This window comes from Dromiciops gliroides, chromosome 1 (assembly GCF_019393635.1).
Source record: "Dromiciops gliroides isolate mDroGli1 chromosome 1, mDroGli1.pri, whole genome shotgun sequence".
NCBI classification, from domain to species: domain Eukaryota; kingdom Metazoa; phylum Chordata; class Mammalia; order Microbiotheria; family Microbiotheriidae; genus Dromiciops; species Dromiciops gliroides.
In genome coordinates this window covers 618,117,111-618,676,523 of record NC_057861.1, presented here as the reverse complement: position 1 = coordinate 618,676,523, position 559,413 = coordinate 618,117,111, and the positions used below count along the sequence as shown (strand labels likewise).

The 559,413-nt window shown below is 38.3% G+C and overlaps 3 protein-coding genes and 1 non-coding gene across 8 annotated transcripts; 3 read left to right on the top strand and 1 right to left on the bottom strand.

The window, feature by feature from the left end:
- Positions 1-85,677: 85,677 nt before the first annotated feature.
- Positions 85,678-122,163, top strand: ZDHHC4 (zinc finger DHHC-type palmitoyltransferase 4). Of its 3 annotated transcripts, none has more exons than XM_043979216.1 (7): positions 85,678-85,721; positions 98,524-98,654; positions 103,388-103,461; positions 110,865-111,043; positions 114,422-114,547; positions 115,365-115,609; positions 121,585-122,163. In XM_043979216.1, exons 2-7 carry the CDS (start codon positions 98,532-98,534, stop codon positions 121,864-121,866), a joined length of 1,029 nt encoding a protein of 342 aa, XP_043835151.1. In that variant the 5' UTR covers positions 85,678-85,721; positions 98,524-98,531; the 3' UTR covers positions 121,867-122,163. The 3 variants fall into 3 exon arrangements, with proteins under 3 accessions (XP_043835151.1, XP_043835150.1, XP_043835152.1); XM_043979215.1 differs by having other exon boundaries at positions 85,679-86,265; XM_043979217.1 differs by lacking the exon at positions 98,524-98,654 and having other exon boundaries at positions 85,679-86,265.
- A 20,691-nt stretch (positions 122,164-142,854) lies between these two features.
- Positions 142,855-168,651, top strand: C1H7orf26 (chromosome 1 C7orf26 homolog). 2 transcript variants are annotated; one of them, XM_043977757.1, is made up of 7 exons: positions 142,855-142,917; positions 144,885-145,083; positions 146,664-146,885; positions 150,157-150,322; positions 152,522-153,049; positions 158,947-158,986; positions 167,650-168,651. In XM_043977757.1, exons 2-7 carry the CDS (start codon positions 144,892-144,894, stop codon positions 167,864-167,866), a joined length of 1,365 nt encoding a protein of 454 aa, XP_043833692.1. In that variant the 5' UTR covers positions 142,855-142,917; positions 144,885-144,891; the 3' UTR covers positions 167,867-168,651. The 2 variants fall into 2 exon arrangements, with proteins under 2 accessions (XP_043833692.1, XP_043833691.1); XM_043977756.1 differs by lacking the exon at positions 142,855-142,917 and adding an exon at positions 142,976-143,251.
- An 88,786-nt stretch (positions 168,652-257,437) lies between these two features.
- SLC44A1 (solute carrier family 44 member 1) lies at positions 257,438-473,346 on the bottom strand. 2 transcript variants are annotated; one of them, XM_043985574.1, is made up of 16 exons: positions 472,935-473,346; positions 417,026-417,115; positions 385,660-385,802; positions 350,459-350,595; positions 322,499-322,592; positions 310,146-310,315; positions 307,954-308,043; positions 306,656-306,795; positions 304,300-304,486; positions 298,506-298,668; positions 296,134-296,290; positions 288,260-288,343; positions 278,863-279,000; positions 276,524-276,760; positions 271,005-271,085; positions 257,438-266,328 (listed from the first exon to the last, which is right to left on the bottom strand). In XM_043985574.1, the coding sequence occupies exons 1-16, from the start codon at positions 472,965-472,967 to the stop codon at positions 266,305-266,307; spliced, it is 1,968 nt and encodes a 655-aa protein (XP_043841509.1). In that variant the 5' UTR covers positions 472,968-473,346; the 3' UTR covers positions 257,438-266,304. The 2 variants fall into 2 exon arrangements, with proteins under 2 accessions (XP_043841509.1, XP_043841501.1); XM_043985566.1 differs by lacking the exon at positions 257,438-266,328 and having other exon boundaries at positions 270,312-271,085.
- Positions 457,438-457,544, top strand: LOC122737610. Its single transcript, XR_006354429.1, has one exon. It is a non-coding gene; the product is annotated as a U6 spliceosomal RNA (small nuclear RNA).
- Positions 473,347-559,413: the final 86,067 nt, after the last annotated feature.

Here is a 559,413-nt window from a genome sequence, read left to right as displayed (position 1 = left end):
AGCCCTAATCAGGGCACCAGCCTTTCCCCTACCCAGAGGCTGCTTATAGGTAGTTGGTGAAAGCAGGAAACTTCTGGGAAAAAAACTTCTGGGAAGGTGTTTGTTATAGACTGGCCTATTATATGGTAGTTACAGAGCTGACTGTAGTGAGGGACAAGGAGGCAAGCAAGAGATTTCTTTGTATAGGAAAAGCTTAGCTCTAGGTCTCTAGTGTCTCTGGCTGGCTTTCCCAGTGTATATGTGCTACCCAGTGTTGTAGGTATCACTGGAGAAGTCTGATGTGACTGAAGGGTAACGACGATGATGTCCCAAGGTAAATTTCAGTGGTATATTTCATCACACTTGCTCCTTCCCTCTACTTTGAGATATACCTGGGTCAGAATCTGCCATAGGTATTCTAGAGATTACAGGACTCTGGCACTTGCTGTCTCGATAATAACCATCCAAATAACAATACCATTTCATATTGGGGTAGAGCTTTACGGTTTGCAAAGGGTTTTCTTTCATATGATATCTGTGCCCAGTGTGAGTTGAGTAGGGACAGAGATGGCAGAGATGTGGAAAAGAAACTGCTTCGAGGTGATTCTTTGTGTATTTTGGTGGTGTTGAGACAAGTGATTTGTTCTGTGCATGGAGCTCCTGGTGAGGAAAATTGTCAATAAAGAGGGGTGACTGTTCTGCCACTTAGAGTCTTAGATACCTGCTCCCCCCACTCCTGTGCAAAGGTAGAAGGTCGGAGGGGAGGAGGTGTCTGTGGATGTGGAAACTTGCATAAATTGTCAGAAATTTTTTTCTGAAGCCTGACCTTCTGACTTTGTCAGGTGCTCTTTCAATTATAATGATGACTGAGCAGTGGCCTAAAAGCAGCAGATGCTGTCAGTAGCCCTAATGAGGGCACCAGCCTTTCTCCGCTCCCATTCAGATACTGCCTACAGGTGGACAACTGGAGATGGCCCTGGATGTTTAAGGCAATTGGGGTTAAGTGACTTGCCCAGGGTCACACAGCGTGTTTCAACTTCGTTTGTGCCTGAATCATCTTCACAGCTCTGCTCAGGAAGGGCAACCTCCTGTCCATTCTCCTGCACCAAACTTGTGTCTCTCTCACTCCCTTTTGTTTCTCATTCTTCACTCCTACCCACCAGCCTCTTCCTCCAGTCAGGGTCCATGGCGTTCTTGTAATGTTCCCTCAGGTCAAATCCAAAACTCCTTCAGAATTTAGGGATTAAGGAATGGTGCTGTAGTGTAGGAAACTTTCTCTACTAGGGTCTAGCTTCTTAAACTGTGGGTCACAACCCCATATGGGGTCATGTAACTGAATGTGAGGGCTACAAAAAATCCGGCAATAGTAAAAGGTTATGTATACTTATTTTATATACCTATATACCCAGGGTCATGTAAAAATTTCTTGGAAGAAAAGGGGTCTCTAGTAGAAAGAAGTTTAAGAAGCCCTGCTCTAAGGCAACTCTGCACCTTCTCTGCAATTTATAATTTTGAAGAGTTGCCTAGAGCCCTGAGAGATGGTGACTTGCCCAGTGTCACACATTTTTGTCAGAACCAGAATTTGAGGCCAGTTCTCCCTGGCTTTGAAGCCATCTCTTCATCCGCACACCAGCAGGCCTCCTTGCTGCCCACAACGTTACCAGATTGAAATGTAATTGGGAAATATTTAATAGAGGATAAACAAACTTAATATGTAATTTTCTGAGTCAATTGCAGCCTACAGGAACCCTTATATAGGGGTGAGTGGACCCCATTTCTATTTGGGTTTGACAGCACTGCTCTTCACCATATTATATCTCATAAAGCTTAGGAAGCTGGGGAGGAACACTGTCAGCCAATAGATCCCTCCCCCTTTGCCTTATTGGGTGGTCAGGCCTATTGTAGAACTCAAAAGGTGGGTTATACCCCCCAAATTAAAGTACTCTTTTTTTCTAGCCAAAAGAAATCATGCTTTGGCCTTTGGATGATGGTTAACAGCAGCTCTTTTTGATCAATCAATAAGCATTTATTAAGTGCCTACTATAGTATGTGCCAGTCCCTGCTAGGTGCTGGGGCTTAACATTCTATTAGGGGAAACACATGTATATTTATAAGTATATACAAAATGAATACAAGGTAGTTTGGGGGGAAGGCTGTAGCAGCTGGGGAGGCTTAAGAAAAACCCTACATAAAAGGAGGTACTTAAGCAGAGTGATGAAGGCATCTAGGGATTCTGAACTGCAGAGGGAGGAAGGAATGCATTTGAGGAATGATCCCCAGTGACTGTGGTGCCTGGAGTACACCTGCCCTCATTTTCACATCGTAGATGATTCTCAGGCTTGCTAATCCCCAGAATCCAACTGGACAGGGGCAATACGCATATCATTTCATTTGATCCACACAGTGCCCCTGGCATGGAAGGAGAATAAATACTGAACTTCACAGGTGAAGCAATTTGGGGGCAGGGGTATGTGTGGGTATGTGTGTGTTGGGGGCGGGTATTGGTGTGTGTTGTAAATGTATTTGTGTGTATTGAAATAAAGCCAAATTGATTGTGATGTAAAAACAAAAAGCAACAATAAAATTTTAATCATAAAAAAGAAGAAAAGAAAGTATGTAAGACTCCTCTTCTCCCATTTTACTATTCACTTCTATTCCAATTAAATAGTTTACTATTTCTATGCAATTTTCCCCTTTTCAGTCCTGTTAGCATGGTGGGCAACTGCTATCCAGACCAGAGTGATATTTAAATTTTTGGTTTCAAAAAGTGGGGGCAAGCTCCTTATTGTTGTCCTTGACTCACCTCCTACTCACTTTTCAGTCCCTTGAAGTGAAATTCTTTCCCCCAGAATTTATCTTTATAGACCATGTACTTAGAGCTGGAAGGAACCTTAGATCCGTCTAGAGTCCAAATGTATTATTTTACAGATGAGAAAACTGAGGCTTGGAGATATTAAGGGACCTGTCGAGGGTCCCATGGCCAATAAGCATCAGAGGCCGATTTGAACCAGGTCTTTCTGACTTCGAGTGCATCACTCTAACCACCGCCCCATGCATCTTGTGTGTATATAGAATACGTATGTATGTATGTATGTATGTATACACACATTTATGTGTGTATTCAATCCAACTTAGAGGTTAATTATACACACAACATATATGCATACACATATATGTATACATATACATAGGTGAATATATGTAGCCAACCTTTTGTATGCATATGTTGTCTACCTAGGCTGGATTGTAAGCTCCTTGAGGGCAGCTGATTTGCTCTTGTCTTTGTATCTCCAGTGCCTAGCACGTGGTAGGTTCTTAATAAATGCTTACTGATTGATCAAATGATGCTCCCTAGACCTGTAAGTGGTGGGCTTGCTCCAGATAACATGCTTCCCCTCATGGACGAAGAATTCATTATCATGGCCTTTCCCTACTGCCAACCAGCTAATCCTGCCAGCACTCTACCGTCCTACCAGCACAGAGTCACATAATACCTCAGCCGGAACCATGGAGGATTCTTACCTGCAACCCTGGTTCAGCCTGCCATTGGCAAAGCCACTGGGAACACGCTATTACAACATAAGAGCTAGAATGTCAGAAGTGGAAGGGTTCTCAGCCATGTGTCCAAGGCCTTCCATTATCTGGTGCTACCCTACTTTCAACTGTTCCTCTCACTACTGACTGTGCACTATAGTCAGAACTGGACCACGGATCATTCCTAATACAACCCATGTGACCTAGCTCTATATCTTTGTCTAAAAGACTCTTCCTACCTACACTCTGCATTTTAAACATTCCACACATTCTTTAAGGCCTAATGCTATTGAAATACCTTATAAAGCAATAGGTTAAAACATCTTTGATCTCTCTAATGTGCTTATGTATACTTTGTATAGCTATTATTTGTATTTGCATCATAATCCCCTACAAAGCTTCCCCTCCTGCTTCAGACTTTCTGGACTTTGCCACCATGTCTCAGCTGCCATCTCACCCTGGAACTTCCCTAAGTACCCAGGGTCTCCTTTCCCTTTGGCTCTCTCATTGGTGAGTCCCTCAGAGGGCCTCCATCTTGGCGAGTCCAGCCAACATTCATTCTCCTCTTGGCTTAGCTTCTGAGTTTGGGGATCTCAATACTACTCCCCCAGAATATACCATCCCCTTCTCTCTCTCTCTCTCTCTCTCTCTCTCTCTCCACACTAACTTTTGTGTATTATCTTCTCCAATCAGATCAGAATGTCCTTAGGGCAGGAATTGTCTTTCTTTTGTTTGTGTTTGTATCTCCAGAATTTAGTACATACCATGTATCACTATCTTCAGTATATGTGGCACATAGTAAGTGACTAATAAATGCTTGTTGCCTTGTCTTAGTTTAAGGTTTACTGGGGCAGGGACTTTTATTTAATCTTTTAATTTCCTCTCCTTCCCAAATCCCAGTTCTCTCCTCTAATGAATCATAGCTCTGGATCCCTATCCCCAAATCCTCCCTCAGTTCCTGGCACAGAGCTCTACATACAATAAGCAACTAGTAAATATTTACTAAAGTAGAACACCGAATCTTAGAGCTATTTCGCAAGTAGAGAAACTGAGGCTCAAAGGAAAAAATTGAATTGCTGTACCAGAACCTGTCTTCTAACCTCTAGTCCAAAATATGCTTCCTCCTTACAGAAGTGGAAAAAAGAAGGGTATTTTAAAAAGTGAGGGTTGTGAAAACATATCAAAAAAGGAAAGGGCTTTTATGAATACAAATTAAAATTATTAATCATAATGTACTTCCAGCCATCCCAGAATTGAATCCTCCTAGACTGTATAAGAAAATAGCTTTGCATTTTGTCTACACTACTGTCCCACCCCCTGCTGCTTCAAACCACCAGTGTACCTGATATTGTCAATGAGCATCTGATGGTCCTCATTGGTGAGAATCATAGAGAGAGCATAAGCTAGATAGTCCACCTTCCGCTCTGAGGCATACTGCTTCAAAACTGCAAACACTTTTTCTTTCAACTCGGGCTGATCCCCAAGGATTTCATCTACCTGCAAAAAAAAAAATGTGAATAAACTTAAGAACAAGAAAATCTCAGTTTTCTGTGAACAGATTCTCTTAATCTCTCTCATTTCCCATTTCAACTACCTTGGTTTTATTCTATATATATTTGAGGGCCAAGGAAGAGAGTTATGATATGGAAAGTCACAAAGATGGGAAGTGGAACAATAGTGTAGTCCATTGGCATGCCCATTCCAGAGGCACTGGGAGTATTGATTTTATTATAGTTGTCAGAGCAAGAAGTAGAGGAGAGTAGAGAGATGTGGGTGGATACAAGGTGGAAAATGGTTGAAGTGAAGCTGAGAGCTCAAGGTCCCTGAGAGTACAAATCAAACTGTCAGAACCTCAAAGGATTGGTTCCTGGTGGTCCAATTTGGAAGAAGAAACAAGACAGAAAATTTGCAAAATGAGGTGTCCATGACACTATAATATCCAATTTTTAATTTGTCCAAAGTGAAAGCCGTGAGAGATAATAAATTGTGAAATTCAGCATAATGGCATAAGCCAGAACTCTATTATATAATTATTTTATTTTATAACAGGTCCCCCACTTTTGGAGAACATACAGATATTCTCTAACAGCCCCCAAAGGACCATGTGGAAACTTGACCACACAGATATCATCTTCCTGCTTCTAGCTATACATGACTCACCCCTGGGATGAGTCTCCCCCAACCACATCATTGACAAAGTTGGGTGTCCCATCTTAGAGAAGAGGCAGCTTGCCTGATGATGGGTCTCTCTAGAGAAGACAAGATGTGATTCTATTCAGGAAGTAGAAGACAGAAGAATCTTTGAATAATTCCTCATAATGGTGGAACGAGGGCCCGCTAGGCCCCACGAAGCATGGATTCTGCGTACTAGCCAGTCTTATCCCTGGATACCTTGCCCCTCCTCTTGGATTTCCTTTTCTCTAGCATTAACCTTGTGAATAACAAAAGGTCATGGAGGACCTAAAAATGCCTCTGACAAGGGCAGCATTTATCAAAGAGGTTGCAGCAATAGTAGTGGCACTGGGATTACAACATAGAAAGAGTCAGTACCAGAGAGGGAGGCTCTCAAAAGAAATTTGGGCTTGCTATTTGAATGGACAATGTTCAGTGGAGGTGAAATGTCAACTGGTTCATTAGCAGCTTTGCAAAAAGACCAAAGAGGCTTGAATACTTGCCTCCCAAATGATTGTACTGGTTGTGATTAGTCACTGGAGTTGGTTCTACTCATTCAAGGATCCTTTATTGCTTTTTTGTGTGGGAATAAATTACCTGTTCCCTACCTGATTCACATTTGTACGATGGGTGCCCTTTTACTTACCCCCTGATGTGGAAAAATCTTTAGACTTTAAGTCCATAACCATATCTATAGTTATAATTCTATATGCAGCAATTTTTCTCAAAGTGGCCAAGGTGAGGGTGAAGAAACAATAAGGGAGAACTGGGGAGGCTACTTCCCACTCCTTTGATGTCAGGTAAACCCAGAGCAATGAACCCCAGGGCAAACCAAGATGGCAAGCAGAGGAGGTCACCAGCCCAGCAGTGCCTACTTAACCATTGTTAAGGGCTAAAATTCTAGCTAAACTGTCTAAAATATCTAATGAGTGGTCGCCAATAAATTATAAGCTTTAGCAAGAGTTAGGCTTTTAAGCATTTATTGAGGAGAATAAGAATTTGGTAAAGAGAGAGAGAAAGGCCTAGATTCCTATCTATTAAAGGGAGAGCGCATTTCTAGCTCCACTCTCCACCAGAGTCCAAAGGAAAGCCCAAGACAGAGCGCTAGTCTCTTCCTTCTTTCTCCCACTACCCAACGTCACTTCCTGATGCCAAAGAAAAGATTCCTGGTCTTGCCCTCAAAGATCTTTGCTTCATGGGCGGAACTCTTCTACAGTAAGTCTCCAGCAGGTGGCGTCATTCCAATCGTTACACCATTGTGCCAGATTACTTTAGTGGTTTTAGTTTAAATGTGAACTCACAGTTGTGAGTACAAAGAGGACTAAGCAGAAGAAGCCATGATACTTTGGAAGCAAACAAGGAGAGATTTCTCCACAGAGAACACAGACATATGCACTGACATTTTGTTAGAGGACACAAACCACTTGTGACTTGTTTTCAGTGATTGGAATGAGATGATTAGTTGCCTGACTTGGGATTCAAGAGGCTGCCCCTTTGTATCAACCTATTTAAAGAGATGGTAATTCATGGGAAATCTTTATGAACTACAACCCTCTGTGTAGAGAAGTGGGGATTTTGAGTTCCTAGAAAATGTAATCCACCCCTGCAGCCTGAGAAGGAAGATTTTCTGCAAAGTCCAAGCTTTTTGGATTACCTCATGAGCCACCTGAGTTTGAAAATTTAGGCATTGGACCTTCTAGAGAAAGAAGAGGACCGCACAAAAAGTCTTGCTCTACACTGCTCTGTCCAGACTATACTGGGAACATCATTTCAGTTCTATGTGGCACATTTTATGAAGGACGTGTGATCATGTGGGAAATGTTAAGAGAATAGCATCTGAACTGGGGGAGGATCTTGAGATTTTGCCACATTCCATCTAAAGATCATTTGAAGGGATTTAGTCCTGGAAGCAGTGCTACATGTTAAGAAGGAGTTAAAAAACAAAAAAATAAGTGATCAAGATGATCAGACAGAGAAAGCAGCAGACCGTTGAAAGCTTCTTTGGTGGCAAGGTAGATCATAGATAATAACAAAGTCAAAGCCCCTACATCCAAAGCTTCCAAGAAAAATATGAATTGGTCTCAGGCCATGGAAGCACTCAAAAAAGAACTTTGAAGATAAAGTAAGAAAAATAGAGGGAAAGATTAGAGAGGTACAGGAAAAAATGGAAAGAGAAATGAGAGTGAGTCAGGAGGGCCATGAAAAAAAAAGTCAACAGCTTGAAAGGCCAAATTGGCCAAATAGAAAAGGAGGTACATGAAGGGACTTAGAGGAAATATTGATCTTCAGGTATTTATAAGGCTTCACCCACATGTGAAGGACTAAAGCTATACCACAGCAGATCAAGGGATCTGGGCCTTACTACCCCCTACTATTATAGTGAGTTATTCAAACAATGCAGGTTAGGCAGCCCCAAAAGTAAGTTTGCCTTTCAGATAAGACTAAACTCCAGGGTGTTACTACAAGTCTTGGGGGAAGGGATGATGGGCAAGGATAGTATATGTAGAATCATTTGGAAAAGGTTTGAATTCAGACCTTCCTGATTCTGGGCCCAGTTCTCTGTGCCATCTATCTGGTGAGAAGCATATACAGTTATAAGTGTCTGAAGCCAGGTTTGAATTCAGACCTTTCTGACAAAATGAGGACAAAGGAAAGAAAGAATTTTAGAGGTAAATAACTCACTGGAAGTCACTTAATGTGTACCTGCCTCAGTTTCTTCAACTGTAAGATGGAGATAATAATAGCACCTACTTTCCACAGTTGCTGTGAGGATCAGATGAGATGTTTATAAAGCGTTTATCACAGTGCCTGTAACATGCAGATGTGTGATAAAGGCTTATTCCCTTCCTCTTCTCTTCCCCTCATTCAAAAAGAGTGGCATATGGTAGGCTTGAGGAGGCTGCAAAATATCAAGGAGAAGTAGTGTAAAATATATAATCAAACTTATCATATTAGTTGCCTACTCAATAGATGGAGGAGGGGCTAGAGGGAGGGAGAGAATTTGGAACTTAAAATTTTTTAAAATAAATGTTAAACTTTTATGTAATTGGAAAATATTTAATAAAATAAATAAAAATATAAGTTTTAAAAAAGATATAATCAGGAGCAGGTAGGTGGCACAGTGGATAGAGCACCGGCCCTGGAGTCAAGAGTACCTGAGTTCAAATTTGGCCTCAGACACTTAACACTTAGTAGCTGTGTGACCCTGGGCAAGTCACTTAACCCCAATTGCCTCACAAAAAAAAAAGAAAAGAAAGAAAGACATAATCAAATAGATGTAGGACCAGAAAAGGAAACAGGCTGCTGTTGTAGCAACCAATTGTTAAGCTTTAAGTAGCAGGCAGCTCACATATTCTACTGATAACCAAACAATGTCAAGAAATCTAAAGGAAGATGTTGACATACTGAATACCTGGAGGAGTAAGAGAAATAGGTAGACAAAACACACAGGATAAAGAAGTGAGGATGAGCTGCAATGAGCAATACTGGAAGGAAAACCTACAATAATGAGAGCACAGATCCATCAAAGCAAGCGAACTTAAAAGGATGTGATGCTGAATAGTAGGGCAGATAACAAAAATAAATCCTAACTATAAACATTATGATTTCCCAGAACAAATAGTTTTAGAATGAAAAAAGCATATATTAAATTCATAGCACTACAGAAAGTCAGAAAACTTAAATTTAGGCCCCAGCTCTAGCATTTATGGGCTGCAGATTTGGTTAATCCTTTGAAGAGCAATTTCTTTCCCAGTATAAAAGTGAGGATCACACACTACCTAGATCACAGAATTGTTATGAACAGAGTGCTCAGTAAACAATGAAGGACTATATAAATGTGAGCTAGTCTTCTCTCCTTGGTAATGAACAGAGCCTGGCACAGGAAAGTAATTGTGGGTAATTAGGGAAGAGTGATCACAACACAATTAAATTCCACATTGTGGGAAGAGAGGGAAAAATCAAAAGAAATATGTTAAAGGGTTCTTCAATTTTAGAAAAGAGAATTGTGACAAAATGAGGACACAAGAAAGGAAGAATTTTAAAAGTAAATAACCTACTGGAAGCCTGGAAACTATATTAAAACAATAAAGGCACTTGGCATGTGTCTGTGTGTGCACATGGGATGCATTTTTTTTTTGCGGGGCAATGGGGGTTAAGTGACTTGCCCAGGGTCACACAGCTAGTAAGTGTCAAGTGTCTGAGGCCGGTGCTTAATCCACTGTGCCACCTAGCCGCCCCCGGGATGCATTTTTTTAAAGCAAGGACAAGGGGCAGCTAGGTGGCACAGTGGATAGAGTACCTGGATTCGGGAGGACCCAAGTTCAAATCTAGCCTCAGACATAACACTTACTAGCTGTGTGACCCTGGGCAAGTCACTTAACCCCAATTGCCTCACCAAAAAAAAAAAAAAAGCAAGGACAAAAAAGATTACACAGCTAACTGGAATAATATATAGTAGAGAATGAGACTAGATATCACTGTGTAATCTCAGAAAAATCACTTCATCTCTATGGTTCTTAGTTTTTTACCTATAAAATGAGGGAAAGATTCCTGTCTGTCTTGCAAGGTTGCTAAGAGGATTCAATGAAAGGATCTCTGTGAAAGGTTATTAAAAACCATTAAATGCTATAAAGATGTGAGGCATTATTATTCTCATTATCATTAGTGATATTTTATGTGCACAGACAGTCCCCTAACCTCTGACTGGATTGCATTCCCAAAGGAATTCAGAAAATATTTTACTACAGAAACAATGTTACAATTGGTGGTTAGGTTCCCAAACCAACCCATTAAAGCTTATTGTACCCGGGGCAGCTAGATGGCACAGTGGATAGAGCACCGCCCCTGGATTCAGGAGTACCTGAGTTCAAATCCGGCCTCAGACATTTAACACTTACTAACTGTGTGACCCTGGGCAAGTCACTTAACCCCAATTGCCTCACAAAAAAAAAAAAAGCTTATTGTACCCTAAGTGTAAAGTATAGAACTCATAGTGTCTTCCACTATTCCTACCTACTACCCTTTAGAAGGCTGTTTCTTTAAAGAAGTGCATCCTAGGATTCAACTCTGGATTCTAGGAATACATCTTGCCTTTCATAGGGGAGGCACCCTTCAAAGTGACACCAGGAGTAGGGATCCCATGAGTAGGGGAGAGTAGATGCTACCAGGAATCATTAACTTGTAGACTTGTGGCTAGCATGGGAGTAGTGGAGGGGAATGGGAGAAGGAGAGGAAGCTAGTCCCTCTCTTACATAAGAATATGGATAATCAGATTCTATTTGTCTTGGTTCAAACATAGTCAAAGGAATTTGAGAAAGTATATAAAGGTCATAGGACCACGGAGCTGAAAAGAACCTTATGTTTCCATCTAGTCCAGCATTGACTTGATCTAAGCTTCAGTCTTTCTCCCAACAAAGTGTGCCCAAGTGGGAAATTAAAGAGGCTGTTAACAACAATTGTACATTTCTTATATTGGGCTTCCCAGAAGTTTTATCACTTGCAATTTTTTTACTTTCTAGAGGACTAAGAAAGTTCACCAGCAGAGGCTCTCTTCTTTCATTTTCACCCCCTGCAAATTCATAGCTTTGAAATCTAAGTAAGGAACAGTCTGAATTCCTGTGAGAACAGGGCTGGTTGAGAGATACATTACATAAGTAAGGGGGAAAAAATAGTTCTTGCCCCCTGGTGCGTGTTCCACTTTGACGTCTTCAGCAGTCAGCTATCACCAGAGGTGCCTTTAACCCACATCCAAATCACAAGGTACCCATCAATAGAAAGCCATCACATGACCAGTATTGAATTTTCTATTAAATGTCAGAAGCTTCAAGGTTATAAAACTAGAACAGAGAAAGTACAAGTGTTAACCCAGAGAGATGACTTGCTATAAAATGTCAGTGTGGGATTCACTAAAGAAGCTTTGATTTTTCTTCTTTCACCGCCGGGAGCTGAATCACCAAAAGCTTTTATATGAATTTAAAGATCCCACAATCCCTGAATCTGTTTAAATCATGAAGCTTCCCTCCTAGCACACAGAATTATAGGATATGTCAATGTGAAAGGGAGTCCAGAGGCTGTTTGGTGTGCTCTGTATCTAAAGCATGGATCTCTTCTACAACATCCCCATCTCCAGTGAATGTTCAACTAGTACCCCTTCTCCCCACCCCCGCCCCACCACATGGCACATTCCATTTGGGATCACCTCTAATAATGTTGTTGTTTGGGGCAGCTAGGTGGCGCAGTGGATAAAGCACAGGCCCTGGATTCAGGATGACCTGAGTTCAAATCCGGCCTCGGACACTTGACACTTACTAACTGTGTAACCTTGGGCAAGTCACTTAATCCTCATTGCCCTGCCCCCCCACCAAAATAGAAAAAAAATGTTGTTGTTTAGTTGAATCCAACTCTTCATGACCCTATTTGGGATTTTCTTGACAAAGATACTGATTTACTATTTCCTTCTCCCACTCATTTTACAGATGAGGAAACTGAGGCAAACAAGGTTAAATAACTTGCCCAGGGTCACACATCTAGTAAGTGTCTGAGGCCAGATTTGAAGGCCAGATGAGTCTTCCTGATTTCAGGCCTGGCACTCTATCCACTGCACCACCTAGTTGCCCACCCTCTAAGAATAACAATATTGAATAGCTAACATGTATATAGGACTTTAAGGTTTGCAAAACACTACTTACATACAAATGCCCTGTGAACTAGGTGCTGTTATTATCTCCACTTTACAGATGAGGAAACTGTGAAAAACAGATGTTTACCTAGAATTACTCAGCTAGTAAGTGCCTGGGATGGATTTGAATTTAAATCTTCCATACTCAAACACTGTATCATCTAGTTAGGAAGGTCTTCCTTACAATGAATTATACTGGGGGCAGCTAGGTGGTGCAGTGGATAAAGCACCTGCCCTGGATCCAGGAGGACCTGCATTCAAATCTGGCCTCAGACACTTGAAATTTAATAGCTGTGTGACCCTGGGCAAGTCACTTAACCCTCATTGCCCTGCAAAAAAAAAAAAAAAAAAAAAGAATCATTCTTAAATTTCCTCACACTGGGATGAAATTGTGTAAACCTAATCCCTCCTCCATGGCTCTTCAGATATCAGAAAACTGAGATCATGGGCCCCCTCTTCAGTCTTCCAGTAAACATTCACGGTCTCTGATCCTGGTCCTCTTCAAAGGCACACTCCAAGTTGCCACATCACTTCTGCAGGGAGACTGAAGTTTTCTACCGGCCAAAGTATAGCACTAAAGCAATCAGACTTTGATGCTGACATCTGTCAGGGGAGAATTCTTACCTTGCCCCTTAGTTTACCTTTTGTTCTGGCTCAAAGAGGATTTTATGTCTAAGAGCTTCTATCCCTAAATTAGATAGCTATCTGGTCATTGAAAGCTTTGATCTCCATTCAAACAGCTGGGGTCAAAAAGGAAAGACCTAACTTTGGTCTCAGGGCACTTTGTTGGGTCTTTATTAACTAGGTTTGGCAGAGATGAGTCAATAGCTATCTGCCTGGTCCTAGCAGGGTTAAATTCTAGCCACTATACCCTAGCAGACTGAAGCTTCAGTGGCTTGGCTGCTCCTCAGAAGCAGGGATCAGTGCCCAGTGGAAACTATGTACAATGAGACCAAAAAAACTCAGTAGAATAATGTCCCTAGCAAGGACCCTGAGTCCAGTAAGTAGCAGATGCAGAGAGCCCAGAAGACTCTACAAGGTGAAATTACAAGGCCGTTGGAAGTATAAGTCACCTGTATTCTCGCTGTGTCAGTCCCTCATGCCTGGCCCCTATGCATCCCTGATGTACCTATCGGTGGTATGTAAATTTATGGAAGGGTGTGCCCTATATATATGGGGGAGTGTTTTATTGCAATTTTCCTTTCTAGGCCATTTCATTACATTTCTTTACTTTGAAGTAATTATGTCTTCTGGCAAAAAAGGTAACATGTTGGTAGGGGGCTTGTGAGTCAGCATTCTGAGTGAATGCAGACCCACAAAGTATGGTTTTTTGGTTTTTTTGGGTTTTTTTGGTGCAGGGCAATGGGGGTTAAGTGACTTGCCCAGGGTCACACAGCTAGTAAGTGTCAAGTGTCTGAGGTTGGATTTGAACTCGGGTCCTCCTGAATCCAGGACCAGTGCTTTATCCACTGTGCCACCTAACTGCCCCCCCCACAAAGTATGTTTAACATTGAACCCAGAAGACTCTTTGAATGGGGAGGCGGCCCCAAGGGCTATACTTACAAAGCAAATGAACTTTACCCCAAAAAAGGAACCTTTTTCTTTCATCCCCATCATGCAGGGACTTCTTGGGCCATATATCTACCTCTCTCCTAATCCCCAGTAAACAAATTACTCCCCATCCTAAGTCTCCCTAGGCACTTGAAAGGGTTCAAGACATAGTGTACTATTTCTATAAGATCCTAGTTCTTCTGAACCATTGGGTTAGGTTTTTTAGACCCTTCATAAGATGGATAAATTATTCAGCTCCCTTGCCGAGTGCCATATGGCAAGCAGCTTGGTTCTATTATATATCTAAGGAGCCTGTACAGTCTACTCAGCCCTACAATTTCATTTTAAAACTCCCACTCACAGAAATGTACATGGGGTACCTAAACAGGGAAGGAAACTTTAAAAGAAGGAGGAGGAAGAGATGGAGAAGAGAAGGAAAAGGAGAAGGAGAAGATTATTTTTATAAAGCAACCAACCAATAGGTTCCACATGACTCCCAGAATCAAGGACAACCAGTAGCCACCTCTCTTTAAAAAGACCTACCTTTGATGAAATATTTTCACAGATCCTTCAATCCTGCTCAGTCCCTAAAACACCAGTCCAGAGAGGTTGGATTACATTTTGACTGCCAGCTCTACTTTTTTTTCCAGTTCTGGTTTTCACATTCATGACAAAAGATTGATTGTTTATCTTAGTCATATATCCAGTACTAATACCAGCCATGGGATCCTACCTATCCTTTCTTAATCTATAAAATGAGGGACTTAGGGGGTGGCTAGGTGGCACAGTGGATAAAGCACCAGCCCTGAATTCAGGAGTACCTGAGTTCAAATCCGACCTCGGACACTTGACACTTACTATCTGTGTGACCCTGGGCAAGTCACTTAACCCCCATTGCCCCACAAAAAAAAAAAAGAAATGAGGGACTTAAACTTGACCACCCCTAATATTCCATCCAACTTTCAATCTATAATGGTAAATGTAAAAATATGGACATCATATCTTCCCTAAGAAATGTTATGCTCCCTGAGGGCAGAAACTTTATCTACTTTCATATTTACATCCCTAGTCTAAGACAAGGTCTTGCATATATTTGGCACTTAATGAATGTTTACAGAATTCATTAGTTAGGTGCAGGGGTATGCTAGGAAAGTTTAAACAACTGACTCTCTGAAAATGCAAGACACTTTTAAGTTTGATCTCATTATTAGTGTTTTCTCCATCATTTTCTTAAGTATATACAATCAACAAACAACAAACCAAACTCTGATTTGTCACAGTGGCTCCTTTTTGAGGTATCAACACTTAACCTTTAACAATATAACCTCAGACTATTCAAGTTAGTTCCAGCATACCTCTGGTTAGGAGTGAGTTGATACAGCAGAGCTAGTGATTTTGAACAATTATTCAGAGAGTTGTTGACAGTTTGAATTTTTGCTTTTGAAAATGATTTGCTTTTTTGAGAGGCCAAGCCAAGATGGTGGAAAAAAGGCAGGGACTCACCTGAGCTCTCCCCCAAGCCTCTCCAAATATCTTTAAATAATACCTCAAAACAAATTCTGGAGTGGCAGAACCCACAAAAGAACAGAGTAAAACAATTTTCTAGCCCAAGACAACTTAGAAGTTTGTCAGAAAAGGTCTGCTGAACCAGGGTGACAATGGAGCATGGTCCAGTACAAGCCACTGCAGTGCAGACCGGCAAACTAGGAGCAGGCCTAGGGGGTGACTGAATCAGCACTGATAGTGGCTGCTTCTGGACCTCCCAGCCCACAGATTGTAAAGGGGTCAGAAAACTGATCAGGAAAGTATAAGGATCCCTTTGTTGGCACTGGGAGCAGGACTCTGTTGCATTGCCCATACTTCAATCTAGGTGGCTGTCTTAGATATCAGTTCCAGGTCAAGGAGAAGCACTAGCACACCAGAACTTGTGGCCCCAGTGGAGCAGGGGACCCTGTTCACAGTTCCAGGGAAGAAAAAAGGGCTTGTGGTCACTCACAGACCAGTGCACAGTACAGGAAAATAATAAATACTTCTCCCTAGATCATACCAGGTCCCCAGAATTACCTCTGAAAACAGGTACACAAAAAACCTGAATCTTAGGACAGTGCCCCCTCCACTCCAGAAGAAGAGCCCCACTTTAGCATAGGGTTTAGAAGTCAAGAAATAGACTAGAAAATGAGCAAGTTGCAGAAAAAGATGTGGATTATATAAAGTTACTATGGTGACAGGGAAGATCAAAACACAAACTCAGAAGACAACAAAGTCAGACTCCTACATTCAAACCCTCAAAGGGAAATATGAATTGTCCCCAGGCTATGAAAGAGCTCAAAAGGGATTTTTAAAATCAAGTAAGAGATGAAAAATTGGGAAGAGAAATGACAGTGATTGCAAGAAAATCATGGAAAAAAAAGAGTCAACAGCTTAGTAAAGAAGGCACAAAAAAAAATACTGAAGAAAAGAACACCTTAGAAAACAGATTAGGTAGATGGGAAGAAGAAATTATGGGGGATATTAAAAGGTTGAACTGTTTGCATTCCTACATGGGAACATGATACTTGAAACTCATAAGAACTTTCTCCTTATTAGGACAACTGAATGGAGTATATTTAGACAGAGGGCAGAGGTGTGAGTTGAATATGAAGGAATGATATCTTTTTGTTTTGGGAATGATATCTCTTAAAAAATAAAATTAAGGAGTGAAAAAGGAATACACTTGGAGAAAGGGAAAGGGAGAGGTGGAATGGGGTAAAATATCTCACATAAAAGAAGCAAGAAAAAGCTTATGGCATGGAGGGGAAGGTGGGGAAGGTGCTAGGGAGTGAGTGAGCCTTACTCTCATCAGAATTGGCTCAAAGAGGGAAGAACACACATACTCAATTGCATAGAGTAATCTGTCTAACCCTGCAGGAAAATAGGAGGGTTAGGGGATAAGGGGGGGCGGGGTGAAAGAAGGGAGGGCAGATTGGGGGAGGGGGCAGTCAGAAGCAAAACACTTTTGAGGAGGGATAGGGTGAAAGAAGAGAGAAAATAGAGTAAATATCATGGGGAGGGACTAGGATGGAGGTAAACACAATAGTAACTGAAAAAATTTCGAAGCAGAGGCAAGAGCAATGTAAGATGATGATGAGGAGGATTGAATGATGAAGATGAGGATTGATTCATGGTGATGAAAATTGATTGATGAGATGTTTGATGATGATGATAAAACATATGATACTTTGTTGGGCTATTGTGAAGAAAATTCTTTGTCAGGTATAAGGTACTATATAAATGTTATCTATTACTGTTGTTGCAATAATCAACCTCATGGGTTTATTTTAAGGAAATATCTCTTTAAAGTACTATATAGGGGGCAGCTAGGTGATGTAGTGGATAAAGATCGGCCCTAGATTCAGGAGGACCTAAGTTCAAATCTGGCCTCAGACACTTGACATTTACTTGCTATGTGACCTTGAACAAGTCACTTAACCCTCATTCCCCCCCCCCCAAATGAAATAAATAAAATACTATATAAATGTAGTTTACTATTTTAAAAAACGATGAGCAGAATGCTAACAGAAAAACCTGGAAAGACCTACATGAGCTAATGCAAAGTGAAATTTACTGTATACAAAATAACAGCAATATTATAAGATGATCTGCTGTGAATGACAGTTATTTTCAGCAATATAATGATCCAAGACAACTCTGAAGGACTTATGAAAAATGCAATCCATCTCCAGAGAAAGAACTGATAGTATCTGAATGCCAATTGAAGCATATTTTTTTTTGTTAATTCCTTTACCTGAAGTTTTGTTTTTGTCTGTTTTCTTTTACAACCTGGCTAATGTGGAAATGTTTTGCATGACTAGTCATGTATAACTTATATTGAATTGCTTGAGTTATTAAGGGGGGTGGGAAGAAAGGGAGGAAGAGAATTTGAAACACAAAGTTTTAAAAAATTGATGTTAAAATTTGTTTTTACATGTAATTTGGGAAAATACAAATTCTAAATAAAGATAAGCTTTTTTTAATTGCAGGATGAGATTAGGATGGAATACTATTGTGCTGTAAGAAATGATGAGCAGGATGCTATCAGATGGAATTATGAAAAATGCAATCCATCTACAGAGAAAGAACTGATGGTATCTGAATACAGATTGAAATATAATTTTTTGTTAGTTCTAATGTGGAAATGTTTTGCATGACTGCACATGTATAGCATATTGAATTCCTTGAGTTCTTAAGGAGGGTTGGGGAGGGAGGGAGGAAGAGATAAGAATGCCTTGAAAAGCAGAATTGGCCAAATGGGAAAAGATATGCAAAAATTCACTGAAGAGAAGAACTCCTTAAAAAGCAGAATTGGTCAAGTAGAAAAAGAGATACAAAAATCCATTTTAAAAAAGAACTCCTTAAAAAGTAGAATTGACCAAATAGAAAAGGAGGTACAAAAGCTCATTGAAGAAAATGATTCCTTAAAAACTATAATTGGGCAAGTAAGTGGAAGCTAATAACTTTATAAGACATCAAGAAACAATAAAAGAACATCAAAAGAATGGGAAAATAGAAGAAAATGTGAAATATCTCATTGGAAAAACATTCCTAGAAGATAGATCCAGGAGAGATAATTTAAGAATTATTGCACTACCTGAAATCCACAATAAAAAAGGGGAAAGGGGGGGTAGACATTACCTTTCAAGAAATTATCAAGGAAAACTGCCCTAATACTCTAGAACTGGAGGGTAAAATAGAAATGTAAAGAATCCATAAATCGTCTTTTGAAAGAGATTCCAAACTCCCAGAAATATTATGGTCAAATTCTAAATCTCTCAGGTTAAGGAGAAAATATTGCAAGCAGCCAAAAAGAAATAATTCAAATACCATGGATCCACAGTCAGGATAACACAAAATTTAGTTTCTACATTAAAGGATCAGAGGACTTGAAATATGATATTCCAGAGTGCAAAAGAGCAAGGATTACAACCAAGAATCACCTACCCAGCAAAACTGAGTATAATCCTTCAGGAGAAAAATGGATGCTGAATGAAATAGAGGACTTTCAGGTATTCCTGATGAAAAGACCAGAGCTGAATAGAAATTTTGACTTTCAAAAACAAGATTCAAAAGAAGCATAAAAAGGTAAACAGGAAAGAAAAATCATAAATTAGGTTACTCCTACATGAGAAAATGATACTTGTAGCTCCTAAAAACCTTTTCGTTATTAGAGCAGTTAGAAGGAATATACAAAGACAGAAAGCACAACTGTGAGTTGAATATTATGAGATGATTATTTTTTAAAAATAAAATTAAGGGGTGAAAAAGAAGAATTCACTGGGAGAAGGGGAAAGTGAGAGGCAGAATAGGTCAAATTATCTGATATAAAAGAGGCCCAAAAGAGATTTTATACTGGAGAGGAAGATGGGGGAAGGGAAGTGGAGCACATGAACCTTACTCTCATTTGAACCAGCTCAAAGAAGGAATAATATACATATTCAGGTGGGTGTAGAAATCTATCTTACCATACAAGAAAGCGGGAAGAGAAAGGGATAAAAGAAGGGGGCAGGGTTGATAGAAGGGAGGGCAGATTAGGGGAGGTAAAAGTCAGAAGCAAAACACTTTTGAGAAGGGACAGGATGAAAGGAGAAAAAGAGAGAGATGAGGGAGGAAGAGAAAGAGAGAGAAACAGAGGGGAAATAGGATAGAGAGAAATACATAATAATCATTCATGTAAAAAATTTATAGCAAGTTTCTCTGATAAAAACCTCATTTCTCAAATATACAGAGAATTAAGTCAAATTTATATAAATAAGAGTCATTCCCCAAATGATAAATGGTCAAGGGATATGACCAGGCAGTTTTCAGACAAAGTAATTAAAGCTATCTATAGTCATATGGAAAAAATGCTCAAAATCACTACTTATTAGAGAAATACAAATTAAAACAACTGAGCTACCACCATACACCTATCAGATTGGCTATTCTGGCAGAAAAGGAAGATGACAAATGTTGAAGGGGATGTGGGAAAATTAAAACATTAATGCATTGTTGGAGTTGTGAGCTAATCCAACCATTCTGGACAACAATTTGGAACGATGCCCAAAGGGCTATAAAATTATGCTTACCCTTTGAAAAAGTATTATTACTACTAGGTCTGTATCCCAAAAGAGATTAAAAAAATTAGAAAGGATAAGGACCTATATCTACAAAAATATTTATAGCAGCTCTTTTAGTAGTTGTAAAGAATTAAAAATTGAGGGGATGTTCATCAATTGGGAAATGGCTGAAAAAGTTGTATATGATTTTGATGGAATATTATTGTGCTATAAGAAATGATGAGGAGGATGCTGTCAGGAAAACCTGGAAAGACTTACATCAACTGATGCAAAGTGAAATGAGCAGAATTAGGAAAACATTATACACAGTAATAGCAATATTGTACAATGATCTGTCTACTGAGCATAACTTAGCTATTCTCAGCAATACAATGATCCAAGACATTTCTTAGGAACTTACAATGAAAAATGCTATCCATCTCTAGAGAAAGAACTGATGGAGCCTGAATGGAAATTGAAGATACTTTTTCTTTTTTCCTTAGTTATTTTTGTCTGTGTTTTCTTTCAGAGCACAACTTACATGGAAATGTGTTTTGCATGATTACATATGTATAACCTATGTTGATGCCCAAACAGAACTTGGAAAGGATGTAAGGATTCAACTGAGTGAGTGAAAAAGCATTTTGTTCATTTCTTACTATGTGAAAAGCCTGCTAAGCCCTAGGAATACAAAAAGAAAAGCAAAGTAGTCCCTGCCTTCAAGGAGTTTGTGTTCTAATCAGGGAGACAAAAGTAGAGGAGGTTTCAGATGTAAGTGGGATGGAAAGGCCCCAGGGTCCTTAGAGTACAGTAGCAAAACAGATGGCAATTCATCTTTAGGTACATTTCCTAGATGAAACTATATCCATTTCTTTTCTTTTCTTTTCTTTTTTTTTTACAGGGCAATGGGGGTTGAGTGACTTGCCCAGGGTCACACAGCTAGTAAGTGTCTGAGGCTGGGTTTGAACTCAGGTCCTCCTGAATCCAAGGCTGGTGCCTTATCCACTGCGCCACCTAGCTGCCCCCTCCATATCCATTTCTGATGCTGATCTATTTGAAAATGCCAAGGACTTTCTTTTCTAGGTCTTTAATAGTTGTGACTGCGGAGGATGGTGGAGAATGCAGCTCCTGCAATGTCAGTTGCCAAGTTTTATCTCCAAAAGAGTGGATCCCTTGGAAAATGGCTGGGGGAGAGGAGCAGGTGAGAAGCATGACTGATATTCTCTGGTGGGAAGCACTGCTTTTCCCATAATCTTGAGCTTACCTGTGCACTTTTAGCATTTGGTCATAGGTCATGGTGGCAGAGATGTAGGAACCCTTCTCCGTAACAGTTGCTCTCCTAGATGATGACTCAAGGGGGAGGGCTAGAAGCAAGCCAATGGTCTGGGGGAATACTTCTATTCTTGGGGGTCTTGGACAAAGGCGATGAGGGAAAGCGTTCTGTATATGGGAAAGGCCTGAGCAAAGGTATAAAGATGGGAGACGGAATATTAAGTTTGAGAAACAGCAAGTCGGCCAGTTTTGAAGCAACATAGAATTTGTGGAGAAGAACAACTTAAAATCAGCCTGGAAGGGTAGCCTGGAACCAATCTGTGAAAGACTTTAAATGCCAGAGAGAGTTTGCCTTTTATGCTAAAGGCAATGGCAAAATGATTAAAAACTCAACCACAAAAGTGATATGATCATATCTGCACTTTAGAAAGATTGTTTTGACAGTTCTCTGACGGATGGACTGGAAAGGGGAAAGATTGGAAGCAGAGAGGCTAATTAAGAGTGCACTGCATGGGGCAGCTAGGTAGCACAGTGGATAGAGCACCAGCTCTGGAGTCAGGAGGACCTGAGTTCAAATCTGGCCTCAGACACTTGACACTTACTAGCTGTGTGACCCTGGGCAAGTCACTTAACCCCAATTGCCTCACCCCCCCCAAAAAAAAGAGTGCACTGCAATGGTCCAAACATGAGGTGTCAAGAGCTTGAATGAAAATAATGGCTATCTGAGTGAAGCAAAAGAGATGAATGAGAGGGATGCTGAAGCAAAATCATCAAGACTTGGCAACAGATTCATTCTGTAGAGTGAGGGACAGGGAAAGGTCAGGTGTGATGCTGAGGCTATAAATCTAGGCCACCGGAAGGACAGTAGTGTGCTTGATGTAAGTAGAAAATTCACAAGGTTGGAAGGAAAACACAATGAGTTGTTTTTTTGTTTTGTTTTGTTTTGTTTTATATAAAACCTCAGTTTTCTCAACTGTGAAACAAGAATGATTATACCCATTCTCTTATTATTTCCCTGGGCTGCTTTGAGATTCAAATAAGCAAGATGCCTATGGAAGGACATTAAAACTCTCTCAAGTCCTTTGGTGGTATCAATCATCCAACAAGAGGGCATGAAGTTTCTGCCACGTGCCAGACACTATGCTGGGTGCCAGGACTCCGGAGAGATCTATGACGTAATCCCTGTGGCCCAGAAGCTTGCATTCTAACAGCACTGCTATGCTGTTGAGAGGCTTCACTATCCAACTATTAGCAGTGTCCTTCCTCATAGAATTCCAAAGCATGTCAGTCGTGGTGTTTCCTGAGGATACGTGAGAGATGTTCTTCATGTACTACCTTTTCTCAACTCCGGTCTCAAGCTTAACCACTGAAACAACACCATTATGTACCAATCCAAAGTAGGAAGGGCAGAAGAAATATTAGGCTCAAACCCTTTGGGAAACAATTCCAGTTGGGAACTGCAGCAGCTTATTTACCTACCATTCAATTATGTAATTTTGAATATATCACACACACACACACCCCTTCTAGGGAGGAGGGGGTTAAAGGTTTTAAAACAACAATGAATAAGAACAAAACAAAATAAAAAAAACAAGCAAAAAATGGTGGCAGATTCTTCAAAAAGTAGCTATGGCTATAAATCAAAGAATAAATCTTCACATGTACAAAAGATGGAGAGGACTGTTGGGTCTCCTGGTAAGTTATTTGAGGTCAAAGACTGTTTTGCTGTTTCTCAGCATCTCTAGCACTTAGCAAAGCACCTGGTTCATATCAGGTAATGCATAGATGCTTTCTTACTTGCTTACACATTGTTCTTTTAGAGATGAGGATGTGAGACCCAGAGAAGGTAAATAATTTAACCAAGGTCACATAAGTAGTAAGTGACAGGAAGGATTTGAACCCAGATCCTCCAACTCAAAATCTAGTACTCATTTCATTGTACCATAGATGCCTTATGCCTCTGGATTGAAAACCCTATCTTGAGACTGCCAAGTCTCTTAATACTGTGCCAAGATGGTAGAGTGAGGAAGGAACCCTCTGAAGCCCTCTCAAATTATTCCCTTCAGATAGCTAGATAACTTGCCTCTGAATTGTTCCAGGAGCAGGGAAGCAGCTTACCAGTCTGGCAAGAAAAGTCTGTCTTACCTGGGTGGAAGGTGAGTGAGGTCCAATGGCTAAAGTGGCCACAGCAGCAGCAGAGGCTGCAGCAGCTGTAGCAGTGGGCCTCCCAGCAAGTCACCTAGGGGCTCTAGGTCTAGAACAATCCACCAATGAGGCCCCACCCTCCTATAAACCAGCAGCCCCCTAGGCAACTGAGTAGTCTGGGCCAGTATAACAAGGCCCCATGCCAGCAACCCCATGTGCAGCACAGGCCTTGACCACACCACTGACCAGTAGTGAAACCCCACCCTGAGGACCTACAGTGAGATATCACCCCTGAAACCTACCATCAAAGACCATAATGACCCAGGAGCAGAGGTCTTCAACCCTCAACCAAGTCACAAAAAAAGGCATAAAAATGAGAACAAAAACAAGAAAAAGCTTGAAAGTTATTGTGGTGATAGGGAGAATGAAGGCATAGACCTAGAGGAAGACAATAGTACCAAAATGGCTACAGGTGACTCTTCAAAGAAATACATAATTTGGTCTCAGTCCCAAAAAACTTTCCCAATACAATCAGGGAAAAAGCAAGGATGCCCACTATCACTTCTACTATTTAATAGTGTACCAGAGGGGCAGCTAGGTGGCGCAGTGGATAAAGCACCGGCCCTGGAGTCAGGAGTACCTGAGTTCAAATCCAGCCTCAGACACTTAACACTTACTAGCTGTGTGACCCTGGGCAAGTCACTTAACCCCAATTGCCTCACTAAAAAAAAAAAAAAGAAAAAAAGAAAAAGAAAAAAAAATAGTGTACCAGAACTGTTAGCTAAAGCAATGAGAAGAAAACTTAAAGGAATTAGAATAGGCAATGAGGAAACAAAACTATCACTCTTTGCAGATAATATGATGTTATACTTAGAAAATCCTAGAGAATCAACTTTAAAAACTATTTGAAATTATTAACCACTTTATCAAAGTGGCAGGATACAAAATAAACCTACATAAATCATCATCATTTTTACATATTACCAACAAAGTCCAGCAGCAACAGAGAGAAAGAGAAATTCCATTAAGAATAACCGTAGACAAAATAAAATACTTGGGAGTCTACCTGCCAAGACAAATATATGAACAAAACAATATAACACAATATTTAACACAAATAAAGTCAGATCTAAACAACTGGAAAAATATTAATTACTCATGGGTAGGCCAAGCCAACATAATAAAAATGACAATCCTACCTAAATTAATCTATTTATTTAGTGCAATACCTATCAAACTAGCAAAAATATTTTATAGATCTAGAAAAAATAATAACAAAATCCATCTGAAAGAACAAAAGCTCAAGGATATCAAGGGAATCAATGAAAAAAGATGAAGGAAGGTGGTATAGCCATACCAGATCTCAAGCTGTAATTATCAAAACAATCTGGTACTATGAAATAGAGTGGGGGGCAGCTAGGTGGTGCAGTGGATAAAGCACCGGTTCTGGATTCAGGAGGACCTGAGTTCAAATCCAACCTCAGATACTTGACACTTACTAGCTGTGTGACCCTGGGCAAGTCACTTAAACCTCATTGCCCTGCAAGAAAGAAAGAAAGAAAGAAAGAAAGAAAGAAAGAAAGAAAGAAAGAAAGGAAGGAAGGAAGGAAGGAAGGAAGGAAGGAAGGAAGGAAGGAAGGAAGGAAGGAAGGAAGGAAGGAAGGAAGGAAGGAAGGAAGGAAGGAAGGAAGGAAGGAAGGAAGGAAGGAAGGAAGAAAAAAGAAATAGAGTGGTAGATCAGTGGAATAGAATAGGTACAGATTGCATTATAATAAATGACTATAGTAATCTGGTATGTGATAAACCCAAAGATCTAAGCTTTTGGAATAAAAACTCATTATTTGACAAAAACTGCTAGAAAAACTAGAAAACAGGATGACAGAAACTAGGTATAGACCAACATCTCATATTGTATATCAAATAAGGTCAAAATGGGTTTATGATTTACACATAAAGGGTGATACCATAAGTAAATTAAGAGAATATCTGTCAGATTTATGGACAGGGGAAGAATTTAGAACCAAAGAAGATAAAGAGAGTATTCCAAAATGTAAAATAAGATAATTATGATTATATAAAATTAAAAAGCTTTTGTGCAAACAAAACCAATGCAACCAAGAGATTAATAAGGAAAGCAGAATACTGGAAAAGAATTTTTGTAACAAGTATCTCTGATAAAGGCCTCATTTCTCAAATATATAGAGAACTGAGTCAAATGTATAAGAATACAAGTCATTCCCCAACTGAGAAATAGTCGAAGGATATGAAGAGAGCTTTCAGACAAAGAAATCAAAGCTATATGGAAAAAATGCTCTAAATCATTATTGATCAGAGAAATGCAAATTGAAACAACTCTGGTATTACTTCACACCTATCAGAGTGGCTAATATAATCAAAAAGGGTATTAGAGGGGATGTGGGAAAACTGGGTACACAGTAATAGCAATATTGTTCAATGAAGAATTTTGAATGATTTAGCTATTCTCAGCAATACAATGATCAAGACAATCCCAAAAGACTAATGATGAAGCATACTATCTACCTCCAGAGAAAATTGATATTGATTGAACACAGACTGAAGCATGCTGTTTTCCACTTTCTTTCTTTCATATTTTTCTTGCATCTGAGTCTTCTTATACAAAATGACAAATATGGAAATGTTTTACATAATTAGACATGTATAACCTATAGCTGATTGTTTACACCTCAGGGAGGGGAGAGAGCAGTAAAGGATAGAATTTGAAACTCAAAATTTAAATAAAAATGTTAATTTTCTAGAAAGTATATCATCAATCCCCCAGTCCCTTTTCTGCTCCCTTTTGTATGTTGTCTTTCACTATTAGAATGGAAGCTCCTTGGTGGCAAGGAATGATTTTCTTTTTCCTTGTATTTGTATTCCCAGTGCTAGCATAATACTTGGTACATAGTAAGTGCTTAAAAAATATATGTTTCCTCCCTCCCTCCCTTCCTTTCTCCCCTCTGTCCTTCCTTTCCTCCTTCCTTCAGTCCTCTTTTCTTTTGCTCTCCCTTTCCTTTCCTTCCCTTCCCTCCCTCCCTACCTCCCACCTTTCTTCCTTCCCTCCTTCCCTCCTTCCCTCCCTTCCTTCCTTCCTTCCTTCCTTCCTTCCTTCCTTCCTTCCTTCCTTCCTTCCTTCCTTCCTTCCTTCCTTCCTTCTTCCCTTTTTTAAAGCATCAGTGAACAGTGGCATAGTCAACAACGGAAGAATGAAAGGATTGTCCTTCGGTAGCGAGAATCCAATTGGTACTAGATAGTTTTTAGCAGACCCAGTCTATATGATTATATGACTTTCTCTAGTGGTATTCAGCAGCCTAAAAGTTGAAGCAGAGAAGGCAAGTGGTAGAGTTTGGCTAGGTATGAGTGTTGAATTGATAATTCATGAAATGATGAAATAGGAGCAGGCACACCCAGTTTGTTGAGTGCTTGCTGGAAGACCATGATGGCAGTGGGAAACAAGGCTGTAATTATATATATATATATATATATATATATATATATATATATATATATATATATATATATATATATATATATATTGCAGGGCAATTGGGGTTAAGTGACTTGCCCAGGGTCACACAGCTAGTAAGTGTTAAGTGTCTGAGGCCGGATTTGAACTCAGGTACTCCTGAATCCAAGGCCGGTGCTCTATCCACTGCGCCACCTAGCTGCCCCTGTAATTATATTTTAAATAGGCACAGAGGGTATCAAGACAAATGAAAGGGGTACAGAGGCAGATGGCATAGGGATGGGGGTGGGAATGAGATGGTGAAGGGATCCAGCTAGTGTGAGGAAGAGGATGTAGAGGGAGAGAGACACTCATATAACCATAGATTAGAGTTGGGAGCACTAGGCAGCATGGACCAGATGTACATGAAAGTATGCTGGTGGGGTATGTGGGGTGGGTGGAAGGGGGAGAGGTCTCGTTTTTATAGGGTTTTTGGGGGGCCGGGAAACAGACTCTGTGTCCTGACTCCAGGCATTTTCTGTGGCTGTCCCCCATACTTGGAATGTTATTCCTCTTCATCTCTTTCTCCTGCTTTCCTTCAAATGTCAGGTTTTAGAAGAAGCTTTTATTGTTTCTCCCTTAATGCTTGGGCCTTTCCTCTGAGATTTCTCCTGTATGTAACTTGTTTACATATCGGTGTTTGCATGTTGTCTACCCCATACGAATGTTAGTTTCTTGAAGGTGAAGACTGTTTTCCTTTCTTTGTATCCAAAGTGTGTAGCTCAGTGCCTAGCACATAGTAAGCCCTTAATAAATACTTGTTGCCTGACTGATTTAAGATTGACAAGGTGCTCTCTTCCCAAAATCACTGTTAAGTATTGGAGACTACTTTGTAAAATATACTTAAAAGCAAAATCACCATCTCCTAATGCTTCGACATACAAATTGTGTGCTTAGTCTCTGGTAGTATACCAAATTAGGTCATAATCAGTCCACTCCTTTGCAGGTTTTGATAGACAAATCGGAAATACCACTTCACTAGTTAATAACCCTACTGAAGCCATTACTCACATATGGATAGAAGAGCAATACTTCAGCCTGCCTGTGAAATTGTCATACTGACAGTGAAATCATTAGGGGGGAAAAACTAAATGTTCTAACAATTTCATTATAACCAGTGGTTAGTGCAATAAATGATATTATTCTCTCAATTCCATAAAATATCAGTCTGCCCAAGGACAAAATTTCACTGAAATATATTGCAAACTGTCACAGATATTCCCATTTAAAATCTATTAGTAGTGACTCTATTTCAAAATGGCACAATAACCCACAAATCAAGCTTAACATGAAGCTTAAACTAATCTCTCCCCATCATGCCAGCTGCGATTCTGAATTTCACATTTCTGTTAGTGGCATACTGATTCTCCTACTCCTTCACAGTTAAAACTCCCTTTCCCTCCTTACCTCATATTCAATTATTTGATTTTTCTTTCAAAATGTAGCTCAACAGAACCAGGAGATCATTGTGCACAATAACAACAATATTGTAAAGATGATCAACTGTGAAAAACGTAGCTATACTGATAAATACAATGATTCAAGACAATGCCAGAGGACACATGATGAAAAATGCTATCCAGCTCCAGAAAGAGAACTAATGAACTCTTAGTGTAAATTGAAGTATACTTTTATAATTTTTTTCTTTATTTTTATTGTTTTATTTTGTTTGTATTTTCTTTTGCAACATGGCTAATATGGAAATATGTTTTTCATGACTTCACAATCCCTGTCCTCAAGGTGCTTATATTCTGGTGGGGCTATACAATATGTATAGATATAGATATAGATATAGATATAGATATAGATATAGATATAGATATAGATATAGATATAGATATAGATATAGATATAGATATAGATATAGATATGGATACGGATACGGATACGGATACAGATACGGATACAGATGTAGATGTAGGTGTAGATGTAGGTGTAGATGCAGGTGTAGATGCAGGTGTAGATATAAATGTATACATACATTTATGCTTCCATAAATATATGTATGTTTGTATATATACATATATACAAAATAAACAGAAGTCGATTTTGGGGAGAGAGGGGAAAGACCAAGACAGTCTTCCTATAGAAGGTGGTCCTTGAACAGAACTTTGAAAGAAACTCAGGATGCTAAGAAGCAGAGCTGAGGAGGAAGTACATTTCAAGGCATGAGGAGGTAGGGTGAGGGCAGTGCAAAGTCACAGAGTCAAGGGGGAGTGTTGCATGTGAATAACTACAAGAATTCTGGTTTGGCTAGATCATAGTGTGTCTGTGATAGGAGGAACATATGACATATAACAAATAAGGCTAGGAGAGTAGGTTAAAGACAGGTTGTAAAGGACTTTAAATTCCAAAAAAGAGATATTTGTATTTGATGCTAGTCATGATAAAGAGCCACTAGTGTGCATTGATTGAGCAAAGGAGCAACACAGTTAGAAATGTGCTTTAGAAAAAAACACTAGAGTTCTGTGAAGGACATATTGAGATGCTCTTAATTAAGATGCTCTTGTAATAGTCCAGGAAGCAGGACAGTGGCATGAGTTGCTATTGAAATAGTCTATGCTTGAGATAATGAGAGCCTGAACTAGAGTGGTATCAGTGTTAGGGGAGGAAAGGGGAAATATTCAAGATATATTGCAAAAATGAAATCAACTTGGATATGAAGAATGAGAGACAGTGAGAAATCCAGAATGATTCCAAGGTTGAGAGCCCGAGGCAATGGGATGATGATATTGCCTTCTACAGTAATAGGTGAAAGATGATGAGTTCTGGTTTGGATGCATTGAGTTTAAGATGTCTACTAGGAATCCAGTTCGAGATGTCTGAAAGGCAGCTGGTGACATGAGATGGGAAGTCAGCAGAGAAACTAGGGCAGGAAAGGTAGATTTGAGAATCATCAGCCTAGAGATGGTAACTAAGGCCATGGGAGCCCATGAGATCACCAAGTGAAGTCGTTTAGAGGGAGAAGAGGACCCAGGACAAATCCCTAATGGACACCTATAGTTAGAGGGTGTGATCTGGAGGAGGATCCAGCCTTGGGGGGGTTTTTTGTTTGTTTTGTTTGTTTTTTTGGTGAGGCAATTGGGGTTAAGTGACTTGCCTAGGGTCACACAGCTAGTAAGTGTGTAAAGTGTCTGAGGCCAAATTTGAACTCAGGTCCTCCTGAATCCAGGGCTGGTGCTCTATCCACTGCTCCACCTAGCTGCCCCGATCCAGCCTTGTTAATTGTCCTTTGTTCTAGAAGAGGACCAATGACATCAGGAAGGTAATGTCTTCAGTTTCAAGTGAATTAGATTTAAGTGAGGCAGGGCTGTGCAAAATCCTCAGTCTCACTCTCTCCTCCAGAGTCATCTCGGTGCGGTGGCAAGACACAGATCAGGATAACAGGAGATGGCCCCAGATGCGGTGGGAGACCTTGGCCTTTCTTTCTTTCTTTCTTTCTTTTAAAGCTAAGGTCTTTCCCAGGTCTCAGTTTGCCTGAGGCAACACCCATTCAATCATTAATGAGGCAAAAGATGACCTCTTTTACCTAATCAAAAAAAATTTTTTCAATCTGGGAGAGGAACCTCCTTTGGAGGAGGATTGAGCAAAGGAGACAGAAAAGGAGTAGTCAGATAGGTTGGAAGAGAACCAAGAGAGAATGGTGACCCATAAACCTAGAGAGAAGAGAATTTCAAGGAGGGGAGGATAAACAACAGTATCAAAGACTACAGAGAAGTCAAGAAGAATAAAGATTGAGAAAAGGCCATTGGATTTGGAAACTAGGAAATCATTAGTAACTTTGGAGAGGGTGATTTTGGTGTAATAATAAGGTCAGACGCCATTAACAGAAGAGAGTGAGAGGAGAGAAAGCAAAGGCACCTATTGTGAACTGCTTTTTTGAGTTCAGCTATAAAGGGCAGAAGAGATATAGGATGATGGCAGGGATGTAAGGATCAAGTGAGGTTTTTTCAGGATAGGTGAGATACAGACATGTTTGTAGGCAGCAGAAAAGGAACCATTAGAGAGGGAGAGATTGAAAATAAGTGAAATGGTAGAGATGACAAAAGAGTAGTCTGTTGGAGGAGATGTGATGGAATGCAATTGTTTGAACAGGTAGAGGGCTTAGCCTTGGTAAGGAGTAAGGCCATTTCATTATGGGAGATGAGTAAAGGAGAAGAGGTGACAGAAAACACCTGAGGGATAGGACACGAGGAAGAGGACTGAGGAAGGGAAGAAGAAAGCAAATGACCTCAATTTTTTTCTGTAAGATATGATGCCAGGTTCTTGGCTGAGAAAGTGGGGGGAAGGGGTGGGCAGGAGCCATGGGAGGTTTTAGGAGAAATGGAAAAGTTTGGAAGAATCACTTTGGAAAATGGGATAGTGAGTTGATAAGGAAGTCAGGATGACCCAAGTTCAAATCTGGCCTCAGACACTAGTGATATTAACCTTTATTTGTCTGTTTCCTCATCTGTAAACTAGTAATAATAATACCATCTATCACCCAAGGTAGTTGTGAGGATCAAGTGAGATAATCATTATAAAACACTTAGTACAGTGCCTGGCACATGGTAATCTCTATATAAAAGTTAGCTGCTATCATCCTCATCATTATACTTAGAATCAGAAAGAACTGGGTTAGAATCCGGCCTGACACTTACTGGCTTTGTTATCCTGGGCAAATATTTAACCTTGGTTTATTTCAGTGTCCTCATCTGTAAAATGGGGGAAATAATAATAGCACCCACCTCACAAGGTTATTGTGACATATTGTATGTAAATCACTTCACAAACTTTAAAGTACTATATATTAGGCATTACTATGACAACTATTACTATTATCTAAAAATGAATACATCAATATGTCTATCTTCTGAGGACTAGCCTAGATGAGGAAAGAGGTTCAGCAATGGAATATTGGCCATAGGGTAATGATTTAGGAAGGTTCAAGTGGAGACCCACTTCATCAGGCCTGTCTACTAAAGTCTAGTGGGGTTGTAATGGGCCACAGAAATCAATATCCATACCAGTGAAGTCACAGATCTCATGAAGCCCTCTTCTAACACTAGCTTTTTGCTTGTTGGTCTTATTTCCTCAACTTAACATTTTAAGCCACATGAGTATAGAGATGTGAGTATTATATTTTTTGTAACTGACCCTTCCCACACACATACCTAGCATATCAAAATGTTTGATGACTTTATATGCAACTTAATAGATGCTTTATCAGGGTACCAAAATTGTCCTAACTCAGGGAGTTCCTTCAAAAGTGGAATGGAGGGGGAAGCTAGGTGGTGCAGTGGATAGAGCACCAGCCCTGGAGTCAGAAGTATCTGGGTTCAAATCTGGCCTCAGACACAACACTTACTAGCTGTGTGACCCTGGGCAAGTCATTCAACCCCAATTGCCAAAAAAAAAAAAAAAAGCGAAATGGACAGACAGATACAAAATGCCGAGTGGTAGAGTTAAAATAGAAACTTCATTTCCGTCACAGAGTCTTAAAGTTAGAAAGAACCTTGGTGTCTAACCCAACTCACTTTCCAGATGAAAAAAATGAAGGAACCTCAGAGAGGCTGGATGCTTCCCCAAGATCACACAGCTCACCAGTCCAGTGACCCCTTTTCCTACACTCCTTCAACTAGAAAAGCAGACTGAAATCTAAAATTATAGATGGTCTAGTTTCCCTAGCAACAGTGCTCCTGACACAGACCTTACCTTTTTATTGAACTCCTTGGCCTTGTGCCTCCTCTCCAGGTGCACGACCTCAGGGCTCTGCACAAACTCAGGGATGCTACTGCAGCTGTTGCTGCTGCTACTGCTGCTGCTGCTGCTGCTATTGCTTCGGTTATGCTTCCCCAGTTTGAGTATCCCCAGGCCTAGTGCCTTCCCCTGGCAGGACTCAATCAGGAGAGTAGCTATTTCATACTGTTTCACAGGGATGCCATTAATCTCCAGAATATAATCTTCAGCCTTAAGGCCAGCCTCTTCTGCGGGGGAGCCAGTGTTAACACGCCCCACTTGCAGGGGGGTGCCTCTCAGCAGGGTAAAACCAAAGCTACCATCAGGACCAGGGGGGAGCTCGATCTGCTGGACCCGGGACACCACCCCAATGCTGGGAGGTACATTCTCACACTGCCGAGCTAAGGTCACCAGGCTCTGGCAATTCAGGGAGGTTACAGGTTGGCCTTCAATCTCCAGGATCTGGTCTCCAGGCTGGAGTCCAGCCAGGTAGGCACTGCTTCCTTCTTCCACCTGGAGGATGTAGCATGGACCATTCCCACCGATCCTAAAGCCAAACTCCTCAGGCCAGCCTTGATTGGTCACTGGCATGATGGTAACTGGAAAGGGAAGATCACATAAAAGATGGGTGAGAAACCTTCACAGTACCTTGAAGAATTTTATACAAGTAGTCTTCTGTCTTCCCAGTACCCTCTTCCGTCTCTGACCAAATAACCACAGTTGGGCCAAGTTGGCTCATTCTAAAAAGCTACACATTTTGAGTATCTAAGGCAGGGGTGTTCCTTAGGTTTACAGTGGGACTTCCCTATCTTGCTTCAAGGCTCCCACCTTCTCCAGGAGGTCTTTTCTGGACCTCTCCCTTCCCTCTCTCACACCCCCGCCTTCAGCTAGTGCTTTCCCTCTGAGATTACCTTCCATTCATACTGTATAGATCTTGTATGCATTTTTTTTCATTTTGTTGCATATTTTCTCTTCCACTAGAATGTGAGATTCTTAAGATCAAGGCTTATATTTTTGCCAGTCTTTGTACCCCTTAACAAAGGCTTGTTGGCTGACTGACTGATAATGTGCTGTAATGGAAAGAGTCCTGAACTTGTCAGAAGACCTGGGCTTGAGTCCCAGTTACAGTATATACTAACTGTGACAGCTTCCTCATCTATAAAAGTGGTGTGATGATTTTTCATGATCTACTTTACAAGACTCTTGTGAGGAAGACAGCACTCTGTAAACCTAAAAATGCTAGAGGAAATTTGCGATTATTATTGTTACCATTCTTCTTCACCCTGTTTCACTGAGTTCCCCACAGAATGCAATGTTGGCTGGGGGAAAAGGGAGAAAAAGCAAAAAATCAGAGGCCATTTTTATTTACCTAATGGTTCAGAAGTTAGAAATGCCAACATTGTCAACATCTCACCCAACCTCACCCATATCACTTTCCCTAAAATATCCTAAATGAAGAGGACAGACTTTTAAATTGGTAGACAAGAGTCTTGAAGTCTTGAGTCCCTAATGTATAGCTCATAAGTATCAGAAATAATAATTCACGCTTATAGTGTGAATTCACCAGAATCAGACACAGTAATTTATACTTATAGTGTATTCTACCTGAATACTACTCAAATGCCTCATTTTGGTGTGGAGATGTCCCTAAGTTCTTAAAGGCTATGCCAGCAAAGCATCTCTGGCAAGACTTATATGTCAACTTGGAAAGACTTTGAGTGTGAACCCAGTGATCAAACATATGTCTGTTCCATAAAGACTGGTCTAATTAATTTCAGTAGTTTTATTATCTGGTAGGCAACAGGGTAATGATTTCTAGGCCACAAAAACATCTACTGAATTTCAGAATAGTTGAAGAAACTGTTTTTCTAGAAGGAATATCCTGAGGAAATCAATATATTCTTGAGGTACATGTAAAGAATTATACTGGGAGTGGATAAAGCACCGGCCCTGGAGTCAGGAGAACCTGAATTCAAATCCGGCCTCAGACATTTAACACTTACTAGCTGTGTGACCCTGGGCAAGTCACTTAACGCCAATTGCCTCACCAAAAAAAAAAAAGAGTTATACTGGGGGTTTCTTCCCCAATATTCTTATGATATTTTGGAGACATTATTCTGTAAAATGTACAAAGAGGCAAAGTTTTCTCTGAGAATTCAATGCAACTTGGAGGAAAACCCTTAGTTCTAGAATGTTCTACCTACAGAAGGTAAGTCTGTAAATCTGCAAAGTATGGACTTCATTCAAGAATTAGCCTTAGTACAGCCCAATTGAGAGAAGCCTCTCACCATAAAGCTAGTCACCAGGAAAGGAATTTTTCATTTTTTAGCAACTGCTATAAAGTATCTGTGACAAAGCATGAAAGAGTTGCAATCTGCATTGGTAGAAGAAATAACTTCACCAATAAAATCACAGTCTTTTAAAATGGTGAGGTAGTATTCAAAGGGGAAAATACCTTGGAATCCTATTGTGAAAAACAACAGAACAAATTAACTATTAAAGTTCTATCTTCAGGCCTATTACACGTTGGCCTTCAATTTCTAGAATCTTGTCTCCTGCCAGATGCCCACTGTTCTCTATTCTAATCTATTATATTGATATAAGCCTGGAGGGAGGTGTGTAATGAGTGCTAAGGACTGTGTATTCAGCCCTGTCCTATTCAGCTCTTTCTCTTTAAATCAATAGCTGAAATAAAGGAATAAAAAGCATATAACACAATTGAGAAGGAAAACTAATATTCTGGGTAAAAGGATCAGCATCCCAAAAAGTATAGGCTAGAATGATAGGCTAACTCTAATCCCATATACATGTGTATATATGTGTGTGTGCATATTTATACACACACATATATGTATCCATAAGTATATCTGTTTATGTATACACGCATCCATAGATGTATGTGTATGTATACCCACGTATATGTGGGTATACATGTATGTACCATGTATATCATATATATGTATCTATACACACATATAGATATATATTTTTATGTAAAACAAATTCCATGAGGTAATTAATTCTATTTTTTCTTTTTGCATGATGTTGTCCATAGAGTAGGTGCTACATAAATATTGTTGAATTAGATAAGATTTAATAGGGATAAATATAAAGTTTTACACTTAGGAAAAAAGGAATCAATCATATAAGTATAAAATGTTGAAAATGTAGATGAACAATTTAGTAATTTTATTAAACTGCTAACTCATAATAAATGTATGGACTGACAAAGCAACCAAAAAACCTCAGTGCTATCTTAGGCTGCTGTCAAAGAAGTATAGTGTCCAGAATAAAGTGACAATCCTATTGTAGTCTGTCTAAATCAGTCAACATCTGCAATTCTATGTTTAGTTCTAGGTGCCAATTCTAGAAAGGTTACTGAGAAGTCAGTGTGTATCCACAGAAGGGCAAACAAGAGCATACCAGGGATCATGCATTAAGAATATCACTGGGAGGGGCAGCTAGGTGGCGCAGTGGATAGAGCACTGGCCCTGGAGTCAGGAGTACCTGAGTTCAAATCCGGCCTCAGACACTTAACACTTACTAGCTGTGTGATCCTGGGCAAGTCACTTAACCCCAATTGCCTCACTAAAAAAAAGATGAAAAAAAAGAATATCACTGGGAGTGTTTAATCTGGAGAAGAAATAACTTATAGGAAACACAACTACATTCTTCAAATAATTGAATGGTTGTAATATGAAAAAGGATTCTGAAAGAAGAGGCCTAAAAATGTGATTTCATCAGTGAGGAAACTTCCTCTACCAAGGCAAATCAATGACAGATTATAAATACAGAAAGTTTCCTGGGACACCAAGAGGTTAAATGATTTGTCCAGAGTCACACTTGCTCAGATATGTTGGAGCTGGGATTTTAACTGAGGTCTTCCTGACTCCAAAGTCACTTCTCTATATATTACACCACACAAAAAGGGATTAGACTTATTTTATTTAATAGGACTCCAAGACCAAAAGAAAACCAGGCTGATGATAACAGGTTTTGGCCCATTATAAGAAAGAACTTTTTAACAATTAAAGCTGTCCAAAAAAGGATTGGATACCATTACAGACAGTAAGTTTCTTGTTTATTTGAGTTATTCTAGAAGAAGCTGGATGGCCGCTTTTCATAGATATTGGACTTAGAACATCAGGTTTATGAATTGTGTAGGGTATTAGAATAGATAATCTGGGGGTACCTTCCAACTCCTAGATTCAGTCATAATACTTTATTAGATCTTTCATTCAAATGATGTGGGTATGCTCCCCGAGTATACAGGCTACAATTCATCCATCACGGTCTAACCTTTGTCACTTCTTGTTCATTTCCTCCCATAAATCCTAAACAGCAGATCTACCCAACATGTTAAGGCCTTTTCTAGATCTCTTGACATTGAGTGGATCAATTAAGTATAAAGGCTGTCCATCAGTTATCCCTTGATCTCAATGTGTGACTAATTAATCTTTCTTTCTAGTCATACATTTTTCCAGTGATAACCTTTATACCACTGAACACTTCCTCATTGCTAATGTGTTGAAGCCTACTCACAACCGTCATGCATCTCACCAGTGTCCTTTGGGTGAGTTATAACTTCACTTATTCAAAGACTGGAGTATTCTATGACTCAGCAATATAACACCTTCAAAAGAATATTGATGTCTAAAAGGTTAGCCTTTGTTACAGGCAAAAGGTTGGAGCCATTAAAAGAACTATGCAATTACATAGGATATCACTTGCAAAAATCAGTCTGCCCCCTTCATATACTTCCATCAAAGATACTCTCAGTGAATCAGATTAGTTTGATAAGAATTTTAAATAGAGATTAGGAAGTCATCCTACAAGCAGGTAGTTACTGGCATTCTCTTGGGTTGCTTTTTTTTAGAATAAGGTTTGAAAATTTTCCAAGTCTTTTAAGTGTGAGTCCATATTTCAGATACCTTGAGAATCAATCCTTCAGTTCTAGCATGGACCTCCTCAGTGTATATTCGATCAAGTCCAGGTACTCTTTCCATCTTTATTTTCTTCACTACTATTTCTTCTTCTTCTTCATGAAAAACACTAGGATGATGGTGTTAGAGTCCAAATATGATGGCTCCACTGCCCTTGACAGTGAATAGTTTGTTATTAAAATTTTTACAGGGGGCAGCTAGGTGGTGCAGTGGCTAGAGCACCTGCCCTGGATTCAGGAGGACCTGAGTTCAAATCCGGTCTTAGACACTTGACCCTGGGCAAGTCACTTAACCTCATTACCCTGCCCCCCCCCCAAATACACACACACACACACACACACACACACACACACACACACACACACACACACACACATATATATATATTTACAAATCCTGTCTGGTTTTCATCTATTTTGTTATCTTCTTTTTGTTTTCATCTTCAAATGTCCTAGGAATGTCTTCACTTAGGTGGGTCTCTCATTACACTTTCTTAATTGTATTTTTCCCTCCACTACTTCTTGCTGTTTTATGAAGCGCATCATTTTCTACTATTCTCCTCCATAAGAGCTTACAAATGAATTTTTATTCTGAACCAGTATTGCCCTTGAATACCATAAGTTTTTGCTTAGGAAAGAGATCAAATATTTACTAGTTGAAGTAATTTTAGACACTTTTGCTCTTCTCTTTTTCACAACTGATTTGTATCACTTAAACTTCTTTAAGAAATGGTTATGAAGGGGCAGCTAGGTGGCACAGTGGATAGAGCACGGGCCCTGGAGTCAGGAGTACCTGAGTTCAAATCCGGCCTCAGACACTTAACACTTACTAGCTGTGTGACCCTGGGCAAGTCACTTAACCCCAATTGCCTCACTAAAAACAAACAAACAAACAAAAAAGAAATGGTTATGAGCTGTAGATCTTTGTCTATACATTTCTCATTTTTCAATTTCAATGGCTTTTAAAAATAGGTCACGTTTGAGTTCTTTCAATAATTTGTCATAGCTTTTAAAATGTTTATTCTTCTAGTTTTGTGTTAACTTTGATCTTTGCTCTAACAAATGGTCTGAATATATATAGCTGATTCAAGAATGCTTATGGTAATATTGAATTATTTATAATCTGTTAAAACATGATAAATTTCACTTAAAATTATTTGGTTACCACCACGTGTAGAGCCTCCCAAAGCATTCACGACATACAAGTGTGAGGCTTGCATGTGGTTTACAAGTCTTCTGTCCCTCTTGTTTCTTACTCCCAAACTACATTTTTCACCATGCTTTCCTTTGACCTTTGAAGTTACTGAATAGCAAGGTATATCTTGACTTGATATAAAGGTTCATAAATTGAAATTATTTTTATAATACTATTTTTACAAATTCTTATTATCATTAAGACTAGAATATAAGATCACCACATACCCCATGAAATTATGGTTTTTACTACTCTTTATTTTCTTCTTCAGAGAGATCCTATAAAGAACCTTTCCATTTAGTTGACACTTCCTTTTTCCTGAATGCCAAGAGTAACAGAATTAATTGCCAGAGTATCAAATACTCTAGTAGTCTATTCATTAGCAAGTGGACAAGAAGTTCACATTAATTTTTCTATTCATATGTTTTTTGATTGTCAGAAGGGCTCTTTTCCTAGGAACTTAACATTTTGTAACAATTATATTTTAATATAATTGGTTTCATTTTTAATCCCATGTATTTTGTTTTTTTACATTTAAAAATATTATTCTGAAAAAGGTTCATGAGACTTCTAAAAGGTGCCCTGATACAAAAAAAAATGTTAAGAACCATTGATCTACTTTATGTATCTTTTTTTTTTCTTACCTATGATATGAAAGCATTGAACTACATTATGTATCAGGTCCCTTCCATCTCTAAATCCTATTTTTATTTATTTATTTATTTTAATAGTATTTTTCCCCCAATTACATGTCAAGACAATTTTTAGTGTTCATTTTTACAAGATTTTGAGTTCCAAATTTTTCTCCCTCCCTTCCCCTTTTCCTAAAATGGTAGACAATTTTATATAGGCTATGCATGTGCTATCATTTTTTAAAGTAATAAACATTTTTATTTATAGTTTTGAGTTCCAATTTTTAGCCCTCCTTCCCATCCTCAATCAAATATAGGTTATACATTTATGATTGTGTAAAACATTACCATATTAGTCATTTTGTACAAGAAAACTTGAATAAAAGAAAATTTAAACAAAAGAAAGTGAAACATAGTATGTTTCAGTCTGTGTTCCATCAATATCAGTTCTTTCTTTGGAGGTGTGCAGTATGTTTCATCAATAGTCCTTTGGGATTGTCTTGGATCATTGTATTGTTGAGAATAATTGTCATTCACAGCTCTACATCAAACAATATTGCTATCTCTGTGCACAACATTCTCTTGGTTTTGCTCACTTTACTATACAAGTTCATACAAGCCTTGTATGAAGGCTTGTATGTAAGGCCTTTCTGAAATCATCCTGTTTGTCATTTCTTATAGCACAATAATATTCCATCACCATCATAGACCACAGCTTGTTTAGCCATTCTCCAATTGATGGGCATTCCTTTGATTTCCAATTCTTATGGGCTATCATTTAGAACATATTTCCATATTAGTCACAGTTGTGAAGGAATAAACAGATCAAAATGAAAAAACACACACACACAAAGATAAAGTAAGTGAAAAAAGTATGCTTCAGCCTGCATTTAGAGTCCATCAGTTCTTTATATGGATACCATTTTCCTTTGTAAGTTCTTTATACTTGTCTTGGATCATTGTGTTGCTGAAAAGAGCTGAATCATTCATAGTTGATCATCACAGAATATTGCCAATTCTGTGTACAATGTTTTTCTTGTTCTGCTCAATTCACTTTGCATCAGTTCATACGTCTTTCCACTTTTTTCTGAAATTTGCCGGTTCATCATTTCTTATTGCACAATAGTATTACATTACATTCACATAACACAGCTTGTTCAGCCATTCCCCAAGTGATGGGCATCCCCTCAATTTCCAATTATTTTGCCACCACAAAAAGGGCTGCCATAAATATATTTGCACACGTAGGTCATTTTTCCTTTTTTATGATCTCATTGGGATACAGACCTAATAGTGGTATTACTGGATCAAAAAGTATACACAGTTTGGTTGCCCTTTGGGCATGGATTCAAATTGCTTTCCAGAATTTTTGGATCTGTTCACAACCCCACTAAATCCTATTTTTGTGTGAAGTTGAGGACTCTTAATTGATCCAAGGCTCCGTAATACTTTTATTTCTATTGGTAGACAAATCCACTTCCTACTTTAGAAGATTGAGGACATTGATTGTGAGCTGCCTACATTACTGATAAGGTTATAAGCTGCTTTAAAAGACAGTGTCTAGAGACATCAATTAGTGACATGAGTACTACATAAACAAACCTCAAGAAGATTTCCCAAATTCAGGGCTGAATCCTAGGACCTGGGTTATTCAGTTTGTAAAAGTACTCTTATTTCCAGTTACTTACATTACCACTAAAAACCTGGCAGTGCTAGTGAACCCCAAGTCTAGGAAATTCTATGAACCAGAGAGACTATGGGAAGACAGACCTAAAATCATTATATCGTTGTCCTTCAAAATAAACAATAAACCAAGATTCCCCCTCCCCCATAACACACCCATTGTTTGTAAATCAATGTGTTTAGTAAGCATTACTAACACTGTTCTTGGTACTTTCATTCCTTTCTTGATGAAATATATAAAGGGCTAGATTTGGACTCAGAGAACAAGAATTCAAACCCTAGCTCTGCCATTTACCACTTGTGAGACCATAGACAAATCACTTTGCTTCTCTCAGACTCAATTTCCCCATCTACAAAATGACATGGTTGGACTAGAAATCAGAGGTGTCAAACTCCAATCCTGGTGCTTTTATACCCAGTAAAACTCCCAGTGAGGCCCAAACCAGATTAAAATGTAATTAGAAAATGTTTAACACAATAAATAAATATACAAAATGTTTTTAAAAAATGATAGTGTCTGACAAAGTAATCAAAGGTAACTATAGTCATATAAAAAAATGGTCTAAATCACTATTGATTAGAGAAATGCAAATTAAAACAACTCTGAGCTACCACCACACACCTATCAGATTGGTTGATATGACAGAAAAGGAAAATGATAAATGTTGGAAGTGATGTGGGAAAATTAAAAGACTAATGCATTGTTGGTGGAATTGTGAACGAATCCAAGCATTCTGGAGAGCAATTTGGAAGTATGATGCCCAAAGGGCTATAAAACCATGCATACTCTTTAACCAGGCAATATAACTACAGGTCTATATTCCAAAGAGATAAAAAACAAAAATATGCACAAAAATATTTATAGCAGCTCTTTTAGTGGGGACAAACTAGAAATTGAGGGGATACCCATCAACTGGGGAATGGGTAAACAAGTTGTTGTATATGATTATGATGAAATACTATTGTGCTATAAGAAATGACTAGCAGGATCTCTAAAAAAACCTGGAAAGACTTATCTAAACTGATATAAAGTGAAATAAGCAGAACCAGGAGAACATTGTGCACAGTAACAGCAAAACTATATGATGATCTACTGTAAACAACTTAACTATTCTCAAAAACACAAAGATCCAAGAAAAATCTAAAGGACTTATGATGAAAGGTACTCGTTCATCTCCAGAGAAAGAACTGGTGGAACCTGAATGCAGACTGAAGATACTTTTTCTTTACTTTCTTTATTTTGTGAGTGTGTATGTGTGAGAGAGAGATTTTCCATGTTTTCTTTCATAACTTGACTTACATGGAAATGTGTTTTGCATGACTATAGATGTAGTTATGTCAAATTGCTTGCCTTCTCAATTGGGGCTGCAGAGGAAGTGAGGGAGGAAGAGAATTTGGAACTCAAAATTTGAAAAAAAAAGAATGTTAAAAGTGTTTTTACAGGTAATTGGGGGGAATAAAATATTAAATTTTAAAAAATAAAAATGAATTTTAAGAGACGGTAATGTCTAAGAAAGGAATTTGGATTTCTGGGCCATGGTTTAAAATATAGGAATAAAGAAAGTGTTTTTTTTTTAATGGAAGGAAAGAAAAGAAAAATAAAATAAAATATGGAAATAGTGAACTCCTGACCAGCAATGGAGTGCACCTAACAAGGACTGGTAAAATATATATTAGGTCAGCATCTTATAGAGCTAATCAAAAAGACTTTAACATTAAAAGGAAGGGTGATATGTAGTCAAGATGGGAAAATAGCAGGAAGAAGTACAACTAAATTTCTTGATACAACTCCTCCACAAAAATCTAGAAAACACACCAGTTCTGATCAGGAAACAGTAGAAAAAAAAATCATGAGTCATATTTCTAGCCAAGGTCAGCATAGGAAGACAGACAGAGAGGTCTGCAGACATCATGGACGGGCCTAGTGAGCAGCACATCAAGTGGAAAATTCCAGGACACAGGAACTAAATAAAATTAAAAGAGGACTATGGCAAGAAGGGAACCCACAGGAAGATACTAACCTTGTATAGGCTACAAGAATGGATGCCAACTGGGAGCTCTGTCTTTTACTATCCAGTTCCAGGTCACAGATCCAAGGTGTATTAAGGAAGGTACCTGTGTCTAGGAGTAGCACTCCAAGGTATGCAGAAGCCATGAATCCTAGGTTGCGTCCTGAGCAAAGAACAAGTTCAGAAGCAAACAGTAGCTACATAGCTCTGACCCAAAAGTAGAATGAGATCTCAGTTCTGACCACCAATCCATTCTAAAAGCTGCAGTAGAATAACTAGGTTGGGTTGCAGGGCAGGAGTTCCAGACCAAAGGGGAGCTTCAGGTTCTGTCACTTTGAACCTACAGAATTTTCTAGCCGGCTGATAGTGGCTAAGCCCAATAGCAGTCTACTAGAACTCCAACTAGGGACGAACTCACAGGTGTGTAGTACAGGCCCAAAAACAAGTCAAGAATTTGCAGACCAATAAGGCAATGAGCAGACTTTGCCCTGGACCAGACCATTTTGGGAACATTGAAAGCTTGTAGGTCCCCAGCCTAAGCCTGAGATCCTAGAATGCCACAACACTCAATAAAGCATCAAAAGGACCAAAGAAGACACAAATTCAGCCCAAATATTCCCTCTAGAATTGTAGAGAGCACAACCCTAACATAAAGTTTGAAGTCAGGAAATAGGTTAGAAAAATAGGCAAATAAATGAATCCCACTATAAAGAACTATTAGGATAACAGAGAAATGCAAGACACAAACCCAGAAGAAGAAAATGACTCTAAAACATCTATACACCAGGCCTCAATGAAAAATACAACCTATGTACAAGCTCACCTAGAATTTCTAGAATATGTGGAACAAGAATTTTTAAAAGCTTAAAAATTATTTTAAAAAATCAAATGAGAATGCTAAAGAAAAAATAGAAAAAGAAATGAGACTTAAGGGGGAAAAAATTAGGAGAATTAACATCTTGGAACAAAATAGAACAAAACTTTGCCTAAGCAGAAGACTACTTGAATTAGAATAGATCAACTAGAAACCAATGTTACTCCATGAAATGACAAAAAATCTTAAAACAAAGTCAAAAGATTAAAACTAGAAGAAAAGATAAGGTATCATATGGCAAAAAGAAATGACCTGGAAAATAGATTGAGATGAGAATTTAAGAAACACTGGACTACCTGAAAGCCATGACCAAAAAGATAGAAAAAGATAAGAAAAAAGGAGCCTAGATATTCTATTTCAAGAAATAATGAAAGAAATCCTCCCAGATCTCTTAAAACCAGAGGTAAAGTAAAAATGAAAAGAACCCACTAGCAAACTCCTGAAAGAAACCACAAAATAAAAACTCCCAGGAACATTATAGCTAAAATTCTGAGCTTCCATGTCAAAAAAAAAAAAATACTGTAAGAAGCCAGAAAGAAAGAATTCAAATGCTAAGGTGATACAGTCAGGATCACACATAATTTAACAGCCACCACTGTAAAGGAGAAGAGAGCTTGGAATATTGTATTCCTGAAGGCAAAGGATATAGGCTTAGGTAAGAATGACTTACTGGGAAAAATTGAATAACAATAATGATAGAACAACAATAAAAACAATAATAATAGCTAACATGTATATGGTGCTTATTATATACCAGGTACTGTACTAAGTGCTTTAAAATTATTATCTCATTTGTTTCTCATAGCAACCCTGAGATACTATTATTATTCCCATCTCATAGATGAGGGAACTGGGGCAAATAAAGGTTAAGTGACATGCCCTGGGTCACACAGTTAATAAATGTATGAGGCTATATTTGAATTACAGCCTTCCTAAATCCAAGAAGCCAAGCCCTCTGGACCTTTAATGAAATAAAGGAGTTCCAGTGGGCAGCTAGATGGTGCAGTGGATAAAGCACCAGCCCTGAAGTCAGGAGGACCTGAATTCAAATCTTACCTCAGACACTAGACACTTACTAGCTGTGTGACTCTGGGCAAGTCACTTAACCCTCATTGCCCCAGAAAGAAAGAAAGAAAGAAAGAAAGAAACAAAGAAAGAAAGAAAGAAACAAAGAAAGGAAGGAAGGAAGGAAGGAAGGAAGGAAGGAAGGAAGGAAGGAAGGAAGGAAGGAAGGAAGGAAGGAAGGAAGGAAGGAAGGGAAAAGAAAAGAAAAGGAATAAAGGACTTCCAGGAATTCCTGATGAAAATACCAAAGCTATATGGAAATACTGAAGTGTAAATACAGGAATCAAGACAAACATAAAAATGTAAATATGAACATATAATCTTAAGGGACTAAACAAAAATAGACTGTTTAAGTTCTAGTACAGGGAGATGATATGTGTCCCTGGGCCTCCTGGCTATTCCTTGAACAAGACACATCATCTCTCAAGTGCAGGCATTTTCTCTGGCTGTCCCCCATGCCTAAAATGTTCTCCCTCTTCAACTATGCCTACTCACTTCCCTGGCTTCCTTTAAGTCCCAACTAAAATCCCATCTTTTACTTGAAACTTTCTCCAACTCCTTTTAATTCTAGTCCCTAACCTCTGTTAATTATTTCTTATTTATCTTCTATATAGCTTGCTTTGTCGATATTTGTTTGCATATTGTCGCCCTCATTAAATTGTAAGTTCCCCGTGGGCTTGGGGCTGTCTTTTTCCTCTTTTGATATTCCCCGTGCTTAGCACAGTGCCTGACACATAATTAGCACTTAAATATTATTGATTGATCGAAATACACAATTAACAATCTTAACTGCAACTGTCTATGGGAAGACCTCCCCTATAAAATGGAAAAGGATGGAAGAGTAGATTAGAAAGCAGAATCCAACAAAATCCAAGCCAAACCTTGTTTACAATAAACACACATGAAACAGAAAGATGTACACAGAGTTAAAATAAGGGAATGGAGCAAAATCTATTTTGATTCAGAGCAAGTAAAAAAGAGAGGGAGAGAGAACGATCATGACTGCAAACAAAGCAACAGTAAAAACAGATGTATGATATAAACAGAAAAACTACATTTTGTTGAAAGGTATCATACACAATGAATTTTTGTTTGTTTTTTGGCAGGGCAATGAGGGTTAAAAGTGACTTGCCCAGGGTCACACAGCTAGTAAGTGTCAAGTGTCTGAGGTCAGATTTGAACTCAGGTCCTCCTGAATTCATAGCTGGTGCTTTATCCACTGTGCCACCTAGCTGCCCCCCCACAATGAATTTTTTAAATTAAGGGTAAAAGAGAATGCTGTCTACATATATTCACCAAATTGAATACCATAAAGAGCTCCAACAATAAAAAAAGAAGAATAGCAAAGATGCTGAAAAAATTCACAGGAGACAAAATCTTTAAAAGAAGGTAGCAATAAAACCCATCAACTCATGTCTATACACAAATGCCTATAAATAGATAACAAGCAAAATATACTAGAGATTCTAGAGCAAAAAGGCAAATACTAAGGCTTGATGGGATGGAACCGATGGTGGAGATATGGTTCTGGAAAGATATTCCTATTGAAAAGGAATAGGAAAAGTTAAAAATGAGGGATGGAGTAACTTTGCATATTGTTGTTTGTCCTTCATTCTTAAAGAGGACCATGACATCAGGGTGATGTCATGACTTGTACTGAACTGGATCTAAGTGAGGTAGGGATGTATGAATTCACCTGCCTCATTCTCTCCCCCAGAGCCATCTGGGTCCAGTAGCAAGATACACACAAGGACAACCGGAGATAACCCTGGATGTTTAAAGCAATTGGGGTTAAGTGACTTGCCCAGTGTCACGCAGCTAGTAAATGTTTGAAGTGAGATTTTAACTCAAGTCCTTCCAACTTCAGGGCCAGTGCTCTATCTACTGTACCACCTAGCTGCCCCCAACTTTGCATATTAAGATGATATATTCAGATATGGGAATGCAGTAACTGGGAGGATGGGGGAGAGGAGAATGAAACAGGGTAGAGAATATCTAGGTGAAGAGAAACTGAGGCAGAAGAAGTGTTGTTATTTGAGTACCATACAGATCCCTGGACAGTAAGAATGCCTAGATGAGGAATTTGGGAAACAGATGAAAAGTCTAGTACAGAGGATTTTTCTCTCTCCCCCAAAGAGAGCAGCTTATAGTCTCTTGCCTTTTCTTAGTAATATTTTCATTCTTCAAAAGGTGAGAGAACCAAAACTGCTCTAGATTTGATTCTCACCAACAAGGAGGAATTGGTCTGAGGTGAAAGTAATGGAAACACTGAGAGAAAATGACCACTCTATCTCATGATATAGAAAGAAGAAGGGGGCAGCTAGGTGGCACAGTGGATAAAGCACCAGCCCTGGATTCAAGAGGACCTGAGTTCAAATCCAGAGACATTTGCTAACTGTGTGACCCTGGGCAAGTCATTTAATCCTGATTGCCCTGCAAAAAAATTTTTTTTTAATTTTTAAAAATAAAAATAAGATATAGAAAGGAGAAAATGAGAAGAAAACAAGGTTTGACATGTAGCCTAGATTTTGGGGAAAGCAAATCTCAAATGAGAGAGGAAGGGGTGCAGTGGAAGAGCACTGTCTTTGGAGTCAGAGGACCTGGGCTCAAATGTTGGCTCTGCTGCTTTTAACCTGTGAGAACTTGAGTCTCTCTGGGCCTCTGCTTTTTCATCTATAAAATGGCTGATGAGTTAGTCTAGATGACCTAGAAGTTCCCTTCGAGCTCTAAATGTATGATCCTAAGGAGGAAATCATCCCAGATGATACATGGAGAAAAATTACAAAGAAGAAAAAGTAGCTCATTAGCCAACTTTTAAAAAGTTTTTAAAGTTAGATTTTTAAAAGGGGAGATGGAAAAAAGCAGATAACATGAGATGAATAAAAAAGGTCCTATAAGAATAGTGTCAGAAGTGGTAGAGCTCCAAATGAGCCTTGCCTCACAAAGGAAACCTAAGGACGACCAAAAAAAGATTGTCGAGGACTTTTTTTAGCTATACTGAGGGAAAGAGGAGGATCAAAGAAGGGAAAGATTCCCTGTTTAGCCCTTATCAACTCATGTTTAAAAAAGAAGAAATACATACAGAGCTCAACAACCAGATCATAAGCCTGGCATGGTGGCGTTATTATTAGGTCTGAAAGGGATAAGGATAATGAACAGAGAAGAGAAGGCAGAGAAGCTCAATTCTCTGCTTCTATTTTTTCTACCAGCAATGATGTACTAGAAAGGACATAGAATGTAATATCTAGAAGGGACCCCAGGGGTTATTTTACTGACTCTCCTTTTATAGATGAGGAAACTGAGCTCCAGAGAGAGGAAAATATTTACCCAAGGTCACATAGCTAAGAAGTATTGGAGCAATAACCCAAGTCTCCAGGCTCCCCAGTCCTATGCTTCTTGAGACCAACTTGATATAAGGAAAACTTTCTAGCAATTAGAGCTGCCTGGGGACATTGGGGTTCTCTCACTTTGGAGGTCCTCAAGAATAGGTTAGATCAGTGGTATCAAACTCAAATAGAAATAATACCACTAAGCCATATATAAAGGTCCCTGATGGGCCATATATTGACTTAGTTTAAAAAATGTAACATTATCTATGTTTTACTATATTTTTGTTTATTTTCTTAAATACTTTCCAATTATATTTTAATCTGGTTCAGACTACATTCTGGAATGTTGTAGCCAGTCTCTGTATTTGAAACCTCTGGGCCAGATAACTGACCACTTATCAAAAATGTAGAAAGCAGCTTTTTTAGATATGAGTTGGACTAGCTAGCTTCTCAGAATTTTTCTAATTCTGAGAGTCTATGAGTTGCCACTTAACTGCTCTGACCCTCAGTTTCCTGATCGGTAAAATGGCGTTACTACAACCTGTAGTTCCTACCTAATCAAGATAAGGAGAAAGTCCTTTGGAAACTATGAAACAATATATAAAGTAATCATTTGTTATTATTTTTTACTATTAAACATAGGATTTTAAAAGTAGAGATGAAATCTATTACTGAGACCTAAGAAGAGATCAAATATAAAGCAGAATATCTGAGTTCTGTTCTTGGATCTGCCACAAACTTTATAAGTGGTCAGTCACTTGATTCTGTGAAGTCACAATAGGTGCCTTCTCTGTACCGAGGTTTTCCACTTTTTCAGATGCAAGCTTCTGTTACCTATTCTCTCATGGAGAGTAGTAATGATTTTTAATCACACTTCGTTATAATTATTATGAATAATGACAGCTTATATTTGATTATATAACTCTACTTCCCAAAGTACTTTATGCATTATCTCATTTGTGCCCCAATCTGGATTTATATCTACAGTCACAGAAGAGCATCAAGGATTCATTTAATATTCATTTAATATTCAAGAAAATTCCTGCCTAAAATCTGTCTAAAAGCATAATTGGAATGGAGAGGAAAGGAGGGTGAAAAGAGAGAATAGACACAGAAATGGAATGCCAAGGTCACAGAGACAAGAGACAAATTCATTACTGTAGAAATCTATGATTCATGACCTTCATCTGGTGGCTAGAAACAAAGGATGGTTTGAGAGTAGACTGGTGCTGACATGTTTTAAGCAGCTACATAGAAACAATGTGGCTGCCTCTAAACAATAGCACCCACAAGAATGTTGTGTTTTGGAGCAGGAAGAGATATTAGAGACATAACCCAAGCTCTTCATTTTATAGATGTCCCAAAATAAAGAAGCAATTTGCCCAAGGTCATGCAGCTAGTTAGTGACAGTTGACCAAGGCTGTTTCGAAGAGGGTGTTTGAGGCAAAGTCCTAGAAGATATATTCTAAAAATGCTTCCATATTGGGCCCCTGAAGACAGTCTTGTAGGTATGTGAATAGTCTCTCTTCTGTAATTTACTCTTATGCAAGGAAGAAATTGGATGGGACTTACAGAACTCTGGAACCATTGGCTTCTTGACAGCTGAAATCTTGGTGACAGAATATTTGTCCTTTCTGGATTTCAAGAATTTCTTCATCTTCTTTCTCTTTCTTTAGGGCAAGCATGTCATAGACGGCTCCAGCCTCACTGACCCATAGCTCTTAGATCTTCCAGTCCAATTAGCCCATTTCCCAGTATCCACAATCCAACTTCTGAGGTTGTCTATCCTCAAAAACCTATGCTCAGGGCCTGGGGACAGTAGTTGATGTTTCAATGTCCCTGGTAGATGCTGAGCTCATGAAATGTTCAAATAAGGACACCTGTGGGGTCAAAGGGTTGGCCAAGGTCATTTAAGAACCTACTAATTCAATCTTTTTTATTTTTATTATCTATAGAATCAGACATCCTGATTAAATGTCCCTTTAGCTTCATTAAATCAGGGAAAGTCATTCTCAGAATGCAGCTTTTTAATCCTTTAATGATCTTTTGGGAGGCAGTCAGTTAAGACTTGGAGACTCTTATAACTTCTAATGGCATTTCTTTCTAATGAAACTTCAGAGCACAGAAACTTTTCCAGAGTTGTATTGTACCACATGCTTAGAAGGCACATGCCTATAAGATCCCAAGGTTAGTGAATGTGGCCTCTCCACTCATAGGAAAAGACTTTCCCCATTTACAGTATAAAGGTTATATGGTGTAATGGAGAGGTGGTCTCTGAGTCAGGATGACCTGAGTTTAAGTTTTTCATTTGATGCCATGTTACTAGCCATGTTACTCTGGGCAGGTTATTTAACCTTTCAATATCTCAGGCAAGCAACTGTCTTGTCTTCACCTGGGATTCCTCAGCTTGTTCTTTTTAAAAAATATTTTTACAACTATATTTGAATATAATTATTTCCTTTGTAATGCTAAGTATTTTATTTTATGCATTTAAAAACACGATTCTGAGGAGGTGTCAATAGTCTTCTCCCTAGTGTCAGAGGGAGGGTCCATAAAACTAAACAGGTTAAGAAGTCCTGTTTCTAAAATTATAAATTGCAAAGTATTTTCCAATCCAAATTGTTGGAAGGTTTCCTTCCTCATTCTAGAGCTGTGTACAACAGTGAAATTACAGGTTTTGAACAACAACACTAACAAAAAATAGCCCAGGGTCATTGAGGCCTGCTGGAGAGAATGGACCACCTCACCATGGAGTACCAGCAGAGGGACAACTGACCTGTGAGGGCCCATTGAACAGAATTAGGAGGGGAATCTAAATTCTCTACAACAGTCACCAGAATCAGGTTAAGGAGGGTGGTAAAAATGGGCAAACGGAAACCTCCCATGTCTCTGTCCCTCATGATACAGTTCTGAGAACCAGGAAAGATTCCTCACCTTGATGGGGAAGACTAGTTCTGTCCTACTTACTAATTCTGTCAAGCTAGTGAGTGAGAAAAGTTGGTTACTTGGGTCTTATTTCATCATTAGACCCACTGGTTTTTTTCTTTCTTTTTGTTTTGTTTTGTTTTGTTTTTGCAGGGCAATGAGGGTTAAGTGACTTGCCCAGAGTCACACAGCTAGTAAGTGTCAAGTGTCTGAGACCGAATTTGAACTCAGGTACTCCTGAATCCAGGGCCAGTGCTTTATCCACTGCGCCATCTAGCTGCCCCCAGACCCACTGTTTTATAAGGTATTGCTGAATGTAATAACCAATCTGAAAGTCAAGTTGGATAAGTTACATGATTGTAATATTAAAAGAGTAATGATGGCCTAACAAGCAGCAGATGAAATTAGTCAACTAGGACACAGGGGGAAATTACCCACAAAGACATGAGACCAACAGAAAGGCATTGCTCTGTGCCAGCCAAGGTTAAAAAATAGTTTCCTCTGAAGAAATCTAAGAGAAATGATTGGTAGACACTTAATCTTTATCCTCCAGAAACTTGCAAGTACTGCTCTGGTAGAGCCTCTGGTGAGATATCCAGAAGCTAGGCTGCTTTACTTGATGTGCAAAACATCTTGCCCCCATAGTCCTCCTAATCAATGACTAACTCAGTCCTTATGTAGCAAAGAGGTTGCCACTTCCATTGTCTGATCCCTACCTGCAAATCTGTTGAGGCTAAAAGCTGCATTAGCTATGGCAAATTTACAACTAGGTGCAAAAATAACACATATGACGTGTGCGTATACATGATCTCATTTGAGCCTCACAGCAACCCTAGAAGATAAGTAGGGCAGAAATTATTATTCCCATTTTACACATGAGGAAACTGAAGCTCAGAGAGACCAAGTGACTTACCTAAAGTAAGCTAGTAAATAGTAGGGCCAGGGCTCAAGCCCGGGTCTTCTAGCTCCCAAATCCAATGTGCTTTCCACTCCATCATGCAGACTCTAGGCACTGGGAGAGTCATTCTGGTGCTTTGAGTGTTTTCTCTCACCAAGCAGATGCCTCAAGTGATTCCCAGCTAAATTAGAAGAGACTGTTCTCCAGTTTAATAGATTTTCATGAGTGCAAAATATTTTCTGATCCTTCCACTATTTCCTCACATGAGAAAGAGTGCTTCACCCCCCCCCACCCCACCCCCATCACTTGCTTTCAAACCAGGAAATAATACCATAAAACCTCTTAGTGCACTAATCCCAGAGGGCAGAAAGAACAAAGAAGGCATAGAAGAACATTATCTCTGTTTTGTACTCTATACTTGGGACAAGTGCATTGTTCTCTGACTCATTTATCAATGAAGGCAGAGCTAGGTACTTCAGAAATTGCTGGTGCTAGATAAACTACTTTTGTTGTTGTTGAATCATTCATTTCAGACTCTTTTTGACCCCATTTGGAGTTTTCTTGGCAAAGGTACTGGAATTGGCTTGCCATTTCCTTCTACAGCTCATTTTACAGATAAGGAAACTGAGGCAAACAGGGTTAAGTGACTTGACCAGGGTCACTCAGATAGTATCTGAAGCCACATTTAAATTCAGGTCTTTATGACCCCATACAGGGCACTCTTATCTACTGCACCACCTAGCTGTCCACAGATGAGTTACTACTCATCCGTAATACTAAGGAAGCCCAGTAGGACTCAAAAGAATATAGAAACAGGGGCAGCTAGGTAGTGCAGTGGATAAAGCACTGGCCCTGGATTCAGGAGGACCTGAGTTCAACTGCAGCCTCAGACACTTGACACTTACTAGCTGTTTGACCCTGGGCAAATCACTTAACCCTCATTGCCCTGCAAAAAAAAAAAAAAAAAAAAAAGAATATAGAAACATAAAAAGGTCAAAGTAGAGAATTTACAATGAATAATTTCAAGGCTCTGAGATACCCTAGAACAGATACTGTTAAAGCAACAAAAGACCTTAAAGATCATGTAATCTAATCCCCTTCATTTCAATAATAACTTGATTTTATAGAGTACTTAAAGGTTTATAAAACACTTTCTTCACAACAACTTCATGAGGTGTCATCCAATTTTTATCTCTATTTATACAGAAGAGGGAACTAACTGAAGCTCAGAGATTTTCCTATGGACCCATATCATAACTAAGAAGTGTCAGAATTGAAATTATAAAAACAAATGTCTTGATCCTAAGCCAAGGGCTCTTTTCACTATCCCCTGCTGCCTGGGCCTCATAACTCTGGGAAATGAGCCCAGAAAAAGGAAATCACTTTCCTTTCTTCTTTTAAATGTCTTATTGATTATCTTTTCTCTGTTCTTTTTTTTTTACATTACTCTTACTTCTTAATATCTCCCCCACCTCTAGTAGAGCTCTTCCTTGTAATAAGCAAGCGAAACAAATCAATATATTGGCAACATCTGAAAATGTATCACTCATCATTCTATACCTATAGTCCATCGTGTGTGTGTGTGTGTGTGTGTGTGTGTGTGTGTGTGTTTGAGCCAGCTTTTATCTCAATCCATTATTAAATTTTCAGAGTGAGCATTTATACCTTGGAAATAATCAAATATTAGAAATGAGGGCTTGATTTACTGTTTTGGACTTGAGAAAATGATGGAGACAATGTTATTCATTCAGGTTAAACTCAAAAGTGTATTAAGGGGTAGCTAGGTGGCGTAGTGGATAGAGCGCCAGCCCTGGATTCAGGAGGACCTGAGTTCAAATCCGGACTCAGACACTTAACACTTACTAGCTGTGTGACCCTAGGCAAGTCACTTAACCCCAATTGCCTCACGCAAAAAAAAAAAAAAAAGAAAAGAAAAAGAAAAAGTGTATTAAGGTTTTCCTAGAGCTGATTTTTAAACATTTACCAGCCCATCCCTGCCATTGTTCCATGAGGTGAGAGTTCTCTAAGTGATAATTAGTCACTGTATTGGGGGGGTTTTCAATGTTGTTAAGAAGTTATTTTCCCCAAAGGATGACAATTGTCAGTGGCGGAGCTACAACTAAAAGTCAGGTCTCTTCAGTCCTGATTCCATGCTCTTTCCATCCTAACTATATAACTTATCCTAATAGCTTACTGATAGGAGGTGGCAAGATACAATCTAAATTTAGAGGTTGAGAAGCTGAAGGATGTTATGAAAAGTAATTTTTATTTCAGGTCACCCAGTAAGTCTCTGCTAAGGGGAGACAATGGAATTTCCTAACTTCAAGCCCTGGGTATTTAACATTAGACCAAACTATCTATCTACCTTTGGGAATTGTCCTGAATCTCTTAATTTTAAAAAATGGACATTTTCATCAGTTATCCCAAGCTCTGGAATAAAGAGTATAGGTAAAAAAAAAGTATGGGTTCAGCATATGGTTTTCGAGCATAACCAAAATATACACAAGTTCCCAAGAAAAATGGTGCAGGCATAAGAATTCTAAAGTTGTTGCTATTACACGCTGAGAGATACAGACTCCAAAAAGATGAAGTACAAGGATGAAGAAAAAAAAAAGCTCCAGTAAGAATCCCATCCATGCTCACATTCCCCAGTTCCCTACATGGTGATGCCAGCCTCTTATCAGATCCCTTTACCCTCTGACCTAACCTAGCCCCCAGCCTTGAGTCTCAACTGCCTTCTCTGTAAAATGGGGGCAATAAAAGCCTCTACTGATCCAATGAGATCAGAGATGAAGCCACTTCATAAATCTTAAAGTGCTCTATTATCATCAGCTATTATGATTGTTATTGAGAGTATAGGCGATAGAGATCCAGCCTTAGAGTAAACTTACCTGGGAACTCCTGCCAGCAATGCAATTACAAGTCTGGATACATTTTTTAAAATATAATTTTTAGAAACTCTTCTCAAAACCCATGTCTAAGGGGCGTTCCAGGGGAAGCCAAGGTTTTTAGTGGTGGGGGCATGATTTACACTGAAGAGGATGGAAAACTATAGGAAAGAATGCTTTGCAGGACTGGTGGTTGAATATCTACAGCAGTCTCCTTCCCTCTTAGTTGACAGCAAGTCCTCTGAGCCGTGTTCGTGCATGTTGCTGTTTGGGGTCCGCTATGACAGAATGCACCTGTGTGTGGGCCCCATAAATTATTTATAAAACACCCAGGTATACTAGCATACAACTGTGCAGATAACAAAGACAGAACACATTTGTTAATGAGACTTCAAGTTAAAATACCATCACCTTCTCAGTTTATCCCCAACACAACCACCTTTCACAGACTAGGTCTGAGATATGAGAACTTCAGCAAAGAAAATGCTTGGAGCCTTTTGCCCCTGTTTATTTCTGTCTGTAGTATTGACCAGTACTGACTACTGGCACCAAAGCCATAAACTAAGAAGATCCCTAGTAGTAGAAGGGTAGAAAGGATGGAAAATGATTGATCTTATGATTATAGAACCACACAGAATGCTAAAAATTGTAAGGAAAGAGACTATAAAATGCTTATAAATAGGACACAGAATAATGGAGCTGGAAGGAACACCTTCAAATGGGGTAAAAATGTCCTTGCTGGAAGGAACCTGAGAGATCACTTAGTCTAAATTCATTATTTTACAAATGTGGAGCAGAGAGAAAAGGTGAATTGCCCAAGGTTATCGACTAGATTGATTTCTAAGCCAGTCTTCTGGAGACCACTTCAATATTAAAACCATCCCAGGAAAAAAAAATTGAACATACGATTCTACCAGAGATCCAATTCAGCCTTTCCTCAATTGGACTCAGAATAGGAGGGGGCTAGCAGGATCCTGAATCCCACTGAGTATTGCTAGCTTTCAAAAGAAATTATTAATTCAACTCATAAAATGAGAGTAGCACAATTAACTCTTTTGTGACAGTTTCTGCCAACAATCAAAAGTAATGGATTTAATGTGGTTATTAAAATAACACTGTCAAAGTTGAACATAAGGGAAGAATTTACCCTGTCCCAATGCCCAACCCCTAGCCCTATTGAATCTCCAAGCAATATGCTCCCCTGCCCCAATCAGCGTTTGATGTAAGAAGCTCCAAGTTGGCTTAAGAGGAAGAAGCCCTCTAGATCCAAAATGGATGCTGCCTCTCAGATCAAGACACGTTTTCCTCCTTTCCTTTCCCAACACAGAAAGCTGAATTGAAATGATGGACTTATCAACAAATCCCTGGGAAAGCTGCTTCTTGGAAGGTTCAGCAGAGAAGGTGACCCTGTGACCATTAGCACTAACAAAGCCCAAGAAACCACCCAGTGCCTGTCCATCTCTCTGGACCCCAAGGGTCCCGCTCACCTCTCCTGTACTGACTGCAGTAGCCGGCAGCAGAAGAAGGACTGAGCCTGCTTGGCTGCCGCAAACATGACAGCAGCTTGGAGCTTCTGGATCAGTTACATACCAGTGGTAACAGCTGGAGTTTCTATAGCAAATTCTATCCCATCAAGGTAACTTAATAGGCCACTCATTATCAGGTAGACTGGTGGGATTGCCCACAGGACAGCTTGGCATTACCCCAGGCAAACAGACCAGCCTGTGGATTTGGAAGACCTTGGAAGAAAGTGGAAGCAGAGAGATGTTTGCTCTTGTCTTTCTGAAAATATTGTGCAGAGAGCATCCATTTCCCAGGAGGAAATATGGAAAGCTTGTCTTTGCCAACTTAAAACTGGAAATTCTGGAGCTGGAAGGACAGTTAGTGAATCAGAAAGGTGAGTATTAAAAACAGTTATCAGGCATAAGAGTAGCAGCATATCTACAATTTTAGCAATCTGGAGGTACAAGCCATTTTTGGGAAAAGAAAGCAGAAAAGTGTTTCTGAGAGACAATAAAAGAGTGACATTTGAACCCTGGGTTATACATACACTTTAAAGATAAAAAGTGGATGAGACAGTGAAAGTCTAGCAGCAACAAATGGTCTGAGAGCCCTTAAAATTAGTAATAGCCAGCTGGCAAACTGTACTTTTATTATGACCACTGTGGTGGAAGAAATAACTTAACCTCTACTTCTATGCAGGTTAGGCTAGTTTTCCTTAAAAAGTACTGAAACCATTCTCAAGACTTAATTGGCTCAAGAGACAAAAGACTCAATCTGCTGACATCATTTCCCGGTCACTTGTTTCAAAAAAGCCACAAGGATCTCCAGACGTGTATGGCTGCTATATATCTAAGGAAAGGCGCTTCACTCAGTAGAATCAATTTAGGATGTACTCAATGCATATACTTATTAAATACCTTTGTCTTGCTATGATTAAGGAAAGTTTTGTTAACTGTTGAATGATCAACCAATGTTCATTCCATCCCAATATTGAATAAAAACTACCAGAGGCTGGCCCAAGTCACTACCAAATAGCCCAGAACACCCACCAATATATACAATGACCTCAATATGACACCCCATTCTCACCCTTCCACACCCATATCCACACTCACGGTCTCATAAACCTGGGTAGTATGTGGTTCATCTATGTGGGTATCCAGAGAAGAGGGAGGATTGGCCCCCACAGTTGTTTCTATGACCTCGGGCTAGAAGATAGCAAAGAGATTGATTTTAAGAAACATTTACAAAGTGTTTACTGTGTGTGGTAGGAACTGGAGGAAACACATACTTTAGATGAGATATGATTGCCTAGCCTAACAAAGCTTTCAGTCAAATAGGGAAAAATTTAGAACTAGTGATCATCTAGTCTAATCTTCTCCTTTGAGAGATGGAGAAACTGAGGCCCAAAGAGAAAACGTGACTTCTGGCAAATCCTGGTAAGGTCACACAGCTAGTAAGTGATGAAGCTGGAACTTGAACCCAAGCCACCACTGGTTGCAACAATCATTAGTAAAACTGATGCAGACATTCAAAAAAAAAAAAAGATTTGACACAATTCCTTTGGTATCCACAGGAATTTGACTCATGGATCTACCAATCATTTTACTTATTTTTCTTTACCTTTCCTTGCCCCTCCCTGTGAGGAGAAGAACCCAGACCCAGGCATGCATTCAGAAGGACAATAACGCATGATGGATGAAGGGCCATGCTTAGAGTCAGTATGACTTTTGTCCAACTCCAGACTGAAATATATTGGCTGTGTGATCCTCAACCTCTTAAGTGTCCCTAGATAACTCTCTAAGATTATTCCTTGCAGAATAATTAACAATCTTAATTGGTAGAGGGAGGTTCCTTCCCAAGAATTCCTTATATCAGTTAAATCAGTTCTAGACCAAACAAACAAATAAAAAACCTTACTGCTTGCCTACAGAAATCCTTTATTCTAATCAAATTGGTATTCTTTTTGTCTTCTTAACATGCCCATGTATCTTCCCTCCTGTACACCTTTGTTAGTATACTGTGACCCTGGGATTACTCTCAATCCACATGTACACAAGCAGGTTGGGTTCTCAGAAGTAGGATGGCCACATCTCTTACTTTGGGAGAGGTCTAAGGGCACCTTTTAGGGGTTGGGGTGTTTTTCTCTAGTGCTTCACCTCAAGCCTGCATTCTGGTATGTTCTCTCCAATACTAATACCAGCAATTAGCATTCCACTTTCATTTAACCAATTAATATCATTTAACTTTTACAAAGGGATATTTACTGAGAAGACATAACAAGCATGAAAATGACAAAGTAATGGTGGGCTCAAACTTAAAGCAGTTTCTACATACTATCTATCCCACCAAATTCACTTATGAATATAGTATTTCTGTGGAATGAATCAATGTATTTCCCTCTTGGCTACCTTTGATCTGTCTTTGATGTTAGGTCTAGCAAGTCCTTCCATACTTCATTCCTCATCATTTGACTTCTGACAAATCCTGGTTTGGATTACATTTTATGGACTCCTGACCTTTACTATTCTGACCTTTCAAAATTTAAAAGTCCATAGCCATTTCCAGTACTCCTTAACCTATATCAGGAAAGAACAAATACAAAGAGACAAAGAATAGAGGACTGTATACATGTCAGCCTTGCATTGGAAGAACCTTAGGCCTCTTCCCATTTAAAAGGCCTATGGTGAAAGGAAGTAAGCTCTCAGAACTCATGACATGATTCCTTCAAAAAAAACCTCCAAATAACGCCATAAGACAATTCCTGGAGCAGAAAAAAACACAAATGAATGGGCTGAGATAATTTTCCAGTCAAAGATGGCTTAGAAGGTTAGCAGGAGGGGCTGTTATGCCAGGGCAGGAATGGAACCCAACCCCACAGTCACACTGGCACAGATCCAGTCCAAGGCAGGCCGAGCCAGGGAAAGAGGACACCCCCCCCCCCGCCCAAGACTCTGAATCAGCTGCAGTGCCAGTGTCGTCTGGGACTAAGCTCACAGTCTGGTAAGAGGGCTAAGGAGTTGGCCTGGAGGAGATTACAGGGGTCTCTGCTGGCACTGAGGCAGAACTTGGGTTTTTTACCCCTGCTGGGAACCAAGAAGTAGGCTTGAGTAGCAGTGGTCCAGGTGGGGGAGGGGAGCAGGGTCATTGGAGCTAACAACCACAGCACACAAAGTTTTGCTGTCTGGTTAATTAGCAAGTGGACCTGGGGTTATCTACAGACCAGGGAATAGGCCAGGCAAGTGAAGAACCTGCTCCTCCTTAAATCATACCACCTGGGAGCCTCTGAAGCTTGGAAACAGTGTCCCACTTTAAGGAGTTAAAAGTCAAGTAAAAGATAGGCAAGATGAACAGACAGAGAAAGGTGAGGACCCTAGAAAGTTTCTTTAGTGACAAGGAAGATCGAGATGCACCCTCAGAAGAGGATAGCAACATCAAGGCTCCTACATCCAAAGCTTCCAACAAAAATATGAATTGGTCTCAGGCCATAGAGGCACTCAAAAAGGACTTTGAAGATAAAGTAAAAGAGGTAGAGGGGAAAATGGAAGGAGAAATGAGAGTGATGCAGGCGGGTCATTCAAAAAGGCAACAGTTTGAAAAGCCAAATTGGCCAAATGGAAAAGGAGGTAAAAAAAAAAGCTCTCTGAAGAAAATCATTGCTTAAAAATTAGGATTGAGCAAATAGAAGCTAATGACTTTATGAGAAATCAAGACAAAATAAAACAAATCCAAATTAATGAAGAAAAAAATTGAGGGCCAATGTGAAATATCTCCTTGGAAAAACAGCTGACCTGGAAAATAGATCCAGGAGAGATTATTTGAAAATTATTGGAATACCTGAAAACCATGGTCAAGGAAAGAGCTTAGAGATCATCTTCCAGGAAACTGTCAGGGAAAATTGCCCTGATATTCTAGAAGCAGAAGGTAAAATAGAAATTGAAAGAATCCACCAATTACCTACTGAAAGAGATCCCAAAAGAAAAACTTCCAGGAATATTATAGCCAAATTCCAGAGCTCCCAGGTCAAGGAGAAAATATTGCAAGCTGCCAAAAAGAAAGAATTCAAGTACTGTGAAGCCACAGTCAGGATAGTACAAAACCTAGCAGCTTCTATATTAAAGCATCAGAGGGCATGGAATATGATATTCTAGAGGGCAAAGGAATTGGAATTACAACTAATAATCACCTATCCATCAAAATTGAGTATAGTCTTTCAGGGGGAAAAATGGGACTTCAAATGAAAAAGAGGACTTTCAGGTATTCGTGATGAAAAGACCTGAACTGAATAGAAAATTTGACCCTAGAGAAGCATAAAAAGGTAAACAGGAAAAAAGAAATTAAGAGGGATATTAAAAGGTTAAACTGTTTACATTCCTACATGGTAAGATGATACTTCCAACTCATAAGAAAATTTTTAGAATTAGGGCAGATGATAAAAATAAATTTAGACAGAAGGCACAGGTGGGAATTGATTATGAAGGGATGATATCTGCAAAGTATTTATTTTTTATCTTTTTATCTTTTTGGGGGGGGGTGGTTGGAGTTGGGTGACATGCCTGGGGTCATGTAGTTGGTGAGTGTCTTGTGTCTGAAGCTGGATTTGGGCTGGGGTCCTCCTGGGTCCAGGGTGGATGCTTTGTCCACTGTGTCACCTAGCTGTCCCATGATGACATCTTTAGGGTAAAATTGAGGGGTGAAAGGAATGTACTGGGGGAGGGGGAAGGGGAGAGGTAGAATGGGGTGAAATCCCACATGAAAGAAACAGGAAAGGGCTTATGGAGTGGAGGTAGAGATGGGGAAGGAGCAGGGCAGTGAATGAACCTTATACTCATCAGAATAGGCTCAAAGACCTTAATCTCATCAGAGTTGACTCAAGGAGGGATTAACATACACACTCAATTGATTAGAGTAATCTGTGTAACCCTTCAGGAAAGTAGGAGGGAAAGGGGATAAGGAGGGAGGGGTGAAAGAAAAGAGGGCAGATTGGGGGAAGGTGCAGTCATAAACAAATCCATTTTGAGGAGGGATAGGGTGAAAGAAGATAGATAATAGAGTAAATATCATGGGAAAGGGAATAGGATGGAGGGAAACTTAACAATAGTAACTGTGAAAAAGAAAAAAGGAAAAAATGTACAAAAAATATTTATAGCAACTCTTTGTGGTGGCTAATAATTGGAAATTGAAGGAATGTCCATCAATTGGGGAATGACTGAACAAGTTGTGGTATATGACTGAACAAGTGGTATATGATTGTAATGCAATATTACTGTGCCTGGAAAGACTCATATGAACTGATGTATAGTGAAGTGAGCAGAACCAGGAGAACACTGTGCACAGTGACAGCATTATAGCTCTATGAGCAATTGTGAATGACTTAACTACTCTCAGCAATACAATGATCTAAGACAATCCCAAAGGACTAATGATGATGCATACTATCCACTTCCAGAGAAAGAACTGATATTGATTGAACACAGACTGAAGCATGCTATTTTGTGCTTTCTCTTTTTTTTTCTTGAGTCTTTTTATGTAAAATGACTAATATGGTAATGTTTTACATAATTGCACATGTAAAACCTATACTGATTGCTTGCAACCTTGGGGAGGGAGGAGGTGAAGGAGGGAGGGAGGGAATGAGAGAGGGATAGAATTTGGAACTCAAAACTATAAATAAATAAATAAATAGATAGATAAATAGATAGATAGATAGATAGATAGATAGATGATAGATAGATAGATAGATAGATAGATAAATGAGTGAATGAATAAACAAATAAATGAATAAATAAATAGGTAAAAAGATAAATGAATGAATAAATAGATGAACTAATGAATTAATAAATAAATGAATGAATAAAGAAATAAATGAATGGATGAATGAATGGATAAATAAATGAATAAAACAAGATTAAAACAATAAATAAATAAATAAATGAGTAAATGAATGAATAAATAAATAGATAAATTAATAAATAGATAGATACATAGATAAATAAATAAGTGAATGAATGAATAAATAAATAAATAAATGGCCTATGGCATGTCTTTCTCACACAAATAGCAGCCAGGCAGGAACAAGGAAAAGAAAGAGATTTGCTTCAGCTGGTTAGTGCTTTGTGAATGACCTCAGTTCTGGTTCAGCAGTCAATCACAATCCATCTCTTCACTTCATAATTCAGTTAAAGAATGTACATGCTCTGGGGGCAGCTAGGTGGCACAGTGGATAAAGCACTGGCCTTGGATTCAAGAGGACCTGAGTTCAAATCCAGCCTCAGACACTTGACACTTAACTAGCTGTGTGACCCTGGGCAAGTCATTTTACCCTCATTGCCCTGTAAAAAGAAAAAACAACACAAAAGCAAAAACAAATGTTGAAAACTTTCTCTACATGTAACTAGAAAATAATAAAAGGAAAAAAAAAATGTACATGCTCCAAATTGGGGAATAGGAACCCTCCATGCCTTTCCCACTAGGCCTGGGAGCAGAGAACTTTGTTCATGTGGAAAAGATCAGGTCTCTGAGCCACTTTTCACAGAAGTATGTTATAGGCTTTGTAGTGTGTCATTTAGATAGATGGTGGTTGTTTAGGAATACGTCCATTGTGACCTTATATGAGAAGACGAAGGAAGGAGAAGTATAAAGGTGGAAGGAGGAAAAAGAAGGAAATAGGTGAAGGAAATGGCCACAGAGAAATATCTTTCTAGATATTTAACCTGAAATGCCCCTTCTCCTTCTGTTGATGTCAGACTCTGGACATTGGATTGGAAGGTAGTTTGGTTTATACAGGAGATGTTGAGAGTGCTATGTAATGGATTTTCTGATATTTATCCTATATCTCTATTTTAAATAAATTGTCCCTTTTTGCCCTGCCATGATTGATGTATATCATGTGATTACTACAGGTATAAAACAAGGCATCTAGTAAAAATAGCATAGTAAATATAAAGCATTTCTTCCATGAACCTAAGCCACACTCTCACACAAATACATACATCTATGGGAAAAGAGAACACATATAGAAAACACATGTGGCTTGGAGCCCATTCAAGGAGGGCCTTGAGTATAGGGAACATCTGTGGCCAGGGTTGATATATATTGGGGTACATGACTGATGGTGTCTCCTGGGACTGTCATTATGTAGCACCCACCAGGTCTGTTCCCCACTGGTCTTGTATTGCATATGGTTCCCACCAGACTCACGTCTCTACTAAATACATCATCTCTACCAGTTTCTACTCCCTACTGGTCTTGCATAGCTTTTGCTTAGCTTCAATCCACTACCCCAATATCACCTTTATCTCCCTTAACACTTAAGGTGTGTTGGTCCCTTAGCTAGAAGGCCAGTTTAAACTATAATAGTCCCAAATTCCTTGATATGTCCCAATCCCATATCATCATCATCCATACAGAAGAGGAGTTCTTACCATGGGGCCCACAGTCAGGTCCATAGATAGATTTCAGGGGGTCCATAAACTGCTTGAGGGGAAAAACACCTTTATTATTTTCCCTATTTATAACTTGGAATTTGTTTCTTTAAAATAATGTCCAGCTTAAGTAACTTAAAAGTATTTTTAAGTTTAGCTACTTTACTAAAGGCTTCTTTTTTTAAAGGAAAAATGCTAATCTCATATTCACTAAACAAACTTTTTTTTCCTTTTGTTTGTTTTTGTTCATTCAACAAACATTTATTATGTACTTAATATGTACCTGGAACTGTGGTTTGCTATGGGATTTCTTTTTTTTTTTTAAATAAAAGTATTTTATTATTTTCCAATTACATGTAGAAATAGTTTTCAACATTTGTTTTCATAAGATTTCTAGTTTCAAATTTTTCTCCCTCCTTCCCTCCCTCCCCCCTCCCCAAGACAGCAAGCAATCTGATATAGGTTATATGTGTACAATCACATTAAACATATTTCTGCATCAGTCATGCTGTGAAAGAAGAATCAGAGAAAAAAGGAAATATCTCAAAAAAGAAAAGCAAAAAAAAAAATAGATTCCATAATTCTTTTTCTCTGGATTTGGAGAGCATTTTCCATCATGAGTCCTTTGGAACTATGTTGGACCACTGTATTGCTGAGAAGAGTCAAGTCTATCACAGTTGATCAAAACACAATGCTGTTGATACTGTGTACAAGGTTCTCCTGGTTCTGCTCATCTCACTCATCATCAATTCATGCAAGTCCTTCCAGGTTTCTCTGAAATCCGCCTGTTCATCGTTTCTTATGGCACAATAGTATTCCATTACATTCATATTCCACAACTTGTTCAGCCATTCCCCAACTGATGGGCATCCTTTCAATTTCCAGGAGCTATAAATATTTTTGTACATGTGGGTCCTTTTCCCTTTTTCATGATCTCTTTGGGAAAAAGACCTAATAGTGGTTTTGCTGGGTCAAAGGGTATGCACAGCTTTATAGCCCTTTGGGCATAGTTCCAAATTGCTCTCCAGAATGGTTGGATCAGTTCACAGCTCCACCAACAATCCATTAGTGTTCCAATTTTTCCACAGCGTCTCCAACATTTATTATTTTCCTTTTTCGTCATATTAGCCAATCTGATAGGTGTCAGGTGGTATCTCAGAGCTGTTTTAATTTGCATTTCTCTAATCAATAGTGATTTTGAGCATTTTTTCATATGGCGATAGATAGCTTTGATTTCTTCATCAGAAAACTGCCTGTTCATATCCTTTGACCATTTCTCAATTGGGGAATGACTTGGATTCTCATAAATTTGATTCAGTTCCCGATATATTTTAGAAATGAGGCCTTTATCAGAAATACTGGCTATAAAAATTGTTTCCCAGCTTTCTGCCTCCCTTCTGATTTTGGATGCATTGCTTCTGTTTGTACAAAACCTTTTTAATTTAATGTAATCAAAATCATCCATTTTATATTTCATAATATTCTCTACCTCTTGTTTGGTCATAAACTGTTCTCCTTTCCATAAATCTGAGAAGTAGACTATTCCTTCCTCTCCTAATTTGCCTATGGTATCACCTTTTATGTCTAAATCATGTACCCATTTTGACCTTATTTTAGTATAAGGTGTAAGATGTTGGTCTATGCCCAATTTCTTCCATACTATCTTCCAGTTTTCCCAGCAGTTTTTGTCAAATACTGAGTTACTATCCCAGAAGCTGGAGTCTTTGGGTTTATCAAACAGTACATTACTAAAGTCATTTACTACTATGTCTCCTGTACCTAACCTATTCCATTGATCTACCACTCTATTTCTTAGCCAATACCAAATAGTTTTGATGACTGCCACTTTATAGTAAAGCTTCAGATTTGGTACAGCTAGCCCACCTTCCTGTGCATTTTTTTTCATTAGTTCCCTTAATATTCTTGACCTTTAAACACCTTTATTTATGGTTCAGTGGATAATGTACTGTGTGCCTGGAGTCAGATCTGAGTGCAAATCTGGTCTCAGACACTGACTAGCTGTTTCACACAGGACAAATCACTTAACCCTGGTTTGCTTATTCCACTGGTCTTGTATTCCACTAGAGAAAGAAATGGCAAACCACTCCAGTATCTTTGCCAAGAAAACCCCATATGGGGTCATGAAAACTCAGCCATGACTAAACAGCAACAAATTTTTACCAGGCTTGAACTGAATTTGACCCTTTCCTTTGATTATGAATATAGGTAATGTGAGGAAATGGAGATTGATCGCCTCTCAATAAGAATATAGGGGGCAGCTAGGTGGTGCAATGGATAAAGCACCGGCCCTGGATTCAGGAGGACCTGAGTTCAAATCCTGCCCCAGACACTTGACATTTATAAGCTGTGTGACCCTGGGCAAGTCACTTAACCCTCACTGCCTTAAAAAAAAAAAAAAAAGAATAATCACCATTCAAAAGGTCTCCTCCCCCCACCCCCAGACAAAATCACGTGGTTCAGGGAAACCCTGAGCTGGTCACAAATTAGGCTGCTCCTGAGATGTGTCCATATAAGGGAGGAATTGAAGTATTGTCCCTGCATCACCTCCCCCATTGGCTAAGAAATACTGCGTTCTGATTAGCTAGTTTTTGCATGTAGATTGTAACCCTTGAGTAATCGGACCAATGATGAAAAATGGGAGGGGCGATATCGCATTAAAGATTAGGAGATAAAAGGGGATCTATGAGCCTCTATTTTTTGGTCACCCACCAGCTGCACACGGGGTGGCCCATTTTCACAAGAATGACAATAAATGAGCCTTTGACACATCACCACCACTGAGTTCCAGACAATTATTGAGGAGTCATTTTCCTCACAGGCAACTGTCGAATATTAAAATATAGTTTTTGTATCTGCCTGCTTCCTACAAACAGATCAGAGAAATAATGTTTAATTTCTCCTACAAAATTAATAAACAGATCAGAGATATTATAATATTTTATAATATCTCCTACCAAAAAAGTAAAAACAGATCAGAGACATGTCTCCTACAGAATGTTTGGGACAAAATTGCCTCAGTTTACCCAAATAACTTGAGGAGACCACCAAGTCAAGTAGAGGCAGATTTATTACATTCTCATGAGAACGGGCGACCCCATGACCCCATTTCAAGGGCTGAGGAGAGCACTGATGGGTTCATGAGTTGGGTTTTTATAGAAATTTTGAGGGGTGGGTCCTCTTGTGCACAGGATAAGCTCACAATCTAACATCCAATCCTGTCTCACCCAGAGTGCGTGTTCAGCTCGTAATCAGGGTATGATGCATGCTCAGCTATGTCTGAGAGCTAGGGGAAAGGGGAGGGGGAAAAGGTCAAATCAAGAGAGGGGTGAAACCCCTCCAAACCACTCCACCTGGGTAAGGAGGGGCAAAGGGGTGGAAGGGAGTAATGGTACCAGGATCTGGTACCAGGGGGAGTTAGGACATAGGAATGTAAAAGGGGAGGTAGTATCTAGGACGGGTTCGACCTAGCAAAAGACATCTTCTCCTGCCTGGTCATGAGGTGTGTTGTAGCAACAGCCTAACAAGAACTGGGGTTTGGAATGTAGGCAAGGGGGGACGGTACATCAGGTTCAGTAAGGCAAAATACACAATTTCTATTATAAGCAATGGAATTAAACATGAACAAAATGATCTGACTACAACAGGGACTGGGGGCTGGGTACTTTCCAGACCCCATCCTCAGAATCTAAACTGACTCAAGTCCACCTATCCCATACAAGAACAAAACCAGATCAGAGACAGACAGAAAAAACATAATATCAATTTAATATTTTTATCCCAAGAAGAAAGATAACACAACATGATCATGTGGAGACTCCCCTCCTAAGAGAAAAGCTTGGGGGGACTCCCCATTTCTGAGGGTATATATGGTTTCAGTCCACTGATTACAGGGCATTGTCAGTTTCCATTGTATGATACAGAAATCAACCCAGAAGCAAAAAACAGTTTAACAATTTCAGTTATAACAAGTATGGAGGGAATACAGAAGCATCATGATAAGACTACAGGATTCCAAAAAAGGGTTTGGCAAGGATGAGGATGCCCAGATGTTACCATAAGATAGGGACTTACTATCCTGAGGGAAAAGAAGTCACTAGGTAGGTCTGGAGTTCAGTTGAAGGACATTTTACCCCTATTAACCCAGGGTTTCATAAAAAAAATCCTTTTGGATAATAAGGCACCTCCATCAAATCCAGGTGATCCATATACTCATTTAACACAACAAACCACAACAGTCAAAAGGGTCCATGAAACAAAAGTGGTTAAGAGCTCCTACATAGAGGTGGCTTTCCCAGCAAACTACCAAAGGCTCCTTAGTTTGGTACCTCCCCCAACCCCACCTCCCCTTTTTAATTCTAAACTCCTGTCTTATCCATGTCTTATCCATAGAAGGGGAAAGGCACTGCCACAAAACTAAACCCAGGGGCAAGGTAATCATTATCTACACCAGTTTAACCTCATTCCTGTCTTTAATATGTATACGTAACTAATTAAGCCTTTCCAGGCTTTTCCAGCCCACCCTTCCATTTGGGCCTCCAGTCAATTTCTGGGGTCTAATTAATTTAAAATTCCTGCCCTGCTAAGGGTGTATTCATTGAATGTAGAAAGCACTCAATAAATGTTTGCGACTGATTTTCATCAACTCCTGTGGCTCACCCTTGTATAAGGAAGCCTAACTTTTTTGCCTCAAGTTTGTCTTTGGTTCTGGTGATAATGTGGAAAGCCAAATTTATCCATCTTCTGATATTAGATGGTTCCAGGCACAGAAGATTAAGTAGTCTGGACTAAGATTAAAAATATGACACAACTGTACCTAGTAGCAAATATGGAGGTGACAGGCATGGATATTTGTCAAATATGGAAGTATCCTTTCCTCTGATTTAAGAAAAGAGAAGTTTCAGTCAAGTCAACAGCAATGCAGGGAAAGACTGAGCCCTCCTGCCTTCAAACCTTCAAACTTTTGCTGATACTATTCTCCTCCCTCTTTACCTCTGCCCTCCCCCCCCCACATCCTCTGGGACTTGTGTAACACCACCTCTTAATGGACTTTAAGAGACTATTTTCTTTTTCTTTTTCTTTTCTTTTCTTTTTTTTTTTGCAGGGCAATGAGGGTTAAGTGATTTGCCCAGGGTCACATAGCTAGTAAGTGTCAAGTGTCTGAAACCGGATTTGAACCCAGGTCCTCCTGAATCCAGGGCTGGTGCTTTATTCACTGCGCCACCCAGCTGTCCCCAGGACAGGGACTATTTTCTATGAAATATAAAGTACATGGAGGAAAGTGTAAGAAGGGTGGAAAGGGGGTAGCTAGATGGCGCAGTGGTTAAAGTACCGGCCCTGGATTCAGGAGTACCTGAGTTCAAATCCGGCCTCAGACACTTGACATTTACTAGCTGTGTGACTGTGGGCAAGTCACTTAACCCCCATTGCCTAAAAAAAAAAAAAAAAAGAAGGGTGGAAAGGTACAAAGATGTGAGGTTAGAAAGAATTTTAAGTGCCAAACAGAAGAAAAGATTAAAAAGTGGCAAGAATACACAAAAGAAGTATACAAGAAAGTCTTAACACCAACAATAACTACAATGGATGCAGTACTCATCTAAAAATCAGACATCCTGGAGAATAAAGTCAGGAGAGACTTAGGAAGCCTTGGTAACAATAAGGCTAGTATAGATGACAGAATTACAGGTGAGCTATTTAAAATCCTAAAATCCTAAGTGTTGTATTCAATATGTCAGCAAATTTGGAAAATTCAGCAATGGTCGCTAGATTGAAAAAAGATCAATTTATGCTTCAATCCTAAAGAAGAGTAATGTCAAAGATTGTTCAAATTACTGAACAATTTGCACTCATTTCACACACTGGCAAGGTTATACTTAAGATTCTACAAGGTAAGCTTCAGCAATAAGTGACCCACAAGAACAGTCTGGTTTTTAGAGGTAGAGGAACTAGAGACCAAATTGCCAACATTAGCTGAATTATGGAGAAAGCAAGGAAATTCTTGAAAAATATCTATTTCTATTTCATTGACCACACTAACACCTTTGATTATATGGATCACAACAAAATGTGGTATGTCTTCAAAGAGATGGGAGTACCTCATCATCTTACTTGTCTTTTAAGGAGTCTATATGTGGGTCAAGAAGGAACAGTTAGAACTGAACATGGAACTAAACAGCTGATTGGTTAAAGACTGAAAAAGGAGTATGACATTGTCACCTTAGCTATTTAACTTATATGCAAAGTACATTAAGAAAATATCAGGCTAGATTAATCAAAAGCCAGAATTAAGGCTGCTGGGAGAAATATCAACAATCTTAGATATACAGGTGATACCACTCTGATTGCAGAAAGTGAAGAATTAAGCTTCTTTTTAAATTTTATTTAGAATTTTTCCCCAAATTATATGTAAAAACAAATTTAAACGTCAATTTTTAAAACTTTGTGCTCTAAATTCTCTTCCTCCCTCTCTTCCCACCCTCTTAAGAATTTAAGCAATTCAATACAAGTTATACATGTGTAGTCAGGCAAAACATTCCCACATTGGTCAGATTGTGAAAGAAAACAGACCAAAAAAACTTTAGAAAAAGAAACTAACAAAAAATTATGCTTCAATCTGTATTCAGATACCATCAGTTCTTTCTCGGGAGATGGATTGCATTTTTCATAAGTCCTTCAGTTGTCTTGGATCATTATATTGCTGAAAATAACTAAGTCATTCACAGCAGATCATCTTACAATAATGCTTTTACAATTTTGTATACAGTGCATTTCACTTTGCATCAGCTCATGTAAGTCTTTCCAGGTTTTTCTGATGGCATCTTGCTCATCATTTCTTATAGCACAATAGTGTTCCATCATAATCTTATCCCACAATTTGTTCAGCCATTCCCCAATTGATGGACATCTCCCCAATTTCGAATTCAACTTTTTAAAAAAATCTCTTTCTGTATACCAACCTAATAGTGGTATTACTAGGTCAAAGAATATGCATAATTTTATAGCCCTTTGACCATAGCTCCAAATTGCTCTTCAGAATGTTTGAATCTGTTTACAACTTTACCAAGTGTATTAATGTCTTATTTTCCCCATATCCCCTATAACATTTGTCATTTTCCTCTGCTGTCCTATTATCCAATCCAATGCATATGAGGTAGTACCCAGAATTGTTTTGACCTGAATCTCTCCAATCAGTAGTGAGTTAGACCATTTTTTTCACATGGCTATCAGTAGGAATTAAGCTTCTTAAGGAAGATAAAAGAAGAGAGTGTAAAAGTTGGCTTGAAGCTTAACATCAAAAAAACTAAGATGTTGGCAACTGGCCCCATCACTTCCTGGCAAATAGAGGGAGAAGAAATAGAAGCAGTGTCAGATTTTATATTCTTGGGCTCAAAGATCACTACAGATAGCAATTGTAGCCACAAAGGTAGGTATAGTCAAAGGTATGGTTTTTCCAGTAGCAAGGTATGACTGTGAGAGTTGGCTATAAGGGAAACCAAGTGCCACAGAATTGACACTTTCAATTTGTGGTCCTGGAGAAGATTTGACACAAGGAGATCAAATCAGTCAATAGCTATGTGACCCTGGCCAAATCACTTAACCTCTGTTTGCCTCAGTTTTCTCAACTGTAAAATGGGGGTAGTAACAGCATCTACCTCTTAGAGTTGTTATGAAGATTAAATGAAATGATATTTGTAAAGATCTCTGCATAGTGTTTGTCACATAGTAGCAGTATATTGTAAGGGCCTAAAATTCTAGCTATGATGTCTAAAATCTAATGAGTGGTTACCTTCAATTAGAAGCTTTAGCAAGAGTTTAGACTTTTAAGTATTTATTAAAGTGCATCAGAAGTTGGTGAGGAAAGAGTGTGAGAGCCTTTTTTCCTGCTCCGCTGGTCTCCTGGCTGCGCTGCACAGACAGACGTTGACTAGAGTTTGACTCGGCCCGGCTCTCGGTTAACAGCACGCGCTTGACTCGGTCTCTTGCCCCAAAGGTGGCCTTCGGCTTTTGGTGAGTTTTATACGGAATATAGACTAAGCCTAGACTTAAGATGATTTGTATTGTATTTCTACTTTCCTATCCTTCTAATCAACATCACCTTGTGACTACCATACAATAAAAGCTCTAACTAGAAAACCAGAAGCTTCTTCCATTTACTAGTCTGGGAGATCAATTAAGGGAAAGGTTAAGTAGGGGAGATTTATGATCTAATATCCAATTTTAATCTCACAAGAGAGAGAGGTAAAAATCTAACTATCTCTAATAGCACCCTCCATCTCACCCACCAAAGCCGAGGTCAGGAACCCAAAAGGTCCTCCCCTCAGCAGCTTCTCCCAGAACCTCTTGTGAAACAGGAAACGAGACCGGCTGCGCACACACACAGCTCCAAGCTAATTGGCTGGTAACTTAGATTGACACAACTAACAGGCGGTAACTTCCAGGGGCTAAAGTCACATGGTTTCCAAGTCACATGCTTTCTCCTCATGGCGGAGCTTCCCTGCAATATTTTTCTCAACAGGTTGGTAGCGCTCTAAATCTCACAATATAAATGCTTATTCCTCACCCCATCGTTTATTATGTGATTAATAGATAGTCTTCAGGCAGATGGCATAAGAGGTCTGAAATTAAGATCCGTCAACTAGCATCTTTCAACACCTACTATGTCCGAGGTACTGTGTTAAAGCAGAAGCCTTGGAAAGTAGAATGGAGCTTTGCTAGATGGTTTAAAGAAGCCTGAAGCATCATTTCTGAAAAAGGCAATTCCAAAAAGAGCATAACAAAAGTCCCCAGTCATTTGCCCTGGGAGGTCTGAATCTAAAAGGTAACTTGAAGCACAGGAAAGAAGTGTAGCCCATCACTAGACAGCAGTGGAGAAGACTGAAGAAAGCAGCAGTGATGGAGGTAGTAAGGCAGCAGTTTGGGCATAACTGTGGAGGCCAAGGTTAGGTGATTGAGGGCAGAGAAGTGCCTTTGGGACCACAGCTACAGAAGCATTTAGTGGGATTCACTGTGGTGGAGGCAGAGAATAGCCGGCTTGTCCAGTGACAATGAAAGAGGCAAAGAGCTACCAAGACAAGTTTTCTAGCACAAGGCAACTCTACCTTGAGAGCTTAGAGTGTAAGTCTCTCTACCTTCTTTCCCATCTCTACTTATGCCCTGACCTACTCCTTTATCCCATTGGCACATAAAGCTGTGAAGGGAAGTATTTTACATTGCTCTATGAAGGTTAAAAATTACTTTGTTGCATGAATTATATATAGTTTAATTAAACGCTTTACCATTTGATTTCTGGCGATTTTCCTGGTCTGTAAGGAAAGTCTTAACTGGAAGGAGTCTTGAAACAAGAATACATTTTCAGTTTCCTGCATTGAACTGAATATAGACTGGGCACAACCAAAGTGGACAGGTTCAGCTTCATTACACAAATAATCATATTACTGACATAAATCAGAATATATGAGAATGAATGAAAAAGCATGAAATAAAAGTATTGAATATGTGCTAAATAGTGGAGATAGAAATAAAAACGCAAGATAGTCTCTGCTCTATAGGGTAAGACAACATGTACAGGATGTTTCAGTTACAAATCAGATGTAAGGGCCCGGTATGTCATCGGGTGCACTAACAATGAAGATGCCATTTCTTTGGTGTCATTTCCATTGATAAAACCATATATTTTTCTTACATTACACCCACCTGTTGCCTTGGTTTCTGGAGTACAGGCTTTTATTCAAATGAATTAAAGTATCCCATATGTAGAAGGGACCACACAATGCTCACATGGTCATATACCTCCTGTGCCACTTTTGATCTCACCTTGTACAATCTATGAAAATGATACAACCTGAAATTTATATTTGAGTTTTCATGCTTTTCCTAGATTATCTAATATTGACATACATGAGTTGAATGCCCTCCACAAATAGGCTTGAAATCACTTTTGCTTATCTGGACTTCCCATCATACTAGTTTGTTTATGGTCCCTCTTTCCATAAAACATCTCATAGATCATCTTTGAATGACAGCAAGATCTCTAGCTTAAATTTCAGCTGTGGGCAAATCCCTTTGTTCAACTTCACTACTATAGATTTAATAATCAAATGGCTTGCCATCCTTCCATTTTAATTAGGCTTTCCTGTTGTACCTTTGTCCACAGGTCGTACAACCTTCTCCTTTAAACTTCTTCTTAGTCATTTTCTTCTGCTGACTATTTTCCACCATTTATCAGTGGAGATCATTCACAAGACACTTATACAGCAGAATTCAGTAGGACAGGATAATATGATACCACAAAGCATCATGAGAAAGAAAGAGAGGAGAAACCTAGAAAGGAACAAATCACAGTCCTGAGATAAGCAGCTGAGCATCAATCCAGACTGCTCTGTCCATCTAATAGTGAGAAGTCACAGCCCCACCTACTGGAGTAAGAAGTTTTTGTGTTGTCTCCATACTTGAATTTAACTTATTTGTTGTTTCTTCTCTAACAAAAAGGGCATTTGCTATTTTTCATTTTGTTTTGTTCTTATTTCTTCATGCAAAGTATTTTCATGATACTCTATTTTGCCTCTTGGGAGGATTGACAGCAAGAGACCATATCCCATTTCCGAAGGGAGGCAACTCCAGTTCTTTTCCTTGGGGCCAAGACAGTATGTATACATGGTGGGTTGATCCTGTCAACTGATCTTCCAGCAGCTAAGAAATTGACACCACAGGTATGGTTTCAATGTGTCTACAAGAGTATTTGGTTAGGAAGACTACTACGAGGAAAGATTATGTGCTGTTAGAGGTTTCATATGTGATATAATCCTTCGCCATAATACTTTAACTAGACTTTATTTTTGGATCAAAAAATTTTCAACTCAAAATTTTAAAAATTCAGGTATCCAAATGGTTGTTTGGGGGCTATTAAAGGGGGGAAAAGAAAAATGCATGTACTATTCCATCTAAGCTTCAATATATCAGTATCTGGGTTCTAGTTACATCTACTAAAGACTCATGCATTTAAAAACATTATTCAAAGAAGGGGTTCATAGATTTCCATGACAAAAGGGTACATGATACCAAAAACAGTTAAAAGCCCCTGTTGACAGATTTCCTGTTATCCCAATTCATTTCAAGACAGAAGGCTGCCAACAAATTAATTTTTTGAGCTGGATACTTCACCTGTGTATTATAAGTCTTTGTTTTTATATTGTATCTTATATTCTTCATTAAGTATAAACTCTAGATTTCCAGCCATAAAGCCTTGCTTGTTCCATTAATTTTCTTTTCTTCCCATTTTTAAAATGTTTTATTAAAAACTAAATAATGAACGACAATATAACCAAGCAAACTTGCTTTGCAATTAACAGGTTAATTTCAATGTATAAGGTTTCAGTAGTATAATGGGGGAATCTGGCACTTGTACAGATCCTATCTGTTTGTTTGGCTAACAAGCCTTTTGCTTCTGGGAGAATTGTGATATAAGGGAAGTGTCTTGGATAAACTATGGAGCCTACATAGAGATTTTTTCACTGGTTGCAGTGAATTAGCCACATGGTGGAAGAAGACGGTCTTGTATTGGCTTTAGAAACTTTTGGAGTGGGGCAGCTAGGTGGTGAAGTGGATAAAGCACCAGCCCTGGATTCAGGAGGACCTGAATTCAAATCTGGCCTCAGACACTTGACACTTACTAGCTGTGTGACCCTGGGCAAGTCACTTAGCCCTCATTTGCCCTGCCCCCCAAAAAAAGAGAGAATCAGAAGCTTTAAAAAGGCCTTTCAGAACTGGAAACCTCCACTTTTGCCTCTGTCACTCTTGGGGGACTCTTTCACTCACATTGTCTGGTGAGTGACCTCATAGCCCCCAAGAAATCAATATTTCCATATTAGCCATGTTACAAAATAAAATACAGGGAAAAAAAAACAAGAAAAGTAAAGTTAAAAAATGTTTCAATTTGCATTCAAAATTGAATAGTTAAGTCTCTTGAGGTAGATAGCATTTTTTATCATAGGTCCTTTGGAATTGTCTTGGATCATTGTCATGATCAGAGTAGCCAAGTCTTTCACAATTGATCATTCTTATAATGTTGCTGTTACTGTGTACAATGTGCTCCTGGTTTGCTCACTTCACTTTGCAAGTCTTTCTGATACAAAGGTTTTTTAGTCATTCCCCATAAGATCCCATCAAAATCTTTTTCCATTCATTCTCACATTATTTCATAAATATCTTTCTAGACTCTTTTTATTCTTCAGACATGTCCATCTTAATTGCATTACTTTACTTATACATTACTTTAATGTATCACAATTTAATTATTCCTCTACTATTAGACACTTGAGTTGTTTCAGTTTTTTATGATAGAGAAGGCTGCTATAAAAGTGAACTATTAGATAGTTCTCTCTCTCTCTTTCTCACACACAGTCAGGGAATATTTAAATGATGGCACTTTTGTACCAATAGGTATGCTTATTTTTATAACTTTCACCTAGATTGTGCTCCAAAAATATTGTATAAATTTGCAGTTCCACAGCAATAAATGGGTATAATACCTGTTTTTCCATAACCCCACCAGCATTTTTTAACTGTTTTTGTTATTGTTGGCTACTTAGCGACTTACATATTTGCAAGTGATTATTGACAATTTGAAAATTACTTATTCATATTCCATTCAATTTCCCTAGTCTGCTGATAAATGCGCGCGTGTGTGTGTGTGTGGGGGGGGGGGGGAGGGATTGTTTGTTTTCTGGTAAATACTAACCTACTTAAAAGCCCACACTGTGGCCTATAATATGTGAAACACCCTACTTATCTCTTACATCATGCATTAGTACTTTTATCTTTCAAATACCAACTGAAGGATGGGATGCTTTCCTTAACTAGGCATAAAGACTAGACCTGTGATTATACTGGTATAAGGAATTCACATATGAAAGGACTCCTACTAACATGGGTTGGCTTCTTTCGTGCAGGATGTACCCTTAGAAGAAGGGTCCTCAACTTTTTTTTTTTATATCATGGACTTCTTTGCATTCTGATGAAATGGATGAATACCTTTTCAAATTAATGTTTTTAACTATAGAAAGTAAAATATATAGGATCACAAAATAATAAAAATATTTTTAAAAAAACAAACAAGTTCTTGCAGCCCTGGAGTCAGGAGGACCTAAGTTCAAATTTGACCCCAGGCACTTACTAGCTGTGTGACCCTGGGCAAGTCATTTAACTCTGACTGCCTCCAAAAACAAAACAAACAAAACAAACAAAAAAGAAGTTCTTAGGTTCTAAGTTAAGAACCCTGATCTTGGAGTTTGTTTGTATACTCTGGCTTTATAAAGCCTAATATCAATGGCAGAAACAACATATAAAAATATATAGACAATCAGAATGAGAAAAACAAACAAGATTATTTTTTGCTCTAGTTAATATGTATATTTTTAAAAGGGGGTAAATTTTCAAAAGAAATGCTTGCCTGATAAAGCATACTTATCAAGGTAATATTATCATCCTAATGTTATGATAGTAAATTGCCACTATTTTGTACTTAGTATTTTAGAAAATACAGATGTCTGGGTTTTCCTAATTCTTTTGTGAGATTAAAATTGGATATTAGATCATAAATCTCCCCTACTTAACCTTTCCCTTAATTGATCTCCCAGACTAGTAAATGGAAGAAGCTTCTGGTTTTCTAGTTAGAGCTTTTATTGTATGGTAGTCACAAGGTGATGTTGATTAGAAGGATAGGAAAGTAAAAATACAATACAAATCATCTTAAGTCTAGGCTTAGTCTATATTCCGTATAAAACTCACCAAAACCCAAGGCCACCTTTGGGGCGAGAGACCGAGTCAAGCGCGTGCTGTTAACCGAGAGCCGGGCCGAGTCAAACTCCAGTCAGCGTCTGTCTGTGCAGCGCAGCCAGGAGACCAGCGGAGCAGGAAAAAAAAAGGCCCACTTCCGTTCTCTCCTTGCCTTTTAAGCTCGCACCCCGGAAGTCGAGTGCTCAGCAGGCAATCTGGTGTGCGTTGCAGGCGGACTGGTGTGCGTAGCTCATGCTGTTGGTCTCCTCCCCAAAAGGGTGGTCCTAAAAAAAACTGGCGTCTCTCCATTATCTAACCGACTGTTAAAACTTTTTACCACACTTTATAAAAATTTTTAATCCCAATCTTAACAAACACCAAATAAAAAAGCATTTCTATATACATTGTGAAACAGAAGTATGTGAAACTGTGAATCTATTATATAGTTTACTTTTGTTTTTAAATAGATAACAAATTTAATGTGTAACTTTCAAAGCTAAATTGCTTGTCTTAAGGAACTGCCTAGAGCTCTGAGAGACTACCTAAAAATCTCAGGGTCACAGAGTCAGTATTTTTTGGAGACCAGGTTTGGACTTGGGTCCTTTTTTTGGTTTTGAAGCCACCTCTTTATCCACTATGGAATGTTGCCTCTCAAAAAGTCAAAAGACAAATCTTCAGACAAAAGTAAATCTTAGTTCCTTGGCTATACCCAATCTTGGTACTACTTACTACGTTTCTGTTCCTCTCTTCTCTACCCATGCCAGAAACCTGGGGAACAGCATGGGAAGTGGTCAAGCCTAATTATTGGAGCAGATCTCAGAAAACTTGGGTTACTGAGCCTATTTTCATGGATTGAATCCCCATGTTGGTTTACTACTTTTGTTCTATTTCCCAGCCAACACATGCAGTAACATTCACAGCCCCAACCAGGTGTCTTGAAAATATGAGCCATGTGTCAGAAGGAAAACATGGATCAGTATAAATTCATGTGACTTAATGAAAAAAAAACACACCAAAATATCTACCTTATTGTGTCAGTTACATCCCAAGAAGAGAGTACTAGGGAAAATGGGTGGAAGTTGCAGAGATATACTTAGCTTCATTCTAAAGAAAAATGTCCTTATGACAAAGAGATGTTCAAAAATGGAATTTGATGGTTCAAGAGGTAGTAAGATTCCCATCACTGGAGAGCTTTATGAAGAGGTTGTATGGCTGTTTCTCAATGTCAATTCCCTCCATAAGATCATTTGTCAGTGATCTTATAGAGAGGATTCTTATTATGGGTCGGAATGAATGACTTCTAAGGTACCTTCTAAATCTTAGATTCTGTGTGAACCAAGCACCTGAACATGTGAGAGAGAGCATAATGACTACAAAAAGAACAGTGGATCTGGAACCAGAGGGGCTCAGTGCAAATCTTGGCTTTGCTGAACTACCTATGTGTTAATTACAGTAATCCCTCTGGGATTCTTTATCTGTAAAACAGGAAAAAGTCACCTCTAAAATCTCTTCTACTTCTAAAACTTTGATTTTATGAACCCATAACCCTATGTGCAAAAAAGCTTCATATGAACAGCAAAGCTGCTCCTTGGAAGAGGCCTTAGGAAGTAGGAAGAATTTAATTAGTAGCAACCTGGATATATAGAGGATCAAATATCTCCTTTTCTTCATGAAGAGACACTTTAATGGCTTAAAGGAACAAAGAGAGGCCAAGAGTCCACAATAGAGGGAAAAGGGAGAGAGGTTACAAAAAGAAAAAAAACATTCAGTTAAGAAGAATATCTGAAGATCAAATTTTTCTAACAGGGAGAGGGGGTGGGCTCAGTTAAGCTAGAGAGTAGAAAAGACAGAATCTTTGAGAAGTCATTAAAAAAAAGAATCATGGAACAAGAATAAACTGACTTGATGAGTTGGATAAATGTTCTATAAGGAAAAAAATCAGTTAAAAGATGTTTGTAGAACTGACATGTATAGAAAGGCAGCATGGTGTCTTTGAAAGAACACAGTTCTAGTCCTGTATGTCCTTAAGCAAGTTAGTTAGCTTAGCTGCTGTGGGTTTCATTTTTCTCCTCTATAAAATGAAGGTGAAATGATTCATAAGATCCCTTCCAATTCTGACATTCTGAGTTGGTTTCTACAAGTGCTGTTAAATCTGGCCTAGTCTATCTTATCTCAATGCCTATGGTGAAGTAAATGGAAAAGACAAACATAAACTTGGAGAGATAGTGGAGGACAGAAGGGCTTGGCAAACTGTGGTCCATGGAGTCATGAAGAGTCAGACAGGACTGAACAACAACATGGTGAAATTGGTGAAGGAATTCTTCACAGGCCTGAGGGTACATTGCTAAGGTTGTGAGTTACTACTAGGAGGCTAGTGGGAGGGACTACATTACTGAGCCTCAGATAATATCCACAACACAAAGCCTATGGGGAGTAACTGGACAGAGAACCAGCAGCCAGCTGTTACTGTAACACACTACAAATTGATAAAAGAGAGGATGAGTGGTTAGCAAAATGGCCATAAAATACAAGTAAATTTTGCATTAAAAAACCATTCATCACAGCTCATTACCAATGTCACACAAGGTAAGGCTGGATTTTTATTCTTGTAGGCCTAACACATAAGTAAGACAGACATGTTCTTTGGGCTTTTCTTTCTTTAAATAGTAAAAATTTTGTGAAGTGAAAATACCAAAGTTCAGTAGTAAGGAAACCCTCTGAATAGGAATCATTTGACACTCTCAGTGGACCATAGAGGGAGGGAAAAGTATGGCATTAGTAAAGATCTAAGATTAAGTCCTGTGTCACTTGCTACCAAGAGGTCCATGGGCAGGTCTCTGGGTTTGTTATCTACTATGTAAGACAACACTTGCCTTCCTGGATTCACTGAGTTGCCATGAGGACCAAATAAAATAACATGTATGAAAACTTTGAAAAAAATCTGTTAAGTACAAAACAAATATAATCCTGTGTCAGAGGCTCCCTTATGACAAGTCCTAGGCACAGCTTTGTCACCTTGCAGGGAAAATTAATGCCCGTTGTTTGGAAATGGGGGGAGGGAGGGGCAGGAATCCCTGTTCCTATCACACCCCTTAGTGGAGCCCAGTCAGGGTGGTACTGTGAGTCACAGAGACCTGCAGGATTCTGGGGATACAGAAAGGGGACCCACCAAAAGGAAGAAGAGGAACCATTTGACAGTCCTTACTTAGGCTTATGTTTCAGTCCCTTCTGGATCCTGTAAATAAAATTCATTCTGGTTTGGTATTTTGTGAGCCTGCAAGCTCACAAGTACTCACTAAGGTGAGTTGGTGCTCTCATTTAGGGAACTGTCAAAGATTGGAAGTTTCAGCTGGGTGGGGGTCAATGAACCAGAGAAGTGAGGGGTCCCTAAAGCATAACTAGGCCTTGCCTCATCTGGCATAGCTTTCTTCTAATCCTTTAATGGCATAAAAAGTCCCACTCACATGATGTTGGGTTCCTGCTAACTTGGTTTATATCTGAAGACTACAAGAGTTGTCATACCCTGCCCCACTGACCAGATGAGTTTCCATAAGGAGATGAGAAGGGCTATGTCCAGAACTACTCCTTATTTTGTAGGGCAAAGTAAACCTCATTCTCTTAACTGTTGAGTTGTGAGTGTTTCATTTCAACATTAAACAACATGCTATGTTAGGTCTACCTCTAACACAGGAAAGGTTAGGGTTAGTTCCTCTACATTTCTTATCACTCTAACTCCACTTCTTATCAGACTGAGGGAGATGGGTGGCATAGTGGATAGAGTGTTGGACTTGGAGTCAAGAAGACATGAGTTCAAATTCTGCTTTGGATACATAATAGCTGTGTGACTCTGGGTATCATTTAACCTCAGCCTCAATTTCCTCCTCTGTAAATCTGAGATTATAAGAGTATCTACTATACAGAGTTGTGAGTTACATGTGAAGCACTTTGCAAACCTTAAAGTGCTACCGAAATGCTATTATTATTATTATTTTTTTTGGTGAGGCAATTGGGGTTAAATGACTTGCCCAGGGTCACAGCTAGTAAGTGTTAAGTGTCTGAGACCAGATTTGAACTCAGGTCCTCCTGACTCCAGGGCCGGTGCTCTATCCACTGTGCCACCTAGCTGCCCCAGAAATGCTATTATTTCTACTAACATCCCACTGTGGTTCTGCTCCTGACAAGTATCCATTGTTCTCCATTTCCAATAGCACTCCTATGCCCTTCTTTTTGCTGTTCATGGTCTTAGTGCAGATATGCCACCATTGCTCAGTAACTAATGCCAACTTCTTCTTCTTCTTTTTTGGTGAGGCAATTGGGGTTAAGTGACTTGCCTAGGGTCACACAGCCAGTAAATGTTAAGTGTCTGAGGCCGGATTTGAACTCAGGTCCTCCTGACTCCAAGGCCGGTGCTCTATCCACTGCTCTACCTAGCTGTCCCATGATGCCAACTTCTAAACAGCTAGACCTGATGGTAGCTGGGGGTTACACAGGAATCCTGGTTAACTGTACTGTAACTCTTCCATTCCTGGGGAGTCAGATGACTCATCTCTTTAATCTTGTTCTTTACTCAGTCCCACTGTATTAGCAAAGAGCCTTCAAGTACAGGGAGAAGAGTCTTCCTCCAGGAATCTGACTTAATTCTGGTCAGATTAGATTAAATCATTCTCTCCAATCTCTTCCCTCATCTGCTCCCTGGGTGGCATGCCACACACTTAATCAGTATATCCCATCAAGCATTTTGGGGGTTCAGAAAGGTATTTTTCTTCCCTTTTTGTCTTCTGCCATCCTCCAATATCAGTAGTCAGGTTATGCAAATTGCCCTAGGCATTTTGGATAATACAGAGGCCTTGGTGGATGGGGAGTGGGGTGGGGTAAGGAGACAGTTTGGATTTTGCTAGTCAATAATCTTAGATTAATTCTACTACACAGAGAAGAGGATATCTTGGACAACACCAAGTTCCCAGACCCATCTTTGTGGGGAGATGAGGGAAAACCATATGGCTTTCATTACTAAAAAGAGTTAGGCTGTGTAAATAAGATGTATGAGAGGGTGACATTAGCCAAATCAGAAGGGGGGTGCTATAGGTCTGGAAGACTGTATAATTCCCTATAAGGAAAGAACCCACCTGAGAGAAAAAGAGAATATTCTGATTGGTGTGAGCACACACACACACACACACACACACACACATATACAGTGGACAATATATATGTATTATGCATGTGTGTGTATATATGTATATATGTTTTACAATTTCTGCAGGGTGAAATAAAGGCTGTCCTATAACCAAAATATAGTTAGATTTGTATGGAGCTAAGGACACTTGTACATATCTGTAGAGACCTAAACATGAGCTATATTTTCAGGCTCCCAGGGGAAACACAGGGAAGAGGCAAATAGGCCCAAAATATGTAATTTTCAAAAAGTCCCTTTCCTCTACAATCCATGAAAGCCCAGAATGTGAGGTGCTGGAACATAGGTTATGTTTAGTTGCTGGAAGATAAGTTGGTATAAGTAATGTCCACAATTCTATGGATAATTCCATGTGAGTCTGCAATGTGAGCCATCTTCAACTCTACACTCTTATCTCACTGCCTACCCCCACCCCCAGCTGTAAAATCTTATAGATTATACCTCTACATCTCTCCCATTTCCTTTCTCTCCACTCCTATAATCACCCTCCTGCTTCAGACCCTTACCACCTCTTTTCTGTATTACTCTGTGAGAATTGGAATGACATACCCTGCTGGGAACAACACTGTGAGCTCTGGACTGAAAAGAAACCATGTGACTTTAGTGTCCGGAAGTGACCTTTTCTGGGGTGTCTAAGGTCAGATTGGCATCAGGAAGTGATGTTTGCTGTCCATGGGTCCTATCAATCAGAGCTACCAACCAATTAGCTTGGAGCTGTGTGTGTGTGTGTGTGTGTGTGTGTGTGTGTGTGTGTGGACTGCTCCTTGGTGGAAGGACAGATGCTGGGCTCTCTTAGTTAGATGAAGTTTGCTTTTTTTACCTCTCTCTTCACTAATTTCTGATACACTTTAATAAATACTTAAAAGTCTAAACTCTTGCTTGATGTCTAAAATCTAATGAGTGGTCGCCTTAAATTAGAAGCTTTAGCAAGAGTTTAGACTTTTAAGTATTTATTAAAGTGTATCAGAAATTAGTGAAGAGAGGTAAAAAAAGCAAACTTCATCTAACTAAGAGAGCCCAGCATCTGTCCTCCTGCCAAGCCGAAGTACCGAAACAAAAGGCCTCGCTCCTCCCAGAAGCCTCCTGTGAAACAGGAAACAGGGTTGTACACACACACACACACACACACACACACACACACACACACACACACACACACACAGCTCCAAGCTAATTGGTTGGTAGCTCTGATTGACAGGATCCATGGGCGACAAACATCACTTCCTGACGCTGATCTGACCTTCGAAACCCTAGAAAAAGGTCACTTCTGGGTGCTAAAGTCACATGGTTTCTTTTCTTTTCTTTTCTTTCTTTTTCTTTTTTGGTGAGGCAACTGGGGTTAAGTGACTTGCCCAGGGTCACAGCTAGTAAATGTCAAGTGTCTGAGGTCAGATTTGAACTCAGGTCCTCCTGAATCCAGGTCTGGTGCTCTATCCACTGCGCCACCTAGCAGCCCCTATCCTTACGTTTTGTATTTATTTAGCATAAAGGTTGTTTCCAGCAGTAGAATATAAGCTTCTTAAGGGCAGGGGCACCCCTAGTGTTGGTATTTAATAAATGCTGAAATAATGTGACCTAAAGGGCAAGGCTGATTTGAAATACCATTTCATCCCTGATGTTACTGTTACAGTCAAGACAATAAAACCCTAAGACTTGGGGGCCTAGAAACAGTACTTAATTTAGGGGTAGCTAAGTGGTACAGTGGATAGAGTATTGGGCCTGAAGTCAGGAAGACTCATCTTCTTAAGTTCAAATCTAGCCTCTGACACTTATTAACTGTGACCCTGAGGAAGTCACTTAATCCTATTTGTTTCAGTATCCTCATCTGTAAAATGAGCTGAAGTAGGAAATGGCAAATCACTTCAGTATCTTTGTCAAAAATACCCTAAATGGGGGGCAACTAGGTGGCACAGTGGATAAATCACCGGTCCTGGATTCAGGAGGACCTGAGTTCAAATCTGGCCTCTGACACTTGACACTTACTAGCTGTGTGACCCTGGGCAAGTCACTTAACCCTCATTGCCCTGCTCAAAAAACAAACAAACAAAAAAGAATACCCTAAACGGGGTCAAGAGTTGGATGGGACTGAAAACGACTGAAAACAACAGGATTAGCCAAGGTTCTAATTGCAGCTCTACCACTAATTCTGTAGCAATGCATGTGGCTTGGTCCTCGATTTCCTCACCTGTAAATTAGAAGGGTCCAATCAAACAAATGATCCCTACGACTTCTCCCAGCACAGATATTCTGATTACAAACTTCTCGGGACTACTAGGCCAGCCTAGTCTGAGACAAGCAATATTAGAAGGTTACATGCTACGGGTAAATTGGATCCTCCTTTTTGTTTTCATCAATAATTCGGATATGAAGTTTTATTACTACGGGGATAATATAAAGGTTTTCGTTTACGTACGTATTTAGGTTTTACAAAGTGTTGTTTGGTCGTGTATGCATTTTAGATGAGAAACCAGAGGCTCGGTAACACTACTTCGTCCTCCCGATTTCTAAAACAAAGAGGCTTGGGATAGGGAGCGAAAAAATATCAGGTCGATCCCCAAGCATCGCACTCGGCGGTCTCCAGACAGCCTCACGATATTCAACAATGGATCCTTTCGATTATCGATTGACTTCCCCTGAAGCGGTGGCCTGGTGTTTAGTGGGAGGAGCGTAAGCCGGCCCGGAAGTACCTGTGAAGGTCTAGCTCAAGGGAGCTCTTACATTCCGCGTAAGACCCGTCCCTACCCGATTCCCTCTTCTGCTGGCCCGCGCCCCGCGTCCTTCATTATTGCCCAGGCTTGCTCCATATCTACGCCCTTCCCTCGCTGCATTCGCTGTGTTCGGGTGCTCTGGGAGGAAGAAGACGCTAACCTGCCCACGCATGTGCAGTGGGCGATCCGCGGTCAAATTCTTTGTAAGCTCTTCTCCAGTCGGATTCCTAGCCCGCGCGGAAGCCCCGGAATAGCTGCTTATTGGTCGGCGATCCTTTGGCGCATGCTCCGTGACGGAACGTTCCCCTCCCTCCCTTCCACGCTGACCCCATAATCACTCGCGCGCTTGATGTCTACCTGCATCGCTCGAGTGATGAAGGCTGGTCTCCGGTACCTCAGAGTCCCCCAGCGCGTCAGCCCCTCCGACGGCCCCGTAACTGCTTTCATTTGCCCCTCTCCAGGCCTCCCCCCCGACCCTGACGGAGCCTTGACTGAAAGCCCCGCTCATTTTCTGACGTAATTCAGTTCCGCAAACTTTCTCAAGCGCCTCCTCCGAGCCAGGTACGGGGCGCGCTAGCCAGGGACCGGGGATGGCGAGAGTGTCGGACGCAGAGACAGACTGCCCGGGCCTTCTGAGTCCAGTGGAGAAGGGAAGGGCCTTCTTCCGAGGCGAGGAGCTAGCTAGGGTCCCCGAGCGTGGAGGGAAGGAGAGAGGCCGAGCGGAAGGGGGGCCCGGCGAGGGTCGAGACTGCAGCTGCCCGGAGGAGGTGGTACCTTAGCTAGCCCTCAAGGGAGGGACTTAAACCTTGGGGAGAGGGGCCGGAGAGATGGTGGTGGAAAGAGAGAGCTGCCCGTCCCGGGCCTGAGGGGCCGCCACAGGACAGCACTGAGAGCTACAGGTGGAAATAGATTTAAAAACAAATGCTTGCCCCCAGACTGGGAGGTAATGGACTGATAAGCAGAATGAGACGCTTCTTTGGACGTGGCCGATGTGGATATTTGTTTTGCTTCACTTTCCTTTGTTACAAGGGTTTTGTTTTTCTCCTTTTTTTTCCCCGGGGCAAGTTGGGTGGTAGAGAAAATAAATGCTTCATAATTTTTTTTTAAATCCCTACTTTTTAATTAAAAAAAAAAAAGAGCAAGCAGCGTACATAATAGAGATCTGAATTTTCACTTTTAGTGTTTATACTATGTATATGGAAATGCTCTTTTATTTGGCATTTAAGTTCAGAATAGAAATTATTTTAACAAAAAACTTTTAACAAACGCAGAAACTGGTGGATGAGAACTGGATAAGAGAATAAACTTGTTTAGCTGGAATATAATTAAGGGGTAAAGAGGGGTTTTGGGTTTTATTTTTGTTTGTTTGTTTGTTTTGATGGGGCAATGAGGGTTAAGTGACTTGCCCAGGGTCACACAGCTAGTAAGTGTCAAGTGTCTGAGGCCGGACGGATTTGAACTCAGGTCCTCCTGAATCCAGGGCTTTATCCACTGCACCACCTAGCTGCTCCCACTATTCTTGCTTTCTTAATGGTTCCCACGACTTTACTGATTTCCTTTTTCTATAAACTTTCAAATTGAACTATCCAAAAGCAGCCGATGTAGGTTTGGGGCACTTGGGGCTAAAGAAGTGTAGAGAGCAAGTCAGAAATGACATGAGTACCAGTGGTACCATTTTTGTTGTCTGCTCATTGAAAACAAATATTTGCTGAATATTATTGGAGACCGTTATGAAGTGCTCCATTTACATAGAATTGCCCATTTCAACAAAATCCTCCAAGGTTCACATTTTCCTTGAATGAGCCACTTTGTTGTTTTTTTAATTGTATTTTAGTTTATTTTTTTCCAGTTACATGTAAAGATAGTTTTCACCATCCATTTTTGTAAGATTTTGAGTTCCACATTTCTCTGTCCCCCCTCCCAAAGCCAGAAAGCAGTCTGACATAGGTTATATGTTAGTCATATTAAATGTATTTCCACATTAGTCATGTTGTGAGAGAAGAATCAGAACAAAAGGGGGAAAAAAAACACAAAAAAGAAACAAACAAAAAAACAAAAGTGAAAATGATATGCTTCAGTCTGCATTCAAATTCCATAGTTTGTTTTTTTTTTCCTTGAATGTGGAGAGCATTTTTTAACATGAATCATTTGGAATTGTCTTGGATCATCGTATTGCTAAGAAGAGCTAAGTCTGTCACAGTTGATCATCGCACAATGTTGTTACGGTGTACAATGTTTTCTTAGTTCTGCTGAATGAGCCACTTTCCAGGATGAAAATTAGTTATTTTGCTTTGCAAAAGGCCATGGAAAGGGGCAGCTAGATGGTGCAGTGGATAGAGCACCGGCCCTGGACTCAGGAGTACCTGAGTTCAAATCTGACCTCAGACACTTAACATTTACTAGCTGTGTGACCCTGGGCAAGTCATTTAACCCCAATTGCCCAGCAAAAAAAAAAAAAAAAGGCCATAGAAAATATATGCAGCTCTAAATACTATGTACCTAGGGGAGCTTATAACGTGGTGGGGGTTTTTTGGTTGTTTTATGCAGATATGGGTAAAAGAGGTCTTGAAGTTGTTGATTGGGCTTTGCAGGGAGACACTTGAACTTCCTGAGCCTCAGTTCCATGATTTATCAAATGAATCTCTGAAAAAGATTACCTACGTAGTAGGGCTGTTGGGAGGATTAAATGAGAAAAAATATTTTAAAGTGTTTTATAAACCTGAATACTATATGCATGCCAGCCTTTTTAAGGCTTTCTTTTTTTTTAAAGTGTAGTAGAATCACATTAGAAAATCACAATTTTAGGGGGTAGCTAGGTGGTGTAGTGGATAAAGAACCGGCCCTGGATTCAGGAGGACCTGAGTTCAAATCTAGCCTCAGATACTTGCCGCTTACTAGCTGTGTGACCCTGGACAGGTCACTTAATGCTCATTTGCCCCCCCCCCCCCCCAGAAAAAGGAAGAAAGAAAATCACAATTTTAAGCTCTTAATCCTATAAAACTAAGCATACACACACACACACACACCCCTCCCTCCCCAAAAAAAACCTGACCCAAGAGTAAAAAATAAGGATAGGGCCTTTGATATAATTGGTGTTCAGAACTCCCAGAAGGAGAAAATTCCCTTTGACCAATGCAGGCTGGCATCTCCAATACTTTAAATTTGAGATAGTTGTCTGGGGCCCAGATTCTTAAACTGTGGGTCTCAACCCTATGTGGAATCATGTAACTAAATGAGGGGGTAAAGAAAAATTTGGCAGCAGTAAAAAGTTATGTACATCTATTTTATATACCCATGTACCCAATGTTGAGTAAAAATTTCTCAGGCAAAAGGGGATCTTGAATGGAAAAAGTTTAAGAAGCCCTGGTCTGGAGCACCAGATTATGTGATTAGCCTAGGGTTACACAGCCATTGTTTGTCAGGCGGAACTTGACCATGTCCTGACTCCTACATCACCATTCTATCCTATATGCCACATTGACTCTCAAAAATAAAGTCAAATGTCAATCAAGAAATATTAAGTACCCACTATGTGCCAGGTGCTGGGAGAATAAGCTATCCTGTGGGGATACAAAAAAAGGCAAAAAACAATCCCTGCCTTTAAGGAGTTTACAATCTTATGGAGGAGACAGCATGCAACCAAATATAGACAAAGCAAGCTATATACAGAATAAATCGGAAATAGTTAACAGAGGTTAGGCACTAGGATTTAGAGGGGTTGGAAAAGGCTTTGTGTAAAAGATGGAATTTTAGTTGGAATTTAAAAGAAGCTAGAGAGATTATTAGGCAAAGAATTGGGAAAGGAGAGCATTCCAGGCATGGGGCTAGAGAAAATTCTCATGCTGCAGAGATTGAGTCCAGTTGAATGCACTTGATGAGAGAAGGTGTAAGAAGACTGAAAAGGTAGGAGGAGGGGGCTAGGTTATGAAGAATTTTGAGTGACACCCAACATTTTATATTTGATCTTGGAGATGACAGGGAATCACTGGAGTTTGTTGAGTAGGAATGTGACAAGGTTGGACCTGTGCCTTAGGAAAATCACTTAAGTGGCTGAGTAGAGGATGGATTAGAGTGGAGAGAGACTTTAGAGCCACCAGCAGTCTCTTGAAATAATCCAGGAGTGAAGCAATGAGGATCTTCACTAGAGTGTGGCAGTATCAGGAGAGAAGGGAGAAGGTTTGAAAGATGTTGCAAAGGTGAAATCAACAGGCCTTCGAAACAGATTGGATATGGGGGAGTGAGATGAGTCCAGGATTTCTCCTAGGTTGTGAGCCTAAGGAACTTGGAGAATAGTGTTCCTCTCTACAGTACTATGGAAGGTCGGGGTAGTGGGTTTAGGGGGAAAGATAATGAATTCTGTTTTGGACTTGTTGAGTGTAAGGTGTCTGCAGGACACCAGTTCAAGATGTCTGAAAGGCAGTCGGAAAGCTGCAGGATTGGAAATTATTAGAGAGGTTGGGGCAGGATAGGTAGATTTGAGAATCATCAAACTTAAACATGGTAATTAAATTCATGGGAGCTGATGAGATCACCAAGTGAAGTATAGAGGGAAAAGCACCCAGGACAGAAATTCTTGCAGATAGTATCTTCCTATATACGCCAATATTTCCAGATTCTATATTTTTTTGCTGATTGATGTAAAACTGTACATTTGTATCAAACCCAGAAAACAAAGTGTACTTTGAAATTCCAGTTCAGACAGCAGTAGAACCAGATTTTTTCCAGAGCTTTTGTCTATTGTCTATGAAATATGGTGTTAACATGACTTACAAACTGAAAAGGTTATTTTGAAAACTACTATTGAATATGGTTATGATAGAGTACCTGTGAAAGTAAAAGCTTTTTCTTTTTAGACAAATTCTTCATAAAGATTGAATAATAACAGTGCTGTATAGAAATCATAAATGTTAAAACATAGCTTATATCTATTTTCTGCCCTTTATTCTTGTAATGGAATGAAGGCTTTCATGTAAAGAATAATTTATGACAGAACAAAAAACTAAATCTTTAGAAATACAATGTATTAGGTCACAGAGGACCTCCAACATAAAATGGTTTTATATGTAACTAGGTTGTTTGAGTCAGAGCATTTTTCTATTGAAACAATGTTATAAAGAGTTGTTTGGGTCCCCAGACTAACCTACAAAAACCTATTAGAAGATTTTTTTAAAGTAGGGAAATCACATGATTCAATAAAGTTGGTTTTAGACATTATTTTGCATGCTTGTCCCTTGTATTATTTATATTATTCTATCTTTTCCATTTCCACAACTCTAAGAAGTCTCTCCTGGGTGGGAAACCAGTGTTTTATACCTCTTTGTATTTCAGATGCTTAACATAGTACTGCATATATAGTAGGCAGTTGCTTGAAGTAGATTTAACTGAACTATGAGTGGTAAAAGACAGAAAAGGTGGGAAAAGGGGTCTTGGTTCCAGGGCTAAACATCTTTAGTTGTTTTAATTGATCCTCATATAACATGCTCTCTAGTGTCTTTCCCACAATGTGGCACCCAGAACCAGATATACTATTGCATTTGTGGTGTGACCAGGGCAAAGCTTCTTCCTTGTGTTTACCTCTTTTGCTCTTTTTATTTATTCTCTCTCTCTCTCTCTCTCACCATGTTCTATTTGTCCTATAATATTTTTTTCCAATTTCTACTGCTAACCCAGAGCATTATCATTACAGATTAGTTGTCTCAAGACATTTGAAAGGATTAGGGGCACAGGACCCTAGTCAATGTGAAAAACTGCAAATGACTCTAGGGTCCCACCCCAAACCTTTATTTAAAAAAATAATAATAATTCTGATCATCTTTAACGCCAAAAACAAGTAAAACAAAACACTGCACTCATAAAAAAGTCCAGTTTCTATATGAGAGAGATTAGTATCTTGCACACTATGCAGAATCTTCACAGTCACAGTTAGCTGCAGTAACTGCTTCATGGACTTCCTTCTCCATTGAAAAGCACAAAATACCGTGATCTTTGCAGGAGAAAATCACGTGACTAAATCTGAATGGCAGAGAGAAAGGAGGTGTTTCCAAAGAGAATTCATGGAAACTTTTAACAAAATGTAACTATAATAAATTTATGTATGAATACTTTTGGTAGAAAATGATAAAAATAGATGAATAATATATAGACTTTATGCATTATGTGTCGTCTGCAGTTCTATGCAGTGTACTCCAAATCTCCCAAAATTACCATTTAATTATCAATGGCCAGCCTGTGAATAATCAAAACTGCTAATGTGAAACCCTGAAATGTTGAGAGATGACTGTATTTTATTAACCTCTTAACATCTGGCCTCTAGTCTCTTACCTTTTTGCTTGCTGTTTTCCGGTAAGGCTAGCTTGCTCATGCTATGTTGTTTGCCCATGTTGTCTCACACGTATGGCATTTTTCTTCTCTTTCCTGCTTGTGACGGAAACTTGGGCCACAGCATTGAAAATGATCAGCCCTCATCATCAAAACATAATTCAGAGCACTGAGTTACTGAACCTAGTTTCATGGATTATATTCTCATGTTGGCCTTCTACTTTTGATCTGCTTCCCAGTCAGCACACAGTCAAATTTATAGCCTATCCAGGTGTCTTGAAAATGTGAGCCAGATGTCAAACGGAGAATGTGTATCAGCACAAATCTATCTAATGAAAAAATAAAATATCTGCCTCACTGAGTCAGTTACAAAGATAGTGATATTGTAGAGGATATTCTTAAGTTGCACTATATGGTTTCCTAGATCCCTTTCTGTGACGAATAAAACTAAATGTGTTTGCTTTATTTCTGTCCCAAGTTTGGGGAAAATTAGCTGGTGTTTCTACTTATGAATTAGAAGCTTTAGCACCAGTTTTGGGCATTAAGCATTTATTAAAGCATAGCAACTATTAGTAAAGACACTTGGCTCAGTAAGTTAAGAAAAGGCCTATCCAGCCTAGAGCTCAGCCTGGCTTGCTTCTTCCTTCAAGTCCCTCTCCAGGAGCCCATCAGAGAGCCTAACTCAGAGTGGAAGCTTCCTCTGGGTCCAGAGGAGAGGCGACCCCTCCACACTGCTCAAAGCTAATTGGCTAGCATCATTCAAGTCTATTGATTTACTGGACTTGAGGGTGGTCCATGAGGAGTACTTGCTGAGGGTCAGAGTTCAGAGAACACACCCCCTGGGGGCCAGGCCTTCAGGTAGATGTGGTCATGTGTTTCTTATTGTGAATATTTAATTACAATCAGCCAACATTTATTGGGCTCCTACTTAATAATAATCGAGCACTGTGCTAGATATTATTTAGAATACAAGGAGGTTTAAGATATAGTACCTACCTCCAAGGAACGTACTAGGTAAGGAGACCAAACACGACATCAAATGCTACAGTAGATCAGAGAAAGGAGAGACTGCTGAGTTGCTCCAGGAATAAGAGATCTGTGATTTAACCTGATTCTTGAAGAATGGTTAGGAGTGGAGAAGAAAGGCATTTCTGTGGCAGGGGATGGAGAATAAAGCAATAACATGTTGGTGAGAATTCTCACGACTCTTAAAGACTAGAATGGCTGAGAGAATTTGTAGGTAAATAATATAAAAAATACCTTTAGTGCTTTAAGGCTTACAAAAAGATTTTCTTAGCAGATTGTGGGAAGTTCTTCATATTCATCATCTCACCGATTCACCAGCCCTCTAGGGGTAAGCCCTACAATATCATTCCAGTTTTCTTAAAGAGAACTTGAGACTCAGAGAAATCACCTGGTAAGTGTCAAGTGAGATTCAAGTGTAGGCTTCTTGTGGTAAGCCACAAAGTCTGGTTCTGGACACTGCACCACACCACCTCAATAATGTTGGCATATGTATAGTTTTTTCATGTTTACTAAGCACTTTATTTTAGAATCTCACTTAGTCCTTTACATGAGTTTTCAGATATTTCTTAGATCCATTTTATGTCTGAAGAAACTGTGTCTCAGGGAGTTCAAGTGACTTGCCCATTGTCATGCAACAACTTTTAAATGGGATTTGAACATCAATTTCTCCAGCATAGCACCTTTTCTGCTATATCACTGTACCAATCCAGCATATGGTTGAATTCTTATATCCCTGAATTCATTTCATGCAGTTGACCACCCACCATACTTATAAATATGAGTTCTAGGTGATTATAAAAGATTTTTCATTCCTTATTATATAACGTTCATCCTCCTGTTGTCTTTCCTTTAGCTTTTCATTCCTTGTGTTTTTGTTTTGTTGTTTTTCTCTTACATTTACCTAGTGTTTTTTCATGTAAGTGTCTTTTCAGTAATCTCACAGTAGTCATTAACTTTGGGGGCTAGGAGAGGCTTTCTGTTCCACAGCTCTTAACTATTTATAACCTTGAAGCATGTATGTGAGAAGCGGTGTTACACAGTGGATAGATAATTGACTATGGAGTCAGTTCAAGTTCTGCTTCTGATACAGACTAGCTGTGTGACCACTAGCAAGTCATTTTGCCTTTGCCTCTTAATGCTCATGCTAGCTTTATAAAACTGAAAGTCATAGATGATCTATCAATGAAAGGCATTTCTCCACAAAAATGGACTCAAAGGTATGGATCCCCACAAAATTAGGTAATTCAAACTCAGCTTGGGTTGTAGATTAAGTTGAGGCAAATGAACTTTGAATTGAGGATTTAGTAGTAAGATCTTTTCCTATCTTTGGAGGATGCCATGATTATTTAGAGATCTGTAATCTGTGAGTATGTCATTAGAACAAGATTGATTGATCATTTTTAGCTTGTGTTCCATTTTGGCAAGGTAAAAGGCTACATAGAGACCCCTCTACTACTGGACCTGCCATCACCCAGGGATTTTAAACAGTTATTGTGACTTATGGTAGTACCCTGGGCGAGTCCTCAGTAAGAAGAAAACATTTTCACATAACTCAGAATCAGAGGAATTCCATTTCCCCTATGGGTGCCACTATTTCCCTCAGGGGCCTGTATTACACAAGGGACTTATAAAACTACCTTGGGTGGGGCTTAGGAAGGGGGAAGAACTCTAGGCAAAAGACAGCCCCTGACCCCGAGGAGTTCACAACCTAATGAATATCACATCACCTGAAAAAGAACTCCCTCTACAGCATATCTGAGAAATGATTGTCCAGTCTTTGAAGATCTTCAGTGAGGGGAAGCCTATTTTTTCCTTAATAAGACCATTTTACTTTAGGATACCTCTAATGGGAATTTTTTCATTAGATGATGTAAAAGTCTCAGTTTTTATCTGAAACTTCCACCCTTCTGCCTTCTGCAACCTAGCAGAAAAAATTCTAATCCCTTTTCATATGACAGCCCTTATGATATTGAAGATAGCTCTCATGGCCCTCCTAAGTATTCTCTAGGCTCTGCATTCTCAGTACTTTCAATTATTCCTAATGGATTGAACTAGAAGCTCCTTGCCATTTTGGTTACCCTCCTTTGGATGCTATCTATCTTACTAATGTCCATAAAATGTAGCACCTACAACTAATTATGATACTCCAGATGTGATCTGACCAGGACAGAATCCAGAGTCTATAAATTCCTCATTCTCATATTCCATAGTTGGCCCAATAGAGTATTTCACATACCATCTAGGCATCCACCATGGCCTACCCACCTAGGCATCTTGACTTATGTTCTCCTCTTTACCAGACTGGGGCATCCAGAGATCTGTCCCCCATTAATGACTACTCTTTGAGTATTGACATTCAACCAATTCAGAATCCACGTAATTGTATTGGATAGTGCACATCTCTCTGTCTTTTCCACAAAATAACATGAGACTATCATATGCTTTACTAAAACCTAAATAAACACTTTGTGGCCAAGGTGGCTACCTGAATGGAAGCAGGAAGATCAGCTGCACCAAAAACTCAGGCAAGCATGCCATTGTGACCAGAAAAATGTCTAGCCTGAAGTGCTATATATTCAGAAGCAGCAGTGAGGAAGAGTTCTTATAAGAAAACTCTAGGGTAGTCAGAAACCTACAGAAGTGGACCTCAGAAGTCAGACCAAGATCTGTCAAGTCAGACATCCCAAGATTCCCAGGTTTCCAGCACTCTTGTCTTGAGACACCACCAAGAGCTTTGAAGAGCCAGAATTTTGTACCTCAGTGGTGCTAAAGGCACTAAACCCAGCATGTTGAAGTCGGGGTGACTAAGGGCAAGACCAAGCAGAGCCAACCACCCCAGAAATTTGGCCCCGGCACAAAGCTCCAGTTCAAGAATTATGGCTAGAGAGATTAGTAAACTGAAGAAAACTCACCACTGTTTTAAAAAATGTATCGTATCCAAAATAGAGAATAACAATAAGTACAAAGAGATTCAAAGGGGAAAAACTGGATTGTCCACATGGACTACATGAATACCTAGAATAGATGGAGCACGAGATTCAAAATAAAGTTTCAGAGGAAAGAATTAGGAGGATAAATAGTTTAAAATAAAACATGGTAAACTTTACCCAAATAATGGACTCCTTCAATATTAGACTAGACTGAACAGAAATTATTGATTTCACAAAATAGGAAAAAAAATGAAACAAAATAAAAAATCTTAAAAATGGAAGAATTATTTGATTCCCTGAAAACCATGATTTATTTTAAAAGGCCTAGACATTATATTTCAAGAAATCATAAATGGGAATTGTTCAGATATAACAGAACCTGAGGGCAAAGTAAAGATAGCAAGAATCTGCCAATCACCTCCTGAAAAAAACAAAACAAAACAGGGGTAGCTAGGTGGTACAGTGGATAGAGCACCGGCCCTGGAGTCAGGAGGACCTGAGTTCAAATCTGACCTCAGACACTTAATACTTACTAGCTGTGTGACCCCGGGCAAGTCACTTAACCCCAATCGCCTCACCAAAAACAATAACAACAACAAAAAAAAGAAAAGAAAAGAAAAAGTCCCAGAACATAGCAAAAATCCAGAGCTGCTACATTCAAAAAATAAAGGCATCTAGAAGGAAACAGTTCAAGTACCAAGAAACAGCAATTATGATCATACAAGACATACAAGATCATGATGCCTTCCCTAAACAAAAGGAGATTTGAGAATAAAGTGACATACAGAAGGCAAATTATAAAGACCAAGAATAACTCACCTGCAAAGCTGAGAGTCATCTGAGATGGGGAAGAAATAGATCTTTAGGGGCAGCTAGGTGGCATAGTGGATGGAACACCGGCCCTGGAGTCAGGAGGACCTGAGTTCAAATCTAGCCTCAGACACTTAACGCTAGCTGTGTGACCCTGGGCAAGTCACTTAACCCCAATTGCCTCACCAAAAAAAAAAAAAAAGAAAGAAAGAAATAGATCTTTAATGGAATAGATAGGACTTACCCAGCTTTTTTTGATGAAAAGAACAGAGCTGAATAGGAACTTTGAATTACAACATAAGAGCTAAGCAAAACCTAAAGTTTGAGCATTTGGAAGATGCTGTTTGATGATGTGGTGTTGGCATTTTCACAGAGAGAAAAAAAACACATCTCTTCAGAACCTTAATATCTTTGAGGGGTATTGAGGGAATTAAATGTTCATCCTTCCCTCAAAGAGGACCAATGACATCACAGGACAGTATCTTGACTTTCAAATGAATTGGATTTAAGTGAGGGAGAATTCTACAGAGTTCCTAGCCTCACTCTCTTCCAGAGTCATCAAAAGTCTAGTGGCAAGACAAAAATCAAGACTACTTGTGATGACCTAGGATGCAGTGAATGACCATGTTTGACAAAGCTCTAATGAGTTAAATAAGAAAAAACAGTGGACTTGGGGGTAGGGTGAGTAAGGGACATTAATTCTATCCTGACAGTTTTAAGAGGGGGAAAAAGGAAGGTAAAAGGAATACATTAATGTAGACAAAAGGAAGAAGGAGGTGCAACTTGCTATTTCTTATAATTGGAATTTGTGAGAAGAGTATACAAACATGTAGAAAGGGGTAGTGGGACCAGGCATCAGATGAATCTTTGTCTGAAATGAATAGAGGAGGGTTGGATACACATATATTTTGATATGGAAATATGTCAAACTCCACAGGGAAACAAATGGGGATATAGGGAGGGGGGAGGTTGAGAGTATAATATTAAGGAAGTAATAGTCACAAACAAACTTACTCTGAAGTTATCAAAAGGGAAAAAGAAGGAAAGAACTGGAATGTAAAGGGGTGGTAGTGCCCACCAGTTGGAATGGCTGAACAATTGTGGCATATGAATACAATGGACTATTGTAGCATAAGAAATGATAAAAATGAATGTAGAAAATCTTGGAAAGTATGAAGTTATTCAAAGAGTACAATCATGACATAGGTCTGGGGTAACTCTCCTTGAGAAGCTAAACTAAAGGATGGACACACCAGAGGTCAGGACTAGCATTCCAAAAGAAAATTCTGCCTGACTTTCAGGAATCTTTCCCCACCCCACACCCAAAGGGAACTTTCCATAGTGAGGTGGTCAGCCCATCTATCCTCCCACCATCCGTCCTCTATAAATGTTTTGGCCTCTCTCCCAGTCTATGTCAGAGAATTGTGTCTCTAAGCCATTTTCTCCCCTTAAGGTGATGACTTTGACTTCACTCTTGGTCACTTTCTGTAGCGCAAAATGAGTCCAATTGGTTTGTTGTTGTTTTTTGCCAGTTTCCAAGTTCCAAGGTCAAATTTAGTTCAGTTGTTCAGAATGCCTCAGAAAATTCTCTCTGCCCCACAGGAGGATCCAAATGCAGTTTGTACATCTAACCAAGCTTTTTGCTGAGCTGCCCGTAGCCATTAGCATGCAGAAAGTTGATAAATATTTCAATAAAAAATACTGACACGTTTGTCTTTTTTTGTTGTTGTTGTAGCACTCAAGATGGATTTTTTAGTTCTTTTCCTGGTTTACTTGGTCTGTGTTCTGACTAGTGTTTTACTACTCTGCGTATATTCCAAAAGGACCCATACCTTTTCAGGAGAAATCCTGACAGATGGATCACAGGTAATAGATCAAACATAGACATTATGGGGAGAACTATATTTTCTAATGAGTTCATTAAATAGTTATTCCTGATCTCACCAGTTTTTTTTCCTATGGCTATTGAGAATCTATTTCTATAATTTCATACATGTCAATATATAGAATATATGTATTTCTATAAAGTTAATTATAGATTGAAATACTACTTAACAAAACTTGTTTTTCCATTACTTTAATATAATTGAATATCTTCCTCTAAAAAAAAATTAGTTGGGGCAGTTAGATGGCACAGTGGATAGAGCACCAGCCCTGGAGTCAGGAGTACCTGAGTTCAAATCCGGCCTCAGACACTTAACACTTACTAGCTGTGTGACCCTGGGCAAGTCACTTAACCCCAATTGCCTCACTAAAAAAAAAAATTAGTTTCGGGGCAGCTAGGTGGCACAGTGGATAGAGCAACGGCCCTAGAGTCAGGAGTACCTGAGTTCAAATCCGGCCTCAGACACTTAACACACACTTACTAGCTGTGTGACTCTGAGCAAGTCACTTAACCCCAGTTGCCTCACTAAAAACAAAAAACAAACAAACAAACAAAAAAATTAGTCTCACAGACTTAAGGAAGTAGTATTTAGACAGTGACTCCTTTGGCTCTGTCTTTAGCCAGTTTTCCCAGTTGTCCTCTAACATTGTTCCTCAGAATAAGTCTTTAACAGTCAAATAAGATATATATACAGTTAAACCCATGAACAGTATGAGAGGGTTAGGACAAAGAGTAAACGCCAAGAGGTTCTCTCCATCTTCTCAAGCAGTGGGGAAAAAAATTGAACTTGCTGCCAACAGAAACTCATTCTGTTGCCTAAGCTAACATGCAGGTTAGATTATAAATTTATTTATGAATACTGTACCTTTAACTCTTGGAGAAAATCCCATTCTATGAAACCTCCTATGTTAGGGAAAGGACATATTTATAACTCCTGACTTAATTGAGTAACTTGTAAATGGGCATATAGTATATCATTGTTTAATTGAGAAATAAAACCTAGGTCTCTCTGTTCTCTATTTCATTCTAGTCGCTTGAACCAAATCTCCAAAAATAAAAAATGAGTAGAATTGGGCAAATCTGGTAGGGTCTTAGTGTTCACCAAGACTGCAGAGCAGAAAGACTTTTAATTTAATTTAGGGGTCATGTTTAAAACAGGGAGGAAGCAGTTTTGGAACAAGTACTGTACCTTTTATCAGAGATAATGTCAACCAATCACTAATAGGACATGCATTGTGAGCTGTTTACAGATAATGTCACATCTTTGCACATGTTAAGAATTCTACACTAGCAAAATGGAGACTTCTTAGGCTTGTGCTTTTCTCTTTTTTTTTTAATGCCATGATGCATTTCACTTCACAATAGCTGTGCAAAAACCAGTATTCTACTGTAAGTTTACCAAACATACCTCTTCTACACAGTTCAGTTTTCTTATTTAATTTCATTTGTGATGGTAGGTTTGTATTTGGTCCTCCCTGCACAATTATGATCTTAATTCTATTAGCCTCCTCAGTTATGTTTATCTTTTAAGAACCACATATTATTTTTGTTCATCTTTTTTTATGAAAAGCTTCCTTGCTCTTTTCTATTCCAAGCTATGTCTCCTTTTGTCTTTCTAAAAGCATCTCTATTTTTACCTACATGTGCTTGCCACTTTGGGGCCATAGCTTTCCCTAACTGCTCTTCCATATTCAATTTATTGGTCCCTGTCAGTTGATCCTTCCAAAATTTGATTCTAGTAATGTGGACTCATCCAAGCAACAACTCATTACAGAAGAGAACAAAAAACAAATAAGCAAACTAGTAAACAAAACTAAAACAAAAACAAAGATAAAAGAAATTAAGTCCTTCATAAAAGTTATTTAAGGGGCAGCTAGATGGTGCAGTGGATAGAGCACTGGCCTTGGAGTCAGGAGTACCTGAGTTCAAATCCGGCCTCAGACACTTAACACTTACTAGCTGTGTGACCCTGGGCAAGTCACTTAACCCCAATTGCCTCACTAAAAAAAAAAAAAAAGTTATTTAAGCTGCAACTCATTTGGGACTTGAGTTACTAAGAGTAGGTACAGTATACAAACACTCAACAATTCTTCAGATACTTAACTAATTGTCAAATGAATGATAGAAATAAATTTCTTAATTTAGCTGAGTAGAAATAAAACATCTTGGCAGGAATTTATATTGCTGTAGGTCTTATTGCTGGTTTCCTATGACTCTCTCCTATATTGGGGGAAATAGCACAACCAGAAGTGCATTCTTCCTATGCACTGGTGGAAAACAAATATTCTACTACTAAGTTATCCATAACTTCTCCCAGCTAGTGATATCTGATGCTGCCATTTTTTTAAGGTGTTGTATGTTAGGTCCTGGTTATAGAGGCAGCTTGGTAGGCATAGTGGATAGAGCACCATGCTTGAAGTAAGAAGACTTGAGTTCAAATCTGGCCTCAGACTAGCTGGGTGACCCTGGGCAAGTACCTTAACCTCTTGTCCTAGTTTCCTCAACTGTAAAATGGGAATAATAATAATAATAGCATTTGTCTCTTAGAGTTGTTATGAGAATCAGATGAGATAATTGTAAAGCAGTTAGCACAGTGCCTGGCAAAATAGTAGTTAATAAATGCTTGTTCCCTTCTCTTTCTCCTTTTAGATTATTATAAGCCCCATCATCTGGGTAGTTCATTTGGTATGGGCATGGTGCTGATGACTTAGACAGACTGGTTAGTTTTACGTGAATAAGAACTGTTTTGTTTGCAAACTATACCCTTATTCCTTAATAGAGTGAGTAAAAAGAACCTTGATGTGCCTCCATTTTCAGTAGACGGAGATGAGGGCAGGTAACCAAATCTGTCATTCTCATAATTTCCTTTCTCTGGAGAGCCTTACATGATTGTGGAGTTGTCATATTCTCTGTAAGCAGAGGCAACATGGTATAATGGAAATTATTTTGAATTCAGACAGAGGAAACTGGGTTTGAATTCTTCCTCTGCAAACTGACTAGCTGTGGGACCCTGGGCAAGTCACTTGACCTCTGTGGGCCTCACTTTTCCTACTTCCCCCACATTTCTCATATACATCCTCTTCTCTCTACTCATACAGCCAAAACTCTCCTTCAGGCTCTCAATCACCTCTCATGCACATAGCTTCCTAACTGATCTCTCTGCCTCAAGCCTCATTTCTCTCCAACCACCCTCTGCTCAGTAGCCAAACATACTTTTCTATATTATAGGTCTGAACATTTTGGTCTCCCACTCAAGAATCATCTGTAACTCCTCTAGGACAAAATGTGAGCTATTCAGTTTTAAATATTTAAATTTTTAAAACTTCAGTTTTTCTCTAGCCTGTCTGGAGAGGTAATCTAGACATAATACACCTTTCTCCCTTTCATACATTTCAGGTTTCAACCAAACTAGGCTACATGCTACATTCCTTAAACTTGATTTTCTATGTCCTGCCTTTCTATCTTTGCACAAACCATTCTACATGCCCCCAACCCACTACTCTCCCCTGCTTCTTAGAATCCCTAACTTTCTTCAGGGCTCAACTGAGGTGCTACTTCCTACAAGAAGCTTCTCCAGATCCCCTAGCTGTATCACAAACTCTTCCGTTCTCTTTGCTTTAATCATAATGGTGGTATGGAAGAACACTGGAGGGATCCAGATGTTTTCAGGCTCCCAAACATTGAACCAGAGAACTATGGTGGACCAGTACACCACTGGTTTCCTTAATCCAACTACCTTTCAGTTTTGCAAAGAAGCTAGTGTTTCACTCACCTTTTTTAACTTAAATAACTGTTGTGAAGTTCATTGTGTTAATGGTTTATAAGCGTTCTGTCTTTTTTCTCTTACCTAACTTAAATTTTCATTGTGTTGGACTTTCTTATGACCTTTTAGGAGACCAGACATTTTCTGTGTGTGCTTCTTTCAGACCTTCTCCCTTGCTTCTGATTTCTCTACTTCTCTGTAGTAGTTTTTAATTGGTGTTAAATTGGTTTTGGGGAGGGCTCGGGCCTGCCACAGAGCTGGGGTTGGGGAGGGAGTCCTGAGAAGAGGTGAGGCAGGATGAGGCTATAGGTGACTGTGGCCCTGCTGTCCCAGTGCTGTGCAGCAGAGCAGGCAAGAGGGAGATTCCAGTTAGTGTGTCTGCCCTGTTCACTCCTGTCCAGCTGCTGAGGCTGCTCAGTCAAATACTACTTCTTCAGCAAAACAAAAGAAAAACAATTGACCCACAGAGATTCCTGAATTGCATCAGCATGATTTTGTAACAAGCAGCACCCTGACTCTTCACCTTTGTAAAGGAATTTGTTTCTCCAAAATGCTATAAAAGCAGAAACTCATTGCTACAAAAGGAGTTCAAAGTGGTATACTTTACTCCAAGCTGTAAATCAGAAAATCTGCCAATGAAAAGCTCTCTTGTCTAAAAATTTCATTCATTTGGTAATGCTAAATCCTGGGGTTCCTTTTAGAGACTTTGTTGTGTTGTAGACAATGCTGGACTTGGAAATTAGAAAGATCTGGTTCCAAATTCTACTTCCCAAATATACTAACTGTGTGACTGGGCAAATCGCCTAAGAAAACTGAGGCATAGAGAGGTTATTTGTGAAATGAGGATAGACTGGGTTGCTACACAGATTAAATGAGATAATACATAAAATGCTGCACAAACCTTGTGCTATTTGGGCACCATTTATTATTGTCCTTTTCTTTGTATTTCAGGTATTTTCACGTCTTATGCCAGGATGGCTACAAAGAGCCATACAAAGGGTATTTCATCACCTCTTCCATACACGGTATTTACTAAATGGAATTTTACTTATACTTTTCCTGGATTCATTTATTAGTTATTTTCTGTTTGCGTTGGGAAATTTATTTATAGATTTGTGACTTTTTTATCAAGGACATTTTCAGAGTCGACAACCAATTTATTTTATGTTTTTTGATGAGCCAAGAGCTCATCAACAATTCAGTACAATTCAACAGATTTATTTATTAAATGTCGATAATCTGCTAGGCACTCTAATAGAGGCTGGAGATACAGATATAAAAATAAAACAGTCCCTGCCCTCAAGGAGCTTACATTCTACTGAGGGGATACAATATGTACACAAATAAGTATCACACAAGGAAAATTGAAGTGCGAAAGAGTATTAACCACTGGAAGGGACCAGGGAACATTTTTCACAGAATAGTTGGCACATAAGTTGAGCTGTGAAGGAAGATAAAGTTTCTTGAGTAGAGGATTTTCAAGCATATCTGTTTAAAAGACCAGGATTGAGTAGGAACCTTGAGATAGAAATACAAGAATCAAGAGAAACTAGAAAGGTAAATTAATTTGAACAAATAGAAGGGGCTATATGATGATGTAATGCTAGTATTTCAATAGAGGAAGGAGAAACAAGTGTCCCTTCATAGCCTTAATGGGAGTGCTAACAGATAAGAAAAACGGATGAGCTGGGGATGGGAGGGAAGAAAAGGGAGAGGTTAGTTCCGTTCCAAAGGCTTTAAGGACAGAAGAATGGAGGGTAGAAAGAATACAGTAGAGTAGAAAGGAGGAAGAATGGGGTAGAACTTAGTATACTCATAATTGGGGTCTGTGAAAAGATCATACAAGCATTGGAGAAGGTGTGGGGTGGGGAATGGGTATCAGATGAATCTCACTCTTATCTGAAAAGAACAAAAGAGGGTTGAACAAATACACAGACAGGTATAGAAATTCATCAGACTCCACAGGGTAAAAAGCAGGCATAGAGTAGAAGTGAAAAGGTAGGATATTAGTGAGTAGCAAATAGTCACAAACAAAACAAACTTCCTGAGCCTGAAGAAGGTAATTTAGAAGGGAAAAAAAAATGAAGAAAGAAAAGAACTGGAATCTGAAGGGATATGTTAGATTATCTGTTGGGTAATAGAGCAATGTCAGAACAAATTGTGGTATATGAATGTAGTGGAGTATTATTGTACCATGAAAAACAACAAGAGAGGTGATTTCAGAAAATACTGGGTAGTATACACTGAAAAGAGCAAAGTAAACAGAATTAGAAAATTTCATACAACACTATATACATTATAAAGAAAAACAAGTTTGAAACACTTAGCTCTAATCAATGCAGTGACCAACTATGATAAAATATGTTACCTACTCCCTAACAGAGAGATGATGCACACAGGATGCAAAGACATAAATTTTGGATGTGACCATGGTGATGTAGATTCATTTTGCTTTAATATGCTTATTTGTTACAAGGTGTTTTTGTTTTTATTTTTGTTTTTCCTTTTCTTGCTCATGGTTTTGAGTTGGGGAGGTTAGCAATAGTGATGTCTAAAAAAAGACACAGAAGAGAATGGAAGGAGATTCAGAATGAAGCTTAGACAAGCAGTACAATTTAGAATATAAGAATTTATATATTGTAAAAAGCAAACAGTTTGAAATGGAGTCAGGGTGTTATACGGAAATCTACTTTTGTGTTCTGCTGTATGTATATGCTGTATTTTTGGTGTTTAAGTTCACAATTACATAAAGATGCACATATATACATAAATATTTAAATGGAAAGGCTTGAAACAGGTGAGTAGAAGGTTATTGCAGTAGTCCAGATGAGAGATTATGAGAGCCTTAGCTAGGGTGATGGCATTATGAATGGAGGGAAGGGGGAAAGTTTGAGATAAATTGTGGAAGGAGAATTGATAAAATGACAACTGATTAGATCTAGAGGGTGAAGGAAGAGTCACTGATGACTCTGAGTTTACAAACGTGGGTTATCAGGAGGATAGTGGTGCCCTCAACTAAAATAGGGATGGTTAGAGGGATAGGTTTAATGAAAAGATAATGAATTGTATTTTGGACATGTTGAGTCTGAGATACCCAGCATAGTAGATAGGGAGGTTAGTCTTGGAACCAAAAAGTGCTTGGTTCAGGTTCAGCCTCAGACATATGCTACTTTGTCACCCTAGGCAAGTCAGTTAACCTCTTAGTGCCCGAGGCAGCTCTCTAAAACTATAAGTTGCAGAAAAGGTTGCCAGCCTACATTGGTAGAAGGAGTTCAGAAGAAAGCAGATTCAGTTGAGTGAGATTGAAGCCAAATTGCAAAGGACTGAGAAACAAGTAAGGTGGGAGAAGTAGAAGTAATGAGTATAACATTAATACCTAGCATCTGTATAGCACTTTAAGATTTGGAAAGCACTTGACATGTTTGGTTTGGTTTGTTTTGTTTTTTGTGGGGCAATAAGGTTTAAGTGACTTGCCCAGAGTCATACAGCTAGTTAGTGTTAAGTGTCTGAGACTGGATTTGAACTCAGGTACTTCTGAATCCAGGGCTGGTGCTTTATCCACCGTGCCACCTAGATGCCCTTTGACATGCTATCTTATTTGATCTTCACAATAATCCTGTGAGGTTGGTGCTCTTATTATCTCCATTTCACAGGTGAGGAAACTAAGACAAAGCAAAGATTAAGAGACTTACCTAGGATCACACAGCTACTAAGTGTTTGAGGGAAGATTCAGACTCAGATTTTACTGACTCCCAAGTCCAAGACTTTATCCACTCAACCACCGAGTGGTTGCTGATTCAACATTTCCTAGGAGTTTGGCTGTGACAGGGAGGAGAGATGGAGGACATTAATTCACGGAGATGGTAAGAAATAAGGACTTTTTAAGGATAGCAAAGACTTGGTCGTTTTTGTAGGCATTAGGAAAGGAACTAGTAGATAGGGAGAGATTGAAGGTTTTGTAGGGTTGGAGAGAGAGGGGGATGATTTATGGGGTGAATCTGCTGGAAAGGGAAAAGAGTGGGATTGTGGTCACATAGAGAGGGTGAGAAGAAGGGCCTTTACCATAATAAAGGAAAAGAGAATGGGAGATGGTGTTAATTGGCTTTGAGGTGGGGAGCTCATAGCAAATAGCTTCTATTTTCTCACTGAAATATTGATCAAGGTCCTTTCCTAAGGTGTGAGTGGAGGAGGTGGTATCATAAGCTTGAGGGGAAAGAAGACACTGTTTAGAACAGCTGCTTCAGGGAATGTGATAAAGATTACCATACAGTAGTGGGGGTCCCACTGAGATTAGAAATTTGTAGTGGGCCCAGGCAGCACAGTTTTGTGGCTTCCTTTAGCTCTGTTCAGAAGAGGTTGGGTCCAGCTTGAGAAGGGAGCAAAGTGAGTTCAGAATAGGGATTATAGCTTGGGAGAGTACTTTAGGATAGAAGTCCTGGAGGTCATGGTGACATAGAAGTCATTGTGGTGACATGGTGAGGATATAGAATAGGTTTAGGAGGAGTAAAGTATAGGGAGAAATGGTGTGATAAGAGTTTTGGTCAGATAAAGGAATTTCATAATTATTGATGATGAAGTTGACTTGTAGGGATTGGGAGGCCAGAGTGTTTCAGGGGACATCACCATATCTACAAATACAAAATAGATAGAAGTTAGCTTTAGAGAGAAGATACTACAGCTAGGGCAACCAAAAAAAGGATTATAGAGGACATAATAGAAAGGTAGAGAAAAGGAGAAAAAGGATTAAGCTAAGCATGGGAGCATGGAGAGAGGTAGGTAGCAAGGGGAAGAGAGCTTTTGCCCTGGGATATGTTGACTCTGAATCACTGGGATTTGGGGATCAGGAAGTACAAATTTGCTCACCTTATGTACCAATTCGTTGGGGAGTCTTCCTTCCAGCATCCTGTGGTGGGGGACAGTAGCATTGGTATGGTGTTCCCTTTTCAAATGCCAAGAGGTTAAGATTGGGTGGGGAGTAGTAGCAGAGAATTCAGGATTAAGGCCTGCGTTGCCAGGGATGCAACTGATCTCACATTTGGTACCATGTCTCAAGATTGTAGGTGATGGTTAACACCCATAAGCTATCCCACACATGGAGCATGCACTTGGTTCTGTTACATCCAGCTTCTGAGGCCATGGTCCTTCTGAATTTTATTCTGGCATCTGAGACCATATCAGGACCAATGTGTTGCCTTTTTTTGAGAAGCCATTGTTTCTAGTTCTAAGTGTGACACTTAAGGTTCTAGTTTTCTGGTTCCAGATATGACCACTAAGGTCCTAGGTGCTAGGTGTCACTAGTGTGACACTAGGTCTTTACCTGTAGTCCTAGTCTTTCCAGCTCTCCTCATAAATATAATGATGCCTAGAATGGCTCTTAGACTCTCTTTTCACCCATCTTCTGGTGCTTTCAGGGGTCAGTTGGGCACTGGCTATGTGCTGAAGACAGAGAAAAAAAGAATAAGAGGAAGAAAGAGATGGAGGGGGAAGAGAAATAAGAGGAATTTTTTGTTTTTTGGGTTTTTTTGTGAGGCAGTTGGGGTTAAGTGACTTGCCTAGGGTCACACAGCTAGTAAGTGTTAAGTGTCTGAGGTCAGATTTGAACTCAGGCCCTCCTGACTCCAGGGCCTGTGCTCTATACACTGCACCACTTAGCTGCCCCAGAAGAGGGATTTTTTTAAAAGGAAAGATGAGGGAATCACACCCAGGGAGTTGGAAGAGGGAGGTTATAGTAGCAATATATAATTAAGTTCTAACTAAAATAATGTTATAGACAAGCATAAAATATAGATCTTAATTTGAATTATAACATTTAACTTTAAAAAATGATTATAGACTGAGAAAGATAAAACAATATAGTCGTATTTATAGTGGAATAGGCAAGTATCACAAATCATCAAAAGTAGGGATCTGGAGTAGGAATATAGGGGGTGGTTCACCATTGCAGCAGGTGAATAGAAGAGATGTCACTGCTGAAGGGAACTGAGCCAATAAGGAGAGTGAAATAAAGTAGAGCATGAATAATAAGGAACTAGAGAACAGTAGTTGTTGAGGCTTCCCTCAGTAGCTTAGCCCCTAAAAGACTGGGATGTCAGGATGGGTCCTTCTCTCCCCGATGGCTGCTTTTTTTTTCTTTCTTTTTTCTTCTATCAGCTCTTTTTTGTCTTTTACTGTTGATAGTGCTATGATCTCTGATCCCACCTAGGGCTTAGCAAAATGTTACCTGGAGCCAGATTTCTTCCAATCTTTGTGGGTCATGATATTTTATTTTTTTTCTTCTGAGGGCAAGGCCATGCTACTTCCTATAGTTGGGGTTTTGACCAGAGTTTTGACTAACTTTCATGTTACTGTGATTTTCACAATTCATATAACATAATAATTAACATTTTCAGCATTTAATTTAGGTCAGACAAAGACAGGCTTAATCTGCAGTAACTTGATAACCTAAATAACATATATTAGATCATCCTGATAAATGCATTCCCATTATAATAAGCTACAGATAACTTTTATTATCTCATTAGAATCTGTTGCAACAGTACCTTTGAAGAAATTTTAGTTGCCAAAAGTCAATACTGTTATTTGAATGACTGAAAAAGCTTATAGAAAGACCACTGAGTTAAGGTCAGATTATAATAAAAATGTGTGATGCTGTGACAGTGTTCACCACATTACCTTATGGTGACTGTGTGCTGAAAAAGTCATCTGAGTTCCATTACCCAGTGACTCAATCTGTTATTTTAACATTTTAAAAATCACATTGTTAGAGTACTGGTTAAAATGGGTATTGTGTATTTTCCTTATTCCAGACCAACAGTTTTCTCAAAGGTGGGTTATTACAGTTTCCTACTCAGTATTTCCTTGCATATCAACCCAGTGGGTATTCTTTGAATGTGTTAAGTGCTTAGTAACATCTTGTAGAACAGGGGTTCCTAACCTGTTTTCCACAGATATTTTAATTATTTTTCAATATAAATAACTTCTTTTGCAATTCTATGTACTTTATTTTATGCATTTTAAAACATTCTGAAAAGAGATCCAGAGGCTTTACCATGTTGCCATAGGGATCCATGACACTCCAAAAAGTTAAGAATCTATGTTAAAAAAAAAAAAAAAAGAATCTCCGTTGTAGAGGGACTGCTGTTTCTGGGATCCACTTTAAGAAACTGTGGCTTTAAGGGTGTTGTGCAAGGCTTGTTTAGGAGCCTTCTTCTCAAAGATAGTTTTTCAATATCCAGCAATGTGGATATTTATTGGCATCTCTGAAAATTTTGTGCAAATTTTGAAGAGTTCCATTTAAACTATAAGAAAGCAATATATAGGATATAGGTATAAATTGTGGGAAATAAACACTATCATTTTACTGTTCTAATACTAGACAAAATGATTCACTGCTACTTAGACTGAGAAGTCTGATCAATTCCATTCACATTTGCTGTATTGTATTTCTGTTGTGTATACTTTCAGTGTTCAAACTGACTTGTTCCTTAGTTTATGAAATAGGTTTCTGAAAAATTGGATATGTGAAATTTTGTAAGTAGAGATATTTCTTCTAATATCAATTGTGCTACTTATTGTATGACCAATTTTATCAAGTCATTTAGCCTCTCCAGTTTTGAGTTTCTTGATATATAAAATGAAGAGGTTAGAGTAGATGATCTCTTAGCTTTTAGTTCTAAAATTGAATCATGTACATAAAATTTAGATTTAAACTTATAAAGAACTCAGAAATCATTTCACTCAACCCCTTCAAGAACTCAAATTGAAGAGAGAAGTACTTTGCCTTTAGCTATATAGGGAGCAAGCCAAATTGGGGTTCAAACCCAGGCTTCTGACTCTAAATCCAACATACTTTGTACTGTTCCACTCTGTCTCTACCCAAACATATTTATTGGTGGAGCTTTAGATGCAAAAGGAATCTGATTGTGGACTATAGTATCTGCAAAGGACTTTCCATTTCTAAAATTCTGTCATTCTATGACTCATTCAGTCTTTCCTATCCATCTCGATTTCCAGATGCCAGATATTGACTAAAGCAAGGAATACCTGAAGATTCCTATTTCATACATCAAGAATCTTTTCAAATGTGGGGATTCACAGTCATGGGTATCACAGCAGTATAATAAATCTATTGCTTTGACATTTCTAGTTTTGACTAGAATTCTGAGAATTAGTGGCAGTTTTTGTCTTAGGGGAAATGTTTGCTTGTATTTAAAAAAATAGATTAATTCAAAGAACTTTAACGATCATAAAGGTACAGAGAAGATCTGAGTTAGAATCTAAGAGATCATGTTCTCCAGTACCATTATTTTATAGATAAACTAAAAGAAAGCAGTTGGATTCTTCTTTAAATAATGGAATGTCTTCAGCATAGTCTGAGTTAACATTTAGAAAACTGAGTGAGACAAAACTTATACTTATTTTCTTTCAGAAACTGCACATTCATCATCCTGCACTTGGCCTTAGAAGGGGCTGTTTACGGTGAATACACTTGGGAGATAGTTCACTACTGTCTAGAGCTGGAGTTCTCACTGTATCATCTTCTCCTGCCATATCTTCTGTTAATTATAAACTTGGTTTTTTTCATTTTGAGTTGTACAGCCAACCCTGGTAAGTTGAAGTTGATTTTGAGCAGGTAGTAAATAAGACAAAGAACACAAAGAAATAAGACAAAGAACAGAGTAATCAGCCCCTTTTCTGAAAGCATGTTTCTCCCACAGACTATGTATATAAATGTGTGTACACAAATGGTCAAAAATCAATAAAGGGTCAGGAAAGTCAAAATGAAGGCATGCAAAGTGGGATTTGTAGGAGCCAACATTCCCAAAGTGGATGTCCCAGGGTTAAGGAATTCTAGAACACAGTATCATAAAGAAGCCACAGTATAGTTTTGTTTTAAAATTATTCTAGTCTAGGAAGCTAGGCAGTTCAGTGAATACATTCTTGGATTTGGAGTCAGCAAGACCTAAGCTCAAATCCTCAGATACTTACTAGCTATCTGACCATGGGCCAGTCACTTAACTTCTGTCTGCCTCACTTCTCCCAGCTGTAAATCAGGAGTAATAGTCATAGTGCCCACTTTGTATGGTGGTTGTGAAGATAAGGTGATATATTTATAAGTCACTTTTCAAATTTTGAAGCACTGCATAAGTGGTAGTTATTATCATTATTGAAATGTTCAGAAAAAAAGGCATGCCATCTATAATAAAGAGTTTATAGAGGATAAAGGTTGCCTGTTCAAATTAATCATAGTCCCCATTTGGATAGACAACCTATAATAATAGCTTACCATTGAGAGATACTCTTGGATTGGTTTAAGTATTTCATTTTACTGTCTTCCAGACAGATAGGAGATCTATGATTGAGTTCTTTCTCCTTAGATTCTGAACAAACAGTGCTGTTGTCAAACTAGAATTATGCTGGTTCTGCTGATACAACAGAGCCCAATTACATAGCCAGTTACATAGACCATTTCAGGTTTTCTCCCCAAATGGGGAAATAAAAGATGAAAGGATCATAGATTTAGAAGCAGAAAGGACCTTGGAGGTCATTGAAACTTAATCTTATTTGTCCCTGATTAAGCAGGGCCTTTTCTGTGCAGTTTCCAGCTTTTTATTATAGTTCAGAAACCAGGGCAGCTGAGTTTCATGTTTCACCAACTTCTCACCCATGCTAAACAGAGGGAGGCAAAGAGGAACAGAGCTGCTGAGCTACTGTTTGTTCACCTGGCCTGTCCTGCTGCCATTCAGAATGGTTTGTCTTGAAACTAGGGGGATAGAGTGAAATAGGCCAGACTTCCTCTAGGGACTCAGGATGCCTGTGATAGTCTTTGTTCTTGGGTGGCTGTTCCTGTGTTTCTGTGTTCCTTCTATGTGTGTGTCCTTCTGCAGAGACCATGCCACAAGCTGCCCGAGGTCTTGAGCTCAGAGAATATGTAAGGGTTTGGCAGTATTAAAGAGGAATTAGCACTTTTGGAATTGTGCTTTTGAAAACACTTTGTGAGTCTTTCTGTCTTTTCTCTAGCATAACTGTGTTAAAAGTTATAGCAGCCACATAAAACTCTTGCCTTCTTCAAATATTATCACATTCCTATGTTTTTGGGTAGTTCTCTATCTCAGAGGTATATACTTATTTGGTGTTTCCCTAAAACTTGACTCAGTGTACTATTGACATTTTTGTACTCTAATTTTCCATATTTAGTACTCTGGTAAATCTTATTTATTTATTTATTTTTTTGGTGAGGCAATTGGGGTTAAGTGACTTGCCCAGGGTCACACAGCGAGTGTCAAGTGTCTGAGGCTGGATTTGAATTCAGGTCCTTCTGAATCCAGGGCTGGTGCTCTATCCACTGCGCCACCTACCTGCCCCTACTCTGGTAAATCTTGAAAGAATTCTTACCTCCCAAACTAAATTCAGATGGTAAAAAGTGCTAAATTCCTGGGGGAACTATGTGCAAATAATAAATGTGATTTATCATCTGGATATTAATGGTAAATATCCATAAGAGATTTAAATATAAATCTATTCACCTATTCTGACCAGCACTTTGTACCACCTATCACTAATTGTATTCACTCCTAAGCTTTGGGTTGTTGGCTTTTTCTGAGCTCTTTTCTTTTGTTGTACATAGGTACATACTCCTGGGAATTTAAAACTATATCTACCTGTGTCTTATATCTACCAGGGTTTTATCATCACAACCTCTCAAACACTGGCACCATTCCATGGAAATTGGAATGAGGACCTAATACAGGCATGGAAGACCTGCCTCTTCCTGGCCCGAGAAGTCACTCTTCTCAAACTTCCTAAAATCAGTACTTACTCAGACTGAACACAAAGTGTATTTTAAGAGTTGGTAGCTGGACATCTTCCACCGTCACTCTTTACTATTCTACATCCTCTTTGCAAATACACTTAATAATTACTGTATATGGGCAGCTAGGTGGTGCAGTGGATAAAGCACTGGCCTTGGATTCAGGAGGACCTGAGTTCAAATCCAGCCTCAGATATTTGACACTTACTAGCTGTGTGACCCTGGGCAAGTCACTTAACCCTCACTGCCTCGAAAAAAAAAGATAATAATTACTATATATTTCCTTCTCTCTCTTGCTTCCTATTCATCTATATTAAGGGGTCAGATCTCAAGTCACTGTGGCAAATAACAATTACCAGCATCAAGAAAACACATTTTCTCCCTTGGAAGGGGTAATTAATGATTGCAAATGCTGCATCTTTGCATTGCTATGCCTTGGTGGTTGGGGGTTTAACCTCTCTAAAAATGTTATCCTTCTCCTATCCCTATGGTTCCCTAGACCTCAGAGAGAGAATTCCATACAATAGAAGTACATCTAATAATGTCTAACCAGCATTTCACTTTTGTTAATGATTTCTTCATATTCTTTGTGTATTAGAAGGTGCCTTATCCACCTAGTCAGTTATATTCTAATTTTTAGCCTTCCCTTCTTCTCAACTTGAGCTTCTACTGCTTTCATTCTTCTTTTGTTTCCTTTGAATCTTGTCTGCTGCTTTGGTCAGGTGTTGTTGCTGCTTCCATTCCTTGACCTTTAACCCTTTCTGCAAATGTAAATGAGTCCTTTCTTTGAAGGTCTTGAAGCTGCTGCTTAATGACTTGCTAACAAAGTTGTAGGAGAGTTCAGTCCTGCCAGGTAACATCCCAGGACCCTTCAAAGCCTCAACTAGTTTCCTTGGTTCTCTGCCTGCTTTGTACTCTTCTCTTTTTGTTTCACATCATGCCAAGCTCTTTGAAAGTAGCGATTATGTTTCATATGTAATTTAAATTCCATATTACATCTGGCATACTGTTGGGACAATACTCAAATTAATTTGATTTGATCATAGCAAAACACTTGACTTCCCATTTCAGTACATTCAAGAAATATATTTCCATGAACCCCTGACTCCCAAAATTATGCTTCATATAGCTTTGCTGTCTCTTTTGTGATGGAAATTTCTGCTTTTGTTTTATAGGGATAATAACAAAATCAAATGAAGCATCATTTCTTCAAGTTTATGAATATGATGAGGTGATCTTCCTGAAAAACATGAAGTGCCCTACCTGCCACTTGAGGAAACCAGCCAGGTCAAAGCACTGTAGTAAGTGCCTCTTAGTATTATCAATCCTACCCCACCACAAAAAAAAAAAAAAAGCCAAACAAACCCAGTTCTCCAAAGGAATCACTATTACTGCTATTTTTGCTCAAAAGGAAAAAGTTTGAGCAATGGGAAACTTTGAAGCAAGGCTGAGAACCTTCTAGCCCTTGGGATTAATTTCATCTAGATTGCAAGGTAATATTGCTTTGACCACTATTCCTACATACAACTAGAGAATAATATCTCTTCTCAACCAGAGTGGATATTAGCAGAGCCTCTAAGAGTTTATTCCCAGCAGCTTATTTCTGATTAGGTTATGTATTGTTAGCCTCACTAGGACCCACTTAGAATTTTTTAAAAGTACAAACAACATTTATACATGTTGCATTTTTGCAACTCTCCATGTATGTAGACAGAGTGGGTGTCTCACATCTCACGCAAATTTGCTAGCTTCAAAGTTTTATGATTCTATTTTAGCAAAAAGGTCCTTTCCTCTTCTGTTAGAGAGCTCTGGGAAATGTCTATACCTTTTTGCTAAACTGGAATCACAGAACTTTGAAGCCAGTCCAGGATGTTCTTAGGATAATAGATTTAGAGCCATAAAGGACTTTAGACAATCTTGCCCTGCCCCGTTATTTTACAGATGAGGAATTTGAGTCTCAGAGAAGTAATATAACATGCTTGAGGTCACACAGCAAATCAGAGCCAGATTATGAGCCCCCTTCCCTCTGACTTCAAAGAGTATGTACAATTTTATTTGAAAATTTTAAAGTCACACATAAGGTTGTTACTTATTTCTGGTTTTTCTGTGTACTTATAGGTGTATGTAACAAATGTGTTCATCGTTTTGATCATCACTGTATTTGGGTGAACAACTGCATTGGTGCCTTAAATGCAAGATACTTTTTAATCTACCTCTTGACATTGACCTCGATGGCTGTAGACATTGCCATAGTGACAACAGCATTTCTAATCCATTTGGTGTTCTTATCGGGTATGACATTGGGAACGTATTTTGATGACCATGGACAGGAACATCCTGTTGATATTGCCTTTCTTATACAGGTAAGCTTATAAGTTTTTCACTTGGATATGCTGTTTAAAAGAGACAGGTTTTTCCCCATTAAACATGACATTCTGTTGTATCATCCTGAAATTCAACAAATGTTAGGGACTTGTTATATACAAAGCACTATGCTAGATACCAGGAATACAAAGATGGAAACCGACATAGTTCCTACTCTTTAGAAATTTATAATTCAGTGTTGGAGCAGAAACATATGCATGTGGGTATTATACAAGGTAGCATGTGATAAAAATAAAGGTGAACTCCAAAGTGTTGTAAGGAGAATTGGGAGAGAAAGAGATTACCTTCAGTTGAGTGGGGGTGGTAAGGGGAAATGAGAAGGATATCACTGAGTTTTTCATGGAATAGGTGACATCTGACCTGGACCTTAAAGGAAAAGGATTTCAATGCTCAGAGATGAGAAGTATGTGACAAGATCAGGACCTATGGGCAGTTCAATTTGACTGGTAGTTAGGATATATGAAAGGAAGTAGTATGAAATTAAGCTGGAAAGTTAAATAATGGAATAGGAATTTATATTTTATCCTGTAGGAAAGGGGCATGTGATGATTAAAAAGTTTGAGAGACATAGTTTCTGGTTAATTTAATAATTTTATTAATAAGGCCATCATCATGTTATTAATAAAAGAATGGTCATTTAACCATCTCCCTTAGACCAAAGACAATCTTGGCTGTGGACTCACAGTGTATATACCCTTCAAAACAGTAGGTGGTCTATCAAACAGCAATCAAATCTAATTGGTTAACATGATTGGAGGTGGGCTATATTAAAATGAAGGGCTGAGTATCTCTTGGGTAGGTAAAATATCTCTATACCAGACCACCCATAGCTTTAAGCTATGAATTCAAAGAATGTATACTCTTTTCAATGTGGGCGGGGGTGCTGGGTGACCCCTGGTCAGAGAAATTATCTCTACTCAGACCACCCCCAGCCTTCATATATCTAGATAAAAGGATCTGTCTCCACCCAAGCTTGAGTAGAACACAATGGACTTCCTCCCCTTAGATTAAATTCTTTGCAGGGTTGCTTGGGATCTAACCAAGCTGAGGAGAGTTAATGAAATCTCATCAGTAATGTCTTGCAAGGAAAACTGGACTAAGGACTTTCGAAGAGGAAGAATGGGGGGGGGGGGACAGTTGGCTCTCTGAACCTACCCAAGATATTGCTTATTAAATTTTTTTTTTTGGCGGGGCAATGGGGGTTAAGTGACTTGCCCAAGGTCACACAGCTAGTAAGTGTCAAGTGTCTGAGGCCAGATTTGAACTCAGGTCCTCCTGAATCCAGGGCCAGTGCTTTATCCACTGAGCCACCTAGCTGCCCAATATTGCTTATTAATAATAATTTCTTACTGGAGCGACATTCAAAATTTTGGGGACAGGGGATCAGACCTTTTTATTAGAAATGTGTGAAGAATGCATTGGGGAAGGGAGAGGTTGGAGGTGAAGAAATCAGTGAACCAGACTTTTTCAAGGGAGAAGTAATAATGACCTGCATTAGGGTGGTGACACTTTGAGTGGAGATGAAGGAGCTAGATGAAAGCCATGTTGTAAAGGTAGACTCAGCAGGAGTTGATTATGATGATTGTATGTGAGGGTGAGGGAGAGGGGAAATCCAGAAAGGACTCCAAAGTTTTAAGCCTGTTTGGAAAGATGGTATCCCATCAACTACAATAGAAAAGTTGAAAGGAGGGATTGATTTTTGGGAACAAAATGTACCAGATGAGTTTGAGGTGCCAGATAACCAAGATGAGATGTCTGGAATGTAGTTAGAAATGCATGATTAGAGTTTAGGGAAAAATTCAGGGTTGGGTATACATATTTATGACTCATTTGCATAGTGGTGATAATTGAAGCTATCAGAATGAGTAAAAGCCGTAGGATAAAACTTTAGGGAGACACTTCCATCTCAGCAAAAGAAAAGATGAATCAGTGAAGGGGACAAAGAAGGAGGAATAGTAAGACAAGCAGGACCGAAACCGGGAGAGTGTGGTGTCAAGAATACTGAAGTAGATGGGGAGCAGGTAGGTGGTACAGTGGATAAAACACTGGCCCTGGATTCAGGAGGACTTGAGTTCAAATTTGGCCTTGGACACTTGACACTTACTAGCTGTGTGACCCTGGGCAAGTCACTTAACCCTCATTGCCCCACAAAAAACCAAAAACAAACAAAAAAAAAGAAAAGAAAAAAAACACTGTAGGAGGGGAGAATACTTAGGAAGTAGTCAACAATATCATATGTTGCAAAAATATCAAAGAGGATGAGGACTGAAAAAAGGCCCTTAGATTTGGCAATTAAAAGGTCAGATACCTAGCAGTGTCATTAGATTGGTAGAAGATGAAAGACAGATTATCAGAGGTTGAACAATGATTGAAGAGGTAAGGAACAGAGGCAACAACAGTAGATTGGTTTTTCTTTTTTAATTTTTTAAAACTTCTAATTAAAAAATCATCCCCAGGGCAGCTAGGTGGCACAGTGGATAGAGCACTGGCTCTGGATTCAGGAGGACCTGAGTTCAAATCCAGCCTCAGACACTTAACACTTACTAGTTGTGTGACTCTGGGCAAGTCACTTAACCCCAATTGCCTCACCCCCAAAAAAAATTTAAAAAAAAAATCATCCCCAACATGAGCATTTGCATATATAAAGAAAGCCAAAAGAAGAGAGATACATATGAAAAATGAATTTATTACATACAGCTTATTTTTATATTTCAAGTCAGTGGGGTTTTTTGTTTTCAATTGTATTCATCATCTTTAATTTTCAGAATTTCTATTTAGTTGAGGTTTAAATTGAGAGTTTTATTTGGCCAATTCATTAACTTGTTTTTTGTTGTTGTTGATGAAAATCTTAAGAGACACAAAATTTTCCCTAAGAACTACTTTAGCTGTGTTTTATGAGTTTTATTATATCATCTCATCTTTTCTGGTGAAATACCTACCAGTTCTTTAGAATTGTGCTATTTAGTCTGTAATTAATTTTTAATTCTTTCTTCAAGGGTCTTTTGCTGAATAATTTTTATTGCATTGTGATCAGTAAATGCTATCATTAGTGTTTCTTTTCTACATATATTTGGTGCCCCAATACATGGTCAGTATCAGACTGACTAAGTCCCTTATCTGACAAATATGGGCTCTGTCCCCCTGGGCAAGTTATTTAACCTCTCCCTGCAGTCCTTATCCCTATTCACTTAAACATAACAGGACTATCATTGAGAGACAATGTGGCATGACAGAGACAGAACCAGCCTAAGAATCAGGAGGTCTTGGTTCAGATCTTGCCTCTCTTGTATGCCAGGCCCCTCAGCATTTTAGGGAACTCTGAGACTGTAAACTGCACTGAGAGAAGCATTTGTTACTTAACCAGGAAGTTCCCTATAACCAGGGAGTTCCCTATTCTGACATTGCAGTACTTGCCTGGGCACCTTTCTGAACTCCCCATTGCTCTTTTCTGTGTATTTTTAATTGTTTCATTGAATTTGTTTTGCATAACAACAAATTTGTGTCACATTTGTCAGGACAAAACACATATCTCATTCTCCACCTAGAGTCTGTTCTCAGAGGCAACTGGTGGTATGGTGGGTAAAGTACTGGGCCTGGAGTCAAGAAGACATGCATTTAAACCCAGTCTCAGACACTTGTTAGCTTGGGCAAGTCACTTAACCTCAGTTTGCTTCAGTTTCCTTATCTGTAAAATGGGGATAATAATAGCACCTCCCTCCCAGAGTTGTCATGAGGATCAAATGGTAGGTACCATAGAAATATTATTTTTGTTGTTATCATCATCATCACCATTACATTTTTTTTTTACTTAATAGTATTTTATTTTCCCCCACTTACATGTAAGGATACCATCACTTTTCTACCAAGGATTGGGAGGCATACTTCATCATCAGTCTTCTGGACTTGACTGGTCATTGCATTCATCAAAATTTTTAAGTCTTTCAAAGTAGTTTTACTTTGTGATGTTTTGGTTAATAAATAGTTCTGATTCTGCTCATTGCTCTCTGCTTCATTTCATACAAGTGTCTCTGGGTTATCCTGAATCCATTCTTTTCACCTTTTCTTACTGCACAGTAATACTAATTATATTCGTTTTTGTTGTTCAGTCATTTCAGTTGTGATCCTGTTTGGGGGTTTCTTGGCAAAGATACTGGAGTGGTTTGCCATTTTCCTCTCCAGCTAATTTTACAGATGAGGAAACTGAGGGAAACAGGGTGAAGTGACTTGCCCAGGGTCACACAGCTAGTAAGTGTCTGAGGCTGGATTTGAACTCAGGTCTTCCTGATTCCAAATCTAGTGTTCTATCCACTCTGCCACCTAGCTTCCACTCCATTATATTCTATTATATTGCTTTACTATAATTTGTTCAACTATTCTCCAATTGATGAATATTCATTTTGTTTCCCACTTTGTTTTATTTCTTTTAGTTATATCCAATTGTGGTTATATCCAGTGGTATCATTGGATTAAATGGTTTGCCAGTTGAGTTACTTTTGGGGTATAATTCCAAATTTGTAACACTTCACAGTTTGTACCTTCACAGCAGTATATCATTGTACCTATCATTCCACAACCCTTCCCACAATTATCTTTTTTTTTGTGTGCCTAAACTCTTCTTCTGTGAGCTTGCTTTAATTTCTTTTGGTTATTCATATAGTCTCATGTTAAATGCACATTTTCTTTTGAGTCTCTGCTCACAGTTATGAAGTTACTCTTTCTTTCTTGGTTCTAATGTCTCAAGCTAATTTTTTATAATAGTGTCATCTTTGATTTACTCTTCCTCAGCTTTACTTCCTGAACTGGGAGCCTGTGTCAGAGTCTGCCTCTGTCTCCTGCTGCACTGTTGGGTGGGGTAGCCAGGCCTTTTCGATTTTGCTCTGAGTCTCCTGGGTCCCTAAGTGGACTAAGTGGGTGCCTAAGTGGATTTCTGGGCTTAGCATCCCTCTTGCATCTTTGGGGTTTACAGCCCTGGATCTTCAGGACCCCTCTGTGGCATTTCAGGACAGAATGATAGCACACCTTGGACACCTGATGCCAGGAGTATCCTGGTCTTTCTTTGCATGGCTATTCTGCTTTGATTGCTGTCACTGGTGCTTCCAAGGTTTCTGCTGTGGCTTTCTAACAGCCATGGGGATTTCTGGCCACCTTGGGGCTTTCTGATTGTAGGGGTCTGCTCTGACTCATTCCTGCTCTGACCCTGCTCTGACCTGAAAGGCTACCACCTTGTTGCTTTTGTTAGTGCTGGCTTTGCCATTTCACTTTTGGGTGACTTTTCTGGGCAGTTGTGTGATGAAAGAAATCTTACTCTAGTTTCTCATTGGATGTCTTGATCATTTTTTGGTCCAGAGTAATTTTTAGGTTTTTGCTAGAATAGGTATATGGGAACTAGGTTGTCTGCTTCTGTGCAGGCGTCTGTCTTGACTGGAAATCTTTAACCACCTTTACATGTCCCCTCCCTGTTTTTCCATTTAAGTCCTGTGACACAGCTCTTTCTCTCCTTCACTACCATAGCCAATCTTAACTCTGCTTGGAATGCAGTGTCATTTAGGCATTGCTTTTTGTCACTTATTTTCCATCACTTACAATTTATAGGCAACCTTGTAGGACTAGCATAGAGCTTGGTGCAGCCTGGGGCAGTGGAGAGAGCCCTGGACTTGGAATTAGGAGACTGAAGCCTGGGCTTTGATTCCATTTTCTTTGTGTCTTTGACAGGGCATTTAATTTCTTTGACTTCCTTAGCTAGCAGAGAGGACTTGCAGTATATACCTCACAGGATTGTTGTGAGGAAACTGTTTTTGTAAGCTGGGCGGTGCTATCTGTGTGTTATACATTAATAAGGAAGTTAATTAAGTATTTAACATAAGATGTTCATGGAAAACACCAAGACTAAATTGTATTATATTGTGGACATTTCCATTAAAATAACAAATTTCCGCCTTTTCTTCCCTTGCAGTATCTGTTCTTGACGTTTCCAAGAATTGTCTTCATGCTCGGATTTGTTATTGTACTTTGTCTCTTACTTGGGGGCTACGTATGCTTCACTCTCTACCTGGCAGTCACCAACCAGACCTCCAATGAGTGGTATAAATCAAGTAGAGCCAAGTGTCATCGCTGCCATAATTCAGACCCTGTTCAAGAAAAACCCAGTGCCTACAGGAACATTTATGCCAAGGGTACTTGGACCAACTTACAGGAAATTTTTAAGCCAGTTACAGATTATGAAAAAAGGAAATAAGTGTGGAGAAAGTGTTACTGAATTTCAAAATACAAATTTATTTATAAAATTAAAAATATAATCCCCCCCCAATACTTACTTTCCTAATTTCTAAAGTATATTTATTTTAAAAGTTTTCAGAGGCTATGAAAGTATTCTATCTGCTGAACATGTACCTTGCAGCCTCACCTGTTTTCTGTGAAATGGGGATAATAATACACTTCCTACCTCACAGGGTTGTTGTGAGGAATTCACTTTGTAAACCTTGAAGTACTACAGAAATGTGAAATATTATTGTCATCTGTCCATGTTGTTAAATCCTGGCTGTTTGCCAAGTCTTGAGTATTCCACATCTTTCATAAGTGCCCCTTACAGTTCACAAGCCTACCACTCCAGGGCCCTTCTACTCCTTCCCTAGACGGTTTACAAACACCCTCCATATCAGACTCCAATCTGAAACCTTTTCTTCAACAGAATCTTAAATAAAAAGCTCCAGCCCGACCATATCAGTTTCTTCTGTTCAAAAACCTTAAGAAGCTTCCTGTTAACTCAGTGATAAAGTACACAGACTCGTCAGCTTGGTGTTTATTGTCCTTCACCATCTGATTCTAGCCTATCTTTCCAGTCTTATTTCATGTTATTTACCTTCATGCACTTGACATTCCAGCCAAATGGACCTACTTGACCTTCCTTAAAACTCTCCATTCTATAACTCCTTCCTTCATACTTTGCAACGTAATCCCCTACTGCCTGGAGTGGACTACCTCCTCACTTCTACCTCTAAGGATTCCATCAAGGCCCAGCTCACGTGCCACCTCCTGTCAGAAGCTTTTCTTGATACTCCTACTTATTATTCTCTCTTCCTTCTTGGATTATCTTATATTTACTTATCCATTTACTGCTTATGTATTTTATATCTCCTTAAATGTGTACATGTTGTATCCCTTCAATAGAATATTAGCTCTTTGAGGGCAGGGGCTGTTTTTCATTTTGTCTTTGTAGCCCTAGCACCTAATAGGATACTTTGCATTAAAATAGGAGCTTAATAAATGTAAAAGTTTAGGCAACTTATATATTCCTTCCTACTTTTAAAAATACTCAAAATCACCAAACGCAAAATGAATTTGAATAACTATTGCATAGGCCTTTGTTTTAGAAAATAGTAGTTCTGAGGGCAACTAGATGGCACAGTGGATAGAGCACTGGCCCTGGATTCAGTAGGACCTGAGTTCAAATCCTGCCTCAGACACTTGACACTTACTAGCTATGTGACCCTGGGCAAGTCATTTAACCCTCATTGCCCCGCAAAAAAAAAAAAAAACAAAACAACAACAACAAAAGAAAACAGTAGTTCTCCTGTGCATCAGACTGTTTTTGTAAATATGCATAGCAGGCTAAATTTTTTGTTTTCAGAGTTCTGTTTCCATGTGTAGGGTGGTTTTTGTTTTTTGTTTTTTACCAATAACTGTGTTGTACCATTTGATAAAAGGTTGGGTAACACTGCTAGGAAGAACAGAGCCTGTTACTTTGACATTGATATTCCTAGTGCACTCAGTAAAACATCATAAGGTGAAACATCCTTCAGGCTTTCTGCCTTTCCCCAAAATATTATAGCACAGGGGAGAATAAATTAATAGTCTATTCAAATAGTAGTCATGTTTATCATTTTTGTATGTCTTGCACAGAGCAGTTGCTTAATGTTTGATAATTAAGATAATTGTTAGAGATCTGCAGATATTATGAGTTAAGCCCAATATTTTATCCATTGCCCTGTGATAATCATCACTGTCCTGTTGTAATGGCCTCCTGTTCTATTTAAGGGTCACTTTCCTTTCATGAGTCAGGGCTCTTTCAATCCAATGGGGGGGGGGAATGGAGGCAGGGCTAGAATAATTAGCATGATTCTTGGCTTAGAGACCTAAGTTACTATAACTTGAAAAACAGCAGCAGCCATTAGGCAGTTGTCAGACTCTAGCTTTGTCTGGACTAGCAGACTCCTGAGAGTAGTTGATACATTAGCCCTTTCACCTCGGTCCCTGGCTCTGCCCTATATACTTTGCAAATAGCACCCTAATCCACCAGACTAAACAACTAAGAACTGTGCTTAAACCTTGCTTCATGATGAGCAGCCTAGCTTTACTTGCCTTGCCCTTAAAGTTTAACCTAAGCACAGTGAATTGTACAGAGTAAATGCTAAATAAATGCATCATTCATTCATCTTTCATAACTGCCTTCCCTAAAATTCTGTAACCCTCTGTCAGAATGATTGGCAGTCTGGCTTAATAACATGCACATTTCCTATTAATCAATTTTGGTGATTTGGACAGGATGAACAATATGAGTAATATAGTTATATTACCAGCAATATTCTAATGTAATTTTGAATTATCCCAAAAATATTACTGATAATTTGGAGTTTGATACCCTGCCACATACCCTGTCAGATAAAGTTTAAAGCTTTGTGGCAGAAAATTGGGAGGTTAATAATCAGTACAGGGCTGCAGACAAGGCCCAGAGCTAGAAAGCATAGTTATATGCACAATGCATAGTGCTATGTAGAATTATTTTAAATAGATAAAATCACATTCAAAGTCCAGATACTAGAACAGGATCAGAATAAGAGACCCCAAGTTTCAAAAATTCTTCCAGGCTCCAGGTCAGTGTCTTCTACTATGTAGTTCTGAATTCAAAATGAGAGAAATAGGGAGAAGAGCTAGAGCTGATGCTAGAAACCAAACAAATCTGAATTCTGGAACAGCATAGGTAGAGTTATCTAACCAGTAAAAGTTTATAGATTTCTGCTACATCTAAACAATGTTCCATTCCTCTGGGTAAGACTAGTCTAGAAAAGGACAAGGTAAAATTAGTACTAAAAAGAGACTTGGGGTGGGGGTGGGGAGAATTGTTGGAAGATTGGTAGCCTTCCTTACTAAGACCTAGAGGGGCCTAGATGTTCTGTAAATACCCACTTAAAGCTTTTAAATGCACCAGTTAAGAAATGAGGAGTATCACCTATAGACTCCTCCAGTCTGGGGATTCAGAATCCTGCAGAAACTCTAAAGAAGGTAAGCCAGTTTAGGGAAAGCAACCTGGGACAGCTGAAAAGTCCATCATTGTTCTGAGCCCAGCAAACAATCTTAGCTGGTAGGAGAAGGACCTTAGGCAATTCAAGGCAAACCCAAAAGCCCATGGCAGGAGCCTAGTGTGGGAAACAGCACTGGAACACAAAAGCATGGGAGAAGGCCTCAGACAGGAGGCAGTAAGGGAAGCCCTAATTACTGCTCTAATCTAGTACTATAGCTGCCTTAGCATCCCTTGAAGGAGTGCCCTACTCATGGCCATTACATCAAGGAAAAGGCAGGAACATAAGGACTACAGGAATACCTAGAAGAAATTAAAACAGGAGATATAAAATAGAATAGCTAAGGAGGAAAGGATAGCAAGAAAGAATACCTCACTTAAGAACTGAATGCCCTGAAAATTAGAATAGGGCAAACAAAAAAAGATTCAGTGAAAAAACAATATTAAAACAACATCAAAAGATTAAAACAACAGAAGAAGGCATAATAAATATATCACAAACAACAAACCTGGAAAACAGGTCAAGAAGATAATCAAGAATTATTGGAATATCTGAAAATCATAACCAAAAAAAAGCCTATGTAGTATCTTTCAAGAAATCATAAGTGAAAACTACTCAGATCTATTAGAATAAAGTGAAAATAGAATCATCTGAAAGAAAACACAAAATTACTGTATTTCTATTTATTTGGTTAAACATTTCCCAATTACATTTTTTTTCTGGGGCAATGAGGGTTAAGTGACTTGCCCTGGGTCACACAGCTGGTAAGTGTAAAGTGTCTGAGGTCACATTTGAACTCAGGTCCTCCTGAATCCAGGGCCAGTGCTTTATCCACTGCGCCACCTAGGTTCCCCCCAGAAAACACAAAATTACAATGATGAGGTAATATATAAAAACTTACAGGCTATATAGCTAAAGTAGCTCTTAGGGGAAATTTTTTAAGTTTTCATCAACAAGAGAAAAAAGGAAAGTTAATGAATTGGTTACACAAAACTCTTAACTAAGTCACAAAGTTAAAGAAATTGTTCAATACTTTAAAAAATATAAGATATTTAGATTAACAAAAGAAGATATAGACAATGTAAATAACTCAATTTTAGAAAAATTGAACAAACCATAAATAATTGCTACACACACAAACCTCCAGAACCAGATGGATTTACAAGTGAATTCTAGCAAAAATTCAAAGAATAATTAGTTTTAGTAGTATATAAACAATATGCATTAATAGGAGAAGAGACCTGCCCAATTATGCTCATGAAACCTAAACCAGGAAGAAACAAAATAGGGAAGGAAAACCATAGACCAACATCCCTAATGAATTTAATATCTAAATAAAATATTAGCAACAGTTTACAACAATATAGAACAATTATACACAGTGACCAAGTTGGATTTATTCTGGGAATGCAGTGGATTCCACATAAGGAACACTATCAATAAAGATTATCAATGAAATAAATCATGTCAATAATAAAAATGATAATCTATATAAATCATCTTAATAGATGTTGTCTTGACAAAATCCAACAGTTGTTTCTCTCAAAATTACTCTAAGAGATAGAAATAAATGGACCTTTCCTTACTAGAATAAAAATATCTAATACCAAAAGCAAACATTATATGTGGTGAAAGGTTAGAGGCTTTTTCAGTAAGATCTGGAATAAAGCAAGAATACTTGTTATCACAACTATTATTCAACATAACCCTAGAAATACCAACTATAGTAATAAAATAAAAAAGAAATTGAGGGAATAAATTTAGGAAAATAGAGGAAATAAACTTTTAACAGATGACATGATTTATTTATAAAACCTTAGAGAGACAACCAAAATGGTCATTTAAATAATTCAACAAAGTTGCAGAGTATAAAATAAATCATTAACATCATCAACAACATCAGCATTATTAAACAAAACTCAAGAGATTCCATTCAAAATAATACAGGAGGTATAAAATATTTGGGAGTACGTCTGCCAAGATACACTCAGGAACTATATAAATTCAGCTATAAAACATTTTTTTGAAAGAAAAAAGTCTAAGTAATTGGAAAGAAATTTGCTCCTTGGTATGTTGAGACATTATAATAGAAATTGTAATTTTACCTAAGTTAATGTGCTTATTTGGTACCTTACCGATCACAGTACCATAGGATTATTTTATAAAGCTAGAAAAAATAATAATGAAATGCATCTGGAGGAATAAAAGGTTAATAATTTAAAGGAAATTAATGAAAGAAGTGAGGATAAAAATCTATAAGTATATCTCAAAATGCATTTCAAAGCAATGGTACTGGTTAAACACATAGAGTTTGCTCAGTTGAATAGAATACATACAGAAACAAATGAACATAGCATAATTAGTTCAATAAACCCAAAGACCTCAATTACTGGAGTAAGGTCTCAATATTTGACAAAAAGTGCTAGAAGGTACTCTGGCAGAAATTAAGTATAGACATCTCACACTATGCTAAGATAAACTCCAAATGAGCACATGACTTAGACGTAAAAGGTGTCGTCATAAGGAAATTAGAGGAGCAAGGAAAAAGTAACCTTTCAAATCTATGGATAGGGAAAGTTTGTGACTAAACAAGCAATAGAGGATAGAAAAGATAAAATGGAGTATTTTTATTGTAGAATTTGGAAATGTTTGCACAAAAATAAAATGCAATTAAAACTAGAAGGGAAACAGGTAGTTGTTGGGGTGGGTGGATGGGTGGTTGGGGAATCTTTGTAGCAAGTTTCTCTGATAGGTCTCCTTTCCAAGATATGTAAGGAACTGATTGAAATTAGAAGACTATAAACAGAGTGGGCCAAAAGTCATGAAGGTATTTCAATATTTAATAACGTTTACTTTTTGTTTTTAATTTATAATACCATAGCATCCTATACAGTATGTATAGGAAATGAATTTATATTATATGTGAACAATCAAATCTCATAAATGGCAAAAAATAAAAAATAATTTTCAAAAGTTATTAAAGCATCTTGACTTTTGGCCCACTCTGTATTTAAATAATAAGAAATCGGGGCAGCTAGGTGGTGCAGTAGATAGAGCACCAGCCCTAGAGTCTGGAGTACCTGAGTTCAAATCCGGCCTCGGACATTTAACACTTACTAGCTGTGTGACCCTGGGCAAGTCACTTAACCCCAATTGCCTCACCAAAAAATAAATAAATAAATAAATAAATAATAAGAAATCATATGAACAAGCAGTTTTCAAAGGAAAAAATCTAAGTCATTAATGATGTTTTAAAATGACTAGAGGGGCAGCTAGGTGTTGAAGTGGATAAAGCACCGGCCCTGGATTCAGGAGGACCTGAGTTCAAATCGGACCTCAGACACTTGACACTTAGTAGCTGGTGTGACCCTAGGCAAGTCACTTAACCTCAATTGCCTCACCAAAAAAAAAAGAAAAAGACTAGAATTAGAGAAATGCAAATTAAATCAATTTAGAGGTTCCACCTCACACCCAAAAGATTGACAAAGTTGACAAAAAAAGGAGAATGTTGAAGGGGCAAAAGGAAAACTAACACAATGATGCATCAGTGGTGGAACTAACAAAACCAATACCTTTTTTCATTCTGGAAAGTGATTTGGAATTAAGCCATGAAAATTACTGTTTTATTACCTTTTGACCCAGCTCTGCCCCTATGACTCCTATACCCAAAAGAAAGCAAAGAAAGAGGGAAAGGACCTATATATACAAACATTTTTAACAGCTCTTTTCACAATAGACCAAATTGGAAACTAAGCGGTGCCCGCTTGTTGGAGAATGGTCACACGAATTATGGCATGTGAATGTAAAGGAATAGTATTGTGCCACAAGAAATGACCAAATGGACAGCTTCAGAGAGAACTGGAAAGACCTCTGTAAACTGATGTAGTGACATAAGCAGAACTAGGAGACTTTAGACTTTAGATTAAAGACTTTAGAACTGTGATCAATGCAATGATAAACCACCTATCTCTTGCCAGGGAGGTGATGGTCTATAAATGCAGAATGAGACATACACCTTTAGACATAGCCAGTGCGGGACTTTGTTTTGTTGAACTATGCATGTCTGTTAAGTGTTTTCTCTCTTTTGAAAAAGAAATTGTTTCATTGGGGAAGCACAGTGTAAGGGAGAAATAATAAGTACTTGTAAAAATAAATTTAAAAAAATAAAAATAAACCCTATTATCCTTAAAAAAAAATGGACAGACCTAGATTCTAAATCCAATAACCCAGATAGCCTTAAACAAGTCATTTCAACTCCATGGCCTCAGTTTCCTCAATTGTTAAGTAAAGGGATTAGACTAGACTCCTTACAATGACCTTTTAGCTCCATTGTCCTATGCGTTTATGTGGATATATGAGTTATATCTAGGTTCAAGATGCTTAGGTGCAAGAATACAAAGCCAAAAAAAACACAAAACATAGACTTGCCTAGCTACTCCTGAAGTGGACCATCACCATTTGCAAATCTTATAAATGGTCCTTGTATAATTGGAGTCACATGGAAAAACCTACCATCCACATGATATCTGCAATTCTAGACCTCTCAGTGAGTCATTGCATGTTATATGGACATCATTACTGGCTATCATGATAAAAATAAAATGTTATATTTCTTTGAATTTTTGTGTCAATCAGTGGGGCACCCACATCAAATCTAAATAAGCACTATACTAAATGTTGGAAATACAAAGCAAGGCAAAAATTGTCTCTGCCAGTGGTCAAAGTATATGAACAGGCAGTTTTTAGATGAAATTAAAGCTATGTATAGTCATATGAAAAAATGTTCTAAATCACTATTAATTAGAGAAATGCAAATTAAAACAACTGAGGCACTACCTTACACCCATCAGATTGGCCAATATGATAAAAAAGAAAAATGATAAATTTTGGAGATGTGGGAAAATTGGAACACTAATGCATTGTTGGTAGAGCTGTGAACTGATCCAGTCATTCTGGAGAGCAGTTTGGAACTATGCCCAAAGGGCTATAAAACTGAATACCCTTCAACCCACTACTACGTCTGTATCCCAAAGAGATCATTAAAAGGGGAAAAGGGTCTACATGTACAAAAATATTTATAGCAGCTCTTTTTGTGGTGGCAAAGAATTGGAAATTGAGAGGGTTTTCATCAATTGGGGAATGGCTGAACAAGTTGTGGTAAATGAATGTAATGGAATACTATTGTGCTATAAGAAATGTTGAGCAGGCAGATTTCAGGAAAGCCTGGAAAGACTTACATGAACTGATGCTGAGGGGAGTGAGTAGAACCAAGAGAACATTGTGCACAGTAACAACATTTTGTGATGATCAACTGTGATAGACTTAGCTCTTCTTAGCAATACAATGATCCAAGACATGGTGGAAAATGCTCTCCACATCCACTATGGATTCTGAATGCAGATCAAAGCATATTATTTTCACTTTTTGTTTTTGTTTTTTGTGTTTTTTCCCTTTTGTTTTGATTCTTCTTTCACAACATGACTAATGTGGAAATATGTTTAATATGATAAATAACCTATATCAGATTGCTTGCTGTCTTGGGGAAGGGGGAGGAAGGGGATGGAGAGACAAAAATTTGGACTCAATCTTACAAAAATGAATGTTGAAAACTCTCTCTACATGTAACTAAAAAAAATAAAATACTATTAAGTGAAGTATTTAAAAATAGCCAAGAAGTTCACAATTTACTGAGTGAGATAAGAAAATAAGTGCATACAAATAATATATCCAAGATAATGAGGAGATAATCTCAGAGAAAAGTCACTGGCTTTATGGGAGATCAGGAAAAGCTCCTTACAGAAGTTGGGTTTTTAGCTGAGACTTGAAGTAAGAAAGGCAAGGAAGCCAGGAGGTAGATACAAGGGAAGAGAACGTTCCAGGCATTGAATCTTGGCTGCTAGGTGGCACAGTGGATATAACACTGGCCCTGGAGTTAGGAGGACCTGAGTTCAAATCCAATCTCAGACGCGTACGAGCTCTGTGACCCTGGGCAAGTTGCCTAACCCCGATTGCCTTGAAGAAGAAAATGCATGGAATCTTGAGATGGGGTGTATTGCGTAATTAACAGCAAAATGGCCAATACCACTATGTCCAGCAAATACTTTTCTAAAAAACCTGATCATGAACATTTTTTTCCCTGGATTCTAAAGTCCTCCATGCCCAGACCTGTAAAACTACAGTGTTGTTACACTTCTTAAGGATGTCTTTACTTTGCAATTTTCCTATATCATTTTATATTTGTGTCCTCATATGCAACTTGAGGCTTCCTAATATAGAAATGTCCCTAAATCTGTTGACAAAAGGCTTAATATAAACTATATGATTCATCAGTTAAAAAGGTGATTCACTTTAAAGCAACATTAATAGAAATATAGTCAGCAAAACAATAACAGGCCTGATTTGCTTGCATGTTGTGAATATCATGTCCATTTTTGGCTGAGAAATTTTTGTTTGTTTCAAACTATGGATTTTTTTGGTCTTTTTTATCATAAAAGTATTTTATTATTTTCCAGTTACATGTAAAGATAGTTTTCTTTTTTTGTTGTTTTGGGGGGGTTTTTTGTGAGGCAATTGGGGTTAAGTGACTTGCCCAGGATCACACAGCTAGTAATTGTTAAGTATCTGAGGCCAGATTTGAACTCAGGTTCTCCTGAATCCAGGGCCGGTGCTCTATCCATTGTGCCACCTAGCTACCCTAAAGATAGTTTTCAACATTTGTTTTCATAAGATTTTTAGTTCCAAATTTTTCTCTCTCCCTCCCTTCCCTCCCACCTCCCCAAGACAGAAAGCAATCTGATATAGGTTATATATGTACACTAACATTAAACATATTTCTGCATTAGTCATCTTGTGAAAAAGAATCATAACACAAGAGAAAAACCTCAAAAAAGAAAAAAACAACCAAAAAGTAAAAACGGTATGGTTCAATCTGCATTCAGAATCCATAGTTCTTTTTCTTTTCTTTTCTTTTCTTTTTTTTTTAAGTGAGGCAATTGGGGTTAAGTGACTTGCCCAAGATCACACAGCTAATAAGTGTTAAGTGTCTGAGGCTGGATTTGAACTCAGGTCCTCCTGAATCCAGGGCCAGTGCTCTATCCACTGCGCCATCTAGCTGCCCCAGTAGTTCTTTTTTCTGGATGTAGAGAACGTTTTTCATCATGAGTTCTTTTGAATTGTCTTGGACTGCTGAGAAGAGCCAAGTCTTGGCCAAGAAATTAAAGAATGACCATGAGAGGACAGATAAAATGTCATTAAGTCTGAAAGCCACTTCATACAAAGATGGAGGAACTGCTTATGTTTAGCCTGGTGTAGAGATGACTTAAAAGAGGCCTAGTCATTGTTTTAAAATCAGCAAAGGACTATTATATAAAAACAGTCTTGTTTCTCCTTGCTCTACGTGATGAATTATGAAGTCTCTGTCAACCAGTGGGAAGGTTTTGGTTCAGTACAAAGCTATCCAATAAGAAAACTATATGTCTGTTGAGGTAGGAAGTTTCCCATCACTAGAAATATTCAAATGGAGGTATAAAGACTGACTGCATGTCTGCAGTCAGGAAACTGACTTAAGTTTTCTTCCTCTGTTTTGACTCTCCCTGGGTTAGATATCAAGACCATATTTGTGTCATAGAAGGAATTTGGTAGGGCCTTTGCTTTTTTTTCTCCCCAACAGTTTATGTAGTATAGGAATTAGTTGTTCTTTGAATGTGTGATAGAAATCTCTTGTAGGGGGCAGCTAGGTGGCGCAGTGTATAGAGCACTAGTCCTGGATTCAGGAGGACCTGAGTTTAAATCTGACTTCAGACACTTGACACTTAGTAGCTGTGTGACCCTGGGCAAGTCACTTAACCCTCATTGCCCCCCCAGACACACACAAAAAATCTCCTGTAAATCTGTCTGGTTCTGGTCCCTCTTCTCCCCAACACACATACACTTTGGGAGTTCATTTTAGTCTTATTTAATTTGTTTTTCTGATTGGGTTATTTTAGTCCTTTATTTCTTCTTATATTAATAGGGGATTTAAAATTTTTTTTGTAAATATTCATCCATTTAATTTAGTTGTCCATTTTATTGGCATATAATTGGGCAAAATAGTTCTTAATTTCTTTTATTTTTTATTAGTTGTCAATTTACTTTTTGCTTTTGATTCTATTGCCCCCTCCAAAAAAACCCACTAGCTTCTAGTTTATTAATTGAATGGGGTTCTTTTTTGTTGTTGTTGCTTCAATTTTGTTAAGCTTGCCTTTGTTTTTCATAATTTATATTTTGTTGTTTAATAAGACTTTTTTGTTAGATTTCTAGGTTTTTTTTTAGTTGTGTGCCTAATTTATTGATCTACTCTTTCTCTCTTTTATTGACAAAAATGTTTAGAAATATATTGGGGGAGAGATACCTTTACACTAGTCTGGTTCTCTCCCTGTGGTCACCCATAGTATTGCAATAAAACTTGGGAAACTGAGTCACTGAATCTTGTAATTCTTTGGGGACGATTCACAATCAATTGGACCCCAAATTCCAGCCCACATCAGGGGCCGCTAGGTGGTGCAGTGGATAGAGCACTGGCCCTGGAGTCAAGAGGACCTGAGTTCAAATCCAGCCTCAGACACTTAACACTTACTAGCTGTGTGACCCTGGGCAAGTCACTTAACCCCAATTGCCTCACAAAAAAAAAATCAACAGTGTTTAAAAATATATAAATATATATTAGAAATATAGCTCCCTTTCATTATGTTTGTCTGGTGCTCAATGATGGCTCCTCTTCAGTTCCTGGACTCTTGGGGTTTGACCATCACATTCTAGCTGTGCCCTGGCTAATTTTGCTTTTGGCTGTTGTCACAGCCCTGCTTCTTCTATTTTGGAGAAAACTGTGGCTGTCCTAACTAGTTTCCCCTGCTATGCTGGGCTGGTAGATTCAAAGGACTGCTAAGAAATCAGCTATAGGAATAAGATTATGAATATGTACTAACAGGTATAACATAAGGTAGAGAAAGGAGAAATTTTAAAAAAAATAAATATATTGGGAACTAAATCAAATTTATAAGAATCCAAGTCATTCCCCAATTGAGAAATGGTCAAAGGATATGAACAGGCAATTTTCTAATGAAGAAAACAAAGCTATCTATTGCCATATGAAAAAATGTTCTAAACATTATTGATTAGAGAAACAACTCTGAGGTATCACCTGACACCTATCAGATTGGCAAAAAAGGAAAATAATAAATGATGGAGAAGCTGTGGAAAAATTGGAACACTAATGCATTGTTGGTGGAGCTGTGAACTGACCCCACCATTCTGGAGAGCAATTTTGAACTATGGCCAAAGGACTATAAAGCTGTGCATACCCTTTGACCCAGCAATACCACTGTTGGGTCTTTTTCCCAAAGAGATCACAAAAAAGGGAAAAAGACCCACATGTACAAAAATACTTATACCTGCTCTTTTTGTGGTGGCAAGGAATTAGAAATTGAGGGGTTGCTCATCAATTGGGGAATGGCTGAACAAGTTGTGGTATATGAGTGTAATGGAAACAATGAGCAGGGGCAGCTAGGTGGCACAGTAGATAGAGCACTGGCCCTGGAGTCAGGAGTACCTGAGTTCAAATCTGGCCTCAGACACTTGACACTTACTAGCTGTGTGACCCTGGGCAAGTCACTTAACCCCAATTGCCTCACTTAAAAAAAAAAAAAGAAAGAAACAATGAGCAAGCAGATTTCAGAGAAACCTGGAAGGACTTGCATGAACTGATGATGAGTGATATGAGCAGAACCAGGAGAACATTGTACACAGTATCATCGACATTATGTGTTGATTAACTGTGATAGACTTGATTCTTCTCAGCAATACAACAGTACAAGATAGTTCCAAAGGACTCATCACGGAAAATGCTCTCCAAATCCAGAAAAAAAAAAAACACAACTCTGGAATATGGATGCAGATTGAACCATACTATTTCTTTTGTTTTTGGTGCTGTTGTTTTTCTTTTTTGTTCTGATTCTTCTTTCACAGCAAGACTAATGCAGAAATATGTTGTGAAACTTAAAAATCTAACGATGAGGGGGCAGCTGGGTGGCACAGTGGATAAAGCACCAGCCCTGGATTCAGGAGGACCTGAGTTCAAATCCAGCCTCAGACGCTTGACACTTACTAGCTGTGTGACCCTGGGCAAGTCACTTAACTTAACCTCATTGTCCTGCCCAGAAAAGAAAATAAAAAAAAGAAAAAGTATATTCCTTTCTAAAAAAAAAAATCTAAAAAAAAAGTGTTTAGAGATATAAATTTCCCTCTAATGATTGGTTTGATTGTGTCCAAAAAAAGTTGGAATCTTGTTTCATCATTTACCTTTAAAGAAATTGTTTCTATGTTTTGTTGTTTGGCCCAAATTCTTTAGGATTTTAAAATGTTTCATCAGTGGCTCTTGAAAATAATTTTTATTGCACTGTGGTCTGTAAGAGATACACTTAATATTTTTGCTTCTCTACATATGTTTGAGAAGATTTAATGTCTTTAAAAATGATTGGGGTTTTTTGTGTGTGAAATTGCCGTGCACAGCTGAGAAATATGTACACACCTTTCTTTTGTAATTCAGTATTCTCTAGAGACCTGTTATATCCAACTTTTCTAAAATCTATTTGGTCCTTCACATTTTGTTGTTGTTAGATTTATTTAGGTCTGAGTGAGAGTAAATTGAGGTCCCTCATTATTAAGTTTTACTATTTTCTCCCTATAATCCATATAACTTTTCCTTTGCATGTTTAGATGCTATGTCTTTTTTTGCACATATATTTAGCCTTGATAATAATTCACAATGTTGTTTCCCTGATTCTCTCTTTTAATTAGGCTTATTTTTGCTGTTGATTTGTCTAAGATTGTGACTGCTATCCCTGCTACTTTTAATTTAGCTAAAGTAGAACAGATTTTGCTCCAGCCCTTTATTGAATGTATTTTTTTTGTTTTAATTATGTTTCTTATTGGATTCTGCTTTTTAATGCATTTTGCTTTTCTCTTGTTTTATGGGTGGTTGCATTTGCCATTCACATTCACCATTACAATTGCGACCTGTGTATCCCTCCATCCTATTCTCTTACATACTTTTCCTTCTCTTTGTTTCCTGCTTCCTTTTTTCTTTGTAAATCTTTTTTTTGTTTTTGTTTTTGTTTTGTTTTTAGTGAGGCAATTGGGGTTAAGTGACTTGCCCAGGGTCACACAGCTAGTAAGTGTTATGTGTCTGAGGCCAGATTTGAACTCAGGTACTCCTGACTCCAGAGCCGGTGCTCTATCCACTGCGCCACCTACCTGCCCCATCCTGCTTCCTTTTTAAGAGTTTGTTTTGCTTAAGAGTAATTGCTCCCTTATCCTCTTTATTTCCCTCTTTTCCTTATCCTTTTCCCCAGCAGTTTCTGTTGGATGAAACTTTTTTATATTCACTTGTATATGTGTGTGTGCATTCTGCCTTCCTTTGACTAATTCAGATGGTGATGAGGTTGAAGTGTCACTCACTTCCTTCTACCCTTTCCACTTTCTTTGTATAGACTTCTTGTGCACCCCAATTATGGGAGATCATTTTCCTTAATCTTTCTCTCCTTTCTCATCCCACAAGTGTATTTTTTCTCTCCTTTTCCATTTTTTAAAAATAAGAGCATCAAAACATAAAAGAAAACCATACCCAGGCCCTTTGTCTAATTAGCCAGACTTTGACACCTGATGATGATGAGAGGTCTGAGTGAATGGATATATCATTTCCCCATATTAGAATATAAAGTTTATCCTTGTTAGTCTCTTATAATTGTTTGTTCACATTTACCTTTTAAAATTTCTTTTGACTCCTATGTTTGTATTTCAAAGTTCCAATGCAGCTCTGTCTTTTCATCAGGAATTCTTGGAAGTCCTCTATTCCATCAAAAATTCACTTTAATCCACTATAGGATTATACTAAGTTTTGCTGGGTAGGTTATTTTTGGTTATAAGCTTTTTATCTTGTGTAACCCTATATGGGGCAGGTAGGTGGTACAGTGGGTAGAGTGCCTGGTCTGGAGTCAGAAAGACTCACCTTCCTGAGTTCAAATCTGGCCTTAGACACTTACTAGCTGTGTAACCCTGGGCAAATCACTTTAACCGTTTGATTCACTGTCCTTATTTGTAAGATGAGCTGGAGAAGGAAATGGCAAACTACTCTAGTTTCTTTGCCAAAAAAACCCTCAATGGTGTCACAACAAGTTGGACATAACTGAAAAAAGATTGAACAAGAAAGCCTTTATCTTTTTGCCTTCTGGAAAACCTTATTCCAAACTCACCATTCCATTATGGTGGTGGTTACTAAATTATGAGTGATCCCGACTGTGGTTCCTCACTACCTCAATACTTTCTTTCTGCCTGCTTGAAGTACTTTTGCTTTGACTTGTAAGCTCTCAATTTTGGATAGAATATTTCTACAAGTTTTCATTTTGGTTTTTCTTTTAGGTGGTAACTGGTAGTTTCTATTTTCCTCTGTCCTCTGGTTCTCTGGTTCTAAGAGTTCTGGGCTATTTTATTATTTTTTGAAATATTATGCCTAATTTTTTTGTCAAAAGTTTCAAGTAGTAATAATTAATAATTAAGTAATAAGTAGTCTAATAATTCCTGAATTATCTCTTCGTAATCTGTTTTCTAAATTAATTGTTTCTGCTTTCATATATCTTAGCCCCCACCCTTTTTCCATCCTTTGACTTTGTCTCAATATTTCTTGTTGTCTCATGGAATCATTAGCTCATTTAGTCAATTCGAATTTTCAGGGAGGTTTTTTTTTTTTTTTCCCTTGAGTAAGGCGTTGTACATCTTATGCCAAGCTCTTAATTTTCCAAATCTTTCTTCCATAACTCTCCTTTCTTTTCCAATTTTTTCCTCTAGAACATTTACTTTAACTTTTAAGAAATAATTTTCAGCTATTTTTTTAAAATCTTGCCTTTTCTTTTCCAGAATTCTGGTTGAACTTGTACCCAAGTTGTGTTTTTCTTTGAAGCTCTATTTGTATTTGTTTTGGAGTTATCCTCTTCTGGGTTTGTGCCTTGAATATCCTTGTTTCAATAGTAGCTCTCTATGGTGGGGTTCTTTTTTCTTTTTGTTTGCTTATTTTATTGCCTACTTCCTGACGTCCAACTCTGTATAAGACAAGGCTTTTTGCATTTCTGCAGACTTTTGTCCTTTTGGGTCTTTCTGCTGCTTTCAGAGGTAGGATGTTGAATGTTATATTATTCCAAGATCTCAATGACAGGTCAGGCTGGGGACAGGCAAGATTTCAGTGCTTCCATAGTGGTCTGACCCAGGACAAAGTCTAATCACTACCCCCATGGTCTGAGCTCCAGAATTACCTGTCTTGGCTTTGGAATACACTTCTGTGGACTTGCCCATTGTTGTAGACTGCTTCTGGATTCACCTATTATTAGCCAGCTGGAAAGCTTTGCAGATTCTCTGACTGGATTGTAGGTTCCCCTTTGATCTGAGATTCATGCCCTGATTATTCTGCTGCATTCCTCAGACTAGCTGGAGGCTGGAATTGAGATCCTGATTAGCTCCTGCAGTGAGAGCCTCAGAGTTCCTATTTGCTTTTGAACTTAGTTCCTAGCTTAGGACCCATAACTGTTTACCACCCTGTAAATCCTCTTTAGTCTGCCCTGGATCTATGACCAGGAACTGGTCATAATTGACAGATCTGCCAGTTGGCATTTGTTTTTGCATTCTGCATAAAGTTGGTATCCTCTGTGTGAGCCTCAGTCCTCTTTTGGTTCCTCTGCCCCCATACACACCCTAGTGTCCACAAACCTATCTGTATTCTTATGCTTACTTGGGCTGGAAATATGATTCACTGTGATTTTTTTCTTGGAGTTCTTTGTCTATAGTGTGTTTTCTAGATCTTTGTGGAAGACTTGTGTTGGGGAGCCAAGCTGTATTTTTGCCTGCTACTCCCATCATCTTGGTTCTACCTTGAAATGTTCTTTCCTGAGGTAATTGTAGTGTTGATTGGATTACAGTTCTAAGAGCAAAAGGTGAATGTGGTATGGGAGTATGGTATACACAGAAGAACCAGAGAAAATGGTTGGCATAAAGAAATATTATCCTAAGGTCAGAGCAGAAAGAACTGGAGTCTGGTAGTCAGAGGGCCTCAGTTCTAGTCCCACATCTCATACCTGATACCTGTGTATCCTTGGGCAAATCACTTCACCTCCCTGTAATTGAGTTGAACGGACTAGATAATAGCCTCTGAGTTTCCTTCTAGCTCTAAATTTTTGATCCTTTTAAATGGTCTCTGGAGGTCTGATTTGTAGAGAGGAACTGTATAATCTGCTGGGTTTAAGAAAGGTACAAGGTGGGGTCAGCTAGGTGGCACAGAGAGCACTGGCCCTGGAGTCAGGAGGACCTGAGTTCAAATCCAACCTCAGACACTTAACACTTACTAGCTGTGTGACCCTAGGCAAGTCATTTAACCCCAATTGCCTCAAACACCGCCCCCCCCCCCAAGAAAAGTATAAGGTGTATCAAGGAGTCAGTCCAGTTGAAGTGAATAGTACACATAGAGTAGTTGAGAATAAAGGAGAAAAAGTAAATTGAGTACTGATTTTGGAGGGGCTTGATTATCATGTTAAAGGCTAGAATTGTTGTTTGTCCTTCATTCTTCAAGAGGACCATGACATTAGGATGATGTCATGATTTGCAGTGACTTGGATTTAAGAGAGAGAGGGTCTGTGCAAGGTCACCAACCTCACTCTCTTCTCCACAGCCATCTGGGTCTAGTGGAAAGATATACATCAGGATGACTGAAGATGGCCCTGATGGTTAAGGCAAATGGAGTTAAGTGACTTGTCCAGGGTCACAGAGCTAGTAAATGTCTGAAGTGAAGTGAAGTGAAGGTCCACACAACTTCAGGGCCAGTGCTCTATTTACTGTGTTACCTAGCTGCTCCTAAAGGCCAGAATATTAGTTCTAAGAAAGGACCTTGGAGATTCTTTAGACCAGGTGTTTCCAACTTCATTCTGATGAATTACTTTTGATTATTAGTACTACATGACATTTCATAGGGGAAGGGTGTCAATGTGCTGAATATGGAACACAATGACATGGCAACTAAAAGGGGAGGCAACTAATGGGGCATTAAGATATAATAACAGCAGTAGCTTGCTTGGAGATCACCCAGATAAATTTTTCCAGGTATCAGTCTGCAATTCTTGTTGGAATGGGGAACCAGTGTAGTTTTCTTTTGTTTGTGTTTTTTTAAAAGTAGACCTAGTTAGAAAGTATTTCAGTGGTTCAGATGTAAGGTAATAAGAACTTAATGAGGGTAGTGAAAATGGTAGCAACTGTAGAGATGGGGGATATATAAAGAAGGTGGAGCATTTTAAGTGTGGGGAAGGTCAGGATGTTCTCAGTGCTATAAGCTACAAGTCCCCAGAACTGGCTGTTTCTAAGAAGAGTTAGCACCGTGAAAAGCTGACTGTTGAAGGTCATTCTAAAGCAGGGACCCCTTTGGAAGGCTAGTGAAGGCTACCTATTCCTTAGAATGTTTTTAAATGCATAAAATAAAATACATAGGATTACAAAAGAAACCAATTCTGCTGAAATTGTCAAAATATTTTTGAATAAATGTAGGCCCACAGAGCCCAGGTTAAAAATTCTTAGCTAAATCTGGATTCCTTGTTCTTCACTGGCCATATTGATCAGTCTATCCTATTTCCAAATTTACTTTATGACCAAGAGCACACATTTCTAAGACTGTTTAGCTAGTACTTAAAGAGCAATGAGAAAAGGTTTCCAGTTTGAGAATTTTTATCTTCAGTTTTTATCTCCAATTATGCTATGTGGCTCCTGTGGGTGTTGACTTTGGCTTCAATAGCACTGTCTTAAACAATGAATAAATAGATCAGATATAAATAGCATTTCGATTTGGAGAAAATTCCATAGACAACTCTGGGTTGGTTAGGTAATTTGATTTCACCAAGTTACATCAGACATGTGATTACATTTTTTAGTTCAGTATTTGACAGACTTTTCTATTGGCTCTGTCATCCATTTTCACCTTGCCCTTTTCTGTAATATCAACTTTCTTGCCTGTCATTTATTTCTGCTACTGGGTACCTGAGTAACAAGAAAGAAAAGAAGATAGAGGAATAAAGAATTAGATAATCAGCTACCTTATGGGTAAAAAAAATAAATCAGCTAACTAAATTGCTTGAAAATGTATGGCCAATGTAATCACATGTAACTAAGCTTTGGTTTTTAAAAATCAGGGTAACACAATCATAGGATTTTTGAGCCAGAATGGACCTTAAAGATCATTTGATCCTGGTCTCTTCCTATTGCAAAGTCCTACCCTTATTTAACTCAAATATTTAAAGGTTCAGGCCCCACCCTTTAGACTTCTAGTTTCTACTGGCATGTAAATATTTGTTGAATGATTGATACTCCTAGGTCTTGAGCTGGTAGTGACCTCTGAGGCTATTAACCCAACCCCCTAGTTTTACAGTTAAGGAGCCTGATGCCCAGGGAGGCGAACTTATTTGCCTAAAGGCAATAAATATCAGATGTGGTATTGGAACCCAGGATCTATAAATGGGAACCTAAATTGATGGATAGCCAGAATATGGACATATAGAAGAGAAGCAGATGCGGGAGGAAACATCATGAGCAAAGAACTCAGATAGCTAGGTGAGCTACTTCACAGCAAGTGATGCTAACAGTGCTTAAAGAACTCTAAATACAGGGCAGCTAGGTGGTGCAGTGGATAAAGCACCGGCCCTGGATTCAGGAGGACCTGAGTTCAAATCCAGCCTCAGACACTCACTAGCTGTGTGATTGTGGGTGAGTCACTTAATCCTTATTGCCCTGCCCCCCCCCAAAAAAAACAACCCAACTCTAAATATGAGTAAGGACTATGAGGATAGGACCTTGTCTTCTATGTCTACCGTGGGGCACATGACTGGATGTCCCCAGCACACAAAAATCCTTAGCTAAGGGTCATCTAATCCAGGCCTTTTGAAGTCTTTCACAACGTGGCTCCAATCCAGCCTTGCTTATACATTAATGCTCTGTCATACACACCACAGTCTGGCCATGCATGTCAGAATCACAATAATACACACTCTACAAGGGCAGCTAGGTGGCTGCAGTGGCCCAGCCAGGAGTCAGGAACATGAGTTTGAATTTGGCTTCAGACACTCACTAGCTGTGTGACCATGGGTGAGTCACTTCACCCTGCATGCCTCAGTTTCTTTATCTTTCAAACGAGCTGGAGAAGGAAATGGCAAACACCCTAGCGTCTTTGCCAAGAAAACCCCAATATGGGGTTACAAAGATTCGAACACGGCGGAAGACAACACACACTCTACTCTCTCCTAGCTTTTGCAGTTTCCTCACCTGCATCTTCCCATCAAAACTGCCTAGTATCCTTTTGTGTTTGTTGATTCAATCACTAAGTGTCAGGCACTTTGGCTAAATCCCGGTGGTAGTTTAAAAAAAAAAAGCCAAAAGCAGGCCCTGCCCTCAAAGAGTTTACATTCTAATAGAGAAGCCCCTATGTATAAAAATAGAAATATACATATGGAGAGGAAGGCAGTGGGGTGGAGGCGGGAAAGGGCTCCCGAAGAGAGTGGGCTGTGAGCTGAGCCTGGGAGGAAGGCAGCCTGATTTCCTCATTTTACAGATAAGGAAACTGAGGACCAGCAATTTTGGAACAGACGGCGTGGAGGTGGGTGGACGTGGTCGAAGCCAGGCTAGCCAGAGTTGTGAATTCTGCCTAAAAAGAAGATGGGCGGGTTTGGATATACACTGCTCGGGCTGGATCTGGGGAAAAGGGTTCCGCGCTCAGGCCGGGGAATGGGGGGAGGGGGGGAGGCCGAGGCCCGGGAAAGAGGGGAGGGGAAGGGTGGGCGGCTGCTACGGGATCCAATGTGCTAGCACCGGCCCTTCGGAGGAAGCACAGAAAAGCCGGACCGGAAGTCGGCGTCCAGCGCGGCGGTGCCTAAGAGAGGGTGAGTGGCCGTCTGGAGCCGGCGGGACTGGAGGAAGCTTTGTCTCGTTCCCGGCTTTCCAGGTCCCTCAGCTTGTCCGCCGCCCGCCTCGGCCTCGGAGCCCTGACGACCTAAGCGCCTCAGACCGCCGCTAGGTGGCGCCGAAGCTCGATGGCCGCGCCCGGGTCTGTTTTTGGCCTCGTAGGGCCACCGTCGCTTCGCCTCCGTGCTCGGCCACCCGTCCCGGCGCGTCGGGGGCCCCCGGCTGCTCCTTCGCAGCGTAGTCCGCCTGTTTCCCGAGCCTCAGACTCCCGGCCCGAGGTGGCGATGTGCCGCTGAGCCGGGCCAGGAGAAGGTAGGCCTGCCGGCAGGTCTCGCTCTGAGGCGGGCGCCCGAGCCAGGGCTGGGCCAGGCCGGGCGGGGAGGGGACGGAGCCCGCGTTGGCCCCGGCCCCGCTGCACCGACTCCTCGGCGGCCTCCACTCGGCGGGCCGAATCCCGAGCCCCGGGTCCGCACGGGAGCCCGCGGCCCCAGCCTGCGGCGCAGCTCCCTTTTGTCCAGACCCGCGGATGGGGCCGGGCGGCCTGAGTAACTAGCCCCCTCGGAGTCCTAGGTCCCTCCTTGCGGAACTGGGGGCGGAATCCCCGGACCGGATGGATGACGAGGAGCGGCGGTGCAGCGGGAAAGAGCGCCGGCCGCCGGCTCCGCAGTCCGGGGAGGCGGGCATTCCTGTAGGGTGTGCATGCAGCCCGTGCAGCGCCGCGCCGGCTGCGGGACCCCGGGCCCCAGCTGCGCCCCTTCGAGCCTCAGTCTTCCCATCAGCAGAAGTGGGAGGACGGGAAATCCCAGCCTGCGGGGGTGTGCAGGCTCAAGTAACGAGAGGGGTTCCTAGAAAGAGGCGGACCGCACCGTCCTCACCCTCTTTCAGAAGCGGCGCCTTTAGCGGGGGCTGCAAGATTTTCATGTGTCCCCCCTTAGGGTGCCTGCGCACACTTGAGGCGCTCTCTGCGCGAGCTTCTCTTATCGGTGCAGGACTCCCCCGGCCGCTGGGCTTCATGAACCTCTGTGGTCTGGATAATTCAGGCCAGGGTGTAAAGATTCTCTGGGGATGAGCCTCTTCCAAGCAGGTGACCAGCCCCCGGGGATGCCCTTTCAAGGAGTTTGAGTGGGTGGTCCTCAGAGTTGGGGACCTATACTATAAGCCTTTCCAGAGCTTGTCCTCCCCTGGCACTGCTTTTGAGAACTCAAGTCACATTCTCCCTGGGATGCACATCTGGAGAACTAAAGTAGAGGCCTTCCTCTTCATAGGTGTTTAGTAAACCTTTGTTTAATTGAGTTATGTCCTGGCTTGTGTCATTTCCCCCAAGGATTGGTAGGGAATCTGTATCAGCTCAGTTTAATAGTATCACATTTGCCGCATCAGAATGAAAGTTTGACATTTTAGTGAGATAAGAGAAGGTAGAATGAGCTATAACGTTTTAACGGACTGCTCAAGAGGTAACAGAGAAGGCACCCAAACCTGTGGTCCTTCTCTTAAGCCTCAGGAGACTAAGTTTCAGAGCAGAAGCATGCTTCAGCAGATTATTAAGCGCAGCTCCTTCATTTTGCAAAAGAAGAAAGTACATTGTTGAGAGATTAAGTTGGTTGTTGTTCAAGGTTATAAGATGGGACTGGCTGTGCTGTGCTGTGCTGTGCTGTGCTATTTGCACAATATAGCTCTGTTGCTGGTTTACTTTCATGACTTTATCACTGTTGTCTAAAGTGTACTTAAAGACTAGACATTTTGGCTGACAAGATGCTGTTTGAGTTTAAGTAAGCAACTTCAAAATGGGAAAAGGCAGACATAAAAGGTTTAAAAATTCTGCCTGAGCCTTATCATCAGGAGTGGAGCACTAGCACTAAACACATAAGTAAGGATAAATATGTGCTATAATTTAGGAGGAAAATAAACCATTTCTTGGTTTGTTTGTTTTTTTATCCCCTCACAGGACCACAATGAGTGACATTCGCCATTCCTTGATCCGAAGAGATGCATTAAGTGCTGCTAAAGAAGTGTTATATCATCTGGACATTTATTTTAGCAGTCAGCTCCAAAATGCACCTCTTCCTATTGTGGACAAAGGACCCATTGAACTTTTGGAAGAATTCATATTTCAGGTTCCCAAGGAGCGCAATTCCCAACCTAAGGTATGTAGTTAGGATTCAAAAGAAAGATAAGTGAATATCAGTTGTATAGTCATATTAAAACCCTGACTTTCACAAATGTTGGCATAATTTAGTACATCTTTATGCTACAAATACTGTTTATTATTCTCCGGGCCTCTGCCCTTATGCCATGTAATATGTCAGATTTCTCTGTCCTTTTGCAACTTAAATGATGTTGGTTTTTGGGGTAAGGCAATTGGGGTTAAGTGACTTGCCCAGGGTCACACAGCTAGTAAGTGTCAAGTGTCTGAGGCTGGATTTGAACTCAGGTACTCCTGAATCCAGGGCCAGTGCTCTATCTACTGCACCACCTAGCTGCCCCTTAAATGATGTTTTAATGAGTCCAATATAAAAAAAGGGTAACTGATGCAATGATGCATACCTAGTAAAAATTGCATAAGATATTCCTAAAAATTAAAATTCCTTTCCTTTTTTTTTCCTGAAATGCAAAATTCTTTTCCTTTTTAAAGTCCTGGTCCTTTGAGGGATTTGATTATTGACCAGTAGTATAGCACTACTAACATTTATTACTCAGTAAACATTTATTAAGCACCTAATATGTACCAGGCCTTGTGCTAAGCACTGGGGATACAAAAAAGGCAAAAGACAGTCCCTGTCTAATGGGGGACTTACTGTATGCAGTAGCCCCTGAACGTTTGGTTTCCCCTTGAAATTCTGAAGATAATTGGTGACTACCAGTCACCTTTTTTTAAAAAATAGCAGAGACAAATAGGCTTAGCTATAGTTAGAGCACTGCAGTCCATCAGTCAGCCAGTGAACATTTAAGCACCTATTACGTGTGCCAAACGTTATGCCAAGTGTTTGGAAATATAAAAACAAAAGCAAGAGTCTCTGCCCTCAGGGAGCTTACATTTGAATGGGATAGAGGACATATTTGTAAGTGTATATGGAAAATCTACTTCGGGGGCCATCTCCAGCTATCCTGATAGATATCTTGCCACTGGACCCAGATAGCTCCAGAGAAGAGAGTGAGGTTGGTGATCTTGCACAGCCCTCCCTCACTTAAATCCAGTTCTTTGCAAGTCATAACATCACCCTGATGTCATGGTCCTCTTCAAAAATGGACAAACAACAACAAGAAGAATATCTATAGAATGAAGGCAAGGACAGTTTTGTATCTCTGCTTTATTTTATTTTATTTTATTTTATTTTTTGCGGGGCTATGGGGGTTAAGTGACTTGCCCAGGGTCACACAGCTAGTAAGTGTCAAGTGTCTGAGGTCAAATTTGAACTCAGGTCCTCCTGAATCCAGGGCTGGTGCTTTATCCACTGCGCCACCTAGCTGCCCCCTTAATTTTATAGTTAAAGGAACGGACTATACTTGAGCCCAACTGTATGACTACAAACACTGACCTTGATTTTCAGGGCCTATGGTATTGAATTCTTTGAGAATAATCAGAAGTCAAACAATAAGCAGTAGTAGGATTTTATAGGGAAGGGTAGAAATGTCTGAAAATAAAGTGCTTATTTCTTGATGTGTTAATTAACTAATGTAGAAATACCAAGTTTTATTGTTTTTTTTTTTCTCATTTTATAAACAGAGGCTGAATTCACTCCAGGAGCTTCAACTTCTTGAAATCATGTGCAATTATTTCCAGGAGCAAGCTAAGGATTCTGTGCGTCAGATTATTTTCTCATCCCTTTTCAGTCCTCAAGGGAACAAAGCAGATGATAGTCGGATGGTCTTACTAGGAAAGTTGGTCTCAATGGCAGTGGCTGTGTGTCGGATTCCTGTGTTAGAATGTGCTGCATCCTGGCTACAGGTAAAATTTCTTTAAAAAAAAACAAAAAAACATGCTTCAAATGATAACCATAAGGGGGGAAGCTAGATGGTGCAGTGGATAAAGCACCGGCCCTGAGTTCAAATTTGGCCTCAGACACTTGACACTTACTAGCTGTGTGACCCTGGGCAAGTCACTTAACCCTCATTGCCCCACCAAAAACAAACAAACAAAAACGTAAGGAAACTACTAGGTCACAGGGAATTTAATGAGTTTGGGGTGGTTTTGCTACTATTTATATTAATGACTATATTTGAATCATGAATAGCCTGGTTTCATCTGTTTGGACATTGCTTGTACTGATACAGGTGACATTCTCTTCAGATAGCATTACGGTAGCATCTCTGACCAAAGAAAATACCACCACCTGGTGGCCACACTTCTGGTAATGAGCTTATCCAAACACTGCTCAAATGTTCCTCTGAGGACAGATAACATAATCAGTTTCCCAGTACCAAGAAACCCAAACTCGAAGTTTTCAAGTTTCTTTGACCCTTCCAAAGTTTATGGTCCATTGGCAAAGGATTCAGTAACCTAAGATCTCTTCTATACTAAAAGGCATCGGTGGAGAATTAGTCATGGTCTAGTATATTCTGACCATCTTAGAGATCATTTACAGTATTAATTATGTACCATATTTTAATATAGCATATTAAATATTGTAGAATCTGCTCATCTTAAGGAGATCCCTGGGGCACTGGGAGGATAAGTGATTAAAGGGAGATTCCTCCTTGGAAGTCCCTTTATTGATGAAAAAAAAGTTTGACAGATTTAAGTAGTCATTTCCTATTTTCTGTTATGTTGTGTGGTTATGCATGACAGTGGAAAGTTAAAAATACTTAAATTTAAAATCCCACAGAGTAAGGTAATAATAGGGATTCTTTTTGTCTTCAATTGAATATGATAGAGAATTTTGAAAACACTTTGTAACTCTGAGTAGAAATTTTTTTAAATACACAAATACGTTATATTACATTTCAGCATTTTTTGAACAATTTATCATTATCCCCCCCCAAAAAAAAGCCACACTAGTAAGCATGGAAAGTGTTATTTTGCATTAAATTGTCTTACCCAGCAGTGATAATGCAACTGTTGTATTTTCTATCATATATGAAATCCTTTCGGAGGACTTACCAGTAATCAAAGAAGAATTAAATTATGTTCAGCATAGTTTCAGTGTGATACTTTTTAAAAAAATATTCTAATTTCTTAAAAATTAGTAACTTTTGTGTGGTATATATACACGACTACTCTGTAAACCAAAACAATTAGCTAATCAGACTATCCCATTTCTCCACTATGTTAATAGGTTATACTATACTAAATATTATAATGTAAAGTGAAAGCTCACAGTTTGGGTTAAATAGGATGGTGAGAGGAATAGAGGTCATGTTAGTGTGAATTAGAATGTCTTTAAAACATCTGTGGTAATTCAAGTAGGCTAGAAGCAAACTAATACAAAATAAATATCTTTAATGTCCTACTTTATTCTGAAGTTCACGAAAATAGTGTGGTATATTAAGCATGTCCTTTGCAATCTCTTTTACACTTTTAACATGGTTAGTAAATTTGATACATGGCATAGTGTGAAAGAATTGGGGTAGGACAGATTATCTGGAAAATATATGATTGGAAGAGGAGTTGGGCTAATTACATTGAACATGAGATATAAGGGTGTGATACTAGTACCCATAAAATAGTTTAAAATAATGTCTCCAGCACACTGGGTGGATTATGCAGGAGAATGGACACAAACTGTACAAGAAAAGAAAATATAGATGGGATTTTCGATCCGCATCAGTGGAAAGAATACTTACATCACTAAGATCATATATCTGTTGAAGGATCTGTGTATTGAAATACTATTTAACTTAGAAGGGTTTTGTTTTTGTTTTGTTTCTTTTCCTACAACTCAGTGAGATAAAGTGGAAATCTTATGCTTGTTAATTTGTCTTTGTATACATGTGTGGTCACTCACTGAGACACTATGAATCTGTTGTACTTCATTTGGGGACTATATTTTTGACCCTGAGGTTCAGGAGATAGTCAGGAAAATAATTCCAAATAATTAGTTTAGACCAATATCCCTCAAGAAGAGGTTTAAAACCCAAAAGAGGGAACCAAAGCTTCAGTTCTGAATGGCTTTGTGTTGTTGCCAGGAGCATACTGTAGAGCATACTGTAATACATATGAATTAGTGCCGTCTGTGGTCCCTCCTTTAAAGTCTTACTGCAGTGCCAAATTGGAGACTGAAGTTATATGATTCTGACTTGCTGTTGAGTGCGGGTATATAGAGGATTAAATTTGAGGGGTTTTTGTTGTTGTTGTTGTTTTTTGGTTTTTAGCTTGGAAATATAGGGCATAGGGACTTTACAGAAATCTAGGGGTTTTACAAATTAAGAAAGTTTGAGAACCAGCAATTTAAACCAAAAAGTATAGGTATCTGATATTCCTCAAACTCCTGTAAAATGCCATTTCTTGTTTGACTAGGTCATTGTATAGTGATGGGCAGTTCTAGGTTAGTGTCTGTCAGGTCCTTCTCACCTTGGATCCTGACAAAGCTACAAAATAATGAAGATTTATAATCTCAAATTAAGTCAGTTTAGACAACTGCTAAAGCCCTACCCACCTCTGACACTTCATTTTGGCAAGAACGTTACCGTGAATTCTCCAAAGCTGTGTTAGTGAATCATGAGCTGAGGTAGAAAGAATCTCTCAGGTTGAAAATGCTTTTTGTCCAAGAGCTAACACACCTAAGTTTATCAAGGACTTGTCACCTCATTGACTTTAGGATAATGAATTTTTCTTCTACAACAACTCTCAAAGGCCATCTACTAAACTGCAGTAGGTTTAAGATCTGTTAATAGAGAAAAATGCCCTCAGCCTACCTAAAAATCATAGCTCTTTGTATTGAAATACATCTATTACCTTTCCTTATTTAAACTTTAAATCATTCCCTGCCAACCCATCTCTATTTCTTTCTTTCTTTTTTTTTGGTGAGGCAGTTGGGGTTGAGTGACTTGCCCAGGGTCACACAGCTAGTAAGTGTCAAGTGTCTGAGGCTGGATTTGAACTCAGGTCCTCCTGAATCCAGGGCCACCTAGCTGCCCCAGCCCATCTCTATTTCTAAAGAGTCCTTGAAAACGCTATAACAAGACCTTTCTTTCTTACTATGTGGGGGAAGCACTGTGAAAAACTAATTATGTGTTGTTGCAAAGTGCTTGTGACTACATGTATTATACATTTTTTTCAGCGTACACCTGCGGGCTACTGTGTGAGGTTAGCAAAGGCCTTAGTTGATGACTACTGTAATTTGGTGCCAGGATCCATTCAGACATTGAAACAGATATTCAGTGCCAGCCCTCGCTTCTGCTGCCAGTTTATTACAGCTGTTACTGCACTCTATGACCTTTCCTCAGGTAACTTATTGAACATAAAAATTATTTTCCTAAGAAGCTTTTAGTTTTCTCTTTTTAATTATAAATTTTACAGGAAAAAATAACAGTAATTACTTCATATCTTCCAAGTTTTCTTTCCTTCTTTGATAATGTGCAAATATATATCTGTTTAGTACACACATAATATTTTGTCTTCTTTCTTTTTCATATTGTCTTGTATTGAATAGTTCACATGTCTTTTTTTATTGAAAGCCAGCATGAAGTGACTTTGGTGGGTAGAATTTCCTCTCATTTTCCAGCTACCATCTCTAGTATATGTTTCCTTTGAGTAGTAAACTGAAGGTAGATAATACACATTAGACTTAGTTGGTAAGAGTGGGCCCTAAATCCCATTTTTGCTAGAACTTTATTTGACCTCTTTCTGGCAAATTCAAAATGTAGAAAGTAATGGGATGACTTAAAAAGGCATTCATTGTATTATAAATTATATAAATTAGAAAGTCTTTTTAAACCTGACTATGAGAAAAGGGAGGAAGCATGGCTATACATGTGGTGAGAATATGGTTTTTCTCTATGGTGTCTTATTTCCTTACCGATGAGAATTCCTTAAGATGTAGTGGAGGCCCTTAAAAGTCCATTTGCGTAGCATTTGGATGAAACTTGGAAAAGGAAGCTTTCCATTGGGAAAGTACCATATGTCTGTCCTCATGTTTCAATTACAACCTGGGACTGCCGAGATCACAGTGACTGACAAAATAATATCAGTCAATCCTAAGCTTAAAAGCAATTCATGGAAACTATAAAAATAGGACTTTGTTTATTCTGCAAAAATGAATATTAGCTAGAGTAGCATTACCCTATCACCTGATTTCATTTGTTTATATTTTTTTTTCATTCAGCTTTTTCATTTGCTGTTTTATTACACATTTTCATTTTCTAGAATTCATTTTTGTAAAAATAATTGATTGAATAAACAAGTAAATCAATCTTTCCATAATCTCTCTTTTTCAAGGTACTTTTTCAAGAACTACTGTGCTACTAAAATAGGAGGTTAGACATAATAACTAAACCACGCCTTCCACTTGATTAGTTAAAAGGTGTCAACAATGGGTTGTTTAATTTACTTTTAGCAAGCAGTTTTAATTCAACATGCAGTTCATGATTATTGCTTTTTCCTTATTAAATCTTTGGAGACTTAGAACTGTTGCTCCTACAATTACAACTCATGAGGAAGAAACTTTGCAGTGTAGAAAATCTTCTATTTTTACCTTAAAATTGGGGTGCATTGTGTGTCAGAGGTAGTAAACACAGCACATTATTTTTCCTTAAGTTACTTTGTCAGTCTTGTGTCACCCTTTCGTTTTCACTGATATTCATCAAACATTTGATTGTCTAATGTATGTGTAGTATGCTACTTAAATGATTATTATTTCTTTGGATTTTGCTGTGAGATAATCATTTGTAGGCAGACAGACCTTCAGAAACAAAATTTAAGATACCTTTTATAGAAATATTGGGCTGCCTTTTAGAAGGAAATTGACCAGAATTTTATGACAAACCCATATAGAATAAAAATATTTAATGTCACTCAAATAAGTTAACAGACTTATAGCTATACAGATTTACATACATATGTGGGTGAACAAATACCTATACAGGCCCACAGATACTTTTGTGCTATTACAGGTGTTCAGATATCTATAGGTATACCTACCCAATAACTTGGACTCACTATTGAACATCTTCTGGATGGTACTCTATGGTCTCTTAATTTCCAGTGGTTCAGGGTTCAGAGTAGCATCGGGTTCTAGGAATTGTCTGCCCTCTGGTACAAACATGTATACACTTTACAGTGCTATATGGGTGATTCAGGCAAGTATGGAGGAACTGCAATTGTTATGAATCTGGTCAGGATAGGTCTTAGGGATCAAGCCTTGGTTATTGGCTTCTTGCTTAGCCACTAGGGTTTGTGGCATGTGACCTTTTATTTTGATACTGAGCACCCTGGGTGACCTGGACACTCGGAAATGAAATCATAATTATTCTTATGCCCCCTTTCTTGAATCCATGTGGGGCATTGTGCTTTTGAAGTCCATTGGTTGGGAGTTGTATTCAAGTGAGCTCATAAATCAAGTTTACCCTGAGCCATATTCAAGGTTGGATTTAACTTCCTACTCCATGTCACCTCTTCTGTCTTAATGGGCCTTTTTTTCTTTTTAGATGATCTAATTCCACCTTTGGACTTGCTAGAAGTAATCGTCAACTGGATCTTTGAGGATCCCCGTTTGATTCTCATTACCTTTTTAAACACCCCAATTGCAGCCAATCTCCCAATTGGATTTCTAGAGTTAACCCCACTCACTGGACTGATTCGCTGGTGTGTGAAGGCACCTCTTGCTTACAAGAGAAAAAAGAAGACTGCATTACCAAATGGCCACATGAACAATAAAATTGCCAAGGAATCTGTAGCAGGAGTCGACAGGGACTTTCATCTTTTATACTCAAAACTGCATCTAAGTGTTCTGCAAGTTCTAATGATGCTTCAGGTGCATTTAACAGAGAAGAATTTATATGGACGTCTGGGGCTGGTCCTGTTTGACCACATGGTTCCCCTCGTTGAAGAAATTAATAGATTATCTGATGAACTAAATCCACTCAATGCCTCCAAAGAAATTGAGCTATCTCTTGACCGCCTGGCTCAGGCTCTGCAGGTGGCCATGGCGTCTGGAGCCCTGCTGTGCACCAGAGGTAGGTGATTTCAGCTGCTCGGGTACTTGGGTCAGGAGCTGTGTTACTCATTATGACAGCAGATGGTTGGGTTTGGGACATGTCCTTAGTTGAGATAAAATTATTCTATTAAAAGGAGGAAGTTTTGACATGGGGTTTAAAAATCTAGGCATCCATGCCAGAGATGGCAAGGATAAAAATTGTTACCAGTTACACAAGTGAGTGACTGGTATTCTTGACATCTTCATCAGGAGAATCAATCACCAGCTGGAAGATCCTGTCACTGGAAGGAAAGGGTTTAGAACCTCAGTGCACCATTGGTGTTAATAATAGCTAACATTGATGTTGTACAAAGTCCTTAACTGCTCTTATCTCTTTCTTGTTCCTTACCACAAGGAAACTGAGGCTTAGAGAAGTTAAGTGACTTACCCCTAGGTCACACATCTAAATAAGTTCCTGAGGCAGCATTTGAACTCAGGTCTTCCTGCCTCAAAAGACCACACTCCATCTCCACATGACCCAGCTTTTACAAGGTAGTAAAAACTTGTGAATGGATGAAGCTTCCCCAACTGCAGTGGCCTCCCCCAGAGGGAGATAGATGGCTCTCACTAGAGGTCTTCACCTAAGGGCTGAATGACCACTTATCTGGCACTAATATATTAGGGGGGGACATTCTTGTTTACTGTAACAATTGGAGTGACACCACCTGCTGGAGAGTTACTACAGGAAAGCTCCGCCATGAGGAGAAGGCCTCTGAGGGCAAGTCATGAGCCTTAGAACGTCAGTTCCTTGGTCTCAGGAAGTGACGTTTGCTCATGGGTACTGTCTGTCAAAGGTATCAGCCAATTAACTTGGAGGTGTGTGTGTGAGTGAGAGAGTGATGTTCCCAGTTTTAGAGGAGGCTTGTGGGACGAAGAAGGGGCAAGACTCACTCTCTCCCTCCTTTTTTGCAAAGACCTCAGCCGGGAGAGGAGCTAGAGATAGATATCTCCCTGAGATAGATAGCTGAATCTAGGCCTCTTTCTCTCTCTTCACCAAATTCTTATGCTCCTTAATAAATGCTTAAAAGTCTAAATTCTTGCTAAAGCTTATAATTTATTGGCAACCACTCATTAGATATTTTAGACAGTATAGCTAGATAGCAACTTTACATTAGGTAGCTCTGCCTCCATTCTGTCTTTCTATACACTTAGGAGCTTTCACCTCACTCCATGAGAGCTTGTACTGGTGGTATGTAGTTTTTTGGTTTCTTCCTCCTTTGCAGTTTCTTAGGCCTCCCCATAGACAAACTAGGCCAAGAACTATGCTGTGTAGAAGTAGCATTTAATAGCTCTTCTTCCCGTCTTATTCTACCTTCTTTTGACTTTTTTTTTTTTTGGTATGGCAGTGAGTGTTAAGTGACTTGCACGTAGCTAGTGTCAAGTTTCTGAGGCCGAATTTGAACTCAAGTCCTCCTGAATCCAGGGCCACTGCTTTGTCCACTGCATCACTTAGCTGCCCCTTCTTTTGACTTTTTTAAAAGAAACGATACATTTTGTTTTGACACAAAAGACATGGCCTGACAAATACCCAAACAGACCTTGATACAAAGTATATTCCTAAAATATTTACTATCTCTTGAGTCCCTTAATGGGTAAGTGTTCTAATAGGAGAGAAAGTTATTTGATGTGAGAGAGGATGAAATTTCTATAATCCAGTTGTTTAGGTATATATTTATGAGGACAAGGATCCAAGATCTGGGAATATTTCTGAAAAGCAATAAGAAGCCATTAAAATTTAAACTTTAAATTATATCATAATGGCAGGAGAATTTTGTCATCTAAAAAAATTAACACAAATAAACATTTTTCATCTACATATTGTGTTACTTAAAACATTTTTCTAAAAAGCATAACAGAGTAAGTTCAGCGTGGGGAAAAACTTGTTCAGTCAACAGGCTTTTGAGTTTCTTTTGTCCTTGGCTGAATAGAAGCCAGTGATAAAGTTTTGGATTTCTCGTTATCAGAGTCCTGACCCTTCATGACACCTACAGACATGCATTGAGGTAAAATTACCAATTTTTGATAATACTCTCACCCAACTGCCAGTGTTGTTTTTAATCACCTTTTATAATGGAAGGTTTAGATAAGCAGTCTGGGATAGTAGAACAAGCACTGGATTTGAATCAGAAGACCAGAGACAGGTCAAAGCCTGGTTCTGCCAGTTAGTAGCCGTGGGATTGTGGACAAAGGACGTGAATTTTGGGGTATTGCTGTTTTACTTTGTCAACTAGGGGCAGTAATATTTGCTTTCCCTATCTCCCGATATTGTGAGGAAAGCACTTTGTAAATTTTGAGGATAGGCACAGCTGTTAAAGAAAGCTGTGGAGATAGCCATCATTGCTATATCAGGAATCCCTTGCTTTTCTAGAGCCCTTTTGATCCGAGGCCTGAACATGGAATGAAAACTACCTGAATTTCACTCTGAGCTAGACATTAACCTTCATATTAACACTAGTTATATTTTTGGAAAAGAGTAGTTTGAAAAAGGAGAACAGTGAAGGGTTATTTTTTTGGCCATTCTCCAGTCCATGGCCACATGCTTTGTTTCCCATTCTTTGGTACCTCAAAGAATGATGCTTTTAATATTTTGGTATAAATTGGTTAGACTTTTATAACCTTTATACCTGTCTCCATGCCTTTTTACAAACTGTTCCCTTTGCCTGGAATGAGTTCTTTTCATCTCCACCTCTTAGAATTCCTGGATTCATTCACAGTTTAGCTCAGATACCATCTTCAATTTGAGACTTTTCTGATGCCCTTGGCTATTATTGCTTTCCCTCTGAAATTGCCTTGTATTTACTTCGTATATTTTAAAATAAACTTATATGTGTACATGTTGTGTCCCCTCAATAGACTAGTACCTATTCAATGGCTAGGTACTTAATAAGTGCTTGATTGGTCGTAGAATTGCTAGGTCAAAGGGTAGTCACTTTTCTTGCCTTATTCCAAATTGAAATCCAGATATGTTAGGATAGCTTCTCAGTTCCATCTACAGTGCATCAGTGTGCCTGTCTTTGCCCAGCCCCTCCAGCATTGATTGTATTCCCATGTCTTTTTTTATCTTGGCCAAGTTGCATGGTCTTAATTGAAACAGTTGTTTTAATTTGCATTTCTTTTACTGTTACTGAGTTCTGAGCATGCTTCAATGTGGTTATTTATAGTGGGCAAACCTTTTGAAAACTATGTCCTTTGCCCACTTAAATCCTTACATCTAAAAGAAATTAAGTAAACCAATATGTTAAAATGCTGTACATGTATATATTAAGAGATTTTATCTTACTCAAAATATCATGCTTAAATCTATCGAACAACTTTAATCTTATTTCAGGAAGATGAGGAAGTGATTTGGCATAACCTTCAAGAAGGTTATTTCATATCACTTCTGCTTAGCATCTAGAAGATTTTTAGGCAGTTGGGGCTGCAATACCATCAGATGATGCTCTATTCTACTTGGCCTTTTCCTCATATATTGACAATGCAGATTGATGCCTCGCCTGATATATAGGCACTAGTTTACACAGTGCTTAATCAACAAGCATTTATTCTTTACATTACTATGTACCAGGCACTAGGGGTACATGTATAAATAGATACAAAATAAAAAGAAGGGGGTGAATCAGAAAAGACTTCATGTTGAACCTGGTACTTAAATTGAGTTTTAAAGGGAACAGAGTATTTTTTGGGGGGGGAGGGGGAACGGGGCAATGAGGGTTAAGTGACTTGCCCAGGGTCGTACATCGTACAACTAGTGAGTGTCAAGTGTCTGAGGCTAGATTTGAACTCAGGTCCTCCTGAATCCAGGGCTGGTGCTTTATCCACTGCACCACACCTAGCTGCCCCAGGAATGGAGTATTTTAAAAGGCAAAAATGAGAAGAAAGTATCCTCTAGGCATGGTCCATTAGTTAGTTAATAAACAGTTGTATGGAGAGGAGTTAGCTGTATATAATAAGGCTGGAAAGGTGGCTTGGAGCCAATTGTGAAGAACTTTCAGCACCACACTGCTTTGTATTTGGCCAATCAGTCATTCAGCAACCTTATTAGCTTACTGAATAGGGAAGTGACATGCTCAGAAAATCACTTTGGCAGGTGTCTGGAGAATGGATGGGAGAGGGAAGAAGCTTGAGGCAAGGAGGCTGTTGTAATACTTTTTCCCTCTTTGCTTGTGACTAACATCACCACAGTGTGGTGATTTTATGACAACATGTACTCCTGCTGGAGTTCCTTTTTTCAAAAAATAGGTAATTTCTCTCTTAGACATATAGCAGTCCATATCTTTGTAACCTTTAGTGTCAAGTTACCCTAGCTTACACAGTTACTGTGAATAGCACATAAAGCCCTGTTGTGGCTTTCTGATTTCTTCTGAGTGTGATCCAAGGTTTAGCTTTTAGTCTTCTGTATCCTCTGAAGTATATGTTTAGGATCTAGGTTACAGTACAGTTTTAATTTTGCCCCATATACCTTTCTGGTAATTAAGATGAACTGGTTGGTTCTTGCCAAAAGCTCCCTAGGTTGTACTTTGAGAAGTCAAAGGAAAGTTGGCTAACCCACATCAGCAGAACTCTTGTCTGCCATACCCATATAGAGCCTAGCTCCTTAAACTGTGAGTCACGAGCCCACATGGGGTTGTATAACTGAATGTGTGTCTGGGGGGTGGGGGTCATGCAAAATTTGGCAATAGTAAAAGGTTACATGTACCTATTTTATATATCAATATACCGAGGGTTGTGTAAAAATTTCTTGGGCAAAAAGGGATCATGAGTGGAAAAAGTTAAAGAAGCCCTGGTATAGAAGTTGAAATTAGGGGAAAATAGAGAACTCAACCTTTTTTTTTTTTCTGCTTGCCTGATAGAGTGGTGATATGAAAAAAATCCATTTTTGGCTTCTAGTTTTTTGTTTTTATTATTATACTAATGCATAAGTTTAATTTTTCTTGAAAATTTTTATTGAATGCAATCTAAAGTTTTATAAATGAATGATTTTCCACTCTGCTTTCAGAAGGATAGCTTTTCATATTTTCATCAGGTATTTTTGGAAAAGCCTTGTTGCTTCTTCTCAATCAGATAAACAAAGAGAATACCTATGGTCATTCTTCTCTATAGCAGTAATTACTGTACAGGTCTAGCAGCACATACTGCTGTCCACATTTATGGCACTGAGAATATATGTGGTAGCTTGAGCAATGTTCTTTGGAGAATGTATGAGTATCTTCTGGCCCTACCTTGTAGCACCTTTGTCATTCTCTTCTATGCCCAGGATTCTTGTGTATACACACTTGGAACTATTGACTTCTACATTACTATGTGAAAGAATTGACCCATGTGCGTAAAAATAAGATGATCTTTATTTACTTTGCCAAGGCCTTATTTTTGAAAATGATATCTTTGGGGGGCAGCTAGGTGGCGCAGTGGATTAGAGCACTGGCTTTGGAGTCAGGAGGACCTGAGTTCAAATTTGGCCTCAGACATTTGATACTAGCTGTGTGACCCTGGGCAAGTCACTTAACCCTCATTGCCCCACAGAAAAACAAACAAACAAAAAAGAAAATGATATCTTTGCACCGTTGAGATCCAGACCTGTAAATCCAGCCAGTAAGCTAAACTCTAAAGCCCATATGAATAAAGCTACTTTATTTATATTAGTTTCAAAAGACATTAACCAAATTGAATAAAATTTTTTTCATTCTATGATTTTATCATTCTACTGAAATAAAAGAAAGACTTAGAGAGAAGTCTACCACTGTAGTTACTGTTGATAACGGTGAGTCCATTGGCTAGTATTTTTTAGAAAATCTATTGGTCAAAAAACATTATAGAAAACATACACAAACTGTTTTTGTCTGGTGTCTTTTCCCTAATCATTTCTCTTCTTAATTTTAGATGACTTGAGAACCTTGTGTTCCAGGCTGCCACATAACAAGTAAGTTTCCATTTTCACATTTTAAGCAGCATGTTTTTTGTGTCTGAATTGGGACTTGGTCTTTGGTATGGATATGGTGTCTGGTTTTAAATCAGATCCCTTCTCATGTCGAATTCTAATTAGCCTTTTCCTATTCTCAAACATTTTTGAGAATAAACAGTTTGGTTAAACAGAGATCCTTACTAACCTTTTCAGCTAGCAGATGTGGTACATCACAGACTGTTCAGCTCCTGGTCATTTAGATTTGCTGAATTGGAGATTTGGTAATAAAAGTGTGATAAAAGTGATAGATTAGTGATAAAAGGGTAGATTAGGCCCTGGCAGATTCATTTACATGAAATTCATATGAGATTGATTATTGGTGCAAAATATAGTTTGTTAGTTTACAGTGAGAGTGATAGTTGTTGGAGGGAACACATTCCTAAATTCTGGTCATTTTACTTTTTCTGTACCAGCTGATATCTGTCAAGGAGGCAAAAAAAAATACCCTTTTGCAAACTCTAGTTACCAAAGACCAAATAGTAATGCCATCCAATGTATTTGTTTGTCTGTAGGTCAAGTTATAGTCCAATGATCCCTTGACAATTATGAAATCAGAGATCTTAGAACTACGTGGTTATATAGGTTACTTTAACAAAGTTAAATTAGAACTTAGAAAAGAAATCACCTATTCCAGCTCTCAAGACTACATATCAAGTAGGTTGTTCCTGTGTCAATCAGTAAGGTTAGATGATAGTCCTGAAAAGTTCATTTTTTAGATTCTTTGCTAACTCCCACATTGTCCAGTTACATTTTTACGTGTCTGATCGCTGCATTTTCTTTTCACATTGCAGTAGCACTGTTGCTTTTTCTCTGTGTTCACGACTTTTGTCTGATCTTCTGAGGTCATTTAATTATAGGTCATAATTTTTGCTTTATTCCTTTTTTGCTTCTTAACATCATACTCATTTCCCAACATTCTCTTCTCTATCTTGTAACTAAGAAAAACTGTAATTAAGTAAAACTGTCTGACAAAGCCTTAATAGGATATGCTACATTCCACAGCTATAGTCCTATTCCCCACCCTACCCCCTTCTACCTAGAGGTAGGAGGTATAGAGCCAAGATTTCTCATTGCAGTTAATCTGAGTTAATTTGCTTTCACCTACATTATTATAATTATTGTGTCTGTTCTTTTCTTGGTTATATGTTCATCATTCATTTTCATTTATTTATGCTTTCTCATGTTTCTCTGTTCTTCATAGTCATCATTTCTTATGGAAGAGTATATAGCCCATTACATGCATATACCACAATTTGATCAGGTATTCTCAATCAGAGCACACTTACTTTTATATCCATCTATCTGTCTGCCTATCATCTATTTATTTGTTGCTACTGCAGGCTGCTGATATGAATAATTTGTTATATGTGGTACCTTTCTTTCTGACGTTGACTTCTTCGAAGAATTTACCCAATAGCGAGATCATATGGTTACAGGTTATGAAAACTTTAGTTACTTTTGTAACACAGTTTAAAATTATTTTTTATATTGATCATACCAATTCACAGCTCCACCTGTAGTATATTAGTGTCTTCCCATAGCCCCTCCAATATTGGCTATTTGTTTTTTGTCATCTTTGCCAATTTGATTGGCATGAGCAAAAACATCAGAGTTGATCATTTGCATTCCTTCTTCTGAAAACTGTTTGTTCATAGCCTTTGATCACTTAGCTGTTCAGGAATATAGGTTGTAAATTCTTGCTATTAACTAGAAGTAAGAGGACAAAGTATGCTGATATCCATATTTTGCATGTAAAAACATTTTTTAAAAATTTCTATCAGGAACCACATAGTTTTATACTAACATGAAATAGTTATAGAATAATTATTTGTCTTCCCAATTAGATGCTAAGCTTCTTGAATTAGGGACCCTGTCTTATAGAGGACATCCTTCTAATTTCTAATATTAGGATTTGTATTTTCAGTATTTGCAGCTGCTGAGCCAAAAGGCTGTGGACATAGCTCAATTTTTTCTTTATAACTTGATTTCTTTGAATATTTGTTATTTGTTTGCATTTCTTGTCTAAAGTTATAAATGAAGGCAATGGAATTATAGTGGAAAGGGGGCCTTAAAATTGTTGGAATGAGCAAAATATATGTAGCCTTTATCATACTTACTGTTTCATTCAATTCAGCAAGTATTTAGAAGGGACTTCAGTAACCATGTCTGTCACTTTTCTGAACAAGAATACCCTATCAGCACCACATAGATTTTGAAAGTCTCTCTAAGAAAAGTCCTTCAGAGAGTTTACAGTTTAGTTGTAGGGGAAGGACATGGTTAAATAGCAATATAAATAACACAGTGCTTAACTGACAAAATGAGAACTGTAGAATAAAAGAGTTTAGAGCAGGAAGGAACCATAGAGATCTAATTCAGCCCCTTCATTTTTAGCAAGTACTCTTTGAGGGTCATATTTTACATTATTAAAATTTTTTTATGTTCTAAGCCTATGGTGTGATGCTACAGTTTTAAATAGTTCACTGAAACCTTGCTTATTTGGCACCTAGTCACCTGGCATCCCTGATAACCTCAACAGAGAAGCCCAGGAGAGTTGGCTCACCAAAGAGCCTAAGTCATAAAGTATAACTAAGATGTGATGTGATTAGTCAGGTCACTGACCAGAAGAAAGGAGAAGGCTCATTTACTGAAGGTTATGAAAGCCAAGCCCTTAGGGCCTTGTATCCTTCAAACAGTGGGGAAGCTGAAGGGGAAAAAGAAAGGTGGAGGAGGGATGGATAGCACCAAAGCTGTAGCCGCAAGGAAAGGATCAGAGCAGCTGATTGAGGGAGGATACAGCAAAATAGCTATGGGGAGGAAGAGAGTCCCTTGGGGGCCTTAGTGCCAGGCACAGGCTTTCCGCAGTAGAGACCCTGCTAACAAGCTCAGGCACACTCCCCACAGCCTGAATTGTGGTGTTGACACAGTAGATGACAGCTGAGTATATGGAATGTGCTACATTATAAGATAGATGACAAAATTTACATAGTAAAAGACACCATGGAGAAGCATAAGAAAGGCTATTGCTGAAAGAGAAAATTGAGCTCTGTGTGATTTTAAAAGTGCAAGAAAAAGGAAATTTTGTGACAGTGAGTTCATATTAAACATCAAAGCTCAGGGTAAATATTCAAATGATTTGCAGTTTTGAATCTGGCTAGAGTGCCTAGGCCATGTTTTCTTTAAGTGTTTCAAGATCAGAGTGCACTCCTGCCTAGCAAATCCCTCTCCCTTTTCCTCTCCTCCTTCTTCCCCTAACGTTAGAAAAATGGGTGCCCTCTGATCTTTTCACCAAGAAGCATTCAGATAAAACATGATTTAGGTGACTTCACATATGAAGGTTATGACTAACTTCAGTAAATATGAATATTTGTGTTTGTATGATGAGAACAATATACACACACGTGTGCGCGCACACACACACACACACACACACATACACACACACACACTTCTCGAACTGAGGATGGAGAATGAATTAGGACTAAAGTTAGGTAAGAATTGGTAGAGATAGGTTGTATAGGAAATTATGTAGAGTTTCCAGTAATCTGAAGCTGTTCAATTCCACAAAGGTCTATAATTATTATTGGTACCTTTTAAACATTATGTTCATTTCCAAATATATCCTCCCCCAAAACCAATCAGTGAAAAAATATTTTTCAAGTCTCTGCAATGTGCCAGGCACTGAGGATACAGGTACAAAGAATGAAATAATCCCTGTTTGCAATGAGCTTACATGCTTTTGGGGAGATAATTACATACAAGGATGCTGCATAAATATAGTTAATAACTAAAACTACAAAATAGTTAAACATCAGATAGTTTGGGAGGGAAGACACGAGCAGTTAGGGAGATCAGAAAGACATCATGAAGAACATGGTGTCTCACCTGCATTTTAAAGTAAGAGGGCAACCCTGAGATAAGGAGGGAATGGATTCTGGGGATGAGGGGATGCCAGTGCAAAGGCAGAGAGATGGCAGATGGGATCTTTGTGTGAGGAACAGAGGGAAAGCTAGTTTGGCTGGATCACAAATTACAGCAGAGGAAGTGATATCTACTAAGATAGATTGGGGCCAAGTTGTTGTAGGGCTTTAAGGAGGAAGGAAACAAGCATTTGTTAAGCACCTGCTATATTACAGGCACTGTGCTAAGCATTTTATAATTATTATCTCATATTTTTGATCTTCACAACAATTTTGAGAGGTAAGTGCTGTTATCTCTATTTTACAGTTGAGGAAACTGAGATAAACATAGGTTAAGTGACTTGCCCAGGGTCATACAGCTAGTAAGTGTCTGACGCCAGAATTAAACTCGGGATGCAGTCTTTTGTAGAAGATGGGAGAGATGAAATCAGTACACCCATAGAAGGGGTTGGCGTTGGCAAGGAGAAGGGCTACCTCTTTGTCAGAGGTTGGGGGAAAGGAGGGAAGAATGGGAGATGATTTCAAGAGGTTTTAAGGAGAAGAGAACAGAAGAAGGAGTTCACATTTAATGGCCTCAGTTTTTCCTCCCCTGTAAAATGAGTCATTCCTTGTAACAAAGATTAAAAAAGAAAAAAAAACGAGAAAGAGAAGACAAATTCAGCTTGTTAGTTGTGTTCTCTTTGGAGTTTTTGGAAAGATTTGGAGGAGACTCACAGAAGATAAGAAGGTATTAGGGGAAGTGGAAATGGGTTTGCAGTCTATGTTGATGAAGGGACTGCCCACACCATAGAGTCATCTCAATACATTGACAGACAGAAGCTGAGGCTAAGTTACACAGATGGTTGGGGAATTGGGTCTAGAGGCCAGGACTCCTGATTTTAGCTAATACTTCTTTTTTTTTTTTTTTTAGTAAGGCAATTGGGGTTAAGTGACTTGCCCAGGGTCACACAGCTAGTAAGTGTTAAGTGTCTGAGGCCGGATTTGAACTCAGGTACTCCTGAATACAGGGCCAGTGCTCTATCCACTGCGCCATCTAGCTGCCCGCTGCTAATACTTCTTACACTGTTCCATGTTGTAGACATAAATGAAAATGTTTTTATTTCATTCCTCTTGTTTTTATACTTGAAATTAATGTTACATAAGGAAATGATCATGAAGACCAAGCCCATTGTCTTCAGAGAATCTCAGAACATTTTCCCATTCCTCAGACTCCCATTTCTCTCTCCTTAGTCTCAGAGGAAGAGTCTGGATACAATAAGCACCTCTTTTCCATCTTCCTTCAGAATAAATTACATAGGCTCTTAACAAAGAATTAGGGTTAGTATTGAAATCAAATTAACCTTATAAAATTAAACTGAAGCACATTTAATGTTGTATATTGTTATGTGTAAATGAGCCATATTGCTCATTTATTTTTACTTGCATACACCCCAACCAAATATTTCTGGAGTCACCTTTAGGGAAGTATTGACTTGAGAAGGAAGAAGGCAAAGGACCACTTATGGCACCCATTAACCGCAGTTGTCTGCTGTTCCCCATCCCCAGATCCCCACCAGATCTCCCACTGTGCTCCCCACAGGATAGAGCAGTCTCAACTTTTGGAGTATATCCTGCTCAAATGCTTGAGAAAAGAATGAGGATTCTAGACAGAGAAACCTATCGATTGGAGTATCTCCAGATAATTGAGTTTTGGTGTCCCTTGCATAAAAGCATCATAACTTTTGTGTATGTAACAGAATGCCATCATAAAACTGACTATATGAATGGCCTGGCTGATCATCTAACCTTTTTGGGCCTCCAAAAAGTGAAGGGAGTTGAACTAGATGTTTCTAACAAGATCTAAAATCCTCCGAGTCTCCTCATAATTGGAAAAAGAGAACTAGATCATAAATAAAGTGAGTTCTGAGGATTTCCTTAGGTTTAGTCAAATTGCTTTTCTAACAGTTTTGGAACATGGGGAGATTTGAGGAAAGAGGTGTGAATGAGCTGCCATTGTGGGAGGCTTTAAATAGTCAAAAATAAAGCCTGAAGGTATGACCTCCTAAACACAGGGAAGAAACCTACAAGAGGAGGTGGAAAGGCACCAAAAGATCTCTCCCTAGTTTGCAGTTTTGCACAGGGTTGCTCTTTTTTTTCCTAATAACTAAGGATGTTGTCATTTTTACTCATCAGGTAGTGTTCTTCCTTTGATCCTTTGTTCTTCTTAAAGTAGTGAGGCAAGGGATATACTTACACTAATGAGCTAGCTCCACTCTGACTTAAAAGCAGGGGCTGGCTGTATGCTAGTATAAAAGCTTTTCACAGGGGCATTTTATGGTCTAACCTGCCTTGTTTATGCACAATTTAGGAACTGTGTCCAGAGCTCTAAGCTTGCCAGAGGATAGAAAAGATTTTGCTAGACAATTGTAGAGTATCTTCCTAGGAAGCAGAATTAGCACGAGGTAATAGTGACTGTCCATTGCTGCTCTTGCCTCATTGATTAGCAGTATATGGACTACTGTGTTAAATCAGAAAAAAAACATGTCAAAAGATATTTCGTGAGAAAATCGATCCATAGTGTAGGTACTACATAGAACTTTAACTTTCTTATTTTCAATGTTACAATGAAATTGAATGTTCATTGTAACTGGAACTCTGTTATAATTAAGAACTTGGAGAAGATTGTAGACCAGTGTCATTTTTTTCAGAAATATCTGGTTCATATAATGATAAAGAATTTGATATAAGATTTGCCAAATACCAGAGTTGAGGCTTACAAGGAGGTTAAAGACAAAAAGTTATTGGCACTGCTGAAGAATTTTCAGACTATTATGTAAGTGAGTTGGTGAAAATTACTTAGGAGAAGGTTGCTTGAAACTTTATAGCACTAATTAATTTTTCAGAAAAGCAGCCACATTATTACTACCCATGAAGCCATGCAGGTTTTTTGTTTTGTTTTGTTTTTGCAGGGCAATGAGAGTTAAGTGACTTGCCCAGGGTCACACAGCTAGTAAGTGCCAAGTGTCTGTGGCTGGATTTGAACTCAGGTCCTCCTGAATCCAGGACTGGTGCTTTATCCACTGCGCCACCTAGCTGCCCCAAGCCATGCAGTTTTATATTCTTCATGCAATCTCTAATAACAAATACGTAAATGACCCTATAGAAAAGTTGCTTTAATCAAGAAAAAACCTTCCAGAACATGGTATTGGGTCAGTACAATATAGTCCAGTTTTTCTTTACAGCTTTGACACAGTATGACAATTGTACATTCTGATTACATTAAGTCATCAATAAATGGTTAATATGCTGTTTACAGGGAAATGTATAACACATTTTTAGAAGCATTAGCATCAAAAAAGGGTTGAAACAAACCAAAACGCACTGAAAAGATTACTTTGATAATTCAGTGGGTTTGGGATCTTGCAGATGGTAGTCCTTCCAAGAGTGTAAGTCACAAGTAGTTCACACTTGTTCAGAGTACTCACCCCAATCATATGGATCTCTGCTCATGCTCTCTGGCTCTTGTCCAGTTCTTCACAGGGAGCTTATCCAGTTTTAAGACAGGCTCTTGGGGCAGCTAGGTGGCGCAGTGGATAAAGCACCGGCCCTGGATTCAGGAGTACCTGAGTTCAAATCCGGCCTCAGACACTTGACACTAGTTGTGTGACCCTGGGCAAGTCACTTAACCCCCATTGCCCTAAAAAAAAAAGAAAAGAAAAAAGGAAAAAAAAAAGACAGGCTCTTCACCCCATCTTCCTTAGCTCTTGATGTTATATATCACACTAATGAGTCATGCTCCCATCAGTTCCTCTGCACTCATTACGTGACCAGCCTATCTATATCTTTCTATCTATAGAAACACACATATGTGTGTACATGCATGCATGTACACACCAGATCTGCCAGGTCGCTAAGGTGTTATTGAACCTAGAATCAAATGGTTTTATCATTAGTTATTCTCAGAGAACATGAGAACAGTTTAGTTTTTGAGTCACCATAAAGGCAAAGGACAAACCAGAGCCATAGCATTCATTCTTCATCTGTGAAACATTTAGGAAGCACTGACCATGCATTGAATAAGCTGCATGGATGGATGGATGGATGGCTGGATGGATGACCTCTGTTCTCAAAGAAGTTACAATCTCCTGGGGATATGAACATGTACTTAGATAAATGTTGTATAGATAAGTACATTAGTACTACGAAATCATTTAAAGGAGAGATTTAAAGTTGGGAGGTCTTAGGTAGGGCTACCTGGCAGATCTGGAGTGGCCAAGAAAAGATCATTTTCTGGATAACTGAAGGTCAGACTTTTAGGTTGGTTTCATGAGTTATGCAGTGCTTTTTAAGGTCACAAGCTTCTCCCTGGGAAAAAAGTGGCCTTCAGGTGGGCCCTAAAGGATGTATTGAATGTCAGCAGGAGAGATAGGGAAAGTAGAAGTTTTACAGACTCCCAAAAGTATCATTCATAGTAGACTTGATGTGAGATGAGTATAACAGTCTTAAGGTAATTATGAAGTTGCATTCTCTGGTTCTCAAGGGTTCCCAATTGACTTACTGTGTTTCCAACATCTAAAATTTGTGAAGTGTGAAAGTTTCTCAGCTAACCATAGATATCCCTTTGATTTTAAAGGAACACATGTCATCAACAATACCATCTCTTAGTTCTTCATCTTCTTAAACAGTACAGAATGAGCAAACTAATATTTTTGTTTTCCTTTTCAGCCTACTTCAGCTCGTGATCTCAGGGCCAGTGCAACAATCAACCCATACTGCACTGCCACCAGGATTCTACCCTCATATTCATACTCCTCCACTGGGTTATCCTGCACATGCTGCGCACCCCGCAATCCCTGCACACCCAGCTCATCCTGCACTCCCAGCCCATCCTGTACAGACGTTTATACCAGGCATGCCTTTTCCATACAGGCCTATCCGTTAAATGACACATAACTTCAGATGAATCAAATCCATTTTCCTTTACCTGGTGGATTTGAGAGAAAGCCTTACAAAGAAGAAGATTACTGCTTCAGTCTATTTTAAAACCAAGACCTTTTAGAAAAAAAATTCTCTTCATCTCCAACAGAACTATACAGATCTATAAGATTTGATATTCCTCCAAGATAGCAGTAGAATGGGCACTAGGAAGAAACAGATGGTTCACCATATTAGCCCTAAACTTGGACACATTCTTTAAAATCCAGGCTGAATGGATGAAGGAAAAAATTACGGCCCCTCTGCAAAGTGATTTTTTTCAGTTTTTGTTTCTTTTCTTTTTAGTTTACAAGTCCTGTGAGCCTGTTGTTAATGAATACCACCATTGTATTCACTTGTCAGTGTGTAATTTCAGTGACACACAGCTGTCTGAGTCTATAATGAAAAGTGATTGGTTTTTTTCCTTACTGAATCTTCTCAGAAATGAGAAGCCCAGAAAAGAAATCTAGTCTAAGATGCAAGATTTGAAAATTCATTTCTCCAGCTGCTCTCCTTTCCTTGTAAATGTTTGTAATGAGGCCCGGCAAGATACAGTGTCTATTTTTGCAACTATATAGAATCCAGAGATTGATGTGTTGTGATTGCAAGGCACACATGGCACTTTCCACTGTTAAAGGAAACCTGTAAAGATAACAATTGCCCCTACAGTCTAGGAAAGGCACGTCCTTTTGTTTTCTCCAGGTCTGAAATTTCCTTCTATCTGTTCAAATAAATTTTTTTTTAAAAAAGGAACCTTGTAGACTTTATGTTAGCATACTATAAAAAGCCAATTGAATTTGGTCCCAAATTAGATTTCTGCTTCCACGATTTATCATCTTAGTAAAGAAACTAATACAACTTAATTCATCACTGACAACACACTAATAACTTGGGCTGTCAGTGAGATTATGATTTTCTGTTTGGGGTTTGCTGTTAAGGTGTAGTATTTACAATATAACCCTTCATTAACAAAAATGGCCCATTGAAGTATGGGATTTTTCCTAGTACATTAGTAGAAGTTCTGTAGGGCTAGTTTTAGGAGGAGTAAGAAAATGTGGATATAAGCCAGTTAACATGTTATCATTGCATAAGTAAACAAAATTTAAGAGGAAATGAGGAGACAGCAATGGATGACTGCCATTTCATCCTATGGAAATGATGGGACAGATTGCTGAAGTTTAATTCCATGATTTAGTTACTCATAGTTTCCTAGTCAAAGGAGATTAGTTAATTTCCAGAGGACCAGGCCAGACTCTTCAATGCATTCCTGTCTAGTTTTATTCTAAAGACCAAAATTCCAAACATCCTCCAATAAGCTCTTCAAAATGTGAATTAAATGCCACATTTCACTTATATTGACTAACATACCTTCTTTTAGATGTTTCCTTAAACTTGGAAAGAAGTGGTGCTAACCTTGCTGCGTAACTTTTCTTACAGAAGTTCAGCTTTGAATCATCTCTGGAACCTATTTTTCCAATATTGTTCAGTGACTTTAAAAAAGTATTTTGTTGTCTTTCAAAACAACAAAACCATGTTCTTTCGATTTTTTTCAGTAGTTTTAAAAAGTTGTTTATTGTGTGGGAAATCTGTTTCCCCAGCTTCTCATTTTAATACCTGAAGAAAATAACTGTTCCTTTGAGTTTTATTTCATTATGATTATTGATTGAATCTGATTCCCTTTTAAATTGGAGATATAAATTGTTTATTTATATGAGGTGCTGTTTTTTCAGGATTTGGAGAGGTGTGTATGCCTCCTTATTTTGCAGAATGAGCTTCAACATGTATGTAGACCTGAAAAAGATCAGAATGATGTTTTTTCTGTGAAATGAAAGTATGGTGGCAGCTGCTTGTGAAAAGCACCAAAAGAGACATGCTATGTGATTTTCACTTAGAAGAAATTGTTCCTGAGTAAGATATGACATTTCCCTGGCCATTTACAGTACTGTTGAAAAGCTACCAAGTGCTTCTCTAACTCATCTTTCCTGGCTCCAGAATCCAATATGAATGACCATATTACTTGGTACTTTGCAAGAGCCAGGGGGAAAATTTGTCTCGAAAAAATGGAAAATGATGTTTCACTTTGGCAGTCAAATGCAGGCAAAATGTAGGTAGAATGAAGCAGATCCTTTGTGTGCTGCCTTTGTAGTGATGAATTGCTTAATACTTTAATAATGTAGTAATTTGTCATTGCAAAGGTGTGACATGGGGCCATTACTGAACCTATAATAGTTACTCAGAAGCTCATTTAACTTGAGGAACCTATATTTGTTAACATTCTTTAAGACAGGTACCTTAAAAAATCATCATAATTTTCTGGGTGGCATTAGGTTACAACTTAGATAAAGGAAACAGTGACTTCTTTCATTGACTGAGAATACTAAATTGGGTAGCTAGGATGGATTAGCTGAGTGGGCTCAGGATAGTACCTCTTAAAACATGGATTCGAAGAATCCTAGACCAAAAATTGGAAGGGACCTTAGAGGTGAGAGCATCTAGTACAACCTACAGCCTCTGGAGGAATCCCTTTATAACCCCTCTGTCAGTCATTCAGCCTTTCTTCTGATACTAACAGTGAGAAAGAACTTACTATCTCAATAAGCCAACCCTCCGTTTTTTAAAGATCTATAATTGTCAGAAAGTTCTTATTTTGAATCAGAAGTTGCCTCCCCCCCCCCCAATATATTCTCCTTTTGGTCCTACTTCTGTTTGCCAGAGCTATATAGAATCAATTTAGTTCTTGTATGTGCTAGCCCTTGAAATATTTGAAGACCACTATCCTCTACTAATTCTCTTTTCCTAGCTAATAAGAGCCTTAATAGTAATTCCTGTTCATTGTTTAAAGGTCTTAAACATTCCTTTTTCCACTAAATTAGGCTTTTACGGTAGCTAGCACCCACACCATTAATTAATACCAAGGAATTTGGCTTCCAATTGGACTGGAGCATAATGGGATTAGGGGACTAAACTAAAACCAAGTGTTAGGAATGGTTAAGATTGTTGATGAAAGGCTGAGGGTTGGTCTTGAGTTACAGATTTCACTTCACTGTTGGAACATGTTATACCATCACTCCCTTAGTCTGATGATTGTCATACACTATTCCAAAGTCCGTGACCTTTCTATATTAAACTCAGGGCTGTTGTGTTTTACGGGGTAATATTGAGTAAGGAATTGTTGAGTGTGAATATTAAGGGAAGATAATATTCCTTTATGCAAGAATTTGCACTTTTGACTTTGAGAAGTTTCTAAATCATGCAAGTGCTAATCCAAAGTTATTTAGAGTGATTGGCAACAGTAGATGATTATTTGAAGAATTTCCAGTGGTAGACTAGAACTATTGGCCATAGTTTGGTGTTTTGGATGTTAAGTACAAACATTGACTACTGATTGCATTAAAGTTTCTGCCTTTATAAACATTTATGTAAAAAAACAAGTGTCACAGTTCATGCATGACCTCTTAAAAAACTGAATGTGTGCAAAAGGGAAAAGAAAGGCCCACACAATGTTAGAGAACTGAGCAGCCTTTTGGGGGGGGGTGGGGAACTAGGGCGGGGGTAAGTAGACAAAAAATGGGTGGAAGGGGAAGAAAAGAAAAAATGTAGGCAAGTGGGCTATTTGCCAGAGTGAGCTTGACAGACCAGTGGAGGATGCTTGACTAAAATTTTAAAGTCCTGGAAGAAAGGGCTTGCAGAGGATCAAGTGGAAATCAGCAGTGCCACAATCCATTCCTGCTAACTCTGGTGTGGCAGCCCCGTAACAGCATTGTTGGCCCTGGGCCTGAGCTTTTCTCCTGAACATCAGGATACACACAAAAATCACTTTTAAGCAATTCCACAAATTGGACACTTCTCCACCAGCCACACAACTAAACATATCCATAGGGAGAATTTTTCTTTGAGTTTGTTTGATCCTGTTTCCATCCTAAATCTCTTATTCTAATAATTAAGGGCCAATAAATACACACTAATTCAGTATTGCCATCCTGAAATATGGTCAGTATAGGCTATGTACTTGAGTGCAATACAGTCATAAAAAATTGAACATTTACTCTATATACAAGGAAGACAGTTTTAGATGGAGGAGTTTTCAAAGAAGGCATAAAATATATATTTTCCATGCCCCCAAGGGGCTAAAAGCTCATTAGAAAGGACACAAAAAGATTATTAACAATGTAGTCGTGTGCCAGTGACTGGTGGGTGCTTCCTTCCAGCTTACAGGTTAAAAGGGTGATGAGATGTACACCAATAGCTGTGCCACAAGTTAGAATAAGATAAATGTAGGAGAGGTTTAATAAAGAGGACAGAAAGATGATGAAGGAGGAATCACCTGTAACTCAGGGTATTAGAGAATACAATAGAGGAAGTAGCCTCTGAGTAAGGAAGGAAAATGAATTTGAAAGGTGGGGACATGGAGGCATCTCCTTCCATATTAGAAAGCAAATGCTGGGAGACAAAAAAAGGGTAGGATGAGATTGGGAAACAATGTATTTTGCTTAAATTAGAATGAATAGAGTGGGAGGGTGGGGGAGGAATAGTAAGAAATAAGACTGGACAGGTAGTTTGGGGGCTAGTGATTTTGGGAGGCCTTGAATGCTAGAATAAAGAGTTTTAAATTTATGTTCCATGTAATTAGGGAACTTTGGCAGCAGTATTTGTTCAATTCTAATTTTTAGGTAATTATTTCCTTCAGAGAGCTTTTGTACCTCCTTTTCCATTTGACTTTTCAAGCTGTTGACATTTTTTTTTCATGACTCCTGCATTACTCTCATTTCTCTTTCCATTTTCTCCTCTACTTCTCTTACCTTATCTTCAAAGTCCTTTTTGAGCGCTTCCATGGCCTGAGACCAATTCATATTTTTCTTGGAAGCTTTGGATGTAGGAGCTTTGACTTTGCTATCTTCCTCTGAGGGTGTATTTTGATCTTCCTTGTCACCAAAGAAACTTTCGAGGGTCAGCATTTTTTTCTTTTTACTCATTTTGCCGCTATTTATTGACCTAACTCCTTCTTAAAGTGGGGTACTGCTTCCAGGACGCACTGTCCCAAGCTTCAGTGGGTCCAAGGTAGTATGATTTAAGGAGAGACCCATTCACCACTCCCCTGGCCTGTGTGCTGGTCTGCAAGCAACCACAGGCCTGATTGCCCACTGACTCAGAAGAGAATACTCTTTCACTGTGTCTGCAAACTCTGGTGTGCCTGAGCCCTTCCCTCACCTGGGCTACCACTCAAGACAGACCTGGATCTTAGCTCTGGCAAAACAACAGAGTCCTGCCTCAGCGGCAGCAGAGCCCCCTATAATCTCCCCCTGGCCAACCACTCGACCCCCTCATCATCCATGGGCTGAGTTCCAGAAGTAGCCTATATGCTCCTCTGGAGCGGCCTGCCTGGGGCAGTATCTGCAGGGCACTGCAGTGAGCCGTGCTTTACTCACCCTGGCACAACAGACCTCTGCTGACCTAAGCTGTCTTTGGCCGGAAAATGATCTCCCCCTGGCCTTTTATGGGTTCTGCTGCTCCTGGAATTGTCTTATGGCATTATTTGGAGGGGATTTGGAGGAGAGCTCTGGGAAGTCACTGCCTTTCCTCTGTCATCTTGGCTCCACCCCCCACTTGCCGGCTTTTTACACTCATCTTTTTTCTTGGCAGCAATATTAAGGCTATATTAGAGGCAAGGAGATCAATGAGGCATTACAGGATATTGGGTGAGAGGAAACGAGCATCTTAACTTTTCTCTGTCATAGACCCCTTTGGCAGTCTGGTAAAGTCTATGGATCCCCTCTCTGAATAATGTTTTTAAACTTAAGCATACCAAAGGTTAGTGAAAATAATTTCTTTTCCTATCCAAGTTCATGAACTCTCTGAAATCTATCTGGTCTCCGTAGTAAAAGCCCTTCAGAGAGAAAGAGAAAGAAAAAGAAAGAAGGAAAGAAAAAGAAAGGAAGGAAGGAAGAAAAGAAAAGAAAGAAAGCAGACCTGGGATTAAGAGCCCAGTCGAAGATTTAAAGCTTTCAACTACAAGGGCCTAGGAGTATTGTGGAAGATAAAAGTGGGAAATCGGGAGGGATGGGAAGGTGGGGGTAGTGACATGTCTCCTTTGAAGTGGCAAAGGGTATCAGCTATAAAATGTAGGTCCAAATTTTATGAAAATTCTGCCCTGAGCACATAGAGTTAGTCATCTATATCAGGTGATTATTGAAGTTGTGGACAAGAAGTCTAACATACATGTGATTAAGGGACCCACAAGATAGTCTTGGTTTGGCAGTGTGCCTTGGGAAGCCATGCCACTCCAGGGAGGTGAAATGTGCTTTAGGACTTGGAATGTGGGACTGGGTGAGATTATCAAGAGCAGATGCAGAGAGAGAAGAAATGATGGAAAGTTGTGAAGGTGAATGATAGTAAAATTAGGTGTTTTGGGGTCTAGTGGAATGACATCATTGGTCTGATGTCAACTCAGGGAAAAAAAGGTTCTAGATGAATGCCCCAGGGATTTGTGCTTCAAACTATCTTGGGAAAAGGCATAAGTGGCATGTTTTAAATTTGCAGGTGCAGGGCAGCTAGGTGGCGCAGAGGATAGAGCACAGGACCTGAGTTCAAATACGGGTTCAGATATTTAACACTTACTAGCTGTGTGACACTGGGCAAGTCACTTAACCCCAATTGCCTCACCAAAAAAAAAAAAAAAAGAATAATGCTTTTAGGGGCAGCTAGGTGGCACAGTGGATAAGGCACTGGCCTTGGATTCAGGAGGGCCTGAGTTCAAATCCAGCCTCAGACATTTGACACTAGCTGTGTGACCTGGGCAAGTCACTTAACCTTCATTGCCCTGCTCCCCCCAAAAATTTGCAGGTGCAAAGATGCAAAGCAGAGAAAGACAGCTAACACATTAGATGATGGAATTTATTAAATAAAATAAAAAGATCTTGAAATCCAGAACACTGAGCTGATATCACGCAGTAAGTGTACATAGCAATTAACTTGAATTTACAGGACCTGGGTTCAACTCCCACCTTTGCCATTTACTACTTATATAACCTTTCATCTCTCAGGGTCTCAGTTTCCTCATCTGTAAACTGAGGAGTTTGGGCTAGATTGATTACCTTTAAACTCCCTCCCAGCTCTAAAACTGTGACCTTATGAAGATAAGATGCAATAAGGACTGAAGTTTTAAAAAATTATCCTATCAAGTAAAACCATGGAGTTGGTGTGTGGCTGGACAACAGTTCACATAGAAAGGGCTGGCAGTTTTAGTGAATTCCAAGTTAAGTGAGTCCCACAATGTTATATGGCAGCCATCAAAATGAATGCCAAGTTAGCTTTCCTTCAGAGAAAAAGTGTCCAAAAGGAAGGAGATGATGGTGCGGCTGTACTCAATTTGGGTCAGACAGAGCATGTCTGGAATAGTGTGTTTTGGGTGCCACATTTTAGGAAGGACATTATCCAAAGGAGAACAACCGGGAATCAATTAAATACAGTCTCCATTTCCATAAATTCACATTATGCACATTCAACTCTATGTAAAGAGTTTGGAAAGAAATCTGCATTCCCCCCCAAAACCCCCACCTATGTTAACTCGACTGTGCCCCTCTGCTCAGAGGCTCTGCAGTCTTCCACCCAACCCCATCCCCCACCAAAATAAAATCTAAGGGGGAAGCTATGTGGCACAGTGGATAAAGTACCGGCCCTGGATTCAGGAGTATCTGAGTTCAAATCCAGCCTCAGACACTTGGCACTTACTAGCTGTGTGACCCTGGGCAAGTCACTTAACCCCCATTGCCCCACAAAAACAAAACAAAATAAAATCTAAGTGAAAGCAGAATAGGACTGCCACTGCCTTGAGACCTCTTGCACTGGTTGAGGCAGTACCTTTGCCCACCTCCCCCACACGATTGCTGTCCGACCCCCCCCCCCCTCCCCATCAGTCTTCTGTCAGTCAGCTTGGGTACTGTGTTATCTGTCCCTGGCCCCCACCGTGTCCTTGAACCATGTGTCAGCCTCCTTCCTTCTCTCCTTCTTCCCTCCCCCATGTCTGTGAGCAAATTTGCATTACTTAAAAATCCTTTTAAGTAGAGGTCTGCAGACTGGACCACTTATGTAAATCGAGAACTATCTATAATAAAGTACTGTGGTGAACTCAGGTACTCCTGAGTCTTTACCATATTCCATAGTTTCAATTCAACAAACATTATTATAAATGCTTACTATGTGCAAGGCTCTACACTAGGTTCAGGAAACAGGAAGATTAAAAATGTAAGAGTCCCAGCCTCCCCAAGGCACTTTCATTTAACTGGGGAGATGCAACTTGGAACAGTAATAACAAAAAATAGGTAACATGGTCCTCCAGGTTTTGCAAAGTGCTTTACATACATTACTTCATTTGACCCTGTGAGGGAGGTACTATTAATCCCCCTCATTTTAGAGATTTGAGACTGAGGATCTGAGAGGTTAGGTGGTCACAGAACTGGTAAGTGTCTGAGTCAGGATTCCGACTGTAAGGTCCATCATTCTATCCCCTGTGTAAACTAGAGGCTTCTAACAGGTGGAGAGAAGGGAGAACCATTTGCCCTTGACTTTGATTCGATTTCCTCTGCCAGTTCGAATGATCTTCTCTGTAACACTGGGCAAGTCACTTAAGCTTCTCACCCTCACTTTCCCAGATTTCAAGATGAGGGAGTTGGATTTGATGACTCACAAGGTCCATTTGAGCTCTAAATTCCATAATGTTTAGATTGGAAAGGATAGAATAAAAATGAGTAATAGAAAGTTGAACAGAAGACAAGTAGGGAGATCATTAGAGAGCATCTACCTGTCCTTGATCAGGTTACCAGACTTAGATAAATTACATCCCGGGATACTGAAAAAACTGGCTCATTTGTGGTTTTTAGTGTCAACCAGACTTTTTCCAGAACCAGTCTAACCTATGTGTGGCCAGAGCTGCACAAAATAGGCCAGAGACAGGTGTCAGGAATTAGAGAGAAAGTTTATTTTCTAAGTGAGGAAAAAGGCTTGCAAGCAAGGTGGAGCTATAGACACTTGCCAGGGCCCCATCCCTCTTGGGTTGGGGAGATCTCATCTCAATACTTATACTAGTGACTGCTCAGTGAATTGTAGCCCTAAAAATGAGGGGGCAAGAAGCATGTGACAAGTTTGATTCACTGCAGGATGTTCTGACTTTGTCCAGTGTTTGTAGTTTTGTTGTTTTTTTTTTGGTGAGGCAATTGGGGTTAAGTGACTTGCCCAAGGTCACACAGCTAGTAAGTGTCAAGTGCCTGAGGCCGGATTTGAACTCAGGTCCTCCTGACTCCAGGGCCAGTGCTCTATCCACTGCGCCACCTAACTGCTCCCAGTGTTTGTATTTGACCAGAAAACACTTGGTGAATTGTGTGACTAGCCCAGGGGTAAGATCATCCAGAGGACTGTTGTCCTGCCAAGCTCAAGGTGAAGTTTACTTGCTGGGCCTTAGCTCTGGAAACAGGGAGCCTCAATTTTGCTTTGTCACTAGTTATATTTTTAATTGATCGATTAATCAATAAACATTCGTTAAACGTTTACAATGTGCTAGGCACTGTGCTAAGTGCTGGGCTTTCTAAACCCAAATGCTCTTGGTCAAACTAGTTTTGGAAATATGTTATACTTACTTGCCTCTGCTGTAGATTGTACCATAGATTTAGGTCATAGATTTAGAGCTGAAAGGGACTTTGGAGATCACCTAATCTAGCCTCCTTGCTTTAGAATCAAGGAAACTGAGACTCATAAAAGCTAAGTGATTGATTGACTTGCTCAATGTGACACAAATTACTAGTACATAGTGGAGACAAAGTTCCACTCAGATCACCTGGTCCAAATCCAGTTCTCTAACAGCTCACATTTGTATAACACTGTAACATTTATGAAGCGTGATCACAATAATCCTGTGAGGTAGGAAGTACAGATTCATTGTTCTTTTTCTGTCTGAACCTGTGATTTTGTTAGCGTGGGGAGCTCCTGGTGGGGAAGTTCCCTCTACCACAGGAGATCTGCCATTTTTTTTTGCAATTTTTATGTAACCCAAGTCCCAAGACTTGGTCTCTCCTCAGTGTGAATTAATAACTACTACTAATAATAGATAGCATTTATGTAGTGTCTATACTGTACTAAGTGTTTTACAAATTTTTTGTTACATGCAATCCTCATGACTCTTGGAGGTAGGTATTATTATCCCTATTTTGCAGTTGAGTGACTTGCCCAAGGTCACACAGCTAGTTAGTGTCTGAGGCTGAATTTGAACTCAGATCTTCCTGACTAGGCCCAGTACTCTATCTACTGCACCACTTAACTGCCTCAATGTCTTGTCAAGTTCTGCCTCTAATACAGACTGGCTATGCGACCTTTGGCAAGTCATTTAACTTGAGCAGTGAAGTGGAGCTGACAAGATCAGAAAAGAGATGTGGTCTCTTCACTCTCTTTGGGTTCTTCTGGCTTCCATATTCAAGAGAGAAGATGGACAATGTGAACCTCTCTTCTGGTCCAGACAAGAAGGAAGACTCTGGGAAGAAGCTGACTTGTAGAAATTGGAATATGTCCTTATTCTTGGCTTGTTATTCTAGACTTCCAGCAGTTTCCCCTTGGGTAGATATGAGACTCTCTTGGTTGAACTGAATTCTTTCTCCCAATGGGAAAGCTCCTTAAGTCTGTATTGCCTGGTATATGTTCTCATGTATACTTTTGCAGATTTCTATTTTAATACTGACTAGGATAAATGGATGTCTGTCATTTGCTATGTGTGTTCACCATGAAATTGGTATTTGATGGGAAGGGAGTCAAACCTTTGATATAAAGTTTGGGGGTCCCTTTTTCTGCATTTAGAAATGGTAATCAAGAGTTGATCTTGAACCTTAAAAATCACATTTCCTAGAAAATTTACATATATATATATACACACACACATCTGTACACATATACACACACATATTTATGTGTATATACATATATACACACATATACATACACACACACACACACACACACACACACATATATATATATATATTCCAGCCTGGTATCCCATCTCTCTGAGGAGAGTAGGAGGGCCAGCCTCTGGCCTCCAACCCTCCCCCCTTATGGAAAGTAATTAAAGTCTTCTTTACAGAAGAGAGTGAAGTGTGGAGGAGATACTAGAAAGCCTCCTATGTATATAGTCTGGTTTAGGGCTGCTTTGAGCAATGGGGAGTTAAGTGATTTGCCGAGGGGTCACTTAACAGCCAGTCTATATCAGAGGCAGGACTTGACCCTAGGTCTTCTTATTCCAAAGAAGGCTCTTCATTCCTTACACCACGCTGCTTCTCAGTGCCAGTATCATATGGATTTTACAGAGGAGGAAGCAGGATCATTAAGTTTAAATGACTTGCTCATAATTGCACAGGGTCCAATCGAAGGATTCGCGCGCGCGCGTGTGTGTGTGTGTGCGCGCGCGTGCGCGCGCCAGAATGAGAGAGCGAGAGCGAGTGCGAGCGTGAGCGTGAGAGAGCACGAGGTTCCCGGCGTCCTCCAAATAGATGAGTGTGGCTGTGGTCCTGCAATAAGCTAAGAGGCATAGCTTTCTGGAAGGCCGCGGCTATAGGCCCTCGTCATTGGGCTCTATCCTTAGGGCGGCTGAGGAGTAAGGGCGTTAGCTGGACCAAGGACCGCTTCTTCACCTCTGATTGGTCCCAGAGCCCTCCAGCGTCTGGATCCTAAATTTAAGTTTATTCTGTTGCTTAGCGTCCAGGCTCAGCAACCGCCTCCTCACTCCTGATTGGGCCCTACTTCTGACGCATGCGCGTCAACACTGTGTTCACCTAGGTGCTGAGAATGGAAGGTGAACTCGCAGACTTAGTGGAGTAGATGGACGAGATGGTCTGGTTTCCTTTCCCAGGCCAGAATCAAGGCTATACTGGAGTTACCGGCCCAGAGCATTGCAGGGCGCGGAGGAGCCTTGACCTGTGGGTGCGATGCCTTCCCTGTGGTTTCCGACCTCCGTGCTTTTGCTCTTAATATTCACTGTGCCTAGCAGACACCCAACTCTCCACTGAATTTCTTCCTATCTTCAAATGCCACTTCCTCCAGTCTTTCCTGATTTCACCAATCTAAAATGGCCTTTTCCTCTGATGTAACTGACACTGAATCTTTCACCTCTAATGATTTTATTGTGTTATTTTATATTTTGGTTTATATGGTCATTCCCTTCATAGCTTCTTGGCTGGTGGGAGCTATGTATTGTTCTAAAGCCAGACTGATCTGTTCTGCCCCAAATAACATTCTTTCTCCTGCCTACACACCTACAAAGCGGAGCCTGTCTCTATGCCTGTCTTGCTCTTCTTCCTTACCTTTTGGCCTTTTGGAACCTTCCAAGACTGCTTCCAATGTTCTGGGCTGTCAGACAACAAGTATTTATTAAATGGCACCATGCTAGGCACTGAGGATACAAATAAAGACAAAAACAGGGCAGGGACTGCCTCCAGGGGGTATATATTCTAATGGGTTCAAGCATCACCTTCTAAAAGCCTTTGTTGATTAGCTAAAGCAGGCCCTATGGAGCACTTAGAGCTTGGTCAGACATCAGTCATCCACTACATCCTGGGCCATCCCTGTCGTCATGACTTTTGTTTTGCCACTGGCCTTCGATGACTCTGGAAGAGAGAGTGACGGCGACAACTTTGTGCAACTCTGCCTCCCTGTGATGTCATCGATCCTCTTCTAAATGAAGGGCGAACAATAACAAAAATTCAGGTCTTCCTGACTCCAAGTCCAGCTCTCTATTCACTGCATTATCCAGTTGCCTTGTATTTACTCATGTGTGAAAATCCCATAAATTCCCCTGTCACTCGGAGAATGTAAGCTTCTTGGAAAGGGGCATCTCATTTTTGTATTTGTATCTCCAGAGCCTAGCTCAGTGCCTGGTACTTAATAAGTGATTGCTGGTTGATCGACTTTTCATTGCAGTGTTCTGCACTGCTGTGCCTGGCTCTCAAGTATTTGTTGAATTTGAGTTTGGAAAACTGAATCCTGGAAGGCATCATTTAACCCAATCCTGTTGTCTAGTAGGAGGAATTCTAGATTTGGAGTAAGAGAATCTTGCAGTTTGGGGGCTACTGGATGTGTGAGCTGACTTTGGAGAAGAGAGTAAGGCTGACAACTTTGTGCAAATCTGCCTCCTTTAAATCCAATTCATGAGCAAGTAAGTCATCACCCTACAATGTTATTGGTCCTCTTTGAGAAGGAAGGATGAACAACAATAGATGTATGAGTGTCAGAAAGTCCCAAAGTTTCTCTGAACCTCATTGTCCTCTTTTGCATAATGACAGGGTTATAGATGATCAGTGGTTTTCAAACTTTGTGCATTCAGGAGCCCTTTAAACTCTAAAGAATTATTGAGGACTCTTTTATTATCTTAAAAATGGAGGACCCCAATGAGCTTCTGTTTATATACTGATACTGTATTATAATTAATAGTGATATGCTAAAATATTTTAATTCATTAAAATAACAAAAAACCTATTATATGTTAACATACACAATACTTTTCTTTTTTTTCTTTTTTTTAGTGAGGCAATTGGGGTTAAGTGACTTGCCCAGGGTCACACAGCTAGTAAGTGTTAGGTGTCCGAGGTCGGATTTGAACTCAGGTACTCCTGACTCCAGGGCCAGTGCTCTATCCACTGCGCCATCTAGGTGCCCCATACACAATACTTTTAATGAAAATAGCCATATTTTCCAAAACAAAAAAAATGTTTTGTGAAAAAAGTGGCATTGCTCTATATAATTTTGCAAATCTCTTTAATGTCAGGCTTAATAAAAGACAGCTGGATTCTCATATCCGCTTCTGCATTCAATCTGTTTACAATATGTTGTTTTATTTTAAGTATATGAATAAAATTTGGCCCAGCTTTTAATAGGAAATTACTGTATCAGTGTTATTATGAAAATAGTTTTGACCTTAAGGACTACCTGAGAATCTGGATTGGTTGATAACTAAGGGCCATTCTAACCCTAAATCCTGTGTCTAAAATCAATCAGGGATAAAAGGAGAAACACTTCCCCCCTCCCTTCCCACCAGTCTTTGGTTTCTAGTCCAAAATGGATATCAGTATTCCTGTAGCAAATGTTTATCAGCTATCATGTGTTGTGAAGAACACAATGTCTGATATGGGAGATATGGCTTCAGATAAAATCTGGTCTCTTCCCTCAACGAGTTTACTTTTTATCCTTCTTTTTTTCCCAAATTGTTGTTATTTCATATATTTTATCTTTACATCACCTTTCCTTCAATATATACCTCTCCCTCAACCTCACCTAGAGAGTCATCCCTTATAATAAGGAATAAATTAAAAAGAGAGAAAAACAAGTTAGATAAAGCTAAGAAACAGATCCAATAGTATATATCATGTCCCACATCCATAGTCTCCCACTTATGCAATGAAAGGAATGAGATTTATTCTCACATTTCTTCTTCTAGGTCACATTTGGTCACTTAAATTACAAAGTGTTGTTTTCAGTTTTATTGTTGTTTTGTTTCCATTTACATTATTGTAATTGTTCATAATGTTTCCCTGGTTCTGCTTACTTCGCTTTGCATCAGCACATATAATAATTTCCATACATTTTCATGTCATAGTGAAAAACCACATAAGAATTAACCCCAGGTCTGCTATTTTCTTTCTATCTATCCATCTAAATATCTATCTATCCATACACAGACACACATATGTATTTAACAAAACTAGATGGTTTCAAAGGTCCCTTCCAATTCTGGGTACAAAGATTCTAAAGGTGTTAGAACTAAAAGAGACATTAGAGTTCATCTTGTTCAAACTACTCAGTGGTTTTTGGTTTTTTTGTATTGTTTTGGTTTTTTTGGTCTTGGTCTTTCTTTGAATCCATAGTTTTATAGATAATGTGGCAGGGAACTGACTTCCTCAAGATCACATAGAACTAGTCAGTGGCAAAGCATAGTCCTGAAGCTAGATGCAAAGTCTAACGCTATTTCCATCATAAGAGGGAATGGGCACGCTAATCCTTAGCATATGGCAAGGATAAAGATATGTATGTTATCTAATAATATCTATGATCATTATATCTAGCATTTGTATGGAGTTCTTCAAGGTTTGCAAAGAGCTTAGCACATGTTATCTTATTTGATCTACACAACAGCCATGTGAGGTAGGTGCTAGTGTTATATCCATTTTACAGACGAAAAAAGAAAGCTAAGAAAGGTTAAGCCCAGAGTCACACAGCTGATATGTGACTGCAGCCATATTTGAACTAAGGGTTTCTCAACAAGTCCAGCACTCTTTACTACATCTAGCTCCCTAACATAATGCCAAGAAAAGCTGAATTCTACTAGTTGTGCCACCAGATCTACTTGAGGACAAACTCATCAACCCCTATTCCTCTCCATAGGATCATCTCTTTATTTATTCTCTGAGTTCAAAAGCAACACAGCCCTGAAATATGCTTAGAAATTACCAAAATCTCAGAAACACTCATCAATTGGTTGTCCCTACTCCAGAACAGAACCAGGCAAAAACTCTTCTCCATGGGCTGACATGCCCATTCTCAGTCTCAAACCTTAGACTCATTGACTCAGACAAAATCATTGTTAACACTCATATAATTTAGCAGCAGTATCTATAGCAATGAAAACAGAAGCATTAAAACATATCAGGCTATGAGGGCAGCTAGGTGGTGCAGTGGATATAGCACCAGCCCTGAATTCAGGAGGATCTGAGTTCAAATCCAGCCTCAGACACTTGACACTTACTAGCTGTGTGACCCTGGGTAAGTCACTTAACACTCATTGTCCTGCAAAAACAAACAAACAAACAAAAAAACAAAAAAACCACATCAGAGGGGCAGCTAGGTGGCGCAGTGGATACAGCACTGGACCTGGATTCAGGAGAACCTGAGTTCAAATCCAGCCTCAGACACTTGACACTTACTAGCTGTGTGACCCTGGGCAAGTCACTTCACCCTCATTGCCCTGCAAAAAAAAAAGACAAAAACAAAACTTTCCTTTGGGGGCAGCTAGGTAGTGCAGTGGATAGAGCACCAGCCCTGGATTCAGGAGTACCTGAGTTCAAATCCGGCCTCAGACTCTTGACACTTACTAACTGTGTGACCCTAGGCAAGTCACTTAACCCCAATTGCCTTACCAAAAAAACCCCAAAAAACAAAAACCAAACCCATATCAGGCTAAAAAAAAGGGGGGGGGGTGGCTGAGGTCCCAGGCCTGGATTCAGAAGGATCTGAGTTCAGGTCCCGCCTCAAGACACTTGACACATACTAACTGTGTGATAGGGGGAAGTCACTTAACCCTCATTGCCCCGCAAAACAAAACATATCAGGTTACAAAATTTATTGCATTTGGGATTTAATTTTTCCTTTTCTCCTGTCTTCCCTTTACTGGTAGCAGAAGGGAACAGGAAGTAAAGTGATTAGATCAGAGTATCCCTAGACAGTGCTCCAGGGGATAAGGGCAGGAAAGGAGATATGAACTTGACCTTAACCACCACTGTAGCTTCTGATTCTCTCAATCTGTTTTCCCTAATTTTTGGCTGGTCCCAGGCCACCCACACAAATGCTCTCATCACTACATCTTCCTTTCAGTTCCCTGCTTTCAGCTGCAGGAGGGAAATATGCCCATTCCAAACTCTCTGCTGGGCTTGGCAGGAGAAGGATGGAACTAAACATAGCCATGATTCTCTCTTTTCTGGGCCTCAAAATGGCTTTTATATGGAAATTTTTCTCTAAAAGTCAAAAGCTCTTAAAACTTAGGGAACTCTGGGTAATGTGTGTGTTTGATTCTCATCTAGACTATTGCAATAACTTCCTAATTGGCCTCCCTGTCTTGTCTCTCCCCTCTCCAATCTATCTTCCATACAGCTGCCAAAGAAATTTCCCTAAAGGACAGATCTGATTATTTCTCTGTTTCATAAACTTTAGTGGCTCCCTTTTATTTGTAGGACAATATAGGAACTCCTGTGTTTGTCATTTAAAGCCCTTTACAAGCTGCCCCCAGCCTAATTCTCCATTCTTATTACCCATTATTTCCTTTCATGTACCCTACAGTCTATCCAAACTGACTTTCTTAGTCTTCCTTACAAATGATACTCTCCTTCCGGTCCCCTAGCCCAATGCCCTTATATTGTCTGTCCTCTATACCTGGAATAATAATACTAAGAAGAAGAAGTTAGCATTTATATATTGCTGTAAGGTTTGCAAAACATTTTAAAAATACCTTATTATTGGGGCAGCTAGGTGGTGCAGTGGATAGAGCACTGGCTCTGAAGTCAGGCGGGCCTGAGTTCAAATCGGGCCTCAGACACTTAACACTTACTAGCTGTGTGACCCTAGGCAAGTCACTTAACACCAATTGCCTCACCAAAAAAGCAACAACAAAAAAACCTTATTATTATTAATCCCATTTTACAATTGAGGAAACTATTAAATGACTTACCCAGGGTCATACAGCCAGTAAGTGTCTGAGAAGGTCAGGTTAGAACTCAGGTCTTCCTGACTCCAGAGCCAGTACTCTATATCACCCTGCAACCTTGATTTTTACTTATTGGTGGAAATCCTTTCAGTTCCCCAACTTGCCAGAGGAATGAAAGCTCCCTGGACAGGGACCATCTCATTTTTGTATTTGTATGAGGAAGGAAGACCTTAAATGCTTTGCTCAAGAGTTTGAATCTTATCCTGCTGGCAAAAAGGATCATCCAGTAGAGGATATCTACCACTCCCCTCCCCCATTCCACAAATATTTACTAAATACTTACTAAGCATCCAGCCTCTTCCTTCCTTTACAATCTTTGTAGAATTTATTCTCCTCCATGTACTTTCTACTATTCAGTGACACTGGGATCCTTGTTTTTCCTCTCACTGAACACTCCATTTCTGGACTCCATGTATTCTCTTTTCTTTTTTTTTTCTCTTTAAAATAGTAAACATTTTTATTTATAGTTTTGAGTTCCAAATTTTATTCTTCCTTCCCTCCCTCCCCTCCCCCTTCCCTGAGGTGGTAAGCAATCAGATATAGGTTATTCATGTGCCATTATGTAAAACATTACCATATTAGTCTTTTTTGTGAGGCAATGAGGGTTAAATGACTTGCCCAGGGTTAAGTGTCAAGTGTCTGAGGTCAAATTTGAACTCAGGTCCTCCTGAATCCAGGACCAGTGCTTTATCCACTGTGCCACCTAGCTGCCCCAATATTAGTAATTTTGTACAAGAAAACTTGATTAAAGGAAAAAAAATGAAAGAAAATGAAAAATAGCATGCTTCAGTCTGTGTTTCATCAATATCAGTTCTTTTTTTGGAGGTGGATAGTATGCTTCATCATTAGTCCTTTGGGATTGTCTTAGATCATTGTATTGCTAAGAATAGTTAAATTTTTCACAGTTCTTCACTGAACAATATTGCTGTCACTGTGCTCAATGTTCTCTTGGTTCTGCTCACTTCACTATATATCAGTTCATACGAGTCTTTCAAGGCCTTTCTGAAATCATCCTGCTTGTCATTTCTTATAGCACAATAATATTCCATCACCATCATATACTATAGTTTGTTTAGCCTTTCTCAAATGGATGGGCATTCCTTTGATTTCCAATTCTTTTTTTTTTTTTGCGGGGCAATGAAGGTTGTCACTTGTCACACAGCTAGTGTCAAGTGTCTGAGGCTGGATTTGAACTCAGGTCCTCCTGAATCCAGGGCTGGTACTTTATCTACTGCACCACCTAGCTGCCCCCTGATTTCCGATTCTTAGCCACCACAAAAAGAGCTGCTATAAATATTTTTGTACAAATAGGTCTTTTTCTCTTTTGAGGCATGTCTTTGGGATATAAACCTAGCAGTGGTATTGCTAGATCAAAGGGTATGCACAGTTCTTTAGCCCTTTGGGCTAAGTTCCAAATTGCTCTCCAGAATGGTGACTCCATGCATTTTCTTTCTTTCTTTTTTTTGCAGGGCAATGAGGGTTAAGTGACTTGCCCAGGGTCACACAGCTAGTAAGTATCAAGTTTCTGAGGCCAGATTTGAACTCAGGTCCTTCCGAATCCAGGGCTGGTGCTTTATCCACTGCACTACCTATCTGCCCCCAACTCCATGCAATTGTTTTATGTGAGGAAATTGGGGTTAAGTGACTTGCCAAGGGTCACACAGCTAGTAAGTGTTAAGTGTCTGAGTCTGGATTCAGCCTCCTGAATCCAGGGCTGGTGCTCTATCCACTACGCCACCTACCTGCCCCTCCATTCATTTTCAATGGCTGTCCTTTCTCCCTCTTCTGTCTCCTGGCTTCCCGGGCTCCCTTCACAGACATAATCCTACCTTTCATCAGAAGCCTCCCCCAGTTTCCCTCTTAATGCTGGCATATTCTAAGATTATCTCCAATTTTTCTTGTATATATCTTTTTTTGGACTTTGTTTATGTCATCTCTCTATTAGAGCTTGACAGGAGAGACTAGTTTTTTTGTTTTTCCTTTTTATTCACACCACAGTGATTGCTTAATAAATGTTTGTCGATGACTTTTTAGGAGTATGCCTCTATCACATTTCTTCTCTTTAGTTTTTGGTGTTGTTTTTAAAAAATTATTACTTGCAATATTACCATCTGCCACCAGAGGGCAGTACATTGTCCAAGTAGTGGAGCTTTTTAACACTATCAGCAATGGTTATTAAAATTTATATAACCTTTACAAAAGTACATTTTCACTGTAACTTCCACAAACTTAATTCTTAATGATAAAATTAGCAAAAGAAAAATAGCATTCATAAAAAAATGAAAGAAAAATACAGGTAAATGTTAGAACTTTCTGTCTGTTCCTTCTCTCCTTGGTCTTTTTTTCCCTATTCTCCTTTGCACTGATATATACAAATAGGAGGGCTTTAAAAAATGTTATAACTCTGTCAGCCTGGCTGTTTTTCAGAACCTCTAGGAGAGTTTGCTCCCAAATCAGCTCACTTTGCTCTCCTTTCCTCTTCTCTTCTTTTTCACCTAGCCTATAAAAACCCTTAAAATGTTTATTCAAAACAATTTCTGGTTATTTATTCAAAATCCAACCAGCAGAATTAAATACAGAAAAGAAAAGCACCAATAGCAATCATTGTTACAAGACAAATGGGAAATAGATCATAGAATCATAGATTTAAAGATGGAAAGCCCTTTAGAGATGATGACCTCATCTAACCCAACCCCCTAATTTCATAGATGAAGAAATTGAATCCCACAGAGGTTAAATGATCTTCTCAAGGCTACATAGGAGTAAGGAGCAGAGCTGAGATTCAAACCAAGGAGCTCAGATTACTCTACTGCATCCTATAGAGTCACAAACACACACACACACACACACACACACACACACACAAAGAAGAGAAAAGGGAAAAAAAAAAGCTCCATTGACTATAGTCCTTTCCGTTTGTCACAGTAATAAAAATATACTTCGTTGCCTCTATCAGAGACAGAGTTCTGAGCCAGATAAAACATAGGTCTGCTCTCATGGGGGCAATTCTTATTGGTCTGTAGTAACAAATTGCTAATGAAAAGACTATCGTTCATATACATGACTAATATTCTTGGACTCCCCTGAACTGCTTGATCATTTGTTCAGGAATGATGATGATTTTTGTACTCATTCACATTCTTGAAATTGGGCTTTCTTGTTACCATCAATGTAAAGGACAGATTGCTGGAAATTAGATGAAAAGTAAAGTGAAGTGGTAGATAAAAGGAGGAAGCTTAGGTAAGAAGAAACCAATTTTTATAGTCAATTATGTCTGATGCTAAAAATGGTTGAAGGTGAATGAGGGACATATAAATCGGCAGTATATTTATATCTCATTGGGATTTCACACACATGATACCTGACTACCATACACTCAACTCAATAGGACATGCTCATGCATGTATGCATGTGTGTGCATATATGTATATATACCTATATTTATCTATTAATATAGATGTGCATATATATATATTTCAAACTTGTGCTTTCATCTGTAGAGGGAACTCTCAGTGGACAAAATCCTTCCATTGATACTGGTTAGCAATTCAAATATTAATTAAAGTCTTAAAGTTTCTTGGAGCACCAACATGCCTAGAGTCACATGATAGGTACTGATTAAGGCAAGAGGACTCATATTGAAGTCTTCTTGACTTCAAGGCTGGCTCTCCATACACTAAGCCATACTGCCTCTTATGGACACATTAATACATGGATATTAAGACAATTTGAATGGGTTGGCAAAGATATATCACTGTTTCTGAGTCTTTGCTTTTGGGTACAAAAGGTTTATTGCCTATTTTGGGGCTTTTCATTGAAGGTCATACCCCCTTGGTCAATAGATAGCAACCAGCAGATAGAATCACTCCTTCCCTTTGCCCCCTCCACAACAGTGTTCCTATTGAAATCCAGGCAGTTACTTTTCTATTCTCAGAGAAAATAATGCAATGTGACAAATATTTATTAAATGTTTCCTATGTAGAGTATTCTGCTAGGTGCTGGGGAAGTTCCTAAACTTAGAAAATATCTAGAGCTTATCTCTCACCTCAGAAAGCTTAGTCTAATGAGGGATAAAACACATGCATAGGTAATTATGATACATATCATTATACAATAAGCACATGAAACAATGAAAAAAAACCAGGGGCAGCTAGGTGGCACAGTGGATAGAGCACTGGCCTTGGATTCAGGAGCACCTGAGTTCAAATCTGGCCTCAGACACTTGACACTTACTAGCCATGTGACCCTGGGCAAGTCACTTAACCCCAATTGCCTCACCAAAACAACAACAACAACAACAAAACCCAACAGAGGTCTATGCATGAGATCTGAGGGGGAAGGTCATTACCAAATGGGAGAAATCTGGAAGTCTCCCTGAAGGAGGTGGCATTTAAGTTGTGATTTAAAAGATGGGTAGAAATTCAAAGTGTAGAATGGGGAAGAATTGCAACCACAGGGAACAGCTTGAGCAGCAAGAGCCTAGAGATGTACAAGTATAGGCATTATAAGGCAGCGGATTTGCCCGGAAGGTAGAATATATGGAGAAAGACTAATATGAAGTAAAGTTGGAAGTTAGAGTGGTAGTAGGTTTTGAAGGGCCTTGAATGTCAAGTGGAGGAGTTTGAACTTTACTTTGCAGTCATTTGAAAACAAGTGACATTTTTATGTACAGGAGTGACATGGCTGGTTCTGTAGGAGTTTGTTCTAGCAGTGGAACAAAGGACAGAGTGGAGTGGGGGAAGACAGCGGAGAGATGACCTATAAGACAGCTTTTTTATTAGTCTAGAGGGGCGAAAATGAGGTCATATACTAGGGTGTTGACAGTGGGAATAGGAATGATAAAGATTTGGGAGATGATACAGCGATGGAGCTGATTAGATTGATGAGCTGATTTCACAGGAAAGGAGAAAAAAGTCAATGAGATAGCCCTTAGATTATGAACATGGGAGGTCAGATGAGAGGTGGTACCATGGACAGAGACTGTGAGATTAAGAGGAAGGACCTTAGGAGTAAAGGCAATGAGCTCACTTTAGACATAATTTTTCTTTCTATAACTCTTTCTTACATCTATAAACAATGTTTTATAGTTATATTCATATAATTCTCATGTGATTTATGGTAAATGGGCTACCAGATATTTTATACATTCCATAGTAAATTTGAATGGAATTGCTTTTTCTATCTCTGCTAGGTTTTGCTAATAATGTACAGAAGGCTGATCTTTGAGAGTTTATTTTATATCGTCCTACTTTACTGAAGTTATCAATTTTTTTCTATTGATTTAGTTGGATCTCTAGGGTTTTCTAGAGATTCTTATCATTTTCAAAAATCTCTAATTTTTGTTTCTTTTTTGTCTATATGTTTATTCCTTCAATTTCTTTATCTTATTGCTATAGTTAGTATTCCTGGGACTATAACAAATAAAAGTGGAGACAATGGACATCTTTCCTTCATTCTGATCTTACTGGAAAGGTCCCTAGCATCTTCTCCTGTATAACACAAACCCCAGAGCTCATTGGTATAAAGACTCCCTCCTGTGTGGTGGAGATCAATGCCCTGTACCTGTGTGAGGGGCAAGGTGGAGATTGAATGAGAAGAGGTCTGCTGTTCAGTTTCTTCAGGCTCTGTAGTCTTAGAGTGCTTGTGGCTTCCAGCTTCAAGAGAGAAAATGAATGATGCCAACCCCACTTCAGGTTCCTGAAGGGAGGGAACGACTCTGGGAAGAGATCAACACAAGAGGATCTGGAAGTCCCCAGCATGCCCCTATCCCCGGCTTGTTACAATAAAGACTGAAGAATTTTACCTTCAGGTGAGCTCTAGGACTTTCTCTTGGCTGAACTGAGTTACCTCACTCCCAACTGAGGAGCTCATTAAGTCTGTATTGTCAGATATATATTCTCACGTATACTTTCTTGTATTTTTCTTTTGCTATCAACATATATATGTATATTATATATATATATATAATTTTACTTGTATACATACATACATATATGTGTGTGCTATTTGTTATGTGTGTTCATTGTAGAACTAGTATTTGATGGGAAAGGGCTCATTCCTTGGGGTGCTCTTTCTCCATTAATGAAGAGTAACTAGAAATTTAGCTTGACCCCGAAAACTAAATTCTCTAGACTAAAAATCTTTAAGGGAGCAGATAGATATAATGGTAGTTTGTACCCCTTTCTCTGGGGAAAGAAGAGCAGTGGCCTCAACCTCCTCCTTCCCCACCTGACAGGAATTAAAATCTCCCTTGGAGTAGAGTGTGGAGAGAAGCTAGAGATGTCTACCACAGAACAGACCTGCAAATCATACTATGGTGGGGGACGGCCTCATGATACTTCATTATAGAGAATGTTAGTATTTGGTTTTACAAAGGCTTATTTATTCTTATGCTTAAAAAAAGCTTAAAACATAAATGGGTATCATGTTTTTTCAAAGGCCTTTTCTGCATCTATTGAAATAAGCGTGTGATTTTTGTTATTAATATCTATTCTGTTGGTCATTTTCCTAATATTGAACTTGCCCTGTGGTCATAATTTTAAATCTTTTTAATATGTTTCTGTAGCCTCTTTGCTGATATTTATTCATCTTTTTTTTCATCTATGTTCATTACAGATATTGGCTTAGAGTTTCATTTCTCTAACTTATCTATATCTGGTCTACATATCAGGATCTTATCATTTCTTTCATCAAAGGTGTTTGGTAGAATACCATCTTTCCCTGTTTTTGCAAGCAATTAATATAAATCTGGAGTTAATTGTTATTTGAATGTCTGACAGAATTAATTTATAAAACCATTTGATTCTATGGGGGGTTTTGGTGGGTTTTTTTTGAAAGGTCACTTATGACTCACTCAATTTCTATTTCTGATTTTGAATTCTCTGTTTCTTGTTCTGATAATCTAGGTATTTTTGTAAATATTTATTCATTTAAAGTTATTTTTCTGGCATATAATTAGACACAACAAATTTTAAAATAAGACCGTATTGATCTTTTATTTACACATCACCAAAATTTCCCCTTGTATCCTTCTCACCCCATCTCAGATAATACTTTTTTTAAAGAAAGAAGAAAAATAGGATGAGAAAAGATTCAGCAAAATCAACTAATACATTGAAAAAACACTTTACATTATATGTAATGTTCTATGACCATGTCCCCTCCTCCCACCTCTGCAAAGGAATGGGGGGGGGGTAGTATCTTCTCATATTTCCCCTTTGAGGCCAGAGTTCTTCATAATTTTGCAACATTCATTTTTAAGGACTTGTGGTGGTTTGCTTTATACTGTCTGGTATATGTTCTCAAATATATACATTCTCTGATTTCTGTTTTGCTATCCATTCATGTTGCCATAATTATTCTGTTTTTGTTTTTTTGGCTCTACTTACTTCACTTTCCATCGGTTCATATAAGTTTTTGCATCTTCTCTGTATTGATCACATTCATCCTTTCTTGTGGCACAGTGATTCACTATATTCATATACTATAATTTGTTTGACCATTCCATAGTTGGTGGGTATTTAGACGTCACAAAAAGTGCTGCTAAAATTTTTTTGGTGTATATGGAAATTTTCTCTTTGTCAGTGACCTCCTTGGATATATATATATATATATATATATATGTATATATATATGTATATATATACATATATATATATATAACTAACAATGGAATCTCTGCAGTAAAGTTATGAACATTTTTGCCACTTTATTTTCATAATTGTAAATTATATATTAATTTAAAGTTCCATGAACAATGCAATAGGGTGCTTGTTTTTCCCCATATCCTCCCAACATTAACTATTCCTTTTTTTTTGTCATTTTGGACAAAACAATTTCTAATTTTAAAAAATTCCTCTTCATTTGTTCTGAGTTTTCCTTTTTTCATATTTGATATTGGTAATTGTTTTTTCCTTTTTAGTTATGTGAATCTCTATCTTTGAAATATATTTCTTGTAAAAAAACCATACTAGATTCTGCTAATTCATTGTACTACTCTCCTCTTTTTTATAAGTGAATTCATCTCATTCGCCTTCACTTTTATCATTGTTAATTATTTATTTCCCTCCCTCACATCCTCTTACATTTTTTATTCTTTTCCTCCCAACCTTTTCTTTACAAAGAAGTGGAGTATGGAGAAAGAGAAGGAATCTTTTCAACACTAGTAAACTATAATGGAATTGCTCTGCCCATCCCTTTCTTCAACAAGCCCAAATCCAGATCTATTTCTTATATTTTCTTTTTAATTACTCATTATGAACAACCCTCAGAAGTTGAAGTGCTTTTTTTCTGTTTGTGACAATTCTCTTTCTGATTCTACCATCCCTTTTGTGCCCATCTGTTGCCTTATTTCCTTGTTAACTTTAACATATTTCTACACCAAACTTTGCATGTGGGTATTCAACTCTTACTTATCTGGTTCAGATAAGGGTGAGACCATTGAGCTACTAACTCCAGTTATGTGAAATAGCATTTTTCTCCCTTTTCTTCCTCATTTCTTCTCAAGTGTATGACTTTTCTTCTTCCTTTTCTTTCCTTTTCTAAATCCAACAAAACAAAATAACCAGGCCCACTTTCAAACCCTGTGTTTATCTCATTTATCTTCCCCTGTGACTCTTGAATATATATCAAAATTCTGAAGGGACACTTGTGCATTCTCTTCTGTTCGAACATAGACACTTTATCATGAATTATTTTGCCCCCTTTGATTGTTCAAATGTATTTCTGTCTCTAGATTTCTATTGCTCCCTGTTTGCATTTCCAAGTTTCTGCTCAGCCCTGGTTTTTTCCTCATGAATTCTTGAAAGTCTTCTATTAAAAATCATTTCCCCCCTGTAGATTAAACTCAGTTTTTCAGTGTTATTTTCAGTTGTAAAGCCTTTATCTTTGCCTTTTAGAACACCATTGTTCTAATATTTTCTCTTTTTCATAATCGTTGCCTTTAAGTTTTGTGTGATTTGACTGTGCTCCTTGATACTTGGACTCTTGGGATGCTTGCAGTATTGTTCCTCTTTGACTTCTAGAATGGGGTGTGGCGCATGTGCAGAAACCATCAGGCTGCCAAGAGAGCAGGGATGGTATGGAAGGGAAGGAACTTAGGGAGATGGATTGTGGAGAGTGAGTAGACATTCTGTAACTGATTTTGTTTAGCTAACCATGTGTTGAGAAAGAGGCTGTGGAGATCTCTCAGGAGTGCATTCAGTTTCAATTACTGTCTCTTGGCCAAGCAAAAGAGTGGGGCCGAGGACCTTGAGAACTTGAAACGTCCACAGGACTCCTTGGCATCTTATGAGAGCTCTAGGGACTATCATACAAGGGCATATGTAGAGCCACATTGGCACCACCATGATAGAGGTCATAGAACAGTGCTTGTCGACTTAGAGAAATCAGCTACATCTACCTTGGCCCGGGGGTCCCATGTGTAAAAGGATAGATTTGAAAAACAACAACAATTTTTAAAGCCTTTTGAAGAAAATAGAAATCCTGGGCTTTAGGGACTTAGATACTGAGAATGTTGACAAAGTCAGGAGCAGGAAAGGGCTTAACAGCTTGGGCATTTGTTTCAAACCGGGGTGTTCCCTGGGTCTGTAAATAATTGATGTACTTGATGTTCTAGAGAGATCTGGCCAATACAGAGACAAGAACCTGGAGTTAAATACTGTGGGGAGCTACATGGGTCCTGTCAGGAAGGGGAGGGCCTGTTGGTGTGGTCAGGGTGAGAAAGTATGCCAACCTCCATAGTATGGCATTTTTAGTATGAAACTGATCTATCTGGGTCTCAGTTTCCTCATCTGTAAAATGATGAGATTGGTCTAATTGTATCTCTAAAGTCCCTCCAAGATATAAATCTATGGCCCTATGATCTAATAAAGCAACAAATGAGAGCATTTTATGTTCACATTCCAATATAATTATGACATGCTCTCTGCTTCTCACTCCCTGCCCTCTTTTACTTTTTCATTCTTTGCTGTAAGGGATGGCTCACTGGCTGGGGGTGGGGGGAAGAAGGATGGAGGATACATTCAGAAATTAAGGTGCTAAAAACAAGACATCGATAAAAAAAATCTTTAAAATTCAGCGGGATATCAAACAGAATACCTAATTATAAACCAAATACTTACAAATAAAAAGTACATTCGTAAATATTTAGAAAAATAGGAGCATATTCATTAACACCCTGTGGTGCAGATTCTAATTGTTTTATCCCCCAAGGAAAAGAAAGACCTAAGTTTTGTGCAATCAGTGAAGAGTAGAACACAGTGTCCTGGGATCTTCAGTGGATTGTTTACATTTCTCATTTGGGATAAAATGCCAAGGCAGTGACAGACTGAGGCTTGTACATTTTGGGATTCAGGAAGCTTAACCATTCCTTCTCACAGGTGCTCCCCTCCTCCTCCCTCTCAAATGCCTTCTTTTCACTTTTTAAAAAGAGGCAGTCGTGTATGGTGGATAGAGTGAAGTCTTCCAAGCCAGAAAGGCCTGGGTTCAAGTCCCAGCTTTGAGGTGTACTAGCTATGTGACCCAAGGTTAGTCACTTAACTTCTCCATGTTCTGGACAACTTTCTAAGACTGTAAGCTGAAGGAAAGGTGCAGACCTGCATGGATAGAGGGTATTTTCTCCCTTGGGAATTCCCTATATTAATGAAGCCACAGGCTTAGTTCCTCTCTCTCTATCTCCTCACTTTATTTGTTTGTTTTTTTTTTTAGTGAGGCAATTGGGGTTAAGTGACTTGCCCAGGGTCACACAGCTAGTAAGTGTTAAGTGTCTGAGGTCAAATTTGAACTCAGATACTCCTGACTCCAGGGCCAGTGCTCTATCCACTGTGCCATCTGGCTGCCCCTATCTCCTCACTTTAAAGCCTGAAAAAATGGAAATTAGAGTGTGGTATGGGGCAGTCATGTTAGTACATTATTGATTTTACTTATTTGCAAATAAAATCCTTAAGGAAGGAGGAGGTAATGAAGATCTAGGGGAATCCTTAAATAGAGAGATCTTAACCATACACTAATGGAGTGACTTCTTACCATTCCTTAAGTATAACTTTTCTTTTTCCTTTCCCCTCTACCCACCACAGGAATAAGGGAGACTGTTTTTGTTAAGTTGTAGGTACATTATTCTCATTATTTGATTTAAATTTTTTGGGGGGGTGGGCAATGAGGGCTAAGTGACTTGCCCAGGGTCACACAGCTAGTAAGTGTCAAGTGACTGAGGCTGGATTTGAATTCAGGTCCTCCTGAATCCTGGGCCAATGCTTTATCCACTGTGCCACCTAGCTGTCCCCTATTTGATTTAACTTGACATTAAACCAGGCTGTTACTCTAAATTCATCATGGGATCATAGGTTAAAGCCTGGAAGGGACTTTGGAGGTGCTTTGGGCTGACCCCTTCATTTTACTGACAAATGAGGAAACGAGTTGGGAAAGGTCACATAGGTTACAGGACCAGGAACTGAACCCAGGGCTTCTCACTGCAAGCCTGTACTCTTTGCATTATAGCACGGTGCAGGGCCTAGCTCACACCTTGGGCCTCTGACAATTTCTGATTATTTTTCATCATTAAAAATATCCACTGTTTATATTTTGTGAGTTTTCTTTTATCCCAACCTACGTATTCATGTATATATGAAGCCCAAATTTGTGTTTGAATCTCTCCCACACTAGGTAAGTGTGGTTATTCTTAAACTTACAGGGGGGCAGCTAGTTGGCACAGTGGATAAAGCACTGGCCCTGGATTCAGGAGGGCCTGAGTTCAAATCCAGCCTCAGACACCTCACACTTACTAGCTGTGTGACCCTGGGCAAGTCACTTAATCCTCATTGCCTAGCCCCCAAAAACCCAAAAAAACTTACAGGGAGGCAGCTAGGTGGTATAGTGGATAAAACACCAATCCTAGATTCCGGAGGACCTGAGTTCAGATCCAGCCTTAGACAATTGACACTTACTAGCTATGTGACCCTGGGCAAGTCACAACCCTCACTGCCCCACAAAAAAACCCCAAACCGAAGAGTTTCTTAAAAAAAAACAAAAAAAACCAACCAACCCACCACGACAACCCAGGGCAGCCAGGTGGTAGAGTGGATAGAGAACTGGTCCTAAAGTCAGGAGGACCTCAAACACTTACTAGCTGTATGACCTTGGGGAAGTTACTTACCCGTGATTGCCCTCCAAAACCAAACCAGAACAATAAAAACCCCACAAAAACCAAGGAAACCACAAGAGAATAGATATTCTCTACAGACAGTTCCATTTGGGGAGCTGGAGAAAGATGTTATATATTATGCTTCATGTGTATTTTATTGGGGAACAGACAATGATTTGCCAGGACAAAAAAATTCTAGAATTGGCACTTGTTAATATAGGAACTTTTTTCCTCCCTCCTCTATGTCAAATTTTAACACCTCCCTTGAAAACCACCTGAAATTATAAATTGCTTCACCTCCCTTACACATGGCCTTTCCCAAAACATGCAATAATATTGCATAATGACTTAGGTACTTCAATGGATCCATGCTTTTCTTGATGCCTCCTCATCCTGTGTGATTCTTGTTCATGGCTTTCTTTTTTCCTCCTATTTTCTTTTTTGTTCTGAACTTAACACTAAATAAATTTAGCATTTCCATATAAATTGTGGTACAGAAGGAGAGGATTATACATGAAAAATGCCAATTTCTATTATGTAGAGCCTGTTTGTCTTTTAAATTATATGATAAGTTCAACATATAGTTTTCAAAGCTGTTCTGCTTGCTGTAATTCCGTCTGGCCTCCCTTCTGTTCTCCTCTAATTTAGGGGCTGGTAATAAACCTATCCCTAATTGACCTTATCCCTCCCTTCTTCCCCCATTGAAAAAAAAAAACAAACCAAAACCCTCTAAGAAATGTAGTCACGCAAAACATATTCACATACTGACTATATTAAAATATATATGTCTTGGGGCAACTAGGTGGCTCAGTGAATAGAGCACCGGCCCTGGATTCAGGAGGACTTGAGTTTAAATCTGACCTCAGACACTTTACTAGCTGTGTGACCCTGGGCAAGTCACTTAACCCCAATTGCCCCCCCCCCCATATATATATGTCTCCTTCAACATCTATGAGCATCCATTTGGAATCTCTCTTTGCAGTTTGCACAAGACATCCTCCATGATAATGGAAAATACTTTTGGCAATCTATATCACCTTGTTTATTACCTTGCTCAATATTGAAACTTGGGATCATTGAATGAAGTAGTTACTGTGGCTGTATCTATCAAGGATCATAGATTATAGGAGCACACATTGAGAGCTAGAAGGGACCCTGAGAATATCAGGTCCTCACCATTTTAAAATGAAGAAACTGAGGCTGAAAGAGGCTGTCATGTTTGGGAGTGTCTGAGGAAAGATTTGAAATTAGGTCTTCATGAGTCTAAATCTAATCTAGAACCTAGTCCACTGTATTGCCTAACTGTATCATCTTTTTGAAAAAAAATGTAAGTAGTATTTTTTTCCAATTACATGTAAAGATAGGTTTCAACATTCAATTTTTTTTTTTTTTGTGAGCTATGGGGGTTAAGTGACTTGCCCAGGGCCACACAGCTAGTAAGTGTCTGAGGCCGGATTTGAACTCAGGTACTCCTGAATCCAAGGCCGGTGCTTTATCCACTGTGCCACCTAGCCGCCCCCTATCAACATTCAATTTTTATAAGATTTTGAGTTCCAAATTTTTCTCCCTCCCTCCTCCATTGATAAGATGGCAAACAATCTGATATAGGTTGTATGTGGGCAATCATGTTAAACGCATTTCCACATTAGTTATGTTGTGAAAGGAGAAACAGAACAAGAGGAAAAAAACCATGAAAAACCCCAAAGAAAGAGAAAATAATATGCTTTGATCTGCATTCAGCTCCATCAGTTCTTTCTTTGTATATGGAGAACATTTTCTTTTTTAAAAATTAATTAACTAATTAGTTAATTAATTCATTAATTAATTTTTAGTGAGGCAATTGGGGTTAAGCGACTTGCCCAGGGTCACACAGCTAGTAAGTGTTAAGTGTCTGAGGTAGGATTTGAACTCAGGTATTCCTGAGTCCAGGGCTAGTGCTCTACCCACTGCGCCACCTAGCTGCCCCAAGAACATTTTCTATCATGAGTCTTTTGGAATTGTCTTGGATCATTGTATTGCTGAGAAGATCTAAGTCAATCATAGTTGATCATTGTACAATGTTGCTGTTACTATGTACAGTTTCCTCCTGGTTCTGCTTCACTCAGTAGCAGTTCATGTAAGTCTTTCCAGGTTTTTCTGAAATCTACTGCTCATCATTTCTTTTCTTTTCTTTTTTTTTTTTAGTGAGGCAATTGGGGTTAAGTGACTTGCCCAGGGTCACACAGCTAGTAAGTGTTAAACGTCTGAGGCCGGATTTGAACTCAGGTACTCCTGACTCCAGGGCCGGTGCTCTATCCACTGCGCCACCTAGCTGCCCCGCTCATCATTTCTTATAGCACAATAGTATTCCATTACATTCATATACCACAACGGGTTCAACCATTACACAATTGATAGACATTTCCCCACTTTGCAATTCTTTGCCAATTCTTTTATCTTTGTACATGTAGGTCCTTTTCCTGTTTTTATGATTTCTTTGGGATATAGACCTAGTAGTGGTATTGCTGGAGGAAAGGGTATGCATACTATGTATAATCTTAACATATATGTGTCAGATGCTTTGTTGGAAAACTTTAAAGACTCCAATTTAGATATGGCTTCACTGAGTCAAATGATTTTTTTCTGCAATCAAAAAATAAGTAATAATAGTGAACATTTATATAGTGCTTTAAGGTTTGAAAAGCACTTGACAAATACCTCATTTTATCTTCACAATAACTCCAGAAGGTAAGTGTTCTTATTTTTTTGTTTGTTTGTTTGTTTGTTTTTAGTGAGGCAATTGGGGTTAAGTGACTTGCCCAGGATCACACAGCTAGTAAGTGTTAAGTGTCTGAGGCTGGATTTGAACCCAGGTACTCCTGACTCCAGGGCCGGTGCTCTATCCACTGCGCCACCTAGCTGCCCCGTAAGTGTTCTTATTATCTCCATTTTACAATTAAAGAAACCAAGATATTGAGGTTAAGTGACTTGCCCACTAGTAAAGCTAGTGTCTGCGGCTGGATTTAAACCCAGGTCTTCTTGATTCCTGGTTCAACTATCCATTGCAACACAAATATAGTGGGATCTCATGTTCTCTACACTTCTCAGTAAGTAGTGTTACTGTGAAGATTTGGAATACCTTGCATAAGTCTACATGTTCCTTTGCCATACTTTCATCAAGGATACCTCAATAGGAGCATATAGCATTCTCATAAAGATTTTTACAAAGAAAGTAAGAATATGGATTAGAAATAGCTAATGTCTTCTAGGTCACCTTTTATTAAAAAGGCAGTTCAAACTGAGATCTTTGTAATGTTCTCCTCTTTAAGTTCTCTTGAAAATCAATCTCTGAGTAGCTTTAAAATGTCGTTGCCTCCAGCACATATACTTGGTGAGGTCCAGCTGCTCTTCCCAAATTCATATTCTTGAGTTCCATTTCTATTTCCTCATATAGCACATTGGATAATAAAGTAGCAGAGTCCAAATGTGGCATTTTCCACTGTCACTGATGATAAGAATAGATAAGTTTAGAAAAGATGGAAAATCTGTTTCATTTCATATCTTTCTGTTGTTCTTCCAGCTTCATCTATAAATGCTATTGGTATTGTCTGACTTACTTAGATCTTATGCCAAGCTTTCCACAGACTCATTTTCTCCTCCACTGATTTTTGCTTTTGTTCGGTGAACAAATACTGCTCATAATCTTCTGTCATCTTCCTCTGTGATGTTATGCAAATGAACTTGTACTCAAAATCAGTCGCCCTTGACTGTTTTTACTTTTATCCATTTCCCATTTTTTCAGAGTCAAAAGTCTGTTAAAATAGATTAGGTTGGAGCTGTTGTGATTTTATGCAGTGTGGTCTTCTCATATTTATCTTTTGCTCTAATTTGATACTGATTTTGACCATTGCTTCCAAGGTTTGACTTCTAAGTTCTAAGATCTGACTGTACACAGACAGTTGATTCTGAAAGTACTCTCATGAGGACAACCAGTCTTTTCTATTCTTCTTTTTTTTGTGGAATGATGATTGTTTCTTTCTTTTTTTAAGTGGTCTGGCCCTTCTGATATTCTTCTTGAAGAAAGTATTCATGATAGAGAAGCCTGAAGCTTCTAGGAAATTTAGAAGACTTTGGCCTCTTTCATTCTTTAATCCCTAAACTTCTTTTCCAAAAATTGGCATAAGTTGGAGGATCTTGTCAAGTTTTTTGTAGAATTTCTTTTAGGTTTTGCAACTATTGTCATGATAGTTCATTCACATGCTTATTATGAAAACTACAAGGTGAGGACACTGAGTATCCCATGAAGTGATGTTTATTGTTGCCTTTAGGTATGGGGTGAAACCAATGTCATCATCTCCTTTATTTGCTTCTCCAAGGAAATGGCACTTCTTTATGTCTTCTGGTTGTGTTTATAGTAAAAATGCCAGTATGCATGTGCTTCATGTGGTTATTGGACAAAAAATTCACATTAAAAGTAGCAATGGTTAAGTGAATTTTCATAGATAATCTAAAAATTATGCTCCCTTTTCTGCCATTTTACTGCTGCAACTGCAGAAATGGAAGAGGGTAACACAGAAGTAAGGGCTATTTTGTATTTTTATCCATTATCACCTAGTGGCTAACCTTCTGATAACAGCCTCTCCACATTCAGCTAGGCTAGTCCTCAGAAATTACTCGCAGCCTTTCCTGTTTGGTACAACTTGCTAAACTTGTACAACTTTGGTACAACTTGTCTTTATTGACATTGCTTTTTAGAATCCCAGGGTTACCTCCATTACAGAATGAGGAAGAGAATTATGTAGAATTCCCAGTTCTTTTCACCCTGGTTCAGCAAATCATTCACTTCACCTGAGTTCTTCTCCCCTATATAATGCAATTGTATTAACTCATTTTAGATCTGAGTGATATAGGACCGTTGATAGAAATCACTGGGAGGTCTCTAGCTGTTCTAACATTTTACCTTTTCCTCCTTGTAAAACGCACAATTTATGGCCCTTCTCTATACTGGTGAAGAAAAGTGGAAGACAACATATGTGTAAAAGATTTTCTGATCAAGAGGGATTGCCAGTCAGAGCTGACTTTTGCTTTATGAGATCGTTGATTTATAATAATGAGGGACCTCAGAAAGTCATGGATTACAAGCCCTTTCATTATAGAGATGAGGAGAGTGAATCACAGAGAGATTAAATGACTTGCCAGGTCATACAACTAAGAAGTGCCTGAAGAGAGATTTGAATCCACATCTTCCTGACTCCGTGTCCAGCACCATATCTACTCTGCTACACTACCTCTTTAGTTTTGATGTGTATAATAATCTTTTGGGAAGAGAACTATATGGAATTCTTGGTTCTTTGCAACTGATTTCAGAAAACCTTCAAAGTGCTTACTCATGCAGTGCAGTTTTACTAATGTATTGCAGTCAGATCAGGCTATTGATGGGACTCACTGGGTTGTCCCTGGATAAATGCCAGTCGTTCAAGTTCTTTGCCTCCACCTAGACTGAAGGATTTGTCAAGCATTTCCTCTCCATTGGTTTCAGACAATTTTTCTAAGAGGCTTTCTGCTTTAGAAGCTTTACCAATCAAAACTGGGCCTTATACAAAGGGAATGGAATTTATATAGTGCTTTAAAATTCACTTTGCCAACAAATGTCCTATATCTCTTGGTAGAACCAAGGTCAGGGCAGAATTTGGGTCTTTTGGGCAGAAAATTGGGCTTCCCTCTGTGGCATAGTCTGCCAGAGGTCATATAATGTAATTTCTAGAAGGGACTGTAGCTCTCAACCAGCCCAATCTTTCATTGTATTGAGGAAAGTGAAGGCCAGAGAGGTTAAATAACTACTTATCTCACATATTTGTGAAAAAAATTCTGTGTAAATCTTAATTCCCCAGATAAATATAAGTTGTTGTTGTTGTTGATATTATTATTATTCAATGCCCAGTTTTACATGGATAGGAAATAGTAGAGCAAGGATTCAAACCTAGGTTTTCTGACTATTTCCACTATCTTTCCTTTGTCTGCTTGGGTAAAGAAGAAGAATGACTTGTGAAAGGAGAGACAGGAGAGTGTTGACAGTACCAGAATAAGGGAAGTATGAAATGTCAATACACAGAGCCATGAGTCCAAATGGCCTAGAAATCAACCAGTGTCCTGAGGTGTAGGTGAGAAAGAGTGACTTTTCTGTTTGGCTAGCAGGCGGTCTGATCACCAAGTCACCAACAAATGTCAGAGAAAGGCTTGGGCCAAGGCAGGGTCTAAGGAAGATGTAGCAGGTCAGAAATTTGGAGATAAACAAAACAGGGAAAAAGACCAATGGTTTACTGAGTTTAACTACTGGGCTGCATGAACTGTATCTGTAACACTGGCCTTTGTCCTTTTTCTCTTCCCTAACCTGCTCCAAGCTCCAGTCAGCTTAATAAACTACAGCTGCTATTGCTGGCCTTAGGCAACTCAATTGTAACAGCCCATTGCAATAATCAATCAATCAATTAATAAGTATTTATTAAGCCCCTACTTTTCCCTAGGCACTGTGCTAGATGCTAAGGAATACAAAGGCATATAAGATCAGAATTAACCGAGTTCCAGCCATTCTAATTCTGTTTGTAGTTCTACCCAAAATGAGCAATCACCAGCTAAAAGGAGTGGAAAACAATCTTTTTTGGGGGGGAGGGTCAGACTTTCTTTTTGCATTAGAAGAGTCGCCAGGCAGACCTGGCTTTTACACATCAGTACTGAAGTAGAGACAGAGAGAGATACTTTGAGAACTGTGAAAATTGCTGCTTTGTTCCCATTTTGTTCAGGAAAGCTTTTGTCTTGCCAAGGTAATTCCTCTCAATGCAAGGCAACTGGGCCACTGTGATGTAGCAAAATCAGAATGTTTACAAGAATTATTGTCCACCCACCCAGTTTCTCCCACCTTTCTATTCCTCTGTACTTTTCCCGGCCTCAAAGGCAGGAATGGTCATTCTTTCACAGAGGTTTGGTTTAGATGGATAGGATAACATTGGTCCCACATATTTCTATTGATCCAATCTTTCCAAAACATTCTCTCACCACAGAGCATAGGAAGATAATTGCGTGTGGGAATGAGTCATGGGAAAGGTACCTGATGGCGACCTCAGAGTGATGAACTCCTTGGAGAAGAAACTTGGGGACAGTGACACAGCTGGTGCCCAGACCCTGAAACACCTCACAGCTCCTCATTGGGTCTCCTCCTTCCTACCCCATCCCCCAACCTGAGCTTCCCTGGCTAAGGATGATTGGATTAAGGAGCCCTGGGGAAATTTGGTAAATGGTAGGATTGATTCTGGCTGGCATGATGTTCAAGTGTATGTTCAGAGATGTGAATTAGTGAATGTGAGAAAGTGCATCTCTTTATCTAAGCTGGCAAGTCTGTGGGTAGAATTGTATAAAGAATATATATTGCCCAGTTTGTCATGACTCACTGTACTCTTTCTCCCTGCCTTGAGTCCCGTCTTCCCTTGGTTCTGCATAATTTCTTCCCCTTCCACCCACAAAACAAAGACCTGAGCAGGAAGCCCATGATTCTGATATATGCCATACAAGGCACAAGCTAGCCTTACTGCCTTTTTATCACATTTGGAGGACATACATGACATTGGTTGGGGGACAGGCAACCAGTTCACAGCCCAGACCAGTCCCTTTGTGCATCTAGGAGCCCTATTTTTCACAGTTGCATTCTCTTTCTCCCTGTCATACCCTCAAAGCCTACTCTTTCATACTCTGGTCTCACTGCAGTGTATGACTAGCTCAGATGTTCAGCACAATTCCTCAATCACTGGTCCCACTCCAGTGTCTCAATTGACAGTCAACTAACTGAGACTGAAGGCTACTTCCTGAGGCTTCTAAATAACCCCAAAGAACTGCAGGTACTTCCTTCCCCTTCTAGTCTCAGGCCCACACTAGTGTTTCTCTCTTCTCCCTTTTGATGCCAAAGTCTTTCAGATCCATCTTCCTACCTTGTCCCCTGGGTGGGTCAGAAGTGATTCTGCCTCATTGAACTCAGAAATTAAACTGTTGCTTCTGGTGGGCTATACTGGTGTAGTTCTCCAGAAATCATTCTAGACCTTAAAACCTATCTGGGTTTACCATCTAATCGAATTACTGCTCCAACCCCTCATTTCCCTCTCTCTGAATCATTTCCCCATAACCAGGTGATATTCATCAAATGACATACATTGTAGACATGGAAAATGGATTTTATTTCTTTTTAAATGCAGAATAATTAGGAATTTTTTAAGTAAGAGAAAACAGCAGTTTCAACAATCCTAAACTCTCTCCTGACATAAACTCATTTTTAAAAGATATAAAAGATTTAGTTAACATTTCAAGATCAAAGAAATATTTACATATGCATAGAATAAATAAGAGTTTACTTAAAATGGTTCAGTTAAGCATATTTTGGTTAACTAAGGGTTCCTATCAATTTATAATATACTTGGATGGACATGATTAATTTTTATTCATTTATTATTTTTTAATTCATTTTGAACTTAAATACAAAAAGAGAAAACATTCCCATTTGCACGGCACAACACAAGGAGAGGATTCAATATGAAACTTTATTTTAAAAAACCCAACTATGTAATAAATACTATACATGGTTTTCAAAGCTAATCTGCTTTTCTGTGTTTCCTTTTGAGTTTTCTTTTGTTCTCTGCTGTGCACTTTATATTTTTTTTACCCTCCCTCCCCACCCTGAACTGGAGAAGGCTACCATTATACACAGTTAAATATATTATGTGTATGTGTGTGTGTATATAAAACCATATTATGCATACTTCTACTTATCAGTTCTTTCTTTGGAGGTAGATAGCATCTTCCTTCATAGCTCCTTTGTAGTCAACTTAAATATTTATAATACTCAAAATAACTTAGTCATTCACAGTTGTTCTTTGAACAATATTGCTGTTGCTGTATACAATGTTCTCTTGGTTCTACTCATTTCACTCTTTGTTATTGCCTACAAATTTTTCCATGTTTTTCTAAAATCAACCAGTTCATCATTTCTCATAGCACAGTAGTATTCTATCACAACTGTATATTACAATTTGTTTAGCCATTACTGGGTTGATTGATATAACCTCAATTTCTAATTCTTTGCCATCACAAAAAGAACTGCTATAAATATTTTAGAACATATAGGTTCTTTTTCTTTTTCCCTAATCACCTTGGGAAACAAACCTAATAGTGGTTTGCTGGAAAAAAAACCTAATTGCTGGATCACACAGCCTTATGTAACTCTTTGGGCATAATTCCAGATTGCTCTCCAAAATGGTTAGATCAGTTCACAGTTGCACCAACAATGTATTTAGTGTCCCAATTTTCCCCTTCTATTGTTTTAGCCAATTTGATAGGTTTGAGATCATATCTCAAGGTTGTTTTAATTTGCATTTCTCTAATCAGTACTGATTTAGAGCATTTTTCCATATGACTATAAATAATTTTGATTTCTTCATCTTTATCCTTTGATCACTTATCAGTTGGGAAATGATTCATATTCTTATAAATTTGACAAAGTTCTTTATATATTTGATCTTCTTTTTTTTGAGGGGCAATGAGGGTTAAGTGACTTGCCCAGGGTCACACAGCTAGTAAGTGTCAAGTGTCTGAAGCTGGATTTGAACTCAGATACTCCTGAATCCAGGGCCAGTGCTTTATCTACTGTGCCACCAGCTGCCCCCTCTCTATATATTTGAGAATAAGACCTTTATCTGAGAAACTGCCTATAAAATTTTTCCTCAACTTCCTTCTTTCCTTCTAATCTTGGCTACAATGGTTTTATTTGTACAAAACCTTTTAAATGTGATATAATTCAAATTATCCATTTATGCTCGCTCTCATTTATTAATAACATCTTCTCCTATCCATAAGTCTGATAGGTAATATGTTCCATATTCTTCTCATTTTCTTATATCTCCCCCTTTACATCTAGGTCACATATCCATTTTGACCTTATCTTTGTAAATGGTGTAAGATATTGGTTTATACCCAATTTTTGTCAGACTGCTTTCTAGTTTTCCCAACAATATTTTTACCAAATAATGAATTCTTATCCCCAAAGTTTAAATTTTTAACTAAACTGCTTATGCCAATATTATATCTTTAATACCAATATTATTTTGATGCTGCGGGACTTCAAATTATGGAGCACTAGAAATCCTGATGATTCAAAATTCTGGGTGAGTGAAAGAGCAATGAAGAGGCATGTGATAGGTATGCATAAACAGTTTATTGCATAATACCAATAATTAGTACATAAGCTATATAAAAGATAATTTGGCTTTAATACATCATGATCTCATTTGAGTGAGCACTCTTTCTATTGGTACATACTGAAACCCATTAATACCTGATCTTCTATATTTGTCCATTAAAAAAATATTTTTATATCAACTTCATTTCCAATTCTGTCCCTTCCTTTCCCCTACCCAGTAAGCCATCATCCCTTGTAATAAAGAATAAAAGAAAAAGAAAGCAGTCTAGCAAAACCAATCAACAAAAATATCAGCCATGTTTGACAGTATATGTATAGGGTGTATGCTGTCTATGTAGGTTGTGTTTATACATTGGTCTCTCTAGATGTGGCTCACAGGGAGGCATGAATAGATATCTCTGCAGTCTCCTTTACCCATCATTCTGGGAATGGTGACATGATCAAGGCACCAATTTCTCTACATGTTGGTTTCATCCCAAAGTCTTTCTCTCCCTCCAATGACCTCTCCTTGGGGAAAAAAAAGCCTGGAACCTCTCGGAACTGGAAGCCAGAAGAACTAGGTTCTTTTCTCTCCCAAAGTGTCACCCACTCTGCCTCTTATGCAGGCACAGAGCACTGAATAATCTTTTTCCACCAAAGAGAAGAGTCTTATGCAAAAGGTTGAGACCTGGGTTACATACAGAATATCCCATGCCTGGGGAAAATATCCCAGTTTTTTTTTTTTTTTAAAGAAGAAAATGGAGCCGGACTTATGGTATCAGTAAGCTTGGCTTTGAATCTTGAAATGAGCAAAAGAAATCCAGAAATTATTAGTTAAGGGATAATTTAGGAACATCTAGAAAAGGGATAATATGTTTTTTCTCAAGATCAAGTCATGACAGACTAACTTTATTTCCATTAATGACATAATGACACAGTTACTAAATCAGAAGACCAGAGTAATGCTGTAAAAATAATACCTAGGGGCAGCTAGGTGGTACAGTGGATAGAGCACTGGCCCTGGATTCAGGAGGACCTAAGTTCAAATCCGGCCTAAGACACTTAACAATTACTAGCTGTGTGAGCTTAGGCAAGTCACTTAACCCTGATTGCCTCACCAAAATAATAATAATAATAATAATAATAATAATAATAATAATAATAATACCTAGATTTGAGCAAAGCATTTGACAAAATCTCTCAAGCTAGTCTTGTGGAAACAATGGAAAGATTTAGATAATAGTAAAATTAAGGAAATTTAGGACAAGACAATAGTATATGAAGTGAATTCAATATTGCCTGAACAGCTGGACCCTAAAAGGAGTAATTAATAGTTTCACTGCAATTTGAAAGGCTCTCCAGTGGATTTTTCGAGCCTTCTGTGCTATTGAGAATTTTTTTTATCAATAATTTAGATAGCATGCTTATCAGATTTGCAAATGACAAGAAACTGAGAGGCTAGATAACATACTTGAAACCATCATAATCTAAAAGGATCTTGACAAGATAAAACAAGAGGTTCATAAAATGAAACTTAATTGGGCCAAGTGCAAAGTCTCATACTTGTGTACCAAAAAAATGTGTTCACAAGGACTAGATGGGGAAGCATCGCTGGATAGTAGTTTGCCTAGAAAAGATCTGGATGTTTTAGTGGATTACAACCTCAAAATAAATCAACAATATGATATAACAGTCAAAAAATGCTAATGCAATCTTTGGCAGCATTAGGAGAGGTATTATTGCCAGGAATTAGAGGATAGACAGCCTTGCTGTACTCTGCCCTGGTGAGAACATCTTTGATGTATTGTGTTCTGGAAAGAAAACTGACATGCTGGAGAGCATCTAGATGAGGAGGATTAGGACAGAAGGGCTTCAAGAGCATGCCACATGAAGATCACTGAAAAGGATTAGTGATGTTTAGGCTGGAGAAGAAAGAAGTGGGGTAGGGTGAACATGACCGCTGTCTTCAAGTATTTGAAGGGCTGTCATGAGGACAGATTAGACCTGATATGGCATCAGAGGGCAGAACTAGGAACAACAAGTAACAATTGCAAAAAGGCAAGTCATTCTGCCATCAGGAAAAAAATGATGATGATTAGAGCCAAGCAAAAGTGGAACGAATCGCCTCACTTGAGGTCTGGAGATACCGGATGACTATTTGTCAAGTTGTGTTATTGAGGGGATTCTTTTCTTGTTCATATATGGGTTGAACTTGATAGCATCTGAGGTCCCTTCCAACTCTGGGATTCTGTGAAAACGCTGAAGTCATTTACCAACAAACTGACTTTCCTTTTTCTAATCCAGTTTTACATATAGAAGGCTCTCCTAACTGACAAACCTTTGCAAGCTGAAAAATCTCTTGGAATGGTATTCCCTCCCACCCCAACACGGTGAATGTATGGAATCAAATTATTCATTTCTGCTGGAGGTCCCAGCAAACTTTTACAAGAACTGGAGACAGTTGTACTTATTAGCATTCTGATCTTAATGTAAAAAGGTGGTGGTATAGCATTAAGATGTAATGGGGGCGGCAGCTAGGTGGCGCAGTGGATAAAGCACTGACCTTGGATTCAGGAGGACCTAAATTCAAATCCAGCCTCAGACACTTGACACTAGCTGTGTGACCCTGGGCAAGTCACTTAACCCTCACTGCCTTACAAAAAAAAACATAATAAAAAGATGCAATGAGAGGGGGCAGCTAGGTGTTGCAGCAGATAAAGCACCTGCCCTGGATTCAGGAGGACCTGAGTTCAAATCCGGCCTCAGACACTTGACACTTACTAGCTGTGTGACCCTGGGCAAGTCACTTAACCCTCATTGCCCCACAGGAAAAAAAAAAGGAAAAGAGAAGATGCAATGAGAATAGTTTTATAAAAGAAACAAATGGTCTTCTGAATGTAAGTTTAAATAGTTCTTTTTTGCTCTCCATTTCAGTCTTACCTTTTCTAAGTAGCAATCCTTCTTTGGCTGAAAAAGTCTCTTAGAAGCATGCTGTCTTCCACTTTTCTTCCACTATCCTCATCTGCACTCCCCACCCCCAACCCCTCCCACATTGGACTCGTCCTGGCTCTGATAGAGAGGCTTTCGCCTTATCTTGCCCAGAACCATATCTCTACTCTACTTTCCGGCTATTTCCATACACCACGCCACTGAGAAAGCAAGATCCTTGAAGGCAGGGACTTCTTACTTATATTTGTATCTCCAGCATAGTTCCTGGTCCATAGTAAGCACTTAACAAATGCTTTTTTCCTACTTATCTAATGTAGAGAAAACAAAAGCCAGATCACTCATTTAGGATAGAGATCGACACAGACACTTAGAATGACCGCAGCTGGATCACATGATCAACAAAATGAAAAACTAGACATTTTCTTTGATCCTCCTGAATTTTCAAAACTCTCTCAAATTAGAATTAGGCACAAGATACAAAGTAATTGCAACTGTCTCGGGGGCTCAAGACACCAAAAAGGTTTAGCAAGGTAACAATATGATGAATTAACACTGGAGAAGACTAATCCCTAATCCTTAACATGCTGACTCAGCCTCACCTCCCCATTATCCCCCCATGTTCTGGCAGGTGGTATATAACCTGACTCTGGGGTTTATGCTCTGAGATCTAATCTGAAATTTCCTTGTTGCTGCTCTAGTTTCTGTCAACACCTTCTGCCTCAGCCTTTGCCCCACCATTCTCCAGCAACAATGAGCAGAATACAGATCTGCCCAATCCCCCCACTCACCTCCCTCTCACCTCCTTAAGGAAATGGAGGTACAGAAAAAACAGAAGTGTGTTCTGCCTGGGGCTCTAATGTGCTGCAGTAGCAGTACTAAAGAACAGAAGGAAGTGGGGCAGGGTGCTAGTGTGTGCTGCACTAGGTAGGGACTGACATCTTTGAAAAGTGAATTCCCTAATGAAGGAGGCACCATGACAGCTTTGAAGTTCAGCCCTTGGGTGATCTACTATCAAAGTGAGTAATGTAAGGGAATATAAGGTTAAAAGATGGAAATTATCAAAGATCTCGGGAGGGGGAAAAAAGCAGTTAAAAACCTTGTGTACAAATGGACAAATCAAGAAGGAAGATGTTAAAATGTTAAAAGATGAGTCCAAACAGCTTTGGAATAAACACTGTGAGACAAAGGAAATTGAAACAAAACTTGGTAAGGCAGAGAACCCTGTGGATTCCCCAAAAAGCAAGGAACCACAGTAGGATGTACTCAAATGGTTTGAGAGGAAGGATTAGCAAGAGCAGAATTTATGGTTTGCATGGCAGGATAAAAAAAAAATAACAACTTGCAGTCATGGTGGCAAGTCTCTCTACAGAAGCAAAAGAGAGAACAACTGATTGGGAATACAGATATACAGAAGTGAAGGACCATCTTGGATAAGAGTCAAAAAGAAATAATGTTAAAAGAGCACATGATTGCTATATACGTGAAATATGTTGATCTCAGAGACATGATGTGTAGACACTTTAAGGCTCGTAGTTCTCCCAGAAAAACACAAATAAGAAAAAGAAACCTGAACACCATCATGCAAGAAATAATATAAAAAAAAAACTGACCAGAACTTCTGAATATAAATTGTTACCAGAAAGAATCCACAGATTGCATCCTGAAAAAAGCCACCAACCAACAGACAACAACAAACTGTGTTGCAAACTCCAAGACATACACTGGTTAAATTTCACATTTCTAATTATAAACACCAAATTCTACAAGCAGCAAGGAGAAGGACCTTCAAATATAAAGGAAAGAAATTTCAAATAATACAAGACCATTCTGTACCCACACAAAACTGAAGGAGGGCATGGAATATGGTATTACAAGGAAGAAAGGAGCTAAAGATGTAACTCATGGTAACATACCCTTCAAACCTAAACCAATGAAAACAAAATGAAAAAAATGAAATGAAAAAATAAAAAAATATGTATGTTCAATAAAAGAGAAGCACTTGAAGCATTCCTAGAAAGAAAAATCAGATATGAACAGCTTTTTTTGCTTTGTAAAACACCCCCAGAAAACAGAAGCACGAGGTAAATAAACACAGCTATCAAGAAAAGCAGAAGTAATGAAATTAATTATCCCTTTTCCTTCCTACCCTCCCCCACCAAAGGGGGAAAAACCTAGAAAGAGAGACACCTATGAATTTAGAAAACAATAATAAAATTACAACAGAGGGACCATTAACAGATTTCTTTCTAAAAGTACATAAGAAGATAAAGATGAAGGCAAAACTTCAATAGAAGTCATGGTGGAACAAGAGGAACAAGACCAAAATGACATGGGCAAGACCTCACAACATCTCCCCTGCAGGTGATCAATGCCTTCTTTGGGACTGAATGGAAGAATTGGAGGGCACATAAAAGAGGACAGGGGAGGAAGAAGATAGAAAAGACTGTGATGCTTCCTAATCAAATCAATGGTACATAATGAAGGGAAAATACTTCCTGCAGTCTCTCGAGAAGAAGAAAGGTTATGGGAGAATGGGCGAGGTGGTAAAAGGTGGGATTGAAAGAGAGGAAAAGAGAAGGGGAAAGCTTGATCTAGTGTTGGAAGGGGATCCCAATGAAGAACATTCCCATGGGAAGGGGAGACAATAGTCAATAACAGGAGATAGGGACCTTACAATATGTATAATGTGAAAGGATTTCATGCTTAGAGAGAGCACTACCTCTGAGAGAGTATGGTGTCTCTGTGGACAGTATCCCACTTCAGGAGAATTGGAAATCAGAGTTCCTAGGGTCAAGTGACATCTAGAAGGGTGGGAGGTCATGGACCCAGAGAGATTTCATGGCAAGTAGGAAAGAGTGGCTGAACCTCCTCCAGAGAATCCCCCTGCAAACACTCTGGAATGAGTTTGTACAATTGCAATGCATAGAATCTAGGTTTATAAGGAAAGGAAAAGATTTATTGAAACAAGGTGAAAAAATCTGAACATTCTCACAAATAGCACTTCTAGGGCAATGGGCTTAGAGTTGGAGAGAGGGTCATATTATTCAGAGTTTACATTCTAGAATTTATCTATTTATCTGTCTATTTATTCATTCATTCGTTTGTTTACTTACTTATTTAGTGGGGCAATGAGTCACACAGCTAGTAAGTGTCAAGTGTCTGAGGCCAGATTTGAACTCAGGTCCTTCTGAATCCAGGGCTGGGGCTTTATCCACTATGCCACCTAGCTGTCCCTACATTCTAGAATTTAAACTGATGATGCCAATCCCCATTTTTTGGGGGGGGGCAGGGCAATGAGGGTTAAGTGACTTGCCCAGGGTCACACAGCTAGTAAGTGTCAAGTGTATGAGTCTGGATTTGAACTCAGGTCCTCCTGAATCCAGGGCTGGTGCTTTATCCACTACGCTACCTAGCTGAACATCTCCTCCCCCCCACCCATTTTGTTTTGGCCAATAAATCTTTAATTTGGAAAAGAAAATAGGAAAATATTTGCCTCAACTATTCACTAAATTTTGGTCTTTGGTATTATATCCTAATGTACACTAAGGTGGGAGTTAGACTTAATTCCATTCCTTGGCATAGCAAATGACCTTTTGTTACTTGGTTGCTCTATACCTCAGTTTCTGTTTGTAAAATGTATAAAGAGGAAGGCCTGCTCATTCTATATGATCTGAGCAAACAAAAAGAGTTGTATTTTACTCTACAGGAAAATACTAGAGGAAAGATTGATAGAACCTAATGGATTTCTAAGTCAATAAGTTGTCAGTATTTTTTCTTTGGATCTGTAAGATGTTGAGCCAAACATAAAAATAAACTTCCTTTCTATCCATAACTTGCAACAGTAGAGTTTGTTATATTTTATCCGAAATCAACTTTTTCTTTTAAATATACCAATGCACAAGGCTTACTACATTAAGGGCCCTAATTTCCTCTAGAGGAGCACATCTCCAAAGTTATAATGAAAGTTACCCGGAAAGTGGCTTAATGCCACTAAGTGCTAAACGAACATAATTTCATTTTACAAGAATGTCCCTAGTTCATAAAGTGAGGCAAATTCATAGTTTGTTCCTAGTCAAAATTACATTCTCCAATATAAATATTAACAGGAATGCAATATGCATGACACATATGTTATGAGTTACTTTGATGGGACCATGATTCCTCTGGTGTGCATACTCGCATTCAGAATAAACAAAGCTTGCAACCCTTCCACATCTCTACTATTCTCATTCCATGTAATTCTCAATATGTGTAATAATATAGAGGATCAGTTCAATGCTCAGGAAGCCTTCCTCTGGTTCTTTTTATAGTTACAGAGCATCAGTGTAGCACTCATGCTGTCAATTTGCTGGATTTAAATTTTTTAAATTAAATTATTTTTCTATTAATAAAAATCAATGTTCTCTGCCTCCTACTTCCTCCTTCCCATCATTGGCAGGGCAGGGGTGACCCAAACCCCAGCAATGAATATGAATAGTCAAACGCACAAATTCTCTCATTAGATATGTACAAAAACATGTCTGATTCTATATATTGAAGCCATCATCTCTGTCACAAAGTGGCTAGTTTGCTTCATCCCTGGTCCTCCATTATCATGGTTGGTCATTGCACTGCTGTTAGATCTTAATTCTTGCAGAGTAGTTTGTTTTTACAATGTTGTTATCATTTCAGTCTGCATCAGTACATACAGGTTTTTACACGTTTCTCTGAAATTATTCCCTTCATCATTTCTTATGGTTCAACAGCATTCCATTACATCCATATACCATAATTTATTCAACCATTCCCCAATTGATCATCTCTTTAATTTCCACTTCTTTTCTACTACAAAATAGCTGTTATGAATATTTTTGTAGAAATAGAGACTTTTCTGTTTTCTATAGTCTTTTGGGTTATAGAGCTAGTAATGGTATCACCGGGATATGCATAGTTGAATAATTTTGTGGGCAAAGTTCCAAAATGCCTACCATATTGGAAGGACAAATCCATGACTCAATCCACTGTATATTAATGTGCCTATTTTCTGGCAGTTCCTCCAATACTTGTCATTTTCCTTTTTCTTTCAACTTTGCCAGTCTGATGCGTATAAGGTAGAACTTCAGAGTTTTGCTTTAATTTTCATTTCTCTAATTACTAGTGATTTGGAACATTTAAAAAATATGGTTGTTGATTACCACAGATTTTTTCCTTAGCAAACTGTCTTTGTATCCTTTGACCATTTATCAATTGAGGAATAGCTCTTACTCTTATAGATTTGAATCAGTTCCTTATTAGTTGAAACTTGCTGCAAAAATTTTTCAGCAGCTACCTGTTTCCCTTAAAATTTTAACTGCACTGGTTTTATTTGTGAAAAAGAAACTTCTAATTTTACATACAATAAAAATTGTGCATTTTCTCTTTTGTGATCCTCTTCATCCCTTGTTGGGTCGTGAACTCTTCCCCTCACCATAGATCTCAAAGGTAATTTCTTCCTTACTCCTTTAACTTATTATGTCTATTGGATTTCATTCTCAATAAATGACTAACATATCTCCCTTTCAGTCAATATATGCTCTTGCCCCATTTAGGATCATTGCATCATGCAATTTAGAGTCAGAAGGGACCTTAGAAATCATCCATTTAAACCACCTCATTTTATAGATACAGAAATTGAGGTGCAGAGACGCTGATTTGTAGAAGGTTATATAGGATTTGAGTCTGGATTTTCTGACTCAAAATCCAGTGCTGTTTCCACTCTAACAAGCTATTTTGTGTCAAACATGGGTGTTATGCTGTATTTACTTATGTATCACCATGAATCTTTTCAAATGTAATTTTTAATTTTGATTCTTCTGAGATTGTGATGTTACATGATTTGGCAAAATTGGGAGAATATCAGTATTGAAGAGATGGATGTTTGAAGTAAAGGACACTTTACAGTCTCTAAGGGTGATCCATCTTTACCTCCTCCTTTTGTTATGATATGAATCATATACACGTAAATGAGATATTCCCAACATTATTATATGATAGTTATTTATTTATTTCCTGATAGGAAATCAAGGTCAGTGTAGAAAGGAAGCAGTAAAAAAAGCAGCATGGCATAGTAAAAAGAGAACTCAATTAGTAAGCTGAAGACTTGGGTTTAAGTCCTAGTTCTAAAATTTATTAGCTCGGGCAAGTCACCTCTGACTCATTCCTCTGTGAGCCTCAGTTTTGTCCTCTGTCAAATATGAACCTAGGATCATATGTTTAGGGCTAGAAAGGACCTCAGAGGACAATAAGTTCATATCTCTCCTCTTATAGATGAAGAAACTGAGGCCCAAAGAGGTGTGAAGTGGCTTGCTCAGGGTCACAGTGTGTAAGTATCTGAGACAAGATTTGAACTTGAGTCTTCCTGCCTCCAAGGCCAGTGTTTGATTAACAGCACCACCTAGCTGCTTCTCAAATGTCATATACATGGGTCTGGAATTGGACCCACATCACCTATGAGGCTGTAGAGAATTCTAACGCTGAATGCGTGAATAGAATAATAATATTTGTGCTGTATACTTACAAGAACAATAATACTCATACTCTCTAGCTCACAGGGTGGTTGTGAGGAAAATGTACACCATAAAGTCCACTACAGAGCCCCATGGGAATGCATATTGTTCTAGAGCTCCAACAGCCACATCATAAAGACCGTGGAGCAGAGGAATCTTTCTTTCTTTCTTTCTTTCTTTCTTTCTTTCTTTCTTTCTTTCTTTCTTTCTTTCTTTCTTTCTTTCTTTCTTTCTTTCTTTCTTTCTTTCTTTCTTTCTTTCTTTCTTTCTTTCTTTCTTCCTTCCTTCCTTCCTTCCTTCCTTCCTTCCTTCCTTCCTTCCTTCCTTCCTTCCTTCCTTCCTTCCTTCCTTCCTTCCTTTCTTTCTTTCTTGGTGAGGCAATTGGGGTTAAATGACTTGCCTAGGGTCACACAGCTAGTAAGTGTCAAGTGTCTGAGGCCGGATTTGAACTCAGGTCCTCCTGAATCCAGGGCCGGTGCTCTATCCACTGCACCACCTAGCTTCCCCGAAAAACTTTCTAATGATACATCCTTGGGACAATTGTGGTGAGGCCTGGACTTGGACTATGATGAACAGAAGAAAAATAAGAGGTAAACCGGGTCAGAAGTGAGGAATTGAGCCCAAGCTAATCTTCCCTGTAACAATATATTTTTAACTTCATAGAATCTTTTTTTGTTTTTTGTTTGTTTGTTTGCTTGCTTTTGCAGGGCAATGAGGATTAAGTGACTTGCCCAGGGTCACACAGCTAGTAAGTATCAAGTGTCTAAGGCTGGATTTGAACTCAGGTCCTCCTGAATCCAGGGCTGGTGCTTTATCCACTGCACCACCTAGCTGCCCCCAACTTCATAGAATCTTTAGAATAATCATTGATATGTAGAGAGGTCTTTTCAGGTGTACAAAGTACGTTGGATACTCCCTGCTACTAGTGAGGTAGATACTATAGCTATTGTTATTCTCATTTAGAAAATGAGGAAACTGAGGCTAAGAAAGGTTAAGTGACTTGTCCATCAAATTCTATAGATTAATATGCTACTAAATTGATCTTTGGTCATCCTGAGAGACACAAAGTTCTTCTTTCCCAACATAGGCTTTTTTCTTTCTTTCCTTCTTTCTTTCTTTCTTTCTTTCTTTCTTTCTTTCTTTCTTTCTTTCTTTCTTCCTTCCTTCCTTCCTTCCTTCCTTCCTTCCTTCCTTCCTTCCTTCCTTCCTTCCTTCCTTCCTTCCTTCCTTCCTTCCTTCCTTCCTTCCTTCCTTCCTTCCTTCCTTCCTTCCTTTCTTTCTTTCTTTCTTTCTTTCTTTCTTTCTTTCTTTCTTTCTTTCTTTCTTTCTTTCTTTCTTCCTTCCTTCCTTCCTTCCTTCCTTCCTTCCTTTCTTTCTTTTTGGTGAGGCAATTGGGGTTAAGTGACTTGCCCATCACACAGTTAGTAAGTGTCAAGTGTCTGAGACCAGATTTGAACTCAGGTCCTCCTAAATCCAGGGCCAGTGCTCTATCCACTGTGCCACCTAGCTGCCCCTGCATGTTTATTTATTGAACAAACCTCTGAAACTGTGTTCCACTGTGACCTCTTGTCTTTTCAGCTAGATTGACCTACTGGCACTAAATGGATGTCACTAAAACATGGCAATGATATCGCCACTCAAGATTCCCCTGTCCTTAACACTCCCAAAACTTGTCTCCATTTTCTTAAATAATAATCCAGACATGATTCACTATTCAAACAGACATTTGATATATTCCCCAGCTCAAAGATGTCTCTCTTCTCGAATCTTCTCTTAGAAAGCCTATGCTGACACTTCTTGGGGCACTTGGTCACTTGTGTGACCCTGGGCAAGTCACTTAACCCCAATTGCCTCACCAAAAAAAAAAAAAAAGAAAGAAAGAAAGAAAAAAGAAAAAGAAACATGCAAAGCATATCTTTTAGTGACATCCATTTAATGTCAATAGGTCAGTCTAGCTAAAAAGACACACAGTATCAGAGGTTTGTTCAATAATGAAACATACAAAGCACATCTTTCAAATGCACACATATGTGTGTGTGTGTATATATGTATGTGTGTGTGTGTGTGTATACACACATATATACATACACAAATATTTAAGTCTGGTCCTATGATTTCATTGGTATATGGAACTTCCAGTATGGAAACTCCTCTCCTGATGCACATTAGCAATTCATTTATAATTAATAGGCTTAGTGATTTGCTAGGGATACTGAGTGGTTGGGTGATTTGCCTATTGTCACATAGATAGTGTGAGATTAAAATTGGATATTAGATCATAAATCTACCCTACTTAACCTTTCCCTTAATTGATCTCCCAGACTAGTAAATGGAAGAAGCTTCTGGTTTTCTAGTTAGACCTTTTATTGTATGGTAGTCACAAAGTGATGTTGATTAGAAGGATAGGAAAGTAGAAATACAATACAAATCGTCTTAAGTCTAGGCTTAGTCTATATTCTGTATAAAACTCACCAAAACCCAAGGCCACCTTTGGGGAGAGAGACTGAGTCAAGCGCGTGCTGTTAACCGAGAGCCGGGCCGAGTCAAACTCCAATCCGCATCTGTCTGTGCAGCGCAGCCAGGAGACCAGCGGAGCAGGAAAAAGGCCCCACTTCCGTTCTCTCCTTGCCTTTTAAGCTCGCACCCCGGAAGTCGAGTGCTCAGCAGGCAATCTGGCGTGCGTCGCAGGCGGACTGGCGTGCGTAGCTCATGCTGTTGGTCTCTTCCCCAAAAGGGTGGTCCTAAAAAAAAACCTGGCGTCTCTCGAGAAGCCTTCTTAATTCCAAGCCTGGCCCTCAATCCAGTATTCTACTCCATCTTTCTTTTTTTTCTTTTTTTTCTTTTTTTTTAGTGAGGCAATTGGGGTTAAGTGACTTGCCCAGGGTCACACAGCTAGTAAGTGTTAAGTGTCTGAGGCCGGATTTGAACTCAGGAACTCCTGACTCCAGGGCCGGTGCTCTATCCACTGCGCCACCTAGCCGCCCCACTACTCCATCTTTCAATTACACACAGAGACAGAGACAAAGATATGGACGTAGACATACATAACATACATACTAGGTATAGTCATGTTGTCCAACTCCTTTAGTTTATACATGAAGAAACATAGAGATGAATCAGCCAAGCTGGCATTTTGAGTCTCTTTTGACTCCAGTTACAGCCCTCTTTCCACAGAATCACTTTGATAATTTGGAAAACTGTTATTTTAACAGCACGGTTACTCCTCCACCATTGCCACCCCATCACCCCGTGCAGATGGACATTTGACTTCAGTCAAATTGTATGACTTGCTGCAGCCAAAAATGTTCATCACCTGGTGAATGGCCTCTGAACTCAGCAAAGCTGGGCCTTGGACAACAGACACAGAAGTCTGTCTTTGAGTCTGTACTTGAACCCTTTCTATCATCCTATGTTTTGACAGAGTCTGGGCTTTCCTGACATAGCTTTCAAGCACCTGGGGCTACCTCTGTCTCATGATGAGACCAGAGCAGAATGGTGCTCTTAAACAATGTATGCCCTCATTCAACACTTGGTTTTGCTTCAAACTACATAGATTCTACCTATACTTATTTTATTCTGGTTTTTTTCTGGGTACTGTCACATGTTTCTTCTGCAAGGTCATTAAGCCTAAAAGGTAGAAGAACTAGGTTAAACTATCCCTGAACTCAGCCTCTTCACAAATTCAATAATAGTGTCTTTTTTTTTTTTTTTTTTGGTGAGGCAATTGGGGTTAAGTGACTTGTCCAGGGTCACACAGCTAGTAAGTGTTAAGTGTCTGAGGCCGGATTTGAACTCAGGTACTCCTGACTCCAGGGCCAGTGCTCTATCCACTGAGCCACCTAGCTGCCCCTCATATTCTCATTTTGAAGTTGGGTTCACCTCTAATCAAGTACCATGACTTGGGATCTCATCGTGCCTTGAAAAACTCCTTCCCTTCATCCTGTCTCTGCTGCATTTTATTCAAGGTCACTTATAAGACACATTACATGAAACTTTAGTGGAATGCTAGCAATAAATCAAAGCAAGTTGATATCAACAGACCTAGAAGTATACTTAAATGATTAATATTTCATATTAAAACCTTCATAAATTTTAAAGTGGCAGATTTTTCTTATTTGTTTATGGTGTGTTTATGGTTACAAAACATAGAATTCTACAGGCTCTGAAGAATTAAAATTGTGTTATTCAAAAGTTAATGGAGGGGGCGGCTAGGTGGCGCAGTGGATAAAGCATAGGCCCTGGATTCAGGAGTACCTGAGTTCAAATCCGGCCTCAGACACTTGACACTTACTAGCTGTGTGACCCTGGGCAAGTCACTTAACCCCTATTGCCCCGCAAAAAAAAAAAAAGTTAATAGAGACATAAGTACCTGAAGCCTATCACCAATGATGACCTGTACATAAGAAGTGGTACAAAAGATATCATCGATGTGGTACTAAGAATACAAGCATTAGTATAACACTTCAAGATTTACAAAATGCTTTACATGTAGCATCTCATTTAAGCCTCACAACAGCCCTGTCAAATAGGTACTATTAATTTCCTCATTTTACAAACGAGGAAGCTGAGGCCCGGAGAGGTTCAGTGATTTGTCTAGGGTCACACGACCACTAAGTGTTGAAGGGAGAATTGGAACCTAGGTCCTGACTCCAAGTCTAACACTGTACTAAGGCACCTGAAAAGGGGGTGGGCTACTCATGTAGAAAGAGAGGGAGAAGAGATGGACGTGCATCCTTAGTCCCATCCCATGCAGTCTTCTCCAGCAGTTGGTTTCTTCCATCATTCTTTCTCTTTAATCTTTAATATCCATTTATTGGTTCCTTCCATGCTTCCTTCAAACATGCTGATCTGCCTTACTCTTAAAAAAGTCTTCACTAGGCTCTTTATTCCCTCAAGCTATTCTCCTCTATCTCTCTTCCTTTTCTTAGCCAAATTTCTAAGAAAAGCTACATAATCTCATTAGCTACATTTATATCTCTCTGAATCATTTCTTGATCCTCTGTAATCTGGCTTCTGGTCTCTTCATTAGACTTAGTTAGTCCCATGTAACCAATGACCTCTTACATGCCATATCTTTTGTGTATACTCATCTTTCTTTCTTTTTTCTTTTTTTGTGGGGCAATGAGGGTTAAGTGACTTGCCCAGGGTCACACAGCTAGTAAGTGTCAAGTGTCTGAATCCGGATTTGAACTCAGGTCCTCTTGAATCCCAGGCTGATGCTTTATCTACTGTGCCACCTAGCTGTCCCCTCATCTTTCTTAACCTTTCTGCCACATTTGACCCTGTTGGTTACCCTTTTCTCTTGGGTAGCCATCTCTCCCTGGGTTTTCATAACAATACTGTCTTCTCATTCTCTTCCCACCTGTCTGCTCTTTAGTCTTTGCGGGCCCATCCTACAAATCCTATTTTCTAAATTCTTCATGTTCCCCAAGGCCCTGTCCAAGGTCCTCTTCTCATCTCTATACTCTCTTCCTGGATGAGCTCATCAGCTCCCATGGGTTTAATTACCTTTTCTAGGCAGATGATTCATAGATCTATATTTCTAGCCTCATTTACTCTACTGAATACCAGACCTACATCAACAAACTACCTATTGGACATTCAATTGAATGTCCAGGAGACATCTCAAACTCAACATAACTAAAACAGAATTCATCATCTTTTCGCCCAAACCCCTCCCTCTTCCTTTTTTTTTTTTTGCAGGGCAATGAGGGGTTAAGTGACTTGCCCAGGGTCACAAGCTAGTAAGTGTCAAGGGTCTGAGGTCAGATTTGAACTCAGGTCCTCCTGAATCCAGGGCCAGTGCTTTATCCACCGCACCACCTAGCTGCCCCCTCCCTCTTCCAAATGTCTCCATTTCTGTTGATAGCACCACTACTCTTCCAATCTCCCAGGTTTGCAATTTTGGTGTTATCCTTGACTTTTCAATCCCCCTCATTCCAAGACACAATCAGTTACCAAATCTTGCTCTTTTTACATTTACAATAGTTTTCATCCATTCCCATCAGTCTATTCACATAGCCTTTTTAAAAAAAATTAAATTAAATTAAATTTTATTTTGGCGGGGCAATGAGGGTTAAGTGACTTGCCCAGGGTCACATAGCTAGTAAGTACCAAGTGTCTAAAGTTGGATTTGAACTCAGGTCCTCCTGATTTATCCACTGCGCCACCTAGCTGCCCCTATTCACATAGCTTTTAGCTTACTTCAGACCCTCATAATAAACAGCCTCCTGTTTGGCCTCTGTGCTCAAATTCTCTCTCACTGCAATGCATCCTCCACACAGTGGCCAAAATGATTTTTGTTAAATGCAAGTCTGAATGTGTCACTCCCCTATTCAATAAATGTCAGTGTTTTCTTACTGCCTCTAGGATTACTATAAACTTCCTTATTTGGCTTTTCATGCCTTTCACAACCTTGCATCAATCTATCTTTCACCTTTGTTATATACGTTATTTCTCTTTCCACACCCAATGATTCAGGCAAATTGGTTTTCTGACTGTTCCTTATACATGGTGCTCCATCTCCTTTCTTCAGTACCTTTGTACAGGTCATCTCCCATGGCCAGAATTCACACCTTCCTTCAAGATGCAGCTTCAAGTGCTATCTTGTATCCTCCCAATGGCTAATGCCCTTCTTCCCTCATTTTGTATTTAAACACCTTGGATTTACTTTGTATTTATTCTGTATATATTGGTATACAAAAGTATTTGTTGTTTCCTCTAATAAAATATAGACTCTCTAAGAGTAGAGATTGTCATCATTTTTTCCCTTTATATTCCCAATGCCTAGCACAGGGCCTGACATACAGTAGGTGTTTAATAAATGTCTGCTGATTGATTGACAGCTAGGGGCCTCATAGGTGCCTGCAGAATGTTAAAAGATGTCTCCAGGGCATTAGGCAGATCCTTTATGGAAGGACATGGATAAGAACACAGAATATAAGCTGTGATTTTCTCCACTGCAGAAAATAATTGTGTCAACTGTTGGGGGTCCGCAGGTGGAGCTGGAAACAAGCAGGACCCTTTCTACCTCTCATTCAAAGGTAGTTGCCACAGAACCCATTCAGAACCTGTGTTTATTTAAATATAAATACACATGGGGAAGCTAGGTGGTACAGTGGATAAAGCACCAGCCCTGGATTCAGGAGGACCTGAGTTCAAATCCAGCCTCAGACATGACACTTACTAGCTGTGTGACCCTGGGAAAGTCACTTAACCCTCATTGCCCTGCAAAAACAAACAAACAAACAAATAAATAAACACACATGTGTATATACTCACATATATGTGTATATATGCATACACATACATATATGGGTATATATGTTTATACCACATATATGTGGGTATATAATCTACGTGTACATATAAACGTATGTATATACACATGTGTGTGTATTTTCTCCCCTTTCTTTTTTTTGGGGGGGGGGAGCGGGGCAATGAGGATCAAATAACTTTCCCAGGGTCACATAGCTAGTAAGTGTCATGTCTGAGGCTGGATTTTGAACTCAGGTCCTCCTGAATCCAGGGCTGGTGCTTTATCCATTGTGCCACCTAGCAGCCCCCCTTTTTTTCCCTTTATTCTTTTTTTTTTTTTTGGTGGGGCATTGAGGTTTAAGTGACTTGCCCAGGTTCACACAGCTAGTAAGTGTCAAGTGTCTAAAGCTGGATTTGAGCTCAGGTCCTCCTGAATCCAGGGTTGGTGCTTTATCCACTGTACCACCTAGCTGCCCCCTTCCCCTTTCTTTCAAAGAGATCTCATTTTGGTGGTGTGGCCAATATTCAAGGGTTGCTTATACAGATGAAGAAATGGAGCCTCCAAGGATTGGGGCGGTTTGGTTGTGGTTACATAACTGTAGGTGATAAGCTGGGACTTGAATCCAGGTCTCCAGATCCCCAGGCCTGTGCTACTTCCACCTTATGGTGCACCAGGGCATAATTTTTAGGAGGTCCTAATGTAGTTAAGTTTAGGCATGAAAACAGAGGTAGGACCAAAAAGACAGCTCCAAGGTCTTTGGGGGCAGGGGTTTTTGCTATTATTTGGCTGAGTTTTTACTTATGAGGTGTGTGGGCATGTGTTTTTAATCTGTTGAATCATAATATTTATTTATGAAACATAATTTTACTTACGTGGATGAAATATTTTGGAAACACTCTCTCTTTCCATCTTTGTTTTTGTTTTCGGGAATCAAAGTGTTTTCATAAGCTGTTTGTTGGCAGGGTAGGTTGTGCCTACTAATTGGTGCCCTCATGCTCCCTGGAGCCATTCATTTGAAAGAGGAAAACTACAATGAAAAGGTCACGTTTCTTTGTTTTGATAGAGGCCAAAGAAGCAAAACCAAAAAGTAGCAGATGAAGTAGCAGAAATGCCTCATGAAGCTACATTTACTGTTGATGGTTGATCTTTGCAGATGAAGTGGATAATGGAAAATGAAATACTTTGAGAAATAACAGTCCTACTTTTGTCTTCTTTCACTTTCTTTTAAATATTTTTGTTCTATTTTAAATTCTGAACTGATTCCCTCCCTCCCTCCCCACCCTGTTCCAGAGAAGGCCACTATTTAACACACACACATATATAGATGAGATTATATATGTGAGATTATGGAAAGATATGGTTAAGAATCACACAGAATATGGGGGCAGCTAGGTGGCGCAGTGGATAAAGCACTGGCCCTGAATTCAGGAGGACCTGAGTTCAAATCCGGTCTCAGACACTTGACACTTACTAGCTGTGTGACCCTGGGCAAGTCACTTAACCCTCATTGCCTCACAAAAAAAAAAAAAAAAGAATCACACAGAATATGAACGGGTGAATAAGTTGTACTTTTCTCCACTGCAGAAAATAACCATGTCAACTGTTGGGAGTAAGGGTCTCCTGTAGAAGGTGGCTCATGAGTGGGGTGGCCAAGAAAGCTAAAGCAACACCATTTTGTCTGCAGTTCCTCTATTTTGACCCTCTCTACAACATTCCTTACTGCAAGGACTCTCCTATCTTTCTGTCTGGGTGGGGGTTCCAAGTGATAGCTAACGTGAAGAACAGCTTCTTCTGTTACTAGCCCCTGCAACAGGCCCTGTTCAGTTATGGGATGCCACATCCCCGATTCCTGCCCCGCAAGTCCCAGTCACAAAGGGGCTTTGTCCAATCAAGAGGTATCTATCCCATAGCCATTTCACCTCCTGGCTAAACTGAAACTGATATAAGCACTGTCCTTTTATTCCTTCTCAGAGTCTCCACCCATGTGGGAGGGGCACCCTTGTCAGAGAACTCAATAAGCCCTTATAGGTTCCTAAATTTCTGGTTTGGGTTTGGTAATGGTTCTGGTTTGTTCTGGTACCCCCAATTTTACCCACAGGAGTCTAGAGGAGACCAGGGGTTCTAAGAGGTGAAGGTTCATAAGGAAGGAAGGTGTTCCAGGCATGGGGAACAGTCAGTGCCAGGACACAGAGGAAGAACATGTAATGCCATGTATGAGCAGCAGTAAGAAGGCCAGTTTGATTGGACCATAGATTGTGTGAAAAAAGTCATGTAAGTCAGGAAAGGTAGGTAGGGGCCAGGTTGTTGTGTGAGTGGAGAGAATGGGGGTGGATTTGGGAAACATGGAGGTAGATTTGACGACTGACTAGATATGTGGATTGGGTGAGAATGAGGAGTTGAATGTGACATTAAGGCTGCAAAACATATTTTAATGGGGGACCCAGGGACAGAAATCTTTCAAGATCCAAATCTAAGTGGCTGGAAGGATGGTGGTGCCCTGCATGGAAATAAAGAAGTTCAGAAATGTTCAATAGACAAGTGGTCAGGAGAGATTCTGGGTTTAAATATATAGATCTGTGAGTCATGTGCAAAGAGATGATGATTAAATCCATGCAAACCAATGATGAGGTCACCAATAGAAAGGGTGCAAAGAGAGAGAAGAGAAGAGGGCCTAGGAAAAAGCCTTGTAGGAAAGCCACAGTTGGGGTTGTAATGATTGGAATGATGCCACCTGCTGGAGACTTACTGTAGCAAAGCTCTGCCATGAGGAGAAGGTGTCTGAGGGCAAGACATCTGGCTCTTCGGCATCAGGAAGTGACGTTTGCTTGTGGGAGGAAGAGGGGGCAAGGTGGGTGCTCTCTCTCTCTTTCGTCAGGACTCTGGTGGAGAGTGGAGCAAGAAACGCGTTCTCCCTTTAATAGATAGATGAATCTAGGCCTTTCTTTCTTCACCAAATTCTTATTCTCCTTAATAAATGCTTAAAAGTCTAACTCTTGCTAAAGCTTATAATTTATTGGCAACCACTCATTAGATTTTAGATAGTATAGCTAGAATTTTAGTCCTTTATAGGGGCATGACATGGATGATGATACAGAGAAGAAGGGGTCAGATAGGAGGGGAAGGGGCAGCTAGCTGGCACAGTGGATAAAGCACCGGCCCTGGATTCAAAAGGACCTGAGTTCAAATCCGGCCTCAGACACTTGACACTAGCTGTGTGACCTTGGGCAAGTCACTTAACCCTCATTGTCCCACCAAAAAAACCCAAAAACCAAAAACCAAGCAAACCAAACAAACCAAAAAACAAAAAAACTGATAGGAGGGGAAACAAGAGAGAGCAAAATCTAAGAAAGAAGAGACTATCCAGCATAAGAGGGTGGTCAATAGTGTCAGATGTTACTGAGAGGTCAAGAAGGGTAAGGATTAAGAAAATACTATAATATTTGTCACTTAAGAGGTCACTAGGTGAGCAGCTAGGTGGCTCAGTGGATAGAGCATCAGCCCTGGAGTCAGGAGGACCTGAGTTCAAATCCAGCCTCAGACATTTGATACTAGCTGTGTAACCCCAATTGCCTCACAAAAAAATGAACCAAAACAAACAAACAAAAAGAGAGGTCACTAGGGAGAACAGTTTCAGTTGAGTGATGAGGTCAGAAGCCAGACTACAAGGTGCTGAGAGGTGAATAAGAGAGAAATGAGTATAAACAGGTTTTTCCAAGAGTTTAGTCGAGAAAGGAAAAAGAAGGGATGGTAGGCTATGGTAAAAGCCTTTCAAGTATAGGAGAAACAACAAAGATACATACAAATAAATAAATGATAAATTAAAAATGTGTTGAAAGTGTATAGGTGGGGGGGCAGCTAGGTGGTGCAGTCGATAAAGCGCTACTGGCCCTGGATTCAGGAGGACCTGAGTTCAAATTTGACCTCCAACACTTGATATTCACTAGCTATGTGAGCCTGGGCAAGTCACTTAGCCTTCATTGCCCCGCAAAAAAGAAAGACGAGGCAGCTAGGTGGCACAGTAGATAGAACACTGGCCCTGGAGTCAGGAGTAACTGAGTTCAATCCAGCCTCAGACACTTAACACTTACTAGCTGTGTGACCCTGGGCAAGTCACTTAACCCCAATTGCCTCACTAAAAAAAAAAGGAAAGAAAGAAAGAAAAAGAAATGAAAGTGTATAGGTGGACAGGATTGCTGCTGTTTGTCCTTTGTTCTCAAAGAGGTCCATGACATTGGGAGGTAATGTCATGACTTGAAGTGAATTGGATTTAAGTGAGGGAGAGCTGTGCAAGGTCACCAACCTCACTCTGTCCTCCAGAGCCAGCCGGGTCCAGTGGCAAGATATATAATATACATATCAGGATGACTGGAGATGGCCCTGGATGTTTGAGGCAACTGGGGTAAGTTTTCCGAGGTGAAATTTGAACTCAGGTCCTCCCAATTTCGGGGCCAGTGCTTCATCCACTGTACCACCTAGCTTCCCCAGGTAGGCAGGGAGACAATGGAATGATAGACTAATAGCTAATAAAGGAAATGAGTGAGGCCTATTGTAAGGAAACTTCCCTAGATAGGGGAAGTGACTTGCTTAAGTTTACATTAGTAATAAGCAACAGAGCAGGGATCTGGACTCAGGCCCTCTGACTCCAGATTAACTTTTTCCCTTTGTATCAGGCTATTTAAATTCAACTTCTTCCCTACCCCTTTTGGCAGCTTTAAGCAACTTCTCGAGCTATCACCCTTAAAACCAAGAGGATTACTCTGGATCTTCTACTGTTTCCACTCTGCTGTCCCCCAATCTTGGGTAATTTCCATCTTTGATGCTTCTGTTGCTAGGCTTTGGAAAATTCTGGAGAAAGTCACAAAACTGTGCTATTTCATCATTTAGCTATAGATTCATGATGTCTAACCTCAGTTTGGGATTTTATTGCTGCTTGGCAATGCTATTTAAAGTTATAGATTCTCTGTCTACTCTCTCCCCAGTGAATGTTCCAGTCTCTCTTCAATCTACCCATCAAACCTTCCTCCTTCACAGCAGATGATCTACTTCACTGAGGCGGTTGAGGCATAGTTAGCAGGTTTATATAATTTCCAGAAGACATGAAACTATGAATTTTATCTGGGATCCAAAAAGAAAAGCTGAACACACTGAATCTAATTAGATTAAATTATCTAGGGATAAATATAAAATCTTAAACCTAGGTTGAAAAAATCAATAATATGAGCACAAAATAGAGGAAGCTTGACAAGATGACAGTTCACAGAAAATCTTGGGGTTTTAGTGGACTGCAAGATCAATATAAGTCAGTAGTATAGCAGGGTGGCCAAAAAAAAAATGTGATTTTTTTTCTAGGCATCTATACAGGGAGTGATATTCTTCTTATACTCAGCCCTATTCCAAGTCAATCTAGAGTTTTGTGTTCAATTCTGTGTGCCTAATGCATATCCTTTCCAGGGCCAGGAGAATGGCTCCGATCATCTCTTATTGTATTTACTAGCTAGGGTTTATGCCAAATTGTGAAATTATCTTGGCTATACCACCTCTCCTTCACTCCCTTTTCATTACCTAGAACTCTTATGCTATCTTTAGCTGCCCAGTACCCCCATAATGAAGTTCTATCCAGTCTTGTCTGTCCCAGTCAATGCCCCATGCTCTAGACTATTCATTCTCTCTGCCCCACACCAAGACTTTCCTTTCTAACTTTCAGTCTTTGATAGCTAATTTTGAGAAACTAATCAATGTGAAAGTATTAATGGGATCCAGTGAATTAATGTCACTCTCCCAATTAACATAAATGCATTTTATCAGGGACCTTCTGGAGACAATATTTTAACCCCAAAGCATGACCTTCTCTTGAGTTTTCTTGGAGGATTTCCATGATCTGTGGAATAATGGTGAAGATCCCAAGGTTCAGTCAGGAAAGAGGACATCTGAGACTTGTGACAGAAAGAAGGGATGAGTAGAGAGTTGTTTGGCAACTCAATTTAGAGGGATATGAAAGTAGTCATATAATGACTTGACAAATACTTGGCAGGTATGCTCTCTTCCTGGGGTATATAGATCCTGGACATGACGGAGAATTTCTTGACATTGTCTAAGTTTGTGATGGCTGTTGGCCATTCAAGTGGAAAGGAGTGATTTCATTAACAGTCAGTCAACAAGTATTTATTAAGTGCTTATTATGTTCTGGGCACTGTGCTAAATGTCAACAGGAAACAAAAAAGTAATTCTACAAGTTAAAAAGTTTTAGGTATGAAGCTCAATATCCCATGGTCACAGGTGGTGTTTTCATCGTTATTGCTGACTGAAGATGGAGGCTTTAAAAGAAAAGAGACAATGAAAAGTGAACAGGTGGTTAAGAAAAGTGTTCGAAAATGGGGATTTGTCTTTCTGAATCAATGCTCAAGATATGATCATCCAAATGTGAGAACTTATTTTGCTTGACTATAGATATTTGTAAAAAATTTTATTTTCTCCCCCTTGATTTCTCTGTGGTGTTGGGGGGAGGGAAAAGGGGAGAAGGCAGAAGGGAGAGAAGATGGATTTTTGTTTTAAAAATTTAATAAAAAAGGAAAAGATTGGCCAGGGATGGAGCATATTTTATGAAATCCAGGGAACATATATCTGTCTGGAGACTTGTGGATCTGTTTGGAGAGCTTTAAATTTAAAATGCAGGGGGAAGGAGAAAACTGTGGCCATATATCTGCTAAACCAGATATCAGAGAATAGCAGGTACAACATGGAGTGGAAAAATGCAAGAGGAGCTGTCCAATAATGCATTAGAGGAAATATTCAGAAGAGTGACATTAGTAGCACCTGATATTTATAAGAAGTATATAGAGGATGGGAAATAAAGAAAACCTTAACATAAGGAGGTACATTTGACCTCCTGGGTATCATAAAGTGCTGGTGGGATATGACTCATAACTAGAAAAAGGCAATAGAAGAACATCTTATTAAAAAGAAACATTTTAGATATTTGTTCCTCTCCTAGTTATATATTTCCTTCCCTTCTTTTTCTTCTCAGTCAGATTCTCCTTTCCTCCCCTTCCCTTCAGCTAGTTCTGTTCATTAGTTTTTTCAATTTCATTTTTGTGCTCCTTTCCAAAAAGTATTTATCTCTTTTCATTATCTAATTCCTTTTCCTGTTGACTCTCAACTCTCATTCTCAGATTCACGACTCTTATAATCATCTGGTCTCTCTATCCCCATATTCTCCATACAATCAAAGCTTCCAAAGTATTCATTCTAGGTTCTGCTCTCTAGGGATTTTCTGCCACTGCCTGATACAGATTATCCCAAAATTTTCCCTTTTCCATTGTGTCTCACTCTCAGAACAATGCTAATTATTGCAAGCGTCAGAGAGGACACTGCACTTTGGATACCCTCTCTTATTGTTCTTTTCCCCTCCCTCTGTCCACTCTTCCAGGTGCCAGTTGCCCCTTGGGGTTCCAACTACTCCCAGGAGTAGACTTTTCCGGCATCAACTGCCCCAGGCCTCATCCAGTATAAGGTCTTTGCCTCCTTCCACCCATAGAAATATTCATCAGTGGAATGCCCTCCTGCCTCCAAAGTAAGGCCTCTTTCCTCCCCGCCATCTTTCCCCCTTCTTCCTCACCTACTCTCCTGTAGGCTCTTCTCTTTCCGAGACCACAGAGGTCACCTTCCCCTCACTGCTAACCTTTGACTTGACTCCCTGACTCTCCTCCTCTCCTTTCATGTAACCTTCCATGTTGTAATGTAGTCTTTTTTTTTTTTTTTTGGTGAGGCAATTGGTCTTAAGTGACTTGCCCAGGGTCAAACAGCTAGTAAGTGTCAAGTGTCTGAGGCCAGATTTGAACTCAGGTCCTCTTGACTCCTGGGCTGGTGCTCTATTCACTGCGCCACCTAGCTGCCCCTGTAATGTAGTCTTACAAAAGAAGTATTCACCTGTAGGCAGGGTGTTGGCAAGTTCTGTCCATACTGCCCCCTGTCGACCTTTTCACTGGTCCTTCTACCAGATTTTTGCCTTTATCTATCTCTCTGTGTATATTTAGAAAGGAATTTCTTACTGGTTTTTCTGTTGTTACTGTGTTGCTGTTTGCATTTATTCCTCCTGTAATTCTGTTGTTTTGGGTATTTGAGAAGCAAATTATTTCCTCAGTCCTAGTTGTCTTTCTAAAAATGTTTCAAACTCCTCTTTACTTTTGAATGTCCATCTTTTGTCCTTTACATGTCCTTTGTAGGATATGTCACTTTGGGCTGCAACCTGAGTTCCACTGCTCTTCAGAACATATCATTCCATTTACTCCTCCTTTTTCTAATGGGTGTAGAATAGCCTTCATTATTTAAAATGTCCTTTCCTGGGGCGGCTAGGTGGCGCAGTGGATAGAGCACCAGCCCTGGAGTCAGGAGTACCTGAGTTCAAATCCGGCCTCAGACACTTAATACTTTACTAGCTGTGTGACCCTGGGCAAGTCACTTAACCCCAATTGCCTCACTAAAAAAAAAAAAAAATAAAATGTCCTTTCCTCTGTATTTGAAGATCTATCTCTTGATGGCTTAAAGAACTTGTTTCTGAATTGAATTTTTCAATTTAATTACTATGTGTCTTGGGGTGGTTTTTTCCCCTGGAAGCAATATGTGAATTCTTTAAATTGAGATTTCATTTTCTATGTTCAGAAGTTCTGTATAGTTCTCTTCTATTATTTCCTTCATCGTGGTGTTAAGGTTTTTTGTCCCATTGTGTTCTTTTGGGAGATCTATGATCCTTCAGTAGTCTCTACACATTCTATCTTTAAGATCTGTGTATTTTGCTTGTATAGTGAGCATATATTCTTTTCATGTTATTGTTTTTTTGCCTCTTTTCTTCTAGGTTGTCCTTCACTTCTGTGATTTGCATTCCCAAGATATTGTTCTCTCTTTTGTTTCTTTGGTAAGACTTGCAACTGCAGATTCAAGTTTTTCTCTTCTGGTCATTATTTTTCTTCAGAAAGCAGGTTTTTTTTTTGTTGTTGTTAAGGCAATTGGGGTTAAGTGACTTGCCCAGGGTCACACAGCTGGTAAGTGTCAGGTGTCTGAGGTGGGATTTGAACTCAGGTCCTCCTGACTCCAGGGCTGGTGCTCTATCCACTGCGCCACCTAGCTGCCCCTGGTCATTATTTTTAATATGCAAGATATAAATTCTGCTCTCCTAATCCTCATTTCACTTTAAACCACTCAGGAACAGTGTGTTATGATTCCATGTTGTCATCAAGTATCACAGGGTCCTCCATCTCATCAAATGTTGGATAATTTTCCTTCATTTTGCATTATCTGAAGATGACTGAACTCATTTAGTAGATCTGGAGGCTGTATTTCCTTCTGTCACTGTTTTTCCTGTTGATTTGTCTGTTTATGTTCAAGGTCTTTGAGTTTTCTTTTTTTCTGAATCAATCTTTGGTCCTTTGAGGTCCCCCCCCTATTTTCCTTATCACTCATTTTTTGACTCCCTCCCCTCTGATTGTGATTTCCTGGGGGGCTGGTTCTCAAAGCATCTCAGCCTCCTTCCACACTGGGCAATTCATATTTCACCAACCTAAGTGTGTCCCAAGTGACTTTTGGGTGATCAAAACTGGCTTTAGCTGGAAGCTTTGCTCTTAGCGTCAGGCTTGGAAGAGTGCCACAAAGCTCCCCATACTCTCTGTGTCCTGTCCTGTGACCTGTTCCTACTCCATCTGTTCCTTAGTTCTTTGGCTGGGCAACAGCAGCTCAGAGTCTGCTTTCCTTGGTACCAGCATCTTAGGACCTGTTTTCTCTACCAGACCTTTATTTTTTTCAGTTACATGTAATAGTTTTCAACATTCACATTTGTAAGATTTTGAGTTCCAAATTTTTCTCCCACACTTCCTTCCCTCCCCCCTCCCAAAGCCAGCAAGCAATCTGATATAGGTTATACATTACAATCATGTTAAACATATTTCCATATTAGTCATGTTGTAAAAGAAGAATCAAAACAAAAGGGAAAACCATAAGAAAGAAGACACAACAACAAAAAAAAGCAACAACAAAAGTAAATATAGTATGCTTCATCTGCATTCAGTGTCCATGTAGAGAGCATTTTTCACCATCGGTCCTTTGGCACTGTCTAGGATCATTGCACTGTTGAGAAGAGTAAAATGTTCTCTTGGTTCTGCTCATTTCACTCAGCATCAATTCATGTAAGTCTTTCCAGTTTTTTTCTGAAATCTGCCTGCTTATCATTTCTTACAGCACAATAGTATTCCATAACATTCATATATCATAACTTGTTTAGCCATTCTCCAATTGATGAGCATCTCCTCAATTTCCAATTCTTCGCCACCACAAAAAAACCCAGCTATAAATATTTTTGTAGATGTGGGTCCTTTTCCCTTTTTTATGATCTCTTTGGCATATAGACTTAGTAGTAGTAGTGTTGGGTCAAAGGGTCTGAACAGTTTTATAGCCTTTTGGGCATTGTTCCAAATTGCTCTCTAGAATGGTTGGATCAGTTCACAATTCCACCAACAGTGCATTAGTGTAGAACCAGTTTTCTGGGTAATGGTAGTTCAGAACTTTGCAGCACTGGTAATTCTGGGTTGTAGCCTCTGGTAGACTTTTGCTTCTGAAGAGCTGTGGTCCAAGCTGGCTGTCAAGGCCTAAATAAACTTCCACAGTCTGGTGTCAGGACCTCCATGGTACCGGAAAGGCAGGGGGTTGGGGGGTACAGGTATGGTTTTTGATATAAGCCTATGTCTTTGGGTCTGTTAGTATAGTCTCACTGCCTATAGCATGGAAGGTAGTGGGGTACTGATTGAGCTTGGTGTCAGTTCCTGGGTTTTTGTTCTTTTTTTAAACCTTCTTTTGGATTTTGGGTATCCTAAACCATGGAAATAGCTGAAGTTGCTTTATTTTTGGTGCATAATTTCTGTTTTAAAGAGGTTTGAAAGGTCATGGGGATCAGAGAAACTGTCTAATCTGCCATCTTGTTGCTCACATGACCTGGTAGTGAAAACAGATGAGATAAGAGGTGATGGAGTATTATGATATATAGTTAGTGTTCTTATTATATATTAGAAGATATGTTTTTTATGTGGAAATCCACAAACTATAAGGAAAAAGAATTGTTAAGGATGAATGAAAGGAAAAATAGAAGTGATGTGGTGGGAGGCTATTATAGACCACCCAGTCAGAAGGAGGAAATGGATCATGTAAAACACATGAAGGAGATTACAAACCTTGCACAGAGGCAAGATGTAATAGTGATAAGAGAATTTGACCACCTGGGGTGGTATAGTTCTCTAAGAATTACAGCTATGCTAAAGCATAGAATGAAGGGGAGTTTGCAAAAAATAATTTGAACAAATGGGTACAATGCGGTGAGGTAGGGTTAGGATTGGTGGAAAGGAAAACCTTCTAGTAATTAGAACTATCCAAGAACAGATAAGACTTTATTGGGAGGTAGTGAGTTACCCCTTTGAGATTATTCTATGATTAATAATAAATATAAATGAGAACATAAGAGGCCTACCCAGTGCTCTGAGAGTTCATCAGAGGAAGGGATTGCTTTTGGCTGGACATGTATTAGTGAAAGCTTTAGGGAAGGAGTATTAGTTTAACTGGGTCTTGAAATATAGGTAGGATGTTGATAACAAGGACAGGGTCAGAGGCATTTCTGGTTGGGGGATCAGTTTGGCCAAACATAGGAAAGTGAGATTTGACTGGAAGTACAATAAGACTAAGCAAGTTAAAGCCAAGTTGCAGAGAGCCTTACAAACAAGGTTAATGAATTTGGATTTTGTTTGATAGGTAGTGGGGAACAATTTAAGATGTTTGAGTTTTGTGGAGTAATACGATCCAATCTGTAATTTAGGAAGATTATTTAGGCAGTAGGATAGATTGGAAAGGACAGAAGTTGGAGGCCAGTTAGGAGAGTACTACAATGGCCCAGGTCAAAGTTAATGCAAACCTATAGCAGGATGATGTTAGGGGGAATAGAAAAGAAGAGAATGATTTAAGAAATGTTTTTGAAACAGAATTCATCGACTTAGTAACTGATTGGCAATCAGGGGCTGAGGAGGACAGAAGAATCAAAGATGACTCTATGTTTAGGAGCATTATGTTACTGGGGGAAACAGTGGTATCTTTGACTGTGACTTATATATACTAGGCACTTAATAAACATTTAATTGAATTGCATTAACAGAACATTACTTGTTAAATTTAAAGTGTTATTTTATATTATAGTTCAATCAATTAACAATCCTTTATGAAAATCTACTTCTCTGCTAGGTACTAGATGTGAGGAAAATGATGCCTGCTCAATAATTCTCTGGAACTCAGCATCGGTGATGTGTCAAAGGCTCATTTATTGTCATTCTCGTGAAAATGGGCAACCCAGTTGGTGCAAAGAATGGGGGCTCGCAGGCCCTGTTTTAACCCCTAGTCTCTAACTTGAATGGATCTTCCCCTTTTCCATCACTGGTCAATTACTCAAGGGTTACAATCTACACGCAAAAACTAGCTAACCTGAACGTAGTATTCCTGATCCTAATTTCCATAATTATTCTTTGGGTTCTTAGCCAATGGGGGAGGTGACACAGGGACGTTTCTTCAATCCTCCCTTATATGGACATAGCTCAGGAGAGGACCTAATTGAGACTAGCTCAGGGCTCCTTGAGCCATATGATTTTGTTTGCTGGAGGGGAAGAAGGGGATCTGAGACTGTTGTCCTAAAACAGGTCAGGAGGGGTATAATTTGAACGGTTACTGTTATATCCTCATTGAGAAGAGACCATTATCTGTTTCTTCACACTAGAGATAAAAAGGGAAAAAACTGTCCTTTTTCTTAAGCAATTTGTTTGATACTATCAGGGTACCCCCCCCAAAAAAAACCCCATGTATACACGTATGTAAAGATAAAGTGCAAACAATATCAATTCAAAGTAAGATGTTAGGGTCATAAATTGCTGGGAGGATCCTCATGTAGGAGATGACATTGGAGTCGAGTTGGGAAGGTAGCTAGGGAGTCTAAGAATGAGAAGGTTAGCTGTGTGACCCTGGGAAGGTCACTTAACCCTCACTGCCCCACAAAAAAAAAATGAGAAGGTGAAAAATGAGGGAATTCTAGGTAAGGGAACAGCTTGGACGAAGGCCCTGAGATAGGAGATGCAGGAAAAGCAAAGTAGATATATCTGACTGTAATACTACTGAGCAGTAATGTATAATAAGCCTGGAAAGGTATGCTAAAGCCAGATTGTGAAGGTCTTTAAATGCCAAATATAAAAGTTTGTATTTTATTCTGAGGGTAGCTGGGTGGCACAGTGGATTGAGCACTGGGTTTGGAATCAGAGAGACTTATCTTCCTGAATTCAAATCTGGCCTCAGACACTTACTAGCTGTGTGACCCTGGGTAAGTCACTTACCCCTAATTTTTCTCAGTTTCTTCATCTGTAAAATGGAGAAGGAAATGGCAAACTACTCTGGTATCTTTGCCAAGAAAACCCCAATTGGGGTCCCAGAGAGTCCAATACAACTGAAATGATTCAACAACAACAAATCTTATTCTAGAGACAATAAGGGAGCCAGTGGACTTTATTGAGCATTAGAGGTGCTTGTGAAACTGTGCTTGAGAAATATCACTTTGACAGCCTTGTGGAGGATGGATTGGGGAGAAAAGAAACTTTGGAGAAGAATGTTAATTAGGAAGCTAACTTGGGTGATAGTCATTAGAGTGGAAAGAAATGAGACATATTGTGGAGGTAGAATCAGTGGGAGTTGGCAATTGATTTGCCATGGGAGTGTGGGATGCGGGAGAGTGAAGAGTAGAAGATGGCTCTGGTATTATGAATCTAGGTGAATGGAATGATAGTAGTGCAATTGATGGAAGAGAGTTGGGAATCAATCAGTCAAGTATTTATGAAGAGTCTAGTATGTGCTAGAAGGGGCAGCTAGAGCACTGGTCATTTCTCAAGCACAGTTTCACAAGCACCTCTAATGCTCAATACATACAGCATTAGACACTTGACACTAGCTGTGCGACCTTGGGCAAGTCACTTAACCCCGACTGCCTCAAAAAACATCCAGTGCCACCTGCAGTTGTTCTGATATATATCTCTCCACTGGACCCACGTGGCTCTAGAGGAGAGAGTGAGGCTGGTGAATTTGCACAGCCCTCCCTCACTTAAATCCAATTCACCATAAGTAATGACATCACCTCCGATGTCATGGCCCTCCTTGAGAACAAAGGACCAATAAAAATATGTACTAAAGATGTGGAGATATTAGACTAAAGAATGAAACAATCCCTACTCTCAACGAATTTATATTCTAATGGAGGAAATACCAAGGATATAGAAAAATATAAACAGCATAAATAGAAAGTAAATAAATACAAAATATGTTAAATTGTTAAATAAAAAGGTAGTTTTGGGGGAGGTGGGATCAGAAAAGGCTTCATGCAGAAGGTGGTGCTTAAACTCATCTTAAATCAAGAGAGGGGCTCTACAAGGCTCTATAAGGAGGAAGGCATTCCTGGCATGGGCAATAGCTAATACAAAAGCATGGAGACAGGAACAGAGAGAAGGCCAGTGTAGCTGGATCACAGAGTGTGGGGGTAGTAATGTTCAGTGAGGCTGGAAAGACAGATTGGTTGAGATCGTGTCAGGCTTTAAAAACTAAACATATAAATTTATATTTTATCCTAGAAGCAAGAGGGAGGCAATGGAGTTGATTGAATAGGAGAGTGACATGGACAGATCTCTAAGGAAAATTAGTTTGGTAGCAGTCTATGATGGACTGGAGTGGGGGGAAGAGCCGAGGGAAAGATATTTCTGTTTTGGACATTTTGAGTTTGAGATGCCATCCAGGTTACAACAGGCGGGTATTAATTGTCAGGAGTTCAGGAGAGATATAGATGGTTCTGGGATTTTTCTTCATGGAAATAATCATTGAATCAATGGGAGCTAATGAGATTACTTATGGAAATGGGCTTCTATCAAGAAAAAAAAGAGGACCCTAGAAAGAGACATAGGACACACCAATAGTTAAAGGGTGAGATATGGAAGATTATTCAGCAAAGAAATGGCCAGACAGGAAAAGAAACAAGGGAACATGATGCCACAAAAATCATTTTTATTTCTTTTTAAAGGAGAGTAACCACTAGGAGTAGTATGAGATCCTACAGAGAGGTTAAGAAGGATGAGGACTGAGAAAAGGCTACTGCATTTGACAGTTACTTGTGTCTATGCCAGTTTTTCTTTCCAAATAAAAATAAGGATCTAATTAAAAGCTATTAGAGGTAGTATAGTATAATAGAAAGACCACCAGACTAGAAGTCAAGAGACCCAGATTGAATTCTGAGTTCAAAACTAGTTGTCTAATTTTCCTTTTTCCTTTCCTTTCCTTCTTTCTTTCCTTCCTTCTTTCTTTCTTTCTTTCTTTCTTTCTTTCTTTCTTTCTTTCTTTCTTTCTTTCTTTCTTTCTTTCTTTCTTTCTTTCTTTCTTTCTTTCTTTCTTTCTTTCTTTCTTTCTTTCTTTCTTTCTTTCTTTCTTTCTTTCTTTCTTTCTTTTTTGGTGAGGCAATTGGGGTTAAGTGACTTGCCTAGGGTCACACAGCTGCATTTGAACTCAGGTCCTCCTGACTCCAGGGCCAGTAGTCTATCCACTGTGCCACCCAGCTGCCCCTAGTTGTCTAATATTTCAAGTTGCTTCACTTTTGTGGGCCTTAGTTTCCTTATGTGTTAAATGAGATTGGACTAAATAAATTCCCTTCTAGTTTTGGTAATCTGTGAATCCTTTTCTACATCTTTGCTGAAATCACCAAAGAGGAAGTAAAGTTGGTTTGCCATTTTCTAAAACAACTATAAAAGAAACTAGTTCATGAGATAATGCAGTAGATACTTATTAAATGGAAGATACCTGTTAAATGGAAGGCACTGTGTTCTTTAGTGTGAATATAAAATTAGAAGCTACAAAGGACTTCAAAAATCTTTTAGCCCAATTCTTTCATTTTGTAGACGAGGAAAATGAAGCCCAGAGAAGGTAAGTGATTGCCCAAGTTGACATAGGTAGTAAGTAGGAGACCTGGTCTTTTGAATCTAGGTCCTCTGAGTCCAAATCAAGGACTTTCCCCACTCTACCATACTGCTTCCCAAACATAGAAAGTATATTAAAGTACACAAAGTACCTATTTTCTCCTTTTTATAGACGAAGAAACTGAAGCTCAGGTTGATTTACCCAATATCACAGTGTCAGAGCCAAGACTGGGTGGAGCCCAGACCTCCTAACTCTAAGATAGGTACTATGCCATGCAAGGAGTTTATAACCTAATAACTATCCAGCAATTCCATTTTGTAGTAGAAATGATTCTGTTGTTCAGTCATGTCAGTCATGTCCAACTTGTCCCCATTTGTAGTTTTCTTGGCAAAGATATTGGAGTATTTTTTTTTTGTGGGGCAATGAGGGTTAAGTGACTTGCCCAGGGTCATACAGCTAGTAAGTGTCAAGTGTCTGAGGTCAGATTTGAACTCAGGTCCTTCTGAATCCAAGTGTTAAGGGCTAAAATTCTAGCTAAACTGTCTAAAATATCTAATGAGTGGTCGACAATAAATTATAAGCTTTAGCAAGAGTTAGATTTTTAAGTATTTATTAAGGAGAATAAGAATTTGGTAAAGAGAGAGAGAAAGGCCTATATTCATCTGTCTATTAAAGGGAGAGCACATTTCTAGCTCCGCTCTCCACCAGCATCCTCAGGAAAGAGAGCGAGACCGAGCGCCAGTCTCTTCCTTCCTCCTCCCACTAGCCTGCGTCACTTCCTGACGCCAAAGAAAAGACTCCTGGTCTTGCCCTCAAAGACCTTCGTTTCATGGGCGGAACTCTTCTACAGTAAGTCTCCAGCAGGTGGCGTCATTCCAATCGTTACACAAGGCCAGTGCTTTATCCACTGCGCCACCTAGCGGCCCCCTGATATTGGAGTATTTTGCCATTTCCTTCTCCAGCTCATTTTACAGATGAACTGAGGCAAACAGGGTTAAGTGACTTGCCCAGGGTCACACAGCTAGTAAGTGTCTGAGGTCACATTTGAACTCGGGTCTTCTTAACTCCAGGCCTGGCACCCTATCCACTGTACCACCTAGCTGCCCCAATAGAAACAATTAGCAAATCCTTAAAAAAGAATACATATAGGGGGCAGCTAGGTGGCCCAGTGGATAAAGCACCAGCCCTGGATTCAGGAGGACCTGAGTTCAAATGAATACATATGTTGGTAGTGCTTCAAATGAGGAAAAGGAAGATTAAAGAAGAAAACACTATAAACCTTTAGGGATCATCAAAAGTACCTGGAAAAAAAAATTCCCCGAAGCCCTTGGAGTGAAGGACATTGTATTCTGTTTTGTTTTGTTTTTTTGTTTTTTTTGAGGGGCAATTGGGGTTAAGTGACTTGCCCAGGGTCACACAGCTAGTAAGTGTTAAGTGTCTGAGGCCGGATTTGAGCTCAGGTACTCCTGAATCCAGGGCCGGTGCTCTATCCACTGTGCCACCTAGCTGCCCCAGGACATTGTATTCTAAACAGAAAAGGGAGGAGCCTGGCTTCCCCAGATTCCCTGGGAGGCACTGATATGTTAATAGTTTACAAATCTGGAACTTCTTTCTAGTCAAATGCTAAAAGCGAGACCTCTCAGCACTTCAGGCACCTAGAGAAGAAAGGCCATTAGAATTCTTAGGGGTTACTCCCCTTAACTGTGGTTTTCTGGCTTGAGTTCCCTTTCACCAGAAGGTGTCACCAGAAACAAGCACATTAGATACAGATGGGTCAATGCTACAAAGAGATGACCAAGGATTCCAACATGCTCATTGTTTCAGAAGCCTGTTCCATTTTCAGTCCCTATTTCTCTCTGGGCTTAGGGCAAAGAAACCTCTGAGGAAACTTAAACTGGGGACAACCAATAAAAAAAGATGACTAATATTTGCTTTCAGTTAGTTGGTTTATAGAACTTTTGCACTGTTCCCCTCTTCCTTTCTACCCTCAACACAAATAAAAAAGATTACCCTCTCATTATTTCCTAACATGGCTGCTTGGGTGGTTTAAAATACTGTAAGAACATGTAATCACTTTTCTCTTTTCTTTTTTTGGAGGCAATAGGAATTAGGTGACTTGCCCTGGGTCACACAGTTAATAAGTGTCTGAGGTTGGATTTGAACTCAGGTCCTTCTGACCCCAGGGCCAGTACTCTATTCATAATTATTTTTCAAGTCAAGTAAAGCATTTATTAAGCACCACACGCAGTGTGTGTGAAACAACATGTAAAAACTATGGATGTATATTACATATATAAAATCTCAGAGGGAAGGCACTAGCAGTAGGGAGAATTGGGAAAAGCTTCTTGGAGAAGCTGGGGTTTTAGCTAGGATTTGAAGGAAGCCAGGCTAGAAGTAGAAATGAGAGAAAGGATCCCAGGTGTGAAGGATAGGCAGCAAAAATGCATAGTCAGGAGGGGGAGTGTATTGGGTAAAGACACCAAAGGTGGGGCCAGTGTCGCTGGATCAGAGTACGTGACTGTTAAATGTAAGAAGACTGCAATAGTAAGGAGTCAGGTTATAAAGGGTGGGTCTGACAAAGATTAAGTTATGCAGGTTAAAAACTCACATCTCTGCCTTGTAAAGAAGGTCTTTCTCAAGACCTATGGGCTGGGGGAGGAAGGGAATAGAAGGAAGGCATAGGGAGATTTTGTGGGAAGAAAAGGGCAGTTTACTAGAAAGCCCATTGGAGTTGGAGTTGACAGAATTGGGCTTTGACACTAGCTGTGTGGTTTCCAAGTCACTTCACCTCTCAGAGCCTGTTTCCTTATCTGTAAAATGGGAATAAGAATACTTGTACTATCTACCTTATAGAGTCGTTAGTGAAGAAAGTGCTTTGTCACTCTCAAAGTGCTAATAAATGTGAGTTATTATCCAGAAAACAATGGTCTGATTTGAGGAATCTCTTCTGGATGTAAGGAAGGGGATAATCCTGGGTAGCTGGAGACTGGATAGAGTGACCACGGTTGAGGGCAGGCTTTGGAAAGCGGTCCAGGTTCCTGGACAATTGGAAGCACCTTAGCATGAAAGCAAGAGGTCAAAGCTAAGCTATGGTATGGGACCAAGCTGGAATTACTACAATCATCATACTTGTTATCTAGGGGGAGGCTCTATTCTGACTCAGGTAGGGGAGAACAATTTCTTTTCCTCCTAATTCAGCAGAGTCAAGCTTGTGATTTTTCAAAATAAAGATTCTTCTTAAGCAATTAGTGCTAGTTCCTACTGAAGTTTAGCACGGTGAGAAAAATACTGGATTAGAAAACAGAAGACAAATTTGAATCTAACCTTGGCTGTGTGCTTGCTCCCTAGTTGAGATTCTATAAGTCCTTTTACTCTTTGGGTGGCTCTAAGTGAAGTGAGAATGTTGAACTAGACAGTATACATGGTCCTTTCCAGATTTAAGTCCTTTGACCCTACAGGGGTAGAAGCAGGATCTTCTTGTCACCACATCCATCTTGACTCCTCCCCTCTTTTCTCCAGGTACCATCTTCTTGGCCCTTCCCCCATTCCCTCCCATTCCCATTCCCAAAACAGAGAAAAAGTACATGAAACAGCAATGTGAAAGAATTTGGGCCAAAATAATTTATATTTGTTAAAGGTCATTAATTGCACAAATGGAAACGTTAGGGGCAGCTAGGTGGCGCAGTGGATAGAGCACCGGCCCTGGAGTCAGGAGTACCTGAGTTCAAATCTGGCCTCTGACACTTAACACTTACTAGCTGTGTGACCCTGGGCAAGTCACTTAACCCCAATTGCCTCACTAAAAAAACAAACAAACAAACAAACAAAAAACCCCTAACCCTGAATAAATTCATTCAGAGTGACTCATTCAAAATAAAACAGTCCAAGCAAACTTTATTGACAAACATGGTCATACAAGAGGTAGTGTTCTGCTGTGAAGGGAGTATGGGGATTGGGATCAGAAGAAGGTAGTTTGTTCCCAGCTCAGCGCTACTGCTTACTAGTCACCTTCTCTCCGTAAACCTGTGTTTGATCATCTGCACAATGAAGGGGTTGGATTAAGTGATCTCTAAGGTTTCTGTAACCTTTAACATCCATGAATTTATGAAGTCCTTATAACCTAAAGGGCAGGACAAATAATAACCTTTCAAAGTACTTCCTTAGATTCATTATCTTCTGTGGTTCCCACCACAACTCTGAGTTAAGCAAGGGCTGGTGTGGTTATTATCCCAATTTTACAAAATTGAGGTCTTTAAAGGTTCAAGTCAGAGAGTAACTGTCAAGGAGCAATTGGCACTTTTCATCTGCAACTCCTTAAGTCCAGCAGAAACTACCTAGTTGCCTAGTTATCATGAACAATTAGTGAAAATGGCTCCATCTGGTGATGCTGTGCTGGCTCCAGGCTTTATTGCGCTCCCTCTGCCTGATTCCTGTTTTGACAAAATTCCATCCCCTCTTCCATTCCTTGCATCCATTACTTACCTCTATCCTCCAGTCTATAAACCCTGACAAATCATGTGCTTACAGGTGAGTTGCTAATCAATCCTTAGAGATTACCACTTCACCTCCAGCCTGAAAACCTTAATTAGGAGTGTCTCCTCCCAAGCACTGAACCTTGTTAATATAGCCTATTACCCTCCTTCAATCCTAACATAAATGTTCCACTCAATCTTTCTATCACAGGACACACCCAGAGATGATAAGGCAGCCAGCCTTGTAACATAGATGATTCCTTGACAAAGATTTTCCCACTTCCATTAGTGCCACTGCTCCCTCACTCTTCCTAGTTTCCTAATGACAAAAGTTATTCTTGCCTGGTGTGTTGCAGAATGGATTTTGGTTCACGTATGCAATAGACTAGATAACTTCCGAGGTCTCTTCTAAAGCTGGGATTTTGCAATTGTGTGAAAACTCTACAATTGGTCCCTCAACCCGTTTACCACCTGTACCACCTCCTTCTGTGTTAAGTTCTCATGTACTTATCACATTACATGCCCATCACTGGGGTATTTTTCCAAGTGAAAGGTGATTGAGCTCAGTCAATGAGGATAAAATACAGTGGTTTTCTGCTGAATGAACAGGGTACTTCATTAATGCCCAAATCTCTTCTTTGATCTACTCTGTGTCCTGTCTCTAAAGTGATTGAGGATCTGAGAGTGAACTACATACAGGGAGTGTGGACCCAATGGAGACTCCAACATAAGTACCTGACTGTCATCCCCAGAGGTACAAGTGACAAAACCTCCAGACCACTACAAGGAGAGTTGCTACATGCTTATTTGAACCTCACTTGGCTATTCATCCCTGCATTGATCTACACCCTACTGCAGATCTCACAAAAGATGGACTCATTTGACACTTGTATACCAGTGCTGAATGAACAATTTTGGTAAAAACAGTTTGGCAGAATTGGGTATAGACCAATATGTTATAAAATTTACCAATATAAGAACAAAATGTATACATGATCTGGATATCAATATATTACAAGAAAATTTGAAGAATATGGAACATACTACCTATGAGACTTATGGAGAGGTGAGCATTTTATGAATAAATGAGATAGATAGCAGTGTGAAATATAAAATGGATAATCTGATTACATTAAATTGAAACATTTTGTACAAATAAAACAAATGTAGCCAAGATCAAAAGGAAAAAAAGAAAATTGGGGAAAATTTTTATAGACAATTTCTCAGATAAAGATCTTATCTCAAATATATAAAGAACTTTGTCAAATCTATAAGAATCAATCATTCCCCAATTGATAAGTGGTCAAAGGATATGAATAGGCAGTTTTCTGATGAAGAAATCAAAACAATTTATAGTCATATAAAAATACTCTAAATCTTTATTGATTAGAGAACTGCATATTAAAAAACTTTGAGATATCCTGTCACACTTATCATATTGGATAAAATGATTGAAGGGGAAAGTGACAAACATTGGAAGGGATATGGAAAAATTGGGACACATTCACTGTTGGTGGAACTGTGAAGTGATTCAACCATTCTGGAGAGCAATTTGGAACCATGCCCAAAGAGTTATTAAATTGCCTACACCCTTTGATCCAGCAATACTACTACTATGACTATTTCCAAAGATGATTGGGGGAAAAGGAAAAGAACCAATGTTTTCCAAAATATTTATACAGCTCCCTTTGTGGTGGCAAAGAATTAGGAACTGAGAGGATGCCCATCAACTGGGGAGTGGCTAAACATGTTGTGATGCTTTTAGAAAAAACATGGATAAACTTGTATGAAATAATGAAGAGCAAATTGATCAGAACTGAGAGATTATTGTATACAGTAACAACAATATTGTTTTAATAACAACTTTGAGTGATTAAGTCATTTTAATTACCATAAATACCCAAATGAAATACAAAGGACCTATGAAGCAAGACACTATCTGCATCCAGAGAAAGAACTGAGAAATAGAAGTATGTATAGACTGATTTTACATATATATCTATTTATGTCTAATGGTAGCCATCTCTAAGGGTGGGTGGAAGGGAAGAGAAAAGGGGAAAAAGGAAAGTTATATCGTAACTTTATTATGCATTTAAAAGGAAAAGCAAATTGTACATAACATTTGCAGTTTCATGTGCAACCGTCTTTTTAAAAAATCCAACTATGCAAATACTTGTTTTATTTCATAAATTAAAAATGAAATAAATAAAAATTGTACACTGCTGCTGAGTGAATCTCAAATATTTTCTGTTTGCAAGATCTAGGTGCAGGTGGAGCCAATAATGCTCATATCTGTTATGGGGCCCTCTGCATCTATTGTATGGGATTAATTTTTGTTGTTGTTGTTGTTGTTGTTTTATTTTGCTTTTTTGGGGCAATGAGGGTTAAGTGACTTGCCCAGGGTCACACAGCTAGTAAGTGTCAAGTGTCTGAGGCCGGATTTGAACTCGTGTCCTCCTGAATCCAGGGCTAGTGCTTTATCCACTACACCACCTAGCTTCCCCCTTCTGTATCTATTCTTAAAACATGTAGAAAGAGGGCAGGGAAATAGATGATTAAATTATCTCTTTTTTGTTGTGGTCTTCCATTTCATAAGAAGGCTTATAGCTGGTGACTTTGAAGTCATCTAAGGGGTGTAAAATGCCACATATCTCTTCCTGCCCAGCTGCCCCCATAGAGTTTAATAATCCTGGGTTGGGGGATGAAGCAAAAGGAAGGTAAGGTGGAAGGGTGCCCTTTTTGGTAGTTCTTCCAATCCTAAAGCCCCATGGGCTCTGCCTCCCTACCAAGGTGGTTATTGGACAAGGGAGAATTGTGGGGGTGGTACTTACTGGGAAATATCACTACATAAGAAAGCATCACTGCAACAGTTTTAAGCAATCTTATTTGCAGGACTGCATCAGTCCTCACAACTTTCGATGAATAAGTTCCATATTATTTCTAAATACAATAATGGCTAGTAGTTTGTGATAAGTCAGGACAGAAATATGCAGATGCCCCTCTATTACATATTAATGAACTCCACCCTAATGAACTTACTCTGGGCCTTACCATTCTCTTTGACACTGCCATCCAGATCCATGGGCAATATCATCTGATCTGCCAATGTGCCTTAAAGACCTTTGGGCCTTCTTGTCTAGCCTGCTGATATACTCTTTCACATATGTTGTTTCCCATAAGTAGAGTGTGAAGTCTTTGACGGTAAGGACTTTCTCTGTCTCTGTATTTTCCCCTCTATTTGTCTCCTTGGCACTTAGCACTGTGCTTGGCACATCAAAAGCACTTAATAAATGCTTATTCATTCATTCAACAAAATAATATATCAACTATGTCTGGCAGCGCATATAGTAGTCTGCATCTGTAATACACTGACTCTCTAGACAGATTTTCTGTAATATTTACCCACTATTTTTTTTCTGAGCTTGACCTCAACTTGTTGCTTAATTGCATACTGCAATTTAATTATTCACCCCCATTGATATTTATTAAGCACCTGTGTTGTGTAGGACTTTTGAACTAATTCAGGTGAGTGGAATTTAGGACCTGAATTCTGGAGATGTGTTTGGAGATGGAAAGAAAGGAACAAATCTGAGACGGAATCCACAGTACCTGGGGATTGATTTGACTGGATCTAGGGACACGGAACAAGGGAGGAGAATTTAAAGCAAATTATACTAGATGACTGGGGAAACTGTCATGCTAGTCATGAGAACAGGACAGTCTGTAACAACAGGTTTCAGAGGAAACAAAAGTTCAGTTTTATACATGTTGAGCTTGAAGGGCCAAAAGGTCACATAGGTGAAGATGTTTAATAGGTAATTAAGTGAATCTGGAGAGCTCAAGAGAAATATAGATGTGGGAATTCTTTGCATGGCAGTGATGATTGAAACTATGGGAGTGGGTGAGCTTACTAAAGGAGAGAAGAGGATTTTTAGGAGTTCAAAGGAGAAAGAAGAGCCAGTTGAGGAGACAAGAGTAGTGGTCAGAGAGGGGTATGGAAAAGGAGGAACGATTCTTTTTAGTAACATTAGACTTCAGAAGTGTAAAAAATATTAGATATTCCTAATACTACAGATGAAGCAACTAAGGCAAAGAAAATAACTTGCCCAACGTCCTATGGTAACAAAGCTGGAATATGAACCCAATTTTTCTGATTACCAGTTATCTTAGTGTTTCTTCTCTTATACAACTCTGCCTAAAATAACATTTTTTAATATCTACAAGGAACAGATTTTAAATTTCTTCACAAGTCTCCTCTTACCCATTTTAATTACTCCACTTAATACTTCAATGGGAAAAAAACATCAAAGATACCAGTTAATTGCATCTCAAAATGTACCAGGTCCCAGTAAATCCATGCAGAAGATTTATTGAAAGTGAAAAAAATAAACCCAGAATAACAAAGAATGCAGGCACATACTCCATCTCTCTGGATGCAAAACAGGTGGAAGACAAGCTATCTGTGGCCTTGAGAGTGGTTTACTTTTTTTTGGTGAGGCAATTGGGGTTGAGTGACTTGCCCAGGGTCACACAGCTAGTAAGTGTCAAGTGTCTGAGGCCAAATTTGAACTCAGGTCCTCCTGAATCCAGGGCTGGTGCTTTATCCACTGCACCAGCTAGCTGCCCTGGTTTACTTTTTTTTTTAATGACTGTATTTTATTATTTTTTTAATCAGCAAAAGACCACCTTACACTTTCCTCTTAATTCTCTCTGACTTTCCCAGTTAAGAATGAAAGAAAAATAAAATCCCTAATGTATAGTCAAACAAAAAATATTCCACACTGACCATGTCCAAAACATTGTCTCATTCTGCATCCTGAGTCCTTCACTTTTGTATGGGAGGTGGGTAGAGTGTTTCATCATTAGTTCTCTAGAATCATGGTTGGTCATTTCACTGACCATAATTCATTTTTTTTTTTAGTGAGGCAATTGGGGTTAAGTGACTTGCCCAGGGTCACACAGCTAGTAAGTGTTAAGTGTCTGAGGTCGGATTTGAACTCAGGTACTCCTGACTCCAGGGCTGGTGCTCTATCCACTGCGCCACCTAGCCGCCCCGACCATAATCCTTAATTCTTTCAAAGTTATTTGTCTTTAACATATTGCTGGCATTTTATGAATTGTTCTCCTGGTCCTGTTCACTTAATTCTGAAGAGTTATTTGTCTTCCCAGGTTTTTCTGAAACCATCCTCTTCATCATCTAGCACAATAGTATTTCTCTTACTATTCCCTACAGCATAATATTCTATCACCTTTCTTATAGCACAATGGAATTCTATCATTTTTATATACCATAACTTGTTCAGCCATTTCTCAATTGATGGGCACCCCCTCAGATTCCTCTTCTTTGCCACCTCAAAAAAGAGGTGTTAGAAATGTTTTGAAAAAAAAAAAGAAATGCTTTGTACATCCTTGGGGTTTGTTTTGCTTTAGTACTAATTCTCCCTTTCCCTTCTTCCCTTTCTTTTCTGTTTCCTTGTTGTGTAAAATATATATCTGTACTCAGTTTTGTGGGGTGTGTATTCTTCCCTCCTGTGACAAAGTTTAGATAAAAGTAAGGCTCAAGTGTCAGCCTCCTTTCCAATTTGTATAGATATTTACTTCTATACCCCAATTATGATACTCTCCCCTAATCTCTTTACCTCCTTCCTCTCCAGTATATTCCTCTTCTTTTTTTCCAATTCTTCTCTTAAGATCATCAAGACCTAACAGGACCACTTTCTTCAGGCCTTATCTGATTAGACTCCCTCTTTGACCCATGATGATGATAGGGTTGAGAAGGGATGCATACGTTAGTTCTCTATATTATAATGTATTTTATTCTTTTTTAGTCCCTTATGAACATTCATGGTTACCTTTTTATGTTTCTCTTAACTCCTATGTTTGAACTTAAAAGTTTCGACATAGCTCTGGTCTTTTCATAAGCATCACCAATGCTTTGAAGTCCTCTATTTAATTAAAGATCCATTTTTTTTCTCTCCTGTAGAGTTATACTCAATTTTTTCTGGCTAAATTATTCTAGTGTGTAAGTCTATATGCTTTGCCTTTTGGAAATTTGTATTCCAAGCTCTCTGCTTCTTTATTGTGCTGGCTGCGAAACTGTGTATTAGCCTGACTCTGGCTCTATGGTATTTGAACTTTCTTTCTGGCTGTGCTTTCTCTCTCTCTCTGTGACTAGTGCAATTCTATTTCCACATTGCTCTCTAGTTCTAAGAGATCTGGGAAGTTTTAGGACTTTTTGAAATACAACATGTAGGCTTTCTCTTTTATTCATCATGACATTCAGGTAGTCCAATGATTCTTACCATTTTTTTTTCCTGGTGGATCTGATTTCCAAGTCAATTGTTTTTGCTATGAGACTCATGGAGTCATTGGCTTCTACTTGGTTGGCCGTTCTATTTTTCAAGGAGTTTATCACTTAGGCATGGTTTTATAACTCCTCTGCCTACCTCCTAATTCCCTTTCCAATTTTTTCTTCCATATTCCAGCTCTTGTTTCTTTTCCAATTGTGAACCCCCCCCCCATTTCATTGGGGGAAAAAACACATTTAACTTTAAAAAATTTTTTCATCTCTTCCACAAAATCTTGTTAAATTTATATCCAAGTTATGTTATTTTTTTGAGGTTTTGCTTGTACACATTTTATCTTATTCTCTTCTGTGTTTATATTTGGAGAGTACCTGTCTCCATAATTACTCATTATGGGATCTTTTTTGGCTTGCTCCTTCTTCTAGGTTACTTTTTTTTGGGAGGGGGAGGGGCAATGAGGATTAAGTGATTTGCCCAGGGTCACACAGCTAGTAAGTGTCAAGTGTCTGAGGCCAGATTTGAACTCAGGTCCTCCTGAATCCAGGGCTGGTACTTTATCTACTACACAACTTATCTGCCCCCTCCAGGTTACTTTCTGACTTCAGGTTTGATGTGAGAGCTGAACTCTGGACACTTCTGAATGGAGGGTTTGGGATGGTCTTGCCACTCCTTTCTTGGTATACTGAATCTTGTTTAGTTCCAAGGTCTCAGGGATAGCCCGGGCCAAGGGCTTGCAAACTTTCAGTGCTACCAAAGTTGTCTGATCCAGAGTAAAGTTGGATTGATGCCCCTTTGGTCTTTACTATGCAAGTTCCTGGCCTGGGTTTGGGTCTGGGTAATGGTAGACTGCTTGTGGATTTCACTATTATTAGTCACCTAGAAAATTCTGCTAGTTCACAGTGACAACTGTAGGCTTCTGTTTGGTCTGGGATTCCTGCCCAGATTACTCCTCTGTAGATTTAACTGGGCTAGAAGCTGGAACTGAGACCCTGTTCTACTCGTGAAATCTGAGTCACCCTGCTTGCTTTTGAACCCACCTCTGTCTCCCCATATACTAGCTTGTGCCTGCCTCAGAACAGAATACTTCATGCCCCTTGCAAGACTATTGCAGCATCCTGGTATGAGTTTTGGGATGACCTTTTTTGCCCCAGTGCACAGCCTCTTCCTTGTTCTGTAATGCTCCACTGCCACTCCTGGTCAGACACCTTCCCAAGTGTCTACAGACCTGTCTGTCTCTTTATGCCAAACTGGACTGGGAAAATGATTTACTGTGATTTTTTTTTTTTACATTTTCATATTCCCATAAGGATTTGATCTGGTGAATTTTCCAGACTTGTTAGGAAGTATTTTAGGGGGAGGGCACCCTATAGTGCTTCCTGATACTACACCATCTTGGCTCTGCTTTGCCAGTGTAGTTTACTTTCTAACACCTCTCTGGGTTGGCATTTCAAGTCAGTTTTCTTCTTCCTACGAGGTGATATCAAGAACTGCTGTCCTAGATTAATAAGGAAGACCTGGGGAGCAGCTAGGTGGCGCAGTGGATAAAGCACTGGCCCTGGATTCAGGGGAACCTGAGTTCAAATCCAGCCTCAGACACTTGACACTTATTAGGTGTGTGACCCTGGGTAAGTCACTTAACCCTCATTGCCCTGCAAAAATAAATAAATAAAATAATTTTTTTTTAAAAGGAACAACTGGCCCCCGAAGTAGCTATTATGTGAACCTGAAGGAAGTGACCATGCCACCTTAGAGTTTGTGATGAATGAGAAGAAAGTCAAGCCTAGTCAATATACCCTATACTTTGGGAGCACGTCTGCTAAAGTGTTCAGTTTAAGACATGGATAGGTTACCTAGACTAAAATTCTCCATAGGAAGAATTGTCATGGTTGATAGAAAGCTGTGCAGTAGACTAAGGCACAAAGTAGGTGCTTAATAAATGTTTATTGACTGAAGCAAGAGAGATAAAGGAGGTGGATAATATAGATATAAGCACGGATATATGAGAAGCACAATCCTGGCAAATATAAGTGTTAAAAGTATATTAAAGCACGGAATGACCTAAGGTTTGTAATGAATACTTGGACAAAGGAGGGCTTTGGGGGAAAAAAGCTATGTTGGAAGCAAGAGATTAATGGAAGTATAATACCACTGCTTGGGAGTGAATTGAAGAACAACAGAGGATGGAAAAAAGGGAGAAAAATTCAATTTCTATTTTGCTTCTATTGTTTCTACCAAAGAAAAATAATAAGTCTGGAAAATATGGAATAAAAGTAATTAACACAGAACTGGAATTCAAACTAAGTGAATTGGTAAGGGAGTGCTTATTTCCCTTCAGTGAGGTGAAGTAACCAAGACCCTGTACATCCAAGATTGCAGAGCCACCATCAGTGACTGTCTATGAAAAATTGTGGAAACAAGATCATGGGCAAATATACTGATTCCAAAATGAAGAGAAGGTAGACTCTTCAAATTACAGTTCAGTGAATTTGATTTCAATTTTTAGAAGGGATGATTTGCAAGAAATTTGACAGGAAAGGGGGAGGAAATCTTTACAACTCTATAAATTTTTTTGAGGTAAGGGACTTTTCTTTTTAGTCTCTGTATCCCAAGTCTAGTATAGTGCCTTGTAATTAATAAATGTTTGTTGAGCCAAAATTGAACAAAGTCATCCCAGACTAAACTAAATTCTTTTTTTAATAGGGATATTAGGCTTATAGATCACAGGGAATAAATCTATATAGGATTTCAGAAATTCAATTGACAAAGTTGCTAACAATATTCTTGTGAACAAGACTGAGAGATGTGGGGGGATTTCCAACTAATGGAACGACCCAAATAATAGTAGTCAATTAACAAGTATTTACAAATGACTATTAGGTGTCAAGTACTGTCCAAGGCACTAGAAATACAAAGACAAAAATAAAATAGTTCTTAACCCTCACGGAGCTTACATTTCATCTAAGGAACCATATACATGTGTAAGTAAATACATACTACATACAAAGTAATTGGGAGCCCCTGGCATCTCTGAGGAGGAAATCAGGAAAGGCTGAGCTTTGAAAGAATCTAGAGATTCTATAAAGAAGAGGAGGAAGAGAAGTGTATTCCAGGCATGAGGGCAATTTGTGTAAGCGTTCTGAGAGGAAAGATGGAATGTAATATGAGGAACATCAAGAAGGCCAGGTTAGTTAGCCTGTAAGACACATGAAGGAGAGTTAAAGCAAAAAAGCCTGGAAAGGTAGTAAGGAGAGAGGCTTGTGAAGGGTTTCAAATGCTAAATACAGGAGTTAAGGTATGAACACCAATTAAGACTATAGCAATAATGGGGGCAGCTAGGTGGTGCTGTGGATAGAACACCGGCCCTGGAGTCAGGAGTACCTGAGTTCAAATCCAGCCTCAGACACTTGACACTTACTAGCTGTGTGACCCTGGGCAAGTCACTTAACACCAATTGCCTCAAAAAAAAAAAAAAAGACTATAGCAATAATTGAGGTGAGAGGTGAGAAGGGCCTGTATCACCTGGTGACTGTATGACTGGAGGGAATAGGATGGACCTGAAATGCTGTGAAGAAAAACTGAAGTTTTACAGCTAATTGGATATAGGAGGATTCCAAGGTTGTAAACTTGGAGACTGAAAGGCAGAAGGATGGGTTTTAGGGGAAAAGAAAATGAAATGATTTCCACTTTGAACATGATGACTTTGAGATGCCCACAGGGCACCCAATTGGAAATGTCCAATAGACAACAGGTGATATGGGACTATAGCTCAGGAGAAAGTAGGGCTGGGCTGAATATAAATGCATATGTATATGTGTATATATATATATATGTATATATATATATATATACACACACATCTATCATTTATCTATCATATATGGACAGGGCTTTTAAATTAATTCTACTAATGTACATCATCACCTTCTCTGCAACTTATTTAAGAGTGGCCTAGAGGACTAGGAAGGTAAATGGCTTGCTCAGGGCCACACAGTATAAATCAGAGGCAGGACATGAATCCAAGTCTTCTTGGTTTTTAGAGTACCTCTCTGTCCACTATAATACACTACTTACCTCTCTGTCTGTAGATATAGGCATGTATATAAATATAAATGTAAATCACAAATTATGCCATCTGTTGTCATTCATGCTATTAAAAATGTCAAACAGAATAGGTCTAAGGGCAGAGCCTGAGGTCAAAGAGATTAATAGGTTTATGCCAACCTGGAGAAAGTTAGCTTAGGTTTCTAATGGAGTGATCTAGTGTTCTGTCCTTAGCCCTGTTCTTATTGGCATTTCTAGCAATAACAGATTAAGACAGAGTTAGCACGCTTATTAGGCCAGGAGGGATGGTGTTTTTTTAAACCAATAAGCATTAATTATCTGCTACATGTTTTGTGGAAGGCACTGATGATACAAAAAAAAATTAAACAATCTCTGCCTTCAAAGGGTTTATGTTCTTTTGGGGGACATGTGAATATACAGGTTAATTATAAAGGTTCAAGATGATTTTGAAGGGAAGGGTACTAGTAACTTGTAAAAGCTTCATTTAGGAAGTGGAAGCACAACTGAGTCTTGAAGGAAATTAGGAATTCTAAGAGGAAGAAAAGAGGGGAAAGTGAATTCTAGGTATGGGGGATGGCCAATGCAAAGGTATGGAAATAGGAAGGAATATGTAATATAGCAGGAAAGGGAGGCTGGGGCCAGGTTTTAGGTTTTAAAACGCCAGAGTGGTTTATATGTGCTTCACTTCACACTGAATAATGGAATCCGGGTCAAAAAAGACCTTTAGAGGCAAGAAAAATGGTCTAAACCTAATAGACTGAAATTTAGAGATTAATGTAGCGTCTTACACTTGGGTTCACAAAAACAATGGTACAAAGACTGGGGAAGGGACAGTTGTGCAACAATTCATGTAAAACAGACCTTACGATTTAATGGACTCTCAAGCCCCACAGGAGTGAACAATCTGATGTGACAATTAAAAATACAAATATGGGAGCATAGGTGGCATTAATAGAGATTGCTATCTAGAATGAAGGAGGTAATATTTCTACTGAATTCAAGACCTAGTGAAACCACAAATGGAATATTCTATTCAGGTTTGATCACCCCATTTCAGGAGGGACAGCACAAACTGGGGATTCTAGCCCTTAGATTCCCTGACTGTTTCATGGAGCTATAAAGTTTAGGGTATTTACTAGAATTACCATGGATCTCATAAAGTGGTGTGAAAGACAATCTGATAGACTTGGGCTCCAAGTTCAGTGCTCTTCCTTTCCACTATATAACACTGTCTCTGATTTGGGAGTCCCCACAAATGTCTCAAAGTGAATCATTCACCTAGGACATATACAACTAGGAGAGACATTTGAACTTTCCTTTTCTCTCAGGTACATTTACAAAAAATTTCTACAGACCAAATGAGTTAATATTTGTAAAAAGTGCTTAGCACAGTGTCTGGCAAAAAGTAGGCACCATATAAGTGCTTAATCCCCATCCTCTTCCCTTTCCCTCTCTTCTAGAAAAGACTAAATTCAGATCCTAACCAATCTCCTCTATTTCTTCTGCACTTCTGTATAGCTGATCAGTATCTTACCAATGTTACAAAAGAAATTCAGTGAAGTTTTTGGTGTGAAAGAGGTGGGTGACAACAGGAAATATAAATATAAAGGTTTCTGGGTAGCACAGATAATGGATAAGACATCAGACTAGAAACTTCCTGCTAGCACTCCCAATGGAATAAACTATTCACCACCTGTCCTAATTACCCATCTGTCATGCACAACAGCTGCTAGGTTGATGTATTAAATGTCATCGACCACTACATACAAAGAGCATTCTTGAACAATGCGTATACTCAACTGTTCACAGGTTGTCAAAAGGCCACTGTTCCATAATGCTTGGCATATGTCTTCAGCTGTAATGTTAACATGTCTATGCTGACCCCAGCTATATAGGATGCCTGTGCAGTAGAGACCTCTGTCCTTTAGAAATCTTCTTACCATGCTGTATCTGGTTCCTCAAGGTTCCTGGCAAAAGCTAAGAAAATGCTCGGAGGGAAGAGTCAGGGAACTTTGGAGTACTAGCTAAATGTGTTACCTTGACCTAAAAAAATAGATGATAGAGCCAGCTATGGATTGAACATTAACCAAGTGAACAGGAAGAAAAACTGAGTAGACAAGAACACACTTTCCTATAAAATTTTATTTGTTACATAAAAAATTCTATACATTTGTTAGACTAAAATACAGTTTGCATTAGAATTCTGGAAACTGAGTCAGTATATATAGACAACCTATCATTAGATCAGCACTGGTATTATTTCCCCCTTCCCCCATTTATAGTTTTGCACAACAAAACATTTCAAATTCTCCATCACGTTATCGTGTTTCTCTCTCAAGCCAGATGGAATTCCATCCAAGTTAGAGCTCTTGGCAGCAAGTTTACCAGCAAGATTCTATAACTCCACAAAGTTAATTGCTTAATAAACACATTTTGAAAGTCCTTTGGAAGCATGGGTGCTCCATCTGAAAAGTCTGCAGTGGGTCGATAATAATACCTTCTTTGGGGGCGTTTCCGATCATATGCTTGACTTCCCCACTGGGCCAACACCATGTAGTTAAGCCGTAGTCAGTAACAATCCCCAAACTACTAAATTAAGAAAGATACCAAACTATAGTATTTGACATGGGCTCAAACCATCTTATCCGAGTCCATAAGAGAGAGAGACAGGACCTGATGCACAAAATTAATTTTAGGATATGAAATGGTCCAGACTCGCTCGAGTCCGTAAGACACATCTACTTTTTTTCCAAGGTATTAATAATAACTGCTATTTATATAGCGCTTAAAGTTTGCAAAGCGCTTTACATACATTATCTCACTCGGTCCTCACAACAACCCTGTGAGGTAGGTACTGAAGATTTTATCCCCATTTTACAGATGAGGAAACCGAGGCTCAGCAGTGAAGTGACTTGCCCACAGTCACCCAGCAAAACAAGCATCAGAGGAAAGATGTGAACACTGACTTCTAAGTCCAGTGTTCTTTCTCCTATGTTCTGCTGCCTCTTTTAAATTGAGCAGAACCACAGGGCAGCAAACACATTTCTCTGGTTGCTTCACAGGAATGAGAAATCCTAGCAAACATTATAGGGTGCTTTGGCAGGACAGCACTACCATGGGGTTTTACTCTCTAAAAACATCATGCCTTACAGTGGTTAAACGACCCACTGTTTCTTTGGGAAGCACTTTCCAAAATTCAAGATGCTCTGAAAGACTCCAATAACTCCGTTTCACTTTCCTTTTTGGTTATTATTGAAGTGAATACAACCGTTTGGTGGTTTTCCAGAGCAACCTTGTTTCTTTGGCAGGGATCTTCCCTTTCACAATCTTTATTTTTTTTTTTAATTTAAAGGAAAAAGGTTTTTTGCTCAAAGACTGTTGCCCATCAATCAGTTTAGCCACAGTAAAGCCACTCCAATGGTATGCAGTGTTGTGCCTGTATCTGATAAGCCAAGAAAATGCGAGTTATGAGTGTTTGAAAACTTTTTCTTATGATGCTTATATAGCAGGGGGAGAACCACAAGAAAAGAGCCTGAATTTTGTGATTTTAACACTGTCACACAAAGAAAAGAGAAACAGATTAGCAGTTACCTCCCAGTCATAACTTATTTTGGGAGCAGAGCATTAAACAAATGGTTTGATATAAGGAAATAGGGATTAAAGAGCGTTCTAAGCACAAAGGTATGGAGTGGGGGAGGGAAAGGCAGATGTACAGCAGTTTCTCTTGTATTTATTGAAGAGAAGTTGTTTGGTGTGAAGGTCACTATAATCATGAAAATGAGTTAGATTTAATTAATGTTTTTTGTCCCCAAATAGTAACCCCAGAAGTTGTCTCATATATGTATATAAAATCATCACACTGCTATGGAATATGTCTAATAGAATCCTGAAGAAAATCAAAGGGCCTTCCCTTGGTTCACTAAGACTCACAAATATGAAAAAGTGACACTGTATCTCTAAGTAAATGATAAAGTTGTCAGTTAGAATAGCACCTGGAATGAGTTAGTGCCTGTCCCACTTGTCTCATAATAGGGACAGTGGCTTACATGACTGCAGTATCTGCATAAGAAGACAACCAGAGATTTGGTTCCCATTATCTAGATTTTCATAAGCTATCAAAATGCAGTATTCTTACCCCCGCCTTCTTGCTAATACCTTGAATTATAGCATACATACATCTGTTGAATTAAAGGAATGAGTGGGACCAGCTGGGGACATGAATGTGGGTGGATCAACATAAATTCATCCCCACCCCTAAAAAACCCTTCCTAAAAGTGGGTAAGTTACACTGTCTTATAATATGGAGCAGAACATGCCTCTTATGCCATAAATTTCACTAACAACAGCCATTTTTAGGTTCAGGAACCTACTCCTGGACTCTGGCCCTTCCTTAATATTTTACATAAGAAGTTTTAAAGTGTACATTACCTGCCTCTGCACAGACTAATTTGAAAAGGTCTCATTGGTAGTATTTCCGGGGATAGCCTGACCTTTTTTTTTTCTTCTTCTTTTTTTTTAATACTAGCACCTACCCAGGGATTATTGATAGATGAGAAAATCCTAGATTTTTAACTACTTGGCTCCTCCTTCAGATGCTGTATTGGATTATTACAGCTGATGTCCAAGTTCAAATTATGATCCTAGGATCCTCTTTAAAGAACTATAAAGTTCTTGGGAGTTTTGCCCACTTTTATCAGACAAAATGACCCTCTGTGCTGAAGGTCTAGAACTGTTATGTAGTAAGAAGTTGCTAATGTGGAAAAATCCCCAGGCACTCCCAATAGCACATTGGCTTAGAGAGGTTCCACTGAGGTAGGTGTAGAAATAGTAGAAATTCTTAGTAAAGCAGGAAAACTTAAGTAGGAAAACTCATTGTCTTTAGTTTCTTCCCCCAACACATATAATCACTTAAATTTTTTTTCTTCACTAAATTTGTTTGCTAGTTAGGTCCTCATCCTAAATTGATCAGATGCCAGTTTAATTTAAGGGGGAAAAGACAATATACTGAGGGCAGTGGGACAAGATTTCTAAGTGGCCTCTCATTCACAAATTAGAATAAAGACAGAGAAGGCATGCTGGTAGGTTAAGTAGCAATAAGGACTTTAGTAAAATGGATTACAACTACTTTTCCTTGGATTTTTTTCTTTCTAAACCCAGTAGCCACTATTACACAATTTTTATTTTCCAACCAACCATCTGAACTGACCAAAGAAAACCTGAATATCCCTAACAATCAGAACTAACCTTTGTCAGTGGTTCAAAAGATATTTACTGGTTAAATCCATGATGCCTGTATTTCCTAGGCTGGCAGGAAGTTAGCTAGAAATAGCGATCAGAGAAGAATGACTCTAGACAACAAGAGCCATGGTCTCCAATTTGCATCACCACTTGGGTTAAGGGTAAATTTAAAAACAGGCTAACTGGTAAGGTTAGTAAGTGGTGGCCCTATATGTGTATTGTTGAAGAAAAACTGCCAAAAAGTCTGCTAGAAGCCAAAACACCGAATTCAGGTCTTGTCGGGTAAAGGTGAAAAATAACTGAAACATTTGCAAACTATAATCCTTTCACCTGCATACAGGTCCTGGTTAGGTCATCTGTGAACTTGGACACTTTCTTTTAAAAGTTTAATTGAGTCCCCTGGTCAGAGTAGCTTACCCTTTGGGAAATACCATTTGGTAAAATTATATATCAAAATTGCAGGGGAAAGTTAGCTAAACACTCGGGTACCTTTTTTGTTTTTTTTTAAAGTAATAGTTTGTTATATTTACTAATGAAATATCATAGAAAATGTCAAATTGAAATCCTTTCCATGTAGCTTACAAAAAGTGACCATTGTTCATGCCAGAAAAGCTCTGGAAAGTTTTTTGTTTTTTTAAAATATAAAAACCACAGGTATGGTATAGGCAGAAAGAGGGACATATAGTTTCCTTAGAAAATAACAGCTTCGCATGGAAATTTTTTGTTTTAAAAACTTTCATTCAAGTTTTCTATAAGACATGGGGTATTTTCAAAGATTAAAATCTGAGATGTAAATCTCCCCCTTCCTGAAACACAGAAATGTTACAATTTGGCCCAGAAACCTACTATATTTTTGATTTTTTTTTAAGTAATAAGAGTATACAACATGTTTTGTTCCCTTTCCCCCAAGTCGGCTAGCTTTACAGTGTCTTTTGGCACACTCAGAGAGATCCCATTTGTAAAATGAACCCCATCAAACTGCTTTTTCAAAATGTGGGCTCGGTCCCATTAAACAAGAAATGGTTGATTCAAAAAGCAGTGACTGTATATGAACAGTAACTACTTCTGAAAAGATTAACATGCATTCTCTAAATACACAAAAATACATTCATATGCATTCAATGCAAAAGGCGCTTTATGCTATGAAAAAACACACAAACCTCTGCCATACTCATTCAGTATTATGGATCCACAATATGCCAATAAACATTCACAGAACACATCTGAAAAACTCCAAGTGAATCATAACAGTTTCTCAGTGTGAACATAAAAAAAGAATCTACAAATTAACTGCAGCAGGCATAGTGACAAGATATCGGAGTCTAAGGTTTTTCTGCCTGACATGCCCTACTGGGAATAGACTGAGAAAGGACGACGAGGACCACTGATAGCAGGGGAGAACTAGCAGTTGGAGAGCAGAGGCTTATTCCAGGGTAAATCCTGAGCCCTTTTGGACAAAAGACTATTTCAATCGAGGGAGCCTTGCTCTCTGAAACTGTTGGGTTTTGTCCCTAGAGAAAGGGCTCTAAAAATGAAGAGTAAAGGGAGTGGGGGAACAACTGCAGAAGGTTTTTATATATTTATACATGTATATATATGTATAAATATGTATATGATATATATACATATATATATATTCAGCATTTTGGTTATCACCTTGGTCAAAATGGTCAAAGAGAACTTCCTGATCCACTTTTATTAAAAGTTCATTCTAGATGCCAAAACAAGCCAATCTTTCCCCATGGTAATCTCTGATATAGAATAAAAATTATAATTGGCAACCCCAGGTTTGGAACTGACCTCAGAAATATATATTCGAAGCAGGGATGCATCTTGGGCTATTTTGATCATGAACTTAGCGGCTAGTTGTGGAACAAAGGCTGAAGTCTCAGAGGTGGTGACATGTCCTTGGATACACGTGGTGAGTGATGGTAGCTGCTTTGAGGAAGAGGGAGTGGTGTCATTCTGGAGATAAAATAGCTCAGGACAAAGGAAGGGGTTTAAATCCTCACCAACCCCACTGTCCAGGTGAGATCCTGAATCACTGCCCTGGGAAGGCAAGGATGCCCTTGGCAGATGCTGAGATCAGAGGGGCAGAGGAGAGCTTACACTCAGCTGCTTGATGCCCCTTTGCTGAAAAAAAATATAATAGTGAGAGCTTTTCCAAAGATTAACCATTTATTTCCAGTCTATTTTTTCTTGTAAAGAGAATTGAGGTGGGAGTAGTAGAGAGCTTCTACAAGTTTCATCCAGCTCAGATATTGGAAAACCCTTAAAGAGTAACTCCCATTTTAAGCTCAAGAGACTCCAGACTTGATGAAACTGAGAGCAAGATCAAAACCTTAATCTTAGCTCCTTTAAAGTGGACTAAATTGTTTAAAGAGGTAATCTGCTTTGAATTCTCCATATTCTGGCAAGGATTAGTAAGCCTAAATGCCTGGGCTACCCTATAAGGCAGATTCCTTTCCTTCCTGCAGTTTCTTTTACCTGAAATTACTTAAGTAGCAAAACAATGAATTTGGAAACATTATAATCTCACACAAGAGCCCTGGTGACGATTTGGCAGAAATGGTGTCAATTCTCTAACACTGGCAGAATTTATTTAGAACACTGGCCATGTTCTGAGAATCTCCCTCCAAGAAGATCCATCATGGAGGGAGTTTTGAAGTTCCATTTTGCAGGCAGATAAAAGTCATTGTGCTGAACACAGGATAGCTAAAGCTGCTTGGGAAACCATATTTTAAAGACAATTTTCATTTTCAATCTATCTTATTCTTCTCACTTGGTCAAGAGATGGAGGCAATAGGTGGACAGCAAGAAGGCAGTCTATATCTAATTGTAGGATGATTTGCAATGAATGAAAGACAGCAGTGTTATTTTATACAAAGCATCAACTCAAAACATTTATATATTGCTAGGAAGAGTCATCTGAGGCTTTGTTCTGATTAGGCAACAAATGGAATTGGTATGGAAGTGGAAAAACAAACTAGCAATTTAATCATATATCTGTGTGTGTGACTGTGTGATATATACATATATATCTGAACCTATATATAAAAATATATATATATAAACATACATATATATTCTATATATGCACACAAATGTACACACTGCTTTATTAAGGGCGACTACCTTGGCATTAATTTCTGACTTCAACATGACATTTAACCATAGAAAAGCGTTGACCATAATCTCTAAACACAGTGTTAGTAAAACAAAATTTATTTGTAAAACAGGGCCTGTCATATAAAACGGCACACAGTCAAGTTATACAAAAATACAAAATTTCTTTCTGATTACAGTTCTAGTTGCAAATGATATTACGAAAGCATTTCTGGTGGCTTCCATACAGCACAGGTTGCAAGCATATGGAACAGGGAGCAGCAAGAATCCATGATGTCAGGATGTCCAAGTGAGTAGAACCTAAGACCTTCAAATCCTGGACTTCCATCAGGCAATGAGGGTGGGGGAGAGGTGGGGAGTGGTGATACCACCTGAAATGCTTACAGCTTGTAATCACTTCCAATTTTGGTACTCAATCTTCCATACTTTAATTCCAATCCTTAATTTGGTCGCCAATGTTTCAGAATTGTCAAAAATCTGGGACTGCTATGGAATTGATGTCATTCTACATTCAAAAAGAACATTTGAGTTTTCCTTTGCATCAGTCTGAACTAGAATTTGGCTAGTTCCATGATTATATTCTTGCCATTTCAAATTATTGGGTTATAGGATTTAAAGCAGGAAAGGATCTTGGAGATAATTTAGTTCAACATCCTCATTTTAAAACTGAGGTAACTGAGGCCCAGAGAGGCTAAATGACTTGTCCATAGTCATATAAGTCATCTGTAGTTAAGCTGGGATTTGAACCCCGGTCTTCTGGTTTTAAATCTAGTGCTCTTTCCACTATACCATATTGCATATAGAAAAGAATGCTATTGTTTAAATTGTGGAAGTTAACTTCTGGAGAATTACTGTCTTCAACCAGTTATTCTCACAGTTAGTTTCTCCTGATCCTTTCAATACATGAGCTCTGAATTGTAGTTTTAAAATTCAGATTCTTATTACTAAGATTCTGAAAAAATCAGAAATGTTGCTTGAGCTTTAAAAATAAAATCAAGGCATTTGGCTAGCTTACCTTGAGTAAAGAGCACAAGCTCATTAAAAAAAATACAATTTACCTTCTGTAGCAATTTAAAGGTCCAATCCTTTGAAAGGAAGCACATTAGCAAACAGCTGCTTATGAAGTCCTGGTGACATTAACAGTACATACATTCATACAAACCACTCTAATCCATTGTCTAAGCTTGATAGGAAGGCATGCTTTCTTTCAAAAGATTCTTTCTATGGAATGATAAAATGCTGAGGCGTTATTTTTCTTACAGAGCCTGTATTTAGTGCAATAAGTTTAAAAATTCTGCTCTGAAATATTTACTTTACATTAACAAAAATAGCTTTTTTAAAAAAATTGTAACAAAAAGGAGTTATCGCATAAAGAGATCATGAATTATTCTTAGCAAATACACTTTGTTTTAAAGCATTCACCATTACAACAAGCAGAACAATGGAATATTAGCCATTCATATCTGGTAAGCTTCAAGAGGTGAAATAAAACCAAAGAAACTTTCAACATTTGAAAAACAAAACATGAACCAGTTCTTTTGTAGTCACTGTATCACTGGATACTCCGTGATTTTCATAGTGAGAAGCACCTGCCAGGCTGGGTTGATGTAGTTTACACACTTGATCACAGGCAATGAAATAAATGGCCATTTATCCTGAAGTCAATGGATATTTCCTAGAACTGACTCAAAGTCACAAAAGCTTTAAGTAATTTTTGTGTGATATATTTCTGTCCCTGTTTTCTTTCTACCAGCATGATTAAGTCGGCAAAACCAAGATACAGAAATTTAAATGCTCAACTTTCAGAGTTGGCAGTTTGCTCAGCTGTTTGTTTGTGGAACATTTGCCCTTCAAAACCAGGGTACAGAAGTACAGAGGAAGCTACTGAAATCAAAAAGAAAAGGAAAAAGTGATACAAAAAAAAAAGGTTTACATCAGAAAATATCTATTCCTTTTGCTATTCCCTTTGATATAAGTTTTAAGGGCCACCTAAAAATACCTGAGGATCTGCTTACTTTTTAATGATAGCTAATTGATTCATGAATTAGAATGGAAATCCATTCTGGGCCCATTTGTATGTAAAATGCCATCCAATCTCATGACTTCCTTGTATAGAGAAGCTGTTTAAAGGCAAGGATTTAAATTAATTTAATTACTTTCTGGAAAATACATATGCCCAATTAGTCTGTCCCATTTATCTGGGCTTATGGATCAATAAAACACACTCTGGATATAATGAATTCCTTGGAGAATTTGACCCCATTAACAAATTTTAGTATTTTGGACAAAGAATTTGGTCGAATATTTTCACTTAAAATAACTATAGCTAAATCCTCCTCTAAGTTATTAAAAACCTTCATCAGATATGAATCTTAACATTTCCATTAATACAATTACTATTGAAAAAACGAAATGACTAAAATTGCCCATAAAAGCCACCCGTATGAAAGGAGTACATGTTTGACAAAAATAATCTTAAAAAAAGTATGAAATCCCTGTTCCTTTTCTCTGATTTTGGCTGATTATGTATACATATACATATATATATATACACACATACACACATACATATATATGTATATATATGGTTTTGGAATGTCAATGGGTTCCGTAATGGTCGGCTAGATTCAAGCTGAACTTGCTCCCGAAGCCTGGAAAACAAAGTCATACAAAGTACAGTCTTAGACAAGTGTATTAAAGGATCGCTACAAGTGACGTCATAAATACAGAAAAGGAGAATACAAAGCCACAGAGCAGAATGGATGAAAAGGGTCTTCTTCCTGAGCCTGACCTGATAGTTCCTGTCGATTTCCCCAGACACTCCCAACTCCTAGATGAATTTATCCCCATGTTACATTGAGAACTTGGGGTTAGAGATCCTGTCTCAGCTACATTTTTCTTTTTTTTTTTTTAATTAAATCTTCCCTAATATCCGGAGCTCTACATAAAGTAAGTGCTTATTAAATGTTTGCTGAAGCCCTGACCTAACAGGGATGTCCTGCCTCTCAACCCCTTCTTTCCTACATTGTGTTTCTCTCCTCCTCTCTCCAAACTGAAATATATATATATATATATATATATATATATATATATATATATATATCTCCCCAAATCTTTTGGTGACATCTGTTATTTCTCAGATGTGATTAATTTCAACAAAAACTTCTCCATGGGAATGCAGAGATTTCATAAGCTTTCAAAATATCCTACCACTAGTATGACTTTGTTCATTATTTGTAATAACACAGGGAGTAGACTTAACATTTATTTCAGTTAACTCCTTCCTAAAGGAAATTTTAGAGCCTTCTCACTTTCGAATACTGTTTTCTAGGTTTAAAATAATTCCTAAAAGTATGTTCTGTATATAGAATGGCATATAGTACCCATGAAATAGCAGTATTTCCAGAAAGGTGACAAAATAATGATGACAACTTCATATAGAATTATCTCCAGAGGTATTACAGAATAAACTAAACTATAAAAATATGAATAATACAAACTAAATTTTACCAAGCCCCACTTTGGGGAAAGTCTCTCTCAGATAAGTCTTTTGGGAGAATTAATCCCAATTATTTATATTATAAAAGAGGAGGCAATTCTAAGTGACATTTATTTCTAATATTTTAACATAATAATATATAATATTTCTAATATTTTAAAAATATTTCTAAGTCATGCAGTGACATGTACTTGTCCTTTTGGACCACTTAAAGGCCATCTTTACAAACTCTAGACTTCAGAGAACTCTGAAAATAACCTATTCCTGCTAGCTAGTAAAAAAAAAAAAACAGTTGGACCTTTGGTATGTAAAAGATGACCTTCTGAGCTTGGCAGAAAAAAACTGGTAAAGAGATGTATATATAATATATATATTATATAAAATAACACAGAGTATTCACATATTTAAAAAAGCCATCTTTGTTCTTCAGTTGAGATAAAGGTAAGAGGCATCTGTGTTAACAGAAAAAAAGTAATGTTACTGCAATAAACACTGACTTCCACACCTTCATAATTTTACTCAAAAGCTGGACTGGGGTGGTTGGTATCAGAAAGAGGCTAGATGGAGTCATAACACCTGAGTCTAAATTTAATACCACCTTAAGCAAGCTTTAATTGTGAGATTTCCATTCCTCATTTACACTAAAAAAGAGTGACTTCCAGAATTATATAGACAACAATGGCAAAGTTAACTGTAATTTAGATCTCTTAAGGTTAAGATCTCCCTTTCTTAATTCCTCAAAGCTTAGGGTTAAAAATACTTTAAATTAAAATAAAGGTGTTAGAGAAGCAGCATGCAAAGAATAAATAAATGAATTGCAAGAAAAATGGTGTTAACATTTAGGGTTTCCTTTCAAGTTTCAGGTTTTGAACTTTAGAACTTTTGATCCTTAATAAAGAGAACCAGCTAGCTGAAGCTGCCAGCTGTCTTCAGGGGATTTTTTTTTTCCAGGGGAGAACATCTCTCCACCCACAGTCCACTTGGAAAATACAAAGGAAAGGGAGGGGAAAATGGGTGGCAGCTCCCTTCCCCCAATCTTGCCCAATGAAAAAGCATCTGAATGTTGCTTATTTGCCTTAGAAATGACAATGGGAACTTGGTCTAAGAGAAGTTTTTAATAATAGCAGTAACTACTGTATCAAAGTAAGAAAAATAAGTACCAATTCAATTCAATACAACAAACATTTATTGTCTGTTCTCTCTCTCTCTATGTATCTACATATGTATTTCTCTCTCTATATATATATACAAAAGGTACTGTGCTAGTGCTGGTGAGACAAAGACAAAAGTCAAAGAGTCTTTGCCCTCATAGGATTTATATATAAATACAAGATAATTTGAGGAGGTAGAGGGTACTAACAACTTGAAGGAGATGAGAAGGGAGGCAACCAGGGGAGACTTGACCAGAGTTGTCAAAATCTTGGAGAAGATAAGAATTGTGAGAGTTGGAATGGAAGGGGATGTGTATCTGAGTCAGAGAGGGCAGCCTGGGCAAGTCGACAGGGGTAGGAGATGAGCTATCCTGGATGGCTGGAAGATAAATAGTGTATGAAGGGAATAATGAGAAAGGAAGGCTGGGAAGGCCTTTTGGAACCATGATGTAGAGAGCCCTAATGGCAGGCTGATGAATTTGTATTTTGTCCAGGTGGCAAAAATGAGAGACACTGAAGGTTTTTGAGCAGGGAAAGGACATGGCTAGGTCTGTTTCTTAGTAGCATTTTGGCAACTGTGGGGAAGATGGATTGAAGAGTGGGACAGACTAGAAGCAGGGAGACCAATTAGAAGGTTATTACATAAGACCTGATGGGACCTAAATTATAGTGGTGACTGCAGATAAGGGGTTAGACATGGGACATGTTAGGATGGTAAAATAGACAGGAACCAAATGGATAAAGTGAGAGGTGATAGAGGGTTGGGGAATTCTGAGGTGGAGAATTATGTGAAGAAAACATTTTTAAAGTTCAAAATGTTCACAGCAAAGAATATATAGCTGTGGGGGGGTATAATATAGGGAAATAAGGTCTGATTGGATCATAAGCATCCAGTAGATCCTTAAAATGAAGTCTGATAAGATATCATTGTGTTTTTCTCCCTCTGCCACACTTGGGAAGCATCACTGTCATCAATATATCTTCACCTTAAGCAGTACTATAATAGGCCCTGGGAACTTAGTGAGTATACAGATGACCTAATTCACCATTCTCAAAGAACTCACATCTAAAGGTTTTGAAGATTTCAGTTAATTTGGATTTTGAACGACCAAGTGATGGCACCTACTGGAATGCTTTAAAAGGCAGCTCAGAAGCCAACTGCTCCATGAAACCTTCCTCCATCCCCACCTGCCCCTTTCTACTCAATACTGACCTTTGTCCCAATTCCCTACTTCACATAATACTTTATATCTTCCTTACTCATCATGTATTAATTATCTGTACTTATTTTACTCTCTCAGAGTGTGAGCTCCACTAGGAAAGAGCCTGTGTTTTACCTATCATTTTATTTTGTGAGGATCTGGAATGGTACTTTGACTATTAACAGGTCCTTTATAAATGCTTGTTGAATTGAATTATTGTAAAGGTTAAGCCATATTTTCTTTTAAAAAATTAGGTGGCCTTTTTTTTCCTGGATTTTCCATTTTGGGATCATAATATTAAATGTTAGATTTAATTTAAAGTACCCTCATATTCAAAATAGTTGGATAATCTGAAATTATAATGCTATTTTAAGAATCATGAGGCTCCTAGGGTGAGGCTCAAAATGTGCTATTACAGAGGCCTTTCATTCTATTAGGGTTGACATTCTAATCAGTATGGTAACCCATGAACTTGTTACATTGATTATTTAATGTTAAGGCATTTAAAAAAAACAATTGAATTGTTTGATTATATAAAGTTGTCTCAAGTGGGGGTAGTTTATCCCTACTAAACTAAAAGGAACAACAGAAAAACAAAGTTTTCTTTTTGTCTGGAAGTGTGTGTATGGATTTTTAAACTACATTTCCAGAGTCCTCACTGCAAAATGGAATTTATAAATTATAAAGAAAGTACAGCTGAGGAAAAAAAAAGTCAGCAGAAGAAAATATTGCAACATAAATAATACAATATAAACAAATGGGGAAATGTGCATTTTAGCAGGTTGAAAGGAACTGCCTCCATTAATGTCCTCTTCCACGGCCTCAGCATGAGGTGGTGACCCTAGGTTTTCACAAGCTATGCTTGCAGAAGACCAGGTCTGAAAGGTCCTTCCAAACTGGCTTCCAAAGGACCAGTCTAAATCAGATGGCTCTCAGGTCAGGGATTTTTTTGGGGGGTGGTGGGGGTGGTCACAGGTTCTCATGAATATTATCTACAAGGGCACAGGGAATGACTGTGATCTGTATTTGTGAAGGTAGTAGCCATATCAATAAGAACACAAGATTTACTGAAGTCAGAAAGGATTTGCTAAAATACATATAACTTTATCCTTGTGTTTGAAAGCACTTAACCAAAATTTCAGCCCCAGTACTTATGCTTGTATTAAAAAACCTAAATATATCTAAAAGAGGCAACCCAACCAACCATGAGAATTAAAATATTGTGATAGTGGGCTTTTTTAATGCATTAAAAATTGCAGTTCCTTTCAGCTTACTTTGACAGAAGATGGTCTCATTTGTGACAGAAACTCAGCTATCCAAGTGATGGGTAAGCACACAAAGAGAAAAAGCAGAACATCCTGAGTAATACAGACAACATAAGCATCTCCTGAAGATGTGCAGTCAGTGAAGACAGAGAGGGGGAGGAAGCAAAAGTGAAATTCGTGGAGGGTGGTCACCTCCTCATCTCCACCTACCATCGGTTTTAGCTCTCTGGAATCTGCAGCCCCTCCCTTACCAGCCTCTTTCATGGATTTTCTACTGTTCTCCACAAATTCCTGCAAAATAAGAGGTAACATATTTTATAATCTCATTTACTTTTACTAAGTAAGCAGATTAAGTATAAAGGACATTTAAATTCCTAACTCCAGTATGCTAGCTTTCCCCGTGCTGCAAAGGAAGGGCATAAAAAGGTGGCAATAAACAACATTTAGTACCCCTCAAAAAAGTAGCAAAAAGTACTCAACTAGAATGCGATATGATGATGATCTGGACTCAAACCTGTTAAATGGAATATTTAGTTATGGCTCAAGAATCACTGGTAATAAACAGAGAAAGAAATCTCTAATGAATATTGCAAAAATTTTAAAGAAAATATTAGCAAGGAGATTACAGCAACATATCATAAAGATTATACACTATTACCAGATGGGATTTTATACCAGGAATGCAGGGCTGGTTCAATATTAGGAAAACTATCAGCATAAATGGCCACATCAATAATAAAACTAACAGAAATCATATGATTATCTTAATAGTTGCAGGAAAAGCTTTTGACAAAATACAACACTCATTCCTATTAAAATAACACTAGAAAGTATAGGAATAAATGTAACTTTCCTTAAAATGAAAAGTAGTATCTTTCTAAACCCATCAGCAAACATTATCTGTAATGGGGATAAACTAGAAGCCTTCCCAAGAAGACCTGAGTTGAAGCAAGGATGCCCGTTATTACCACTACTAGTCAATATTGTACTATAGCACAGTGGAGAAAGCACTGGCCCTGGATTTGGAAGGACCTGAGTTAAAATCTGGCCTTAGACACTTGGCACTTACTAGCTGTGTGACCTTGGGCAAGTCACTTAACCCTCATGGCCCTGCACCCCCCCCTCAAAATATTAGAAATGCTAGTCATAGCAATAAGAGAAGAAAAAGAAATTGAAAGAATTAGAATAGGGCGGCTAGGTGGCACAGTGGATAGAGCACTGGCCCTGGAGTCAGGAGTACCTGAGTTCAAATTCGGCCTCAGACACTTAGCACTTACTAGCTGTGTGACCCTGGGCAAATCACTTAACCCCAATTGCCTTACTAAACCGCGGCCCTCCCCCCCCCCCCCCGAAAAAAAGAAAGAATTAGAATAGGCAATGAGGAAACAAAATGATTACTCCTTGCAGATGATATATGATATTCTTACAGATGTTATTCTTGGAGAATCAACTAAAAAACTAGTTGAAATAATTAACAACTTTAGCAGAGTTAAAGGATATAAAATAAACCCACATAAATCATCAACATTTCTGCCATATTACCAACAAAGTCCAGCAGCAAGAGCTAAGTTCCACTTAAGATAACTGCAGGGGCAGCTAGGTGGTGCAGTGGATAAAGCACAGGCCCTGGATTCAGGAGTACCTGAGTTCAAATCCAGCCTCAGACATGACACTTACTAGCTGTGTGACCCTGGGCAAGTCACTTAACCCCCATTGCCCCGCAAAAAAAAAAAAAAAAAGATAACTGTAGACAATGTAAAATTTTGGGGAGTCTACCTGCCAAGACAAATCCAGGAACTATATGAACACAATTATAAAAACACTTTTCACATGAATAAAAAGTCATATCTAAACAACTGGGAAAATATTAATTACCCATGGATAGGCTGAGTCAATATAATGAAAATGACAATTATACCTAAATTAATTTACTTATTTAGTGCCATAGCAATGAAACTACCAAGAAATTATTTTATAGAGCTAGAAAAAATAAAAAGAAACTTCATCTGGAAAAACAAAAGGTCAAGAATGTAAAGGGAATCAATGAAAAAAAAGTGTGAAGGAAGACGGCTTAGTCATACCAGATTTCAAACTGTATTACAAAGTGGTAATCAACAAAACAATCTGGCTAAGAAATAGAGTGGTGTTTTAATGGAATAGATTAGGTACGCACTACACGCTAGTAAATGACCATAGTAATCTGGTGTTTGATAAACTCAAAGATCCAAGCTTTTGGGACAAGAACTCACTATTTGACAAAAACTGCTGGGGAAACCGCAAATACTTGGCAGAAACTGGGTATAGACCAACATCTCAACGATATTGCACATAAGGTCGAAATGGGTATATGAATTAGAGATAAAGGGTGTTGCTATAAGCAAATTGGGTGAGCATGTTTACCTGTTGGATCTATAGATAAGGGAAGAATTTATGACCGAACTAGAGATAAAGAGCATTTTCAAGATGTAAAATGGGTAATTTTGATTACATGAAATTAAAAAGTTTTTTCACAAGCAAAACTAATGTAGCCAAGATTAGAAGGAAAGGTGAAATCTGGGAGGAATTTTTTTTTTTTTTACAGCAAGTTTCTTTGATAAAAGCCTCATTTCTCAAAGAGAACAGAGTCAAATTTATAAGAATACAAATAATTTCCCAATTGAGGAATGGTCAAAGGATATGAACAGTCAGTTTTCAGATGAAATTAATGCTATCTATAGTCAAATGATAAATGCTTTATGTCACTATGGATTAGAGAAATGCAAATTAAAACAACTCTGAGGTACTACTTCACACCTATCAGATTGATTATTATGACAGAAAAGGAAAATAACAAATGTTGGAGGGGACATGGGAAGATTGGGATACAAGCTGTTGGTGGAGTTTGTGAACTGATCCAACCATTCTGGAGAGTAATTTGTAACTATGCCTAAAGATCTATAAAACTGTGCATACCTTTTGTGTACTACTACTACTACTACTACTACTACTACTACTACTACTACTACTACTACTACTACTAGGTCTGTATCCCAAAGAGATTAAAAAAAAAGGAAAAGGACCTTTATGTACAAAAATATTTATAGCAACTCTTTTTGTGGTGGCAAAGATTTGGAAATTGAGGTGATGCTCATTATCTGAAGAATGGTTGAACAAAATGTGATATATTATTGTGATGGAATACTATTGTGCTATAAGAAATGATGAGCAGGATGCTTTCAGAAAAACTTGGGAAGACTTATATGAACTGAGGCAAAGTGAAGTGAGCAAAACCAGGAGAACGTAGTATATAGTAACAGCAAAATTGTATAACGATCAACTGTTAATAACTTGGCAATTCTAGTGATACAATGATCTAAGACAATTCTCAAAAAATGCCATCCACCTCTAGAGAAAGAACTGATGGAATCTAAATTCAAATCAAAGCATACTTTTTTCTTTTGGTTTGTGTTTTCTTTCACAACATAACTAATATGAAAATGTTTTGCCTGACTGCACATATATAACATATATAACATTGCTTGCCTTCTCAATGAGGGTGGATAGGAGGGACACAGAGAGAGAATTTGCAACTCAAAATTTTAAAAAAGAATGTTAAAATGTTTATATATAATTGGAAAAAATAAAATATTAAAAAAAAATAAAAAATCACTGGATAATAGATTTAGAACTTGAAGTGAATCCAAATGTCATCTAGTCCAACTCCTTTGTTTTACAGATGAGAAATGGAGGCCCAGAGAGGTTATCTAATTTGCCGAAGGGTCACAAAGGTAACAAAAGGCAGAGCCAGGATTGGATTCCCAAGTCAAATACTCTCTTACTGCACTGCCACACCAAGAAACTAATGTCTCACCCAGAAGTAAAATGTCAAAAAAGACAACTACTTTTCTTAATTTTTTCTCATATAAAATATTATACAAGGAATACTAAAAGATATTTTATTGAACTTTCCCCCAAAAACCATCTCATGGGGCATAGGAAAAGGAAGGATAGAGTAAGCATTCTATAACAGCTTTACTAAGCTAACTAAATAAGTAATAACAAATAACTATCTCATTCTGTCCTTGACATTACAAGTAGTGATAAAGGAAATGTGATATAAAGAAACATTTCTAATCCAAATCTTAAGGAATATATCCTATGGAATGCTATTGCATTAAGTATTCTAATTGATTATGCAGAATTCCTATTGGAGGAGAAAAAGTAATTTAATTAGATTTTTGTCAACAGGAAAAAACGATCTTTTGCTTTTCAAAAGGGCCAAATTACAAATGAGATCAAACTACCAAACTACCAAACTACCAAGTTTCAGTCTGACAAATGTCATTACAAAGATAATTTGTGTTTATTGAAAAGATTTCCAAGCCTCAGTTAATGGTTCACTTTTTTCAAGTGACTAAATTTTTTTTTTTTTGGCGGGGCAATGGGGGTTAAGCGACTTGCCCAGGGTCACACAGCTAGTAAGTGTCAAGTGTCTGAGGCTGGATTTGAACTCAGGTACTCCTGAATCCAGGGCCGGTGCTTTATCCACTGCACCACCTAGCTGCCCCCCCATGTGACCAAATTTCAATCTATCCAAAGAATTTAGGCAGTATGTTTTGTAACAGAACCTAATGTATCTATTAAGAAATTTGCTTCGATGATTCCAGATTTTTTATTTAATACTTATCTTTCAATCTTCTATTTAACATACTATATCAAGGCCATTTTACAACTCAAGAGCAAAGCTTTGTGTAAGAACCCTTATTAATGGTCTATTATTTCAGGTATTAAGAAAATCTACCGAGGCTGTCAAGTTTAAATATCATTTATTACATGTTACTTTTCAGGTTCTAGTTTATGGAAGAAAATAATCTACTCATCGTAGCAAGTCATGAAACAAATCTACTTAAGTTCTTAAGTTCTGGAACAATTAGTACCATTACCTTCTTTTAAGAATAGCAGCAATAGGGGGCGGCTAGGTGGCGCAATGGATAAAGCACTGGCCCTGGATTCAGGAGTATCTCAGTTCAAATATTACCTCAGACATTTGACACTTGCTAGCTGTGTGACCCTGGGCAAGTCACTTGACCCCCATTGCCCCACCAAAAAAAAAAAAGTTAAAAAAAAAAAGAATAGCAGCAATACATAAGGAGAAACAATGATGGAGAATAGAATCTGAAAAAGTTGCCTTTTTTGGGGGTCTAAAACTCATTTCAGGAAAAGAGGGTGAAGAACAATGATAGCCTTTATCCTCTTTCTGGCCACAAAAGAAGTTTGAATGTCCAGTTTGAACACCTCCATTCCAGCTGGACAAACTGTACTAAGTAAGGAATGATCTCAGGATAAGATTATGAGGGGCAGTAGTGCAAGTAGTTCAAGTTATTCACTTGGTCTGACCAAGTGGCCGTTTCACTAGCCCCAGTTTCCCTTCCCCAATTTGTGTAAAATCAACCTTAACCATACAATGTTAGGTGAAATCCAAATACTAGTTAGTTAAAACAACCACGTTTCTGGGCTGCCACTCCTGAATATTGATAGTATCCCTAAAACGAGATCTCTTTGAAAGGGAAAAAAAAATACAGGCATACATACAATCTAGGCAGCACTTGGATTTCATACAAGCCAGGCTTAGGCAAAGAGCATGGTCTATATTTATATCAATACAGGAATGGTAAGGAAGGGATATGGAATTAGAAAATTAGCAAAATATTTTTATCTTCAAAGTAGAATAAAGCAATGAACATATTTACCATCAGCACTTTATCCATGTAGAATTCTCTGCCAGGACTTCCATCGTTGTACTTGGTATCGATGGCAAAGCATAAGAACAATACATCCACAACCATTTCATAAATGGACAGGAAGCAGTGAGCAACCAGGAAAGCAAAGAGGCAAACAATGACCAATGGCAGTACCCATACTGTGTAATCCTGCTGGTAGTTTAGCAGCATAATCCCCGCTAATGCTGTGCAGCAGACTATCAGGATCTAAAGTCAAGAGAACAAAGGCTGTATTTAATATTGCATGGCAAGCGGCTTCGACTCCAGCAATCGTTTGTGGCCACTGCTCATCAGAATGCCATTTCACCTTAAACCAGGAAGTAAGATCTATCATATTTTACTTCTTCTCTTATAGACACCGCAATCCTCCTAATGAGAAGACACAAACACAAGGAAACAAACACGGCTTTCATAATATATAATATTGATTTGAGACCTGGAAAAAAGAAATCTTAATTTAAATGAATTTTATTAACCTTGAAAATAACTAATAATAATAAAACGTCACCAATCAAGCCAAATGTGAATGTAATAATTTAGTCTGCACCAGGCTTTCAATGTGCCTGTTATATATGAAAAAAAGTTTGCTAAGAAAATTCATAGTAAAATCTTAGATTTTAGACAAAATTAGATTTAGACAAAAAGAGGTGGGTGAGACATAATATTTAATCTCCATATGAGTCATATATTTAAGTGGTCTTGGCAGACTTATTAAGTAATTTTTGTTTAGCCCTTGAATAAGATTGCCCCAAAACTTAAAAAAACTACATTAGTCTAAAATTATTCTGTAATTATGACTTTTTATTAACTCATTAACTGCCAGTTCAAAAACATACCATAGTACCTGTTGCCTATAGGAAAAACCCCAGATTTCTTTGATCGATATTTAAATTCTCAAATCTTGGCCTCTAAAAACTGGCCACAATCTACTAATTTTTCTTTCTTTCTTTTTTTTGGGGGGGGTGGTGGAATGGGTGGGATGAGGTTTAAGTGACTTGCCCAGGGTCACACAGCTAGTAAGTGTCAAGTGTCCAAGGTCAAATTTGAACTCAGGTCCTCCTTAATCCAAGGCGGGTGCTTTATTCCCTGTGCCATCTAGCTGCCCCTAACATTGTTCTTTTTAAGCCTGTCGCCATTATGTTTATTTCCAATGATTTGAGGAACAACTTTTCAGGGAAGATATTTCATGACATATATCAAACAGTTCCTGGGAACTCCAGAGTACCATTTTAGTTCACTCTTTCTCATGACACCATTATCTAATTATGCACTCACCTCACAGTCTATTGATTTATTTGCTGAGGCTTAAAAATGGACTATAAGCTCAACCCATTATCTCATGATTTAATATAAACTGACAATAAAAGGGCAACTGGCAAACTATAAGCGTGAATACAAATCCCTGACATACAGGTCACACTTAGCCCCATCAAAATTAGTTCTTTAGGATAAAGAATTCCTTAATATACAAACATATGCCAGGACCTCATCAGGTCAGTAGAAAGCAGTAATAGCTACAGCTTTTCAAAAACTACATTGTATGTATAATTTTTATTTTAATTCTATAGGTAATAATTTCTTGCATATAATTCTACTTCTGATCATATACACTACACATATTTCTCTATACCAATGGCTGGGTTTGTCCAAAGTATGTTTTTAAAATGTAGTGGAATAATTTGGATTCTAATATACTTGAGCATTTCAAAAGATATGTGATATCACTTATGTTTGTATTCTCATCCCTAATTAGATGGATTCCGGGATGTAGAATGAAACAGTGGATAGAGAACTGGACATGGAGCCAGAAAGACTGGACTTTAAGTCCTGTCTCAACATTTAACTAGGTGTAATTAACTTAACTTCTGCAAGCTTCAATTTCCTCACTTGAAAATATGGGGATAATAATGCCTGTAGTATCTACTTGGCAAGGCTGATGTGAGGAGCAAAAGTAAAGAGCCTTAAAAACATTAAAATGCTATTTAATGTCATTTCATGAACTGTTATGACCAATTTTTAAAAATCATCTCATGATAAATCTTCTAGTGATGAGGATTCAACTAAAGGTTGAATCATGTCCTCCCCAAATATAAAATGAAACAAAGGTATAAAACAAAACTATGGAAGGTTTCAGTCCTGTCTTCCAACAGTAACATTATACAAAGCCTACTCTGTGGGTATCCAGGTAACTTTGAAATATGAGAGAAAACATGCAAAAGTCATTCCTAGAAAATTTTCTTTAAAATACAATTCAGACAAGCACACATGTTTAAAAGATGTAAGCTCTTTAGAACATACACTGGTCCTACCTTGCCTAGGAATAACATAAAATCTCCCACTGTGTTGATAGTAGCCACTCTCAAAGCATTTTCCACTAGAATTACAAAGGCATCCTTTGCTGAGGTGCAGAAGTTGGTACTGTTGATAGCTGTGGCTGTGTATGCATTCTGAAGAAAAGCAAAAACCATAAACCATATTTTCATCAACAAATTTTTCTCTTCATGTTTAGGAAAATTTATTCACGATACAAGAAGTTGAAATAAAAACAAACAAAAGGAAACAGGCGATTTTAAAAGATAAACAGCAATGTCTCATTTATTGGACATATTATGAAGTCTTGTTATGTGTATTTTTTCATTAGCTGATGCTTAACCCATAAGCATTGAAAAATTTTAATATGTGAATTATCTTTGTGGGGAAAATTTATATTTCAAAAAATAATTCTTTTAGGAGAATCCCAAGATAATATTTCAGAGGATATTATTCTGCAACATTAAGGAAAACATAAGAAAAAAGGATGGTATAGCCACAAGGACTGGCATAGTGATTGGAAAGCTTACTAAAATAAATGGAGGCAGATTTGGAGCAAGAGATAATGAAGTTAGAGCTCTTACAAAAACTCAGAGAATAAGCAGCATAATGAGAAAAAGTGAAAAGTCTTACCCAAGTAGAGGATTCCATGAAAAGTAGAATGAAGCAAACAAATGATACAATGATACAAGAAATACTATTAACAGTCAAAAGACCAAAAATATAACATGTGAGGAACTATCAGAAACAACTGACTTGGAAAATAGGATGAGAAAAAGAATCTAAGAATCACTGGATTCCCTTAAAACCTTAATAAAACAAAAAGCCTGGTTACCAACAAATCATTCAATTACAATAAATAATTTTTTTTTCAAAAAGCTCTCATAGCCATTAGAACCAGAAGATGTGGAGAACAACTTGGAACTATGCCAAAAGGGCTATAGAACTGTGCATACCCTTTGATTCAGCAGTGGCACTGCTAGGTTTATATCCGAAAGACATCTCTAAAAAGAGAAAAAGACCTATTTATATAGCAGCTCTTTTTGTGGTGGCTAAGAATTGGAAATCAAAGGAATGCCCATCAACTGGAAAATGGCTAAACAAGCTGTGGTATATGATGGTGATGGAATATTATTGTGCTATAAGAAATAACAAGCAGGATGATTTCAGAAAGGCCTGGAAAGACTTGTATGAAATAATGTATAGTGAAGAGAGCAGAACCAAGAAAACATTGTGCACAGAGACAGCAATATTGTTTTATGAAGAACTGTGAATGACTTAACTATTCTCAACAATACAATCATCCAAGATAATCCCAAAGGACTAATGATGAAACATACTATCCACCTCCAAAGAAATAACTGATATTGATGGAACACAGACTGAAGCATGCTATTTTTCACTTTCTTTTATTTTTTTCTTTTATTCAAGTTTTCATATAAAATGATTAATATGGTAATGCTTTACATAATTGTACACGTATAAGATAAATCTGATTGTTTACTGTATTGGGGGGGAGAAAGGGGGAGGGAGAAAAGGAGGGATAAATACTGGAAGCCAAAACTATAAATAAAAAAGTTTATTACTTTAAAAGAAAAAGAACCTGAAGACAAATGAAAATAGAATCCATGGGTTGGCAGTTGGGCTTACTATCAATAATAACTTACCCTGAAAAGCTGAGAATAATCTTACAAGGAAAAAACTGCATTTTTAATGGAAGAGTGGACTTTCAAGCATTTATTTTTTTAAATCATAAAAGTATTTTATTATTTTCCAGTTACATGTAAAGATAGTCTCCAAATTAGTTCCAAATTTTTTCCCTCCCTGCCTCCCCAAGACAGAAAGCAATCTGATATAGGTTATATATGTACAATCACAAACATATTTCTGCATTAGTCATGTTGTGAAAGAAGTATCAGATCAAAAGGGAAAAACCTCAAAAAAGAAAAAAAAAACAAAAAGTAGAAACGGTATGGTTCAATCTGCATTCAGAATCCACAGGTTTTTTTTCATGATGTGGAGAACATTTTCCATCATGAGTTTTTTAGAATTGTCTTGGATCATTGAATTGCTAAGAAGAACTAAGTCTATCACAGATCAAGCATTTCCAATGAAAAGACCAGAGGTAAGTAGGAAGGAAACAAGCATTTATTATGTACTTATTATGTGTAAGTTATTTTGCTAAGCACTTTAGAGATATTATGTCATTTAATTCTCATGACAACCCTGGGAATTAGGTGCTATTATTATCTCCATTTTATAGTTGAGGTAACAGAGGCAAAGGAAAAGTGACTTGTCTCAGAGTCACAAAAGCTAATACGTGTGACCCTGACACACTTAAGTTTTCCTGACTCTTGGCCCTAGTTGCCTAGGTGGCTGAATAAGAACTTTTAAATACAAACACAGGAATTAAGAGAAAGATAAATTATTTGAGCAATTCAAAGGGGCTGTACTATAATGTGGTGCTAACATTCTAACACTGTAAGAAACAAGTGTTCCTTCAGGATTGTAATATCTTTATGGGTTACTGAAAGAGTTAAATAAAAAGACACAGGGTCTGGGGATAGACTGGTTCTATTCTGAGCATTTTAAGAGTAGAAAAAGAAGGGAGGGTAAAAGGAATATACTCATGTATACAGAAGGAAGAAGAGGGTAAAAATTGCTATTTCTTATGACCGAGGTAGGTGAGAAGAGTACATCAATATCATCTGAATTAAAACCTAAAGGGAAGGTTGAACACACACATACATATGCACATACAAGCAGTCTGGTATAGAAATTTGTCAAACTTAATAGAAAAACAAGTATGAACAGCTACAAAGAAAACAAATTTCATGATCCTAAGGGGTAACTGAGGAAAAAAAAGAAAATAACTAGAATCTAAGGTATATCTATCAACTGGGGAATGGCTAAACAAATTGTGACATACAAATATACTGTGATATTGTTTTATAAGAAATGATGAAACAATTTCTGAGAATCCTGGGTATATGAACTGATACAGAGTGAAGTGAAGAACAATATATGCAAGAAAAATAACACTGTAAATCAGACAACAGTGAGAGACTTTGAAATTCTGAACAATCCTGTGACCAATCATATCCCTTCAAGACATATGATGAAGCATGCCACCCATTTCCTGAGAGGGAAGTGATGGGCTCACAGTGAAGAAAGACATTTTTGAGGGGAGCTTTCACAAATGGCCTTAATTCTTTTTCTGAGGTGTGGGAGATTTGAGGATGATTGAAAAAGTTTGGAAAAATCACCAGGGTGGCCAGCAGTGTCAAGCAGAGAGGTCAAGAAGGATGAAGATCATCATATATTATTTTCTATACTATTGGTATTTGATAATGTTTAGTTTATAGAATTAATTATTATATAATGGAACTTCTCTTCTACCCTCCTAATCTTGATAACCCTCTCTTTAAAATTTATATGCCATCAAACAAAAGAACTCTTTTCATCTTTGGCTTTACTTAGCAGACTGGTTCCTAGGAGTGAACACAAGGTAAATTATAAATGTAAGATCTACTGGAACAAAAATAAACCTTTAGTTAACTATAATTTTTGGTTACCCAAAACTTACAATAACCTAACATATAAGATAAAACATACAGTCTTAAATAATAGAGAATAATTGCAAATTCATATTGAAAGATTTTTCTTTGAACTTCTTGCTGACATGGTTCAACAGATTAGATAATAAGTTCTTTGACATGAATAAATATGTCCTGTTACTCATTTTTATTCCCCATGTAGTCTGTGGCCCAGCAGAAGAGGGGCCTCAAAAAACTGAATTACTTCTCTCCTTAAATAGAAAAGGTATGAACTAAAAAGCTTATGATGTAGCTTAACTTTTGTTGTTCTTATATACATATGTATAGCTATGCATGTCTGGGAGGAGATGTGCCAAGGTCACAAAGCTGAAAAGATTCATTGGCTCTCTGGAGATAGCCTGTTCCTTGAGGACATCAACGGTTCCATTTTTGTCACTGTATCCTCAATACAACCAAAGTACCTGGCACACAATAGGTAGGTGATAAATATTTGTTGAATGACCACCGGGTTCATGTTTCTTTGAAATGGTGTGAATTTAAACATTATTAGTTATGGCCAGAGTCACAGGCAGGGATGAGGCCCAGAATTTCCCAGATGAGAAAATTCTGCCAATTTGCAGCAGCACCTTCTCTGTAATCTAAGAGTTCTAGAGAAATGCCTAGAACATTGAGAGAGTAAGGTACTTTTCCAGGGTGACACAGCCAGTATTTGTCAGAGGCAGGACTTTAAGTGAGATCCTTCTTGGCTCTGAGGCCAAGTCCCTAACTACTGCACCTGTGGTATCAAACTCAAAGACAAATGGGGCCACTACACTGTATATAAGGATCCCAATGGACTGCATAGTGACTTTAAAACCACATATAAATATTATCTATATTCTACTGTATTTTATTTAGTTTGTTAAATATTTCTAAATTACATTTTAATCTAGTTTGGCTGTTCTTGGGAGTATTGGGCCCATGTTTTTGAAACTTCTGTACCATCGCTGCCTCTAGCCATATTTGTATTCAAGTGCAAAACCTACATTTGGAAAGCAAACACCAATGATTTCTGGAAACATGTACCACTGCTCCTTTCTCTTAGTAAAAATAATCAGAAATTTCCTTTATAAATGAAGGAGTTTATAAGTTATCTATTTTTATCTTTCTCCAATAAGGAGCCCAAGTATAGAGAGCATGGGCAATAAGAGGCAAAGGAAAGAGACTGAGGAGAGAAAACGTTTATTTACCTGAGCATCTGTCATGGAGGGATTCAGACAGCTATGACTTAGACTTGCTGAGTATCAAGAGTATCAAGAGAAGCTTCCCTCCAGGGGAAAGAAATAAACATTTATATAGTATATGACAGGCACTGTACTAAGCACTTTTAACAAATACCTTGTGAGGTAGGCACTGCGATTCCCACTTTACAACGGAAGCAAACAAAGGGGAAGTGATTTGTTTGGGGTCACAGTAGTAAGTGTCTGATGCCACATCTGAACTCACAACGCCCTGCTCAAGGCCCAGCACTAGATCAGTTCACCACCAGCTGCCTCTCTCCCCATTCTACTATCCTTCCACTTCATATTTCTCACAATTGTCTTGAGAGTAGTAATTCTAGCCTTCTGTTTCCAGGAAGGTTTGTGATTATCACCATTACTTATCATTGTCTTAAACATTTCAGAAAGAAAAGCTTCTATTCTGCTCTAAAAGCCTGTAGAAAGAAGACTATAGGACCTTCAAAGTCCTGTCAATAAGCACTCGTGTTTTAGTTAAGTCCCTCTTGTTTCAGTTCGAACCCTTTCCCTCTTGTTGACAGTAAGTACTGGAAATGAAGCTCTTCTTCTGCCCTCATTTTAACTCTTTTTGTATTCTATATAATTACTGCATTAGGCCATTCTTTGGGTTATAGAACCCTATTTTATCTGGTCTTTCACATGTACAACTTTTCTTTGCACCCTCCTGATGTTCCAGCTGGGAGTAGCATTACGGGGTACTGGAAAAAATAGAGGACTCAGAATCAGAGGATGAAGGGTTCATGCCCCAGCACTGCTACTCATTACCTACATGGTCTTGGAAGAGTAATTTCACTCCTCATGGTTTTACTTTTCTCCTCTCTAAAAGGAGGGGGTTGGACTAAGTCATCTGTGAGTTTTCTTTTAGCTCTAAATACTATAATCTTATGAACTTCAAACTAGATTTAGCATTAAACTATAAACCTATACAGAATTTAGGGGAAAGTTTGTCTTATCAGTCAAATATTCTATATAGTCCAAAGCACTTTGTAAATGTTAAGTAGTTTACCTTAAAAACATAAGTTGATTTTTTCTCCCTTTGTAGTGAGTTCTAAATCCCTGAGATGTTCAACTTTAAGTACAGTCATTTGACTTGCATCACTTTCATATGATCACTGTCCACAAGAGTGTTATCATTTGCTTTTCTTTCGTAACGATTGGAATGACGCCACCTGCTGGAGACTTACTGTAGGAAAGCTCCACCATGAGGAGAAGGCCTCTGAAGGCAAGGCCATGTGGCTTTTCTTTGGCATCAGGAAGTGACATTTGCTTGTGGGAGGAAGAGGGGGCGAGGCTGACACTTTTTTTTTTTTTCACGTGGACTCTGGTGGAGAGAGGCGCTAGAAACGCGCTCTCCCTTTGATAGATAGATGAATCTAGGCCTTTCTCTCTTTCTTTACCAAATTCTTATTCTCCTTAATAAATGCTTAAAAGTCTAACTCTTGCTAAAGCTTATAATTTATTGGCAACCACTCATTAGATTTTAGATAGTATAGCTAGAATTTTAGCCCCTTACACTTTCTTCAACGTACAACTCTGCACTTGTCCATCTTAAACATCATTCTCTTTTTAATTTTACCTCATTGAGTCTTTTAAAATCTCTATCCTATTCTGTGAGGGGTGATTTAGTTATCTCGCTTCATTTGGTATCTCAAGAGAACTTAATAAGAATGTTCTTTAGCATATTACTCAAATCTCTGCTAAAGATTTCTTACAGTACTGGGTACAGGAATAAGGATAAACTGTAGAGTTGGGCATTATGGGTTGTTGTTGTTTTTTCTACTTGGCAGAAACAGATTGTTAAAATCAGAAGGGATTTTAGAGATGATCTCATCCCATTCCCTCGATTTTACAAATGAGGAAGAAAGCGAAAATACTTGCAAAAGATCACCCATCTGTTAAGTGGCAGATGAGACAATGGACTTCAAGTCTAGCATCTCTTCTCCACTTCCTTCCTCGTGAAGTTACCATGGCCCTTTAAGAATGGCCTTGGCATCATTGATGCACCCATATACTGTTATGCTTCACTAGAGCAAATCTCCATTTTTCAGCTTGGTGATGATTTCACACATACATAGATAGATAGATATAGATATACACACATATACACATGTATGTATATATATATGTATGTATGTATGTATATATAAACCAAAATTGCAAAGAAGAATGTCTCCCTGGTGTGAAAAAACAGAATTGAATCTTTCTTATGAATAGGGATTAAAAAAAGGTGAACTCTGTAGACAAAAAGAAAATGTTGAAAAACCAAGAAGTACCAGTGTGTAAATTGAAATACTTATAGTCAGGGATGACACAAAATAAGAAACCATGTGCTTAAATATACTGATTTACATGTAGTAGGTGCTTAAAAATGTTTTTGAATTGGACAAGATTGAGCTGTTTCTCAGTTAGACAGGTCTCTCTCTGATTAAGGAATTAATGAAAACATTCAATTAGAAAATCTTTATAAAAGGAAGTGTAATGTTGTGTAAAAAGTATTGGCTTTGGAGTCAAATGACCCAGGTGTGAATCCCTGTTATGACACTTAAAAACTGTGTGACTGAACAAGTCACTTCAAATCTGAAAGCTTCAGTGTCCAAATCTATAAAATGTGGAGAATTGTAATGCCTATCTCAAAGAATTGGCTTTTTATTCAGCACTATATAAATAAAAGTATTATTAACTTGAGAAACATTTGCTAAGCACCCACTATTTCAGTAGATGATAATTCTATATTTAGGTAGAAAAGGATACAACAAATATTCTTGTCTACTGGGCAAATTGAATCACCTTAAGTAGCCATGAAGATTCACTGCTACCAACACAAAAAAGTGATATTTAAAGTAAATGAAAAAAAAAATGACATTTCACTCGAAGGAGGGAAAAAAGGAAACAAGGGGTGTTGTGCATTATTTTGTTGTTGTTGTTGTTTTTGGCGGGGCAATGGGGGTTAAGTGACTTGCCCAGGGTCACACAGCTAGTAAGTGTCAAGTGTCCGAGGCCGGATTTGAACTCAGGTACTCCTGAATCCAGGGCCAGTGCTTTATCCACTGGGCCACTTAGCTGCCCCTGTGTATTATTTTTTTGAAGGGGAAGAAAGGAAAAATAATGATTTATGAATACATTGGTCTTTTTAAGCAAATCTCTAAATGGCATTCAGGATCTTCTGAAAAAAAAACACCAACCAATTAATAGCACCCCAAATAATTTTCTATTCCCTAATTCAAACACTGTAGACTAAGAAGGGAAAAAAGTAATGTGTGAAGTAGTTCATATGAGATGTTGTTAATAGTTTCCAATGGCTTACAAAGTAGACTTTTACTATGTAATTGTGTAATTCTTTAAAACAAATCTTATGGAAGAGAAAAAGGAACTGAAGTAGCATTCTGACAATATCCCATTCAGAATAGGGAGAAAAGAGAGATTTTAGAGCAAAAAGAGGAAATACAGTGAAGAAATGAGACACTGTTTAAAATAGAAGGCAGAAAAGAGTATTCCAGTTTGTCTGTTCAGAAATGAGAAATCAAAATTAAAGCTCTTCAAAGAATGAGGATGCCAGTTCTCAAACACCATTTGCCATTTCCACCCACTTCAAAAACTACAGAAACAGTTTATCCCTTGATTTTTTTTCCAAGACAAGATTCACAGAGCTCAAGATGGGGAAAATGTACAGATACAGAAAGTCTGTATAAAAGAGAAAGCAATTTAATTTTTGAACAGTAGCATATGATTGCATATAAGAAGTAAGAATAGTCACATAAATTTTTTTGTAAAGTGGTGATCTCAAGCAACATTATAAGGGATGGTGCTTCAGTTAACTTTAAAAAAATTTCATCTATATAATTAGAAGAAATATGACTAGTAGGGATAGAAAATCAAGAGTTATTGGGTTCATGGAGCAGTTAAGTACATAGGATTAGGAACAATAAAGAGAGTTGCATTAAATGAATATTCTTCTCAAATCCTAAGAGGAACAATTAGTAATTCAGAGAAACAAGAGAATAAAATATTATGAAGATGACCATTGTCACAGCTAATAAAATGTGATGCCTCAAAAGCAGAGAACAAAAATTCAAGTTTTCTTTTTGAAGGGGGAAAAATATTTCTAATCTTAAAACAAAGACACATTTTTTCTCTGCAAGATGATATTTTCGCTAAACTCTAAAGCATTTAAAAAGCATACCCTAAAAAAACAAGTTTTATTTTCTACAAATCATTTCAAACAAATATAACAAGACTTGAGAGTTGTAGGTGGCAAATTATTAACCAATACTTAATAACTGGACATATTTGTTTTACTTAAATTCATTTCTAAATGAGTTTTCTGAAAGTTGAACCCTAATAATTTTTCATTCATGCATTATGAATGAGGACTAATGAAATTATAAATCTCAGGAGGATCAAAATATACATTAACTTTAGTATAAGGATTTGACTGATACACAGACTTGTTAACAAATATGATGCATTTGAAAGGGGAAAACCCTTTCAATGAATTAAAACTAATTATTTTGTCTCAGAAGAGGAAATTTTCAGTGAAAGTAGATGTGTATATATAGGGTTACCTGATTTAAATAATTTAGGCACTTTTCAAGACACCAGAGGCAACAGATGCAAGATTTCAGCATACATCGAGCACAGGCATTTTCCTGGAAAGGGAAAAAACAACAACTATAATTTAAAAACTGAAGAACCAAACTCAATCATAAGGAATTTTACTCCTTACCCCCACCAAATTAACCCTTTATTGTGACCTGTCTTATGCCCCCTTCCCCATCAAAACAAGTGAAAACATCTAATACAGTGACTGCATCTGATTATATATATGATACTCTGTCATACTAGTCTTCCACCTCTCTGTCGTGATAGGAAATTATGCTGTATTGTTTGTTCTGCAGAACTTCATTGGTCTTTCAGGCACTCTTAAGTTCAACTTCCTTTTGGTAATCTTTTCAAATATATTGTTGCAGTCACTGTCCATATTGTTCTATTGATTCTGCATATTTTAGATGCATCAGATCATCCAAATTTTCTACACTTTAAAAATTCATCATATCCAAATTTAATTTTAATATTTTTAATCATGATAAAAATTGTTAACCTTCATTTTTTAAAAAACAATTTTTAGTTCTAAATTCTTTCCCTGTCTCTCTCTTAATCCCCTCTTATTGAGAAGGCAAACAATTATATATATATATTACATGTCTAGTAATACAAAACATATTTCCATATTAATCATGTTGAGAAAGAAAGAAAACACAAAACCCTCCCAAGAAAAATAAAGAAAGTTTAAAAAAGTATGCTTCAATCTACACTCAGGCTCCATCAGTTCTTTCTCTGGAGGTCCATAGCATTTTTCATCACAGGTCCTTCAGAACTGTCTTGGATCTATCTATTGCTGAGAACAGCTAAGTCATTTATAGCAGATCATCATATAATATTGCTATTACTATGTACAATGTTTTCTTAGTCTTGTTCACTTCACTTTGCACCAGATCATGTAAGTCTTCCTAGGTTTTTCTGAAAGCATTCTGCTCATTATTTCTTAGAGCACAATAGTATTCCATCACAATCATATGCCACAACTTGTTCGGTCATCCCTCAATTGACAGGCATCCCTTCAATTTCCAATTCTTTGCCATCACTACCACAAAAAAAGAGCTGCTATATTTTGGCATAAATAGGTCCATACTTTTTTGAAAAATCTCTTTCTTAGGTTAAAGGTTCTGCATAGTTTTAGAGCTCTTTAGGCAGTTACAAATTGCTGTCCAGAATGGTTGGATCGGTTCACAACTACACCAACAGTGCATCAGCGTCCCAATTTTCCCACAGCCCCACCAACATTTGTCATTTTCCTTTTCAGTCATATGAGACAATTTTTTAGGTGTAAGGTGGTACCTAAGAGTTGTTTTAATTTGCATTTCTCTAATCCATAGTGATATAGAACATTTTTTCATAAGACTATAGATATCATTGATTTCTTCATCTGAAAACTACCTGTTAATATCCTTTGACTATTCCTCAATTAGGGAATGACTTGGATTCTTATAAATTTGACTCTGTTATCTATATATTTGAGAAATGAAGTCTTTATCAGAGAAACTTGCTGTAAAAAAATTTCCCCCAGATTTCAGCTTTCCTTCTAATCTTGGCTACATTAGTTTTGTTTGTACAAAACTTTTTATTTCATGTAATCAAAATTATCCATTTTACATCTTGAAAATGCTCTTTATCTCTGGTTTGGTCATAAATTCTTCCCCTATCCATAGATCTGACAGGCAAACTATTCCATGTTCCCCTAATTTGCTTATGGTATCACCCTTTATCTCTAATTCATATACCCATTTTGACCTTATGTTGCTATACAGTTGAGATGTTGGTCCATATCTAGTTTCTGCTAAACTGTTTTCCAGTTTTCCCAGGAGTTTTTGTCTCCAAAGTTTGGATCTCTAAGTTTGCTAAACGCTAGATTATTATCATCATTTATTAGTGTGTACTGTGTACCTAATCTATTTCACTAGAACACCACTCTATTTCTTTCTTTCTTTCTTTTTTTGGTGAGGCAATTGGAGTTAAGTGACTTGCCCAAGGCCACACAGCCAGTAAGTGTCAAGTGTCTGAGGCTGAATTTGAACTCAGGACCTTCTGACTCCGGAGACGGTGCTCTATCCACTGTGCCACCTAGCTGTCCCAATACAGATTAATTTGGCAGGGGGGGGGGCAGGACAGTGAGGGTTAAATGACTTGCCCAGAGTCACACAGCTAGTAAGTGTCAAGTGTCTAAGGCCAGATTTGAACTCAGGTCCTCCTGAATCCAGGGCCGGTGCTTTATCCACTGCGCCACCTAGCTGCCCCATACCACTCTATTTCTTAACCAGTACCAGATTGTTTTGATGATTAACACTTTTAATGCTGTTTGAGATCTGGGATGGCTAAGTCACCTTTCACCCATAGCCATCATTTATTAACAGAAAGTATTATTATGAACTCCTGCTAAGTGAAGTGACCATTTATATACCAGCTTTTTCAGCCATTTTCCAATCAATGGGCATCTTTGCTTCTCCTTCTTTAATATTATGGTACTGTTATGACTAGCGAACTCTTTGTTGGACCTTTGTTTCCATCTTTGAGTTTCTTGGGCTAATTGCTCAGTAGAGGATTCACTAGGTCAAATGTATGAACAGTTTTACTCATTGTTTTTGCATAATTCCAAGTGCTTTCCAGAATGGCTGGACTTCTTCATAGCTCTACTAACAGTGTGTTGGTATGCCCAGCTTCTCACTGACTCTAACATCTTTTTCAATTTGCATGGTGAGTGAGAGGTGAGACCTGAGTTGTTTTAATGTGTATTTCTCTTGTTAGAGATTTGGAGCATGTTTTCATGTAGTCATTCAAAGTTTATAATTCTTTTGAAAACTGGTTATTTATATAGGCTATTCATGTATCGTTATTGTGGAAATTTATTTTGATTTGGGGACCCTACCTTTGGGCTAAGATTAAAAAGCCTTAGGCCCTCAAGGCTTTTCTTTCGGAGATGCTGATGCCCCTCCCCCTCTGCTTCAGCTGAGCCAAAAAGCCCCATGGGCTGTACAAGAAGCCAGGTCAGACAGCTGGGGGAGGATCTATCCGAGAGATCCCAGGCTCGTCCAGGCCGGGCTCTGGCATAGCCCATGCCGAGGTCCCAGGCGCATAGCAGGGGCATGGGCCCCTGGAGCCCTTGGTGTGGTACACACGGGAGGCTCAAGGGTGCCCCCCCACCAGCTGCAGCCCTGGCTGGCGGATTAGCTTGGTGTGTATGGGGATGCAAAAAGCCCTGAGATTTGAATGGAGAGAAGTAAGATATATATATAGACCTGGGAGTTAGACAGGAAGGAAGGCCAGTGGACAAGATTAAGGGGGGATGAGATTCAGAGAGCAGAAAGGCTGGAGCACTAAGAGACGGGGGAAGGAGAAAAAGCCAAAAGCAAGAAGGGACTGAGGCTGAAGAACAAGATTAAGGAGGACTCTAGAGACTTGAGACAGCAGCGGGGCTGATGAGACAAACGGAACAGGGAAGGACACTGGAGCGGTAGGAGAACGGAAGGAGAGGTTGGTGAGAGAGAAACACAGGGGTTCAGTAGTGGCAGTAAGGAGAGGAAAGTTATAAGCAGGGGGATAGGCAAAGTGAAAGGGGCTCAGTTAGTGAAAGGAGCTGGGCAGTGAAAGTGGAACATACCCTAAGGCAAGAGGCGGCAAAGGCCCTTACTGTATTAAAAAAGTTCCAGGCCCAGCAGGTGGAAAGAGACACACTAGAATGAAGTCAGGTTGTACATTTTATTTCCCTGTATTCTTAATTTTAAATAGTATCTCATAAATAAACTCTGCTTTGATTATTTAGTTAAGAGGCTTCTTAATCTTTAGCTTATCAATTTGGGGAGTGGAGCAGTGTGGTGGAACTTTATAAATGGCCCGTATTAAATTAATAGCAGTCAGATAGTCAGTCAGTCAAAAGTCCCCAGATTAGTACCCCCAAATTAGGCTAGTTATTTAAAATATTTCTACATTGTCTTATATGTCTACTTAGCTACTGGGGAATAAGTTACTTTAAAAAAAGTCATTCTTTATTGCTTTTCCTTTGAAATCTAATTTTATTGCTATCTTTTGCTTTTATATCACTTCTCCTCTCCCTTTCATACCTTGTAAGAAAGATTAAAAAACAAAGAGAATTAAAGAAGTGTAACAAAATTAACCAGCAGATTGATCATGAATAATAGTATATGAAATACTCCAACCTAAATTACCCTAAGTCTTTAATGAGGGAAAGGAAGTGCATTTTCCCAACTATTTTCCTGAGCCAAGTTTAATCATTATTATTACAGTGTTCAGTTTCATTTTTATTGTTCTTCCCGTTTACATTGTGGTAGTCACTATGACTATTGTTTTCCTGACTCTGTATATGTTACTCTGCATCAGTTCATACATCTTTTCATGTTTTTTCTGAATTCATGTTCACTTCTTATGGTATTGTTATGTCATTACAGTATTTTCAGCCATTTCCCAAATGATAAGCATCTACTTTGTTTCAAGTTCTTTGCTACCACAAAAAGTGTTGCTATTAATATTTTGGTGCACATAGACCCTTTCTTTATATCTTTGATCTCCTGGGGATATATTACTAGTAGTGCAATCATTGGATCAAAGCACATGGGTACTTTAGGCACTTTATTGCATAATTCCAAATTGCTTTTTTCCCTCAGCATGCTTGGACCAATTCATAGCTACACCGATAATGTTTTTTAATGTGTTTTTCTTTATAACGTCCTTCTAATAGACTTCAATCTTTTGACAATTCTGTCAAATTGCGGAGTGCCAAGTCAAACCTCAGTGTTGTTCTGATTTGCATTTCTCTTGGTAGTGGTGTTTTGGAGCATTCTTTTATATGGTTGTTAATAGTATGTCATTCTTTTTGAGAACAGTTTGCTCATATCCTTTGCTTATTTATCAGTGGAGTAGCTCTTGGTCGGTATATTTGTTTCTTGTATAAAAGACCTTTATCAAAGATATATACAAAGATTTACTGCCCCCATAAATGCTTTCCTTTCTCATTTTACTTGCACTGATTTTGTTCATGCAAAAGTTTTTCAGTTTTATGTAATCATGATTATCTATCTTACCTTTGGTGATAGCCTCTATCTTGTTTGGTTAAGAATTTTTCCCTAAGTGTTCTTAGGTATAAAAAGAAAGGTCCCATATACACCAATATTCATTCATAATAGTACTTTTTTGGTAGCAAAAAAGTAGAAACAAAGTAAATGCTTATCCTTTGGGAATGGCTGGATAAATTGTGGTATGTGAATATAATAGATTAGTAGTGTGCTGTAAGAAAGAACTAATAAGAAGAATTCAGAGAATCATGAGAAAACTTATATAAAGTGATTCTGAGTAAAGTAAATAGAACCAGAAGAAAATATACACAATGACTATGATAATGAAAAATGGAAAGAAAAAAAAGAAACGGAATTCTATGTAACTATAATGATCAAGTGTAGCTTAAGAGATGGAAAAAACCACCTACTTCCCTTCTTTGTAAAGTTGAGTGACTACTGTAGAACACTGAATATAATGCCAGACTATCTATTGATTAGCTTTGCTGAATTTTTGTATTTTTAAATTCTTTGTTACAAGAAAGGGATTGCTTGTTGAGTTGGGGAGAGAAGAGGGATATATTTGGGGGGAAAAGGAGCTAGTTGGCACAGAGAATAGAGCAATGGTTCTAGAGCCAGGAAGACCAGAATTCAATTTTGGCCTCAGACACTTAACAGCTATATGACCCTGGGCAAGTCACTTAACCTCTGTCTGCCTTAGTTTCTTCAATTGTAAAATGGGCATATAATAAAATCTACCTCCTAGGGTTGTTGTGAGGATCATATTAGATAATATTTGTAGAGTGTTTAACACAATGTCTGGCACATGGTAGGTACTTAATAAATGCTTATTTCTTTCCACCTTCTTATGTAAATACAAAGAGTATCAATAACCGTGTTAAAAGAAAAAAGAATAGCACAGAGAATCAGCAAAGAAACTAATTAAAACAATAGCTTAAAAAATTAATCCCACTCCCTCTAATCATCTGTATAAAAGATACCTGATCTCATTCTCTTCTTTTTATGTTGTGACATTTTATATTCTAATTACATATCCATACTGAGCCTGTTGTTTTATACAAGGTAGATACAAGGTAATTTTAGAGGAGATGGAACTAGCAACTAGCATGAAGGAGAAAGGCCTCTTCTTGTAGAAGGGAGCTCTTGAGTTGAAATCTGAAGCAAGCTGGAGATTCTAAGAAATTGAAGGGAAGAGAGATAGAATTCCAGGAATGAAGGAAAGGCAGTACAAAAGAATGGGAACTGGAGATGGAGTGTTATTTGAGAGGAAAGCAAAGTAGCCAGTATATGTGAATTGTACAGTGAATAGAAGAAAATAATACCAAACTCACCCCCAGGATATATAGGAAGGTTTCATGTTGTAACGAGCTTTAAATATCAAATAAAGGAGTTTAATTTTGGTACTAGTGGTAACAAGGAGACACTAATGAATTGTAGTTTATTAAATGGGTGAGGTGGAAGGGAGTGACGTGCTCACATGTGTGTTTTAGAAAAATCACTTTAGCAACTGTGTGGAGAATGGAGTGGGGTAGGGAAAGACTTAAGGCAAGGAGATCAATTAGGAAACTACTGAAATAGTTCATGGAAGAGAAGGTGAGGGCCTGACCTAAGGTGATGGCTGGGGACACTAAGAAAAGGGCTGAATTTGAGAGAAATGACAAAATTTGAATATGAAAAGTGAATGATAATGAAGAGGTGAGGATAAAACCATGGTTGCATACCTGGATGGCTAGAAGGATGGTGGTGCTACTATTGAGAAGTTGAGGACAAATGGGGGTATAGTATGAGATGTTGGTCTGAACTGAATTTCTGCCAAACCACTTTCCAGCTTTCTGAACAATTTTTATCATATAGGGAATTCTTCGATAGGTATTTTTGGCCTACTGAGGCTAACAGTTATTGATTTTTGCTTATTAAGAGGAATAGAATATGTTTCAAAGTCCAATTTTCTAAAACTCAGTGATAGAATTACATGTATAAACAAAGAAGCTTTGATTTCTTTAGTGTAGAGAACTTCTGGCATTGGATTCTCTTTACCAAAGCTAATTGTAACCAGGGACCCTGTAGAAAAATCCTATGAAGTTGCCTAAGGCACAAAACAGTGTTAGAGGTTAAGTGAGTTGCTCCCAGTGACAAAGCTAAATGCAGTCAAGATTTGAAACCAGATCTTCCTAACTCCAAGTCAAGCATTTTATTCAAAAGTCATGCTCTCTCTTCTAATTTTGACTGCATTGATTCTGTTTGTACAAAACATTTTTAATTTAATGTAATCAAAATCATCCATTTTCCATTTCATAATATTCTCTATCTCTTGTTTGGACATAAATTGTTTTCTTCTCCATAGATCTGAGAGGTAAACTACTCCTTCCTCTCCTAATTTACCTATGGTATCATTCTATATGTCTAAATCACATACCCATTTTGACCTTATTTTGGTAAGGTCCATGCTCTCTCAAAGAGGTAATTACATCTACTTAAATACTTGGGGGGAGGGAAGCAGTTAGGTGACACATTGTGGGGCCTTAAGTCAGGAAGACAACTTCCTGAGTTCAAATTTGACCTCAGACTATCTATGTGACCCTAGGCAAGTCATTTAACCATGTTTGCCTCAGTTTCTTTATCTGTAAAATGTGTTGGAGAAGGAAATGGCAAACCACTGTAGTATCTTTGCCAAGAAAATCTCCAATGGGATCACAAAGCATTTGACAGGACTGAAGTGACTGAACAACAACAAATACAAATCCAAAGTTCTACAAATGTACTCATAGAATGCAAAAGAAATATTAACTTCTTACCTTTCCTTTAAGCTGGTTATGAATGTACATGAGGATCATTCGTGGGATTTTCACTAAAGTAATAATGAAAGATCCTTTTGCCACAGTACCAAGGTGGTAGCGGATAAGCCGGTTCACTGACGCCAAAATGGGAGTATATGGCAGATTCCTTTTATCTCTATTAAAAAGCACCACAAAGAATGAACAACTCAATCTCAGAGAATAAAAATATTAGATGTTACAATCAAATCAAGGCATAAAAAGCACTGAAATATAAGTATTCCAATTCTAGAATTTAGAGGACATTTTAAAATAGCTTACTAACTCTACCAAATGACATGGTAGCAAAATGCATTTTAAAAGAATACTGGAGGCAGCTAGGTGGCGCAGAGGATAAGGCACCAGCCCTGGATTCAGGAAGACCCGAGTTCAAATCCAGCTTCAGACGCTTGACACTTACTAGCTGTGTGACCTTGGGCAAGTCACTTCACCTTCAGTGCCCCGCAAAATTTAAAAAAAAAAGAAAAAAAAAGAATACCAATGTTGGTGAGGTAATCTAAAAATTTTATTTATTACAACATCAATAAATCAATTAATAAAAGATACTTTCATGGCACTTACTAGTTCCAATATTAATGAAGAATGTTAAACAACATTGTGCTTTGAAGGCATTTACTAGTCAAGATTTACCACGCAGAACAGATAAATAAAAACATAAACATCTGTCAAGGCAAATCATTATGGGAAGCTATGTAATCTTGGATTTGACCCTGAGCCCTGAACTGAAAAAAAATTTAGTCCTAGTTCTGACCCAACACTTCTATAGAATTTCAATAATTCACAAACCAATTTTCAAAAGAAAAAAAAATCTTTTTTTTGATGACTGTAATAAAGATTTTATTAAGACAGGATACAATACAAATTGGCAATTTACAAATTGAATACCATAATTTGTTACAAAACAATGATGCAGGTCATTTTCTATGACAACAAACTCCTCTGGCCTTTCTGTATTTTTATGCTATATTAGTAGATGCTGTTACAAGCAAATACTTTTTGAAGAATGCCCTTGACTGAGTTGGGAATATATCTATTAAAGATATTGTTGTAATACTTGTGTTATAACAGAACTTGAACTATATATTTTTCTGATGTGGAAATTTGTATAACACTTTTTACATTTTTCTATGGTGGTTCAATCTCATGAATACTATTATATTAAAAGCATTTGGGAATTATATGTTTGAAAACAAACTAACTTTAACATTATCCAAGATGAATAACAGAATATAAATGGTCTTTAACAGGGACAGGTATGTCACAAATGAAAAGGATTTATTTAGAAATTTGGTAATCTGGGGCAGCTAGGTGGTGCAGTGGATAGAGCACTGGCCCTGAAGTCAGGAGGACCTGAGCTCAAATCCGGCCTCAGACACTTAACATGTACTAGCTGTGTGACCCTGGGCAAATCGCTCAACCCCAATTGCCTCATGCCCCCCCCCAAAAAAAAGAAGAAAGAAAGAAAAAGAAATTTTGTAATCCCCAAACCTAATTTTGCCCAACAGATTCAATTTCCTCACCAGCCAAATTCTTAAAATTAACAAGTAGCAGATAAATAGGTCTCAATTCCTGTCTCTTCCATCCCAAAGAAAACTACTCAAATTAGCAAGGAATTGAAATAAAATGAGGGAAACTTTATCTGAAGAAAGTAATTATTTGCCAATATAGTTTCCTATACCTGTACTGAGTTAATAATAGTAAAATACCTATGGTGTCATTGGAAATATATGGTATAACAAAACCACAGAAATGGCCAATTAATTTGTATTTTATGTACAAGTTGGTCTAGCAAAAGAGGTGTACATTCCTTTCATAATAAATTTCCTCATTTATAAATGTAGTAACGTAATTTAAAAGAGAAATGTGTATTCTTGGAAGAAATCAGAATACTAAGAAAATAATGTTTCGACAGTATATTAGTTTAATAATATTCAACTAGACATATACAAATGGTCTCCTCCAATAAGGGCAAGAGCTGCTTCATTTTTGTTTGTTTTATCCCCAGTGTCTATATATGCATGATACATATACTGTAGGTAGTTAAAAGCTTGATTAGTAAACTCAATTGTGAAATAGACTATCATGAAATTTTATGCTAGAGTCCAAGAAAAAAATCCTAATCTCCCAGTCTTCTCGTTGATGTTTCCCCAAAGTCTAAGGCATATAGGTATAAAGAAATATCTACTTATGTCCTTTGTAGGGCATAGTAAAATGAATTATTTTGTTAAGCATTAAGAAATGTTAACAAGCATATAAGGCACATCCTTGAGGGAGGTGGGTCCCTAGTTATTTTTGATGAACTTCCAAAATTCCAGACTATTTTAAGTTCTTACCTTGTAAAATAATATGTTACTACAGCTCCTGCCACAGTCATCTGCTGACAGGCTAGAATGAATTCACTTATCCAGACCAGCCCCACCACATGGTACCACCACATGTATTGCAGAGGGCCAGAAACTTCAAATTCCACAAATTCACCACTAGGAATAGCAGTACCTAATTTTTTAAAAAGTTGAAAAAAGGAAGGAAATTGAATATTTAGTGTCAACTTAGAAAGTACAGATGTTAAATGAGACAGAATAATTCTACTTCTAACCAAAACTGGCTTTTAAAAACGACACTATAAGTGACAGTTCTATTTGGTTTTGAAGCACACCTTTAAAAACACATAGAATAGAGTAGACAGAAGGCAAGAGGGAGCAGAGACAAGCAAGGTAATGTTGCTACTACTGTGTTAAATTTAATAACACTGAAAAAACAAGCTGTATGTAATAGACTCGAGTTTCATTACATTGCTTGTCTTCTGACTTTCTATATATAGAAATAATCATGTTTGCTGATGATTTTCTACTTCATAATAAAACAGTTTTTCCAAACTTATTCAGGAATAGATATTTTTATGAATTCTTTAGAAATTTTATATGTTTAATCTGCTTTCTCCTCCCTTACCAGTTTTCTTCTTGATTATATGTTTTTTTCTTGTATTTAAATTATTCTACTTTTGAGTTGGGGGGGGGACTTGGGAGCAAGAGGAGAGAGAAAAGTTGAAGGATTTGTATTGAATAAAGAGAAAGAAATTATGAAGATCACTTGGGGATCTTTGGACTTGTGAAGCAGATCAGAGATAGAAATTTTGAGAAACCTTGAAGAAAATTTGAAGAATAATTAATTTTTTTCATTTCATTCATTCTAATAATGGATCCTTTCCCCGGTTTTTATTTTCTAAAGGCACATGAAACAATAGTCCTTTGTATATATTTTATTCTATTACTTATATCACTATTCTGTTCCTTTGTCTCATTAAAAAAATTTGTCCAAGATAAGTTCTGATTGTTTTGTAATAAAACTCAAAGTCTGAGATTTATCATCTTATCATTTTTTTATTCCCCAAAGAGTCCCTTAATATTTTTGCCTATGTTTTTTACATTACATTTTGTTATAATTTTATCTGGGTCCAAAAGTATTTGTATTTTGATTAGGGTTGCATTAAATTTATAAGTCAATTTTGTGAATAGAAAGCAGAGATGACAGAAGTTCATCTCTAGAGAAGAGACAGAAAGGCTGCTGTGTATCATGTTCAGAGGGTTTAATGTGCCATCCTTCCCAACCAAGAAAAAAACCCCAAACCCAATCCCAAACTCCCACCAAAACACCAACCTCAAATGGTTCAAACACAGTTTATATGGAAAATTCCTCTACCAAGGAAAGTCAGATATAGCCACTATACTTTGTCTTTTCAAGTAGAGGTAGAGCCCCAACATCCCTTCAGTCCTGCAACAGTCCCGAAGTTCCTTCTAGTTCTAAACTTATGAGGTTATGAATGCCAGAAACACACTCTTTTCCTCCCCAAGAGCCCCTTCTCTCTTTCCTTTCCTAGCACTGGCTCCTTCTGAAACAGTATTATAATGGAAGAGCAAGGAAACAAACTCTTGAATACTAGTAACTTAAGAACTCATGATATTGAAATAAACAGGTAACTCTCTGGAAGAGCCATCTTCCTGGTACAGTGATTTGGGGAAGAAAGGACAATTTTCATTGTGAGGATAAAGCTCTGAATTAAAACTTTTCAGCCACTGACTTCAATAGCTCTCTCACAACAATTTTTTTTTTTTTAGTGAGGCAATTGGGGTTAAGTGACTTGCTCAGGGTCACACAGCTAGTAAGTGTTAAGTGTCTGAGGCCGGATTTGAACTCAGGTACTCCTGACTCCAGGGCCAGTGCTCTATCCACTGCGCCACCTAGCCGCCCCTCTCTCACAACAATTTTATAAAATAGGGGCTTGCCTTTATTAAACTTGTTAAACATCTTTAGGATCCCTAAATACACAGCAGCAGTCAGATGAAAAGAACTGTGCATCTCAAAAGCATTATTATTATACCAGAAGAACATATTTGTTAACAACAAAAGGGCGAAAAGAATCAAAAGGTCCCACACAATGATAAAGGGAAGATTAATATAAACTTCTTAGATCATTCAAATTTAAAATAAATTGTAATGTTTCTAAAATATTTACTCATTAAGATGATTAGAGAGTTTATAGGAGATTATCATCTGAATATTATTATGTATAGACTAAACTAATTAAAATGAAGGAAATATATTATCTGAATAGGAACATTTACAATGGTGATAAAAGTAATTCAAGGAAACGGTTACATTAGAACCTCATTCCAGCATGTCTGCTATAGAAAAGATTTTAATATAAGTTAGATTAACAGGGGACACCTCTACCCCACCACCAAAATGGTTTTAAGTATACAAATACTTCAAAGATTTTTTATAATATGTTGGTCTAAACTCTAAGGAGATACTAGAAATGAAGCTATAGTGTATAATGAATAAAAGAGATTGGTGGAAATTTTAAAAAATCAAACTGGGGAAGAAACAACATTTGTATAAATCTAAGACACTCGGTGTCCCAAAGAGAACTTAGCTAATACCTCGAGCCATTCTCTCTTCTTAATTTTCCCATTTTTATCTGTAATACATACCACCATTTACCCATGCATGAAAACTTGAGTCATCTTTTGCTTTTCACTATGTTCAGTTCTTCTCTTCTGTCCTTTCTTCTTTGGTAGTTTACATCATCAATACCCTAGCAGACTCTTATCATCGTCATCTGATGTTTATTTAGAACTTCAAAGTCTTGTGCAACCATCATTTCAATAGTCTCTCTACAACTCTCTGAGTTAGGTACTACATCATGGAGATATTTATTTTGTTAAACGTTTAGATTAAGCAACTAGTTGTTGATCAGGAAGCTAGGAAATGCTGGAGGTAGAACTCTACTTGAGATTTACTAATGATAGGTCTAGCATTCTATCCATTATACCATGCTCATCCCCTCATTTAAAAACCTATAATGAACTGTATACACTGACTATTCAAATTCCTATCTGGCATTCCAGTTTCTTAATAATCAGGCCTAATTCATATCTCTATCACTCCAGCCAGAACGCCTTCCTCATTCCTGTTTCTCCCATTTGGAATGCCTTTTCCACCATCAGTTTGCCGCTTTAACATTCCGCACATTCTTCAAGATCAAGCTTTTGTCTCAACTCTTTTACTCTAGTCAATAAAGAACTCTTCTTTTTATGAATATAATACATAATCAATAAATGCTTTCTGAACTGACTGGAGAAATAGCCACTGAAAACTGCTTGGCCAATAAGATCACAGAATCCTAAGACTTAAAGGTGAATGGGACTTGGGAGATGATCAAGCATAATCTCATTTTAAAGATGGTCTCATGAAAAATGAATGATTTATATATTTGTGAATACTTTGTGTTATCTTTAGACTTACTATTATAGCTTGCAAACATTTTAAAGTGGTAACTTGATTCTGAGATGAATTACAAATTTGTTTTGTTTTTTGTTTTTTTGTGGGGCAATGGGGATTAAGTGACTTGCCCAAGGTCACACAGCTAGTAAGTGTCAAGTGTCTGAGGCCGGATTTGAACTCAGGAACTCCTGAATCCAGGGCCCATGATTTATCCACTGCACCACCTAGCCGCCCCCTGAATTACAAATTTGTAAGGAAAAAAAAACCCCTCAAATTTTATTAGCTATTCACTACAGTGATTAAAATTAAGCCAACACACCAAGAAGATTTGATTGAGAAAAGTCCCAGTGTTACTACACTATCATACAAGTCAAACTCTGGTAAGGCCAACCCTCAAAGAAATCATAACTGTAATAGACTTTTTCATATTTTGTTCTTAGCCATATTACAGTGGCATAAAGAAAGAGACCAGCCTCCTGTGTATGTTGCCTGCACCTAGTCCAGGTTCTGCTGGGATGTACACATGATAGAAGGAGAATATGAAGCGAAGGGTTTTAGGGAACAAGTGATAAATCAGAGATAGTGTTGTTACCTGAACAGATGGCCCAAAAGAGGCAGATGACTCAGAAAAAAGGATTAACTATCCTTAACTATACTGGACCAAGGAATCAAGTGGCTATAAAAATACCTGTGCTTTGGGGAATCAAGTTAGAGAAATGGACAACTCCCAGGCACTAGTGACATTTTGGCATCTGATTGATTTCAGAATTTGGGACCTTGTAAACCTAGCTATGAAAACAATTCTTCTTATTTATAGCCATCCTTTGGACTCCACTACCTGTGTCCTGGTCAGGGATTACCATTCTTCAACCTAAAGGTGGCCTAAAAATTGATATGCCTTGGCTTCGCCTCAAGTAGAATACAAAATGAGGGACAAATGAAGTGATTGCAGGAAATTTTATTTCTACTTCTTTCCATTAAGTTCTGAAGGTATAGAGACAATGGTTGGGGACAGACAGTCCTTTCTGTACACATTATGGTACTACTCTTTCTTTGTAAGAGATTGAATGAGAAAAACTGGTGTGATTCAGTGATCAAGACCACTGAATTTGAGGAAAGAAAACCTAGTTTTTTCAGCAAGTCACTTTACATCTCTGGCCTCAATTTCCTTTGTGGGAAAATGATTAAATAATCTAGATTTAAATCACAATTATCCTATGACATTCAGGGCAACATGTATAAAAAAATCAAAATAATTCTTATATTGATCTACCATGCACAACCTACTTCTCCCCACAGGATGGTGGTTCATAGATGCATTCATGTGTAACAGAGAGGCCGAATGGTCCAATAGAAAAAGCATTTGTCTCGTAGTCAGAAGTGCTGGGTTCAAGTCCTATTTCTGTAACCAACTAATTATATGATCTGGAACTAGTTACGTAATGTCTCTAAGTCTGTTTTCTCCTCTCTAAAAGGAGGTAGCACTACTTTACCTACTTCACTGGGTTGTTGTGAAGAATGCACTTTGTAAACCTTAAAAGTACCACAGAAATTATTAATAGTCATGTTTTGTGTAATCTTTTACTACACAGCTAGCAGGCTGAGCTTAAAAGTTAGAGTTATATGGTTCACTTCTGGAAAACCACATCAATTAATTTCTTCCATATCACAATCCCTCTCCATAAGAAACCTTTAAATTGGAATGGATACATTCTTTAAGTATTTCAAAGAATGATTGCATAGAGCTTTTCACTATGATGAAACAGCTATTCTTCACACCCATCCCTCTACCAAGTTAGAATACTTTAATATACATACATAGAAGAAATCCTCAAAATGGGCTATGAACTGAAGCAAAGCAAATACACCAAGTTTTATTACCCAAATAATTTTACTCCACTTGGTTAATTCAATTCAGGGCTAGCTTTTTTTGAGTGGTAGGTCTGAATAAGAGTGGGTCTTGGGGTTCTAGTCTAATCTAGAAGGATACCTTTGAGGTATGGACTATTTCCAGGTTAATCTGGCTATAGATTAGAAGGAATTCCTGGATCCACCTTGGACTGAATCCAAGTTCCAAGATCAGCACAATGATGACTGCTCAGAACCAGAATGGACTCCCACTTCTTATCTGATCTGTATTTCTATCCCTAGACTTTGTTTCAAAAAACTCTAATAGTGTCAATTTGAGGCACCATCACAGCTTTGGCAGGCCTGGTGGTTTGTTACACCTTAGCCAGCAGCTGCTTGAAGGTTAATTACTTTTCCCATGTATTTTTAATTTCTTATAACAAACACAACTAATCAAATTTATCATTTAAAACACACAGTAACATGCTTTCTCACCTAGAGTGCCAAGAAAAAGCAGAGTCATGATCCAGTACATCCAAAATAGAAGAAGGGCAAGAAAGGTCCAAAATGGTTGGAAGACAAGGAGTGGCAAGTGAATGAAGACTTTGCCAGCCACATGGAACAAGGCAATGGTGAGGGCAACACGCTTGCGCATTACTAACATGATCAAGAACAAGATCACCTGGGCAAAGAGAGACATATTTTCCAGTCATCATTTTAGGTGGTGAAAAAGCAAGCCAAGAATGATATAACATCTAAACTTAAAAAAGAGTAACACAATCATTAGAGAATGCCAGTATTACCATCATTCAACAGTGTTGTCCAAGCACCTGAAGAGCACAAAGCAGCATTCTTGGATTACTCTAGAATAGATTCAGATCTTGACTACAAGCAATTTCAAATCCAATTACATGAGATGATGCCTTCTGCTTTTTTAAAAATTTTAATTAATTTGGGGGGTGAGGCAGGGCAATGAGGGTTAAGTGACTTGCCCAGGGTCACACAGCTAGTAAGTGTCAAGTGTCTGAGGCCATATTTGAACTCGGGTCCTCCTGAATCCGGGGTTGGTGCTTTATACACTGTACCACCTAGCTGTGCCCCCCCTAATGACATGAAATAATAAGTTTATCTGCTACTACCCAATCAGCCTCAATTAATTCCTGAATCAAGGCTGAAGGCACTGTACCAGGTGCCATGAGATCGACAATACACACACATACACACATACATATACATAAATATGTGTGTATTTTTTTTTGTTTGTTTTTTGTAGGGCAATGAGGGTCAAGTGACTTGCCCAGGGTCACACAGTAAGTGTCAAGTGTCCGAGGCTGGATTTGAACTTAGGTATGTGTGTATTTTTAAGAGGAAATATAATAACTTAATAGAAGAAAATCACTTTAAAAAGGCAACATTATGCTAATGAAAAAAATACTGGGCTAGAAACTGGAAGACTTAAGTCTTAGTTCCTGGCTCTGCAACTTGCTCCATTTCCTTATCTGTAAAATGGGAATGATGCTATTTATACTGTCTTTCTTAGAGGTTTGTCTTAAGGATAAAATTAGGTTATATATGTAAAGCCCCTGTTAAACCTTAGTGTGATGGATGTATAAAAACCAAGTGCTTCCCCTCCTTTAAGAGGCTACTGTTTATTTCTTCCTGGCTGTTTTTCTGCATCAGAGATAACTATCATGGCAGAGATATCTTTGCACTGTTATAGTTGCTACCAACCTCCAAGTTCAAAGGAAGGTTTGCAGTGGCATGAGGGCCCTGTAGTCATACAGATGCTTGTGAATGTCAACACAGTAGATATTTATTGGTCACTGCTATTTTCAGATATGATCACATCTTACAAAGAACACAAGTCACCTTCCATGATATTTCATCATATGCATAAATTGGAAAAATCTAGTGAAGGAGCACTTTACTTTTATAATGGCAGTGGGCTTAAGGGACAAATGGGGGAAAATGGTTAGGATTCACTTTGATTTAAGCATTTGCTGTCTATTAGGTATAAGGTGCTATTCTAAGAGCAAGGATCTAGGTAAGCCCCCCCCCCTTTTTTTTGTGGGGCAATGGGGGTTAAGCGACTTGCCCAGGGTCACACAGCTAGTACATATCAAGTATCTGAGGCCGGATTTGAACTCAGGTACTCCTGAATCCAGGGCCGGTGCTTTATCCACTGCACCACCTAGCTGTAGGTAACCCTTTTAGAAGACTATTGGGTATGGACTGTCACAGCTCATCCTTTAAAGTGGAGGAATGGGGTGGGGGAAAAAGAAAGAGGTATACATATTGGCTGTTTAGCCATATACCTTCATTAAAACAAGTTAATAGGCAACTTCTACCTATTTACTTGAAATAATTTGTAACACTACAGAAAAAGTTTACACTGAAAAATTTGAGAAAAAGCTAGCAAAATGAAAACTATCCAGGAAATATGCAAATGCAATGAGTAAACAGAAGCCTTTTTTTTCCTTAAAAAATCACAACTTTTTGTTGTAATTCCAACTAAAATGAGTTTTTGCAATATTTCCCGATTTCTAGAAATTAACTGTTAGTGGCAAATGACAGTAGGGCAAATGAGAACTCATGAAATGAAAATCCTTCATTCCTTCCAAAACAGGGAAAGTGGTGCAAAGCTCTGAATTTGGCTCAACAACTAAGGAACTACCATGAAAGCTTGGGATAGGGAGGGAAATTTTTCCCATTATATGAATAATTTATAATGGCCAAGAGAAGAAAGTAAAAACCGTAAGAAGCTTTTCCCATCATGAACCTAGTCTAAATGAAAAACAAATAGAAGAAAAGAACCATACCCAAACATAACACAACAAAATCAAATACTCACTGTAAACACTGTAGCTGAAATGGCATAGATGAGGAGGGCCTGGAGATTGTCTTCAGCTATTTGAAGCTGTTCTGGAATAACAGTTTCTTTGGGAGATTTTCTTTGCTTAGCATACAGCCACCACAGCACACCTGTGCCACCTGAGGGCAAAAAAGTATGTTTGGGCAATGATAGTCATGAGAGAATATGTCAATTAAAAATTTAAGTTAGCTGGGTCCTAAACAGCGCCGTAGGAATATGGTGCCCAATGGTACACTGGCACCACCATTCAAAGGGAGAAGTGGCAGAGGCCATGTGCTACTGCAGCACTTGACCAACATGATGGGACCTCTCCTCACCTTATCCTCTCCCACAGCAGACGTGTAGAAATTCTGCAGTGCCACAGGGATAGCCTTCCCCAGTCCTACTGATGACTATCTTTGAAGTTAAGGGAGATTCGAGGGGAAAAAAAAAAGAGAGAGCGCTTCTATACCATTGACAAGGATGAAAAGGGACAAGAAAGAGGCTCTGGACATGGGTAGGTCAAGGGAAATGGAGAGACTGGATTATGAGAACGAAGTGAGGATCACAGAATCAGCTGAGGGGAAAGGGTGAGAAAAGAAGAAAAGCCATTCAAAAATTACATGAGGGAATGAAAGAAAAAGAACAGTAGAGAAATAAGGCAACAGGAGAAAAAATAAAGTGAGAGGGGAAAAAAGTTGAAGAATGAGTGTCTGTCTCTGTCTCTGTCTCTGTCTCTGTCTCTCTCTCCCCACCAAATCAGCAATATTTGCCAACTAGAGAGAATGACAACATCTCAGAAGGGGCTGCTTCAGGCATTGAGAAGTGCAAAAAGTGAAAGGGAAGGAAGGGCCAACTCACCTGACAAGGGAAGTATTCTGGAAGAAATAAAATGAAAGAAAAGACAAAAGGGAAGAAGGAAGGGTATCATATTATATCTGGTAGGAGAAAATGTCCAAACTGCGTGCTTTTCCTTACAGCATCTCCTCTTGGGTGTCTCTTCTTTCCTATATTTCAAATACCAGTGAATTTCCCACTTTATCTGAATTAGTTATCTATAACTCTCTGTAAGAGGGACAGACCTGTATTTGGGAAGGTTCATCTAGAAATTCTTAAATTTCAAGTTTACCTTCCAGATGTTACACATTTTGTAATAGACACCTAGCAATACAAATGAGTCCATGAGGCTCAAAAGATGTTCATTAAGAATGCTACATATATTAGCAATGATAGAGAATTAAGTGTAAATATTAACTGTCAAGTCAAATTTCTCAACAACAAAGAAATTAACAGCTTACCAAGTGAACCCAGTATGATCAGAATTGTTAAGATCCATACAAGTACTCTGGATATGTACCTAATTATCACCATCAAAATCATGGATAGAACTGCAAGGAAGACAGAGAGCAATTATTCCAAGGAAGACAGAGGGCAACTATTCTAAATTACAATAAAATACTAAGAGAAATACTTAGCATAAGCACATTTCAATCAATAGTAGCTGAGAGAGGGGAGTTGCCTCAGAAAAAATATGCTGATTCTTTGAAGTGACTAATGTATAACCTCTGCTCAGATAAGAAGGAAAAACCTTGGCTGTGTTATCATTTTGGATAAGCTACTTCTGCCATTTGAAAAACAGTAACGATTAAAACAAAAGAACAAACAGTGCATTTGTAAACAAGAGACAAAAATCCATGCAAATGCACATGGTGACTTAATGAGCACACAATGACTAGTGTAGATTTGCCAAAGGGAAGGAAGCAGGTCATCTCTGTCAAAAGGCAGCAGGGTGGAACTCACATGCACACACACATGCCAACAAACAAATGTAGACAGTATGACATATCATGTTTGTGATAAGAAAAAAATTACTCCAGTCTAGATAGATTAATTCAATTAGGTAGCATATGCACTCAGATTAAGATCAAACAATTCAGTGAAGCTTCTACTTGGGAACAGAAAGGAATATACTACATTGTCTTTACTCTTTACTCATTTCTACTATTTTAAATTTTATAATTAATATAAAAAGCTGCATATTCACCATGGGGTGGCACTAGAGAACAATGGCTTATAAATTCAATGCCCTATCCCCTTATCCCCTGACTCTTAACTGGTTTCACTTTCAGAGTGAGGCCAGGCATTTTTGTGTGAAAGCTTTTTGTTCAAAGTACAGAAGAGTTATTAAGTAAACTCTCTTGCCTGTGTCACACTATGGAAAAAAAAGGAATCATGATAATGGACAGCTGTATTTCAAGAACACATAGCTTGACCATATTTTGTCATGACATCCCACAATAACTAAAGGCCCATTTCACAAACAAGATAACTAAAATATTCCTATTAAAATATATATCATATATTCATGTATATATAATATATATGTGTGTTACAAAACAAAACTATTCTGATATAAGTGGCCACCAGTGACAATGTAAGCATTTCTATAACACTAATACTATACAATATGACAACCACTGATTTTATAGCTTGTGATTTTTTCTCTTTTACAGTCTTTAAATATACAAGGAACTTGGTATAAAATAGTATAGCAATAATTATTACAGAACTGGAGCAGGAGTCTAGTTTTCTCAGGGCCATCTGCAAACCCAAATAAATATTACGAATTATTATAGTCTTCAATTTTGCAATAAGTGGACAGGAACCAACACAGATGGAAATCTTAAATAACACAGAAGATTTTTCACATAGAGAGTACTATTTCAATTGGGTCAGTGTGACCTAAGCAAAAATACTCCATAATTGCAAGAAAAACTTGGATAGATTTTCTCTTAACTCTGTGACAGAAGTCAACACCTGTAATAAAGTACGCATTGGTACACACGGTATGATATAGTACTGTGATCAAGAACATCCTGGTTCCTATGATAATTTATAGGTCCCAACTAAGATATGAATAGTCTGGAAAGTCTGGTATTAAATATGGTTACAAGTAATTGTATTTTAATCTACAGAGTTTTTATTTTAAAAATAAAGTGGGAACAATTTTCATCTTCAAGTCTACTTCATGTCCAGGAAACTCAATAGTCAATGAGTAGGGCTTTCCTAAATTCATGAGTGGTATTTCAATGTAATATAAGAAAAAAAAAATACTTCTAAAGGCACCATCAACAAAACTCATCTCCTTACTATCAGATACATACAACTATCTCCTATTTTTTTTAAAAAGATAGGTTTTCTGGGAACAAGTTGAAAACACAGTATTTTGAAGGTGCTGCCCCTATACGACAAGAGAGCACCATTAGTCAAAGGCTGGTCAAATTCTGAAATAGCTATCTCCACAGAAAGAAAAGGGGGGAGGGGATTTCAGAGTGCAAGTAAATATACTCTGAAGCAGTTCTTGTCACTCTGAGTAGTTTATACATTTCCTGAAGACTTATCACCAATTTTTATTCATACTCTGGCCAAAGAACAGAACAGTCTCCTACTGCAGTTCTATGTAATAGCTAAGAATGAGAAAAACAATTACCTAGTGATAACAAGCAAAGTCCCAATATAATTTCTTTGCTGGTCATTACTCCACTAATCAGCCTGTGTAAGACACTATTGTCATTGACAAAGGTGATCAGGGCCTCTGCAAACTTGGCATAGCAGGAAATGTTCACAGGAGCACAGCGATGGAAGAATGGAATAGGTGCACTGGTGACACAAGAAAAAAAAATCAGAAAAAAAATTACTCCTACTTAATATAAATGCCACATCAAACACACAAATGAAAGGTGAATCGATGCAATACACTCCACCCTCTTCATACCAATGAAAGGAGCCAAAAGTGCGGAAGTTAATGCACAGATGCTCTGAAATGAGGATGGCCGTAATGGGGAATGATGCAATTCTTGCCACAAACCTTACAGAGAGGGTGGAGTGTATGTTCCCACGGATAGTACCCTCCCCCTTCTGAAAATGAACAAACAAAAAAACCCAACGCTCACACACACACACACACACACACACACACACACACACACACACACTCAAACCAAAAGTAAAATCAAAGACTTACACTTCTGAGCTTAGATATTTGTCGATCAAGTGGCAGATGATAAAAGAACTCAAAACTATATCTTTCAGTAAATTGAGAATTAATTTCTGGCCTATTTAAGTGATAAAAAGATCACATGATTTTGCCTGAAAGGTGCCACCCCATTAACATCCTTTCTCTGAAATGATCAGTCTGGTGAAAACCCCTGTAATTCACTGGTGTTGGTGTGAGACAGCCAATACCCATCCCAGTTTAAGTTAACCATGATATCACTGGGTTAATGCTGCTTGTGGTTGTTCTGTATGGAAGGTATAATTTAGCCCATGGGATATCTGAATTTTTTAATATCAAGCAATTCATGCTATGAAAGGGTTCTGTTGTATTTGACTTATACTCTGAGAGGATGGCACACAACTGATCAAAATGAAGTACTGTAAAGAAGATAGAGATCACACCCTCTGTAGCTTTAATTTTATACTACTAGAGAGTCTATTTGTACACTTGTACATCACACACAATCACATATGTATTGAGTATGTGCTTAATACATGCTTATTGAGGTACCTGAGCTTTTATTTCAAAAAAGAAAAATATAATTATTTAAAACATTTTAGGACAATTTAAATTCATTTGTCTGTGATTAAATTATTAATTTCTATTTCCAAGTTCACATCCTTTGGTGACCCAATTAATAGTTAAGATCAGCCAGCTTGGACATGAAGATTTGGGTTTAAATCTTGCTTCAAATACTTGCACGTGTGACCCTGGACAAGTCACTAACATCTCTGAATCTGTTTCTTGAACTGCAAAATGGTGATAAAAATATAGGGAGTGCCTGCAGTATAAAATTGTTTTGAGGATCAAATGAGGTAAAACACACAAAGTGTCCTCCACACCTTAAAGAGTTATAGGAGTGACAGCTAACATCACCATCATTATCATTAAGATTACAGAGCTAGGAATAAGGTTCCTAAGGTTCATTAGAACCTCAAAGTCTACTTGACTAGTACAACCCAAAGTCTCTCTCTCCCCCCCCCTTGTTCTCTCTCTGAAAAACAAAACAGAATTACTTCTACTAGTAATTAAAGAATACTTAAGGAACTCATTCCATCCAAGAGATCTCTAAGTATAGTGGGTATTTATTTTGCCTTCCCTGTTAGTATTTAAGTACAAGAAAGAGAGCATGCTATTAAGACAAAACTATCCACGTGATCACAAGAGGTAATTTTATGCTTTATAGAAAAGCAATTTGCTATTAGTAGAGAAATAAAACCTTCCAGCTTTGAATGCTGTTGCTCTACCTCAGGAAAACTGCCCACTATTCTGAACAGCAATAGTCTTTTGATTTTTACTTACTGGTAAACAAAACATTTTCTTGGCCTGAAATATACCTTAGAAAGCACTGTGTGTAATGTGCAATAATAAACCAATGCTGACTACTTAGCTAACTAATTTGACTTAACTTACTACTTGAAAGTAAATGTCAAAAGTTGAAGTTTTCACTGAAATTCCAGGAAGTCTGAATCCTCAGACTTCTTGGGGGAATCAGGGATGAAAATGTTAATTTTCCAAACAAAGGCATGCTCTCTAATGATCTAACAAAGTTATCCAGTCATAAGATATTTGTTAACTTACTTCAGGCTAACTTTTCTAAATAAGAAAGCAAGGCGTCTTCTCAGAAGTAACCAGAGGTTGTCAATGAGGAATGAATCTTGACCCCTTATTTGGAACTTTTAAAGGCTGATAATATTCACTTTGTGCTTGCTCTCTCTTCCCAACCTAGCCCCTTGTCTCTCTCCCTTTTCTTCTCTCTCTCTATCCTAATATAAATTTTCTTCATGGCTCCTGTCACCAGAATTGTTTAAGAAAATGTCTCTGTATGATTCTAGCGTTTCCTTTTGATTGTGCCTTTTAACTTACAGTTAGAAAGATTTGGGTTCAAGTTCTGGCTCTGACATTTACTAGCTATGTGATCATGAACAGGTCACTAAATTTCTCCGTGCCTGTTTCCACATCTGTAAAATGGGAATAACACTACTTCAGTTAGCAAGGTTGTCATGAGGCTTTAAAATGAAATGATATAAAGTGTATTGGAAACTTTAAATTATCTTATAAAGTTATTATTTAGTAGCATTAGACTCTTAGCTTTAACATTATGCTCTTTAACCTCAATAAGCTGTCTATGTAACTGGTACAGTATTCTAGTTTAAGATGATCCATTATTTGATGACATCTCAGGTTCACAAGTGAAGATCAGATACTGAGGACAGGAGCCTAAAACTTATTGGCAATCAATATTCTTGCTCTAAAGATATGAAAAGATATCAAGAATAACGAACAATCAGCTAGTTAAAAAAAAAAAAGATGAGCCCGCCTTGTAGAGCATTTCTTGTCTCAGCTATGTGCAACAGTTAAACACTTTATGTTTTAAATTGGTTTCATTGCATGTATACATTATAGTCTTCTCAGGGCAAATTGTCCCTTTAAGAATTTTAATATTTGAGGGATTTTAAAGGTATACAGGGGCAGCTAGGTGGTGCAGTAGATAAAGCACCAGCCCTGGATTCAGGAGGACCTGAGTTCAAATCCGGCCTCAGACACTTGACACTTACTAGCTGTGTGACCCTGGGCAAGTCACTTAACCCCCATTGCCCTACAAAAAAAAAAGGTATACAAAAGATATGTTATCCAATTTTATTAGCTCTCTGTGGGGTGTCATATCTGTAGCTACCAAGGATTCCTATAGCTGGTTAGCAAGGGTTAACAAAACAATTACTCTCTAGGGGTCTTTTCAGACCAGCAGGCTAAAAAGGGAGTTAACATACCAGTCTCTGAAGACTTTTCTAGGCTATCAGGAATTCAGGGCATTTATAATTGACCAGAAGAGACTAAGAGGGTGCCTACAGATGAAGTCTAAGCATGGAAATTCTAACCTGTACCCGGAGGCAGGAACCCATTTATTATTTATTAGCAATTAACTCTTTTACCAACTCAGTCCAAATGTCTTGGTATCCAAGTGTTCCAGGGAACCAATGTTGTGAAAGGAGCAGCAGCTGGGGTAGCACAGTGAATACAGCTTGGCCTGGAGTCAGGAACATCTGAGTTCAAATCCAGCTTCAGGCACTTACTAGCTGTGTGACCCTGGACAAGTCATGTAACCCTGTTTGCTTCAGTTTCCTCATCTGTAAAATGGGAATAATAATAGCACCTACCTTGCAGAGTTGTTGTGAGCATCAAATGAGATAATATTTGTAAAGAACTTTGTACAGCGCCTGGCACATAGTAGGTACTATTAGCTATCATCATCATCATTATGAGAGTGGTGTGTATACGTTCAAAGATCATTATCATTGTCTCTCTTTAGTCATGTCTAAAATGATCGATATAGAGGATGCATACTTTACATATGCACTTTCTATGTTCAGGGACTCAGAGGGTAAAATTCTTTTATCATCAGAATGATTGATACTTTTTAAGTCAAAAAAGGGAGGGAACTTTGAACTATAAAGTTCAAATTATACTCTCAGCTCTCTAGTCTACACAGGATCTCACAGAGCTTTTAGTATAATTTCCTAATTTTGTGGATAAGGAAAATGAAACCCAGAAGGTAAGTGACTTGTCCAAAGTCATATAAGAAGCAGACAAAAGAGCTGGGATTTCAATCCAGGTCTTCTAGCTTCAAATCTATTATTGATTTTTCCATTGCACTACACTTAACAATCATGAAATAAAATTTCACATCTAAAATGTCACTATATATATTTAACAGTAAATGAGGTAATTATTATCTACTCTCTCTCTCTCTCTCTTTTTTTTTTTTTTTGGTTTTGGTTTTTTGGTTTTTGTGGGGCAATGGGGGTTAAGTGACTTGCCCAGGGTCACACAGCTAGTAAGTGTCAAGTGTCTGAGGCCGGATTTGAACTCAGGTACTCCTGAATCCAGGGCTGGTGCTTTATCTACTGCGCCACCTAGCTGCCCTCTATCTACTCTCTTTTAAAAAAAAGAATTAGCTTGTTTTTCATATTTCAAGGAGTTCTTTAACTTTTACAGTTTTTCTGTATTAATATTACTTGAAACAAGGTAGGCTTGGTTCTCATGCTTTCCTTCCTTGTCTGCATTCTTTCCTTTTCAGTTATGGTTGTAGTTGTACTACACTGTGAAAGTGGCTGCACAACTGTATTTATCTGTGTGCTTATGTATATGTGTGTGGTTAACTGATGACAAGAGCACAGTTGTCCTCTCCTTTTATTGTCATTCCTAACTGGAGATCTTAGTAAATGCATTTTCTTTACCCATGCAGCTTCCTCAACATCCCATTTCACCTCCTCCCCCTACCCTCTCCTACCGCTAAGGTAGACTGGAAGGGAGAAATTAATTCTAGAGTATAGTTCTCTTGGGCTTCCATTATTATCCCAATAATAATCCAGTATAGTTTCTTATTATAGCTACACCCGTAAAAGATGTGATCTGGGGTGTTCCAACCTCTTAAAAGGTGATTTGGGGATTTGAACTCTTGTTTGCTGCTCTATTTCAGTGTGTATACTGTCTCTCTCTTAAAAAGAATAAACACAATTTGTAGTTTATAACCTACCTTAGCTGGGAATTTAATTGTGCTTGAAGTTACAAAGTATCAAAAATGTTCAACTTTTAAAATCTGAATGCTGATTCAGCATATTAAACAACTATTCTGACCACCTGCTATTTCCATTTCCCAATTCTGAATGGAGGTTACTGCCTCCCCCTGTTTATGTCTCGAGGTACTTCTAAGTGTTCTTCAGGCAATTGCTTAGGTGGTTTGGTCCTCAATATTTGGGGAAGTAATAATCTCTCTAGTCCATATCAGGCCCCTTATTCATTCCCATTTATTGTCCTAGCTAGTCATTCTCATCCCTAATAATGATAATTCTGCTCAGTTCTCGATTATGTTAACTACGGCAATCTTAAGGTCTTCTTCCTATTTCTAAAACCAATTCAATTTCTAGATCCAATCTTTCTACTTATCTTTTTTCTTGTCTGATGACTAAATATAAAAGATAGGCATTAGAACTCAGATAAGGCCTCACTTAGTATCTCCTGAGTTCATATAAACAGTGATTACATTATTTTATTTTTACAATAATACCATGACACTGAAATACAAATCATTTCAATCTCATGGATAACCAATAATTTGCTCTAGGACCATTCTTCCTGCATTTCTTTCAGGTATAATGGAGAAACTATAGAGTGGAATTCAAGAGATCCAAGTTCTAGGTCCCAAATCTTCCATTAATCTACTACCTGACCATGTGAAGTTACTCCATCCCTCTGGACCTGTAAAATGCAGGGGTTGGATTAGATAATTTCTAAAGTCTCAAAATTCTACTAGGAAAGCTGTGTTCACATAGAGCAAGAGGATTAATCTGGCAAAAGTGCATATTTTAGGCAATGGAAAGACAATGTAAAATGTGGTAATTGGGATACAATGAAAAAAAAATTAGACTAATTGGCAGATCTGTGTTCTAGTCCAGGTTCTGTATATCATTAGTAGCATTAGTTTAGGCAAAGTCACAAAAGCTTTATTTAGTTTCCTCATCTTTCAAATACAAGTAGTGGACTTGAAGAGTGCCCAGCCTAGGAGACACAAACCCCTGGGGGTACAAGAAACTTATCAAGTGGTTACAGGAATATTTAGTATATAACTGTACTATCCTGCTAAAATTAATCTCTTTATTTCTTATGTGTAAATTCATGATAAATTTTGGAATTTATCTCCTTTAATATTGAATGGGACTAAGGGAAGGCTTAGTAAAAGCCATGGGGTATGGAGACTGTAAAAAACTTAGAACCCATAGACTTGATGGTCTCTAAAGTCCCGTCTACCTCTAACTATGACAGAATTACAAATCATCATCAAATTGCAATAGCAGTAGAGATAACTAAGGATTTGAAAACACTGTGACCAGATGATTTGATCCAAATAGAAAGAAACAGGCCCTTAAGGTTTAACTTCTCCTTTTTCTTTTACCCTTTCTTTCTTTCTTTCTTTCTTTCTTTCTTTCTTTCTTTCTTTCTTTCTTTCTTTCTTTCTTTCTTTCTTTCTTTCGCAGGGCAATAAGGGTTAAGTGACTTGCTCAGGGTCACACAGCTAGTAAGTGTCAAGTGTCTGAGGCCAGATTTGAACTCAGGTCCTCCTGAATCCAGGGCTGGTGCTTTATCCACTGCACCACCTAGCTGCCCCTTAACTTCTCATTTTTCAAGTGGTACTGATGAGTTAAGAAGAATTCTTACTTATTCTTACATTGCACAAAAATTGTTAGATCATGTTGTGTGTAATTGCCTTTCTATCTTGCAATGTATATGAAAATGCCCATTATAGCCTACATTTAAAAAAATTCAGAAAAAACCCTGTGAACCTATCATATATTTTAAATTATATATACACACATCACTCTACTTTTTTAAATTAAAAAAAACAGCAACAAAAATTTGTTTGTATCCCCTTTTGTACTTTTTGTTTTCTTCTATGAACTTATAAACTTTTTTAAAACACAGAACTAACCCTTCCAGCTTTTCTATCTATCCCTGTACTTAAGTGGTGAAATGGGCAAAATGTGGTAATATCAAATTGAGCTACTGAGCCCAATAGCTCCATGGTTAACACAGGATCATGAAGAAATGCATGGGAAATGCATCATCTCCCGAACTTCTATACAAAGGTGGGTAACATGGTGGTGGAACACAGCATAAACGATGGAACTTGATATATTGGTTAATTTTGCTAAGCCATTTCTCCTCTTTCTTATTTGTTTTTGATCAAGGGGAGATGGCTATACTGGTCATTGGAGATGGTGTAAAAACAGAATGCATGTTAAAAAACAACAACCCCAAAACTAAAAATAAAGCACATTAAGGACAGAAGCCACACAATTAGTCATCCCCAAATTAGAGAACTATGACAATGACTCTACAACCATGTGAAATGATCCATGTTGGCTGTTAAATTAATAGACAGTTCTAAACTATAAAGTCTGAAATCAACCTGTGCTGATTAAATGTTTGGCTCATGGTCTTAACAATGTTGTGCTCTCAGTTCCAATGGATATATTACAAATAGGAAAGTGGAGGGAATAACAATATTTTGAGCAACTAAAAACAAAAGTAAACCATTAGGTTAAACATTAAATTTCTTGTTTAAAAAGAAACTATATTACTGTGAAAGACTCCCCCCATCACATATAACAATATGCAGTTTTATCATATATAAAGTATTTTAAAAAAAACTTTGACCACTGGAATTATTTATTTTTTATGTTTATCAATTAAATGATAAGTTTCAAGTAATATAATTTAACTGATTTTTTAAGCCTCCTTGAATAAACAATGATTTTAAGAATACATGCCATGGAATCTGTTTCTACTTTAGGGTTTTTTTTTTTAAAAGATGCTATGTTTCTCACTCAAAAAAGAAAGGACAAAAACAAGGAACTATTAATGAAAACTTCTGCTACCTTTTGAGGTTTTAATTCTGGAAGCTTAAGAGGAGAACATACTTCCATTAAAAATCTGCTGCTTTATCACCTTTGTTGGAAGCTCAAGAAACCAGAAGAAAATATAACAAGTGTGGTACCAGCTTATTTAGTAAAAATTAAATTTTTTTCTCAAAGACAAATAGTATTTTAATTAAGCAAACACCTTGCCCATTACCCTTTAAGTTCATTAAGTGATAATATAAATTAATGAACACCCTCAACATATGATGAAGCATCAAAAAATGTTTAACACACCTGGTTTTAAAATATTACTTTTTAACTGAAAGCAGTTGGTGGTCATAGGGATGGTGACTTGAGAGCAGTATCATATTAGAAGGCAGGAATCTGCAACCTGCATAATTATTAAAATTTCTGTAAACACAACTGCAGAAAATCTCCATGTAAAATTAATTGTTTAAGAAAATGTAGCAATAAATATTTCTGGCAACATCTTTCCAGATTATAGAAGTCACAAAGCACATCAGCTACAAATCTAATTAGAATGAAAATTTATTTTTATTTCTCCTGTCTTATTCCCACCATTATCAATTGTTTCCTCTCTTCTGTTCCTGTACTTCTTTCTTCTATTTCTAATTTCAATCCCATGAATTAATATTTTCTCTTAGCTGCCAGTTATTTATCATGTCTTTAATATATTTCCCCTATCCTCGCTCTCTTTGTGCAGGAAAGCTGGCCTTATAAGGAAGGAGAACCTCTCTTTTCCCCTGGGGACACAGGGCTGAAAATGTCACCATTAGAGATTGATTCCATTGAGCTGAACATTGCCCTTTTCAGGAGTACTCTTTGAAAAAACAAATTCTCCCAAGAGGAGTAACACATTAAATGATTATCAGTAACTAACACTTCATTGTAAATTAGTTTATCAGACTGCTTTCCTCTATAAGAGAAGGGGCCACAGGAAGCCACCACTCAAGAAGCAAGGCACTAGATCAAATCTTAGGACCATAGATCTAGAGCTGCAGATAGAGGCCATCTAGTCTAAACCCCTTTTTTTATATGTGAGGAAAATAAGGCCCGGGAAGATTGACTTGCTTAAAGTCAAAAAGTGGTGTCAGAGCTGGGTCCTGAGTCTCTTGAGCCCTATTCCATACTGTCTTCTATCTGGGTTCAAATGTCAGTTCTAACAATCACTCTCTGTGTAACACTGAATCAATGACTTAACCTCTCTGAGACTCAGAGCTATTAATTCTCTGAGACTGTAGAGCTGATATTACCACTTGCACTAACTTGCTTATTAACAGTAGTTGTGAGAAAAGCCCTTTGTCAACTTCAAAGTGCTGTAAGAATGGGAGCTAGTCTTATTATTAGGAAGGAGTTGATATGCTGAAAATCAGGCAAAGGACACCTAGAAGGTAAGGAAGAAAAGACCATCATAGGAAAAAAAGAGTCCAAAATATACTTCTATCCCAAATTTGTTCTAATCCTTTCGTTTTCCTAACTAATCTACAACTATTTTTTACCTCAACAAATTTCTTTATTTCAAATTCATTCTCCCTGTTTTAGTTGAGATACTGCAGGTTTCTCCAAAGACCAAACCACATTATAGCTTCTTCTCCAAGTCCTGCTTCATCTGTTTCTTTCTTTTGATGAAAACTCTCATTTTGTCTTTGCCACAAACAGTAAACCTACAACAAAATTAACTGTACCCTTAGTTTTCGCCTCTCCTGAGACTTCTCTCCTCTCTTTCTTGGTTTTGTGTGTGTGTGTGTGTGTGTGTGTGTGTGTGTGTGTGTGTGTGTGTGGCAATGGGAGTTAAGTGACTTGCCCAGGGTCACACAGCCAGTAAGTGTCAAGTGTCTGAGGCCAGATTTGAGCTCAGGTCCTCCTGACTCCAGGGCCGGTGCTCCATCCACTGCGCCATCTAGCTGCCCCACTTCTCCCCTCTCTTTTCTTTTGATTTCAAATATATAGGTTCTAGTTTAGAGGAGACAATATTCAGATTGTGAGGAACTAGAATAAGCTAGTATGGGAAACTAGAGATGTTTTTAGCAGTTGTAGAAACACTTTCTTGAATGGCAGTATGCAATCATTAAGGGATAGATTAAAATAATTTTTGAGTTCTTTCAAACTTCTTAGCCCCACAGGGTAAGGAAGGGGTAGGCAGAGAGGGTGGGGGTGGGAAGAATCAGGAAGGAAATGTGTCTTCTGAGAAATGTTCTAGAAAATTTTCATCTGGAATACAAGTACACCTACATATGAATATATCACACAAGCTCTCATTAATTTTGTGAGATGAACACTGTGTTACTATGCAAAATCACATTTTGAAGTCCTGAATGGTAGAGTAGGAAACAGGACCCGCAGTACAGTCTACTAGGGGCTCTGTAGCTGATAGCATATTGCTCTAATATTTTCCTGCTTTATTCTTTTTTTTTTTTTTTTTTTTTGGTGAGGCAATTGGGGTTGTGACTCGCCTAGGGTCACACAGCTAGTAAGTGTTAAGTGTCTGAGGCCAGATTTGAACTCAGGTCCTCCTGAATCCAGGGCCAGTGCTCTATCCACTGTGCCACCTAGCTGCCCCCTTCCTGCTTTATTCTTGAAGTTCTTTTGCCAGTGGCCATAAACAAATCATTTCCTACTAAATGCATACAACCAGCTTAAGCAAAAGACAAGTATGAGTAAAAAGAGAGTCCTATAATTATTGGTGATCCTTTTTCAATTAATCCAAGGTAGCCTCTTCCACAAATTCACTCTCAAAATCACCTAATGTTCCCAGTCTTATGATATTCAGTGGAAGTCTCATATGGTAGGGTTTGTTTGTTTGTTTGTTTGTTTGTTTTTTTAAGTGAGGCAATTGGGGTTAACTGACTTGCCCAGGGTCACACAGCTAGTAAGAAGTAAGCGTTAAGTGTCTGAGGCCGGATTTGAACTCAGGTACTCCTGACTCCAGGGCCGGTGCTCTATCCACTGCACCACCTAGCTGCCCCTCATATTGGTGTTTTGAGAATCTGATTCCTTAATGAGATTTTGGCTTTGTAAATTAAATATATAAACTCTTGGGTAATCTCAAGCATTAAGACCAGGTAAGAAGTCTTCATTACAGAAATTAGCACCTTGAAATATGAATAACAACAACAATTAATATTAATAGAGCATTTTAAGTTGTATGATATGCTTTCTATGTTCTAAGAAGCAGGAAGTACAGGTATTAATGTCATTTTACATACAAAGAAACTGAGGCTCTGAGGCAACACAGCTTATAAGTGTCTGAAAGTATTCAATCCCAGGTCTCTTGATCTTCAAGGCTAGCCTTCTATCCAATTCAATTGGCTCTTGAAATGATTTCAGCATTAAAAGGTGTGGGTAAAAATAGTACGTATTATGAGAAGATAATTATCTACCACATATAAAAGTTTAAAAAGGTAAATAAAAATGCAACCAAACAATATAAATATCTATGTATATATGCATATATATGTGTGTATATATATACATATATACACACATATACACATACACACATAATGTGTGTAATACATATGTTTGTGTAAGATCAGCCTTCTAAAGACTTTTGAATCTGTGAGATTTTATTCCTAAGACTGGGAGGCAGTTTGGTACATGAGTACAAAGAGTACTGATTATAGTGTATATGTGGGTTCAAATCCCACCTCTGACACTTACCACAAGTGTGAACTTAGGGAGTTCACTTAATATTTCAATGTCCTGGGCAACTCCTTAGACTGTCTATTCCAGAGCAGCTACCTATCTGCATTGGTAGTTAGGAATTCCTGATACCAATGAAATCAAAGATCAGGTCTACAAATACATAAATATATAAATGGTATAGAAGGTTGAGAGCCTAAATATGAAAATATGAATGTCATTACTGACAGCTATATCATATTTCTTTGTAGTATAGCATAGTAGGGAAAGTGCTGAACCTGGAATCAAGAGAGACCTTGGATTGAATAAGGATTCCAAACTTGAATAGCAATGTTACCCTGGGCAAGTGGCTTAAGTTCTCTGAGAATGCTTCTTTACCCTTAAAATGGGAATTAAAAATATTTGCATTATGTACCTTCCAGAGCTACTGCGAGGAAAACATTTTGTAAACCTTAGTACGCTACCAAAACATAAGCTATTATCATTCTATTAATTCTAAGCAGGAATTTTACACCATAATCTTTTAGAAATATTATTTCAGAGTATACTTCAGGTTTACAACAAATATAAATTTTAACACAAAATCTATTTTTCCTAAGAATACGAAGTTTAAAATATCACATTTCTTTCCTTCACTTAGTCCCTCACCCCCTGCCAAAAAGGAAAAAAAAGCCCATGACAGTTAAACATTGCAAATAAATTTACCTCTCAGGAACTGGGAGTTTAGGGCACAGAACAGAGGCTTTTGAATGTGTACTGTATTCTGATGGCTTTAAGTTGTAGGTACATAAAGCAGAGCCTGTTAGAAAAAACAAAATAAAATACTATGATGAAACAATGGTCTTAATACATTTTCTCTCTGCCTTATTGTTTTAATCCATGTTAATATTTCATTCAGTTATAGCTATTTTAGCTGGCTTTGTAAGTATGATTACTGAAATGTTCTGAAACTACTAGCCAAGTTAATGAAACCTTTGGATTCTTAAAAACGTCTTTAAAATATATTTTTCAATAATTATAAGTATAATTAAATTTTTATTGTTAAAACTATGTCCAAATTAGCTACAAGTAGACATAGGCACTGATACATACTTTTAACAATAAAGGGAGTCTGAATTTTAACCAAGAGGCATGATTTTTTTCCCATGTAAAAGGAGCCACAACAAAAAGCTATTGTTGTTGTTGGTTAGTCGTGTCCAACTCTTCATGACCCTGTGGATCATAGCACATCAATACTGTCCATGGGGTTTTCTTGGCAAAAATAATGGAGTGGTTTGTCATTTCCTACTCCAGTGGATTAAGGCAAACAGAGGTTGTGACTTGCCCAGGGTCACACAGCTAGTGTCTGTGAAAGTATTTGAACTCGGGTCTTCCTGACTCCAGGCCCAGCTCTCTATCCACTGAGCCATCTAGCTGTCTCTTCAAATAACTACAATAGAGGTAAACAGAACAAAAATTTATTAAATGGATTCCCTGATTCGAGAAAACATTAAACAAGGCATCAAACTTAGGTCAATTCCACAATATATTTATTTTTTACCATGTAGTTGTGTAAAATTCTGCCTAATTTTTTCCTAAAAATTAGATTTATATAATATTATTTATTATATAATATTATTAATTGTATATTATTTGTTTCAGAAGGAAAAAGGCCTCAAAACATTCAGAGAGATTTATTGTGTCGATGTGGGAAATAGTTTACTTCTTATTCTATTAAGCTAATAATCTAGCAAAGGGTACAATGCTCTTTAAATGATGACTTTTCAATAAATGTTGACTGATCAAAGTAAATGCAAGGAACTAAGATTTAGAACTAGAAGGGACCTTAGACATCACAGAATTTAAGAGTTGGAAGGGACTTCAATAAACATACATGAAAGGAATCCTCAATATAACATACCAAAAAGTTGATGCACTTCAAGGAGAGACATTCCACCACCTCTAGGTAGCCAATTCCACTTCTGGGCAGGTCTGTTGGGAAGTTTTCCTGATATCAAGCTTAAAATGGTCTCTTTGCAACTTCCAAGTCTTACCAATTCTACCTTCTACTATCTAGCCTATCAAGCCTAATTTCTCTTCCACATGACAACCATTCAATTACTTAAAGAAATCTATCAAATTTCTCCTGAGTCTTCTTTTCTCCAGGCTAAATATGCTTAGTTCCTTCAACTGAATCTTATAAGCTATGAACTCAAGGCACTTTACCACTCTCATTGCTCTTTTTTGGAATACTAAATAAATAAATCTTGGAAAAGACAGTTTGAGGCAAAATTGTGAAGGCTTTAAATGCCTATACAGCAGTTGTGTCATTTCACTTGGGTAGCATTAATATTATCTTTGTTTTACTGTGTTTTTATTTATTTTATTAAACATTTCCTAATTACTTTTTTGTTTTGTTTTTTGTTTTGGGGTTTTTTTGGTGAGGCAATTGGGGTTAAGTGACTTGCACAGGGTCACACAGTTAGTAAGTGTTAAGTGTCTGAGGCCAGATTTGAACTCAGGTCCTCCTGAATCCAGGGCCGGTGCTTTAACTACTGTGCCACCTAGCTGCCTCCCTAATTACTTTTTTGTTGTTGTTTTTTTTTTTTTAGTGAGGCAACTGGGGTTAAGTGACTTGCCCAGGGTCACACAGCTAGTTAAGTATTAAGTGTCTGAGGCCGGATTTGAACTCAGGTACTCCTGACTCCAGGGCCAGTACTCTATCCACTGCGCCATCTAGCTGCCCCTCCTAATTACTTTTTAATCTGGTTTCGACTGTACTTAGGAATTCTGTGGGTGCCATTTGCTGTAAGTTTGATATCTTTGCCACAGTTTAACTGTACTAAGACTTTTTTGACACCTTGTATACAGAGGAGTTTGCTATCTTTTCTAGAGGCAATAGGAAGTCACTTGAGTTTATTGACTAGGGGGGTGGTGAAACAGTCAGATCTATGCTTCTGGAATATCAATTTGGCAGCTGTGTGGGAGATGGAGTGGAGAGGGGAGAGATCAGATGCAGGAAGACTAGGAGGTTAATGCATTCATTCGAACAAGAGATGATTGTGAACAGAATTAAAGTGGTGGTATGAATAGAAAGAGGACATACAAGAGATATTATGAAGGCAGAATTGACAAGACTTGAAAAAATGATTGGAAACGAAAAGTAAGGATAAGGATGATTCTGAGGGTAAGAACTTGGGTAGATGGAAGGACAATGACCCCCAAAGAGACAGAAAAGCTAGGAAGAGGGGGTGGCTTTAGGGGGAGAAATGAGTTCTATTTTGGACATGTTAAGTTTAAGATGTGTATAAATCATTCAGGTGGAGAGAGTCAATAGTTAATTATGGGACTGAAACTCAGGAGACAGATAGGGGTTGGGTATATAGGCTTAGGAGTCATCTACCTAGAGATAATTGAACCCAAGGGAGCTGATGAGATGAAGTCTGTGAGGGGAGAGAGAAACAAAGACACAGAGATAGTCAGAGAGACAAAGAGAGACACACAGAGAGAAGTGTTGAGAGAGAAGGGAAGACAGCCCAACACAAAAAGTGTGTGTGAATAAAAACCACATGAACAGGGTGATAGGAATACTACAGTATTAAAATGAGAGTTCTATTTATTATTATATCAAGAAGCAGGAAAACAAGGCTCAATTATCTTTTCCTCTAAATTCCAGACTTCTATAGTACCAAACCAAAAGCAGCTCCTTCAACATAGCCAGTGCTATTCAAAGACCAACAGAGACTTCCAGTCCAAGCAATAGCCATCAGAATGTTTAGATAAGTGGGGCCAGTCAAAGGGAATTATACTGCTCTGTAGTCTCTTACCAGTCACTCTGGCTAATCAGAGGGAGGACACATGCCAGCCAATTTACATTAAGATACTTTGAATGGCTTGAGCCTACAGAAATCTTCCAGATTTTAGCACTGATAATTAGTACATTAAAACGTGCTGCCATACCTTTTCAGCTTCCTTATCATGCTGTTTTCAACACGAATAGATGATGAGAATTTATATGTTTTAAATTTTCTTATAATTGTGGCAATGTGGCATATTAGATGACCTCAAAAACAAGGAAAACCTGGTTCAAAACACCTAATTTCTCAGTGCCCTAGGCAACTCTTTCAAGATCCTAAGGTATACAGAAGGTGCTGGACTGCTGTGGTTGAAGGTTCCTCGCCTGGGGGGGTTCCCCACTTTAGTGGCATCAAACACTAATAGAAAAGAATCCTGGAGGTGGAGGTGGGGAAAAATGGACATGCTGGAAATGCTAACTTAGAAAGCCACAAATTACCATTATTTGTTTTATTGTGGTTTTTATTTATTTTGTCAAACATTTCCCAATTACATTTTAATCTGGGTCATCTGCACTCAGGAGTTTTACTTCCTGTTGGACAGGTGTATTGTAGTGAGTTTTACACCTCTGTCAGAATCCAGGTCCTATCCTTCTATAATGGGAAATATTCAACACCCTACACATTTCTGTGATGTTTGAGGATATTGTTCCTATATTTTATTTATAGCAATGTTACTTAAAATATGAAGAGTCCTGGTAGGGAAATCTTTTTGGTTAATTCTGAAGTGTCTGAGTCCTGTTGTAAATCTGACTTAGCAAAGGAACTGCTTTAGCCAAGCATGGCTCTGAGAGTTATTATTACCAAGGTCCTCATCTGAATTGCCAATTAAAGATAGAATTTCCCAGCACCAAAAAATAGAAAAGACCCTCTTGTTAGCACTTGTGTATTAGCTCTGGAAACTATAAGACTATCTACAATCAAGAGAACACCACTGTCTTCCTAGTCCTTCCACATACAAAAAGCAGGTCAGCAGGTATAATGGAGCTCATTTTTACAAATATTTTCCCAGGATAAGACTCAATGAAAGTATAATAGCTTTATCACCAGTGTTATTCTAGGACACAGACCCATACTAAATATAGTGCCTGGGGGAGGGAGAGCATCTTGGCAACTTGTTAGCAGCTGCAAATGAAACCTTAATGAATTTGACAACTTTTCTATTTATACAAGGTTAACCAAAAAAAAAATAAAAATAGTTTCAGGTACTATTTAGTTCCATTTTATATGAAAATGTATTTTTGTTGAACATTTCTGGATAATATAATAAATTCCTTCCCCCGCCCCATAATGGCAAATGCCTTGGCAACCAATCAAAAATAATGTTAGTTCTAACATTGAACTATAGTGTTGACTTTGGCCACAAGAAGTATGTGAGAACAATACCAGAGTTATAATGTATCACCTAAGACAAGTTCAATTCAATCCAAGAAATTTATTAAGACTATTTTTTATGTGCAAGGCACTATGCCAGGCAATGGGGCTAGCAAAGAGGAAAAAAATAAACTATCTGCCCCCAAAGAGCTTATGTTCTACTGGAGAATATACCATGTATACAGATAAGTCAATTCAAGATAATTTTAGGAGAAAAAAAGAGAACTAACAAGAAGAAGGGATCAAACATTTGTGGAAGACCTGGTGCCTAAGCTGAGCCCTGAAGGCACATTAGGATTCTAAGAGATGAGGTGAGGAGAAGATGCAATGTAGGTAAAAAGGATCACTTTTTTTCAAGTCAGGAGACAGGAAATGAATGCTAAATTTTGGTATGAAAACGGAAGCACCATGAATCCATGCCATATAAGGGCTTCTTGAAGGGACTGGGAATTTTTAGACTGGAGAAGAGAAAGTTTAGGGAGGTGATGATAGCTTTATCTTAAATATCTGAAAGGTAGTAATGTAGGAAGAGGAATTATAATGAGAACCATAGATACAGGGCTGGAAGGAACTCTGAAGGTCATTAAGTCCAATCCTCTCATTTTACAGATAAGAAAACTGAGGCCTTTGGGCACAGAGTGTAGGACTGGGAGCAACAGCTGGAAGCTGCAAAGAGGTAAATTTAGGCTTGATGTAGAGAATAACTTCAGAACAATTAAGAGACAACCCAAAATGGAATGAGCTGCCTCAGGAAGTATTGAGTGAGTACTACCTTCTTCACACTTACTCCCTACCCTACCTCTTGATACATATACACGGACAAAGGCTCAAAAGTATAGACTGGGGTTGGACTAGATGACCAATAGTCTCCCTTCCAATTGTGAAGTTCTATGACTCTAGAAAGGCAAATCCAGCAATCAGCTAGTAGGCCAGTTTGTGATGAGGAAGAAAATGAAGAGTACTAGTAACTATACTGTAGGGGCAAAGGGGATTATGATTTCTGAATGCTCCATGTCCCAGTCAGACAGCTTTAAGATTCAAAAGCAGGTCTGGCCAACAGTAATAAACTTCCCTCTAAAAAATAAATAAGCATTAAAGTTATGAACTTAATAAACCCCAACAAACACAAACATTTTAGTAGGCACTGAAAAACAAAAAAGAAGACTGTTAGACGAAACTGAGTAGTTCTGTTATATACAGTTGATCTTTTTTCCCTACCATATACAGCCTATTTTTTATATAATTCAAATTTAACATGATAGTTCCAACACTGCAGTTTTTGTGTGTCCCCTTTTGAATTTCCTTCTACTACCTTAATTTTTTTTCATGATCCATTAACACTTTTCTTTATCTTCCTTTTTTTGTATCATTATTACTATCATGCTATTTCCCATCCTATCCCCCTCCCCCAAAAAAGAAAATGAAAATTTCTCCCTTTTAACAAAAAGTATAGTTGCACAAAACAAATACAGACATGGTTTATGACTTCTTATTCCCTACTTCCAATTCATTATTTCTATAGAGGAAGTGGAAGCACAATTCAACATCAGTCTTCTAGAATTGGAATTGGTTACTTTGATCATGGTTTTAAAATCTCTCACAGCTATTTTCTTTTATAATTAAACTCTCTTTTTGAAACATAAGTGGGCATGAATTGCTATATGCCAACTTGTCTTCATTTTGATTGACAAAGTTCCTAGTTTCTGGCTCTGAGCACCTACTTTCCCTCCTGGTTCTTCTGTTGTTGGGCTGTATAACAGTCTTCTCCTGTTGGCATGTCATCCTGTAATACTGGCCTCTACTCTTTTTTCCTCTGACACTTGTCAGCTTTCCCTTCTCCCTCCCTAACCTGTTCCTAGCATTCCCGTTGTCGGGAGGCAGCTAACCTATCATGTGCTACCAGAGGAAAGAGGGGCTTTGACAGAGCAAAAAAACTCAGACATACTGTTGGTTATAACTACTCACTTCAAATCAAAGAATTAGGAATCAAGAAGCAAAACATTCTTCACTCGATGTCAATCATCTAAGATCACCATGAGGTGATCTGCTTTAAGTCAGTGTTTAATAAACTCTTCTCTGAATCTATGCCACCACTTTAAAAGTTTGTCCCATTTTAAGAGTAACTCTGCTTACTGCTCCTTCTTAGTCCTTATTTATCCCTAAGAGACTTCCCACAGTGATTTTTAAACTTTTTTTCTTTTCTTATATCTCCAAGTCTCATCCTTTCCCTCCAAGTCTTATCCCTTCTAAAAAATCACCCAGACTTTAACAGAAAACTGAGAGAGAGAGAGAGCGAGAGCGAGAGTGACCAACCATTTGGCATGAGCTCCTTCCCATGTGCCTAATTCTTCACCTCACTCATAACAGAACCAGGAGTTGTACCTTAGCAGATGGTTTTATGAATTACTGAGGTTAGAAAAACTTATCATCTGCTGACTAAACTTTTGATCTCTAGGTCTTTCCAAATTTAGCTAGGCTGGTCCTTTTATTACAGACATGTAGCTTATCACTCGGCTGCCAGTATTCAAAGTCTCAATTTATTAGAATCTACCAGAATTTATAATCCACTGGCAAAGCCTTCAAGAATGCAGGTCACTTGGACACTTATAGTAACGCCTAAGTCTATATAACAGGTAATGACTCTACTTGATAACTGTAAAATAATGTATATATCACGTTGAAAGTAACAGTACCAACCAATTTTATACATGTTAAGGAGAAGTGGTATAATGATTAGGGCTGTTGTTATTATGGGAAGGAAGTGAATTTTGACCTGATATTTGATTAAAGTGAAAATATGGGGCTCGATCAACAAGTATTTGTTGATTGATGATGCAATAGTAAGTAGAGCCCTGGCCCTGATCTGGTCTGACACTTGACATTTACTAGCCGTGTGACCCTGGGCAAGTCACTTAACCCTGATTGCCCAAACATGTGGGGTCTTCTCTAGTCATCCTGATGTATATCTTGCCACTGGATCTAGATGGCTCTGGAGGAGAGAGTGAGGTTGGTGACCTTACACAGCCCTCCCTCCCTTAAATCCAATTCACTGCAAATGAATCACCCTGATGCCATAGTCCAAACAACGACAATTTGTTGATAAAAAGAAAAAAAAGTATAACAGAATCAATTCCATCAGAATAGGGATCATTCCATTCTTTATATTTGTATCCTAAGTACCAATTCTTGGTATAAAGTATAAATGCTCATTGACTAATTGATTTGGAGCTTGAAGTTTCATCTAGTCTCTCCAAGAGTTAACAATCTAACTTGAGGGGGAAGCCTAACAGACAAGAAAGAATTAGAGGCCAATTCAGTGTTAAACTGTAACACTGACTGTACATACAAATAAGAGTTTTAAAAAGATCAAGGACGTTAGTGGCAAGAGAACTCAGACTAATACAATTAAAAAAAAAATTCACTAAGTCTCTACTAAATTGCTCTAAAGGAATTCACATACAACATAAAGGTGGGACTTAAGTTGGGCCTTGAAGACTGAGGATTTAGATAAGGAGAGGAAGCTGGGGCAGTGAAGAGGGCTGAGTCAAGATGAACAAAATTCAATCCCACCTCTGAGGTAGGAATCCCAGCTCTGCCACTTGCCACCTATGTGGCTTCCTGAGCAAGATAGTTAATTTCTCCAGTCTCAATTTCCTCATCTGTAGAAAAATAAGGGGATCAGACTATATTAGCTTTCAGGTCCTTTTAGATTTAAATCCATAAACACCTGCTGGCTGTGATTTTGACTTTCCAAACTGACCCTGATGCTCCCAATGCTTGTCACCTGCCTGCCTATATTCTAGCATTCAACTTGTTTTAGCCTTTCATATTACAGAGCCATTATTGTCTGCATGCTGTGTCTGGAGGTACATGTCTGTAGTCTCTTCCTACTGAGGAAGATCTGAGATGCAGTAGGCTAAGTGGGTGGATGTCCTCACTAATTAATGTGAGTTATGGTTAAGGGTGGGAGTTAATATGGTTAAGGGTAGGAGGAAGGCAGAGAACCAGATTGTCTAAGAAGGGGCAAAATAGCCCAGATCCAAAATGGTCAAAGCTTCCAAGCTGATCAGATAGGGACATAACTATGAATGGCAGCTCTTGCACTTCTGATTTGGGTGACAGAGACCCAGTCTTTAAAAAAAAAAAAAAGGCACTTTAAAAGATACTTGAAAAAAAAAAAAGATATGTTCCACTGACACATACTACAGCTATGTGATCATGGGGGAAGTCACAATTTCTCAGTGCTCCAAGCAATCTTCTAAAACTGAGTTAAAGACAGGTTGTTGATCCATATCCATGGTAGGTGTTTCTTCACCAAGAGTTCCCCACACCGGATGTGGGAAAGCTGGGATGCTAATCCACTCTTGGTGGAGTTGTGAAAAGATCCAACCATTCTGGAGAGCAATTTGGAACTATGCCCAAAGTGCTATAGAACTATGCATACCCTTTGATCCAGCAATACCACTGCTAGGTTTATATTCCAAAGACATCCCCAAAAAGAGAAAGACCTATTTCTATAAAAATATTTATAGCACCTCTTTTTGTGGTGGCTAAGAATTGGAAATTAAAGGAATGCCCATCAGTTGGGGAATGGCCAAACAAACTGGTATATGATGGTGATGGAATAGTATTATGCTATAAGAAATGACAAGCAGGATGACTTCAGAAAGGCCTGGAAAGACATGTATGAAATGATGTATAATGAAGTGAGCAGAACCAAGAGAACATTGTACACAGTGACAGCAATATTGTTTGATGAAGAACTGTGAATGACTTGACAATTCTCAACAATACAATGATCCAAGACAATCCCAAAGGACTATTGATGAAATATACTATCCACCTCCAAAGAAAGAACAAATATTGATGGAACAGACTGAAGCGTGCTATTTTTCACTTTCTTTTTACTTTTAATCAAGTTTTCCTGTACAAAATGACAAATGTGGTAATGTTTTACATAATCATACATATATAACCCATATCTGATTGCTTGCTGCCTCAGGGAGGAGGGAGGGGAGGGAGAGAAGGACGGATAAAAAATTCGAACCCAAAACTATTTATAAAAATGTTTATTACATTTTTTAAAAGACGGCAAAAAAGAGTTCCCCATACCAAAGATACCACAAGGCCCAACAAAAAGGAAAATGCCTATGCTGTGGGATTGCTATAAGGTCCAAATAACATAAAGTATGTTAAATGCTAAAATGCTAATTAAAATTATTAGTTTGTCTTGTTGTCAATACGAAACTGAGGGTCTAAAGAAGTTAAATGACTTGCCAAAAGTCATTCTAACAGTAAATGACAGAAATAGGTTTTGAACCTTGGCCAACTAACACCAAATCCAATACTCTTTCTATTTCATCACACTAAATGAAGTAATAATTGAGAGTGAGCACAGTACTAGATAGATTAGGATGAACTCCTTTTATGCAAAATCTTCAAAGCTGAACTTGATTTGGTAAGTAATTGAAGATATTTATTACAGATTTGGGAGTAGTATGTGGTACTTTAGGAAAATTAGATGGTGGAGGTACATTTAAGGGTGGATCGGAGAGTTGGGGTCAAAGGATAAACTGGAAAATGGAAAAAATCAGTTAGTTTACTATTGTAGTGCACAGAATGAAAAGAGTTTAGGGTGAAAATAGTGGGAGTAGAGAAAAGATGACTTTGTGGAACATTTCAATAGAAAAAGTGATAGGACCTAGCTAAATATAGGAGATGAAAACTGAGGTTAAAAAATGACACAGTAGATAAAGCACCAGCCCTGGATTCAGGAGGACCTGAGTTCAAATCTGAACTCAGAGACCTGACACTTGCTAGCTGTGTGACCCTGAACAAGTCACTTAACCCCCTTCCCCCCCCCCCAAAAAAAATTATTCTAAGATTTCTAGCCTAGGAAATGGAAAGAATGGTGGAACCGGTAGAAATGGAAAGGATAGAAAGGGAAGCTGGTTTGGAGACAGTATAAAGAAAAATAAAATCAGTTGGAACAAGAGATGACTTTGTATAGGGCTTTAAGATTCAAAAACACTTTCCCTTAACTTGTTTAAGCCCCCAAATAATACTATATTTCTCATTGTTCCCATTTTACCCATTTTACACATGAAGGGACTAAATCTCAGAGAGGTCAAGTGACTTACTCAAAGTCATACACCTCATAAGTTACCAGAGGTGATATTTGAACCTTTGGCTTCCTGACTCCCAAACCAGCACTTTATCCATGATGATATGCTATTTCTTATACATAGAAATAAATACTTAGAGGCAGAAATAAACCTAGAGAAGAGGCACAGCTATCCTTCATTTTGTCAGTAAGTGAACTGAGGCCCAAGGAGAGTATCTGACCAAGTTCACAGGGTTAGTTAGTGGCCAAGCCAGTACTAAGATCACAGGTCTTCTGCCTCCTCCAATATTCTGATGTTGAATTTGAGATAGAAGTGGGATAGTCTAGTCAAGATATCCTTTAGGCAACTGAAAATATGGTACAAAGGAGGGATGTGGGCATAGAACTGGTAGGCAGCTTAGAAAAGAGAGCAAAAGTCAGAGGAGTGTATCGATAAGTTCACAAAAAGAATGAATATGGGCTACAGAATAACCATATGGTGGGAATTGGGGGAATGGAAAGGAGAAGTGAGAAGTCAGAGATAGAAGAAATGAAAAGGGACAAAGGCGGAAGAAATCTCAAGAAGCAGCAAATGGCAGCTAGTAATACATTAGAAAGAAACAGTTTTAGTAGTCAGTAGAGTATCCAGATTACAAGAGGTTACTTAGAAAGGGACTGAATTTATAGGTGTATAGCATACCTATGAAGAGTGTGACAACACAAAAGGAAATATAAGGACTGAGGCCATCAGGAATTTTCATGGGTGAGATGGAAACTATGAATATTTAAAGATAAAAAGGAAAAAAAAGGAAATGCAGCCATGGCCATGCACAGGTTTAAGGAAACAGAAAGAAAAGAGATAACTATGAAAATGATATCCCTCTGGCCTCAGACACTTGACACTTAATAGCTGTGTGACCCTGGGCAAGTCACTTAACCCTCATTGTCCCACAAAAAAAAAAAAAAAGATATCCTGAAGGAAATGATAAGGGATATTAAACTGAGGTAGCCTGTCTAATCTGTCATTTAGGAACAAATTTAGAAAACACATATCTATAAGGCCTGGTGCCACGCCATTACTCCACCAAGTCACAGGACGATCAAACTGAGATTCTAGGAATTGGGTAAAACAAAGAATAGTGAGTGGGAGGATAATACATCTGTGAAATTTCTATAGCATTATACTGAATCCTGTTATGCAAAGTGTTTATTAACTTATATAAACTTTTGTAATACAGAGGAAAGTTGTATTATTCAATTCTGACTGGATCTTGAGCAATTCTAGCATTTGCAGTTGCCAAACCATTCTACTGCATATCCCAGATTCAGGATTCCTGGGACCCGGAGTGACGGCATGACTGATGATATACATGTTCCTGCTATGAATCCTTTTGCTCCATTTAATAAATCATTTTCTTGAATTTCCCATGGTGTTACAGTGACTTCTTTCACTCAAATCTTAAAACCTGGCAAGACTTCACACCAGGGAAGAGCTAAATAAGGAGACAAATGTCTTCCTCTAAGATTGGAGAAAAAGATGAGAAGATAGAATTATAGAATTTTAGGATTGGAAGAAACTTCAGTGTTCATCTAGTGCAGCCTACCCTTGAGGGAAAAGAAAAATCTCCTCTATAAATGTCATCTGGCCTGCAGCAGTGAGGAACTCATGGCTTAAATGAGTCCATTCAATTTGGAGATAACTTTGTCAGAAAGTATGTCAAGCAGAGGTCTATCCTCCCTGAAACTCCTGCCCACTGCTCCTAGTTCTGGGTAGTGGTTGGAATAGGGATATGATGGAGGAAGAAGGAGAGGGGTGGTGTTAGGAGCACAGGAAGAAACTCATGTCAGGTAGTTTGTTCTCTGTAAAGTCTGAGGTGACTTTACAGAGGGGATGAAACTTGGAGTAAGGGGCAAAGCACTATGGGAAGTATCTTAAGAATGAATAAAAACTAAAAAGGAGTAGCAGCAGCAACAAGGTTAAAATTGGACAAACCATTTAAAAGTAGCATGGATTCAGAAATTAGCAAATTACATGTAGGGAATGGTCATTGGAGTGACTGGGTTAAAAGAACGTTAGTGGACTGAGAGTAAGGAGAGAAGTCCTAAGAGAACTATAAGGAATTTGGGTTGGGTAGGCAGAAAAGCTGAAGACTTCTTTCTGTTTATATTTATATAAGCACATGTAAGGTCCTCAAGAGCGGACACTGTTTCATTTTCTGCCTTTGATCAGAGAATCATAGATTGAGGGCTGGAAAGGGACTAAGGCCATCTATTCCAATTCTCTCAATACCTACAATAATTCCTAGCACATAGTGCTTATTGACTGACAGACTGACTTGAGGGAGAGCTATTAATGATTAGTCTTCTAAATTACTGTGCCTAGTTTTCAGTCCTCCATAACCTTTTCAACGTTATTTCCTATTACTCTCCTACAGACATTTTGTCTCACAAAGTCAAAAAAACGTTCTAACATGAAAAGACTTCAGAAATCACCTAGTCCAAATTCCTCTTAATGCAAAAGAGGAAACAAACACTGAGAAGGTAAGTATCTTCTCTAAAGTCATATGGCTAATAAGTATGTGAGTCAGGATTTGAATATAGGTTTTTTGAGTCCTATTTCAGTTTTATTTTAAAAATAAAAATAAAAACAATTCTGAACTTAACAGAAACAAAATGAGATTAATATTTCCACATACAAAACAAAACAGAAATGGAATACTGTGTATACAGTCACTAATCTGCATCACTTATAGCTTGCTTCTCTACATAAAACAAGTTCAGTATATTATTTTCATAGCTGTCCTGACTATTTCCTACTGCTCTTCCTTCTGTTCTCTTCTATGCACATTTAAAAGCTGCAACTGTCCTCTTTTTTTAGTTTTCTTCATTTTTAAAAATTTTGGTAACCTTGATAATCTCCTTCTCTCCATTTCCTTCTGAACATTGCACCCCCTCCTCCCACCCCAGCCACCAAATTGAAAGATTAAAAAACCCTCTATACAGTAAAGCAAAACAAATCTCCACAAATCTTCTATATACAGAAATGTGGCTCGGTCTGCACCCTGAGTTCATTACTTCTCCAGTGTTCTTTTCACTATACCATACTTCTCTGATCAGAACAGTCAGAAACTTTTCATAATCCCTCAATACTATAAAAGACAGGAACTCCTCTTGAATGGAGAGGAAAAAAAAATAAGGGAATGTTTTCCATATCTGGCAATTGCATCAAACATATATACACAGATATATACATATGTACATATAAAACTAAAGGAATTAAATATAACTTTTAAAGATTCTTCTCACACTTTTAAAAAAAGATTAGCTTTCTTAAAAGTTCTACTAATGGGACAGCTAGGTGGTGAAGTGGATAAAGCACCGGCCCTGGATTCAGGAGGACCTGAGTTCAAATCTGGCCTCAGACACTTGAGACTTACTAGTTGTGTGACCCTGGGCAAGTCACTTAACCCCCACTGCCCCACCCCCCCAAAAAAGTTCTACTAGTAGATGACCATAAGTACTTAAAAATAATTTAGAATGCTGTTATATTAACCTGAAATTCTTTGCAAATAAAGATAAACCTTCAAAAAAAGATAAATCTATTATTTTTCAAGTCTAGTGGACCTTAAAATTAGCATTAAAATTGTTACCTGGTAAATAATATCATTCAGTTTCACCACATTTTAATAATTCTTTCATGTAAAATAATTGAAAATCTCTCTTTTAAAACTGTATTATTGGGAATGGCTGAACAAGTTGTGGTATATGAATGTAATAGAATACTATTGTGCTATAAGAAATGATAAACAGGAAAATTTCAGAAAAACCTGGTATAGGGTACCATGCCTTTAGCTGTATGCCAGGTCTCACAAGGAAAAATATGGCCTCCCATTCACACTGTTACATAAGGGGAAGTATGTGTCCATATGCATCTTTTAGGCATACTGCCATAATGTTAGCCTGTCCTTGACAGTCTTGGAGGCTTTCTTATCAATAGTTTCCCAGGGAAGTATAGTTAAGTGTGAGATCCAAGACATGCAGAACAGAATATCCAAATAAGGAAGAGACTTCCCTGCTGCCTTAAAAGTACATATGGTATGAGCTAGTCAAACACAGGGAAATCACACAACCTTTTGACCAATCAACCTCCTGTGCACGTGCCCCTCTACCTCAGATTCGTGTTTGCACAGACAAAGGCTTCCTGCCAAGTATGCTTATATAATTTACATGTATAAATATCAGGGAAGGTTGGGGAGGAGCTAGATAGGAATTCACATAACTGACCCCTCTGTAAGTAAGTGTCCTTTAAATAAATTTTATCTCTTTAACCCTGGAGTTGCCAATGGCTTTCTTCTATCCTGAGTTGTTATCTAGGGGATACGTGGGAGATACACATCTAAGACCCTGCTTGTGCCCAACAAGTGGCATAGTCAGTAGGATCCCATACCCCATAAGTGGTAGAATTGGCAGGATACCGTGCCCAACAACTGGAAAGGCTTACATCAACTGATGCTGAGTGAAATGAACAGAACCAGGAGAACATTATACACAGTAATAGCAACATTGTGCAATGGTCAACTATGATAGACTTAGCTCTTCTCAGCAATACAATGATCCAAGACAATTCCAAAAGACTCATGATGGAAAATGATATCTACATCCAAAGAAAGAACTATGGAGTCTGAGTGCAGATTGAAGCATATTATTTTCACTTTTTTTTTCTTTCTCATGGTTTTTCCCTTTTGTTCTGATTCTTCTTTCACAACACAACTAATGAAGAAATGTGTTTAGTATGATTTTATATATAACACCTATATCAGATTGCTTGCTGTCTTGGGGAGGGGGGAGGAGGAAGGGAAGGAGAAAAATTTGGAACTCAAAATCTCATAAAAAAAGGAATGTTGAAAACTATCTTTACATGTAATTGGAAAAAATAAAAGACCATTCACAAAAACAAAACCAAACAAAAGGATATCATTTCTAGAAGAGTAGCTCCATAGATGAATGATTTTAAAGGAGTTTCGGTTTGAGGACCTATGTGCTTTCAACCTGAAACTGAATTATTACAGCCTCTAAATTGCACAAGTAAGAAATACAAGCATATCCTCCATCTCATGGTCATTAAAAGATCATAACCAAGTCTTCCTGGAATGTTTTCAGCCAATTCTCCATTTATAACACTGTTGCTATGGCACTAACAGGCTCCTTCCCCTTGCCCCATACACATTGTTTTGCCTAATGGCATGTTTTCAAGGGAACAATTAATGCTGTGAAGCTGGGTATCCTTGTATCTGTGATCCATGTGAAGCAATTCACTACAAAGTAGGAAATGTGTCAGCGTAGTGCCTTAGAAAGAATGCTGCATTTGTAGTAAACTGTTTACTACCTGTGAAACTAACCTTGGACAAATCACTTATTACACTTAATACTAAATAGGGGGCCTACTTTTGCCTATAATAACTGACCCCAGTCTGCTGTTCTTCTTTTCTTTTTTTTTAAGTTGTCTCCTTTCTCCCTTACTTGTTATATCTAGGTGCCACTTTATGTGCTCCTGCCTTTATTTATTCTGTTCCCTCATTTTGTACATAATTGCTTGGGTGAGATCAGGCAGAGTGGCTTCTTCTTTCCTAGGGAGGTAAGTTTTTTGGGTTCTGTATCAGAAGTTATTTTTGGTTATAGGCCTTCCTTCCCAATCACTTTCTGAGAGGTATGATCTCTGGATGTTATACTTACTTGCTTGATTCTATTCTGGGTAAAGCTAGAAGTAAAACTCTCTTTTGACTTAAAGTCCTTTCTGAAGAATGTCCTGGGGATTTGACTTAGGTTATTCTCTCCCTCAATTCAAATGTCCAGGTGGCTTTCTTCATGTATAGTGCTGGGCCTAGAGTCAGGAAGAAAAGTCTTCCTGAGTTCAAATCCAGCCTCAGATACTTCCCGGACAAATCATTTAGTCTTGTTTGCCTTGGTTTACTCATCTATAAAATGAGCTGGAGAAGGAAATGGCAAACCACTGCAGAATCTTTGCCAAGAAAACCCCAAATGGGGTCATGAAGAGTCAGACATGACTGAAAAATGACTAAACAACAAAAAGATGTCACAGTGGATTGAGTGCTGGACTTTGGACTCAGGAAAACATGAATTCAAATCCTGCCTCAGATAATTACTAGCTGTGTGACCCTGAACAAGTGTTACTTTGCTTCTCCCAATCTTAGTTTTCTCATCTGTAAAGTGGGTATGATAACAGCTTCCTCAGCGTTGTTGTGAGGAACAAATGAAAAAATATATGTAAATTGCTTTGCAAACGTTAGAGTCTTATATGAATGTTAGCTATTAAGTGAAGCAAGCAATGCCTTCTTTTAAAGTTAAAGTACTTAATAAAGTAGTTCTAAAGGATTTGCAAGAGGAGAAAGGAGAACAGAAAACAAGGGGAAAACCTCAGTAGTGAAGAATAAGCTGATTTGTGTAATTTCATATAGCAACAGATAAGTTATCCTGAGTAGAAGCCATTTTTTGAACAGCAAAGATCCAAGTGCATTTATATAAATAGTATTCCATTACTTAGAGAGGCCATCTGGTAGAGTGGAAATAGAACTGGAATTGGAGTCAGAAGATCTGGGTTGGAATCCCAACTCTGATACTATCTATATAACTCAGGAAATCACAATCTAAGTTTTAGTTTTATCATTTGTAAATTTTTTTTTATTATTGCAATGTTATAAGCTCTCAGGGTTTTGTGAACAAAGGTCACAGAACCAGATCAATTTTTTTAAAGGATTTTACAAGTTTAATATTTTTGGAAAACTACTTCTTTTTCTCAAATTTGAAAAATCTTTAAGTTACTTCTAATCAAACAAACATTTATTAAGTGCTTATTTCCAGTTCCACCTACACACACTGCAAAGCGTCAAGTATTTGACGATAGCCCTTTCGTTTATGTGAGAAAATAATTATTAATAATGAGTTTTCTTGGGGGAACCCAGATCAGTTATAGCTCTACCTCCCCTCTTCAGAAAGCCTAGTTCTTGAGAAAGTTCTAATCTCTTTCAGGGCCTAATTCTGTCCCAGGAATGGAGATAAGACTCTTTTGTCTAGTTCAGTGAATTAATTATACAACACCTATCTGAATGTGCCTTTGCCCTTCAGGGGGTCTTCCCCATTGGGCCCTGATGTCATCATGATACATTTCATTTTAATATGAACCACCCTCAAGTCATGTCAACCAATGGAATTGAATGATGCTAGCCAATTAGCTTTGATCATTGAGTTGTGATGTGTCTCTATCAAAAGAGGCTAAAAGCCTAGAACAGGCGAGGCTCTTGGCCATCACCATCTTGGAATACACTCTTGGCTCCAGAAGGCTGTTGGTTGGTGAGTGATCTCCTCTTAGGACAGAATAGGTAATGTTAGGCTTCTGAACCTGTTTGTTAGGCCATGTGTTCTCTCTCTCTTATAAATATGGCTCTAGGGGGCTTTCTGCTTGTGTTAAATGCCATATGGTCAATATTCTTCTAATATTTAATATTAATTCATAAAGAATGATTACTGTCAAAATGGGTGCAGCAGCCATTATTATATAAATAGCCATTAATTTATAAGTAGCCAGTAATTTAGAAAACCCAGCCTAACCCCCAATAATTTAGCTAACACAATTTGGCAACCACACAAAACATTTATGACTGCTAAATCATGATGCCTATTATCAGAAATATATTAAATTGGGGGCAGGTAGGTGGTGCAGTGGATAAAGCACCGGCCCTGGATTCAGGAGGACCATAGTTCAAAGCTGGCCTCAGACACTTAACACTTACTAGCTGTGTGACCCTGGGCAAGTCACTTAACCCCCATTGCCTCTAAAAAATATATTAAATCATATTTAGTTCAATTGGGGTGGTATGTGTCTGAACCTGTGATTTCACTGGTGTGGAGAATTCTCTTAATGGAAACTTCATCAATGTGAAAGGCAAATTACTAACTTATTTGTAATTTATAGTCTTAGAGTTGTCTGCGAACTCTCAGGTTATAAAATTCCACTGCCATCAAAAAGAAAGTGTGTGGCACAGGCAGGACTTGAACTCAGATACTCCAAGGTTCACCCTTCTATTCACTAATTCATGCTGCTTCTTCTAGACAATATTATGTGCTATATTTATTTTCAATTTATAATAATTATGGAAAAATGATTAAGAAATTAATTGTTCCTCAGAAAGGAAAAATTACTTTTTTTTGCTAAGTGATCTGACAATTTTAGTATTATTTGATTGTGGCAATGAGCTCAGAAAGCCTATATGTCACATGACTGTTTAAGACTGGGAGTCAAACCATTACACAAAGGCAGAAATACTAATAAAATTTAAATCTCTCAAGTTTTAGGTTTTCCTAGTCAGGAGTTTCAAAATTTCGTTATTCCATTGCATTTATTAGAAAATTTTAATATGAACATTGACACCTTGGTCATTCACTGGAAATGCTGATGTTCTTATTTATTTATTTATAAAAAGAACAAGAGAAAAACTGTTTTTAGGTTTAAAGGAAAACAAGAACATGGCAAAGTAGATATAAATATTATCAGCTATTCAAAATCCAGTTTTTCCACTTACAATCTCCCCCTGGGACTCAGTTTCCTTACATTTAAATGTAGGGGAGGGAGTTGGACTTCTAAGGTCCTTTCTAGTTCTATTCTGTGCTAGAATTAGGCAAAATCAACAGAAGAGACGTATGTGGCATTTAAAAAAACCACAAACTTATTTCGGGGGCCTAATCTTTCTTCGGACAGGCTGTTTTGTTTCTGCTCTAAAATTGGCCCTTATTTCTACTTAATCTCCTCTCCCCTTTCCTAGAATCATCTAAAATTTAGAATTCTTCCATATTAGAAATTTCCATCTCTCATTGATAAATGTAATCACACTTGAGTATGACCCTGCCCCTTGCTATAAAACTCCTGGTTCTTCCCTCTTTTAAGGGCGAACTTCACCCTCTCTTGGGATTAAGTGTGCTGGTCTAGTGAAGGAGATAAGACTCCAAACCATCTCCTACACTGAACAGGAAAAATGAAGGCTGAAACTGGGAGTACCCAAGCTAAGAATGGTTTTCAAAGGACCATATTTCCCCTATTATCCTCTGCTTCTCGATCCTACTCCCCATAGAAACTGTTCCAAATATTCTCCGCAAACCTCTCAATACCTCCCCCTGTCCCCCATTACTCTCTCAAGATGAAGATCTTGCATTTTACTTTGTAGAGAAAAGAGACCTCAATCTCCCTGAGCTCCTTCTTATGCTCTTCATCCTAAAACCCCTTAATATCACCCCTCCCTCACCTTCTCCTTTATTCTTTTGTTTGTTTGTTTTGGTTTTGGTGAGGCAATTGGGGTTAAGTGACTTACCCAGGGTCACACAACTAGTAAGTGTCAAGTGTCAAAGGCGAGGTTTGAACTGCGGTCCTCCTGACTCCATGGCTGGTGCTTTATCCACTGTGCCACCTAGCTGCCCCTCCTTTATTCTAATCTCTGAAAATGAGGTGGTTCTTCTAGGTAAGGCTAACTCCTCTGTGTCCTTAATCCCACCCCATTTTCTCTTCTACAAAAGATTATTGCCTCAATCATTCTGTCTCCCTCCCCACCCCCTACCATGTCATCTTTGGTCTCTCCTTAGTTACTGGTTCCTTTCCTGCTGCCCATAAACATGCATAAATCCCCTCCCTCCCCCATTGAAGTTAGATAGTACAGTGAATAAAGTGCTGGGCCTGGACTCAGGAAGACTCATTTTCTTGAGTTCAAATCTGGCCTCACACACTGTGTGACCCTGGTCAAGTCACTTAACCCTGTTTGCTTCAGTTTCCTCATATATAAAATGAGCTGGAGAAGAAAATGACAAACCGCTTCAGTATCTTTGCCAAGAAAATACCAAATGGGGTCAGATATGACTGAAATGACTAAACAACAATCTCTGAATAATCTTCACTAGATGTTACCATCCCCTCAAATTCTTGTCTCATATCTCTCCTTCCACTTTCAGTTTAACTCATTGAAAATGACAATTGTACTCCGTGGCTCCACTTCTCTTTTTACTCTCAATCTTCTAACAACTCAAACTGTCCTCTTTAAATGGCCTCTTTTTTCTTTTTCTTTTTTTTTTTTAGTGAGGCAATTGGGGTTAAGTGACTTGCCCAGGGTCACACAGCTAGTAAGTGTTAAGTGTCTGAGGTCGGATTTGAACTCAGGTACTCCTGACTCCAGGGCCGGTGCTCTATCCACCTAGCTGCCCCTAAATGGCCTCTTAAATGCTTTTCTTAGTCCTCATCCTTTTAAAATTTTCTGTACTGAAACTACTGACCACCCTTTTTTAGCTACTGTCCTCTAAATTTTTGTAACAGGGCTCTCACCTGGGTATCCTTCTACCTACTGGACTATTCCTTAATCTCTTTTGCTGCCGCTAAATGTAGGTATTCTCCAAAACTGTCTCTTTTCTCTTTTTATCCTCTCACTTGCTGACCTCAACCACTTATATCAATTCAATTATCATAGTTTTGCAGACAGCTCTCATCTATATAAACATAGCCCCAGCCTCTTTTCTGAGATCCAGTCCCACAGGACAACCTAATAGACATTACAAACAGGATATCCCACAGATTTCTCAAACATGTTTAAAATGTAAATAGTTAGGGGGCAGCGAGGTGGCAAAGTGGATAAAGCACCGGCCCTGAATTCAGGAGGACCTGAGTTTAAATCCAGCCTCAGACACTTGACACTTACTAGCTGTGTGACCCTGGGCAAGTCACTTAACCCTCATTGCCCCACCAAAAAAAAAATGTAAATAGTTATATTTTCCCCCAAATACATTCTTATTCTGAATTCCCATATCTATGTTGATAGTACTACCACTCTATCCTCCCTTATCCTAAATATCCAACCAGTTGCAAAATCTTGCCATCCTTCCTCCACAACCTCTCTTGAATCTGGCACCTTCTCAATACTCACATAGTCACCCCCTCAGAAAACCTTAAGTCTCTATTCACTTCAATCCATTTCCCACACAGCTGCCAAAATGAATTTCCTTTATCACAGGCCAAAGAGTATGTGAAGAAGAATAAAATGTAAGGAAGGGGCCAGATAATAAAGGGCTTCAGTAGTCAAAGTGAGGATTTTATATTTAATCTTGGAGGTAATAGGGAGCCAATAGAGTCTACTGAGTAGGGAAGTGACATGGTCAGACTTTCACTAAAGGAAACTGACTCAGTGGCTCCTTATTGCCTCTGAGCAAAAAAATCCTCTATTTGGCATTTAAAGCCTTTCACAACCTGGCCTATCTTTCTAGTTTGATTATATTACTTCCATATCCTATGATCCAAGCAAATTGACCTTCTTGCATAGACAGCATTTGATCTCCTATTTCAGTGCCTTTGCATTGGCTGGAATATACTCTTTTCACTTCCAACTCAGTAAAAAATCATTTATTAAACACCTACTATGTGTCAGGCAATGTGTTAAGGGCTGGAGATAGGAAGAAAGGCAAAAGACTGTTCTTGCTCTCAAGGAACTTACAGGTTGATAGGGGAGATAAATGAAAACCACTTTGTTCAGACAAGATATATACAGAATAAATGAGAGATAACCAACTGAGGAAAAGCACTACTATTAGGGATCAAGGAATCAAGTATGATATTTATGATGTGAGCCATGTGACTGGGAGGACGGTAGTGCCCCTGACAGAAATTAAAACTTCGCCTTGTAGGCTTTTTGTACATGGTGAGATTTTCATCAGCATCTGAAAGAAGCCAGGAAATCTAAGAGGTGAAGATGGAGAAGAAGAAAATTCCAGAAATGGGAGAAAGCCAGTAAAAATGCCTGGAGTTGGGAGATGGGTTGTCTTGTTCAAGAAATGGCAAGAAGGCCCATGTCACTGCATTTCAGAATAACTGGGGAAGAGTAAGACTAAGAAGAATGGAAAGGAGAGGCCAGGTTATGAAGAGCTTTAAAAGCACAAGAAAGTATTTTATATTTGATCCTGGAGGTAACAGGAAACCACTGGAGTTTACTGAATAGTTAGGTGACATTCCAAGCATGATGTAGTAGTGGCAGTGTCAGAAGAGAGAAGGGAGTTACATAGAGAAGACACCAGGAAGGTAGACTCAATAGTACTTGGCAACTGATTGGATATCACTGGGGTTTGGAGGGAGAAGGAGAGAAATTAAGGAATCAAGATGTTTAATATTTAAGATGTGAGACATGCGACTGGAAGGATGGTGGTGCTCCTGACAGAAATTATGAAGTTCAAAAGTTGGTAGGGCTTGAGAGCAGACAGATGAGTTCAGTTTTGGATCTCTTATTTCCTTTAAGATTTAGCTCAAGCCCCTTTGACCCAGCAATACCACTTTTGGGTCTTTTTCCCAAAGAGATCATAAAAAAGGGAAAAGGACCCACACGTACAAAAATATTTATAGGGGCTCTTTTTGTGGTGGCAAGGAATTGGAAATTGAGGGGTTGCCCATCAATTGGGGAATGGCTGAACAAGATGTGGTATATGAATATAATGGAATTCTATTGTGCTGTAAGAAATGATGAGCAGGACAAGTTCAGAGAAACCTGGAAGGACTTGCATGAACTGATAATGAATGAGATGAGCAGAACCAGAAGAACACTGTACATAGTATCATCAACATTATGTGTTGATCAACTGTGATAGACTAGATTCTTCTCACCAATACAACGGTACAAGAAAGTTCCAAAGGACTCATGATGGAAAAGGCTCTCCAAATCCAGAAAAAAAAAACAATAAAAGGAACTATGGAATATGGATTCTGATTGGATCATACTATTTCATTTGTTTTTGGTGCTGTTGTTTTTCTTTTTTGAGGTTTTTCCTTTTTGCTCTGATTCTTCTCCTATAACATGACTAATGCAGAAATGTGTTTGAAGTTATTGTATGTATATCCCTCCCACACCTCAACCCTATTTTAATGATGTCAACTAACCCTCATGGGTTAGTTAGGTGGCACAGTGGACAAAGCACTAGCCCTGGACCCAGGAGGCCCCAAGCCCAAATCCAGCTGTGGCATTCTCCTCCTATCAATAATGTTTCTGTGTTCTTCCCTTTTCGACATGAAGAACCTACCAGATCTAGTTTCTCCCAAGAACTTGGGTTTCTCTTGGGATAAAAGTAAGGTGGTTTAGTGGATTTCTGACTGAATAGATACATGGGAACACATAAGATAGCAATAAGGAAAGCTCTATTCCTGACCATAGTCACTTCCAGGGTCCGTGGAATCACTAGAACTCCATAGGCATTTATTACATACCTACTATGTTTCAGGGATTGTGCTAGGTGTTGGGGAGGCAAGGACAAAAACTAAATAATCAAGTTTGAATTAAGGTGTTTTTAGATGCTCTAAAAAGACTTCCTGAAAATGAATAAGTTAAAGGACATGAACAAAGAGTTGATAGAAGAATATCAGATTAATAACAAAATGAAAATGATTGCTTATCATTACTAACGAGAAATTAAAATCAAGACAACTCTTCAGTCTTCTTTCACAGGAGCAAACTGAGAATACTGGGATGAAAGGTAGTCATAAGGGTGGGGCTTCATTGATTATCCTAATTCCTTAAAAGTAATTACCTCTCTTATGGAAGAACATATCTTAATTGTACAGGGTCTGTACACTTCCTTGAATCAAAGCCATTGTATGAGAGTTTTGGTATCAACCTCAGGAAGAGTTCTTTCCTCAACTTCCTTTCGGTAGTGTAGACATTACAATACTAGTTGCTGTTTTGTTACCCAAATGTTCCCAATAAACTGAATTTTGCTTCACTCAAAAAAGAGGCCAGGAATTAAGTAGAAATAAAGGAGAAGGCAAAAAGGGATTAACAGATAAACTGAGGCTTGAGTCCTTATTAATAGTACCTAAAAGAGTTAACAGAGAAACTAAGGTTTGTGTTCTTATCAACAGTACTGTAACCAAGAGGGTTCAAGTCCCTATCAACCAAGACCATCAACAGAGACAGTAACTAGGGACCATTAACCATTAATAGCCATTAATATTCTTAGATGACAGGACACCTAGAAACCACATCTAAAGTAAAGAGATACCAAAAACAGAGAGACCCTCTGGCTCTGACAAGTTTAAGCACGTCTATAGGAACATGTACAGATTAGGCTAAATTTGTCCTTAGGTTCACCTTATGATGAGTAAACCCCCAAAACACACCTCCAAGGAAAAAGGTACCACCTCAGGGATTGTCTTAAGACCCCAGGAAGTCCAATTTAGGATAAGACATCCCAAGTACCTCCTTAAGGAGGAGATTAGGATAATGAGGAGAAAACCTACTTTTTTCTTACTATAAGCATCTTTCTTCCCCCACTTGAGATACCTTTTCTTTTCTCCTATGGTATTCTCCCTGTGGACTCACAGTATTCTAATAAAACTTAGGACATAGTCATTGAGTCTTGTAAATTCTTTCCGGATGTCTCATGATCAATTTGATCAATTAAAACCACTTCTACTACTACATCAGAAATATATATATATATATATATATATATATATATATATATATATATATATATATAAATTTTAGGAATTTTCTTTTTTACAGGTCAATGAGGGTTAAGTGACTTGCCCAGGGTCACACAGTAAGTGTCAAGTGTCTGAGGTCGGATTTGAACTCAGGTCCTCCTGAATCCAGGGCCAATTCTTTATCCACTGCACCACCTAGCTGCCCCCCAGGAATTATCTTAAATGAGGACTTGGAGCAATTGTGATTGAACTCAGAAGTTTTTTTTTCTAAAATAAACTCCCTAAAACTGAAGAAGTAACCACAGGGGTCTTAAGGACCATTATATCACCAATTAAGATTAAATAAGCTAATTATTTTAATAAGAGTATTTCACAAGCATAATAATATACTCTTGGTTGGAGCTATGAATTAGTCCAACTGACATGGGCCTGAGAGAAGTTTCTCCTTTGAGAAACAAAACCAAAGGTGACCAGATAACAGGACAGACACATGGAGGAATTAAGGAGCTATTAAAGTTTAGCTTGGCCAACTAAGATATCAGGAAAGACACACCTAAGAAGGGGAGATAAACTTCTACAGCAGGAAAGTCAATTAGGCAGGAGAAAGAGATAAGGACTATCATTCAAAAAAAAAATCCCTCTGACTCTCAGGAATCTTTCCCCACCCCATCCTCAAAAGGAACTTTCCATTTTCAGGTGGTCACCCCATCTATCCTCTATAAAAGCTTTTGCCTTCCTTCTGCTGGAGGAGGAAGATGTTTCTAAGCCATCTCCTCCCCTTGAGGCTAAGTCTTCAACTTCTCAGTCACTTTCTCTAGTGCCCAATAAAGGACCATTTTAATTCTAATTGGACTGTGTGCTAGAATATAATTCTTTACAGAGGAATACCTAAGGACCCCCATCACCTCCATCCCCCCCCCCCATTCTGGAAAACAAATTTTGTGCAGAAAGCAAATACAATACCCATGCCCTTCAACCCAGGAAATCCTACTGTTAGTCATAAGCCCAAAGGAGATCAAAGAAAAAAACAAAGGTCCTATATATGCCAAAATATAAAAAGAAGCACTTTTTTCATACTAATAAAGAACTAAAAACAAGATATTAGACCATCCATTTGGGAATAGCTAAATAAGTCACCATATATAAATGTAATGGAATACTAATACGCCATAAGAAATGAGGTACAAGGATTAGATATGCATGAACGGAACCAGTGAAGCAAGCAGAACCAGGAAAATAATGTACCCAATGTAAATGAAAAGAACAAAACACTGTTGTAATTATCATTATAATGACCAGGTTTGGCCCAGAAGAGTAGAGAAAAATGTACCTCCCATCCTTCTTTGCATAGGTTGAAGATTATGGCTGTGAAACATTGCATATGTTGTCAAAGGGTCAAAGTCAATAAACCATTTTTAAGTGCCTACTAGTGGTAGACAATGTGCTAAGTGCTGGGGATACAAAGAAAGATAATGGTCTCTGTTCTTAAGGAGCTCACACAAAGGGGGAGACAACTATGTTAAAAAAAAAAGCTATATACATGATAAATTTGAAATAACCAATAGATAGAAGGCACTAACATTAAGGGGAATCAGAAAAAGCTTTCTGTAAAAAGTCGGATTTTTTGCTGGGACTTGATGAATTGGTAAGTTCTGCTGAAATGACGTGTTGTTTTTTTAATTCTTTGTTATAAGCAAAGGGTAGCAAAGAGTGGTCATGATGGTAGTTATATTTCTAAATGAAAGTATTGTTACAAACAAAATATAACTTTTTTTTTAATGAAAGAAAGGTCTATTGATGAGAACAGACCCTTTAGGGTTATCCTGGGTCAGACCTGAATGCCATAAAGCAAGACAGACCTGTAGTAAGTAAGTCAGTAGATCCTTAGGCTGACTATATTTAGAAAAAAGTTTCATTACCTTATCAGAAGAACAAAGAATTGGGTAAAATTCATACCTGAACACAATGTGAACCATAAGAGTTACTGTATTCTGAAAGAAGTCTAACTAAGCAAGACTGAAACTGCTGATTGATTTTATGTGTACTGGAATAGAACTGGGAATTAAGAACTGAAAAAGAACAAAGATCAGGAAGTCAGGAAGTCTGTTATCTGGGATTTCTCCCAGACAATACCAAAGCCCCTAACTTTACAATTTCTCAAAATATTATGCTTAGAATGCAAAAATATTACAGAATCACAGATTTAGAAGAGATCACAGGATCATTTATCTGTCTAGAGCTACTATATTAATTACAAGAGGTCATTGAGGCTTTCTTTGCTTGAAGACCTTTAGAAGTAACTCACTAAGTCCCAAGACAGCTCTAATTGTTAGGAAGTTTTTCTCCATGCATTAAACCCAAATTTGCCTTCCTGTATATTTTACCCAATGCTACTCCCAGTTGTGCCCTTCAAGGCTAAACAGAACGAATTTTATTCTCTCTTCCCCATGATACCACTACAAAAGCTTTAGTCAATTCTCTCTTGAGATTATTTTTTTTTTTTGCAGGGCAGTGGGGGTTAAGTGACTTGCCCAGGGTCACACAGCTAGTAAGTGTCAAGTGTCTGAGGCCGGATTTGAACTCAGGTCGTCCTGAATCCAGGGCCGGTGCTTTATCCACTGTGCCACCTAGCTGCCCCCGAGATTTTTATTAGATGACAAAAAATATCTATGTTCCCCATCCCCCTTAAAGCTCCCTGCTTAGTTTACTAATACTGAATATGAGTATTAGTTTAGTTTATTATTGGATGTAACAAGTTATATTTGAATACCAACACCTAGAATATTTGACAACAGCTACAAGACAGGAACATTACTTGGGTGGTCTGTTCTAACACCTCCTCTCACCATTCTTTTCTGCAAACTTCTGTACTTCATATATTGTTTTCAGTTCATGCCTTGGACATGCTGCTACACACAGAGCAATAGACTTGATCTTCCGTTTTACCAAGTCCACATTGCATGGATCCAAAAAGAACACATACCTAAAACACAAGAAAAAACACTGAGGTTACTTATTATTTATAGACATAACACATCTGGCAATACATGACTAACTTCACTGATAGTACCTCACTTCTATAGAATTTTCAGAAATCTACTCATATATAAAGTTGTAATAATTAATTGATGTTTTTTTTAATTGTAGTTTTCTATTCCCTTTGTTGTTGCTGTTAAATTCCACTTTCAAAAGAAATGAGTCAAATAATCTAATCTAAATACCATTATTGTGCTGTAGGAAATGATGAAATGGACAATTTCAGAGAAAACTGGGACGCTCTTTATGAACTTATGCAGAAGCAAGTCAGCAGAAACAGGACAACAATTTATATAGTGATAATATTACATATAGTATATAATAGAGTGATAACAATATTACATAGAAAAACAACTCTGAAAGACTTTAGAAGTCTGCTCATCACAATGACATACCACAGGTCCTAAAGAATGAAGATGAAATCTGCTACTAACATACTATCAGAGAGGCGATGAACTTAAAATGCAGAAAGAATCATAAATTTTTGGACATGGATAATGTGGGAATTTTTTTTGTAGGTTTATGTAGATATATTTTAAGGGGTTTTGTTTTTGTTTTTATTTGTTCAATGAGGGGGTAGTGAGAGGCACAGAATAAAAATATTTATTTTTTGAAAAATAAAAATAAGAAACTGAAAAGGAAAAAAAAAAACCCACAAATCTTTTCATTCCCTCCTAAAGCCAAGAGGGATATGTCTGATCAGAACAACAGTTTATTTCTTGAATTATTATTTCTTCCCCCCCCCAAAAAAACCCAAATAAACATAAGCAGAATGTGGCATATTCATCAGAAAGGAGAACCATGCTAAAAATTGTTTAATTGTTTTAGTGGTTCTGAAATTAAAGAAAACAACTGTAAGATTAGGGCTTAAGTTACCCAAATAAAATGGAGTGGATACTCTGATTAATTTGGATTAGTGTAGTAGAAAGGCATTAAGAGTCTTGGCTTCAATTCTCACTTCTGACACTTAATTGTTATATGATGAAGGACTTTGTTCAGCTTCAGTTTCCTTATTTATAATATGGGAATAAATAATGATTATACCACTTATCTTATAGGGTTATTTTAAGGAAATCACTTTGTAAAACTTAAAGCACTATACTAAATTACTTATTATTAGTTTCCTTATTTACCATTCTTATGGACGGAGAGAAGGAACTACAATGAGTAGAAATTGTTTCATGCAGAACAGAAGTGAGGTAATTATAACCTTTGGCCAAATTTCATTGGTTTACAGCATATTTCTAAATATGAATGATAGTCACCCACTGTTAAAACCTATTCAGATGTATGGTTATAAAAACTGGGGGCAGCTAGGTGATGCAGTGGATAAAGCACCAGCCCTGGATTCAGGAGGACCTGAGTTCAGTCTCAGACACTTGACACTTAATAGCTGTGTGACCCTGGGCAAGTCACTTAACCCTCATTGCCCTGCAAAAAACAAACAAAAAAACCCATAACCTGATTATGTTTCCATTTTTACAGTAATATAAGACAATGCAGGCATTTGTATGTGTGTGTCTGTGTGTAAGGGGGCTGGAGTGGAGAGAAATTAAAATAAAGATATAAAGTAAAAAACCCAAATATGAAACCCGGTGGCTATTTAAAAAAATAAAACACCAAAAAAACTCCCCTTATTAGAAATTCTTGATAAATTCCAATGAAAACAAACAAAATCTCCCATCATCTTGTCCCATTCCCCAGTCCAATTCAACATAAGGGCAAAATCATAGATGCTAATAATGGCAAATGGAAAAGCTGTTATATATATATTGTACATATACATTGTACATAGTAACAGCAACACTGTGTGATGATCAACTATGATGGGCTTAGCTTTTCTCAGCAATACAATGATCCAAGACAATTACAAAAGCCTCATGATGGAAAGTGTTACCCACATCCAGAGAAAGAACAATGGAGTCTGAATGCAGATTGAAGCATACCATTTTCACTTTTGGTTTTTTTTTCTTTCTAACGGTTTTCCCCTTTTCTGTTATTTTTCTTTCACAACATGACTAATGTGGAAATATGTGTTTAACACGATTATACATGTATAACCTATATCAGATTGCTTGCTGTCTTGAATAGGGAGAAAATAGGGAGAAAAATTTGGAGTTCAAAATCTTATAAAAAATGAATGTTAGGGGCAGCTAGGTGGAGCAGTGGATAGAGCACCGGCCCTGGATTCAGGAGTACCTGAGTTCGAATCTGGCCTCAGACACTTAACTAGCTGTGTGACCCTGGGCAAGTCACTTAACCCCAATTGCCTCACTAAAAAAAAATTTTTTTTTAAATGTTAAAAACTATGTTTACAAATAATTGGGGAAAATACTATTTACAAAAAAATCAAATAAGAAACAGCAAGGAAAAATTAGGGAAAAAAATAAAAGCAACCCAAGAAAATGAAGAAAATTATGAAGAGTCATCCAATTGGAAAAGGAGATCTAAGAACTTAAAGGAAGAAAGTAACTCCTTGAAAATTAGCATTGGGGAATTGAATGGTGTGATAAGACATCAAGAAATAATAAAACAAAAATCAAAAGAATGAAAAAAATAGAAGAAAATATGAAACATCTCATTAGAAAAACAACCGATCTGGAGAACAGATCAAGGTGAGACAACATAAAAATTGTTGGACTACCTGAAAGTTACAATCAAAAAAAGAAACTCAATACAATATTACAAGAAATCATTGAAGAAAATTGCCATGAAGTTCTAGAACAAGAGGGTAAAGTAGAAATAGAAAAAAATCTACTGATCACCACCTGAAAGACATCTCAGGGTGAAAACTTAGAAAAATATCAGCCAAGTTTCAAAGCTTCCATATTAGTGAGAAAACATTACAAGCAACAGGATTACATTAGACCTAGAAGTTTACACACTAAAAGTCCACAGGCCTTGGAACATTATATTTGGAAGAGCAAAAAAGCTGGGGTTGCAACGAAAATAACATACCTAGCCAAGTTGAGTATAATCCTGAAGAAAAAAAATATGTATATTCAACAAACTGAAAGACTTTTAGGTATCTGTGATAAAAATACCAGAACTCAATGGAAAATGCTACATATAAGATCCAAAAGAAACAAGGTAAACATTAGAGATCACTTATAAAGGCCTCAATAAGGTCAAACTGTTAACTTCTTATATATGGAAATGTTATCAGTATTCTTAAGACTGTCATTACTTGAGTAGTTTGTAAGAAAAGTTAGGGTTGAGCTGAGGATGATGGGGTCATTCTAAAAAAATTAAATTGGGTAGGAAAAAGTAAAAAGGAATAAACAGATGAGGCATGAAAAGAACTGATACAGAAGAAGCAGGTGGGGTGGTGAACTGGTAGTGCTGGAACCTTATTCTCACTGGATCTGGGATAAAGAGGGAATAACATATACATGCAGAAAGATGTAAGTGTCTTCTATATTTATAAAGAAATAAGAGGTAAAAGTCAAGTAAAAGAAAGGCAAGATGAGCAGACAGAGAAAGGTGAGGACCATAGAAAGTTTCTTTAGTGACAAGGAAGATCGAGGTGCACCCTCAGAGGAGGATGGCAACATCAGGGCCCCTATATCTAAAGCTTCTAAGAAAATTACGAATTGGTCTCAGGCCATAGAGGTGCTCAAAAAGGACTCTGAAGATAAAATGAGATAGGTAGAGGAAAAAATGGAAAGAGAAATGAGGGTAATGCAGGAAAGACATGAGAAAAAAGTCAACAGCTTGAAAAGCCAAATGGAAAAGGAGATACAAAAGCTCTCTGATGAAAATAATTGCCTAAGAATTAGAATTGAACAAAAAGAAATAAGAGAGCATGGGGACAGGATAAAGTGGGAATGGGATAAGGGAAGGACTCTTAGGAGACTGGATATAATAAGGAATAGGAGGGTAAGGGGAGAGGATAAGGAGGAAATTCTATAAAAGGCTTTGGATTAGGGAGGTAGGGGTTAAAAGTAAACTAGATGGGGGCAGCTAGGTGGCACAGTGGATAAAGCCCTGCATTCAGGAGGACCTGAGTTCAAATCCGGCCTCAGACACTTGACACTTACTAGCTGTGTGACCCTGGGCAAGTCACTTAACCCTCATTACCCTGCCCCCCACCCCCCCCCAAAAAAGTAAACAAGACATGAGGAGGGATATGGTAAAAAAGAGAGGTTGAGAAAGATAATATTAAATTGGGACGGAGGGAAATGAACAAATATTAATTATAAATTTAAATGTGAATGGGAAGAATTCAACCATAAAATAGAAACAGCTGAATGGATTAAAAAACAGAATCCAACAATGTTTACAAGAAACACATTTAAAAATGAGAGATACACACAGAGTTAAAATAAAGACCTGGAGTAGAATTTACTACGCTTTGACTCATGTAAAAAAAATGGATTATTGGTAAAAATAGACACTTGTACTACAGTAGTGGGGGACTTTAATCTTCCCTTCTCAGAACTAGATAAATCTAACCAAAAAATAAAGAAGTCATGGAAGTGAATAGAATTTTAGATATTATAGATATCTGGAGACAATTGAATAGAAATAGAAAGGAATATATCTTTTTCTCAGCGTACATGGTACCTCTCCAAAAACTGATCATATATTAGGGCATAAAAATTTTATAGTTAAAAGCAGAAATAATAAATGTATCCTTTTCAGATCACAATACAATTTAAAAAACTATATTTAATAAGAAACCACAAAAATATAGAATAAAAACCAAATTGGAAACTAAACAATATAATCTTAAAGAATGAGTGGGTTAGGGGGCAGCTAGGTGGTGCAGTGGATAAAGCACCAGCCCTGGATTCAGGAGGACCTGAGTTCAAATCTGGCCTCAGACACTTGACACTTACTAGCTGTGTGACCCTGGGCAAGTCACTTAACCCTCATTGCCCCGCAAAAAAACCCCCAAAACTCTTTTTACATTCTAAGAATGAGTGGGTTAAAGAAAAAATTAAAGAAGCTATGAATAATTTCATTAAAGAGAATGACAATAATGAGACAACATATCAAAACCTATGGGATATAGCAAAACCAGTAATCAGAGGAAAATTTATATCTCTAAATGCTTACATCAATAAAATAGAAAGAGCAGACCAATGAATTAAACAATTTTAAAAACTAGAAAAAGAACAAACTAAAAATCTCCAATTAAACACTAAATTGAAAATCCTAAAAATTAAAGATGTGATTCATAAAATTGTGTAAGAAAACCACTGAATTAATAAATAAAACTAGGAGTTGGTCTTGTGAAAAACAACAACAACAATAAAACACATAAACCCTTGGTTAATATGATTTTAAAAAGAGAGAAGAAAACCAAACCACTAGTATTAAAAATAAAAAGGATGACTATACCACTAATGAAGATGATATCAAAGCAATTATAAGAAGCTATTTTGCCCAATTATATGCCAATAAATTTAAGAATTTAAATGAAATGGAAGAATATTTACAAAAATGTAAACTGAATAAAATATCTAAATAGACCTTTTTTAGAAAAAGAAAGTGAACAGAATACAAATAAACTTCCCAAGAAAAAAGCACCAGAACCAGATGGAATTACTAGTGAATTCTATCAAATATTTAATGACCAACAAATTCTAATATTAAATAAATTATTTGGAATAACAGGCAAAGAGTCCTACAAAACTCCTTTTATTGAACAAATATGGTGCTGATACCTAAACTAGGAAGTGCAAAAAAACAGAAAAAGACAATTATAGATCAATTTCATTAATGAATATGGATGCAAAAATCCTAATAAAATTCCAGCTAGGAGACTACAATAACATATTACAAAGATCACACACTATGACTAAGTCAGCTTTATACCAGGAATGCAGGGATGGTTGAACCTATGGAAAATTGTTAATAAAACTTTTTATATAAATAATAAAAGTAACAGAAATCATGATTATATCAATAGATACAGCTTTTTCTAAAGTACAACACTACTTTATACTTTAAAAAAAACACTTGAAAGTATAGCTATAAATGCATTTTTCCTTAAATTGATAAGAAGCATTTATCTAAAACTATTATCAAGTATTATCCTAATGGGGATAAGCTAGAAACCTTTCCAGTAAGATCAGGTGTGAAACAAGAAGGCCCACTGTCACCAATATTATTCAATATTGTATTGGAAATCCTAGCAATAGCAATAAAAGAAGAAAAAGAAATAGAACTCAGAATGGGCAACGAGGTAATAAGATGATGATGATATATTTAGAAAATGCTAAAGATTCAACTAAAAGTTAGCTGAAACAATAGTTCTAGCAAAGTAGCAGTACATAAGGAAAACCCACATAAATCATCAGCATTCTTATAGATCACCAATACAATCCTGCAAAAAGACATATTAAGAGACAACCCATTTAAAATAACTCTAGACAGTATAAAATATCTGGGAGTACACCTGCTAAGACAAACACAGGAACTATATGAATAAAATTATATAAAATGTTTCATACAAATAAAATCAGATTTAAATAACTGGAGAAATATTCATTGTAAATGGGTAGGTGGGACCAATATAATAAAAATGACACTTTTACCTAAATTTATCTATATATTCAATACTATCCCAATTAAATTACCAAAAATTATTTTACTGTTAGAAAAAACAATATAGTTCATTTGGAAGGATAAAAAGCCAAAAATATCAAAGGAACTAATGAAAAAATTAAATTAAGAAGATTTAGCAATACTAGATCTTAAACTATATTATAAAGCAGTCATTATCAAAACTATTTGGTATCAGCTAACAAACAGAAAGGTAGATCAGTGGAACACAGCAGACATACAATTTACAGAAGCGAATGACTATAGTAACCTTGTTGTATTTGACAAGTGTGAAGACTTGAGTTTTGGGGATAGGAATTTATTATTTGGTAAAAATTGTTGGGAAAACTAGAAAGCAGTCTGGCAGAAATTAGGCATAGACCACTATCTTATTCCATTTACCAAAATAAGGTCAAAATGGATGCATAAGCTAGATATAAAAGGAGATATACACACACAAACATGACAATTTGAAGAACATAGAACATATTAATCAGACTTATAGATAGGCAAACAATTTATGAATAAACAAAAGACAGAGCTTTTGAATGTGTAAAATGTATTAAATTAAAACATTTTTCTACAAATAAAACCCTTATAGCCATGATAAGAAGGAAAGTAAAAAATCAGGGGGAAAATTTTATAGACAGTTCCTCAGATAAAGGTCTCATATCTCAAATATATAAAGAACTTTTCCAACTCTGTAAGAATGCAAGTCATTCCCTAACTGATAAATGGTCAAAGGATATGAACAGGCAGTTTTACAATGAAGAAATTAAAACAATTTATAGTCAAATGAAAAAAAAATGCTCTAAATCATTATGGATTAGAGAAATGCAAATTAAAACAACCTTGAGATATCATTTTATACCTATCAGATTGGCTAAAATGACAGAAGGGAAAGTGACAGATATTGGAGGGGATGTGCAAAAATTGAGACACTAATTCACTGTTGGTGGAACTGTGATCTAACCATTTTGGAGAGCAATTTGTAACGATGCCCAAAGGGATATAAAACTGCCTATACCCTTTGACCCACTGATACCACTATTAGGTTTCCCAAGATGACTAGGGAAAAAGGAAAAGAACCTACATATTCTAAAATACAGCAAAACTCTCTTTGTGGTGGCAAAGAACTGGAAATTGTGGGGACGCCCATCAATTGGGGAATGGTTAAACAAGTTGTGCTATATGACTGTGCTATCAGAAGAAATGAGCTCAATGATTTTAGAAAAACATGGAAAGATTTGCATGAAATAATGAAGAGTAAAATAAGCAGAGCCATGAGATCATTGTATATAGTAAACAGCAATATATTTTTAAGAACACCTTTGAGTAACCAAGTCATTTTGACTATTATAAATACCTAAATTAACTACGAAGGACCTATGAAGGAAAATGCTATCTGTATCTAGAAGAAAAAAAATGATAAATAGAAGTATGTATAGTATGGTTTACATATTTGTGTCTAATGGTAGCCATCTCTAGGGTGGGTTAGCGGAAGAGGGAGTGGGGGAAAAAAAAGAAAATTTACATGGTAATTTTATTATTTATGTAAAAGGAAAAGCAAGTTGTACATAACAGATTTGTAGTTTCATGTGCAATCAATCCTCTTTTTTCCTATTCTACTTTGTTATAGAAATTTTTGTTTTATTTCTTAAGTTCAGAATTTAAAAAAAGAAAAAAGGTGACTATGTATATGTAGAGGTAAAATTAAAGGACTATGGTACAAAATTCCATTGTTTCTAATTCTCTCTAGTTTGTTTCATAGTTCTAATTCTCTATTTTTAAACCAATACAAAATGGTTTTGATGAAAATTGCTTTATAATACAGTATGTTTTGAAAATATTATTTCCCTTTCATCCCTATCTTTTTTCATTGTTTCTCTTGATAATCTATATTGTTTTGTTTCTCCAAATGAATTTTGTTATTATTTTATCATGTTTTATAAAGTATCTTTTTTTGACAGCTTAATTGGTATAGCATTAACATGATATATTAACCATGGTAGTGTTGTACTACTCTCCAGCACAGTCTATCCATAAGCATATAATATTTTTCCAACTATTTAAATTGTTATTTCTTCCTTTAAGGAGTATCTTGTTTTGAACCTACACAAAGATTGTGTACTTTAGTAGACTGATCTCAAATATTTTATGCATTTAGTTATTTTGAATAAGATTTGCCTTTCTTTTATTGTCTTGCATTTTGTTGTTATTACATAGAAATGCTGTTGATATTTAAGAATTTATTTGTGGCCTCCAACTCTGCTGAAGCTACTGAGGAAAGAAACAAGCATTTATTAAATGCCTACTATGTTGCAAACACTATGTTTGCAAATATTATCTTGTTGGATCCTTGGGAGATAGGCGTGATGATAATTCCCATTTTACAATTAAAGAAACTGAGGAAGATAGAGGTTTAGCGATATATCCAGGGTCACACATCTAGGAAGGATCTAAGATAGATTTGAACTCAAGTATTCTTGACTCAAGGCTCAGCACTCTACTGAGTCACTTAGCTAATTAATTGTCCTCATTAGTATAGCTTCTGATTACCTAGAATTTTCTAATCAAACTATCATATCATCAGCAAATAGACAGCTTTATCCTTTTTTTTTTGGCTAACTTTACTCAAATTCTTTCTCTTGGCTTATGATATTGCTAGCATTTCTAGAACAATATCCAATAATAGTGGGGAGAGTAGGCATCCTTGCTTTACTCCTATATTTATTGGGAAATCTTCTAGAGTATCCCCAATGCTTGTTTGGTTTTTTAAATATAGATGTTTTCTATGATTTTTAAAATGTTCCTTTATGCCTATACTTTGTAGGGTTTTAAGCATAAATAGGTATTGTACTTTATCAAAAGGTTTTTCTGAATGTATTGAGATAATTATATGGTTTTGGATCTTTTTATTTTTAATATAGTTAGTTATGTATATTGTTTTCCTCATCTTGAATCATATATTCCTCCTTGATATAAATTCAGTTTGGTCATACTAAATGATTTCTTGGGTGAATTGCTGTAGTCTATTTGATAGGACCTTAAGAAATATTATGAACTGATATTTGTTAATGATATTGGCCTATAGTTCTTTTTCTTTGTTTTATCCTTTGTTGGTTTAGATACTCTGCCTAGAGTTGTTTCACAAAAGCAATCTGAAGGACTACTGCTTTCTTTCTCAAATTTTTGAGAATAATTTGGTACTATTTTTTTCTTTGAATATTTGATAGAATTCTCCTATGAATCCATCAGGACCAGCCATTCCTTTCCTCTCCTCCCTTTCTAGGACCTGTCCCTCCCCCATCCCCTCCTTTACATCTAGTTTTCTTTCCTTTATTGATATTAGATTGTTTAAGATCTTAATTCAGGGGCAACTAGGTGACGCATTGGATAGAGCACTGGCCCTGGAGTCAGGAGTACCTGGGTTTAAATCCGGCCTCAGACACTTAACACTTACTAGCTGTGTGACACTGGGCAAGTCACTTAACCCCAATTGCCTCGCTAAAAAAAAAAAAAAAAATCTTAATTCAACCTTCAGTTAGTTTATTTTATACTTTTGAAGATGTTTCTCTATTTTGTTTATATTCTCAGCATTTTAATCTTATAACTATGTATATCAAATTATCATAATTTTAAAAATTTCTTCTGCTTTTTTGTGATTTTGGCTTGTTTTTTTGCTATTTTATTGATCTGATTTTCAACCCTCTGCTTTTTAAGGTTTATCAATTTTGTTAGTCTTTTTAAAGAACCAGTTTTTAATTTGGATTATCATTTCTAACACTCTTTTTGTTCCCAATTTATCTATTTCTCTCTTAATTTTCGATATCTCCTTTATTGTACTTATTTGGGTTTACCTGCTAGCTAATTTTAAAAATGCATATTCAGTTCATTAATCCTCTCCTTTTATATTTTGTTAATATATGTTTTTAGGAATATAATTGCCCCCCGAGGACTGTTTTTGCTGTATCCCAGAAATTTTGTTATGTTGTTTCATCATTATTATTTTCTTTTGCTTCATTATCATTTCTATCATTTGTTCTTTGATCCACTCATTATTTAGGATTTCATTGTTAAGTTGCTTTTGGGTCTATGCTCTTTGAACTGATTACTATTTTTATTGCATTATGTTTACTGTGTTTGCTGTTCTACATCTATTTGTAATATCTCTGTGATCTAACACATGGTCAACTTTTGTAAAAGTTCTATGTGGTACTGGGAAATAAGTATGTTATTCAGTTGTCTCATTTAGGAGACACCATAAGTATTTTAGTTTTAGTTTCTCAAGCAATTCATTCAATTCTGTTGTTAAGTGTTAAATTTAAATGATCCAGTGAATTAACCTTTATTGAGTTCAGTTTTCTTTCCACTAAGCTACAATGTTTAGCAAAATACACAGTGAAAAGTATTACAGCCTCTAGTCAATAATATTGTCACCGAATGTTTATGGAGAACATATTCCTTTAATTCTACGCTCATTTCATATATTCAATACATTTCCCCTTTTATTTTTCTTTCCGTTAGATTTGTCCAAAACTGAGTGACATTAAAATCTCCGGCTATCGGGGCAGCTAGATGGCGCAGTGGTTAAAGCGCTGGCCCTGGATTCAGGAGGACCTGAGTTCAAATCTGGCCTCAGACACTTGAAACTTACTAGCTGTGTGACCCTGGGCAAGTGTCACTTAACCCCCATTGCCCCTCCAAAAATAAAAATAAAAATAAAAACCTCCTGCTATCAATGTATTATTATTTAAGTCTTGTCATTCAGTTAACTTTTCCTTTATGAATTTAGATGGTAAGGCATTTGGAGCATATCCATATAAACTCCTACCAATGCAGATCAGCAAATGCTATGCAAATTATTATCTTAGAGAGTTATCTGAAAGCACTAAGAGGTTAAGCGGCTTTGCCAGGGCCACAAAGCCCATGTGTCAGAAGTAGGACTTGAACCTAGGTTGTCCTGACTCCAAGGCTACTTCTCTGTCCACTGCACCTGACTGCTTCTTGGGCCATAAGGTACTTTATACAATCCAGCTAATTATACCTTTTTTTCTACAAGAATGAAAAAATCTTTACTTTTCTTAATTAGCCATTTCTGGTACTATGTTATCCAGTAGGCATGTAATACATCAATAGGCACCATAGTCTACTTTGTGGCATCTATATAAAGATGTCTTGAGGGTGTGCTTTGTAGATTTAGTCCTATTAAATGACATCATGTTATAAAAGAAGCAAGATAGAAAATCTGTGTGATTTCATTAGTGTTGGAAGATTCTACTAAGAACTTCCTTTACCAATGCAGGTCTGTACTTTCGCTGCAACTTGGAGTCTTAGAGAGATGCCTGGAGCACAGAGAAGTGACCTGCTTGGGCTTATATAGCGAGCATATATCAGAGATAGGAAAGACAAAGGAACTTAAAGCTAGGAGGGTAAGACAGAAAAAACATGGATATGCCCTCTTCTTTCTACTCATATAGGCTGAGACAAAACCTCAGCTTCCTCATTCCTAAAATGAAAAGACCAGACTAAATGATTTCTAGTATACTTCTTACATCTCAATTCCATAATCCTATGAAATGACTAGGCCACAATCACATGACTAGAAAGCAGGGGAGCCAAAGCCCAAATCCAGGTCTTCTAAAAGGGTCTGAAGCATTGTGGAATACTGAACTAAGTTCTGGACCTAAAGCCAATCAGATCTGGGTCTGGATACCACCTAAGATACTAACAAGCTGTGTGGCCCTGGGCAAGTGAGTCAACCTTCCTAGGTCTCAGTTTCTTCATTTACAACATGAGACGTAGGACTTGATAACCTTTAAGGTCCCCTCCAGCTCTAGGTTTTGTGTCCAGCCTTCTTCTCTCTAAGCGCTACTATACGGCAAAATACTCTGTGAAAAGTATTACAGCTTCTAGTCAATAATACTGTCATAGAATGCTTACTGAATATATATTGATTTAATTCTAGTTCATTTCATATGTTCAATTATATTTAAGTATTTAATGTTTAAAATAATGTAAAGGAAGTAAGTCATTCTGAAAGCATTTCCTATTACTGCTTTTAAATCATGAATCTGATTAACATTTTTTTCTGTCCGAACTTGTGATTAGTACTTTGAAACAGCTAGTGCCATATTAGAATATTGGAGTTAGGGGCAGCTAGGTGGCGCAGTGGATAGAGCACCGGCTCTGGAGTCAGGAGGACCTGAGTTCAAATCCGGCCTCAGACACTTAATACTTACTAGCTGTGTGACCCTGGGCAAGTCACTTAACCCCAATTGCCTCACTAAAAAAAAAAAAAAAAATTGGAGTTCACCCAATTCATGATGATCCATTAGAAAGAAGATTTATTTATAATTAATTTAATTTCTAACCAATGGGTATTTAAAAAGGTATTTAAAGCATGGGGGGGAGTGTATTAATTACCAAATAGATAATTTATATCTCATGTAAATCATGTATTTTGCATCCTCTTTGCAATTAAAAATTCCTTTAGGTTCTAAGGTAAGTAAACCTTTTCCATGATTTCTTCCTTTCCTTTTAAAACAAAAATGAATTCTATCTAACACAAACTTCTTGATGGCAAGATAATATTCAACCATTTTTCATTATCCATGCTAAGAATAGGCAGAAATATCATAGACAATTTAAATTCACATATAATCCAAAAATCTATTTTAAGTCAACAGTATTGCTTGCTATTCCTACAAAATTGGAGCTATTAGTAACTAATAAAGTTGGCTGGTTTAAATTTCCTCTCTTTCGGTGGAAGCAAAAATGCATAAAATGTCTAGATGTCAAATAGTAAAACTGAGGAGAAGCATTAAGAGACCTAAATAATCCATACAGCAGATAGCTATGGAACAGCTATGATACTCAGCATATAATACACACATTGAGCACATTCTCATAATACTTGAGAAAGATAAAGGTAGCAAGAGGCTCATCAACCTGACAGAAAGAACTTTTTTAAAATGCTCACATAAAAACTTATAAAAGACAACAGGTATCAAATAAAAAGAACCACAGCAAAGGAGCTACTCTGTACTTGCAAAGGGATAACAACATGGTAGAAGTCAATATTAATAACTTTTTCCTGCACTGATCTCAATAATACTGACAGAGTATATACATAGTTTCAAATCTTGGCCATTTAACTATAAGACTCTGAGAAAATTATTTCCTCTTTCTGGACTTGGGTTCCTCATCAGTAAAACAGGGGAATTAGAATAAATAAACTCTAAGGTCCCATTTTATGATTCTAACATTTCTTTAAGATGACTATATACCAAAGCACAAAATCAAGAAAATAAGTGAAAAGTACTTTAAATTTTGACACAGGGAAGTAAATATGAACTTATGCATATCAGGGAGTACAGTTTCTCTGATTCATTACTGTAACATAAAAGTAGAAGGGCAACTTTATGTAACAAATATTTGTCAAGACCCTCCTACACCAATGCCTACTGTGTAGGCACTGAAGCAGAACTAATCATTGGAAAGGGGTAAAGTACTGTTATAACTTTTGCCCTACAATTGTCCCCTAATTTGGTCTATACAAATCTGTCTTTTTTCCTCCTGATTAGAGTAGCCCTGATACTATACTCTTTTAATATAATCATCATGCATAATGCTCATCAGAATAGCATAAAAGTGGGGGCAGCTAGGTAGCGCAGTAGATAAAGCACTGGCCCTGGATTCAGAAGGACCTGAGTTCAAATCTGGCCTCAGACACTTGACACTTACTAGCTGTGTGACCCTGGGCAAGTAACTTAACCCTCACTGCCCTGCCCCCCCCAAAAAAAAGAATAGCATGAAAGTAGGAAGCCCATCATCTACTTAAAAAGGCAATTATGATCTACAGATACTGGAATTTCTATCTTCATGAAAATTTTATAATCTACGGAAAATTTTGATATTGTAGGTGTTGTTAGATCTGCATAAATTTAAATATCCACAGCAGTGCCCTAGAAGTCAGATGAATTTCATTCTGGTCCTGGTTTTGCCACTGGCCTGCCGTATGATGATTGGCAGGTCACACCCACTCTATGAGCTTCAGCTACCTCTTCTGTGAAAAGAGAAGGTTGGATTGGATGATCACTTGAAGTCACCTGAAATTCTAGCATTCTATATTCTATGATTAACTATAAGTTAAATCCATGAGTTCATCTGATTATAAACTCCATGGATACAAGGGAATGTCTTAGCTAGACTTTTTATCTTCCTCAGTATCTACCATAGCACTCTGTGTATAGAAGTGTCTTTAAAATTGGTCAAACGAATTGAATGTCAAGAAAGTAGATACTTGTATGGAAATCACTGAATTTGAAGGTGAAAGAAAACTAAAGATCATTTGGTTGTGAGGTTGTGAGAAGTACAAAGAAACAGAAGTGATATGTTTGTAGTTGTTTAGTCCTAGTCAAAAGATATACATTATTTTTTCCTGAATGCAAGTTTCATTCTGTTAAAAGAAAATTATCTGAAAAACTCCTTACCTGGCTTGCTCAATCTGGGAAGACAGAGGAAGCAATGAGAAGAGTTACTACTCAAGACATAACTGTCACACAAGTTAAAAACTAGCTAATCAAGTGAAAGTGAGTGGAATCTCAGCAGAAATTGACCGTGTAATTTTTTAGCTTCACTATCACCAAGTAAGGATTGTTCTGTACATAATCAAACATGTTCCCTAGACTTTAGGAAAGTAGATTTTCTTTTAAATTCAGAAAAAAATAAGTCATGTCAAAAGCCATTCTAAATATTAATAATAGCTATTTATATAACTCTTTAAAGTTAGAAACATACAGCACATACATGAGCTCATCTGATCTTCCCAATATCCATGTGAAGTAGATACTATAGGTATTATAATAATAAAAAGGTCTTAGTTGTGAACTGATCCAACAATTCTGGAGAGCAATTTGGAAGTATGCCCAAAGGGCTATAGGACTGTGCATATCCTTTGACTCAGTAATACCACTACTCAGTCTGTATCCCAAAAAGCACATAAAAAAGGGAAAAGAACCCACATGTACAAAAATATTTATAGCAGCTTGTGGTGGCAAAGAATTGGAAATCAAGAGAATGCCCATCAACAGGAATGGCTGAACAAGTTGTGGTATATGAATGTAATGGAATACCATTGTTCTATAAGAAATAATGAGCAGGCAGATTTCAGAAAAACTTGGAAAGATTTAAGTGGACTGATGCTAAGTGAAGTGAGCAGAACCAGGAGAACATTGTACACAGTAACAGCAACATTGTGTGATGATCAGCTGTGATAGACTTAGCTCTTCTCAGCAATACAATGATCCAAGACAATTCCAAAGGACTCATGATAAAAAATGTTCTCCATATCCAGAAAAAAAGAACTGTGGAATCTGAATGCCGATTGAACCATACTGTTTCTCCTTTTGTTGTTGTTTATTTTTTCTTTTTTGAGGTTTTCCCCTTTTGTTCTGATTCTTCTTTCACAACATGACTAATGCAGAAATATGTTTAATGTGATTGTACATATATAACCTATTTCAGATAGTTTTCTGTCTTGGGCAGGGAGGAGGGAAGGGAGGGAGAGAGAAAAATTTGGAACTCAAAGTCTTATAAAAACAAATGTTGAAAACTATCTCTAAAGAATTGTTTTAAAAAAGAAAAGGGCAAGGACACTTTCCTTTTCTTATATCTGTATCCGTAGTGCCTGGCACAAAATAAATGTTTAATATTGTAATAATTAATATTGACTTGAACTCCTGACTTAAAATACAGGCTTTTACCACCCCTCTCTGCAGAATTTGATACTATTAGCTATTATCTTCTAGATACTCTTTCTCTCTTGGTATCAGAACAATGTTCGTGTCTGACCATTACTTCTTGATCTCCTTTACCGGCTCATCATCCATAACAACCCATAAATATGGATGCATTGTGTTCTATACACACTTCTTTTATCTCTCTTCTACACTTTTTCCTTTTCTTGACCTCATCAATTCACATAGGATTAATTATCATATCTATGTTGAAGACTCCCAGATCTATACTTTCAGCTCTAATCTCTTTCAAGTATCAGTTCTGCCTCACCAAAACTATTTCAAACTGAGATGTCCTAGAGATATCTTCAGCATATCTTGAGATTTCTCAGCATGTCCAAAATGGAATTTCCCTATTTCTTTCAAGGGTACTACCATTCTTTCAGTTACTTTTTGACCAGTTCCAACCCACACCACAGTCAATCTCAACTTCCTCCACCTTGTATTACAACCTGGACACATGGGACTACACTGATAGATGAGCGTTCATTTGATCTTGCACATAAATAGGCCTCATTGTCACTTCCTGGACAGCTCCATAGACCATACTGTCTCACAAAAACCTTGATTACCTTCACCCTCACCTTCCAACTTTAGCTCTCTTATATGTGTTATCTTAACCCCCCATTAGAATGTAAGCTCCTTGAGCAGGAACTGTTGCTGTTTATATCTGTATTATCAGCACTTAGCACAGTGTCTGGTACAAAGTATACTCAATAAATGTTTTTCATTCAGTCAGTCTCTCAGTTTCTTAACCTCAATACCATCCTCAACTCTTTCATCCAGTTCACATTATTTGTCAAATCACTTCCTAAATCTTGTTATTTCTGTCTCTACAAAATTTCATGCATCTGTTCACTTCTCTCCACTCACACAGCCAGTTCCCTAGTTCAGCCTTCATCACCTCATGCCTCGAATGTTGCAACAGTCTTCTGATTGATTTCTCTGCTTCAAGTCTCTCCCTATTCCAATCCATTCTCCACTTTGTTTTGGTTTTTGTGGGGCAATGCGGGTTAAGTGACTTGCCCAGGGTCACACAGCTAGTAAGTGTCAATTGTCTGAGTCTGGATTTGAACTCAGATACTCCTGAATCCAGGGCCAGTGCTTTATCCTTTGCACTGTCTAGCTGCCCCCCAATCCATTCTCCACAAGGAGATCTTCCTAAATTTAGCACAAGTCCAGGTCCTTTACTCAAAAAACTCCAGTGGCTCCCTACTAACTTCAGGATCAAACATAAACTATTGGTTTTTGTATGTAAAGTCCTTAATAACTGGGTCCCAAGCTATCCTTCTAGCCATATAACTTCTTATTATCCCTCCACACATATCAGCCAAAATGCTCCTCATATGATTCTTCATGTCTTATACTCTACCTCCTGTCTTTGTGCTTTTGCATTGGTTGTCTTCGATGTCTGCAATGCTTTCCCCATTTACTTCTTTCAGAAATCCTAGTCTCCTTCAAGATCAGTATCAAGCACCATCTTCTTCTACATCAAGCCTTTTCTTATTTCCTCAGCAACTAGTCCTTCCCACCTAAATTCACCCTGTGTTTATTTTATATATAACTATGTAAGTATATGTCTATACAGTTTCTCCTGGCTAGACTATAAGCTTCTTGAGGACAGAAAGTGATTGATATTATTTTGTCTCTAAAAATTAGCACATAACCTGAGGTATTTAATAAATACTTTATCAATGATATGAGTAAAGATATAAGAACGATATTTATCAAACATGTAGATGATATCAAGTTGAGAGGGTTGGCTAATACCTTAGATGAAAGGCTAAGTAATATAAAAGAATGACCCAAAACAAGAACTAAGATTAACAAGATGAAATATGATAGGGAAAAATTTAGATTTATTAATTCATGTTAAAAACCTGCTGGTTTCATAAAGAATACCTTTGACTTCAAGTTCATTACAATATGCTACAGTAGGGCTAATGCAAAATTCAGCTACATCAATATTAGTTTAGAGACCAAATAAAAGGATATAATAACCTTTCTATTCTCTGAACACATAACTTTAAAATATTTCAAGGTGTCTCATGAATGAAAAAGATCCAACATTCTGTGTAGTTCCATAGGGCTGAACCTGGAGAAGTTTATCAGTATTGGATGTCAGTTTCATGACGGCATGTTTGCACAACTTCTGGCTAATGGATGATGCTCTCACGCTTTCCTAGTCACTAGTGGAGTGGAGCAGGGTTGTGTGCTTGCTCCCATACTTTTTAGTGTGATGTTGTCAGACACCTTCAATGAGGACGAAAATAGAATCAAGGTCAGCTACCATACTGACTGTAAATTAGTTAACTTGAAAAAGCTACAAGCCAAGACTAAAGTGGAAGGAGAGTTGGTGTGTGACTTTTTGTTCATACCATGCAGACTCTGAGGCTGAGATGTAGCAATGAAATGTATGGATTGATTCTCTGCTGCTTGTGCTAATTTTGGCCTAACAATTAACACCAAAAAACCCCCCAGAGGTCCTCCACCAACCAGTACCACACCACACATGGAACCACCTGTTATAGCAAACGGTGAAATTTTGAATGTTGTGAAGAAGTTCATTTACCTTGGCATTGATATACACATTGCCAGAGTTAGCTCAATGTTTGGGAGGCTCTGAAGGCAAGTGTGAGACACAAGACTACCTACCAAACTGAAGGTATATAGAGCTGTTGTGCTGACCTTATTGTCATATGCCTGTGAAACCCGGACAGTCTACGGGGGCCATGCCAGGAAACGGAATTGCTTCCATTTGAATTATATTAGAAAGATTCTGAAGATCGCCTGGCAAGATAAGGTAGTGGACACTGAGGTCCTTTCTTGAGTTAAACTGCCAAGCATTGAAAACTCTACTGCAGAGAGTGCAATTCTTTGTTAGGATTCCAAAAAATATGTTTGCCTAAAAGACTATTATTTTATGGAGAATTCACACAAAGCAAGAGCTTACATGGAGGTCAGAAGAAGTGATACAAGGACACTCTCAAGGTTTCTCTGAAGAAGTTTGGAATTGATTGTGAGACATGGTAGACACTGGCACAGGACCATCCAACATGGCATGCCCACATCAAAGAAGGCACTGAGTGTACTCTATGAACAAAACAAAATTGTAGTAGCTCAAATGAAATGTGAGATGATCAAATTTAGAGACATCCCCACTCCAAATGTTCCTATGAACTATTTGTGACTGACTTATGGTAGAGCCCTCCAAGCTTGATCTGGTCTGATCAGCCACAGTTGGACATACTGTACCTTGTCCCCCACAGAGTGATATAATTTTTGTCCTCTTTGGGAATGAAGGACAACAAGCAACCAATAGGACTGAAATAGGTCCAATAAAGCTGATTTGGTTCAATAAAATGGAGGGATTTTGAACAATTATAGTCACCTAACAATAGAATGGAATGCCTCATGGTGGTGAGCTCCCAACACCATGAAATGTTTAAACAAAGGCTGGAAAGCTATCTGTTCTGAGATGTTAACATCTCTAAATCTCAGTGATTCTCATCTGTAAAGTGGGGGTAATAAAATATTATTACAGAAATCATGATTATGAGAAACTCACTCTATAAATAGCAAAACACTATAGAAAAATGAGCTATTTTATCAAATATATTTTAAATACCTAAAAAAGATTTTATTTATGCACTGATCTACCTAAAATAATAATCTCAAATGTTATCCTGCCTGTGAAATGGTTATCTCATATTAAAAATAGCAAAGTCAGTTCTGATGCAGTAAATAAAATATTCATTGAATAGCCCCATTAAAAAAGTGTTTATATAACCTGGGAACCATAGTTTTTAAAGTGTGTCCCTGAAAGAAGAACCGGACTTTTTTTTTTTTTAAGTGAGGCAATTGGGGTTAAGTGACTTGCCCAGGGTCACACAGCTAGTAAGTGTTAAGTGTCTGAGGCCAGATTTGAATTCAGGTACTCCTGACTCTAGGGCCGGTACTCTATCCACCGAGCCACCTAGCTGCTCTGACTTTTTTATTTTATATTATTATTATTATTATTTTTTAAGACTGGGTCTTCCTAGCTTACCCAGGTTGGAAGCTTACTGGCTACTAATGGGCCTGTTCACATTGCTGATTAGCTAGGGAGCTTTGACCTACTCTATTTATGACCTAGGCCAGTCAACCCCTCCTTGGACACCTAAAGGGATCACCATATTGATGGCAGAACTGGTGCAGGCATCTAATCATCTCAGCCTACTATAGATCAGAACTCTAGAACTCAAGAAATTTGCCAGCCTCAATCACTTCAGGAGCTGGAATTAGAGGTATATCCCACCAATTCCCCGGGAATGGGGCTTTTAAAAACCCCACAAACAACAGTAACAACAAAAACCAACTGCCTTATTACAATGGTTGGGGGGAGGGCAAAGAGAAAGAAATGAATCTATCTGCGGTTTCAAGGTCACGGGTCAAACACTGCTCAAATAATTTTCTATGCTGTTGATAGGTCACATTAATTTGTTTTTCAGATTTATTGTACCTTTCTTCTAAAGGAATAAATAAACTCAATAAACTTGGGTGCGATAATAAATTTTCAACATTTCACAAAATTAAAGCAGTAAGTAATACATAATTTAAGAATACTACTCAAATGATTGAGGATGAAGAAAAACTATAGGAAAAGTAGAGGAGTCAGGAGGCTGTGACAAATGCAAAAACACTCAACACAGTTACCAGTTACAATTCTTGGGAGGTATTACAGACACTATTCTATGAGGTATCCCAGCAAATCTGTGATTCCACTAGGTTTCATTTGTCATAGTGACTACTGAATTTTCCATTTTAGAGGACAAGTAGTATGTTCCTGTACCTGCTTTCCCATAGGCCCTCCAACATTTGTCATTTTTCTTTTTTGTCAACTTTGCCACTCTGATTGGTGTATGTGAGGTAGAAGCTGAGTTGTTTTAATTTGCATTTTTCTAATTATTAGTGTCATAAGAGAATTTCTGGCTTACTGTTTGTTAAAAGTGAATTTTTTGAGAGAACAGTAATTGACTCCATTTTTTTTTTGTATTGACCATTTTTCTGTGTATAGCCTCTGCATGAACTGCAGGGTCAGCTGCAACAGCTGGCTCCCTTCAATGTCTTCTTTGCTTTTCTAATTGGTACAAAAAGACCCAACTGCATTTAAAACAAAAAAAAAGGGATTGTGGTCTCTCAAATGTCCCCCTCTTTTATCTCCTCTAACAGATACTCTTTGATTTAGTGAAAATAACTATATTAACAAGGCTACATCCCTTATCTATACTACTAGCTGAATTTTGAATGACACACAATCTCATTATCTATTGGTGGGGTATGTCACACTCTTAGTGTAATAAAACCTCTTTCTCTGATTTGCTTTGGCTTATTGGTGTTAACTAGTTGAACTAATAAAAAATTCATGCAACATTAGTTATTTAGAGAATTTTTACGTATGACTATTAGTAGGTAGCTTGTATTTCTTGGGGGGGTGGGGGAGGGGAAATGCCTATGCATAACTTCTGAGCATTTAATGGCTCTAATTTTTATGAATTTGAATCAGTTCCTCATATCTCTTGGAAACTGAACCTTTATTAGAGAAATTTCCTGCATAGATTTTTTTTTAAGTTACTTGTTTCCTTCTAATTTTAGCTGCATTGGTTTTGTATCAAATTGTCCATTTTGTCTTCTGTGGTCCACTCTCTCCCTTGTTTAATCATGTTCTCTTTCTACCTACAGATCTAAAAGATAATTTATTAAACCACAATAGCAGCTTTTGCTATTTGGTTGTTTCAGTTGTGTCCAACTCTTTGGGACCCCATTTGGGGTCTTGGCAAAGATACTGGAATGGTTTGTCATTTCCTTCTTCAGCTTATTTTATAGATGAGGAAACGGAGGCAAACGGGGTTAAGTGACTTGCCTAAGGTCCAGATTTAAACTCAAGTCTTCCTGATTCTAGCTCTTGTGCTCTATTCACTGAACCACCTATGCTTACTCCCTCGGTTTCTTTTTCTTATCTTGTTGCTATAGTAGGATTTCTAACACACTCTTCTTAATAATTTCTTCCCTCTGGGTTTTTGTGACACTACTCTCCCCTGGTCCTCCTCCTACCATCTCCTACCTGTTTGACTGAATCTCTTCAGTGGATCTTTATCCAGGTCACCCCCACTTAGGTATTCCCTAAGGTTCTATTCTGAGTCTTCTTTTTTCTCTCCATGCTATTTCATTTGGTGATTTCATCAGCTCCCATGGATTAAATTATTTCTCTACTGATGATTCCCATATCTACTTATCCAACCCTAATCTCTCTTCCAACTTTCAGTCTTGCATCTCCTACTGCCTGGATATGCCTCAAATTCAACATTCCAAAACTGAACTCATTATCTTTCCCCCCAAACCTTTCTTTCTTCTTAACTTCCCTATTATTGTTGAGGGTACCATCATCCTCCCAGTCACCCAGGCTGGACACCTCAGTATTATCCTCTACTTCTCACTCTCTATCATCTCCTATATCCAATCAGTTCGAAAGTCCTATTACTTCTACTTCCTAACATCTCTCATATATGCCTCCTTCTCTCTTCTGACACTGCCACTATCCTGGCGCAAGCCCTCATCACCTCATAAATGAACTATTATAGTAGCCTGGTTTATCTCCCTGCCTCAAGTAGGCAAAGGCCTGTTCCAGTCCATCCTTTACTCAGCTGTCAAATTTATCTTCCTACTAAAAAATTCAATAAACTGTATATGTCATAAAAAAAAATCTTCCTAAAGTGGAGGTGTGACTATCACATCCATACCCCTTCTACTCATTCAATACTCTACAGTGGATCTGTATTGCTTCAAGAATCAAATATAAAATACTCTATTTGGCTTTTTAAGCCCTTTAAGCCTGGTCCTCTCTAACAAGTGTTCTTTTATCTTATTCCCCTCCATGTACTATAAGAACCAGTTACATTGGCCTACTTGCTCTAGCAAGTCACACCATTTCTTAACTCCATGAACTTTCACTGGTTGTCCCCTGTGCTTAGAATTTTCTCTTTCCTCATTTCAGCCTAGTGGCTTCCCCAGCCAAAATCTTACTTTCTGCAGAAAAAGCCCTTCCATATCCCCATTAATATTAATGCCTTCTGTATAACCATATTTTTTGAAGCCTTTTTAAAATTTGTCTAGAAATATTAAAAATACTACATCTGTAGCTTAAGGTCCTTTCTAAACTTTTCTCTTTAGAAAAAATGGAAAGGAAAAAGGCTTGAGCATTTCTTTGAAATGGAGTAAGAGTGATAAGGAAACTAAATTCTTATCTAAATGTTATGATAACCTCCTTACCACCTGTTGTGATAGTGCCAGGAACCACCTAATGATAGTGTCTGTCCTCTTTTGAAATTAAAGGTTAAACTATTGATCACAGGAAGGGACTCTTAAGAAGTGTTCCAGGAAGGAGCTGAGAAGTATCTGTTTTGGAACTTAAACTCCAAAATGTATTTTAACATATTCTGATTTTTTCCGTATTTAAAATTCCTATAAATGTTACCTGAAATCTTACAGAGATGAGAATCATGTTGCACAGCAGTAGAAATTATGCTCATTTGGACAACTCTCTTTCCAAGCTAGAAGTGGTGTGGATATATATCAAATGAAATTGTTCTGTTTGACATGAGTCTAAATTGCAAAGTACTTTATTAGTATTTTTTTATTCAGCACTTCCTTCTGTGATTACTTCCTATGTATCCTGTCTAAACCTTGTTTGTATATAATTGTTTGCATGTTATCTACCCCCATTAGACTAGGAGCTCCCTAAAAGCAGGACTTGTTTGTGCCCTTTTTTGTATCCTCAGCACTTAGCCCTGTGCTTGGCAGATAGCAGGACTTAATAAATGCTTATTGGTTGACTAATTGACTAACTATATCAAATAGTGGTGATAATGGGTATCCTTGCTTTATTCCTGATCTTACTGGAATGGCCTCTAACTTATCTCCATTACATATGATGCTGGTTGTTGGTTTAAAATAGACAGTACTTATCATGTTAAGGAAAAGTCCATTTATTCCTATGTTTTTAAAATTAACAGAAATAGGTATTATATTTTGTCAAATGTCTTTTCCTCTTCTATTAATAAAATCATATGATTTTTGTGGTTCTTTTCATTAATATGTAAAATTATGCAAAAAACATAACTATAACTGCTAATCTGAAAACTTTTAACTACTCTCTGAAAAATTATAACTATACTAACTCTCTGTAAAATGATAGCTAGCTGAAAAATTATAACTGGCCCGTAAGTCCCACTGGGGTCGCCATTCATGTAAAAAAATATATTATTAACTGAGTCTTAATCTGTGAACTCCTGGCTGGCTATCTGACTGCTTTTAGCTGGTAAAGCTATAGCCGGCTATTAACTGCCTAAGCCAGTCTGCAAGGGCCATTTAAAAGTTCCCCCACTGCTTCTCCCAGACTACTAGAAAAAAGATTAGGAAGCCTCTTACAATTTAAGTAAATACCAGGGTTTGTTTATATGGAACAAACTTAGAGATAAACTTAGGAAAGCAAGAAATACGACCTGTGAATTTCTGCCAATGAACTCTCCACTTTCTCTTTTAACTCTCTCTCCTGCCACTGCCTGCACTTACAACTCCCAGCAGAATCTCTCGCTTGTGTGTGTGGCCAATCCCGCTCTCCATAGCGACCCTCTCACCTCTCCCCATCTACCTTTTCACTAGCTCTCCTCTCTCTGTCTCCGTAGTGTACGGGTAGCGTCTTCCTGACCATCTAACTTCCCCCATATATAAAAGGCCTCTCTCATTGGGAACCCCGGGGTCAAGCCCCCCCACACACACCAAGCTAATTGGTTGTCTGAGCTAGGGCCGTGGCCGGGGGAGCTAGAGGGAGCCGTGTACCACTCCCAGGGCTTGAGGGATTTGTGCCCCCTGCTGCGCCAGGGGCTGGCCCGGTTGAGCCCAGGATCTCTGGGGTATATCCTCAGGGCGGAGGGAGCTGGGGCTTTCCACAGCTGTCCAGCCTGGCCAGCAGCCCCAAAGGCTCCAAGAAGGAAGGATGGCATTTCCCAGCTAGGTAAACAAAATAATAACAACTCTTCACACATAGTGTTATAAGGTTTATAAAGCATTTTCTTTCTAACAACCCTGATTATTAGATCAATGATTCTTCAATTTTATGATCAGGATCCCAAGGCTCTGAGTTATCAAGTGATGATATATCAATTACTATCTGAGGCAAGATTTAACCCTGGGATCTCTTGACCTTGGGTCCAACATTCTTTTCTACTATGTCATACTGCCTCCCAAAACTAAATAAGTAAAAACAAAAGGGATGCATGTAAAATGTTGCAAGGAAGTTTAAAAAGATCAGCTACATAATTACAGGATAGAAGAAGTATAGCTAGACTGTCATTCCTGCGAAAAATACTTATAGTTGATTGCAAGCTCAGTGAGTCAACAGCAATGTGATGAGACTTCCTGTTCAATTCTGGGTGACATGCATTAAAAGACACTGACAAGGAAAAGCATATCTAGAGGGTGGATTCTGAGGGGCTTACAAAGATGTAAAAGATGAGATATGTGAAATGTTCTAAGAAACTAGAGATTTTTAGTCTGGACAAGAAAAGATAGGGAATGACTTCATAACTGCCTTCAAATATTTGAAGAGCTAAAATGTGAAAGAATTTATTTACTCATTTTGCAAGGTTCTAAAGAACAGAACCAATACATAAACCTATTTAAAACTTAAGATCAGGAATTTTACTGGTGGATGCTTTCTCCACTGATGTAAAAAGCAATAACTCTTGTTTGTAGGCACCTTTCCTCAATGGCTGAGATTAAAAAAAAAAAATGACCACCCTCTGATGGCCAAGTATACAATGATGAGCCTCTGTGCTTCACTAATCTCCAAATAAACAATACATATCCACTACTGAGCTATACCTGAAGCCTTTCCAGTTTGGGAGGATATATGAGAACTGCCATCACCTTCAAATATTTAGTCACCTCCATATTCTGAGGAAGTATCACAAAAGCACTACAGTAGAAAAACTATATACTCCTCAAAAATAAAATCTTAGTGATGACAACTGACCTTTCTTTGTGAATGCTTAGATTCATTCAGTTTCTGTTCAGTGAATCCCAAATACCCTATTTAGATTTTAGATAACTGTCCAGTTTGATATTCAACAACTGGATTTTTCAAAGGTAACCCTAACTAGCATCATCATTCAAACTGCTAACGTGCCAACATATTATTAGACAGCATACTCAGTGTTTCTGTGGATATTTTACATTTCAATGGCAAATTTAAAACCTTTGAACATTTAATGTTACCTTTTTAATGAGTTAGGCAAAAATAATCTGAGACTAATGAGTAGTTTATTTATTTTCATTTATTATAACAAAGAAAGTTCTAAAATATAGCCTAGGTTTTTATTATTATTATGTATGCACCTAAATGGAGTTTAATTATGAACCTAAGTAACTCCCTTTGGGTTTTAAGGAATTAAGGGAGGTTTTCACCAATAAGCATGGTTATACCTTTTGCTTTCTTTCCCATAAAACTACAGCAGTCCTATAATTTAAAACACACACAAAATACAATGAATTAATAAATAAAGCTAGGAGTTAGATAATTGAAAAGACTAATAAAATGGACAAACCATTAGCTAAGTTGATTTTTAAGAGGAAAACTAAATTACCAATATCAAAATCCAAAAAATAGATAAATCATAAAAGATGAAAGGGAAGTAAAAGAAATTGTTAGAATCACTCTGCCTATTTATAGGTGAGTAAAAACAACTCAAGAGAAATATATGAAACTTTAAGAATAAAAAAATGAAAAGAACTAGAAAAAATAAATAACTCAGTCTCAGAACAAGAAATTGAAATAAGATGTGAAATAACTCCCAAGAAAAAATAATACAGGCCCAGATAGATTATAAGTGAATTCTAGAAAATATTCATATAACAACTACCTCCAAATTACATAAGTTGTTAGGAAAAACAAAAGAAGAAGGCATCCTATAAAATTCCTTTTATGAAACAAATATAGTCTTGATAGCCAAACCAAGGAGACATAAATAAGAGAAGAAAAATCACAAACCAATATCTATAGTGAATATGAATTCAAAAATACTGAATAAAATACTAACAACAAGGTTATAACAACACATTCAAAAGATTATCTATGGGGCAGCTGGGTGGCGCAGTGGATAGAGCACCAGCCCTGGAGTCAGGAGTACCTGAATTCAAATCTGGCCTCAGACACTTAACACTTAATGGCTGTGTGACCCTGGGCAAGTCACTTAACCCCAATTGCCTCACTAAAAAAAAAAAAAAAAAAGATTATCTATTATGAGTAGTCTAGATTCACTCCAAGAATTCAGAGATGATTAAAGATTAGGAAAAAATATAAATGTATATACAATAGCAAAATAATTTTTAAATTGTGATAACATCAATAGATGTAGAAAAGAAATGAACAAAATATAATATTCATTTATGTATTTTTTAAAAACAGAAAGCATAAGAATAAATGGACCTTTCCTATAAATGGTAAACCATATCTATGAAAAACCAAATAGTAGAATAAGCTTTAATGTAGAAATACTAAAAGACTTTCCAATAAGATCAGGGATAAAACAGAGATGGCTGTTGTCACCACTTTTATTTAATATACTTCTAGAAATGCTAGCAACAGCAATAAGAAAAGTAAAAGGAATTCGAGGCATATGACTAGGCAAAGAAAAAAAACAAAATTGCTATTTTTGGACAATATGGTTTACCTAAAGAACCCAAGAGATTCAACTACAATTAATTGAAATATTACCTTCAATAAAGAAGCAGGATAGGGCAGCTAGGTGGCACAATGGATAGAGCACCAGCCATGGATTCAGGAGGACCTGAGTTCAAATTTGGCTTCAGATACTTAACACTTACTAGCTGTGTGACCCTGGGCAAGTCACTTAACCCCAATTGCCTCACCAAAAAAAAAAAAAGAAAGAAAGAAGCAGGATATAAAAGAAAACAAAGAAATATTTATTAAGTTCCTACTATGTGCTAGGTACTATACTAAGTGCTTAACAAACATTACCTCAAATTAGTCTTACAGAAAACCTGTAAGGTAGGTGCTATTATGATCCCTATTTTACAGCTGAGGAAACTGAGGCAGAGGTTGTTAATTCCTTAGGGTCACACACTATACTTTTGAGGTTACATTTGAACTCAAAGTCTTCCTGACTCTGGGCCCAGAACATTTTTTTCTCTGCTAGCTAGCTACACAAAAGGTCTACCCAGATGCATAAAAGCATTAATCTTTCTGCATAAATTAACAAAATTAGGCAGAAAAAGAAGAAATCCTATTCTGAACAACTACAGAATATGTAAAATATCTGGGAGTTCTGCTACCAAGGCAGACCCAAAACTAGTATCAACACAGTTAGAAATACTTTTTCAGAAATAAAGGAAGTCTTAATTCCCATGCTTCAGCTATGCCAATATAATAAAAATGGCACTATTATCTAAATTCATTTACAGATTTGGTCCCATACCAAAAAACTAAGGTATTATTTTATATATCTAGACAAAAAATTAAAAAATATATTTAGAGGAGGGGCAGCTAGGTGGTGCAGTGGATAAAGCACTGGCCCTGGATTCAGGAAGACCTGAGTTCAAATCCAGCCTCAGACACTTGACAATTACTAGCTGTGTGACTCTGGGCAAGTCACTTAACCCCATTTGCCTCACCAAAAACAACAACAACAACAAAATATATATATATATACACACACACATACATATATATATATATTTAGAGGAACAAAAAAGTACACAATTTCAAGGAACAAAAAGGTTAAGAAACAAAAAAAATTAAGGCAGCTTAGCAGAATTAGATTTAAAATTATATTATAAAGCAATAATGATTAAAATAGTTTGGTACTGATTAAAAATAGAAAACTAATCAAGAGAATAGATTAGATAAATAAGATATAGAAGCAATCAAACATAGTAGTATAGTTTTTGACAAGCCCAGAGACACTAAATAATAAGAATAAGAATAAAAAAAATCACTCAAGTCCCATCTCATATCCATCAGATTCAAAAATGTGGCAAAAGAGGAAGATAGAAATTGCTTAGAAGGGCTGTGGGGGGGGGGACACACAAACACATTAATATACTGGTAATGGAGCTGTGAATTGATAAATCATTCTGGAAAATAATTTGGAGTATATATACCCTACCCAAAATGTATGTATGCATGTATGTATGTATGTATGTGTGTATATGCATTTGTGTGTATGTGTATGTATGTATAAATAAATGGGAGGGCTTTTACCTAGGGAATTGAGGGAAGAAGCCTCTCTTTGATGGGGAGATGTAATTGTGGGAATAGTTATGAGCAGAGGGAAAAGATCATCAATAAAGCAGAGAGGAATGGAGGGGTGGTTCAGAGGGATCAAAAATGTGTTACTTATTAAACTTATTTAAATATGTGTTCATAAATGTGTATACATATTTTTTTAATTTTTTGTGTGTATACATATTTTTTAAAAATAATAAAACACTGCATGTGGTTGAAGTCAGTCACCTTCCAATTCTTTCTGTTTTGAGATGTTTGTGATAGTTGATGACTGAATTTTTAAAAAATATATAATTTGTAGGGGAAGGGCATTCATTGTCTAGAACAGAATGATCCAAACATACTCTGTAAGCATTAGAGCAATCTATAACTGTGAATTGTGATTATGCTTTTTAAAAAAGTTCTCTGCCCAAAAAAGGGGGTGGAGGTGGGGTTGAGGAAGGGAGTTAAGGGAATTATAATTGGATGGTCTCAATTTTCTCAGTGAAGTCAGTACCTAAGTCATTTCCTGTAACTGGGAGGTTAGTACAGCTGGTGGCAAGAATAGAAAAGGCTGGAACAGCAGATAGGGGGAATGATAAAAGGAATTGATAATAGTAAAATAGTCTGACTTTTGTGAAGCATGGAAGACCATTTCAATTTCTTATGGACAAAATAAGCTCTATATCTAACCTTCTTGTTGTGTTATGGGCCCCTTTAGCATTCTGGTAAAGCCTAAAGACTCTTTCTCATAATAATGTTTTTTAGTAACTGAAGGGAATGCTTTATTTCAGTTAGCAGAGGTTAGTATAAATAGAATTGTAATTTTTCCCCATCCAAGTTCATGATCACCCTAAAATTTATTTACTGTTCCCTTGGGTAGGAGGTATGGATACTAGGTTATGAAGCCCTGCCCTAAAGAAAGATCATAAAATGGTGGTATAGACCCAAGAATGAGAATGCACAGGTTGTAAATATCAAAAGGTCAGGGGGAATAAGGGATTTCAGGGCTTAGTCAATTAAGCATATAAGTAGCAGACTATGGGATGCTGCTGATGGTGGTGATGAAGATGATGACACTAAGAAGTGACATTTATCTGGTGTTTTAAAGTTTGCAAAGTACTTTACATACATTTATTTCATTTGATCCTCATAATACCACTATCAGCTAAGTGCTACAGATATATTATCCCCATTTTACAAAAGAGGAAAACTAGGCTGAAAGATATTATTTGTCTAGGGATACCTGCTACCAAGTAACTGAGAAAGGATGCCTGACTTCAACTCCAATTCTTACATTCTACTATAGCAAGACCTATAATAATCAGCAGCTACATACTCTTAACTATCCTTGCTGATGGAGCTTCTACTATACTCAGGCATTATCAACCTCAAAACTCTACACTAAAGTCATTTTCCTTGTCCCTGGTAGAACCTCTATAGGAATAGCTACTTTAGAAATCAGTCACTAGAGGAAACTATTCCCAGAATGCCCAGACTACAACAGCAGATGGGTGTAAAAAAGATCCTTCCAGCATTATAGGGTCAAACCTCCCTACTTCCTTCCAATTTTCCTTGTAGACTCTTTAGAGCCTCAGATGTCAGGAGTTTCCCTTTTCCCTTCAAGCCCACCAGATTTCTATCCTCACTGCTCCCAGGAGGCCAAATTCCTAGGACCTACTGCCATAGCTGATACAAGAAGTAGGAATGGGATAGTTTTCTCAGGTTAGTGGGTAGGACTTTTGTCATCAATTTTTGGTAAGAAAAATGTCTTTTTTCCCCTAATTGGGATTCAACGCATTTTCTAATGAAAATAATGTTTAAAATGATGATTAGGTTCTACAATATTAGTACTGTAGTTTAGCTCTATCACAGGTTAAAATGACTTCTAGGCTAATCTCACAAATCAGGAGCCTTTTAAGACTATTTTGTCTATTTCTCTGGGAAAAAAAATCTCAAGTTCCCAATAAGTGACTAAGAAAGCAATTTCTGGAATATGATCTGTCTGCATGCTAAGAATTATCTCTTTGATATGGCTTATCTGTCATTTTTCCATACTGTCTGATTAATGAATGCATACATGCACCAAGTCAAAAATATCAACTGAAAGAAAAAAAAGACCAAAATTGGACAATTAATAAGGAGCCTTTTAAATTAAAATCTACAATAATGGTTTTTTTCATCAAGAAGTAAGACTGTGCCTCATCAAAACTCTGAATTATCATAGCAACTTGCTCACTGCTCTGTACACAGCAGTGTTTTCTGTTGTAGAAGAATGGAGTATTATGGAGACAGGGAACCCTGCTAGTAGAATACAGCAATAATCTGTCTAATGAGGGTGCTGGCTGAAATAACTGATTATTAATCCAAAAAATTACTAATCCAGAGAATGCAATATCAATGGGGCATAGTGACTATTTGGATAAAAAAGATGAAGAAGATGAATGAGTCAAAGATAACTGCAGAATTATAAGCCTGGGAAAACAGAATAGGAAAGTCCAAGGTAGAAATAGAAAAAAACGGGTAATTGGATCCAAAGAGTCAACTGTAGGCATTCTATATTTTAAGTAAAACAAGCATGAGAAAATGTAAACATCTAGCAGACTGCTAAAGATATAGGATATCTGGAGAAAGAAACTTGGGGATTATCAGGATGATTTCATGGAAAGCCAAAGGAAGTGGATAAACTATAGAACGTATTAATTATAAACAAAAATGAACAAATGGTTAAAGAATTGACCCTTTGGGAAGATACCAAAAATAATGGGCAGGAGAAAGAAGAAGAGCAAAGGGGGCAGAAATGAAACAAGAATGCGACATTCTCAATTCAACATGCTTTTTCACTTTTATACAATTAAAAGGGACCCTTTAAGGCAAATGGTGCAAAGTGGACTATCCTGTATGAGCTTGTTTTTACAAACTGTGGCTTCTTTTTACGAGAAGAACAAATCATCTCAAGTATGCTTAGGTCACTGTCTGTTCTGTTTCTTGTACCAAAGGCTACTGTTTTCATTTCCCCCTTCAAATTTCATAGCATTATAATTTCACTGGAAAGTAATATCTAGCTTACTTGAAATTTATAGCTTTATATTTCAGATAAAAGGGTCACAGTACTTAAAAAAGGAGGGGCCTGGAGAAAATTTTCAAGCATGCATAAACACACATTGAGTCCGATCTATTTTTCAAAATATGTGTTTTCTACAGTTCACACATGAGTGGCTCATTTTAAGAGGCTAGCCACCTGGAGACAAGGGGAATGCTTTTTATGAAATAACAGTATGTAAGGGTACTGTTTGGAAAAGGCATATTCATAGACTACTAACATCCCCAGGGTTTCAAATTTGCCTCCAATATAATTAAAGGTTACTCTGAAGAGAGCTATCTACCAAAAGTTTAAATGCAAAAAGTGACATTTACCTAGAGCTCAGGAGTCTTGCTCATAGCCATGTGTTCACATGGTCAAGTTATGATAGGCCCATTAAAAAAAATATTAATGTATTTAAATTAAGCAGGGCTGAGGAGAGAAGGCTTAAAAAAAAGAATTCTAATCTTCAATTTAGGTTTTGTTGTTGTTTAGTATACAAGTTGGGTTTTTTGTTTGTTTGTTTGTTTGTTTATTTGGTGAGGCTAGTAAGTGTCAAGTGTCTGAGGTCACATTTGAACTCAGGTCCTCCTGACTCCAGGGCCAGTGCTCTATCCACTGCACCACCTAGCTGCCCCTGTTTAGTACACAAGTAATACTGAAACCTTTATCTAACCTTCAAAAAGAATGAAAGTTTAAAAAAAAAAAACCACTGCAGAGGTAACCTAGTTAAAAGAATATGGACAGAACATAGATAAGAGTTGTGTGACTGAATTGTTCCAAACTATAGGTATATTTCTACAGTTCTTCATTGTGGAAGTTCTTCATTCTCCTCAAAGAATATGCCAGGGAACATAACCTCTGACTGGTCTTACAAAGGAGAAGACTTTAGATACAATCCAGGAAAAAGACAATTCTTCTGTCTTTCAAGAGTTGGCCCACTTAAACTGTAAGAGGCTTATCACCACACCAAGGATGGGTATTGGGTAGCTGGTGATGGATTTTTTCAATCACAATGTTAAAGGTATCAGGGAATACTTGTCAAGAAAGTACCTACACTAATGAAATTATTGCTCCTTTAGGTACTAAAGAAAGTATGTCAGTCATACAAAAGACTAACAGAAGAATTAGCAAATTCATTAGTCTTCTTTATTCTTCTGTTGTCAAATATATTTGTTTTAACCAAACTATTGCACCTTTATGAAAAATTTTAGTACTCAACAGTAAATTATAACTGTTCATTTCCATAAATATGCATACATTTTCGGGTCTGTTATATTTCATAATAGGGAACTAGGCTCAGGCAACATTTTCATGTATTGGTTATAACCAAGACATACTGTTTCTCTTAAGAAACACAGATTTTTAAAATAATAGCATTAATAAATGAAATCCTGATTAATCAGTTTTTTATTATTTCATCCCTGGTTGGCTATTTGGTTTGTATTCATAACTTATATAAAAGCACTAATGGACTCAATTTATTTTACTATCTCAAACTATTTTCTACTAATTACAGTGATCTAAAGAGGTATTCAAAACCTTGAGTCCTATGAGACATTAAAAATATATGGTATTAACAAATAACGGTTGTATCAATCGTAAAAATGGTCTAAATGAATCACATTCCACAATATACACACAACCCCTTAAACTTAAAACTATGTTCATGAATAACTCTAGCTTAAATAATAGTTTTGATATGTTTTATGAAAATTACAAGGCGATTGTGAAGAAACCAAATCTAAAATGCTAAAAACTGTGTTATAAAATTGGTGGTCTATATAGTACTTTCAAAGAACAAAATCCTAAAGATATCCTCATTGTTTTAACACGTTTAAAAACCTCAACATTCCCATTCTCTTTTTCCCTGTCCAAATATAATTTGAGAAAGAAAAATATTACACTTTGTTCTCTGGTTTAAACATTTATTCTAATATTAAAACTGACAATTGATGAGGAAATGGAAGGAGTACATGCATAAGCAAAAAATTCACTAGAATCAAGTCTATGTGTACATATTAAAAAACCAAATGTACACATTTTGATTTTTGCAGCTAATTTCAACCAGAAATGGTTTTTCTTATTGAAAATGAGGAATTAATCAGGTAAAAGAAAGCAATATTTTAAAAATTAACAAGGAGAGTTGTAGCTAATAAGAATACTTTATTCTACAAAAGTAGGAAACCCAAATATGTGCCTTCCCAGAGCTATTAAAATGCTTCAATGTTCATCACAGAGCATTCATTTACTCACTTCCGATGGGTGTGGTCGATGCCACTGTTAGGTATTCTTTCCACTTTTGCATTTTTCTGCCCACATATATTTCCATAGCTGTCGTATCCTGACACTAGTCTTGCTGCTGCACCTGTTGCTATTGAAAAGCCACAAATAAATCCCTAGAAAAGAAGCAGAAAAAAAAATAAATAAACCAGTTCACTGTCTCAATAGCAACAGTCACAGCCTGACACCCAGAAGCCCGCCCTGCTTCTGTCTGTTCCAAGGGAACAAAGAGCTTTCTTCCAAAGACTGAGAGTAACAATATTCCACTGTTCCCTTTATTTTTTATCTAACTCAAAGGGAAAATACCCCCAAGTGAGACCATGGGGAAACACTATTTACAACAGCAACCAAACAAAACTTTTGCAGGAGGTGGTTGGTACATTTTAACAAAACAACATTTTAAACTAAAAGATGTCAGAGGCAAAGGAAAAGAAACAGTTGTGTGTTTTTTTTCTTTGAAGAGTGGCTGTAGCTATTTGAGTGCACCAGAATCAGTCTTACCTCAACAAGCAACACAGACAGATGCCTTCCAGCCATAAAGTTTTAAACAAGAGAATGGACTTCACAATGCAGCAATTTTAAAGTACTTTACATACATGGGAGACACAGAAAAGCAGCCAACTGCATTAAGAATCAGTTATGCTAGTAAAGGTTGCTTCATTACATAGCCATATGCATTAGCACAATATCTAAGGCAAACAGTGGGGGGTGGGGGTGGGGTAGTGGTGGGGGCTTTAGAGTGTACTATTCTTGATAAATCAAGGATGAACTGGCTGAAATGAGGCAACAAAGACTTAAATTCAACCCAAGGATGTTCATGACAAGAAAGTGAAAAGAGGTGATACTGGAATCACAACTGATCAATTAAATCTATTTGGGGAGAAGGCAGAAGTTTAAAAAAAACAACCATACAAATCACACTGTAATTAAGTGTTTGTGTTTTATTGTCTTTATTAGACTGGTTAATGAAAATAGGTCAGAGGTAATGAACAGTATTAACAACATGCATAATTCTTTTTTTTTTTTTTTTGGTGAGGCAATTGGGGTTAAGTGACTTGCCCAGGGTCACACAGCTAGTAAGTATGTAAAGTGTCCGAGTTCAAATTTGAACTCAGGTCCTCCTGAATCCAGGGCCGGTGCTCTATCCACTGCACTACCTAGCTGCCCCCAACATGCATAATTCTTAATAAGCAAAAGGTGAGATTAGTATTAGAATACTAAGTCAAAGTAGCTATGCTAGATTTGAGGTCAGCTGTGCTGAATGCTCTCTTTTACAATCCACATCCAGGAAACAACAACAAATGTTTTCCCAACTAATTTCCCTCCCAATCCTAAACCACTTTCTGCCTTTAAATAACAACTACTGTTTGCCACAGAAGCTTCTCTAGATAGAACTAGCTGAAAAGATTAATAGTTATTTGAACCTGACAGATTGACTATTAAACACTCATTGATGCAGTATCATAGGATTACAGATTTAGAATCAGAAGAGGTCTTTGTTTTACTAATGAGGAAACCGAGGATTGAGTGACCTGCCGATGTCACATAGGTACCAAGTGGCAGAATTGGGATTTGATCCCAGGTCCTCTGTCTAAATCCAGGACTATTTCCATTGCACTGTGCTAAGGAGGAGAAGGTTAATAAGAACCTACTTGGGGGGCAGCTAGGTGGCGCAGTGGATAGAGCACCAGCCCTTGGAGTCAGGAGTACCTGAGTTCAAATCCGGCCTCAGACACTTAACACTTACTAGCTGTGTGACCCTGGACAAGTCACTTAACCCCAATTGCCTCACTAAAAAAAAAAAAAAAAAAGAACCTACTTGGGCGGGGGGCACAGCTAGGTGGTGCAGCAGATAAAGCACCAGCCTTGGATTCAGGATGACCTGAGTTCAAATCTGACCTCACACACTTGACACTAGCTGTGTGACCCTGGACAAGTCACTTAACCCTCACTGCTCCACCAAAAAAAAAAAAAAAAAGCAAACTGAACATAAAAGAGATTTGCAATTATATATAAGAACCTATTTGTCTACTCCCACCCAGCTGCTTCTCACTTTCCTCTTCCTTTCTATATATCTTCTACCTCCTGAGAGGGGTTTTTATTACTTGATTTCCCAACATATTTCTAACCCTTTAGGGAGAAGCTAAAGGTGAATGACTATATCAGATAACTAATCCTTCCTGACTCTACATTTATTGACATCCTAAATCGATCGATTAATCGAGAGACAGAGACAGAGACAAAACCCTAAACAAGAACTTTTAATCATCTTCACTTAAGCCATCAAACAATATCATTTATTAAGCACTTACTCTGTGCCAGGCACTGTGCTAAAAGCAGAGAACAGAAAGATAGGCAAAAAAAAAAAAAATGGTCCCTGACCTCAAAGCGCTTACATTTTAATAGGAGCGACAATGTACAAATTGTGTACATATAAAATATATATAATGAAAATGGAAGGTAATCTCAGAAGAAAATAATTAGCATTTGGAGGAATGCAGGAAAGCCTTCTTGCATAAGGTAGGATTTTAGCTGAGTCTTGAAAGAAGCAAGGGAGAAGGAGTGAAGAAGTGAAAAGGGAGAGCATTCTAGTCATAGGTTACAGACAGTGAAAGGACCTAGAGTCAGTTGATAGATTGTCATGTGCAAGGAATAGCAAGAAGGCCAGTTTTCAGAGCAGTTAGGTGGCACAGTGGATAGAGCACCAGCCCTGGAGTCAGGAGGACCTGAGTTCAAATCTGACCTCAGACACTTAACACTTACTAGCTGTGTAACCCTGGGCAAGTCACTTAACCCCAATTGCGTCACCAAAAACAACAACAACAAAACAACAAAGAAGACCAGTGTCGCTGGACTTTAAACGTACAGGGAAGGAGAATAAACTGCATTAAAACTGGAAATGTGTATGAATGTATCAAGTTGTGCAGGGTTTTAAAAGACAAACAAAGGGTTTTGTAGTCAATCCTAGAGGTAATAGGGAACCACTGGAGTTTATTAAGTAGGAGTCCAGTCACACATGGTCAGATCTATGTTTTAGAAAACCCATTTTGATTTGTAGCTGCTCTTTTTGTGGTGGCAAAGAATTGGAAATTGAGGGGATGCCTATTACTTGGGGACTGGCTAAACAAGTGGTGGTACATAAATGTAATGGAATACTATTGTGCTGCAAGAAATGATAAGCAAACTGATTTCAGAAAAATCTGGAAAGATTTACATGAATTGATGCTGAGTGAAATGAGCAGAACCAAGAGAACATTCTACACAGTATCAACAGTGTGTGATGATCAACTTTGATTGATTTAACTCTTCTCAGCAATACAATGATCCAAGACAATGCCAAAAGACTTATGGTGGAAAATGCTCTCCACATTCAGAAAAAGAACTATGGATTCCGAATGCAGATTGAAGCATACTATTTTCACTTTTGTTGTTGCTTTTGTTGTTGTTGTAGTTGTCTATTCTTTCTTGCATTTTTCCCCTTTTGTTCTGATTCTTCTCTTACAACATGATGAATGTAGAAATATATTTAACATGATTGTAAAAGTGATTAGAATAAGGAGACTTTGTAGATCTGATCAGTGAATTGCACCTCACAGTTGCAATTTGAATTTCTTTTAGTTTGATAGTTATATCTGAAGAATTTTTTCACACAATCACTGATTGCTTGCTATACTTTTTTTTTTTAAGTGAGGCAATTGGGGTTAAGTGATTTGCCCTGGGTCACACAGCTAGTAAGTGTTAAGTATCTGAGGGCAGATTTGAACTCATGTACTCCTGACTCCAGGGCCGGTGCTCTATTCACTGCGCCACCTAGCTGCCCCGCTTGCTATACTTTTAAGAAGTGTCTGTTCATATGCTTTTACCATTTATCAACTAGCCTCTGGTTCTTAAATATTTAAATCAATTCCTCATACAGCTTGAATATCAGATCCCTATCAGAAACATCCCCTAAGTAACCTTTTCCCTTTTAAGGGAATGTGATTGATGGAGGGAGGGTCAGACAGGATAGTGGTGTTCTCTCCCACAGGGGACCAGGACAATAGCACAAGAAAAAGGTTGTCTCCTAAAGGGGCAAAGTTTGAAGATGCAACCCTAAGAGCTTCTGGCCAGGTGGACAATGGTGGGTGGCCCAGAAGAGACAACAGTAAAAATAACTATACCCCCCCTCCTAAAAAAAAAGGTAAAGAGCCATTATGATGCCAAGAATGACGAAGAGACAAGTGCAGAAAAGAACTCCAAAATACCTATAAGCAGAGCCTCAAAGAAAAACACAACTTGCCCACAAGATGAATTAGAATTCATAGAAGTATTGCTAAAATACCTAGATAGTAGAATTTTTTTAAAGCTAAAAGTGATATTACAAATGAAGTGAGTAATAGCAGAAAGAATTACAAAAGAAATGAGAGCTATATAGAAGACTTGGGAAGAAAATTAACATCTTACCTCAAGAAGCACAAAATCTACCCAAATAATAGACTACCTCAAAATTAAAATTGACCAAATAAAAATTAATCACTTCATAAGCAAAGAAATATTAAAGTAACAAATAAAAAGAAGAAAATATAAGATAGCTCATATCAAAAGCAACTGATCTGGAAAACAGCAAGGAAAACTAAGAATCACTGCAGTGCTTGAAAGCCATGAAGAAAAGCAAAGTGCTTGGATTTATAGTTGAAATCAAGAAAGAAAACTGCCTGGATCCAGTTGAACCACAGACAACATGGAAAAATAAAGAGTTCACTAGAAAGAACCACTGCAAATGAAAACTCACAGTAACACCAGAGCCAAAACTTAGAGCTTTCAAGTCAAAGGAAAAATACTGCAAATAATGACAAAAAAAGAATTCAAGCACTGAGGAACCACAGTTAGGATCACAAAAGATTTAGCATTTATACTCAATATAAAGGAGTGGAAAGTTTAGAAAACAATATTCCAAAGGGCAGATGATATATGCTTACAAACAAAAATAATTTATCTAGCAAAACAATATAATTTTTTACAAATATATTTATTTTTAAGAATTATCATTATTAGTTCCAAATTCTCTCCATCCCTCCCCTCCCCCACTCATTGAGGTTAGAAGTACAATACCCATTATACATCTGAAGTCATGCAAAACACAAAAGTGTTTCCTTTAAAGGAATGGAGGATTTCCAAGCATTCTTGAAGAAAAGTCAAACTGAATAGAAACACTGAAATACAAACACAGGAATAAAGATAAACATATAAAAGTAAATCAAGTGTAATCAGAAAAGACTACATGGAGTCTCTGCTTTCTAATGTGAAGGGGCAAAGGCTGGAAATTAGATATGCATCCTCTAAGAAGTATAACAACATCAAGGGTCATAAAAGGAGTCAAATAAGATGGAGAATCTGGGGATGATTTCTGAAAGGTTGTAATGTTCTTAAAAGAACAGGATAGGGGGCAGCTAGGTGGTGTAGTGGATAGAGCACCAGCCCTGGATTCAGGAGGACCTGAGTTCAAATCCGGCCTCAGACACTTAATACTTACTAGCTGTGTGACCCTGGGCAAGTCACTTAACCCCAACTGCCTCACCTAAAAAACAAACAAAAAGAACGGGATGGCAATGGAATGATAACTAGTAGGAAAAAGGAGAAAATTGGGGGATGACTTATTACTTCAAATAATATGAAGGAGGAAGTAGAAATCAACACAAATGAGAAAGGGGTGGAGGTGGGGTAAACATAATTTCAGTTTCATGTGAACTAGTCAAAGTAGGATCATGCACACAGTGCACATACATTTAACTCAATAGGGAAATTGAAGGAAATAAAAATAGTAGTAATAAGGGTAAAGGGAGGGATTAACAAATCTAACCCTAATTTCAGAAGGGAAACAAGTTGAGAAAAAATATTTGTGGCAAATCTCTGAATAGGACCAGTTATCAAAGAAATACAAGTTTTTTATAACTGAATTTTAAAATATTCCAAATCACTAAAAATTTGCTACTTTACATCCATCAGATTGGCAAAGTTAACAAAAAAGGAAAATGAGAAATGCTAGAGAGGCTACAGGAAAAAGGGTACATTGATATATTGTGGGTGGAGCTGCAAATCAGTATAGCTATTCTAGACAGCAATTTGGAAGTATGACCAAAAGTTACTCAATTGTGCATAACTCTTGAATGAGCAATACCACTTTGAGACCTATACCCAAAGAAAATCAAATGAAGAAAGTTCCCACATGTGAAAATGTATATGTGTATATATATGTATATATATATATATACATATATACACACATATACATTTTCACATATGTTTATGTACATAAAAATTTATAGCCACTCTTTTTGTGGTGGCAAAGAAATGGAAACTGAAAGGGAACTCCTCAATGGGTGAACAAATTATAGTACATGAATGTGATGGAATACCACTGTAATGTAAAAAATGACAAAGTAGATAGTTTCAGAAAAACTTGGGAAGACAAGTATTGAATTAAGATACAGTGAAGTGAACAAAATTGGAACAATTTATACTATAACATAAACACTGTAAAAAACAAATATGAAAGACTTAAGAACTTGATCAACACAATGAGCAACCATAATTCCAGGGTATCAATGAAGAATGTGATCTACCTCCTGACAGCAAGACGATAAACCAGTGTTAGAATGAGACACACATACCTGCACACAGATGGTTTGGGGATTTGTTTTGCTTGATTATGCTTATTTGTTACAAAGGTAACAAATATAAATGAGTGAGGAAGTATGAGGGAGAAATAATAAGTGCTAATGTTTTAAAAATAAAATTTAAATTTAAAAAAGCAACAGTTTTAGGGAAACCTGGAGAGGACTGTGTGAACTGATATAAAACAAAGCAAGCAGAACTAGAACAATTTATACAATAGCAATAGCATTGTAAAGACAAGCAACAGTGGAAGGCATAAGAACTCTGATCAATGCAATATATAAAATTAATCAAGCATGCTACAAAGGCGATAGGGTGCAGAATGAGACATATTTTTTGGACATGATCGACAAGGGAATTTGTTCTACTTGATTATGTATATTTATTACAAGGGTTGTTTTTTTTTCAGTGGCAGGAGTAGGGAAAGGGAAGTTGGGGGGAGAGAAAATAATTTTGTTAATTGAATAAAATATAAGTAAACTTACATTTAAAAAAATCAGCTCCTAGTTTTAGTGATTTCTTTGGGTTGTTGTTCTCTTCTTACTTTTTGTAATTGTATACCAAGTTCATTTTGACATAGTGTTTAGACATATAAAATTTCCTCTACAGATTGCTTGGATTGCGGCCCAAAAAATTTTGGTATGTTACTGTCGTTTTCTTAAATGAAATTACTTGTTGTTTCCCTGTCCCCAACTGAATCCCAGTTTAATTTAATACATTTTGATATCAAACTCTTTCTCTCCATTATGTATTATCTTCAACTTTTTTATGAAGTTTACATGTGAAGTCATGAGATGCCCACTTCTCATTCCTTCATGTTTGTATACTCATCTTCTCATGTACTTGATGTATGAAGATACCAATTCTTTCCCCTGCCTCCTCATTTCTTCCCAAGTGCATTTTTCTCTTATTTTTCTTTCTTCTCAAAATCAAAAAAATGGAATAAAACACTAACCATGTCCCTTGTTTGTCTTAAGTCCTGCTGTAACCCCTGAAGACATTAGGATTCTGAAAGGACCTTTGTCTCTTCTCTCCCTATTAGAAAGTAAGTACTCCATCATTGTTTAATGCCATCCAATTGCACAAGTGTATTTATTTACCATTCTAGTTTTCTCTTGACTGCTAATATTGTATTTCAAAGTTTTGGAGTTTTCCTCCCCTCTCAGCTCTGGTGTGGTTTAGGAACGCCCAAAAGTTCTCTATTCTATTAAAAGTCTATTTTTCTGGGGGCAGCTAGGTGGCGCAGTAGATAAAGCACTGGCCCTGGAGTCAGGAGTACCGGAGTTCAAATCCAGCCTCAGACATTTGACACTTATTAGCTGTGTGACCCTGGGCAAGTCACTTAACCCCAATTGCCTCACCAAAATAAATAAATAAAATAAATAAAAGTCTATTTTTCTGATAGGATTAATACTCAGTTTTGCAGTAAATTATTCTTGGTTATAAATCTTTTGCTTTCTGGAATCTCACAATACAAAATTATATCTCTTTTATAGCAGGTATTGGCAAGTCTTGCATGATCTTGACTGTGGTACCTTGGTATTTGAACTGTTTGTTTTGGGCTGCTTTAGAATATTTTATATTTATATATGTGTGTGTGTGTGTGTGTGTGTGTGTGTGTGTGTATTCCATCAGTTTAATGCCATCCAATTGCACAAATGTATTTATTTACCTTTCTAGTTTTCTCTTGACTCCTATTATTGCATTTCAAAATTTGTTTTTTTCCCCTATCAGTTCTGGTGTTTTCATTAGGAATGCCCCCACACACAGATACACGTGTACACACATGAGTGTGTGTGTGTGTGTGTGTGTATGTATATGTATATATGTATGCATATAGATGTGTGTGTATATACACAAACATTTATTTAACTAAGAAGCTCTGAATTTTGGTTTTCATATTCCCGGGAGTTTTCTGTTTGGAGTTTCTTTACAGAGGTGACTGATGGATTCTACCTATTCTTCCTTCTCTGATTTTAATGGATTGACACTGTTTTCTTTTATTGAAATATACTACTGGGGGCAGCTAGGTGGAACAGTGGATAAAACACTGGCCCTAGATTCAGGAGGACCTGAGTTCAAATCTGACCTCAGACACTTGATACTTACTAGCTGTGTGACCCTGAGCAAACCACTTAACCCTCACTGTCCTGCCCCAAAAAGAAGAAGAAAGAAAGAAAAGAAAAAGAAAAAAAATCAAGAAATATACTTATCCCTGTTTTTTGTTTGGACATGGTTTTTAAGGTCTTTATTCTTCAATTATCTCTCTTCAATATGTTTTCTAGGTCAGGTGTTTTGATCCTGTGGCCTCTTCCTCTAATAGTGTGCTTTCTTCCAGAACCTCCATTGTAGGAGGATGCCTAGTTCAAATATGTCTTCATTCCACTCCAGGCTGATCACCTGAATCTCTACAAGGCTTCCTACCATGACCCTCTGTTGGATACCTTCATCTTTCCACCAACTTCCATTTTCAGCTTCCTTTTATGCCTTATCTTCCCCCTTAAAGTAGCTTAAAATGTATGTTACTTTTGAACAAGGGCTATCTTTCTGCTTATAATTATAATTCCCATGTTTAACACAGTGCCTTGGACATAATTACATGCTTTATAAATGACTTGATAAATGCTTTATAAACAACTTGATAAGATACCTTACAAATTTTTATTCTAATTTTCCAAACTCCTTATGTTGGTTTAAACTTTTAAAAATATTTTATTTTTTAAACTTCTAAAATTCACAAACATGAAATAAAATGAGTATTTTATATATACCATAAAACAGATGAGCTCCAAATTCTCTTCCTCTCCTACCCTCCCCCCATTGAGAAGGCAAGCAGTTTGATATACACTATACATGTGAAGTCATGCAAAACATTTCCATATTAGCCATGTTGTCCAAAAAAATGCAAGAAAATTAAGGAAGTGAAAAAAGTATGCTTCAATTTACATTAAAAGTTTCTCAGTTCTCTTTCTGGAGGTAGATAGTATTTTTCATTTGGGGTTCTTTGGAATTGCCTTGGATCATCACTTTGATCAGAGTAGCAATCTTTCACAGTTGATCCTTACAATATTGCTTTTACTGTGTGCAATGTTTTCTTGGTTCCCCTCATTCAATTTGTATCAGTTCTCAGGTTTTTCTGAAATCATTCCCCTTGTTATTTATTATAGAACAATAGTATTTCATCACAATCATATATCTTATTTTATTTTTTAATTTATTTAGAATTTTGTTTTTTCAAATTACATGTTAGAGCAAATTTTGACATCAATTTTTTTTAAAACTTTGTGTTCTAACTTCTCTTCCTCTCTCCCTCCCTACCTCCCTCTCAAGAACTCAAGAAATTCAATATAAGTTATACATGAGTAGTCATGCAAAATGTTTCCACATTAGCCAGGTTGAGAAAGAAAACAGACAAAAACAAAACTTCAGATTAAGAAACTATCAAAAAAATTATGCTTCAATCTGTTTTCAGATACCATAAGTTCTTTCTCTGGAGATGGACTGCGATTTTCATAAGTCTTTCAGAGTTATCTTGGATCATTGCATTGCTGAAAATAACCAAGTTATTCTCAGCAGATCATTTTACGTTATTGCTATTATTTTATATACAGTACATTTCACTCTCCATCAGTTCATGTAAGTCTTTCCAGGCTTTTCTGATAGCATCCTGCTCATCATTTTTTTGTTTGTTTCCAGTAAAGTAACTAACAACAAAAAAATTATGTTTCAATCCATATTCAAATAGAATCAGTTCTCTCTCTGTAGATGGATTGCATTTTTCAGAAGAACTTCAGAGTTGTCTTGGATCATTGCATTGCTGAAAATAACCGAGTCATTCACAGCAGATCATCTCACAATATTACTGTTATTTTGTATCCAGTTGATTTCACTTTGCATCAGCTCATGCAGGTCCCTCCAGGTCTTTCTGATAGTATCCTGCTCCTCATTTTTTATAGTAAACTACATTTATATAGTACTTTAAAGAGAGATTTCCTTATAATGAACCCATGAGGTTGATTATTGCTACAACAATAATGGATAACTTTTATATAGTACCTTAAACTTGACAAAGAATTTTCTTCACAATAGCCCAGCAAACTAAGTACCATACATTTTACCACTACCATCAATTGATCATCATCCTTCAATCCTTATCATCACCCTAAGTCAATCCTCATCATTGTCAATCAATCCTCATCTCCCTCCAATCATCATCAATCCATTGATCAATCAATCCACCATTGTCATCATCATCAATCATAATCATCTTACATTACTTTTACTTCTGCTTCAAAAAAATCTTTTTTCACAATTACTATTGTTAACTATTTCCCCCCTTCCTATTCCCTTCCCAGGATATTTACTCTCTTTTCTATCTTCTTTTACCCTATCCCTCCTCAAAAGCATCACAATCATATATCACAACTTGTTTAGCCATTCCCCAACCAATAGGCATTCTCTCAATTTCCAATTCTTTGCCACCACAAAAAGGTGCTCTAAATATTTTTGTATATATCGGTCATTTCCCTTTTTCTTTGTTCTCTTTGGGATACAGAACTAACAAGTAGTGGTATTGCTGGGTCAAAGGGTATGCACAGTTTTATTGCCTTTGGGTACAGTTCCAAATTGCCCTTCAGAAATGTTGGATCAATTCACAATTCCACAAACAGTGCATTAGTGTCCCAATTTTTCCACATCTTCTCCAATATTTGTCACTTTCCTTTTGTCTTATTAGCCAATATAAGTTTGAGGTAGTACCTCAGAATTGTTTTCATTTGCATTTCTCTAATCCATAGTGATTTAGAGCATTTTTCATATGATTATAGATAGTTTTGATTTCTTCATTTGAAAAGTGCCTGTTCATATCCTTTGACCATTCCTTAATTGGAAATGATCTGTATTCTTATAATTTTGATTCAGTTCTCTATGCATTTGAGAAATAATGCCTTTATCAGAGAAATCTGCTATGAAAAATTTCCCAGTTTCCTGCTTTCTTTCTAATTTTAGCTGCATTGGTTTTGTTGATGCAAACCCTTTTTAATTTAATTAATAAAAATTATCCATTTTACTTCCTATGAATTGATCTCTTATTTGCTAACAAACTCTTTTCTACAGGTAAATCTTTCCATGCTCCCCTAGTTTATATAAGATATCCTTCATGTGTAAATCATTTACTCATTTTGACCTTATTTTTAAATATGGTATGAGATGTTGTTCTATGCCTAGTTCCTGCCAAATATGCTTTCCAATTTTCCCAGCAATTTTTGTTACATGGTGAGTTCTTGCCCCAAAAGCTTGGATTTTGGAGTTTACCAAACACTAGATTACTAGAGTTGTTTACTACTGTGTACCTAATCTATTCCACTGATCTATCATGCTATTTCTTAGCTGGTACCTGATTGTTTTAATGATTACTGCTTTGTAATATAGTTTGAAGTTACCTTCCTTTGCATTTTCCCCATTGATTCCTTTGATATTCTGGACTTTTTGTTCTTCCAGATGAATTCTGTTATTTTTTCTAGCTCAATAAAATAATTCCTTGGTAGTTTGATTGTTATAGCACTGAATAAGTAAGTTAATTTAGGTAGAACTGTCATTTTTATTATATTAGCTTGGCCTACACATAAGCAATTAATATGTCTCCAATTTCTTAAGTCTGTCTTTATTTGCGGGAAAAGTGACTTGTAATTGTGTTCATATAGTCCCTGGGTTTATTTTGGGAAGTAGACTCCCAAATATTTTATATTGCCTGCAATTACTTTAAAATGAATTTTCTTTCTATCACTTCCTGCTGGGTTTTGTTGGTAATGTATAGAAATGCTGATGACTTGTGTGCTTTTATTTTATATCTTACAACTTTAGAGATAGATTGTTACTCCCAAGTACTGCTTTGCCTATCTCTGACAAAATGTGGCATGTTGTCTCATTGTTGAGATTATTCTCTTTAATGAAATTATTGTTTCTGTGATTTGGTTTTTGACTTGTTCCTTAGGATTAGATTAGTTTCTAATTAGTTGTTAATTCACTCTTACAAGACTCTTTATTGCATATAGTTTTTACTGCATTATGGTATGAAAAGGATACAATTAGTATTCCTGTTTTTCTGTATTTTTGTGAAGTATTTATACCTTAATATCTGGTCAAAATACAGCTAGGAAAAAGGTACACTTTTTTCTATTCCCATTCAATTTTCTCTGAAGGGCTATCATATCTAACTTTCTAAAAATTCTATTAATCTCTTTAATTTCCTTTTTGTTTATTTTATGGCTAGATTTATCTAACTTTTAGAGGGGAAAGTTGAGGTACCCCATGAGTATAGTTTTACTACCTCCTGTAATTCATTTAATTTTTCCTTTAAGAATTTGGATGCTATGATGTTTGGTACATATATGATTAATATTGGTGTTACTTCATTGTTGATGGCAAGATTTCCAAGGAGTTATTTTACATTGCCCTCTATTTTTTCATTCATTTGGATTTCCTTTGTGTCTTGATTTCTCATAAAGTCAATAGCTCCCATTTGTTCAATCCTAATACTTAAGCAATTATTTTCTTCAGAGACCTTTTTCATTTGGCTTTTCAAGCTATTGATTTTTTTCCCCATGACTTTCCTGCATTGCTCTCATTTATCTTTCCATTTTTCCCTCTATCTCTCTTACTTTATCTTCAAAGTCTTTTTTGAGTGCATCTATGGCCTGAGACCAATTCATATTTTTCTTGGAAACTTTGGATGTAGGAGCTTTGACTTTGTTATTTTCTTCAGAGGGTGTATTTTGATATTCCTTATCACCAAAGAAACTTTCTATGGTCCGCATTTTTTTCCTGTCTGTTCCTGTTCCTAACCTATTTCTTGACTTTTAAGTCCTTCTTAAAGTGGGGCACTGATTCCAGGACGCACTGTCCCAAACTTCAGGGGGTCCCAGGTGGTATCATTTAAGCAGAGCCAGGTTCTTTACTTGCCTGGTCTGTGCTCTGGTCTGTAATTAACCCCAGACCTACTTTCTCTTTAACGCAGAAACAAATTTGTCTGAGATCATGACTACTACCCCTGATTTTTTTCTACTACAGCTGAAGCATAGCATATTCTGCTCCAGCCCCTTATTTTAACTCTGTGTGTCACTCTGTTTCAAAAAACCAACATATTATTTATTTTAGTTTCTAATTCATTCTGCTACCTGCTTCTGTTTTATGGGTGAGTTCATTCCATTCACATTTCAGTTATGATGACTAACTGTGTACTTCCCTTCACCCTATTTTCTTCTGTTAATCTGTCTCTATCCTATCTCTCCTCAAAAGTTTGTTTTGTTTCTTACCACTGCCTACCTTGATATGCCCTAACTTTTATCATCACCCCACTTTCTCTCATCCCCTTTCCTCCTACTTCACTGATGGGTAAGATAGATTTATATACCCAAATGAGTGTGTGTGTGTGTGTGTGTGTGTGTGTGTATTTTTCTTCCCTCTTTGAATCAATTCAGATGAGAATGAAGTTCAAGTGTTACTTGTCCCTTCCCCATTTTCTCCTCCACTAAAAGCTCTTCCTTATGAGTCTCTTTTATGTGAGATATTTTCCCCATTCTTTCTTTCCCTTCTTCCTGCATCTCTGTTTCTTGCCCACCCATTTTCTTTTTTTGTTTGTTTGTTTGTTTTGTTTTCTGGTGAGGCAATTAGGGTTAAGTGACTTGCCCAGGGTCACACAGCTAGTAAGTGTTAAGTGTCTGAGTCCGGATTTGAACTCAGGTCCTCCTGAATCCAAGGCCGGTGCTCTATCCACTGTGCCACCTAGCTGCCCCCACCCATTTTCTTTTCAAGATAATCCCAAAATAATCTACTCACTCCCATAGCACCTGTTTATGTGGAGTCCTTTGAACTGCCCTAATAATGATAACGTTTTTAGGGATTATATGTATGATTTCCCCATATAGCAATTTAAAGCGTTTAACCTTATTTAATCTCTTATGATTTCTCTTTTTTGTTCATCCTTTTATGTTTTTCTTGAGTCTTGTGTTTGAATGTCAAATTTTCTATTCAGCTCTGGTCTTTTTATCAGGAATGCTTAAAAGTCCTCCATTTCATCATATATCCATTTCCCCCCCTGAAGGATTATACACAGTTTTGCTAGGTGAGTTATTCTTGGTTATAATATTAGCTCCTTTTGTCTTCCGGAATAGCATATTCCAAGTCCTCCACTTCTTTAATGTGGAAGCTGCTAAATCTTCTGTGATCCTGACTGGCTCCACAATACTTGAATTGTTTCTTTCTGGCTGCTTGAAGTATTTTTTCTTTGACCTGAAAGCTCTAGAATTTGGCTATAATATTCCTGGGAGTTTTCATTTTGGAATCTCTTTCAGGAGGTTACTGGTGAATTCTTTCCATTTCTATTTTACCCTCTTTTTCTAAGATATTGAAACAGTTTTCCTTTATAATTTCTTAAAATATGATATCTAGGTTATTTCTTCAAGCATGGCTTTCAGGTAGTCCAATAATTCCTAAATTATCTCTTCTTGATCTATTTTACAGGTCAATTGTTATTGCAATGAGGTACCGCACATTTTCTTCTATTTTTTCCCCATTCTTTTGGATTTGTTTTATTGTTTCTTGATGTCTCATGGCATCATTAGCCTCTACTTGCCCAATTCTCAATTCTAATTTTAAAGGAATTACTTTCTTTAGTGAGGTTTTCTACCTCTTTTTCCATTTGGCCAATTATACTTTTTAAGGAATTATTTTTACTAGTGAAGTTTTTTGGTTCTTTTATCATTTGGCTAATTCTATTTTTTAAGTTGTTATTTTCTTTGTTAATTTTTGTGCCTCTTTTACCAAGCTATTAACTGTCTTTTCCTATTTTTCTTGCATCATTCTTACTTATTTTCCCAATTTTTCTTCTACTATTCTTATTTGGTAATAATTTTTTAGCCTTGCATCCAATTTTTTTTTTCTTTAAGGATTTGCTCATAGCTGTTTTGACATCACTGTCATCCTCTTAGTTTGTGTCTTGATCTTTCCTGTCACTGTAGCAGGTCAGGTTATGGTCAGATTGTTTTATTGTCCTTTACTCATTTTTCCATCCTATTTCTTGATTTTGGATTTTATGTTAAATGTGGGCTCTATTCCTGGTGTGTGGGAGGGCACTTTCACAAGCTTTAAGCTTTTTTGCACTGTTCTTTTCACAATTCTGGGGGTTTAAAAGTTTTCAGTGCTTCCAAGGTAGTGTGATCTGGGAAGATCTATGATCACTGCTCAACTGGTGTACACTGTGGTCTTTACACAGGAACCCTTGTAGCCTGATCCTGAGTGCTTACAACTACAATTCATAGTGCTCCTTAGGGGCCCTACTCCCTTTGGACTGCAAGTACTCCTCTGTACCTTAGAATTGCAACCTGGAATTGCCAAATCACACCCACTGCTAGAACAGGTGTCCCCTGTAATCTCTTTCCGTCTTGTTGCCCGATCTACTTTCCTTCTCTGACTTTAGAGCTCTGGAATTTGCTGCTACTGTTGTCTCCACTTCCAATGCCCATAGCTAGTGCTACTGCCATGTGACCTTCAGAACAGCTTCCACTCCAGTGTCACAGACCTCTCTTTCCAACTTTCTAAGTTGTTTTGGGCTGGAAAAAATGTCTTATCTTGGCCTTTTGTTGCTTCTGCCACTACAGAATTCAATTTGAGGCATAATTTTAAAGTTGTTTGGAGGAAAATGGGAGAACTCAGATATGGTGCTTCTTTTAGTCTGCCATCTTGGCTTCCAATCTTCTTTCACTGTTATATTTCTTGCTCTCATGGAGTTGTTGAGTTCTATTGCTTCGTTCTATTTTATTCGTCTTTAAGCACAGAGACTTCATTATTCTTTTAAATTCAAAATTCTCTCTCTCCTCCCTCACCCAATGAGAAGGCAAGAAAAACAAAACCTATTACAAACATGTATCGTAATGCAAAACAAATTTCCTCATTAGCCATGTTTCCTTCCTCAACCCCCAAAAAACTGGTAAGAAAAAGAAATTGGAAAATAATATACTTCAATCTGCACTCCAAGTCTATCAGTTCTGTTATCTAGAGGTGGATATCATTTCATCATGAGTCCTTTAGAATTGTGGTGAATCAGACATACTAAGCCTTTTAAAGTTGATTGTCTTTATTTGTTTGGTTTTGGTTTTTTTGCAGGGCAATGGGGGTTAAGTGACTTGCCCAGGGTCACACAGCTAGTAAGTGTCAAGTGCCTGAGGCTGGATTTGAACTCAGGTACTCCTGAATTCAGGGCCGGTGCTTTATCCACTGTGCCACCTAGCCGCCCCTAAAGTTGATTGTCTTTACAATGTTGCTGTGACTGTATTGGTTGTTCTCCTGGTTCTACTTGCTTTATTTTGCATCAGTTCCCAGGTTTTTCTGAAACCATACCCGTAACCATTTCTTATAACAAAATATTATTCTATCATATTCATATACTACAACTTATTCAGCCATTGACCAATTAATGGGGATTTCCTTAGTTTCCAATTCTTTGCCCTGATAAAAATAGCTCCTAAAAGGATTTTTTTTCCCAAAATATGGGTCCTTTGTCTTTTTCTTTAATCTTGGATTTAAAGACTTAGTAATAGTATTGTTGGTTCAAAGAGTATATTTAATAGTTTAATAGCCTTTTGGGCATAGTTCCAAATTACTTTTCATAATAATTGGAGAAGTTCACAGCTCCACCAACAGCACATTAGTGTATCTGTTTTCTCATATCTCTAGAATTTGTCATTTTCCCTCTTTGTCAGCTTAGATAAGCTGGTGGGTATAAAGTATTGCTTTAATTTGCATTTCTCTAACAAAAAGTGATTTAGAACATTTTTTTCTATTTGGTTATTAATAGCTTTGATTCTTCCTTTGAAAATTGTCTATTCATACCCTTTGGCCCTTTGTCAATTGGGGAATGGCTTTTATATGTGTAAATTTGACTTAGTCCCCTATATATTTTAGAAACGAGAAATTTAGCAGAGAAACTTGCTACAAAGATTCCCTCCTCCTTTTCCCCCTCCCCGCCCCAGGCTCCATTTCATTCTTCATAGTCTACCATTTGGTTAAAGTTTTCTATAATCTAGCTTCAATTATTTATGCTCCTTTCATTTTGTTTTCCTCCCAAACTCTTATTTCATTTCTATTTCTTTCCCCCCCCCTGCTTTATTTCTTCTAGCCACTCTCGTAGCCCTTATGGCCAAGCTATTTTCCCCCTCCAAGTCTCTGCTTATATTTGCTGTCAGAGCTATTCTCTTCTTTTGGGGATTCTTCTGAGTCTTCTCAACCCATACTATTTATTTCTTCATTATGTGTGGCATTTTCTTATATTTACCCATTTTTTCAATCTCAGTTCTTGGTTTTGGATTTGGTGGTCAGGCTACTCTCCTCTAGCCCTTTCGGATGTTTTTCATTGTCTTTGTTTGATCTTGTCTCTTTCATAAAAGAGGTGTCACTGCTACTTCTTTTGCCAATCCAGAAGGGTTTGTTGATATTGTCACTCTCTGCTTCAATTCCTAGAGGCTGTCTCATTCTCCTGTGAGTCCACTGCAGGTTCTGGCCTAAACCAAACTCTGTCTTCTTCTCTTTGCACAATCCTTGATTGGGAATTGGTTCCATCTCCTGCAGTAGGCCTGATAGGCCCCAGAGGAATCTTGGAAACCACACTGGACTAAGCCTTCTAAGAAACCCTCCTAGTGCTAGCTTCTGAGTTGGCTTGCTCTCCTGTTATGGCTCTAAATGCTTTGAGGAGCATAGATAAGGTTCTGTGTCCCTGCACAGTGACATAAGAGGGGTAGGTTCTTTCACTCCTTCTCTTCTAACAGGACAGTTTCAAGATCTGGGTTTATGCCTTTGATTTGATTACTAGACCTTGCACGGACTTTAAATTCCCTGTTCAGAGCACTGGGCGACTGGTTTCAGCTATGTTTGTGGGAGCCATCCTGAATGTGTCTGGATTTCAGCTAATTTACCTGAGTTTGCACTGACATGATTCCTCTTCCTGACTCCATCAGCTTCCATATTTATATGTATAAATATGATATTTATACTGGCCTCCTCTAGGACCTCTCTACCTGCCTACAGTGGCTTGTAACCATCTTTTTTCTTTAAAAGATTCTGATCTGCATGGAGGAAATATTTCTGATGCTTTGCAGTTTTCATTATCAGTGGTCTTTGATTTTAGATATTTGCCATAATTTATATATGGAAAGCTGGACTCCTCTATGATTTTTTTTCTGTAACTTTTCAATGCTGTCACGTGAACTAGAAGGCTTGATTACAAAAATTCCACACATAAATTTAACATATGTTGTTTAAATCAACTGCTATTATTCTCCATTATGGAGAGATTAAAGGAACCTGAAAAACACATATCTTAATTATTAGCAAACATTTGACTTATTTTCCAAGAAGACAGCTATGGAAACCAAGGTGAATGCTGACTTAGAATATAAATTAATTCCTAAGATTTTGTGAAGAAGGATGATGGAAGATTATGAATATTACTGACACAGAACAACAAGGACATTAAAAGGGTTGTGGGGAACTATTTAAAGAAAGCTTGGGGAGAGATCTAAGAAAACAAAATTATCACTGTGGCAGTTACAAGTAGAATTGGAAGGACAACAAATAGATGGAAAAGATCTGCAAGGTTTTTCTGACAAACTTTCCAAGAACAGTGATTTGACTACATTTGGATTCTAACATATTCCTGAAGGTGATTATGAAGTGGAAATAGTACTGAAGTAAACAAAGCTAGGAAAAACAGCTGCAGAGGGGTAAATTCTAAAGGTAACACAATTATAATGACACTGAGGGATTGTCAAGGTAGCTGAGGAAAGGAAAAGTGTAAGAGGAATTTTTGTATGTGTGTGTGTGTGTGTTTTCTCTGATATTTATTGTTTTGGGGTTTTTGGGTTTTTTTTGGTGAGGCAATTGGGGTTAAATGACTTGCCCAGGGTCACATAGCTAGTAAGTGTCAAGTGTCTGAAGCCAGATTTGAATTCAGATCCTCTTGAATCCAGGACCAGTGCTTTATCCACTGTGCCACCTAGCTGTCCCTCTCTGATATTTATTAAAATCTGATCACTAGCAGAAGGCCATGTCACATTCATTACTTTGAAAAGTTTTCTCTGCACTATAAATTTTCTGATGTTCACTAAGCTGTCTTTTTTTGTCAGAAAGTCTTACACCATATTCATTGCATTCAAATGGTTTCTTACTAGTATGAACAGACTGATGTTGATTAAGGAATTCCTAAAGGCAATGCCTAAAGCAAATTGCTAAGTATAAAGGTCATCCCACATATATTACATTCATATGGTTTCATCAGAATGAATTCTCTGATATTTGGTAAAGTCTGAGTACCTGTGGGAGGCCATGCCACATTTCTTACATTGATATGGTTTCTCAATAGTATGAATTTTCTTATGTTCCTTAAGCTTTCCTTTCAGTCAAAAGGCCTTACCACATGCATCACATTTATATGGTTTAAATATTTCTTTCATCGAAATGCTTAGCTTTAAAGTAGGCTACTAGGATTCATGTTGAGTTTCTAAATCTAGATGGCTAATCCTTGGCATGTCTCCCTTGGACATCCATGGTGCTTCCTTTTATTCCAACTAGTAAATGACATATATTTAAAAAAAAACACCTGCAAGTCCTGTGGGGCCCCAATTGACAGGAGCACAAGGATCATCTTCTCCTCCCCAATTTTACCTCCTCCTGGGCAAGGGAAGAATCATCTGAAAGCAGAGTTCATTGCCTTATCCTAACCTCCATACTGGTTTGCTCTGCTCAAAGCCAAGAGGAACTTTTCTTACACAAAGGTATAAGAGGAATTTTTCAGATATTGTTACCAAAAAGACAACTGAGAGAACATAAATAATTATTGTCTCCAAGGGTCTATTTTCCCAGCTCCAGCTATATAAAATTTTTATGAGAATTATCTATACATTCATCAATGGTACCACTGATGAGAATATTACAAGGAAATAGGTAGACTTTTACAAAAAAATATTCCATTGTCCTGGGCTCTCTTCTCATCTTTCTCTATAGTGCTTCACTTTGTGATCTCATCAATTCCCATGGATATAACTACCATCTCTGTGCTAATGATTCTCAAATCTACCTATCCTGCCCCAACCTCTCTAGCTGACTTCCAGTCTTGCACCTGCCACTGCCTATCTGACACCTTGAACTAGACATCCAGGAGACATCTTAAACTCAACAGATTAAAACAGAACTTATTATCTTTTCCCCCTACACCTTCCTCATTCAAACTCTTCCCACCCCACCCCCCACCTTCCCTATTATTATAAAGGTAAGTTCTACAGGCTTGTAACCTAGGTGTCATCCTCTACTATCTCTCCCTCCCATATTCAATCTGTTGCCAAGGCCTGTCAATTTCATCTTTGCAGCATCTCTCAAATATGCCCACATCTCTCCTTTGACATTGCTACCACTCTGGTCCAGGCCTTCATCACCTCACTCCAAGACCCACAGTTTAAAAAGCTAGGTCTTAGACTACTGTGATGGACTACTTGTGGGTCTGCCTGCTTCAAGTCTCTCCCCATTCTAATCCAACCTCCATTCAGCAATCAAAATGATTTTTCTAAGTAGTAAGTCAAACCATGTTACCCTACTCAATAAATTCCAATGGCTTTCTATCTCATTTCCAGGATCAAATACAAAATGCTCTATTTAAATACACCATTAAAAGCCCTTTATGGGGCAGTTAGGTGGTGCAGTGGATAAAGTACTAGCCATGGATTCAGGAGTACCTGAGTTCAAATCTGGCCTCAGACACTTGACACTTACTAGCTGTATGACCCTGGGCAAGTCACTTAACCCCCATTGCCCACAAAAAAATAAAACAAAACAAAAGCCCTTTATAACCTAGACCCTTCCTACATTTCCAGTCCTATTATATATGCCTTATTCCTCACCATGTATTCTTCAATCCAGTAACAATGGTCTCCTTGATACTCCATGAACAAGACATTTCATCTCTCAGCTGGACGTTTTCTCCATCTGTCTCCCATGCCTGGAATGTTCTCCCTCCTCATCTCTGCCTACTGGTTTTCCTGGCCTCCTTTAAGTCCAGCTAAAATGTCATCTTCTACAAGAAGCCTTTCCTAACTCCCCTTAATTCTGAATTTTTTTCTATTTATCCTGTATATAGTTTGTTTATATATATTTGTTTGTCTGTGGTCTCGCTGATTAAGTTGTGAGCTCCCTGAGGACAGGAACTGTCTTTAGACTCATTTTATATCACTAGGGATTTGAAGAGTGCCTGACACATAGTGGGTGCTTAACAATAAAAATCTATGGACTGACTAGTAGAACCACATCTTAAGCAACACATCATTGACTAAAAATAATGTACAGAAAAGAAGATCCCACTGTGCTTACTGTTCATTAATTTTAAAGTTTTTATTTCACAGAGAAAAATGTCACCTTAGAGGCTCTCTTCCATCAACAAGGCTATTTTTCTCCTTCATCCAACAAGATTACTTCTCACGCATAAATCAAAACTGCACAATTTTTTGGAAGACATAAAGATAAGATATAAGATATCTTAGATTTGTATTTCCTTCCAGGAAATTGCAAATTTCTTCTAATGACTCCAAACTTCTCCATTAAACAAAGGCTCATCCTTTTAATACTAATATTCTTTTGGTGGGGTTATATGATTATGATTCATAGAAAGAAGCAAACTAAAGTATGTCATGAATTAAATATATATTTTTTTGAAAGACTGGCTGTTCACATGATGAAAAGATATAACCAAAGGATAGCTGGCGTGTTCTATTGGTATTTTCCCACATTAAAAGCAACATACAGATAGAGAATATTATGAAATGCAAAATGGATGATTTTTATTACATTAAATTAAAAAGGGTTTGTACAAACAGAAGCAATGCATCCAAAATTAGAAGGGAGGCAAAAAGCTGAGAAATCATTTTTACGGCCAGTACTTCTGATAAAGGCCTCATTTCTTTTTCTTTCTTTTTTTTTTGGGGGGGGGGAAGGGTGAGGCAATTGGTGTTAAGTGACTTGCCTAGGGTCACACAGCTGGTAAGTGTCAAGTATCTGAGGCAGGATTTGAACTCAGGTCCTCCTGACTTCAGGGCTGGTGCTCTATCCACTGTACCACCTAGCTGCCCCTAAGGCCTCATTTCTAAAATATATTGGGAACTAAATCAAATTTAGAAGAATCCAAGTCATTCCCCAATTGAGAAATGGTCAAAGGATATGAACAGGCAGTTTTCTGATGAAGAAATCAAAGCTACCTATTCCCATATGAAAAAATGCTCTAAATCACTATTGATTAGAGAGATGCAAATTAAAACAACTCTGAGGTACCACCTGACACCTATCAGATTGGCTAATATGACAAAAAAGGAAAATAATAAATGTTGGAGAAGCTGTGGAAAAATTGGAACACTAATGCCTTATTGGTGGAGCTGTGAACTGATCCAACCAGTCTGGAGAGCAATTTGGAATTATGCCCAAAGGGCTATAAAGCTGTGCATACCCTTTAACCCAGCAATACCACTTTTGGGTCTTTTTCCCAAAGAGATCATAAAAAAGGGAAAAGGACCCACATGTACAAAAATATTTATAGCTGCTCTTTTTGTGGTGGCAAGGAATTGGAAATCGAGGAGCTGCCTATTAATTGGGGAATGGCTAAACAAGTTGTGGCATATAAATGTAATGGAATTCTATTGTGCTGTAAGAAATGATGAGCAGGCAGATTTCAGAGAAACCCGGAAAGACTTGCATGAACTGATGATGAGTGAGATGAGCAGAACCAGGATAACATTGTATACAGTATCATCAACATTATGCGTTGATCAACTGTGATAGACTTGATTTTTCTTAGCAATACAATGGTCCAAGATAGTTCCAAAGGACTCATGATGGAAAAGGCCCTCCAAATCCAGAAGAAAAAAAAAAAAGAACTGTGGAATATGGATGCTGATTGAACCATACTATTTCTTTTGTTTTTGGTGCTGTTGTTATTCTTTTTTTAAGGTTTTTCCTTTTTGCTCTGATTCTTCTCTTACAAGATGACTAATGCAAAAATATGTTTAATGTTATATATATATATCACCTATATCTGATTACCTGCTGTCTAGGGGAGGGCGGGGAGGGAGAAAAATTTGAAATTGGAAATCTTATAAAAACAAATGTTGAAAACTATGTCTACGTGTAACTGGAAAATAATAAAATGCTTTTCTTTTTTTTTTTAAAAAAGCAGCATATGGAACTGAAAAAAGGAAAATGTGAAAGTTATTTGTATTAAGCATTAATTGAAGTTATATACCCTAAGAGTAGAGAATTAGAACAAATATAATTTAAAATGCAACCACTTTAAAAAAATTTGAGAACAAGATGTAAATCAGTGGAGTTTCATCAGAAGGTATTCAAAAGAAAAAGAAAAAAAATAATATTTGAAATGGAAAGGACAAAAAGCAATTAATCAATCAATATTTATTAAGCACCTGCTATGTGCCAGGAACTGTGATAAATGCTGGGGATAAAAGGCATAAGACAGTCCCTGCCCTCAAGGAGCTTATAATAAAAAGGAAGAGACAAATATGCCACCAAATATATACAAAACAAGCTACAAGATAAATAGGAAATAAATAATAGGGGGAAGGAATGGAATTGAGAGGTTAAGAAAGGCTTCATATAAAAGGAAGGGCTTCCTATAAAAGGTGGGATTTTAGTCCAGGGAAGTCAGTACTCAGAGCAGAGGAAGAAATGTTCCAGGAATTGGAATAGAATGCCTGAAAGACAAGAAAGGTTTGAGAGAATTAGATCATGTTAATAAGGGAAGTGACCCTGAAAGAGGGTGGGATAAGGAAAGCTTTTATAAATATCTTTTAGGAAGAAATCACTTGATAGAAAATAGACTACTGGTAAGGTTAACAATGGTATCTGAAATCTTAAAATGACTGAGGTGTTGAAATACTTTCAGAATTGCTACTTCAGAAGAGCCAGGCAAAAGAAGACAACCTTATCTTAACATGAGATGACTAAAGTCAGGTAAAGTGATATAAGGAAGTTAAAGTCAAAGAAAAGATCATTTTCATTTAATGAGTAGTAAAAGGCACTACTAGAGGGGAAAACAATTAGGTAACTGATGAATTGTGCTCAGTTACATACTTTTACAACTTTTATTTCCAATTTAGGTTAGAGGAGGGGAAGGGATACAGAAGGACATTTAAGTGACGTGAAAGCAAAAGATAATAATAAAATTATTTTTAAAAAGAAATTATGAATATAATAAATATAGAAAAGTAGTAAAGACTTCTATGAACTGATAGAGTGAAACAAGAAGAACCCAAATCAATATGTACAATGACAATAATGACAATAAGAAGATGGTGAAAGAGAATGCTATGTAATTATAACTAAACTTGGATCTGGTGAGAAGTAAAACCAAAGATGACCAGAGAAAAGCACAGACATGGAGGAATCAGGGGACTATTAAAGTTTAAATTGACCAACTAGATATCAGGACAGACACACCTAAGAAGTAAGGAGAGATAAAATTCTATAGCAGGAAAGTCACTCAGGTGTGGCTACTACCTGACTGGAGCTGGGGACAGAGATAACCCCAAAGGTCAGAATCATCAGTCCAAAAAAAATCCCCTGACTCTCAGGAATATGGCAAGCATCCAAGCTTCCCCCACCCCACCACCAAAAGGAACTTTCCATTTTCAGGTGGTCACTCCATCCATCCTCTATAAAAACTTTTGCCTTTCTTCTGTTCTGGGAGGAGGATGTTTCCAATTCACCTCCTCCCCAGGAGCAAAGTCTTTGACTTACCCCTCAGTTACTTTCTCCAATGCCAAATAAAAGGCCATTTTAATCCTAATTAGACTATAGGCAAGAATAATTCTTTACAGAGGAATACCTAAGGACTCCCACATTCTTCCCTGTGACAGATCTAAAGAAGAATTACAGTGATAAACTCTTTAATAAGAATCAAAGTCTTTAATTGCAAAAGTGGAATACTATGAGTGTGAAATATTACATAAAATCAGACTTTTCACCCTACTGATTTTTAAAAATTTCTCCTCCCATCATCCCCCTTTTATTCTTTGTTAGAAAGGATGGATCTCTGTAAGAAAAAGAGGGAAGAATGAACTCAGAAATATTAAGTGATATAAAAATAAAAGATGGCAATAAAATTAATTTTTTAAAACTATACATTTCATATTTATAAGATCATCTGTTTGATAGCTACTGTAAAGGGGGCTAAAATTCTAGCTATGCTGTCTAAAATATCTAATGAGTGGTCGCCAATAAATTATAAGCTTTAGCAAGAGTTAGACTCTTAAGCATTTATTAAGGAGAATAAGATTTTGGTAAAGAGAGAGAGAAAGGCCTAGATTCATCTATCTATCAAAGGGAGAGCGCGTTTCTAGCTCCCTTCTCCACCAGAGTCCTCAGGAAAGAGAGCGAGTCAGAGCGCCAGCCTCCCCCTTCTTCCTCCCACAAGCCAATGTCACTTCCTGACACCAAAGAAAAGCCGCATGGTCTTGCCCTCAGAGGCCTTCTCCTCATGTTGGAGCTTTCCTACAGTAAGTCTCCAGCAGGTGGCATCACTACAATCGTTACAATACTGAAAACTTTCCCACTATTAGATGAAATAAATTTGTATAAATAAGTTATATTAAGGGATTATTATAAGTTTAAAAATTGTGAAATGTCATTCTACAAAAATAAACATTAATACACTGAAAAGAAACTCCTCACCAAATAGAGATGGCTGATAAAAAAGACTTGTAATGCATCAATGTTAATTATGCTAATCATTTTAAATTCGAAGGGCATAAGAGTATACAATAAATCAAAAAAGTTGCAAATAAATCTACTGTTACTTTAGACCGAATATATTGTTTGTCTTTCATTCTTGAAGAGGGTTATGACATCAGGAGGTGATGTCATGACTTTCAGTGAACTGGATTTAAATGAGTGAGGGCTGTGCAAAGTCCCCAACCTCACTCTGTCCTCTAAAGCCATCTGGGTCCAGTGGCAAGCTATACATCAGGACAACTGGAGAGGGTCCTGGATGCAGTGGGAGACTTTGGCCTTTTTAAGTTAAGGTCTTTTCCAGGTTTCAGTTTGCCTAAGGCAATGTCCATTCAGTGATTAAAGCTAGGTAAGAAGCGAGGCAAAGAATAGGGAGAGAAGAGCAAAAGAGGGAAGGAAGGAAGAGAAGGAAGGAGGGAGGGAGGAAGGGAGGGAGGGAGGAAAGAAGGAAGGAAGGAAGGAAGGAAGGAAGGAAGGAAGGAAGGAAGGAAGGAAGGAAGGAAGGAAGGAAGGAAGGAAGGAAGGAAGGAAGGGAGGAAGGGAGGGAGGAAGGGAGGAGAGGAGGGAGGAGGGGAGGGGAGGGAGGGAGGAGGAAGGAAAGAAGGAAGGAAGGAAGAAAGGAGGGGAGGGAGGGAGGGAGGAAGTTTGGGAGGGGAAGACCCTCAGAGTTTCTGGTCAAAACAGAAGCAATTGCTATTTATCCTCACTCTGAACAATAGAAAGGCCAAAAAATGGCCAATGGAGCTTGGGCTGGGACCTTTTGTTAGCCAATCTAAATCTGAATATAAAGAGGCATCAAATGATAAATGGAATATAATTTCTCCAATAAAAGTGGCAATATCATTTTAAAAAAGATCTTGAGTTCCAAAAAAGCTCCTGTGACACTTGGTAGAAAAGAACTACAAAAATCTAAAGAGGGGGCAGCTAGGTGGGGCAGTGGATAGAGCACCAGCCCTGGAATCAGGAGTACCTGAGTTCAAAATCCGGCCTCTGACACTTAACACTTACTAGCTGTGTGACCCTGGGCAAGTCACTTAGCCCCAGTTGTCTCACTAAAAAAAAATAAATAAATCTAAAGAGGAAATGAAAATGTGTAAATCAAAAGATTTTGTGGGATTGGGAGGTTGGTCAAAAGTAGATAACAAGTTACTTATATTAGAAAGATTGAGTAGAAAAGTCAGACAGGAAACAGTGGATATACAGGAATAACCCACATAATGTCCTTAGTTGGTAACAGGAATACATATTTATGGAGGAATGTTATAGCTAGAAGAGCAAGGTTACAAACAGGCAATTGGAAGAACTATGTTACAATGCAGTTTCATAACTTCACAGCTGGGTTTGGTTATAATGTATTAGTAACAACACCATAAAATATTGATGCAACTTTCTATGAGGTATGCCTACAGCTTGAATATAAGGATACAACAAAGTGGTATATAAGGGAAAGAGAGCCTCAAGAGAAAAAACTGTGAACTTTGAAGAGGGAGTCATTTAAAACTAGATTGACTAATCAAAGCAGTATAGAATGCACTCCAGGGAACTGTGATGGGTAGCATACCTTCCTAGGTCTCTGCCTATTTCTATGCTACATAATTTGATAATTTCTGTGGCATTAAAAGAATTCCATGAAAAATCACCTGGAAATAAAGCAATTATTCTTGCATTTAAAAGTGCACATAGTGGGTCTTAATTGCCATCCAAATTATATTAATCACCATTACAATAAAATATTTCAGCATACAAAGCTAGTCATCCCCTAAACCAGCCCATTAACATCAATAATTGCGGGGCAGCTAGGTGGCGCAGTGGATAGAGCACTGGCCCTGGAGTCAGGAGTACCTGAGTTCAAATCTGGCCTCAGACACTTAACACTTACTAGCTGTGTGACCCTGGGCAAGTCACTTAACCTCAATTGCCTCACTAAAAAAAAAAGAAAAGAAAAGAAAAACAAACAACAACAAAAAACATCAATAGTTGCATTTTATAGAACTATTTTCACATAAAATTCAAAATTATGGTTAATACATGATTCATATACATAATCTCAGCGATCAAGGGCTATTTATACCAGAATTTTTCAAAGGGGGTAAAGTTCATAGTCTAATTCTGCTGTAGAACTACCTCTGTGCATGCATATTTATATATGCTCTGTCAGAATTGACAATCTGTTAGAATTTGCAAGGTCTAAGAGCCAGGGAAATAGATATGTCAACATTTTTAAAGTGCTCTTAGGCATAGGGTGAAACTGAACTACCATTTTCCCCCATTCCCTTAAAAACAAAACCAAAAATTATTCTTATAGGTTCTATTACTTTTTATCATAAAGACCAGAACAAATTCATAAATTCACTTCACCAAACAGAATCATACAATTTAAAGCTGGAAGGGAACTTTTAAGATTATTTAGTTCAACTTCTTAACATTCACATCCAGAAACTGAGGCCCAGGGAGATAAGATTGACTCAGGATCACAGAGCTAATGAGAAGCAGAGCCAGGATTTGAACCAAGGTCTTTTCATGACAAATCCCAAGCTCTTTTCCATCATAACACATTCCTCTGTCAGGCAGGCCTTAAAATAAAGGTATTTTGTTTCATAGATTTATTTGCAAGTTAGTTATTTGGAACACAGAATATATTTTCCATAGATATAATATTTTGAGTGGTGACTAGCCCACAAAGAGTATATAACCCATTTTACAGATAAAATACTGTACATATAAAACATAAAACAATTTTTTGTTTAGAATTTTATTTTCCAAATTACATGTAAAAGCAAATTTTGACATCAATTTTTTAAAACTTTGTGTTCCAACTTCTCTTCCTCCCTCCCTTCCCAGCCCCACCCCAAGAACTCAAGCAATTCAATGTAAGTTAAAAACAATTTTTAAAACTTACAAAAGTTGTAATTAAATAATATAAAATTATAATTGAATGATATATTTGTCTTGAAGAAAATAAGGCCATTTAACCTGGAGAAGAGAAGACTTTGGTAGAGATTTGATGGCTGTTTTCAAATAATTTAATACAGCTATCATTCATATAAAAGAAATAAACTTATTCTGTTACCCTAAAGGGTACAAACTAAACCAATCTGTCCTAGTTTGGGGGGTGGGAGATGGGGGAGGTAGAGGCAGATCTCACTACAAGGAAAAACTTTCTGAGATGAGTTGTCTAACAAGGCACCCTGCTTTTTCTTGAATTAATGGACTCACCACCATGAGAAGTATTCAAGCAGAGGCTATATCAGCATCTAAGGTATGTAATAGGAGGGAGTTTAAATTATCCTACTGTAAGATTCTATCAAATACTATCCCTGACACTATCTTCTCTCAAGATGCAAAGAGATGACTGTCAGTACCTCCTGACAACTGACCCTTAAACATGTAGGTTGCCATAGAGAATTATAAGAAGGCCTTCACCAAAGCCTGAATGGATTATTTAAAAGAATGAATAAATAGAGAAGCCAAAGAATGCAGAAATTAAGAATTAGACATACACAACTTTCCTGAGCCTTTCTAAAAGGCAAACCTTCTGAAAAAATTTTAGAGTTTCCTATTTTGTTAGTACTTTTGAAATTTTTAAATAGTATAAATTTTATTACAAGAGTGAATTTCAACCTCATGAAAAAGTCGTGTTAAGAAAAACAAACCCCACACTTGGCAAACTTTCCTTTTATGTGCTTGGCAGCAAATAAATTTTAAATGGTAAATGTAGATGGTTAAAAAAAATTAAACTTATTCATACTAAATATAACATAATTTTCTAATTAGATATTATATATGAAATCATTTACATTCAAATTGGACTCTGACTCAGAAATTTAAAACTGTAATAGACCCATAGAACATTACCTAGTATTGTACCATCATTTTACAAATAAAGACATTTAACCAGAAAGGATGAGTTGCCCAAGCTCACATGCAAACAGAAACCAGATTATAAGTCACTTCTAAGGAATTTTACGATAATGAAAATACAGCAATTTTTTTGAATATGTTTAAAAGTTAAAAATATAACAGCTAGCATTTATTTAGTGCTTTAAATTTCATAATGTACTTTACATTTTATTTCATTTGCAACTGGATCAACCTTAGATTTTTTTTAAAAGGAAAAAAAATTACAGGGGGAATTTTTACACTAATCCTATAATGCAAATGATTCCACTACTCAAAGAGAAAGGATTAAATATAGTACAATGGCTTTAAGTGTATAACTTTTATCAATTAATTTTTGGGATAGTTTAAGTTACCTAAGGTAGTGAAACATAAAGAGTTAAACAGAATCTTAAAGATCTGGATATGATCTCTTCTAACTGGAACCTGGCCACACTGTTCAAAAAGGCAATTTTATATATAAAAACAAATCATCTGTACACAGCACTTTCCATATGCCAAATTGCAAACCAATGGAAGCTACTAAGAAAAAAAATCACTGGAAAAGCTTGATATTCCAGAAACTGCAAGCAACCATGAAAACACAGGGTTTTGGACTTGCATTGCTCTGAATCATCTCATTTAGAAACCAAAATCAATACTGGCAAACATGATCATCAAAATAACCCCTAGGTTCTACCACTAGTATTGTCCAGCAAGGAGTATGACATCAGAAACTCAAAGGTTAAAAATTAAATGAGGCTTCAAAATCTAAGTTTCTTCTTAACTTCTGTATCAGTTTTCCTGCAGAAGAAAATAAGCATCCTATTATGCAGATTGACTAAATCAGGCATAAAGAAACACCGCCCTTCAAGAAATAAGCAATAGGGAAAAGAAGGCAAATGTAAAACAGATTTCCCAAGATTCCTCTGTACCATAAATTATAAATGTTTTACATCTCTACCTAGGAGAGTCTCCTTACCATCCCAAGGCAGAAGAGGATGAAGAGCAGTAGCCATGGTAAATCTGTACAGCTTCGATCCTCCAGAGGTTTCCATTCTCGTTTGGAGCTCTAGATTGAAAACACAAAATAAGAGAGAATAGAGATGTTATTTAAACCAGCGACATATAAGCCCACAAAACCCAGACTACCTTCCCGATTCTGCCTTCAGAAATCTAATAAACAGATCCATTATTAAATAAACACTTAAGTGTTTATCTGTGAGAAATCCTGTGCCAGGCACTAAAGATACAAATAAAAAAGTGAGATGAGTTTTGGCCCTCATGGCGGTTAATTTCTATTGAGGGATACCACATACTGAAAGGTAAGTAGATCCATGATATTCACAAAATAAACAAATTTTAAATTAAAATATAGACAGTGGGGGTGGCTAGGTGGCACAGTGGATAAAGCACCGGCCCTGGATTCAGGAGTACCTGAGCTCAAATCCGGCCTCAGACACTTGATACTTACTAGCTGTGTGACCCTGAGCAAGTCACTTAACCCCCATTGCCCTGAAAAAAAAAAAAAAGAAAAAAATATAGGCAGTGAATGAGGAAAGGCGTTTTGAAAGAGGTAACACTTGATCTGAACCTTGAAAAGAAATAAGGGTTTCAAGAGGAGGTGAGGTGAGGAAGGAGTGCATTCCAGGTACTGGTAACCATCCTATGTGAAGCCTCTGAGACAAGATAACAGAATTATAGATGTAGAGCTATAAGAAACTCTCCCTCTAATCTAACATCCTAATTTTACAGATGAAGAAACTGAGGCCCAGAGAAGTTAAGTGACTTGCCCAAGGGCACACATGTTGGAACAGAAATGGGATTTGAACCTAGGTCCTCTGAGTCCAAAGCCAGTGTTTCTTTCCACCATACTCTCTTCTAGGAGTTGGAATGTCACATAGGGAATAGCAAGTAAGCCAGTTTGGACAAAGTGTAGAGTATGGGAAAGTAATGCATAATCAGACTGAAAAATGGGCTGGAGCCAGACTGTGAAGGGCTTTAAATGCCAGGAGTCTACATTTTTATCTTAAAGGCAATGGGGAGCCACTATAACTTCTTCAGCAGAGCAGTGCCATGGTAAAACTTGTGCTATAGGACAAACAATTCATCAGCATGTGGAATATGGATTAGTAGGAAGATAGGAAGTAAACTAGCATTTATTAAGGATGTACTATGTGCCTGGCATCGTGCTAAGCATTTTACAAACATTTCATTTAATCTTCACAACATCCCTGGGAGGTAGGTGCTATTACAATCACTATTCTTCAGTTGAGGAAACGGAGACAGACAGATATTTTAAGTGGCTTGCACAAGGTCACACAGCTAATAAGTATCTGAGGCCATGTTTGAACTCAGATACTCCTGACCATAGGCCCAGCACTCTATCCACTGTGCCATCAAACTTCCTTAGAGAGGAGAGACTTGAGATAGAGAGATCAATGAGGAGATTATTGCAATAGTTCAGGCAAGAGCTCATAATGGCCTGTACTAAGACATTTATGGTATGAAGAGAGATAGGTACATGTGCTAGGGATATTTAAGAAGTGAAATCAATAAGCCTTGGCAAATGATTGGCTTTGGGAGTTGGGAGGTGTTCAAATGAAAGTGAAGAGTGAAGGAGGGCACTTAGGCTGAGGTTCTGAGGGAATGGAAGAATGGTGGCGCCCTCAACAGAAATAAGAGAGTTAGGAGAAAGGGTGGATATTTAGGAGAAAAGATGATGAGTTCTGTTTTAGATATGTTGAGTTTGAGATGCCTATAGAATATCCAGGTATAGCTGCACAACAGGCAGTTGGAGATACGTCACTGTAGTCCAGAAAAGATATGTGGGTTAGACATGGAGATCTGGGAGTTATCTGCATAGAGAAAAAAAGAAGAGGGCCCAGGAAAGATCTCTGAGTTACACTCACACTTAAGGGAGGGACATGGATAATAACCCTGTATAACTAAAGGCGCAGATGCCTCCCTTCTCCTTACTAGGAATAACAAGCCTCCGGACTGAACCTCTAAGGACCACTCAGCACTGAGACTCCTTGTTGCCTTTATTAGAGAGCAAATGAAGAATAAGAGGTAGCTATCAGAGGATAGAGATGGGCCTTAAGTCAGGAAGACATGAGTTCAAATCCGGTCTCAGATATTTACTGTGTGATCCTGGGCAAGTTATTTAACCTCTGTTTGCCTTAATCCCCTGGAGAAGGAAATGGCAAACCACTCCAGTATTCTTGGCAAGAAAACCTTATGGACAGTATTGGTGTGCTATGGTCCATGGGGTCACAAAAAGTCAGACGTGGCTGAACAAAGTAATAGGTAACGCACCTCATCCTACTATCTCTAGCTAGACTCAATCAAGACTATGTTTTCTGATCCATCCATCCACCCATCAAGACACCAAAGCCACCCAGCAATGGCATCTTACTACTATCTGCCCTTCCCCCCTTCCATTTCTTGCTGTTAGAACAAAGTTTAATGATGATGATAGCTAGCATTTATATAGTGCCTACTATGTGCAAGGTGCTGTGTGAAGCACTTTACAAGTGTTATCCAATTAGATCTTAGCAACAACCCTGGGAGCCGTAGGTGTTATTATCCTAGCCATCTCAATACTATCATTTTTACTAGAAAAGGCAAGACATCCATTTATAATGGCTATGAATTTTTTTTAAATAATAAACATTTTAATTTAAAGTTTCGAGTTCCAAATTTTATCACTATTTCCCCCCCTCCCCTCTCCCATTCCTGAGGTGGCAAGCAATCAGATTTAGGTTACAGGTGTGCAATTATGTAAAACATTACCATATTAGTTATTTTGTATAAGAAAACTTGAATAAGAGAAAAAATGAAAGAGTGAAAAATAGCATTCTTGAAGTCTGTGTTCAATCAGTATCAGTTCTTTCTTTGTAGGTGGATAGTATGCTTCATCATTATCCTTTGGGATTGTCATGGATCATTATATTGCTGAGAATAGTTAAGTCATTCACAGTTCTTCATTGAACAATATTGCTGTCACTGTGCACAATGTTCTCCTGGTTCTGCTCACTTCACTAATACATCAGTTCATACAAGTGTTCCATGCCTTTCTCAAATCATCCTGCTTGTAATTTCTTATAGCACAATAATATTCCATCACAATCATATACCATATGAATTTCTGAGAACAAAATTCCCTTCCTCAGCTGTGTCCCCTACATAATATTATGTCCCCCCTCTTAGAATATAAACTCATTGAAGGTAGGAACTATGTGTTTTGTATTTGTATCCCCAAAATCTAACACAGTGCCTTAAAAATAGGAGGCAATAAATGCCTGGTGATTGATTGATTAAAGGATCAGTTCAATAGGCAGGAAAAGAACCATGACAAAGCAATGTCACAAAAACTCAAGAGAGGAGAGAACATGTTTGTTTTGTCTGCTTTCTCTCTTTCAATACTAAATAAACCCTTAGCAATCTGGCTTCCAGCCTCAACCCTCATCACTCAACTGAAACTGCTCCCGCCAAAATTACCATCAATTTCTTATAACTGAGAAATTGAAAGAGCCTTTTCTCAATCTTCATCCTGCTAGACTTCTCAGCACTAGACCGTTTGACACTGTTGACTAACTTCTTCCTAGATAACTTCTCCTCACTGGCTCTTTGTCACACTATTTCCTGGCTGTCCTCCTACCTATCTGACCACTCCTTTTCATCCATGATATACACTCTGGCTACATTCAAAAGCTCAATCTCAGCCCTATACTCTCTTACTTGGTGACCTCACCAGATTCCCTGCCTTCATTTATCATCTCTATGCATATGACTTACATATCTAAGAGATCCAGCCCCAGTCTATTTCCTAAGCTTCAGTGGTTACATATTGCTTACTTCCTATGAAGCATTTCTAACTGGCAAGTTCACAGGCATCTCAAGCTCAAGACATCTAAAAGTGAACTCATTTTCCCCACCAAACCCACCCTTCTTCTGAACTCATCTTATGATATTCCATTTACTGTCTCAGTTGCCTTTAAACTTGTCAGCCTTGCCTGGAATACTATACACTTCATCACCTTTGCCTCCTGAAATCCCTTTTACTTTAAAATTCATATCAAGGACTGCCTTTTGCAAAAGACTCTTCCTGACTCTCTCACCCTACCAAGATACTAGTCCCATCCTTCTGAGATTGCGTTTCATTTATACCATAAGTATCTTGAATGTACACAGCTATTTGTATGTTGTCTCTGCAATCAAAATGTGAGCTGCTGGAAAGAAGGGGTTGTGTTTTTCTCTTTCTTTGTATTACCAGTGCTTACTACATGCCTAAAACATAGTAAGCACTTCATAAATGCTTGTTGACTGACAAAAGCTTGAAGAGAAAAACCATCAGGTGAAGGTTTTTCAAAGTTGGAAAATCTGGAAATATCTGAATACTGAAAGAAAAAGACCCTGGAAATAAGAAAAGTTTGAAAATTAGTGATTAAAAAGGGGTTGGTCAATAGGGCAGCTAGGTGGCGCAGTGGATAGAGCACTGGCCCTGGATTCAGGAGGACCTGAGTTCAAATCCGACCTCAGACAGTTGACACTAGCTGTGTGACCCTGGGCAAGTCACCTTAACCTCATTGCCCTGCAAAAAACAAACAAACAAAAATAATATATTTTTTTGGTGCAGCTAGGTGGTGCATTGAATAGAGCACCAGCCCTGGAGTCAGGAGTACCTGAGTTCAAATCTGGCCTCAGACACTTAACACTTACTAGCTGTGTGACCCTGGGCAAGTCACTTAACCCCAATTGCCTCACTAAAAAAAAAGGGGGGGTTGGTCAGCTGTGTGACCCTGGGCATGTCACTTAACCCCCATTGCCCCAGAAAAAAAAGGGGGTTGGTGAAAGGGGCAAGCTACTGGCTGATATGGAAGCAGATGGAATCAAGGGCACAGCTAAGAAGAATTGGGAAATGATGTCAAAATGATTTGAAGCATGGACTTAGAGGTGAGTAAGCAACTGAAGGATAGCTGCAATTTTTCCAATGAAGTATGAGGTAAAAACAACTAATAAAAAGGATGGGGGAAGTAGTAGATGGCATAAGAATCTTGAGGAAAAAGCTATATGACGTATAAGAGAATCAATCAAGAAAGAGTAAAAGGATTGGCATATAACAGTGAGCACCACAGTCAGTGTGGTTTTGTGACCTCCTCCACCAGTGTTCAGTAACAGTTAAGCAGGAGTGAAGAAGATAACTGGTGTTTGGAAGGTGATGACTAATGATGGAACAATGGGCAAGGAATTCAAGGGCTGAGTAATATAAAGGTGACTAGATAATGGTCAAGAGTTTGAAGAGAGGAAAGCAAGGCCACAGAGCAGAGCTGATGGCCTGGGAAAATAGGTGGAATGCAATGAAAAATGCCTGTTAAGAACAGTAGTGTGTGAGATTTAAAAGTGTAAGGCTTGAGAACTTCCCATTCAGAGTTTACAATCTAGCTGCAAAGACATTTACACATGCAAGTAACTAAACTGCAATACACAGTTAAATGATACATTACTGGCATGGGCAATGAGTGCTTTGAAATTCTAGGAACTATGATTGCTGTTTCCTAGAATCATAAAGAAAGGCCTCTTGGAGGAAGTAGAGTTCAAGCTGAGCTTTGATGAATGGACAGAATTTGAAACAGAGAAGGAATCCTGCTTGCCACAGTAGAGGAAAAACAGTGTGTTTGAGTCAGAAGGTCTGAGTTCAAGTCCTGACTTTACTGTTTAATCAATATGACTTAGGAGGCAAGTAACTTCACCTTTTTAGGCTTCAGTTTCTTCATCTATATAATAAAAGGGTTAAACTAGATGACCTCCAAGACTCCTCTCAGCTCTAAATCTATGCTCTTTGATCAAAGACACAATCAGGATATTGAGCAGACAGTCTTCATTAGAACAAAAATTTCAAGCTTATGAATGATTAGTTCAATTTTTATTAACAAAAAATAGAGGAGGAAATGAAATAACAAATTCAAGAATGGGGGGGGGGGAGGCTCCACTCTAAGCAATGAGGAGATATTGAAGGTTTTTAAGCAAGAAAAAGACATGACAAATACCAAACTAAGAAAGCTGGGACTAAGTCCCAGTTCCACCATTTAGTGTGACTGGCAAAATCGAAACAACAAACATTTAATAATCACCTGTTAAAATATTAATGTGCCAAAAGGAAGGAAGGTTATAAAGAATTCAAAGAAATAAGGGAAGACTTGTATGAAGTGAAGCAGATTAAACAAAACAGAAGGAAAATAACAGCGTACACAATTACTAGAACTACATAAAAGAAGACACCTTTAAATGGCTAAAAAATTCAGATAAAAAATAATGGACAATGTTGGTACTGATTTATAAAGTAAATATCTGTTCTTTCTTTTAAGGAATGGAAAGTGACAAACATAAAATAATGTGCAAAATCAATCATATTGCTGTACTGTTTTGGGAAATTGTAAAATCTAAAGGCATTAAATTGGGGGTTTGTATGATGTTTCGAAATAAATCTTATCAGTAAAAAGAATTTTTAACTACCTATTATGAATGAGGCATAGTGTTATACATTAAAGTTATAAAGGAGAATAAGACATCAAGGAGTTTATAGTCTAGTCGGGGACATGAGAAAGGACTCCAAGTTAATGTAATAAACTGAAAGCACAAAGAGGTACCAAGAAGGCACCTATGAGATAATAGACAAAAGAGTTCCGAACTCTTTGGGGTTAGGGGAAGAGAGAGAGAGCAGGTTAGGAAGGATTCAGGGGCAAGTCACTTCATCTCTTGGAGGCTCTCTGCCATTATCTGCAAAGTGTTTTAAGTGATCCCTAATTTCACACTAATTTTTAACCTGTTCTTATTTACTAGATCCTTTCCTACTATAGCAAGACATTCTCAGATCTTTCTAACCTAGAAAAACCTTCACCTGATGGTTTTTCACTTTAAACTACTGTCAGTAGTCAGTCAGCAAGCATTTATTAAGCTCTAAGATTTTAGGATTCTGATCCTAAGTAGATTTTTAGAAACCTGTATTCTATTGAAACAATAATATTATGGTTAGGTTTTGACAAAGCTAAGTGGCTCAGAGAATAAAGTGCTGGGCCTGGAGTTATGAAGACCTGAGTTCAAATTTGGCCTCAGATACTTACTAGCCTGGAGAACCTGGAGAAATCATTCAACCTTTGTTTGTCTTGATCCACCGGAGAAGGAAATGACAAACCACTCCACTATATTTGCCAAGAAAATTCCACAGACACTATGGTCCATGGGGATCAAAGAGATAGATAGGACTGAATGACTAAACAACAACAAATCTGAGATGACCTCACAAAAGACCATTTAACAATGTAGATAAAAGAGTACTAATAATATCTCTTATTTCCTTCCTTCAAAAGATCTCTAAGCTGATATCCAAGTCCTTCTCAACCCTAAGCAATGTAAAGAGTGGGGCAAGAGAATTAGGAAAAGGACAAACACTGATAGCTGGGTAGTTCCCATGGCAGCATAAAGGAAAAGTTCCATCATAAAAGTGGATTATAAGGCAATTATGGGAGTGGTTTTCAAAAAACAGATATTGGTTATAGGGTGATGGCTCCAGCAGAAGGGTCAGCTCAGTTGGAAGGCAGCATAATAGCTGCTCCAACCATTCACATGTCTAAGGCTTCCAATACTATACTTATAGTCAAATTAATCATTAATAACAGCATCTACCTCCCAGAGTTATTGTGAGGATCAAATGAGAGTGTATTTGTAAAGCACTTTGAAAACCTTAAGGCACTATATAAACACTATTATCATAAAGCAATGTGGAATTTTGCATAAAGTAACTAAAATGTTCAAACCCTCTGCCCCAGAGATTCTACATAGGGCATATAATCCTAGGAATTCACTGATAAAAAAGAAAGGCCCTACATACAAAAAAAATATTTATAGCAACACTCTGTAAAGCAAAGAAATGGAAACAAAGTAAGTGCCCATTTGTTGGAGAAAGGAAAAACCTACAAGTTATAGACTAGATAAATAATTGTTCAAAACACCCTGTTATAAAAGATCGGTCAATGGGGGCAGCTAGGTGGCGTAGTGGATAAAGCACCCGTCCTGGAATCAGGAGGACCTGAGTTCAAATCCAGCCTTAGACACTTGACACTTACTAGCTGTGTGACCTTGGGCAAGTCATTTACCCTCATTGCCCCCCACCCAAAACAAACAAAAACAAACCAAAAAAAGATCAGTCAACATTATAATCAATTAGTATTTACTGAGCACCTTCTGCTTACACATTATTGGACTGGGCAACCAACCCAACTATATAACCCTAAACAGAAAGCAAAAGTATAATAATCATACTACAGTAGTGCGATACTACTAATAATTACACTAGTAGTGGGACAGTAACTTGTCTCATATTTGTAAACCTAATAAAACTACACAAAGAAGCCTCCATTTGAAACCTTATTTCTTTTTTCTTTCTTTTTTTTTAGTGAGGCGATTGGAGTTAAGTGACTTGCCCAGGGTCACACACCTAGTAAGTGTTAAGTGTCTGAGGCCGGATTTGAACTCAGGTCCTCCCGATTATCTATCGACAACCCAATCATGTAACCCTCCTCTTTTTTTTTCTTGCCCTTGTCCATATAGTAATATTAGAAATCGGAGTCCCCTGCCACTACAGTTCCTTCTCTTTTGTTGTAAACAAATTAGTCAAGCTTTTATTTATGGGACACTGTGGATACTGTGCTAGATGCTGTAGGAAAGATTTTAGAAGGCCATAACCAATGGAACTAATTAAGATACTTCAATAAATCCCAAAGAATGAGTGAATGGGAAAAGGTTGGGGATAGGGGACAGAGAAGGTATACAGGAGGAAAAATATGTGCTTGGTCCCTAGACTTGTTAAAGAAGCAGAGTCTAAAGGGCTAAGATACAGTAGCCCAGGTGGCCAAATCCACAGCAAAAGAACTAGAAATGGTGGCTATCAAAGTCAAGACCAGGTAGAATGTTTGGTAAGAGGAAGTTTCAAAAAATATATCTAGTGTCTTCTAGATGGTACATTGTACTGGTACTAAGCTACATATAAGAACCTTGTGTAAAACCTTCTAATTCCCTTTATGCTGTATTGTATCCACGACATGTGTTTTCCTCTGGACTGATATCAGGTCATTTCCCAGCTAAAACATCCCATATAGTTCTGGGAGCAGCAAAAGAGGAAGGAATTGTGTGTGACTGGAAACCCAAGTTAGAGAGGATGTGGTGGTGTCCAAAACTCAGTATAAATGGCAGTTCTGGCCTTGCTGGTATAAAAATAAAGTGGTACTTTGAGGCCAGAGAATACTACAGGAGATGGGGTGGCTCCCTATTCCACAAGCCTTGTCACCATGGTACCAGTTGTTTTGATACAAGAGTTAAACAACAGTAAAAGTCTCAAATGTATTCTTCCCTATTGCTGACACTATACACCAGTAGCCAAATTCTGTACCCATATAGGTATATGGAAAGAGAAGGAGACATGGGAGACCTGTTATGAGTCATGAACTCACTGAAATGAGGCAGGAAGCCCAATGGTTGAATGGTTTTAATGGTTATTTAACAGGTTTAACATAAGGACAGTTGACTATAATGTTGTTTTCCCCATCCAATTCAAATTCACAAAGAGCTACCAAAATTAAGATGACACCAGCACTTTCAGCATGGTTTTCACTTCCCCTTCTTTTTTTCTAACATGTAAATAAGCCTCCTTCCATTTCTTACCAAGCACATGAACATAATTTCATCAGGGGAAAAGAGCAATGCTAACTGTTAAGTGTGGACTATCCTATTCAGAAATGTTTAAAATGAATAAAATAAATATCAGCCACCAGAAAACAAACTTACCTATCTCTAATCCTAGCCCAAACATACATCTGACCTTTGCCAGGCTTCTTTTAAAGATGTGTCTGTTCCATTTAAGGATGAGGGCTTAATACCTCTTGGGGATAAAGAAATAGTCCTTCTTAATTCCCTGAGGTATTTAGTATAGTGCCCTACTTACCAAGATACTAGAATAAAATAAGATCTCTTATATCATTAACGGAATAAGGGCAACCTAGCTTCATATTTCAGTAGTTGTTACAACTTCCAAGAGGACTTCTGGGAGGATGGAGTACTATGTGTCAATGTCCCAGGAGACTGGGTCAGTTAACCAGATCCTTTCGTTAACTATATCCCAAGTGGGTATAGTAGCAGAATACCCTAAAAGGAAATCAGAGGAGGTGTTCAAAGGACACCTCCTTAAAAACCAAGGAGAAATCAGGTACAGAAATGAGACCATATCCTGCCACTGCTACCTCAATTCAGTAACCACTCCCAGCCTTTAAAAGAATACTAAGTTATATAAACTAAGGCCAGAGCAGGCTGGCATATGCACTGGTACCTGGGGAGCATCAAGCAGGTTAACATATAATTAAATGTTTTCAATTTTCCACTTTGACACCACTTTTATGACCATTTCACAGACTCCTTTTTTCTGAGAAAGCAAACCATATGCCTAAAACACTGTTTGACTAGTCTAGTATTTCAATTCACTATGCCCAGGAGGTACCCATAATAGGCATCTCCCATGGATATTTGTCACAAACCCTCATGGGAATTCAGGTATATAGGTGACAAAAGTTGATCTCTCAGGCATAAAGGGGAGGTATTTTGGTTCCTACCAATTTCTTTTAGACAGGAGTCTCCTATGTTAAGACAAACAGGTATACATTCAAAATCCTTAAAGCTCCCCTCCAAGGACATTCTGTTCATGAAATCCTACAATATGCTTTTTATTTGTAGGGACGACTATAGCAACAAAAGGATAAAAGAGCTGATGTGTATCATTTTTGCCATAGTTTTCAATACAGTGAGCAGGCTTGATGAAGTTGGATAGCAATAAAACATGGAGGCTTTTTATCCTTCTGTTCATACCACCTGCAAATAAAACCTGTAATAGGATTTTGAAAGACACTGACTGTCCTTTGGGAAAGCTCTGTCAAGGATTTAGAGTGTATAACTACTTACAGTTACCATAAGTAATCCGCTTCATTTGCTAAGTCTGGTGACAGCAATCTATATTCGAAAGGTAAAAATAAAAGCATGATTTTTACAGACAGTTAAAGGTAATAAGATACATTGAGTGGAAAAATATAGACATCTGTGTCCAAATGTCTTTCGTAGTTCATGAACTTAATGCTAAATCACTAAAATTCATCTAGTTTACCACCAAACAAAGCCAAAGAAGAGAAATGTTACTCACTGGCAATTTTCATAAATTATATACATACGTATCAATACAAAAGCCCTTCAGGGATATACCTCAGATATACTTCTGACAATAGTTGATGCTTTTGGGGGGATCACCAACAAAAATTACAAATTTGAGAGAAGAATGTCAGTCTATGTCAGTAGAAAGAAATATATGTAATTTTGTAATGCATGCAATAGACCTTAAACTAATGTTCCGTTAGTAATAAAGTACAAAGTTGCAATCCTACAAGCTTTGCAGTAGCCTTCAAATGGTATTTCTAATTATTTCAGTCCTTCTAAAATCAGTTATTTTCATCCTTTTAGAGTTTGAGTAAACTTTGAGTATCAGGACCCCTTTTTATAAGGTTAAAAAAATTTAATAAATCCTAACAGAAGTTATCTGTTAAATATTATCTGTTGGTTGAAAAAATACATACACGCAAAAAGCTACTAGGAAATCAGTAAAACTTTTAAACGGATTAATATTTGATTAATTACAACACCATTTACATGTGTAAGGGTGAGGGTTAATTGAGCCAACCAATCAATAACCTCATTCCAATTAAAATGACAAGATGCCTTGATACTTTTATCAAATGACAACACCTCAATTGTTCACTAGGTGTGGACAAGGCATGGATGCCTCCCCTTTAATCAATCAAAGGCACTAGGTGAGGTAGAAAGTCTGTTCATATTGGTAGAGAGATGAGCACTCTCTGTGAGGCTTATATAAAACCCAGTAGTTGGTTGGGAATGGAGGGATTCAAGCATTTAGCAACTTAGTCATGGAAGCCCCCAGCAAAGCCACTGAGAAGGAATTGCATGGGTGTGAAGAGAGGGATGACACACACCAGCTCTGTTACCTCAGATAATTCTCTCAGAAATCCTAGGCCATTCTCTAAAAACTGTGCTTCGAAGAGGAGGCTGATCTTGTCAGTAGGGTGAGTTTCCACACCAAGGAATTTCTCTACAATAATTAATTCACAGATACAGATTGAAAAAAAAAAACAAAAAAGAAAAGAAAAACAAAACCCCACATATGAGTGGAAAATGTTTATTCATCTATAAACAGTATGTTTGTTCATTTATGGAATTACACATTTTCTGGTCCAACTACAGTAATGCTTTGACCCACAGTTAGGAATACTCATTGGTATTCAATGGCCTAAGAATTACTGCCGGGGGCAGCTAGGTGGCGCAGTGGATAAAGCACCGACCCTGGATTCAGGAGGACCAGAGTTCAGATCCAGCCTCAGACACTTGACACTATTTGTGTGATCCTGGGCAAGTCACTTAACCCTCATTGCCCTGTTTAAAAAAAAATACTGCCCCCTTTAGTGTTCAATGACATAGAAGATTTGCAAAAACATGGCAAAAATATTATTTAAGCCAGCCATTTGCCCCTTGTATAATCAATTTATCTTTAAATAGACACTTTTTAGACCTATTTACCATGATTTTCACCAATTCCTGCTCATTTTCAATTTTTAAAAAATTTATTATTTATTTCTTTTTTTAGTGAGGCAGTTGGGGTTAAGTGACTTGCCCAGGGTCACATAGCTAATAAGTGTCAAATGACTGAGGCCGGATTTAAACTCAGGTCCTTCTGAATCCAGGGCCGGTGCTTTATCCACTGCGCCACCTAGCTGCCCCCAATTTTTAAAAAATACAGGTTGTCCAAACCCAAAAGTTTTAGTGCAGTTTTAAGCTTAGTTAGCTTTAGCTAAGCTTTGAGTAGCTTAAAACTGCACTAAGCCTTTTGAGACACACTGGATTAAACATTTGGCTTCTTTCTAACACTGACGTCTAGCCCTATCCTTCCTCCTTACTCCTATATGCACAAAATAATTTGTCAAATGAAGTGCTGATTACTTCTAGCATCCTTATATCACAGACTCCTAGTAATGTCAAATGGATGCAAATGACAAAATTTCATGACTGATCTCATGAGAATTAAAATTGCTAGTGATTCCCAGGGCAAAAGAAAGAAAAAGAGAAATGGAAGACAATTTAAGACTATAGCATTTCACCAACAATGACATATACAAAAAAAGTGATGCAAAAGTCATCAAGGCCATTTATAATTGGAAAAGGAAATAGTCTGGCCATTTAGTATGAGCAAAGAATAACAATGAGGCCAAGTGTTGCACTGATAGCCATGATATTCAAATACCTAGAAAAAAGGCCTCTAGTACATTGGGTAAAATACAGACAAGATTCATACAGCATGAGAAAAGCCTTGATATGTATTAGTAGAGAGAGTATCCATATAAGAGTTTACCATAATGCAACAGGACATGCAAGTAACTATTTTACATTTTTTATTTTTTCAGTTAACAAGCATTTATCATTTGTCCCTCTCAAGTATCCCCCTCAACAGGGAAAAAAATTAAGACAAAATCTTCTTAAAAAAATATGTATAGTCGGGGCAGCTAGGTGGCCCAGTGGATAGAGCACTGGACCTGGATTCAGGAGGGCCTGAGTTCAAATCCAGCCTCAGACACTTGACACTTACTAGCTGTGTGACTCTGGGCAAGTCACTTAACCCCAATTGCCTCACACAAAAAAAAAAAGTATAGTCAAGCAAAACTAATTCCCATAATTGGTGATGTCCAAAATTATGTTTTTCAAAGTCACTTGTCTTTACAATTTTATTGTATGAATGGTTCTCTTGGATCTGTTCACTTCACTTTACATTAATTTATACAAGTCTTCCCAGGTTTCTCTAAAACTGTTCATTTTATCATTTCTTATGGTACAATAATATTCATTACATTCATATGCCATAATTTGTTCATCAATTCCAATTGATGAACACCCCTTGGTTTCTAGTTCTTTGACACTACAAAAAAAAAGATGCAAATAAATATTTCTGTGCATATGGTTCTTTTCTCTGTATAATCTCTCTGGATATAGGTTCGGTAATGGTATCTTTGAGTCAAAGAATATGCTTTCAGCTTCCTTCCATGCTCCCAGAGCTCTCTCCAAAGGGGAGTACACTCTGGCAACATTCTCAACTGCTGCAATTTTAGGCACCCTACTTTTGGGGGGTAAGTTGAGGTTAGTCAATTATAGTAATTATGAAACCAAAAAAAAGGAAAGAGGTCAACTTTGGAGAATGTGGAGCCTGGGGGAAGGGGGTATAGAAAATAGAAGGAAGAGGGGCAGCTAGGTAGCACGGTGGATAAAGCACTGGCCCTGGATTCAGAAGGACCTGAGTTCAAATCCGACCTCAGACACTTGACACTTATTAGCTGTGTGACCCTGGGCAAGTCACTTAACCTTCATTACCGAAGAAGAAGAAAGAAGGAGAAAGAAGAAGAAGAAGAAGGAAGAGACCAAAAGCATGATGCTAATTAAAATTAATACTGTGCAGGAGGAAAAATATAGCCAGCAGGCATGAAAGAAGGGCTTCTGGGAACACTTTTCTCAGAAATGTCCTGGGATAGCTTCTCCTTATCTATTTCCTATTCAGCCCCTGGTAGCCAGCCTAAAAACTAAAGAAATTCCGCTTCACAAAGAGCAGTGGAGTACATAAAACATTTGACTGCTAAAGGTAGAGAACCGGCTCAGTTATAGCAGTCACTCAGTCGCCCTCCCTCAGTATTCCAAACTAGCCACTTTCATGAATGGAGCCACCTTAATGTTGCTATAATCCAACCTTGTATGCCTAAGAGACTCTAAAGAACAGACCACAAGGGTTGGAGAAAGGAAACAATAGTACAGGACCTACTTAAGGAAAGGGATCAATGGTAAATTTTCAGCAAGCACAAAGTTGAAAAAAATCACAGTGATTAAGACAGACAACAGTTAATTAAGGAAAAATGAATACATAATCTAAGGAAAATTTTATTACCATGAGCAAGTACTTTGCAACAAAGGAAACAATAAAATCTTCTGAAGATAAACAAATCCAGTAATGCTCCCTTAAAATGACAAGGCAGTAACTTCCAAGAATTTCCAGAATAAAAATTAGGTATAAATATCAAAGAAATAAAAATAGAATTTAGCGTTCTTATTTAAAAAATCAACCAGGGGCAGCTAGGTGGCGCAGTGGATAGAGCACTGGTCCTGGAGTCAGGAGGACCTGAGTTCAAATCCGGCCTCAGATTTAACACTTACTAGCTGTGTGACCCTGGGCAAGTCACTTAACCCAATTACCTCACCTCCCCCCCCCAAAAAAAAATCAGCCAGTCTACAGACTAGCAAATTTATGACAAAAGACACCAACATTCTTTAATGGGATTCTCTGAAAAACAATATTGAGGTCCCTCAATATTGTTGAATTATCTGGCTATCTAAAAAAAATGTGTTTACCTTGTGGAGAACCTTACCTTAATTTTTTAGGACTGGAGAAGTAGGGAGATACAAAGGTAAAACCTATGGGTTGTAGTAGGGTCATGGCTACTGTGGGGTTTGGTTATAAAGTATTTTTGTCCGCAAATCATAGGGGTATATTTGTTAGAATAGATGGCATAGTGCTGTGCAGAAAAAGCAATAAACTTGGAATCAAGAAGTATAGTTTATAGGTCCCACATCTTCTACTTAATAGCTATGTGATCAGTCATTTAACCTCTTTGAGTTTGTTTTCTCAAATGTAAAATAGGGCCAATACCTGAAGTACCCAGAGTTCTGCTCAGTTCATTCTATATCAGTTCATCATGGTATTGTTTTTAGGCTCAGATCAGATAATTAATGTATGCAAAGAACTCTGCAAAATGTAAGGTGCCATATAGCTCAGTTATTAACATTTTGTTGTCGTTGTTTGTTTGTCCTTTATTCTGTTTGGTTTTTTTTTTCCTTTTTTTGGCTGGGCAATGGAGGTTAAATGACTTGCCCAGGGTCAAACAGCTAGTAAGTGTAAAATGTCTGAGCCCGCATTTGAACTCAGGTCCTCCTGAATCCAAGGTCAGTGCTTTATCCACTGCGCCACCTAGCTGCCCCCCTGTCCTTCATTCTCAAAGAGGACCATGACATTGGGGTGATGTCATGACTTGCACTCAATTGGATTTAAGTGAGGGAGGGTCACGCAAGGTCACCAATTTCACTCTCTCCTCTGGAGCCATCTGGATCCAGTGGCAAGATATACATCAGGATGACTGGAAATGGCCCTGGATGTTTAAAGCAATTGGGGTTAAGTAACTTGCCCAGGGTCACACAGCTAGTAAGTGTCTGAGATGAGATTTGAACTCAGGTCCTCCTGACTTCAGGGTCAGTGCTCTATCCACTGTGCCACCTAGCTGCCCTATTAGCATTTTACATTTTACTTGAGAATTCCCAATTGCCAATGTGTCTTGAAAATAGTAAGTCTTCAATTAATGTGTTTTAAATTTTTAGGTTGTTGTCATGATGTTATTAAAATGTACAGAAAATGAAGTTTTAACTGAATTATAATATAAAACAATCAAAGCCAAATTAATAAATAGCACAAAAAATTTTAAAAGGGGAAAAAGTGCTCCAAGTGTGTCCCAATATTGCTGCTACAAGCATATTCTAAGAGCAACTGACATAAGTAATTTTGAACCAATTGAAATGGTCTTCTCTTCATCTTAAATATTTTTAGGATGTTAGGTGAAAGAGCCAGTTCTCTACCTTTTACTAGTCAAATGTTTTATGACCCCACTGCTCTTTCTGAAATGGAATTTCTTCAGTTTTTAGGCTGGCTACTAGAGGCTGAATAGGAAATAGATAAGGAGAAGCTATCCCAGGACATTACTGAGATTCTATCTATTACCAGTTTGACTGTAGAAGTTAAAAAACAAATTCATGAATGTCCTTTGTTTTTTACAGTATATTCACTGCTGTATGTACTACCCTCCCACTATCCAACGAACACCCTATCTTGGGAACAAAGAAAAATGAGTAAGCAAAACCAAATGACATAGCCAGTGCACTCAACAACATATGCAAAACTTTGTACTTGCACTTCTCCATCACATCTGTTCTCTGGAGCCATAATTTGTCATTGCAATGACAAATCAAAGTTCATCTCTGTTGAAGTGTTTTTTTCTTACATTGCTGTAGTTATTTCTGTATATTTTTTCCAGAATCTGATCATTTCATTTTGCATCAGTCCATACAAATCTTCCTATGTTTCTTTTAATTCCTCACATTTGTAATTTCATATGGTACAATAAAATTCCCCTAAATTCATGCAGCAGAATAAGTTTAGACATTCCCCAACCAATGACCTCCCATTTTTGTCTCCAGTTTTCCCAATTGCATATGAATTTATAGAAATTCTAAGGACTCATATAAACATATGGTAAGCACCTGCTATATGAAGGGTAGTGTTAGGTGCTAGAACAAAAAGATAGTTTACATTTATATAGTGCGTCCCCAAAGTATTAGTGCAGTTTAAGCTATTAAAACTGTACTAAGATTTTTGGGACACACTACATAGCGTTCTACCACTTTTTTGGGGGGGCAATGGGGGTTAAGTGACTTGCCCAGGGTCACAGAGCTAGTAAGTGTCAAGTGTCTGAGGCTGGCTTTGAACTCAGGTCCTCCTGAATCCAGGGTTATCCACTGCGCCACCTAGCTGCCCCTCTACCACTTTTAAATACATTTCATATAGTCAAATATTTCACTTGAGCCTCATGTAATGATTGGAATGATACCACCTGCTGGAGATTTACTGTAGAAAAGTTCCGCCATGAAAGGAAGGTCTTTGAGGGCAAGAACATGCGTCTTTTCTTTGGTGTCAGGAAGTGATGTTGCCTAGTGGGAGGAAGAAGGAAGAGACTGGTGCTTAACTAACCTATGAAGTGTTAAAAATCAATAACCTGATTTTGCAGACGATGAAACTGTCTAGAAATGTCAATGACTTGCTCAAAAAAGTCACACCGCTATTATGTGGAAGATGCTAAGCCTAGATCCCATGTCTTCTGATTACTTTCAACTTAGGTTGGCCTGTCTGCTGAGATATTGCATTGGGGTATGACCACTGCACATGCTATAGCTTCTTGGAGCCACAGGTGAGAGCTGGGAGGCAAGTGGACACCACACATGGATAAGCAGTGCTAAAAAGGGCTCAGCAAGCCCTCACACCAGAGGTACTAGTTCTCCTACACCCTGCACAAGAGAGCTAACCAACTAACAGATACAGTAAATAGGTACATCTATACCTGTTAGTTTATGATTCCAAATCCTATATGAGAAATCTGATGAAAAAATTTTTTCACATTTAAAGGCATCCCTTCTTTTTTTTTTTTTTGGCATCCCTTCTTAAGATATATTAGTTCTAACTATGCAAAAGCTTTTCAATTTCACGTCAGCACAATTATTTTATCTTTTGTAACTGTCTCTAATCCTTGTTTGGTTAAGAATAAATGTGGTCATACCCCAATGCAATATCTCAGCAGGGTGCAGCTAGGTGGTACAATGGATAAAGCACCAGTCCTGGATTCAGGAGTACCTGAGTTCAAATCTGGCCTCAGACACTTGACACTTACAAGCTGTGTGACCCTGGACAAGTCACTTAACCCCCACTGCCCTGCCAAAAAAAAAAAAAAAGAATAAATGTACCAATATGAAATCTTTACTATTTAGGTCGCATATTAGTTTTGAATTTATCGGGAATACGAGGTAATATGTTGGTCTAAATCTAATTTCTGTCATACAGTTTTTCTAGCAATTCTAATTTAATGGGAGTTCTTACCTAAGTAACTTGGGTTTTGAGATTTATCAGATACTGGGTTACTTGGTTCTATTATTTCTGATTCTCCTTTGTCTAGCCTGTTCAATTAATCTAATTCTCCATTTTTTAACCAATAGCAAATAGTTTTGATGACTGCTACTTTATAATATAGATTGAGGTCCAGAGAAGAGTGCTCTCTCCTTCATTTCCATCTTTTTTATTTCCTTTGATAGTCTAAGTCTTTTGTTTCCCCAAATGAATTATGTTATTATTTGATTAAAGTCTGGATAGTACCCCTATGATAATGGGTTTAGATTAGCATTAAAACAGTAAATTAACTTTGGTAGTATTGTCATTTTTATTATACTGATACAGCCCAGTCATGAGCACTGAATAGTCTTCCAGCTTTTTAAGTTGTTCTTTATTTCTTTAAATAATTGAGTCTATAAAAATATTGAGTATGCCTTGAGAGACTGATTTCCCAAGAATTTATTCACTCTATAGTTATTTTGGAATTGTCTTTTCATTCCTATTATTGCCTCCTGAATCTGCTGTTGATTTTTGTGGGTTTACTGCATAGCCCGAAACTTTGCTAGAGCACTTAAATTCTAATAGGAGCTAGAAATAGAAGAGCCCTCCCCAAAGAGGATAAGGTAGGAGTTTGGCTGGAGCCAGAGTTTAGAAATATCCCAGAAGTAAATACTGGAACAAATGAGAAAGAGAATAAATGGGTGCATATTGAGGGGTTGTTAAATAACAGAAGGAGAACACGTAGCAAATAGACTCTTATTTTCTTAATAAAGATGAGACAAGGTCTTAGGTGGGAGGAGTTGGGGGAGAAAAGAGGTCCAAAACAACCACTGTGGAATCGGAAAAAGAATTAATTAGAGGAGGTGGAATCAAGATGGTAGAAGTAGCAAGAAGTATAGTCCAGCTCCTCCAACACAACTTTCTTGACAAGGTTCTAGAAAATGCACCAGACCAAGTCCTGAGCAGAAATCCAAGGAAAAACAAAATCACAATGAGTCACTTTTCCAGCCTTAGTACAGGGAGACAGAGCAGTCTGTGGGCCCTGGGGAGGGTGCTGCTGGGGCATTCCAGCATACAGTAATTGAAAAAGTACAGAGTCAGTTACACTAAGGCAAAAAGAGATCCTTTACCTATACAAGAGGACCTGTCTTTCACAGGATGTGGGAATAGGGGTCTACTGACAAATCTGCCTCTCACTACTCAATTCCAGGTCACAGTTGCAGAGTGGTAATCCTACAGTGGAATAATCCAGACAAGAATCCCAAACGTAAGGGGAACCTACAGTTCTGTCACTCAGAACCAGTAGAGTTTTAGAGTTGGCTGATAATGGCTGAGTTCAACAGTAACTGGAGCTTCCAATAAGGAATAAGCCAATAGAAATGTTGTGCAGACCCAAATTCAGGTCAGGTACTTACAGAGTTCAGACTAGGAATGCAATGATCACTTTGTCCTGGATCACATCACTCTGGGAACAACAAAAGCTTATGGGTCCCCAGCCTGAATTGTCACTGAGATCCTAGAATAACACATCACTCAATACCCCAAAAAAGCAGCAGAAGGACCCAAGAGGATAAAAGTTCCATTCAGATATTTCTCCCAGAAGTACCCAGATCCCAGGCCTAACATAAATTCCAAAGTCATAAGGAGGCTGGAAGAATGAGCAAACAAACAAACAAAAAAGAATCCAATGCTAAAGAGATATTATGGTGACAGGCTTGCTCAGGACAAAACCCAAAGAAGAGAATGACTTTAAAATATCTACAAGCAAAACCTCAAAGAAAAACACAGTTTGGACACAAAGTCAACCAGAATTCCTATAATAACTAAAAGACTTTTTTTACAAAGCTAAAAATCATTTTAAAAACTAAATAAGAGTGCCAGAGGAAAAAATGGGAAAATGTATGAGCTATGGAAGAAACATCTGGAAAGAAAATTAACAGCTTAGAACAAGAAGTATAACAAAACTTTACCCCCCCAAAAAAAAATTCTCCCTGAAAAGTAGAACTGACTACATAGAAGCTAATAAGTCCATGAGATGAAAATCAATTAGGAAGACAAAAAGACAAAAAATTGTCTTGATAGCATTAGAACCTAATAGGGATTACATAACAAATTAGTAGTGGACCACAAATAAAAAAATAACTACTAGTAATGAGTATTTATAATGTTGAATATCTGAGTTTATGAAATCAGAAACAAAGGACAATCATCATTCTTATCAAAAGGAGGAAAGAAGCATTAGGTCCAAGATAAAGGATTCCTCTCTTCAATTTTTCAAAAAATCCATGTTTTATCAATGGATGTATACCCTACAACTTTGTAGAGTGCAACTACTCCACCTTTTCATGAGTTGCAGCCTCTAGAAGATAGACATTGATACACTAAGGTAGGCAGATCATCAGATGCTTCTGGGTCAATAGTCAAAGGTTTTTCCAGCCTGGAAAGGCCTACCAGAACTCCTCCACTAGCCTTTGAGAACCAGTGAAGCACAGAAGAATAATTTTGGTTGAGAATCTATTTCACAGGGCAGCTAGGTGGCACAGTGGATAAAGCACCCGCCCTGGATTCAGGAGGACCAAAGTTCAAATCTGGCCTCAGACACTTGACACTTACTAGCTGCGTGACCCTGGGCAAGTCACTTAACCCTCATTGCCCCTCAAAAAAAAAAAAAGAAAAAGAAAAAGAAAAGAAAGAAAAGAAAGAAAGAAAGAAAAAGAAAAAAAGAGAATCTATTTCACAATTCTAAAAAAGTGAAATCTTCAAAGGGCACCACTGTGAAAACTAATTTACTACTAATAACTACTATTAACTAGAAAGTGGTAAGTACTGGCATTAAAAAATAGGAATAGTGATTGTACAAAAGCATTAAGCAAGTTAATAACCTCAGATATTGATATATATTCAATGGAATGCCAAAATCATTTGGCATCATCATTCTGTGAAGCTGAAGTAAAGAATTAAACAATACACCTACAGCATAACAATTTTTTTTACAAGAGACCCACACTTTGCAACACCTTATGTAAGCAAAATTCATAGGATCATAAATCTAGAACTGGAAGGGGACTCTCAAAGCCCATGGAGTTTAACCCTTTTTTTTTTTTTGGTGAGAAAATTGAGGCCCATGGAGGTTAAGTGAATTGTATAGTCAGTCACTCAGGTAGTTATCAGATGCAGAATTTGAACCCAGGTGTTCTGATTCCAGTGCTAATGCTTTTTCCATTGTACCATTTTACACGTCATCTATCATATAATATTAGAAGAATTCAGCATTATGAATTGACCTGTTTTTCAAATAATTGAGCAGCTAGAAATATATGAATATTTTAAAAGGGGAGGGAAGAGACAAAATAGATCAATATTAATGAAAATATTATAGGCATACATATTAAAAAAGAGAAAATTTACCTATCTCAAAGAGAACTTGGAGTTAACATTCATAAATATGGGTTAAATACATGGGCTAATGAGTGACTTTTTATGGTTCACTATCTGTATCTGTGACACTCGGTTTTCAAAGGACCAAGCTAGCAAAGTTTAGAAAAGCTTGTCACTAGGTTACCTATCAGATAATAAATTTTTTCTGATCACAGGCATGGAAGAGTTATGACGATCCTTGGGTGGAGTAAGTAACCACAAGGATAAAAGCAATGATCTTTGGAAATGTATATAACGTTCATAACTCCTAAATGAACTGCGGAATGACCTCTCTAAGCTCTTAGGCACTCTCAGCCTGCAACAACTCTGGACTGGTTTCCTTCATCACAGGATCTTACACATATTTAGGGCTCAAAGAGTTCTTAGGGAATCCTTTTGCCCAAAACTCCCATTTTCCAAATAAGGAAACTGCAGTTGTGAGAACTTAAATGACTTGTCCAAGGTTACAAAATAAATGGCAAAACTAGAATTGAAACCCAGGTCCTCTGACTCTAAATCCACCATTCTTTCCACTGTACAACTCTAGGTTCTAAAGGTCCTAAATAAAATAAATTTACTTTAAGTAAATGTTTTCTCCTCCATTAGAATGTACATTCCTTTAGGGAGAGGGGCTGCTTCATCTCAGTCTCTATATGCCTCAGAGTACAGTTCTCGGCATATAACATATTAGGTGCTTTATAAATGCTTCTTAACTGATTGATTCTGGAACTTTTAAGAGATCTACTTAAAGGAGAAAAAGGTGCAGAAGTTAAATTTTAGTTTCAGAAATTCTTAAAACTAATCATTTGCACATGAGGGGTCCTGATGCCACAGGTCACTGCAAATACAGTCCAAAGGTGGCTTGGACATTTTATTTTTCTCCTTAAACAGCCCATATTTATTCTGTTGATGGATCAAAAATCACTGGACCATTTTTGTGTCCAACAGGAGGTAATAAAATGACATAATAACTATAGGATGGTATACTTGCACAGAGCCAGAATCCAATATCATGTCCTTCCCTGTCCTCAGGACTAGAACTAGAGTAAAGATAGCAGACCTTTTGCATCATATTTATTCAACCTAAAGTAAAAGGTACTCTATCAGTCATTAAGCATTTATTAAGGAGCCAGTATATATCTAGGAGGGACACTTAGTTACTATCCCTTACTTACTTAGTTACTATCCCTGCCCTCTAGGAATTTATAATCTTACTGGAAAACAAGATTTAGACAGAACAAGAAAGTCACATTTATCAGCACTGTTGGGGAAGTAGACTTTTCACCTAAGTAGGTTTTTTAAAAACCATAACTTTTTGCTAAATTGTATAATGTTCCTATCTAGTTAAACAGAGGTTACTAAACAGGGATTGGAAGAAATGGGGTTCTTGTCCCAAATCTGTTGACTCCCTGGGTACCCTTGTAAAATCCTGAATCTCAAAAATGTAAAGAGACCTCAGAGTCTAGTTAGTCCAACAAACACCTGAATGAAATATTCTTCTATAACATACTCCACAATAATGTTGCACAGACTTTAAGACTCCCCAAAGGATCCCACTATTTATATTGTGTCAGTATGGTGCAATATGAAAAAAAAAAAAGCCGCCCCCCCCCCAAAGAAAGGAGTAATTAAGGCTTATACTTTGCCCTCCCCATAAGTATATAATGGCTGTTTAATAGTTACTGACTGATTGGATTTGGCTCTGAAGGACCCTGTTCCAATCTTGGCTCTCTTCTTTGGGCAAAGTATAAGAGGATAGCAGATGTTTCAACCTCCCTTCTACCCCTCTTTGCAATGTCTGCTTACTGTGTGGAACACAGATCTCAATTCAGAGAATCCATCTTTTCCTTTCAACTCTACATCATGCTTCTCCCCATCCTGACAACTGCAAGTGCCTCTCCTCACCCCTCTCTCCAATTCTCTCTCTTTTTTTGTTACCAGTTATTTCATATAAATTTGAGGAGGGCTTATTTCATTCATTGTTATTTGTATCCCCAGTGCTCAGAACATAGTAGGCCCTTTAAAAATAACTGATTGACCTATTGCGAAATCCTATTCTGCCTGGCAACAGGCCTGGGAGGTGGGGGCCTCTCCAGCCATCTGGCCTCTAGACAAGCCTCCATGGCTTCCTTCTCCTCAAGCTTCCTCTTTCAGGTAAGGCCATCGGAAGGCTCCTTAGGTTTTCTCGGTCTCACCTGAAACTGGGAAGCACAAAGGGAGCTGAGCAACTTTGAGGTACCATCGACCACACCTTCACACGTCCAGCCCTCCTCCCGCCCATTTCCAATCAAACTGCACAGGCACCCTAGAGCAGGCACACCCCAGATCCGCTTGAGCATGCACTCTCTTCCCTATCCCCTTCCTGTACCCAACTGATTCCTCTTTCCACTCCCTGACCCATTTCTCATCTCTTCCCCAGGCCTAGATGTTCCTCCCCCATTAAATAAAGGAGTATTTTGTTAAATGAGGGAGTGAAACTAGATAGGCTCTTTCTGGTCTTAACTGCCTAAGGCTGAACCCTTTGCTTGGATCCAAGGTCACTTTGAATATCCCTCCCCACCCCAGCCCCCTAGGGAAACTCTATTTTAAAATTTCCCCCCTCCACCACCACCCGGCCTCATTTTCAACCCATACTTTAGACCCAACAAGACTCTAGGCCATTTTTAGTTTGCAGATTTTAATTCCAAATGGCTGGGTCAGTCAATAAGCAGTTATTGCCAGGCACTGTGCTAAACCTGGAATACAAAGAAAGGAAAAAATAATCTTGGGTTAAATGCATATGTAACGGAACTCAATAAGGTTTGGGGTAAAAGTCTAAGGAAAGAGAGAGTGAGACTGACTGGGGTGTCTGAAATGGGGGCTTTTCTGCTTTAGCCAGTGGGCATATAAATTTTAAAAGTCCTAAATTCTGCCATGCTAAAGGCATTCTCTAACTTAACCAAGAACTCACACTTAAAATGGTCACCTCCATCTTAACATATAGCTCAACTACCTCCACAAGAGTCACTGGGGGGTAAGGAGTGGGCAGGAGGAGACTAGAATCTATGGGTTCAAAATATCTATTAGGAAAGCAATGAAAAAAACCACAAATAGTTTTGCTGAGTTGGCAGTAAGACTAAATCTATTTGTCTGCTTTTCCCAAAGTATCTTCTCTGGTATTCCATTAAAATTTTCACCTCACTTTGTTAAACTGCCTGAAATTCCACTAATTTGTGTTTTAGTTACTAATAAGCATCCCCTTAAAATGAGGACAACATTCTGGGAGGATTATGGGGGAATGGGTCAGACTTTAATGTGATCTAATTTAATCAGATTGTTTTTTCTTCTTCCTTGTAAATGAGATCCATGGCACTGTAAGAAAATGGGATTTCTTTTAGAGAGAGAGGAAATAAGAAATTTGACCATATGGAATTCCAAACTCTCAAAAAGCTGAGGTGCTGAAGGAAAAGGCTTAAAGGGACATAAAAAGAGAGAAGAGAAGGTGGGAGAGTATCAAAGACAAATAATTCCAAGATTTGGCTTAGAATAAACCCTACAGTACAGAAAGGCACTCTTCTTCCTCATTTCAAATAGTCCCTATACCCCAACATCTATAATTCAGAATAGTACCAGTTAATGATAGAGTTCAGCCATGGTGTGGGTTAAATATAGATTTCTGTGGCCTGGTCTGGGAACCTAACCATCATTTCTAACCTAAATAAACCACCATTCCCATGATTTCTTAGGGGGGAGAGCATTAATTCCCAAGTTGCAAACTATCAACTTCCAAAAGACTTTGGGGACACAGCCCAAGTTGGGAAACTGCCTGTCTTCAAAAGCTCGTTTAAAGGGGCAGCTAGATGGCGCAGTGGTTAAAGCACCGGCCCTGGATTCAGGAGTACCTGAGTTCAAATCCAGCCTCAGACACTTGACACTTACTAGCTGCGTGACCCTGGGCAAGTCACTTAACCCCCATTGCCTGGAAAAACAAAAAACAAAAAGATCATTTAAATAAGAGGAAGATAATATATTTTACATGTAGATTAACAGGTATAGAAAAACTAAGTAGCCTGAACAAAGGAGCAGTATGGACTAAAATCTACATTGAAAAACAATCCAGGGGACAGCTAGGTGGGCAGTGGATAAAGCACCAGCCCTGTATTCAGGAGGACCCGAGTTTAAATTCGGCCTCAGACACTCAACACTTACTAGCTGTGTGACTCTGGGCAAGTCACTTAACCCCAGATGCTTCACCAAAAAAAAAAAAAAAAAGGGAAATACAATCCAGCTGTTTCATAATGGCCAAGAAATGTATCTCTCTGTTTTGCAAAAGTAGAAAGCTAAGGGAGTTGACCATTACATACACTATCAGATGAGTCATCGGTTGGTTAATTTTGCTAAAAATGTCTTCTTCCCTCATGTGTGCCCATAAAGAGGGGCAAGGACAATAGGAGAGGTATACCAAGTATATGTGGAAAATTGTCATGTAGAAACTAGATTAAAATTGTTCTGTTTAGCCCTAGATAGAAAAAAAGAGGGACAATGGGTATAAGTCGAAAAAAGGAAAAACTAGTCATGATATTGTGGTAAAATATGAAAGTTTTTAACAGTCGGTTAGGATAACTGAAAGACGCCAGTTTTTCAAGGACCACCCTTTTGGGGAGGAGATGAACAGTCCGCCTGCTGCGCATGTCAGACTGCCTGCCGGGTACAGTCCGCCTGCTGCGCATGTCAGACTGCCTGCCAGGTACAGTGCGCCTGCTGCGCATGTCAGACTGCCTGCCGGGTTTTTTTTGACTTCCGGGGTGGAGAAGAGGAGAGTAGCCTTTTTTGCCGGCTTGGCGGGACTCCGGGCGGGGCGGCACAGACGGTCTGACTCACTCCAAAGGTGGCCTAAATCGGTTTGGTGAGTTTTTATAAGGAATATAGACTAAGCCTAGATTTAAGACGATTTGTACTGTATTTCTGTTTTCCTATCCTTCTAATCAACAACACCTTATATACAATAAAGGCTCTATCTAGAAAACCAGAAGCTTCTTCCATTTACTAGTCTGGGAGATGAATTAAGGGAAGGGTTAAGTAGGGGAGATTTATGATCTAATATCCAATTTTAAATCTCACAGTTTGGCGACCACGAAGGGACCTTAAGGACCCTCCCACCCTCCCTAGTTTGGCCATAAGCCGGCTAATTCGGTGGATTTTCCAAATACCCCCCCCCCCCCCCCCCCCCCGCGGACTTTCCCTTTGTCTAGTCTCCCTTAAAGACTTTAAGCCTCTAAAAGTCTTGCTTTAAACAGAAAAGCCAGCCCAGTTTAAAGGGCAAGATGCTCGAATATTCTACCATCCCTTTGATTTTTCTCATCGGAATGTATTGGGACAGCATAACATCCCGACTTAGAGGAATAGTTTACTCAATGGTCCTTCATAACATTATTGGTTTTTTCCTCATTCAGGCAGCAAAAAGTTTTTTGTATAATAGTATACGTGAGAATCTTTGGGAAAATACGTTTAATATAAGTAGAAATTTTATGCCTGCAATTGAAATACCTTTTAATACCACATCCATAGTTCATACGACTAAGGATTTTATTTTTTTTTTGTTGTTTTTTTTTGTTTTTGTTATTATCATTGTTTTTGTTATTATCATTGTTATGATGTGGGGGAAACTCTCACATATGGAGAGAGACCTCAAAATGGCTGTTTCTACTAGAGATGATCCAAATTCAGAATCAGATCAGCAGAAACTACTCCCTCTGCAGGAAGCTATAGAACATAGTAAGAAGGGAGTGCCAATTCAAGTCAGAAAATATAGCCCCTTTAGACCAAGTGACTTGAGCGCATGGAAATCAATCATCCCTAGTTTTGAGAAAAATCCAAACACTGTAATTTCACAGTTAAGGACTATATTTAATGCATATCAACCCAGTTGGGCTGATGTTACTTGCCTTTTGGAAACTTTACTGTCCCCAACTGAGATTACAGATATTATCTCAGCAGGAAATGCCCTTGTTGCGAAAGGTAAGGCCGATGTGGAATGGCCTCTAAAGGATCCAGAGTGGAATTATAATGATGATAGGGATTTCCAAAGATTAAAAGATGCTAGAGAAACACTTCTGAAGGGAATGGAATCTTGCTCTAGAAAACCGGAAAACTGGCAGAAATTTTTAAGCCTACCTCAGGAGGCTAATGAAAGACCAAACAGATTTTATGATAGACTTTGTGAGGCCGCTAGACAGTACACCAGATTGGATCCAGTAGATTTAAGAGATTCCTGTATCATTCTCAACACATTTGTTTATAATTCACTGCCAGAAATACGCAGATACTTTCTGAAACAATGTCCAGACTGGAGAAATCTCTCAGTAGATAGAATTAAGGAACTTGCAAATTATGTCTTTGACTCACGTGAGGAAGATCCAGATCACCCTAAACAGAGCATTCTGGCACCAGCGATTCCTAGTCAGCCATGTGGACACCGGAACAAGGACACTAAGGTGTGTTGTTACTGTCGTAAGGAGGGGCATGAATTGAGAGAATGTAGGACTTGGAGAAGAAATTCTAATTCTAATTACAGGCGAAATCAAAATAGAAATAGATCTTTTTGGAGGAATACAGAAAGGCAGTACCAGAATAATGGTAACCAAGACCCCCCTCAGAAGAGGACACAGGAATGATGGTGTCTTGGGGAGGAATGGAACATAGATAATGAAAGCCATATATTCCCAGATCCGGATTTTTTGAATGCACTTGTGCCAGTCCATTCACCTCCCCAGAGTAATGAACCACATGTCACCTTAAAAGTGGGGGAGACTTATTATGATTGTCTGCTAGACACAGGAGCCTCTAAATCAGTATTAGTAAGCAAACCAGATGCTGGGTGTAGACCTGTAGGATATTTGAATGTAGTGGGAGTCTCAGGAAAGAGCCAGAGAGTGGCAAAATTGAATCCTCGCATGGTATCTATGGGGCCCTTAACAGTAGAACATTCATTTTTACTCATGCCTGATGCCCCTGTAAATTTATTAGGTCGTGATCTCCTTTGCAAGCTTAGAGCAACCATATCTTGTGCTCCAGATGGGGCTGTCTCCTTACAATTGCCAGAGGATACTGTTCATTTATTACCAATTTTACTTACAGAAGCTCAAGGAACAGCAGGGGAGGTATCCAAAATCCCCTCTGACATTCCTGAGTCTTTATGGGCCTCATCCCCTAATGAGGTGGGGCTCCTTAAGTCTGCCATGCCTGTTACCTTTAAAGTTAAGGGGGGACCACCCCCCTCCATTCCACAGTATCCATTGTCTAGGGAAGCAATAGAAGGGATCACCCCTATAATTGAGGCTTTGAAAAGCCAGGGTATTATTATTCCATGTCATCACTCTCCATGCAATACTCCCATTTTGCCAGTTAAAAAACCCAAGCCTGGGCCAGATGGTAAACCTGTTTATCGCTTTGTGCAAGATCTTAGAGCGATTAATAATTATGTTATTCCTAGACATTCTATAGTCGCAAATCCGGCTATGATAATTTCCTCAATTCCCTATGAATCTACATGTTTCACAGTGGTAGACCTTTGCTCTGCCTTTTTCTCCATACCAGTACATGAGGACTTCCAATATTTATTTGCTTTTACCTGGAAAAATAGACAGTGGACCTGGACTAGACTCCCACAGGGATTTGTAGACAGTCCCACATTATTTTCCCAAATTTTACAGCAGGATCTGGCCTCTATTACCTTTAAAGCCTCCACACTAGTACAATATGTTGATGACTTACTTTTGGCCTCTCCTAATGCTGAAATTTGTCAGGAAGATAGCCGTCACTTACTGCTGGAGCTGCACAAGAGAGGACACAAGGTTTCTAAGACAAAGGTACAATGGTGTTTGCCCCAGGTAGAATATTTAGGATTTATTTTGGCTGCTGGAACTCGCTCTGTCTCTTCTAAGCGAGTCCAGGCCATTCAACAACTCTCTGCCCCCACTACTAAGAGGCAGTTGAGAGCCATTCTGGGAGCAGCTGGGTACTGTAGACAATGGATACCCTCTTTTGGTGAAATTACTAAACCCCTCATAGCTCTTACAAAAAGTTCTGTTCCAGACATTTTACAGTTGGATCCCCAGCATCTCTCAGCCATAAAAGAATTAAAACGGGCCTTGTTATCAGCACCTGCCCTAGGACTGCCAGATTATAGTAAGCCTTTCACTCTCTTTGTGCATGAACAAAGGGGGGTGGCTTCTGGAGTCCTGACTCAGTCACTGGGGCCTAACCAGCGTCCTATAGCCTACTATTCAATTCAGCTGGACCCTGTAGCGGCTGGAGTGCCACCTTGCCTTAGAGCAGTGGCGGCCACAGCGCTTTTGGTAGAAAAAGCCTCTGATTTGGTCCTAGGTAACCCTCTAACTGTGCAATGCCCTCACGAAGTGGAGGCTCTCTTACTACGTCACAGGACACAAGCCTTTTCAGATCAAAGGCTGGCTAAGTATGAAATAACCCTGTTAGGTAATGAGAATATCACTTTAAAACGCTGCACAGTTCTTAATCCAGCAACACTACTCCCTAATTTACCATTCTCGGGGGAACCGTTGCATGACTGTGCTTCTTTAGTTGATATGGCTGAAAAACCCCGTGATGATCTTTTTGATACACCTTTAGAAAATCCTGATCTTGTCCTCTATACAGATGGTTCCTCATTTATGAGAGAGGGAACCCGTTTTACTGGAGCTGCTGTAGTTTCTGATTATGACACCCTCTGGGCAGCTTCTCTGCCTTCCCATTTTAGTGCACAGGCTGCTGAACTTGTGGCTCTTACACAGGCCTGTAATATAGCTAAAGATAAGAGTGCCACCATTTTTACTGACTCGAAATATGGCTTTGGCATATGCCACTTTATTGGTATGATTTGGCGTCAACGAGGCTTTCTAACATCCTCGGGCAAGGCTATTGCCAATGGGGACCTTATCAAGGACCTCTTAGATGCCCTAAAACTGCCTTCTTCCCTAGCCGTTGTACATTGCCCTGCCCACACAGGGAATAGTGACCCTGTTTCAAAGGGAAATGCACGAGCCGATTCTGCAGCCAAGCTTGCTGCATTAGAAGCTCCTGAACATGTATTTAACCTTTCACCTTCTGAGGATATTCCTTCCAACCTAACCTATGACGATTCTGAAGTAGAAAAGTGGAAAAAGAAATTTAAGGCGAAACAGATCAATGGCATCTGGGTGTCTCCGGAAGGTAAGCCATTTCTTCCCCGGAAATTCTACCACCAGGTATGCCTCTCTGTTCACAGAAAAGGCCATTTTGGTACACAAGGCATTGTAGACTCTATTAAGAGAACCTGGATAGCACCAGGTGTGACTAATACAGCATCTCGAATCTGCTCGGGCTGCTCCACATGTCAGTCTTATAATCAGTATGCTTTTAAGGCCAAAGCTTATGGAGGGCGTCCTCTAGCATATACACCTTTTGAGCACTTACAAATTGATTATATTACTATGCCAAAAGCAGGACATTATAAATTTTGCCTTGTTATAGTTGATCAGCTCACTCGGTGGGTGGAGGCCTTTCCCAGCCCCCGAGCCACAGCTGCCTTTGTTGCCAAAATTCTTCTTAAAGAGATAGTACCTCGTTTTGGCCCACCAGCCCGCATCGATTCTGACAAAGGCACACATTTCACTGATTCGATTTTATCCCAAATCTACTCTTTCTTGGGAGTGACTCCAAAATTCCACACGCCCTACCATCCACAAAGTTCAGGCCAAGTCGAACGTATGAATAAAGAGCTTAAGAGTATGATTGGCAAATTATGTACTGAAACCCATTTGAAATGGCCTGATGTTCTACCATTGGCATTATTCTATCTACGAAGTAGACCAAGAGGAGAACTTCATATATCTCCTTATGAAATGCTTTTTGGTCACCCTCCTATCCAAGCTAAAACTTTTTCCCCAGTTTATACATCACTGGTGGGAGGTGATACTTCTGTTGCTTCCTATATACAGGAATTACAGACCAGGCTACGTGAACTCCATGAGGCAGGAGCTGTGGTCCAGGCAGGACCATTAGACTTTTCATTGCATAACTTCAACCCAGGAGATAAAATATATGTAAAGAATTTTCAGAGAACCAGTGGAACTCAACCTGCCTGGGAAGGACCTTTTCAGGTATTATTGACAACTCCTACCGCCATTAAAATTGGTGAAAAAGACTCATGGATTCATTGCTCTCATATAAAGCCTGCACCATTCATAGGTGAAGAGATTTCAGATAGACCTGAGGTAGACGCTAAAGAGGTAAAAACCCTAACGATAGCAACTGTTAAAGAGCAAAGAAAGTTCAGAGGAAACAGGAAGTTCCCATTTAAGAATCCCACTGATCAGTTAAATGCTTTGGGACTCAGTCTTCGTAAAGTATCAGGAGACGGAAATTGCCTTTTTAGGGCTTTAGCAGACCAGCTAGAAGGTCACTGTAGAAATCATCTCAGACACAGACAAGAAGCTGCTTCTTATATGATTAACCATAGACAAGAGTTTGAGTCTTTTATAGTAAATGACTCCCCTTTTGAAGAATATGTTGATGAATTAAAGAAATTTGGAAAGTGGGGAGGAAATGATACAATTGTAGCATTTGCTAAGCAGCATCAGCTGAATGTTGTGGTTCATCAATTAAATCAGCCTTTATTGAAAATCAGTGGCACAGACAAAACTGATGCTACAGAACTCCACATTTTCTACCATAAAGAACATTATGACAGCATTAGAAAGATCAATGACAATTCAGAAACCCCTGCCACTTTGGCATGCAGAGAATTGGGGAACCAGTTAAAACAATGTGGCATACCCCAAACTCTAGCAGCTTAAATACCTTATAATTTAACAAGCATTTCCTTCTACAGGCAAAAGCACTGAAGTACATGGCCTAGTTTTCTGGCCTACCTCAACTATTTTTTTTTTTTTTTATTAATTTTTGGGTTTTTTTGTTTTTGTTTTGACTTTTGAAAGGCACTGAAAAGACCTGGAATTGACTGCACCTTTAAGTTCTTTAAGAGCACAAAAGGGTGCTTAGCGAATCTTTTGCTTTTTATTTTTTATTTTTGGTTTTGCTTTGGTTTTTTTTTTACTTTTGTTTCTTTTGCTTTTCTTTAAAACTAAATTTTGTAAACTAAGTGATTATTCAAAGACATTTTAAGTATATGCTGTGGGTGAGGCTATCGGGCCTCAGAAGCTACCAGAATTCTTCTTTTTTTTTATTTTTTTACTCTTTCTTTTTGAGAGAACCATGAGTTCTAATGAGTTTTGTTTTATTTATTTATTTTTCTCCTTTCTCTTGTATGTTGTTCTGTTTAACTAAAAAGTACCAGAAATTGCTTGATACCTCACTGAAAACATTGAATATTGAATCTTGCTAATTGAAGTCTTATTTCTTTTTGATGAATTAATCACCACTTTAAGTATCTGCTACTGTTATACCAGAGAATTCATGTATAAGATGATGTGGTCTACTTGCTAAAAGAAGATTATGTAATAATGTCTAAAAGAAGATTATGTAACAATGTCTAATATAATCAGCTATTTACATTCGTTTATTATTTATATGTCATTATACTCTGGGTATGGTTTGGAATTATTGTATATATCACTAATATATTCTCAGTTATGCAGCATAGCACACATTTTTACCATCATATTGTCTTTGGTGAAATTAATGAGATTTCAGAAATATGGAAACTTATCATTTCAGAGACTAACTTGCTGTGAACTCTGACGCAGGCCCTGGAGAGAATATATGTGCAACAAAAGGAGAGACAGGTATACGTAAGTCCATGGTTTGCTTATGATGGTGACTATGTAGAGCACAATTACTAGGCACAGTCCAGTATTCATCCTCTCTCCCTCCTAATTTAACCTAATTTAACTGAACTTATTTATCTTTTTATCTCACTCAGTTGAATTCACCTGTGGCCTAGCACAATCACTGGCTGTCTCAGAACCATGAGATATGGTATGATAACCTTTCCATAACATTTTCAGGTGTCATGAACACATACTAAATTTGGCTTTGATCCAGACACATGGTGGTAAAAAGTGTTACACATTGCATAACTACCTCAACCCTCTATTACAAGTCTAACCATATAAAGGAGGGAATGTAATGGAATTTATTAATTTGATCATTGACAATGCTATGCTAAGGTTTTAAAAATACAGCAATTCAAACAGTTAAAGAAGATAATCCAGCTTTCCAGACCAGAGTCCAGAATCCAGTTTTCCAGACCAGAATCCAGTTTCCTCCTGATGACATCTTACCACTTCAAGAAGACAAGAGAACTCAGAGACTTTATATGAACTGTTTTGCTTTATTAGCTTTTACTATCTCCTTTCTGTTATATACTATCTGTAACATGTACTCTCTGCAGAGGCCCTCCCTTTGCAAGACCAATGTCATAGCGTCGGTTCATGAGGACAAAAAAAATCGCCCCTCTGGACAAAACTTTCCTCTCTTCCTTTTCTGTATTGTTGTTCGCATATTATTAGTCAGCAAAAGTTATTATATTCTTTTTACTGTTCCATCAAGGAAACATTCCGTTTCTTGAGGAAGCAAAGGGGGGAAATGTGGTAAAATATGAAAGTTTTTAACAGTCGGTTAGGATAACTGAAAGACGCCAGTTTTTCAAGGACCACCCTTTTGGGGAGGAGATGAACAGTCCGCCTGCTGCGCATGTCAGACTGCCTGCCGGGTACAGTCCGCCTGCTGCGCATGTCAGACTGCCTGCCAGGTACAGTGCGCCTGCTGCGCATGTCAGACTGCCTGCCGGGTTTTTTTTGACTTCCGGGGTGGAGAAGAGGAGAGTAGCCTTTTTTGCCGGCTTGGCGGGACTCCGGGCGGGGCGGCACAGACGGTCTGACTCACTCCAAAGGTGGCCTAAATCGGTTTGGTGAGTTTTTATAAGGAATATAGACTAAGCCTAGATTTAAGACGATTTGTACTGTATTTCTGTTTTCCTATCCTTCTAATCAACAACACCTTATATACAATAAAGGCTCTATCTAGAAAACCAGAAGCTTCTTCCATTTACTAGTCTGGGAGATGAATTAAGGGAAGGGTTAAGTAGGGGAGATTTATGATCTAATATCCAATTTTAAATCTCACAATATCAATAAAAACTTCCCAACAATTATGTGCTGCCTCAAGGGGCAGGATAGCTATTTGTCAAGTGTGCCATACATCATGGGGAATTCTTTTCAGGTGTGAGCTAGATAGGGCAGCAGGTGGCACTGGATAGGTGTCAAAGTGGATAGAACACTGGGCTTGGAATCAGAAAGACTCATGTTCAAATCCAGCTTCAAGACACTTATTAGCTGTGTGACCCTAGGCAAGTCACTTAACCCTGTTTGCCTCAGTTCCTCATCTGTAAAACTGAGCTGGAAGGAAGGAAATAGCAAACCACTCCATGAGTTGGATGGATTAGATGGCAAGCCAATAAGTTCCCTTCCAATTGTGAAATTCCAGTGATACTTATTGCTAGTCTGTGACTCTACAAGGCATTTTACATCTCTAAGACCATTTCTTCATCTTTAAAATGCAAATAATAGCACCTTCTTAATAGGATTGTTGTGAGGGTCAAATGAGATAATTTACACAAGGAAAATAATGGTGCCCACCTTATGGAACTGTTGTGGTAGAAAAGAACTTTGGAATCTGTAAAGTACCATCCAAATATTAATTCTTGGAATTGTTATCATCAATATTTCATCTCTTATTTTTTTCAAGGAATGGCTCTCTGGGAAGGGGAAAGGGAGGTATATATTTGGAAATAAAGATGACACAAAAACAAAAGAAGGCAACAAAAGGAAAATAATTTTTAAAAAACATTTCTCGGGGCAACTAGGTGGCACAATGGATAGAGCACTGGCCCTGGATTCAGGAGGACCTGAGTTCAAATCCGACCTCAGACACTTGACACTTAACTAGCTGTGTGACCTTGGGCAAATCACTTAACCCCAACTGCCTTACCAAAAAACAAACAAAACAAAAACATTTCTCAAATTTTTTGCATCATTGCATTTGATCATATGTAAAACTAGCAATTCTTTTACTTGAGCCTTAAGTTACTTGCTATCATGTACAGTTTGTACAGTACACTTTGTATCATCTTTGGGGAAAGCATTCCTAGTCTATAAAAATAGATTTAGCCTCAAAGGGGACAGTACAAATTATATTTTAAGAAAAATTCCTCCCAAAGACTATGTATGCCTTCTCTAGCATCAAGTCCTGTCCCTAATAGCTTGGTACTTTAATTTTGTTTTCCCTCATCAATAGTTTCAATTATAGTCCAAACATAGAATCTTATTTACCTTATATGAGCTGATACATAACAATTAGGGACAACACCATGATGTCAATTGTGTTGAGAAAAGTCCACTCATCAAAGAGCAAAGAATCAGTGGTAACCAAAAAAAAATTTTTTTAAGACTGTTTATTCAAGTTGATCCTTCATAAATTGAAGGCATTAGGCTATATACAATATGTGTGGTTTATACTATATAAAAATCTTTTAACATAAAGATAGCCAAGAAGGGCTGAGGAAAAGTAAACACCAGTCTTTGATCTGGACCTGTCATTCTTGTGAAGAACTCCATAGGGAAATTTCCTCCAGTTGCAAATATGTGCAAATAGTCTGCAATTTATGGTCCTAATTGCCTAGGGGACAGAGAGGCTAAATGATTTGCCTTGGAATCACATAGCTAGTATAGGTTAGAAGCAAGGCTTGAACTCAGGTTGTCCTGAGTTCAAGAGCAGCTCTCAACCTACCCCCTTCCAATACCATTCTGCTGTTCATCAGTCTTCTGATGACAAAATATCTTCTCACAAAATAATTGAAAATTAAAAGTAAACTTCTCTTGTATCCCCCACTAAAATGAGTCTCAAATTTCCTTTTATTCAATGTTCAAAAAAGTTACATTAAAAATAAGGCCACAATTTGACTTTTGCTCGGTTTTTCTCCCCCCATCTTCTCTGATCTAATTGGGTTTAAAACTAATATATAATAACTAAAATAAAGGCATAATACTTTTCCATCCCTACTTAGCCCTTTTACACACCTTTAGGCTCCCCCATTAGTCATCTGAAGCATCTGGAAGCTTGGCCATATCCCATCCCCTCCTTGAAACCTTTAGTCACCACTATCCCCTTAAAGGTACTAAAGTGAAACAGAAGATGGGTAGATGTCAAAGAAAAACAGATTGTGTGGAGAAGAATAAGTGAGAAGCACAATACAGTGGGACATGAAATAACAAGACAAAATGTGTAACTAAGAGAAGGAAAGAAAGAGTGGAAGAGTGAGAAGGAAGAGGAATAAAATAGCTTGGGCTTAGGGGCAGCTAGATGGCACAGTGGATAGAGCACTGGCCCTGGAGTCAGGAGTACCTGAGTTCAAATCCGACCTTAGACACTTAACCCGTACTAGCTGTGTGACCCTGGGCAAGTCACTTAACCCCAACTGCCTCACTAAAAAACAAACAAACAAACAAAAACCCAAACAAAACAGCTTGGGCTACATTGGGTAGGATGAGTCAGTAAATGTATGAAAGCAGCAAAATGACCACCAGATGTTAATAACCAATGGCAGAGGGCAGCTAGGTGGCACAGTGGATAGAGCACTGGCCCTGGATTCAGAAGGACCTGAGTTCAAATTCGGCCTCAAACACTTGACACTTACTAGCTGTGTGACCCTGGGCAAGTCACTGAACCCCCACTGCCCTGCAAAAAACAAAAACAGAAATAGAAAAAACAAAAACAAAAAAAACAATGACAAAACATTTGCTCTCTCCAAAATGACCTTTATTAGTTTTCCAGAACCTTATAATAAAAAAAACCTTTTTGCCAAAGGAAAGAAAATTATCATCTTAAATATTTCAATACCATCCTTACAATGTTTGTTAAATAATTTTATTTTAATAATTTCCATTGGACTGCTACATGCATTATGGACTTGTCAACGGAAAGCTGTGGTTTTCCTATTTCCTGCTTAAGGACTATATTTATTAAACAGATCAAGTGGGAAAGAAGACTTCTGCTCATAGATAAAATACATTTATATTTAGCCTAAAGTTTACAGAATGGATCTTACAAATCAAATATATACATATGGGGAGGGATTTTTTTTTCTATTTCTATTGTTCAGGTCTTATAGTCAATCTAAAAATTAGTTCAGAAGTTGCTAGTGAGGTGCATTTCTTCGTTACAAGAGAAAACTCACAAAAGAAAGAGCTTAAAAATAATACCCATTAATTAGAGGTATAGGGTTACAAATGAGCTTTTTTCCTCTTACCATACCAACAATTTCTGCATCTTCCTTCTCATTCTCTACCTTTTTTCCCCCTTTTTCTTCAGAAATGCTCCAGCTCAATTGTTTTTTCCTGAGGTGGGGGTGGGAACAATGTCTGCAACATTCCTTCATGACCTTTCTCATATCTGTTCGAACAAGGTGACCTATAGATGTGTCTCCCATGAGCCTAGCTATGTATTGATGAAGAAGAGGGGAGCAAAGAAACATTCTTTATGCTTCTCTCACTTCTGTAATCTGCTTTATGAACCAGCACATAGGGGCAAGAGGAGGGGACTTGGCCATATCAGTCTTTGGAGAATGGGTAGTCTAGGAGCATCTTCAAGTTGTGAGGAAATGTGATGGCATTCAGTGGTGGGAGCAGCAGCTGTGATTGCTCTTCTTCCTATGTCCTTCTTTCTCTTTTATGAACTGGTTTCACCAACCTCACAACACAAAGAAACATTTGCTGCTGAAGAAATCCAAATATACTTTAATATAAAAGGTTCAAAATCTAAGTGTTTTCCCCTAACATGGTAGGAAAAAATTTTAGAGTTCCTGGTTTTAATTTATTTTTCATTCACATGGGTTGATAAGGTTGTTGTTGCTTTAATAAATCAGTATCAAAGGCTTTACCTAATTTAAATCCATCATTTCTAAAGACTCCATCTTCTCCAACCATACTCTGCATTCACCCAATCCATAAATATTTACTGGGCACCTATTGTGTACAAAGTGCCAAAGAGATATATAACACATGGGCCCTGCCCTTAATCATTCTTCTCTCAGAAAGGATAAAAAGAAAGTCACCTTCAAACAGACTGGATCCTAAAACTTTTGATCTCCTCATGACAGGCAAGCTTATAAAGAGAAAATGCAAGAAGTAGAGAGGGCTGGTTCTCCCTTTTCATGTAGACATCAAGGTGTCATCACCAGTGCCAACAGCTGTTCTATCTCTTAAGAGCCAATCTCTACAACCCAGTTGGAACTACCCATAATCCTTCCCTAATCCTAATTCAAAAAGCAATTAGGCAAACAAAAGATATCAAAATATGCTATATATTAAATGATCAACTTGAAATCATTTTATCACAGTATTTTAAATAGGATCCTATTAAGTTTTGTGAAGTGGTCAAATCCAATTTCAGATTTGCTGACAATTTCTTACCTCACTATGTGTGATAGGAACTCATCAGACTCATCAGTTCCTAATGATAGAATCACACGGTTTTACTGCTAGAAGAGAATTTAGTGCTCATCTAATCCAATCCTCTCATTTTATAGATGAGTAAACTACAGCTTACACTTTTGCTATCATTTGGCTAAATAAAACTCAAAAGAAAATCTGAGTAGCTTCATAAGCCCTCCTGTTCCTTTTTGTTTATCACTATCTTATTATAAGCAGATGTTTCTACAAAAGCATCCCTAGAGTTACCAAAGTTTAATATGTTGATCTGAGCTTCTGTCCTTGGATTACAATATCCAACCAGTTCCAAAAAGAATTTTTTCACATGTGATCTCATTTTAAATATAAAAATGATGTATCTCATTAAAGTACTTTTTAAAATCTTCATCATTGAATTCTGCTTGTAACTCCAATAAAGTCTAACATATTCAGTACCAAGAATATCTAGTGCAGGGAAAGGTAGAAGGCATCAAGTACATTTCCAGATGCTAGATTTTATTTAAAAGCAATTCCATCTTTTGAAATGCCCCCCCAAAAACTCAATTGTTCTTCACGAAATCTTCTAAAAACATACTTGTAAGATCCATTTGAGTGCTCGCTTCAGCAGCATATATGCTAAAATTGGAACGATAGAGAGAAGATTAGCCCAGCCCCTGTGCAAGGATGACACGCAAATTTGTGAAGCAAGATCCATTTGAAAAAAGGGTCTTCCTTTAGTATGGACCTTGCAGGTATGGGATAGCATTCTCCTTTGCAAAATGTGGCTTAGAAGGTAAGAACTCCAGTTCCTACCCTATTACTTAAACTAAGTTCTGCATATATAATTTGATCCTAAAGTACAACTTAAGCACGTGTACTATGCAGTCCTCAACTTCCTTGTAGCCATTTTCTTGACAATTTCCAATTTCATTGCTTTCCTGAGCAGAGTTGACATTCAATAAATATGAAATAAAATGAACAATTACATTAAACCCCTGAGTCAGGATTTGAAAGAGACTGAATAAACAAATAAGTTTTCCTCATTTTCATCACTTTTCTCATACATTTTTGTCCCACAAATGTGTCCTCCAGTTTCTTCTTCACACCTCTGATCTATTCCATTTTTGAATAGCTTTCACTCTTAGGAAAGTTTTAGTTATATTAAATCTAAATGGGGAGCAGCTAGGTGGTGCAGTGGATAAAGCACCAGTCCTGGATTCAGGAGGACCTGAGTTCAAATCCAGCCTCAGACACTTAACACTTACTAGCTGTGTGACCCTAGACAAGCATTTATATAGTACCTATGATGTACCAGGCACTGTGCTAAGCACTTTATAAATATTAGTTCATTTGATCCTCACAACAACCCTGGAAGGTAGATGCTCTTATTATCCTCATTTTATAGTTAAAGAAACTGAGGCAAGCAGAGGTTAAGTGACTTGTTCAAGGTTACACAGCTAGTAAGTGTCTGAGGTCATATTTGAATTCCAGGCCCAGAACTTGAACCATTGTGCTACCTACCTTCCTAGGTGTCCTACTGGGACATGCTTTCAAATTACTAACTCCTCTTGAGCTTGCATTCCATTCAAAACCCAAAAACTTTTAACAAAAACTATCTTCATGCCTCTCCCAGCCTCTACCTAAAGTTGATTTTTTAAAAACCTCAGTGTAAGACTTTACATTTATCCTTATTACTTATTAAATTTCATCTTCTTAGACTTGGCCCAGCATTTTACCAGTTAAATCTTTTTGGATTCCAAAATTCTCATCCAAGGTGGTAACTCTCCCTCATTTGTGTCACTTACACATCTGATAAGCACACCATCTATGCTTTCATCCATGTTATTATTAATAAAATATGTTAAATGCACAGATTCCCAGGATACTCAACTAGAGGTTTCCTTCCTGACAACAAACCAATCCAGAGTAGTTAGCCTACTTGGAGTCTAACTATTCAACCACTTCCAAATATAACTAATTTTGCTATTCTCTGGTTCATATCTTTTCATCTTATCCCTAAAAACAGTATGAGACTGTCAATAGCTTTGCCAAATTCTATCTATAGCACTCCCTTAACCTATTAGCCTAGCACCAAGAGAGAGAGAAGGAAAGAGACAGAGAGAAAAATGAGGATAGCTTGGCAGGATTTATTTTTTTATGAAGCCAAGCTGGTACTTTATGATTCTCTCTTCCTTTTCTAGATGTTCATTAACCATCCCTTTAATAATTCATTCTAGAACTTTGTCAAGAATTGACATCAAATTTTATGGCCCATAGTTTGCAGACCCCATTCTTACTCCTTTTGCCTCTCTCCAAGACTGTAGTACCTCTATTATTGATAGAGGCTTAGCAGCATACCCACCAGTTCTTTCACTATCTTAGTATATAGTTCATCTGGGCTTGGTGATTGGAATTCCTCAAGGATATCCTGATGCTCTCCCTATTTATCTTGAATTTCAGCTTACTGTTATCCATTTTGTTCTGTCCTTTACAATCCAAAGATCAAAGATCATTCTCCTTAGCAGAGAAAACAATCCAAAAAAAATTCCATTTGTCATCTATCTTGAGCAACAGTCAAATCCTTCTTAGATCCTCTTTTCCCACTATTGCTGGAAAAAAAAATTCTTTTTATTGTCCTGAGCTTTCCTAGTTAACTTCCAACTAATTCTGTGAATTTAGCACTTCTAGTCTTACAGGAGAATGCAGCACGGGGAAGCAGCTAGCCTGCTGAAGTTAGGAGACAGGAAAGACTTGAGTCTGAATCCCCCTTTTGCTACCTAGCTATGTGGTCACGGATAAGACCTTTTACCTCTGACCATCAGTTTGTTCATCTATAAAATGGGGGGAAATACCAGTAGTTCAGGCCTCACGGGGTTGTTTGTGAGGCTTAAAAGATAAAATGTGCAAAGTGGTTTGCAAACTTTACAGCAAAATTGTCTCAGTTTATTATTGTCAATTATTGTCACTGCCACCCACATATTTATTCATTACATGGCCTTGCTTCTGTGTTCTGTTCCTGCCTTTCTAAAATCTAAGTGGATCAGTGAACTTCCTACAGTCAGTCAGTAACAATTTCTTTACACAACTCACCCTTTTACTCTTCACTGGAATTGTTTCAGCTTGTTTCTTCAGAATGTTAGTTTTGAAAGTTTTCTTTTCCTTCTGAACTTACTTCCTCCAGAAAAGTTTAGTTCATAAGATCCTCCTCATTCTTTCTTTGGACACTTTGTAATTTGTTGTTCCAAAATGTAGGGTGCATGTCAGACTATGCCCAGCTTTATTCTCCTTTATTAGAAATTCTAAGATGGAGTGAGCTCTTCATTTCTACTTCAGCAATCAGTTGCTCCTTGATGGTGAAAATCAAGTCCAGAATAACAGTTCTTGTTGCTTCTGCTTTTTTGAAAGAGGAAATTATCATTAAGGCTCAATTATTAGTTTCTCTGCCTTTGGCAAAGAGAGCTCCAGCAGATATCTAGATAACTGAAGTCCCCCATCATTACTATATCATGTCGCCATATCACTTTTATCTTTCCTGAACTCATCAATTTCCTTTTCCCCCATCTAGGTAGTCTGTAGTATACTGTGATAACATTGCTTGTTTTTGCCTTGGATGATTTTCACTCACCATGCTTCCCTACTCTGGTTCTCAGATTTTCTCATATGAATATATCTTCTTAACAACTACTCTGTACCTAACTTCCCTTACTTTCCTCCCCCATACATATATCATTACTTATGCATTCCTTTTCAATCAGTTATACCTTTCCAGAACCAAATTCAAGTTAATGGTTTCTATGCCACAAAGTTTGAGTGATACTTATTTGACTCTTGAATTAGGATGTTTAGTTCAGCTTTCTTGTTAGCCATTCTTTGTGCATCTATGTCTAAACATTACACACTATCCATGTGTTTTACTATTGGCTCCCTTCTTGGTGTTTGTCTCTGGTAAAGTTCTGGGCATTTCAACTGCCATTCTTCTTTGTTCAACCTTATCTCTATGGTATCTAGCTTGGAAAAATTAAAAAGTTTTCTCCCCACGTCCTTTTTATTTTAAAGTTCTTGCTTGATTTGAACTGTAAGGCTCTTGGTAAATACACACACATGTATATCTATGTGTATGTATTCCATTTATCATTAGTTAAACTTTATCAGGAGCCTGTCATTCCTATATTTTAAGACCTGGACCAGAATATTCAAAACCCATTTTCAGAGTCCATCCTCTTAACCAGCTGTTCTTTTCCCAAATCTGTCTTTCTCTTCTGAAGCCCCTGTCTTTTATGAGCAGCTGTGAAGAAAATACCACTTGTGTTTCTAAGGCTTTCAGCTTCTTGTCCAGACTTCATAATCCTTAGAAGTACTTTTCTAAATTCCCTCCAGCAATATCACTTAAACCTGTGTGAATCATCAAGAGTGAGAATCACTCAGCCTGTCAGTCAATAAGCATTTATTAAACTGCCTATTATGTGCCAGGCACTGTGCTAAGTGCAATTAGTCATCAGGTTTGACCAGTCTTGGCTTCCAGGTTCTCTGTCACATCCCAGATACATGCCCCGGAAAGAAAACAGAATTCTCTATTAGCTTAATTCAACCTATTCAAAACCAAACTTAAAATTTCCCTCCAACATATCAGAAGCCCACCTTCACTTCTGTGTGCATGTGTGAGTTAGTGTGTGATTACCATTCTCCTAACTACCCAAGTTTGAAATTCCTATTTATTCATCTTCTCTGTCATACTCTATATGTTCAATAAATCATCAAATTATTTCCATTTTCCTTTCAAGATACCTTTTATGAGACATACATTTTTGGACATGGCTAACATGGGAATCTGATTTGCCAGACTATGTAGAATGCTCATCATCATTATCATCCTTGTTGTTCACTGGTTGGAGGGGGAGAGGGGGAGAGGGGGAGACAATAGTGGGAGGGCCAGATAAAAAAATTTAAACCACTTGTTCCTTATTTTTTAAATGAAAAAAGACATTTGCCATCCTAATTTCAGATTCCAAGAACATAGTAATAAGGATTATAATAAGGATTATTATATATATGGACTGTTAGATGAGGAAACTCCCTCTTATCAAATGCATGTTGGCACCTTCTTTCTCTTCGACTAAGAATTGCCAAATTACTAAGAGGCTGAGTGACTTGGCCAGGACTATAAAGCTATTATGTGTCAAAGGTGGGATTTGAACGCAGGTCTTCAGGGTCTGAAGTTAGATATCTCTCCACCCACACTGATGGACCATTCATAGGTTTTTGAGCATAGTAACATGGCAGTGGTATGAGCAAGGAGGCAGAGCAAAGGGGGTAGAGATAGGAGACTGGAAGACCACTTAATGGAATACTGTAATAGACCATGGAGGTGGTAATAGGGGTCTGAAGAGGATCAGAGCTGTGGAAATTCAAGAAAAGGGACAGATGTGAGAGATGTATTATAAAGGTAAAATGGACAGAACTTTTTAGGTTTGGAAAGTTGGAGAAAAGGAAGTACCTAAGATTCAATTCAATTCAATAAGCACTTATTAAACATACCTATTCCGTGCAAAGTACTGAAATAAACCCTGGGGATATAAAAACAACAATTTAAAAATGTCTTTCAAACATACACTTCTCTTTTTTCAATACCACCTCCACTAATTACTGAAAACAGCCTCCTAGAATTCCTGGCTCTGGTCTTTCCCTGCTCCAAATCATCACCTCATGATGGATCTTCCTTACACACCATTTTTTACTATGCCATCCCCTTGTTCCAAAACAAAACAAAACAAAAACAAAAAATAACAAAAGGCTCCTTTTCTTCTCTCAAGGCTGAATTCCCCGTTTTTCACAGTCATAACCTGACTCTTCCCTACATATGTAATTGTAGCCTTTTCCCCACTGTTCTCAACATGCCACTTCCATTCTCATCAAGCCACTTTCCTTAGGAGTGAGAAGACTTGGTTTCCAATACAAACTTAAGAAAAACAAAACCTAAAAGCATTATGCAGAGTATTCCTAGTCTTAAGGGCAGGCCTTCTTTCATGTTTTTCCCATTCACCATGACTCAGATCTAACTTTCTCCATAGAATGTCTGATGACCATTCTAACTCTCTTCATTCATCTCTCTAACCCAAGCTTTAATGTAGTTAAAGTCTTTTTATAGACTATACCACAACTGAATGTTGAAATATAAAGTTATGCTGAATGGTTCCATGCTAGTTGGGGATATATATATATCACAACAAAGAAAATAGTAAGAAAATGGCAAAAGGCTTAAAAAAAATCAGTGTTCATTTTAAAATGTTCAAGTGACAGACATTATGTTAGAAGGGAATTAAGTTTTGATTTATTTATAGCACTGTAATTAGATGTTTCCACTAAGGCCCTCTTCTGAGTTTTGGCATGGAGGTCATGTGATGCTTGGTTCTCAAAAAATATGACAGGAATAAAACAAGTCCTGACCTGTTCTTCCAAGCTGGAAAAACCTTCCAAGTATAGTTGTGACAAAATCTTCCATTTATGCAGACTTCAAGGTTTGCACAGCATTTTACTTATATTATCCCATTTAAGCTTTACAACAACCCTGTGAACGAGGAATGGTGGCACACCCCTGCAATCCCTGATGCTGGGGGAGGCTGAGGCTGGTGGATCACTTGAGCTCAGGAGTTTTGAGTTACAGTAGAGCTGAAGTTGGTCAGCTGTCTTTCTATCACTCTTCTTCCACCCCATCCCACCCCCACATTTCCCCCCAACCCTGGATGGAAGGGATGAGAGGAGCAAACTAGCACAAGTTAGAAATGCAGGGCAAAATTTCCATGCTTATCAGTAGTGGGTTAAGCTTATGAATGGCTGAGGCAAGGGGAAGGGGAAGGGGAGGAAACAAAAGAAAAGAGACTTACTTCAGGAATTACAATTCCCATTTTACAGATAAGGAACTGCCTACACTTATATAGCTAGTGTCTGAGGTGGGATTCAAATCCAGATCCTCCTGACTACTAGTCCTGCAATCTTTTCAGCAACTCAGGAAACAATCTACTGGTCAGAAGAGTGCCTCTGACCTGCGTCAGTGGAGAGAGTATCCACCTATATAAAAATGGAGAAACCTGGGGTATTGAAGTAAAAAGTAATCCTATCGTGACTATATTCCTGTAAGCAAGCAGAGATCTCATCCTCAATTGCTTGTAAAACCACAGATCTCTTAAATGTACCAGAGAGCTTCCCCTGTGATCAATAGTGGTTTGAAACATTTGTCAGAATGTATAAAAAGGAAGAGTAATAATGCCTACATTTTTGCTGCTTTGGGGATTTTCCTACAATGATATCCTGAAGTATGGTAACCTTCAGCTTTTCTTCAGACCTGCTGCTCGCCAGGAAGACAGTATCCAGGGAGGTCACTGTAATGACCTGAAGTATCTTCCCCTGAGCCCCCTATTTTTTTGTGTCTAATAAATTCTGAATAGGGCCTCTGAAGCTTTAAAGACAGTAGTAGCAAAAAAAAATTTTTTTAATTAAAAAATAAAGACAGTAGTAGCTATGAAACGTAATTAATCAGAATTTCCTAGGACACTGCTAAGGTGATAACGGTGACAAGCTGGCACCTCTCTCTCCTTTATTTGTCAATCTTTCCTTCTCTGTAGCTGTTTCTCAGCCTGTCACCTCTCTCCCTCCCTCTGTGTGTCTATTTCCCTTTCTTCCTCTCCACCAATACTTAAATTAGTCAAGTTTCCTGGGTATATCAGCTGTGTCTCTCTATTCCTCAGGGCAAAAGTGCACTTGCACAAGGGCACAAGGGTAGACATTGAGTTTCTCATGACAGGAACTCAAAGTAAAGGCTAGATGTCCACCTCCTAGGGATTAAGATAGGATTCTATTTAGATGGGCATCTAGCCTCTGCTAGAAAAACTCCTATGATAAGGTTCCTTCTAACTCCTAAGTCTATTATTATTATACTTCCCTAACTGGCCATAATATAGAACTGAAGTATATCTTTATTTACTACATTTATTAAGTAAAGTTTTATGTTCCTTATTCTCAATTTAATATACATATATCAGAATACATATTTGCTTCCACCTACCAGTTATCTGCATATTTGGCACTTAAATAATATCTATAGTTTAGAGTTTGCCTTTAAAATTCATTTTTTAAAATTATAATGACCAGTTTGAAGGGGCAGATAACCCTGTTAACAAAATATCTGTTGGTGACAGCAAACTTTTGATAAAAAAAAAAACCCACCCTGAACCTAATAAAATCACACTTTAAGAATTAACAATCATTTTAAAATTCCAAGTCCAAAAGAAAAATCTAGGATTTAAATTAGGGGCTGGAAAGGATTATCAGAGTACCTGAATTCAAATGGAATTTACTACCAGTATGACCTTGGGCAAAGTCAGTTCACATCTTTGGGCTTCAATTTCTCCCTCTACAAATCGAAAGGGCTACGTTAAAGAAAGGAGAAAGAAAATGATGGATTGAACGTTTCTTTCCCTAACTACTACTGCCTTATTCTAAGCCAGCATCCCTAATGGATCTTTCCTCAGGTCCTCACTCATTGGCTGGACTGACAAACACTTGAAAGCAAACAGATATTGCATAGACACTTCCTTGTTCTCAGTTATGGAATCTAACTACTTCCTTACAATGACAGGAATGGACCCTAAAAGACATAATTACATAATACAATACATAAAATCAATACATAATAAAAGTCATAATTACATATTAAAAAATACATAAACAAATAGCAATGTCAGTATGTTCTTATGCCCCTTGCCCCATTATTATTTTATCTTATTTCTTTATATATTCACCATATTTCTTACTTTCCTTTCCTTTTTCTTCAGTATCAAGACTTTTCTCATTACATGAACTTTAAACTTTTTTCCAAATATCTTTATCTGTATGAATTTATCTTCATTTAACACAGTAGTGTTCATGGAAAATTTGTGTAAATCAGTTTTGGTAAAATGAATCAGTGAGCATATAAGGGAAGCTTGCTCATTTAAGGAATTCTATGATGACTTATTTTCCAAAGTAAAATATCAGTTCCATTTCATCTCTGTGTAAATTTGAAACTTGATATGTAAGATATCACAGAATTTCAGAATAAGTTACCTCAGAAGCCATTTATTCCAATCCGTGAAGCAATACCTAACAACTGTCATTCAGTCTTTGCTTGAAGACATTTATTCTATGAGATCTTCAATTGAAGACCTCTATCTATTCTACCTCAAAACTTAAGTTGGATTCCATACCACGGGAAGGGTAGAAGCAGCAGCACATTAAAAGGCAGTGTGGGGGCAGCTAGGTGGCGCAGTGGATAGAGCACCGGCCCTGGAGTCAGGAGGACCTGAGTTCAAATCTGCCCTCAGACACTTACTACTAGCTGTGTGACCCTGGGCAAGTCATTTAACCCCAATTGCCTCACCAAAAAAAAAAAAAAAAGCAGTGTGATGTGATAGAAAAACCAAAGGCCTTAGGCAAATAAGGATATATTATACCTCCTATACAGAGTAGTTATATGACCTTGGATTAGTCACTGCCTTTGAGGAATTGCTTCATCATCTGTAAAATAAAGGGCTTCACGATCTTTAACATCCTTTCCACCTCTAATAGTCTGAGACTGAAATGTTTAATTATTAGTTAAGGGCGGAGACTCATTAATAGCTTCACAGAGATATCTGGTTTTACAAGAGCAAAAATATATCCAACAAGAATCAGGAGTTTAACTTTGTGGTTGGTTTTGTTCCCAACTCAATGGCATTTGTTAAAGTAATGTTGTGTCCTTATGAGGGGCTTTTAGCACATCAAATTGTGTTCACTGGACCTGGGAACATGTTGTCAAATAGCAGCTAGTTTCTGGGAATTAACCATAATAGGTCTGGTAGCCAGGCAGCCATTATTTGGTAAAAGGGAAAATATGGCAGTGAAGACTTTTTAGAGTCTACAAATTCAAGAGGTGCTATTATTCAGAGTAAGCCTATGTCTTAACTTGTGAATTATATATTTATTCTAAGTTCTGTTAAAAAAAAATCTGTTAGGCATTAGATACTAGCACTTTTAAGATTTGGGGGACCTGACTGCTGCATTAATATTTTCTAGTTAAACTATATGACATCAAAATTTACTTTCTTGTTTGACTGGCTCTTTCACAGGGGCACCATACAAATATAAATACATAAAGGATTCATTATAAGTGTATATAGTCCCTCCAACCATGAAAATTATAATTCCTGATAGTTTTTTGAAAAATCATTCTCAGGACAAAAGACAAAGGAAAAGACAGCTAAAGATGCACTCTTCAAATTTAGGAGCTCAGACTGAGCTAGCAGACAGATACTATTTTTCCTAGTTAGGCAGGCAGGCAAGGGGCAGTTTGTTCAAATAGAAAGATTCTCCTCCATCCTCACACAATTTCTAAGGTTAGAACTGAAGGACACAGAACATCAGAGCCCTTACAAAATCTCCTGGTCTCCACAATACTGCTGTGAGAAATAATGATCTAGTCATTAGCAACAAAGACTTATGGCAATTTGCTAAGTAATTTTTCCAAAGACTGCTCCATTCAAACTGGTTTCTCAATGGGAAATAGTGTTTAATAAATCTGAAGATTTACCAAGAGAACTTTGAAGCTTAACATAGTGATTGTTAACAGAATTTATGTCGGGGGTCTAACAGAACAAAAAGAATATGGTAAGATGGGAATGGTTTTTAAAAAAAGCTGGGGGAGGATTAATCCCACCAATTCAGAAGAAACTTAAACTTTTATATTGTCTTGCTATGCAATGTGAATTAGGCATAAAATACCACTTCTCCATTTCACTTCCTTGTCTGCTAATAGTGATTTGCTTATAGTTACTTCCATTGAAACACAAAATATAATAAAACAGCTCTTTAGGAGCGATCACAGAATTAGTCAGCCTTAGATGTAAATAGATGTTCCTAACCTTATACTGAACATTAATATGCCAGTTACTTTGTTTATATTTTTCAAACAATTAGTTTGCATGTATTTTATGAGAAACTTCTCTTCAATCTAAATCTTATAGCAAAGTAATAATTTTGTTTTGACATCCAAAACATTGCCACCAAACATTCTGCAGGTCTGATTCTCCACTGAGATCATGGTGAATTTATGTCTGATTCATTATGAGACATAAATTCAACACCATCTCAGAGCAGAATCAAACAGAAAATTCATCATGTTGGGAGTACAGATCCAAATACACAAAAGTAGCTTGGGGAGAATGAAACTCTCTGATCATAAATATTGGGGGTAAGAAGGAAGCATTGATAAGTTTATAAACATGGCCAAGAAACTGAGGGATGGGGGTGGGGTACAGAGTTCAACTCCAAAGGTGAATCCCCACTATGAAAGGTAAAACACCTTATATTTACACTGATAAAAACTGCCAGGACTTTAAAGTTACTCAGTTCCTCTGAGAAAATTTTAACTGAGCTAGAGATTAGCTCAAAGCATTTTGCTTTGATGTTCATTGCAGGTTTTGCAAGGCCTGTTATCATTGGCCTTTGTAGACAGCTTCTTTTAAGTTGAGACAGTGTATCCAAACCAGTGCTGCTGCTAAAATGTAAACACTTGGCATAGCATCAAAAGGACAGGTACCCTTTAACACTTTCCCACCTCATTCTATGCAATGAAGAAAGGCACTAGTAGCAAGAAGAGTACCACATAGGAGGTTAATAGATTCATTTTCCGGTTCAGATTTGACCACTGACTTTTAGGAACTCCAATCAATACAAGTTTGGTTTGTGGGTTTTGTTTTTTTTTCATATTTGCTACATGTTTAGATTTGTGCTATTCATCAGTTATAGAATGCTATTCAAGTTTTACTAATCTCTAATGAAATCTCTAAATAATAAATTATCTCTTAGAGATCTTTAAATCTCTAAGTAAGACCTTTATTTGAAGATTTCTGCATCTGTGGATGTGGGGAGGCAACAGCACATTAAAAGGCATTAAATATGGTAGAGTAGAAGTACTACTAGGCTCAGACAACCCATGATATGGTCTCAGTTCTTCCAATAAGGAGATATGTGACGTTGGAGTAGTCATAACTTTGTGACCCTCTTTTCTCATCTGAAAAATGAAGGAGTTGATGATTTCTAATGTCCTTTCCAACTCCAATAGTCTGATAATGACTAAAATTTGTTATCCTTGCTTAGCAGTAGAAACCAAGAGCTTCATAGATTATATATGTAGTTTTCAGGAACCAAAACATGCCTGAAAACAACAAAAACAATTAATAGATTGTACTTTTGTGGTTCCTTCTATCCCAGCCCCAAAACATTTGCTACAGAGATGTTAAGTAATCACACTAGGGACTGTTACCATATCAAATGGTGTTATTTGGACCTGGGAACAAGTTGACTAGATATCAACTAGTGTTTTGGGAATTTAACCATAATAGATATGAGAGCCAGGCATTCATTAGCTGGTAGTTGCAGTAGGAATAAGATGGTAACACAAGACTTTCACATTCTGTAAGTTCAAGAGTTGTTTTTCAGAGTGAAATGGTTTCTAAACTTATGAATTCTTTATATCCTAAATTCTCTTAAATATGTTTCTGTTAAGTAATAAATACTTGAAATTTAAGTTTAGGCATTCTCTGTTAAATGTGATAATTATTGCCACATGAATATTTTCTAGGTAATCTGGACAATAATGTCAAATTTTACTGTTTGAATAGTTCCTTCAGGGTGAAAAAATTCTACCCATACATCGGTATCAACGTGATTCCAGTGATGAAGGCAATTGCCCCACTGATGAAGATTTTTATTGCTTAGAGTCCTAAATATAAATATAAAGTCCCTTTACTGCTTAGAGTCCTAAATATAAAGCTAAAAGGGACCTGGGGGGGGGCAGTTAGGTGGCACACTGGATAAAGCACAGGCCCTGGATTCAGGAGGACCCAAGTTTAAATCCAGCCTCAGATACTTGACACTTGACAGTTGCTAGCCGTGTGACAACCCTCATTGCCTCGCAAAAATTTTTTTTTGAAAAATGAATAGCTATAGCTGAAAAATCCAGCAACCCCTTGACCAACCTAGTACCTCTGTGTGCCTTAGCTAGGCTGGTCTTCTAGTGACAGGCGTACAATCCAAAATGAGGCCTATACCAAAACCTTTCTACCCCCTACATTACTTCAAAAGGAAAACTTAGTCTAGTCCAAAGATTTTTAACCTTTTCTGTGTGGATCCCTTTGGTAGTCTTCACCTATGTAACTCTTCACATAAAATAAAATACATCAGATTACAAAGGAAACCAACTATAATAAAATACAATTTTCCCCATCCAAGTTCATTGGCTCTATCATCCCCAAAATCTATCTATGGACCTCTTGGGACCCCCTAGTCTAGTCTAACTCTTTTATTATAAAGATGAGGAAACTGACACTCAGAAAGAAGGACTTGCCCAGCCACGCAGCAATTTGATGACAGAAGTAGGACTTGATCTAGGTATCCTGATGCCAAGTGTATAAATATATATTACCATGTAATATCAGAATGGCAATGTTTCCCTGCTTGTCAAAGAATATATATACAACAATAGACAAGATTGCCAAACTGGCATTGCCACAAATATATTATCAATGGAAGAGGATCCATCATGATGTCAGCAGTTTTAGTGGGTCACAATGTCTCACTAGTAGGGAATGATATTAAAAATCCAACAATGTTCTATGGCTAGCTGTGTGATACAGAGCCTACTACTGGATATCCTCTTACATGACACAAAAATTCCCTAAAGATGAAAGCAGAAGAGTGAAATCTGTCCTTGTGGGAGTTCAGTCACTCCATGGAGCACAAGATATGCATTTTCTCTCTTGGCCACTGTATAAAAGTAGAGAGAACAGTGAAAAATAAAGGTGAGAGTTATAGTGTGACACCTATGGCTTCAGAATTTAATTATTTTCACATCAAAAAAGCCATGCATAAAATCTATCAACACTTACCCACCATAAAGGCATTTTGTGGCCAAAATAATGAGGATGTGTGAATTAGCTGGTTGCTTGGAAGAAAAAGTAGCATTTACAAAATATTTGCGTAGTACTTAACTGAAGAAAAGCAGTATGGCATAGAAAGAAGAATACAGAATTTGAAGTCAGATGACCAAGGTTCAAATTCCATTTCTGCCACTGACCATCAACTCTGTGAACTTGCAAATCACTTAATGTCTCTGAACTTTAGCTCCTTAATCAATAAAATGGGGGTAATATTTCTATCAGTGGTAGAAAGCACAATGGATTTGGAGTCAGAAGACCTAAGTTTGAATTCCAGTTCTGTACCTTATTTATTCATTGTGTGATCCTGGGCATTTAAATCTTTTAACCTCTCAAAGCCTTGATTTCTCCATCTGTAAAATGAGGATTAGGAATAAATGACCTTTGAGGACCTTTCCACCTTAAATCCATGATTATATATGCTGTAAGGAAAGTGCTTCTATATACATGTGTTTTATTATAGTTGTTATTAAAGTTTAATAGATTTCATAAAAATATTTTTTAAATCTAATCAGCTAAAAGTTTTTCCAATACCCACTCCATACATTATCCTTGGGAGAGCTTTTGCCACTTTACCCCTTCTCTTTCTGATTATACGCATTGCTACCACTGCACAGAATCTACAGTTACTTTAATAACACAAAATGCTACCAACTAATAGTGAACCAAATAACCTGGCATCTCTATTACCCCCCAAAAGGCAGGAGGAGGGAAAGGGGAGGAGAAGGAACCAACAGCAACACACGGAAAAAGAAATCATAAATATGGCATGAATATACCTAGATGACCACTTGTCAGCAATGCTGTAGAAGAGATTCCTGCACCAAGTGGAAGAGTGTATTAGGTGACCTCTAAGGTCTCTTCTAACTCTTAAGATTTTCTGTTGTTCAAATGAACATCCCCCATTCATCTGTAATTCTAGAGACATTTTCTCCTTAACAGATGAGGTTTTCAGAATAAATATGCAGGTTATTTAAAACTGAGTTATATATAGTGCTTTAGCAACAGCAAAAACATTGCTGCCATTAGCCACAGATGCTAGATTTCTGGTGGAATTTTTTTTTTAATTTTTGCAAGCAAGCATTTTCCAAAGTGTCAACCATCCTCTAATTCTGAAAATGAAGCACCCCCATTGGCAAACAAATCACAAATACTACTCTTACTAGGTTGTTAGATTACATCCTAGTCATTGTCACAGCCTATTTTTCACTGTACAACACAAGACAGTTTGATGCAGTATTCCTGATTGCTTTTTATCGTATTTGTAAACACACTCACTAATCCACTAAATTAGGTAATTTACAAACAGGTCTTCTCAGTTATTAGTGGGCAGCAGTCAAGTTCTATTACATTTGATTTATATACAGTTTAATCTAAAAACTGCCTTTCAGGGTAAAGTCTAAGACTGGAAAGGAGAGTGGCTTATAATATTTGGGTGGGGGCAGGGTAGAAGCTCTGAGAAATCTCTGCATCTCAGCCCTGACAACATTTGGACAGTGCCCACAGAAAACTAAATTTGGCACCTCTTCCTCCTGTTACATGGACAACAAAGAGGGAGTTTTCGCGGCGCTCCCCATCAGGTGCTTCATCCCTCTCCCACACCCCACCCTTGGGTTCCTGCAGGGTGCCTCAGGGAGAGGGGGAGTCCAGGGGTGGAGGCACAAAGGGAAAAGAGTGGGGGTAAGGACGAAGCCGCGGGGAGGGGATAATAGAGCTCTCGTTTGGGATATGGAGGGACTGGTGTCCCAATAAGTATGTAAAGAGAGAAAGCAGAAGGGCTGAGGATCTCACGGCGCCACAGGATGGGGATTAGGGAGACTAAGACGATCCACTTGGGGAGCGTGGGGAGTGCTGCAGATATACGAAAATAAGAGGAGTCCAACCTAGTGAATGGGGCATAGAGGAGGAACCTGTCCTACCTGAGTGGACGGGCAGGACCTGAGACCCTGGAGGGAGAAAGGGGAAGCTCTCCCTTAGGTGGGGGTCAGTCGGCTCCCCGAGGGAAGGTTGCAGATTGGTGGACCTGGGGGGGGGGGTCGGGGAGGGGGGGGGAGGAGTCTCTCCCGGCCCCGGGGACAGGGGCAGAGACATTCTTAGACTCACCTGTGCTGCGGAGGTGGAGTTGCAGCAGCCCATGGCGGGGCCGGGGATGCCAAGGAGGAAAGGGGGAAGAGGGCGAGCGCCCAGCTACGCCCCGGGGCCCCTAGGCATCCACAACCCCGGCGGCCGGCCCGGGGGAGGGAGCCGGCCTGTCCCCCCCGTCCTCCTCCTTCTCCTCCTCCTCCTCTTCCGCGGGCACCCGCTCCTGTTCAGTGCTGCTCCGCCTCAGGGACCAGACGGCTGCAGCTCAAGGGGAGCTGCTCAGGACCCACACAAGCGACATCCCCGGGGGGCGGCTGCACTGCTGCTGTTGCTGCTGCTCCCCCGGCTCCCACAGCAGCTGCTGCTGCTCCTCCGGCCGCGGACGCGGCTGCTGCTGTTACTGCTGCTGTTACTGCTGCTGCTGCTGCTGCTGCTACTGCTGCTGCTGCTTCCAAGCGGAAAGGGGCGGGGGGGGCGGCGGCGGCGCCTCCTCCTCCTCCTCCTCCTTTTCCCTTGCCTCCTCCTCCACGCCTCTCCCGTCTCCCATCAGACTCCCGGCTCCCCACCCTCCTCGTGCTCCTCCCTCCCCACCCCCCTCCACCCCCCTCCACCCCCTGTGCTGTCTGCGCTGCGCTGCGCTGCGCGGCGCGGACTCAGCGGGGCGGACGGTGGGGCGGGCCCTTCGGAGAGCCGGCGCCACGCAGCGACCGAGCCCAGTTCGCGGTGGCACCGACGTGGCCCAGGCGGGGAGGGGAAGGAGGCGGGCTGTTGCTGGGGCGAACGGAGGGAAGGCTGGGCAGCACTGGTACGTTGCTTAAAAGGAGCCGAGCTCCTTCCGGAAAGTGAGGCGGAGCAAAGCGAAGGCGGAGAGGCAGGGTTTTGGTTTTTTTTTTTTTTCTTCCTCCTCCTGCAAGGAGTAGGGAATTGCCGGCCCTGCGGGAAAGCTGAGACTGTTTCCCGGACGGAGCTCCTCCTCCCCGACCGTCTCCTCCCATCCCCTGGCTAACCGTCTGCCTTTTGGAACGAAAGGAAACCAACAGTCACCCTCACCACTGTGGAGGTCAGGGAAGAGAGGGAGGGCGATCATTTCTTATTATTGACTACATGTAACTGGCAGGAAAACTGAGGGTGCCGTGGGCGGGGAGAGCTGGAGACTAAGCTACCTTTGGGCGTCATCATGGGGTGGATGTGGGGTGACTGGGAGCCCAGAGCAGGGCGCTGCGATGAAAAGACGCTCGGTAGAGTCCGAGGACCTCATCTGGAATTCGCCAATGGTGCTTCCTACTCGGGTAACCTCGAGCAAGCCGGGGACTTCACGTTAAGTCACTTAATAGGAGCTAAATCCAGTTTTAAAAATATGGTCTTTATGCTTCCTATGCACTGTAATGGACTTTAAAAAGTGTTAGGTACATGCTTTGCCCTCAAGAAGTTTACAATCTCCTTGGAGAGACAGAATTCATGAATGGTAAATGACAGGCAGTGGAAATTGTAAGGAATCGGATTTCAGCGAAATATATGAAAAAATAATTGCTAATAATTGAAGCTTTAACAATAACAAGCACTTATTAATTTCCTACTGTGGATTCATAAAAACAAAACAGTTCCTGCCTTTAAGGAGCTTGCAAGGGGAAGTCAGCATAGCATGTATGTAAGTGCGCATATAAAATAAATACAAATGTAGCACTTCCTCTCAGAGCTCCCTTTCCAACTAGACACTTACTGGTTTACAGTTTGGGTCATCTGGAGGGGACAGAATGTGACTACTTCCAAGCTCAAATGGTACTCTGTGACTCAGTTTTCCTATAATTATATCTCCTGTGTGCCCACAGATGAGCTTACCTTTAATAGTCAACCATTAGTCACAATTAGCTCAAAGCAAAGACATTTACTAAGATGACATAGTAAAAACAAAGCTACAAAACATTCTCACATTAATCTGGGGCCAGGCCTGGAGTCAGGCAGGCCTCAGTTCAAATCTAGCTTCAGACCCTTACAAGCTATGTGACCCTGGGCAAGTCACTTAACCTTTGTTACCTGTTTCCCCAACTGTGAAATGGGAATAACACCATCTACAGGACAGTGTTGTTGTGAGGGTCAAATGAGATAATATTTGTAAAACACTTAGCACCATGCCTGGTGCATGGTAAACTATATAAATACTTATAACCTCCCTCTTGTCTAGTACTGAGACATTGGTGTGTCTCAACAATTCATGTGCCCAAGGCAACTAACATCTCTGGAACTGAAGGGCCCCAAAGTTCTTTATCTTTTCTTGTGCCCTCATAATTTTCCACTGTGGAAGCAAGCATCTTCTCTGCTGGGCAGGTTGCTTAACTGGGCCCCCTAGGTCTGTTCCTCTGATTCTTAACTGTCAGAGTTAATTTTCTGGAATTCATAGCCCACTTCTCAGATGCCAGAGGTCATGCTTCTTGAAGTTGCTTCCTGTTCCCATTTTCTGTTTTGGCACTCTGCTGGAATTTTTGTTTCATTCTAGGCAAGTAACTCCATTGCAATTCACTATGGATGATGAGGGTGGGGAGAGTGGCAGGGGAAAAGTGATGGAGAGATGTGCCTTCTGGTGGGGGTGAAAGGGTCCCACTCTAAAAAGCTGTTCCTTGCCTCCAGTGCTAGAATGGCTTCAAGGCTATCAAACTTAGCTTTTGAAAGATTACCACAGAAAACTGGAACACTAATGCATTGTTGGTGGAGTTCTGAACTGATCGAACCATTCTAGAAAGCAATTTGGAACTATGCCCAAAGGGCTATCAAACTGTACATGCCCCTTGATCCAGCAATATCACTGCTAGGTTTATATTCAAAAACATCCTCAAAAAGAGAAAAAGACCTATTTGTACAAAAATATTTATAGCAGCTTTTTTTGTTGTGGCTGAAAATTGGAAATCAAAGGGATGCCCATCAATTAAGGAATGACTAAACAAGCTGTGGTATATGATTGTTTTGGAATATTATTGTGTTACAAGAAATGACAAGCAGGATGATTTCAGAAAGGCCTGGAAAGACTTATATGAACTGATGTGTACTGAAGTGAGCAGAACCCAGGAGAATGTTGTACACAGTGACAGCAATATTGTTTGATGAAGAACTGTGAATGACTTGACTATTGTCAGCAATACAATGATCCAAGACAATCACAAAGGACTAATGATGAACCGTACTATCCACCTCCAAAGAAAGAACTGATAATTGATTGAACACAGACAAAAGCATGCTATTTTTCAGTTTCTTTCATTTTTTTTCTTATTTGAGTCTTATCCAAAATTACTAATATGGTAATGCTTTACATTATTTGCACATGTATAACCTATGTCTGATTGCTTACTGCCTCAGGAAGAGAGGAGGGGAGGGAAGAAAGAATAGAATTTGAAACTCAAAACTTTAAATAAAAATGTTTGTTAAAATAAACAATGTTTTTTAAAAATCACCACAGATGTTGCTGATCTTTAGATAGCCAATGGGGAGACTCCCTTCTAATTCTATTAGGAAGAACTCCTTTACACTTTGGCAGTGGGATAAAGGTCTAGAAAGCCAAGTGTTTGCCCTCTGTTAACATTAATACATTAGTGTTTTATTTGTTATCTGTCCCTTTCTCTACATCTGTTGAGCTTGGGTCGGGGTGGTGATGGTGGTGGTATCAGTTAATTGCCTTTCCAAACCAATTCTACCAGGTAATTTGTTCAGGGAAGACTCTAGTAGCTGCAGGGATTGATCAGTAAATTTCTCATTCAAAAGGTGGCCCTTTAACTAAGCTTTGAAGGAAACTAAGGATTCTAAGTTAAAGGTAAGAAGGGAGTGAATTCCAGTCACTGGGGACAGCCTATGCATAGCCCCTGAGAGGGGAAATGGAATGATCTTTGTGGTAAACAACAAAAAAAGGACAGTTTGGCTGGATTGTAGAGTACATGAAAAGAAGTAGAGTATAATAAGCTTAGAAATGTGGGTTAGAGCCAAGTTGTAAAGGACTTTCAGTGCTGAACAGAAGGTTTGTTCCTTTCCCTATTACATTTAGGGTTATGTATTTGACCCTAAATGTAATTGAGAGCCACTAGAGTTTGTTGAGCAGAGAAATATTTAATATGGCCAGATCCGTGCTTTAGGGGTATCACTTTGGCAGCTATGAAGAGGATGAGTTGAAGGGTGGATTTGAGGCAGAGAGGTCAATCATGAGTTATTGCAAGAGTACAGCTGAGATACATAGAAAAGAGCATAATAGAGTTCAGTAGGAAACAGATAAGCAACAAAGCTTTGAACATAAAGTTGCTGAATTTAATATATACTTAAATGAAAAACAAACTGTCCATAATACAGAGTCACAGCTTCATGTATAATTTTCTGTTCTACTTTGTGCATAGAAATGTTCATCTTATTTTCTTTTTATTAATCTCTTATTTGTTCTTTGTTAAACTCAGTGTTTCCCTAAGGGGGAGGAGGAGGAGGGTCCACAGGAATGTCTATCTAAAAGGTTATGATGGCCTAAGGAAAGGAATGGGAGAGTGTCTAGAAAAGTATTGAACTCTGCTACTGATCTATACATGATACAATGTTTCAGTGTCACTGAAAGAGTCATGCTGCAGAAGAGGAAGAGTTTGTCAACATATTGATATCCTTGAAAGTTACAGGAAAAAGCAAGTTTCAGAACAAGAGAATTCATGAATTTAAGACTTCCGTCCTAAAACTGGGAGAAGGAAGGGAACATGGTTGATACCGTAAAGACCTAGAGAGCATTTGGGGGTACATTTAATTCAAATCCCTTCAACTGTTCACCACTAGTTTTGGTGGATACTCTATAACTGATTTTTCTGCATTTTTTTCAATGCATAAGACAATAAACCTTAAAAAGTTAGGAATTTCTGTTCCTTGGAAGTATCCAAGCAGAGGCTGATGGCCATCTGTTCCAGATATTCTAAAGGAAATACCTACACCTAGTGAGAGGTAGGAGGACATATGTGATGTAGTAGAAAGAACACTAGATTTAGAAGACCTGAGAGTGACTCCTGATGCTTCCTGTATGATCTTAGGCCCTCATTTCCCCTTGGGCCTCAGTTGCCTTATTTGGAAAATGAGAAGATTAATTAGCTATGTCTAAGTATCAAAGTGTGTGATACAGATAGCACTGAAGGATATCAATCAGAAGAAATCTAGATGGACAAGACTAGTCAGGAGAAATTTGGAGGGAAGCTTTCTTCTGTGGCTTGGTTTCTCCAGTTAGCTTTGCATATACCTACAAAAATGTTCCTCTATTAACTCTTGTCAGTCATGTAGTAAATACTTATAAGGAAGAGTGAGACATGGATACATCAGTGAGGGAACAGGAAAATGAAAGAAATGTTCTGCAGAGAGTATATCAGTATCATAATTTTCACCTTGCTGATGGCTGGTAGGTAGCCCAGGGGATAGAGTATTGCTCTTACAGTCAGCAAAACCTGTGTTCAGATCCTTCCTGAGACACTTGCTATGTGACACTGGGCAAGTCACTTGACCTGTCTCAGCCTCACTTTCCTCCTCTGCAAAGAAGGGATTGAATCTGTAAAGTGGAGATAATAATAGCACCTCCCCTCCAAGGTTATTGTAACAAAAATAAAAGAGTCCCTGATCTCAAAGATCTTTCTTTCATGTTATTGGGAAGTATTTTGGTTAAGAAAGTACAAACTTTATTTTTTGATGGTCATTGTACTTGGTGGTAGTGAATTTTTTTTTTAAGTGGTAATCAACGTAATCTTGGACTTATTTTACCTGGACCACAATTTTCCAGAGAAAATAATTAACGGTATTGTGAGATTTAGAGGAACAAATAGTCCTGAGGGTCAGTAATGAGGTTTGTGAATACCTGATATTCTAATTACGTAGGACTGCAAATGAATATTTCGATTTATGTATTCTGCATAGTTATTACCGTATGAGGAACTGCAGGCTTTCAAATTGATATTGTACAACTTCTTGTCTCCTTTCTACTCTCTCTCTCTCTCCCCCTCACCCCAACAAAGATGTAAAAAACAAATGATGATCTAGAGGAGGAAAATTTACTGTTGCTAGTTATTCTTCCCCATAAACAAGCACAAGAAAGCATGTTATGAAAGTACTGCAGATTCACCAAAACTATTCCAAGAAACACCAAAGAAAATAACTTGGTTTTTCTTTTAGCATCTAATTAAGGCATGCACCTCACTGCAGTAGGATGTCATTAAGGCAAATGGCTTGGTAAGGGCTTGGGGGTATTGTGAGTATGTAAGTGTATGTATGTGTGTTTATGGGAAGAAAGGATTAAAACTCGTGGAAGAACAGCATCTGCACTAGCCAGGATAAAATTATAAGGTCTATCAATCTCGGTGCTTCAGGGTAAAAGCTGATCACCAGCTGAGCCAGGCAGAAATGTTTCCCGGTGGTATAATATTGCATAATTGGCCATGTGAATTCTGGGGTTTTCTGCTTTACATGAAGCTTTTGGTATTGGCCACTGCCCCAGGCAAAACTCTGGCCTCACTGATCCATCAGGCTGCTCTGATACAGCATTTTTGATCCTCGGTTCCTATTGTTCAAGTAGGTTGGCGAACAAGAATCTTTTTATTTTTAAAAAAAAACTGCTTAAATTAGATTATTTTCATGATTAGAAAACCTTGGCATTTGGTGCTTTTGCTGTTTTATTTAAATTTTAGCACATACGGTGTTCACAGCCGCATACCAAATGAACAGATCCTATTCAGCCAGGGAACGCAGGCTTTCAGATCAGTGAGAACCTCCGCAAACTCAACTCTACGCAGCTTTACATTTACATACAACCTCAGGGAGAACCTCCAAATGGGAAAAACTAATTGTATCCAGGGGCTGTAACTTTTCATTCATTACAGGGAAGGAAAGAGCGGGTCTCTCTTTGAGAAATGCACAAATGGACCTGAATATTCTAGTTGAAGCCCTGAAGATAAAAGGCCATATGAAAAGAAGGCCCCTCAAAATTAGACAGCATAACAGAACAAAAAATATCATTCCCAGAGAAATATAAGTTGCTTGGGAGCAGTATAGATCCCTAGCTCCATGACTCTGTTCCTGTTGACAATTATGATCGGTGATTCTCAGTTGTTATATTCTTTAAAAATAATTGGTAATGCTAACTCTTATTTATGATTTCATTTTATTTTGTTTCTTTGGTCCTAGTTAGGAGCTTTCTCAAGGTACTACTCACCACTGTTGTGTTGGCGTTGGAGTGGGGTGCAGAGTTTTCTCCATAGCTTTTCCAACAAGCTCCTCTGTTTGGCATTTAAAGTCCTTTCCAATCTGGCTCCAGCCTCTTTTCCAGGCTGATCACACATTACTCCCCCTCACACACTACACTCTGTGCTATAGCCAAACTGGCCTACTTGCCGTTCCCCATTCATGACATCCTACTTCCTGCCTCTCAGACTGCACAAGTGGTCCAGGCCATTCTGGAATGCTCTCCTTTACCTCCATCTCTTGAAACCTAGAGCTCCCTTTTAGGCTTAACTCAAATACTGCTATGCCTTTGCAAGAAGTATTCCTTCTCTTACCCTAGTTGTTAACGACCCCAATTCTCCCCATCACAAAATAAAAACATTTTAATGTAAATTGTCTTTACTTATTTGTTTTTTGTTTGGGGCAGGGCAATGAGGGTTAAGTGACATGCTTAGGGTTGTCTTCATTTATTTGTTAACATGTACTCATCCCTTGACAGAAGGGAAGCTCCTGCAGGTCAGAAACGTCTCGTTGGTTTTTTTTTGTATTTGCATCCTGAGCACCTAATACAGTATCTGGCACATAGTAGACTTACTAAAAGCTCATTGATTGATTTTTAATTGATTTTACATTTTACTTTAATTTGTAACCTTTTTTGATTCATTCATAAACAGTTCCCACTGGGCGTTTCATTTGTTCTAAGTCCAAAAACAATAAAAACCAGTAGTGGGCATGTAAGTAGCATTTTAAGATGGACCAAGCACATTGCATACGTGATCTCATTTAATTATATGACACTTGCCAGGAAGTTGAATCTCTATAATCTAGCAGTCCTAGTATTAGAATAAGTTTGCAATACAACGAGAGGAAGGGAAACATGGCATGGTAGATAGAAAGCTGACCTAGAAGCCAGGAATACCTAAATTCAAGTCCTTTCTTTTATATTGATTATGTGAGCCTGGACAATTCAGGCAAAGTCTTAGTGTTCCAAGCAACTGTAAGACTAAAAATTGCAGATGTAACGATTGTAATGACGCCACCTACTGGAGACTTACTATAGGAAAGCTCCACCATGAGGAGAAGGCACCTGAGGGTAAGACATGTGGCTTTTCTTTGGCATCGGGAAGTTTGCTTGTGGGAGGAAGAGGGGGCGAGGCTGGAGCTCTTGCTCTCTTTGGACAGGACTCTGGTGGAGAGGGGAGTGAGAAATGCGCTCTCCCTTTAATAAATAGATAAATCAGGGCGGCTAGGTGGCACAGTGGATAAAGCACCGGCCCTGGATTCAGGAGTACCTGAGTTCAAATCCGGCCTCAGACACTTGACACTTACTAGGTGTGTGACCCTGGGCAAGTCACTTAACCCCCATTGCCCTGCCAAAAAAAAAAAATAGATGAATCTAGGCCTTTCTCTTTCTCTTCACTAAATTCTTATTCTCCTTAATAAATGCTTAAAAGTAACTCCTGCTAAAGCTTATAATTTATTGGTTACTACTCATTAGATATTTTAGACAGACTAGCTAGAATCTTAGACCCTTGCACAGAAAAGGTGGAGATTTGCCTTGGAAGAGGGAATTTCCCTTATCCAGGGGTTCCCTATACCAGTGAATTCATAAGCCTAGTTCTCCACCAAAATACAACAATATCTAAAGTTCTTTATCTTGGATTTTTGGGGAGTAGAGGAATGAGATAAAGAGAAAAAAAGATGCCAGTGGAATTGGGAGGTTGGTTGGTCATTCTTATTTGTAATAAACATTCAAATAATCCATGTTATTCCTTAGGCTTAAATAATGGGGGTTTGAGAGGGTGTAGGGCCTTTGCATAGGTAAAATACTTAGGATAATAGGATTTTAAATTGGAAGGAATTTTAGAAAGATTGTCTAATCCAGTGGTTCTCTTTAGGAGAGGGGGGCTGGGATTCTCCATGGCTGTAACCACTTTGAAGAACCAAGAGAGTTTTTGTTTATATGATATTTACTGTGTTAGAAATTAAAACTAATAAAATTTTTAAATATTTATTTCATTAAAAAATAATGTTAAATCCATCATATATTAACATAAATGATATTTTCTGAAAAATAATCCTTTCCAAAAAATAATGAACAACATCATTTTACATATTTTGCAAATTGCTTTATTGTCCGACTTAATAAAAGACAGTCATAATATATCTCCTGAATTCAGTCTGTTGTGATTTGTTGTTTTGGTGAAAGTATCTAAAGAAAATCCTGCCTCACACAGATATGTAGTTAGAAAAGGGAGGAGTCTTAATAGACAAATCACATCTTAGTATCATTTTGAAAATAGTTTTGATTTTAAAGATACCCTGAAAGTGTCTTAGGGACCCTTAAGAGATCCTGAGACCACACTTTGAAAATTGCTGATGTAATCTAACATTTTTCAGATGAGAAACCTGGGACTCTGAGAAGTAAATTAACCTAGTAAAACAAATTCCAGAATCCAGAGAGAGGGGCCTTGAATTAGGAAAATCTACTCTTAGAACCTTTTCTTTCCCATCTTGGGCAAAGATGTCTCAAAACAATCACTTCCAGGTCCTCAGGAAGAGGAAACTGTGTAAGTCACAGGTACATACATACCAAGTTTGGCTTCCCCGATGCCCACAATGAGAGAGAACATAAGAGAACTGAACCATTGGCTTCCTTTTATAGACCACAGAGGGGGCAGGCAGCTTCTCTGTCCTTCCTCCTTTAGTCCCAATCAGCTCATCATCTTAGAGGCAGCCCCAATCCAAATGAGTAATACTCGTTTTATTTCATCAAGGTTCCAATAGTTTGCCCACACTTCATGGCCCCAGATGTGTTCTCAACAAAGTTTATGGCCTTTAATCTCATTAGCACACTTAGTAAACTTATCACATTAATCAAGAACCCCCTTTTTAGTTTACCTTATACATTATTTTGAAGGAACATTTGAGCTGGACCTGGAAGTTTAGGATTTTGGAAGATAGAATTGGTCAAAAAAAAAATGTAGACTATCAATGAAAGGCAGGAAATTATAAAGTGCATCTGGGAAATTAGCCCTGTTTTGCTGAAATACAAGGTTTCTGTAGGGGGAAAGTGGAAAATAAGATTGAAAAAATCATTGGAGATATTTAGAGTTAATGTGGTAGGCAATGGAGAGCCAATGAAGGGTTTTTTATTTGCAGATTAGCAGATTAATCTGGCAGCAATGTGTATATGGAATGGAAACATGTCAGGGATATATGGTTATCTGTACAGTAATTTGTTGTAGTAGAAAGGAAAGGCAGAGGAAAAAGATATTTCTAGGGAAGAAGTAACCAGATGACTAACTGACTGAATATCAAAGAAAGATTAGCTTTGGAAGCAAGAGCTGGCTGATAACTGAAGTTTGAAGTCTAGGTGACAATAGGAGAATGATGGTAAAAATGGTATAGGAGAATAATGGTAAAAACATCAGCAGGAGGAGGAGCAACTTTTGGGGAGAAGATAATAAGTTTTATTTTAAGCAAGTCAATACTGTAATCTAAAATGTCACTAGAGAGTGGAGATGACCCTTTGGTTCTTGAAAGCAATGCCATTGAAACACAAACTTTGGCAAGTCCTTCCAAATTAAAAAGAATAATAGCTCAAGTGGTAATAGGGATAATGTACAAATTATATATATATATGTGTGTGTGTGTATATGTGTGTGTGTGTGTGTGTGTGTGTTTAAGATAAGGAAGACTGGAGAAAGGCAGCATAGCTTAGAACCAGCATTGTAAGGAAGGAAGACCTGCATTCAAGTTCTCTCTGATACATACATACCACCTTTGTCACCATGGGCAAGTTGTTTAACCTCTCAGTGCCATAAACAGCCCTCTAAGACTATAGGTGAGTTACCAATCAGTATTGGAGGTGAGGAGGTAGGAGTTTCCTACACCAATGAAATCTTCCACTTAAGGGGGGAATAAAGGAAAAGCCTTGAGCATGTTTATAGGCATAAAGAAGTTAACAGATGAAAAGATGAATGATGCAAAGGAGAAAAATAATGTATAGAGCAAGGTCCCAGAGGAAGTAGGACAGGTTTGAACTAAGACTTTCCAGATTGAACAGATAATTCGTTGTACCTTCCTCTACGAGGCTGAGAGGCTGGAGAGTAGTAGGATATAGTGTTGTATATATTGTCCTATGTGGTCACTATATGGAGTAGTTTTGCTTAATTGTTTTTCTTGCTTGGAAGGAAGTGTCCAACTAAATGCAGAATGAGTTGTACATTTTCAGACATGACTGGTGTGTAGATTTGTATTGCTTTACTATGCTTATACGTCATGAGGGAGGATTGTTTTTTGTTTTTGTTTTTAAGGTGGGGGGAGAATTGGGGAGGTTAGGGGAGAAGAAAGTGGATGATAATGATGTCAGGAAAAAAAGTGAGGAAAGAAAAGAGAGTCATTGTTTGTTTGGCTTTTTTTGCTTTTTGGTGAGGCAATTGGGGTTAAGTGACTTGCCCAGGGTCACACAGCTAGTAAGCGTCTGAGGCCAGATTTGAACTCAGGTACTCCTGAATCCAGGGCCAGTGCTTATCCACTTCGCCATCTAGCTGCCCCAAAAAGAGAGTCATTGAAACGTAAGGGGAAATTCTACACCCTCACCTCAATCAATCAACAGATAAGATTAAGTTTTAAAATGTGTAAATTTCAGGGCAGCTAGGTGGTGCAGTGGATAGAACACTGGCCCTGGAATCAGGAGACCCTGAGTTCAAATCCAGCCTCAGACACTTAACACTTACTATGTGACCCTAGACAAATCACTTAACCCCAATTGCCTCACCAAAAAAAAGAAAAAGGAAAAAAAAAAGATGTGTAAATTACTCTCTCCTCTCAAGCTCTTTATGAAGTGTGAATCAAATGTAAGGTAATTGTGTCCATAGGGCCTTTAAATAACTGGAAAATTTTCCGCAGTTGCTCAGTCCTGAAGGATCCAAAATTCAGGTCCCTGGGAATTGCTTTGAGGGTGGCAGAGAAAGTTTTCTGAAGAAACTGGACTAGTGGCAGACATTGCATCTAGAGAGACACACCAAGGGCATACTAAGGATAAACACAGGCACACACTAACATAGATGCTCAAAGATACCGACCAGAGGAAGAAAAAAGCTTTAGGGAGTATCACCATTCCTGGTGCAGAAAGTGCTGGCAAAGGATAATCACAACCCCTTGGAGGGCTACACCTAAGGGGAAATTCATGAGGACTCCTATAAATGGAGAAAAGCACTTCCAGTAACCAGGAGTTGTGAGTTACCTCTTTGTCCTGGGTTCTCTATAAATATTCCTTGTTCCCTTTGTATTTTAAATATTAACAGCTCTTCGTATCAATTGATATATATGTATATGTGTGTGTAAAATACCTTTTGTAAAAGCTAATTAAGGGGCAGCTAGGTGGCGCAGTGGATAGAGCACCGGCCCTGGAGTCAGGAGTACCTGAGTTCAGATCCTGCCTCAGACACTTAACACTTACTAGCTGTGTGACCCTGGGCAAGTCACTTACCCCCAATTGCCCCACTTAAAAAAAAAAAAGCTAATTAAATCTTAGTGACCAATTGATAAAGGGAAACACACTGGTGGATGCTTGTGAGTGACAGTAATAGAAACCCATCCCCTCAGAGTTACCCCTAGGAACCTAAAAACTAAGGTTTTATTTAAATAAAACTATAGGTTGTTGAGTTTGAAATGCTATTTGCTTCTAACCTAACTAAAAAGACCTAAATCAAAAAATAATAAAGAGAAAGATTTAAATTAACCTCAAGAAGTGGTCAGTATTTGTTCTCTTAAGCTTTGGGGCAAATATCGGCATAATTACAACGGTGATGATATCTATGAATCATCTCTCCCCACTTTGTCCATATCCTTAACCTGGGATGTTACATACTTCAAAATGTTCACACTCTGCTCCATCCCTTGGAGAGTCAGTATAAGGCCTCTCCTTCTCCCTGGCAGGAAATTACTAACCTAGGTGAAGTAATTGAACTCTTCTGAAATAGCAAGGTACCACTTTTCGAGGCACTAACTGTCCCCCCCAGTGCCCTAAGAAAATGATATCAGCTATCTGGGAATCAAGTCAATTTCTGACCACCATTTCACCCATTCAGTACCAAAATAATGTGGTGCCTAGTGCATCATTGCAGAAACCATCTTTTTTCTGACTAGTAAACGTGAAGCTTATCTCCAACGAGTCAGCTTCCATCCAGGTGGGCAAATGGATGTGTAATAGAGAATAGAAAGTGTAATTATTAGCTTGTATTTAAAGAGCTTTTAAAATTTATTGGTATTTTAATGAGCAAACCACTAAAATCCAACAGTTTTCTCTCACTCCTTCCTTTCTCACTGGAGCTAGGCCTATCCATTTTTTTTTTTTTTTTGCGGGGCAATGGGGGTTAAGTGACTTGCCCAGGGTCACACAGCTAGTAAGTGTCAAGTGTCTGAGGCCGGATTTGAACTCAGGTACTCCTGAATCCAGGGCCAGTGCTTTAACCACTGTGCCATCTAGCTGCCCCCCTGCCCATCCATTTTTTACCAATAGTGTATAATTTAGAAGAATGTGTGTAAATTGTATAGGATATTTCTAGTCTCCATAATTAAGATGCTACAGTATTGCTCTCATGTGCCCTGAAAGCTGGTTCTAGTCATGTAAAGGCATTTTTTAAAGTGCTAAAGTTAAAATGATATGCCTTCCCCTCCCTGAGTAGAGGTACTACCCCATCCTCCCTAGACTATCCATGAAAAACAAACAACTATCTTTGCTGCTTCTCAAACAGTGGGAAAGAGCAGTAATGACAAGTTATTTTAAATGATCATCTTGCCATTCCCCGAGGTTTGGTGTCTTATCCTCAGTTTCTTCTAAAGGAAACCAAACTTCAAGTTTCTTTGTCCTTTCTTCTTGATGTGTGTGTGTGTGTGTGTGTGTGTGTGTGTGTGTGTGTGTGTGTGTTTGGGGGGGGCGGGGGAAGAGGGGAGGAGTTATGCAACAGACTTGTCATAGTAGCAAGGGATTGTGGGAAGTCACATAATGCATTCCCTTGCTTTTGAGCAGAATTATGTTTAAGCCACTCAATTTCAATCAGGGAAATTCATTAGAATTGTGGCCTGTTCGATTCCTGCTTCTTGACTTTTCCTTCTTGCTACTCATTTTGAAAGTATGTATAGTGTTGACCAAATTCAATGAAAAGAGCTCTGGTTAGAACTCCTGTTCTACTTATTAGCTCTGGTGAGTCATTTTGCTCCCTACACCTGAGTTTCCGCATCTATTAAATGGAGATCATGCTTCTATTACCAATTTTACAGGGTTGTTTTGAGGAGAAATGCTTTGTAAATTTTAAATGGTATAGAAATATGAACCAGTGTGACTGTCAAACATGCACATCAGGAAACGACTTTGTTTTTAAAGACTTCCAGTGAAAGAAATTTCATATGCGATCTTTATAACATGATAGAGCTAGGATGGTTCTCCTGGAGCACCTTCCTCTTTCCTTGTCTCCCTTTATGCCATTTTTTGCATCTTGCTCTTTCTTCCGATCATTGAAGAGAGTAGGGCAATATCAAAGTGGAATGAAAAGTTGTGGCTTGTGAACATATGTTAAAAACTGGGCCTTTCTTAGGAAATAGATGTCAAGGCATGTGTAATATAAAGTGAGCCATCAATGCCTTTGGATATTCATATAGAGGAGCCCACAGAAGTATACTGCTGCCAAATCCTCTTGATGGCAATGAAGATTTCTGTTTTCTTGTTTTAATATTAGAGAACAACAAAAATGCTTTTAAAAGTGGTTAGGCAATAAAGAAAGTGTCTAATTTAGGAATATAATAGGTCAAATTCCATCGATGAAAAGGGAGTCAATTAATTATTCCCTAAGGAAAGACACCTTAAGTTTTTCTAGTCCCTAGGGGCATTATCTAGGTCCTAGCTTCTTAAACTGTGGGTCAAGACCCCATTTGAGGTTTTGTAACTGAATGTGGGGGTGGCAAAAAATTTGGCCATTAAAAGGTTATGTATACCTATTTTATATACCTATATACCCATGGTCACGTAAAAATTTCTCCTAGGTGAAAAGGGGTCGTGAGTGAAAAAAGTTTAAGAAGCCCTGCTCTAGCTAGCCAGATGATGTAGTGAATCCACTAGAATGTAGTGAAGTCCACTAGACCTGGACTCAGAATGAACTGAGTTAAAATTTAGCCTGACACTTATTAACTGTGTGACCCTGATCAAATCACTTAACCCTGTATGTCTCCATTTCCTCATCTGTAAAATGAGCTGGAGAAAGAAATGCAAGCCACTCCAGTATCTTGCCAAAAAAAACGCAAGTGGGATCAAGAAGAATCAAACACAACCACAATGACTAAATAAAAACAACAAAAAGGGGCATCATCTATGTTAATATAAGCGATCATTGAAAACACGGTACTTGAGGGGATTGACAGAAGTAATGGACTTTAACAAAAGCAAGATTTTCTCTCAGAAGTAGACTAAAGCCCTATAGCCCCTTGCTATCTTTACCTTTCTTCTTAGCATTTTAAAGAACCTGACACAAATAAACATTAACTATGGCCTAGATCTCAAGAACCCAGCCCCCCCTCTTACCCTTGCTCCCAACCAAACCTCCAAACACCCTCTCCCTCAGCCACATCATGCAGTCCTTGGTTCAGATGAATATATGACTAGACAACAAATCTTTGTGCAAAGAGGAAAAGTTTATGATGACAGTAACATAAATAAATTACCGATAAAAAGTTTTAAAACAATGCAATTTGATTTTGAGAACACTGGACTAGAGTGTAATTCCTTAGCAGTTTTCCATTTATACAATAATCATTATTATGCAGATGGGAAAACTGAAGCCTGGGGCTATGAATTAATTTCATAATAAAGCAGTAATATATTTTTGCTATAGCTAAGTCTGTGTATTCTTTGTAAATGAATATGCTTCTATAAGCAAATCTTAGAGTTGAGTGTTGCTAGGATGGTCCCAAAACCAGAATAATTAGATTAGACTGCGAGACCTGGAGGTTTTATGTAAACAAGTACCTACTTCTGATATTTCACACAGACCCATAATGATACCAAAAGAAACCTGGAAAGCAGTGCTAAGGATTATGAAGCTTTAGGCAAGAAACCAAACACCTTCTGGTCCTGCATGGTGTTTTCAGCAGTGCTGCCAATCAAAGGCAAGGACTTTAGAAGAGAAAGGTGTATTTGGTTAAGAAGATGGTGCCCTAGGATACGATTTAGATTTTTGGACCACTGCCTAAAATATAGGGAGGATGGGCTTTCTAGTTAGGGTGAAATACATTCAACAAGAGAGGGTAAAAATGTTTGTTTGGTTTTTTTGCCAGGGAATGACTGAAAAAAACTATGGCACATGGATGTGAGGAAACATTATTGTGCAGTGTCAAGAAGCATTTATTAAGCACCTACTATGTACTGGTCACTGTGCTAAGCACTAGGGATACAGAGCGAGAGCGAGAGAGAGACTGAGAGCGAGAGAGAGAACAACCCACTCTCTGGGGCAGCTAGATGGCATAGTGGATAGAGCACTGGCCCTGGAGTCAGGAAGACCTGAGTTCAAATCCGGCCTCAGACACTTAACACGTACTAGCTGTGTGACCCTGGGCAAGTCACTTAACCCCAATTGCCTCACTAAAAAAAAAAAAAGAACAACCCACTCTCAAGGAGCTCACAATCTAATGGGGGAGAAAACATGTAAACAACTATATACAAACAAGATATGTATAGGAGAAATTGGAGGTAATCTCAGAGGAAAGGCACTCTCATTAAGGGGAACCAGGAAAGGCTTTTTACTGAAGAAGAGATTTTAGCTGAGACTTGAATGAGGCAGAGGAGCCAGGAAGCAGAGATTAGGAAGGAGAACATTCCAGGCATGAAGGACAGCCAATGAAAATGCCTTGAGTCAGGAGATAAAGTGTCTCCATCCAAGGACAGGGAGGAAACCAGTGTCACTGGATCACAGAGTATGTGGATGGGAATCAGGTGTAAGGAGTCCGTAAAGGTAGGAGAGGGCCAGGTTCTGAAGTACTTTAAAAGCCAAACTATTTTCTGTCAGATCCTAGAGGTAATAAAGAACTGGCGGCGTTTATTGACTAAGGAAGAGACATGGACAGACAATTTAAAATCTGCTCTCTTAAAATTTAAGTTTCACATTACATTGTGGCCAACTTTCCTCCCCTTCTCTGTCATGAATTGTCTGTCGTCACTTCCCTTCAAGATTCTCATTCTTTTTTTCTTTTTCTTTAAATGTCTTATGTAGCATCCCTTCCAGGAATACCTGTACCCCAGCACCAATTTGCATTCACAAGTTACTGTCCCCAGAGTATGGTTGAATACTTTTTAGGGTCATAGGAAGAACTGGGTATCGAGATGCTCACATGAGATAATGAATGTAGAGCATTTTGCCAACCATAAAGTGCTATATGTTGTTGTTCAGTCTTTTACAGTCGTGTCCAACTCTTCATGACCCCATTTAGGGTTTTGTTTTTTTTTTGGCAAAGGTACTGGAGTGGTTTGCCATTTCCTTCTCCAGCTCCGTTTACAAATGAGCAAACCAAGACAAACAGGGTTAAGGGACTTGTCCAGGGTCACACAGATAACAAGTATCTGAGGCCAGATTTGAACTCAGCTTGGTGCCAAGTTGCTTCTCTCCTGGGCTCTGGCCTGTGAACAACTACAAACACTTTCCTCTGCTCTGGAACCCTGACCAGGGTCCTTGTGTTCCACCTATAAAATGTGTATAATAATAGCACCTACCTCTTGACTCAGGGCCCAGAACTCTACCCACTGTGCCACTTAGCTGCCCCATAGTGCTACAAGAATACCTATTATTTTTATTATCATTATTAGGTATCATCATCATATCAGCATCATCATCCCCCTTCAGTCACCAGAACCTCCAGTCTGGTGATAACTTCATCTCAACTCTTGTTGAGCTCAAGCAATGTCTTTAGAGCAAAACAGAGGTGTGCTAGGAAATGTTAACAAATTGGCTTTCCCCAAAACAAAACCATACACAAACATATACTTTTTAATTTAATCTGCACTATTAATAGTTTAGACAGTCATTTAAAATAATAGATATGAGGGGGCAGCTAGGTGGCGCAGTGGATAGAGCACCGGCCCTGGAGTCAGGAGTACCTGAGTTCAAATCCGGCCTCAGACACTTAACACTTACTAGCTGTGTGACCTTGGGCAAGTCACTTAACCCCAATTGCCTCACCAAAAAAAAAAAAAATAAGCTTTATACAAAATAATAGATATGGGGCAGCTAGGTGGCCCAGTGGATAAAACACCGGCCCTGGATGCAGGCGGACCTGAGTTCAAATCTGGCCTCAGACACTTGACACTTAGTGACCCTGGGCAAGTCACTTAACCCTCATTGACCCACCAAAAATAAAATTAATTAAAATAATAGATCAAGCACCGATTTATAGCTGTTGCTGATTTCTGAGGTAGAAATGCTTACAATGAAAACTGAACAACCCTTGCAAGCCTATTAAAACTGGCTCCAGTACATCCCAGGACTGAGGATTTTAGTGTTGTCAGTCCCAAGTCCTCACTAGGTTTTTCCCCATAAACATTTAGCCAGCCAGATTGCCTTAGGTTTTACAAAAGATTGCAATAAGAACAGTTTGTACAAAGCATTTCTCTCCCCGCCACCAAACTAGGGCTCATCCTGCCACAAATATGTGGACATGAGCAAAATGCAGTGACACTAGTTTAGAGAACACATGTGGCAAAGGGGTGGGTGCTCCTCAATTCCTGGCCCTGGAAGTACTTTCCTCCCTTTGTAGTGCTTGCTTATGAAGTTCCCCTTAAGTGTAGATCCCTTCTATGCTGCCTGCCCTTCCAGGCCCCCAACATCAGTGACTTGGGTCCACAGCTTCTCTCTACCACAAGGGGTCTCATTCTCTGAAGTTGCAGACATCCTCAGATCTCTATCTGCAGCTGTCTTTAGGCCCTTCCATTGGACTGAATTTTAGAAGAGCAGATTTGAAAGTGTTCAGGGAAAGGGTAAGAGCCCCTGGACTCAAATTCTACAGGGGAAGTCATCTTGAGAAGGATGGGGGACTCTCAGGAAAGAAATTCTGAAGACAAAGGAACACATTTCCATTGAACAACAGGTTAAGGGATTAGTTTTCTATAGAGACTATGCATGAACGAGGATCACATCATCTAATTTAGATTTTTTAAATGGCACATACAAAAGATGGAAGCTAGGTCAGGAACAGGGTGAATACATACATCTAACAGTCCTCTGAAAATTAGTTCCAGTATCATTAAAGCTCAGAATGATCTAATGATGGTGTCAAGCTAAGGACCACAGAAAGTTTTGTTTTGTTTTAACTATAGTGGGGAAAAAAAGAGATGATTGAACAAGGTTATGTGGTTGTGTGGGCGGGATCATGATAAGAAGGGCCAGAGAGAAAGCAAATCTACTTAACTGCTTCTCTTATCTCCAGCAAGGAAATTGATCTTTGGACTGGAAATGACACCTTTAAAAAAAAAAAATTAATAGGGAGTTGAAACCACAGGGAGATGGTAAGAAAGTACCTTAGTTACCCATGATGAGTTTTCAAATCACTGGGCCTAGATAAACTTGGAACTTTAAAAATATATATTTTGATAATTATATTTCAATACAATTGTGGGGTTTTTTTGTAATCCTGACTTACATTTCATCCATTTAAAAGCATTATTTTGAGAAAGAAATCTATTGGTATAGGTTTCTCTAGACTGTCAAACCCTGCTCCCTCCCCCTCAAAAATCCTCCCCCTGTCCTCGGAAATGGAAAGAACTAGTAGAGATGATTGCCAAGTCATTGTAGATGACATGAACGATTCTAAAGAAGAAGAGGAATGCCATAGGACAATTTTAATCTCAAGTTTCTAAAAAATAGTAGAGAATAGTTTGAAAAAGAGACCAGTGATTTTTTTTTGGGGGGGGGGGGCAATGAGAGTTAAGTGACTTGCCCAAGGTCACACAGCTAGTAAGTATCAAGTCTCTGAGGCCAGATTTGAACTCAGGTCCTCCTGAATCCAGGACTGGTGCTTTATCCACTGCGCCACCTAGCTGTCCCCTGAGATGATTGATTTTGAACTTTCATCTTGGCCATTTCATCTTTAGGTTGGACTGCCATTAGTGCCTCCTGGAGGCAAACACTATTAATTTTCAGTTTTCTTGAAGTTCTCTAGCTCTCTGATCTTTATCCTCTCCTTCTACACTGACCCCTACCCCCAAGTTGAGTCAGGCTGAAAACTCTTTTACCTTTATTTGTTTGTTTGCAGGACAATGAGGGTTAAGTGACTTACCCAGGGTCACACAGCTAGTGTCTCAGGTCCTCCTGAATCCAGGGCCAGTGCTTTATCCACTGTGCCACCTAGCTGCCCCCTCTTTTACCTTTATTAAAAGTGGACTTCTCCAGATCTGATCCTGATCCCCATGTCTGCCGTGGATTTTTTTTTTTTCTGCCTCAAGCATATTCTCTCCCAGCTGCCCCATCTCCTACACAGGGTTGTTTGGCTAAAGGGAGGAACCAGAGAAGCTGCTTAATTTCCCTCGGAGGCAGCTCATTTTACAGATGGGGAAACTGGGACTCAGAGAAATGAAGTGTCTTCTCCTATGCCATACTGCCTGTAAGTGACGGAGCCAGGATTAGGAACCCAGGTTCTCCGAATCCTATGCCATTTATTGCTCTTTCATATGAGGCTTCTTCCTTTGCTTGTTTGATGTTGGGATCAGGATTCTGTAATTTTCTGACTCATAATTCAGTGCTTTGTTTACTACACTGCTACTGCAGTCGTAACCCTGGAGGTAGCTACTGTGTTCAGATTAGGCAGCTTTCAAAAGCCCCCAAACTGTGGTAATTTTGCCCTTAGAACTACAGTTATGAAACATAGGAATGTTTCCTGATGATTCCTTCAGTTTGAGAGTGAAGGGGGTTGGGATTCCAGCCCTGCATTCTCCCCTGTGTGACTCCTAGAGCTTCTTATGAACCTCATGCTGCTAACAAAGGGACAGGAGGAAATGCAAAGTACAAGTCAATCCCAGGCATTTATGAGAAATAAGATTGGATCAGTCAGATGCTGTCTTTAACAGAATAGATGGACACAATTAGAAATGGTACCATTCACACCTATCAGAAATAAGACAGAGATAAGAAGGGGGGTCTAGGAACCTACCAGTTCCTATTTTTATCTTAGCACTCTAGCACATGAGAGAGAGCTTGTGATTAAAAAAAAAAAAGCAACACACAAATAAAACAAAACCCCCCAAACAGTCTTATTCCTTGCTTTTTAGCTTTTACCTCTTGGAGTCTCCTTTGGATGCTTAAGTTTGAGGAAGGTGAATGCAGATATTGCTGCCACTTGCTACAAGGACATGCCCACGATGCTATTCCATGTGTTGGGGGAAACATCACCTCTTCTTCCTGTGCCTCCTCTCTTTAGAGAGTCTTCAAACCTTTTGCTGTAGGGGGAAAGCCCTACTTTCCAGTCCTGATTTCTCTTTTTTTCCTCTCTTCCCAGGTTGGGAAGAAATATGATCCTCATTATCTTTAGTGGTTTTAGACCCCCTTTCAAGACTGTCTGCCCAAGCCTTATGAGGACTGTTCCACAACTATAAAATGCTTGCATAAACACAAGCTTTATCTTCAACAACAACAACAACAACAATAAGAATACAATTTAATTAGTCCCTACTATGTGCAAGACTCTGTTGGAGAAGGGGATGGTTGCATCAGAAATACAAAGATAAATAAGCCAGTTCCTACTTATAAGGAGATCTAGTTGTTGGGGGTGGGGAGGGATACAGGAAGTTGGAAATGTGTTGGTCTAGAACTCATCGTTTGTGGCAATCTTTTTTTTTTTTTTTGCAGGGCAATGAGGGTTAAGTGACTTGCCCAGGGTCACACAGCTAGTAAGTGTCAAGTGTCTGAGGCCGGATTTGAACTCAGGTCCTCCTGAATCCAGGGCCGGTGCTTTATCCACTGCGCCACCTAGCCACCCCTGTGGCAATCTTTACCATCAAATTTACTGATACTTCTTTTGCTGCATACAACTATGTTATCTTTACTCATTTTGCTCTCTTCTATACAACAGTAACATGTATGTGAGACTAGAAAGCTAGAGAGAAGCAAATATGCCTCTTCCAAAGTAAGATATTGTTAAATTTAGTGTGTGGTGGGAAAAGAATTTTGCTTTTTATAATTTGCTCTTACATAACTTATTTCTTGATCATTTCCACTCCTGAAAGCATATGGAACAAAGACATTCTATTAGGATTGTAAAAGCAGTAAATAGGCATAGCAAAGAATTTAAGCTATGGCAAATAAAAATGTTTGTTTCTTTTTTAAGCTTCATTGAGGGGATCTTTATCTTTTTTCTTCTTTTCCTTTGTAGCAGCATTATATTAGCTAAACCATCAAGGAATGAGCTGAGATGAGACAGCTGTTCTGATTGTGTAAAAAGAGATTGTTTTCTTGCCATAGGAATTCCCTCTATAGCTTCTTAGGCCATCCCACAAACTGCTCAGTCTTTTTTAACTCCAGGAAGAAACTCAGGACTAAAGAACCAAAGAGGGTTGTGCTCCAACAACTAGTTACAGGTTTAATGACCACCTCATTTTAAAATACTCAGCTTTGTTGCCAAACATTTTGCTCAGCATTGATGTTTGCTGACTTACTCTTTAGGTCCCAGGAAGGCAGCTGAGTAGGGGGCTGGGGGGCGGGGGGGGGGGGGCGCGGTGTCAGCTGTCCTACTCAGCCTAGCCTCTCTTTCCATGATGGCAGCCACACTCTGTTTTGTGGCTACTTCAAACATTCCTCTGCCCTCTGGATTTCACTTCTTTCACTAAAGTCCCCTCTTGATGCCTCATCATGGCATGGATATTACCCCTAACTTCTAGAAACCTTTGCAAGCCCTTGGAAGACCAAGATAATTGAGTTTGCAAAGGCCCATTATCAGGAGGTTGGCCACCAAGTGTGTGTGGTGTGTTTTTCCTCCTCTTTTTAAAATTGCAACAATTGGTGAAATTGTAATGACGTGTGTCAGGAATGTGATCAAAGAAGGGAGTTCCTACACCAATAAAATCATGAGTCTTTGGAAATATTAGAGTATGACCTGGAATGTGAATAATAACCAGCTAGCTAGTGTTTACATGCTGTCTCATAGTTTGCCAAGCACTTTCCGTATGCTATTTCATTTTATTTTCACAACAACCCTTTTCTAGCTCTGCTTCAGACTCTCTAGATTTTTCCACCATGATGCAGAGGCTTTGTCATCATGGAAGTTCCCTCAGCCCCCTTCTTCAATTGACGGGTTCCTCCATTTTGAGGAAGGCCCAGATCAGTCAATCTTCATTCTTCTCCTGACTCTGCTTCTGATCCTAAATTTTGCCACCATACCTCCCTAGTGTTTTGTCTTTTCCCCTTAGAATATAAGTTCCTTAAGGGTAGGGACTGTCTTTCTTTTTGCTTGTATATGTGTCTCCAGCACTCACCAGTGCTTGGTACATAGTAAATGATTGACAAATGTTTATTGAGTACTAGCAATCCTCTGAGATGGGTGCTATTATTCTCCTCATTTGACAGATGAGGACACTGAGGCTAAGATAGGTTAAGTGACTTGCCCAGGGTCACACATCTAGTAACTTTATCTGAGGCATGATATGAACCCAGATCTTCCTGACACCAAGTCCATTATTCTCTTCTATATTACCCAATTGCCTGAAAAATCTTTAGCTGCTGTGAAATATATTTTTTTTCCCTCTCTTCCCTCCAATGGCAATATTGGGGTAGTCAATCCACCCTAGTCTGAATAGTGTAACCTTGGATAATTTGAATAACTGAACCAGAGAAATGTGAGGAGCCTTAAAGGAACAATTGGGACTAGGAATCGGGGAACTCTGCTGAGCTGCCATTCTTGTGGGAGGAGCTGATGTAGTCAAGAGGAAGACTACCCGAGTGCTGAGGAAGTGAGGACATTAGACATCTTAAGCTTGGAGATCATCCTTAACAAACTTGATATTGGTAAAGGGGGCCCATCTAGAAAAAATGGGAGGGGCAATATGTTCCTGACCGATGGGTGAGCTTGTGTGAGTTCAGAGATGATCAGAATTTTAGTGTAGAGAATCCAGAGGCAGTACACTTATTAAGCCCCACATTTAAATTGGATGGGCACAGGGCAACCAAGGGTCCCTACCTCACACAGGCAAGATCTGGATTGGTCCCCAAAGCTACAGGGCCAACCTTTGACTGGGACGATGCCTAAGTCAGTGGCCATTGGCTGGGAGCTGTGGAGAATTGCAGAGTGAAAAGCCCCACACAATTGGATGGAAGAACCAAGGGGGAATTCTACCAATGATGAGTCACTAGAGAGTCATCCTTGCTGAGGTTGGAGAGCTTCAGCTGGAGGCATGCCACCTTCTGGGAGCCCCACCCAAAGCCTGATTCTAAGTGACAGGCTTCACTAGCCTCTGGGAAAGGTTGCTCATAGGCTGTTTCATGTTTGATCAACTAGTATAAACTCTTTTTCTTTTCTTTGACCTGTAGATAAATCTATAGTCTTTGAATGCTGTGGGTGTGTAAGGGGAGCTGGTGATCACCGAGTGGGTGGTGTCAGAGAGTAAAGTTCCTACATTATCTGGGCTGGCGGGTGGGGTGGGAATAGATTAACCAGAGGAGAGATACAAAGTATACACTAGACTTTTGTGCAGCATGAGAACCTCAGGCACAAAGGTCCCAGGCCAGCTGAAGAATAATTACTCTTGAAAGTTAATAAATCTTTTTTGTCTTCCAGTTGAATTCTCTCCCCTAGTAACCCTCTTGTATTAGTGTTTATTGAACTTCCCACAGTCCTAGAGAAGTTTTCCTTGTATTGGGATAAGAGGGGGAATGAGACATTTCCAGGGCTGAAGGGATAGGGATGCATGGTCCCACTTCTTCCCTATGGAGAGGATCCTGGGATCCACACACAAAGGCATAATCCTTGGCCATAACATAGTACAGACAAATACAGGAAGGACAGCACTTTAGCTTGGCACAGATTCAAACAATCAATCAATCAATCATCAACATTTATTAAGCACCTACTATGTGCCTGTCAGTATGCTAAATTCTGGGAATACAAAAAAGAGGCAAAAGACAGTCCTTGCCTTCAAGAAGCTCACAATCTAATGGAGGCAACAAGCAAACAAATCTGTAGAAACAAGCTATATACAGGATAAATAGGAAATAATTCCTTTTCACACTTTCCTTCAAATCCTGATCCAACCAACACTTATTTTTGGGTGGATTTTCTAGTCATTCATTATGGGTCACAGTACTTCTTTTCATTCCCTAGTAGAAACTGTTAAACTCTTCTGTCTTTGTCTCTCTCTCACACACACACATACATACACACACACACACACACACACACACACACACACACACACAAACTTCCAGTGGAATGGGCTGCTTTTGTTGAGTGGCCTATTTTTGTGAGTCATTAAGTAGATTCTGGCTGAGCAGTTGGGAATGTCATAGAAGATTTCTGCTCAGGTCCAAGTTGAACTAGATCCATCAATAGATTAATCAACAAATCAGCAAGCATCCATTAAGCACTTATTATGTGCCAGGCAATGTATTAAGCACTGGAGACATAAAGAAAAGCAAAAATCAGTCCTTGCCCTCAAGAATCTTACATTCTAATAGGGGCAATCACATGTAAATAGCTATCTACAAATAAGGTCTATACAGGATGAGTTGGAAGTAATCTCAGAAAGAAGACACTAGCATTAAGGGGCACAAGGAGAAGAAACGATGATTCCCGAGGTGCCTTCCATGAGAGTCTGTTTCTAGAATTCTGGTCAGTCCTTTGACCATAAATTCAGCTGTTTCTTCAAATCCTTCCAATAGAATATATCTATATCAGAAACTCCTTTTCTTTGAGAATAACACAGAGACAGAGGAATAGGGTCTTTTGCTCCTCTTTTACTCAGTCTCAGAAACTTTCTTTACTCAAGTCTATTTTCATGTTTTTTGGACCTAGTTTCTCTAAAATAGTAAAATTTCTTCACAACTCTTTCCCACGCCCAACCTACAGCCTAACACTTGGAGCTGAGATTTGGGATAGACAAGATACACAGTCACTAAGGATACAATACAGAAAAGGTTTGACTCCCTCCCCCCCATTTTATAAATACTTATATTTTAATGCTATAAAATCCATTCTCCATGTTACATAGGCATGTATTTTATACTGTTAGTCATGTAATAGTGAAAGCTCAAATCTCGTGGACAGTAGCAAACAGAGAGTATACTTTTTAAACCTTGTGTAGATTACAAAATGCCTTGTTTTGCCTTAGTCACCTAACTACCAAGCAAAAAAAAAACCCCTCCCAGAGGCACATTTTTAGATTTTTATTTTCTCCTAAATGAGAGTTAACATAAAAATCAATTAAATTCAACAAGTATTTATTGGGTACCTATTGTGTGCCAGGTACTGTGTTAGGCACCAAGGATCCAAAGACAAAATTGAAGACATAGTAACTCTTAAGGAGCTTATAGTAATTAGGATTTAATTCCGCTGGCCACAGACTTACTCTAAATCTATGCTGTGTGGGGAGGGGATTTTATGGATTTTGTCATAGAAGAAATAACTGAAAGGGCAACAAGGTTTTGGGATATTTATTCAATAAAGCTTTTTTAAAAAAAATAGGATAATGGAATTCAACCTGCAAGCTTCATTAATGTTCATATAGACCAACTTCTTCATTCTATAGGAGGAAATTGAGGCCCAGAAAAGTTGTGACTTCCCCAAGCTCACACATATTAATTGAGCTGCAGAGCTGGGATTTAAATCTAGGTATTTGGACTTAAAAATCCACCTTTCTAAGGGTCTACTGTCTATACAGCATCAAGGGTCTGAGGGCAGATACAAGCATAACAAAGGAGCTATCCTACTGCACATACACTGAGCTCCCCTGGCACCTTGCAGGGACTCCAAGGACATGTTTGACTCAATGATGAAGGGCCCTGTGCTTTGAGATAATGGAGCAATCCCCTGACTGGCCACTGGAGCAGGAAGAGCTAATGACTTGGTAGCTCACCACAACCCCACCCTTTCTGCTTTCTATTTTCTTATGTGAGGTTTGAGCTTGGTGCCTTTCGAGGACTCTGGGAGAAATTTGGTGTCCTTCTCTCCACCTTGGGAGAAATGGCAAGAGCATGACAGATGTACTAGGAGCAGTATCTACCACATTTCCTGCCATGTGGGCTAAGCTCTCTTTCCCCCTAAAGCCAAGGAAGTTGTCTCCAAAACTTGATTGTTCTAGGGTGTATTGAACATCTACTCCACTTTGGGGAGACCCTAGACATGGACCACAACCAAAGGTAATTTCCCACAGGTTTCCTGTGGGGTAGATTGTAAAGAGCCAAAGAGACAATGAAACAAAAGAGCCTGATTTTTTTTTTAGGGTAGTCACGTTCTCAATGACTGAACCCGATCACCAAGTGCATAGGTCAAGAGCCAAAAGGGGCTCTTTGGTGGAATGGGAGATGCTGCGATGTACCAACACCTTGGGCCCAGCAGCAGTTTTTATGGTTGTATAAACAGTTCTTGACCTCATGAGGTCATTATCTAGGGAAGTCCAGACAAAACCAATTACATAGTTTCCTTCAAAGGATTAGCTCAAATCCCATACATTGTAGGAGGTCCTTTTCAGTCCCCTGATACTAGTCTTTTCCCTCTGAGATTACCTTCCATTTACACTGTATATAACTTGTATGGATGTGTTTATTTGCATGTTATCTCCCCCATTAGAATATTAGCCCTTTCTAAGAAGGAACTGTTTTGCTTTTCTATGTGCCTGGCACATAGGAGGTGCTTAATAGATGCTAGTTCACTGTCTAACTATATGTAATCTGTGATGATAAGTGCATGAAGAAGATAGAGATCTGGGAGGTCTAAGGGGGAAGTTCCTCAGAGATGGATACACTCATTATAGCAACCCTATGCTTTCTATGTTTGGTGAGAATGCTTAGTGGAGCCTAAGCTTCTTGGAAAGGGAACATGGCATTTGTTCCGGGCATCTAAGCATCTCCCTAAACATCACTGCTTGAGATACAGTATCTTAGCATTTATTAAGCACCTCCTTTGTGCTGAGGATACACAATAAGACAAAAACCAGTCCCTGATCTCAGGGAGCTCAGTCTAATGGGGAAGAGATATGCTAATTATGTATAAACAGGACCCAGGAAGGGTAAATTGGCAATAATCTTAGCGGGAAGGCATTAGCATTAAAGAGGATTTAAACAGCTTCTTGTGGAAGGTGGGACTTAAACTGAGACTTAGATTCAGCTAAAAGTCATTAATTTGGACTAAGGTGGGAATGGGGAGAAAGGATAGTCTGAATTATAGGTTAGTTTAAAAGGTTTTATCATTTCAAAGTATATACAGAAATTGGAACTAACTGCTAAGAGTGTTTCAAAATAGACACCCTTGGGGGCTTTTTTTTTTTTTTAAAGAATAGATAACTCATTTGTAATCAGCAGTGCTATTAGCATGCAATTAATGTGCTAACTCCTTAACAATTCTCTTACTTAGGCAAAACATGCCCTCTGCAATATTGTTTACACTATTAATTTGTGTGGCTAAGATTCTCTTCTTAGAAGAAAGGTAAGTAAAGGTAAAGAAGAAAGTAAATATAAGCTGTCTGGTCAGAAATCGCTACAAAATGAATGGAACCAAAGATAACTATTCAGTAATTTTTTTTATTGAGCACCTACAAACATTCTATGGATCTGTTCTATGCCTTGTACTGGGCTCAGAAATGCAGATGAAAAATACAAGACATGGACTCTTCCTTCCCTCATGGACCTTGGAAACTAGTTATGAAGATAAGATGCAAGCATAACATTTAACAGTGAAACGAGGTTGTAGAGGATTAGGTGCTGAATGAGCAGTATGAATGTCAAATAGTCAAATCAAGTCAAATAACATTTAGTAAACACCTACTGTGTGCCAGGCACTGTGCTAAGCACTGGGGATATTATAAAAGGCAAAAAACAGTCCCTGCTCTCAAGGGGCTTTCAGTCTAATAGGGAAGACAACACAGAAACAACTATCTACAAACAAGACATAGACAGGACAAACTGGAGATAGAGGGAAGGCACTGGAATTAAGGATAACTGGAAAAGGCTTCTTATGGAAGATGAGATGTGAGCAGAGGCCTGAAGAAAGGCAAGGAGGCTAAGATGAGGAGAGGTGATATCATAGGTATGATCAGGAATTCAGATGTGGGAAGAAGAAATCTCTGTGATCTCTGATCTGGGCAAGTTTTATGGAGGCGTATGGGACTTGGTTTGGGCCTCAAAGAATGGGATAAAATTTGGGTAGTTGAAGGAGAGGGAGGTGGCCACTGAGTGTGAGGAGAATGGCATGACTAAGGGCAAGAAAATGTGAATATAAATAGCTCTTTTAGAGGACTGCAAATGCTCCAGTCTGGCTGTTGAATGGGGTGTGGGGGGTGGAGACAGGTTAATAAAGGAAGGTAATTACAGGCAATAAGGTGGGGGGAAGGTAAATTGGTGCTAGATTATGAAAGCACAAGGCTAAGGAGGAAATATTCAACTTTCACAACAGGCAGATATGTGACAGAGGAAATAGAATTATAGACAGGGAGCAAAAGCCATGCTACCTTGGAAGTAGGAACCACATAGGTAGTTGCCACAGCAGCAGGTAAACAATATAACTGAAGGCCTGTACTGAAGCCATATGTTCTGTCATGGACTCTGAGATTACTTTTCATTTCCTCTCTCTCTCTCTCTCTCTCTCTGTCCATATATACACACATATATGTTGTATGTGCATAGTTATTTGAATGTTTCATTCCTCATTAGAATGTAAGTTCTTAGTGTTTAGCATCCCGAGTGTTTAGCATTCTGCCTGACACATAGTGCTTAAATGATTCTAGTCTGACTGGACAAAGATCATTGTTATGGATGTCAGAATGCAAGAAAATGCCAACATGTAAGCATATTGGAGAAGGGGACAACAGCTGTGGCACTGCAGATGAGCCCAACCCTTCCAAGTACATATCCTGGTGTATTATTTCTGAATTTTATATAGCCTGTTCTTTTGTAAATAATACCTAGAAACTGTTCTTGTGATCCACAATGTGTAGTAGCTGGGATAGAAATGGAAAGGGGGAGTAGATGATGGTCGTGGGCACCAAGAGAAGGTGGCAGTGGCAGAAGGAAGGAGGTCATTAGGGACTGCTATAGCAGATTGCTGAACCCAAGGAACTAAGCTGACTTAGGGACAAAGGTCAGAAGGCTCAGTGCCTTGAGTTAGGGTTCAGGTTTAGAATTGTGCGTATTGTTGTCATTTGCTGTTGTTGTTGTTTGTCCTTCATTCTCGGGAAGGAGATATCATGACTTGCAAGTGAATTGGATTGAAGTCATGTAGGGCTGTGTAAAGTCATGAGCCTCACTCTCTCCTCTGGAGACATCTGGGTCCAGTGGCAAGATATACATCAGGATGGTTGGAGATGGCCCCTGATGCAGTGGGAGACCTTGGCCTTTTTAAGCTAAGGTCTTTCTCAGGTCTCCGTTTGTCTGAGGCAACACCCATTTGGTAATTAAAGCTAGGTAAGAAAAGAGGCAAAGAATGGCCTCTTTTACCTAGTCAAAAACATGTGGGTATAATAAAAGTGAAAGGTAAAAGTCCTGGGAAACTGGCATAGTTCAGTGAAGCCTAAACCCTAGCCTGGACTAGACCCTTCATTGTTGGTGATCTAGTTTAGATCCCCAAACCTTACTTTTTCATCTTGCTGGGATAAAGCTTTGTGGCAGGGGAAGCTATTGCTGAGAGCACATGTGAAAATTGAGGCCCCAGAGAAATCTCTCTGAATGGGATCGTGGCCATTCCTTGGGTTTACACACAGATGGGCTTGATCTCAGGAAGAAGTGGATTGTCATATGCTCTCTGGAGAATGGAGAACCCTCCACTGGTTTCTGTGTAACTGTGGGCAGTATTCAGGAATCTGGAAGTTGGACTTGAGTTGTTCAGATTGCCAAACGGGGGCAGTATAAGATGTGTTGTTGGGCCAGAGGAGGCAATTAAACTTGTTTCTAAGAATGTGTTCTGAGGTTTTTCTTACATTCACTGGAAAGGAAATGTATTTAGTTAAGAGGGCCTCAAAAACCTGACTAATGAAAGATGGACTTTATCTAGTGGGCACTTGGGAGCCATTGTAGATTTATGAGCAGGGTGGGGAATGATGTGATGAGGAATAGACTGAAGGATGAATTAGAAGGGGATTGGTTTGCAAGTAGGTTGATCAGTTATGAATCCATTACAATAATTCAAGTGTTCACCAATAAAAGTATAGACAGAGGAAAAGAAGAAATGAATACAAAAGAAGGACAAATAAGTAGGATTTGATGACAGGTTAGATACTGGAATTGAGAGAAAGTAATAAAAGAAAGATGACAGAGACTGTGTAAAAAAGGGAATTCTAGAAGGAGGGACACATTTTGGGAAAAGATTATGATTATGGATTTAAGAGAGGGGTAAGGGCTGGACTCATAGATTTGTAACTCACTTATATAATAGGACAGAGATAGGGATTCAATCTATGATTTTAGGGACATAGGAAACTCCTTATCCCAATACAAGTCAGCACCTTCTCTACTACTTAGAGCTTTAGACAGTTGCCTAGAGTACTAAGATGTTGTTGTGTGTGTTTTTTGTGATTTGGGAGGGGGGGGCAGGGCAATGAGGATTAAGTGAGTGACTTGCCCTGGATCACACAGCTAGTGTCAAGTGTCTGAGTCCAGATTTGAACTCAGGTTCTCCTGAATCCAGGGTCAACACTTTATCCACTGTGCCACTGTGCCACTGTGCCACTGTGCCTAGCTGCCCCCTAGTACTAAGATGTTGTGACTTGCCTAGGGTCACATTGTCAATATGTGGCAGAGGCAAAGCTTGAACCCAGATTTTTGTGGCTTTTAGGGTCAGTTTTCTATTCATTACTCCACACTACCTGCTTCCAGACACTCATAGAAAGGTGGTAATTAAAACTGTGAAAACAGGGCAGCTAGATGGCGCAGTGGATAGAGAACCGGCCCTGGAGTCAGGAGTACCTGAGTTCAAATCCGGCCTCAGACACTTAACACTTACTAGCTGTGTGACCCTGGGCAAGTCACTTAACCCCAGTTGCCTCACTAAAAAAAAAAAAAAAAAAAAACCAAACTGTGAAAACACATGTATTATCCAAGAGACAATATATAATTGGAGAAGACCAAAGGGCCAAGGACTAATCTTTGGGAAATACTCAGGATTAGGAAGATGAAGACAAAGAAGAAGCAGGCAGAGTGGTAGAAAGACAACCAGAATGATTTAGTTAACATTGAACAACTCTAGTACCAGAGGTCATGAGAAGAGAGAGTTTCTAGAAGAATGGGTTGGTCAATAATGTCAGAGGCCAAAGAGGTTAAGTAAAATAGAGACTATTTTTTAAGCTACAATCAGAAGCCTATTGATGTATGAAATGCAACGCCAAGGAAGTGGTGAGGACTGAAGCCAGATTCGGGGATTAAAGAGTGAATTTGCAGGGAAGAAATGGAAACCACACTTTTAGTATATTTGGCAGTAAATAGAAAAGAAATAGAGTGGTAGCTTTAGGGAGCAAGAAGATTAAAGACAGTGTTTTGTATGTGTGTGTTTATTTGATTTTGGATCAAGGAGTTGTTAGATGGCAGAAAAGAAGGAACTAATAGAGAGAGAGGAAGACTGAATATTGCTGAAGAGGATGTATGATTGAGGCAGCAAAGTCCTGGAGTAGAAGGAAGGGCACAGTGGGTAGAGGAGTACATCTTTTCATTTGAGCCTCATTTTCTGCAACTATAAAATTGGGAAAGAAATTGTTGAACTATATACCTCACAGGGTTGTGGTGAAGAAAGAACTTTGTAAGTCTTGAGGTTCTATCTGAGGATGAATTTTAATTATTCTAGTGGAGGGGCAATATGGTATAATGGAGAGCATAAGTCAGGAGATATGGGAGCAGTGGAGCTAGGAGAACCGAGTTTGAATCCCATCTCCAACATTAGCTGTGTGACCGAGGGCCAGTCCCTTAACTTCTCTGAATCTATTTCCTCTTTTGTAAAATGGAAACAATAATACATGGAGTACTGATCTCACAGTGCTGTTGTGTTGAGAGCACTTTGTAGACCTTAAAGTGCCTATAAATGTGGGTTGTTATTATTTTTATTGGAGACAGAAGGAAAAGAGAAGAGAATGATTGTAGAGGCAAAGATATTCTAAAGCGGAGGAGGGAAGATTAGGGAACTAATGCCAGATGGCCTTGATTTTCTCAGTAAAGTTGGGGGCGAGGCGATCTGCTGAGAGTAGGGAAATTGGAGAGGGCTGTTAATTAGGGACTCAACACAAAATGAATAAAAAATAAGGAAAATCTTCCCATTAGAGGTGTCCAAAATGGAATCAGCTGCTCCTGAGGGTAATGAGTTCCCCATTGCTATAGGTCTTCAAGCAGAGAGACTGAAAAAAACAGTTGTTAGGGATGCTATAGATGGGATTTGTCTTTGAAATAGGAGTTGGATTAGATGATCTCACAGGTCTCTTTCAAGATTTTGTGACTAAATTTTTAAAGAGGGCACCTATGAAGTTAGAATTAGTAGAGCATGAATTAGTAATAGGCAAAATGATCCACTAATTAATTCAGAAAACATTTATTAAACACCTACTGTGTGTAAACAGTGTTATGCTAGAGAAAAGATCTAGGGAGATTAAAGGATTAAGATGTTTTTTGTTCTTTCCGGAGTTTACAGTCTAGCAAGGGGAATGTGCCATATTCCCAACTATAATCCAATAGAACGGATAAATGCATAATATGAACAGGTATAAACAAGTTGATATGTGAGATCCATGGGCTCGTGTTTCTAGGGCTGGAAGGGACATCACAGGTCATCTGTAGCCCAACTCTCCCATTTTACAGATGGGGAAACTGAGGCCTGGAAAGAAAAATGCCTTCCAAGTTCAAATAGGTGATAATTAGCAATCCAGGATCTGGTCTCTAGATTCAATATTTATTCCACTACACATCCCATGCTACTTCTGGAAATGTCATCTTGGAGAAATCAGAGAAAGCTTCATCCATAGAAGAGGTGTGTTTTTTTTTTTTTTACCTGGGTTTTAAATGACGAGTAGGATGGGCAGGGGCAGAATGCTATAGTGGACAGTGTTGGATTTGGAGTCAGAAAGACCTAGGTTTAAATCCTGCCTTAGACACTTACTAGTCAAATGACCCCAAGCAAGGGTCACTTCAACTGTCTTGGTCTCAGCTTCTCATTTATAAAACGAGGGGATTGAACCAGATGGCCTTTCAAATCCTGTCCAACTCTAAATCTAAAAGCTTATGATTTCAATTTATTGCAAGTGAGGAAAAGATGGCATTCAAGAAAAGACATTTTTATATAAGCAAAATCACACATACGGGAAAGCACGGGGTATGTATGGGCATGGAAAGTATCATAGCTTTCTTTCACTCAGCTGCAGAGTCATGTGAAGCAGAGTCATGAGAGAGAAGCTAGAATTGTGGTGAATCTTGAATGCAAGGCTAAAAAAATGAACTTTACTAAGAAGGCAATAGGAATCCATTGAAGGTTTCAGGGCAAAGTAGTGACATACCCAGATCTGTGTATGTCTAGTAACTGAAGTGAAGGAGAGGGGTAGAGTTTAGATGAGAAGTGCAAACGAGTAGAGGTGAAATGACCTATTTGAAGACTGTAATTGTAGACCAGGTAATGAGGAACCACATCAATGGAAATAGAAGTGTTTTGGTGATGAGAGAGATTTCAGAGGTAGAATCAACAAGTCATCTCTCATATACACATTAATATCATATGATATTCCTTGATAGATGAAATGATGGAGATAATTCTGCTCAAAAATCTTCTGATTATCATTAACAAGCGTGGCATAAAACAGAGACATGTTCACCAGAGGTGTTTGCCACCGTTATGGAAAATGGTTGGTATAGAGTCCAAATGGAAGAATTATGTCCTATAGATGAAAACATCCTAAAAGTGCTCTTATTTGTGGGTAACATTATATAGTCTCAGAATGCTACAAAGAATGTTTTCAATGAAACTCGTGACCACTAAAAAGAAGTCAATTCGGCAGTCTACACAGAAAAACCCAATGAATTTATGACTGTAGTTTGTCTGACAGTACCCATATATTTGGGCACTAGGTGTCGCTAGAGTGCCAGGCTTGGAGTCAGGAAGCCTCATATTCCTGAGTTCAAATCTGACCTCTCTTACCAGTTATGTGACTCTGAGCAAGTCACTTGACCCTGTTTGCCTCTGTTTGTCATCTGTAAAATGAGCTGGAGAAGGAAATGACAAAGCACTCCAGTATCTTTGCCAAGAAAACCTCCAAATAAGGTCATGAAGAGTCAGATACAACTGAAAAACTAAGCAAAAAACCTGTCTTGGATAGATAAACAATGAGCTATTCCTAGAACTGACTACGAGGAAGACAATGGTCTAGATTGCATCTGAGAAATTGTGTAGCACTTTTAACAAATCCAAGATTCTCCCTGACACACAAAACAAATTTTTAGCACCATAGTGGAAAGAGTTCAAGTCTTAGAATCAAAAGGTGTGGGTTAAAGTCCTAATGCCACCATCTACAAGCTTTATGATCTTAGGCAAACCTTCCCTGAGCCTCAACCTCCTTATCAGAAATGGAAAGTTCTGATAGTGTTGGTCCATGGGAAGCAATAACATGACCAGTCTGTTCCCAGGGCATAGTGATGAGGCCAAGAATCAAGGATATTTTCCATATGGTATTTTCACAGTAGTTACACATTCACCCATGAAAAGAGTTGAAAATGGAGAGATTATAGGGGTGGGGGATAGGAAATGCCCAGAGAAAGGAGAGTGTCTTGTTTATGAAACAACCATATACAGAATTCCACATCAATGGCCTTCCATTTCTTCAAAGAAATAGAAAGAGATGCTTTTTCATATCTCTTTTTTGGGGGACAAATTTCGTCATAATTTTGTGGCAGTAGGTTTCAATTGTTTGGTTGTACTTCCCATTAGCATTGGTGTAGTCCTTATGTATGGTGCCTTCCTGGTTCTGTTTACTTCATTTTGCATCAGATGATATGTCTTTCCATGCTATTATTCCATGGCATTCAAGTAACCCAATTTTATCCAGCTCCCAATGAATGAGTATCTATTCTGTTTCCAATTCTTTGTTATCGCAAATAATGCTGCTGTAAATGTTTTAGTTTATCTAGGGCCTTTCTTTTTGTCATTGGGCATATGCCTAGCTGTGGGATTCCTGGGTCAAGGGGCATTGACAGTTTAATCACTTTCTTTGTATAATTACAAGTTACTTTTCAGAAAGGTTGTATCAATTCATGCCACCAGCAATGATTTAGTGGATATTATAGACTCTAAATAGAGGCAGACAGATAATAAATTGGAATTGACACTAAGGAGTAAGAAACAGACTGACTTGCCCATTAAGTTGAATTGGGAGGAGGCAAGGCCTTAATGGGAGAGATTATAATAGTGGTCATGATTTCATTTGGAAAGCCAAATTTAGGGTTTAGGTGAAGAGATGAAGAGAGACAATAAAGAGAAGGAACAGATAGAAAGACAGAAGAACACACACAACATATACCCTGAATCAGAAAATATTCCTGGAGATGAGTAGAAGGTAAAGCTTAGGGGAGAATACATGAAGCAGTCTCCAGCTTACTTGTATCTCCTGCCACTGAATGGCTGAGCTGTCAATTAGCATCAAGCTTTATTATACTAATTGACAGCTCAGCCAGCCAGTGATAGGATTTAGGAACATTGAATGTAGCTTCCTTCTTCCCCCCACACTGATTAAATCCAAGTACGTGGTCATGAACAGCCAACCTGGAAACACAATTAAATTCTTCCTTAAGCTACTGCTTAGTGGTATGCCAATTCATAAATATGGGGTGGGGGTGGGTGGGTGGAGAAGTTGCATCTCCAAATGGAACAATTCCCTCAAATGCTTTAATGCTCTTACTGCCCTGGATTTTACGGTCTCTCACAGATCACTAGGCCCAGAATCATTGGTGGAATCTGTCTAAATGATGAATTCTATTTCCACAAGGCTTATATGCCCAATACATAGTTGATGAAATTTCAGCTGTTTGGTCATCTGTCTATTTTTGGACATTTTCTCATAGTGAAAATGGTGGGGATGGTTCTATTGATGTGCTCCTTCCAGGCTTGAGTGTAAAAGTCTTTTTAATTAGGGAGGATTAATTAATTGTTGTTTGTCAAGGAGCCCCTTGAAAATATTACATAAATAATTATAAATAAAAAGTGTTATTATCCTCTCTGCTATGATCTATTATGTGGGCATCTATTGCTTGGGGTTTTGAAAGACAAGATGTCTAATTTCAAGGTAGATGATTTAATAAAAACACATTTCTCAGTGGCAGCTCCATAAATCACAGCACTTAAAATGAGAAGGCCTTGCTAGATTGTTGAGCCTGCTCTTTTGCCAAGTTAAAGTCCTCTGGGAAAGAGCACTTGATCTTATCCAGTTCAGTTCCAACAGAAGTCAAGATCTTCCATTACAGATCTGTGTCAGATACTCAAATCTGGGGAATGGTACCTTTTGTATGAAATAGGACTTATTTAATAGGCAGAATAAACAGATGAGCAAATCATGTCACCTAGACACTAGAAGAGATTGATTTATTCTTCAAGAAAAATAGCTTGCTTAGACCAAATTGCCTGCTGCATGATAAAAAGTGATTATAAGGTAACATAAGTGACTCTTGGCAGCCATTCTTTTTCTTATTTGACTCTGTATAGGTTTTTAAAAATGTATATTCACTATATACATTTACCCAAGTGAGTTTTAGTGCCACTGAGAAATGAACTTTTCTGCCCTAGTATTCCCTATTTAGAATTATAATTGGATACCAGAAAGTAGACATGGCTGCTATGAAATGATTCATTCAACTAATTCATACAATTACCCATTTTAATCTTTAGCCACTTGCACCTTTTTATGGGAGTGTTCAGGGTCAGCTGCTGGAATAAGGTAAATTACAATCCAGTGAGCTGAGTTGTATAGGTGTGCTCATTGTAGAGGGAAAAAAATCCCCTTTCTTTAAAGAGGTTTCTAGATGGTGGAGTTGAAATTCTGGCTCTGTTATTGATTATCACACAGGATCATAGGGGGCAGCTAGAATGACCAAGGGGAATAGGTGAAACACTGGAAAAAGGTCACAAAGGAAACAGCTAGACAGCCAGAGGTCAAAGGTCAGGCAAGCATGGAAAATATCAAATGTCCATGGCAGACGGGATGTCCCAAGTTAAGGGGGTGACAGCTGGTTACCAAAGAGATATAGGAGTTATGGGTGCAAAGTGAGATCAATGATCAAAAGTGCAGGCAAACTAGTCAGCAATCAGAAAAGCAGAAAACAATCTAGAAATACCTTCCTATCTTACCCTTCATTGGTTTTGTATAGTGCCTACCACATAGTAAGTACTTAATATAGTCTCTCTCTCTGTCTCTGCTTCTCTCCCCTCCTCTCTCCCACCCTTCCTCTCTCCTCACTTCTCTCTATGCCTCTCTGCTTCTTTCTCCTTTCTCTCTCCTCTCTCTGTCTCTGTCTCTCTATATCACATTGTCTCAGTCTCTCTTACCCTCTCCATCTCTCCTCACCTTCCCTTGGTGCATTCTGAGGAATCTGTAGGGAGGAGGTCTGGCCACACAGAGCCAGGCATAAAAACACTTGCAAAACAACTGATTGTGGAAAATTGAGAGAACTTTTCATCTAGCTGTTGCTCCCCCAAATACCAATCTATTGTTAACAGTCCTAGACCTTGCTTCTCCTTAGTTACCTTGAACTTTGTTGTGATGTTTGGACCCAACTTCTATTTCAGACACTGAATCTTGCCTCTGACCTCCAGCTTCATGACCGATCTACCTGGTTACTGATCTTGGCTTCTTTATATAACAGCAGTGTGGTATAGTGTATATAATTTAAAACATGGAGTTAGAATTATTTGGATTCATTTCCTACATCTAACACTTACTAGAACTTTTAGTCGAAAGACCTGGGTTCAAATCTTGCCTCAGGTACCAGCTGTGTGACATTGGCAAGTCACTTAAATTTTCTGGCCTTTGGTTTCCTTATTTCTAAAATGGGGATAATAATACTTGGAGTAATCTCAGAATTATCAAGAGGCTCAAATGAGATAATTTATATAAAGTGTTTTATCAGCTTTATAGCACTATATAAATATTAATTATTATTATAGAATTATTATCATGTATCTCCTCCGCCCCGCCCCCACTGCCCCATCCTGTGTAGAAACATCTGGGCTGTCATCACTGTAACTAGCAAGGGGCAAATGGAGCTTTGCCCCAGGTAACCCAACACCTGGGAGGGTGTGTTTCCTTCTGGTGGCAACCATCCCTTGCCTTGTGGTCTGCTATTGACCTGCCCAGGCAGGACCAACAAATCTTTTACTGCTGCAATGTTTTCCATAATGTCTGACCTCTGTAGCTCTATAATCCCCCTGTATTATGTATATGAGGTCATGGTTTTGCTTCTCAGAATTTTGTAACTGCACATGTTATTTCTTCTTCCTTACTCAGGAAGCTAAATGAATTAAAACCGCTTGCTATTGGACATATGCAGGCATATACACGTATAGACTATATAGCATCCCCTCTGGGCTCATTCTTCCAACTCACACTCATAGGTTAGGTCCTTAAAGGGAAGCTGATTATTTCTCCTTTCAGGGTTCTAGGGATAATCCAGAGGGATTGTTGCTTTTTGATGATATAGCTCCTGAGCCCCCATCTGGTATGCTCCTATTGTTAATCAACCGATAGCACTCTAGTAGCTTTTAGAAAAAAGATATTCACTGAGAAAATATAGTAATAACAATAGTTATAAAACATTCCCTTCAACCTAGGGGCATACTCTTCCCATGGATACACACACCAAGATTCAAGGGAGAGTGAACTAAAACTTAAAGTATAATAGGAGTGAGACACCTGTGTAGAGATCTCCCCCAATTTTCATAATAATAATTTCATAGATAATCATCTTTCTGGGCCCAGATTGCTTCATAGCTCTTGACATCATAGATAAAATCTTCCATATCCCTTTTGTTTGTTAATCATGAGTAAATCAAGGAACATTACATTCCCATTCTCTCATATCCCTTAACAAATTATTGTGTTCAAAGATCCCAGATCATAGATCTGTAAGCAGAGGTAGTAGATAATATCTTGCTCCAAACCACTTATCATCCTGGGACCCCAAAAAAGGAAGGAGCATCTCTAATACATGTCAGACATGGAAGGTTTGGTTTTTTTACACAAAAACAGAATAATGGCAAACCGTCTTTAGAATTGCCAAACTATAGCAATCCTCCCAATCTGGACAAAGTTCTGAAGATTTGTATGGTTCCATTCCTATCCCCAGGTGGATAGAAAGAATATCCTTTAATTAATCTCTTTGGGATACATAAATCTTGTATGAAGTTTTCCTTTTCTCCTCCCTATCATGGGATGCAGGGTTACCACATAATTAATCACTTGGTGATGCATTTGCTGCCAAATGAAGGAACCGGAATGGGAAGAAACTGATCACATCTAATCATTTTTAAATTCCTTGAACTCAAGAAATCCTCATTCTGATTATCCCAGTGAAGAGCCCCTAACTTAGCAGACATGCAGGGCAACTCTCCCCCCCCCATCTCTCCAGGGTCCCTTTGCAATGGCACCCCTCTCATAGTCCCTAGTTTTTCCCCACCACCCAGAGGTAAAGACTGGATCACCTCTTTTCCCAGTGCCATTGCATCCACAGACTGTCCTTTGTTCTGTGGCCACCTCCAGCTGTTTTTTTTTGGGGGGGGGTAAATATTTTCCTAGTTATAACCCTATTGGCTAGGATCCATTCACTCCACCATGATCACCACCATTCCCCTAAATCAGGAGAGCATACTAAGCTGGGAGGAGTTCCACCTATATGTACTTTCTAAGAACAACCAGCACTTTCTCAAGCACCCTGTACTCTGTCTATGATGCACATCACAGACATTTGTTTACTTCTGATTTGGCTTGGGGGAAGTAACATTTTTTGCTAATGGTCACTAGGTATTTTTTTGAATTATCATGTTTGCTTATCTGGATTTTGAATGGAAATATTTCCTGCCAATTGGGCCACAGTTGGAAATAAAAATGCTTCATCTTGTTGTTATTGCCTAGCAACAATTTATGAAACAAACATTTTAAAAAAAATTATTCCTTTCAGGCACGTTTCCACATGTTGAGACATTTTGGTTCACTCCAATCATTAACTCCACCACCCCCTTCTTTGTGAAGCACAGTTCTGGTAATTATACGCCCATCAACAGGTTGCCTTGTGAACAGATAGTGATTTCTAGCTCAGAAGGGGCACAGGCTACCAGCAGGAAGCCAACCTCTTTGCTCTCAGTCCCGGCAGGCCAGGGCAGATGCTGTTTCTTTCCCAAGCAGTCTTAATTGTGAAAAAAAGAAAAGAAACTAAAAATTGTTCCTTTTAATACTCCCAGCCCAGCAGCAAAGAATTAGGAGGAGTTTGCTCATCACGCTTTCAGTCTGGGCTGTCCTGATCTGTCTTTCTTCTGGAAGGCCTTCTGTGAAATGAGACTATTTCTTCTAAAATTGGAGCCAGTTGGTGATAGGAAGATGTCAAGAAGGCAAATAAGGACACCCATGAAATCTCTCTGCTTCAATAGTCTGGGCAAATGAACAAAATTCTCCCTCCTTCCTAAGCTATGTGGCATCAACTTTGTCTCAGTTTCTCTAGGTGTGTCACCAGTAATAAAAATAATACAATAACTATTGTTTATACAATGCTTTTAAATTTACAAAGTACTTTATATATGCAGGTGTTCTTAACCTAGGGTTTGCGAACTTGTTTCAAAAAATATTTTGATAACTGTATTTTGTATTCATTTATCTGTTTACATAAATCAGAGATAAGACCTGGAAGAGAACTTAGAAAGACCATCTAGTTCAGCCCCTTCATTTTTTTTCCTGGTGGGGCAATGAGGGTTGTGACTTGCCCAAGGTTACACAACGAGTAAGTGTCAAGTGTCTGAGGCTGGATTTGAACTCAGGTCCTCCTGAATCCAGAGCTGGTGCTTTATCCACTGCGCCACCTAGCTGCCCTCGATAACTATATTTCGATAGGTTTCACCAAACACTGCCAAAGGGGTCTATGAGAGGAAAAAAGATGAAGAACTCCTGGTATATATTATCTCATTCAAACTCCACAACAGCTTATAGACATGACTATTCCCCACTTTACATGAAGAAACTGAGACTCAGAGAGGTTAAGAGTTTTCCCCTGGTCACCTAGCTAATATGTGTCAGAAGTGAAATCTGAACCAGAGGTAACCAGCTCCATAAAGCTGAATGTTAAATATTCAATGTGAGCATTTACACCTCAGAAATTAGCAAATGCTACAAATCAGGGCTTGATTGTTAAACATTTATTGGCACACCATATTTGAACCCAAGTCTTCCTGAATCCCAAAACAAAATTCACTGTGCCAAAATAGTCATCATAGCTATGCTTTTATGTGTGAATTTTGACTACTAAGTAAGTCAACTGTAGATTTTATTCATCATACCTGTGGTCTCCATGGACATGATGGGAAGGGACACAATATGCGACACCCTCCTTCCTCTTTTCCTGTCCTGTCTCATTTGTCTTTTGGTTTCTGAAAAGACCTTCCTAACACATATGCATGCCCAGGCCTTGCTATTCAATCCATTCTATTTCTATAAGTGTCTGCATCAGACGTCTGCCATTGATTGTAAAACCATTTGAGCAGAAAACTTATTTTTTCAGATTAACCTTTGCACTAGCACACCATAGCCACTCTAATCCCTTCACTCTCTCTTAGCTCTGCTGGCTGTCTCACTCTGCCTCACCTCCCACTACCTACCTAGTATCCGTTTCCCATTCCCCACTTTTCTACCTGCTTGTTCACATATCCAGAATCCAACTCCTTCCTTCTTGCTTCTCCTCGCTTTCCTTTATCACAAATTTTACACATTCAGGCTCTTTCTCTATATCCATTTTCTCTTATCTTTTTATTTTTACTGTCCTCACCCTTCCTTCCCTTGTTTTCTTTATGCTTTTCCTTATTTCCTTGTATTTATTTTTTTATTTTTTACTCACTCATCCCATTTTCCTTTCTTACCTTGTTTCTCTCATGTGTATCTGGATATATGTTTATCTTATCCTTTGTGTACCTGTTTCAATGCACATGCTGAAATGGATGAATCCAGGTTGATGTACATCTCACAGCAAAAGTCTAAAGAGCAGCTAAGGTCGACACTAATGATAACATTTCAAGTTTCACTGATCAGTAGCCATCTTAATTAATGTTTGCTTTTTAGTCACATCAAGTTCATACCTACCTTACGCATCCCTCCCTTTTAGCAACTACTTTATTTCTAAAAGGGAGAGGTGGATAAAGGAAATTGTTCTGGATAAATTATTTTCATTTGCTACTGTGGTAAAAAATGAGCCTAGAAAAATTCATTCTTTGAAAGCAAGAATACGATTTCCCCACGAGGCAGTCTCTGATAGTGTTGTCACAATAATCAACAAGCACTTATTAAGCACCTACTATATGCCTGCCAATCAGAAAGCATTTATTTCAGCACTTAATATATGCCAACATTTGTGTACATGTAAATATTGATTAGTATTCTTCCCTCTCTGTTACACAGGTCCAATCCTGCTTCTGTAATGACATGTACTTCTGTCAGGATTGCAGAGGGGGAATGTATTTTATGGGTCATCTGACACAATACATTCATTTTACAGATGAGTACACTGAGGCCCCGGGCATACGAAGTAATTAGCCCAAAGTCATATAAGTAGTAAGCAGCAGAGCCAGGATTAGAGTATAAGTCTTCTGACTTCTAATCCAATATTCTCCATAGTGTACCATGCCAGGTGGCTGGGGGAAATAACATGGAAGAAATATGCATTATTCATAAAAATTTGATGTAGGAGGGGAAGTAGATGAGAGAATATATGAGATTAGAATGAATGTTTTAATACCATAAATTTAATACCATAAATATGGTATGGTGCCAGGTGGCAGGGAATTCTCTAAAAGCCTTCTAGGCATGGTGGCTCACATGTGTAGTCCCTGCTTCTGGGGAGGCTGAAGATGGTGTATTATTTGAGTTTGGGAGTTCTAAGGCTAATGTTGATTGGGTGTTTGTACCTAGTCTGTTATCAATACAGTGAATCTCTGGGGGCAGAGGGCCACCTGGCTAACTACAGAGGTAGTGAACTGGCCAAAGTCAGAAAAACAGAGCAAAAGAAAGTTTCTATGCCAGTCTATAGAGATCACACCAGTGAGTGGCCACTGCTGCAGCCTTAGTGAGATAGGGAGACCCAGGTATGGCAGTAGAATTAAAGGCTTGGAAGGGCAGCTAGGTGGCGCAGTGGATAAAGCACTGGCCCTGGAGTCAGCAGGACCTCAGTTCAAATCTGCTCTTAGACACTTGATACTTACAAGCTGTGTGACTCTGGGCAAGTCACTTAACCCCAATTGCTTTGCAAAATACCAGCCCAGAAGTAAAGACTTTGATAAATCCTACCAAGGAAAGATTTTGAGTACAGTCTCAGACAGCAGTCTAGTTTTATAAGATAATAGCTCCAGAACTGGAAGGGACCTCAGAAGTCATGGAGTCTGACCCCATTATTTTGCAGATGAGGAAACTGAGGCCCATAGAGGTGAAGTACTTGCCCCAAATCACACAGGTAGTAAGTAGCAGAGGTAAGAGCTGAACCCAAGTACTCGCGCTTCCAATCCATTTCACTTTCCATTGTACCTCACTAATTCAACTCAATGTTTTGACCTTCAAGATGTTTTTTGATTTTTTATGTCATCCACTGTGTTAGCTGCCTCTCTCAGCTTTGTGTTATCTGCAAATTTGAAATATGACATTTATGTCTTTGTTCAAAACAGTAATAAAGAGCACAGGTCAAGTATAGATACCTAGGGGCACTCAGCAAGGTATTATTATGGGTATTAGACTAAATAATTATTATTGTTATTATCATTTTTTGTGGGGCAATGGGGGTTAAGTGACTTGCCCAGGGTCACACAGCTAGTAAGTGTCAAGTGTCTGAGGCTGAATTTAAACTCAGGTCCTCCTGAATCCAGGATCAGTGCTTTATCTACTGTGCCACCTAGCTGCCCCAGACTAGATAATTATTATTTTGGCAAGTCATTTCAGTCATGTCCAACTCTTTGTGACTCCATTTGGGGTTTTCTTGGCAAAGATACTGAAGTGGTTTGCCATTTCCTTCTCCAGATCATCCTATTCAAGCCTTATTGGGGGGCATTGGCAAACAGCCTCTTTAAGAGGGCTATCAATTAGCCATTTTACATTTCACCTCCACTGAGCACAATCTGATGAACACCAAGTGGGCTCTTTCTTTCCAGTGGTTGCTTTCTCTCTCCCTCTCTCTGACTTCATTACTGTTGCTGCTACAGCTGTTTCAGTAGATACTAACTACCCTGCTGGACAGGTGCCCGAGAAGATGCCAGCTGCCTTGGAAGATGCCAGGTACAAGTTACTGCACCAAAGGAAAGAAGGCACAAATGGAAGGTGACTATCCCAGGCATGTGCTTGCCTAAGAGGTCATGAACCCCCACCTTGTGGCTGGTGTGTGTGTGGGGGAATATCTTTGTACTTTGAAGCTGGCAGAAAGGAGGTCTGAAGAGTGATGCTCTCCCTGTTAGCGTATCCCACCCCCTGAGTTATCACTGCCAACAGGAAGCAGTCAGAGGATATCTGCACATTCTCTGAAGTGAGGGTGGGGTAGAGGGGAAAGTGATAGTATATCATCACCATCCAAGCTCCTATGCACTCAACTGTGGAGGCCTAGAAAGGAGTAGGGAGATGCTCAATTAATAAGCACTTATTAAGCAGCTCCTATGTATAAGGCCATACAAGGTATCAGAACTGGGCTTTAACCCAGTTTTCTGATCAAATCCAGTGCCCTTCCTATTGGGCCACTCTGCCTCCAGTGGACTTATTATTGCCTTTTTTGTATTTTGTTTTAAAAACTTTATTGATATATTCTGTTTTTACATCACTTTTATTTTCCAATATATCCTTCCCCTCCACCCTTAGCTGTGCCTTATAACAAAGAATAATAAGCAGAAAAAAAAAAGCAGTTCAGCAAAACTAACTAGTATATCAACCAAAATGGTCAGTTTATATAGTATTTCATACTCACAGTCTCCCACTTCTGCAAAGAAAGGAGGGAGATACATTCCCATATTTTTTCTTTGGGGCCAACTTTATTCATTATAATTACATAGCATTCTGTTTAATTTCTTTTCTTTTCCTTTTCATAGTTGTGATCATTTCATATTTTGCTTTTCTGATTCTGCTTCCTTTGCTTTGCATCAGTCCATATAAATCTTTCCATGCTTCGCTTTTGGTATGAGCACCACAGTCATGCCTTCCAAAGGAAAATAACCATACCGTAATCTTGCTGTAAACCACTCTCATCCTTCAGGGAATCTCAGAGTACTTTCAGCTGGGTGCATCAGGGTTGGTATCCCGACTTGGCTCTGAGACATAGGATTCTTTTATAGAAATAGTCCCACTTCTCAGTGTTACTTTTGATCTCTCATGGCTCCACCCAGACAGAGCTAATCTGTCCCAAACTCCTTTGAAAGGTTCATGTACTGAGAATAAGACACCAGCAGCAAGACGGTGGCAATCTTTCCTGCGGAGACAGTATCATCATAATGCATTATTAGCTGCTGTGATCTTCTATCATTTCTCTCCTGGAGAATTATGACTATGGCATTGAGGATATAAGACCTACAGGCTGAACACTACTTACTACAAATCTCTTACAAAGCTGCTGCAATAAATCTCATAGAGGAAAGTCACTGCTTTAAACACACACACACACACACACACACACACACACACACACACACACGCTCTCTCTCTCTCTCTCTCTCTCTCTCTCTCTCTCTCTCTCTCTCCTCTCTCTCTCTCTCTCTCTCTCTCTCTCTCTCTCTCTCTCTCTCTCTCTCTCTCTCTCTCTCTCCTCTCTCTCTCTCTCTCTCTCTCTCCTCTCTCTCTCTCTCTCCCCCTCCTCCAGGAAGCTGGTCATTTATTTTCCTAGGAATGAAGGGCTCTGATGAGAGTCACACCACTCCACAATTTTTTAACTTTATGGAAAGGAATTCAACAAGACATCCATCATGGGAAACTTGAAAGGCTGAGTTAGAGAGAGAGGAAGATTAAAAGGTGAGGGTACTCTATCCCCACTTTGCTGCCTATCTCCTTCCCCAAACCTGGTCTTGCCGTAGCTTTTCTTGTTACATAGGAGGTCAGCTCTGAGCAGAATTCCCAGCTATCTCATAGGATATGGTGAAGCCTGTGATTGATGCAGCGGTTCTCAATGCTAAACATAACTGTTATGAGCTCACAGAGAGACTCTAAATCATCTTTTTCCCTGCTTCAATGGCCAGGCAATTCAAGAGAGGATCCATGTGTCAGAGAATAGAAAAGTACAGCCGGCTCTTTAGCTCTGCTTAAACATAGATGTCATGTGTTTCAGTTGCCATGTGTGTAGGAATTTTATTTAGCTCATAGATCATAGACTGTTACAGCTACAAGCTCAGAGCTCATCTTGTTCAACTCCCTCATTTTACAGAAGATGACACTAACTGCTGGAGAGGTTGCAAACAATCCTTCTCCCTCTCCCTCTTCTCCTCTCTCTCTCCCTCCCTCTCTCTTTCTTGTATGAAATTTCACCCACACAACAGAAAATTTTGGAAAGCAACTGGTACATTTCTTGACATTCTGGTATACTCATGCCATTCTTAGGACCTGTCGGGAAGTATTTGTGTAAAGTTTTTTTTTTTTTTTTTTAGTGAGGCAATTGGGGTTAAGTGACTTGCCTAAGGTCACACAGCTAGTAAGTGTTAAGTGTCTGAGGTCAGATTTGAACTCAGGTACTCCTGATTCCAGGGCCGGTGCTCTATCCACTGCGCCACCTAGCTGCCCCTTGTGTAAAGTTTATTAAGGGGAAGCTTGGAAAAACAGAGAGGAAGAGAAATTTGAGGAACACTCACTCAAGCATTGCCTTTCTGTTTTGGCGGGGAAGAGATAGCCCAACGTCCAAGAATGTCATTCTTTCTGAGAATTGGATTCTACTTTTCAAAGGTTGAAAGATTTGAGTTTCTCCAAATCCCATCCTATTCATTCATTTATTAGTTCATAGACTTAGTGTTGGAATGAAATATGAAGATCACCTAGTAAAACCCCTGGTTTTACAGATGAGGAAACTGAGGCCCAGGGAGGTTAAGTGGGTACATGAGTAGTAAGTAGAAGAGCTGGGATCTGTACTCAGGTCTGACACCAAGTCCAACATTTTGACCACTTGACTGAACTGCCTCCTAAATCCTAGAAATTCACAGAATTTGAATTGGAAGGGATGCCAGCGGTCATCTAATCCAACCCAAACCCCAGAGGAATTGCCACTGTAACATACCCAACAAGTAATCATCCAGCTTCTGTTTCAGGACAGTCAAGGAGGGAGAATTCAGCACCTCTAGAGGCAGCTCATTCCACTTTTGGATAGGTCAAATTGTTAAGAAAATTTCCTTGGCATATAACCTTAATTTACCTCTTTGCAACTTCTGCCTACTGCTCCTGAGGTGGCGCAGTGGACAGAGCATTGGTCCTGGAATCAAGAGGACCTGAATTCAAATCTTACCTCAAACACTTACTAGCTGTGTTACCCTGGGCAAGTCACTTAAGCCCAGTTGCCTTAAACATCCGGAGCCATCCCCAGTTGCCACTGGACTTAGATGACTCTGGAGGGGAGAGTGAGGTTGCTGACCTTGCACGGCCCTCCCTCATTTAAAATCCAGTTCAGTGCAAGTCATGACATGACCCCAGTGTCATGGTCCTCTTTTGTCCCCCCACCTTAGAGCTGCTAGAGATCTTAGACATCATCTAGTAGTCCAGTCCCTACATTTTACAGATGGGGAAACTGAGTCCCAGAGATGTTGTGTCTTGCTTAAGGTAAAAAAGGCAGTAGGAGCTGAGAGGCTCTGCCACACTATGTCACCTCTCATCACTCAGTAAATAATATTTTATTAAGCACTTAAAGTGCCTGACACATAGTGAGCCCATAATAAATACAGGTTGATCAAATGATTGATATATACCAGGCAAATAGGCATATAACAAAGCCCTTATAGTTTCTGCCCTTAGGGAGTGAACATTCTGTTTTACAGATGAGAAAGCTGGGGTCACCTGACTTGTCAAAGATCACACACGTAATAAGTAGGTAGGATTTGAACCCAGGTAATCTTTTTTTTGTGTGTATGTAAAATAAAAAGGGAATTATTCGTTGAGAGGAATATATGGCCAGGGGAACAGATAGATCACTGTGGAAAGCTGTGCCACTTGAGTGAGAGAAGACCTGGTCTTTTGTATATTTATAAAACAAAGGGGAGGAAATTGCCAAGCAAGAGGAAATGCAAAAACTGGGAAGGGCAAGATAACTAGGTGGGGATCTTTGAATAATAGGGTATCAGTAGGATATGCAGCATCCATCCATATCCTGCATATCATCTTGCAGACCTTGGTATTGCTTATCAGCATACCAGGGTTCTGCTCGGCAACACCCATTCCTGAGGTGGGAGACAGAGCTGCCCGGCCCTGAAAGTTCAAGGATTCTTTGGGGGTTGGGGTCCCTCATCCCACAACATTCCCCCTCTCTTACTTCTGGGGAGAAAGGGGTGAAGGTCCATCTTCTGTAGCTTCTTCAGGGCTGAAAAATAGGGCATAGAGATGTCCCTGTCAATTAAGGAGAGAGGGAATGAAAAGTTTGGTGGGTGAAGTCCAAGGGTCCCAAGGGCATCACTGTAGCTTCAGTGAAGGCTTTAATCCTAGAAGTAACTAAAGAAGTGACTATTACAAACACAAGGTCCACACAGTAAGATGCATGCAATGATCAAAATTATAGGTATGAAAGGAGCAAGTAGTGAAAACAACCATGAAGTCCAGGATGAAGAGCTAGAGAAAAATTGGCCATTACTACATTGGCCATTACTACATTGGCCAAAGAATCTAGGAATTCTTGGAGGTCCCCAAAGCCCAAAGTGGTTTTGTTAGAAATCTTTTCAATTGCTGAGGTCAGATAAGTCAGGATCTCCTCATGTTCTAGGTACCCCACCAAAGGAATGGCAAGTGCCTCAGTTTCACAGATCCACCACAGGAAATTGTCCCAGGACCCACATACAAGGCTCTTTCCACAGCACCACATTTGCCTACTGTCCTGGCTCTCCAGGGGATTAAAGTCTCAGGCATTTTAACCTAAGGTCAATGGCATGTGTAAACACACACAATATATACACATGCATATATACATGTATGTATGTATATATATATATATGCACACATACACAATATGTTTAGCTATATTTTGATGTAATTGGTTTCCTTTTAATTCTATGTATTTTATACATTAAAAACATTCTGAGAAGGGGTTCATAGTCTCCACCACATTGCCAAAGGGGTCCAGGACACACACATACACACACAAAACGGTTTAAGAACCTCTGGTCTTGGGGCAGCTAGGTGGCGCAGTAGATAGAGCACCGGGCCTGGATTCAGGAGGCCTCAGACACTTGACACTATCTGTGTGAGCCTGGGCAAGTCACTTAACCCCAATTGCCTCACCCAAAAAACAAAAACAAACAAAAACCCCTCTGGTCTAATTGAAGAAATATGATATGCGTGAAAGAGTTAAGTAACAGGCCAAAGTTGTATCCAATTAAGTATTAAAATTAGTGGTACATACAAAAAAAGGGGGGAGGCTAAGTAGGCCTGGAGCAGCTAGGAAAACTAGGGAATTCTGGGGATTGCCTTCTACAAGCCCCTACAGGAGGGCTATACTGCAATAGCATTGTTCCAGGTAACCCTGGGGAACAACTTCTCAGGTTTAAATTAAACTGGCTCAGCTAGAATAGCACTTCTGTTTCCCAATTCAGTCTGTGACTTCAGTAGATCATTGTAGTAAATGTGTAGTTGCATTAAATCTCAGTCAGAAATGTAACATATTACAATGCAACATATTATAAAATGAACTACTAGGAGGCCACAAGTCCCAACCTGGTGAAAAATTGGAGCTAAGATTTTTATGCCTTCAAATGAAAGTTTATGTCATAAAGGAAGAGAGTATAACAAGCTTTTGTGGAATAAATCAGAATACCATCTGATAGTAGCTAAGTTTTCTTAGAGTCTACTTGGCTCAAAATAGCCTTTAGACAGACTGTTCTCTCAAACCTGGAATGCATTTCTTTCTTCTTCCACAGTCTAGTGGAGTTTTGGGGCATGGTTCCAAGTTTCTTTCCAGAATTTTTGGACCAATTCACAGCCCCTGCAGCCCCTCCAACAGTTTTCATTATCCCTTTTTATCGTATTTGATGTGGGATGGAATGTAAGAACTGATTTAATTTGCATTTCTCTAATGATTATTGGTTTGGAACATTTTTAATATGGTTGTTGATGGTTTGGATTAAACCCTTTGAAAACTGTTCATAGCCTTTGACCATTTATCTATTGGGGAATGGCTCTTAGTCTTTATAAATTTGAATACATTCCTTATATACTTGGTTATGAGATTTTTATCAGTGAAACTTGCTGCAAAGATTTTTCCCAGAGGGTCTGTTTTTCAAGTCTGTCTTTGTTTCTCCAGACCCAAGCACAGTTGCTTGTAAAGAAATAGTAGGTGCTTGATAAATGCTTTCTAAATTGAATCTTGCTCTGTCAGCAGTTCTCAAGTTTATGATCAAAGAGAAAACTAGTGGTGAAGTGGATAGAGTGATGTGCCTGGAGTTTGGAAGACTGGAGTTTAAATCTGACTTCAGGCACTTACTATTTGTGTATACCTGATCAAGTCATTTAATTTCATTTTTCTCAACTATAAAATGGGGGTAATTAATAGCACCTACCTTGTAGGATTGTTTTGAGGATCAAATGAGATAGTATTTGTAAAGTGCTTAGCAGTGCCTGGAATATAGTAGGCACAATAAAAATGCATATTCCCTTGGACCTCTTATTATTGTTCTTTTTTTTGGGGGGGGGGGAGGCAATGAGGTTTAAGTGACTTGCCCAGGGTCACACAGCTAGTAAGTTTCAAGTGTTTGAGGCCGCATTTGAATTCAGGTCCTCCCGAATCCAGGGCCAGTGCTTTATCCACTGTGCCACCTAGCTGCCCCCCTCCTTATGAGTGTTTAAATTAATCAGATCTTAGCACATTTTAACAGCCTGGAATTTTGTCAAATGCTATTAGAGCCAGAAGTTATTTTGGGAAGCAGCAAACCCATGGAAGATAAGGCCTAGAGAAATAAAATACCCTGGCCCGGGACACACAACTCATAAGTGACAAGGGCAGGATTTGAATGGAAAACCTCTGGTACCAATTCTAGGGTTTTCTGACCTTTTTATCAGAGATTTTATACTAATCCATTATTGAAATAGAAAATTGCTTGGTTACAGGACATCTAGAATTATTGCTCTCCACCTTGATGTCAATTTATTATTGTTATTATTGCTTATTTTATGGTGCAGGGGACCTTTCTTTTAACTCATTCTCAGAGTATGAACCTTCTTCCCCCAAAACATGACAATAATATATTATTGGGATAGACATTCAGAACTGGAAGGGACTAAGAAATTCTCTGGTTTGTCCCACCTAATTCTATGACTGAGGATACTCAGGCTGAAAGAAATGAAATTATTTGTCCAAGGTCACATAACAGCAAGTTAGTTGCAGAAATAAGACCATTGATCTTTTCTTCTTTATTATATACTGTGTAGAGATACTGCTTTTTTTGTTTGTTTGTTGTTTTGGTGGAGCAATGAGGGTTAAGTGACTTGCCCAGGGTCACATAGCTACCAAGTGTCAAGTGTCTGAGGCTGCATTTGAACTCAGGTCCTCCTGAATCCAGGGCCAGTCCTTTATCCACTACGCCACCTAGCTTCCCTGAGATACTGCTTTTTATAAAATAACTAATGTGGAAATGTTTTACCTAATGGTACATGTATGACCAATATCTGCTTGCTTATCCCCACAGGGAGGGGAGGAAATGAAGGAGGAATTGAATTTGGAACTCAAAACTTTTAATAAGAATGTTTAAAAAATAAAATAAAGAAATGCTGTTTCTTAAAAACAAAAAGAGGGGGCAGCTAGGTGGTGCGGTGGATGAAGCACCAGCCCTGGATTCAGGAGGACCTGAGTTCAAATCCGGCCTCAGACACTTGACACTTAACTAGGTATGTGACCCTGGGCAAGTCACTTAACCCTCATTGCCCCACCAAAAAATGAAAAATAAAAAGAAATACTGCTTTTTAAACTGAACCAACGTGTGAAAGACCAATAAATAGGTCCACAAGTTATTCAACCAATAGAGGTGAAACTGTTTTGAATTCTGACACAATAGGCTTAAAGTACTTTAGTTTCCAAATTTCCTTTAAGTTTCTCTGTCAAAGCCAGATTTTTTGCCACCTTTCTCCTTAGGCAGACCATTTACACCAGTAAATTTCTCTGTTACTAGACTATTGGAATGGTATTCTCTTGTTTGTCATTCTGGCTCAATTGCACTACATCCCATAGTGGTGATTTCCTAATCTGAGGCCGCTGGAGCCTCTTAGGACGAAAGAGCAATTGGCTTCTTCCTCATTATTCAGGTAGACATTTTGGGGTGGGGGTGGGGTTGGGGCATCTAGTGGCTGGAACCACCCTTGGAGCTTTATACTTGGAAAGGAACTTTAGAATTCATTAAGTTCACCCTCGTCTCCCTATTTGTAAATGAGGAAACTGAAGATTGAAGAGTTTAAGTGACTTTCCCAGGGTCCCATAGCTATACTGTCTGAGGAAAAATTCTAACTCAGGTCTTCCTGACTCTAAGACTCTCTCCACTAAACCACCTACCTTCCTATCTGTCCTCCATCATATCTGCTCCATACTCCACTGGTCTTTGCTAGAATGGGTTAATCTTTTTGTTTTGTTTTTGGTTTTTGGTTTTTGGTTTTGGTGAGGCAATTGGGGTTAAGTGACTTGCCCAGGATCACACAGCTAGTAAGTGTCAAGTGTCTGAGGCTGGATTTGAACTCAGTTCCTTCTGACTCCAGGGCTGGTGCTCTATCCACTGCATCACCTAGCTGCCCCTAGAATGGGTTAATCTTAATCCTGAACACATGTTCCAAACCCTCATCCTCACTTAACCCTGCTAACAGTGGCTAGGGCCAGGAAAATAGTCTTTTCAAGATATCCTCGACCCCCATAGAGGATGGATCACCTTTAATACTTTAATACTGGCAGGTCAGCAGGTTATGGGCCCAAGGAATGGATGTGAGAGCCAGTACACAATGAGCATATCTTGAGTTTGTGGGCCTTTTACCAATGTGGTTCTACCAAACCACATCACCTTGGGGTCTGGAGACTCATTGTAGAGAGAGAGGCGCTATACAGATAGTAGGAGTATATGAGTTAAAAGGAAGGACCTGGAAAACCTCCTTCTGCCGCTTTGCTATGTTTTTAGATAATAGCATGCTTCCATCCCATTTCTACTCTTCCCATCTCTGTAATATTGAATCACAAGCTGTCAAAGAACAAATGCTCCTCTCTGAACTCAGCTTTAGTTCCCTCATCCCCTCCCCCTACCCAGCCCTACTTTTCTGGTATCTCACTCCAGATCCATCCATCCCTTCCAATGTGCTCTCTGGAGTACCAGCTCCATAATGAACAAACTTCCTGTCATTTTAAATCTCTTCCTTTCCCATTCCTTCCATCTTATGGCACTAACTGAAACCTAGTTCCTTCCTGATCATGGTTGTGACCTATGGTGACCCATGATAGTTATCCTTTTCATTATTGGTTGCAATTTCACTTATGCATTATGATTCACTGGTAGTGGTGGGACAGTCAGAAGCCTCCCATTTGCTAATTCCAGACTGTCCCTCTATGGACACCACTCAGGAACTTCTCCTTTGAGGTTCATTCAATCCAAATTTGTTAAGCCATTCAGATTCTGGTAGTTGTTATCTACTGAGCCACAGAACATTTCCCTTCTTTCTCAATGAATTTAATGACTCACAGTCTTTTTCTCCCCCTTAATTACTTCCTTCATTTTATGGGACTTCAAGGTAGATGTTAATATTCTCTCAAATACTCTGACTCCCCTGTTCCTCAATCTATTCAGCTTCCAGGACCCACTCCTCTGTTTCATCGCAGACACACCCAGAGATGGTCATTCCCTTAAGCTTGTCATCACCCACAAGTGTTCTACTTTCATGTTTAAGAACTATGCTTCCTTTATATCATCATATATTTTTTAATCTTTTCACCTTTTCATATCTATCTCTCCTCCAAAAACTTTATTTCCTCCTTACTATAACTTCCAGTCTGCTCATCCCTCAATATTATCTCAGGCCATTACCCTTGTTCCTCCCATCCCAATCTTGAAATCTTTCCCAGTCTTGCACCCTTCCCCTGACGAAACAGTTCAACTCTACACTATCATCCACTCTTGAATCCCCTGTTCACTTGTCCTATCACCAGTCAAATTTTGCTAATTTCCAATCCTAGATTATACTTACCATCTGCCTCCTTCATTCCCACTCATATGCTGCTGAATGGAACCAGGAAAAATCACTACACCATGCATATTGGTTCACTACAAATTTATGCTATTAAGTTGAATGAACAAATGAATGAATGAATGAATGAATGAATGAAAAAGCAATTTTAAGTGCCAAGCACTGAGGATACAAATATAAGCAAGCAAGACCTCAAGGAGGTTCGACCGAGGCCATCACTGCAATAGGGCAATCGTATTCCTTCTTCCTAATTGATTCCCTATCACATTCACCACAGTGGTTCTAAATCTTTCTTCTCTTAAGTTTTTAAAGCTGCCCTTCTTTTTTGCCCTCTCTGCTGAAGAAATCATACTTCATAAAAAATATGAGACTATGTGCCAAGAGTTACCTCTTCTACTGTTTTTCTCACCTTACATTCCTCTGATATTATTTGTCTCTGATATTATCATTGACTCCTCCTTCATTCCAGGGTCTGATGATGAAGTAGGCCTTCAGCTTGTCATGGCAAACTTCTATACACATACCATTGATCTCATCCCTTTTCATCCCTCCAGCATCTCCAGCAGATTGCCCCATCATCATCTCCATCTTCTATCTCTCCTCTTCTCTCTTCTCCTTTCCTCTCTTTTCCTCTCCTCTCCTCTCCCTTCCTCTCTCCTCTTCTCTTTTTGTGTCTGTCTCCTTAGTTTCCCTTCTCAGCTTCACTTGCTGACTCTTCATCCATGCCATGCCCATTAACTGTGAGTGTTGCCAGGGTTCTGCCAAGCACTCTCTTCTATTTTCTCTCTATGCTTTCTCACTTCGTGATCAGCTCCCACAGGTTCAATTATTATCATCTACATGCAGATGACTCCTAGATCTATTTATCCAATCTAGTCTTACTTCTGAACTCCAGTCCCACAATACTAACCTCATGGTGGGAAATTTGAATTTTATGTCCTATAGGCATCTCAAACTCATTATGCCCAAAAAAGAATAATCTTTCCTCCTAACCCCCCTCCCCCTCCTGAACTTCTCTATTGGTGTTAAGAGAACAACTCTCTTTGTAGTCAGCCAGGTTAACAATTTTTGTATCATCCTTTACTCCCTTCAGTTGCCAAATCTTGTAATTGCTTTCTCTACAACATTTATTATATATGATCCCTTCACTCCCATCATAGGGCTACAACCCTAGTTCAGGTCCCCCAGTTTCCAAGATCCACTCCTCTGTTTCATCTCAGACACACCCAGAGATGGTCATTCCCTTAAGCTTGTCATCACCCACAAGTATTCTACTTTCATGTTCAAGAACTATGCTTCCTTTATATAATCATATATTTTTAAATCTTTTTGCCTTTTCATATCTACCTCTCCTCCCCAAACCTTATTTTCTCCTCACTATAACTTCCAGTCTGCTCATCCCTCAGTATTATTTCGGGCCATTACCCCTGTTCCTCCCATTCCAATCTTCTCTTACTTATTATGATGACATTCATTTTTTTTTTTTTTTTGGTGAGGCAATGGGGGTTAAGTGACTTGCCCAGGGTCACACAGCTAGTAAGTGTCAAGTGTCTGAGACCGGATTTGAACTCAGGTACTCCTGAATCCAGGGCCGGTGCTTTATCCACTGCGCCACCTAGCCGCCCCCTCTCTTACTTATTATGACAATAATCTTCCTGCCTCATCTTTCCCTATTCCAATCCACCCTTCACATAGCTGCCAGAGTGATTTTGCTAAAGAATGACTGTGCTCAATAAATCCCAGTGGCTCCCTATTACTTGTAGGATCAAATATAAAGTCCTGGCACCATCCAACATTTCTAGTCATCTTCATTTCTCCTCCTTTCTAAATTGTAGCCACACTAGTCTACTTGCTGTTCCTCTCACATAACACTCCATCTCTTTCTTTGGATATTTTCACTTGCCATTCCTCATGCCTAGAATGTTCTCCCTCTGGTTCAGGATCCATGGCTTCTTTTAAGCCACAACCCAAGGGTCACCTCTTTCAGGAGGACTTTCCTGTTGACCACGCCCCCTCCCCCAAACTGTTAGCAACATCCCCTAAGATTACTTCATATCAACTCATTTTGTATGAGTTTGTTTACATTAGAATGTAAGTTAATTAAGAGCAAGGATTGTTTTCTTCTCCTTTTCCTATGGTTTGGGGAATCAGATTGGACAAAGCATCGATTCCTTGGCACTTCCTGTATTTTGGCTTCTAATATCTAGTGGTTTTTCTCAGCTCTAAATTCTATGACAATGATTTCACCCACTAATCCTAGTCCCTTTGATTGCTATGCTCCCTAGATACCATGACAACCAATCTGGCCTGTCTTTTGGGATTTTGCTTTCTCTCCTCCGAATTTCAATGCTACCTTTTCTGCCTCCGTTGAGATTTACCCTTCTCTGGCTGTTTTTTTCCTCTAAACAATAGCACCTATTGGATCTGTCTTGGGTGAAGTGTGACACTCTGCCTTTTCATCCTTCAGGAGACGAGGAAGAGAATACCCAATACTGACAATTAACAATGTTTATATCCGCTGCCCTTGGAACTCAGCTGTTTCCAATATGGCAAACAGTAACAATGAGAGGGAGCTATCTGCAGCTGAAGCTTGTATGAAAGATCAACCTGGGGATGATGTATTAGCTCCAAACACTTAAGACTTGAAAAGGTGTTAGCAGAACCTTTTACTGAGCAAGTCCAATAAGAAAATAGACTATTTTTTCTGAGTTTAGATCCATTTGGATGCATGGTTCTTTGGATGCTGAGCTGACCTTAAGCCATCCTTCTTTGTTTCATCTTTCAGATTCTGAAATTTTTGCTTTGCCAATCCACATTGCATACTGTGCATGTGCTTTCTTCTTTGTCCCCATCCTGCCTACTTGATTGTTTGCTGTTCCTGTGGGGTCAACAATTCTCTGCTTATTCCCATCCACTATCTTCACAGACAGCCTTAGTCAGAGCAGGCCATTCTACCAGTGTAGCAACCCATTCTTTGGAGAGTTGTTGGTTACAACTCCTGACTGGTCCTATCCCTGACTTGGAGTCGTAACTAGGGTCAGGTGATTAGAACTTTGCCCCAGGATGTTCAGGGACAACTTGGAATCCAGTGGTCCTCTAGCCTGCTGGTACCACACCTCATGGTTCTATGCTGAGTGACTGCCTACCATTCCTTCACCTTGCCTCAAGTTACCACTTCCAAGAGTCCCCACTGTCACCTTCTCTTGGGCATTGTTGACTATATGTCATGGCATCAGGCTAGACTCTCTGATGGAGAGATAACCCCTTTTTCCTGATGCAACTGCACCTGACCGAGGTGGACTGTCTCCTTTCCCACCCATATATCCCCCAAATGGAGTTGACCCAGGTGTCTGAATAACTAGTTACAGCTCTGCCCTGCTCACATTTCAAGTCAGGATGGGGGCACAGTCTAACTTATCTCTTTGACTTGGAAACCCCAACTTTAGAGACTCAGTTTTACCCTGAGGGAGCTGTCCAAGTCTTTATCTTGACAGTTTGTGTAACTCAGAGAACATTCTCCAGAATCAAAGCATATATGTTGCCCTCTAGTGTCAGTCTTAAAAAAAATTACAGCTAGCCTGGGTGTATAGCTCCCCCACATATATCCTGGGGGAAAAAAGAGAAAGAACCAGTTAATTAGTCCTGCTGTGGGTCAGTAGAAGCTACAGTTGTGTAAGAGTGGAAGCCAGCCAAACTCAGGAGACACCTGTTTTGATCTAGTCCATCTTCAGAGTCAAATCGAGCCCGCCTGTGTCTTGGAGGCAGCTAAATCTTTGCCACAGTGCTTTTCCTCAAGGGCATCATGATTTGTTTGGCATGTTAGGTTTGGTGACTTGTTTGGAGCCTACTGACAACTGATATATATAGAGTTCTAGATGTGCATTCTAGCATTTGAGTCCTGCCAACAACCTTGGGAGGTAGGTAATAGAAATATTATTACCTCTATTTTGCAGAAGAGGAAACTGAGAGTCAGAGAAAAATGAGATTAAGAGTAAGGTCACATACCTAGTAAATAGTAGAGCTGAGATTGCTATACTCATTTTCCAGGATTATATTCCACTCCCTCAATCAATCAAGCTATAGACATTTATTTAAGTGCTCACTATGTCCTAGTCACAGTGCTGGGTGCTTGGGATACAAAGGCAACAAATGAAATGGTTCCTGCCCTCAAGGAGCTTTTGTTCTATTGGGAGAGACAACATCTACATATATAGGTATACACATTATATATACAGAATAAAACCAAGAAAATTTAGGGTGACGTGGGGGAATCCTACTTGGCCTACTTGCATTTGGTGCTAAGACTGCCGGTCCTATTCCCACTCTGCAACTGATCTGTTTTTATAGTCATGCATAATGCCCCATGTTCTTTGTGTCTGCCTAGGGTCAAAAGAAATCCTAAAGGAGAGACTGTGAACAGATCAGTTGGAATCCAGTCCTAATATTTTTAAAAAACCATTCAAATCCAATGCATCATCTACCTTTAGAGCCCTTAATTTTACAATTGAGGAAACTGAGGCTTATGTTGGTAAAGTAACTTGATCAAAGCTCACACAACTAGAAAAATGCCTGAAATCCTACAGCTGGGTCAGTACCATCACTGTTTACAATATGTTGCCTTGGTGGTCAAAGGCTGAAAATTATAATTCTCTTGAAAACAAAAACCTACAAGAGAGGCAATGTGGATAGAGAGCTGTCCTCAGAGCATGAAGACCTGGAGTTCAAGTTCTACCTCTGACACCCCGGACATGGCATAACCTCTCAGTGTTCTAGGCAATTCTCTGAGACTGTAAGTTGCAGAAAAGGTATGGACCAGCATTGATAGATGGAGTTTTCTTCTATGGGAATCCCCATACCAATGAAATCACAATCCCCATCCAGTCCCCATCCACCACAACCTAGACACAGAATGGATGTGTGTTCAGGGGCCTGGCCCTTTTCCTTGCCAAAATGTTGCTAGATACTTTGAGGTACCACCTCACACCTATCCAATTGGCTAATATGAGAAAAAAGGAAAATGATAAATGGTGGAGAAGATGTGGGAAATTTGGCACACTAATGCACTGTTGGTGGAGCTGTGAATTGCTCCAACCATTCTGGAGAGCAATTTGGAATCATGGCCAAAAGGCTTTAAAACTGTGCATACCTTTGGCCCAGCAATACCACTACTAGGTCTATATCCCAAAGAGAGCATAAAATGGGAACATGACCCACATGTACAAAAATATTTATAGCTGCTTTTTTTGTAGTAGCCAAGAATTAGAAATTGAGGGGATGCCTATCAATTGGGGAATGGCTAAACAAGTTGTGGTATATGAATGTAATGGAATGCTATTGTGCTGTAAGAAATGATAAGCAGATGGATTTCAGGAAAACCTGGAAAGAGTTACATGAATCGATGCTGAGTGAAGTGAGCAGAACCACGAGAACATTGTACACAGTATCAACAACATTGTGTGATAGTCAACCATGATAGACTTAACTCTTCTCAGCAATACAATGATCCAAGACAATGCCAAAAGACTTATGGTGGAAAATGCTTTCCACATTCAGAAAAAGAACTATGGAGTCTGAATACAGATTGAAGCATACTGTTGTCACTTTTATTGTTTTTTGTTGTTGTTTGCTCTTTCTTGCATTTTTCCCTTTTGCTCTGATTCTTCACTTAAAATATGATTAATGTAGAAATATGTTTAACATGATTATAATGTATAATATATATCAGATTGCTTGCTGGCCCTGGGAGGGGGCAGGGAAGAGAGGGTGAAAGAAAAATGTAGAACTCAAAAAATATCTTTACATCTAATTGGAAAAAAATTAAAACAAAAGCAAAAAGTAAAATAAAATGGTACTAGAACTCTGGGTGGGAGGGCATGTTGTAGTGTGTGTGGGCTGTGATGAGAACCCTGAGGCATTTTCCAGGAGGAAGTAGCTTCTAAGACCTTAAAGTAGATATTTTAAGAAGTGTCTGGACCAAATTCTAGCACTCAATAATAATACTAATGATTAGAACATTTGAAAATCCCTTGGCTTGTCAAGCTCTTGCCCTGGATTATAAAGTGGCTCATTATCAGGAAAAAGAAAGGCACAAATGTATTGAAATACAATTATGTTCAATGGCTCATTATCTTGCAGTGGCAAACAAGAAGCACCAAGACACAAGGCTGCAGTGGAAAACCAGCTCTATGCGTGCACAATATCAAATTGAGGATCTGTTCACTAGGGACAATTTTGTTCTGAGATTAGTACCAGGGACTGGAGATCAGGCTCCTGGGTCCTAGTCTGCTCAAATGGATAATAGGACTAATTGGACTGGCCTCCCTTGAACCTCGAGGTTCATTGATGTTGGTGGAGGGTTTTGAAAGTGCTGGATGAAAGACTCTTCAAGGCATGGGCTAAGCCTCATTATTTAAATACAAAACCTCAAGCAGCCTAACGCTCTTTTCCTTATTTTTCAAGCCTCTCTACCATTAGTGGACAAGGGTTATTTGTGCATCAGGTTTCTCCCTCCTTCCTCCCTCTCCTTACTTAGCATCCTCTCCTTTCTGTGCCAGGAAGAATGGTTTAAGTATTATTTAGTATTTGTATCTGTCAGATCAATATGCCTTGCGGATACTGAATAGAGGGGAGACAAAGGAAGAGACTGCCACACTCACCACAAGCATGTGAAATCTATTTATTAGGCAAGGAATAAAAGGCATGAATATGTACTCCATCAACCACTCAGTCACCCCTTCCTGCTCCCTTCCCAATCCCAAGATGCCCCACTCTGTAATATGTGGTGACCGCTGATGTCACTGGGGCATTCATCAATCAGGAGATGGCCAGACACAGCTGGAGCTGACACTCCCTGTTAAGGTGACATAAGAGATAAATGTGTGGGTATCAAAGGCATCATGAGTCAACATTCTAATGTATTAATCACTTCAAGACACCAAGAAATGGCCCAAGAAGGCAAAAAGTGATATAGCATGGGTATACATTAAGGGTTGAATGATCACACAAGGGATCCAGGTACCATGATACCTGGGTCATTTAAACACAGAAACACACTAAGCAGGGCAAGGTACATAAACAATTAAAAGCCAGGAAACAAAGATAGCCTTTTGCCAACATATCATAACTCTCCATGGTCCATGACATGTCCTTTGTACCCATATGGTGCAGAACATATTCCTCCACTAGAGTCGTCTTTTAATGCTCATGGTGGCTTGAAGATGATACTCAGTACTCAAAGATTGTATCAATGTTTTACAAGTTCTGGCAGGTGATGCCAAAGTGGAAATCTTTGAAATACATGTGCAGAGATGGACTTCATCTCTGTCACTCAAAATTCAGCCCAACCAAGGACAGAGTTGGCTCCTCACCAGGAGTTTGGCCACGGTAAAAAAGGTGTCAGTCATCTTATCTATAAAATGAGGGGTTTTGATGATCTGAATACTAAGATTCCCTCTTATTCTGAATCCTAGAATGCTGTGCAGTCACAAAAATCATTTATTTTTTTTACTTATTCAATCAAACAATCAACAAACATTTATTAAGTTGTTCTTATGAAAAAACACCCTACTTTCTAGTGATCACCATTTCATGGTTTATGACATCAAAGAAATTTGGAAATTCAACTTAACAATGTATAGAGAATAAAATATCCTAAAGGCAGTAATTCATCCAAATTCAATCTAGTTTCTCACAGGGTTCAAATATCAGAGCTAAAGGGGATGATGGAGAACATCTACCCAAATTTCTCAATGACAGACAAGATAACTTAATGACCAGGTGAGCAAAGCAATTTTCCAAGGTTAAATAAAGACCATTTATTAAGGCACGAATGAGGTAGTGAGCTGCCTTGGTGCCCTAACCGATGGAACCACAGATCCTTCAAGTATCTTTATCTGCTGATTTCTTCCTTGCTATCTACAAACAGTACCTCTCTCACCAATTCATCAGATCCCACTAACCCATCAAGCTATCATCATATATCTTTCCTCCCATTCTCAGCCAGATTCATTGACAAAAGCATTGACATTTGATGCATACCCTTCTTCACTTTCTTCTTGGTCCTATGCATTTGCTCCAACTTCATCACTCAACTAAAATTGCTCTTTTTATACAGTTACCAGAGATCTCTTACCCTCCAAGTCTGTTGGGGGAACCAGGATGGTGGTAGTGTCCAGTTGTTGACTATTCTTTATTGGCTATATTATTTTCTTTGGGTCTGTGTGTATGTGAGTGAGTGAGTGTGTGTGTGTGTGTGTGTGAGGTACTATTCTCCCCTAATTCTCCTCTTACCTGTCTGACCTCTTCTTCTTAGCTTCCTAAATTGTCTCATCATCTCTATCATAATCCCTAACTCTGAGTATACCCTAAGATTCTGTCCTAGGTCTTTTCGTTTCTCTCTAAACCCTCTCACCTGGTGTCTTCATCATTTACCATGGGTTTAATTATCATCTCTACGCAGATGTGTCATTGATCTACTCTAGTTCCATATCACCAGCTACCTACTGGACATTTCAAACTGGATGTTCCCTAGAGATCTTAAACTCAACATGACCAAAACAAAACTCATTGTCTTTCTCTGCAAAGCCACTCTTTTTATGTACTTTCCTAGTTCCATCAATGGTAACAGTTTCCTTCTAGTTTCCCAGGTTTGCGACTTCAGCACTATCCTGGATTCCTCATTTTTGTTAATGAATCACCAAATTTGCTGTTTCTACCTTCACATCTTTCTTGCTCATCTCCTTACTACCCTCACAATCAACACTTTAGTTCTGGCCTTTATCTCCTCTAGTTAATGGCCTTCTAATTGGTTTTCCTGCCTCAATTCTGTCTCCACCCCAATCCATTGTCCATATGATTGCAAAATTGATTTTCCTTAATCGTGGGTCTGATTATGATGATAAACTCCAGTGGCATCCTAGTGCCTCTGGGACAAAATATGAACTCCTCTGTTTGGCTTTTAAATCCCTTCCACAACCTAGTTGCAACCTACCTTTCTAGTCCCGTACAATACTCTCTCCTTTCCATACTTTATGGTCTAGTGTTGAGACCACAGGTTCTAACCAAACTGGCCTTTCTGTTCACACAAGGCACTCCAATTCTGATTTCTGTGCCTTTATACTGTTTGTCTCCTATAACAGAAATCTTCTCCCTCCTCACTTTTGCCTCATTTAATGTTTTATTCCTTCAAGACTCAGCTCAAGCACACTATATTCTCTGTGAAGTCTTTCCTGATCCTACCAACTGCTAGCTCCCTCCCTCCCTAACTACCTTGTATATACTGTATATACTTATATATGTTCATGCTGTTATCTCCTCTGATAGCATATAATCTTTTTTTTTTTAAGTGAGGCAATTGGGGTTAAGTGAGTTGCCCAGGGTCACACAGCTAGTAAGTGTTAAGTGTCTGAGGCCAGATTTGAACTCAGGTACTCCTGACTCCAGGGCCAGTGCCCTATCCACTGCACCACCTAGCTGCCCCGCATATAATCTTTTGATGAGCAGGAACTATTTGATTTTTGTATTTGTCTGTCCTTTACTAAGCCCAGGTAATGACACATAGTAGGTACTTAATAAATGGTTGTTGATTTGTTTTATTTTTTAAAATATCTGAATTCATTATTATTAGGGGACCAAAGGTAGATTAGCATAGTGCCTAAGAGTTGTTACTTCTAGACTCCAAAAGTCCACTGGGCACTATAAATGTTATCATAAACAGTCATAACAGCACATACTAATGAAAGCATTCTGTTTGATGATGACGACTCTGTACTTACTTATATGTTTGAGTTTTTGAACCCAAATGTAGGAATTTGTATTTTTCCTATTACATTTCAACTTATTAGATCTTAGCTACTCATACACATGGGAAATTCCGTAAACTGTAACTTCTCATTTACCGGCTTTTTTAGGACCCTTCTGGCAGCTATAAAATGAGCTGTGGCTACTACGCCTAAGGCTACTCAGTGAATTAGGCAACAGTCTAGTGGGAATCATGTAGAAGGAACTGAAAGAAACAGTACCAGCACACAGACACATACTTCCTTTAGCCTGTGACCAGATATCTGTTCCATGGCGATACATGTGATCTCTTAGGTCAGGAACCATAGAGGGTTTTTTGTTTTGTTTTGTTTTGTTTTTTTGGGTTTTTTTGAGGGGCAATGAGGGTTAAGTGACTTGCCCAAGGTCACACAGCTAGTAAGTGTCAAGTGTCTGAGGCCAGATTTGAACTCAGGTCCTCCTGAATCCAGGGCCAGTGCTTTATCTACTGTGTGACCTAGCTGCCCCCAGGAATCATAGAGTTTTACTATATGAGGACAGTAGAAATCATGCAGATTTATACAAAGTTCCATATTGTTATCAACCGTCCCATCTCACATACATCTGAAAGTTCATTTTAATGAGTTTTTTGCAAAAAAAAGTATATATATATATATATATATAATATACACAGACACATGTATATATATACACAGGCATATGAATACATATATACATGCATTATCTCTCTTTATAGAATATAAGTTCCCTGAGGTCAGGGAATGTTTCATTTTTGTATTTGCACCCCTAGTGTCTAACACCATTCCTGGTACATAATGTGACTACCCACAAACTTTCCTGGTTGGGAGCTGGCTTCCTCACATATATGTAACTTGGGGGAGGTCTCCTGCCTTTTGTTCTAAAGTTGACACTTGCCTGTAGAACTCTCTCTCTTTTCACCTCTTCTTCTCTAAAGTTTCTGTCCCAGAGAGCTGACCTGCAATGTCATTAGCTCAGAGGTCTTATTATCTAAGGGCAGCTAGTTGGCTAGAGTGCAGGACCTGGAGTCAGGAAGGCTCATCTTCCTGAATTCAAATCTGGCCTCCATTTTTTTTTAAGTGAGGCAATTGGGGTTAAGTGACTTGCCCAGGGTCACACAGCTAGTAAGTGTTAAGTGTCTGAGGCTGGATTTGAACTCAGGTACTCCTGACTCTAGGGCTGGTGCTCTATCCACTGAGCCACCCAGCTGCCCCTGGCCTCCATTTTTAAGTGCTAATGACTAGCATCCCAGTTCCATTTAATCACTTAACATCAATTAACTTTTAGAAAGGTATGTTTACTTTAAAGGTCTATCAAAGGGAAATATCCCTCCCCCAACAACTTAGGGGTGTATTCTAGCTTAGTCTCTGGAGAAAATGGGATCAAATTTAGCTCAGTTCCTATATAATATTGGTTCCGCTAAGTTAATGTCCAGATAGGGCAGGATTACCAGATGAGTCTTCATCTCAGCTACTGCTGGGCTGATTCCTAAAGGTCATTCCCAAGAGTCACTCCTTACTCCTCAGGTCATTGATGCTGAGCTGGTTTCAAAACCTAGCATAGGCTCAGATTTCTGATGGATCACCCTTCTCATCTTTTGAAACTTACAAGGTTGGAGCTTCAAAGTGTTTGAAAGTACTTACCAGTTATTATTTTACAGGTTATTATAATAATTTTTAAAATTCTAGTAAATTCTTTCATCGATTCTAGTTGAAGTGAACTAGATATGTAATAGTCAAGTCAATTAATTTTTTTGGGGGGGGCAATGAGGGTTAAGTGACTTGCCCAGGGTCACACAGATAATAAGTGTCAAGTCTCTGAGGCTAGATTTGAACTCAGGTCCTCCTGAGTCCAGGGCCAGTGCTTTATCCACTGTACCACCTAGCTGCCCAAGTCAATTAATATTTAACTGAGTGCCCCCTTAATGTCCAGTCCTGTGCTACAAGTGGTGAAGAATAAACAATTACCAAAGAAAGAACAAAAGGAACTTACAGCTATAGGATTGGCCATATAAAACCTTTTATAGATACTTGAATTAGATGTGTTTGAAAGAAAAACAGGGAAAGGAGAGGAAACAAGAAAGAGTGTGTGTGTGTGTGTGTGTGTGTGTGTGTGTGTGTGTGTAAAAATAACATCAATTACAGACATGATGAAATGGTGGATAGAAAGCTGGTCTCTAAGCAAGGAAGTTCTGGGTTCAAATCGCATCTCTGACATACCGGCTTGGAACGCCACACAAATTATTTAACTTCTAAGGGTTCTTGGCCACTCTCTATAAGTTGCAGGGAAGGTACTAAATTTCATTAGTAGAGGGAGTTTCCTTATGCAGCAATTTCACTTAATGGAATCACAGGTTCAGTCCCTATCCCTAACCTATTGGCGATACTCAGGTTTGATGCAAGTCCTACTGAGGTGGTGGGGACTTGCCTGTATTCAGACAAATGTAATGACATATGATTGAGTGTTAAACTATGTGATATCCTTGCTTAGTGCAGGAGGAGATCAGAGAAGGAGATGATCAATGAACATTAGAGTAATTAGAGAAGTGGATAGATTTGATCTAGGCCTTGAAGGAGGGGTAGTTTTTAAATACACCGGAGAGAAGGAAGGCATTCCAGGGAAGGGGGGAACAAGAGCGAAGATGGGAATGGGGATGTGTAGGGGTCAGTGATAAAGCTTGCTTAATAGGAACAAAGGATGTGCTAAAGACAATTTTGGATCAGTTTAAGGGAATAGCTGTTGAAGGTGTGGGGTAGGTGAGTGACCTGGTTAGGTTAAGTTACCAAAGAGCTGTTAAGATTTGAATGAAGAATTTTGTTTAGGAATCATAGACTTTTAGAATAAGAAATTAATTTAGAGCTCATGCCAACCAAATGCCTCATTGTTATAGAAAAGGAAACTGAGGCCCAGAGAAATCAAGTCAAAGATTACCCAGTTAAGTAGGAAATCACTCCAAACCCTAAATCCATAGCAGAGTCAGAACTAAGCATAGATAAGAAGATGCCTAGGTTGTAATATATACCAGGTCAGAGAAAGGAGAGACAATTTTTAATCTAATTTTTTATAAAATGTAGATAAAGTGCCTGTGTCAGAGATTCTCCAATCCTCACTGGGGAGATTTGAGCACATGTTTCACAAAACTGAAGAGAAAGAATTTTTTATGGGTCAAAGGAAAAAAAAAGAATTCATAATAGAGCTCATGGAAAATACTGACATCCATCAATGAGCAACTATTTCTCAGCAACCTAGGTGGCCTCAGTCACTTTCAGTTATGGAACATGTAGGGTTCCTGGTATGGGGTATATTTTATAGTTTCATGACGCATGATGCTTCCTGCAGTTCTCCATGGATCCCAGCCAAGTACAGTCAATCAGTATCTTTTGCCTTTCTGCAGACTCTTCCCATTTCTCTACCTGCAGTTCTTTGCAGTTTCCAGTAGGTGGCGTTACTAGCCCTTTTTAGGTGCAAAAGCCAGCCACGCTATGAAACATCTTACTGACAGAGAGGAAAACGTCAGGATTTTCCAGTCATGGTATTATAGGTCACATGTCATAGCCCAAGATCCTTCTACTCTGAAGCCTCTCCATGCTACAATTCTTACAATACCTCTGGCCTCACAAAGTTCATCCTTGACAAAGGAACATAAATTCCCACCCCTCTCACTTTCTTTCTTTTTAAAACAAATTTATTTTATTTGTTTTTTTTTTAATTTCTCAATTACATGTAAATATATTTTTTGAGTTCCAAATTTTTCTCACAACCTCCCTTCCTTCCCACCTCCGGAGGCCAGCAAGCAATTTGATATAGGTTACATGTTACAATCATGTTAAACATATTTCTACATTAATCAGAACAAAAGGAAAAAAAACACAAGAAAGAATAGACAAGAACAATAACAAAAAGGCAACAATAAAAGTGAAAATAGTATACTACAGTCTGCATTCAGACTCCATAGTTTTTTTTCTGAATGTGGAGAGCATTTTCCACCATAAGTCTTTTGGCAGTGTCTTGGATTGTATTGCTGAGAAGAGTTAAGTCTGTCACAGTTGACCATCACATAATGTTGTTGATACTGTGTACAATGTTCTCTTGGTCCTGCTCATTTCACTCAGCATCAATTCATGTAACTCCAGGTTTTTCTAAAATCCATCTGCTTATCATATCTTACATCGCACTAGTATTCCATTACATTCACATACCAAACTTGTTTAGCCATTCCTCAATTGATGTGCATTCCCTCAGTTTCCAATTTCTTGCCACCACAAAAGAGCAGCTATAAATATTTTTGTACATGTGTCCTTTTCCCATTTTTATGCTCTCTTTGGGATATAGACCTAGTAGTGGTATTGCTGGGTCAAAGGGTATGCACAGTTTTAAAGCCTTTTGGCTATGGTTCCAAATTGCTCTCCAGAATGGTTGGAGCAGTTCACAGCTCCACCAACAGTGCATTAGTGTTCCAAATTTCCCACACCTCCAACATTTATCATTTTCCTTTTTTTTTTGCCATATTAGTCACTTGGATAGGTGTGAAATGGTACCTCAGAGTAATTTTAATTTGCATTTCTTCAATCAGTCGTGATTGAGTACATTTTTTTCATATGGCTATAGATAGTTTTAATTTCATCATCTGAAAACTGCCTGTTCATATCCTTTGGCCATTTCTCAATTGGGGAATGACTTGTATTCTTGTATATTTGATTTAGTTCTCTATGTATTTTATATATGAGGCCTTTATTAGAAACACTGTAAAAATTATTTCCCAGCTTGCTGCTTTCCTTCTAATCTTGTTTGCATTGGTTTTATTTGTGCAAAACCTTTTTAATTTAATGTAGTAAAAATGATCCATTTTGCATTTCATAATGTTCTTTATCTCATCTTTGGTCATAAATTCTTCCCCTCTCCATAGTTTTGGCAAGTAAACTATTCCTTCCTTTTCTAATTTGCCTATGGTATCACCCTTTATGTCTACATCTTGTGCTCATTTTGACTTTGCTATATGATATAAGATGTTGGTGTATGCCTAGTTACTGCCATACTATTTTCCAGTTTTCCCAGCAGTTTTTGTCAAATGGTGAGTTTTTATCCTGGAGGATAGAGACTGGGTTTATTAAACAGGAGATTGCTATATTCATTTACTGATGTGTTTTGTGTGCCTAACCTATTCCACTGATTTTACCCTCTATTTCTTAGCCAGTACCAAATAGTTTTGATGATTGCTGCTTTATAATATAGTTTTAGATCTGGTACAGCTAGGCCACCTTCCCTTGCATTTTTCATTAATTCCCTTGATATTCTTGATGTTTTATTCTTCCAGATGAATTTTGTTATTGTTTTTTCTAGCTCTATGAAATACTTTTTTGGTAGCTTGATTGGTATGGCACTGAATAAGTAAATTACTTTGGGTAGAATTTTTATTTTTACTATATTAGCATGGCCTACCCATGAGCTACTTATATTTCTCCATTTGTTTAGATATGATTTTATTTGTGTGAAAAGTGTTTTGTAATTGTGTTCATATATTTCCTGGGTTTGCCTTGGCAGGTGGACTCCTAAGTGTTTTATATTGTCTAAAGTCTTTATTTATTTATTTTGGTGAGGCAATGAGGGTTAAGTGACTTGCCCAGGGTCACTCAGCTAGTAAGTGTCAAGTGCCTGAGGCTGGATTTGAACTTAGGTCCTCTTGAATACAGGGCCACTGCTTTATCCACTGAGCCACCTAGCTGCCCATCTACAGTTATTTTAAATGGAATTTCTTTTTCTGTCTCTTACTGCTGGACTTTGTTGGTCATATATAGAAATGCTGATGATTTATATGGGTTTATTTTATATCTTGAAACTTTGCTAAAGTTGTTAATTGTTTCAAGTAGTTTTTTAGTTGATTCCTTAGAATTCTTTAAGTATACTATCATATCATATTCAAAGAGTGATAGTTTTGCTTCTTCCTTGTCTATTCTAATTCTTTAAATTTCTTTTTCTTTTCTTATTGCTAAGGCTAACATTTCTAGTACAATATTGAATAATAGTGGTGATAACGGACATCCTTGTTTCACCCCTGATCTTATTGGGAATGCCTCTAACTTATCCCCATTGCATATAATGCTTGCTGATGGTTTGATATTGTTTATCATCTTAAGGAAAGCTCCATTTTTTCCTATGATCTCTAGTGTTTTTTAATAGTAATGGGTGCTGTATTTTGTCAAACGCTTTCTCTGCATCTATTGAGATAATCATATGATTTTGGTTAGTTTTGTTATTAATGTGGTTGATTATGTTGATAGTTTTCCTAATATTGAACAAGCCTTGCATTCCTGGTATGGATCCCACCTGGTCACAGTGTATTATCCTGTTGGTAAATTGCTGTAATCTCTTTGCCAATTTTCTATTTAGAATTTTTTCATCAATATTAATTAGGGAGATTGGTCTATAATTTTCTTTCTCTGTTTTTGTTCTTCCCGTTTTAGGTATCAGCACCATATTTGTCTCATAGAAGGAATTTGGTAGGATTCCTTCTTCACCTATTTTTCCAAATAGTTTGTATAGTATTGGAATTAATTGTTCTTTAAATGTTTGGTAGAATCCACTTGTAAACTTCTGGCCCTGGAAGTTTTTTCTTAGGGAGTTCATTGATGGCTTGTTCAATTTCTTTTTCTGAATTGGGCTTATTCAAGGATTTTATTTCCTCTTCTGTTAATTTGGGCAGTCTCTATTTTTGTAGATATTCATCCATTTCATTTAGATTGTCAAATTTATTGGCATATAGTTAGGCAAAATAGTTCCTAATTATCGCTTTAATTTATTTTTCATTGGTGGTGAGTTTACCCTTTTCATTTTTGATGATGGTAATTTGGTTTTCCTCTTTCTTTTTCTAAATCAAATTAACCAAAGGTTTATCTATTTTTTAAAATAGAAACAGCTCTTGGGTTTATTTATAATTCTATAGTTTTCTTATTTTCAATTTTATTAATCTTTAATTTTCAGAATTTCCAATTTTGTATTTAATTGGGGATTTTTAATTTGTTCTTTTCCTAGCTTTTTTAGTTGCATGCCCAATTAATTGATCTCTTCTTTCTTTATTTTATTCATGCAGGCATTTATTTAGAGATATAAAATTTCCCCTAAGAACTGCTTTGGCTGCATCCATAAGTTTTGGTATGTTGTCTCATTATTGTCATCTTCTTGGATGCCCTCTCACTTTCCAATGAGTCTCCATCAATGATCCCATGGCTTGGTGAATTCACAATCTCATATCCCCTTTTTCCCAACATCTAGTATGTTTTTCATTTGCATGAATGTTTCCCATGGGCCTTGAAGGTTAAGAAAACATTCTAATTTCCCTCAATTATCCATTGGGCCCTAAGGGTCTCTCTGGGGACAGGCATATTCCAATGACCTGGAATTACTTTATGTAACATCCAGGATAGGGGGAGTCAAGCACCTTCTGCTTTTCCCTCTGAGAGAATGGAGAGAGGAAAAAAAATTAAACAGCTCTTGCTACCCACGTATTTTTATTGCCTGAAAATTCCATCTTCCTTGGCGCATAAGTATTTATTTTGTGATAAATCAAGTTGTATGTATTACAGCAAAGGTGTAAAGCCTCCTATAAACAGTAATACACAGGGAGTGAAAATTTCAAACACATACAGCACAATTTCTAGCCTTCATACAGGGCACGAAAATATCTGGGAGTAGTAGAAAAAAGATGACTATAGCTCTGCTTTCTGAAGTTCAAGTCAGGAAGCCTGGGTTCAAATCCCAACTATGCCATGTATGACATGTTTGACCTTGGAAAAAGAAAACCCCCAAGAAGGAGGGGCTTTGATGGTTATATAGGATTTTAATAGATAGAGGAATGAAGTAAGGACATTCTAGAAAGGTATACATCCCTTTTCTATGCCTCAATTTCTTCATCTGTAAAAAGAGAGAATTGGACTAGCTGATCTCCAACGTCTAAATCTTTTTTTTTGGGGGAGGGGGCAGGGCAATGAGGGTTAAATGATTTGCCCAGGGTCACACAGCTAGTAAGTGTCAAGTGTTTGAGGCCGGATTTGAACTCAGGTCCTCCCGAATCCAGGGCTGGTGCTTTATTCACTTCACCACCTAGCTGCCCCCTCCAATGTCTAAATCTTATGATTCCACTCTAAAAGCTGCTATTTCTGGTCATGAGAATCTATTCTTAGTCTTGGAGACAAAAATAATGTCTATGCTAAGCAAATTCCAAATGATATTTCAAAATAACCTTTATAATATTAAAATAGGGTACTGCCCCACTATTGGAACCTTGCCTGATCTGACATTTAAGGAGGGCCTTAGAAGAAAACATAGGAGAAAGTTTGAGGGGTATGAGAGCCAGGGGTGATGATACCATCACTTGTCCTTAGCCAAACTGATGGCTCCGCATGGAAGGAAAATTAGTGATTTATCATCTCTTTATAATTTACTTGTCCATTCTTTCATTTACTCATTCATTCATCAATAATTTATTAAGTGATTACTGTGCCAGGTACTATACTAGATGCGGGGGCAAATTTTATGTGGACAAAAACTGTATGGACTCTTCTCTCAAGGAGTTTACATTCTACTGGGGATAAGGGGACAACATAAACATAGGTAAGTAAATGAGCAGACCTACTGGATAGTAACTATAGCAACATTTGTTGAATATCCTGTTAGACAGACATGTTTGAAGAGGCTGCATGCCTGGCCCTACTAAATAATTACCATAGATTATATAGCCTTAAATACTGTGGGTTCTTCTGATATTTTCTGTCTGTCTGATTTCTCTGTGATGGAAGACTGTGTTGTAGTAAGACTGGGATGTAGTCATTAGTCTTGAGGCCAAAACTATTATTTATAATGACTTTTAACCACAACATTTTACTGGCTTTTATCTAGGCTCCTTTAGGTTGTGATGACATCATTATACCCAGCAGACAAGGTCATGTGGCAGTGATAGAAGAGTCTCGTGACATCCTTGTCCACAGGGGCCCTGTAAGGGAAGGGATTGTCTTTTGTGAACTCTGGGTGTGCACTGAGTGTCTGGTTGAATTAGTCATTTTCTGGATTCTGAGAAAGGTTTAATTGTATGTGATAGTTCCTTTTAACCTCCTGTTCTTTGTGGGGAAGAAGGGAAGATACCTAATTAGCCAATGATTAAGTAGGAAGGTGGGTGGAACACCAGAAGTCTACCAGCAATAGGGAGGCTTCCTGATTAACTGGGGGTGAGACCAGGATTGTAGACTGGGCAAATGGAGACCGTCAAAAGTACACAAGTTGGTGAATCCCAAATCAATTTAAGAGCACTGTGGTATAAAGTATGCATTTCTTCTTGGGATATCATGAGGGAATAGGACTCCATGGGGGGAATCTAGACTTAGAAAATCATGGGCCTGTAGGCATTCCCATTTAATTAGCATGTTCTTCCAGGGAATTAAAAAAAAAAAGATCAACACATTGAATTTTTTTTAAATTATAAATTGTTTTATTTCTTTTTTTAAAAAATTAATAAAGTATTTTATTTTTTTTTCTGTTACATGTAAAGATAGTTCTCAACCTTTGTTTATACAAGCTTTACAATTTCAGATTTTTCTCCCTCCCTCCCCCCTCCCCTAGACAGCAGGTAATCTGATATAGGTTTTATATATATATATATATACACACACATAATAACATTAATCCTATTTCTGCATTAGTCATGTTATAAGAGAAAAAAAATCAGAGCAATGATGGAAAACCTCAAAATGGAAAAAAAACAACAGCATCAAAAACAAAAGAAATAGTATGGTTCATTTAGCATCTATACTCTGCAGTTCTTTTTTTTTTTCCTGGATTTGGAGATCCTCTTCTATCACGAGTTCCCTGGAACTCTTCTGTGCCATTGCATTGGTGAGAAGAATATAGTCCATCACAGTAGATCAACACTCAATGTTGATGTTACTGTGTACAATGTTCTTCTAGTTCTGCTCATCTCACTCATCATCAGCCCACGCAAGACCCTCCAGGTTTCTGTGAACTCCTCCTGCTCATCATTTCTTATAGCACAATAGTATTCCATTGTATTCATATACCACAACTTGTCCAGCCATTCCCCAATTGATGGGTACCCTCTCAACTTCCAATTCTTTGCCACCACATAAAGAGCAGCTATAAATATTTTTGTACATGTGGGTCCCTTTCCCCCTTCCATGATCTCTTTGGGAAAAAGACCCAAAAGTGTGATTGCTGGGTCAAAGGGTATGCACAGCTTTATCGCCCTTTGGGCATAATTCCAAATTGCTCTCCAGAATGGTTGGATCAGTTCACAGCTCCACCAACAATGGATTAGTGTTCCAATTTTGCCACAGCTTCTCCAACATTTATTATTTTCCTTTTTTGTCATTTTAGCCAATCTGATAGGTGTCAGGTGGTACCTCAGAGTTGTTTTTATTTGCATCTCTCTAATCATTAGAGATTTAGAGCATTTTTTCATATGGGAATAGATAGCTTTGGTTTCTTCATTAGAAAACTGCCTGTTCATATCCTTTGACCATTTCTCAATTGGGGAATGACTTGGGTTCTTATAAATTTGATTTAGTTCCCTATATATTTTAGAGATGAGGCCTTTATCAGAAGTACTGGCCTCAAAAATTGTTTCCCAGATTTCTGCCTCCCTTCTAATTTTGGATGCATTGCTTCTGTTTGTACAAAAATTTTTTAATTTAATATAATCAAAATCATCCACTTTGCATTTTATAATATACTCGATCTCTTGTTTGGTCAAAAACTGTTTTCCTTTCCAAAGATCTGATAGGTAGACTATTCCTTTCTCTCTTAATTTACCTATGGTATCACCTCTTATGTCTAAATCGTGTATCCATTTTGACCTTATTTTAGTATAAGGTATAAGATGTTGGTCTATGCCTAATTTCTGCCATACTATCTTCCAGTTTTCCCAGCAGTTTTTGTCAAATACTGAGTTCCTATCCCAGAAACTGGAGTCTTTGGGTTTATCAAATACTACATTACTAGTGTCATTTACTACTGAGTCTCCTGTGCCTAGCCTATTCCATTGATCTACCACTCTATTTTTTAGCCAGTACCAGATAGTTTTGATGACTGCCGCTTTATAGTAGAGCTCCAGGTTTGGTACCACTAACCCACCTTCCTGTGATTTTTTTTTTCATTATTTCCCTGGATATTCTTGATTTTTTGTTTTTCCAGATGAATTTTGTTATTATTCTTTCTAGCTCTATAAAATAATTTTTAGGTAGTCTGATTGGTATGGCACTGAATAAGTAAATTAATTTAGGCAGTATTGTCATTTTTACTATATTAGCTCTGCCTATCCATGAGCAATTGATATCTTTCCAATTATTTAGATCTGATCTGATTTGTGTGAAGAGTGTTTGGTAGTTGTGTTCATAGAGTTCCTGGGTTTGTCTTGGCAAGTAGACTCCCAAGTATTTTATATTATCTACTGTTACTTTAAATGGGATTTCTCTTTCTATCTCTTGCTGCTGGACTTTGTTGGTCATGTATAGAAATGCTGATGATTTATGTGGATTTATTTTATATCCTGCTACTTTGGTAAAGTTGTTAATTGTTTCAAGTAATTTTTGAGTTGATTCTCGAGGATTCCTTAAGTATACCATCATATCATCAGCAAAGAGTGATAGTTTTGTTTCCTCCTTGCCTATTCTAATTCCTTTAATTCCTTTCTCTTCTCTGATTGCTAAAGCTAACATTTCTAGTACAATATTAAATAATAGGGGTGATAATGGACATTCCTGTTTCACCCCTGATCTTATTGGGAAGGCCTCTAATTTATCTCCATTGCATATAATACTTGCTGATGGCTTTAGGTAGATACTGTTTATTATTCTAAGGAAAGCTCCCCCTATTCCTAAACTCTCCAGTGTTTTTATTAGGAATGGGTGCTGTACTTTGTCAAAAGCTTTCTCTGCATCTATTGAGATAATCATATGATTTTGGTTGGTTTTCTTATTGATGTGGTTGATTATGTTAATAGTTTTCCTAATGTTGAACCAGCCCTGCATTCCTGGTATAAATCCCACCTGGTCATAGTGTATTATCCTGGTGATCACTTGCTATAATCTCCTTGCTAATATCTTATTTAAGATTTTAGCATCAATATTCATTAGGGAAATTGGTCTATAATTTTCTTTCTCTGTTTTTGCTTTGCCTGGTTTTGGTATCACCACCATATTTGTGTCATAAAACGAATTTGGTAGAACTCCTTCTTCACCTTTTTTTCCGAATAATTTGTATAATATTAGAATTAATTGTTCTTTAAATGTTTAGTAAAATTCACCCGTAAACCCATCTGGCCTTGGGAATTTTTTCTTAGGAAGTTCATTAATGGCTTGTTCAATTTCTTTTTCTAATATGGGTTTATTTAAGGATTTTATTTCTTCTTCAGTTAACCTGGGCAGTTTGTATTTTTGTAAATATTCATCCATTTCATGTAGATTGTCAAATTTATTGACATACAGTTGGGCAAAATAATTCCTAATTATTGATTTAATTTCCACTTCACTGGTGGCAACATCCCCTTTTTTGTTTTTGATACTGGTAATTTGGTTTTCTTCTTTCTTTTTTTTAATCAAATTAAGCAATATTTTATCCATTTTATTGGTTTTTTCATAAAACCAGCTCTTAGTTTTATTGATTAATTCTATAGTTTTTTTGCTTTCAATCTTATTAATTTCTCCTTTGATTTTCAGGATCTCTAATTTAGTATCTAATTGGGGATTTCTAATTTGTTCTTTTTCTAGCTTTTTAAGTTGCATGCCCAATTCATTAATCTCCTCTTTCTCTTTTTTATTCATGTAAGCATTTAGAGCTATAAATTTTCCCCTAAGCACTGCTTTGGCTGCATCCCATAGATTTTGGTATGTTGTCTCATTATTGTCATTCTCTTGGATATAGTTATTGATTGTTTCTATGATTTCTTGTTTGGCCCATTCATTCTTTAGAATGAAATTATTTAGTTTCCAATTGATTTTCATTCTACTTTTCCCTGGCTCTTTCTTACATGTAATTTTTATTGCATCATGATCTGAAAAGGATGCATTTACTATTTCTGCCTTTCTACATTTAACTATGATGTTTTTGTGCCCTAATACATGGTCAATTTTGGAAAATGTGCCATGTACTGCTGAGAAAAAGGTATATTCCTTTCTATCCCCATTCAATTTTCTCCAGACATCTATCATGTCTAACTTTTCTAGTAATCTATTCACCTCTTTCACTTCTTTCTTATTTATTTTTTGGCTAGATTTATCTAATTCTGAGAGGGGGAGATTCAGATCCCCCACTAGTATAGTATTACTGTCTAATTCCTCTTGTAACTCATTTAACTTCTCCTTTAAGAACTTGGATGCTATACCACTTGGCGCATACATATTTATTATTGATATTACTTCATTATCTATAGTACCTTTAAGCAAGATGTAGTTTCCTTCCTCATCTGTTTTAATGAGATCTATTTTTGCCTGCACTTTGTCTGAGATAAGGATTGCTACCCCTGCTTTTTTTACTTTAGCTGAAGCATAATATATTCTGCTCCAGCCTTTTACCTTTACTCTGTGTGTATCTCTCTGCTTCAAATGTGTTTCTTGTAAACAGCATATTGTAGGATTCTGGTTTTTAATCCACTCTGCAATTTGCTTCCGTTTTATAGCAGAGTTCATCCCATTCACATTCAAAGTTATTATTACTGACTGTCTATTCCCCTCCATTCTATTTACCCCCTTTGTACTTTCCCCCCTTTCTTTCACCCTATTCCTCCTCACCGATGTTTTACTTCTTATCCCTGCCTCCCCCAATCTGCCCTCCCTTTTTATCACCCCCCTCTCTTTTCTTTACCCTTTTCTCCCTTGGTTTTGTCCTCCCTTCTATCAGTCCCCCCTTTCCCTTCCCCTTTTGATTCCCTAAAGAATGAGTTAAGTTTCTTTATCCCAATGAACGTATATGTTATTCCCTCTTTGAATCAAATCTAATGAGAATAGGGTTGAAACAATGTTCACCCCTCCTTTCTTTCCCTCTATTGTAATAGGATTTTTTTTTCACCTCTTTGTATGATATAATTCATCCCCTTCCACCTCCCTTTCCTCTCCTCCCCATAGACTCCCTTTTTAACCCCTTAAAATTTTTTTTTGTATCATCACATCAAAGACAATTTATATTTATACCCTCTGTGTAAAGTCCTTCTCTCTGCCCAAATACATTTACAGTTCTTAAGAGTTATGAGTATTATCTTCCCATGTAGGGATATAAACAGTTTCACCTAATAGGGTAACCTTTTTTTTTTCCTCCCCCTCTGTTTACCTTTTTAAACTTCTCTTGAGTCTTGTATGTTGAGATCAAATTTTCTATTCAGTTCTGGTCTTTTCACCAGGAAAGATTGAAAGTCCCCAATGTCATTAAATGTCCATCTTTTCCCCTGAAAGAAAATGCACATTTTTGCTGGGTAATAGATTCTTGGCTGCAATCTAAGCTCCTTTGCCTTCCGGAATATCATATTCCAAGCCTTGCGGTCCATTAATGTTGAAGCTGCCAGGTCCTGAGCAATCCTGACTGTGGCTCCATGATATTTAAATTGCTTCTTTCTGGCTGCTTGGAGTATTTTCTCCTTCACCTGATGATTCTGGAATTTGGCTACAATATTCCTTGGAGTTTTCCTTTTGGGGTCTCTTTCAGGAGATGATTGGTGAATTCTTTCAATGATGATTTTATCCTCTGATTCTATGATATCAGGGCAGTTCTCCTTAATAATTTCCTGGAATATGGTGTCTAGACTCTTTTTCTGATCATGGCTTTCAGGCAGTCCAATGATTCTCAAATTGTCTCTCCTGGATCTGTTTTCCAGATCAGTTGTCTTTCCAATGAGGTATTTCACATTTTGTTCTATTTTTTCATTCTTTTGATTCTTCTTGACTGATTCCTGGTGTCTCATGGATTCCTTATCTTCCAACTGTCCAATTTTAATTTTTAAAGCATTGTTTTCTTCAGTGAGATTATGTACCTTTTTTTCCATTTGGCCAAGTGAATTTTTTAAGGCATTGTTTTCTTCAATGAGATTATGCACCTTTTTTTCCATTTGGCCAACTGAATTTTTTAAGGCATTGTTTTCTTCAGTGAAATTATGCACTTTTTTTTCCATTTGGCCAGTCAATCTTTGTGCTTCCTTTTCCAAGCTGCTGATTCTTTTTTCATAGTTTTCTTGTTTTGCTTTCATTTCTCTCCCCATTTTTTCTTCTACCTCTCTCAATTGATTTTTAAAATCCTTTTTGAGCTCTTCCAGGAAGGCTTTTTGTTCCTGAGACCAATTCACCTTCCCTCGTGAGGCTTCACATGTAGGCAATTTGAGGGTATTGTCCTCATCTGAGTTTGTGTTGGCTTCTTCCCTATTGATACAGAAGCTCTCAATGGAGAGGGCTCTTTTTTGCTTCTTACTCATTATTGCAGCTTATTTATTTATTTTTTAAGTTGAGGTCTGCTCTCAGGGCACCAGAGTCCCTGTTTTGGGCTTCTTGTGCAGGGGTATAGGTGCTGTGTGACCGACTTTTTACTCTGAGGCCTTTATGGTGTGTGGAGATCCCCCGCCCTGCACTTCCTGTCTGGGTGCGCTCGGCCAGCCAGGTGCCCGCTCCTGGTGTCCGTTCCTTCCTGACCCGTTCGTTGCCCTCCCGGCCGGTGCAGGTAGGTTTTTCCACTGTCCTTCTTGGCCACCAGACTTTTGAACCAGGTTCCAGGGGCTTCAGTTGTTCGGCTGTGGCCCGCAGCTCCTGCTGACTTGCCCTGACCCCCTCGGCGCTGGGTTGCTGCCCTGTGCTGGGCCTCCCTTTTGCCCGAGTCAGACCGACCTTTTCCTGAAGTCTTCTAAATTATCTCTGGTTGGAGGACTGTGTCTCTCTGTCCCTTTGCAGATTCTGTAGTTTCAGAATCCGTCCAGAGGCTTGATTTAATGTTCTTTTTGAGGGAACAGAAGGAGAGCTCAGGCAGTTTGCTGCTTCCTCTCTGCCATCTTGGCTCTGCCCCCAATTGTTTTATTTCTTATCCCATACTTTGAGGAATTAAACATATAGCCCATTACATTTTCTTTATTTTTCCTCACAAATCCACAGTATTCCTGGACTAGCCCTATACTTCGAGTGAACACACCAACTCATCATGATCTGAGTAATACTAAAGGACTAGACAAAAAATATCTTTCTATTTCCTGGCCAGAACATCTCATTTCCCAACCCCAGATTGAACTTTTCAACATTACTGTAATTTCTTTGGGTTGGACAATAAAGTTTGAGGCATTATATCCAGAAGATTATTTAACCTATAAGCACATTACTGAGGGAAGAGGATCTGACTTTTTCCCATTAGGAGAAATTATGCCAGTGGATCTGTAATTTCATCAATGTGAATTTCTTCCAATGATGCAGTTTATAACCCATCCTTCCTTTCCTAGCTTGTGTAATTCTTCTCTATGACCTTCTGGAAATTAACCAGCGAGGATTCTTCTAACCTGGGAATCTTCCTTGAAACACTTATTGAATTGTTGTTCAGTCATTTGTCTGACTCCTCGTGATCCCATGCACAAAAGCATCCCAGGCCCTTCTGTCCTCTACTATTTCCTGCTTTGTCCAAGCTCATGTTCATTGCTCCTAATTTATTGGATAGTCACTCAAAAATAATATCACATATTATTTTTAGTCATCAAACTAAAGAAAATAAAATTCAATTAAACTTAATTTTTAAATAATTAATAATTTTGCCTAAAACATAAAGTAACCAGTTTTGAGAGGCCAGAATAGGGTCTGTCTATGCATACTTGCTACATCTATGTACACCTATGCATAAAGCTATGGAATGTTAGCTTAAAATTAGCCAGTAAATTTAGGAACCAGCTAATCTATACTAGGATCAATCTTTTATGTATATCTTCATTTACCTGTACCCTCATTCTTCATATTTTTATAGACCATACTTCTCCCTTGGGAGTAGATCAACGAAAAATTATTGCCTACAGTGTGTAGCAAAAGGAGATATTAGGGAGAGAATAGGGGCTAGAAATAGATACCAAAATATGAGGGCAATGAGACAGAGTTAGGAATTTAGATTTGTCTGATCTCTGAACCCAAACAGCCAGGGGGATTAAGGGACTAAAAAAGTCAGGGGAGTTTTAACATCTTACTTCAGGAAAGGTTTTAAAAATTTGGACCCTAGATTTATAGCTGGAAAGCACCTTAGGGGTTTATCTAATCCAATCCCCTCGTTCTCCCATGAGGAAATTGAGGCCCAGAGAGGCTGAGTTGTCCAAGGTCACACAGGTAGTAAGTGGCAGAGCAAGGTTTGAACCTGGGTCCCCTGACTTCAGAGCTATCATTCCTTTTATTGTACCAGGCTCAGCCAGGTTTTCAAGCAAGTAAAAAAGGAAGCTCTTAGGGAGGGATCTTAGATTTAATGGCAGAAAGGACCTTAAGAGATCATTTAGTCTAAGCCCTTCATTTGACAGATAAAGAAACTGAGGCCCAGAAAATAGAAGTGACTTGCCCAAGGTCATGTAACTAGTAAGTAGCAGAGCTGGGATTCAGATCCAGGTTCTCTGGCTTGATTAAACTCCTTTTCTACAACATCAAAGAAAGGATCTCTCAGACCATTTCTTTTCTCTCTCTTTTAAAAAAATACTATTTTATTTTTTTCCAATTATATATGATAGCAAATTTTAAAATCCATTTAAAAAATTTCAAGTTCCAAATCTTCTTCCTCCCTCCCTAACCGCCCCCCTCCCTAAGACAGCGAGTAATTTGATATAGGTTATATATGTGCAATCATGTAAAACATATTTCTATACTAGTCATGTGAAAGAAGCAACAGACCAAAAGAAAAAAAAAACATGAAAAAAATGAAGTGAAAATAGTATGCTTCAATTCGCTTTCAGACTCCATCAGTTCTTTCTCTGGATGTGGTTAGCATTTTTCATCATGAGTCCTTTGGAATTGTCTTGGATCATTGTGTTGCTGAGAATGGCTAAGTCATTCAGCTAGACTGTTTCCATGAAAAAGTAGGTGCTCTGCTTAGCAAGGCTTTATTCTCTTTGGACCCCACCTGTATCTTTTTTTTGGGAGTGGGGCAGGGCAATGAGGGTTAAGTGACTTGCCCAGGGTCACACAGCTAATAAGTATCAAGGTTCTGAGGTTGGATTTGAACTCAGGTCTTTCTGAATCCAGGAACAGTGCTTTATCCACTGTACCACCTAGCTGCTCCCAGACCTGTATCTTAACAGTAGAGGTGTCCACCATGAAAAAAGATAATACTTTCATGTCTACCATAAATACTACAAACATGAGTAAGACATCTTCTTCCCTCAAGAAGATTATGGTCTAAATGGGGAGAAAAGACAGAAAAACATGAAAAGTTGATAAGTTAAAAAAAGGAAAGTTTTAAATAACACGACACCCAGGCCAAACACTGAGGAAAGGAGGTTTTATTTGGAAGGGTGGGAGAAGGGCAGAATGTTAGGTTCCTCCTTTCCTCCTTCAACAGCAACTCTGAAAATGACATCAGACAAAGCCCAAGGCTGAGAGGTTTGGGAGAATCAGGATACACCAACATTTGCATCTGATTGGAATCTTGGAGTTGTTTGTTTGTTTGTTTGTTTTGTGGGGCAATGGGGGTTGAGTGACTTGCCCAGCTAGTAAGTGTCAAGTGTCTGAGGCCAGATTTGAACTCAGGTACTCCTGAATCCAGGGCCGGTGCTTTATCCACTGTGCCACCTAGCTGCCCTCTTGGAGTTGTTAATTATATAAGCTTACCCAGTAACCAGCCTACTGATTTAGCACTTTCCTTCCCCTATCAATAACTTGCCTAAACTAGATGACATCTCAACTTTACCATTTTCTCAATCATTGTTATACTGAATCACTTCCCTACACTCAGATCTGGGCCCCTTACTGTCTCTTCCTATCCTATCCTCCCTTTGTAGGCCAGCCCTCCCCCCACCAAGATCCAATCTAGCCTTATCAACTACTTTTATAAGTCCAATGTAAGCCATTGATCTATTATAAACAAACTTGACAGCCTTGGATTTTTCTACCACTGTTCCTTCAATCTCCTCTGAAGAGTTAACTGATGCATGGTTGTGCCTTGCCTGAGCCCACCCCCAAGATGCCTCTTTCTATTGGAAACAATTCCTTCTTTCCCTCCAACTCAGAGAAAGAAGTGATCAGCATATTTTTTCCTACCTCATTCTTACCTCTGGATCATAACTCAAAAGCATCACTTTCTTTGATAGGGGCTAGGACAGGACTTGTGATTTCATTGATATAGGAAACTCTCAGGTGAGGACATTCCCTATAGCAATGCAGGTAGGCACCTTTTCTGAAATTGATAGTTTCAAAAAGCTACCTAGAAAAGAACTGTTCCTCAGTCTGCCTCCAATATTTCTGAGTGCTGCCTGAGCCAAATTAAAATGTAATTGGGGGCAGCTAGGTGGCACAGTGGATAAAGCACCAGCCCTGGATTCAGGAGTACCTGAGTTCAAATTCGGCCTCAGACACTTGACACTTACTAGCTGTGTGACCCTGGGTAAGTCACTTAACCCCCATTGCCCCGCAAAAAAACAAAACAAAACAAAAAAATGTAATGGTGTTGGTTGTTGTCCTTTGTTTTTGAAGAGGACCAAAGTGACATCACTGTGTTGGAGTCAAGGTATAATGTATCTGACTGTGGATGATCATACCCATAGGAGTTTGGAATGCTCTACCACGGGTTGGGCACAAATAGTCCATTTGGAGTGGAGATGGCTCTAAATTTGTACATCTCGCGTTTCTTTTGAGCTACTGTGGTAATGTAATTGGGAAATATTTAACAAAATAAATAAAAAGACAATAAAATACAGATAACATTAGTGTTAAAACTAAATCAACATGTGGCCTATGGGCATCTGTGTATTGATTAGTGGCCTGGTTTCTATTTAGGTGGCCCACTGACCTAGAAAACTGAGAAATGACTTGCCTAAGTCCACATAGTCAGTATGTATCAGAGGTGAACCTTGAACTTAGGTTTTCCTGACTTCAAGGATGGCTGTCTATATGTCATACTACCATGTCTCTCTCACCTCCTTTGGAGTTCATGTTGTCAGTTCATGCTACCCTATTCCCATCCTTTTCTCTGTCACTGGTAAAATTTCACAACATGTAACCCACCTCTTCAGTGAGATCAGTGTTTGGTTTACAGTGTCTTTAATATGCATATTGATGACCCTTCTCACACTCTAGATTCATAGTTTTTTAACTTTTGTAATTCTTTTTTTTTTTTTTTTGTGGGGCAATGAGGGTTAAGTGACTTGCCCAGGGTCACACAGTTAGTGTCAAGTGTCTAAGGCCGTATTTGAACTTAGGTTCTCCCAAATCCAGGGCCGGTGTTCTATCCACTGTGCCACCTAGCTTTTGTAATTCTTACCACCTCTATTCCCATACTATTTCTGCTACCTCCTTGGGATCACCTTAGTATCACTTGGACATTCATCATCTCTGACAGCCTTCATTCTGAAGTTTTCTGCCTGACCACAATTGCATATCATTCTCCCCCTCCTTCCTGTTCCATTCTCCCAAGTCTTCTGTTTGCCCTCATCTTGACCTCCATTCTCTGGGCCATTTCCTTTTGTCCCCATTAATCATCTCCTATTTGGGGGTGCCTGTCTCTCTACTCAGCCTGAATCCTAATGTT

Coding starts and splice junctions, on each gene's coding strand:
- ZDHHC4 (XM_043979216.1), top strand. CDS start 98,532: ATGGATTTTTTAGTTCTTTTCCTGGTTTACTTGGTCTGTGTTCTGACT. Junction 103,462..110,864: donor CATCACCTCTTCCATACACG/GTATTTACTAAA, acceptor ATTTTCTTTCAG/AAACTGCACATTCATCATCC. Junction 111,044..114,421: donor GAGTTGTACAGCCAACCCTG/GTAAGTTGAAGT, acceptor TTTGTTTTATAG/GGATAATAACAAAATCAAAT.
- C1H7orf26 (XM_043977757.1), top strand. CDS start 144,892: ATGAGTGACATTCGCCATTCCTTGATCCGAAGAGATGCATTAAGTGCT. Junction 145,084..146,663: donor AGCGCAATTCCCAACCTAAG/GTATGTAGTTAG, acceptor TTTTATAAACAG/AGGCTGAATTCACTCCAGGA. Junction 146,886..150,156: donor GTGCTGCATCCTGGCTACAG/GTAAAATTTCTT, acceptor CATTTTTTTCAG/CGTACACCTGCGGGCTACTG.
- SLC44A1 (XM_043985566.1), bottom strand. CDS start 472,967: ATGGGCTGCTGCAACTCCACCTCCGCAGCACAG. Junction 310,316..322,498: donor AAACTCCCAGTTCCTGAGAG/GTAAATTTATTT, acceptor TTGTGTCACCAG/TGCACCTATTCCATTCTTCC. Junction 296,291..298,505: donor GTAACATATTATTTTACAAG/GTAAGAACTTAA, acceptor GCTTTTTAATAG/AGATAAAAGGAATCTGCCAT.